At 44.2% G+C, this 451110-nt stretch overlaps 87 protein-coding genes, 4 long non-coding RNA genes and 5 other non-coding genes across 156 annotated transcripts; 47 read left to right on the top strand and 49 right to left on the bottom strand.

Annotated features, from left to right (window-relative positions):
• The first annotated feature begins 11607 nt into the window (after positions 1-11607).
• LOC6531752 lies at positions 11608-16882 on the top strand. Of its 3 annotated transcripts, none has more exons than XM_002092506.4 (6): positions 11784-12020; positions 14315-14451; positions 14816-14966; positions 15232-15531; positions 15811-15925; positions 15982-16882. In XM_002092506.4, exons 2-6 carry the CDS (start codon positions 14400-14402, stop codon positions 16123-16125), a joined length of 762 nt encoding a protein of 253 aa, XP_002092542.1. In that variant the 5' UTR covers positions 11784-12020; positions 14315-14399; the 3' UTR covers positions 16126-16882. The 3 variants fall into 3 exon arrangements, with proteins under 3 accessions (XP_039228203.1, XP_002092542.1, XP_039228202.1); XM_039372268.2 differs by lacking the exon at positions 11784-12020 and adding an exon at positions 12630-12752; XM_039372269.1 differs by lacking the exons at positions 14315-14451; positions 14816-14966; positions 15232-15531; positions 15811-15925; positions 15982-16882 and adding an exon at positions 12604-12752 and having other exon boundaries at positions 11608-12020.
• A 7651-nt stretch (positions 16883-24533) lies between these two features.
• LOC6531751 (trypsin delta) lies at positions 24534-25460 on the top strand. Its single transcript, XM_002092505.3, has one exon. It carries the CDS (start codon positions 24555-24557, stop codon positions 25356-25358), a length of 804 nt encoding a protein of 267 aa, XP_002092541.1. The 5' UTR covers positions 24534-24554; the 3' UTR covers positions 25359-25460.
• An 86-nt stretch (positions 25461-25546) lies between these two features.
• On the top strand, positions 25547-26400 carry LOC6531750 (trypsin alpha-3). Its single transcript, XM_002092504.4, has one exon. It carries the CDS (start codon positions 25573-25575, stop codon positions 26377-26379), a length of 807 nt encoding a protein of 268 aa, XP_002092540.1. The 5' UTR covers positions 25547-25572; the 3' UTR covers positions 26380-26400.
• Positions 26401-26596: 196 nt separating this feature from the next.
• LOC6531749 (transmembrane protease serine 9) lies at positions 26597-28219 on the top strand. The gene has a single exon (XM_002092503.4). The coding sequence runs from the start codon at positions 26605-26607 to the stop codon at positions 28126-28128; it is 1524 nt and encodes a 507-aa protein (XP_002092539.1). The 5' UTR covers positions 26597-26604; the 3' UTR covers positions 28129-28219.
• Positions 28220-52464: 24245 nt separating this feature from the next.
• Positions 52465-55160, top strand: LOC6531748. 2 transcript variants are annotated; one of them, XR_001454272.1, is made up of 3 exons: positions 52465-52975; positions 54279-54358; positions 54426-55160. It is a non-coding gene; the product is annotated as an uncharacterized LOC6531748 (long non-coding RNA). The 2 variants fall into 2 exon arrangements; XR_001454273.1 differs by having other exon boundaries at positions 54410-55160.
• Positions 55161-61297: 6137 nt separating this feature from the next.
• LOC26534989 lies at positions 61298-62565 on the bottom strand. Its single transcript, XM_015196061.2, has 4 exons — positions 62205-62565; positions 62072-62120; positions 61874-62007; positions 61298-61817 (listed from the first exon to the last, which is right to left on the bottom strand). Exons 1-4 carry the CDS (start codon positions 62533-62535, stop codon positions 61426-61428), a joined length of 906 nt encoding a protein of 301 aa, XP_015051547.2. The 5' UTR covers positions 62536-62565; the 3' UTR covers positions 61298-61425.
• Positions 62566-64684: 2119 nt separating this feature from the next.
• LOC6531746 lies at positions 64685-66786 on the top strand. Its single transcript, XM_002092500.3, has 4 exons — positions 64685-64828; positions 65125-65178; positions 65264-65421; positions 65714-66786. The coding sequence occupies exons 1-4, from the start codon at positions 64700-64702 to the stop codon at positions 66726-66728; spliced, it is 1356 nt and encodes a 451-aa protein (XP_002092536.2). The 5' UTR covers positions 64685-64699; the 3' UTR covers positions 66729-66786.
• On the bottom strand, positions 66773-67975 carry LOC6531745 (PRADC1-like protein). Its single transcript, XM_002092499.4, has 2 exons — positions 67581-67975; positions 66773-67283 (listed from the first exon to the last, which is right to left on the bottom strand). The coding sequence occupies exons 1-2, from the start codon at positions 67874-67876 to the stop codon at positions 66989-66991; spliced, it is 591 nt and encodes a 196-aa protein (XP_002092535.1). The 5' UTR covers positions 67877-67975; the 3' UTR covers positions 66773-66988.
• A 994-nt stretch (positions 67976-68969) lies between these two features.
• Positions 68970-70463, top strand: LOC26535558 (CCHC-type zinc finger protein CG3800). The gene has a single exon (XM_015196060.3). The coding sequence runs from the start codon at positions 69196-69198 to the stop codon at positions 69691-69693; it is 498 nt and encodes a 165-aa protein (XP_015051546.1). The 5' UTR covers positions 68970-69195; the 3' UTR covers positions 69694-70463.
• A 1167-nt stretch (positions 70464-71630) lies between these two features.
• On the top strand, positions 71631-73586 carry LOC6531744 (uridine phosphorylase 1). Of its 2 annotated transcripts, none has more exons than XM_015196058.3 (5): positions 71631-71981; positions 72053-72235; positions 72287-72500; positions 72551-73234; positions 73295-73586. In XM_015196058.3, the coding sequence occupies exons 2-5, from the start codon at positions 72201-72203 to the stop codon at positions 73493-73495; spliced, it is 1134 nt and encodes a 377-aa protein (XP_015051544.1). In that variant the 5' UTR covers positions 71631-71981; positions 72053-72200; the 3' UTR covers positions 73496-73586. The 2 variants fall into 2 exon arrangements, with proteins under 2 accessions (XP_015051544.1, XP_002092534.1); XM_002092498.4 differs by having other exon boundaries at positions 71640-71981; positions 72301-72500.
• Positions 73574-80455, bottom strand: LOC6531741 (receptor expression-enhancing protein 1). 12 transcript variants are annotated; one of them, XM_039372058.2, is made up of 9 exons: positions 80176-80455; positions 79934-80110; positions 78360-78432; positions 78102-78299; positions 77916-78029; positions 75577-75851; positions 75314-75440; positions 74338-75247; positions 73574-74104 (listed from the first exon to the last, which is right to left on the bottom strand). In XM_039372058.2, exons 2-8 carry the CDS (start codon positions 79963-79965, stop codon positions 74339-74341), a joined length of 1728 nt encoding a protein of 575 aa, XP_039227992.1. In that variant the 5' UTR covers positions 79966-80110; positions 80176-80455; the 3' UTR covers positions 73574-74104; position 74338. The 12 variants fall into 12 exon arrangements, with proteins under 12 accessions (XP_039227992.1, XP_015051541.1, XP_039227993.1 ...); XM_015196055.3 differs by having other exon boundaries at positions 74338-75244; positions 79934-80455; XM_039372059.2 differs by having other exon boundaries at positions 74455-75244; positions 79934-80455.
• Positions 80456-80790: 335 nt separating this feature from the next.
• Positions 80791-86610, top strand: LOC6531740 (nuclear pore complex protein Nup214). Its single transcript, XM_002092494.3, has 8 exons — positions 80791-80923; positions 80979-81117; positions 81175-82910; positions 82964-83145; positions 83202-83543; positions 83600-84798; positions 84893-86414; positions 86482-86610. Exons 1-8 carry the CDS (start codon positions 80888-80890, stop codon positions 86504-86506), a joined length of 5181 nt encoding a protein of 1726 aa, XP_002092530.1. The 5' UTR covers positions 80791-80887; the 3' UTR covers positions 86507-86610.
• Positions 86611-86701: 91 nt separating this feature from the next.
• Positions 86702-88993, top strand: LOC6531739 (polyserase-2). Its single transcript, XM_002092493.3, has 7 exons — positions 86702-86957; positions 87014-87059; positions 87120-87268; positions 87357-87923; positions 87994-88042; positions 88107-88225; positions 88281-88993. The coding sequence occupies exons 1-7, from the start codon at positions 86753-86755 to the stop codon at positions 88646-88648; spliced, it is 1503 nt and encodes a 500-aa protein (XP_002092529.2). The 5' UTR covers positions 86702-86752; the 3' UTR covers positions 88649-88993.
• Positions 88994-89006: 13 nt separating this feature from the next.
• On the bottom strand, positions 89007-109994 carry LOC6531738. Of its 3 annotated transcripts, XR_005560530.2 has the most exons (12): positions 109316-109994; positions 101475-101876; positions 95062-95132; positions 94715-94812; positions 93215-94641; positions 92703-93146; positions 92061-92633; positions 91790-92006; positions 91507-91727; positions 91275-91444; positions 90741-91069; positions 89930-90141 (listed from the first exon to the last, which is right to left on the bottom strand). XR_005560530.2 is itself a non-coding variant. In XM_002092492.4 (11 exons), exons 2-11 carry the CDS (start codon positions 101668-101670, stop codon positions 89497-89499), a joined length of 4062 nt encoding a protein of 1353 aa, XP_002092528.1. In that variant the 5' UTR covers positions 101671-101876; positions 109316-109993; the 3' UTR covers positions 89007-89496. The 3 variants fall into 3 exon arrangements, 2 of the variants coding, with proteins under 2 accessions (XP_002092528.1, XP_039227987.1); XM_002092492.4 differs by lacking the exon at positions 90741-91069 and having other exon boundaries at positions 89007-90141; positions 109316-109993; XM_039372053.2 differs by lacking the exon at positions 89930-90141 and having other exon boundaries at positions 90740-91069.
• A 202-nt stretch (positions 109995-110196) lies between these two features.
• Positions 110197-111513, bottom strand: LOC6531737 (serine protease snake). Its single transcript, XM_002092491.4, has 3 exons — positions 111203-111513; positions 110933-111140; positions 110197-110868 (listed from the first exon to the last, which is right to left on the bottom strand). The coding sequence occupies exons 1-3, from the start codon at positions 111453-111455 to the stop codon at positions 110253-110255; spliced, it is 1077 nt and encodes a 358-aa protein (XP_002092527.1). The 5' UTR covers positions 111456-111513; the 3' UTR covers positions 110197-110252.
• A 132-nt stretch (positions 111514-111645) lies between these two features.
• Positions 111646-117076, bottom strand: LOC6531736 (mediator of RNA polymerase II transcription subunit 23). Its single transcript, XM_002092490.4, has 15 exons — positions 116962-117076; positions 116806-116899; positions 115787-116751; positions 115641-115727; positions 115376-115578; positions 114942-115318; positions 114703-114877; positions 114157-114645; positions 113774-114100; positions 113492-113715; positions 113354-113436; positions 113151-113298; positions 112425-113082; positions 112223-112363; positions 111646-112159 (listed from the first exon to the last, which is right to left on the bottom strand). The coding sequence occupies exons 1-15, from the start codon at positions 117004-117006 to the stop codon at positions 111814-111816; spliced, it is 4362 nt and encodes a 1453-aa protein (XP_002092526.2). The 5' UTR covers positions 117007-117076; the 3' UTR covers positions 111646-111813.
• An 87-nt stretch (positions 117077-117163) lies between these two features.
• On the top strand, positions 117164-118472 carry LOC6531735 (probable GDP-L-fucose synthase). The gene is made up of 4 exons (XM_002092489.4): positions 117164-117358; positions 117412-117526; positions 117584-118141; positions 118200-118472. Exons 1-4 carry the CDS (start codon positions 117234-117236, stop codon positions 118365-118367), a joined length of 966 nt encoding a protein of 321 aa, XP_002092525.1. The 5' UTR covers positions 117164-117233; the 3' UTR covers positions 118368-118472.
• LOC6531734 (OCIA domain-containing protein 1) lies at positions 118406-119531 on the bottom strand. 2 transcript variants are annotated; one of them, XM_015196049.3, is made up of 3 exons: positions 119300-119531; positions 118754-119243; positions 118406-118695 (listed from the first exon to the last, which is right to left on the bottom strand). In XM_015196049.3, exons 1-3 carry the CDS (start codon positions 119357-119359, stop codon positions 118469-118471), a joined length of 777 nt encoding a protein of 258 aa, XP_015051535.1. In that variant the 5' UTR covers positions 119360-119531; the 3' UTR covers positions 118406-118468. The 2 variants fall into 2 exon arrangements, with proteins under 2 accessions (XP_015051535.1, XP_002092524.1); XM_002092488.4 differs by having other exon boundaries at positions 118406-118692; positions 119300-119520.
• A 160-nt stretch (positions 119532-119691) lies between these two features.
• On the top strand, positions 119692-123052 carry LOC6531733 (ATP-dependent zinc metalloprotease YME1L). 4 transcript variants are annotated; one of them, XM_015196047.3, is made up of 9 exons: positions 119692-120062; positions 120162-120553; positions 120611-120670; positions 120727-120916; positions 120970-121062; positions 121152-121234; positions 121293-121606; positions 121663-122053; positions 122129-123052. In XM_015196047.3, the coding sequence occupies exons 1-9, from the start codon at positions 120036-120038 to the stop codon at positions 122790-122792; spliced, it is 2214 nt and encodes a 737-aa protein (XP_015051533.1). In that variant the 5' UTR covers positions 119692-120035; the 3' UTR covers positions 122793-123052. The 4 variants fall into 4 exon arrangements, with proteins under 4 accessions (XP_015051533.1, XP_015051532.1, XP_002092523.1 ...); XM_015196046.2 differs by having other exon boundaries at positions 121290-121606; XM_002092487.3 differs by having other exon boundaries at positions 119693-120062; positions 121161-121234; positions 121290-121606.
• Positions 123053-123283: 231 nt separating this feature from the next.
• Positions 123284-124722, top strand: LOC6531732 (ER membrane protein complex subunit 8/9 homolog). The gene is made up of 2 exons (XM_002092486.3): positions 123284-123581; positions 123976-124722. Exons 1-2 carry the CDS (start codon positions 123384-123386, stop codon positions 124387-124389), a joined length of 612 nt encoding a protein of 203 aa, XP_002092522.1. The 5' UTR covers positions 123284-123383; the 3' UTR covers positions 124390-124722.
• On the bottom strand, positions 124455-131190 carry LOC6531731 (phosphatidylinositol 4-phosphate 5-kinase type-1 alpha). Of its 7 annotated transcripts, XM_039372054.2 has the most exons (16): positions 130818-131183; positions 130449-130483; positions 130218-130367; positions 129881-130078; positions 129680-129822; positions 129120-129617; positions 128961-129065; positions 128762-128894; positions 128623-128710; positions 128174-128236; positions 127703-127789; positions 127281-127553; positions 126091-126319; positions 125844-126016; positions 125668-125753; positions 124455-125400 (listed from the first exon to the last, which is right to left on the bottom strand). In XM_039372054.2, the coding sequence occupies exons 1-16, from the start codon at positions 130903-130905 to the stop codon at positions 125392-125394; spliced, it is 2358 nt and encodes a 785-aa protein (XP_039227988.1). In that variant the 5' UTR covers positions 130906-131183; the 3' UTR covers positions 124455-125391. The 7 variants fall into 7 exon arrangements, with proteins under 7 accessions (XP_039227988.1, XP_015051528.1, XP_039227990.1 ...); XM_015196042.3 differs by having other exon boundaries at positions 124455-125753; XM_039372056.2 differs by lacking the exon at positions 125668-125753.
• Positions 131191-131446: 256 nt separating this feature from the next.
• Positions 131447-134945, bottom strand: LOC6531730. The gene is made up of 6 exons (XM_002092484.4): positions 134249-134945; positions 133975-134168; positions 133704-133866; positions 132573-132681; positions 132309-132490; positions 131447-132048 (listed from the first exon to the last, which is right to left on the bottom strand). Exons 1-6 carry the CDS (start codon positions 134310-134312, stop codon positions 131969-131971), a joined length of 792 nt encoding a protein of 263 aa, XP_002092520.1. The 5' UTR covers positions 134313-134945; the 3' UTR covers positions 131447-131968.
• Positions 134946-135328: 383 nt separating this feature from the next.
• Positions 135329-138117, bottom strand: LOC6531729 (fork head domain-containing protein FD3). The gene is made up of 2 exons (XM_002092483.4): positions 137273-138117; positions 135329-136878 (listed from the first exon to the last, which is right to left on the bottom strand). Exons 1-2 carry the CDS (start codon positions 137623-137625, stop codon positions 135867-135869), a joined length of 1365 nt encoding a protein of 454 aa, XP_002092519.1. The 5' UTR covers positions 137626-138117; the 3' UTR covers positions 135329-135866.
• A 9532-nt stretch (positions 138118-147649) lies between these two features.
• LOC6531727 (inactivation-no-after-potential D protein) lies at positions 147650-150803 on the top strand. The gene is made up of 9 exons (XM_002092481.3): positions 147650-147880; positions 148319-148893; positions 148949-149039; positions 149102-149457; positions 149520-149744; positions 149804-149915; positions 149972-150111; positions 150177-150473; positions 150541-150803. The coding sequence occupies exons 1-9, from the start codon at positions 147844-147846 to the stop codon at positions 150730-150732; spliced, it is 2025 nt and encodes a 674-aa protein (XP_002092517.1). The 5' UTR covers positions 147650-147843; the 3' UTR covers positions 150733-150803.
• On the bottom strand, positions 150791-152054 carry LOC6531726 (60S ribosomal protein L23). Its single transcript, XM_002092480.3, has 4 exons — positions 152036-152054; positions 151919-151968; positions 151585-151796; positions 150791-151042 (listed from the first exon to the last, which is right to left on the bottom strand). Exons 2-4 carry the CDS (start codon positions 151929-151931, stop codon positions 150845-150847), a joined length of 423 nt encoding a protein of 140 aa, XP_002092516.1. The 5' UTR covers positions 151932-151968; positions 152036-152054; the 3' UTR covers positions 150791-150844.
• A 682-nt stretch (positions 152055-152736) lies between these two features.
• On the top strand, positions 152737-158686 carry LOC6531725 (spatacsin). The gene is made up of 6 exons (XM_002092479.3): positions 152737-153886; positions 153957-155429; positions 155491-156963; positions 157021-158078; positions 158156-158317; positions 158374-158686. Exons 1-6 carry the CDS (start codon positions 152825-152827, stop codon positions 158591-158593), a joined length of 5448 nt encoding a protein of 1815 aa, XP_002092515.1. The 5' UTR covers positions 152737-152824; the 3' UTR covers positions 158594-158686.
• Positions 158621-160685, bottom strand: LOC6531724 (putative inorganic phosphate cotransporter). Its single transcript, XM_002092478.4, has 4 exons — positions 160447-160685; positions 159842-160387; positions 158940-159604; positions 158621-158887 (listed from the first exon to the last, which is right to left on the bottom strand). The coding sequence occupies exons 1-4, from the start codon at positions 160502-160504 to the stop codon at positions 158672-158674; spliced, it is 1485 nt and encodes a 494-aa protein (XP_002092514.2). The 5' UTR covers positions 160505-160685; the 3' UTR covers positions 158621-158671.
• A 1205-nt stretch (positions 160686-161890) lies between these two features.
• LOC6531723 (putative inorganic phosphate cotransporter) lies at positions 161891-164444 on the bottom strand. The gene is made up of 3 exons (XM_002092477.4): positions 163822-164444; positions 162670-163743; positions 161891-162592 (listed from the first exon to the last, which is right to left on the bottom strand). Exons 1-3 carry the CDS (start codon positions 163978-163980, stop codon positions 162338-162340), a joined length of 1488 nt encoding a protein of 495 aa, XP_002092513.1. The 5' UTR covers positions 163981-164444; the 3' UTR covers positions 161891-162337.
• A 1077-nt stretch (positions 164445-165521) lies between these two features.
• LOC6531722 (putative inorganic phosphate cotransporter) lies at positions 165522-167442 on the bottom strand. The gene is made up of 4 exons (XM_002092476.3): positions 167340-167442; positions 166921-167057; positions 165790-166863; positions 165522-165727 (listed from the first exon to the last, which is right to left on the bottom strand). Exons 1-4 carry the CDS (start codon positions 167359-167361, stop codon positions 165539-165541), a joined length of 1422 nt encoding a protein of 473 aa, XP_002092512.1. The 5' UTR covers positions 167362-167442; the 3' UTR covers positions 165522-165538.
• Positions 167443-168054: 612 nt separating this feature from the next.
• Positions 168055-170070, bottom strand: LOC6531721 (putative inorganic phosphate cotransporter). The gene is made up of 4 exons (XM_002092475.3): positions 169981-170070; positions 169562-169698; positions 168433-169506; positions 168055-168372 (listed from the first exon to the last, which is right to left on the bottom strand). Exons 1-4 carry the CDS (start codon positions 170000-170002, stop codon positions 168154-168156), a joined length of 1452 nt encoding a protein of 483 aa, XP_002092511.1. The 5' UTR covers positions 170003-170070; the 3' UTR covers positions 168055-168153.
• Positions 170071-170292: 222 nt separating this feature from the next.
• On the bottom strand, positions 170293-172163 carry LOC6531720 (putative inorganic phosphate cotransporter). Its single transcript, XM_002092474.3, has 4 exons — positions 172109-172163; positions 171766-171902; positions 170638-171711; positions 170293-170586 (listed from the first exon to the last, which is right to left on the bottom strand). The coding sequence occupies exons 1-4, from the start codon at positions 172128-172130 to the stop codon at positions 170377-170379; spliced, it is 1443 nt and encodes a 480-aa protein (XP_002092510.3). The 5' UTR covers positions 172131-172163; the 3' UTR covers positions 170293-170376.
• Positions 172164-172863: 700 nt separating this feature from the next.
• On the bottom strand, positions 172864-175117 carry LOC6531719 (putative inorganic phosphate cotransporter). The gene is made up of 4 exons (XM_002092473.3): positions 175020-175117; positions 174525-174661; positions 173369-174460; positions 172864-173303 (listed from the first exon to the last, which is right to left on the bottom strand). Exons 1-4 carry the CDS (start codon positions 175039-175041, stop codon positions 173025-173027), a joined length of 1530 nt encoding a protein of 509 aa, XP_002092509.1. The 5' UTR covers positions 175042-175117; the 3' UTR covers positions 172864-173024.
• Positions 175118-200976: 25859 nt separating this feature from the next.
• On the top strand, positions 200977-222739 carry LOC6531718 (protein kinase C, brain isozyme). 7 transcript variants are annotated; one of them, XM_015196025.3, is made up of 15 exons: positions 200977-201115; positions 202675-203138; positions 204460-204486; positions 207564-207595; positions 207651-207730; positions 208897-209011; positions 217616-217744; positions 218413-218569; positions 218705-219053; positions 219157-219330; positions 219387-219478; positions 219531-219732; positions 219801-219989; positions 220054-220194; positions 220253-222739. In XM_015196025.3, the coding sequence occupies exons 2-15, from the start codon at positions 202939-202941 to the stop codon at positions 220403-220405; spliced, it is 2040 nt and encodes a 679-aa protein (XP_015051511.1). In that variant the 5' UTR covers positions 200977-201115; positions 202675-202938; the 3' UTR covers positions 220406-222739. The 7 variants fall into 7 exon arrangements, with proteins under 7 accessions (XP_015051511.1, XP_015051515.1, XP_002092508.1 ...); XM_015196029.3 differs by lacking the exon at positions 200977-201115 and adding an exon at positions 201177-201320; XM_002092472.4 differs by lacking the exon at positions 200977-201115 and adding an exon at positions 201191-201386.
• LOC26534995 lies at positions 214172-214538 on the top strand. The gene is made up of 2 exons (XM_015196031.2): positions 214172-214294; positions 214357-214538. The coding sequence occupies exons 1-2, from the start codon at positions 214210-214212 to the stop codon at positions 214458-214460; spliced, it is 189 nt and encodes a 62-aa protein (XP_015051517.2). The 5' UTR covers positions 214172-214209; the 3' UTR covers positions 214461-214538.
• On the top strand, positions 214956-216531 carry LOC120321195. The gene is made up of 4 exons (XM_039373163.1): positions 214956-215080; positions 215146-215553; positions 215612-216250; positions 216313-216531. The coding sequence occupies exons 3-4, from the start codon at positions 216175-216177 to the stop codon at positions 216411-216413; spliced, it is 177 nt and encodes a 58-aa protein (XP_039229097.1). The 5' UTR covers positions 214956-215080; positions 215146-215553; positions 215612-216174; the 3' UTR covers positions 216414-216531.
• A 137-nt stretch (positions 222740-222876) lies between the features above and the next one.
• LOC6531717 lies at positions 222877-224858 on the top strand. Of its 2 annotated transcripts, none has more exons than XM_002092471.4 (3): positions 222877-223796; positions 223860-224037; positions 224133-224858. In XM_002092471.4, exons 1-3 carry the CDS (start codon positions 223174-223176, stop codon positions 224769-224771), a joined length of 1440 nt encoding a protein of 479 aa, XP_002092507.1. In that variant the 5' UTR covers positions 222877-223173; the 3' UTR covers positions 224772-224858. The 2 variants fall into 2 exon arrangements, with proteins under 2 accessions (XP_002092507.1, XP_039229095.1); XM_039373161.1 differs by having other exon boundaries at positions 223110-223796; positions 223860-224071; positions 224133-224212.
• LOC26535692 lies at positions 224815-225207 on the bottom strand. Its single transcript, XM_039373162.2, has one exon. It carries the CDS (start codon positions 225130-225132, stop codon positions 224815-224817), a length of 318 nt encoding a protein of 105 aa, XP_039229096.1. The 5' UTR covers positions 225133-225207.
• A 62-nt stretch (positions 225208-225269) lies between these two features.
• Positions 225270-225823, bottom strand: LOC6531716 (V-type proton ATPase 16 kDa proteolipid subunit). Its single transcript, XM_002092470.4, has one exon. It carries the CDS (start codon positions 225793-225795, stop codon positions 225319-225321), a length of 477 nt encoding a protein of 158 aa, XP_002092506.1. The 5' UTR covers positions 225796-225823; the 3' UTR covers positions 225270-225318.
• Positions 225824-225844: 21 nt separating this feature from the next.
• Positions 225845-232808, bottom strand: LOC6531714. Its single transcript, XM_002092468.4, has 8 exons — positions 232214-232808; positions 231828-232158; positions 230691-231774; positions 230161-230632; positions 228280-229288; positions 228091-228224; positions 227702-228030; positions 225845-227640 (listed from the first exon to the last, which is right to left on the bottom strand). The coding sequence occupies exons 1-8, from the start codon at positions 232712-232714 to the stop codon at positions 226260-226262; spliced, it is 5241 nt and encodes a 1746-aa protein (XP_002092504.2). The 5' UTR covers positions 232715-232808; the 3' UTR covers positions 225845-226259.
• LOC26534614 (ubiquitin-fold modifier 1) lies at positions 229528-230165 on the top strand. The gene is made up of 2 exons (XM_015196021.3): positions 229528-229609; positions 229709-230165. Exons 1-2 carry the CDS (start codon positions 229543-229545, stop codon positions 230056-230058), a joined length of 417 nt encoding a protein of 138 aa, XP_015051507.1. The 5' UTR covers positions 229528-229542; the 3' UTR covers positions 230059-230165.
• A 231-nt stretch (positions 232809-233039) lies between the features above and the next one.
• Positions 233040-234799, top strand: LOC6531713 (GPI mannosyltransferase 2). Its single transcript, XM_002092467.4, has 2 exons — positions 233040-233231; positions 233292-234799. The coding sequence occupies exon 2, from the start codon at positions 233307-233309 to the stop codon at positions 234654-234656; it is 1350 nt and encodes a 449-aa protein (XP_002092503.1). The 5' UTR covers positions 233040-233231; positions 233292-233306; the 3' UTR covers positions 234657-234799.
• A 240-nt stretch (positions 234800-235039) lies between these two features.
• LOC6531712 (protein C1orf43 homolog) lies at positions 235040-236448 on the top strand. The gene is made up of 2 exons (XM_002092466.4): positions 235040-235756; positions 235825-236448. The coding sequence occupies exons 1-2, from the start codon at positions 235131-235133 to the stop codon at positions 236240-236242; spliced, it is 1044 nt and encodes a 347-aa protein (XP_002092502.1). The 5' UTR covers positions 235040-235130; the 3' UTR covers positions 236243-236448.
• Positions 236377-237708, bottom strand: LOC6531711 (glyceraldehyde-3-phosphate dehydrogenase). Its single transcript, XM_002092465.3, has one exon. It carries the CDS (start codon positions 237691-237693, stop codon positions 236515-236517), a length of 1179 nt encoding a protein of 392 aa, XP_002092501.2. The 5' UTR covers positions 237694-237708; the 3' UTR covers positions 236377-236514.
• Positions 237709-246211: 8503 nt separating this feature from the next.
• Positions 246212-246282, top strand: Trnag-gcc. The gene has a single exon. It is a non-coding gene; the product is annotated as a tRNA-Gly (tRNA).
• Positions 246283-252112: 5830 nt separating this feature from the next.
• On the top strand, positions 252113-274311 carry LOC6531709 (calbindin-32). 2 transcript variants are annotated; one of them, XM_015196020.2, is made up of 12 exons: positions 252113-252308; positions 262743-262959; positions 263049-263134; positions 263192-263281; positions 264279-264365; positions 264444-264584; positions 264940-264995; positions 265064-265109; positions 269873-269884; positions 272392-272448; positions 272517-272588; positions 272647-274311. In XM_015196020.2, the coding sequence occupies exons 2-12, from the start codon at positions 262809-262811 to the stop codon at positions 272791-272793; spliced, it is 945 nt and encodes a 314-aa protein (XP_015051506.1). In that variant the 5' UTR covers positions 252113-252308; positions 262743-262808; the 3' UTR covers positions 272794-274311. The 2 variants fall into 2 exon arrangements, with proteins under 2 accessions (XP_015051506.1, XP_002092500.1); XM_002092464.3 differs by lacking the exon at positions 269873-269884 and having other exon boundaries at positions 252114-252308.
• On the bottom strand, positions 274203-275358 carry LOC6531708. 2 transcript variants are annotated; one of them, XM_002092463.3, is made up of 3 exons: positions 275263-275358; positions 274614-275024; positions 274203-274559 (listed from the first exon to the last, which is right to left on the bottom strand). In XM_002092463.3, the coding sequence occupies exons 1-3, from the start codon at positions 275337-275339 to the stop codon at positions 274349-274351; spliced, it is 699 nt and encodes a 232-aa protein (XP_002092499.2). In that variant the 5' UTR covers positions 275340-275358; the 3' UTR covers positions 274203-274348. The 2 variants fall into 2 exon arrangements, with proteins under 2 accessions (XP_002092499.2, XP_039229053.1); XM_039373119.1 differs by having other exon boundaries at positions 274614-275001; positions 275263-275348.
• LOC6531707 (CAAX prenyl protease 1 homolog) lies at positions 275297-276867 on the bottom strand. Its single transcript, XM_002092462.4, has 2 exons — positions 276736-276867; positions 275297-276676 (listed from the first exon to the last, which is right to left on the bottom strand). Exons 1-2 carry the CDS (start codon positions 276844-276846, stop codon positions 275426-275428), a joined length of 1362 nt encoding a protein of 453 aa, XP_002092498.1. The 5' UTR covers positions 276847-276867; the 3' UTR covers positions 275297-275425.
• Positions 276868-276883: 16 nt separating this feature from the next.
• On the bottom strand, positions 276884-278500 carry LOC6531706 (CAAX prenyl protease 1 homolog). The gene is made up of 2 exons (XM_002092461.3): positions 278271-278500; positions 276884-278217 (listed from the first exon to the last, which is right to left on the bottom strand). Exons 1-2 carry the CDS (start codon positions 278370-278372, stop codon positions 276976-276978), a joined length of 1344 nt encoding a protein of 447 aa, XP_002092497.1. The 5' UTR covers positions 278373-278500; the 3' UTR covers positions 276884-276975.
• A 62-nt stretch (positions 278501-278562) lies between these two features.
• Positions 278563-280210, bottom strand: LOC6531705 (CAAX prenyl protease 1 homolog). The gene is made up of 2 exons (XM_039373118.1): positions 280071-280210; positions 278563-279918 (listed from the first exon to the last, which is right to left on the bottom strand). Exons 1-2 carry the CDS (start codon positions 280161-280163, stop codon positions 278656-278658), a joined length of 1356 nt encoding a protein of 451 aa, XP_039229052.1. The 5' UTR covers positions 280164-280210; the 3' UTR covers positions 278563-278655.
• Positions 280211-280289: 79 nt separating this feature from the next.
• LOC6531704 (probable asparagine--tRNA ligase, mitochondrial) lies at positions 280290-281902 on the top strand. The gene is made up of 3 exons (XM_002092459.3): positions 280290-280421; positions 280481-280688; positions 280752-281902. The coding sequence occupies exons 1-3, from the start codon at positions 280332-280334 to the stop codon at positions 281834-281836; spliced, it is 1383 nt and encodes a 460-aa protein (XP_002092495.1). The 5' UTR covers positions 280290-280331; the 3' UTR covers positions 281837-281902.
• Positions 281841-283541, bottom strand: LOC6531703 (nuclear inhibitor of protein phosphatase 1). The gene is made up of 5 exons (XM_002092458.4): positions 283385-283541; positions 283108-283322; positions 282836-283050; positions 282195-282774; positions 281841-282134 (listed from the first exon to the last, which is right to left on the bottom strand). The coding sequence occupies exons 1-5, from the start codon at positions 283411-283413 to the stop codon at positions 282013-282015; spliced, it is 1161 nt and encodes a 386-aa protein (XP_002092494.1). The 5' UTR covers positions 283414-283541; the 3' UTR covers positions 281841-282012.
• A 254-nt stretch (positions 283542-283795) lies between these two features.
• LOC26534692 (phosphatidylinositol 4,5-bisphosphate 5-phosphatase A) lies at positions 283796-286045 on the top strand. 3 transcript variants are annotated; one of them, XM_015196018.2, is made up of 3 exons: positions 283796-284850; positions 285322-285591; positions 285807-286045. In XM_015196018.2, exons 1-3 carry the CDS (start codon positions 284107-284109, stop codon positions 285828-285830), a joined length of 1038 nt encoding a protein of 345 aa, XP_015051504.1. In that variant the 5' UTR covers positions 283796-284106; the 3' UTR covers positions 285831-286045. The 3 variants fall into 3 exon arrangements, with proteins under 3 accessions (XP_015051504.1, XP_015051503.1, XP_015051505.1); XM_015196017.2 differs by having other exon boundaries at positions 285666-286045; XM_015196019.2 differs by having other exon boundaries at positions 285322-286045.
• A 175-nt stretch (positions 286046-286220) lies between these two features.
• LOC6531702 (EH domain-binding protein 1) lies at positions 286221-294568 on the bottom strand. 5 transcript variants are annotated; one of them, XM_039373115.1, is made up of 14 exons: positions 294341-294566; positions 293586-293840; positions 292425-292632; positions 292176-292357; positions 291915-292111; positions 290540-291368; positions 290201-290403; positions 289740-290134; positions 289470-289559; positions 288864-289127; positions 288627-288747; positions 287398-287494; positions 287149-287337; positions 286221-287090 (listed from the first exon to the last, which is right to left on the bottom strand). In XM_039373115.1, the coding sequence occupies exons 2-14, from the start codon at positions 293687-293689 to the stop codon at positions 287009-287011; spliced, it is 2961 nt and encodes a 986-aa protein (XP_039229049.1). In that variant the 5' UTR covers positions 293690-293840; positions 294341-294566; the 3' UTR covers positions 286221-287008. The 5 variants fall into 5 exon arrangements, with proteins under 5 accessions (XP_039229049.1, XP_039229050.1, XP_039229051.1 ...); XM_039373116.2 differs by having other exon boundaries at positions 290540-291302; XM_039373117.2 differs by having other exon boundaries at positions 290540-291299.
• Positions 294569-295062: 494 nt separating this feature from the next.
• On the bottom strand, positions 295063-298280 carry LOC6531701 (polyadenylate-binding protein-interacting protein 1). 3 transcript variants are annotated; one of them, XM_015196010.3, is made up of 4 exons: positions 298136-298280; positions 297910-298022; positions 296752-297632; positions 295063-296513 (listed from the first exon to the last, which is right to left on the bottom strand). In XM_015196010.3, the coding sequence occupies exons 3-4, from the start codon at positions 297613-297615 to the stop codon at positions 295680-295682; spliced, it is 1698 nt and encodes a 565-aa protein (XP_015051496.1). In that variant the 5' UTR covers positions 297616-297632; positions 297910-298022; positions 298136-298280; the 3' UTR covers positions 295063-295679. The 3 variants fall into 3 exon arrangements, with proteins under 3 accessions (XP_015051496.1, XP_039229183.1, XP_002092492.2); XM_039373249.2 differs by lacking the exons at positions 297910-298022; positions 298136-298280 and adding an exon at positions 297699-297855 and having other exon boundaries at positions 296752-296961; positions 297079-297632; XM_002092456.4 differs by lacking the exons at positions 297910-298022; positions 298136-298280 and adding an exon at positions 297699-297855.
• Positions 298281-298733: 453 nt separating this feature from the next.
• On the top strand, positions 298734-305422 carry LOC6531700. Its single transcript, XM_002092455.4, has 11 exons — positions 298734-298986; positions 300081-300493; positions 300563-301200; positions 301255-301378; positions 301446-301639; positions 301718-301962; positions 302030-302219; positions 302334-304017; positions 304085-304204; positions 304261-304407; positions 304469-305422. The coding sequence occupies exons 2-11, from the start codon at positions 300092-300094 to the stop codon at positions 305150-305152; spliced, it is 4428 nt and encodes a 1475-aa protein (XP_002092491.2). The 5' UTR covers positions 298734-298986; positions 300081-300091; the 3' UTR covers positions 305153-305422.
• On the bottom strand, positions 305213-305830 carry LOC120321209. The gene is made up of 2 exons (XR_005560798.2): positions 305619-305830; positions 305213-305564 (listed from the first exon to the last, which is right to left on the bottom strand). It is a non-coding gene; the product is annotated as an uncharacterized LOC120321209 (long non-coding RNA).
• Positions 305831-305928: 98 nt separating this feature from the next.
• Positions 305929-323330, top strand: LOC6531698 (rho guanine nucleotide exchange factor 12). Of its 4 annotated transcripts, none has more exons than XM_002092453.4 (24): positions 305929-306070; positions 307406-307753; positions 309860-310661; positions 310983-311075; positions 311137-311194; positions 313279-313418; positions 313477-313650; positions 313982-315043; positions 315456-315540; positions 315606-316425; positions 316480-316663; positions 316730-316841; positions 316902-317051; positions 317114-317164; positions 317233-317542; positions 317605-317742; positions 319050-319486; positions 319556-320147; positions 320206-320383; positions 320451-320644; positions 320706-322287; positions 322351-322560; positions 322622-322732; positions 322795-323330. In XM_002092453.4, exons 2-24 carry the CDS (start codon positions 307728-307730, stop codon positions 322981-322983), a joined length of 7698 nt encoding a protein of 2565 aa, XP_002092489.1. In that variant the 5' UTR covers positions 305929-306070; positions 307406-307727; the 3' UTR covers positions 322984-323330. The 4 variants fall into 4 exon arrangements, with proteins under 4 accessions (XP_002092489.1, XP_015051491.1, XP_015051492.1 ...); XM_015196006.3 differs by having other exon boundaries at positions 305960-306059; XM_015196005.3 differs by lacking the exon at positions 313982-315043 and having other exon boundaries at positions 305930-306070.
• On the bottom strand, positions 311212-311989 carry LOC26535381. The gene has a single exon (XM_015196009.3). The coding sequence runs from the start codon at positions 311987-311989 to the stop codon at positions 311285-311287; it is 705 nt and encodes a 234-aa protein (XP_015051495.1). The 3' UTR covers positions 311212-311284.
• On the bottom strand, positions 312070-312508 carry LOC6531699. The gene has a single exon (XM_015196008.3). The coding sequence runs from the start codon at positions 312505-312507 to the stop codon at positions 312070-312072; it is 438 nt and encodes a 145-aa protein (XP_015051494.1). The 5' UTR covers position 312508.
• On the bottom strand, positions 312718-313254 carry LOC26534952. The gene has a single exon (XM_015196007.3). It carries the CDS (start codon positions 313168-313170, stop codon positions 312769-312771), a length of 402 nt encoding a protein of 133 aa, XP_015051493.1. The 5' UTR covers positions 313171-313254; the 3' UTR covers positions 312718-312768.
• A 152-nt stretch (positions 323331-323482) lies between the features above and the next one.
• LOC6531697 (SET domain-containing protein SmydA-8) lies at positions 323483-325458 on the top strand. The gene is made up of 3 exons (XM_002092452.4): positions 323483-323689; positions 323741-325004; positions 325090-325458. The coding sequence occupies exons 1-3, from the start codon at positions 323637-323639 to the stop codon at positions 325237-325239; spliced, it is 1467 nt and encodes a 488-aa protein (XP_002092488.1). The 5' UTR covers positions 323483-323636; the 3' UTR covers positions 325240-325458.
• A 42-nt stretch (positions 325459-325500) lies between these two features.
• On the top strand, positions 325501-327845 carry LOC6531696 (SET domain-containing protein SmydA-8). Of its 2 annotated transcripts, XM_015196004.2 has the most exons (5): positions 325501-325590; positions 325651-325779; positions 325838-326966; positions 327021-327182; positions 327563-327845. In XM_015196004.2, the coding sequence occupies exons 1-5, from the start codon at positions 325526-325528 to the stop codon at positions 327569-327571; spliced, it is 1494 nt and encodes a 497-aa protein (XP_015051490.1). In that variant the 5' UTR covers positions 325501-325525; the 3' UTR covers positions 327572-327845. The 2 variants fall into 2 exon arrangements, with proteins under 2 accessions (XP_015051490.1, XP_002092487.1); XM_002092451.3 differs by lacking the exon at positions 327563-327845 and having other exon boundaries at positions 327021-327305.
• LOC6531695 (uncharacterized protein KIAA0930 homolog) lies at positions 327714-332563 on the top strand. Of its 2 annotated transcripts, XM_002092450.3 has the most exons (7): positions 327714-328102; positions 328746-328912; positions 328969-329391; positions 329455-329902; positions 330551-331873; positions 331986-332135; positions 332197-332563. In XM_002092450.3, the coding sequence occupies exons 1-7, from the start codon at positions 327985-327987 to the stop codon at positions 332235-332237; spliced, it is 2670 nt and encodes an 889-aa protein (XP_002092486.1). In that variant the 5' UTR covers positions 327714-327984; the 3' UTR covers positions 332238-332563. The 2 variants fall into 2 exon arrangements, with proteins under 2 accessions (XP_002092486.1, XP_015051489.1); XM_015196003.2 differs by lacking the exon at positions 330551-331873 and having other exon boundaries at positions 327729-328102.
• An 82-nt stretch (positions 332564-332645) lies between these two features.
• LOC6531693 (spondin-1) lies at positions 332646-337996 on the top strand. The gene is made up of 5 exons (XM_002092448.4): positions 332646-332988; positions 335620-336014; positions 336076-336537; positions 336593-336818; positions 336872-337996. Exons 1-5 carry the CDS (start codon positions 332802-332804, stop codon positions 337891-337893), a joined length of 2292 nt encoding a protein of 763 aa, XP_002092484.1. The 5' UTR covers positions 332646-332801; the 3' UTR covers positions 337894-337996.
• LOC6531694 (protein teflon) lies at positions 333183-335524 on the bottom strand. Its single transcript, XM_002092449.4, has 3 exons — positions 335067-335524; positions 333932-335004; positions 333183-333872 (listed from the first exon to the last, which is right to left on the bottom strand). Exons 1-3 carry the CDS (start codon positions 335422-335424, stop codon positions 333357-333359), a joined length of 1947 nt encoding a protein of 648 aa, XP_002092485.1. The 5' UTR covers positions 335425-335524; the 3' UTR covers positions 333183-333356.
• Positions 337997-337999: 3 nt separating the features above from the next.
• Positions 338000-341810, bottom strand: LOC6531692 (general transcription factor 3C polypeptide 3). Its single transcript, XM_002092447.4, has 2 exons — positions 339763-341810; positions 338000-339706 (listed from the first exon to the last, which is right to left on the bottom strand). Exons 1-2 carry the CDS (start codon positions 341614-341616, stop codon positions 338849-338851), a joined length of 2712 nt encoding a protein of 903 aa, XP_002092483.2. The 5' UTR covers positions 341617-341810; the 3' UTR covers positions 338000-338848.
• On the top strand, positions 338225-345378 carry LOC6531691 (putative helicase mov-10-B.2). Its single transcript, XM_002092446.4, has 5 exons — positions 338225-338671; positions 341780-341816; positions 341874-342016; positions 342076-342935; positions 343120-345378. Exons 1-5 carry the CDS (start codon positions 338628-338630, stop codon positions 344589-344591), a joined length of 2556 nt encoding a protein of 851 aa, XP_002092482.2. The 5' UTR covers positions 338225-338627; the 3' UTR covers positions 344592-345378.
• Positions 345379-345395: 17 nt separating this feature from the next.
• Positions 345396-367245, bottom strand: LOC6531690 (formin-J). Of its 9 annotated transcripts, XM_015196001.3 has the most exons (9): positions 366854-367238; positions 360589-361342; positions 351449-351837; positions 350861-351261; positions 350614-350742; positions 349990-350399; positions 348752-349541; positions 346363-347067; positions 345396-346297 (listed from the first exon to the last, which is right to left on the bottom strand). In XM_015196001.3, the coding sequence occupies exons 2-9, from the start codon at positions 360731-360733 to the stop codon at positions 345628-345630; spliced, it is 3639 nt and encodes a 1212-aa protein (XP_015051487.1). In that variant the 5' UTR covers positions 360734-361342; positions 366854-367238; the 3' UTR covers positions 345396-345627. The 9 variants fall into 9 exon arrangements, with proteins under 9 accessions (XP_015051487.1, XP_039229181.1, XP_039229182.1 ...); XM_039373247.2 differs by lacking the exons at positions 360589-361342; positions 366854-367238 and adding an exon at positions 354159-354826 and having other exon boundaries at positions 346363-348615; XM_039373248.2 differs by lacking the exons at positions 360589-361342; positions 366854-367238 and adding an exon at positions 354378-354820 and having other exon boundaries at positions 346363-348615.
• An 852-nt stretch (positions 367246-368097) lies between these two features.
• On the bottom strand, positions 368098-371570 carry LOC6531688 (sphingosine-1-phosphate lyase). Its single transcript, XM_002092443.3, has 6 exons — positions 371444-371570; positions 370992-371156; positions 369404-370065; positions 368900-369348; positions 368695-368841; positions 368098-368635 (listed from the first exon to the last, which is right to left on the bottom strand). The coding sequence occupies exons 2-6, from the start codon at positions 371143-371145 to the stop codon at positions 368410-368412; spliced, it is 1638 nt and encodes a 545-aa protein (XP_002092479.1). The 5' UTR covers positions 371146-371156; positions 371444-371570; the 3' UTR covers positions 368098-368409.
• Positions 370063-371098, top strand: LOC120321210. Its single transcript, XR_005560799.1, has 2 exons — positions 370063-370804; positions 370903-371098. It is a non-coding gene; the product is annotated as an uncharacterized LOC120321210 (long non-coding RNA).
• A 33-nt stretch (positions 371571-371603) lies between the features above and the next one.
• Positions 371604-373321, top strand: LOC6531687 (enoyl-CoA hydratase domain-containing protein 3, mitochondrial). The gene is made up of 2 exons (XM_002092442.4): positions 371604-372130; positions 372188-373321. Exons 1-2 carry the CDS (start codon positions 371652-371654, stop codon positions 372564-372566), a joined length of 858 nt encoding a protein of 285 aa, XP_002092478.3. The 5' UTR covers positions 371604-371651; the 3' UTR covers positions 372567-373321.
• LOC6531686 (glutathione S-transferase S1) lies at positions 373310-377001 on the bottom strand. Its single transcript, XM_015195998.3, has 5 exons — positions 376788-377001; positions 374232-374509; positions 373996-374163; positions 373783-373925; positions 373310-373697 (listed from the first exon to the last, which is right to left on the bottom strand). Exons 2-5 carry the CDS (start codon positions 374482-374484, stop codon positions 373530-373532), a joined length of 732 nt encoding a protein of 243 aa, XP_015051484.1. The 5' UTR covers positions 374485-374509; positions 376788-377001; the 3' UTR covers positions 373310-373529.
• A 2687-nt stretch (positions 377002-379688) lies between these two features.
• On the top strand, positions 379689-387120 carry LOC6531685 (rho guanine nucleotide exchange factor 25). Of its 2 annotated transcripts, XM_002092440.3 has the most exons (8): positions 379689-379833; positions 381850-383048; positions 385157-385255; positions 385320-385617; positions 385679-385765; positions 385824-385928; positions 385990-386124; positions 386187-387120. In XM_002092440.3, the coding sequence occupies exons 2-8, from the start codon at positions 382216-382218 to the stop codon at positions 386688-386690; spliced, it is 2061 nt and encodes a 686-aa protein (XP_002092476.2). In that variant the 5' UTR covers positions 379689-379833; positions 381850-382215; the 3' UTR covers positions 386691-387120. The 2 variants fall into 2 exon arrangements, with proteins under 2 accessions (XP_002092476.2, XP_015051483.1); XM_015195997.3 differs by lacking the exons at positions 379689-379833; positions 381850-383048; positions 385157-385255 and adding an exon at positions 383882-384212 and having other exon boundaries at positions 385324-385617.
• A 1361-nt stretch (positions 387121-388481) lies between these two features.
• LOC6531684 (kalirin) lies at positions 388482-394042 on the top strand. 2 transcript variants are annotated; one of them, XM_002092439.4, is made up of 7 exons: positions 388483-388915; positions 389563-389694; positions 389793-390126; positions 392990-393076; positions 393139-393243; positions 393300-393431; positions 393499-394042. In XM_002092439.4, exons 1-7 carry the CDS (start codon positions 388632-388634, stop codon positions 393949-393951), a joined length of 1527 nt encoding a protein of 508 aa, XP_002092475.1. In that variant the 5' UTR covers positions 388483-388631; the 3' UTR covers positions 393952-394042. The 2 variants fall into 2 exon arrangements, with proteins under 2 accessions (XP_015051482.1, XP_002092475.1); XM_015195996.3 differs by lacking the exon at positions 389563-389694 and having other exon boundaries at positions 388482-388915.
• A 4451-nt stretch (positions 394043-398493) lies between these two features.
• On the bottom strand, positions 398494-400097 carry LOC6531683 (alpha-amylase B). Its single transcript, XM_039372195.1, has one exon. It carries the CDS (start codon positions 400056-400058, stop codon positions 398574-398576), a length of 1485 nt encoding a protein of 494 aa, XP_039228129.1. The 5' UTR covers positions 400059-400097; the 3' UTR covers positions 398494-398573.
• A 2642-nt stretch (positions 400098-402739) lies between these two features.
• LOC6531682 (serine protease inhibitor 42Dd) lies at positions 402740-404184 on the bottom strand. Its single transcript, XM_002092437.3, has 2 exons — positions 403096-404184; positions 402740-403035 (listed from the first exon to the last, which is right to left on the bottom strand). The coding sequence occupies exons 1-2, from the start codon at positions 404111-404113 to the stop codon at positions 402914-402916; spliced, it is 1140 nt and encodes a 379-aa protein (XP_002092473.1). The 5' UTR covers positions 404114-404184; the 3' UTR covers positions 402740-402913.
• A 492-nt stretch (positions 404185-404676) lies between these two features.
• On the top strand, positions 404677-406293 carry LOC6531681 (alpha-amylase B). Its single transcript, XM_002092436.4, has one exon. The coding sequence runs from the start codon at positions 404720-404722 to the stop codon at positions 406202-406204; it is 1485 nt and encodes a 494-aa protein (XP_002092472.1). The 5' UTR covers positions 404677-404719; the 3' UTR covers positions 406205-406293.
• A 61-nt stretch (positions 406294-406354) lies between these two features.
• On the bottom strand, positions 406355-407007 carry LOC6531680. Its single transcript, XM_002092435.3, has one exon. It carries the CDS (start codon positions 406909-406911, stop codon positions 406453-406455), a length of 459 nt encoding a protein of 152 aa, XP_002092471.1. The 5' UTR covers positions 406912-407007; the 3' UTR covers positions 406355-406452.
• A 309-nt stretch (positions 407008-407316) lies between these two features.
• On the top strand, positions 407317-410265 carry LOC6531679 (chitin deacetylase 8). Its single transcript, XM_002092434.3, has 3 exons — positions 407317-409045; positions 409120-409844; positions 409922-410265. Exons 1-3 carry the CDS (start codon positions 408809-408811, stop codon positions 410169-410171), a joined length of 1212 nt encoding a protein of 403 aa, XP_002092470.1. The 5' UTR covers positions 407317-408808; the 3' UTR covers positions 410172-410265.
• A 2622-nt stretch (positions 410266-412887) lies between these two features.
• LOC120321013 lies at positions 412888-413177 on the top strand. Its single transcript, XM_039372186.2, has one exon. The coding sequence runs from the start codon at positions 412938-412940 to the stop codon at positions 413073-413075; it is 138 nt and encodes a 45-aa protein (XP_039228120.1). The 5' UTR covers positions 412888-412937; the 3' UTR covers positions 413076-413177.
• LOC120321012 lies at positions 413047-415690 on the bottom strand. Its single transcript, XM_039372184.2, has one exon. The coding sequence runs from the start codon at positions 414093-414095 to the stop codon at positions 413829-413831; it is 267 nt and encodes an 88-aa protein (XP_039228118.1). The 5' UTR covers positions 414096-415690; the 3' UTR covers positions 413047-413828.
• An 88-nt stretch (positions 415691-415778) lies between these two features.
• Positions 415779-416311, top strand: LOC6531677. Its single transcript, XM_002092432.3, has one exon. It carries the CDS (start codon positions 415887-415889, stop codon positions 416232-416234), a length of 348 nt encoding a protein of 115 aa, XP_002092468.2. The 5' UTR covers positions 415779-415886; the 3' UTR covers positions 416235-416311.
• A 244-nt stretch (positions 416312-416555) lies between these two features.
• LOC6531676 lies at positions 416556-417122 on the top strand. The gene has a single exon (XM_002092431.3). The coding sequence runs from the start codon at positions 416692-416694 to the stop codon at positions 417064-417066; it is 375 nt and encodes a 124-aa protein (XP_002092467.1). The 5' UTR covers positions 416556-416691; the 3' UTR covers positions 417067-417122.
• Positions 417123-417442: 320 nt separating this feature from the next.
• LOC6531675 (glutenin, high molecular weight subunit PW212) lies at positions 417443-419013 on the top strand. Of its 2 annotated transcripts, XM_015195995.2 has the most exons (3): positions 417443-417623; positions 417701-418410; positions 418441-419013. In XM_015195995.2, exons 1-3 carry the CDS (start codon positions 417502-417504, stop codon positions 418917-418919), a joined length of 1311 nt encoding a protein of 436 aa, XP_015051481.1. In that variant the 5' UTR covers positions 417443-417501; the 3' UTR covers positions 418920-419013. The 2 variants fall into 2 exon arrangements, with proteins under 2 accessions (XP_015051481.1, XP_002092466.1); XM_002092430.3 differs by having other exon boundaries at positions 417701-419013.
• A 706-nt stretch (positions 419014-419719) lies between these two features.
• Positions 419720-420253, bottom strand: LOC6531674. Its single transcript, XM_002092429.4, has one exon. The coding sequence runs from the start codon at positions 420138-420140 to the stop codon at positions 419907-419909; it is 234 nt and encodes a 77-aa protein (XP_002092465.1). The 5' UTR covers positions 420141-420253; the 3' UTR covers positions 419720-419906.
• Positions 420254-420900: 647 nt separating this feature from the next.
• Positions 420901-421272, bottom strand: LOC26534523. The gene has a single exon (XM_015195994.3). It carries the CDS (start codon positions 421217-421219, stop codon positions 421025-421027), a length of 195 nt encoding a protein of 64 aa, XP_015051480.1. The 5' UTR covers positions 421220-421272; the 3' UTR covers positions 420901-421024.
• Positions 421273-424645: 3373 nt separating this feature from the next.
• On the bottom strand, positions 424646-424855 carry LOC6531673. The gene has a single exon (XR_005560895.1). It is a non-coding gene; the product is annotated as a small nucleolar RNA U3 (small nucleolar RNA).
• A 260-nt stretch (positions 424856-425115) lies between these two features.
• Positions 425116-425197, bottom strand: Trnal-aag. Its single transcript has one exon. It is a non-coding gene; the product is annotated as a tRNA-Leu (tRNA).
• A 1229-nt stretch (positions 425198-426426) lies between these two features.
• Trnal-aag lies at positions 426427-426508 on the top strand. Its single transcript has one exon. It is a non-coding gene; the product is annotated as a tRNA-Leu (tRNA).
• A 260-nt stretch (positions 426509-426768) lies between these two features.
• LOC6531670 lies at positions 426769-426978 on the top strand. The gene has a single exon (XR_005560894.1). It is a non-coding gene; the product is annotated as a small nucleolar RNA U3 (small nucleolar RNA).
• Positions 426979-430406: 3428 nt separating this feature from the next.
• On the top strand, positions 430407-431122 carry LOC6531669 (lysine-rich arabinogalactan protein 19). Its single transcript, XM_002092428.4, has 2 exons — positions 430407-430540; positions 430637-431122. Exons 1-2 carry the CDS (start codon positions 430538-430540, stop codon positions 430937-430939), a joined length of 306 nt encoding a protein of 101 aa, XP_002092464.1. The 5' UTR covers positions 430407-430537; the 3' UTR covers positions 430940-431122.
• A 1985-nt stretch (positions 431123-433107) lies between these two features.
• LOC6531668 (palmitoyltransferase ZDHHC15) lies at positions 433108-434245 on the bottom strand. Its single transcript, XM_002092427.4, has one exon. It carries the CDS (start codon positions 434175-434177, stop codon positions 433152-433154), a length of 1026 nt encoding a protein of 341 aa, XP_002092463.1. The 5' UTR covers positions 434178-434245; the 3' UTR covers positions 433108-433151.
• Positions 434246-434340: 95 nt separating this feature from the next.
• Positions 434341-435312, bottom strand: LOC120321160 (vegetative cell wall protein gp1). Its single transcript, XM_039372922.1, has 2 exons — positions 434993-435312; positions 434341-434921 (listed from the first exon to the last, which is right to left on the bottom strand). The coding sequence occupies exons 1-2, from the start codon at positions 434993-434995 to the stop codon at positions 434457-434459; spliced, it is 468 nt and encodes a 155-aa protein (XP_039228856.1). The 5' UTR covers positions 434996-435312; the 3' UTR covers positions 434341-434456.
• An 868-nt stretch (positions 435313-436180) lies between these two features.
• LOC120321158 (skin secretory protein xP2) lies at positions 436181-436997 on the bottom strand. Its single transcript, XM_039372921.1, has 2 exons — positions 436896-436997; positions 436181-436834 (listed from the first exon to the last, which is right to left on the bottom strand). Exons 1-2 carry the CDS (start codon positions 436896-436898, stop codon positions 436256-436258), a joined length of 582 nt encoding a protein of 193 aa, XP_039228855.1. The 5' UTR covers positions 436899-436997; the 3' UTR covers positions 436181-436255.
• Positions 436998-441648: 4651 nt separating this feature from the next.
• Positions 441649-442727, bottom strand: LOC6531667 (skin secretory protein xP2). The gene is made up of 2 exons (XM_002092426.3): positions 442635-442727; positions 441649-442563 (listed from the first exon to the last, which is right to left on the bottom strand). The coding sequence occupies exons 1-2, from the start codon at positions 442635-442637 to the stop codon at positions 441742-441744; spliced, it is 825 nt and encodes a 274-aa protein (XP_002092462.1). The 5' UTR covers positions 442638-442727; the 3' UTR covers positions 441649-441741.
• Positions 442728-445662: 2935 nt separating this feature from the next.
• LOC26535451 lies at positions 445663-446088 on the top strand. Its single transcript, XR_001454271.2, has 2 exons — positions 445663-445892; positions 445952-446088. It is a non-coding gene; the product is annotated as an uncharacterized LOC26535451 (long non-coding RNA).
• The last annotated feature ends 5022 nt before the right edge of the window (positions 446089-451110 follow it).

Genomic DNA, 451110 nt, shown 5'->3' with positions numbered 1-451110 from the left:
ATGACCCACACGCATATGCAAATGAGTAAAAGTAAATAAAGTGAGAAGGTGCCTTAATTAACACTGATCGACGCTGCGAATGCCCTGCAGCTGCCATTGGCCAACTCTTTTGTGTCGTGGTAATGGGGATTTACCCATGGGAAAACGGCAAAGTTAATCGTGAAGATAGGTAAGTAATAAATCAGTACTAAAGATCATTTACTTTCATATTTATGTTGTGCAAACAGCTATTTGTATATTAATTTTCAGTTTAATCGTTTATCAATTATGTGCTGCCATAAAAACATTATGGTTTGCCAATATATTATGGGTCATTAGGCACGATTTGGTCATATCGCAAATACCCCATGCCACCCAGTGCACAAATATCAAGCGAATACATTTAGATAAGCATTGAAATCGCAGCCACTGCTCATTAAAAACCAATAAAGTCGCTTGGCGATGCAGCCACCAAACGCTGTCCATCAATCGGCGGAGGATGAGGATGAAGTGGAGGATGGCGATGGGAATGGGATTGCTTCAGTCCGTCTGGGAGCGGGATCCACATTCATTCGAGTATGTGTGGATCAGGCTGTCGGCAGCTGTCCATCAGGCAAAGAGCGCTCCAATAACCAAATCGCCCGGCCGGCAATTGAAGGAGTCTTAAAGTTGGGGATTTTCGGTTTGCAGCTTTTTGAGCTTAACTTCGCATCCACATTCACATGCACCTTTACACCGGGAATAATTTGTAGGCATAACTGCTAAAAATAATTATGGTATTGTACGCAATAGCTGCATGCATATTTCATCTTTAAACATATGAGTTTATATGATAGTTTATATTTATATAAAAATAGTCAAGCCTTTTTGCGTGTAGGATTTCTCTGAAGAGATCAACAAATATTTCCGGTGCAGCTAGCCATCGACATCCAATTTTAATTTATTGTTATGCCTTTCTGCTGCCTCTTGGCTGCTGCAGATGCCGTTTGGAGTGGCAGGAGGAGATGTAGATGGAGATGGAGCCGGAGATGGAGCTGGACATTGGAGCTGGAGTTGGAGTTGGAGCTGAAGCTGGAGTTGGAGCTGGTGGAGCAGTGGCTGTTTGGAGCTGCTGGTCGTCAGGTCATGTGCAATTTATGAAACGGCTTTGCATTGGAAGCGGCCTGATTTTTGAGACACATTTGGATTTGGATGACTGTCGCAACGGCGGCAACTGCGGCAACTGCGGGTTGCTGCTGCTTCTGTCCGTTTGATTTGTGATCGATTGTGTGTCGTTAGTTTGCGACATGGGGCATGAAATCTTTGACACCTAACGGTAAACGAACGGGCCGCGAGACCTCGGATCACAGCAGTGGGTGCCCCCCTTTTGGGCCCCCAGAGCCCCTTTAGTGAGCCCCCCCCCCCCCCTTCCCCCGCCATTAAATTGGAACGATGATGCCGGGGCAGCAGTTGTCAGTTGGCCAAAGTGTTTGGCAGTTTTGCCATTTATTTTACAGGTGAGTGAGCATAATGGACAGTTGCCCGTCGCAGCAGTTGCGAGTTGCAAGTTGCAAGTTGCTGGTTGCAAGTTGCCCAGTTCGCCGGCTGGCGGCTGGCGGTACATGCTGTGCGCTTTGGCTCAATTAAAAATGGAATCGTCTGGAGGAGGTCGCCTCATTTGACAATTGCCCGGTTCCCAAATACAGGCAAATAACCGTTTGAGCCTGTCTTCGCTTGGCTTTCTTCCGCCAACCAAACGAAGCCCTCCCCCCCATTTCTCCTGGCGCTGGTATCATCGCTTCTATCTGGCTGTCGCTCGCAGTCCCATGTTTAATTTTGTTAAGCAAAAATGCTGGAAATTAAAATTCCCATCACACCATAAAACCCATAAATCATCTTTTATCTAAGCGAGTCTATCGGCGCATGTGAGCGCGCGCCAACTTCGGTTCGGGTTCGTTCAGGAAAAACGGCAGAAAACGTCCAGCGAACGTGGCTATATGGCTATATACACTTACATATATATAGATGCTGCCTGGATGCGATTGGGAACCTGCTCGGACCTCTCCTGCCTTAATGAGAATTTAATATTTTTCAATAAAAATTTGTAAAAGGCGCGTTAGCTGCTTGTCCGGCCCCAGAAGACTCCTCTCACTGAAACCCCCCCCAGTTTTCGGTGGGGGCGGTGGGGTGTTGCACATTTGCCATGTGTGTCTTGGCTATTAACGCACTTTTGTTTTGTGGGTACGGGCCAGTGGGCATTTGGTATTGGGTATTTGGTATTTGGTATTGGGCATTGGCCATGGCCTGGCCAAGACAGCGCCGCGAGTGAATCTCTGACCATGGAGCAATGCAGCAATGGAGCAATGGAGGAATCGAGCTCGGAGGCAGAGGCGTCGGCTGCTGGAAGGGGGCGGTGTGTAACAGGGGTCTTTAAGCTGGTACCAACTACTTTTATGATCCTGTACATACGGTGTTGTAATTGCGCATATTATGTATATATTTATTGTTGGTTTTGCGGTCACTAAAAAAAGAGGTTCTTATTAATAAAATCGGTATGCGCGGAACTTCAAAACCAGAGATTCATTTTTATGCACTTTTAACAGTCTATTTCAAATTCTTGTTTACCTAAACTTAAGTGTGGAATAAAATCAAAGTGATATTTATAATTAGAATGTGCTACTTTGATCTTTGATGTCAGCGAAACACTTTGTAGTCAATTTTAGTAGTTAAGACTGTATCTTATGATTACGTATTAGTATTTTATGCTTTAAAACACTCTTTTAAACAAACTGCTTAACCCTTCTTCTAAAAAAGCTCTGTCTCTGTTGTCTTGCCTTTCTATTGTAAGTTTTATGTCCAGACCTTTGAGCAGTTATAGGCTCATTTTTCTTTCCAGATCCTAGACCTTAGCTCACCTCACTCCTTTCAGACCCACTTCTTATGCCCCCGCCAAAGACGAAGTCCCTGCCCTTTGTGAGGCACTTGTGGAATACGAAATTGGTTGCTTGGAGGCTCCACTGGCGATTGGGGAGCGTATGAGCCAGGAGTGGGACTCGGCCAAAAGTGTCAATTGTCAGTGGCTGTCGCCGTTTAGCCGTCTTGGCTGGGTCGAGGCCTTCTGGGCCATGACACATACATATGTACATACATACATGCTACATATGTATATAGTACTGCAAGTGGGCCTTAAACTGAAAACCCAGCCCATCGTTGGCGGCGCGTGCAGACGGTGAGCCTGTTTTAATATGCCAACAATGACAATCAGCTGTCACCTCTGGTGCGCCATGTGTCTAGAGTCTGCAGTCTAGACGCCAGACTGCAACCAAAAGAAATTGCATGCAACAAGCTGAGCGATTGTGGCAACAGCGGCCACAAATAAATATGTCATTTGGCTCATTATAAAGATAGCAAAAGTCTCTCTCTTCCTGACCAGAACCGAGCTGAACTGAGCTTGCAACCAGCGAACAGAAAACTAGCAACATGCAGCATGCAGCATGCGGCATGCGGCGTGCGGCATGCGGCGTGCCCCCAGAGCTGCTGCGTCACATTTAAACGTTTAATGATAATTTATGAATGTTGTTGTTTTTTATTGCAACAACAATGCCGTAAACCAATAAATCTTAAGGATCACATAAATCTTGGCGCTAACTGAGACGGCGACTGCAGCGCCAGCAACATCAACATCAACATCACCAGCAGCAGCAGCAGCGGCAACTGCGTCCGCAAAACGGAGCAACTTCCACTCACAACTTGGCCACAAGTCGCGGAGAACCATTGACCAATTGGCCAAAACTGATATACCCTAATAGCCGAAACGCGCACTCAATTAACATGGCCATCAGGGAAGTAAAAGTTGCAACCCTTCGCCAAAAGAGCAGGAAACAAATTAAGTTATACAGGTGCAAATACTGTGTGTCGTAAAAGGAAAAAAACTGCAGGTAATCGTTAAAGGAGAACCATGATTTATGCAATCGCCCTCGTTTGTGAAGGGCTCCTCAGATTTGAAATAATAAAAATACTGTTGAACACGTTAAGAAGACCAATTATTTAAGATATGGACTAACGAGGATTCCAAGTGGTTAAAACTCACCTAGTGATGTAAGTACCTTTATAAAATTTAAATTCAAACTAAAAGGTTCCTTATTTGCTGGCCAAATTAGCAAAGAATTTTGAGTAGTTCTTCTATCGCACTTGGGAGCAAGTTGGATCGCTGGATCTGAGCTACCCCATCTCGCTGAAGGATATAAACAATAATTTGGTTCACTTGATCAAACGGCGGGAGTTGCTATTGACAGCTGCAAAACCTTGACGTTGCTGCCTGGCTGCTGGTGCGTGGTGCGATGTGGCTGTGGCAGTGGCAGGAGATACGGATGTGGTTGGGGGGGGGACAGCAATGTGGATGTGGTGCAGTGATGCAGTGATGCAGTGGTGCACTCCTGCGGTGCCGGGCTTTGTGGTCCTCTAATGTGTTAATAGGAACCGTACGCCGTGCGCGATGGCGCGACTGCGACTCTGGGGGAGATTGCTCAATTGTTTTTGTTTTTTGTTGTGTGTGTTTTAGAAAGGCCTGTGGCCTCTGGAGCAGTAGTAGGCTAATTTTTTTTGCCCCGCTCGCGAGTATTGGATTTAATTTAATTTTTGTGCTTTTCATGCTTCGTTAACATATTTTGCTTATAAGGATTTCCCGCGCGCGCAGCAAAAAGAAATCACAACTGATCAGTGAACATGCCGCCAGGCAGCAAATGCGGCTGTTGCGCCTGTTGAAGCTGCGGCTTCATTGTTGCTGCAGGTGCATGTTGCCCCAACAATGCCATAAATTGTGACATTGGTTTTTGCTTCCCCCTCCCACCCCTCAGTTCCTCCAAGTTCCCCTCCGCAAGAAGATATATGCACACACACATACGAGTACAGTTGATACTCTGATCTGGTGACCAAGAGCAAAAACTTAAGCCTGGCTAATTCTTTTTTGTAGCCCAGAGCGCTGCAGGGGCAAAAAGCTTAGAACGAGTTTTGGCATTTACGACTCACTCACTCTGGTAGCTGGGATCTGGGATCTGCACCACCCCCTCCATTGGAGCACCACCCCCTCCCTGCAATCTGCGGCAGTGGCCAACTGCCACCGCCGTTTTTTTGTTTTTTTTTATTCTGTTCTCGTTGTTGTCGCTTGCCGCTTGCCGCATTATGTTGCTGCTTAATTGGTTATAAATTAATTAAACGTCGATTAATAATCCGGCTTCTTGTCAGTTAAAGCCGCCGTCCTCGCCGTCGACGGTTGGTTAGTTGTAGGTTCTGGGCTTGGGAACAAGAACGCTGCAGTGGTAGCCAAGGAACACTGTAAACTATTTTGTAAACAACGAAGCACTCAAAGTGTAAGATTTTCGATAAGTTTATAAACACGAAATTCCTTTAACTGGTAGTTTTCTCTCAGTTTTACATTATTAAGCTTTCAGTAAAATGATCAAAATATGAGCACCCATTTAATACCAATATTTTCTGACTGTGTACCAGCTCGAGCCTCACACACACTCACGCGATGAGTTGGCAATAATGAACTTGTTGTTGTCGCCGGCTTGAACTTTGTGTAGAAGCCAGAACAGCAGCAGCAACACAAACAGCAACAGCAGCAGCAGCAGCAACAACTTGAGCCACAGCAGCAACAAGAACTCATTAATGGGGCTGGACACCGAGTTGGAGCCGGAGTATCTAAGTATCTGGGTACCCGAGTATCCGAGTATCGATGACCATTTGGGCGTTCGGGTTCAGCAACTGCTGTCAGCCGCTTGTCAACGTTTCTTTTGCTCTTTGGCGAGGGGCTAACTAAAGGTTATGGGCCAACAGTCGAGGGGAAGTACTACTACATATATGAGAGTTTGCAGCTACCAATTCAATAATTGGAAACACATCGATGCCATAACTGAAATGTTTGCTGTGAGTGCGCGAACGAATTAAAATAAATTAATTATTCAGTGAAAAGCTGTGCACGAACACGGGCTGGCTGCACTAGTGGATGAATTGTAAATGAGTCGTTAGGAGGGGAACCAGGGCAGATGATGAAATGAGCGATGCATTTATTTATGAAACAATTTGTATAGAATCTTGTTGAATTAATTAAGCGCCAAATCAGCGCTGAAAAGCAGAGCAAAGCGTACGAAGTAAATTTTTGTATTTATGGGAGGAGAGGAAAGAATCAGATAAACACACTTTGCCAGTATAAGTAAGTAGCTGTGGCCAAAGAATTTTCATTGAGGAGGTCCGTCACGCAAAATAGCTATTAAAAAATTGTTATGTGCGTACTTTTCAACACCTATCTTTAATGGATTTTAGCAACAATATCATTGATTTACTTATGGGTGTACTTAGCTCAGTTTAAAAGAAAAGTTCCAAAAGTCAAACACATTATAATATTTTGATTTATCATTTTGTTTTGATGTTTAACAATCCTCTTCCAGTGATTGTTCACATGAGGCTACAATACTTCCACCTGCAGTTTGACTCTCACTAGCTGGTTGGCCTTCCACTTTGTTTTTCCCTTTAAAACCGGCCACTTCACCCAATTTTCCTCCATAAACTTGGCAGTACCTTCTGTTCTGGGGCTGACCCCCACCCTTACACCACCACCATCATCATCATCGCCATCACCTGAGGCGAGTGGACACTCTAATCTGACAGGTATTTGATTTGATTTACCAAATAGAGAGGGACGGCGAGAGGCGTGCTAGAGAGAGAGAGAATGCAAATATTTACACCCTATTGTTACCAGGTGCTCCGTACTCCGTGTATTTGTAGTTCATTTCAGCACTTCACAGCCACAGCCACATCCACTTCCACTCGAGGCGACATCCAAGTGATGCCTTTTGTTGATCGAGTGCTTGCCACGCACTTCACTCTCGCCGTCCCTGTCTTCGCCTTTGGTTCCGTCTCTTTCGCACCAACTGCCGGACAACGGCGAACTGCTACAGATATTCCAATGCTACTTTACCGCTCACGAAAAGTGTTTTTTCGACTGTCTTTCCCTTTATTTTTGGGGGCTTCGGTTTTGTTTTTCTTGACTATTTGTTGGGCAGTGGCGATTAAATCACGGTGCAGCCCCAAAGAAGGCCACCGAAGATTTCTACACGGCGAAAAAGCGAAAGTGCCTTCAAGATTCCTCGAAATAAAACCTAGACTTCTTCAAAAGATCAAAAGAAAACCAAGAGGCACCTGTGAGATAGAAATATTCATCGAACTCTTAGCAAAAGAAGTTATATCTGAATTATGGATACAGTCGTATCGAGCCCCCATTTTTGGCAGTGCACCTGCGGGAGTCTCCACCTTCCCGCAGCGTAGTATCTTTTGTGTGGGCAAGTCAAGTGCCGAATGGCCGAATGCTCTTCAACTCATTGTTAACCCATAGACGGGTCGCGTAATGATCCAGAAACCGAAAATCCAGCGGCAAATTCGGCTTCTTTCTCACGTTTAGCGCCTGGGCCTAGGCAATGGCCAAAATCCCATTCCGGGCCAGGCCAACAAGTGGCTGGCCATGCGGCGTGTCGCGATCAGGAGAAAACACGAGCTGTAAAACGTCAAAATATACGAGCACCGAGCGATTTAAACTGTCAACGCAGCCGTAAACATTGTGGCATTCAGCGGTGGCTGGCAGGCCAGGGAAATGGAGCCAAGGGGCCTCTGGCCAAAACTGGAACCATGGCGAGCGCAGTGCGGCTACTTGTTGCCTCAAATTTGCTTATGAGCAGCAGCAGCAGGCCAAAAGCCGAACTCCCGTCCGACGTCGAAGTCTTTGGCCCGCTCTAATGTGGCTCGTAAATCCTGGCCAAAAACGACCGAACGGACATCGTGGCTGCCAGTTGTTGGTAGTTGGTGTGGGGTGGACCCGTTTCTCGGCCCGACCTCTGATGGATGTTGTGATGCGGCCTGGGCGGCACTTGGCCAGATTTACGCCCCGCAATTAACGTTCTAATCGCCTCAATTTGTTTGGAGCAGGCGAGCGGGGAGCGGAGAGCGAGTAGCGGGGATCTGGACCACAAAGCAGGCAGATAATCAACCAACAACATCCTACAAGTCAATCGAGAGTGTCAACCTGCTGATAATGCCGGCGACGATGGCAAATCTAACAATTAATTACTTGCTGTGCATACAATTAGTTAAATTATCTCTTTGATCCCGCCTTTGACTCACTCGAAGTGCGGTTTCCTTGGATATAAATAAAAATAATTTTAGTGACACTTTTAGGTCTATTAGTAAGCTAGGGGTAGAGTAGTAATTTAATATTAAGAATTCTTAAAGAAAAGAATTAATTAAGATCCGATTATTTTATTTTATTCTTTATTTTATTATTTATTTTCTTAATTATTTTATTAATTATTTTATTTTATATTTTTTATTTTATTATTTACTTTCCAGTTTAAAAGCGCGGTCTCTAGCTGCACAGTGGCGCCCCATCAACGCAATGACGTTCGGGTTTGGTACTACGCAATAAAGTCTCTACATTAACTTTACCTCGTATACGTAATATACATTTGCTCAGTGGCGCCATTGGGACTTCAAATTTTCTTACTATTTGGTTGGTTTACGGCGCTCTTTTCGAAAATCCTGAGTTTCACATACAGTTAATTGATGAAATAGTTTCTCCAATAAAACTAAATTCTTGTTTTGTTGTGCTTTTTGTTTATATAGATCAAGAACAACTGATTCTGCCTCATCTTTATCAGAAATTTGCATGGTACGGTTGACCGTGGCAAATCTGCGAAATTGTAATTTTCCGGCAATTTATAAAGCTTATTTTAACTTTTTGTGTTCCATAGGTAAATAGTAACGCACGAAAAAAACAATGGTGAAGTTATAAAATATATTTTCGCCGTTCCTGCGAGTCAGTTTTAAGAACTTCATGTGAGTTGTGCTGAAGAACGCAAAATCATCTGGCATGAAAAAAATAGTTTTCTAAAATACAGCTAAAGTCAGACCCAATTCCCATAAAGCTGATCCTTTAGCACTCAATTTCGGTAACAGAGCACTAACAGCGCTGGCCAACTGTCCATTAATTTCCAAACTGGCCTTTTGTGAACTCGTGGCCGTGAGACAAATAAAAGTAAACTAAGCGCAAATACTTAAGAGGAGAATAAATGCCACGGGAGGCGTTTGTCCTTTGTCCTGCGTCCACTAAAACGAACCGGATGCCCCACCCCCCTGCCACCGAGGAACAATTGACCTTTCGCCGTTTTCCGTTCTGGCGGGTTTTCCCTTTTTTGGCCTACTTGCTGTGTGAGTGTGTGTGTGTGGAGGGGAGTGGGTGTGCTAAACTTTAAATTGTCCAATGCTACGTGCCCCGCATGCGGAGTTCATAAATCCAAGCGCTAAATGTAAACATCAACAGTTGCCCAGCAGCAGCAGCAACAACAACAACGAGCAGGCGAAACACCAACAATGATGGCAAAAACTTGCAAAGTTCAAACACAAACTAATGCAGCAGCAAAGGCAGGAACAAAAGCCAAGCGAGCCGCACCCACCCAACGCCCTCTTCCCTTTCCCTTTGCCACCGCCCACTTTCTGTCCTTTTGGCCAAGCCACTTTCAGCGTTGTTGTTATTGTTGCCATTCCCGCACTGGTTATTGTTGTTGCTGGTGCTCCTAATGCGCGATATCGTGGTGTTTGCATGTGTGTGTGTGTATGCACAGGAAGAAAATCATTTAAAATGGTAGATAATCAAAACTAGAATTGAAGAGTACTCCCTAAGATATGAGGTATATTAGCCGATATTCTCAAGTTTGCTTAGATAATAAATAATAAACGCATATCCCATATTATAATTAATTAATTAATGAAGTGACAAATATACGTTCCATGCTTCAAGCACATGGTCCCAATATGTTGATAAGACTATCTCCTATCGCGTTGGCAACTGCCTTCTCTTTTGGCCAAGTGCATTTCCGGTGTGCATGTGCCTGTGTGTGTGCGTGTGTGTGTAGGTGTTAGCCGTTTGGAAGGAGCGTGCTCCTCTGGCTGGTCCGGCCATGGAAGGCAAGTAGAATAAAACAAACTTGGGTTTTGTTTTCGTTTGTCGTATAAGCAATGGCTTAAAGCTTTCCCTCGCCTTCCGTCCCTCATCCTTAACCCTTAACGCATGTGGCCAGTGGTAATGACCTACCAGCAAACACACACACACACAGACAGGACTCGTTGCATTTGCCAAGGGTTAAGTTTCGATAATTATGAATACAAAAGTAGAGCACTAAAAGGACGCAAGAGCTTGAAATGTGTGGCATGCATCACTTAAAGTTGTTTACCCATTTTACTGCTTATTTATATTCCCCGCTGAGTTACAGTTTAATTGGCATGTGAAAATGTAATGGGATTAGGGAACATAAATTGAAAAGAAATCAGTGATAAAAAATATATCTGAAACTGCCGTGTTATATGTAAAAACTTAGCTAACCAAAATAAATCTTAAAGCGTAAATTAGCCAGACACAATTTACAAGGCACACTTGCAATTAAATCGACCATCGACGTGAGTTTAAACACTATCTAATCTGCAACCGAGTGGGTTAGATGAGTCCCAGCTCTGAAGTGGCCAATTCATTGAATTACGACCTTATCTGATCTACAGATAGTCAGACAATTTAATCTACAAGTGCTTTAAATCAAGTTGAACCACCCGATTAGTTTATACAAATCGTATTAATTCTGACTGCCAAACATCCTCATCACTAGTTTTGTATATATGTATCTATATGGTATAAGCAGAGCTTTAAATTATTATAAATGTGCATTAAAATTGCTTAAAATGTATGAAGTTTCACACAGCTATCTTTGATTGGCCAGTTGCAATAAAGAATATTAATAGTTGCAATGTTCTGTTGCATTAATATGAATTCCTTGATATCTTTGTGCAAATTCCATTTAAATTGCCTCTCTTTAATTTTATATTCACATTACAATCATTTCCCAATTGACTGCTGACCGAAAGTTATGCCCAGCTTTCCCATACATTTCCTTTGTCTTGCACCACAACTGAGTAGCCACGTTAACAGGTGTCCACTCCCTCGATAGTGTCTTCATTGTGGCCAACTATTTATGGTTGTGTCTGCGACTCCCCTGGAATCCCGGAATTCGGAATTCCCCTTGGGCAAACTCAGCTCAAGGACGGCGGCGGTGAATGGAAAGCGCCGCCTAATTTGGACAGTGTTTACAGTAAATATGCAAACAGACCGCCAAATTGGCATATAGCAAACAAATCTGGGCTGAGGTGGGCGAGGGTGGGCGAAAGTGGGCGGCCAAGACAAAGGCAAGGCAAGGACACGCGTGTAAATCTAGTTGACTTGAGCACGGGTAGTTGATTGTTGTTGGTGTTACTGCTATTGACACGGGCCAAACATGGGTAATCAAATATTTCTCAATGCGACAAAAATGATTGGCAAACTGCGGAGGAGGTTAGGAAAAAAGTACGTAAGTACGGCACATACACTTCGGCCTCCTTGGACAAATAGATAATCTGCAATCTTATCATGCGAGCCCACTTCCTTCTTATTAAATTAATTGAATGGCAAAGTGGCTGAGTGGCTAAGGCAACGAATTGGGATTACTTTCGGCCATACCATCAGTCGTCGTTGGTCAGCTTATCAGTTGCACTTGGCCAGCGGGAAATACCTGTTGTTGCAGCCGTTGCCGCATGTTGCTAACCCGCTGGCAACATGCTGCTAGCGTGCACAGTCGGCACAGTTTGGATACTTGGCGCTCGGATATCAGCTCGGCTCCACTCGCCAACGCCGTCGCCAGCGCCATCGTTATCCCCATTCGCTGGCCGAGTGGCGCCGCTGCTTCTGGCGTTCAGTACGCTACTGTCACTCGGTCGGCCAACAACACGGCGCGCTTGCTCCGCTCAGGTCCGCTCCACCGCCTCGATCCCGAGCCCGATCTCGATCTCCAAATCGATCTTCAACTCGATCGCTATACCGCCCAACCGCCAAACCGCCAAACCGCCAAACCGCCATATCGCCATACCGCTCGTCGAACCGTCCGCTGCAGCTGTCATTCGAAAGCGCGTCGCTCGGCGGCTTCAGACAAAAAGTAATCAAACGAATTAAGACCAAAAGCAGTGCGATGTCCAATATATAAATAAACAGGGCAGAAAACCGGCTCTTGGTTTTCGTTTTGAATTCGCACAGGGCGACGATCTTGAACGCAAGATCGATCGCCACCGAGAGGCTCGTCCGACTGCATTCTTGCATCACGTGCAGCCCGCACCACGCCCCTTCGCCGCCCCATGCCTCTTTCAAGGCAACTGTTGCCACTGTTGCACGGCAAACAAACGGGTGGCGATCGATGCATTATCCATGTCAAACAAAAGTAACCGAATAGCTTGTTGTTTTGTATATAGTTGAGAATGTTGATTTATGCACAAAGTTGTGTGCAGCTTAGAGGCCATAGATTCAACTGATCATACCAGTAATATAGTTCAATTTAAGTAAAATCCTTTCATTTGAGTTCCAAAGCTATTGCAAACGATAAATTTGAAGTCAAGTGCATATGTTTTTCTCTCTGTTTCTGATTGAAATCTCTTTCGAAGATCCGCGAACTTACAGTTCTTTCGACCGCCTATTTCGCTCTTTCTGCTCCGTTAAGTGTTTTGTTTTCGTTGTTCAATCAACAGGGCCCCCATATCATATCATTCCATACCCAAGGCGACTCACTGAAAACAGCTGCGAAAACCTCACTTTTGCATATGCGGAAGTGCAACGCGCGAATTGGCGACGATATCAGATGTATCAGTCGAAGGAGGTGCAAGTGGGTCGTAACCTGGTATAAAGTAGCAAATAGTGTGCGATTGCAACCTGCTAATCAAGAGTGCAAAACTATGCACATGTTCAAGTCTGACGGCACATTGGCCTCTTTCAGACACGGTCTTATGTAATGGCATAAATAGCCAAGTGTTTTGTGCCAGCGAAAACCTTTCCTCGTATATTTACCTTTTTTCAGTTTTTATTGCTTTCATCTGGCGCAAAACCCTGACCTGTACCAATTCCATGCGAGCCTCTCATATTTTTCTTCAATCATTTGAACATCAACAAATGTCGATGTCGAGAAATCGTTGAGAGGCTTTTGAAAAGTGTTTGTGTTGTGTTTATTTGCGTATCGTTTATTTATGGGCTATAAATGCATCTGTCGAAGAACTGTGAATGCACAATAGTTATTTGTGTTTACATATTGGCATAAAAACATAAATGCCCACACAATATAATCAAAGGCTACAAACATTTTTACCTGGCCAAATGTTCGAAAATCAACAGCAATTTGTATCAGTTTTTTTCACTTCATTTTTACATACATATATCTCATGCATATCAGGGGCAGTGCAGTTATTCATTTTTTGCGTTACTCGCGCTTTTTATGCGGAATTATATTTTGCTAATTATTAAAAAAGTTGTATTAATATTATTACGAATCCATGCGTCTATTATAAATAGTTTCGTATATATAGTACAAGAAAAACGTTTTAATTAAAGATAGTACGCAACTGGATCAAATAGTCTACTAATTGAACACATACTAGCGGAAAATGTGAGGTAATAAAAAACCGAAAGATATAAAAAGGTTTAGCAGTGTTGGAAGGGTCAGTAGCTCCATTTGTAAATCGACCTTCTGGCCCCAAGTGCTATGTATGTTTAAATAATTTATTAAATTTTCTGTCTAAGGGTTCTTTTCAGTTCATAAAGCGCAGTTTAACTGCACATCTCTTTACGATAATTGTTGGAATTCAATTGTTAGCACCTCAACTACTACTTGTATTTAAATGATAATTTTACAATAAATACTCTAATGTGTTTATTTAGGTATTTAGCCTCAGTGTTTTGTTTTGGCCAAAACCACTCAACCCACTCGCTTTTTTCGCCAACTATACTTTGACCTGTCCACGCCACATTTGCAACGATAATTGGCAAAAAGAAATGCAGAGATAAAAGCACCCACTGGCAGAAAAATATTAGAAGGAACCCCCAGTGAAAAAGAGTGAATTCTATACGAAATGAAAACAAGACAACCTCTGACGTTTTGCTTTCGCTTTTCGCTCTTCATCGCAGACAACTTATTTATTTTTAGATCAATTTTTTGTTTCGCTTGGTCGTGATTTTATTTTTTGCGCTTTTGTTTGCTTTTGCTGCAGCTTTTATTTGTCAGCATAGATTTTCTTTTACTGCGACTTGATCGGTCCATAAATAAGAAAATACGAAAGTGCGCTGGCAGCGTAGTAGTCTATTTAATAATAGGCGAAGCCTATAATTTGTCATAAGCATTAGCATTCAATACATGTCATGATTCTCCATTAATTTAACATTTTTTCCGCGATTTTTTTGTGTGATTTTCAGCCAAACCAGTTACAAGCACTTAACTGCCCTTGCGGAAACAATTGCATTGTAAACAGCCAGCAAAAAGCGAAGGGACGCGGGCGAAATGCATCCAATGTGGAATCGCAACTGGAGCTGGACTCTTTTGATTTTCTCGGGTATGTGTATAGTATATAGAACATAGTTTATCGAAATGTGAACGATGGGGATAGTGGGTTATCTAAGGGCACAAAATCTGACCAGATATGTGGGAGTGCCGCTTAAGATGGACGGAGAAAAGTTGGTCGAAAAATTTATGAAATGCCAATTTCACTTACGTTTAACTTTATTACCCCTGACGCACATTTGCAACTTTGTTGCAACTGGCTGGCTGAACGGAGCTCCTGCTGCTGGCCAAGAGTCTCGGATTGCCTTTTAGCTTTCAGCTGGAGCACTATTTCAATGTTTCTGTTTGTTTGTTTATTTGTCTCTCACTCTCGCCCAACTCGCCACCCGCCACCCACTTTGGTATCGGATTTCCAGCCCTGCTGCTACTCCTCTCGGCGGATGTGGCCAATTCGGAGGAATGCGGCCAGGAGGAGTTAACCAAGTGCTCCCAACCACTTGATATGCTGCAGTTAACGGACTTCTCGATTGGCCCGGCCAAGAAGGAGGAACTGGAAAAACTTTGTCAGTAAGTGGCTTCACGGGCGAAATTCCCTCGTCGATCTGGATTCACTGCATCCACATCCCAATCGCAATCGCAATCGCAATCTGTGGTTCACAACAATACAACTGTTTGCTGTGCGCTGATGATCGATTTGGGTGTTTGAACTTATCCATGAAAAATGAATTGAGAACTTGAAACTCAGTAATACTTTTCAAATCATTTAATTTTGAATTTACAATTGCATTTTTAATTTGTTTTATTGCAACAACAATGTTTCGTGTGTTCCCAGTGAGCTGCGCAAGGGAGTGAGGTGCATCCAGAGCTACACACGCCGTTGCATGGATCTGCAGCAGAGGAATCAGTTCAACAAGCTCTACCACGGCACCATTCAGTTCATCAGGGATCTGTGCAACAAGGGCACCTTCCAGGACGAGTACCTGAAGCACATTCCCTGCTCCAAAATGGCCAAGAAGGAGTTCGAGGTGTGCTCCAATCGCTACCGCGAGACCTTGGTGTTCCTCAAGCCCAACAAGAATCCGCAAAACTCCGAGAACGGCACCCTGAATGAGAACATTAAGACCATTTGCTGGTGAGTGAAGCGAATATCCCATATGCAGCCCAAATGGTTTTAAGGAGGCTATCAAATGCCTTACAATGCTCTCTAATGAATATTTAAATCGATGCAATGCAGGTTTTGTTGTGCTTACCAAATGAAACGAATGCTATTGCCATGGAACGCAATTGTAAATTGTAATTGAAATGTTATATTGCGTTCGATTGAAAAAGGGAAAATATTGGCTAGTCTATTTTGACAGAGGCAGAGTTTTATTACTAGGAATAAAAATCATTCCATAACTTGTATTTAAAGCTCCATCAACGAATATGTGGATTGCTCGGAGGATGCTGCACGTAAGATCTGCAGCGCCGAGGCGGCAAAGTTCACTCGCCAGCTGGTGGAGAAGGCTGTTGGTAGCCTGACCACGGTACTTCGAAAAAATAGATTCTACCTGAACAATTTGTAACTGAATCTACTTTACAGACCTACTGCGAGGACTTCACCCGGAATCCGAGCATGTGCAGGGACGGCGATGGCAATGGCTCCACTCGGTCAGCTGTGAGCAGTTTGGGCCTCCTTCTCACAGGGACATTGCTCACTTTGCTGGTCAGCAGAGGCAACAGATAGATGGCAGAACCACAGCTAAGTGCACAAATCTACAACCAGTCTTACCAGAACGAAATTTCGCGAAGAGGAGAGGCGCAGAGAAGGATAAATAGTTAAGGTTTCCCCCTATCACACCGAAAGAATTCCACACGCTGTTGCATACTTCTGGCAGTCAGTTTAGGCCACAGGATCCCCAAATAGAAGGATAGCAGGTCGAAGGAGTAAGCTATGCAGTAAAGTAAAGTACACGTTAAGTATGTTATGTATACCAGTATGCATATGTATATCTATAGGGAATATGAGAGCAGTTAGTCAGTTTCAGGCATGGCTGAGATCGTATATATATGCGGATATGTGTGTTACTATATAGTAATATAGTGGATATAGGCTAGCTAGTTAGAATCAGTGTTGAGTGTGGCAGGCAGGTTAGTTGTTTGTTGGCCTTACTTTCCAGTCGTCGTCGTCGTCGATCGTGCAATACAAGAGTTTCGTTGAGTTTGTTGAAGTTGAAGTCCAGGCTTTAAGTGTAGGCATATTTTAGAGAATACCCCTAAGTTTTAAAATTCGTTGTTAGCTGAATTTAGAGCGCGCCCCACCCACCTCCGTTTTCCGTAACACCAGGTAATATTAGATGATCTTCTAGAAGCGCCTATGTACCTCTCAATCGCAGTGTATTTGCAAAAGTCACACAGCACTAAGCGCACAAGAAAATTACCCGAGTGGATTGGCTCACATATCGGCAATAACTTTAGATTAAATAAAAGTGCATTTCTATGAATCAGGATATTTAAATTATTTATAAACCTATTTAGTGGATAGCGTATATTTATTTCCCACACTGTAAATACCTTTAAATATATTAAAAATCGGAAATACATATACGAATAAATATTAGTTTAACTTAAAAATACACTCACACACACACACACACCTACTTACAAAAAACTGTGAATATATATTATGATTAAAGAGTAACATTTATTTTAAGTAAAACACACACATGCATATGCAAGGAAAAACAATAAAAAATGAGAAAATAAATTAATGCAAAAAAGTGTGAAAGAGTGGCGAACTGAAGGAGCACACGGGCAGCGGGGGGAGAAATACTTTTTGAAGCCGAAACATGGAATACCCAAACGAAAAGGATTCAATATTATTTTTGGAAGATTACCTTTTCAGAATACCCCATGGCTAGGCTATAAAAGTATCCAAAATGAAGTCAACAGAATGTATATTGAAAGTGACAGACACCTAACAGGTAATAAATATTGACTTGACAAGGCTTATGACTGAATGCAGGGACGCCACACATGGTGAGGGTATAAGGAGAGCAGCGAGTGCCGTGCCAAAAATGCTTTTTACTGCAGGATAAAACCGAGCGCAGCCAAAAAGCATGCAACGCGACCCGTCCGGCGCCCAAAAGTATGCTGCGCAAATATGCCGTCTCTGGTCGCAGTTTACGAGGCGAACGAGGAAGGGCTCTCTGGTTGAGTTGGGGCCACTAGAAGGGTGAGCGGAGTGGGGATGCGGGGATATGGGGATACGGAGAGGGGCTGACCTGCAGCACTGGGGCTGGCCATAATTTATGTTTATGTGGTGCGTTCATTAGACTAGCGGCGACGACGACGCCGACATCGGTTGACTTCTCGCCTGGCAGCTAATTTATAAGGTCGGCCATGGCTCAAGGACATAGGTGGGGTGTGGTGGTTATCGTGCTTGGCCAGCAGCTGATAGCTGAATGCACCTTTGACACTTGCAAACAGGGTCGGGCATTGATTTTAACGTGATTTGGCAATGAAACCGAACTGATAAACTGGTTAAACGCGTCCCAGATGTTTGGTCAGCAGCAAAAAACTGTCGTCATAAAGCTGAAATATAGCTTAGTGAACGAGTTTGGTTAGAGTTATTTCTTTTAATAGGAGGTTCAACAAAAAAGCTTTATTCTTCTTGCAGTATGCTATGAAATTGCCCAATTCAATTCTTTCTAACGTTGATATACTTGTTTTCTAATCACTTTCTTGTCTACATAGGGATTTCACCTTAGCTTTACTTATTTTTGCAATGTAATTTGGCAAAAGAAAATTTTTGCTGACCAAAATACACCCAGTCCTCTAAGAACTGACATTCAGTAGCAATTTATTGACATATTTTGCAATAACATCTCGGAATCGCATTCTATAAGTGAGGCATTTTTGGACTCTGGCCGAAATGCTTAACGAATCAATAACTGAGTTAAAAGGGGAAGTGAATGAGTGACTGGGTGCCAGGTATCCAGGTAGCAGCATCTCGATTGCAGCTCAAATATTTACGTTTCCATTCGGAGTGGGCACAGATCGGAGGCAGAAAGCTGGAGGCTCTCAGATGCCGGGGGTCATTTTCAGCTTCATTTATTGTGCAAATAGGCGAAATGCATGGCAATAGAGCACCTCACTCTGCATTAATTTGAAGTCATATTTTGCAGCTTGAGCAAACGGCTCTGTAGCGTTTTCGCAATTGCGGTGAAAGCCGGGTTGGCCATTTGGCCATTTGATTGGTTTTATGCCATTTCATTTTTAGTTCTTAATTAATCGAAAATATCTTTGGGGAGCGCTGTGGCAGCAGCAGCTGCAGCAGCAGCACCCGGAGTGGCAGGATGCCAAACAAATTGACAGCCAGTTGCACTTTGCATTCATACGGGAAGTGTCGAGTGGCCCTTCCGTTTTCCGCACATCCTCCTCCTCCCCCTCCTCATCCACCTCCTGGAACTCCCTTATCCAGCTTTCATTCATTCACTGCCACCCACACCACACAGCCACTCCTCACCCATTTCGGGAATCCCGGCAGCTCTTTCACTCATGTTTAATCCTCTTTAAGCGGCAACAGAACGATTACATTTTGATTTTTTTATTTATTTTTTTTTTTTTTTGCAGTTTTTGCCTCTGCTGGGTTGTCTTTGCTTTTATTTGCACATTGCCGCCGCGACTAATCTGCAATTATGTTTTACATAAAAATCCTATCGCATCGCATACAACCACTGGGTGCGAGTGAAAAGTTTTCAACAACTTTGTCCAAGCTTGATTGTTTTGCCTGCTGAGATTGTCGGCCAACACAAATATTAAACAACAGCAACACCACCAGAGGCAACACAGCGAATTAGCGAGGCTTTGCTTGGGACAACGCTGCGTATGCGTATTAAATTCTCAGTTTGCATCACATCTATGCGGAAAATAATCACAAAGGGCTGAGATAATTTTATAACAAAAAGGCCATGCAATATCCAATTTCTGTTTAGCTCCGGCTTAACAATATGTAACTTTTTACTACAGCATTAAAGGAAACCAACCATTTATGGAAAAAGAGCACTCCTGAAAGCTGAGATTATGTTTTTGTCCATAATTCAATGAAATATCCAAAAGTAAACAGTAAAAACAAACCAATATCTGCATATAGATACAAACTTTATTTAAACAATTTTTTTTCCCCCGTTAATTAACAAATTAATGGGTCGCAGCTCCATTATCCAGCTGCTCAGCCACACAATTAATGAAATCTGTTTGATTAAAGTGAATCAAAAATCAACAAACATACGCTTACCGCCTGATTATAACGTCCCATTGACCTTAACTGAAATCACAATAATTCTGGCTTATGAATTTGTTAACAGCAGTGGGATTAAACTCAAGTTAAGCGTATTAACTGTTGAACCTTCAGCTTAGTCCGCTGCTACTGTTCTACAACTACTACTACAACTACTAATATTTAATAACTGAGGACGAGCTCAAGTGGCCGAGCTGCAAATCCGAATCCCTCTTTGAGCGTTCGATGCATTTGGAAGCATTTATGTGCTGCTGCTGCTCCCACATCGTATGCACTTTGAGTTATTTTCGTTTCTATTTCAATTGCAAGTCACTTGGAGAGATTAAATGGGCAACTTGCCCCCCAACCTGCCCTCTAAACCCCCATGGCCAATCCTTGCCGTGCAGGACACCCCCCATTCTGATGGCCATAAATGCGCTTGTGGTTGATAGGTGGTTACCGAAGAGCTGCTGCAGGTGGAGCGGAGTGGAATGGAGATGGTGATGGAGGCTGGTTTTGGCCAGCTACGTCAGCTGTTGGCCAGCTGGCTCCGGTTTCGAATGCATTTCGTACATGATAATCATGTTGGTTGCTGCAAGTTGCAACACGCCACTGCAGCATGCGTTGCATTTGCAATTCCTGGCCATAAGGCCATATCCAATGGTCTACGCTCTACGGTCGATGGCCGATGGTCGATGGGCCTGTCTAGCAGAGGCCTGCTGTGGCTTGTCGTGGTGTGGTTTATGGCAACATCTTGTCCAATTTATTACCACTTTCATTTGGTAGCATAATAGGCAATGCACTTGCTCGCACACACAAACGCACCTGGAGAAACGAACTAGATAGTTTATAATCTGTTGAAACTTGGCAATGTTATTCATTATACCTCTATACCTTTTAAAGATATTATCTAAAGCTTTCTTTATACCTTACCATTGAATGGTTAGATATATTTTTTCTCAGTGTGCTAAACGCACTTGTGGCAAACGCTGCCAGTCTGCCAGCACACACATAACACATATCTATAACACGTAGCACTCAAAAATACTCAAACATTGAAATTGGAGCTCTAGTTTTTGGTTCTCGTCTCGTTTCTGCTTCATCAGTTACATGCTTTGAATAATTCAAGCGTGTTTTAGGCCTTGCCATGCAAAATGTTTTCCGCCTTGTCAATCCCCTCTCTTTTCGCCCCGCCTGCATTGGGCAGACCCCTTTAGTCTGGCCAAAAAGTTATTAAATTATTTTAAAATCAAACCATCCATTGCACTGCCACAGTCACAAAGGCTGGCCCCTTGGTTTTTGAAACTCAACACTTCGGGGGGAATTGTTAAAAAACTGCCATTATGGCATATTATGCTAATTCAGACCTAGACCAGCTAGGTTTTTCTTTGAGCTGCTCTCTCCCCTCGCATTACGTATACGCCCCGCTGCCACATATCACGTATACGCAGTGCTTGACGCCAGCCATTTGTGCTGCATATCCCCAAGCGCCGCTGGCGAGCAAAAGAGACGCGACTGTGGCCGACTGTTAAAAAAGAGAGCTCAAGTGTTGGAACACAGCCCCCTTTGTGTCTTTTGTGGCCTTTTGCTGTTTGTTTGTCAACAGCAGCGGCTGCCAACACTTGAGGGGGCGTGTCAGGCGTGTAGGCGCTTTTTAATTGCACTGAAAACAAAACGCTAAACACTTGTTGGCCGCCTAGATGGCTGTATGACTGGATGGCTGGATGGTTGGATGGTTGGATGGCTGATGGCTGGCTGCCTTCCAGCTAGTTGTCGCGTGGCAAGTGGCGGTGGCAGGCAGTGTCAACTGAACTCTGCAAACAGAAAAGGCCCTGCCGCCAAGCAATTTGTGTTGCAGTTGCCGCCGACGATGTTGCCACTTTGATTGTGCACCATAACTGCGAGGCAGCTTCCATTGTAGAGCTCTTCGTTGAGTTTCGTTTCGTTTTTTTTTCTGTTTGCCAGCACTGAAGCTGAAGTTTTGCTTTGATCGCATTGTAACATTTTGCGACAGTTTTAGATTGTAATGGGCTCCATGGGAGAAATGAGAATAAGAAAAACTCTGAATTGATTCCGAGATTGCAAGTATGACTGGTGCAGTACACAAATTGATAACGACTTCAAAAGAATCAACAAAAAAGTGTGAAACTCCAGAAGAAAACAGAACAAAACTAATACTACAGAAGAACAATAGTGGCAGTTACATAAAATGTTAGTTGCCAAAACTGGTATTCAAAATAGTCAAAAGTGTCTACAAAATGATTTTTCGGCAACAATAAACTTTTAAAGATATTTTTTAAATCAAATGCCTGTTGCAAACGGACATGACTGACATTCATAGCGAGTTTACAACAAATTCCATTTATTACTGCATGTTTTTTGGAACTTGCAGCGCTATGGATGCCATTACTAGGCGTTTGATTGACCTGAAATGATAGCCACATTTAATTACCCCGTTCGATCAGATAATGCAGTTAATTTTCAATTTTCCTTTTTCCCACCCACACACACTTTTTTTCCCGCTGAGTTCGATTTATTGTGCGCTTCGTGGGGACAACATGTTTAATTAACGAACACAATGAAGGAGAGTCGCAACAACAGGAGTTTGTCACTGAGTTTCGGTGAAATTTCTGACTCTCTGGTGACATTTGAAAAGTTTAAAATAATATAATTTTCGACGCTATATGGCAAACTAACAAGTTCGACCCGGAAGCTCATGGGCGATGGGCGCTCGGCGATGTGGGTGTTTTGGGGGCGTTTGTCTTAGCTAACTTTTCGCCCGGGAAAGGAGAAACTTTTTCGGCTGCACTGTTGCACCCACCCACACACACACACCCACACACACTCTTTCACTCACACACACGAAGATCTATTGTAAAATATGTAAGAAAGTTTCCTTAGCTTGGGTGGGAAAACGCAGCGTTTTCGGGAAAGCAGCACCAGCAGCAGCAGCAGCATCGACGTTGTCTTTGGGGAAATTAAACATTTTCTATTTGAAAACTTTGCCGTGTGGGGGGCAGCATTTGGTGCGGTGGATTTTCCGAAAGGTTCAAGAGCAACAGTTGCCTTTTGAACTGTTTCGGTTCGGTCACACTTTGGCACTGCGCTGGATTCCCTTTGTTCCACCAACAATTGCGGAAGTCATAATTTCTCAGTCGGGCAAGTTTCTGGTTTTTTTGGTTTTTTGACAAATTTAGCTGCAAATTGCCGGCAAAACTTTAGTGTGGGCATTTGGGGCAGCTTCAAAATGGAATGGGTCTCCGGTGCCGGGCTTTCGGATCTAAATGTCAAGCGGCTTGCTGTCATAGGTGTTGCATATTTAATGCGCCGCCGCCGATGGCAACACACGCGCCACCAGCAGGAGCAGCTGCATCCCCAGCTCAGCGCATCGCAGCGATTCGGACAAGTGCACCCAGAGTGCATGCAAATATTTTTGTCAACGATTGTTTTGCCGGCATTCCCTCGTTTCCGAGTGGCGAGCTGTGACTGCGGGGACTGCGGGGGCGGGATGGGAAAAGTCCGGGGGAAAAGCGGGTCAGGGAAAAGCGTTTTTATTGTTGCCAACGGTTTGAGTAATTGTCGCTGGTGTGAAAATTGGCAACGATGCCATAGAGCTGGAAAAGGATTTACCGGGTTATGTATGAGCCAAAGGCTGATTGAGATGGAGGAGCAGCTGGATCGAGTGGGAAATGGCCATCGATAGACGTCCATGGCGATGTTGCCAAAACTGAAATATTCATTAGGCCAGCAAAAAAAAACCTATTGAGCTGACTTGCTTAGCAATATGGTGGAAAATTACAAAATGCTAAGAAATGCATATGCTTTTAACATAATTTATTATATTTTTAAGCCATACCAGTTTTTCTAGAGATCATGAATAGCAGGTGATTATATCCAATTAACTAAAATAATTAAAAACGCACATAAAGCGAACAAGCTTTCCTGATTTTGCGCAAATAAAATCAATTATATAGAGCTAAAAAAAAGGGACACCCAAACCATATTTGACTACAAAAAGAGCTCAGCAAATGATTTTTCACCAAAAAAAAGGGTAGATCCGGAGGAAAATTGAAAACACGATTCGGTACGGCGAAAAAACCCCAATAAAATGGTAATAAAAAAACGCAGCAACCAAAAATGATTTTCGCATTGATAAAAATTAAATGCGATTCGGGGCGAAACCAATGCGATGTGTTGCATCTGCTGGGACATTATCAAATAATTCAGTTGTAATCCATTTTAATCCGCCCGCCTGGCTGCGAAACCGACCCACTTGACATGGCGAATCATCAAAATGTTTGTTTACTTGCCGCTTGCCCCTTGCCCTTGCCTCTTACCTCTTGCCACCGATTTCCTACCACTTGCCTACCATCACAGTATTTATTTCGATATTTTGCTAAACATTGCCCAGATTTAAATCTGCATTCATGTAAAATTGCATAAATACATGCAAACATCGCTTGATGGAAATGTCCAGCTACATTTCAGTCACTCACTTTTTTTTTACTCCGCGCGAATTATTCAAATATTTAAGCGGCTTAGTGTAATGGCTGGTGAGTTTTGTCTCAAATCGGGGGAGTGGGTGTAAAGCCGCTCTAAGCGAAAAGAATCGATGCGGCTGCTTAAATTATACTTTATAATTTGGCCATATATGTATGTTATGTGGATTACCATTTGCAATTGAAAATATAATAGTTTACATTCAATCGATTGTTTATCATTCAAAACGTTTCAAATGCCAATATGGATTGTATTTCATGAAACTAATCTACATTCTCTTTAAATGGTTCATTTTAAATATCAGATAACCAGAGGTATTCGCCAGGTATGCAGTTCAATTAACCAAGAACCGCATAAAAAGGAAGCACGAATTCGACAGAAGTCAGTTCAAGAGAATGCTTGCCCCACTAGTCCTCCTCCAGATTGTGGCGCTGCCCTGGTTGGCACGCGGAGATCAGCGGATCATAAATGGGAACACTGTCAACATAAAGGATGCCCCATGGCATGCCTCCATCATAGTCAGGTCGCAACTGCAGTGCGGTGGTGCCATCATCTCAAAGAACTACATCCTGACTGCCGCCAAGTGTGTGGATGGCTACAATGCCGGGGACATACAAGTCAGGTTGGGCACCAGCAGCTGCGGAACCGGTGGATCGAAGTTTGGCATCTGCGAGGTTAAAGTTCATAGCCAGTACTCCAATTGGCGCTTCGACAATAACCTGGCTCTATTGAAAACCTGCGAGCAACTGAACGCCACCGATGAAATTAAACCCATTGAGAGGGCCAACAAATTGCCGGCAGATAATTCTCGAGCCAATGTTACTGGCTGCGGCTCCAGATCGGGTCATTGGATTGACCTTATTTGGGACAGGAGGCTTAGCAGGAGCAGCGGGATACAGGAGAAATGTTGGCGACTGCCTGTCCAATTGCACGGCACTCAGGTGCAAATACTTTCCCAAAAGCAGTGCGCCGCAGACTGGAGCGGCATACAATTTTACTTGCTCACGGGAATCTCGGACCTGACCATCTGCACCAAGTCGCCGGACAAGGGAGCCTGCTCCTCAGACAAGGGAGCGCCGCTGGTCATCGACAACAAGCTCGTGGGCATCCTCTCCAGAGCGGGCTGTGCCATCAAGCCCGATGTCTACGCAAATCTCCTGGGCCACACGAACTGGCTGAACTCCAATACGAAGGATTAGTGCCGTAGTTGCTGTGAATAATAATATTTATGGTGGAAGTGCCTTCTCTAGATGTACATGAGCTTAAGTAAAACACAGAATAAAAAAGAACATTGCATAAAAGCTAAAAAAATTATAACACAAAAATTAACAAGTATAACAAATTAATTCGCTACAGCTTGTCACAATACTATTAAATGTTAACAACCTTCTACAACCGCGTTTATTTGCCAAAATGCTGCTCCGAGCTCTACCACTTCTGCTCACACTCTGTGTGTTGGTCCTCTCCAACGACGACACGGATGCAGATGAAGAAGAGGAAGAGGACGACGACTGCAACAAGGCGACTCTTGGTGGCCATCCGGTGGACATAACGACAGCGCCATGGAGCGCCTCCGTTTCGATCAGGGAAAAGGCCAAGTGCGGCGGAGTGATATACTCACTGAGTCACATTGTGACGGCTGGCAAATGCGTGGATGGATTCTTGAACAAGGCGATCAGGATACGAGTGGGTAGCACCACGCGCAGCGATGGAGTCATCGAGGCTGATGTGTGCAACATCACGGTTCACGAAAAGTTCACCGGCCGCACAATACTCCATAATCTGGCCATCTTGAAGTTGTGTGGACCGCTCACGGCCTCCAAAACGATCCAGACAATCCAGTTGGCCAAACAGTTTCCGGCCAATGGGGCAATGGTCACGGCCAACGGCTGGGCCTCCTTCAGGTGGTGGACCACGTATTGGAGCAAGTGCCTGGACGATGAAGCCCACAAGCTGCTGAAGGCCGAGGTTAAAATGCTTGGACCCAGACAATGCACAAATCTGGGCGTCGAACACAATTGGTCCAAGCAAAACTTCACCGAGTACTTATTCTGCACCGAGAAGTTCGGCAAGGATGCCTGCTCCTTCGGCATGGGATCACCTGTGGTCCACCAGGGCAAACTAATCGGCATCATGTCAAAGGGCGGCTGTTCCGACCTCCCTGAAGTCTACATCAATATTATCAGGTACAAGAGCTGGCTGGAAAGTCACACCAAATAAACTTAAACCACGTTCTCCGAATTAATTGTTTAAATTGCTATGACTCTGTGCAGATAGTTGTAAGTAATACGCAACACTTCCTACTTTGATAGAGCTTCAAAGTGAAGTAAAGCCATCACTCAATGTGAGCTATGACTTTGCAGATAAGAAGTGCTAGTTAGGAAAGCGGAGTAACATTTCCTATAAAAAGAGTTGCACTTGCCGCTGCAAAAGCAGTTGTATGTAATGATCCGTAGAGTGTTCCCCTTTCTGTTGGCGGCTCTTTTGCGGCCGGTTCTCGGTGATCCGGATGCCCAAGCCCGCATCATTGGAGGCTATGATGTGGACATAGAAGATGTGCCTTACCAGGCGGAAGTGATAATAGATGGCACTGCCATCTGCAGTGGAGCCATCATCGGAGCACAAACCGTGCTCACGGCAGCCTCGTGTGTCCAGTCCTACAGTTCACTTCAGGTGCGCGTGGGCACCAGCTCCCGAGATTACGATGGAACTGGATTGCTGTTGGATGTGTGTGATGTGACTGATCATCCAAACTACGATTACTGGCGTTTCGATAACAACCTGGCACTGTTGAAGCTGTGCTATCCGCTCCAGACCTCCGACGCTATCCACCCCATCAGCCTAGCAGACGAAGTGCCGGACGATGATTCCTGGTGCTATGTTTCCGGCTGGGGATCCACCAGTTGGTGGGCCAGCTGGTGGGACAGGTGCTTCGGTAGTCTGCCCGACTATCTTCAACTGGTATGGGTCAGTGTCTACAATAGGGAGCAGTGCGCCGCAGATCGCGGTGTTTGGTTCGGACTCTGGGATAATGGCATCTCGTACCTCACCCTCTGCACTCAGTATGGCGCTGGAGGATGCTCCTACGACACAGGAGCCCCCTTGGTGCAGGACGATGTACTCGTGGGCATTCTATCCGAGGGCGGTTGCAAAACCAAACCAGATGTCTACGCCAGTGTGGGTTGGTTCAAAGATTGGATTGCCGAGAATACCGGATATGAGGATACAACAGCTCCAACAAGTACTTCTAGTGATAGTAGTTCCACTGCTGAGAGCACTACACCTGGTACTGTTCCTAGTACTGTACCTAGTAGTGTACCTAGTAGTGTACCTAGTACTACACCTAGTACAGAACCTAGTACTACACCGAGTACTGTACCTAGTACTACACCGAGTACTGTACCTAGTACTGTACCTAGCACTACACCTAGTTCTGCAGCTAGTACTGAAACTACTACTACACCCAGTACTGTACCTAGTATTGAACCCAGCAAAGCACCTATTACAGTACCTAGTACTGAATCTAGCACTGTACCAAGTTCAACTATACCTAGTACTGAAGCTAGCACCAGTTCAGTATCTAGTTCTTCCCCTATTTTCAGTACTGTATCCAGCACCATACCTAGTAGTGAATCTAGTACCTTACCTAGTAGTGTATCAAGTACCTTACCTAGTAGTGTACCAAGTACAGAAGCCAGTACGCTGCCTAGCACTGTACCTAGTACTGTGCCTAGTACTGTGCCTAGTATTGTGCCTAGTACTGTACCCAGCTCTGAACCTGTGAGCACTGTGACAAGTACTATAGCGAGTACTGCATCCAGTGCACCTAGTGTACCTATCACAGTACCTAGTAATGCACCCATTACTTCAGATAGCACTGTACCAAGTACTGAGTCCACTACATCGAGTCCTTTAACTACGATCATTACGCCAACCGAACCAACTGGGAATCCTGATATCGGAGGATAACAAAGAAGGCTTAGTAACGTGCCCCCGCCTGTAAATAATTAACTCTAAGCTAACTAATTAACACCCCTCAATAAAAGAAACTGTGACATTAGCTTTCATGTCGAGCTTAGCTCGTTTTACCCTCGTGTGTTTCGGTAACTCGGTTCTTTCTGTCACCGAAACCACAATCCTTGGACTGCACTCCGAGTGTCTGAGGCAGTGTCTATGGAAATGTCACCTAGAACAGCCCCTGGACATTTGCATTATTCATGCTGGTCAAGTCAAACAGAAGCAGATTTGAAGTACCCAAACGCGGTATGACGAAATCCAAATACCCTTTAACAAAAAATTTAAGAAAAATTTTCCAGAGATAGAGATGGTAGAGAAATCATTGAAAGTTCCAGATGGCCTGTGGTTAAGCACTCCACCTTGAGTTGCTCAAGATCGGATTAGAGCCAAATGAGCACGATTAAATATCCACAACTCTTTGTGCTTAAGTTAATTAAAGTTTATTTTTTGGTCGGCCAGCAAAAAGCCAGCGACAAATCGAGGAAGTAGAAAGTTGCACACTTGCTCCGGTGGCAGCTCGTGATGAAGAGTCCCCTCAGGCTGACACCATTTATAAAGCCGCCTGCCAGCTGGCTGCATCCATTTGTGGCAAGTGCAACCGCGTTCAGGTTTTAGTTCGCCACGTTCGGGACTGGCAAAATCAAGATCTGGCTACATGGAGCTTACTTGGGCCAGGTTGGGTTTGCAAGTCGGAAAGGAAAGGAAAGGAAAATACTTTTAGTGCAAATTGAAAAGTTCACTCTGCTTAGACAAATATCTGCAGGAGTGGGCAGCTGCTCCAGATGGCAGTGCTGATGCTCCTGCCTCAAGGACATCGACACGAAAGCCGTTCTGACCATTTATCAGAATGTTATTGGCCCAAAGACAAAAAAAAGGGGGATTTGAAGGGGGAGAAGCGAACGCAAGGACATTCGGGAGAACGGAGACAACTGCAATAAAATGCAATGTTTCTATTACAGCGATTTACGTGCACACGCCAATGCTGAAAGGCAGTGGTAACTTGATAAGTAGAATTTACTTATTTCTAAGAACTAAGAAAACAAACTTTTTCTAACTGGCTAGTATGATTATTTATAATTTGGTATTATTTACAAAGCAACTAAGTTCAGTTTTCCTCTTCGCCCTTAAGTTTTGTCCACTCCGCGGGGCTTTCACTGTACCTCACGCTCCGGTCCACCCATTTAGCATCACCCCGCCTCGTGAGCAACATTTTTATGGCTTCTCGGACAAGCGAAACGCTCCGTTTTGGCCAGAGCTAACTTTTCCTAGGATGGAGTCCCTTGCGCGGCGACTTTCCGTAGTTTCCGTTGTTAGTTGTTGGCGATTTCGGGTTGTTTGTTAACTAGCGGCAACTAGAAGATAAGCAGGCGAAATGTTTCTTTTGCCGCTGGTCAGATGCATTTATTTCGTTCATTCTTCTCGGCTGCATCCTTCGCATTCGGCTTTATTATTTCATTTGCTCGTTTTTGAAAACCATTTTAATTGCTGTTGAACTTGGTGTTTGGCAATTGGGCGGCAACAGAACGAAACGAAACAAAAGCCATTACGACGAAAAAGAGCAGGGCAGCAAATCGAAGCAATATATTTGATTTAACTTGTTTGCACAAAATAGTTTTGTTGGCCTTTTTACTTTGCAGCGCACAAATAAATTTGTTGACGCGCTTTGAAAACTATTTTGGGAATTGGGGAGATTTGTGGCGGAAAGTAGAATTATTATGGCCAACATTGCAGGAATTTATGACCAAAAGCTCGATGCTTGCAAGTCGTTCAAAATGTTTAAGTTTAACAAAGTTCAATTAGCTTGCTGAACATCGAATTGCCAATATAATATAATATAAATATATTGAATGCGTAGCCTAAATTAATGCGCATAATGAAAGTGTTGGGACTAGTGATTTTATTCTGAAATAATGTGCTCTTATTGTTCAGTGGCAACCGCACGCAGGCGATTAAATATTTAAGCGCTTTTTGTTGCGCCTATTTTTTACCTCATTCATATATAATTTTAACCAAATTTTCATTTTCCAATTAAGCATAATATGTTTTTAATTCATGCACTTGCCTATTTAATTGAATTTGTTATGCAAAAGCGGTGCTCCTTTCTTTCTCTCTTTCCCCACCCTTTTTCCCGCGGAACAATTAAATCCCCCTCACCCCCCGTCGGTTTTTTCAAAAGCCAAAAACGGAGCGAAAACATTTAAATTAGGATTAGTGTGCGTGTGTGCGTGAGCTTTTAAATCAAAACACATGCAGCGGGATGCCTTTCGGGGCATTCGGCATATGTATGTCCTTTCGCCGCGGGAATATTGATTCGTCCTGCCAGAGGGTCGAATGAGGGGGGAGGGGGGTGCACACACATAAATTAATGCATCCTAACAACATTTGTAACTGAGCAGTCGCCCGCTGGCCGCTGGTCCGTGCTCATTTCCATCTGCTTTCCGCTGCGGATCCCCTCGACTCCGACTCCCCTCGACTCCGGCTCCCCTCGACTCCGGCTCCCCTCGACTCCGGATCCCCCCGACTCCGGCTTCCCATCTCTTCGAATCCCCCGGACAATCAGAGACATTTGGCAGCGGGCACGTCGTCGCGCGCATTTTCAAATTATATTATTTCTGAATGGCTTTTTAGAAATTAATAATTACATATGACAACCATGTGCGCTGACTTCTGGGTGTGTGTGTGTATGTGCGTGTATATGCATATGTGTGCGTCTGTGGGGGCGGGGGGTTGGAGTGGGCGTGGCTGGACGGACGTGGCACTTAATTTTTTGCATTATCCAACTGTCAGCAGCCATCGGCTTTAATGACCCTTTAAATTGGCAATCGAACACTAAAAGCAAAACTTTAAAATTAATTTTCCAAAAATCGAACTTTATCGAATTTAAGTTGAATTTGTTGAACTAAGAAAAAGTTAAATAAAATCTAATAACCTTATAATGGTAACAATAATATCAATGGAACTAGTTAAATTTCTGTATTATATATTTGTTTGTGTTCCTCGTTATTCAGTTCTTTTGACCTTTGAATATTTATTGGCTAAGGGCCTGCCTTCCTTGATTTTTCCAAACCTTCGACTATTTTCTTTTGGTTCTACTACTTTCTGGTTTCCACTCTCTGTTCTCCTCTTGGTGGCATCTTTTTTAGGTCCCCATACGCAGGACGAACCAGGACAGAAACTTTGGGGCACCAACTCCCCCATTATTAATTGCTAACGTGCGCTGATTTCTTTGGTATGCTTTTTGCGGCTCTCCATCTTCCGGTTTGTTATTTGTTGCCGGTCCGCTTTTGGCCAATGTTCAGTGCCATTTAACCCTTTCGCTGCCTCTGGCCGTTCGCTTGTCTTGTCCATTTGGCTCGGCAGTGACATTCATGCACCGGCGAGCAAACCGGCGCCCCAGCAGATGAGCGAGGTCCTTGGCCAAAAGGGAGTTGGTCTTGGTAACGGCGGCTCACTATGGCAATAAATCAATGCATACCGTTCGGTTTTTCGGAGGGGGACGGTCTTTAAAGGCTCTCGATTTTTACTGAATTTAATGCACTCTACGTACTTTGCACTAATGACAAAACCATGTCAATCGGCAGCCATGGCAATGCGGTTGAGCTGCGTTGGCCCGTAATTAGCTGCCCTTATTTGCGCTGCATTTGGCCATTGTTTTACCTTTGACTTTGACGAGTCCACTTGCTGTGGCACATGTAATCGCAGTGGGTAGAGACTTTATAAAAAAAAGGCAACGGAGTGTATTTGAATGTGTTTGAAACTAAATTTAGTTATTTAGTTGGCTCATGATTGCATTATCCTAAAATTCAATATTCAGCTTACACCTATGATTCTATGACTCTGCACTTCAGTGGTGTTGGAATGAATAAAATGCACTTGCAGATGGAACAAGCGATGAAATAACAATTACACATTATAAATTCTTAGTGTAAATACAGTTGAACAATGCAACTGCAGCGGAGAATGCAACTGCATCGGCAACTTAGTTACTTTCAGCGGTTTGGCTGCCATCGAATGGCGGATTGTGGTGCCAAGGCCAACAATGGGCCATCTCCGAAATATATTGGAAAAAACTGAAAGGCCCAATGGCAAACACACCGAAGCGGGATGCGTGAAAGGAGGTCCTTTTCCGGCTGCAATAAATCTGCAAGCGAAGAAAGGAGGCGGGGCAGGATAAGTGGTGTTGCCTTACAAGTTGCCATGACATTGTCATGCATATGAAGTGCACGTACACATGCACTTTGAAAATATAATTGATATGAAAACTTACAGCTAGCTTCAATTATATTCAATCTTATGTAATAAAACATTATACAATATGAAAACAAAAGAAGATTTATCATTGAATCATAAATATGAAAACCAATATAAATAAATTTCTAATTAAAAGATTTTGATCGAAATTTGATATGAAGTAGCTAGTATTTTTTCACTGTACACTTGCACATGCAGCTGTGTGCACAGCATAAATGCGCACTCACACAGATACTCACGCACACTCGCGCACTATCTGGCTGGCTTTTAATTGCAGTTACAGTCGCAGTTGCCTTGGCTTTCTGGCCCTGTGTGTTTGTTTACAAGCTGCGCCAATTTCGCACAGCTATTAAATATATTTCTCCACTACCCCGCTTATCAGCGAATTTGCTGCACAATTTAAGCCGTGATTGTTGCGGCCGCTGCGCTGCCGGCGACTCATTTTAATTTAATTCCTATTTAAATTCATGTCATCTATGCGCGAACAAACTTTCCGCCAACAAATTTTACGACCAACACTCAGCTAGCTGCTCTGGGCTTAATTACCCCTTGCTTATCAAAACATCTCGAGGACGAAGAAGCCGACGACAGTCGAGTTTCCTTAATGAATTATTTAATCTGCGCCCCTGACACGCCTCCTTCCCCTCAACCTACCCCTCCTCCTCGCCGTCCGCCGTCTCGTCTGCCACTTGGCAAAAATTTCTCGGTTCGGCTAACCGACATTTTTTGCGCCCGACTTGTCAACCCCATCAGCAAATAAAAAAAAAACTGGATTGAAAAACTTGCACTAATGTAATTGGCCCACCGAAGGGATAAACACACTAGGTAAGTCAAAAATGCTAATTAAAAATGGTTGGAAAGCTTATCAACTTTATCAAGTGATAAGTCACCACTTAACAATGAAACATGCTTGGATTTGATTTATTTGTTTATCCAAATTGAAAGTAATTTACATACAAATTTAACTACTAATTGCGAATAATACCATACCCTTTAGTAACTGTTACTACTAGCATTTAAAAATCAAAATTGATTTAAGAAAAAGTTATAAACTTAAGGTTAACCCCACAGCCAATAATGCCGAATTTAAGGTTAAAGGGAAAAGTGCTTAGGCTAATGCAAATAGGCCACAGGATCTGGCCGACTTGCGGTTGTGACTGCCACGGAGCCAACGAGCCAAGGAGCAAAGGAGCCAAGGAGGCTAATAAGTTAAACGACACCGTGACACAGTTACGACGGCACATATTAATGCCAAGGCGGCGTGCTGCCCGCCAAACTGGGATAACAGGATGCCAGGATACTCGGGACCTCAGGATATAAGGCAAGGATGGGGGGTAAGGCGAAGGAGGTTGTTCTGGTTGCTGGTGCGGCTGAGTGAGCGTATTTGTTCACATATTTGCCACGCAAATGAAGTTGAAAATAACTGTGAAATGAAGATGAAGTGCTTTAGTCAACAGGAGCCGGGCCAGAAGGACATCCCAGACAGGCCGGCGCCTAAATGGAATGTAAATATTTGAGCAGCGACACACAGCAGCCGTAGCCTTAACGCCTCGTCCTCTCGTCCTGCGGAAACGAGTGAGGAGTGAAGGCGGCGGGCAGAACCAGGGAGCGAAGGCTTCACCGCTGACTTGTTGGCAACTTAAGTGTCCGCGTGTGAGTGCCACAGCACATCTACATCCGTGCACGTCAGCTTAGTATATGCACAGAGAGAAATACTTAGCAGCCAGTGGCATTGCATACGAAACTGCGACTCAAATGTGTTTCCATCTATGCAATATATTCGAAGGACTTTGTCGTGATTTCCAAAGTGTGCCAACCAACCCACCTTTTCTCTGCGTGCACCGGGTAATGTGTGGCTGTGTTTAACTTGGCAACCGTATGTTTATTTTAGCGCTCGCCCGCCTGACAGCTTCGCTCCCCAAAAAGGCCTTAAGCGGCAAAACAATGGCCAGGCGAAGCCATTGAAGGACGTGCTCGCCGGTTGCAGGATCTGTTTGGGTGTTGGAAATTAAAGCCAATTAAAAGGCTGGAGAGTTCGTATACGTGAAAGTGGAAAGCGGGTGCTGCGCAACTCCAAGCTATATTTTGGCATAAATCAAAACGAGCAGCGACTAGAAGGAATCTTTGTAGAATAAGTTCAAGGCAGAGCACTAATGTGCAATGAGGGCCCAAAAGTAGGCAACACTTTTGAGGCTAAGCAAAGAGGGTCGAGTAGGCGGGCTTAAATGTGAATGGCATCTCCAACTGAGACTGAATGTCTGCAAAACACTTCCAGCCAAGAACTTAATTAGTCCTAGAATATTCTCTCTAAACAAACATCAAGGCTAAATTCATCAGCAAAATTACGGAACTGTTTTTAATGGAGCAGTTCAAAGAAAGTTGCTGAAGAACCAAAGGATTGCTCCTACGCTAAAGACTTTTGAATGGGATTCTGATTTCCGGAACGGAAGGAGTGATTTAAAAGTGAACAAAATAATAAGTCCTTACAATTCTTAGGTAAATAACATTTGAAGCACGCCTGCTGATGGATTAAAAAGAAGAGGAAGTATCAATTTATTACTATTAATGGCAGGAATTGATTGCACCACTCGAGCTTTTCTTCGTCAATTGTGCCACAGGAAAGCGGTTTATTTATTTTGAATGAAGAGACACTCAACTGCAGTCCACCTGCCGCACCGAGGAGTAACTAACCCACTTCTGTTGCACTTGCAAGATTGGGATCCCAGCATAATCTACTCAGAATCAACTGGCAGTCTGTTTGAGAATCTTTTCAAATCGGCTGGAAAATCGCTTATGGACAAAAGTCTGCTTCGAGCTGCTTCTCCTGACAGAGTTTTCATTTGGCTACATTTAACGTCAATTGTTTTATGACTACCAGCAGCAGCGACGGGAAAAACAAAGTCGGAAAAAAGGGAAAAGACTGACATGACGAAAAAAAAGGAGGATGATTTATTCAACGCGAAGCGGTTAAAGGAGCAAGGAGAGAAAAAAATCTTAAAAAAGAAGTACTAACTAAAAACTTAGCAGAGAGCGAAAAATTCGCTAAAGTTGCGTTTTCCTTGGCTTTTCCGTTTGGCTTTCCATCGGCGCCAGTCTTTTGTGGAGTTTATCTTGCGGCTGTGGTTGTACTGCATCCACCTGAATTGGACCATGGAGCATGGACCATGGAGCAGGTGGCGCAGGTGGCGGCTATTCAGATGGAGGCTGCTGCTGTGGTCACGCTTTTCTAAGCGTTTTCTTATCGGCCGAGGAGAGTAGAAGTGGAAAGTGGGAATGTGAGGCCACCGCGTGACCGCACGCTTTTCCAGATTTTTCACCATTTTCACTAAGATTTGCAGCATTTGGGCTGCGGCCTTTTGTTGCAGTCGCCTTTTGAGCCTTTTCGCACACAGAAAAGTGCGGTGCCTAATGGGCAACTGTGCGGCTGAGTGGTTTGGCTTAGCGCCGAGTCCTTGACAAGCCTCTCGCTTTGTTTGTAATTAATAACACTCGATGCTCTTTCGACTCAGCCGCACATTTCCATAATTAAAAGCAGGGAAAATCCACGGACCACGACCGCGCCACCGCTTAAAGATTCAAGATTGCACAGCGAGAACGCCTGCATTCCTGCTCGTAAAACGGGTTTAATTTCATGCAACTTGAAAGTGGCAATAAAGACGAGACCGGGAATTCCGACATGCACACACACACACATTGCAGGTGCTCTGGGATGGCTTCAAGGATTCAGGATTCTGGATCTGGACGATGCTGAATCCTGCGAGTCACAAGCCATCAAATGGCAATGAAGATGTTCAGGCATACCATCGCACACTCTGTGTTCGTGCAACAGTTTTGCCATAGAAATCTTTCAATTTGCCTTCAGCTTTTCAGCTGTTCAGCTGTTCATCTGGCCCGAACGGATAATGTGCCCAAGTGTCGGGCGCAAAAAAATAAACACTCAGGCAAAGAAAAGTCGAGAGAAATCGAACACAAAAAAAGAAGGAGAAAAAACAATGCGGGATGGGGTGGCAGCTCAATTGCAGGACAATCAGCACAATTGATTTCCCCAAAGTGCCCGCTTCCGGGCCCCTCTGGCAGCCCAGCATTAAAAGGATTTAATGCCATTTAAGCCAAACAATGTGAAGACAGCAGCAGAAAGCAGAAAATGTCAAAAGAGTCGACGAACGAAGCAGCGAACCAGCGAATCAGCGATTCCACCCACTCACGACTTACGCCCTCTTTTGCAGTCGGCAAAAAGTTTATCAATAAAATAACTTGTCGGCGAGCGGCGGACTCGGCAAGTCTTGAGAGCCTCGACTTCTTGAATCCCTGACTGCCTGACTTGCTGACTGCCTGACTCCATGACGCCCTGACTCCCGGACTTCCCGACTCGCCGCCAAGTCAAGTCGAAAATTGCAGCAACTTTCTGACACAGAGAGCTCTACCCGTCTCGCTTCCACCAGGACATCTCACCCCCTCTCGCTCTGGCCAAGGGACTGCGTGCTGGTTTGTCAACATCCAAAGGACAATTCAAGTGCTGCAATCCTCGAGAAGTAACTTCAATTGCACTCATAGTTTCGGTCGTCGCACAAAATTGCCATCGCCATATGACGTATACGCCATGTATGACAACGGCAAACCAACCTGATGTCTGATACCAGCCGAGCCCCAACTTTCTGAATCTCTCAATTAGTGCAGCTTGTCGGGGGGCGTGGTCGCTCATCCTCCTGATGAAAATGAGTCTTCAAATTGAGGGGAGGTCCATCGTGGTAATACCAAACCACTTTGACAAGCAGAACAATTCCATGAGAAGATTTATATGCAAGTGTTCTCAAAAAGCCCCTTAAAGGCAATAGAACTACAGGTTTCTGATGCAAGTATTGATGTGAACTAGATCGAAAAAGTGTATTTTAAAAGTAGTTCGCATCAAGTTAAGCTTAAAGTTCTATAAGATAACTTTCAACTTACAAGCAAGAATATCCTTCTATATTGTCACACAAATCCAGGCGAAAGCGGTTCGATAAATTATTTAATAAACATGCCCACGTGACTCTGACTGTGACCTTTTGCTGGCCACTTAAGAAGAGCAGGTGAGACGGCAAAGGCTAACAATCCGAATGCTAATGACCGGTTCCGGAAGGATGGCAAGGACAGCGAGGAGAACAAGGACGAAGACAAGTGTCAGCCAAGTCGGACTTTCGCTGCGCTTCTGGCTTTGCATTGCCTCAAGATGTCTGTTCTTTTATGCACGAGGACGTGCAACATTTTGTAGGCCTTTTGCCCAATTTGTGCATGAAAGCGAGGGGGGGACGAGGGGTAGCTGCTACGCTGGGCGTTTCGGCAATTTGCAAGTTGACTCTCCGCCGGGTAAGTGGCGAATGTGAAATTGTTTCGCTAGTGGCAATAAAAATGAAGGCAGAACAAAGGCACAGCCTGACAGCCGGGAGACAGCAGACGAGATGGCTATAAATGGCCCGGCTTTTGCCCGCTTGCCAGCTTTCCCAGTTTTCCACTTTTCCGCTCACATGGCTGACTTAAACAAATGACTTTGGGTAACGTCCTTTTGCTTGTTTATGCATAAATTCTAAATAATCCTGAAAAGTGAAATGCGCCAAAATGCGCTGTGCTCTTTGCCACATTTCCGTAATGTTTGCCAGCCGGATTAGTTGACTCGGAGTGGGTTGGAACCTCTACACTCTGCTTATTTCCTCTATTCGTCTCTTCTCAACGGCCACGCCCCCCAGCGCCTCCCGCAGATACTAAATATCCATGGCATATGCGTAATATTGCTGCGTTATCAATTTATCCTGGCTGCTTTTCCATTACCCCCCACCTCCGCCCACTAAAATTTCCATTTTTCTCGTTTCAATTTGGTTTTGTTTTTTTTATTGTGTTCTGCGAAAAATTCAAATTACGTCAAAAATATCAAGTGAACCGCAATTTTGGTGCTACAGCCATTATCCTTATTTTGTCTGTATATGTGCTGCAAAACCTGGTTCACGGCAAATTTTCAATCAATTGCTACTCTTTCAATTTCATGCATGAGAGCTGCCTAAAAGGTAAAATGTTAGTTGACCAGCAAACCACCCTCTTCACCTGCCAACTGCCCCCTCCACCCTCCCCTTCTATGGGGATATTCCCCATTTCCAAAAACGGCACACAAATGGAGAAATCTCCGCCCATTGTTGCGGCAACAATTGAGGTATTCAAAAACTTTTACGGCCCAGACGGAGATTGCCTTGCATTCGCCACCCCGAAAAACCCACTCGAACCGTTTATTGTTTTAATTTTACTCACAGGCCAGGCAGCAAAGGCATTTGCACATTGTTTACCACTTCGGCATTTGGCTTAGAGTGCACATTCGATGGCCCAAAAGGGGGGCGAATGGATGTGCGTTGGATGTTGGGCGTTGGGCGTTGCATGCCATAAGTGAAATTGACTGACGCCTGTGCGTATGCAACACAAAATTACACACCTCGCTGGTGAGCAATTAATATTTGGCTTGTGAGCTTCTGGCTTGTGAGCCTTAGTTGCCCGTATAATTAACCAAACAATAGCGTTTGTTATTAGTTGTATCAGTATACAAAGTCATTTAGAGACTGCAACTAGCGGTATTATTTGTCAGTTCTGGTTGCCCAATTAAGTGGAAAGCATTCAGACTAAAAAAAGCTGTATCTATAATTGTAAAAGTTGCTAAGTTTCAAGCGTACGTAGACTTTTTAAAATGTAAATATCTGTACTGTATCTAAAGTCTAAACTTGCTACCTGAATGTTCGGCATTCATAAGAGGATTAAGCCTCATCCGCCTCAAAATTTCATTGGCCTTTGGGTGACCGCCTTTAAGGCATTGGCCATAAACAATGCTTGTTGGCCAAATGGAGCCGAACGTTTGCAACTGCCACGCCCCTCTACCGAGCGCCGCCCCCGAGTCTATGAAGCCTTGGGCCAGTGGGAAAGTGGTATATTTTAGAAAATTTAGTGGCTGCAACTACGGCGAGTGCAACAATTTCTGCATTGCTCTATCGCAACGGTCAAGAAGTGGCCCGCAGCAAACAAAGCGGCCAAATGGTAGTGGCTACACCAGAAAGTTGTTAATTTTTCCGTAATGGGAAAAGTTTTTAATCTGACTGGCAAAAACCCGAAACAAACACATGCGAGAGCCCAATAAAATCAGGCTTTATGGTAACTTTGGCAGCAAATAAAACCTCAAATGGAGCGTCGAGTTAGCCAAAACCAAAATGCAGTTGCAGCCGCTTTAACAGCAACAACAACGCATGGATTTGAACCAAAAAAAAAAGTAATTTTTGTGGACATTTTGGCCATTTACAATCAACAGGGGAGCTGGGTCAAAAACTAATTTGGCCAGCAACCTCATAATTAGTTATGCAACCCCAAAACTCGATTGGCAACCCATAAATAGTTGCTGTTTTTATCGCCGGTGACATCAATAAGTGATAAACTTCAAACAAATTTGTCAAAATTAACTGTCACAACATTTACAAATTGCGGTTGCATGCATTCTGTTTGTTGCAGCTGTTGCATCGTTGGCCGCCCGCCAGCAACATGTTGCTAGCGGAAAACCACTTGAATGCAACATAAAGTGGCTGTAGTGTCAGACTACCAGAATTATTGGTCGGCTACAAAACCGATAAACGCAATTATGATAATTAACGGTATCTAATTTTTTGGGCGCGGCATATTTATAGATCACTAGCATGATACAATTTCAAAATTTGTTAGTACCTGTTCATATTAATGCTTGAAATCATTAATATTTGTAAAATGAGACTATATAATATATTTTTTACAGCTTTATTATATTGAAGATTAATTTATAACATTGTAAAAACTTAATCATTTTTTTAGACGATTGATTTATGAGGTAAGGTTCAGTAAATTACAAAAAATGATTTTGTTCCTCATTTGTTTACATTAATCTTAGAGTGATAAGGCCACGAATTGTGCACTTGCCATTTGTAATTCAGCACCAACTGTTACTGCATCGCTTCAAAAGTGGCCAAAACATTTTGGCCCACGCTGTAGCAAACTTGTTATCGTGTAAGCCAAAGCGACACATATCAGCCACAAAAACTAATCAGCACGCGCTGTTGAGCTCGGTTCGGTTCAGTTTGGTTCGGTTCGAAAGCGAATTGGGGCTTGAGTTTGCCTTTTTTATTTGAAAACTTCTTGAGAGCATAAATTTCAATCCCGCGAGATATTTTCAGCAGCTGCAAAGCAGCAAAGTTGGCCAACAACAGCTCGAAATTAAGCTGTGACAGAGGAGGAGCTGGCCAGAACTGAAGTTCCAGCTCTCTGGAGCCGGGCTCCCTTACTCCATGCCCCCATGGCGAGCATAGCTCGGCAAAGTATTAAAAGTGTCCAAATGATGATTGTTTCGGTTATGGCCAAGCCCTCGGTTTCAGTTTCAGTTCCAGTTTCACACCCGACTAAGACCATCGAGTTCACTGGGAATTGCGCTGTCTGCGGTGGCTCCCTGACAAATGTCTTTCGTCTGGTTCTGGTTGTAGTTCTACTCCTTTGGCTTGACTTCTGCCCAGCTCCTAAATTTATATCAATTTGCCAAGTTAAAGCAGGCGAATGCAGGCTTTCCAACTTGAATTTCCACCGTTGTCTGGTAATTATGCTCCATATCAATTTCCATGCCGCCGCTCAAGTGAGTGCAGCCGCAAGCAGTTGTTAATCATGCACACTGCCGCTATGCGAGGGTTGACCCAAAAGTACTGGCAACATGCCGCTTAAACATTCCGCATTAACGATAGTAACCATTCTGTCGATGGAAATGGAAGAGAGTGCCCTTAAATTCTTGAATGTATTTATTATTGTTACCGGAATTTGTTTACTTGCGCGAAAAACACTGAAAATATTTTCAACAACAATTGAGGAATTTTTTCCAGGCCCCCATATATTTATGGAAGCTGGTCCACGTATCCCGGCCATGAAGTCAACGGCATCAGAGACAAGAGGGCACACAAAAAGCCGCGGAAAGCAATTATGCTTAAATTAAAACTCATTCATTTGTGGGCGGAAGGGGTCGAAAAAATGTGCAGAACCCATAGGAGTATCGTTTGTTTTATGAGTAATACATGCAAATGCCCACACAGATGAATGATAAATATGTGCGAATGCGAACATGAACATGAAAATTCAATGCCAATGCCCAAATAAGTGAAAAATTTATGTAATTCTCTTATTTGGCTGTTGTTTTCTCTCATTTTCCCCCTACCGCAAATTGCTGAAATTCAACGGATGCTGCGGCTTCATGCTGTTTGTTCTATGCCCGGCCAATGTAAACCTATTTGAAACGGGTCCTTAGCGAGCAAGGAAATCAATGGCTATGTTCGCTTGGCTTGCACGGCGTATGCTTGATTTGTCGCACATTACGCATACGCAATGACTTTCCGATTGCAGCCAATTAGATGCTGAAAAGATGCCTTAAAGTTTTTGGGGTGGCCCCTGCAGCCCCAGCCCCAAACATGTATCATACACAGAATTTTGATTTGAAGTTGGGGCCATCATTTTGCTAGCTTTGTGTTTTGTTTGGGGTTTGTGCTGTTTGTTCTGCTGCTTCTACTTATGTTTTCCCTCCTTTTATTCCATTCTTTATTATGCAGTAAACTTTCTCGGCAGCCGAGCAAAGTTTTCTTCAAAAACGGGAAAAAAGGAAAATAATTTGTGAAAAAAGAAAGTTTTTTTGGCGACCATATCCAGGAGAGAGTACGTGACGGGTACCTTAGTCTAAATTCAATTTCATTGTGTTCCAAAGAGTCTGCCTGCCTTCCACTCGAAAGGGGATTGTAATGCATAGAGCGTTGCCTAGTTACGTGGAGCCTGCTGGGTCTGATTTTGTTCGAAGTGAATCATTACCGAATTGGCCTAATTAAGCGCGGGTCAAAGGTCTTCAGGATATGCAGATCCACCTGAACACAACGGTGTCCTGCCTGCTGTGCTGACACTCTCGCCTGGGGGCCAGCATTATGGCCATCATAACTCAGCCCGTCAAGTCCTTCATCTTCATCGCGGTCTAAGCTGCACTTTGCCAGTTACTTTCGTTCCTTTCCTTTCCTTTCCCTTTATTTTTTTTGTTTTTTGGTGCCTTTCCTCGGCATTTTTATGGCCGTGTCAGGCGAGACTTGTTTGTTGCTGCTCAACTATTTAATAATGTTGGCCACCGTGGTATGCACTCTGCCCACAGAACACCCAACAATGGAACAGGTCTGGCCGGGCCAAAGTTCATTTGCAAGTGTCTGGATAATGGGTCAGCATGAGGTGTCTCTGCGATATACCGCACCGCATCTTGAAAACCTGTATACACATACATTCTTTAGCCATTTTAAATTGCGATGCCACATGCCACAGAAAACCACACTTGTATCGCACTGTCAAATGCTTTAATGTTTTAATTAAGTATTCAATTGACTTTTGTGAAGATTTCATAGCACATACAAGTATACTCGTATTTTTTGCCAATTCTATTATTTGTGTAAATTTATACACATGATTTTTTACTGGGTACCTCGACAGTCCTTTTCATTCCCCATAAGCTGTGCGATTTTTTCAGGCAGGATCCTGCCTGCAGGAGCGCATCCCGACTGCAATCCACTTTTGCACTTAGCAGGGATAACGTGCGGCTTTTTGTCAGGACACCAAAGAGGCGAGGGAGCAGGAGGGGGGATGTCAGTTTCAGACAAAGGAGGACTACAGGTTGTCGCAAATATCACACCAACTTGTCATGTCCAAACAGTTGATGGTCGTGTCAGCCTGTTTCCGAGCCTCCACCTCCACTTCCACCGCCTGGTTATTGTTTTTGTGGCACGAATAAGAAAGGGAAGGGTTTTTAAAAAGAGATTGCACTATAAAAAGTAGAACAAAATGCCATCTTCGAGTAATTCAATAGATAGATCATAGAGCTTGAAAGCCCACACTATCAATTAAATGAATTTATTTAAACTTGCTCTCTCGATTGGCTTAAGATCCGTTCAAGAATGCGTTAAGAGAATTTCAATGATTTTTATGACGGCTCATATCAGTTTGGCTCTTGGCCATTTGCCATTTCACCGCTAACAAGCACTGCTAATTGCACACATACACACACACACACACACAGGCATATAATGAGCCGGTGGCCGCAAAGCAAATCCAGGAATGAGGAAGCAGAAGGAGCCAGGACTCCGCAGGACTAATGGCTCTCCGCTTCCGATGCCGCATCAGTGCAGTGCGCAGCACAAAAATTTGCAGCTTCTTTCGGCGTTGGCAAAAATTTAATTTAGAGCCAAAAACGTAACGCAGTCTGCACCCCACCATCCGTATCCTCCATGGCTACATGCCACCGTGCCACCGTGCCACCATTTCACTATTTCGCCATTCCCCCGGCTGCACATTGCACTGCACCCAGAAGGATCCGAAATGGCTCCCAGACTGCCACGCCCCCCCGTGCCTTGCCGCTCTGCCGACAACGTAATTTATGGCATTCCAGGACGGCCTTTGGACACTGTAACCGCATTTCTTGTTGCCACGACTCCGGCTCCAACTGCCCGATCTCCTCCACTTCCATTGCCACTTCCACTGCTCCACGGCTCCTGGACCATTGCCGTGTTTAGAGTTGTCCAGCACCCAATCGGTAATGGCCCAGGAAGTTGGGGGGGAATCCAGATCCAGGGAAAGCCAACCAACTCCAAGGAAGGAAGGGAAGATAGCGGGCTGCAGCGGGCAGCATCCGAAAATGCTGTGAAATTAAAAAATGTGCTGGCCAAAATTAACGAAAATGGGCTAAGGATTTCACCGGCAGCACCAATACCAGTACCAGTACCAGTACCAGATCCAGTGCCAGCCAGCAATCCACCCACCAAATGGGGGCTAAAATCGAGGTTTTGGGGGCAAGTGGTAACTTTTATCGCTGCCAGCGAACAAATGAAAACGTTGCTCATAAATGAGTAATTGATATTAAAGGTGTTAGATGCGTGACTGCGATACGAAGTTAAGTTAAGACATTTGAAGAAGTTTAAAAGCTATTCCAAAGGCAGAGCCGGAAAAGAAGTTACAACTAGAACTAGAACTATCCTTTTTCAGTAAATGAAATGCTAGATATGGTCACATAAATTGGTTGGCATTAAATCGTATCATAACTTTTGCCTGCGAAAACTAATCAGTAGATAATTGCTTATGTATATGTATATCAAACCAAAATCAAAAAGCTGTTTGCCACTTTAATTGGCAAAGCAAACAGCAGCAACAATGCAACAATTCCAATTAAATCCGAATGGAAACCCACAGGGGGCAGCAGTCCAGAAATAACTTAATTCAGTGGCAATGGAGGGGGGGATATGAAAAGGGCTAAATCTCACACCTCAAGTTTATAATTATGTGCATTTGATTCTCGCTCGCAGAACAAACGAAAGTTTCCACCGCACAAAACACACGCTTTTTCCACACAGTTGCCTTTATCTGCCCCCCGGTTTTCCAGCTTCCCAGCTTTCCACTTTTTGTAAATGGAGAAAAAGTTTAAATGTTTATTTAGTTGTTTATTTGTTTGCTAAGCTATGCTCGGCTATTTGTTGTTCAGTTGAGTGTGCAGCATTCGCGCTGTTACCTTTTTCAAACACCATAGTTTTCCCCCTCCGCCCATTTTCACTAATTTTCATCTATCTTTTCTTTCCGCGGCTCATTTGTTGTTGTGCAGCAGGGCAAAAACTAATTTTGAAGTCAATTAGAATAGTTTTTACATTTTTCTGGAACCGAAGGGTAGAAAACAAAATATTAACGCTCAGTTGGAGACAAGTGGCTGGAATGAAATTCATTCGATGGACGACAGGACTTGGTTTTGGATCAGCGATCAAAGTAAAGCTTTGACATGGGTTTGTGTTATCCTAGGTGTATCCTGTATGTACCTGGAAATACATAAACCCCGTATATACAAATATAGAGCAAATATTCTATGAGCAAAGAGTAAGTATGCCTTATACCCCTTTTCTTTATAATAGAGCTCAATATCATTTCCACAAGGCAGTTCATTCATTTCCTGTTTAGAATTGAGGAAGTGCCTAGATATGTTTTTATATTTAAAAGAATCTCTTAGTTATCTGATTTATACCCTTTCACAATATCTTAATCATGGTATCTACGATCAGTAAAAAATAAGTAGATACCGAACTACCAATATGGCTTATGTTTGATGTACGTATTTCACTGTTCTGCTCATGCTGCCTTATTTCCTGTGCTTATTGTCGATTTCCCGCCCGCTTTTCCAGCTAGCTTTAGCTCTTCCGCGCACTTTTCCGCAATATTTGCCAGCAGCATCAGTCGAGTTTTTAGCGATTTATGATCCGAGAATGCGAGCTTCCCAGCCGGCAATTGCAACGGATATAAACATTTCTCGCTGAACTCATTTCAGCCACACATTCTCATGGGGAGTCGGGGCATGAGGATTTGGGGTTGGGGTATTCGTTGGGTAAAGTCTGGGAATAGGGCTGGTCCAATGCTTATGCCACTGCCTCATGATGTGGCACGTGTCGCTCTATATGCCACACATACATACGCTCGTATATGTGTTCTTATTTCGTGCGTCTGACTTGGCCAAAGTCGCTGCAATCCAGCGTGCTTATGTTTCACTTTTCACAACATAAATCCCCGGTAGAAGCTCGAGCAGCTAAAGCCGCAGCTCAGGTATGGGACTCCATGGAATAGAGCTGGCATAGTCAAGATGCTCTCGCCCAACTCAAAACTCGAGACAAACTTCACTTTGCTGAGCTATTTATTTAGATACTTGGCCAGGACTCCATCCTTCCATCTTGCGCAGCTTTGAGCTGCTGTAAAGGAACCCGAGCCATGCATTATCCTTATTATTGCCAACTGAATATCGGGTTAGGGGGGGTGGGGGCAAAGGCTTATGCTCGCTTATGCACAGTTAGCAGATAAATATGGATATGCCCCCATCTTGTGCCAAGTCAAACGACAAAATCATGAGTTTTGAATTTCCTGCTGAGCCAAAACCCGGTTTAACCCCAAACCCCCCATTCCATGCGACTAAAGTATTATTTAATTTTTCACCCACCACCACTTTCCTTTGAGTTTTGCCGTTTTTTATTCCGCATTTACAAAGTAATGGGCGCGCGGCCATATTAAAAATTTTCTATATACATATTTAAGTGCATCTAGACTTGGTCAGTGGATAGTGGCTGGCTGGCACTGGCACTGGAACTGGAATGGTGGGGGTATACCGTCAGAAACTTCGGAAATTATTACTTTGCTTTGTTTTGTTTTTGCCAGTCCACTGCCCCTGGCCGTGGCTTTGGTAGTAAAAAAGCGTTAGTAAGCGAGTAAGCCATTCCCCTGCAGGTCAGATATCTCGGGGTCCTTGAGCACCTGCTAAATCCAGCGATATTTCTATCTGCCTACATTTTTTACTTATTACAACACTTACCCCTCAATCAAAAGAAATTACATTTAACTTTCCATTTGCGGATTTCAAAATAATTAATCGGAATTTCGCCTTTACGCAGCTTCAGCTTGAACCTTTGGCTTACAGCAACCGCAAGCTAGAAACCAAGTTGATTACTTTAACTACCTAATATTCCTACTACGGATTCCGCAAATATAAAGCAATTTTGTTAGCCAGCTCGGTGGCAGTGTTTGCGAGGAAATCCCTCCTCGATCCCTTGGCAACACCGCATTGCAAGCCCCCCTTTTCACCAACCTCCATCTGTTTCTGTGGCCTGCATTTCTACTTTTGCTCATTAATAACGTACCAAAAGAAAATAAGATACTCAGCGGCCAAGCCAGAGCAAACAAGTTGCAACAGCCACGGTGGCAGCAAATAAGTTACAGCTATATAGTATATATATTTTATATATATTTAGGGCAACAACACCGAGTTGACTGCCCACAAAAAGTTGAGCGGAAAACCAACTCAAAATTGAATTATGAATATTTAAAATGTTTTTAAGCATTGCGGCTGAGACGGCCACCTCTCATCTTCATCTTGGGCCGCTGATGAAAATCCAATATGAATGCGACTTAAAAGCTCTCAGTATAACTATTTTGGATAAAACTAAAGGAAATAATAAAGGTTATGTAACAAAATAAAACCACTTTTAAGTGGTGTTTGTAGAACTGAAACAAGACGAAGGATTTATCTCTTCAACTACTCAATGGGATTAAAATCATGTGAGGTTTTCTAAAAATTATTTAAAACCAAGGTGTGGCAGTTTACATTTAAAGGTATTACATGTACGTATTTATTTTGTGCTGCGAAATCTGTAGAAAGTTCAACACCAGAGCAATTAATACGAAATGCGCTGGAAAGTATGCTATAAAAAATGCCCATGCAGAGCAAGTAGGCAAGTAGGCAAGGCAAAGGACAAGGCTCAGTACTGAGAGCTCAAAGCTCGGGGCTTAGAGAGGCTCCTGGCCAAGTAAATGCCAAGTTGGCATAAATAATTCACTGCTGCATGCAGCCTCAGCCGCTGTGGCAACATCATCAACATGCACAAACACTCACTGCAGGTTGCATTGTCCTTGCAGCATGCCTCATAAATTCCGGCAAATGTCTGTCAGTCGCACACTCACTCATTCAGTCAGTCAGCCATTCAGTCATCCAGCCATTCAGTCATTCAGTCATCCAGGCAGTCCACAGTTGGCAGTCAGTCAGGTCCGCTCGAGGTGAAAATCTTAGCACTAATGGCGCTGTTTTACATAATTGCCGTGACATTGTACAAATTTATTCAACTGCGAGCTACAACCTGCCAACTGAAGGCAACCTGTGTGGCATGTGTGACCTCGAAAAGGGATTTATGCATATATGCGGTGCTGGCATACCCTGCACTTGAAAAAAAAGGGAAAGCACAAGAGGCTTAAGGCAGCACAGACTTTGGTATAGACAATGCATTTCGTGCATGAGAATTTCAGTATCATTATGTGCAATATATGTTCTGAGAACTTGTCTTTCCAACAATAACAAGAATATCAGAAGTATTGAAATTATTCAGATATTTTAGCAAGCCTCTGAGAAGAGTATGGGATGTAGGATGAAAGTAACGCAGACACACTAACTGACTTTGGACTGCTGCTATCTTGGACACAAAAGGGGGAGCAGCAGTGACAATCTCCACATCAGTGAAAGCAAATAGTGGGCGGAAAGCCCGAGCCCCACCGCTCACCTTTGACCCCTTGCGAGTTTTGAACAATGGAAACAGTGGCAGTGGAAACGGCCATAGCCAGAATAACAGGAGGCAGTAGTCGGCTTTTGTTCTCCCTTAAAATATAATAAGTCAACAACAACACCAACAACCGGCAAGGGCAAACAAACGGGCAACAAAAGCACACAAATCCGGCGAAAGAGACACACCATGACTTTCTGGCCCCGCTGCATCGTTGTCACCTTGAGCTCTGGGTTATTGGGTTTTCGCACACTCGTCCTGCGTCCTGCGTCCTTTGGCAACATCCTTTGGCACTCCTATGCTTCGGCAAATGCAGTAGCACCTGCCACAGCAAGGGGCAAATTGCTAGTTACTAGTTACTAAAGTGGTAACAATATTTGTGGATCTATGGTTGGTAACTTATAGTTCCGGAAAGCTTTTTATAATATCTTTTACACAATCGATAGCAAAGTTGCCAGTCCTACACCAGCTAATCACATATTTGTGCAACTATGAACTATATGTTGCTCGCTACCATATAGTCCTGAATGCAGACACCTCTCCACCTTCACACCACTCAGGGCCAAAGGACTTTTATGCCACCCATATAGCAGAGCAAACAACTTTGACTTTGAATTTCTTGCCCAGAAGACTGGCAAACACAGCCCCATATCATGTCCATTACGTCGGACCATATCACTTTGCGTTCGGATGCAGAGAGCCAAAGGCCAGGAGAGCACAAAAGTTGATAAATATTTGCTTTGTCAAAATATTTGTGCATACTTTCGAGTAAGTCAGGAAAAGCAGTGGAAAGCTCTGCTGTTTCGGGTTGGGGAAAACACTTTCACGCCTCAGTGGGGCTTACACTTTTTTGTTGTTTAGTTTTAATTGGGCCAATGCGATGGTGTCCATTGCGCACTCTAGTGGCTTTGAACCTTGTCAAAGTTTGACCTCTCCCCCCTCCGCTACCATCCACTCTTAGCCCGATTTAGCACCCCTTTAAGCCGCACTTTTCATTGCCATAAGCCATGTTTGATATTAATGTGCAGCTGTGTGCGTGCCAAGAAACATGATCTGCCACTCACTTTGGCCCCCGTGACCGCCGCCAGTTTGCAGTTTTTAGCCAAACCACTTGACCATGCCATTTGACAGTGCAGCACCACCTCGTGCCACGCCCCCCTCCCGGCCAGCCGCCGCCTCCCGAGGTATCGCGTATTTATTGTGCACGGCACATGCGGCGCTCGCATGTTACATTTTATGTTTGCCCAGACTTATTTGTGTGAGTTGGATGTGCGAGTGTGTGAGTGAGCATAAATTGCTGCCGGATGCACTGACAAAAAAAGTTTGGCCCGATAAAAAACCGATAATAAATGCCAAACAGAGACTCAAACGATAGCAACGATACCAGCATGAACAGGTTTTTAAAGCAAGCTTTTTAAAGAACAAGTTACTTAGATTTTCGCGCAGTGCACACCGTCTGGTGATTCGTGGTGGTCGTGTGTTTAGTTTTCGGCCACGTGCCCCGCATAATAATAAGCGGCATTCGAGGCGCTGCAGTTGCAGTTGTAGCTGCGATGCCACAATGCCACAAAAGCAGCTCGCAGGATGCTCCTGCTGCAGGTTAAAAGCGCATTACAGCTGAACTTCATAAATTGCAGCCGCATTGGTTGTGTGCTACAGTGCTCACATGCCAAGCAGTTGGTTAAGCATTCCGACTCCCCAGCACCACTGAATCCCCTTGGCCGGCCAGAAGTCATTCTCATTGCAAATTCCAACTGAGCCTGCGTCTCAGGCCAAATGCAAATTCATGCTTACTCGTACAAAGGACACGCTGGGGACCCGAGGAGCACATGTCAAAGGAGCATGACAAAAGTCAAAAGGTACCCAAAGCTCATTAGTCGAACCAGGGGGATTAAGCAGGGTGCGAGGTGTGGAAATAGCATTAAAACAGTTGGCACAAATTGACTTTAGATGGTGTGTGCCCAAAATTTCTGTCTCAAAGCTCAAAGAAGCTCAAAGAACCTCAAAGTCACACATCATATGCCATTCGAATTTGACACGAATTAAATGTTCGTTAAACGAGCACTAAATGGGATATACTCGTAAGCCTAGAAAGCGGTTAGGCTTGACAACACACCCACTTCGGTGTATCATTACAATTTAATTGCTAAAGTGATTACCATTGTATGTACATATATATCACACCTGGTCTGCCCAATTCCGCAATTTAAGCACGGACAGCAAAGCTAGAAATGTTGCAGCCTGCATAAAAGGCCACAAGGGCCACAGCGTAGTAACATACATGGTAAGGTTGCCACGGCAACTGTCAATCATTGATTGAAATGCCGAAGGATCCATTGCAGTGCAGTGACTGGCGTAGACACACGTTATCTCGGGAAGAAACCCGATTCTTCGACAGCTCCTGCTAATTGACAGCACATCCGCATATCAAAACGCTAACATTTCAGCAGCCCGTCTATCAGTCTATTCATTATCTAAAACAAAGACCGACTCTCCATTGAATTTATAATCAAGTTGACATTGCACAGACAAGTAGTGCCATACATTCGGGTGCATAAGTACGCCTGCCACACGGCGACCGCCGATGAAGTGCGGTTATACGTAAAATTAAAACTCGAATCCCCCAAAACCCCCAAAAACCCCGAAAGCGGCGAACGGGAGGCCAGGAGGCCTTTTGTTTGTGCTAGCCCGAAACATTTTCCAGTTGAAAGAGCCCACAATTACGCGCACAATGACACGCCCTCACTTGCATAATTGCAGCCTGATGGCGAACAGTTTGTAAATGGCGCCGGGCTAACTGCAGATTTGTTCCGACCATTTGGCATATTTCTGAAACTGAATCTGAATCTGAATTTGAATTTGAATCGATGGAATCGGTGGAATCGGTAAAATCGCTTGCCAGCGATGCGCTAATTTGAAATGCCACAAAGGCATTTTACCAGCATCGTCGTCTGGCTGCCGCCGACCATTGATTGCAATTATTTTCAGGGCTAGGTCCGTAGATGGACGTAATTGCGACTCAATTGAAACATTAATTCGGTAACTTAATTGATTGGGCCGGCGGAAATCGAATTAGAGTCGATTAGACATCGCAACTTGACGTCCTTAGAAATATGAAGACGATGAATGCGATGACTTGGTACACAATCCCAAAACGATTTAAGTGTCAACTCAAGCGACGTTGGACTGGCGATTACTTATTGCTCTGTGGAAGTGAACGCAAATGAACAACTGAGCGGATGAATCGAAAGTGTTCATCCAGCTATGAACAAATGAACACTAAAGAGCTTTTGCGTTTCATGTTTATCGTTATTAAATTCTGTTCCATAAAGGGTAAATGAATTAAAATGTATTTTATGTAATAATAATTTTGCGTAATCTAGTTTGTCTTCATTTAAAAATTTTAGACAAATACGTTTATGATTTCCAAACTTTAATTGAAGTAGCAAATGTATCATATATAACTTTAACTAATAACCAACTTTAATAGTAGTAGCAAATGTATCTAATATAAAAGTTGGTTAGTGGATGGGAAGTATACCTTTCGAATCTGCAGATACTGGGTATTTTATGCAGGTAGGAGCAGAGAGCCAAAGCCGTTAAAACCTCAAAAACCAAAACCGGAAATGTACTCTCCCGCGCTCAATACACGTGCACATGCTGAGAGAATGGGAGAGCGACACACGCACACACACACATACATGGCACTATCGTTAATTTGCCGTTACAGACACAGACGACAGTGGCGCCAAAATGAATGCAATTAATTAAATTAGTGTTAAACGGGCAACTGCAGTCGCGCCTCAAATTGGAAATGGAAAATGGAAAAGCGATAGAGGTGAGTGCGCCAGGAAAGAGATCGGAAAGAGCAGGCTTCGTAACTTCAGTAAAACAAAACGTAACTTCAGTACACTACCTATAGCACTCATAGCCTCAAATTAAAATATCATATACGCAAATGGATCCCGTCTTCAAGACTTTACGAAACCGAGTGGTGATGTATCATACTCCAACGAAAAGGGCGTATCATCGCAGGACCGAAGATCAGCCGAATGCAGTCGTATTGACTGGAGATCCTGACACCTATGATACAGCTGATATCACCGGAGACTCAACAAATCCTCCAGCTGTTCTCGATAATCAATCTTACCAAAGTATTGAACCCACTGAGTCCGTTAAAAATGAATCGCATGAAACTGGAAGATATGTGTCCGTTCAAAATGAATCGAGTGAAACTGAAAGTGATGATAATGATCTCTCCATTGTTTTTGACTCAAGAGATCCCATTGAATATTTGGACCTCACCGGCCATTGGAATCAATAATTTTCTTTGAACCCTAGTTGAACTTCGAACCCTTGGTGCAACAGAAAAAGAGGACAAATTCCATTAACTCCAGGTATAATTGCTCAGTTCAGCCAACTTAATTATTAACTTTCATGAATGGCGGGCAAATTTTGCAAAATGCCATCTGCTGCGGCTGCACTTACGTTTCACTTTTTTTGCCCGTTCAATTTTTATTTTTAATTCGCCGTCTCTCACAGGACATCCCCTTGCTGTTTGCTTCGATTTTTTGCTTTCTCGTAAATTGTATTAACCGTATATAATTAAGTTGGCCAACTGCAGGTAATAAATTATGACCCCCGACCAAACCGAAAACTTTTTCAATCGTCCGCCGCCATTTCTGTTGCGACAGACAAATCGAATTAGCGACAAATGTGTTCATTTTTTTTTATGTTACCAATTTAAGCTCATTTAAGGCCCGTTGATGTTGGCTTAAATGGCCGACGGAACCCGTGTTAAATGCTAATCTCTAACAGCTGTTCCATAAGTCAAGTGAGATGTCATGCGAGTAGCGGGCCCAAAAAAAAGGTTTTTACAGTCTACGTTCATCACGGCATGAATTACGGGGCGTCAAACTGTCAAGCACCCAAAACCCCCCTTTTTTTTGTATTTTCGTACCACCCACTTCAAGCAAGACAGATGAACTAGGGCTTGTTTCCCATAGAACAGCCTCTATTTTCAGTGACTATTGCTATTCATAAAAATTGCTCAATTCCGCTGCCGTTTGCTGGTTTGCCCGGTTTACTGTTTTTATTCGTCACCCCCTCTTAAAAACCCGCGGGCTGAGATTTTTCATGCAAACAAGTGATATTTTTGTTGACAACTACACCCCCCACTTCGGGGATAAAAAAACATGTATGCCTAACATGTTGGGCTGAAAAAGAGCAGACAACGCAGCCAAAATGGGCTGAGTGGGTTGTTTATACTGCAGCACATTTGAAAACACAACCACCCACTAGACTTAAAACTCCTGCTAGTTCGAAAAATTTATGCCTAAAATTATGCAATGTCATGTGTGTGGACCGCCAAAAAAGTATCTCAAAAATATGCGCAAATTTTGCGCATTTGGCAGAAATTTCTCGGCAATAAATTACTATTTGATTACAGTTTTAGCCAGCAAACATATGTATGTAGGAGCGCTAAAAAAAATCAGTTAAAATAATAACAATATTTAGCTGGAACTGCAACACCAATTTGTGCAACAGATGCAACTTTTATAACAAGAAAGAAAGGGCAACAATTTAGTCAAAGCAAAACAAAGTTAGACCTGAAGGCTTAAAAGTCAAGTGAATTTAACAACTTTAAATCATTAATACCGAGTAAACTACTTTGTTTTAATTCATTTTCTTCTTTTTAAGATGTTCAGCGTATTTCTCTTGAAAGGACAACTAGAAATATGAGTTACATAAAACCTACAAAGGGATTTATCTACAAGGAGGTAAGTTTTACTAATTATAAACTATGTTTATTACAATATAATAATTCTTAGATTTTTCATGCTGAAGGCTTTGCTGCATTTATTGATAAGCAATTGATGGTGTATATATTTTTTATCAGTGATTTATGCGAACAAAGCTCTTGTTCATTTGATGTTTATTATTTGTGTTAGTTCACTATGCTGAAGTCAAAATTTCCATGCTCACAGTGCAATTAATTGCCGTTAATAACATGGACTTAACTTTATAAATAACTAGGTGGCTGCCACATAAATTTATCAGAAAGTTGACCCCTCACCTCAGCGCCGCAATGTATGCAACAAGTTTTTGCATTCGCACGCCGGCTGAGGCTTGTGATGCGATCCCATAAATTAAACTGGCTAAAACCGGAGAAAAGGAAGGCAAACGTCACCGAAACAGGAAAAAAGAAGCGCATGGCCAGAGCAAACTCAGTCCGCAGAAGCCGCAAACATGCAAACCCAAAAAAAAAGGGGGGCGACATGGGCGTGGGAAGGGGGGACACCGGATGCCAGGGATAGAATGCAGCACCAACTAAGCACGTGTCAAGAGTGCGGCCCAAGTTTTAATTTGCCGGAGGCATCCACTAACATCCTATGCCCCGAATCGCCACTGGAAGAACTTCAATGCATTTATATATGTACTTTATATTTTTTAAACATAATTATTTCAGTTTCAAAACTACACACATTACACAGGCATATAAGAAATGCATCTTGTTAGCTGATTCACAATCTAAATCTGTTTACAATCTAAATCTGTTTCATTAAAATGTTGTTGCGAATACATGGTATAAAGTGGTGCTAAAGGGATAACAATTTGTTAGGTTCAACTGTGCCCGAGTAGCTGATATATATAACTATTTAATTATTATTTATAAACTAATATTTATTTAAATTTTTATATTTTGCTCTGTGCAGCGGCTGAAGGATCCCAATGTCTGGTGCTGAGCAACTGTCAGGGCAGTTAGTCCCTTCATAGCTGCCGAGCAGGCCGCCCTGATGCCTGACAATGTCATCAGTTGCAGCTGACGCAGCAGCATCAGCAGCAGTAGCAGCAGCAGCAGTAGTAGCAGTAGCATCAGCAGTAGCTGCAGCAGATACAGCATCAGTAGAAATCAGCAGTGGCAGTAGCAGTTGCAGCCGAGTTGCAGGGAGGCAGCTTGTGCCGTCGCGCACGCATCGCTCGCTTTTTTTAGGGTCTCCTGTAAATCTTGTTGGTGGGAAGTTAAAGGGTAGCAGGCGGCATACAAGCACTCCCATGTACCTTGACCCACGAAATAGATTTATTTCTATAATATTCTTAGAGCTATGTTTTTGTTACTTTCGTATGCAAATGGATTACAAATCAGAGTTCTTGAATACTTCTCCTTATTTTCAATCTTATTTCATAACATTTTTTGTAAGTGATAAAAAGTACCAGGATAGCCCAATATTCTTGATCCGCTTGCAGCAAAGTATCTTGTGTGGAAAACGAGTGTGGTGTCTATGACAAGTGGACAAGTGGGTGTGACTTTCCACCGCTCCAATTCGCTGCTCACCCACTCTGCGTGAGGCTCTGAAGAGGCGGATAAAGCCAGGCTCGACTGGACTCTGTCAGTTGGCCAGTCAGTCAACCAGTCATCCAGCCAGTCAGTCACTCACTCCTTCAGTCCTTCGGTCCATCAGTCCTTGGGGTCCCCAGTACTTCAGTCAGTCAGTCAGTTAGTGGGGATATCCATTCGCTCCTCCATTTCCATTGGACCATTGGACCTCCACCGATGTCATTCGCTGCGTGTTGAATTGTGTTTTCGCTTGAGCTTGGGACGGCGCTGATTGCCGCATGCCTCAATGACATTTCATTTATTAAGTGGACGAGCCTTTCGCCAGTTTGCCTTTCTCTTTACCGATTTGTGCAACTCAGCGGCGGCACCAATTAACTATGCAACAACATGCTGACGTCAACGGGAGCGGTGTAACGTTACTGATAGCGATCGGCGGGAAAAACGGAAACGAGAGTCGGAAAATCCTGAGAGTCATGTCGCCCGCCTTTGATTTGTTTTGCAGAAGTGAATGTGAATGAATGTGTTACCTATATCCGCTACAAAAGAGTATTTGCATATCAAATGAATTGTAACGAGCATGAAACAAGCAAAAATAACATAGGGTCTGGTCTGTCATTCCCACCATCGTCGCCCACCATCCATCCATCCATCCATCCATCCACCTACGATCCCTTTTAGCCAGCTGAAATATAAATGTTAATCCTGGCGGCGTCAATTGCAAAACGTTCAACGTTGTTGACAGCCAACGGATGCACACAGCCCAAGACCAGGACCTGCAGCAGCAGGCGCAGGATTCGGGAAAAAGGACACAGGACGCGGCAAAAACTCAAACACAACGAGCTGCACGGCGACAAAGCTATGCCAATACCGGTTCCGGTTGAAATTTGCACATGATCATCATGCCTTATTATACCATACTTTAAGTTATTTGTGTGAATAGGAAATTGCAAACTGATAATATTGACAATATTACACATGTGTTCTGAACCAAGATCTCAACCGTAAAAGTAAGTAAAATACATACAGAACCTGAGAAAGCAGCACCAATTAGGTGCTCATTTTTCACTGTGTGGTATTCTTGGGCTGGCCCAGTGTGTCAACGGGTTTTTAATTGATTTTCATGGCTGCAGTTTTTGATTGTGCTGATTGACGCATCAAATGAAGTGACTTCGTACGGGCGAAAGGACAACGGGCCAGCCCGTACCAAGGACCTACGCTCATGTGTCTGGGCCATATCAGTGACGAGACAAACAGCACCGAGTCCGAACTCCGGAGTCCGAAATCCGGAGTCAGGAGTCCGGCGTCAGGAGAAGAGCACAGGGCACCAATGCCCGGGCAGTAATTAAATTTGTCAGCCGGGCCAAACGTTCAGCACTTTTCGACCTACCGACTGTACAACGTTGCGTATGCGTGATGCGATGAGCTGCAAAGGAGCTTGTGTGTGCGGCAAGGTGATGGCTGTGGGCAGGGGGAAGGAAAGAGAGAGGTGGGTGGCTTATTGCATTTTAATCAGTGCATTCAGTAAACTCATTGTTTATCCTCACGGCCGCCTTCTCTATTTGTCGGCGAATATGAATAAATAAACGAATGACTCGATGTATGAATGATTCAGTGATTGAATGCAGGACATAAATGAATGAGCTTTGGCCACTAATGATCAGCCACTGACGTCATTACTGTTTACTGTCCAAAGTCGGTGGGTTGCAATGCCAGGAGGAAATCTCTGAAATCGGAGACTCAATTTAAAAATCATTATGAGCGCACATTAAGCGTAAAAAATTAATGAGCAAGTTGCGTCAACAATGAGCTAGGATATCCTGAGACTTTATATGTGTGTGTGTGTGCTGCAGGGAATCCAAGGTGCGTCCTCTGCCAACTGCATCATCCTCAGCACAGCCCGGCTTCAGTTTCATAATGGTGGGAAAAAGGAACAGAAAAATAAACGCACCCACACACACAAGGAACGGCCGGAAAATGAGGAAGGAAATCTCCAATACAAGAAGCCAGGCCAGAAATTTAAGCAACAGACGCGTGGGGAAGGTGGAGCAGCAGGTGGAGCGGCCCCGAAGGAGCAGCCGCCCTGATAGGATGTCGACTTGAATGGCCGGAATGGCATTGGGTTTCGGTTAACGGTAATAGACGTGAGGCACTCGCCCGGGTCCTTGGAAAAAGCACGCCAAAAGCAGAGACCTCCCACGCAAATTTCCAGGGGGGGTAAAAGGTAAGGATGCGAAAATCGAGATGAGTGAATTAACAGGAAGCTCGTCTGTTCTTGCTTTGCTTTTTCTTCGAGCTATTTGCGTTTCTATTGAATGTATTTATTTATATGCTTTTTATTTCGATAAAGGTATCAATTAGGAATATTCTGTAGTAATATGTTGTTGTGTTTCAAGACCCTTTTCCCCCCTGACAAACGCCTCTGTCTTGGCAGCCTCCGTTGGCACAAAGTCTACAACGTCGTTTACTTTGCCTAACAATATTTAGTTTGGCAACAAAAGTCGCAGGCCCACACCCCAAAGGACCCACACTGGCAGTGCCGCAAGGTGGGTGTGGGTAAACTTGGGCACCCGCCTGCATGCCACTCCCCTAACAACTCATTTGGCACTCATCAGTAGGTCAGGGCATTGTTAATGCGACATATCCTTGAAATCCAGGACGAGATCCGTTTAAATTGTGCAGCTTTCCTTCGGTCTTTTGCTTGGTCTCCGCCTTCAACTCAGTCACCATCTCCATCTCCGTCTCCGGCTTATTCCGCATGCTTGTCACGTTGTCCGGCGTTGAAAGGAGACACCAAACGGGGGTCAGGCCAGAAGTTTTTTCCCTGCGTGCCCGGACGGATTGGAAGCTCCGGACTCAAAGGATGGGATGATGGTATGATAGGAGGATGGGGATGGAGCTGGGACTAGGGCTGCTGAATATCTGCGTGCGTGTCTCCTGCTCTTTGTTGGTAATTACCTCAAGTTGGTCATTTGATGATGCGCAAATCCCGTCGACCTGGCCGGAGCATTGAGCTGTGATTGCGGACGCAGGTGAAGTGTGCACCCCCTCAGTGGCTACGGACAAGATGGGCTACGAATCCTGAATCCACAGGTGTGTGCGTGTGTGGCCCCAAGGCTAATTGCCGTTAAGTGCCTGGGCAATCCTCAAACGTTTGATATTTTCAACATAAATAATCCTAGCCAGTTGGGTATTCGTCTGGGGATTCGATTCTCACAGAGCTTTAAAGCATTTGCTGCACAGCGAAAAATTCAAGTGGATTGATATAGGTTACTCAGCGGTTTACAAAAGGCAATTTTAGTGGCTGCAGAAATGTTATATACAATTAAAAAATGTAGTAGATAAATGATCAGTATTTTGTAAGCTAATACTTGGGAGTAAAATCACGTAAATAAATCCAATAATGAAGGACATTTGATTAAGATCATCTACCATATTTAGCATATCAGTCTTCCTAAATGCAGAATAAGAAAAGTAATCGAAGTCTTTAATGCATTTAATTTTTGTTGGTGCTCAGAAATTGAAATACTCTTATATTGCGCATATCCTGTGTAGAAGCGGTAAAATAGTGTGTGGATTGGAGCAAGCCCGTCGGGGATTTGGCCACCGCATGGTCAAAGTGCTTTCGGTCGCCTGGACCACTTAAGCACCATGCTGGCCATGCTGGCTATGGTCGCCGCCCCCGGAAAACCCAGCCCCACACGGTCCGCCCCAAAGGGGGGTTGCTTTTTTGGCGGCAGCACGTGCAGGTGGAGCAGTGGCAGAGCTCCTGGTGGCGCCGTTGCATCACAACGCCCTGACATGGATGCGGACTAGCTGAAATGCAGCTAACGAACCGCAATTGCGGTCACATTTCATGAGAGCGCGCACGCCGCCCGCTGGACACTAAAACTCGCCCCAGGCGAAACACACACACACACACACACACACTCGAATGGAAGGAGGACGAAACACAGGACGACTGATTCAATTTGCAGCCAGCGACAGGCTTTTAGTGCTCTCTCTCCCCAGTGCAGCCAGTGTGCCAGTCAGTCAGTCAGTCAGTCCACCCATATCCTGACCACCCATGCTCCATCCATCTGCTCCTCCGCTTTGAGCGCCTGTGGATATCATCAAAAATTAGCTTGTTTGACGGGACGGCTACTGAGGTGGCAGCACGGAGCAGTTGGTCTCCCGGATGGTCTCCCCAAAACCCCCAATGCCCCCAAGCCCAATGAGCTCATGTGGCATTTTAAATGCATGTGCACGACCATCTGCTGGAAAGGTCAGTGCTGGGCAAAGTTCATGGAGCAACAGGTGCATGACTGTCCAATTAACTCGACTGAATTTAAAATGAGCTCAATGAAGCACTGGCGAGCAAAATAAAGAATGTCCCAATTATCTGAAGAATCACTGGGTAAACTGGATGTGGGTCATAGCTAATTAACAGAGCTATTTTGTTTAACATCACGTAAATTAACCTGGTTTTTTGCTTATGTGAAAAACTATATACCTATATTACGAGCTTGAATATCACTTGTAGCTAATAATCAATCTTAAAATGATTGGTTTTCAAGACTAAGAATTAATAATCTACTGTAAAAAACTATTACATTGCCCACTAACAAGTTTTCGCCCTTAAGCGTGTAGCACAGTGAAACCAAATTTAATATGGAGTCTCCCCGCTCGCCCGAATTTCCTTCTGTTTTTTACACTAACTGCCTCATCACACTAAACATAATGAGCAAATTAGACGAGGGTTGGCAGGAGTAGGAGGTGGAAACTATTTGGGAGGCAGCTGAGGAGGACATTACATCCAAAAAGATGCTGCAATAATTATGCAAATTTCAATTTGCTCCGTCTAGCCGGGACACGAACCAGCAGCAATGACACCTTTGGGCAGCCGAGAAAACAAGGACCAAAACGAGGAGCCAGGTCACAGGACTCGAGCAATTTGCAGGCGGCGTTGCTCTTTGAGAAACGTGCGAAAGGACCAAGTCGTGACTCCGCACCTCCCTCCATTGACCCCTTGACCCCCACGCAGCGACCCCCCTCCTCCCCCAAAGCCAACCAACGGAAAACCAGCACCCACACAAACGTAAGCGCATTTTAATGATCTCATTTATGCTAATCTGCAACGCTGGAATCTGTTCACGCACACAGACAGACACAAACCGCAAGGGGTGAGGGGTGCGGGGTGTGGATGCCACCGGCTGGTAATGCTAATGAAGTCTAATTGAATTTCGGACACTTGACACGTCCCACAATCTCTGATCTCTTGTTGACGCGCTGCCAAGGACACATGTCGCATAAAACAGAGAGTTTAAACCAGCTAATAAATGGGTGAATTCGATATTTAAACATCAAGATGAAGTCATCACAAACAGGCGGAAGGATACCGTAGTTTATCTATCAAAAAGAATTTATTGCAAAGAATTGCCATAATATAATTATTTAATAGTAATATTGTAATAAATTCAATTTTTTAAGAGTTTGTGTGCTGATCAGGAACATTTATGCACTATCGGCTAGTTACGATTGTTGATCAGAGTTAACAACATCGGCAATCCACTGGGTGTGTGCCATAACATCTGTGAAGATTTCCAAGCCATCCTGTGAATAACCGAGGATGCCGAGCAGGACAAGCCACTCCTTTGCCTCATACATCATCCCTAATGCCAATAGGCTGCCACGTATTGAATTTTTCTGGCCCGTTTCAAAAGGAGGTTGCACACAAATTTGATTCGGTTCTATAGTTTTTTGCAGCCTATTTGAGCATACACTGTTATATAATAGTGTAGCGTTTTCTCTAAAAGTTTGTATGCGATCTGCAGTTTGCTCATACTTAAACGTAACTGGTGGATTAGACTTGGCCTTTTCCCGATGCCTTTCTTTCAAAAGCATACATATTGGCTTCAAGTTGCCTGCAAAGGGGAAAATTTCATAAGAAATTCGGTTGGGAAGTGCAAGAATCACTTACCTAAGGCTACCGGTGGATCTATTCTGAGCAATGCTATGTCATTTTTGTAGTCCTCAGAAAACTGTGGGTGCTTGACGACCGATAGAACATTGAATTCATCGTAGGACCTGAGGGTTCCCAGCAGACCTACGTTTCTGTCCATTTAATTTGTAATGTTTAAAACGCATTGAAAGTTAACAAAATGTTTAAACTACTTACAGAGACGCTGCATTTGTCGGTAAGTCCTTGGCATTTGTGATGACATATCCTGTAAGGAAAATTACGTTGTTGGTGTCAAACGTTAAGCTAAATAGGAGGAATCAAATCCGTTTAGTTTGGGGTAAATACGTACTGTCAGTGATAAACCAACCCTGGGCTATGTAATTAGGTCCATAAATACGAGCTCGAAGTTGCGTTGACAAGCTATTACCATTGCAGTTCTTAAACAGCAGAATATCTTCCCGCATCGCAGACTCTGTGGTTGTTGGCACAGGTTGTTTTAATGCCAACCAAGCATCCCGTTGATCGCGAACTGAGTTCGAGACCATTTCTTTTGGAATCGGATCCTCACAGGAATCGTCCAAGAACCTGCTCGAATCCACGTGGCTTTGCAGCACGGTGAGCATTAAGATCAACGCAAATAAGGTCTGCATGGCGCAAGAGGCAAAACTGAAATGAAACATCAACTGAGTAATAAGCTCTTATCAGTATATATATACATATGTATATGCTCCGGGTTCTTTTCTAATTTCTTTTTAATCTGACTTTCGATTAATGAATTTTTTTTACAGAAAATCCATTATCACAAACATTTTATTAGCAATCTGTGTTGGCATAACTAGTATGAGCTTCAAAGCTTCTTTAAGGATCAAAACATACATCTTTGTGCAACAATTTCTGGATTTATATATTCGAATGTATCCGTTTACTGTATTGTATATTAACACAATGAGCTGAATAATGTAACTCAGTGCTCACACCATTTAAAAGCTATCAGCTTGAAATGCTGGCAAATATATTTACGAAAATCCCCATTTAAATCGCACTTAAAGCGATTTGTGAATCGACCCATTGAATGCATTCACGTGACCAGTATCCGTATCTGAACGAGTATCTCTATCTATGCGGCTCCATCTCGACGGATTCCAGCTGCTGTCCGGCGGAGTCAACATTTGCGTTTTTGCGGCTGCGGCGAGCATAAAATTTCCTATGCATTCAGACCGCATTGAAATTTTCTCGTAATATTTGATTTGATTTTTAAACAAAACGCTGCCCACGCCCAGTTAGAGTGCGACAGTGGGCACTGTCAAGTGACGAACGCGCTGGTCGGGTTGACATATTGACAGGGGATTGGGGACTGGGAAGAGGAAAGTGGGGGGCTGAGCTTGGGCATTCCGCTTTTATTAGCATGCCAGTGTAGCAACAACAAATCAGAATTATTTGACAACGCAGCTAATTTACATGAGCGTGCAAAGGGGGGGAGCTCAATGGGGGGGGGCGTTGGTCAGTGAGGAGCTGATGCTCGTATCTCACATCCCGACAGCATGCGGCTTGTGTCTGCGGCTTCTTTCTGCGGCCTGGTCAGGATGGGATCTGGACCTGAAACTGGTATTAAACTGGAACTGACTCCGTCCATGGCCGTCCATGGCCTCGTTGCCGAATCGTCGAACAGGATTTTAGGTGGGCAAAAAGTTTAAACCGCTTTCGACTTGTGTTCAATTTTATTTAATTACTTTGACGTAAATTTCGTAACTTTATTACCGCTGCGGGGGGACTGAAGTAAGTTTTAACCCTCTGTCAGCCAATTACTGAACTTACCTACAAAGCTGGGTGTCTCGAATTCAAACGTACATATACATATGTCTAATTACAATGAAAGACCTTGTAAGAGTATGTGAATAAACAATATTTAGTTAATTATAGCTTTCAAGCTTAAATTCAGGTTTTTGTATACTGAAAATTACAGAGTACAAAGCACGCCGAGTACGATTGATTTGTATCTTCCGCTAAAATTACCGCTAACAATTGGAAACCACAAAAAAGTCCAATAAAAAATGACAATTCAAGAAATATGACTCCTCGAAATGCACTTTTTAAACAGCTTTTTGTGTAATTATAAGGTAAAAAATTTACAAAATTTTTTCGCGTAAATATGTATAATTAACGATGAAATACAGAGATTAAAAACGAGATGAAGTTGTTAATTTTTGTTTTTCTAAAAGGGATAGAAAATGTACCAAACAAACAGCAGGTGTGTTTTTCTATGTGTATTATTTGATGAAGCGGAGTTTTTGGAGACGAATGACAGCATAATCAGCATCACCATTAGGTTCGGATGGAACAAAAGAGAGAGTGCTTGCGATCAGCGAAAGCGTGACAAAGAAAAGCCCCTCCAGACACGCGATAATAACAAGGCACTCATATGTTTGTACATATGTATTCGTACATGCTGCGGGTGTTTACAAAGTTCCGCGATATGGAGCCGAGCATACATATATGTATATCTATGCGTATATGTACAAATGTATGCAAATTGGACAAGCGGCACTGATAGTGTTCGGCGATAACAGGGCTGATTCCTATCTAAACTGTAACAGGTGCCCAGCAGACTCGAGAAACGCGATCCCCGCTCGTTCCCGAGATAAAATTGATTGATAAAGGGGGGTTTTGGGTGTGCGGAAGGGAGGGGGAATGGGGGGTGGGGCTCGGGAAGAACACAAAGCTCCAAAAGAGAGCTTCATGAAATGCAGGAAAGCTTCGTCACTCAGTCAGTTCTGTTGTTCTTGCTCTCTTCGCGGCTCGAGTTTCAATTTAGTCAATTTACCGTTACCGTTACAGTTGCACTCGATGAGCGGCGCCGAACGAACAGCTGAAGGGGATCGGAACTACGATCGGTGTCGGGAGCCATGGAGCAGCCGAAGCGGAAGCCGCAGCCGAGCGACCTCCATTGGATCATCCTGGCTGCACGACGAGCTTGTAAGTTTTGGAGGGCCTCAGTTGTGGCTGGACCGCCGGTCGCGATCGATCTCTCTCCCGCTCCCGTTAGCCGTGCTTTCTCTCGCTGTTTTGCTCAGTGAGAACTCTCCCCACCCACGCCATGTGTTTTTTGTTGTGAATGAGATCCCCCGTGCACTGTTGTTGTAACTGTTACTTTCCACCCTCTATCACCCACTAACGCCCATCGTTCTTTGTCTGTCATGCATCGACATAATGCGGAGAGCTCTTTTTGTTTCATCAATCGCCTCAACGGGAATGCCAATGATGAACCGCAGCAGCCGGGAGAGCATGAGCCCACTTCCGCTCTTTTGGACTACTGCAAACGGAAGGTGGGTGTGGTGTCAGCATTGATCACCTATTACCTAACACCCATCTCGTGGGAACTGACCAACCAAACAATGTTTCGCCAAACAGTTCCTCCGTCCATATGTGGCCATCCTGACCCTGGTGGGCCTCAATCCCATCTCCACCGATATGTCCAGCATCCGGGCCTGCTGCAGCTACGTCCAGGCGCTGATGGTGCTATTCGTCCTGCTTGTAGGATACCTGTTGCGCTACATTTGCGGATACAGGTGAGTGGGTTCTTGAGGTTTCCTCTGTTAAAATGAGTGATTCACTTGAAAAAAAACCTTCGAACGGTAATTGCATCATGTAAACTTAATTACATTCATATACACATACGTATGAATGTTTTCTTATCAATTGGTTTATTTTACGGGAAAACCATTTCCAGCTTTAAACAAGGAATGTTTATTATAGGCTATGTTGTGGCAAGGTCTTCCTTATAAATATTTATTTTTAAGCAATTAGGAATTTGCTTTGTTTTGAAAGAGCACTTTTATTGACCACAACCTTCACTTTTAGAGGCGATCGCGGCTTTACCAGCTACCGGGATATACGACCCGTGACCAATGGGACAGATGGCGGAACTACGACCCCCAACACCATAGGAGAACTTCTGTTCGGTTTTATAGTGCCCAGTGGCTTTAACCTCTTGGCCTTCGTATCGGCTGTGTTGGTATGCAAGGTGATCGACCACGAGCAGCTGCAGAACCTCATCGAGAGGGTTTTCCTCATGTCCGCCAAACCGAAGAGGCTCTGCCGAATGCTGTGGCTTTTCCTGGCCATTGCTTTGGCCCTGCTGATTTTGCTGTTCGGCTACGCCTGCTGTGTGGTAATGATGCAGCCCAGCCAGATCGTGAAGGTGTCCTGGCTAGCAGAAATCCTAAGCGACTGGGAGATGTGGATGCGAGTAGGCCTCTTGTTTACCATACTTCTGCAGGATCTGGTGGAAATTATCATACTGAGCAACTACTATATCGAGTGTTATTTGCTGAGAATGCATCTGGAGACGCTGTCGCACAAGCTGCTTATGCACTCCATCGATTCGTTGGATTGGATGAGGGAAGTCCTCGAGTTCCGCAAGCTGCTGGAGCGGTTGAATCAGCACGTGTCTATTCCAGTGTGCTTCCTAATTGTAATGAATCTGGCGTACGCCTTCGCGGGATTGGTGTACCTATTTAAGGACTTTGATTTCCACTACTGCGCCTTAAAGCTCGTCCTGCTTAACATTGCCAACGTGATGCTGTGGCTATTTCTAGGATTGCTGCCCTTTTTCGTGGCATCATCGGTAACCCGAGTGTGCCAGAATGCTCAAGCTAATGGACACCAGATACGGGTTCGTCCATTTGTTTACCACAATACCTCAGCGGAAGATCTCAACTCGACGCTGCTGTTCGCCGCCTCGCTGGACATGTCCGCCAAACTCTTCCGGATGCCCATTCAGCCAAACTACTTGTGCTTCGCCATCCTCGTGGTGGTCATTGTGATTCTCACGCTGGGCATGTGCCTAAATCTCACCGCACTGGGAAAAATATAACAAATAACTCGTAGTCATTTGCCTATAATAATAAAGAGTTATAGTATTGTCTAGCTTACAACTTGGCGACCTGACTCTCTGGCTGCTAAGCAATTTATTTACAGTTTATGGCTTCTGTCTACGAATTAGCTACTTATTGGTACTCTAAAGTTTAGTCTCAGTTGCGGTCTCGACTTCTCAGCCTACGAGTATGCACTTTGGTTTCAGATCGTGTGTGACTCTTCACACGAGTCCTTTAAGCTGCCTGCAATCCGGTCACGTCACCAGCCCAGCCACGGCGGATGATTGATCTTTGAGGGCGGGGTAAAGGTAAGGTTAACCGGTATGTTTATCAGGGCGTGCACCCGCTTCAGTCGCTGCAGAGTCGACCGGATAATGACGCCGTTCTTCCCGAGCAAAAAGCCGGCCGGTATATTGGCGTCCTTTTGGGAGTTGTCATGTATCATCTCGATGTAGTGCTCAAACTCTGGAGAGCTGGGATTGTACTCGGTGATGATTGCAGCCAATGCGCCCGCTGCCTCCGCTCGAAGTGTCTTGGTGAGGAAGGAACACTCTCTGAAAAATGGCAGATCATTAGGTTAGGAAGACAAGATTCTATTCTTAATGTTCTATTCTATCAGTTAATCGTCCCAAGATTTGCAAATATGATGGCTTCAGTAAGTCTTTAAATTGACACTCCGGACGCACGTAACCAACTTCTGACATTTCTGATAAGAAGCATGGAATGGTGGCTGAAGTTACACCTAGCTTCCTGGTATAGGTTCGTCAAAGAAAACTGATAAAACTTGGCCGTGGCTGTGACCATCTTTCAATTGGAAAGATAAGCTTTGTAGGGATTCTAGAGGCTCTCACCCTCGATCGATGAGTGCGACGGCCCCATTGAGATCTCTGGCGTTCCGGATCTCCTGGCAGGCGCCTGGGGGATCTGCGAGCACCAGAGGCACACCCTCAAGTCGCTCCGAGAATGCGGATCCAAAGTCCTTGGCCGGGCGCAGCCGGTACGTGTATTCCAGGTCCGAGGGGGACAAGATTTCAAAAAACACGTCACCCGCTATTATGTCCTGCGTAGTGATCGGTATCGATATCGTGGTGCTGGCTCGGATGGATCGGCTCAAAGTGGCGGCAAGCACTAACCAAACGATTAGCATTTTGGCCACGCACGCATAACTAATGTAAATGTTTGTTGCAAAAAAAAAACAAACTAATTCTTATGGCGGTAGTGATGGACCGGCGGCAGACAGTGCCGCTCTGACGATACTATCGCCGTATGCTCTATTCATTGGTATCGAGTATTGCAAGCGATAAGAGTTAACAGATTCAAATAAATATTTGAAGTAAATTGATTTTACCTTTTCCTATCATAAACTTACAAAGTAAATAAATAACATAAGTTCTTCTCTTTGGAAATATTTATGAGCAGGAATACCCTCATCTGAAAGTTATATCGAAGCCTTCCAGATTTAAAAAACCTGTATTGACTAGTATTTATAATATTACAACAATAATTTAAGTGTGCTCAGTATATTATTTATGGTTTGCTTTAAAAATTAACACCACTATAAAAAATCGATTTTTTGACATAGCCTGTTCCTTTTGGTAAAACGTTACATATTTATGTGTATATATAATATTTTCTTAGTCGTTGCATAACATGAGAGCTTTGCTATTATTAGAATATTACGTTTCCTCTATGAACTCTTTAATCTATTTTTTACTAAGCACCCCTTATGTGCCAATCGATATCGATTTCTCCTAATGGTGAATTAGCATAGGTGGACGTATATTGTGTTCGCACAAATAAAATTAAACAATTATTTGACTGAACTACTGTATATATTTAAGGATATATATTTCGATAACCCAGTGCCAAGGGTACTCCTAACATCTGAGCCGACAAGTTGCAGTCCATCACTACGGACACACTGGTTACGCGACGTCAAAAAGTGGCAAAAGCGAGTTCGCAAAATTGGGTTATGTAGTGCCACCTACATATGGAGGACACGAAAGAAAAGATAAACACGCATAATGTGAAAGTAAAATGGAAATGGAATTCTGTGAGACAAAGCACGCCGAGTGGAAGTAGTACGACGCCACCACACTACAAAATTCCAGCCTCAGATTTCGCCTCACCGTCGCTTAACCCCGAACCAATGTGCACCGCGTGGAGAAGCAGTGTTGCAATCAAGCGCAGCCGAAGCAACTCTGGCGAGTAGTCGATACCACCGCGAATCGGTACTCACTCGCTCAGCGGCAGCCATTTTAACTTTTGGCGTCGAAAATACGGCGAGGAAATCTGAGGAAGCCGGAGATCCTGTTGGTCTGTGTGGTTTTTTCGCATCCAGCGCAAGCAGTGTGTAGTGCTCGAGGGCCCGTGGTTACCAGTGAGTGTGCGAGGAAGTCGAGAAGTTGAGTTTAAGAAGCGGAGTCGGATTTGCGGATCAGTAGTCTAACCAAAACCGAAGCGAAGATGTCGATGTCTGCCACGTGCTACAAGTGCAACCGGCCGGGCCACTTTGCCCGGGACTGCAGTCTCGGAGGCGGCGGTGGTCCGGGAGGCGTTGGAGGAGGCGGTGGTGGCGGCGGCGGCGGTATGCGCGGCAGTGATGGCGGCGGCATGCGTCGCAACCGCGAGAAGTGCTACAAATGCAACCAGTTTGGGCACTTCGCACGTGCCTGCCCCGAGGAGGCCGAGCGCTGCTACCGTTGCAACGGCATCGGGCACATCTCGAAGGACTGCACCCAGGCGGATAACCCGACCTGCTACCGGTGCAACAAGACCGGACACTGGGTGCGCAACTGCCCGGAGGCCGTCAACGAACGTGGACCGGCCAATGTGTCGTGCTACAAGTGCAACCGCACCGGACACATCTCCAAGAACTGCCCGGAGACCTCGAAGACTTGCTACGGCTGCGGCAAGAGCGGACACCTGAGGCGCGAGTGCGACGAGAAGGGAGGACGGAACTAGGCGCCACCACCCACCCGTGGCACCTCACAAATATAATCATCGAAGGAGGAATATGAGTAATAATTCAACACACGAAGAACAACCAGAAGAAGATGAGAAAGAAAGAAAAAAAAAAAATGAAAAAAACGAAAAATCAATTTGCTACAACATTCACAAAGCCAGCCAACAGCAACAACAACATCTAGAAGCGAAAGCAGCAGCAGCACCCAAGTCAAGATCAACCCCTCCAAAATAAAGAACCCACATCCACATCCCTTCATTAACACACGCAGCATATAAATCCATAATCCTGAACATCATCCAGTAACCATCGCTGATTCCAAAAGCCGAGCCTGCAGCGCGGTGCCAACGTCCCGAGAACTGAAAGAAGACAAGGAAGGAGAAGTATTGGCTTTCCGAGGGAAAGCCGCCAGATGAGGAATCACGGAGGCCACGGAGGAAGAAGGCAAGGGCTCCTCGAGCAGGGGTCGGAGGAGCAGAACCAGAAGACGATAGCCAACGGCAGCTGTGCAGCCGAGAGAGCAGATGACGCCGACGACGAGGAATAGGATGAGGACGAGGTAGAAGATGAAGAAGAAGACACGACGACCCAATTTGTAAGATGAGACTAAACCGCAACAGCAACAACAAAAGAAATCACCAAGCAAACCACTTTACTATAATTATACCTATATGATTATGATTATGCTGCAAAGTGTTTGAATTTACTAATTACATTATAACGAATGGAATGAAACTATATAAGATTATATAAAGAAAAATACCTTAAAGAATACTATTTAAATCTAATGATCCTATTAGGAGTTCCACAGCCAGAAACAACCGAATGAAAAGCGTAAATAAAAATTATAAAAACCAATGAAAAAGCGAAGAATCAGGCGGCTAGAAGATCAGGCCACGTTACCACTCCACACTCCACTCAACTCCACTCCATCCAGCTGCTGCCGGCGAGCCTTGGGAATTCTCCAGGATCTAAGACTGCCTATCATCCAGTGACCAGTATCCCACCCCTATACCATCACCAACAACGCAATCCATATCCATACCATACCGCACACCCATCAGCCAAGACGCCCGGCAAGATCTCTCGAGCGGGGTAGCATGCTATGTAGCTCATAGCTGTGGAGCCAAAGGGGGCAGCAAACAAGAACAGAGAAGCAGACAAATAACAAGAAGAGAACATCAACAATGGTAGAGACATACACGACGACTTTGAAAACGGAACGCAACGCTGGAGAGGATGAGCTAAGCGGTTGAAGAAGCAGACAAGCCAAAGCCATCGGCACTCAGAACGAACACTCAGTGGGCAGATGAAGAAGACAACGGCACACACACACCTTCAGTTCAGTTCAGTTGGACGGACGGGACACAAAAGATGCGAGACCGAAACCTACGTACGATGAAGGAAATGAAAATTCAAATATCACTGTGATTGTTTTTTAATTGTAAATTAAAATGCTGGAGCTGCTGATTTGAGACAAAAAAAAATAATCCCACGCCGTGTGTTTTGTCTTTAGGGTAACTTCTTTCCATTAGCGCCCCCTGCCAATTTGAAGCAGCTCCGCTCCTGAGCGGGTAAGAGCGATCGCCCGCTTTCGCACTCTCTCCTTCTCGCTCACGCAACCAGTTTACCGGCGATTTCCACAACTGCAGCTGCGGCAACACATGGCACAGGCAGCTGATGGGAATGGGGCTGGGGGCTCTCTTTTCGCTTATGTGCTCACGCCGCTTTCTTTGCTCTCCTGCCCTGTGTGCAGTTCGCGTACCAGCACACACACAGACATAGGTACATACGGGCGCGCTAAGTGAATACATTCATACGTACAGCGTGCTGCGAGGTACAGTCGCCGCTAATGGTGAAAACTGGCCGTGCGAAAAGGCTGAAAGGCGGCTGGCAGAGAGCGAGAGGGAGAGGAAGAGAGCGGGCCTGGGGTGGGGTGGCAACTTCAACTTCGCCGGCTGCACTTGGCAACAAGTCTGTCTGCAAGCAACTGCGACTCCAATTGAGGGTCAAGGTCAGCGCTCGCGCATCAGCTGCTGCGCATGTGTGACGACCACGACTGCGGCCGCGACGGTGGCTCCGCGAAAGCTGCGCTCCGAGTTTCTGGAGCCGCACGCGGATGGGCAAGAAGCAGAGAGAGGTTGGCAGGCCGGTTTGGCCACTTTTCGCTGTTCTCCATGCTTAAGTGCGGTGCGATCGCGGGGCGACCAAGTAAACGCCGCATTTACTTAGGCCTACGAGGGGCGTTACGAAAGTTCTCATCTGCATATGATTGGCGCGCATACGGGTAAAGATACAAATGTATCTCAAAATTCGGAATACGAATGAACTCTGTACCTTTTATGTATATTTTACTAGATCTGGTAGTCGCAATATCTGACAACTTTCGATATTTCCAATATAAATTCAAACACTAAATACAACTTATTCCGAAAGTGAGCCAAAATTGCCGTTAAGTACAATATAAAATTAAAAAAATGTCCAAAAGCAATTGCAATGACTGCACATGCCGTTTGGCCAACGAGGTGGGCCAGCTAAAGGGTGACTACATTGAGTTTAGATGGGAATCCCCCGAGATCCCTCATAATACAGACCGCATCCCATAGCCATTGTGAATGCCCAGAGCAGGACGCTCGCCAAGCTGGTCCGCCAGATGAAGGAAGGCTGCAAGAAGGACGAGGAGGCCAAGGAGTCCACTTTGTGCGGTCTGAATCCCTGCCTGAAGTGCCTGCAGCCAGACATATTGTACCACCTGGGCCTGAGCACGGACACCACCGACTTTCCCAAGGTGTTTGGGGATGTGAGGGTTAGTCCTATCCATTACATTTAGATATCTAGTAACTATAAGTTTCATAGTTCGTTTGCATGGGAGGCACTCCGGGTCGGATGGAAAACTTTGCCTACTACGTGATGCAGGAGATCGGGCTGAAGATAAACGCGGCAACCAAGCTACGGAACATATCGGAGGCCGGCCAGCGATTCTCCTTGTTCAAGGTGGGTCCCGTGCTCTGTGCCAGCCACGGAATGGGCTGTCCCTCGATCTCCATCCTGCTGCACGAACTCATCAAGATGATGTACCACGCCAAGTGCAAGGATCCCGTCTTCATCAGAATTGGCACCAGCGGCGGCATTGGCGTTGAGCCCGGAACCGTGATCATCACCTCCGAGGCGATTGATGGGCGCTTAAATCCCGCCCACGAGATCCTGGTGCACGGCGTCAGTGTCCAGCATGCCAGCCAGCTGGATGAGAGTCTGGCCGATGAAATCAAGATGTGCCACGATCCCTGCAAGGACACTTACGAGGCCGTCATCGGCCGGACCCTGTGTGCCCATGATTTCTACGAGGGCCAGTCGCGTTTGGACGGAGCGTTTTGCGAGTACACGCCCGAAATGAAGAAGACCTACTTGGAGCAGCTGCAGAGCCAGGAGGTGAAGAACATCGAGATGGAGAGCTTGGCCTTTGCCGCCCTCACCAGTCGGGCCAACATCAGGGGCGCAGTCGTCTGTGTGGCCATCCTGAATCGCCTGAATGGGGATCAAGTGAGTTCACTACTGTAAATTATAGTATGTAATGTATCTTTGAACTAAAACCCAACGTAGATCAAAACGCCACATGAGGTTCTGTCCAAGTGGGAGAAGCGACCCCAGGAGCTCGTGGCCCGCTACATACGCAAGAGTCTGTACTATAACGAAAATGACGATGACTCGGAGCAGCCGGAGGACGAGACCGAAGGAGCAGCAGCTGGGACTGGGGCCGGCGCGGGGGACACCCAAAAGGCGCCTGCAGCGGAAGCCGAGTAGTCTGGTCCTTCGTATCTAGGTAAACCATATGGATGTGCCATAGTAGCTCAAAGTTTCGATCATTAAACACACGTCTGGTTGTTCAGTTCAATGGTATAGATTCTTTTATTAAATGTTCAATTATAATATTAGGAATTTATGCTACACACTTGATAGGTTTCTTCGGGTTTCATTTTTGGTTAGTACAGCTGTTGCAGAACCTTTGGATAGAGGCTAGGAGACTCGCTTAACGCTAAACTAGTCACGAAATGAGTACCAATGGCAACCAGGACGAACTGCGCCTGGAGCTCTAATAGAATCACAAACAAAGTACACAATGCATGCGCATATATAGCTAATATTATCATAATCTGTATCGATATCCGTATTAAGTTACAATTTAAACTAAAACATGAGGTTCTGGTTCTATGGATTTCACTGTCCGCCCACCATCACCACCTAAGTCAACATACTGACGACGATGGGCAGTCTATAACCGATGCTCCACTACTTCTCCGACTTGTTGCGCGTTTTCATCTGGCCAGTGGCGCCAGTTCCACCCTGGGATCTCTCCGATTTCCGGCTGCTCGACCGGGGCAAGGTGGTGCAGCTAGCAGACATGGATTTGTCCTGCAATAAGTAAAGAAAATAGATCAAAGGTTAGAGTCTGAATCTCGCTTGGAACATTTAAACAACATGCTGCAAATCCTTAAATCTGGGGGTTAGTAACGCAACTGTACAGAAAGATAATGCCATTTTGGGGGCCATGGAAGTTAGAGGCGGAGCAGAAGTCGCCCGGCGGTGAGCGAAACATAACACTGGGATGATGAGAGCTTCGAAAACGGGCTTGCGGCTGGGCTTACTTCAAATCTGTGTCTCTTTGGCCGCCAGCTGCTCATCCTCGTGCTGCTGCTGCTGGCTGGGATTAGCTTTGTTACGCAGCACATTAGCTTTGATATTCTTGAACAGTTGTCCGATACCTGACTTGCGTTCCAAGCTGCCCGTCGATGTCTGGCTGATGGCGTCCGGTTGGGGACTCAGTGAGTGCTTCTTCGGTGGCAGAGGCGGCGGTGGAGCACGTCCCTTGCCATGATTGGCCTTGGGCCGCAAGTAGGGTGATGGTGAGGCTGATATAGAGGGCTCTGGTTCTAGTTGGGCACGGAAACTGTGCTTAATCTCCTCCAGAGTCTCGCGCATTTCACGAGGCGACATTGGACGCGGCCGCTCGGGCAGAAAAGGATCTGGAGCAGATGCCGAAGCGCTTAGAACCAACACAAATGGGTCTATTGGTGGATGGACAAAGGGCTTGCTTTGGGCAGATAACCTTGAATCAGCAGTTTCAGCAGACCCATTCGGAGTTTGGTTTTGACTTGTATTCAATTGTATCTGCTGGCTTAAATCCTCCATGTTCTTAGCATCCACTTTATCTAAGACGCTTTTAGTTGGTTCTTCGAACAATGCATCCTGAAACTGCTCCTCTTCTATAGAATTATGCTTTCGATCTTGCGGCAACACCTTTTTCGCTTTCTCATCGTTGGCCACCAATTCATTTATGTGCTCATCTATCAAGGGCAAGGCTTCAAAAAAGGCCTCATCCTCCGCATCATCGTTCTCCTCCTTCACCACCTTTTCAACATCCTGGTGTGGGATGCTTTCAAAGCTCTCCACAATTTTAAGATCTTGAGCTCGAGGAACTGAGTTCTCCCCACGCGTACCTTGAAAATACAGCTGGTTGTCTAAGTAGACCTCGTCCCTCATCTCTTCCAGCAACTGCTAACCAACACCAATCTCTAAACGGATTAAGATAGTTCCAACAAGAAGAACTGAAATCATTCCTACCTCATTGCGTTTGGACTTGACTCGACCCTTGGAAGCGTTTGTCATTGAGGAGGTGCGACTGAGACCACTCACAGGTTCGGCACTCGAGTAGCCAGAGCTGATGTCATCCTGGCTGCGAATGTTGTAGCTGGAATGGATACGAAGTAATTAGATTAGATAGCAATAGCAAGATGACAAGGTGCTTTAAATTCGACAAAAAACTGGGGGATTTCCACAAATTTGGAGAATTTTGTGGGATTTGCCAGTACTGAATAATGACTCACTTGAAATCGCCCGCATTCTTGGCGGTCACATCCACCTCCGTAAAATACATGCCCGTGGAGTGGCGTGTTCCGCTGCCGGATCTGCCCACAGGCGTCTGATTTCTTGGCCTCAGGAGACGCGCTCCCGGGGCATTCGAACGCATGACCACCGCCGACGATGTCATCGAGGACATCATCACGTTGTCCAGCTCATCCTGGGTGCGATGCATATCCGGTTCGCTGAGATCGCTGAGGCTGTAGCTCCGCTTGATCGTCTGCACCAGATTGCCGCCTCCCTTCAGTGGAGCATTGGTGTTAGGTGGGAGCAATGGTGTCGTGGATGATGGAGTAGAGCACAAGAGTTAACATTTGAATAATTTAATTTTAACTACAACTAATCGAAAAACTTAGGTGTAAACGTAGTTATAATACATGATTGGAAAAAAATAAAACTGCAATTGGGCGACAGTGTTAATGTGATGAAGTGTACGTGTCTCGCTGAGTGTTTAAAATTCGGTTGTTCGCTGAGTATCTGTTTGCTTGATGGCAGCCATCTTCAGTAGTTTTCCACATCCACATCGGGTGTGGGATCGCGCAGCTTGCGCCGGGAGCGGATCACACTGGAGCTAGAGCTTCCGGCGGCCTCCATATCGTTGTTTTTCTGGCCACGTTTGCCCGCAGCTCTGGCGGTACCTGCGGCACGACGTGGCTGAGCCTTCCGGACAGGCAAGTCTCGGAGACGTGCTGCTCCGGCATCGCCCAGGGGCTCATCTTCGTGCTCCACCTCCTCGCTGACCTCCCGAATAACCAGTCGCCTGGTCTCGGCTCTCGGCTCGTAGATCGTCTCCGTGTAGCTCTCGATGCTGCTCAGGGAACTGGCCCTCGGCAGCCAGTTGTCCGTGCTGTCCATCATGTCCTGGTCCCGGGACAGCTCATTCGCGGAATGGGAGTTCTGCAGGCCGCGTCCATGGCCAGATGGCGCCGTGGTCAGCGCATAGGTCTAGCGGTAAGCGGGTTAGTGGCAATCGAGCGGTGCAGGCAGGTGCGTTGTGTTTAGTTGGGATTTTGAGTTTTGTTTGGTGGGTTAAATGCAAAGAAACATAAGTGAAGAAACGAAAAAGTTAATTAAAATAGAGGCAACGCAAAAGTCTCAAATTGAAATGAATTGCAGCTGGGTCAAATGAAGCGCATACACACACGCCCAAGATATGTCTCATGCCCGGCATCTATTTATATTTGTATGCCCTACCCTAGAGGCGATTCGGAATTGGAATTAGAATTGTGCAACTGGGCAACTGAGATGGCGACAACGGCGATGGGCGAGCGGAATCGGCGGAATGCAAATGTGGAAACAGGAGTGTTCGGCAGATGTCTTGGAGGAACCAAACATATATATTTTTGTTTCGAGACAAAACGAGTTTCTTTGTCTAGAAACAAAGAAAAAAAGCTCCCTTTTTAAATAAAGAAGACATTAGAATGAACAGTCATAGGTAAAAACAAGTATATATTCTCCCTTTCCTATTCCGCATTTGAACAGATGTCTTTGTTAGCCAACAAAGAAAGCTCAAGTGTTCCAGTCATCAGATGATTAACTCAGATTCTTTGTTCAAAATCGTATTGAGTAGCCCTAAGGAATGTGCAACTGGACCAGCTAAACAAATCACTTGCACCTTTCATTCTATATTTTGTCTATTCTTTGACCTACATCAAGGAGCATTAGTTCATAATTCGGTGGCTGCACTTCAGATGCCATAAACTCTGTTGCAGCCCACAAGTGACTTGGCCCACATCTGAATTGTTTACAAACAGTTGTGAATTGCGGCAAGTATCTGGGATCTTTGGCATGGGTTTGTTCAGATTTTGTTTTTATTACATTATTTCAACATGTTGATTTATCTTTCAGCGTGCATCACGTATAGTATATATAGTGATCGGACTACACAAAGAGAAACACACTACAAACTAAACCAAAACAAACACGCAAATGGCACAAAAGAGCATTCCATTCTAGACGTTTAAGCTAAATAATAATAAAAGTAAATGTAAAGAGATGGCGATCAAATGATGAAGGCGATGATGCTGATGATTCTCTGTCGAGGAGCTCCCCGCTTTCTGCTGCAGATTCGCTGACCAGTTGGCGATGATCAAGATGGGCACGCGAGAGTGTTGCGCAAAATTTTTCGAATATAGAACAGCAGAAGCTGATGTCTGTTTGCTGCTCACTTTATGCAACGACGCTGGAGGCGATCGAAAATGGCCAAATGAATGTGGTTACCGAGTCGAGTGAGTGTGCGAGAGTGTGGGTGAGTGTGTCAATGGGGGCAGTGTGTGGTGTGTGAGGTGTGTGTGGGAAGGATTACCTTGATGGCCGTCTGCATGAGGACATTGGTGGCGTAGTTTACTCCCTTGGAGCCCAGCTGCAGGACCGCCGAATAGCCCCGCTCTTTGGCCTGGTTCACGTACTCGTCGATCTCCTGCACAAAGAGAAGCGAATTATGATGTACCGAGCGATCTATATATATACACTCGAGTTTTTCGGGTCCCACCTGTTCGTGGCGCGTCAACATCGGATGCACGAATTTGCGATACAAAGTCGAACTGCCCTTTGTGGCCGGCGAGAGGAGCCAAAACACCAGGGCCACCTTCACCTCGTAGTAGAACGGCAGCCAGGAAATGAATATGTCCGTGAATGTTTCTATGCAGGTGAAAAATGCAAAGACAATCCAGTACATCATCCATTTAACCTGAGGCGAGAGATGAAAAAGCATAACAATACAGTTGAATGTAAATCGACAAATACTTACATATTCCTTGACATCCTTGGTCCTGACGGCCTTGTAGGAGGCATAGGCCGGATACAGGGTGCCGCAGAACAATCTGAAAGCGGGAAACAGTAAACTCTGGGCACAAGTTCGCGGCGCAAGGAATATGACAATCAGCGAGCAGATGCAGGCCGTGTTGAAGGAGAGGCATGGCAGAGGACAGCGCTGCAGCAGCTCCAGCAGTCGGCCCAGGGCATTGAGGTTCTGGAGAACTTTGGGCGTGGGTGCGGTGGCCAGCGGAACTCGCTCCTCCACTATGTAGGCTCCGCCGTACTCATTCTCGGGAAAATCGCTGTCCAGCGAGCTCAGCGAGTCGCCCAGCTGATACAGCGGATATGGGGCCCGTTGCTGCTGCTGCTGTTGTTGTGGAGCGTAGATAAACTTTGGATACACGGGTATCACGTCCTCTGGCTGGTCCTCGAGCGAGTAGCTGCGTCCGTAGACGGTGCCCGGCGGTTGACGTAGGCGGCGGAGATTAGCTGGCCGCTGGTAGAAGAGCGGCTGCTCCTGCTGATAGATTGGCCTCATGGCAACGGGGATGCATTGCCCGCAGCGCGGATCGCAGATCGTTCCTGGCCGCTAGAACGCCGAGCAGAGACTGCCGGAGCTCGGCGTCTAACGCTCAGGCGGGGGGTCTATTAATAAACCCACGATCGGGTCTAGAGAGAACCAGCAATAGAGGAGCACTCAATGTTTACACGGAGGAATGCGCCGCAGTTCGGAAACTAGCGACAGATGCGTTCAAGAAAGTAGCACCACTAAGTCCCAAGATATTTAAATCTTTAAGTTGGGAAGGGTATTGGTAATCGATTTTATAATTTAGATAAACTATATATCTTGACATTGAGTATGATGTTATATATTTGATTTGAACTTATAACCATTTTAATTTTTTTTTTAACTAGAGTCTAAGCTCTTAGAAAAATACTATTCTATTTTATGTATCACCAGTATAGCGTACATATCTAGCTTTGCTGTATTGTGTGCTCGAACAAAGGAGCTGCTAGCAAGGTGGCCGCGACTGTGCCACTTTATGGGCAAGCGTTGAGTTGCCAATTCGACCGCGATCTATAAATATTGACAACAATAGCGGAGTCACAGAGTCGCCGGGTCGCCGACAGGCTATATCCACATGTTCTGCACCCAAATCGGGCGACACGAGTGCGTCGGCCTCGGAAACCCAGAGACTCTGAATCTCGGAAAGTTGCAACTCCAAATTAGGAGTTCAATTGAGGGTTACACACACACAGGCCGCACACACTCGCGCACAAGTGAACGGTACTTTGCGACAGCTGATTAATAAACAAACAATCCGGGGGTAATCAGAGAATCGAGGAACCACGGAAATGTATAAAAATCAGAAATCAAAAGCGTGACGCCCACACAATTAGGAATCGACGACGAGTTTCGTAGGTGCTCGATTTTCTCCGTTTCGAAGGCCGAGCTTGAAAAGTTTGTTTTATTTTTTGGGGGTCAGCAGCTGCAGCGCTCTCACTCGCACTAACCTGCGGGGGCTGTGAAGTTGGGGATTGCTATAGTAATCGGTTATTACTCACATTATAAGCCGCGAAAACAGACTGCTGATCATCTTGGTGGCCGCCTGACTGCTCTAGTTGAAAATTTGCAGGGTATTCAATTAGTCCACTCCGTTATCCTTGCCTTTCCTTTTCAACCCTAATTTTCACCTGCAATTTCCTCGACTTTTTCCGTAAATTATATGATTTTTGGGGATACTTTTTGTGCAATTTCGAAATAAACTTTACAGACTTTTGTTCAACTTGATAACAATTTCATTTACTTTTTGGTTACTGCGATTGGATTCGTAGGACTTCGGGATTAATTGGCTACGCAATTTTTAGCACCGTGTTGCGTCGCCTCTGGATAATTGCGAATCGCCAGCTCGACCTCAACTACATGGCTTTGTGCAATCTCAGTCCAAACAGCCGATGCTTTGTGCCCTGTTTTGCAACTGCATTCGCATTGCCCGCGAACAAATCGCTTTTGTTTAATTCTCAGCAAACAAAAAGAAACGCTTGCAGGACAGAGACAGACGAACAACAACAAAGCTGCTGCGCTAGCGATGTGTTGAAATTTTCGTTCTCGCACATACTGGCAAAACAAAATACCACGTGCAAAAATACCAACCAGATGCAAATGCCATATGGTTACACTGTTAGACTAAAGCGGTAAGTTGCTAATTCCAGCCAATTTGAGTTTTTAGTTAACAATTATATGAAAAAACAATTCTCAAAGCTTATTTAATACCATTTTAAAATCTTTTCTTCGTTATATGTATGAAATCAATGTCAGATATAACAACGTTTTGTACATTTCCTTGAATGTGGTGGGTTTACTGTGGTAAGATACTTGAAAGTGACCGTACTGCAAGTGGCGCGCTTTTTGTTTCTCAACGTTTTCAGCGATCTAAATTTGCAGCCACACCATCAACTCGAATGGCAAATTGACAAGCCGCACATAATTTGGTGAAATAAGAGTAAAAACAAACGAAAATGGCGCAAAATGCACCAGACTGTAAGGACACGCAGGTGAGTACAATTGCATCACACGGAAATGTCAAACATTCAATTTGTTTTGCCACAGGATTTTCAATTTAAGCTGCACGACAAGTTTGTTGCGTTCAAAAAATGCGGCGATCCCCGCAGCAATGTGAACCTTCTGGCGGTCTCCAGTAGCCGGGGATTGCTCTTTGCCGGCAGTCCAACGCAGCCGGAACTTAAGGGTAATATAGCTTGGATCCCTAGCTAAATATGTATATCTAACCTGGCTCTCCTTGCAGTGATCATTGTGAAGGATTTGGCCAATGCGAAAAGCACAGGCCAACAGCCGCAGGCGCGTCTTGTGCCGCTGCCCAGTATTCCGAATTACATTGCCTGCAGCTCCGATGGCAACCTGCTGGCCGTGAATCACACCCAGAACGGCACCAGCCTGCTTAGCATATATGCGGTGCCAACGTTCATGACCCCTGATGTACGTCCTGTTTACAATATTCGCCTGGCCGCCGAGGATCACGTGCACGCCGTCCAGCTGCTCTGGAATCCCGTGCTGCCCAACAGCCTGGCCGTTGTTTTGAGCAACGGAGCACTCGGGATGTATGCCCTAAAGGAGGGCGGAAACTTTGAAATGCACTCGCTGGACAAGAATCAACAAGTTAAATGCGGCTGTTGGTCGCCTAAGGGCAAACAGATAGTTCTTGGTTTTCCCGCCGGCAAGGTGCAGCAGTTCAAGCCGGATCTGACGCCGGCCAAGACGCTTTTGTGTCCTCCGAATATACACGATGCCCCCTTTGACACCATTGCCATCCAGTGGTTGTCGACTTTCCAGTTTGCGGTGATCTTTCTGCAGCATGGGGAGGACTGTAACCCCTCGCTGTACATCCTAAATGCTCCCAAGGCAGGGGCGCCCAGCTATACTAACTACTATGACATCTGCTACAGCATGAACGGCCCGAGAAACCATCAGTTTCTCTTTAGCCATGTGCCCCAGTGGAATCTGCTGCTCGTAGTCTCGGCCAATGGCGTGGAGGTGGGCATCATGGGAACATCAGAAGCTGGCGATACACCCACTTGGCAGCAGTTTACATTGCTGGATGAGGCCCGCATTGAAATGCCCCTAAGTGAGGACAAGGAGGAGACCTTTCCGCTGGGCTTTGCCTTTGACACCTCCTCAACGCACCAGCTGACGATAAACGAGCAAAAGCTGCAGACCATGCCCATGGTGCATGTTTTAAGTTCAGATGGATTATTGCTCTCCTTTGACTTTCTAAATGTGCTGCCGACAGCGGTGTCAGTTTGTTCGCCACCTCCTCCAGTGGCAGATACTTCTGGGCAGTTCAGGCCGCTCAACACGCTGCTTCCTATTGAGGAAAAGGAGCAGACAGCTGTGGCAGCCAGTCCACCCTCCAAGACTCCTGCTGCAACTCCTGCTGCTTCCTCGGACATATCCTTTGCCTTTACACCGAATACCGTGACATCAACTCCAGCTCCATCGAAGGATAAGCCCCCATCGCTGTTTTCTGGCTTTGGAGCTGCTGCACCGAAGGCACCTGCTCCGCAGCTATCCTTTGGCACTGCTCCGACTTCCACTCCACTTTCGTTTGGTGCTCCAGCTGCCAATGCAGCCAAGCCAACAACACCATTTGGTGGATTTGGCACTCAAGGAACAGCTACGACTATGGGTACCATGTTTTCTGCTCCAGGAACAAATACCTTTGGTGGAATGGCATTAAACAAACCAGCTGTTAGCAGTGTGACACCCCGTACGATGGCATCAGGGCCAACAGCTCCTGCAGCTGCTTCTGCTTCTGCTCCTGCAAACAAACCACTATACACGGTTCCTCCAACGTTCGCACCAGTGGACACAAAACCAGCTACATCAGCGCCACCAACTGCAGAAGAAAGTCTTAAGCCTGATGACACCGAGCCTATTATCAAGGACATGATTGCGCTACAAATTGAGGCCTTTAGCCAGGATATCCAAAAGCAAAAGGACCAGACTATGCAACTCCTCAAAGGCGTAAGTACTGAGGATTTTAAACTGTTTCATGTATAAAAGTTGTTTTTCCTCAGATTGCAGCACCATCTGCTTTGAGGGCGTACGCCAAGAGACTGGATGATCTCCAGGAGCTAAATGAACAAGCCAAGGATGTGGAGTTCGAGTTGGATGTACAGGGATTGCGACACGGTCTTAATGAGGCCTATGCCATTGTAGCAGAATGCCGAGGAAAACTGGAGATTTATAGGAAACCAGAGTGGGTAACAGACTCTTTAAATATATAACCTAGTCTAAATCCATATTTTCGTTTAGGATTACGCGTTTAATGAACTCAAGCTCCTGTGATCCAGCAGGCCGTCGCATGTTAGCGCGTCTTCAGAGCTACGTGGCTGCCAATGAAGCCCAGTTGCGTCTTGCCCAGCAGCATGTCGATGTGCAGTGGGAACAGTTTCAGGATGTTGTGCGGCGCAACTCGAAGTCTCGCATGCACATGCCTTGCCTAGAGGGAATCTATCAAAGACTGACAAAACTTCAAAACCTCGCTTCTGACCAGCGGATTCTTCAAAACAACATCAAGGCCAAACTTAAGGAGCGCGGATTGCTTCAGGCCGCACTGCTTGACCAGGAGAAAAGTCGCACCCGCACCAACGAAGCGTTAGTAGAATTCATTATTATCTCTCTCTTTATGCAACGATAACTTTTTTATTTAGAGTGGATACATTGGCCGACTCCATTCTGTCGATGAGTCTTAGCCAGATAGTGGACTCTAATGCAGCCAAACTCACTCAACAAAGACTAAAAAAAATCCGTAACGTTGTCCAGCTGCAGAAGATCAACGTTATTTGTCCCCAGCGTCCGGATCGAGTGGGGCTCAAGTCGGAGGTTATTTTGGAAACCAAACGTAGGGCGGAGCAGATTAAGAAGGCAGCAGCCAAGCCTATAACAGCCAACAAATACACCCAAGCAGCAGTGGCACCGCCTCCCAAACCAGCTGTGGCATCCACGCCAGCTGTAGCACCGATGCCACAAGCTAATCTGGCAGTGGCTCCTCAGTTGCCAAAACCAATGCCATCTAAACCGTCCGTTGTGGAAAAACCTGGAGTGCCCACACATCCCACTACTCCAGTGGCTACGTCATTTTCCTTCAGCCAAAGCAGTCCGTTTGTAAAGACATCTACTGTGACGCCAACGACAAATACTCTGACTCCTGGAGAAGCTGCCAAGCCGGGTCTATCCATGTTCGGCGGCTTGGGCAGTACTAGTGGCAGCTTTAGTTTTGGCGGTGGTGGTGCCAAGTCGGCGCTCTCATTTGGAACAGAATCGCCAGCCGTGGCAGCTCCCACTCCAAAACCAAACCCGTTAGCAGCAGTCGAGAAACCTGCACCAGAGCCGACTAAGCCCAAAGAACAGCAAGCAACTCTAGAATTCAAGGCGGTGAAACCCGAAACTGAGGAATCGAAACTGCCACCCCAAACACCAAAGGCTAAAACAGAAAACAAATCCTTTGGATTTGGCGGATTTACAGGTACTGGAGGTGCTGTCGGAAATGCTTCCAGCTCCCCGTTCAGTTTCGGCGGGTTGGGCTCATCTCTGGGCTTCGGGGGAACAGCCGCAACGGTTCAAAAATCGGAACCTTCCAGCACAACAGCGACTAGTGCAGGCACATCAGCTTCAACTGCACCATTTGGCATGTTCTCGGCAGCTTTGACAAAACCATCGAACGCTGAACCGATCACCACAGTGACTAGCAGCACAACCACCATTGCCAGCAAGCCCACGCCCGTAATTGCTTCGATCAGTGCAACTGATGCTCCTTCCGTGACCACAACAAAAGCAGTGACCAACAGCTCGGATCCTATTGGCGGCCTCTTCAGCTCTGTGAACATTTGCAAGCCCAACACCCAAGCAGGTTAGATATATTTTCCTATAACATTGGATCAATAAATTAGGCATACATTTATATCATTATTTCTTATACAACTAATTTATCTTTTACCTTGCAGATACCACCAAACCAGCCAACATTTTTGGAGGTCTTAACAGCGGATCACCCTCTGGTACCTTTTCGTTTGGCGGTGGAAATGCGGATGCCTCAAAGGGATTATTTGGTAGTAACAACACAGTGTCTACAGCCACAATAGCTCCCACAAGTGTGACGGAGGCGAAAACCAAAACTGATCCTATTTCAACCACTGTAGCAGCTAATTCAACTACTACCACCACGACTGCTGTAACAAGTCCAGCAGTAATTCCTCCGGCAGTGACCCCAGCAGTTCCGGCAACATCTAGCACAACGGTAACATCCAGCACTGCTGTTCCGGGCAGCGCGTTCTCCTTCTCCAATGCATTCAGCAATTTAAGTGCGGGAGGTGCTGCAGCTCCAACTACCACCGCGCCTGCTCCCTTAGCTGCCAACAGCTCCACCACAACTACCGCCATTAACTCGTCGACCTCAGTGTTTGGTGGTGGCTTTGCTGCAGCAACATCAACAGCGGCTCCGGTAGCTAATCCCTTCCAATCAGCTGCAAAAAGTCCCATTTCGAGTGGAAACATTTTTGGCAGTATACCCAAGCCGGATACCAGCGTTTTTGGAGGCGCTACTGCTACTACTGCTCCTTCGAATACCACTGCTGCGGCAACACCAGCTGCTACAGCAGCTGCACCACCAGCAGGTCTCTTTGCGTCGGCCGCGATCAGCAATCCTTCGCCGTTTGGAAGTCCCACGACTGCAGCACCCGCTTCGGGCGGAAACATTTTTGGTCAAGCTGTTAAGCCAAGTGTCTTTGGGCAACCAGCACAGACAGGAGATAGCGGAGGATCTATTTTTGGTGGCGGATCAGCCAGTTCACCTTTTGGATCGAGCTCAATTTTTGGTGGAAGTAATGCGCAGAGCGCAGTCGGTGCCCCGACTGCAGGAAGTTCTTCAATCTTTGGCCAAAATGTGTTTGGTCAATCAGCAGCAGCTGCACCGGCAGCAGGTGGAAATATATTCTCCAATCCCGTCGGCTCCCCGCAACCTTCTGCCTTTGGTGGCGGAGGAAACTCGATTTTCGGTTCACCAGCAACCGCTGCAGCTACGCCTGCCTCTGGCGGATCGATCTTTGGCGGTGGCAGCAGCTCTGGTGGATTTGGCTCATTTACGCAGACAACACCAGCTCAGGGTGGCTTTGGTGGTGGATTTGCCCAGGGCGGCGGAGGATCTGTTGCCCAGACAGGTTTTGGATCACCTCAAGCCCCACAGCAACCATCGACACCAGGTGGGTTTGGGGCCAAGCCCGTTTTTGGTGGATCCCCGGCATTCGGAGCAAGTCCGACCTTCGGTGGAGGTGCCACCTTTGGCAGTCCGAAAGGATTTGGTGGATTTGGCGCTGCCACCCCGGTAGCCTCTCCTCCAGCCTTTGGTGCTGCTGCAAAGCCGACACAAGGAAACATTTTCGAAACGTTGGGCGGACAGGAATCGGGTCTCTCTTTCGGAAATCTTGCTCAGACAGGAAACTCAAATACGCAGAAACCAGCCTTTGGCGGGTAAGTTCTACCGAAATTGTTCTAGGAGTGCATGGTACTGACGCATCATGAACTTTTCTCATTTCAGATCGAGCTTTATGAATTATCGTTGAGTTAATATTAATAATATACGTGTTGCCTGTTCAGTTTGCATAAGATAAGATTACCATTTAAAACGAAATCATTATTAAAAGTAGCAAAAACTGTGTTTTTTTAATTCACTGTGTACTGGACTGGGTATTTACGTGTATTTCTTGTATGATAAGGATTTTTTTTAATGAAATACAAAAGCCTGATAAGGTATGCTGCTACTAAGCTTCTCTTCGCACTGTACTCATTTCAATTAAACATCTCGTGAGATGCAGACACGTTTGGCTTGGATTCCCTTGTTGATTTGGTTCCTCTGCGATTTGGGTGATTCTCTCTTCCTAGATGAATTTTGTGGAAATCATATTGGACCCAAAATAGTCGGCGGGCAAAATGCAACAATTGGAAATTCTGCATGGACTGCAGCTGTATACAATGCCACGCATTTTATCTGTGGTGGCACGCTGATTCATAAGCGTTTGTACTTTTCTACGGAACATGATTAATTTGTAATAAAAATATTTTTCTTTTAGGATTTGTTTTAACAGCTGCGCATTGTATAGATGGCCAAGAGTACCTGTGAGTATAATTTCTTTTACAAGTGCAGTCAGTTTTCAAATAAATATCCTTTCATAAAAGATCAGTGCGTTTGGGTGCCTACAACAAAAGTGAGCCCATGGATCGGAAAATTGTCATTAAAGCAATAATGCATACCTTGTTCAACAGAACTATATCTTATGAAAATGACATTGGCCTGCTCAAACTGTCCAGCGACGTGATGTTTAATGGCAAGTACTTGGTTTGACCAAAGACATTATAATAATGTCTGTGGTTTGAACGCCCAGAAAATGTTATAAACCATAATTATCTATGCAGTCTTTGTTCGCCCAATCTGCATCGTTACGGACCAACGTCTTTCCGCCCATGTGCGCAACGTGCGGACTTTCAAAGCCTTTGGATGGGGACTTAAGATGGACGAAAAGGCATCCGATATATTGCAGACCGTCACCCTTAACCATTTGGACAGCTACGAGTGCTTAAGGGACTTGGGAATCCAGCTTAGTTCGAAACAGATATGCGCTGGTGTACCTTTCAAAGACACTTGTAGGGGTGATTCTGGTGGTCCCTTGACAAACAATGTCACTATTGCTGGCATATCTGTCATCCGCGAAGTTCAGTTCGGGATAATCAGCATTGGCAAAAGTACCTGCGATGGTGTAGGAGTGTATATCGACGTGATAAGCTATGCGGACTGGATTAAGACCACCATAGATACGCATTATATCGAGGATAAGCCACAGGCTCCAGTCATCTTTGAAAACAAACCGCAGCAACAAGATGTTTTCTTGTACGCGGACTGTGGCGGCGCCACTATCGCTGCGAATTTAGAAGCAATCATTAATTGGCCCCATTTCAGGGCTTTGGGAATCTTGATTACACACCGTGCGTATTTGTTTGTTCTTAGAGAGTATAATGTTTGACATAAACTCAATTTAAACTCAATATTTTTCAGAGTTCGTCTTAACCAACGCAAGACGCCTGCCAATAACTGCATCCAGCTTGTAGGTGCTTTAAGAATGGAACATGTTACAACGAAACTAACAACTTATTTGAATTATTCAACAGAGAAGTTAATGTGAGAGGAAGGACAGGTTTCTACGAGATGTATAGGGTGGTCGACATCTTCTCAAACCCTGGCAATGACATAGCGTTGCTTAAGCTTAATAGACCTGCTACAGGCCCAGGTAACTTATCATAATCCATGCCAGTATTTTCGATCACTAAACTTTCGCTTTGCAGAGGGAATGAAACCCATCTGTATGCTGGCGAACGCGCGAGACCAACAGATGGCCTCGTCTACGCCACCCTTCACTATGATCTTTGATGCGCCAGCCCATGGACGTTTGTATGATGTCAATGTCGCCCTGTGCTCGCAAAAAATCCATGAACGAGAAGAGTTAAGTGAACTGTGCGTCGTCACTCCTGTCGGAGCGAGCCGACTTGGAATGCCTAGCCATATATTGGGAAAGAAGGTAACGAATTCGGGACGGACATGGTTAGTTTTGTTTGGTATCCTCAGTAGGGGTTCAAGTGATCGTGGTTTGTACGTTTACACAAACGTTATAAAGTTCTCGGAATGGATTGCATACACGGTGAAATCTAACTAACTTTACGGCACATATTTATCATATAATGCATTTGATAAATAATAAAGTAGTGTAATCTTTTCCCATCAATTTACGCCGATGTTTAATGCCCTAAAGTATTTCTAAATCTAAATTAGTCTTTATAAAGCAAACGTACCAATATTATGGACATCTCATATACACTTTCTGATACCATCATTAAATGAAAATATTAATTAAAAAAAATCCGGTAGTTCTTTTTGGATGTACTTAACTTTATTTATATGTACTTAATGCGTATATTTAATTTGATTAAATACAGTGACTATGTTTCTTTGCACATTTACGATAAGACAATGCGAAAACATTATGTATGCACGTACCTAACTGCAAAGCTTGCTTTATAATTTTGTGTGATTTGTGTGGCTTGGATTTGTTTCTCGTTTGCAAGAGTTTTAATGTCTATTCAAAATATTTACAATTCACTAAGTTGTGGAATCATGCGTTGTGCGTTCTGTGGTAAAGCTTGCGCACCTGAAAACGCTGCTGCAGCGCAACTGCGTTATGGCAAAATCGAAACAAAGGAGGGCTCATATTGGAAACAAAAGTGCACGAATAATTATCAGATCGATGTCAATTGGCTCTCTTTGAAACAAAGGTCAGCTTGGAATGATTCATTTAAGGGTTTCGCTTATCAAATACATTCTGTATGCATTCAACGGTTAAACTATTTTTGTGATAATTTCCAAATCGGATGAAAGTGTTATAGAATCTTATCTTAAGAAGACAAAAGATCCAATTGACATCCTTAATATTTGTGTTGGGTGTGACAAAACAGAGTGAGGGTAGAACTTAAAACGAGCATTAAATAATCGGATGTGTTTTGAGCTTTAGTGCTTCGGATCCTTGTTGTAGTCCACATAGACGCGAACTACCTCCCCGGAATACTTGCGCTGCGAGGGCATGAAGTAGAAGTCGGGCGTATCGGATCCACCATTCTGTCGCGGATCGTCCCGCGACCGGTCATATCCAGAGTCCCTATCGCGGTCCTGGCGCTGGCGCCGCTCTTCCTCCCTCTCTCGCTCGCGTTCCCTATCCCGGCTTCCTTGGCGCGCGGCCCGCCTGTCGTGGGTGTAGTAACCCGAGGGCTGCATGCTCGCCGGGCTCTGCTGGTATTGATGCGCCTGCCGCGGCAGGGAGTAGGCGCGCTCCGCATAGGAGCTACGGGAGTAGGGTGCTCCACCGACGCTGCTCTCTTGGGTGGCGCGTCCGTTGGTCCGACTGCCATTGCCATTGGAGCTTTTGCCCTGACCGTTTGGACTCTCGTAGTACATCTGGGACTTGCTGGTGGGCGAATGGGACATGGGTAGTGTCGTCTGCTGGCTGCTCGTGGTCGACTGATGGCGGTTGCGCGACTTCTCCTTGCCCGTGGTGCTGTTGGTAATGTTCTTCTCCTCCGTTTCGCCATAAGGATCAAAGGCATAGTTGGTGTTCGAGGCGAACTCCTTCCAGGGTGAGTTTTGGATCAGTTTCTCCTGCAAGTACAATGAGAATTTAGCGTGATTTAGTTGAAATTTAGGTGGGCTTCCATCAAGTTACTCAGCCAGTCAGCAATTGGTGTGGGAATTTTGGGAATCGTTGGGTGGACCATGTACAACGCAGACAACAACATTTTATCACAAAATACTTTATATCAAATAATTATTTAGGGGTTTTAACTGTTCTGCAAAGGTGCCGGCGTTTAATCCGAAAATACAATATAAATAGAAAATAGATGCAGGAGGATTTTATCACAACATAATAAATGGTTAATAGACGGTGAAGTGTTCTAGGGATCTAGCATAGGATTTAGAGATCAGAGTAGGGTTTCAAGGATTCCAATTGCCCAAAATAGTTGGGATCTTACGTAGCACATATCAAATGCTGACTGGTCAAGAGAACCCGCACACAAATGAAGGCGATTGCAAGTGGATGTTAATTAGATAGAACTGGAAACACAGAAAGGGGTTAAGTAACAGTCGGAGAAAGAGAAGCAGATCTGAGATTACCGTCCAAAGGAGGCGGGGTGGTGGGTTAGGTGACAAGGTTAATACAACAACAGATACCACAGAAAATATATAGAGTTTTAAATTACCGATTTAGTTATGGAATTTTGATAAACGCGGCACCTACGCAGATGCAGATACAGTACATAATCAAGAGGTTTCCGGTACTTAAACTAACTACAAGATGGGTGGTTCGGTTCGGTTTGGATTAAAACGTAAATGCGCTTAAGGCAGTTGTAGCTGAAGCTCGGTTTGCAGGTGGATCGGGCAGTAGGGCAGTATTTCTAGGGCGTATATCTGATCTGATCTGAGTTTAATTTGTAGAGTGAGTCTTTTATAGATCGCTAGAGGGCTGATAGTAGCGCTGGTGCTGTCGCTGTTGGTACATGCGCCACTCTTCGGGAATCACGTAAACCAGCTTTGAACGACACGGTTTCAATGGGGAAAGATTAATAAGAAAGGAATGAAAGACGCCAATTCGACACTGAGAAGAAGCAGCTTCAATAATTTACTTACTGTCCATTAATGTCTTGATTTTAAGATTTTATAGCGGATTTCTCTGTGTCGAAGTGGTTTATGCTGACCATAAATGTTCGGTTTATTTCCATATCCATATCACTCACCTTCGTGTTCTTGCTCTTTCGCGATGTCTTCCAAATGGTGCAGAAGGCCTGGATCAACGCGATGAGCACCAGGGCCGCAATCAGTCCCAGGACAATGTACAAACGTGTCTCGGAGAGATCGAAGAAGGAGAGCAGTGTCTCCTTGGCATTGGGCTCTGACGCGCTCTTGTCTACACGAAGAATAAAATAGGTCAGCTTATGGAAGCATTGTTATGCACGCTTGGGTTCTTACATTCCAATGCCTCAAAGTCCAAAAACTGAGGATCCACCGTTAGAGATCCTACTCGACCGGTGGCAATCTGATCCTTCAGAGCCGAACGAATCACTTCGGCGTTCTTTTGGGCTGCTGCCTCGCTGGTTTTGTCCACCTCGTTGGTTTCTAGGGCGTGCGTCTTCTCCACATCCGCCTTGTCGAACATGGCCTGCACCTTGGCCACCATGGTGCTGCCCTCCCTAAAAGCAATTTACTCCATTTAATCCACTTTTACTTTACTTAAGATGTATGGTACACTTACTTTTCAAAGCCCAGAATATCTGTTTTATAGTAACCAGCCAAAGGACTTAGGATACCATTGAATGAATCAGATATAGTGGCTGCCAGGTTATTGAACTCCACGGTTCCCGGCTTCGGTGCCTCATAGGATTCGCCCAGGTTCATCAGCTTAACGGCCACTGCGTAGACAAGACGGCTTGGAGCCGGAGTGCTGGTGCCCATAAAAACGGACTCCAGTTCTGTGAGGGGTCAGAATTAGTGAAGCCCTCTTTATAGTTTTATGGATCCCTTACCCTTGCCACAGGATTTGATGCAGACACGCTGAGAAGAGATTGGAGGAACCTGCTCGTGCTTGCGGATCTTCTTGTTCACCACATTGAAGGCACCGCCCAGAACCGGGAAGAATAGGTAGAGGCAGTGGTCCTCAGTGAAGGACAAGTCCTGTTCGTCATTGCTGATCCGCTTGCGATTGAACTCCAGAATGGTCACACCCTTTTCAATGCGTCCGGATGTGTTGTAGATGTCCTGGCGATCATCCAGCTTCGGCGAAGCGTAGCCCAACACCCAGGTGTCCATAAGGAAGGGTCTTCCGCTGCGTCCGTCCACCCAGCCAATGATCGCATCCGTCTGCGACATACGCTGGTCATCGCTGAAACCGATTCCCGTCCAGGTCTGCGTGTTCGACGTTTCAATGTGCCAACGCATCTCGTCACCCTTTCCGGCCGTCTCCCAACTGGCGTAGTACTCGCAGGTGTGCTCCTGGGGAGAGCAGTTGGACGGATACTTCCAATGACCATAGCAATCGTTATCCAGCACATTGGTGCCCAGGTCGTTACGGTCTGTGCTCGTGGCTGACTTTTCTTTTTCTGTTCAAACATGGTTAAGTTAGCAAAGTGACAAACAAATTTTATACTTTTAAATCTTTTTAAACTTACCGAAGAAATTGATCTGGGTGACGCCACGCTGCATTTGGTGTCCGTGGTACTTCAGTTCATCCTGCTGATAGAAGTTTTTGACAGTAGCGGTCTGCGTTTCCAGGCCAGAGGCTGGCACATGCACATATGCCTCCGGCTCCTGGCCCTTGGCCCAAATCACATGGGTGAGCGCATCGTCTAGGGTGTGATCGGTGGGTTCATTTGCGACCAGTTTTTTGCGGAAGATGATCGTGGTCACGCCATTCTCCTCGAAGCCCGTGCCCAAGGCCAGGTTTGACTTGCCGCCGAAGAACTCGTCAATGTGGGGTGTCGATCGATCACGGCTGTAGTAGTCACCCACTCTACTGGCCATTCCTCGGGCTGCTCCGATCACGATGTCTGTGCAGTCCATGCCGTTGAAGTCGTGTCGTGGTGTGTAGGGATTTAGGCGGTATTTGGGTGAGTCTGTAAATCAATGTAGGATAATAGATTAATACGGATATCCGGACTTGATTAAGATGTTCGATGCTTACCAGCTTCACGCCGTTGGCGATCTGACTTGGTGCTAACGCGATATGAAACACTTGTAGAAACTGAAGAGACACCCTTTTTAGCAAAATCTCCAGCAACTCTCTTGGATTTTGTACTCTGGGCCTCCGGCTCAGACTTCGGTTCCGGTTCACTTTTAGGTTCCGGTTCACTTTTAGGTTCCGGTTCGCTTGTGGGTTCCGGCTCACTGGTTGGTTCTGGTTCGCTTTTGGGCTCCGGTTCGCTCTTGGGTTCTGGTTCACTCTTTGGTTCAGGTTCGCTAGTCGGCTCCGGTTCGCTCTTAGGTTCCGGTTCACTCTTAGGTTCGGGTTCACTCTTGGGTTCCGGTTCACTCTTGGGTTCCGGTTCACTCTTGGGTTCCGGTTCACTCTTAGGTTCTGGTTCACTTTTGGGTTCAGGCTCGCTCTTGGGCTCAGGTTCGCTCTTGGGTTCCGGTTCGCTCTTAGGCTCAGGCTCACTTTTTGGTTCTGGTGCGGACCTAAGCTCGGCTAATCGCTTAGGCTCTGGTTCACTCTTGGGTTCTGGTTCGCTTTTGGGTTCCGGCTCGCTCTTGGGTTCCGGCTCGCTCTTGGGTTCCGGTTCGCTCTTGGGTTCCGGCTCGCTCTTGGGTTCTGGTTCGCTCTTGGGTTCCGGCTCGCTCTTGGGTTCTGGTTCGCTCTTGGGTTCCGGTTCGCTCTTGGGTTCCGGTTCACTCTTGGGTTCCGGTTCACTCTTGGGTTCCGGCTCGCTCTTGGGTTCCGGCTCACTCTTGGGTTCCGGCTCGCTCTTGGGTTCCGGTTCGCTCTTGGGTTCAGGTTCGCTCTTGGGTTCCGGAGCAGAGGCTTCCAGAGTTGTAGTGAGATCTCCGATGTCCCGTATCAGCGGGAAGTTCTTGCACTCCGGTGTCATGCCACGTGGTCTCCAGCCCAAGCCCACCCACGATGTACCATTGACCTTAAGCACCATCTCGATCTCCTTCTGCTCCTCGAGCAGCCTCCAGTAGACGTGGTAGTCGGGTGAGAGCTCCTTCTTGGAATACGAGGAGAGGTCGAGGCTTGTGCTCTTGTAGGGCGACCGTTTGTTGCATCCAATACCGAACCAGCCGAAGTTGCAGTAGCATTGTTTCTTAGGCAGCGAGGTTCCACCCAGATCGACGCACTTGCCCTGAACACCGCAATCGGAGTCGGCGGAGCACTCATCCTTGTACTGGCACTGCGGGCCATAGAAGTTCTTGTCGCACTTGCACCGCGAGGGGAAGTACTTGCCATTGCCGGAACAGGTCTCCTTAAAGTCCTTCCGCAGCTTGATGTCCACATCGGCGCAGGACCAAAAGCGATAGCTGGTGGTCCATTCATCTGCCTGGCGTAGCAGCCGAAGAGTGCAGTTAAAGCATTCAAAGTCGTTCGGTATCTTCACTTCGTAGGACTGGGCACTGCAAACAGGAAGGTGATCTGAGTCACATCGAAATTGTACTTTGAATAACCCATCTTCCGGGTGATACTTACGTGACATCAGTGCTCACAAACTCCGAGTTATTTACATGTGGCGTTAGGTCCAGAACAGGTCGATCGAGGGCATCCAAAAGTTGCAACCGAAAGCCGCCCTGGAAAAGTGAATGATAATTATTAATATGGTTGCGCCAAAACAATGACTGAGAACTTGTGATGCTTGCGGTGTCGTGCAGCCAGGCCACAAACATGGGAATCTCGAGACTCGGGGCTTGACTTTGACTGCGTGCATGTGAGGCAATCGTTCGAGAACGAATTCTCGGCTAATTAGCCCTCGGTGATGGAATAGGAATAGGTACCCCAAAGGGGGCGTGTCTGCTCCCATTGCTGTGGATCCATCTTACCTTGTGCGCATAAGCCAAATGCCAGGTGACGTTGAACTGCGTGCCAGAGAGCAGCGATGTGCGGATGGAGCCTGAAATTAGGAAAGCAGAGCGTGTTCAATGGCCCGGTGATTACATGTGACAGTCGTCGAGTCGTTGAGTCGTCGTCCAGGGCCATCTATTTGCCCAGATCCCCGCACATACATAATTAAATCCACTCCCCCTGGTATCGAACTGGTTCTGCATTGCAAGGCATCGAGTGCACCTGCATCTTGTCTACCCAAACTCCCCCGGCAAATTGTGCATGACAGCCCAGCTGACGACCTGGAATGCCAGGTAGATACATACATATGTATATACATTCATATGTGCATAGACCCAGCCCCAACATCTTTGTGAGCCTGCCCAGACGAAATTCGTACTCGTCAGTTGCATAAGAGCCATGCGGTAATCTTCGCTGACCAGCTGTGAAAAAGTATGCTGGTGTTTTCGCTAAGAGGCACAGGGATACACTTGTAAAAAATACTACTAGCCTGGAGTTTTTTAAACCAATGCCATTAAGCCTTAAGCATATTTAGCAGATTTCAATGTAACTCTTCAGAAAGAACACTCTTTTGTGGAGATCCTTGAAGATGCCTTATACCTTGGCATACAGCCAACTACATAGAGATTTTTCTATGTGTCCAGATGGACATGAGGAGCTATCAATGCACAGCTCGCACATCGTTTGGCAGCCAATACACGGCGAACGAGTCGCTAATTGAGGCCATTAAACGTTTATAGCGAAGCTCGATCTCTGAAAGCGAAAGGAGGAGTGTCACTTTCCCGATGTCCCCGCACTTGTCTTGGCCAATAAGGAAGCTGAAAATTATGATTACTGCTGGCACGAGATCGCGCAGCCAGGTTAGCCAAACTCGCAGAGGCTGGGAACATAAAAACGGCTGACCACTTGAATCACTCGATGGCTGTTCAGTGGTCGTGCGGCTGCCAGTTGGTCATCCCAAAATGGGCATAAAATGACATTTGAAGCGATGGACATGACGCCAAGTGGTTTTGTCTAACCCACAATGGGGCCTATGCAATGGAAGCGCCTATGGAAACCACATTTTCCAAGTTCCTTTTTCAGGCTATTGAATGGTTCTGACTCTGTATCGTTTGTGGGTCACTGGATGCTTGTTCTGAGCAACAAAAAAACTCTTGATTTCTATTGCGCAACTAGCAACCAGCGGTGGAAATCAGCTCCACTCAGCTGGAAACCAACTGGGCTTCCCTTGTTGGGTTTTCTGGGCCACTGGGAAATGCAAATCAGTATGAATCGAATGCGGATCAGTGCATTCTCAACATTTGATTGCACCTGACGGGCCGCAGACCTCACACAGCTTCCCATAACTCAGCCAGATTTCGCTTTGTTTTGACTCGAAACGGAAAGCCGCCAAACCAGATCGAGAAATGGGTTAAGCGACTCCGACTATCGGCGGATAAATCGTGTGTTCCCATTAATAAATCGAAACAACGGACAAATTATGCTCGAAAAGGGGCGGCAAAGCATAGCTGCTCGGACCTCTGTACAAGTATCCGAATCGGAATCGCATCTGAATCCACCATGCACCAAATTAGCAGGTGTTTTTCGGTTATTTTTTTTTACGGTTTCCCATGGTTCGAAGCGATCGTTCGAAGCTGTCTGGTTAATATTTTGTACGCCTTTTCGTGTTTCGCTCGTACTCCGTCATATTTCCCATGATCGGGCAGGCCCGCGAAAGTTGTTCACCTTTGCGTTTTGTTTTTGGAGGCTGCTCAAATTCGTTGTATCTGTATCTGTATCTGTGTGTGCTGGTTGAGCTTGAACTCGCCGGCGACGTCTGGCCATTTCGAAAGTCCGTCCCGCTCGGCCACTGGACCCAAAACGGTCGGGGCCGCCTTGACTGACCGCCCCATCTCCCATCTCCGGCGGAGATGCGCGTGAAATCGGTTTATAATTGATTGGAAACTTGGCTAATTTGATCGCAAACTGAATTCCATCGATTGATAGGAGGTAGGAGGGGCTATCGGGCTTAGTGCTGATTGAATTTGGTGGCCTAATAGTGATGCTTGCGTCAAGTAGAAGTGTTTTTATATTAATGCAAATTTGATATATTTCTCATTAAGTTTTCACACCGTATATATAATTAGTAACCGAATGTGAAATCGCTGGGATATTAAAGATCCATTAAATGCATTTAAACACTGTGCTAGTGCAGAATAAATCAATATTGCTTAGCGATTTGAAAGTCTTAGTACTGGCTTTAAGTGTGCAGAATCCTTAGCTTAGATCTACGCTATTATAAAAAGCAGCAGTTTTCTGGAACTCATCACTCTGGACTTGGGTGGAATAGACTCCGGCGGGTATTTTTTAATGGGTGGCATTACATCACGCAACCCCCCCTCCCCCACCATCCACTTCCTATCTCTGCTCCCCCCGCAAGGCAATTTGCTGCTGTTGATAGAAGAATGTTCGCTTGCATGCATTCTAATTGCATGGGGCCAAAGAAGAAATATCCAACAGCCAAATATGGACGACGCCTCTCACGAAGCCGTAAACAAACACTTCCGCCTTGCAGACACTGCACGGGGCTGCACTGTACAGGGTGCACTGCGAAAGGTTGACAAATACACTTCCAGACAGCGTTTGCCTCGCCTAACGAAGCGTTGCGCTTGCGCCGCGGAGGGCAATAAATTTCAGCATTTCTTGCCGCCAAAAGAGGGGGGAGGGGGAGGGGTGTGCGCAGTGGCATAAGTAACGTGCCATAAAATTCATTTCGCTTTGGCAACCCTACTACAGTCGTTTGCCACCGTTCGACGTTGTGGTCGCCACTGCCACAAACCAACCTGACCAAGTGGCTGAAGTCTGCAGATCTTTGGCAGCTCTTGACGTTGCAGGGAACACAAAGTCTAAGATTTACAGTATAAAATCATACATAAGGTATGTTGTCTTGTTGCACCAGAATATGTAACTATTATAAACATTCTTAATCTATATAGATTGTTTTAATTGAATCTTAACTCCTAAACATCACAAATAAGAATTAGCACACATTGTTTTCCCCTGTGCACTATTTGCATTCCCTGTGGCGTAGCCACTGCTACTGTGGTCAAGGAGTTTCGCTTTGGTTAATTGCTCGTGACGTTGCCTCGGCCAGCCCCTTAGGAGGCCTCCGACCGATCCGATCCGATCCGACCCGATCCGATCCGCTACTATACAGCCCAATCCAATCCATTGCGATCCGATGCACTGCTCCACACTGAGCCTCACACTGGGCCTCCACTTGCCAGTTGGTATTTATGGCTCCAAATGCACTGGGGTGCAGATGCATTTCAATGTGTGAGCGTGTTCTGTGCTGGCTACTTGTGCATTCCCCAGCAATATTACGTATACGTAGCGATGTCCGTGTCGCCGACTTAAATGTCATTTATGACCAGCGCTCTCATTGATATTCTGAATGGTCCACAATGCGACATTTCGCTGCAGGATTTAGCCTAAAATATGAGCTCGACTGCGGTTCGCCGTGATAAATGGCCATCGGTTTCTGTCGCGAGTCGCGACAACAGCGATGATAAATCTCTGGCGGAGCTTATTGAATGTTGCTCAAGTCGGTGGCTGCGGTTGCTGCGTTTGCGGCTGACTAATTGACATTTGCATTGAGCTGATTGCTCTTCTAATTATTGGAACCGATGTTGTGTCAACTCCATTGGATGGCTGCTCTGTTGGATTGCTGGATTGTTAGATTGCCGGATTGCCCAACCGATGTTCGCTGGCATCTGCCGACATGTGACACAAGAGGCGACCACAACTTGACCTCCATTCCAGCGCACTCAGCACGCCAGCAGACAATTACAAGCCAAGAAATGAAAAAAAAAGCGACATGAAAACAAAGCCAAATCAAAACAAATCGTGTGCCGGCAGACACTGAGACAAAGGCTGTGGAAAAGAGTGTCAAACACGAACAAATTGAGATGGATTAGATTTGAGAGGCTGTACTGGATTTTCGAGAGGGGCCATGCAAAGCGCAATGCAAACAAGATGCAATACGCTGTGCAGAGGTCAGCAGTCAGTCAGTTAGTCAGTCAGTCAGTCAATCGGTCCCCATTCCAATCCCTGCGTTTTTGTGGCCCAGTGAACCAGTTGCCAGATGCCGAAGATGATGATGATGCTGATAGAAAGGGCAGCAGCAGCAGCAAAACAACCTCAGCCTCATTTGGTTGTCACTGTCAGCTGCAGATACATCTGTATACAGCGAACCATCTGCAGATAGATCATGTAACTAGATGGACTAGCTTTTATACATTTTGAACACCTAATTAGTTGAATTGGATACATCCAGCTACATTCTTCATTATTGAAAATAACTCTATCCACCACCTTCGATAAAGTTGTCAAGATTTTCGTCATGCCGTAATCGCGGATGGTGGCCGTTGTAAGTCGCCGCTTGCCAATCAACACTCTTTGCCTCCGGGGACTTCTGTGTGCCGTAATGCACAAGTGAAAGTTTTTCACTTGCAGCATGTTGCATTCCACTTTGCCTCTCGTCGGCGCATACATCATCATCAAGGCGGCCAGTGAGCTGGAGCGGCCTAAACCGCAGTTGCAGTTGCAGTTGCCATGGCTAAGACCTGCTTTTTGGCCAGCTCGAGACGCGTTTGGCAGGCTGCAGCAAACAGAAATCAGCGAACAGCAGTTGCAGCCGCAGGCGAAGGCAAAAGTTGTCATGCCCCAAAATGGGTTAAACGTGCCGCCGTTGCCCACGTTGCGTATACGCAATGTGCGCGCGTATATATAATTAAAAAACCGGGCAAAACAAAGCGAAATGAAACTGCAAACGAAATTGAAAACGAAAACCAAAACCCAAACAAAAATATGGGCAAAAGTGCTGCGCACAAAAATGTCGCTCAACGGGTTGTACACAACACAGTACACAATGTATGCACATTATTGGAGTGTGTGAGCCATACTTTATGGGCATATCCATGGAAATTGATTTGGCATTTTGATGCGGCACACGTGTTCCACTCGCCAGTTGCCAGTTGCCAATTACCAACCAACTCAAGGCAATTGTCGGCTTCGAATCTACCGTCTATAATTGATATGCAAACAGTATTGATGGGACTAGCCCAAAAAAAAAGCATACAGAAAGAGAGAAACAAAAACCTCTAGCCCCCTTGAAATCAAAGGTGTTATTTTTATTTATTTTCGAAAGTGCAGAAGAGCTCGAAGCGCCAACGATCATATCATAATCGTAATGCTTATAATTTGTGTGACCCAATTTCTTTGGCTGCTCCGCAGTGGATCCCCACTCACCTGCGAACAAGTGAATGGCAGTGGAGTTGCTTCTCCCCGCTCGCGATATGCAAATTAATTGGTAACACTTTGCAGCAGAGCCAACAATAACAAACGCCAGCTGCATTGAGCAACATGTATGGCATATACTCGTAAGTATAACAATAACAACGGAGCATAAGCATATGCATATGCACATTATGCAAGCGAGTGCAGAAGCAAAAGTTTTCAGTATTCAGTCGCAAACTGCACGTCTCTGAATTATGAACACATTCAGGCGGCGTGCAGTGCGTTTCACAGGTGTAAGTCATTAGCAGCCTCGCTCGAATGACATGAATCGATATCATTTCCATGGATTCAAGGCCTCAGCTCGCGGAACATTGTGGTTTTGGTAGCATATTCAACTCGTTTTAAACAAAATTATGACCGATCAATACAATCAAATGCCAGCTACCAACAACATTTAGTATTTCTTACATTGTAATTTATATAATAATGTTAGGCAGATGCTGCACAGCAGCTCTCACTTAAGCTTATGAAACGCACTGTTTTCCTACAGCTGTATGTGTGAATTGAACGTGCTTGACCAATTACAGTCGGCAAACAAAGCGCACATAACCAGGCGTAATAAGCCATAATATTATAATCAAAGCGTGCCTGGCAGACGAGCTGGTAAACCAACAAAAGTTGGCCAACAATTGGCAATTGGGAAATGCACTTTCTGTGCATTTGGGCCTGTTTCAGCTACCTTTTTTTTCCCACGAACTACATTTTAATCAGAGCAATGCATTTGGATTCGATTCATTACATTTTAATCGAACTCATGCTTATAATATAGATGGAATTTTCGCTAGCTTTGATATAGTGATAAATATTTGAGTTTGAAATTATAGAAAATGAATGTGTTTTCGTGCCACATTTCTATGCATTTAGCACGATTAACACATTCCAACTTATTTTTAAAATCGTCTAAAAATGTGATACACTGTTCGCTTTGGAATTTATCTGAAGTATTATAAAACCTAAGCTTTTTAAAGGTAAGACTTCTTTTACCCCTTCTAGGCTAAAATCCCAAAATCCAGGTCACTTTCCTAGCAAACAAAGCTCCCCGCGGAACACTCACCTTTGGGCATGCCACAAGGCGCCTTCGTTCGCGCATTGTCCAGAAAGTCCAGGTCGAACTTGCGGGCAGGTGGATAGGTGAGGGCCACATGGGCCTCCGATCCGAGGTATCCGAGGTAGCAGCACCAGGTGGCGAGCAGCAGCAGGCCTCTTGTGGTCCATGCGAATGGCGAATGTCTTGTGCTTTGTGTAGACATTTTGTATAATTTATTTCTTTACAATTTTCGGCGATTGTCGGGGAGTTTCCTTTCGCATTAGCACCGCTTGGCGTGTTTATTGAAGCGCTTCTCTTTCTCTTCTTTTGTGCAATTGATTTTTACGGGGATTTTGGCGGTGTTTTGGAAATTATATAATTAATTTCGCCACAAATTGGACGCACATCTCAGCCGGCAAACGGTTGACTCTGAAAGAAGGGGAATTCATAGAGAAATATTTATTAGCCAAGAATTGCAAAAGTTTTGGGAACTGAAGCTGGAGTATCTGGCAGATGGATCTGTGAAAATGATTTGTTGCATTGGCCCAAACAATGACAAGGAAATTTCCCACCATGGACCATTAAAGTTTCTTTTTGCCAAAAGTGCCGAAAGTGTCGAAAGATGCATACGTTTCTCTTTTATTTTTGTTTGCAGATTTCCAGTGTGACAGGCAGATACATCGAAGTGATCCTCCTGAAGTGCGGTTCAATGCCCCATGGGAATTAAAATGTGGATATGGCTATCCAACGCCTTCGTCAGCGAGTGAAATCGAAGGTCTTGCCGCATTCAACAAACTAATCAAAGCCAATGACAGCTGCCTCCAAAGAGCCGAGCTTAGAAACTATGAGATACTCAGATACTCAGATACTTAGCTACTTGGGCATTGGTCTTGACGTTTCTAGCGCCAAAGTCCGCCAAAAAAAGCTGAGCTGGTCTAATGAAACGACATAAATCACGGGACCGAGCTACCTGCTGTGGGATTGGTTTTATTTTTATTCGTGTGGCCCCCGGACTAAACGACAACAAATGGCGTTGAAATGGGCGTAAAAATGTGGCACGCTGGGGCCAATTGTTTGGATATGGAGAATGGTGCCACAGTTTTGACAAGCAAATTGCATGCTGCATGAAATCTCTGTTTTCTTGCCCCAAGATAAATCAACGACAATTGGTGTTAGTTGGTCTCGGGGTCTGGCTGATTGGCGAATATCTCCACGAATCGCCGCAATTGGGAACGGCCAGCCTCTTCAACTTGACCAACGCTCCGCGGTGCTCCACTTTTCCCAGTGACATCTCAGTTAAGCAGCAGTGGCACCCAGTAATCACCGACTCATTGTCCAATGCCAGACCCCCAGAAATATCTACTCAAGATGTATACATCCATATATACGAGTGTATATATATAAACATTTTTATAAGCCATAACGGTGCGGCAACGACTTCCGAGGCGGCAGCTGACGCTTTGGGTGACCGCCTCGTTTGGTTTTGATTACTCGTACTCTAGACCAAGCGAACCTGGCCAACAACTGTCTGGCATTGAGAGCAGCGGCACAATGGTAACAACATCAGCAACATCGACTGTGACGACCACATCATGGCTTGACATTGAAGTCGCAAAGCAAAACAAAATCGAAAAGCATGTAAAAAATGTTAATTAAGACTCGGCGCACACGAGCAAATGGAGTCGCATAAGTCGAGTATCGAGTATCTGGAGCAGACTTTGCAACTGGGCTAGAACTATGTGTTGAACTACTAATTGGAAATTCGATGCCACTCATAAATCTTATTTCGTATGGGTAAGCCAATGAAAAAGCTAAGACAAAGTTACGAAATAGAAGTGAGTACTAGCTGTAGCTTAACTATAATCTCATCTTTGTTCATTAGCTAATGATAAGTAATCTCCGCAATCAGAAATTTGTCATGACCATCTGAAAGTTTGACCCGCTTGGTGTTGAAATCGATCTGCGCTCTGTGCAGTCCAATCTTCCCACATTTGAGGCAAAAGCAGACCATAAGTAAACTAATGGCGCCCAGCTGGAGACGCCGCTGCCAAGAAAAGTGCCCAACTGCGGGCTGGAAAACTGCGTGATGCCAAGCCAAGCCAACTGACTGCTGGCCGGGCTGTCATGAGTTGGCCAAATCGGAGGTTCGTTACCCAACCAACTGACTAAGGGAAATCGCTTGAGCCTGGAGTGGAAGTTTAGAGCCGACTTAAGGGGCTCAGGTGAGCAATTACTTTAATTGAATTGCCTCTCGAGTGCTTTGCATTTCCACTAATTAGAACTGAGATGTAATTAACGAGCCGCTTGGCCGCAGAGCAAATGCCAAAGCAAAACAGATTCAAATGCAATTCACACGCCATTAAATTAAAGTCTTCAACGCGACTCGAAAGCGAAACACTTTGGATGTAAAGAACACTTGACTCGGTTTCTACGACATATCGATTATGGCCAACCGAGCTGCGGACATAAACATTTGGCCACGCTACTCATGTTCGATTCACGGCGACAGCGAGTGGAAAAAATGCAGTCCAACTGGTTACGAAATATTCGAAAAGCTCATTCATGTTGGGCCTCAGATACGATTTTCAAAATACGCCAGCCACCGACGTTTGTATCTGTATCTCTGTGTATCTCTATGTGCAAATGTATCTGTGACTGAGTCGCCTTTTGTGTGAGTGTAGCTGGGCACCGGAAACCGGTTAGTGGCCCCAAAACAAAATATAGTCAACTATTAATGGATCGGCGATAAATCGACGCTATCGGACCCGGCCAAAGTCGGACTCTGGGGCGGCAAGTGTATCGCCTATGGCCGCTCCCAAAAGACCCCAAAATTAGAGCCCCCGATCTGCGGCACACTCTTGGCCAAAAATACTCCACTCGAATTATGCGCCAGCGCTCCATTTCCAGCTAGCCAAATTAGAGAATAACATGGCAGCCAGCAATTCGGCGGGATAAGTACAAAATGGCTAAGTAAAAGAGCCGAAATTGATTTTAAATGGGACCGAGTTGGCCATTGGCGATTGTGTAACCACTTAGCGGCCGAGGGAGGGGGTAACAAGGAAGACAACCTCGCAAAGATTCGACAAACATAAGAGGTAGTAACGACGGTCAACGGAGGCTGTGCTCAGGAACAACATTTTTCAACGCTTCATTCTACACACTCTCTAAAAACCATACACTTAATATGCACTATAATTATAATAGACTTCCTCAAGTTTTCTTAGAAAAATAAATTTCTCTTTATTTTCTTCAAAGTTTCGACAACGTAAACAAAAAAAGAAATTGTTTTTGACTTAGGACTTCAAGTTCTTGGACAGTGTGAAATATTTTAACATTGTTTAGGCATACTCGCAAATGTTATTGCCCATTAAAATAAGGAATATATTTCGAATTTGATTAGCGAGCAAACTTTCGAATCTGGAGCTTGGCCAAGCAGTTCGATCTCTTGGTCGCCGCACCACCCGGCGTATGGGTGATGTGTGGATTTTGGCCAGCGGCTGCTAACGGTCCATGTGACTGGCTACTCGATGGGAGCCACTCAGATCTGGCGGCTGCTGTGTGGTGCGAAAATCAGCTCGTCATGATGGTTAGGCGAGTGCTGTTTCTGGTGCTGTTTGCGTTAAACATATCGTGTTTGGATTTCTATTTGCGCGAAATTTCTCAACTTTAATGTCACGCACCACGAATCCGCCACCGAACTTGGACGCGGAGTCGTCAATAATATGTGATTGACAAACATGTGTGCCAAGTTGGCTCATTATAATTACTTGAGTGCACAGCGAGAAAATGTTTCGTTCAAAGTGGTGCTCAATGAACCGAGTAAATAATTTTATATTTACTCCACTGAATCGTTACATATATGCAACTTGATTCAATACGTGAGGCAGTGACTTCTGATGATAAACTAAAAGTGCTAATGCTCACTAATCAATTCCGTTGGCGGAGTCCACAGCTCGATGACATCTTCGGTTCGCAGTGAAAGTTGCCGTAGTCGAATCCAAGTTTTTCATTGATTTCTGTTTATTTTCTATTTCACCTTCGATTTCGACTTGGATGACTCGGAATGCAACTGAAGAAAAGCAAACACAAGCGCACAAAGCAAACAAACCGTCACTTTCGATGGTTTTCTATCAATTATGAAAATTAAGCCATCACCAAGTTGACAAATGATACCAAATTTTGGCTCCGTCAAATACATGTACACCGTATTAGACCCACACATTTCCGATACGTTGACATCGCGACCAATTTCCGCTGATTAGCATAGTGGAACCGTGTAATCCCGTCCAACTGGTGCAGCCAGTTTGTCTCCGAGGGTCTTTCGCTTTCGGCGGATAAACGTATATCCGAAATTAAAGTAATTCCATAGTTGGGCTCTTGATTTCTTCGACTTTCACAAGAACAAGCTACACGGGTTTCGAGGATCGGGGTCACCTGTGGGGTCAGGGTGAATCCAAGGGTTAAGCCGCGGCCAACAAGCGAACAAGCGAGCGAACAAACAGACAAACAACAAGCGTTTATTTGCTGTCGCTTTATGGCCATTAAACTTGATCTCTAAACTGGCGAGAGCCATCCAAAGTACTTGTATCCGCAGCCGTAGTAAACTTTGCCTATAAGATCGTATTTCAAACTGCCAGCACAGAGATTAAATGATGGCCGTTTCGGCTGAGTGGGCCTTTGTTATTAGAAGGCAGGCGGTAGAGGGTTAAGAGGTGCAGGAAAATCGCTGACAGCTTTATTATGTTTGTTTTTGTTTGCGGATTTATCTACAAAGCAATTCAGATCCTAAATGATACTTATTAGACTCAATGATAATTTGTTTATAAAAAAAGAACTCACAATTACTACATCAAGTAAGTTGCCTTTTCTATATGTGTACTTCTCCAATTCATTATGAAATGTGTACATATTTATAAACTAAGGAATGTATGATGTCCACAGCTGCTGTCTAAATATGCCTAACCTTTTTCAATTAAAAAGTTACTCCGTTTGGTTGTAAAATGTCATTAAATCGATGAAGCCAGGGAATTGTTCGCCGACTGCCTTTTGCACTAGCTAAAATTAAATTCACGACTTTACGTGGGCCATAAAAATTGATTCGATCGAGTCGTAAATCGTATTTATAAACATTAAATCATTTGCGAGGCATTCAGACCGCCCTTCTCGCGGCTCCACTTTTGTGCAAATTCATCGCAGCGATTGGCGTCAGACGATCGCAATGACATCCCCGATTCACAATCGCAGTCGCATCCACCTGTTAATTTATTAATGAGTTGCAGAAACCTGTTTGAGCTTTACATAAATACCCGTGTATAATCTTTACAAAATTTGCCCGCAAGTCGTTAACGGCAAATGCTTTTAAACTCTCTTTTCTTGGTGAATCGCGAGAATAACTTTCGCAAAAATCCATAAAAACATTGAGGCATTTGTGTGTCACTTGGGGCGTGCTGGCCAAGTTTTATGATTGCGAGAGTAATTGGCCAGCATAAGAAATTAGCATACAAATCTAAGGTCAGTCGACGAACGCCTTACGCATTCGAAGTGATTTAAAGCCAGCTGTACAAGCAGACTGTATACGAGCCATGTTTGTTTGATTTTGTTACGGTCATTTTGCGTAATCCGATGTGCTATTATGACCGTTTACACGGGCCGCTTACAAAAATGCGCGGCATTGAACGACTGACTGCTAAAATGCCAATCCACATGGGCCCAATACAAAAGACTTAGGCAACGAACGCGGCAGCATCTCGACAGGGACAGCGTAAACAAAATGATAAAAACGATAAAAAAAAAATTCAACTAACTGCCATTATAAACAATTTGGCAAATGAATGCGAAATATTCGTTATAAAACTGGCACATACGAGTCGAGTATATGGTATGGCCGAAAGTGCTCAGGCTCGTTTCGAACAAGTGTACAAATTACAAATTGGTTTTTGTCCGACTTTGACAGTTCAAATTACTTCTGAAGAGTCAAGATGCGCTCCAAGGTTCCCCCACCTGTGCCGTGTATATGTTACCAACCAGTTTGTTTAGCCAAGTGGACCCCACCCACCTCCTCACCCTCGAAACGACCATTAGACAAACCTGCCCGACGTCGAATCAGATTCTGATTCTGGTTTCGTTTGCCCTCGCGCATTCTCACTTTTTGATTTTTCTTTCGGTTTTTTGTTTTGGCCGTTGGCTTTTTGTTTAAAGCTGTTACTTTTCGTGGCTTATTGGCATTTTTTTTGTTTATTGGGCGATGGAATTCGCTGCGTGTAAGTATGTTAATAATAGAGCTTGATGCGAGTGCCAGTGAATACGCTCTTAATGCCACCAAAAAAGTATGAGGGACGAGGCTCATTGAGAACCTGCGTGGTGTGGGTAGCCTGCCACAATCTCACACCGACTTGCTCGGCCTCATGTGCCTGTGTTTGGCATTAGATGTTGGTGGATGCCATCCGGTTTTGGCCTTTGCAGCTGCCAATGCTGCTCGGCTGCATTCCGGGCATGACTAAGAGAGCCGCGAGCCGCGAGTCGCGGGAGTTATTACCCTCAAGGTCACTTCTGCCTAGGCTTCTGTTTCTCCGGCGGTCCAATCTCGGCATGACACGGCACTGTGTGGTCAAATCGATAGTGCGCAAATAGAAATAGTACTCAACAAGGTGATCATCATTGTTGAAAGTGTGAATGTCGAAGGGGTTTGTGCGAAATGTGCGCCTTTTTAGGCGGTAAGTTCTTAAAACATGTTTATGTAACAATATTATTATAATATATAATATTATTGTGGATTTCAATATTAATTGATAGGTATACCTATGTTTTGGATCCTTTGGCAACATATCATACCTAGGTATTATTATCACTGTTCAGCCAAGTAAAACCATAATATTTAACTAATAGAAACGAATAGAAACTGATTTTTCTCCATGTACCTACACCCAGCTCTACGCCTGATTGGCTTAGAGGGTCAGCCATTAGCCGGGAACTTAGCTAAGCGGCTTAAATGGAATGGAGACAAACAGTTATCGAGGTGATGAAAACAAAGGAGAATTAATTAGATTCCGCTGCCGGATAAGTCAGACTAATGAAAGCTAAGAAGTCGAAGTCGAAGTCGCCAACGGAGTTGGTCTCTGGAATACAGGCGACTCAGTGCGAGTTCGATGTTTCTTTTCATTTGCCTGTGATTAATGGACTTACAGAGCGTATACGCGATTTCTGCGATTTCATGCCATTCTTGGTCGACTCGCCCGGAATTCGTTTTTAGAAGTGATCTCATCTGCCGCCGCAGCTTCGCAGCTTCGGTTCTGGCAACCCACATCGATCTCCGCGGAACAATCCCAAAAAGCAGCTGTCAGCTGCCAAATGCTAATATGCAATAAAGTATGCCTGCCACAGTGTGTGCGTATCATATTAAAACGAATCGAGTGGAATCGAGTGTGTCTATAATTACACAGGCTTCGTGGTGAATTTCACTTTTTTTTCCCTTCTTCCGCTGCGACATGTGCAGGGAATTCCAAAATAAGCGCCCGTTTGCATTGCCAATTCAGCGAGCATTCCTGCTGCTTCTTTAGCTTGGTCTTCCTGCAAGGCACATATATGTTCATATATGTATGTACATAGGTTCAAGTACGCATGTATGTGGTACATGGCCACACACAACAGCAGAAACTACACGTCGAGAAAATATATACCCATTAATATGTGAAACTTTAAATTATTCAAGGCTATATCATAACTAGATTGTTTCAAAAACAACTGCCTGAAATAATTTGAGCCAGCTATAGTATGTAAGATTATGAAGCATGCATAAGCCAACCTATCTTATTTTTCAAAATGTGCTCGTATAAATAGCTTCGAGGAGGATGCATTCCAAGGAAACTCACCTGAAGGAGGAGGACGCGCCGCCGTGGCAAATGCCAGTTAAGATGTGGGCGGCGATAAGTTACGAAAAATGCAGGCGCACTGCGGGATCGCAATCCGAATCGGAATCCAAAGCTAATCAAAAGTTGCAACACGCACGCGCTGCGTCGAGGGCCAAAGGGGCGGATGAAGGGTGGCGGAGACCACGACACACGATCAAAGTCAAAACAATGCAGCCGCGGCACTTTAAACTCTTTTTTTTTTGTTTGTTTGGTTTCTTCAGCGTTCTCCGCTGGGGATGCACACCGCGCAGTTGCAATTCCAATTCCAATTCCAATTTGCAGCGGATTGCACCCACAGGTAAGTAGTACTGAGTATTTTACACTCGGCGTGTTTGTGTGGGAGGTGATGTGTTAATCAATCAACGAGCGCGCATCGAAGGTACACTATTGATTTGGTTACTTTTGCCGGATTTGTTCGTCTGTTACAATGTGTTTTTTTTTTGTTAAGATTTCTCGTACTTTGTTGCAACGGCTGTACGTGACTGCCGCGCACTTGCACAACGACCACAAAAATCCAGGGGATCCACGCTCCGGAAGGCACGAAAAATGCGACGACACCGCAAAGCGCAGCAGGAAATCGCAGACTCAAGCGCACCACACGTCCGCACTCCAGTGCGTCTCGATCGAAACTGAGCGGATCGATCGGAGCGGAATGCAGGCGAGCTGCTCAGCAGGTGAGCCCGGCGCTCTCACCTGAAGCTCTGCGCAAAGCTCTCTCTGCGCTCGTTTCTCACCGGATCTGGCAACGCCGAGAGCTCAGCTTAGGTTTCAGGGCCCCCAAAACGCCGATTTGCTTTGAATTCATAAATATCTCAAAGTAGTTGTAGTATTTATTAAAAATATTTGTATTTTAAGACGTTTATTCTTTTTATTACGACACCTGAGTTTTCCAGCGCAATCAATGGCCCCACACGATGCTTTCGATCCAGTCGGTGTAGAGATGGACTTTGGTGTAGACGCTCGGGAGTCCTTGGGAGCCACAGACCAATCCATACGAGACAATCCCGATCACCTGCTTCAGACACGGATACAGCGGATGCTGCACGAAGATAGGGCCGCCGGAGTCGCCGTTGCAGGTGTCCGCTTGCGTGGACATGGAGCCGGCACAGAACTGGGTGCGTGTATCGATGCTGAAGCGCAAGCGCTTCTGGCACACCTCGTTGCTGAATCGCTGGAGGTTGACCTTCAGCAGGTGGGAGGACTTCACCCCGTCCGCGGTGAATCCCCAGCCGGCGGCTGTGACCTGCTGAGCATCGTTGCCGCTGCTTGGCGGAAGGCAAACCGCCGCCACATGGTCATTGAATTCAGCCGCTCGATCCAGTTCCACCAGGGCAATATCGTTTTTAAAGCCCTGCTCCTCGTCTTCAGTGTCATAGCCAGGATGCACCACATAGTTAACCACCCGGAAGTCCTGAGCCAAAGCATCATCGGTGGTGCTGTTGTAGTCCAACTCCCCCAGGCGAACTACAAACTTGGGCGAATCAAAGTTGGGGTCCAGTCGTTCGGCCTTTGACCTGGCAATTGAGTGCACAAATTGAAGGGGAATCACTCAGGAGGAGAGGCTAGAGAGCCACTTACTCGTCCGTCTCCAGGCAATGGGCCGCTGTCAGTACGAACTTGGGATGAACCACGGAGCCACCACAGTCCCAACTAATGTCGGACTTGTTGGGCAGATGAGTGCCGATTAGGGCCATGAAGGGGAACTCTTTGCCGGATGCCTTTGTGCCGCCCACAATGAAGGGCGTGGACTGGCAGGCGGATCTGCCCTCATTGTATTGCTTGCACTCTGGAAAAATGTGCTTATTCAGATGGCATAAATCAAAGGGAATGGTTGCAGTCACTCCTCACGCTTCTCAAAGGGCCTCGTCTGTTCGACAGGCTTCAGATTCTGATGATCCAGCGGTATGGGACAGCAGACAATGTCGTTGAACTCGTCGCAGTACTTGACTTCGGCTCCAATCAGGTGCTGGTTGTAGAATATCACTGGGCAGTCGGTGGAAGTCAGCTCCTTGCACTCGCCCGTCCCATTGTCACAGTACTCGGCCACCACGCTGACTGAAACAATCAGCAACAGGCACTGGATTCCGGGAAGCGCATACATCGCAGTGCTCTGCGATCTCAACTGAGAACGCCACTCGAGGTTGCCAAGATCAACTACTACAGGTGATCATACAAAAGCTTTAAGCTTGACTCACTAAGCCAAGCCAAGTTACTAAGCCAAGCTTTTGATCCAAAAAGCTAGAAGGAGAGTTGGTCCGGCAGCTGTGAGCCCCACTGATAACAGCCATAGGTTATTTATAAAAAGTTTCTTAGTCTCTTGCTTAACATATCTGAGAACTGTTTGCACATTATATGGAAAATTAATAATGCAGTAAGCGGTACAATATAAGATAATACTACTTTTAACTTAGGCTTATGTCGTTATGTCAGCTCGAACTTAATTGAGAGTCTCACAAAGTCTAGTTGTGTCGCATGTTTTGCATGTGCTGATGCTGCTGCTGCTGCTGCATGTGCTGCATGTACATCTGTTGTTGCTGGTTGATTTGCTGCTGCTGCTGTAGGCCGCCACCGCTGCCCAGAGGAACGCTGGTTGTTTGCACTGCGTTTATTTGTTGCTGCTGCATTTGTTGTTGCTGCTGTTGTTGCTGCTGCTGTTGTTGTTGCTGCTGCTGTTGTTGTTGCTGCTGCTGTTGTTGCTGCTGATGCGGTTGCTGTTGTTGCTGATGCGGTTGCTGCGGCTGCTGCTGGGTTTGCAGTGGGGACTGCGTTTGACTTGTTATAGCATTACTGCTGGCATTGTCGTTGCTAAAATTTGAAAGAGTTCATCATGTTTACCACAAATTTGAGTTTGTTTTAAATTTTTCTTACATCTTTTCGGAGTGAATATCTTCCAAGTTAAGGTGGGTGATGAACCTAAGACGCATTTGTAGCAGGGGCCGTAGTCGCTTAATGATCGCTTCCGATTCGTTCTTAATGATATTACCCACATGTATATATTTAATGTGGTAGCTGAAATGATAGAAACACATTGGCTTAGTCCCTTTTCAAGGGATATTGTGTATATGCTTACAGGAAATCGCAAATCTGGTCCATGTACTGCAAGGGCTTCGGACCATGTTGCTTGTCCACGATCTCGAGAATTTCGTATAGCAACACGGCAATGCCAGCCACAGCGTTCGGTTTCTCCAGCTCTATGCGCTGCAGGAAGGGTCCAAAGACATGGCACAGATACAGCAATTGCTGCTCGGTCCGCACGCATGGCTTTAGCTTCTCCTTGAGGTACCTGGTCATTGCCGCCAGCTTAAAGGCGCCCATGTGATGAAACACTGAGTGCGCTACTGCCAACACCACGGCGTAGGTCTTCTCCAACATCGCCTCGCGCACTGTCTTAAAGTTAAACAACTCGAAGGCATTGAATCTGTAGGTCCAATTCAGCATATTGGGTGTGTTGAGCATATCCTGTAGGCGATCGTATATGCCACTCCAGTAGGGTTCTGGCAATGCAGCCAGAACAATACCCACAGCATTGATATAGCTGTGAATATCCTTCTGCGGAATAACCGCATATCCGCTGACTATAACATCAATAAGGTTGCTGGCCACCAATGGCGGTGCCACCGGCAGACCCAGCAGCTCCACGCAGGTCACATAAAGCGCATGGGTTGGGGCATTTGGAAACTCATTGAAACGCCAGTCCGTGGAATAAAATACATTTTTTCCACTGATCGCTGCAAAATGAAGAGGGAACATATGAATGTAAGAACACACCATAGTCTATTTCCAAATCCTAACTTACTGTCTGCAAGTCTCCTGATCAAACTCATATAGTAGCTCAATTCGGGGGTCCAAAGAGAGTCTTGGCTTTGCAAATACACCTTATACGGCTCACTAACACTCCAGTTAGGCGGACGAATCTCACTGAAGGCGCTGGTAATAGCACCAACCTGGAACAACACAGCATATTAGACAAAGGAATATCATATTTATAACAACTCCTACCAGTTTCTTCTTTAGCGCAGGGCGATCACGTAAGATTCGCTCATAATAATGGAGAGTATTGTACAGATAGGTAATAGGACGATCTGCAATTCAAAGTCTTGAATGTTTTGAAAATCTTGAAAGCAACTTTTAACATACCATGAAACTTGTAGAGTATGCTCAGATGATCCAAAATGAAGCCCAGTATCTGGTGGACATTTGTAATTGTAAGTTCGATAAATCTGTGCACAACCACATCAAGAACGGGTAGAAATCGCAGGCAGACATTGCTGAAGTACACAGGCAGCGGAATCTGCGAAGCTGACTCGTCCAAGGCGAACTTCTCAGGATACTTTTGATGGAATGACAAATGCTTGTCCTGCCTAAGAAAGATAAACATTATGCTTTTGTGCTCCTAACCAAATCAAATGTGCAACCTACCAGTTGTTCTGCTTCCAGTGATCAGGATTATTGTCCTTGCAGAACTCCTGAACACGATTTCTCAGCTCACTGGCTTTTAGCAACAGCAGCTGTATTATCAAAAAGCAGACTTGAGCCTCGTTACCCTCGTGCGTTCGTAGAGCGAGGCAAAGCACAACCCTATCGATGGTCACAACATTGAACTTCCAGATCATGTTGTTAATCGTGTCGACGCACTTGTGAATAAAGTCGCGGCCATCCGATGAGCTAGCCACCTCAGCCACCAAATAGTCACAAAATTTGCGCAAGTGAGTGGACAAGGCTCTCGCGCTAATACCCTCTAAGATTCTAAAAAGAAATAATGGTCAGAGAAACGATTATGTTTATATCAAAGTGTTACGTACTTGTAAGCCACTGGGCTTATGTTCTCCGTCTCCCAAATTATTTTGAACAGAAGGCAGAGGAATAAAGGATTTGTAGTTGGACGCAGGAAGTGCGCAATTATATCATTTTCGTTGGTCATGGACGTCCAGGTTCGGTATTCCTCTTCCACGGCCTTCTTCAACTGCTGCTTGTTCTCCGTAGGCTGATTGTTTTGCGTAAAGTACTCGTTTAAGGCGGGCGGAAAGCATGCTAGGGAATGCATAGGCCACGAGTGTGGCGTGTGCTGAATGATGTTGGAAAGGAAGTCTTTGCACCACCCCTGCATCTCATCGCCACCACCATGTACATGCATGGATCGAGCTAGTGTAAGGATAAGGACTCTGTTTAGCTCTTCGCTCTCATTAGAGGCCACGGCTCCGGGAGACTTGTCGTTAAAGTAACGCGAAAACTGGGGCTGAAACTCGGCGGATCCAATGCTGGTTATCAGACGCAGAGCGGTAGATTCAAAACTAAACGAGTGAACAAAACTTAGCATAATTTTTATACTTCACAGACCTATAACATACCACAAATTAAGCTGCATCTTGTTTGTCTGCGGTACGGAGGACAGGGAATGGAGAAGAGAAAGCAATTGAACGCGGTAGTGAGTAGGCACATGATGCAGTCGGTACGAAAACATCTCCATCAAGGTGTGCAGCATGGCCCACGCATGGTGTTTAAACACTGTTGGCATCAATTGACCTTTAGGGAAATAAAAAAAAAGTCATAAGCATATAGTTAGATCAATACCACAGGTTTTACTTACTCAAGAATCCCTTTATGCCGAGTGACTCGATTTCTGTATAAACTAAAAGTCTGGCATATGTTTCCAGTAGCGCTGCCGCTGGAACTTGACCCTTGGTTTGGGCCTGCTTCAGCATCTGAGTTACGAAGCTGTGAATTAACGACATTTTGCTGTGCACGGTTAGGCTGTCCAGAACCGTGACTGAAAAAGTTACGGCTGGTATTTGGCCTCCGTTTGGAGATTTTGAAGTGCCATTTAGAGCATCCAGCAGTAGGCCCATGGGACGACCAAAGTACTCCTGATTCGTCGAGTATGCATTGCAGATGAGAATGATACGGAAGTCGTTTCCTAAAGTCATGTTCATCATGGTGTTAGCGGTGACCAGGTGCTGTAGAAAGCTGTCGATTAAGACGTTAATATTTAAGCATATAGCAAAGGAAAGATAGAGGCTTTACTCGTAATGGTTTTTCAGTGCAATGGGCAACGGTCTAGTAATGTTCATATTCTCCACTCGTGCCTTTTTCATCAGGTGAATCCACACGCAAATGGGAGCCATATGGCGAACCATAGACGACTTGTTGATATCGGGCAGCTTAAGTGGCTCTAGCTCGGGATAGAGTAGGTCAAACAACCTGAACACAGGCAGGAAATTGGTGATCTAAAAATAAAAGCCATTAAAATTGGAATCGATCAGTTAGGGAGCAGGACTTTTGTTCTTACAGGATTTTTCTGTATGCTTCCGGATATAAACTGCAAAAGAATCCACATCAGTTGATCACGGCCCTTGCGGAGCTCCAGCTTGGAAAGCTGTAGGTGGAGAGTAGTTGGTTACAAGAAAAATTGGTTTTGATTTTCCAAGGACACACCTTTTCGTGCAGGGCCAACACTATGTGCATAAAGCTCACGAATTGGAACAGCACAAAGTAAATTAGTTGTGAAGAGAGATGCAGCCACACCCACTCGTAGGGCGTGATCTGCTCGTCTGAGGAGTTAAAGCCACTGCCCGCAGTGGCGTCATTCGCCTCCGTCATTTCCATGGCCTGTACTATGAGATTAACCAGCTGCTCTTCCAAGGCATTGTAGCGCTGCTTCTGATGCTTTTGCAAGTTCAGCATTTGAGAGACCATTTCCCTCGAGTAGGGCTGCTCCAAAACGTAGCGGAGTAGCGGCTTTTGCTCCTCGAGTAGCTCTGGCTCGTAGGGGAGGCTGCCCTTAAAGTTAAACTTCAGGGTGTTGTGGTCCAGGCGCCAGGAGTTCATCATATGATCGGCGTAGCCGAAATGCTCTACGATGGGAAGCATGCTGGCATGCCCGATGATCGAAACCATTTGGGCCGTGGTGCGGAACTCCTCGACAAAGTCGGTCATCAGTCGGTTGAGTTTCCAGTGGTAAGGAAACGGACGCATAATCTCGTTGGCAATGAAGTAGGCGGGCAGCAGGCAATTGTTGCGATCGAAGATGAAGCGCAGTATATCCTCGACGGCCAACAGCTGCGGCATGTAGGTCACGTTGACGTTCAGGGGAAACCACTGAGCCTTGTCGCGGCACACCTTCATGATCTCGCGCACACCCTTGTAGTCCACTTGGACGATCACGCGCTTGATCAGCCGGAAGCTCTCGATCCAGAAGGTCTTGTGCTCGAAGTCCAGTTTCTCGCACATCAGCACCTTGTCGCAGAGCATCCTGGCGGTGATTACATGTGCATCCACCAGCTTGACCAGTGCCGCCATCAGCACCTTAATGTGATAGCCGGAGGCGCCGGCTGCGCGCAGCAGGTAAAGCCGAAGCACCTGCTCACGGTTCTCCTGCGCCACGTTCCCAAAGGCGGTGACTGAAACAGATAGTTTGTACCGAAATCCGAATCCCAGCAGGCCGGCTTACTTACCCAAATCATTGGCAAAGCTGGTGGCCCGCTCATGTTCGCTGTTTGGCTTGAATACAATGACGCTGACGAACGCCTCGTCAATGGAGTCCACCTTCTGCAAAGTGGAAAGCGTTGATAAGTGGGTGAGGTTTTCGGGGCGCATGGTTTCACTATTACCAAAAACTCGTTGACGGTGTCTATGACTTGCGTTTCCATATCCATTTAAATTGTTTTTCGCATTTCCGACACCGCATAAACAAAAACTACCTGTCCGCAGTGTGACCAAAATGGTGCGGAGAAAATAAACTAGAAATCGCTTGTACTGATAACGAATCATAGCTAAATGGCCAAACAGACAGCACTGACCAGCCGGCATTTGACGAAACTGGTCACACTGAGCAACAATTAAGGAAACTAGTTGATTTGATTTGTGGAATCGCACAAAAACAATGAAAAAAGTACTGGTCACAGGTGGAACTGGGCTGGTGGGCAAGGCTCTGGAGGCAGTGATCAAGGAGCAGTCCCCAGCGGATGAGCAATGGTACTTTGCGGGCTCTAAAGATGCAGATTTGACGTAAGTTACGGCGACACTATTTCAAACAGATCCGTAAACAAAGATCTCCACAGAAATCTGGCGGCCACGCAGGCACTCTTCGCCCGTGAGAAGCCGACGCATGTTATCCACCTGGCTGCAATGGTCGGAGGCCTGTTCCACAACATGAACAACAACCTTGACTTTCTGGTGAGCTCCGGGACGCATAGCTGATAAGAAAACCACTTTCATGCGAATCCATTTCAGCGCAACAACCTGCTCATAAACGACAATGTCCTGCAAACGGCACACGAACAGGACTGCGTCAAGGTCGTGTCCTGCCTGTCCACCTGCATTTTTCCGGACAAAACCAGCTACCCCATAGATGAGACCATGGTGCACAACGGACCGCCACACCCCTCCAACTATGGCTACTCCTACGCAAAGCGATTGATAGACGTGCAAAACCACGCCTACCATGATAAATATGGCCGGCTATACACCTCCGTGATTCCATGCAACATTTTCGGTCCTTACGACAACTATAAGCCAGAGGTCAGCCACGTCATTCCGGGCATGATCAATAGGATGCATCAGCTGGTTACGGAGAAGCTTGACGTTCCGGAAAGCGAAAAGGTTTTCACCGTTTTTGGAAGCGGGAAGCCACTGCGGCAGTTCGTATACTCTCTAGACCTGGCAGAGCTGATGATCTGGGTGCTTAGGAACTACGAAAGCGTGGAGCCCATCATTCTGAGCGCGGACGAGGCACAGGAGGTGACTATCTTCGAGGTGGCTCAGGCCATTGCAAAAGCATTTAATTTTAAGGTGAGCTAGCGTGGCTGATTTGTGACTCGGCATAAGATTAACCTCATTAATTTTTTAGGGAAAACTGGTCTGTGATACGAGCAAGGCGGATGGACAGTATAAGAAGACTGCATCTAATGCCAAGCTTCGCTCTCTCCTGCCGGACTATGCATTTACAGACTTTGAAACGGCAATCGAAACTTCGGTTAAGTGGTACAAAGAAAACTACGATCAGGCCCGAAAGTAATTCAATATTCCAGTCGCAACAAATGTAAATAGATAACGTTTTTCCACAGAGCTTTATGCGCGCTTTATGTCCAACAAAATAACAATACCTAGTATGCAAGCTTAATCAGTCCAGGAGTCGCCGTATTGGTTCTTCCTCCCAGCGGGTTCACTTCGTGCCTGTTCCACGGGCCGCTGTTGAACAGGAACTGGTGGTTCATAAGGACGCGAGTAGGGGCTCTGCTGGTGCTTCGAGTACTCTTCTCGGTTCCTTCGTCGCAGGTCTTCGTATGACTGACCCGGCTTAGACGGCTCCAAAGGCAGCTCCGCCTCTAGCATCGAACCAGCTGCTGGGAAGGAGGATGCATTGAAACATAATGGAGGACGAGACGGATGGGATAAACTTACAGTCCAGGGTGGGGCGGTAAATATCGTCCAGACCGGACAGAGTGGGACGCGATTCCGTGTCCAGGTTGAGAGCAGTGCTCCTCCCAGGCTGATACGCCTCATCGCTGTAAACGTCCGCCGAGCCCGAGGAGAATGGGGCCAGAGTAAGGGCCCTGCCCAGATTCTCGTCCGGTGTAATGGTGCTGATTACCCCACCGCCCTGCCTCCGCTGGCGCAGCATCTCACCCAGGTGGGAATTGGGAAGGCGCATGATCTTCTCGGCACACTTCTGCTGGTAACTGAACTTGCCCACAAAGTAGCCCAGAATGACGCCCATCACGACCTTGGGCACGGCGCCGTATTTGCCATGTCCCTGCAAATAGCCGTTCTTAACGCCGAAGTAGGCCAACAGACCCAGTCCAGTGCCGAAGGGCAGACTGCGCTGGAAGAATGACTCCGTGTTGCACTCACGTAACGCCTTCACCTCCTCCGCGGAGAACTGATAGTCCGCCTGAAAAGGATGCGAACATTTAGGAAGTGGCAGTTTAAGGCACACAGTGCACTCACCAGGGGGTGGGGGGTGTGCTGCGGCGGATGCCCAGAGCCATCGTTCAGCGGGGAGTCCATGGTGATACAATTTAATGTACAATTTGTGAAATGTATAACGGACCAACTACCGGCGCAGTCGACTTGCCAACCCTGGTCGCCGGCGAAACTGCCCAGAGATTTTTATACATCTCCAGATCTAGAGATGGTCAATCTATGCACGATGGTTTCGATAGTAGAACTTCGTGTACACCTTGAATTTCTTAAACCTTCTTTACGAAGTTACAACTAAAGAACAAAAAACTTAGTTTATATGGGACCTTAGTAAACATGTCACATTTTGTAACATGCAAAGTTAACGTTGATTATCTTTCATTTTATTTTTACAAAATTTTGTATATGTATGTATAAGTTAAACTTTTACATTCCATTCACTCCAGTGTACTGAATCGAACCGAAAGCTATCAGTTGTGCGAGTGGCAGTTTTGGATATATAAACCAAATTAAAAACCAAATAAGACTTAAAATTAAAGTCACCAGTCAACAAAGAAATACACTTTTCAAAATTGCCAGTAAGTGGAGAACGCGTGCTGAGATAAGAGGTGGAAAGTCGCGCACCACCAGAACCAGGGATGCAACGCGCACGACGCGACGAGATTATGACATTTTCGCTGTCAAGTAAAGTTACAGCTGTGTCGTCTGCTGGCCGCGAACCTGAGCCTGCCCTTGTAATTAATTGAAATTTGTAGTTTTGGCAATGTTCTCCACCACCACACACTCCGTGGTAAGTCCTGCGCAACGGCAATTCATACAACCGCCCACCTGACTGCTCTGTTCCTTTCACCCAACACTTTGAATCGGGGAACTGCGTGTGATGTGACAGCCCTACCTGTACCTAGGCAACTTCAGCAGAAAGCCGCACTACTACTCCGTGAATCGGACCAAGCTGCACGGGAGCGCCGGAGCAGCCCGGTTGTCCAAGTCCACGTCCAGCCGGAGTCATGACCTGGTGCTCGACCTGCGAAACCTGCTGAGTCGCTCGAGCGCCAGCTTACAGGGCATGGTGGAGAGGGCGACTCGACTGAATGGCATTCTCGACCGGCAGCTGGTCGATGAGGTGCTGGCCAAGGTGACGAGCATTCTGCCCTCCATGCGCGACGTTCGGGTCACATTGGAGGAGCCAGCCACACAGATCGGTCGGGTCCAGCTGCAAAATTATCAGTTCGAAGTTTCGCTTACCGGAGCAGCAGGTGCACCGCCCACAGGCGCCAATGTGTACGTAGTTAAACTTGCCCTTTCGAGGATCTGGTTAATCCTGGTTTATGTTTTCAGCAAGGTGATTCCAACTATTACGCCAGGTCTTCTTCGTCCGCTCTTCTCACAACAACAGCTGTATGTATACGGAACGAATCTACGAACTATGCCTAAAGTTTACCCCTTCATTATAGAAAGCACATACGTGGCTTTAAGACAGATCGCTCTATTGAGGCGGAACAAAAGCGCAATCCCACAATGACCTCGCGGCTAAAGAATGCCCTGGCCAACTCACCCCAGCGTCTGGACGGAGACACACCGTTTCAGGCTGAAAAACTGAGACGGTTGCTGGCCAAATCCGACGACCATGGATTTAATAATGCCGTAGGACCATAGAGTTCCTCAATTATTGGCCGTACTAATATTTTGTATTCTAGGAGAACCTGAAGATTGCCTTTGCCGAGGGCTACTTGGCCGCCGCTAACTCTGAGGACTCTCCAAAATCGGGAAAAACTATGAAATATCTAAAGGTACGAGTGTGTTTTGATTACTTTGAATACCACAGAGGGCCTTTGTCTTCTTTAGTGTCGATAAATAAATTCTAGTAATTGTCACGTAGACTTTGCAGACTCTCGTCGTAATCGTCGTGTTCCTGGGCATTTTCCTGAGCTTCTTCACAACCTCCAACGGATCCGTATTTCGGTGAGCCTCCACGTCATTACTTTTGTTTTACCCGTCTGATTTTCCTTTCTTTCAGCAGCATCCAACTGGGCAACCAGGTCGAGGTGGACCCTGAGGAGATCAATGTCACTTTCGAGGATGTAAAGGGTTGCGACGAAGCCAAGCAGGAGCTCAAGGAGGTCGTTGAATTCCTGAAGAGTCCCGAGAAGTTCTCGAATTTGGGCGGAAAGCTTCCAAAAGGAGTGCTCCTGGTTGGCCCGCCGGGTACTGGCAAAACTCTGCTGGCCCGTGCCGTCGCCGGTGAAGCCAAAGTTCCATTCTTCCATGCTGCCGGGCCGGAGTTCGATGAGGTGCTCGTGGGCCAAGGAGCCAGGCGGGTGCGCGATCTGTTTAGTAAGTGCACTTAAATTTTACCAAGTGGTCAACTAAACATGAGCACTATCTTGCAGAGGCAGCAAAGGCCCGAGCCCCCTGTGTGATCTTCATCGACGAAATTGACTCGGTGGGCGCCAAGCGAACCAACTCTGTTCTGCATCCTTACGCCAATCAGACCATCAATCAGCTGCTCTCCGAGATGGATGGCTTCCATCAGAACGCCGGCGTCATTGTTCTGGGAGCCACTAATCGTCGCGACGATTTGGATCAGGCTCTCCTACGACCGGGTCGATTTGATGTAGAAGTCATGGTGTCGACACCCGATTTCACTGGACGCAAGGAGATATTGTCTCTGTATCTGACGAAGATTTTGCACGACGAAATCGACTTGGACATGCTGGCGCGCGGCACCTCTGGATTTACAGGAGCGGACCTGGAGAACATGATCAACCAAGCGGCGTTAAGGTAAGGAATAAATGGTGTAGCTTTATACGATCACAATTTATAAGAGCGTTATAAAAAATTTCAACATTTTCGCAGGGCTGCTATTGATGGAGCCGAAACAGTCAGCATGAAGCATTTGGAAACGGCACGAGACAAAGTACTTATGGGACCCGAGCGAAAGGCTCGTCTGCCGGATGAGGAGGCCAACACCATAACCGCTTACCACGAGGGCGGCCACGCAATTGTGGCCTTCTACACCAAGGAGTCGCATCCGCTGCACAAGGTGACCATCATGCCCCGCGGACCCTCGCTTGGACACACCGCCTACATACCGGAGAAGGAGCGTTACCATGTCACAAAGGCGCAGCTGCTGGCCATGATGGATACCATGATGGGCGGCCGAGCTGCTGAGGAACTGGTTTTTGGAGCAGAAAAGATTACTTCGGGAGCCAGCAGCGATCTCAAGCAGGCAACCTCCATCGCCACGCATATGGTCAGGGACTGGGGCATGTCTGACAAGGTCGGTCTTCGCACCATCGAGGCGTCCAAGGGTCTGGGCACCGGCGACACCCTTGGCCCCAACACCATTGAAGCCGTGGACGCGGAGATCAAGCGCATCCTCAGCGATAGCTACGAGCGGGCGAAGGCCATCCTGCGAAAACACACCAAGGAGCACAAAGCGCTTGCGGAGGCGCTCCTTAAGTACGAGACGCTGGACGCTGACGACATCAAGGCAATACTGAATGAAAGCCAGACGTAGTTCTCCAATCGGTGTGGTTTGATGGTGTTCAAGGATCCAATGGGAAGGCCGGGGTGGTCTTCCGCCGGACATTCAGCTGAACTGCTAAATATTTTTTAGTTACAATATACATATATAAAAAAACCGGAAAAAGAGCCAAGCAAGAGCGAGACGCAGACGGACAGTTAAGAAATAAAATGTTACACATATTCAGTTATGTTTTCCATCATTCACGTTAGAATTAAATATTAGTTTGAGTAATAAATTAATTTGAAGTGGAATCTAAATTTTGTTTGCGCGCCCATGTTGTTGTGACCAGATGTATTCTACAACTTAAGATTAAGACGATTTTAGAAATTTGGAAGTATTAAAAAAACAGAACAATAAAGAAATTAAAAACAAATTTATGTTGGATCCCATTTACTCCATACAATGTTTTGTGGAACCCATTTAGCAGAAAGCTCCTTCTTGGTGGGTGTTAGTATATTCCAGTGTGTATTTGACATCTGTGGTTTATTTGAACGGCTGCGGTACGGTCACACTTTCTAGTTGTCGAATTTCCAATTCATGTTTTATTTTTTGCCGAATAAATTGAGATAATATTCAGAGAAAATGTGCGACTACAAGATCTCGGAGCGGGCGTACGCCAAGTTGATATTCCACGCGGCCAAGTATCCACACCAGGCGGTCAACGGGCTGTTGCTGGCTGAGAAGACCTCAAAGGGCTCCCAGGTGGAAATCGTGGATGCGATTCCGCTTTTCCATCAGTGCCTCTATGTCACCCCCATGGCGGAGGTGGCCCTCATGTTGGTAATTGCCAATTGCCCTTACACTAAACACACTCCATGAGGGGCTCGTTGCTAATCCGGACAGCAATGTGGTGCTCCCAATCATGACACTAATACGGCTTCAATTTGTATCTAGATTTACGCACCCGATTTAAATACTCTGCTATCATAAAGATATATAACTATTCTAATCTACGCCGGTTGCATATTTATCCAATATTGTGCCTAGAAGGAAAAAGTTAATATTCTATTCGTTTTTTATTCAGTAAAGTGTACCTTGTACCCCACGATGGTATAAATAGTACTGTCACACCACTTTTACCCTGTTTAGCTGTTTACTCCCAGTCTTTGCTAAAGCTGTGGTGCTTGTATTAATAAACTATAAAATGGTATACTAATTTACCGAACACTTCCAGATCGATGCCCACGCCGAAAGCGAGGGATTGGTAATCGCCGGCTACTATGCTGCGCCGGAGAACTTCTACGACAACCAGGTGGACAAGTCGCCAGCTGCCAAGATAGCGGACAAGATCCAGGAGAACTTCAAGAACGCCTGCTTCGTGGTGGTGGACAATAAGCTGATGACGCTGCAGCACGACCGAGCCGCCATTCAGGTATACAACTGCTCCGGAGATTCGGGTGCAAGGTGGTCAAAGGCCAAGTTCACGCTCGCACAGTCATCCGATACGTTGGAAGGCGTGTCGCTGCTGCTGAAACGCGGAGCCATGCGGGATTTGGTGGACTTTGACAACCATCTGGATAATCCGGACAATTACTGGACCAACGACTTCCTGAATCAGCCGCTCAAGGATCTGCAGAAACTGTACTAGTCGCCCGTTTCAAACGTATGTTTGTTTTAGTCTAGCAAAATTGCATTCGAGGGAACATGCCGGAATTTCAACCTTGCAATTTAATTTATTGTAATTACATTTGGATTTCAGTAATCTTTAGAATAATGCATATAAGTTAAATAACATTCAACTAATTAATAAATAATCAATTCTTTCATCATGTTTGAGTCGAAAGTTGTCTGCAGTCCGAGTCAGTCCGTTGGTACACGTATTGTAATATCCATTGTAAGTCCGGTTTTGTTCTGTTTATTGTGTTGAGTAAACCTAAGCGCGTTACAATTATCGTTAATAAATACAGATGAATAATATGTATATAATTTTGCTCTTGGTTTGTCTGGCTTGTAAATTGAAATATTTTACAATAATATTGTAATATCGCGATTGCTGATTATACATAGGTATACATAATACGTACTTATGTGGATATATCGGAGATCGAAAGTATCGCAAAAACGTTTATTAATATAATTTCAGTGTATTGTATAATTCCATATTATCTGATCGAACGCATAACGAACTCTTTACACCGTACACTAAACGTACATACATGGGACCGGGAAAACGGATCACGGATCTCTGATCACCAACGGGATGCCATCCTGCGCATCTTTCTATTTGATTTGCCAGTTATTTGCTATATGCTTCTTTAGTTTTGTGTGTGGGGAGTATGCTTGGTTGGGTTTTGTATATAATATCTTTTGCTGGATTGAGTTATGTCTTTGATGGTTATTTTTCACCCGGTGTCCGCTGGAGGGGATGGGCAGCTGTGGGTGTGGGTGTGGTCGTGGTTGTGGGCATGACTAGGGAATCTGTTCTACGTGGGGCGCCTTTTGATTATATCCTAGCTATACAAGAGCGCCTGAACACGCAAGCATAATCAGTATGTAAGAGTATGAGGCATATTTCGCTCGGACTCTTTCTCAGTCCACATCGTGATATATCTGGATTGGTGTGTCTTGTGTTCCGTCACCACATGCTATGTTAGTTGATCTATAAGAATGCAATAGAGAAGTTATGTATCAGTGGGATGTCGTGAGGGAATGGTGATGGTGAAGAACACCCAAACGAAAGATGAACTGCAATTTGGAAAACTCGAATGGTGTGCGATTTTACATGGATGTGTGCAAGTCTAACCCTGGGTGATGGATGGGCATGGAGCTGTCTAGGTGTCTAAGTGTCGTGGGTGCAGCGGTTCGGGAAGTATCTGTGTGTGTGTGCTTGGAATCGTATCTAGAGTCGGTCTCCTCTGATATTTACCATTCCCGCGGACAGAGAGTTGATAGCCTCTTCCACCGTCGGCTTGTGACGATCGATTTTAGATGAGTTTATGGGCGAGAAGTTGTCTACGATTGCAAGCGTGAACGAATACACATATACAGATAGATATAGAAACACAAAAAGCGATTTCAAAGCAAATCTTAAGTGCCAATTACCGAGATCACCACTCGAACTGGAGTCCGTAAAACTTGGTGTGCCCTCTGTCCATGTGGGAGTGGAGCCCTCACCTGAAGCGGGCGGGGTCCAGGCCAATCCGCCGCGGGATCCGTACTGGCTGCTCGACGACGTGTCCACCGCCAGCAATGTATCCAGATGTACTTCCGAGACGCTGGTCAAACAATACATCAATTTTATTACAAATGGGATAGCTAAAATATGGTTAAGAAACAGGAGCATTACTACCTCACAATGTCCTCCTTGTAGGAGCCTCGATAGGCGGGTCCGATGTTCATCTTGCGATCCAGATAGTAGGACTGCTGGTGCTGCTGCGACTGCTGGTGGTGCTGCTGATGGTGGTGGTGATGATGATGAGACCGGCGCCCTATCGACGAGGTGCTGTTCTTGTTCGAGCTGTCCTCGGAGATGTCGTCAAAGGCGGGGGGAGGAGTCGAGCTGCATGAGGGCGTTGTGCCTAGCAATACAATGAGCAGAGCAAAATATACAACGTGATGAGTGGCAGAAGTAGACAGTAGTAGAAAAAGGGTTGGTTGGGTAATTGGGTAATGGTGTAGTGTGGTAGTGGGTAAGCGAGGTGCAAGCGAGTAGCTAATCCCGTCCCTGTCCGCGTCCCGTCGATCCCTGAGTGCCGTCGCTCTCGGGTATCGTGGAGGGCGCTGCCTTGGGCGCTCGTCTCTTTCCCCTTCTCATATGCTGGGCAGTAGGACTCCTCGCTGGCTCTACGACCGGCTCGGGAATCGTCAGCTTGGGTAGCGGTCTTCTGGGGCGCTGTGTCGCCTCCAGTTCCCGTTTGACCTCCAGAAAAGCACTGACCGACTGCAGCAGATTATCTTCCTCCGGCTGGTTCTCGCAATCCTCGCCACCGAGCGCCAAGTCCACGTAATGAAAGTAGCGCTTCCGTCTCTGTTGCCGCTGAAGCTTCTCTGGAATTCCTCGCCTGGGAGAACGCTGGCTGGGAATACTGCCCGAGGATCGGGAACGTCCCGTACGGTAGCTCTCCGCTCTGATCGGCGGAAAGCTCCGCACTATGGAGCCCACTGATGACCGATCACTGCGCGCCACAAAGCTGTTCTTGCGCTGGAAGATGTCCACGTGGTTGAGCAGTCGTGGCTGCTGGCGCCGGAAGCTACTCTCCGATCGAGCCGTGGAGTAGGCGGAGTGCAGGGAATCCCGTCGCCGCAGCGAAGAACTTCGCAGTAGGGTAACCGTTGGGTCTGCCAGAGGAGCAGGTGGAGCGGATGGACCATAGGGCCCACTGTCCGGAGCATCAAATAGATCGTGCAGCTCCAACCAATCCTGGACATTGCTAGGCGAACGGCGATCTCCGAAACGCGGCATGCCCTCGTTCGCTGGCACCTGAAGGGTGTGGGTATGTGCTGGTGCCGGGTTGGGATAAGTGGTGTGCGGTTCTGTACCTGGTGTCGTCCGATCCTGGGCATCCTTGCGCCGTGGCGAGCCGCGTGGCGGCACTGGCGGTGGCACTCGCGTCTTCAGATTACTGGCCGCCGGCGTACGCTGCTTGACGGGCGGTGGTGCCCGTTCGCTGGTGCCACTGGTGGTTGCTGGACCTGGGGCATTTGCTCCTCTTTCGGCTCCGCCTGCCGCTCCCGCTGGCGTGGGCTCGGTGGTGGGCGGCTTGGCTGGCTGGTGAATCTTGCCACTACTATGCGAGTGCGAGGCGTGAACCGCTGAAGAAATTGAAAGAGGTTTAGCAAACTAATGAATAATCTAGTCTTTAAGAATAAATCTAAGAATAAATCTTTGTCATCTTAAGAAACTATATCTTTTATATACATATGTATATATAGATACACATTTTTTAGGATGCTCAACTTACGCCTGGAGGCCACCTCGTTGTCGCTGTCAATGGAGCGCTGAATGGCCTTGGAAAGGCTTTTTCTCTTCGAAGGCGAATGCTTAAGCGCTGCAAAAATGATGGAAATTAGAAAATTAGATGACGAACACATAAAGGTTGTTTCAATCGAAAAATAAGGTTCAAAAAGCATAGCACTTCCAAAACAACTATGCGAAGCCAAGAGCAATACGGTTGCCAGGAGCGAAGGATACCAAGGATGCCAAGGATGCCGAGGATGCCGGGGTTGTGAGGTCAACTAACGTGAGATTGAGAGGCATGCTTTGGCGTCCGTTTCGAAATCATATCATATAAAACCAAGTGGTGAATACAAAACATCGTTATTAAACACTATAAAATACTCGATAAAGAAAGGTGTAAGTAGAACTCAAGTGAGAGAGATAATCAAAAGTTATAAGTTAAAAGTTAAAAGACATCGACCATTTGTTTGATTACCTATATAGCTGGTCACCAAGGTACGAAATTTTCTGTGATTCCCCTTGATCTCTGGGAGATCCACTATATGCGTACGTAAGTGTGGGGTGAATACATTCGAGACATGGCCAAAAAGAAAGCAGAGAACAGAGCGTTTTTTGGTTGGTGGATATTGATTCGATGTAGAGATACGAGTATCCCTTCAAATCGGCGTCTACTCAGGCCAAGTGTACCATATTGCATTTTTGCTGCACATCGATCGATTAACCAACATTAGCAAGCTACAAGTGTCTAAATGGTGTACGGTGTGTGTGTTCGAATGTAAATGGTGTGTGACTGTGTCTATGGCAAACTATCTACTCAAAAATGTCGGAAACCGGAACTGAGTGCTTGCATAACTCGGCCAACAGCACACAAAAATGCCTTACAGTACGAGTACTTAGCCCGACTTCCGCGTCCGGTCCACTTACGGGATGGTATCTTGCGGAACACGGTCTTGGCCATGAAGTTTTGGAATCTTTGCGCATAGAACGAGGGCCGGCAGACCGATACGGTTTCCTGAAACAGTGCATATCAGTGGCAAGTCCTTGTTGGAAACTTCTACATTACCCCATCGTGTATGATGCTTTTGAATGTGTGCTCCAGCTTCTTTTTCAGCCTGTAGGATTGCAGGATGTCGATAATGCCGATGTAGAGCAGCAGGCGCTCGCCCTTCTCACTCCTAGCTGGTATCCCACCGGGTCTGGAATTGGGTTAAGTCATAGGTTGTAAACTCGGCAATATGTGGTATCGAAACTGAATCACTTACGGCACATCCTCCTCGTCGTCGATGGGTTCACTCTCCGCCTGAATGCTCTCCATGGCCGTGGAGTGGGCCACCAGCCGCTGACGGTTCACGGACCTGTATGCCGCACTGGGTTAGATCTTTAGATTGCACGAAGGTTTGGCAGCAAGCTGAGATACTCACTTATTCCTGCTGATACCCGTGGCCGCATCCCCGTCCAGCGGATCGTCTACATCCACATCGGAGTCCTCGGCCAGCGGAGCCCTGAGCGGTTTTCTCTGCTCACTCTGCTTCTCCTTCAGCGCCACATCCAGATTGTGGACGCCGAGGAGCAGGGAGTAGTCCATGATCTTGAAGGACTCCAGTACCGTGCAGTCGCGCTGAATGGTCTTGATCAGTGCGGCGTAGGTCTCGGCCTCCAGGAATATGCCGTTGGGATGCTGCTCCATGAAGTCGAGGTCCTTGTACGTGGGCGACTTCTTGGCACGCTCCGCCTTATTGGCCTTGCGCTTGAACGTGGAGCCCTTGAGGTCGTACTTGAGGTGCATCCTTACGGACGAGGGCAGCAGATTGTTCATGACCACCAGGCGAATATTTTTGGCATTGCTCGTCTGCAGGCAGTACAGTCCGAAGAACTTTGGCAATAACGTGCGCGGATTTTGATTTAGATTCATATAGTAACTGAAACACATATTACAGATTTGAAATAGGTTTTCTGGCAAGGACTTTTTGGAGTCACCTACCCAGGCAGTAGTTTCTGTAAGAATTCACCCTCCTTATGTTGCACCGTCTTTATGATGAACTCGTCGTCGGTCGTCAGGTAGAATATAGAGCCGGAAGCACCAGGATTGGACAGTTCCCGCAGCGGGGACGTGCACATGGACATCTGAAAGTATGGTCCATCAGTATCTGCCGACATGGAATGGAAACAGAGCAGCACTTACCATAAAATCATCTGGCTGGATGCCAAACAGATCCCGAAAGTAGCGAAACGCTATGGGCGCGTAGATCTTGTATCTGAACTCGCTGTAGTGGTGGGCAGGTGTAAGGCTAGAACCCTCTGGTGGAAAGGTGATGCTCTCGATTTCCCAGAAGTCCATCATAAGTAGATCACGCTTGGGCTTCGAGGCTAGGCTGCCGACCTGCGAAGGATATTTCAAGATTACTATGCAATATTCGCGAAGATACTTTGAAGAAATCAACTAAAATGTCCAATGAAAGTTGGTAATCCCGCCCAGAAATCCCTGAAGTACTATAAAAGTATCTATAAAAGTATCTTACAGTGTGCTGAATTCCCAGTTGGATGGAGCCCATGATCTGCGACGTCTGGATCTTCTTGTACGTAATCTCGCCGCCTTCGCCGACGCGTCTGTGGCCAATCTTGCGCTCCTTGTCCGCCTTGCTGGACGCTCGGTTTGCTCGGTTGCCCAGCTGGTTGGGATGGGATGGGAAAGTAATTGACCCGATTAGTTTGGATGGGAGTGACCTCGAGGCCAAGACGGATGTACTTACGTCGGGCGATGAGTTTCCCACATGGTCGGTGGAGGCTAAAGAAAGACGGAAAGAGTTCATTATTAGGAGTCATGTTTAATTCAGGCCATGACGCAGTCGCCTGGTCAATCACCGCAACTTGAACTTGGGGACAGGACACCCTCACCCACCAGTCGCGCGTGTGACTTTCTTTTGTTATCAATCCAAAAATATAAATAGGAGCCGATGGAAGTCCGTCTGACAAGTGCGGCGGGGGTGGAAGTGGATTCACACTCACGCTTCTTTCCCTTCGCGCGAGACACATGCGCCAGGGGCATTTCCATTCGACAGCGACAGTCATTGATTTTTTTCACGCTGGGAAAAGTGACGGGGTCTGTGGATAATAGTTACCATTGCTGGGCTCGGCCAGTTTCGCCTGCGACGCCGAGGAGCTGTCCATGTCGATGGTGTTGATGGTGTCGCCATCGCCGGAGGCCATCGTTTAGCTCCTGCTCCGCCGTTCTATTTCCTACTCTGCACTCTTCCCACGTCCGCGGACTTCACTAGGACATTCTGGCTGGATGGCTGGGATTGTGGACTTGGACTATTCGAGGGCTGATTTCGCGTTTTCCGATCCTCGGAAATCCACGCGATTATCCAATCGAGTGGGCTAACTGGGTGGCAGGAACCTTGGCTCTCGTCTGGCGCTGGCGTCAACGTTTCTGCTGTCTACGGTGATGGTGATGTTGATGGCTCCTCTGCCACTGCTGTCATTTTCACTGCATACTCATAGGCACACTGGAAGGCTGGAAGGTCGGCAGGGCTGGAAGGGTGTGCGCAGGAACACGCGCAGGGCTGCATTCGCAGTTAGACGGCAGTGCGGAGCATCCGCACTGTTGTAAAATCCGCAAATAACAATGTTTATAAGACGCAAAAAAGCGTTTGACGCGAGCCCATATATTATATATATAAATAATAAATGTATTAACACAATTTGCCTTGTGAAGCCCATGTGATTAAAAAGTGTTAAACAAATATAATTGCGTTTCAATTAGTCCTGCGATTTTCTTTTTTATTTTATGACTTGATTCCAAGCTCTACAGCGTAATTTTACAATAAAAATACAATTTCAAAATTTGTTTAGTTGTTTAGCAAAATAAAACGACGACGAAGGCGGTTGGTTTAATGCACTTTTAATGTTTCTTTTCGTATTTTTTTTTATTAGCGTTTCTGTACTCAATTAGACCTATACATCGTATATAACTATCATATATATTTTATTTATGTGGTAAATATATGAATACAAGAATTTCTTGTTATGCTTTACTGTTGTCTTTTGTTGTCTTTATGGGTTCGTTTGCTTACGCATTGTGGTGTTTGTTTTTGTTTTTGTGTTTCGTTATCCTTAAAAATACATGCATGTACAAAATAAGCGCTTTTTTTTTAAAATACCGCAAAAAATTACGTTTATCCATTAAAAGTCTATTAAAAATTAAGGAGTATCAAAGTTCCTAGTTCAAACATAAAAACGAATGTAGCCTACATAAAAGGACTCTACCGAACTAACTGCTTAGAGCTAAGGATGCGATGGACATGACTACGGCGACCGTTGTCCACTTGCGTTGTATAGTTGAGGCCTTATCTGTAAAGAGGAAAATGTTACAAATGCGAAAACGTTTAAAAGAGTTTTAGTAGAAGCTCTCGAGATTTTGGTGTCCGTATGGGACGCAGAAACGGACAAACAACAAGGTTCATTTTCAACGAAATATATTTTCATAAACACTCTCACTTACTAGTTATATAATTTTGAACAAATCTAGTTTACTACTTTTCCTCTAGAGGTAATCTTGTGTGCCATCAATGAATATACCCAAAATGTAATCCAGGCTTACCTGTACTTACCATAAAAAATAGTCTCCCTGCGCTTGGTGTAGTTGGTGCCAACTAGGATAAACGCACAGGTGATCGGGGTGGGGGACGCGAGTTGATCTCTAGGAATGCGGGTTCGTACGGTCATGCTATAGAGGCCACTGGGGTCCTGGTCCAACTGCGTCAGCACCGAGTCCAGTATGTGGGTGTCAAACCTGCGGAGGGAACGATTAGGTCCAGCTGCTATTCGATTTCACAGGCCACCGGCCATAATGGCCGGACAGTGGATCTTCTTACATGACCGACAGCATGGGTTGCGGAAAGACGTGCTGGACAGCACACATGACGTCCACGTCCATACGCGAGCCGCTCATCCGCGCTTCCAGCATGAAATCCGACTCAGGAACTGTCGCAATCCGAGTAGATTGGGCGGTTGGCGTATGGCGGAGTGTGGTGGAGCCGGCAGACAGGAGCCGAAAGACAAAAAGTCGTGAGAATTAATCAAGTGTCAAACTAAACAACGAAACAAAACAATACCAAACACAACAGTGTCCCAAAGAAAAGCACAAAACAGCAGAAAACAGCATAAAACAGCACAAACAAGCCGTGGTTCCGGACACCGCAGCGACTGCCACATGACACGCATGCAAATATGAAAGCAAATCACACGTGCCACACAGCCGGCGCCCAGCACCTGCACTGGCAAAAAAACTACAGACCCTGGCATTTAATAGGGGACCTCGATTCAGCACGCGCTGACTAAGCTAATTGCAGTGGCACCGATTCCCTAGAACACTGAAAACAAACTCAGGGCACCCACTAAGTTTACTCAAACTTTAGTTATGGATATGGTAAGTAATCAAGCTGATAAAGTAATATTAGTATTTTAAAACCATATGTAATAAATGCTAATAAAACCTATAAAATGGGATAGAATATAGTCTTCTTAGTTCCTAAAAAGAACTGCAAAATGCAGTGCGTTGAAAATATAAATTAGAACTGCTAAGGCACAAGATAATATTCAAGAGCATGAATGCTAATAGTGGAGCAGCACAAAGGCCACCGCATTCGAGTAAGGCTCTGCCGGCTTTTGTTAATGGCTTTAAAGTACATAAATCATAATTTTTGTCTCCCTGTGTAAACCCGACCCGAGCCAAGAACACCTATGCAAACACACAAGGGACGGGGGCCCAAGTCAAGATGGGGGGGGCGGGGAGGCCAAGTGGGCAGGTTAGCCAGCAGAGCCAGAGGCAAAAACCAGAGGCATAACCACCACCTTAGACCTTTCGACCCCCATCTCCACATGCTACCCAAGCCGTATCCCATTCCCATACCCACTCCCATACCCATTCCCATTCTTATTCCCATCGCCACCGCACATCTTTCACCGCCGATCCTTTTGCTTTGCGCTGTGGTCGTGACACCCACCGATTATTTGCAGGCGGGCACTCCGCTTATCCGTGGACTCGAAGGTCTGCACCGCACAGGTATACTCCCCCGTCATGTTCCAGTCGGGATTCTTTATCGATATAACACCGGGACTGCCCTCCATAGTGAATATTTTGGTGTCTATCTTCGACTTCATGAAGCCCTACAGTCGCAAGCACAAGAACAAGAACAAATCGAAGACGAAGACAAAGACATGGTTCGATTAATCTTAATTAATTCGGTGCGACTAAAGTGACCCCGAGTGACTCACCATGGCGAACCCCTTGACCGACGGTATCCACTGGTAGATGGAGTGGTTGTTAAACAGCCACTTGAGGACGAATCCCTGCTCCCGCGGCCCGATCTCCACCTCGCAGTCGAGCACCAGAGGATCGGGTTCGTGGTCCCGGAACAGCGTGTAGGTGCGTGGCACTCGCAGGTTGGTGATGCGCACCGACTGGGTGACTGTGACGCAGTGGGGCAGGTGGAGGAGTTCAGGATTAGTTCGGTGGACCGCGAAAGGTGTGTATGCGGGAACTGCTCACCCGAGAGTAACGTGAGCACGGCCAGCAGTGTGGCACGTAGCCCTCGTCCTCGCCAGCCCGCCATGTGGGCCGACTAGTTTGCCTCTGCCTCGCTGGGCACTCCAGATCCTGTCGCTCCTGATCCTCCCGTTTCGCAAGGATGCGCCGTCGTTGTGCGTGGCAGTGAATACCTCTGTGGCTTAGACGTGGCTACTTATGATTATGTGGTGTGTGTTGTCTGTTTGCGACCTGCGCTTTTATGTGGATACATGTGGGCCTTTGGTTGCAGTCATTATCACCAATCTCATCACAGCAGCAGCGGCAGGGGGATGCTTTTTTCTGGGGATACGGGCACTTGGCTGGCACAAACTTTTCTCGGCCCGACGAGCTCAGCAGCTCGGACGCGGCAGCTCCTCGCAGGACATCTTCCGCTGCAAGTCGCAACTATGGCAATCTCCTTTTATGGCCCGGGCCATTTAAAGTTTTGCCCACACAAGACACTTTTTGTTAGCGAAAAATCGACTTTTTGCACTCCACATAGACGACATCTACGGCTGCGATAGTGTGTGTGGAGTGGTGTGGAGTTAGAGTAGAGTCCGCGGGGGCGAACTGTGCCAAAATGTGGAGTACGTACTCTCGGCGTAGCGCGTGAGTTCTGCTGGCGGATACCAATAGTTGGTGTTGGTATCTTCTGCGGCACACTGTTGTCCCGCTTCCAGCCGCAGCTTTCCTATGTTTTAACACTGGAAGCGGCCACAGGACGCTCCGTGTGAGAGCGGAGCTTTCGTTTGGTAGTGCTGATTTCGAACGCTCAGAACAGCATTCTATGGCGGCACAACTTCGTCCTGCGCCACAACAGCTGAGCGATGGTCACTGCGCAGGCGCTAAAGCTGAACTGATTTCCAGGCAGGGGTGCCACACCTGGACAGGTTTGCTGGGCGGTAAATTCAAATAAGCAGGGGTGTTTTATTGAAAACAAAAGGTAACAAAGAAAGCTAAACATCCTGTCACTGGCAGGATCATTATAACTATAAAAGTAACATCATTATACAGCTACCTATCAGATTAGAAGAAGACTACCTACCCGTCAAACATGTAAACTATTATTACGTTGTTGTTTATTCAATTTTCAATAACATCAGCAAAATTCTTAGTCTAATTTATAGTTAATAGTGTTCCTCTTGCTTGGATGTGTTACAGTTACACGCAGACGCAGACGCACACGCACACATACACATGATTAGTACTTGCATGGTAGATATAGATCTAGAACCTGGACTCCAGAATCCAGAGTCCAGAGTCCAGGCCCCAAGAATTCGCGTTAAAAGTATGCTATAGACGTGCAATGCATCAGATTTACATAGATATTACGCGCAGATATATGTATAGTACGTAAGTGGACTGGCAACTATAGCGTTGACTTCGATTTGGTCGCATTTAAAAACTCGTGTGCTGGCTCCTACATCCTACGGATACACCTACTGATCACTACTTGCTGCTCGGATTGGATACCTGGGTGGTGCTGGTGGTGGTGGTGTTGGTTGATGTGGTGGTGTTAAAACGTGCTTAGATCGAAACTGAAATCACCGTTCAATGGACTGTACACAAGCCAATTGGTTCAACCGAGTGGGAATCCCGCCTAGTCGCTGGCCTCCTCCTGGCTGGCACCGCGATGCAGGTGGTGGCCAATCAGCGTCTCGATGCGGAAGTCCTTGGCGCTGCTCTGTTTGCTGGTTCGCAGCACCAATGGCTCGCTATCGAAGCGTCTCCTTGGACTGGAGTCGGACTCCGCGGCATTCTCAAAGATCAGCGCATCCGGCGGCGCATCCAGGCGATTTGTACAGGCGCTGTCCACCGAATCGGAGATATGTGAGTCCTCCTGCTCATTGCCGCTCTCCACGTCGATCTTGTCCTCGCAGGAGTCGTCATCTCCCTCGGCTTCCGCATCGGCCTCTGTGTCCGCATCGTCGTTGTACACATTGAGATCCATGTAACCACCGCCGGCGGACAGTCGTTCGGCGTAATCCCTGTGGCCGGGCATACCCGCAGCACTGGCCACAGTCGCCACATCGAAGGCGTAGGGGCTTTTGTACTTGGAGCCACGGCTGCCCTCGGCTCCACTGCCTGCTCCTGCAGAGCCACTGCTGTGCGGTAGTGCGTCCAGAGCATCCACTCCTCGACCGCGATTCATGAAGGGCAGTCGGTCGAACTTGTCGCCCGACTGACTTCCCTGGTAGAAGGATGCCTCGGCATTCGCGAAGAAGTTGAACTTCTTGTCCGCCCGCAGGGCTGAGTCAAAGACATCCGCCGGATTGTGGACCACATCGAAGTCCCTGCTGCCATTGAAGTTGGGCACATTGAAGTGCACCGGCACGAGGGGCACGGGCTTGCGTATCCAAAATGGAGACAGCGTGCCAAAGACCGCCGGAAACGAGAAGCGTTGCATGGTGGGCGCCCGCTTGTAGCGCTTCCGGCGGCGCAGGAAACTGCCGTTGTCGAACATGTCCTCCGCCAGCGGGTCCAGTGTCCAGAAGTTGCCCTTTCCGGGATTTCCCGGCTCGCGTGGCACCTTTATGAAGCAGTCGTTCAGGCTGAGATTGTGCCGGATGGAGTTCTGCCAGGCGGGGAATTTGTCCTTGTAGTATGGAAAGCTACAAGTGAATTGCAAAAGGTTTTTGAAATGATTTAACTTTAAGTTTATAAGTATTTCTTAATTTTTCTAAATTAACCCTGCATTGTAATACCTTGATATCACTCAAAAAAAGTGGGTAAATACCAGTAACAACTAAGTGGAAATATGTTACATTCATATATAAAAGTGTTTAATATTTGGAATTGGTAACAACACTCAATGTTTCTGTTTTCAATATAACTTTATATCTTTTCCCAATTTTTATTTTCAATAACAACTCTACAATCGGTACAAATCAGTAGTTTTATACGTCTTTGATTTATTAATCTCCTTATTGCTTGTAAAAACTATTTCTTCTCCATTTAAGAATCTACTTAGTTCACAAAACAAAGAATGCAAATAAGAACACTCACCGTGACATGATGAAATCACAGATCCCGCTGAGCGTGAGCTTCTTGTGCGGCGACTGGAGAATGGCCATGGTGATTAGGGCTATGTAGGAGTAAGGTGGCTTCACCAGTGGACCACCCGAGGATCCCGAACCGTCCCCGTTGCCGCCGGCGGCACCACTGCCGCCCATGGACGACAGCTCGATGTCGCTGTCGTCGCAGCCCATGGACATGGCATCTGCGGCGGCGGCGCGCGAGGACGCACTGCATCCGATGCCGTTGCCGCCGGAGGAGCCGCCACGGGAGCTTTTGATCAGCGGCGGCGAGAGGGAGACGCTGTCGTGCAGAGTGTGCATGGGATCCGTGCTGGTGTGCATGTTGTAGCGGGTAAACACTGTAGTCTATTCGAGTCCGCGAACTGGACTCACTTAATTTAGAGGACGCAACACTGTTATTTGACTATTTTGCTCAGGAACTGTGTTCGTTTTGGCGCTTCACTTGCATCACTTGCTTCACTCGGCATTTGCATATGCTACGCGATTTCAACTGGAATTTGATATTTTCCTTTTCGCTTCCGGTTCCGTTAACCGTTAACCGTTCGCTGTGACCGTCGTTTCCGGTTTAGCTGCTAGGGTAAACTGTACATATGGCCAGCAGTGGTGTGGAAAGTGGAAAGTTGGCTAGCGCCTAGTCCGTCGTCGTGTCCGTTGAAGGCGGAATCCGCTGGCCAAATGTTAACTGAATCGCAACGAAAACGAAAATCTTCTCGCCCAAAATGTTTTTCTACATAACTCAAACATTTATTTATGAAAAACCGCTGCCATTGCCGCTGCCGCTGACGTTTCCCTGAGCTTTTGTGTCGCCGTTGCTGTGTTTTCGTATCTCGAATAACTGTGATTCTACTGCCGACGTCGCCGTCGCCGCTGGCAGAGCATCCTGACAGCATCCTGGCCGCATCCTGGCTGCGCCCCAGCAGCATTGCAGCAGTGCGAGAGAGAGCTAGAGAGCCCGGGCGGCCGTCTCTTTCTAGCGGGGGATGGGTTCATATCCTGCGAACCAATCTATGCGAACTCGCTCGTGCCATCCCGCTCCCACGCGCTGCGTGTCCTTACAAAATGGTGGAGAGCCCTGGCTGTAAATGCGATATTTGTGTTTTCCTCTCTCCAAGCGGCGGCAAATTGGCAGCGACTGCAGAAGCCAACGGACGCGACGGCGACGGCGGCGGCGGGTTGGGGGGGTGGGGGATAAACATTTTGCGCAAATTTAGATACCTTTTGCCGCTTTGACGTCGTGGCTCTTAATAATGTTTCATTATGTCAGCCACATCTCCCCTGCGCCCCTGCGCCCCCGCCCCCCCTTGTCCTGCCACCCACTCTGCTCCTCTGCCCCAAATGTTATGCTTCAAATGTTGGCATTTTTATGTGCGAATGTTTTTCTAACCGTATGTCGACGTTTCTTGGTTTCTCTCGGTCTCGCAATCTCGTTCCCAGCTCTCTGCTCCTATGCACAGCAAGAAAAAATGTTTGGAGCCTAATTATGCATTTGATTATGTAAAGTTCAAATTCCAACAAATCTTACTTGAGGTAAGTAACAAGGTTTTAACCTCTTTTTTTTTATTGAAATTGTACTTATTTCACATTATTTAACAAAATATCATATATACTTTTGTTTTTTTAAGACGGATTAGCTTAAGCTTAAAATAACTCTTCTAAACTTCTTATGTTATGGTACTAGTAGTGCATGTAAAAAAACTTCTTTTAAAACTAAAAATTCAATAAACAGCCGTGGTATTTTAGCAATGCGAAAAAACCTTTTTAAAAATATAATTTTTTTAGCAATTTTTAAGTAATTTGGTAGATATTATTGATAATATAGATAATATTGGGTTTTTTTCGGTACCTTTTATTTGGGTGTGGAAGTGAGAGGGAATTAAAAGCGCCATTTTCGCCAACATCCTCCCAGAGCAGTGGGGGTACAGGAGTGAAAGAGAGAGAGAGCAGTAGAGTGGGTGGTGGGGCGTACATGTGTTTTTGCTGCTTTTGTACTTGTATCCAAGTGAGTTTTGTACTATTTCTCTTTTTCATTTTCATTTTCGCTGTTTTCGTTCTCCAGTTGTTAGACATTGTTGTTGTTGCCATTGTTGTTGTTGGCCATTCAGTGTTTGGAGCCTTCCCTTTTCAAATTAAACATTCAGTAGTCACTTTTATTTGTTGTACTTTGTTCAAATTAGTTTTCCAGTTTTGCGGAAGTTACCCACACACAGCCAGACACTCACTCACACACACACACTTACACACACACACACTGACACGCACACATACACAGATGCATGGAAACAGACACAAATACAATAAGGGCCGCCATCTTCGCATTCAGGACCATATTGATGTCGCTTCTTTCACTCTTGGCATCGTATTCATTATTCTATTTTAGCTTTGCCACCCCAAAATCCCCAATTCCCATTTCCCCTGTTTTTCCCCATTGTTACACTTACGAATCAATGATTTTTTGGCCAGATTTTTAGGGGCGTGGCATCGGCCATCGGTATGTATCTTTATCCAGCTTAGTGGTATTGGTATTATCGGGGAGCATAAATGGAAGGGTGTATATACTTACATGGGGTCTTTTCCGCTCTGTCCGCTTACCAATTTGGAGGCGGAAAATTTATTGAGGCTTTTCCTGGTACTTTTATGAGCAAACAGAACATTTCATGGCTTCCCCACCGAAATTGGTTGGACACAAAATGCAATCAAGTTGCTCGAAGTTCACGCTTAACATGTTACGGAACTTTATCAACATTACCCGTTTAACTAGTCAAGCAAAAACCTACCCAATTACCGAATTTTATTATATTATATCTGGACTCAAAATAGTATTTGATTCCAACTAAAGTCAGCACAAATATATGTGCAGCTTTATCAGTAGAATGCTTAGCAACAATGAAACTCACCATGCTGTTCTAGAGGATAATCTATCTATATCTTCCATTTCAACTCCCCTCAAAAACTTTAGACCACTTTATCCCCCGCGAATTCCTTTTACAAAATATCGAAAATATTTGCTCTTTCAATCCACTTTTCATTACTTATCCGCCTGCTCAATAGTTGCCATGGCAATTAAACGATTCCAACTAGGCACATCCGACCCCGCCTCCTAATGCCACTATCCAGGGCCAATCCGTGGTCACAGCCGTATCCATGTTCCCTGTCAGACTACGGTTAATCGCCGCCTAGGCGCGGCAGGAGTCCGGACGAAGGACTCGGGCGGCCAGTTGAGCGTAAGGATGCGGTGCAGTGAAGCTTTCGCAGGGGAACAATTAACTTATGGCCAAACAATAACGCCGAGGAATGCACGCTGACAGGAACCAGCCACCAGGAGCACATCCTGCTCAGCCTCACTAGCCAGCTCCATCTCCAGACCATATATATACATATATAGCGTATATCCTTCGTCCTCATACCGCGCTGCAGCAAACAGCGGCATGATCCAGCAATAATCCCTCTTTTGTCAGCAAATTTATTGCACACAAGCAAGCCAGCAAAGGATGTGCCAAGCGGATGAAGCAAGAGGGTGGCGGGAGGGGGGGAAGGAATACGGATTGGTCGGGATCCGGGATTGGTCTTTGGCTTGGATGAGCCCAGACTCTGACAATACAAATTTTTATTGCGAAATCTGCAAAAGGCAAATAAAAGATTTGACACTTGAATTGCTTTGACTGCAAGGATTCGGCAAGGACAATCGCCTCTTTTGGCTCAAACAAAGGACACAGTTGCTAGCCACCAAACGATTGTCCGCCTTCGTTCTACACTGGCAACAAAAAAGTGCTCGTTATACTAATGTAATGTAATGTAATATCTAAGCTGTTTTAAGAGCATTTCCATATTTATATTTCAAACTATTACTTTATTACTTTGGATTAATTTGATTTGATTTGAATTTTTTTTTTGTTATTAAAATAAGAATTATCATATTAAATATCAAATAAAACATTTTATTCAAGAAGGAGGTCATATCTTTCGGCAAGTGTACATCTGACGTAGGGGCTCCCCACTAATTTGCGCTTGAGATGGCGCATCCTGCCGCATCCTGTCGCATCCTGCATCGATGGACGGCATCTGTGGGTCGGTGGCACCTGCTGGATCGCAAAGGCAAACACTTGAGACCGCGCAAGAAGTTCGGGGACGTCGAGCGATGGCAGGTTTAATAGCTTCACTTCTTATGTGATTATTAAATCTTTGAAGTATCTGAAGCGCTGAAAACAAGTGAGGCTGGGGAAGGAGGTTCTGGTCGTGGGAGATACACATACAGGCACTTGAATACTTGAGTGACGCTCAATTTGATGGACAAGGACGTCGAGCATCAGCGGGCAAGCCACCCCATGATTGCCAGGACAATGGGAAAAATCACAGCAGGCAGCGAGCAAATTGCACAACTGCAGCCGCAAATTCTGTTTCGGGATCTCCGTTCTCCAACCTGCCAACAAGTGGCAGGCACAACAATGGATTCGATTTAAGCATTCTCGCTTCCTCGCTGCCCCACAAACATCTCGTCCCGGATCGCAATCCTCCGGACGAGCTGGAATATTTCACGCTCGATTTATCCCGGCTTTTTTGTACCAGAGGAGGGTTGGAATGGGACAAACAGCAAGTGCCACACACCAATGTTTCGTGGCTCATTTCATTCAGTTTTGTTCATTTGATGTGGATGATGATGATGATGATGATGATGAGAATGGTGGTGGTGATGGTGGTGATGCCTGTGCCTAAGCCTCTTGTTTGGCGGCAATAAAAATCGAGCACCGTGTGCCTAAGCCTCCTCGGGAACCCACTCCACACCACAGCACTTCGCTCGGCGGAGGACGTCAATTTCTCAATTCATAAATAAAACGCAAAGCCCTTTCAATGTGTCAGCACAAGTGTGGAAATTACTGGGCGGGTGGAAATGTGGAAAAGTGGGCATCGTGTATTATTGTTGTTTATTTGCCGTTGTTGCTGGATCTGCCTGAGCCACCTATAACCGCAGCCAAAGGATTTCATTGCTCTCCATTTCGAATGGCTGTGCATCGTCGAGGAACTCAAGCTGGGTACTTGGATCGCATTAAGTTGATTTATTATGCAACGCAGAATTCAATTAAGTGGGATGATTGTCACTTGTCCGTATGCCACGAAAGCAAAACTCCCTGAATATGGGATTGGTTACCCACTTTTGGTTTTTGCTCTCTTAACTGTTGGGGCGTGGCAATCTCCAGCAATTTGGACAGTTGGTAATAACCATCTAGAATCCTTTCCCCTTTTCCCCCGTCTTCAACGTGGTCACGCACTAGACGTGAAAGATAATAGTCTATTTGTTTTGGTTGCGAGGATTATGAAGTCAAAATGAGAAGGGATTTGCACAAATTGGTTTGGGATCATTGAGCTTAGAACCCCACGTAGGCTAAATGAAATCGGCGTGGAAGCTGAAACATCTGCTAGGGTTTTTTGAATCTCAAAATATAGGGTTTTAAAAGGTAGCTTCTCATTCAAAGATACCTATTTTTATTATATATCGTATGCGTATGGGAAAACCCCATTTCCCTCAATACTACGTATTCAATAAGTCTGAGTTCTTAGATACCTCTATTAGTTGCTCATCCGTAACCATGACAAACATCCACAAAAGGGATAACAAATCACACCCAGCGACTCTTGAGCGAAACCAATTTAAATCAAACCGAAAAGTATCAAATTGTGAAAAGTTGCAAGTGGAAAACCGAAGTATGGTGCAAGATACGTCTACGTAGTTGTATTCGGGGGCACGTGTGGCACGTGGATGAGTCCTTGATGGATCCGGGCGTCGGGTAATTTACACTTCCCACCAGGACGAAACAGCTCACTGGGGGTGGAATGAGGAGGCGAGGAGTGCCGCTTGTGGAATTTCATTAAACAATCGTTAGTGTAAATCAATTTGTTAGATCAAAGCCATGTGGGCGACATGGCGACAAATGAAAAGAAAATACAGGGCACACTACCCGGATATGGACACTCGGAATCCCGTAGATATTACCAATTTGCGCTGCAATTGAAATGCGAACAATAAATATTTGCTTGCTCTGATGAGGACATCGCCATCACCATCAAGTTAACACGTGGCCCACGGACCGCGAAGTGCGAACACGTGCGGAATGGCATCGCGGAGCTATCAGTGTCCAGAATCAACAATATTGAATGTTGTGCCATCTCCTTGGCTAGGAGCAGCAGTTGGAAGAGCTCGATTTGTGAGCCAAAAATGAACTTATATAAATAATTCTGCTCAGTTGAGCACTAAAGGTATTCAATTAAACTTCAACTCAGTACGAGTATTATAAAAAGTACTATTTACTTTATATGGTTAGCGGCATCATTTATTTTGTAACAAATCTTGCACAAAACTTCTGAGTTCTAATATATTTCAAGTATAATGTCTTATAAAAAAGGTTGATAATAGATGTTAAGAAGCATTTCTATTTACCACTTTCTTCTTGGCCAGTTTCCACATGCAGGCAGCAAATCTGTATTCCCATAATCGCATTAGGTCGCCAGTCGGATGGGCACTAAATCAAAATCGTCAGCCACTACCCACCCACTCAACAAAAGCCATCACCCAGCACCCGAAGCACCCATTCAGCCATTTGATTGTCATTGTCCTTCAGCTGGAGTACAAGCGTTTGAAATTTAATTTAACGCATTTACATGCAGCTTAAGATCTACGGCCGGCCTCGGGCCATGGTAAACAAATCAGATGTATTTAGAGGAGTGAACCGAGCCCAGCTCAAACAAAAAAGGGAAGCGAATGGGATTTCCAGGCCGCGATGAGCAGGAGCATGAGCAGGAGGAGGAGAAGGAGAAGGACTCAGAATCCTGCGCACATTTGCGGATGAGATCGGAGGGTGGTTCGGTTGAGGTCGCCCGCTTGGAGCGAGTTGAAAAACTCAATATTTGAATAACTTACTACCGTGTGGAGAGCAAACTTTCAAGTGAAGAACGAGGACACTGGCGGGTCGCAAAAGGACAATTATTTGCTTACGCGTTGTCATTCAAATTGTTCAAATTGAGTTTTAATGTTGGGCGGTGCGCGTAATCCAGTAAATCCCGTTCCTCCTCCTTTCTCGGATCGCCGGAAATGCAAGTGGTGGCTGGTGATGGCCTGCTGTCCTGCTGTACTGCTATCCTGGCAGTCATGTGGGCACCATTATTTGCTCTATCACGTTCACGTACTAAAAGTTATGAGGACATTATATGTACAGCCGTAGTAAACACAAATATCTATAATCCCCGCCCTGCGGGCATTCCATGCGTCATTCCGGCCGAGTTTGAAGTTCGGAGTTCGGTGTTCGAACTCGAGCTGGATACACATGTACGGGCGTAATTGTTTGCAGATGTCCTTAAATGTCGTGAGAATATTCAGTTGGTTTTCCTCTCCTGTCAGTTGGCCCCTTTTTGTTTTGTGTATCTTAACCGGAGGAGCACGCCTGTTGCGCCTCTCGATGCTGCATATTAGTTTTCAGATACTCGGGATCCTCAACTAGGCATTACCCATTAGTTCTTTGATAGGTTGGTATTTGTAAGAGATATTATTTAAAGTAAAGATATATTCAGAAATCAAGAATCCATCGTATCGATTCAGGGCCTTACAACCATTTTCATTCAACTAAACTAGCTATCGACTATCAAATACCTGTCATTTTGCTAGTGGAAGTGCGACTGATATGGATATATGCAAAATAGAAACACAAACGGACAAGGATAATAAAGCTCGGTCCTGGTGAAGAATATATATTCTTTATAAAGTCTAGAACCCTTACTTGTACCTGCTACATACTATATTTCATAAAAATATAGAACGCTTTTTTATTAAACTAAGAAAGTTACTCTCTGTGACAAACAGAGAATTATAGAGTATTATCACGAGTATTATCACGAGTAATTGAATTTGTTGAAAATAATATTTTTTTCATTATTAAGTTCAAGGTGTGCGTTATATATAAAACCTGTATGTCCTTTTGATGACTGTTGCAAAATATCGGAGATAAGTGCATATACATATCTGGTATACTTATGCATACAAAAGGACTTCCAAAAAATGAATTTAATATAGACGCTTGTAAAAAAAGAAAACCATTGGTAAACGACAGCTTTTATGAGAGCCTTTAATTAATGTTACCAACAATACCGTGCTGCGATGGAAGAGGATTCCCCCCGAAAAGTCCGATAATCCATTTTCAGTTGAGGTTCTGTGGCTTGCCATATTACCCAGCTCCGCAGGTCCTGTGCAATTTCCATATTATTCCAAATCCGAATCGTTGCCTCAAGTGTTTTTGCGCAGAAAACTGTAATTTTTATTCATTTCCAGGACGCAGTCTGAAGTGCCTGCTAAACGATTATTAGCAATTTGATATAACTGCATGTAAGTACAACACGAGAACAAGTCAACAACGGATTCGCCTGCACACACACACGCACACAGACACGTGTGGCCACTTACATAAGGACGAGTGGGTGTGTGCGTGTGTTGGTGTGCTGGTGTGTGTGGGTGTGTGTTGCTGTGTTTGCCTGTGTGACAGCCAACAGTGGAAAATCACTTCAGTTAACTAAATCCCCGCAACAACCATGCGCCGACTGCGCCGCAGCAGCGCGACTTCTGCAGGACCGGAGAAAGAGAGAGAGAGAGAAGGAGAGGCAGAGAGAGAGAGAAACAGAGAGCGGAACATCCGAAAAGGACACTGCCAAAAGCAGCCATTGCAGGGGCGTGGCCTGCGGCCAGAGAGCCAATCGGAGGGCGAGGTCCTGCGAGCAGAGGCGTCGGCAGCGGCAGAGGCTGCCATCAACGAGGAGAGGGCGTGGAGCGGGGGGAGGGGGAGTGGTGGAAAAGGGGGCGGCTGCGTTAAGCTCATTGCCATATTTTCGCTGTGCTCTCTTTTGAATTTACTTTACTAACAAAACATGACTGTTGGGAGGCAAAAAGGAAATTGTTTTATCAAATGGGTTTCCTTACGCTTTTTTATTATGAAATTAATTTCCAACATCGTTTCGCAGTCGTTGACGTTCCACTCCGCCCCCCACCTCTCACTCACTCCTCAGTGGGTGGCCATTTTCCAGTTTAAACCCCATTTCCCGCCCAACTCCTTTAAGCATGTGTTTACTCTAGTTTTCCTTTGGAGCTGCCTAAGCCATCCCACTGTCGTTTCATTCCGTTGGGGCATTTAATGGAAATGTTTGCATAGCCATCTCCTCCTTTTTCTGGCTTCCATTTCCTTTTTTTCACCGCTTTTCCCCCGACAAAGGCATTAAAATGCAAATCTTGATTATGAATTTAAGCGCGGCAGACAAATTAAATTTATTTGCCACTCGAAAGACAAAAATCTTAAAAGTTTTATTTGATTATAGCTTTTGTCTGGTGGATAAGTTCCAAAGCAATCCCTACAAATGCGCAGTCTATATGAAATGCTTTCAAATTGTTGCCTATTTATTGGGGCAATATTATGGAAACTTTATTCCAACAAGATAGAATTATATTTATATATTTGATAAGCTAAATTAATCTGCAAAAAGCTTAAATTTATTAAATATAAACTTTTTATGCTTCTTGTGCATATTTTATTAATGTGTTTATTTAAATGAAAGTATACTCAAATAATTACCAAAATTATACAATTAAGTAGAATTCCTATACGTTTAAATCATTTTTCCCACAAATTTCGGTTATTTGTAGTGCCGATATAGAAGCTCTCGCCCAGGTAAAAGTGTGTGGGACATATGTTATTCAGTTGTAAGTGCAATGAAAGAAAAATATAAAATCGATGGGCATTTCTGGTCAACACTTGGTGGGCTTCTCCCGGCGGAGTGTTGAGTTCAGCACGGGCCAAATCGCACCAACAAATTAATAACTTGATAGGGCCAATAAAGGCACTTGGGTACCCATATTTCCCCTAGCCTTCATACTCGCTATGGTAACCCATATAATGACCGTCTTCAGGGAGCTGGGTATTCTGTGTATTCTGCGAGTGGTGTCATAACAGACAGTGAAAGTTACTCAATGCAGTGGAGGCACCTCCTCCAAATCGATAGCACTGTGCTGCATAGGTAATATTTTGCATGGGTATTCTCAATGTTTTTATTTATTTTTTTATAACTTATACTATTTGACGGATGTACTTACACACCAGAAATCCTTGTGCTTTTTAAGCTATTGCTAAAGATTTATTCTACCTTCATTAAGCATCGTATCAAGTATACCCACTGTATACTAACCAGATGCATCTAGTTCTTTTTGTGCCATTATAAGGCAAACCATGCTGACCAGTGTAATCGATACGAAAATCATACTCAAAATAGAATGGCCACTAAGTCAGTTAGCAAGAATGTTCGCCAGCTAATTGTAAAATCAGTTTAGGCGCACTTTTCAATGGACTCAAATCGGGCGCAGCCAACGCGGAATATTCACAAATAATAATTAAGTGAAAACCAATTATAATAAATATTCGATAATAGATTTGAGCTTAGTTCGGTGCGCTTAATGTTCGGTCAGTGAGTCGCGAGTTTTGGCCAGGATTACGGAGCAGTCGATCTCAACCAGCGAGGATGGTTCAGTTCCTGGGCAAACAGGGCACCACGGGTGGTCAGTGTCCAATGACTGGTTTCATGACCAACTGCTAATCAAATTTGCAGCTAATCCCGAAAGAACTTGACCTTCCAAAGGTCGCTTAAAAGTCGATGAATCAAATGAAAGAAATATTGAACAAATTGGTCGAGTTATAAACTTACACAAAGTGCAAATAATTTATTAGAATTTAAATTTTTATAAATGCAATGATAAATATGAAAGTCCAAGTTAAATTCATATAAAATTGGAACACCGTTCCTTGCATTCAAACATAACAAGAACCCCAATAAATATGTATACGTTTTCAATCGTTTTATCTATTAGATACATAACTCTTTCAAGGCCAATCCTAAACTAAAAAAGTTTTAAAGTTTTTACGAGCATAAAGTGATTTCTGAAAATATCGGGTATATGTAATCCATGTAATACGCTATATGCATAATCCTTTCACAGAGCTTATTCACATGGTGACCCTGGACAAGACGGGCAAAAAGTCCTTCGGCATCTGCATAGTGCGTGGCGAGGTGAAGGATTCGCCCAACACCAAGACCACCGGCATCTTCATCAAGGGCATTGTGCCCGACAGTCCGGCGCATCTGTGTGGTCGCCTAAAGGTGGGCGATCGAATCCTCTCCCTCAACGGAAAGGATGTGCGCAACTCCACCGAACAGGCGGTCATCGATCTCATCAAGGAGGCGGACTTCAAGATCGACCTGGAGATTCAGACCTTCGACAAGAGCGATGAGCAGCAGGCCAAGGCGGATCCGCGCAGCAATGGCTACATGCAGGCCAAGAACAAGTTCAACCAGGAGCAGACCACCAACAACAATGCGGGTGGAGGTCAGGGAATGGGAATGGGCCAAGGTCAGGGTCAGGGAATGGCGGGCATGAATCGGCAGCAATCGATGCAAAAGCGGAATACCACATTCACGGCCTCGATGCGTCAGAAGCATAGCAACTACGCCGATGAGGATGACGAGGACACCCGCGACATGACCGGTCGCATTCGCACGGAGGCGGGTTATGAGGTGAGTTAACCGAAGGTCGCTATCCATCGATCTACTAACTTGTAAGCCCCCTTAGATCGATCGAGCCTCCGCCGGCAACTGCAAGCTGAACAAGCAGGAGAAGGATCGCGACAAGGAGCAGGAAGATGACTTTGGCTACACGATGGGTAAGCATCCAGTAGCCACTAAATCTCAGTCACACACTCAGTCACGTGATTGTCATTTCCAGCTAAGATCAACAAGCGGTACAACATGATGAAGGATCTGCGCAGGATCGAGGTCCAGAGGGACGCCAGCAAGCCCCTTGGACTGGCCCTCGCTGGCCACAAGGATCGCCAGAAGATGGCCTGTTTTGTGGCCGGTGTGGATCCCAACGGAGCATTGGGCAGCGTGGAGATCAAGCCGGGCGACGAGATCGTCGAGGTCAACGGCAATGTGCTGAAAAATCGCTGCCACTTGAACGCCTCTGCCGTGTTCAAGAACGTGGATGGGGATAAGCTCGTGATGATCACCTCGCGTCGCAAGCCCAACGACGAGGGCATGTGCGTGAAGCCCATCAAGAAGTTCCCCACCGCGTCGGATGAGGTATGCACTATCACTGCTCTTCGGTTGGATCCTGCGATTAAATGTCCCTCAATTCTCGATAGACTAAGTTCATCTTCGACCAGTTTCCCAAGGCACGCACGGTGCAGGTGCGCAAGGAGGGCTTCCTGGGCATCATGGTCATCTATGGCAAGCACGCTGAGGTGGGCAGTGGCATTTTCATCTCGGATCTGAGGGAGGGATCCAATGCCGAGCTGGCGGGCGTCAAAGTGGGCGACATGCTGTTGGCCGTCAATCAGGATGTAACACTGGAATCCAACTACGATGATGTGAGTCGTAGGAAAGCTTACTAGTTCCTTAGTTTATAACCATTTCATATCGACGACAGGCAACTGGACTGCTTAAACGTGCCGAGGGCGTAGTGACCATGATTCTATTGACTCTCAAGAGCGAGGAGGCGGTAAAGGCCGAGAAGGCGGCGGAGGAGAAAAAGAAGGAGGGTATGTATTGCGTCCAAGCAAGGTCAAAACTGGCTTTTCATCCCGATAACCCACAGAGGCCAAGAAAGAGGAGGAGAAGCCACAGGAACCAGCCACAGCGGAGATCAAGCCGAACAAGAAGATTCTCATCGAGTTGAAGGTGGAAAAGAAGCCACTGGGGGTCATCGTCTGCGGCGGCAAGAACAACCATGTCACGGTGGGCTATCTATTCGCGTTGGGCTTTCTGCTATTACGATTAATACCTTAATCATTTCCTGACAGACTGGCTGTGTAATCACCCACGTTTATCCAGAGGGACAAGTGGCTGCCGACAAACGCCTCAAGATCTTTGACCACATTTGCGACATAAATGGCGCGGCAATCCATGTGGGTTCCATGACGACACTGAAGGTCCATCAGCTATTCCACACCACGTACGAAAAGACGGTGAACCTAACGGTATTCCGCGCTGATCCTCCGGAGCTGGAAAAGTTCAACGTTGACCTTATGAAAAAAGCAGGCAAGGAGCTGGGCCTGTCGCTGTCTCCCAACGAAATTGGATGCACCATTGCGGACTTGGTGAGTGCATTCATATCATTGGCTAAGCAGAGGGACGCCTATCGCTGAGTAACCATTTCTTTGGCAGATTCAAGGACAATACCCGGAGATTGACAGCAAACTGCAGCGCGGCGATATTATAACCAAATTCAATGGCGACTCCTTGGAGGGCCTTCCGTTCCAGGTGTGCTACGCCCTGTTCAAGGGAGCCAACGGCAAGGTATCGATGGAGGTGACACGACCCAAGCCCACTCTGCGCACGGAGGCACCCAAGGCCTAGAGACGATCCTCCTCCGCCGGTACCGAAGCAGTGCAGCATTCAATAAAAGATCCGACAATTCTAATTCAAAACAATCTGTTTTCCGTTATGGGTTTATTGAAAAGGAAACTCCTTAGGCTATAGAGCTTGCATTGGATGCGATACGGGGCCACAGATCAGCGCATTCCTTGGCCACCGGTCCAGTGATGGCCGAGCCCTTCATTTCGCCCTTGTTGTTTACTATTACCCCGGCATTGTCCTCAAAGTATATAAACACCCCGTCCCTCCTCCTGAACGGTTTGCGCTGCCGAATAACCACGGCAGGCATGACCTGGAAGCAAAAAAAAAAACAATAGTTAGCAAAGTGGTTCTCTTAATTATGCAAAAGTGCTTTGTTGGGCGGGTAAATGATGAAAAGTGCAGCAAAACTAATTTATAAATCTTCAGTACTAAAATTTAAAATGCTTATCAATACATAAATATAACAGAAACGTGAGTTTGCCGTGATAAGCTATCTTAACCGGCACAAAACATGTGGAGATACTTTCTTTTTAATACCCAATACAAATATACGTTGAAGTATGAGTAATATGTTCATTAATATGGGTTAAATAAAATTTGCCAATGTAAAACAAATGCCTAAATACCATTATTAAGCTTACGCAGATGAACGTATAAAAAGCTAGTTAAAAGTCAAACTCTAATTGGCTTTGTTCAAACAAAAACAATTTGAATTTCATTCAAGAAAGTGCACACAAACAAAGTTGGAAAAAACGTGTTCACTGAGCGGGTAGCTAACCCATGGGCACTATCTGCACATGATCGATTCAGCCGGAGCACTGGGCACCACTGACCACACCACACCACACTCACCTTCTTCCTGAGCTCGGGCTTTCCCTTCTTCACGGTGGCCACGAACATGTCGCCGACGCCAGCGGCGGGCAGACGGTTGAGGCGACCGCGGATTCCGTGAACGGCGATCACGTACAGGTTCTTGGCTCCGGTGTTGTCGGCACAGTTCATGACGGCGCCCACGGGCAAACCGAGGGAGATGCGGAATTTGCCTCCCGCGGTACCTCCACGTCCTGGACGAGACCGAGAAAACAGAGGGTTATTAGTTTTGCACACCACACACTTCGACACTCTCCACACATCCGGCGCGTCACATTTTGCACGCTTTAGCGGCGCGTTTCGTTGGGATTATTACCTCTCTTCGACATTTTGCTGCTCGCGGACTGGTTATTCCAAGATCAATCGCTATTTTGCCAATGAGATGATTCAGTTATTAGCATAAAGAAAAACGTGGAGATTTTATTCTACTTACTTCGCCGGAAACGAAAACGAAAAGGAGGGAAATTCGGTGTGACCGCCTATCTGTCGTCGAAATATACCGGAAAATATCGAAAAAATAACCTAATTATAACCACGAATGCGCACGCAGTGGGGGAGAACTTTGCTGAAAACCTAGCGGGGACTCATACCATCGGAGTTTTACACCCAACTCGCACAAGTTGGCAGGACTGGTCACTCTGACGATGTTTTCACACCAGAAATTTGCAATAGCTCAATCGGGAAGTTTTTTTTTTCAATAGATAAAGGAACATGCTATTTGCACTTTGAAACATGCTTGAATAATGTTGATTTTGTATTTTTTTTATTTATTGTATTTTATTTATTAATAATAAAATTAACATTGAGCTCTTATCATTCTGCATTGCATTACATATACGCCTACATAACATGCTAATCGTTAACAGATTGATAACAGAGTGATAACAGTTGTACGTCGCGTCCAGATAGCTTTTAACTAGATCATTGTTCAAAGTTTGCTCCCGATTTAATCATTTACTGTTCTACTAAAAAAGTTAATTTGTTTAATTGCTAAATATTTGTAATTAATACTAGTTACTTTTGGGTGATATATTATTAAATATATAACAAATTTATGTTGGTTGTTCATTGTCTACAGTGCCCACTGTACGTGCACTGGGAACTAGTAAAACAGAAGAAGAGGAAGCAGAACATACAGCTGTTTTCGCTATTATCAACTGTTGATTGCAACAAAGAGATGTGAAAAAGCCCGCAGAACATTCCAAGAACTCCGCCCATCAAGATGCATTCCGCCCAGGCGCAGGCTCAGGCCCGCGACAAGATCTTCAAGAACTGGAGGGGCATTAGCGAGGTGACCATCATCAAGGAGGTGGCCACCAAGGGCGAGCACATCGACCTGTGCATGGAGTACTGGGCGCAGAAGAGGAAGATTCCCGTCTCGGAGTACCGCCACTACTTCTACGACGTTGTGCAGGCCTATGTGCAGCGACTGCTCTCCGAGCGACTTGTCTGCAAGGCGGAGGACGTCATCCGGAACGTGGACAGGGATGTGAAGTGCTTCTTCTTTCAGTTCGCCTGCGAGTGCCAGGATGAGGAGTTGAGTGAGTTTGTGCTGGATCATCTGCGCAGTCGGGAGCCTCTAATGTACGAGCAGGAGGAGCCAGTACTGGCCTACCACTGGTCCTTGGTCCAGCAACTCCGGGAGTGCGAGGCCCTGGTGGCCAAGCACCGGACACAGCTGCCCCGTGTCCACATAGAAGCCATGATGACATTACCGGAACCGGCACTGCAGTTGCTCCTCGTAGAACTGTACTTTGCCAATGGCAACGAATCTTTGCTGGGATCCCTCTCCAAGGAAATGGTCTGGCAGCACCTGGTAGACAGTGGCCAGCAAGCGAAGCTGCAGCGTTGGTGTCGCCTCCAGGAGGAGGGCTTCGAGTCCCAGGAAACGCTTTGTCCCTTGGAACAGAGCTTTACCGCCTGGAAAATAGATGTCACCATGTACGAGTACGCCCTGGAGGAACTGCAGCAGCCCAGCGAAGTGCTGCGAAACTTCTTTGCCCGCGCGGGATACTTTTTCGAGGACGAGTCCGGCGATATTCCTTCCCTGCTCCGTCGCCTTTGCACCATGGAGTGCTTGGGAAAGCATGCGGACCTCCTTAGCCGTCAACCACTGGCGAAATACCTACTGGATCGTGGCCAGTACTCGCTGCTCCTCATGGAATGCGTGCCCGTCGCCTCGCTGGAACAGCTGGCGGGCACTGAAACGCACCAGGAGCCCCTGATTAACCTAATCGTCGATATAAAAACAAATTCATTGACCGAGAACGAGGGATTCGAGTTGGTAAGTCGATGAACAACTGTTCATAATTTTATTATTATATTAATTATCCGTGAATTTAAATTTATTTCAGATATCCAAAAGCGTTCAGGCTTACTTGGAGAAAACTCACGACACAGTCGATTCCTTTGAAGGGCATCCCCTGCTCACCTTCTACGATTTTCTTGGTCAGGACCCAAGTGTGCGCTCGTTAGAGGGATTCTTGACCTCCACCAATTTGGGTCGGGTTCCTTATCTCAAATCTCTAATTGCTCGTTTCGATCATGGACCGACGAGCTGCAATTTCGGGCTACCCACGGCCCACGATCTCTTCATGAAGTTCAAACACGTTAATTTGCCGCTCCTAGCAACTGCTGGACATGGTGAACTGGTCTGTTTCTCAAACGCGCGTCTTAGTCAGCGATATGCCAGGAAATCTCAACTGAATTACACCCATTACCTGAAGCAACAGCGCAGCGCCTATGCTGTATACTATCTTATCACGGAGCAACTTCAGCTTTACGGTCAGATCACAAAGACGCAGCTGTTCCACGCCTGTGAGACTGTCACCCAGATAGCATTGCAGCACGCTGGCGATGACGAGTTGGTTACCCATTGCGTTGCCTGTTGCGAGATGCTGGGCTTCGATACCCAGCCACTAAGGAGTTTCCTCCTGCTGCAGAGGAAGCTACCGAAGTGCCAAACCGGACAAAGTTACTCCGAACTCCTAACTGAATGGGATAAGGACTTAGTGGAGAGCCTCGAGGCCAATCCCAGGGAATTTCCTTTGGAACTTTATCAAGCCCTAATGCGTTTAGCTATCAGGGACACTCCTGGAAAACTTCCAGTGGCTTTGCTCCAAAGCTATGCCTCCAAAAATAATTGGTGGCACTTGTTGCTAGTCTTCCAATTCTTTGATCTTCCTTTAAGTGAACTTAAGAAGCTCTTACCACACTTTAAGTCATCTCCAATCGGAGTGCATCTGCTACGAGCGTTGAGTTACGAATCATCTGGAGATCGCCACCACAAAAGAACCCTACAACGACCGCCTCGTCGTAGCGGGGAAACGCAAACCAACTCCTCTCAGGAAACGATGACCAACTCCTCGCATAGTTCGAATCAGGATACCAGCATGCAGCAGCTTCAAAGGAATACAGATCAATCCCTTTGCACTCTGCTAACACACACAGCTCGGCAGGATATATTTGCTATAATCCTATGCAGTTCCAATAGTCTTCCGGATGAGCTCATTGCCACCACACCAAAGTTCTTGGAGATGATGGTTGGGAACAGCTCCCAGTGCAGCAGTATAAATCTCTTGAGGCACTGCATTCGCCAGGAACTTCCCATCTTGGCTGTTCTGGCAGCCACTCTCAGCGAGCAAAACCGGGAGTGGTGCTGGATCGTTTGGCTTTCGGTGGCCAGCGGACAGTGGAATTCCCAGCTCCAGGAGGCATCCAGGGTGCGCGATGAAAACCGATCGGAGTGGGTGTGGTCAGTCATTCGAGGAGCTGTGGCTGGTGGTCATTTGAATGCACTTTTGCATAGCCTAGAAATCTTTCAGTCGGTGGGTATGGAGCATTATAAAATCATATACTCTGTTTATTAACAGTCTTTTTTTCTTTCAGGACTGCAAGCTAACGCATCTGTGCCGCTTTCTTCAACTGACTGCGCACCAGGAAGACTTTAGTGATGCAACAATTGTGGAGCTGCGCCAGTTCTTTTTTAGCTGGAGCCAGAATTCAGTTGCTTTGCCCCTGTGTGGGTCGCAGCCCAGAAAACAGGTCATGCAGCGGTCCATTGGCCTGCTGCTCATTCAACTGCAGTCGAATTTTGACTGCATTCTGCAGCAACAGCGCTTCCTCGAGTGCATCTGTCGTTCGGATGTGGGCGACATTTGCGATCTTCTGGACTTCTGTCTTCTACATAAAGTTTTCGGAGTCGCAGCCACCTGGCTCAGGGAACTATCTATTGATCTCGAGCACCTCGTGAGGAGGGACAGCTCCGAGTACAAGCGACTCGTAGATGCCCTGACTGAGGCACGAGCTTATGACGAAGCCCTTCAATTGGCCACATTGCTACAGTTGCCGTTGACTGACATTGTGTATGGTAAATGGATGGCGGAGCTGGAAGCCGGACAACTAAGACCCCACCAGGAGTACGAAAAGGACATACAACAACACGCTTTGGCTCCCGCCATCCTTGTAAACTTCCTGCTGCAGGCAGCTGCCGCCGTTGGTCAAGTGAGCCTCCGACGATATGACCTGCTGCAAAGTACGCTGGGCGTCATCAAAAAGCATCACCTGTTCCCAAACGAATCCTTTGATAGGGATCAAATCGAGTACGACATGGTTCTTTGCTATCTGCAGCTGCCGGAGAACCAGCTCTCTCAGTTATCCATTTACCACTCGGAGTATTTCGAGCAGATCATGCTTCAAGAGCGCTGTGTGCTATATAAATCCTTTTCGGAGCTCAAAGAACTAGCTGGAATTGATGATCTCAGCACAGCTGAAAAAACTCCGCTTACCCCTGAGATGGAAGAGCGACTCAACACTTTACTAAACACTCTACTGGACAAGGGTGACATTGTAGAGGCACTGCGTCTTCAAGAGCTGTTTGAATTTCGTCCAAATGACCTTCGATTTATCGTATTTGCAATGGCATTGGCCGAAGGTATGACCAGCATTAGCAATCTTTCAAGCAAGGAACGCCAGCTGCTCGGAGAAATCGAGAAGAGTGCGTTTCCCAAGTTCAACCGGATCACCTTAAACCAAAATGTGATGGCGCGTTGGGACAGTGACCTTTCTGATACCTGTTCGGACAGCGTGGCCATGGAGTTTGAGGAGATTCCCTCCAAAGAGAAGCAGCAGACACTGGACACATTGCTGGGCATTGGATCGAAGTTGAAATATGGCGTTGAGCTTGGACGACGTATTGTTCTGGCCTACAGGGCTGCCATGTTTTTGGACAAAGATTATCTGGATGTGTTGCGAACCAAGGATGCTGGTATCCTTTTGAAGAGCGCCGCTGCCGAAGATTGCCTACAGCGTCTACTGGTGGTCAGTGATATACAAATATCCACGAGAATGACACCGAAAGAAGTAAGTTCTTAATGTTTCTAAAGCACTTTTGTTTAATACTCACTTTAATTTCGACAGATTGCCGAATGTTTGGCCTTGGAACTGACCACCTGCATCGTACGTCCCCGGTTTTATATTTTCCATGTCAGGGAACAGCCGAGGAATGCTTTACGGAACGCTGATTTGTGGGGCCACAGCATCGATCGGGATTTCCACCTGTTCCTAGAACTGGCTCCCAATTCTACTATGCTGGGTAATTGTTTGCTGGAGTACTGTGATGCTCTAAAGACTTATCGCCGCTACCAGGAGGGCAAGCCCTTTGAGCAGACCGAAGCATTCGAGAATCTTTCGAAAATAATAACGCTCTACGGATTACCCACTCCTTCTCCGACGGGTACAATGTCCGGCATTCCACAGGTTTTGTCACACAAGAAACAAAATCAGATCTACGTGGAGCTCTTGATCAAAGCGCACCTGTGTTTTGTGCACGAGTGCTCGATGGAAGGCATTGTAAGCGTGCTCCAGAAAGCTAAAGCACTTAATACTAAACTAGCCCAGGCAAAATCGTGGTCGCTGATTGTCCGTTTGCTGATTGGAATTGCACGCTACCGTGAGATGTTCTACTGCTTTGATTCCCTTATTGAGAACGAGCAGTTCGAGTCGTTGTTGGGTCAGTTCGATGAGGACCAGAAAGGAGGACTTCGACAGGCGATTCTCAGTTACCTCAGAGAGTATCAACCAAAGAATGGAAAGGAACTGCTGCGCCTGGCGGCGCTGCACTTCCTCATGTACAAAGAGTTGGCGGAGATGTGGACTACGGAGGCCCAGGAGATAGTAACCAAAATTCAAGCCTTCGCCGCGCAGTCCAGTAAGCTAAAATGCTCGGCAGAGGTTCAAACACTTTTGCAACAGGCCTTGGAAAATTACACACATGCCACGGAGAACTATTTGTTGGACAACAAACTCCTGCTGGCCCAGCAAAGCGTCTCTCGAGCCGAGCTGATGGCCATGCAACTGGATCTGTGCAACAAAGCTCTCGAAAAACGGCACAGCAATAATGCAAACCATATGTGTGTGAGCGTCATTGGAGTGCGTTCCAGGGAACAGTTTCGGGAACTAGTCAACGTCCATTTAAGGTAAGTCACTGGTTTGCATCAAAACTATTAGTGAAGTATTGAAAATTATGTGGTTTGGTATTATCTTTTCATTCTAGCGTACCACAAGCCCTGATTCTGAGTCGCGCCTATGGTTTTGATATTAACTGGAGCGAGGCCATCTTGTCCCAATTCGTTGTGCTTCAGGGAGCCAATTATCTTCAGGAGTATCTGTGTCATCAGCGCATCAATGATGATGTGATCGAGCAGATTGTCAAGGGGTAAGTGCTTATGATACCCTGGCTGCTTTCTTTGTTATAAAGCATTATTATTTCAGTTACTTACTGCACATCCAAACTAATGCCACGAACTCGAAACAGGAGGAGTCGATGATCCAACTGGTGGAACTGATCAAGTCCGTGGTTCTCAAATACAAATTGGCATCCATTTTGGGCTTCAAGTCCATTGTGATGTCCTTAATTAACGATTCCTCCGTTTATTATCTTAGAGATACAAATTTTGGTCGCATCGATTTCCATACAGCAGGAGACACGTGACATATATACCATTGTGATTTTAAACTGTTTTTATACAACAACATTAGCACTGATTATTACGTTATTACAAATATACATTTACAAATAGCTAAATCTCTCGACCGAAATCGTTTCCTCGGCAGCTGAGGTAGGCGCACTCTGGGTTTTTGGTGATGCTTCTGTTTCGGTCTCTTTGGATGGGGAATCATTCCAGGACTGTACGGTCATTTCACCAAAGATTAGGTACATCAAGTTGCCGAAGAACAGAATCACCGAAATGCCAAGAAAAACAGTTCGCCATTGCGAGCGATCCGACTGAAATAAAATATAGTTATTATATATTTAGTTAACAGTCCAAGTTAGTTACCTCTTTGGTTACGGTCAGCCCAATGATGATTGGGGATATAACTCCAGCCGCAGACATCAATGTGGTGCTGATCCCAACCAGGAGTCCTGCGAAGTTTGGCGACAAGTCCATGTGGTTGAGGGTACTGCCAATGACCTGCCCGGAAATGGCACCAGTTGCTCCGATCAGACAGAGCATAGTGCCCACCACATTCTGCTCGCTGACGTAGGATAGGGCCACCAAGGCAACAGCCGGAGTCCATGTGGCAATGGAATTGATTGTCTTCCGTAGGACGGGCAGAGAAATGTCTGTGTGACGGGTCAAGTACTCAGCCAGGAAAATATATCCGTAGGAGGACATAAGCATGACCACAAAGGGCAGAGCCGACAGCAGCGCGTTCATTGCAATGCTGAAGTTGAATATGCCGTGGATGAAGCGCGGTATCTGTTGCATCAGCGTGTAGAAGCTGCATGCCTGGCTCATCTTACAAAACGCCAGGACGATAAATGGACGTGAGGTAAGGATACGAAGCCAGGGCACTGGAGGAGCTGGACCGCGAATCACCTGACTCTGCTCCAGGGCCAGTTCAATGTGCTTTCGTTCCGCCAGAGAAATGAACTTCGATTCGGCTGGACTGTTGGCGCCGTAACGCAGGAAAATAAGGCACCACACGATGCCCAGGTATCCTGAAGTGAAAACAATTAATTGGTAAATATATGTGTGTGTTCTATATTATCAAGTATATAAGTAAAAATCCAAACCTAAACCTTACCCAATCAGTTATTACTATAGAGGTAGGTAGGTAAAATGATAAATACAGCAATAAAAGTGTCAATACGATTTATTGCTACTTAAGCTTGTCTTTAGAAGAGTTCCGAAGTTTTTGCTGTTGCCTAGGGTTGTCTGGGAGTAAAGGAACTCACCTGGCACGTAGAATGTGCTGGGCCACCCAAGTGGCGATGCAGAGAGAACGCCACTCAAAGCGAATCCCATGATGGTGCCACAATCCAAGCCAGTGGTCATGACACCACCCATACGATTCGCCTCCTTCTTGGGACACCACTTGGCCAGATGGGTGTACAGGCAGGGCCACATGCCGCCCATGACGAGTCCCTGGAAGAATCGCAGCCAGAAGAGCAGCTGCCAGCCGCCCCAGGCCAAGACGAAGGGCGTGGCAATGCTGAGCAGCGCAATGAGCAACATGATGCCCAGCAGCAGCACCTTGGCTCCAAAGCGACTGGAGAGATAGCCACTCATCATGTGGGTGCAGCAGGAGCCCCAGAAGGGACTGCTGAGTATGTAGGACTTCTGCGGCTCCGTCAGTTGATATTCCGGATAATTCGGGTTACTGCTATTGGCATTGGTGAAGGCCACAATGGCCACGCTCATGTTGAAACGCTGGGCAACGACCAAGGTGGCGCATGCGAAGAGGAGCAGCACCTGCAGGTGGCGAACGCCCCATTTGGGACCTGCGAAAACGAATGACTTTGGCAGCGAACTTGGCACGGGCATCGAAGTACTAGCTCACCCTTTACCACCAAGTTGAACGATTTAATCGTCATTGCGCAGAGCAACGACCACTGCATTCACCTCCAGTCACCGAACTGCCTGTTCGAAAATTGGCGTTGCAAGCTAATAAGCAGCTGTAACCAAACTGTGCTGCGAAACTAGTTTACAAGCCAAATCGTCAAACAGGCTCCTCCGAAACTTGAACTCTTGCCTCGTGCAACACGCTGGCCACGATGCAACCGAGATCTAGGCACATATGTTGCATTCTTCAATAAAAATTATTTGGAGAGGGCGCCACTGAAAGTGAAGCCAAATGAATAGGTTTAACCAAGAAAAGTTAACGATTATGAAAAGCTTTAACATTTACCATTTAAATGCGTACAAAAGTTCTTTAAACTCAGCTCTACACTTGAGAATTAAAATTTAAAATTAAGATAACCTTTTTTTAATAAACATAAACATAGCATACTTAACGTGTGATCTATGACAAACTATTAGAAACTAAATCTTAATTAAATTTTGGCGTGCTCTTAAAATTACTTGGTTCTTTGCTTTATATTAATTCTTTTATGGCGTTTCAGTGCCAAGTTATTACAAATGATGAATACCATTGCGCTTTTATGGCTAAAAAATATTTCGAAAAATATTTAAAGTTCTATATAGGATAGCTTAGAAAAGAAAACAAATCACATAACGTAATATTCGAGTTGAAGCTGCTCATCTCATAAGCGGTAGTCAATCACAATGGTTGATTGACAGTTTTACGGCCGAATGGAAAGCCAAGCCAGTTAAAATGCTGACCCAATAATTCACAGCCTCGTGGGAGCAATAGTTGTGTGCAAATACAAACAATAACAATGACGGTTGCGAATCGTTTGCTCTTATCAGAGGCTAAATAAACCGCCGGCAGTCAGCTAGACACTTTATATCAATCGCCAGTGCCAATTACAATCACTTGGTTCCGGGCACTAGACTGCCTTTTTTTTATCAAATGGCAAAGCGATCGTTAGGCGATAATTATATGCGAATTAGCAGCTGATAAGATAAGAACAGGAGACCTTACCCAACTTAAGTGGGCTGGTCTCAGACAGGGATTCCACCACTTCGAGTTAGATGACTACCACATACTACACACTAAATGACTAGTTTATTACAGGGCTTTCACAAAAGATCTCAAGGGTTTGCTGAACTGGCACAACCGAAAAGTCCCAGGTGCCAATATCAAACAGTGGGTTAAATATAATAATAAGCTAGAATAACAATATATATTATAAAAATATATTGTGATAAGATCGCAGTCAGCAGCCAGCAGAGGAATATACGCAGTTTAAATGTACAGATCTAAAAAGAGGCTGGTCTTATGGAGAGCATACAAACCCTAAACACACCATGTGTCTCACTCAATTGAGACATGATTCTTAGCCAACTTTAGCTATATAGTTCAAATAGAGCTCAGTACAAAGAACGGAGAAACAAGTCAACAGTTTATTTCTAACAAAAGTATCACAATTTTGATCACACGAGTATTATACATTCACAAACAGCTGTGGCAAATGTTTTCTTTGAACCCCGTCGAGAAAGTGAGGCAGTGCAAAGTACTCAGAATTAGCTTCAGCCATTGACAATTGGTCGCATGGGCAGCAATTCAATATAAATAAGGTACTTATATACATTTATGAGATAAATTAACTGATTAGATTGCGCTGGCCTATCGGGGCTCTTCCTTGATTCGAGTGCCGAAATCACAAGCGATTGGTAACAACAATGCGATTCAATTGAAAATAATTTACTTAAGCCTCGTGCTACGGTCACGCCTTATAAATAGAATAAATATAAATTACAGCCTACTTATGGTTAATACTGATTAACAAAAGCAATTGTTCTCGCCGAGCGGACACTTCCGCCACAAATCACTCGATGGCTTTGGCCGTATACCGCTCCGGCCAACTGATTTGCTGCTCCAGGACGGGATCGATGGGCGGCGCGACCTCTGCGCCAATGGACTTGGACTTTTGGCAAGCGGACTCCGCGTCCTTGGGCTTCAGGAAGTCATCTGCATCCCAGGGCTGCGCCTTGGCCGTTCCCCAGATGATGAAGACCATATTGCCCATGAAGAATATGACAGCTGCCAGTCCAAAGACGATCTGCCACTGGCCGCGATTGTGCTGCGATATTGGGAAATATATTTATTATTGTTTTCGATCTGGGATTTTCCATCATTCTTTTTCGACGCCTGACTCACCTTATCAGCCACGATCTCACCCGCAATCAGTGGTGTGAGGATGGGTATAACGTTCGCCACCGTATTGCTCAAGCCAATCAATATGCCAGCGTGATTGGGCGACAGATCGATGGAGTTCAGGGAGCTACCGATGGTGGCTCCACTGTTCACACCCACCGAGACGGTCATCAGCACAATGGCCAGATTCTTGTTCTCCTCGCTGAGGAATCCAATGCCGATCAGGGCGGCGGCCGGTATCCAAAAGGAGAGCGTGTTGAACAGCTTACGCACGGAGGTCAGCGAAAGGATCTTCTTCTTGAGCAGCACATCGGCGGCAATCAGATAGACATAGGACAGCAGCCACATGGCCAGGAAGGGCAGCGATGAGAAGACTGCGTTGCTCTGGATCTCCATGTTGAGGACACCGTTCATGTAGGAGGGAATCTCCGCCTGTAGGGTGCTCAGTCCGTAGGTCTCTGCGCACCGGGTTACCAGCAGGGCCAGGAAGGGCACAGAAGTCCAGATCGCCTTCCAGGGTATGGGTATGGTGCGATCGTGGAAGTCCTCATTGTGCTCCAGCGAGGATTCGATGTACTTGCACTCGGCCTCGCCAATGAATCGGGACTCGGTGGCATTGTTGGAGGCGAAGATCAGCCAGAGGAAGCACCAGGCGGCGCAGAGGGCTCCGGACACATAGGATATGCCCGGCCAGCCCATTGCGCCCTTGGCAATCATGCCACTTATGAACATGGCCAGCACAGTGCCGCAATCCGTGCCCGTGTAGCTGAAGGCGCCCAGGCGATTCCTCTCCTCCGGTGGCGACCACATGGCCAGGTGCTCCGTGACGCAGGGAAAGATCACGCCCTGGAACAAGCCCTGCAGAATGCGGATGGCGCAGAACACCTGCCAGCCGCCCCAGGTGATGCACCACGGGGTCATCAGACTGAAGACGGCAGTGCCACAACTGGCCACAAAGAGGACCACTTTGGCGCCGTAGCGACGGCACAGGAAGCTGCCAGGACACAGGGTCAGGATGTAGCCCCAGTAGAAACTGGAGAGTATATACGACTTTTGTTTCAACGTCCATTCGTACTCCTGCGAGGTTTTGTTGGAGGGAAAGTGGCCACGTCAGCTTGTGCCTTGTGCAGTTTGGTAATATCACTTGAAACTTACCGGAAAATTGGGATTCGTGGTGGCCGCATTTGTCATGGCCACAATGGCCACACTCACATTCAGCCGGGCGATGTGCATCACGGTGAGGCCGAGGAAGAGCAGGAACGACTGCAGATGCCGCACGCCCAGACGTGGGCCCTTGCACGGCTTGTGGGTCATGATCGCCAAGTTAGTCCAGTGGGAACACTTTCTGCTCTTCGGATTCGTTGCCGAGGTCTGCACTGCTAGATTGGCGGAATGGTTCTAAGCCCAGTCGCCCTTGTATTGCCAACATTTATACGACAGCGGAAAGCTTTGAAAGCTTGGGCCGACTCGCTCGGCGATATCATTCACGCACATACTATAGTGTATCTCTAGGTCCGGGGATTCGCAGGTGAAGTCCCCACAGAGAGATGGTTCGGCGACAAACAAGATCGACGATCGGAGACACTTTGACGCAACTCCTCGATCCAGAAGCCGACTGACGTAGCGAAGCCATTGTACTTACTAGTACGACTCGCTGGCGGGCTGAGAAAGCATATGCATATGTTCCTACGTATTATCAGTAAATATTGATGGATTTACACAAAGTGGTGTGGCTAAAAAAGTACACACTCCCACTACCACTGCCATTCCCACCCAACACTCCACTTTGGCCAGAGACGTGTTTATTTGCCCAAAAGATTTATGACACGATTATCAACAAAAGTTTTTGCTCGCCTGGCGTGAAGCGGTGGAATAAGTAAATCCGATCCACCAAAAGCTTAAAACGGAAAGCGGAAAGAGGCAACTCTGCTCGGCACTAGAGTTAATCGAAAGAGCCGCCATAAATGAATGAGTTTATTTATTTTTTGGAATAGTATTCTTTATGGCTGCAATCTGGACGAAACAATGGAACGCAGAGCTGATAAGCGATGCTACCAGTTAAATAAATTATCAACTAATCGATACTGTACCGCGCCACACGGCCAAAGTATTTATTATGTTTCTGTCAATTTATTGAACTTTGCTAATTTAAAGAAAACCCTAATCTCAGCCAGTTCATCAGCTGGCCACCACAATCTCGAGTGATTCCCCCTGCTTGAGTGTGTGTTATGAGCCAAAGCTAAGTAGACTCCATTTGAGATTACCTCAAGAGCTTTGGTAATCTGCACAGGGACACCAGAGCTTTGAAAGGTTCTTAGTAAAAGAATGAAAAATTGGGCTTCCATTCATTCTGCGCTATGAGTAACTTACTCTGAATGGGAGCCATGTGGGCCACGCCTTGAATGATTCTTTTAAGAGATAGCACAAGGGTGTGGCCAGGAATGACATTTTCCCATCATTCTGTGATACTGTGGGCATTGCCAATTTATTATCACTGACGAAGATACTATTTGTAGATCTTTGGAAACGTCATCTTAAAAACCAAATGCAGAAACAAGTGCTGTACAATTCAGAATACATGCGGCGGTAACTAAACTATATTGTTGAAAAACCAAAAGCTGACTAGCTCTTGAGACTGCGAACTTATAATTAAAAACATTAAGTGATGTAGTACTCAATTGGAGAGCCAATTAAAGATACAACAATCGTTTGCTATCTTCTGCCATTGCTAGTACTTGCTGTTGTGATTTGTAGACAACTAAAGTGAGCATATATAACCCAAATATTAGTATGTTAATTCGATTTTCAACATAATTCTACCCTGACTGGTATAAAAAATAAACGCGTGTTAGAAATTAAATAATATTACTATTTAATTGCTCTTTGGAATTTTCGTTTCTTTGTACGGTTCATTGGCGAGTTCCGGGTTCTTCAACTGGAGATAGTCCTCGGCATCCCAGGGCTGAGTTTCAGCCGTGCCAAACGCTAAGTAAATGCAGTTGCCCACAAAGAAGAATACGGAGGCAATGATGAATACGATCTGCCATTGTGAGCGATCAGACTGAAAGAATTCAAAAAGCAATTAAATACCTTCACTATTAACCAACTTCTGCCAGCACTCACATTTTCCTCCACAATCCAGCCAACCACCAAAGGAGTGGCTATGGGCACAATATTCGCCGCTGTATTTACGATTCCCATTAGAATGCTGGCATGGTTTTTCGATAGATCAATGGTGTTCAGAACACTGCCAATGGTTTGAGCACTATTCACGCCCACACTAATGGTCATCAAGGCGATCGCAAAGTTCTTTTGATCCTTGTCCAGGAAGCCAATGCCCACCAAGGTGGCAGCAGGAATCCAGAAGGCAATCGAGTTGTAGGTCTTCCTCAAAACCGTCAAGGAAACCGAGTTTCTGCCCAAAAGCACTTCGGCTGTGATTAGGTAAATGTACGACATGCACCACATGGCCAGGAATGGGAGTGCCGAGAAGAACGCATTGCTCTTCATGTCCATGTCGAGGACCCCGTTCATGTAGGATGGGATCTCCGCCTGCAGAGTGCTCAATCCCCAGTTCTCAGCGCATCGGACTATGAGCAGGGCCAGGAATGGTGCGGATGTCCAAATTGCCTTCCAGGGAATGGGGATAACAGTAACGTGGTATGACTCATTCTGCTTTAGGGACGACTCAATATACTGCAGTTCTTGCTCTCCAATGAAACGAGATTCCGTGGGATGGTTGGCTGCAAAGACGAACCATAATGCACACCAGAAGAAGGCTATTCCAGCCGAAACATATGAGATTCCAGGCCATCCCAGCGAGCTCTTGGCTATCATTCCGCTGAGGAACATGGCACTCACATTGCCGCACTCGATTCCTGTGTGACTAAGAGCTCCCAACCGATTCCTTTCCGCCGGCGGTGACCATTTGGCCAGGTGCTGATGAATGCAGGGGAAAACCACTCCCTGGGCCAATCCCATGAGCACTCGAATGCCGCAGTAGGCCTGCCATTCGCCAAATCCGATGAAGAGCGGGGTCAAGGCACTGCAGACACCTGATCCGAAGACACCCCAAAACATCACATTCTTGACTCCAAAGCTCTTGCAGAGATAACCTCCTAGGAATTGGGTCAATATGTAGCCCCAAAAGAAACTGGACAGTATGTACGACTTCTCCGCCTCCGTCCAGTCGTATTCCTAGAAGGGAAGCTAATGAGTTAATCCTTATTATCATGGTAGAAACCCTATTCGTACCGGAAAATCCGGGTTCGTGGTTTCCGCATTGGTCATCGCCACCACAGACACACCCACATTAAGGCGGCCTATGAATACAGTGGTTATGTTGAGGAAGATGAGTAGGGCCTGGACATGCCGCATCCCCAAAGCAGGTCCTGCAATTAGATAACGAACTGGTATTATCGCTGCTACTTCCCGTCTACAACCAGTTGGGCAAATAAATCTGAATTGCTCTTGAGACTTCGTTATCGCGCCATTACTTGAACAATTTATGACACTCAATGCGCGTGCGGAAAGCCCAGAAGTTTTTCAGACGGGCTAAATGGGGTGCAAGGTCTAATTTGTGAATGGTTTTTGAATTGTGCCAAGTTCGTGGGGTGTCATCTCATTCACAAACTCTTATCCGAACCGAAGGATTTCCTCACACACACACATACCTTTGTTCGTCTCGGCCGTCATTTTCGATTTGGTCAACAAAATACTTCCTCACTTCTTTTTAAACAACCGATCGCAATCACTGTGGGAAGTTGAGTGAAAGAGCCCACGAACATGGAATGGATTTAAATCCAAATTGAATTGGTCGATAAGCCAAATTTGGCTTATCTGATACCACGTCAAGTGATAAGGTCAAACAGCGGGCGAATTCACCAATTCAATTAACAAGCGCTATAAACTGAAGGTTGCAGCTTTTGAAAAGCGCCATTATGCTAATAATTGGAATGTAGGTAATAACTTAATAAAGTCATTAGAAAAATCTTTGTTTTTACAATCACCATAAGGATTCTATCTTAATTCGGTGATCTATGCCACAAAGAAGAATATGGCCATTCGACCTTCAGGGAACTTTGCACAGAACGTAGCCAAGGTCTAACCTTTATTCCCTTATGAATAAAATCAACTACAAAGTTTAGGAACAGTAGTTCCTGAAGGTGTGGTATTTCCCTTACAGGTTTACCAAATCAATTGGTACTATCAAGAGTAGTTCCTGCCATTAAATAGTTGACGGCGCCGCAATTAAGTGATTTATGGCCACAGCAAACCACTTTGTTAACTTCTGGCGATTTTTGATAAGGAAAATTCGCTGAAAATTGTTTAACTCAAGCAAAACAAATGTTTGCGCTTAATGAAGAAACGAAACTAACTGATTTAAAATTAAGTAGAATTAAATTTAATAATAATCTCAATTATTTTAATTGTTTTGTTAGTCTCAATCGTCTCTATGTTTACTGGAGTCTTAAATGCTATCGACTTCTACATCAAGGACTTCTTGGAAGGGTCTTCACTGCCTTTATCATGGATAACTTCATGGATAACTGGAGGTATAGCTAGATCTGGTTCCTTAGCTGTGAGGTAGTCTTCAGCATCCCAGGGCTGTGAAACAGCCGTTCCAAAATACAAGAACACGCAGTTTCCGACGAAGAAAAGTACTGCGGCAATCATAAACACTATCTGCCACTCTCCGCGGTTTTTCTGAAAAAAAAACAGTATATTATTATACTATTATGATAAACCTTTAAACGCAAAACTTACGTCGTCATGGACAATAACTCCAACAACCAGAGGAGTGACCATAGGCACTACAGTCACAGCCGTATTCACGATTCCCATAAGAATACTCGCATGATTCGGGGATAGATCTATAGTGTTCAAGGAGGAACCGATTGTTGCTCCACTGTTGAAACCGACACCTATGGTCATTAAAGCAATGGCCAGGTTCTTCTGCTCTTGATCCAGAAAACCGATTCCAATTAAAGTTGCACAAGGAATCCAGAAGGACAACGAGTTAAAGGTCTTTCTGAGGGCCGTTAAACTAAGCCTTTTTCCGGCCAGAAGAACATCGGCGGCTATCAGGTACACATACGACATAATCCACATGGCCAAGAATGGTAACGCCGAAAAGAATGCATTGCTTTTCATGTCCATATCAAGAACACCATTCATATACGTCGGGATTTGGGCCTGCAGGGTACTCAGACCCCACATCTCGCAACATCGCACAACCGCTAGAGCAAGAAATGGTACAGAGGTAAAAATCTCCATCCAGGGAATAGGAATGACGGTCTTGTGATAGTCCTCACTGTGCTTCAGTGATGATTCGATATAGTGCAGCTCTGCCTCGCCTATGAAACGAGATTCCACTGCATTGTTGGCAGCGAAGACGAACCATAAGGCACACCAGGCGAAGGCCAATCCCGCGGAGACATACGATATTCCTGGCCAGCCAATGGCGCTTTTGGCTATCATTCCACTGAGGAACATCGCACTCACATTGCCGCACTCCATTCCAGTGTGACTGAGACCCCCCAACCGATTTCTTTCCGCCGGAGGCGACCACTTGGCCAGGTGCTGATGAATGCAGGGGAAAACCACTCCCTGGGCCAATCCCATGAGCACTCGAATGCCACAGTAGGCTTGCCATTCGCCAAATCCGATGAAGAGTGGAGTCAAGGCACTGCAGACACCTGATCCGAAGACACCCCAAAACATCACACTCTTGACTCCATACCGCTTGCACAAATAGCCGCCCATGAACTGGGTTAAGATGTAGCCCCAAAAGAAACTGGAGAAGATGTACGACTTCTCCGCCTCCGTCCAGTTGTATTCCTAGGAGATACGCTAATGAAAACGGGGTATTTTCTTGATGGAACTCTATTCTTACCGGAAAGTCCGGGTTCGTGGTTTCCGCATTGGTCATCGCCACCACAGACACACCTACATTCAGGCGGCCTATGAATACAGTGGTTATGTTGAGGAAGATCAGAAGGGCCTGGACATGCCGCATTCCCAGAACAGGTCCTGCAATAAGATAACGAACTGGTATTATCGCTGCTACTTCCCGTCTACAACCAGTTGGGCAAATAAATCTGAATTGCTCTTGAGACTTCGTTATCGCGCCATTATTTGAACAATTTATGATACACAATGCGCGTGCGGAAAGCCCAGAAGTTTTTCAGACGGGCTAAATGGGGTGCAAGGTCTAATCCGTGAATGGTTTTTGAATTGTGCCAAGTTCGTGGGGTGTCATCTCATTCACAAACTCTTATCCGAACCGAAGGATTTCCTCACACACACACATACCTTTGTTCGTCTCGGCCGTCATTTTCGATTTGGTCAACAAAATACTTCCCCACTTCTTTCAAACAACCGATCGCAATCACTGTGGGAAGTTGAGTGAAAGAGCCCACGAACATGGAATGGATTAAAATAAAAATTGAGTTGGCCGATAAGCTGAATTGGGCTTATCTGATAAGACGTTCAGTGATAAGGTCAGGCAGCGTGCGAATTTAACTATTCAATTAACAAGCGTTATTAAATAATTGTTGCTCCTATCTAAAAGCGATTATATGTAAATAGTAGCAAAATAATAAACTTGAACAATAAGAATTATTGTTATTTTGATTTCATTATTTTATATATTATCTACATATGTACACCTGAGTCTCAAATGAGTCTTAAATGAGTCTATGGCGACATCTACATCAAGGACTTCTTGGGAGGGCCATCAATACCTTTAGCAGCTTGGATAACTGGAGTTATATCTTGGTCTGGTACCTTAGCTGTGAGGTAATCTTCAGCATCCCAGGGCTGGGAAACAGCCGATCCAAAATACAGGAACACGCAGTTTCCGATGAAGAAAAGTACAGCCGCGATCATAAACACTATCTGCCACTCACCACGGTTTTTCTGAAACAAAAAGCAGTATATAATGATTATTATCATTATTGTAAAACTTACATCTTCATGAACAATAACCGCAACCATCAGAGGGGTTACTATAGGCACAACATTTGCAGCCGTATTCACGATTCCCATTAGAATACTCGCATGATTCGGGGATAGATCTATGGTGTTCAAGGAGGAACCAATAGTTGCTCCACTATTGAATCCGACACTAATGGTCATTAAAGCAATGGCCAGGTTCTTCTGCTCCTTATCCAAAAATCCGATTCCAATCAAAGTCGCACAAGGAATCCAGAAGGCCAACGAGTTGAAGGTCTTTCTGAGGGCCGTCAAACTAAGCCTTTTTCCGGCCAGAAGAACATCGGCGGCTATCAGGTACACATACGACATAATCCACATGGCCAAGAATGGTAACGCCGAAAAGAATGCATTGCTTTTCATGTCCATATCAAGAACCCCATTCATATAGGTTGGGATCTGGCCTTGCAGGGTACTCAGACCCCAGGACTCGCAGCAACGCGCTACCATGAGGGCAAAGAACGGTGCGGAGGTCAAAATCGCCATCCAGGGCACTGGAATGACTGTCTTGTGATAGTCCTCACTGTGCTTTAGTGATGATTCGATATAGTGCAGCTCTGCCTCGCCTATGAAACGAGATTCCACTGCATTGTTGGCAGCGAAGACGAACCATAAGGCACACCAGGCGAAGGCCAATCCCGCGGAGACATACGATATTCCTGGCCAGCCAATGGCGCTTTTGGCTATCATTCCACTGAGGAACATGGCACACACGTTGCCACACTCGATTCCTGTGTGACTGAGGGCTCCCAGGCGATTCCTCTCCGCGGGCGGTGACCATCTGGCCAGGTGCTGATGGATGCAGGGAAAGATCAGGCCCTGGGCACAGCCCATCAGGACTCGAATGCCGCAGTAGGCTTGCCATTCCCCAAATCCGATGAAGAGGGGAGTCAAAGCGCTGCAGACCCCCGATGCAAAGGAGCCCCAGAACATGACACTCTTGATTCCGTAACGCTTGCAAAGATATCCGCCCAGGAACTGGGTGATGATGTATCCCCAGAAGAAGCTAGATATTATGAACGACCTCTGGGTCAAAGTCCAATCGTATTCCTGAGAAAGAACGCGATGAAAGTTATTGAGTAAAGATTGTGTTATAACTCTTACTGGAAAATTCGGATTAGTAGATTCGGCATTCGTCATGGCCACCACAGATACTCCGACATTCAGTCGACCGATGTACAAACACGTGATGTTGAAAAAAAGCAACAGGGTTTGAACATGTCGCATTCCCAGTGAAGGTCCTGCAATCATTAGGAAAAGTGTAACTAGTCAGCAAAAAAGTATAATAAGTCACATGGGGCCACCTGTTTGCCAAGTGGTCAAAGGTATGTTAGATAATGGACACCCTCCAACTACTATGGATTGAAGTCCATCTATCACTTCGAACAGTTTACAATTAGTAAAGCATGAGCTAACCCGAATTGAAAGGAATATATTCTTTCCATACCTGTATTTATTTCAGCTGTCATCCTTGCAGTGCTGATGGAAAGTTGACCCTTTGCTTTCGAAACGGCAGAATAGAATGGAATTGAACTCGAGTCAACCGCACCCTGCGGCGATTTTAATCGTACGAGTTGTTTATCAACTTTCAGCTAATCGAGATTATCCTGTGATAAGGCTCAAACGCGTGCGTATCAACACAAAGAGTTTATGTGGATTCCTAAGATAATGTGGCACGCGATTAGGATCTTGTTTAAAATTAGAAGACCGATTGTTATTCCGAGATTAGTAAATCTAATTTGCAGATAGACGAAATCTTCTACCTAGCGCGAACCGCACTTTAATTACCAACTCAAAATCAACGCTTTAATCTTGAAAACTGACCTGGCCCAATGTGGATTTTACTTTGCATTAGATTGATTAGCTGGTATCTGTAACTGTGTCTTAGAAGGAAGCCAATTCAAAGGTCATTGCTATTGGTATTGGGCAATACTTTCACTGGCAACGATAATCCCACGTTCTTATCATCAGTGCCTTGCTACGAACTTGCCCTCTTATCGAACTTCAATTTGCTGGTAGTTGAAACACATGTCAAATTAATTGGAGAAGCAATCGATCTTATTTTCACATAATACACACGTCAATTGCTTATTTACGATCAGTACTCCGAAGTTCGTATAGTAATCAGTGTTCATTGATAAAGAATTGACATGATGCCACGGTGGGCCCGTTTCCGTAGGGTAAATCGACAAGGTCGTGGGATTTTTCACATATAGTTTCTATATTTACATCTTAAAGTACTCATTGGGAACACAATTGACTTATTTAAAGCTACGCCGGACCAGCCGTGACTAAAATACCTAGGGGGTTTCGAGGTATAGGTTATTTGTTTATCCTATGACATCAAATTTCGTCCTTGCTGCTCAGTTCTCCATAGTACCCCCAGTTTCATTGGATTCATTCTTCTCCAAGGCAGCTTCACTTTCCTTGCGCTTCGCCTCCTCCACTTTCTCACTTTGCTGTGCCTCCAGAGCCTTGGAAAGTCCCACCTCTTGAAGATTGGAGGATCGCTGCTTATCCATAAAGTCGGGTGCATCCCAGGGCTGATTGACCATCTGACCAAAGGTCACATACACAATGTTGCCCACACAGAAGATGATGGCGGATATTATGAACACAATCTGCCACTGCTCTCGATCGTGCTGTTAACAAAAAGATTTAGTAAGTTAATTAATTTGCTCTGTGGAGGAATCGCATTTATACTTACATCATCCTTGACGATGATTCCCACGAGAAGAGGCGTCAGAATGGGCACAGTGTTCGCCGCCGTATTTACAATGCCCATGAGAATGCCGGCGTGATTAGGTGACAAGTCGATGGTGTTGATGGTGCTACCAATGGTGGAGCCAGCGTTGATTCCCACATTGGTGCACATCAGCACCACTGCCAGGGTCTTCTGCGTACTGTCCAGGAAGCTAACTCCAATCAGAGCTGCGGCGGGCACAAAGAACGCTATCGAATTGACGCTCTTGCGAATGCCAGTGATGGACATGATGCCCCTGGTCAGCAGGATATCCGCGATGATCAGGTACACAAAGGCCATAATCCAGGATGCGAAATAGGGAAGGGCGGAGTAGAGAGCATTGCTCTTCATGTCCATCAAAAGGACACCGTTCATATAGGCTGGCATCTCGGTCTGGAGCGTGGAATATCCCCAGGACTGACAGCACCTAGTGATCATCAAGGCCCAGAAGGGAACCGATGTCCAAATCGCCTTCCATGGCACCGGAATGGGTCCAGTGGCCTTGAGCTCTGCCTCCTCCGCCTTGCGACTGGAGTTGATCGAAGTCTCAATGTAGTTCAGTTCCGCTTCGCCAATGAACTTGGACTCTTTGGGTTGGTTGGCTCCGAAAATCCACCAGAGGATGCACCACAAAACGCCCACTCCGCAGGACACGTAGAAGATGCCGGGCCAGCCGATGCTGGAGGCAGCCAATAATCCACTCGCAAACATGGCCACCAAGGTGCCACAATCGATACCCGTGTTGGCCAGCGCTCCCAATCGGTTTCGCTCCTGCACAGGACACCAGTTCGCCAGGTGGGCGTGGATGCAGGGAAACAGGAAACCCTGGAACAGGCCCATGGCCATCCGAATGCCACAGTACGCTTGCCAGCCGCCCCAGGACACGCACCATGGGATGAGGGCAACCAGCAGGGCTGACCCCATGGTGGACACGAACATCGTGATCCTGGCTCCATAGCGCCGGCACAGCCATCCGCCCATAAACTGCGTCATTATGTAGCCCCAGAAGAAGCTGGACAGGATGTAGGATCGCTCCATTTCGTTCCAATCGTACTCCTATATAAATTAACGAAATGAGGTTTAAGAAAGAGGTTTCGAAAAGTTACCTTCTTAAACTTACTGGAAAGTTTGGGTTAGCGTTATCGGCGTTTGTCATTGCCACAACCGCAACTCCAGCATTGAACTTGGCCATATAGTTAACCACAATCGATAGGAAGAGCAAGAAGGTCTGCAAATGACGTTGGCCGATCATCGGACCTGTTTAGGTAGAAATAAATCGCATAAGTAACACCCTTAAGTGGGCCTGGAACTCCCCACTACTGAATTTCTTTTGTCCAAAACAATCCTTATCACTCTGCGGTTCTCTTTTTCACTTCCTCCATATATTTGTCTGGGAAAGTCGCCCACCTGCTTAAAAGCCACTTAAATCAAAGACTTTACGATCTAATAAAGCACTTAAAAGGTGATAAAAATAGACTATTATATATTATTAAGTATTGCAAGAAACTTAAGTGCAGCCAATATTAATATCATAATAAAGACATAAACTAACGAGCTCCCTGAAGTCCCTTTTTTCAAGGATGCTAACAAGATCCTTGAAGGACCCCTTACTAACCCGTATTCGTTTCCGCCGTCATATCCGCACTACTTTTATTGAACCACACCCGCTAGAGATCGAAATTAAACTCAACTCCCAACCTGCAGCCAGCTCGGTTAACACCTCCCATTTTATTGAAGAGCTAATCGAACCCGCCGTCAGTTTTCAAGTGATACCCGCTTAATGGACACCAAATCAGGGCACTTTGCAAATACGATATCGATAAGGCAGAGAACAACAATGAAAGCGCGATTCTGAACTGGAATGGTGATAGCGGGCGGGTTCCACTACGCACCACCCACTGATAGTGTCAGTAGGTGGCGGCGGTGGGTGGGACGACGCTTGAAATCCGGATGCGATACGCATTGAATGGGGAGGGCCCCTTTAAGAACTTTAAAGACGTCATTGATTTTTCCATACCGACTGTTGTCAGTCAAGGCGGCGTTATCAGTTGAGCCTCTTCAGTGGCCGTGGCTTTAGTTATATCTTATCAACGGCCAATGCCAAGTATCTGGATCATGCTTGCCCGTGGGATCCTTCAGACTTTCGACCCCATCCCCCCGTGCAATCAGAATATGAATTGTGAAGCACCTCGACTGATAGCGAAAGTGTTTCATTTCACCTGGGCGCCATGAACGAGCGCCTTATCGAAACACCTTTCTATAGAACACACTTGATGATCAACGAATAGCACCTGTGAAAACAAATTGAACATGGCCGGAAATCCCAATCTGCATATTTCTATATATACTCGTATAGTATCTTTATACTTGTACTTTATTGATCTATACTATACATATCGCTTAATCCGATCTTTAACAAGGAAAATAAGTTCTTAACTCCCACGGACAAGCTCATGATGACTCTAGACCAGAACTATTTCATCGGATTCTCCTTCATGAGTCCCGAGTTTATAACCATTATTTAAGAAGGTCTAAAAAAGCTTTGAGCAAAGTTTAAAGGCTTTCTCCAAAAAAGAGGCTTTTTGCAAGTTGATTTATGGAAATTTGTTATTCCTTCGCTAAAAGCCAGCTGAATGTTCATTAAAGCTTTGAAGTTCAAAGCTGTTGGCTTTCTCTCTTTCAAGATAAAGCTTTTCAACACTAACATTAACATTTCCTGTGAAGCCCAGATAGTAAAAGAAAACAGAGCAAGTTCCGTTTCTTTCTCATTCTCCATTTTCGAGAGGGGAAATCCTTTGGGGGAAACTCACCACACGAGAGCACCTGAATTAGTTACGCATACGCCGCGTGTGCTCCACTCAAGGAAACACTGACAGGAAGTTTCAAGATTGCCAGTGGGCTAACTAGCCAACTTTGGTTAAAATCTAAACTCATCAACAGGCTTGAAGTTTTCAGTTATGTATGTCGAATGCCAAAGTTGCTTACAAGGCCAAAACTTGTTGCCGTTCATGTGGGTATGATGAAAATTCTTCGAACATTTCTGCCCAAATCCATCTTGTGTATGTCGAGCGTAAAATTTTCTCGAAATGCGTTTAACGGGGTGAAAAAGCGGTTTAACCTTTCGCCCAAATAGTTTTCCTGTGACAGGGATAAAATGTCTTATGACACATTTTAATAAGAAATTTCAGTACCGGGAATTCGCCGGATACTTTTAATTTGGGGCGCTCATCTAATCGACTGTCAAAAGCATTTCAAGGCGAATGCTATTTTCCGCTGGCCTGGCTCTAAATGAATTTTCACGATTTGCAGCTTCCCTTTTCGTGGGCAACATCCTGCTCAGAACTGTTTGCACTCTATTAGCGGCAATTTGCGGGTTTACGTGCACTTTTCACGGCTTTTAGACACGTTCCACTGTCTCTGGCCGCGCCGCTTGCACAGTGCAGTCGACGATGTCCTTGTGAAGCCTTTCCTCTATCCATCCCCAATCAGCGCCTTCCGCTTCCTGCCGCCGTCGCCGCAACATGTGTCTTTGGGCTGCTCTCTTTGGTTCGTTTCGTGTTGGCCCCGTTTGGAGTTTGGCTTAGGTATTAGGATGTACCAAAGTGCTTAGCACAATATAAATAATGGCCCAAACGGGTGAGGAGAAGTGATAAAACGCAGCGGAATCTCATAGGTTCACATAGTTCGCCATGTCCATGTCCTTGCGATCTAACTCTATCCCCCAATATCTATGCGGCATAATGGAGCCATGAGCGGTGTCCTTGAATGTGAGCCATTAAAAGAGGTTGTCGTTGAGTGGCTAAATTGTCAGCTTATAAATCAGCCGTCTTGGATCGCGATAAGCATGAAAGGAAAGCTCTAAAAATGAGCCATTGAAGGGGAGAAGTGGGTGCTAATGCGAAAGTTTGCGTCTTCACTGCTCACTAACTATCTTTAAAATTACCCTCGAATGGGTTAATAATGCAGTGTCAACTCTCTACTGAATATTTAAATTGGAAAGTATGGCGTGGGCCACGAATAGAATGCATAATCTAGCACTGAATTTTAAAGCTATAATTGAGTGAAAGCCTTTGAAAGCCAAACTATTAACTATTTTGATTTAAACTTATTTTTGTCAAAGCATTCTAGAAAGCATGAGCTACATTGCTGGTGACCTCGATACTGCCTTTTAACTTATTCCAGCATGCTTGCCATCAAATGGGCTTGGCTTACAAATTGGCCAGCATTAAAGACCCAAGGACAACCGCAATTTCTGCCCTAAACAATCAACTCCTTGAGCTAAGTTATTTATGCCGGGTCTATGCCAATCTGTTTGCCACACTTCGTTGGCCGTCTTGTTGCCTCAATTTCAATGCAAATTTATATATGTAATAAATACATGTACATACATACGTATACGAGCATAGGGCTGTGCGTTGAAGGTCCTAACATGATAACGATGAAATCGTTACGCTTTAGCAAGTGCGTTTCTTATTCATGTCTATTTTGTGCGGCTCTTGTGCACCTAATACCTGTGGTTGCCTGGAGTCCCTGCTCCTGCTCCTTACCATCCCCATTCCCATCCCCATCCCCGCATCCTTGCCAGGACCCTCTCGCATTCCTTCGCTATCTGTCTGTTTCATACACTGTCACTTCCGCTTCCGCCCGAGCACCCATTCTGAATAGGGTCCCTCCACTCCTCGTTGGCCACATTTTTTGCTGCCACTAACTGCTCCGGTACTTGGCCACTCCCCGCGCCCCCCGTAATACCTCGGCCTTATGAGCTGCTGATGGCCATTTGGGGCAGCAGGACGGACGCCAATGACATGCATATGGTTTGGGCCGTCGGCTAGGCTCGTAAAAGCCACAAAAGCCGCTGAATATTGTCATGAATTAGCTGCAAGCTGGTGGCGAGGTGTGCACTGAGCGAAAATGATATCCTATTCATTTCATTAAATATATATGCTACTTAATATTGAACTCTAATTTGAGAAAATATAAAACATCATTAAAAACTTTGATATATTTCAAACCGAGTGTTACATAGTTTACCTATTCTTTTTTAGAACAATTTGTTTTACTTTTAACTGGATAAATAATGCTGGTTTCATGCTGGTCTAATAAAATGTTGATTTGTCTTTGACATAGTAAATTCTTCGAGTGTAACATATTCGCCTATAAGCTGATGAATTCCGCTTACGCCTAATTTCATTGTCGTCCGGATGGCGGCGCGGATTTATCAGCTAAGTGAGTCTCTCGGCCGGACTAAATATTTAACCTGCCTCCCAGGTGGCCAGGAGACCAGGAGTCCAGGAGGCCAGGAGGCCAGGTGGCCAGGTGGAGTCCTCCTGTTGCACTTCCCCGGCCGGCGGACTCATACTCATACTCATTCAAAATGCAAACATGGCCCGTGGAGCTGTTGGCAGCTGCACGTGGCGCCAGTTTCGAGCACTTAAACAAACAAACTGTTGCCCCTCGTTCCTGTGTGCAAGTGTGTGTTACTGTGTGTGCAAGTGTGTGTGTGTGTGTGTGTGTGGCAGTCATTGTCCGTGCTTTCACGTATCCTTGCCGAGTGTTGCTTTTTCACAGCTGTGTGCCATTTGGCAGTCGCCCAGATGCAAAGTGCAAGCAACAATTTAAGCCATTTTCTGGCTTCAATGATTTCGAGTGCGGACTGGGACAACTTAGTTTCCTTCTGCACATTCCCCAGCTGGCATTTCATACCCATTTTTATCCATAATCAAATAAATTCTGGACCCAGTCAAGCGCAGAGCTAAAATGAGCGAAATAGAAAAGAAAACACTGAAATAAATGTATATTTACATAATCCAGGAAAACCGCAATAAAGACAACCCAAATAAAAACAAATTTCAATGAGCCAACATAAAAGTAGAGCAGGATACAAAATGTGAAATACAAATGTATGAGATTTTTGCAACCACATTTTGAAACCATAAAGAGCAGTTTAGTTACGCTGTTTTTGCAAAAGTGAACAAATCTTTTTAAAGACTTTTCCCCAACACCGAGAAGGTGGATGGATATCCACTTAAAGCGAATCCGCACAGAATGTTCTTTGGCACATGCCATCAATCTCTAGACACATAGGCGACTAATAAACACAAACAAAATACACAAATAGAAGGAGGAAAAACGTGTGCATATATGAATGTTTATGTATATATACAGAAACACACGGTGAAAGCTGCTTTTATGGACCAAACGTGATGGCTGAGTGAAAGCCAGAGATCCAGGGGCGTAGTGCCCATGGGAAACAAACTCTAAATTTAAGTTCTATTAAAAGAACTTTATGGAACAACTTGCCGTTTCTGGAAAAAGTATAAACTTTAAGTTTACAACTTTGCAACCACCCCCAGCTAAAAAGATTCTGCGGCGGCACCACAAAACTTTTACACACACCAGTGAAAACATATTGGCCAGGCTTTAGTCCCTACATCCTCCATTTCCATCCACTTTCCATTTGGCCCACTGGAGTTCGGCTATTCCCAATGCAAACAGCGCGCATGAAATAATTATTGCGCCCTTCGTCCTTCGAATGGCGGCTAGGCGTTGAGGATTCAGGTGAGGGATTCCGATGGACATCTAGTGGGGCCATATGAAATATATGTATATGGGGGTATTTATTTTTAATGCTAGGTTCAGCTTGTCCTTTCGCATACATACATTTTCTTTTTTAAGCTGAATCTGAGCTGGGAAGCTAAATTTGGTAATATTTTTACCCATTACTGGAATAGTAAAAGGGGTATACTAGTACTGTATACTGTTCTTGTTATAGCGTTCTCTTGTTATAGCGTTCTCTCTTGTTTTTTTTTTTAATTTTTTGATAGAAAATAATCCGTTTTTTTCGATAGCAGCTAAAATAATTGTCCAAAACTGGAATGATCAAAAATAATCCGTTTTTTTTCGATAGCAGTGAAAATAATTGTTCAAAACTGAAATGCAATACCTTGTTGAATTCGTAACAAAATTCCCTATCGATCCATGTACATACGTTGAAATGCTAATTTTGTCCATTTTTCGCAAATTTTGATGATGGTACCCTTATCAAAAATGCCAAAATTTGTAATTTTTTTTTTTTTGAAAATCGAAAAAGTAGGGATAGACATAGTTAGTTTTGTTTATTAGCAGCACAAAACAGTCTTTATTTTGGCTGTGCGGCCATTTTTGACCAACTTATGGCGAAAACGCCGATTGAAAATATCCGATTTTTTTACAAAATTATTTTTTTCGATTTTTTGATCAAAAATAATCAGTTTTTTTTTCGATAGCAATGAAAATCATTGTCCAAAAGTGGAATGCCATACGCCATTGAATTCGTAACAAAATTCCCTATCGATTCATGTACATACATTGAAATGCTAATTTTTGGCCATTTTTCGCAAATTTTGATGATGGTACCTTATCAAAAATGCCAAAATTTGTCAAATTTTTTTTTTCCAAAAGCGAAAAAGTAAGACATATACATAGTTAGTTATGTTTATTAGCAGCACAAAACAGTCCTTATTTTAGCTGTGTTGCCATTTTTGGCCAAACGCCGGCGAAAACGCCGATTAAAAATATTCGATTGTTTTACAATTTTTTTTTCGGCGCACCCCGCATTTAATTTAATGCGGTTTTTAGAGCAGGAACTTTATCAAGAAAGATGTCTAATAAGCTAGTATATGTATAATACTTTAGCCTCTTTCCTAGGGTATGCGATATCTGGTCAATGAGTTACACGGAAAGGAAAGTATTAGACCTGCGATTGCCGCGCTCCTGCTCCAATTAATAAGTGATGGAGAGAGGTCCTGGCGGAGAATGGCGCCTTTACGGCACAGTCCGCTGCCTCGCGTCGTAAACTACAATGAAAATGAAAATAAAAATAAAGATGGGGATAAAACTGTTGCGCGCCAACGCAGCCTTTTGTCCAATGAAATAGACAAAGTAAGTCGCTTAAGTCGGTCGCTTCCTCTACTTTCACTCAGTCCCCCTCCTCATCCTCCTCCTTCTCCTCCATTCAAGGGTCCTTTCCCTTTTCCCTGCCGCTTCGGCTTTTACTTTCTCTGCCGGTCGTTGCGCTCGTTCCGCTTCAGTGCAATTCAAAAGCGCAGTACGCGTGTGCCCGTGACTGTGTTTGTGTTTGTGTTTGTCTGTGTGTTTGTGTGTGTGGTGGTTCGGCCCATGCACAAGTGTGTGTGCCTGAGTGTGTCCTTCTGATTGTCTTCCACCGAACGGCTAAAGTGTGATGCTCCGCTTCGCTCTGCTTCTTCTCCGTTATGGCATGCATCAAAGCGAATTTTCATTTCGTTTTGATTTCCAGAGCGCAAGGATTCCGGGTTGTTAGGGCTAGAAAAAACAATAAAACAATAAAACGGTATGAAAACTAAGGTAATTTAGAGTGTTTGTGTGAGACACTTACGAAATCCTGTCTTGAGCTTACAAAAATGGAGCAAAAATTGCATACTCAATGGACACAATGGTGTGATATGATAAGATATGATAAGTAACTTAAGCTCAGAGATCTTGACTTGTACGTTAATCATTTATTACAAAAACAAAGGCTTTTAGGTAATTCCAATGTTCCATCATGCTATCCAGCATCCAGACATCGTTTGTTTTTAATTTCCCCCGGAAAAGCCTAATCAAGCGCAAAAACAAGGATATTTTTGGTTTGCCTGAGACCTTCAGCTGGGTCCGAAAATGTGGATACGCCGGAGCTAAACAGTTTAATCAAAATGCACATAAATTCTGGAGCTCAGCAGAAGTTGGGAACCAAAAAAAAAAAAGAAAACAAGGCCACAAACGTGGAATATGGGCAGATTTTTTGCCATTCCGGCGGCCACTTAAGTGGCCAATTGTTTGGCGTTTATTGCCGCAGCGTTGATGATGCCACATTATGCATTGCTGGCCATAAATTTCACGGACCCGTTCGCGGAAATCGTTTATTCGCATTATTCGCAAATTGACAGGGACAAGGACACCTAATTACTCCCTGCCGAGCACTTGAGCTCGCATCAGTCCATCCCAGTCCATCCCCATCGCGCACTTCATTTAAGCCCGGCTGCCAATTTGCCGTTGACAAAAATGCCACGCAGCTAGACAATTTTTTTCAATTTCGCGTACGTTTTCCCTCGGGCAGCGAAGAATCTCTTCTGGGAGAGTCAGTCCCACTTACGTGCGGTGCATACAAATGAGCGGAGGGTACATAAATTGTTCTGGTTTTCTGCCATCGAGGAGATTTGGGTGCGGATGAAGTGATAATAGTAATATAAATCAGTTGGCACATGGACCCACTTAAGGGTTAGTTTGCCAAAGAACCCATCAAGTGGGACACTTGAAAGAATAAATAAATTAGGTCGATTCGGAAAGAGTTTATGGTATATATAATATTTAAGAATCATATGTACATGCTTTTGTTTGAAGGTATGATTTTGTATAGGAAACACAGATAAAGCCAGAAACAGGAACATCTTTTACATATTTTTGCGACACACTCAAATAGACATGCGAATCCCACACGCGTAATTTGGCAGAGGTGTTGGGGGGAGTACGGAATAATAAGAAATTTGGGCGTAATAAGTGAGTGGAGCCAGTGACTCCTTCGCATAAGCCTTATAACTCTCATACTAATAACCCCAACTACAAGCAGCCAGATACACGTGCCACATGTGCGCTGATGCCAATGCCGATGCCGATTGCGTTACGTTTGATTAAAAATTCATGTCATACAACGAAAGTTGTGACGGAACTAAGTATACAGTATGCTGGCATTTTCTGGGAATTGTATGTGTGTGTGCCCAAGTGAATGCCGCACGGAATTAGCCGAAGAACAAATTCAGATTCACATAATTACACTTGGCTCTGGGCAAATGTGGCGTGCAAATACTGTAAAGGCTCGAATCCGAATCAGAATCCAAAAATCGAGAAGTCACAAAAAGGTCAAGTGTAAAAACAAACACAAATACGTGGCAGAAATGGGAAAGGGGAAATCACCGGGAAAATCGCTCTATTTGTCTGGCATAATTGCAAAAGGCAGAGATGAAAAGAGTGCCAAAGTAAATATTTAAATATTAGCAGGCGATGGCAGAGGGATACCATAAAAAAAGGACCTTTATTGACCCAAAGCCAAGCCAAAGGTATGCCAACGGCAATTTGCCCTCAATTCCCAGGGAATGAAAATCTACTGTTATGGTATGAGGTGTTTATGCTGGAATTTCCCTTTTAGGCCCCCGGTTACACCATGAAAGTTTACGTCCATTATCCATCAAGGATAATCTGCAATTTTGCAATCGCTTAAAGAGCAATTGCCAAGTTTTGCCCAACAAATCGCTGCCAACAACTATAAAAACTTTCCACTGAAACCGGAATTGAATATGAATCCTGATCAGCGTCGCTGTCAAAGCGAAAAAAAGTGAGTAAAAAACTGGGTCTGCTCAAAGGCAAGGTTTACTGCATCAGCTGCTGCCTCTGTGATTGAAGCTGAAATTCGGCATTTTGGTTGTCTTTTTTCACGTCCTCTTTTCACTTGGCTTTTATAAGCAGAAATTGCTCAATTGAAAGCGAGAACGGCAGCAGCCACCCACCAACCAACCAACGACGACCTTTCAATGAAAAAACGAAAAACTTTTCCTTTCGGAAATAGAAAAGTTTTCGTTTTTACCGAAAGCGTTTGGGGTTGTATATAAAATAGAGGGAGGCACGTGAGCGAATTTTTCGCGAAATAAAAATTCCTAGTTGAAATCTAGCATCGCAGTCAGGGAATTAATTAAAATTGGGAATCATGGACATGCTTGCCTTGTAATCTAATTCATTGAAGTAAAGTATTTCAGCATTATTATCATTACTTGCCACAAACACATCGTGATCATCGCTAGTCACGTTTCTCGCACCCATGGGGATTATATGTGTATCCTCGGCTGCGAAGGAGCAACAATTGAAGTATATGAAAACGTGCTGGGGTGTAAAATGAAAAAAAACGCGAAACAAATAAAAAAACTGAATAAATTTAACTTTCCCCCCGCTGCAAAAATCAATATGGAATCTTAGCAATCGTGGGCAACGTTCGCCATTGAAAGCATTGAAAATATTTATATGACCGTAAAAGAGGGTGCAGTATTGCAATAAATAATTGCAAGACGGGCCGAAATTAAATGACTTACGAGTAAATTGAGGAAAGGGGCGGAAGTTGAAGGGGAAAGCGGATGGAGCAGGTGGCAGCTACCGCACGAGATACGATTCGGGGTAAAGAGGCAACAAAAGCAGTTGCCAACAGCTCGGCCGGGCGGAAACGGAAATGAGTAGGGAATAACTGGAAGGCAGGGCGAAAAAGAAAGCGGAAACGGGGCAGAAACTGAGAGGGGCATTTCACGAAGCAACAGTTCAACTGTAAAGCATTAAATGAAAATGAGGCCCAGTGCAGAAGGGAAAACCGGGTAGGAGTGAGAGAGTTGGAGAGCAGGAGGCTCAAGGACGAGCACCCGTAACAAGGACGCAAGTCTCTACCCAACGTTATTTGTGTGTAGCTGTGGGCAAACAACGGCCAACAACGGCCAACAACGTACAAGCCCAGTTAGTAAGCAAAACATGTTAGCTTGTGTCAAGTCAGAGACGTAGCTGAAAAGAAAAAAAAACTGGGAAAATGGATGCGAAAAACGAAAACCGAACGCTTCAATGCCGAATGAGTATTGAGGGTGGGAAAACCTGGAAAACCAAACCAGCAAAAACTGGAGAGACCGCAGCTGCTAAGCCAACTATTGCCGAGGAAAAGCACTTCAAAGAAAGCCTGTCAGTGTGCATGAGTGTCATATATCCAACCCGTTCCTAGCTGGAAAAACTAACTAAATCATAAACAAAAACTTGACAACTTGAGAAAAAGTAAAAACGAGCCATGTATAAAATAATTACCAAACGTTGTGAAGTGATGAATAAGCCTGTGAGCAAATCTGATAAACGCAAAACCAATTTTAGTTATACACAATCAACATAGTTCGCAAAGTTTACATATTTATTCATCATTGAATATTGATGGGTGTCAACCACTTCCGTTCTAAAGTTTCAGGTTAAAAGCTTTGTGTTTTAGTTAAGTTACAAGCTGATACCAACTATTATTGAGTTAAATAATGTTATGAAAATGTGAAATAAAAGTTAATAATTATGAAGATATATTACATTATTTCTCGTACTTCAGCAAAGCTAAATGATTATTTCATTGTAGCCGTACTTTAAGATATTTTGGGCACGCATCTAGTTTTGCTTACTTAACATCCAGGATGTGCCTCAAATCCGCATCTCAGTCGAAACAATTGCGTTGGCAGCCACAAGAGAAGCGTCCAGAGGCGTTGCCAATGCCAACTTTTGGACGGCTGCCAGCATGATGTTCATTTGCGGTGCACCACATGTGGCATCGTCTTCCTCGTACAGGCCCGATTTCTGCCCTCCAGTGACTCTGCTTTCTGGCGGAGAGAATCAGACCAATCAATGCCCAAAGGCGTTGTGACAATGAATGGTCGCCGTGATTTTCGGCCCGTGGCGAGGAGGAGCCATCAGGACACATTAGGAGCCCGAGAAGCACGTGGTTAGGATGGTGACGTGGAGCGTGTTGCTCAACGGAAGCACTGCTGGATTGTAAGTGCTTCCGCTCTCAGCAGGCAACATATGAAATCAATAACCGAAATAATAAGCTGGAAAGGGACTCGGCGGCCATGCCACACACACAAGGTGTGTGCCAAAGTGTGTGTGTGTGTGTGTGACAGGTCAAGGAAGAGGAGGAAACCGAGCGAGCGAAGATTGTTGGCAGGCTGTCAATATCCAGATCCTTATCCAGAGTTGGCCCCATTTCTCGAACCGGATGTTCTCGCAAATTTCACACATAATTTCAGCAGGAAAACAGAAAGCGAAAAATATTTTTGGCAAGAAAATCAATAAATTCATACCCGTAGCACAATGGATTAACCGCAACTGCTTTCATGTTGCTGATAATCAGAGTTGAGATGAAAATGCAACGCTTTTAACTTGGCTTAAGTTTTACGTTTTTTTAAAACGCATAAACTTCAGCACAAACGAATCTGCATTGAAAACAATCTTTAGTTTTCTTAGAAAAGTAGAAGTGTATACAAATTTTGTTTTATGTAACCTCTGGTTTAAGAATGACTAGAATACTTACAAAAATTGTTATGAAATATATTTAGGTACCTTTTTCATATAATACTCTACGATTTAAAAATTTATAAAAATTAAATGAAGATATTTGTAATTGAAATTTTGTATCCCTACAAATGCCTGATTATTTTCAGTACATTTCTCTTGGTGTTGAACTAAATGAGTTCTGCCTGCTGCCAGCGGAGTCGCCTTGGCCTGCCACATTTGTTAATTACTTTTTGGCCATAGACAGTTTCGTGCTGACCTCAGCGCAAACTTGCTGAGTGAGGCAGTAGAGTTCCAGGGCTCGGGTACCACCACCCGCCCCAGCTTATCTTATAAATGAACAATTAAATAACGCCCAGGCCGAGGGAAAACTGGTGGAGATGTAATCAGATATGCGGCAACCTGTACGTGGAGCGAGATGAATGTGAGTATGGAATGGAGTGGAGTTGAATGCTCCTTGAATCAGCTCCGTCACAGGCAATAAGTTAACCGATATGGCGCAGGACATTGCTCAGCGACTCCATGCTCAGCATGCGTAATTATGGGCTCGTAATCAATCCCAGACTGCCGAGGAATGGAGAAGGGAATGGAGGAGGGAGGGCAAGGCCAGCTCAGTAGGCTGTTGAGCCTAGGCAGCGGTGGAGCCACGAAAAGAAAGCAATAAGCGGCAATCGTAAATTCAAATCAAGTGCCTGAAATTGCTAGATAAAAGCAAAGTCTGGCCCGGCGCACACACATATGCCAGCTAGAATGACAGGGTATCAAGCGGCATACCGAATTGGTAAAGGCTGCTTATGATGAAGTTTTTTTTTTTTTTTGTGAATAGAAAGACAGTAAGTATAAAAAAGCAGTCATTAAAAAGATCGTTAGGTATGATTAAGGTAGTTTAAGTAATTTACTGAGTAGACATAGTCGACTCCACAGCTCTTTGCAAGCTTATCCCTATCTATGCAGAGCTGGTTGAGCAGTTGAGTTGCCAGCACATCGCACAATTTATAATGTTAATGCGGCTGCTCTGTACTGTTCTTTGTTGCTGGCCAGAGACTCCTCCTGCTCCTCCTCCTGCTCCTCCTCCTGCTCCGGCTTTAGCCCACAGACCGTTCGCCGCCATAACACTTTTAGCACATAATAATAGTCCGGGCCATGCAATTACTGGGGGTCAGGAGCGAGCGAGAGCGACCAAGAGGGCAGGATAACGAGCAGGACAACGACGGTGCTTAAGCAGCGGAATGGGCGGACACTTAAAGTCGGCAAAGTGTAAAAAGGACCCGATCGATAGATGTTTGACCCCAAAGCAAAGTTTGCTTTAACTCGGACATCGGAGCGCAATCTGTTGCTGATGGGTTCAATGGGCGTGGCTGTGGAAATAGTTTCATCTGGCTCATCGATGAATAGGAGCCTCCTCGAGGAGCCGTTTAGATGAGGATTCGGATACGGATAGGGACTCGGATTCGGATGGATTCACATTCATTAGCCGCTGCTTCCCGCTACAGCGGCGGGCAATTTGATTACGCAGCGAATGCAATCAGGCGCCTAAGCAAATCCCCAGTGCTCATCGCACTGCCGATGACAGCGGTTCGATGTCGAGAGTAAAGAACTTGAAATGAAATACTCGCCTAATGGTTGGCAAATTCAATTTCGATTCCAATTCCAATACCGTCATAATGAGCCACGCAGGGGGAAATGAGATGTCGCTGCTATCCGCTTGACGGCATCACTCATACGCCAGGAAGGCCCGCGATAGAGTCCTTTCGGGCCAATTACATGGTCATTTGGTAATTTATGCTTAATCTCAGAAAGTTTGCTGAATGGCTGTTTGCTGTTTGGCAAACACTTTAAATGATTTCCCCCACTCTTCTTGGCTGCATCTGGCCTTGGGCCAGTTGTAAATGGCCCTTCTGCCTTCGGGTTCAAGTGATGGACAGGCCAAAGTAATGTCGGCAGTGCAAAAACAAGGCAGATGGACAGGTGACAGGCTGGCATGAACCTAAGCTCATCTTTTACCCGGCCCGATGTGCCCAGCACAATGGCACAAACTCATTTGTCTTATTGAGCGCACTCACATCTACATAAGCACTTACTCGATCCTTGAGGATTCTTAACCGACACTTAAAATACTCTTGTGTTTCAGTGCGAAATTAAACAATTATCTGTGGGTCTATAAAGGTGGGTTCTTTTATACACTAGATACTGCGTTTTGAACAAAATTACAAAATCACTTTAAGATGGCTCAACATTCTGGTTTCTAATTAGCAAATGGCTACGGCTGCGAAGAATCCGCACAAAAGATTCCTTTAGGGATTTGAATAAATCAAAATGAGAAAAGCAGGTAACTGAAATCTCGGGAAGCGTTTACATTTCAATTCAATATGTTTGAGCAAGATTTTCCTGGCCCATCCTTCACTTGAAAAAGTTTTCCTCGTTATCCCTTCAATATTTATTTACCTTGGAACTTTCTCACTTCTCGAAATGGGTAAAGCTCAAGTTTCTGTTTTCCTTTGTAAGAATCTGGAGAAAAATAAATTTGATTTATGCCAACGGCCAAGGAAAACCCATTGTCGCCCCATCAGATTGGAGTTGCATATGCAGCTGCTTTTCATACCCATTACTCGTACCGTAACAGGGTATAATAGATTCGTTTAAAAGTATGTAACAGGTAGAAAGTAGCGTTAAATTTTGTAATTACATGGCGGACATGGGAAGAGTATTTTTTTGTGTAATTTCTTTATTGTCTTTTAATTTTTATCGATATGCCAAAAAGAATGTTGGCGGTTACCTTAGTAGCGGGTATCTGATAGTCGAGGAACTCGATAACGATTGGAATTGTGCCTTCCCCTGGTTATTTTTTCTCCTCTTTGGTTTTCGGGTATCATCTGCAAACATTTGATTTCCAATATATGTATGTGTTTTGGTGGCTGCTGGCAGGCATCTTTCAGTCCTGTTTATGCTATTAATTTTTTCGCTGCTTCCTGTTTTTTGTTGAGTTTTAAATTGGCCTACAGACAAGGCAAGCCACCAATTTTCCACCAGCTCAAATTTGGTTACGAACAGTTTGCTGTTGGTTTCCCTCGGTTTTCCCGGCTTTCTCTGCATGTCGCGTCCCAGCCAAATTGGCAAAATAAACAATGACAATGGAGTCGCAACCGAGTGACTGATTTTCCCATCTGCTTCAATTTATCCGTACTTGTTTTATATGTTTCTACCGCGCCTTGTGTTGCACGGAAAGTGAGTTAGCAACACAAGTGGATGCACGAGTCCGGGGATTTGGATGTGTTTAGGAAGTGGGTGCCACACATGGCACAGCACAGCATTGTTTTTTTGGGGTATACCATTTTTGGAGCATATTAGGAAGGCAGCTCTTTATACTATTATGCTGGTGTATAAATCTGAAGAACAACTTCTGGTTCATGATTTATCTCAAGTTTTTAGATTTTAAAGTACCTGAGATCTTTACTCAACGAGTATCGGAATCGCTTTCTTCTACCTGTTATATACATTTCAACGAATCTAGTATATTCCCACTTTACTCGACGAGTACCGGGTATAATGAACCGTATGGCTGTATCTGAAGCCAATTATCGAAAAAATAAACTGATTTTATGCAAGCACACAAAAGGGAGCTAAACGCCTGAAGAGGCAAAATAATAATCCCCTCCACTGCCATTATTCACTATCCATTTTCCCACCACCCCAAAGGATTTTTCAAAGAATAAGAATTTCGCATCTTTTATGAGGTTCTTGCTCAGGGCCATTCGTTCTTGTAGAGCTTGCATCTGCTACATCTTCAGACATATTAGACATCAGCCACTACAACATCAACAGGTTCCCCGTGGATGATGGCTGACCTAATGATGTTCCAGCGGGGCACACAGTGGGCGCCATAAGTTACGGCTCCATTCCATGATTGATGGGAGGACACAAATTAATAGCTTTAATTAAGCGAATATTGGAGAGACGTGCATGTCGACGCCATTCATCATCAGAAGTCGCAAAGAAGGATTACAGGGCTTTCCCCAGGACAGCCTCAATGGAAATGTCCTTGCAGCGAACTGAAGAATAATAAATTGCTTAACACACTCGCTTATACTTGTACAAATACTTTTGGAGTTTCCCAGCATTTTGATGTATTTTTAATGCTGTCTTTGTTGGGAATACATATGATTAATGGTTTATGCTTTTAAATACGTTTGTGTGCCTATGTCGCCAAGTGTTGGACTGTATTGGTATTTATAAGTCATTGGGTTCGTTATTTGTCCTTTAACGATTCAATGAGCTCTAAAACGGTTTTATTGATTTTGTGTTAATACTGCAGGGCTACCCATGGACTTGGTGGAGTGAGTGGAAAATGGGCGCGATGGGCGCCTGGCGACTATAAATATTGATATGCACAATTTAGACCGCGGCGGAAATGCGATACGTGCCATTTGCCCATCTCTTTTGCAGTTTAATGAACTGTCCCAGTTTGGAGAGGGGAATTCAAATGCATGGGCTGCAGATGTTTCCATCAGTCACTTGGGAATATAACCAATCAATTTGAATTTCAAACATATTTTAAGGATTTTATCACAGTAGTTTCTTATAATTCAATGCACTTATAAATACTTATTAAATCCGCAATTGTATAGTGCAAAATGTTCTCAAGTCAGTATTCAAATCCTGCTGTGCAACTAAATTTACATGTGAAAACCGCAACGCAACATGCACTCCCGGCAACCGCATAACCATCAGGACAACGAGTTTGAGAGCCATTTTCGGCCTGTTGATATTGATTTGTCAGGCAGCAGCAGCACCACCACCACCACCCAGTCACTGAATCACAGAGCCACTGTGACCAACCAAGCAAACCACCCACCCACTTACGCACAGGTAACGACGTGATAAACGTGCCGTGCAACAAATATGCCGCAGCCACGCACAGCTCGCCATCCACGAACCACCGAACCACCCAACCACAAACCCACTCAGCATACACATCCTGTCGCAAGGACCCACCGAAATTCCACGTCAGTCAGCTGCTAAACGAAATGGGGCACAGAGGTCACGGTGGGTGCTGGTTGTTGGGCTATGGTGGGTGGGTAGTGGGTGGTGGGCGGTGTGAGGTGAACGGATGAGTGGGCATCATCATAATCATAATTAGTCTGCTGAGAATGGCAACCACAGTGATGTTGGTCTCGGTCTATTAAGTGCAAAATATTGTTAAAAAACAAAACAAGAAGAAAGATTTTCGTAACTAAGTATGTAAATGCGTTTCAGGGCCAGGCGGCATACTTAATTACTTTGCCATTTTCTTGTTGTAGTCCTGTCTTTTGCTTGATTTGAGCTGGATTTTTATTTATCTTAAATGTTACCGCTTTGGGCCATTTTCGCCCCACTCATTTAAGCTTAAATTACGGTGCTCAGACGTTGGCGGTAAAGAAAATACGGAACTGCTGCTGAGAAAGGAAGCTGGCAAAAGTTGCTACACTGTGAATTTTAATATTAACTTTACTTTTATGACCAACTTGTATATAAATGTAGATTTGTCATAGCCTTTTTAGAGGAAGTTAGTTAGTTTACTTACACAAAGGATATGTATTTCTTGATTCTCATTTCTCAACATTAAAATACATTTTTTAATGGCAGTTTTTTTCAGTGCATCAACGAGCTGATGGACAGACAAAGAGGCATGCAAACAAGGATAAGCACACAGAGCAACACTAACATCCACACAGCTGTGCTGCCTGCTTTTGGGGCATTAGGCATTTGTTTCAGCCTCCATTGGTCCGCCGATACCCCTCGTTTTGCAGCCCGGAAAAGCGTCGAATGCCGTTTAACTGCCGCTTGACACAGGCCCAAAAAGGAAAAGTGAAAATAACAAAGGCGAGAGGCGAAAAACAACAGAGAGAAGAAAGCGCACCCGCAGAAGGAAAATGCCAGCGACAGACAGAGCGTCGTTGTCGAAGGTGAAATTTGCCATGAAAACAGTTCAAGAAAGCGCGGTTCTTACGCCTCTGCTTAGCCTTCTTTTCGGCGCTTTTGACTTTTGTGTTTTTTTTTTTTTTTGGTCAGAACCGCGCCAGCTGTGTAAGCAGAGGAAAAAATTTAATTATTCATTGGAAACACAACCAAATGAGTGAACAAAACACTGGAATTAAAGAAACTTCTTATTTAGCTATGAAGTTAGCTTAAGTTAAAGGCAACTGAATAACAACTAGTTACACTAAATAGTTGAATGTTTGCGCACGTATGCAATTAACGCACCTGTCTGATTCTAGGCCAATAATATCTTGGGCAGCGCGTTCAGCTGGAATTCATTACAAACAGCGTCCAAGAAATGGATACAATTACTATCCGTTGGTCAGGTATCGACCCCAATTAGGACATTAATTAATTACGATTTGGCTTTGCGGAAGGTTGGGGTACAAATGTTGACCAAGGTAAGAATAAGGTAAAACGAAACGCAAGTGCCCTTTGAAATTCAAAACAGCATTTCATAGATGGTCTCAAATTCTTTCCAGAAACAAAAGCATGGTAAGAAAAGGGCTGAACAGAGCTTATTACAAATGCTATATATATATATATATATATAATATATATATTTATAAAAGAGAACCAACCTAGAAGTTATCACATTAAAAGGGAAAAAACATAAATAAGGAATGCAATGGGTACCACTTTTCAACTCGCTTAATTCCCATCGTTTGATAGTTGAAGGATTTAATTATTTCACTGGCAATTCGGTTGCAAACTTTTAGTTGTCGTACTTATTTCGGAAGCTTCAGCTTCTATATTTGCTCTATCAAAAGTAATTAAAAACCATTAAAACTTTCGAACACTGTGGGGAAATGGCAATGGAATTAGTGCACCATTTTTCCAGACCAGAGGGCAAAGCACTTTCAATCGAAGCGACTTAGCTGAATTTAATGGCGGCACACTGCAGATGTCATTGGGTCGCTTTTGAAATTTATGCGTGTTTACGCGGCGTATACGTGATGGAGCCTGCATTTTGGCATTACGTATTCGCCCGGGTGGCCCAGTAAGGACTTGGAATTTCTCATTTGTCTCGTTTCGTCTCCATTTAGTGCGCCTTGGCACGCATCACAATTCCATTTTAATTACACGACCGCAGTCGCCTACTGCTCTGCCCATTTCGAGTGCTTTGAGTGTAAATTAGTAGCTGGCAAGCGATAAATGAGTACTTCGCTCCTTCGGCCCCCGCCAGTGGGCCATTTGGCAACTTAGGTCCTGAGCTGCCACGTGTTGAATCCTTTACGACTGCCGGGAGACGGAGATGGCCATAAACATGCCTAGGGATCCTCTCACAACGGATATGGGAGAAGTCGTAGTCGGGGGCACTTTAACATTCCAGGCCAAATGAAAATTATTTTACGTTAATTTGTTGAGCAAATCTCCGGCTTTGCGCAGAAAACTTTGCATACAAATTGCTATTTAAAGGGAGCCTCAAAATCCTTACTGACTGTCCAAAAACCAATCTGTCAGGGTAAATATGCAGTAAACATTCGGTTTTTGGGCTCGAATAATTAATGAGAGGGCGTAGCCCTGCCAAACGGGCAAATTGTGGCTACTTTGCATCATTTAATTGGCCGTGGAATGCAATAAGAATGTTAATGGCCGATTGTGCAGTCAGCCAAGCGATTGTCCAAAGTATTGATTGTGTGTTTACTGTGTGTTTATTGTAATCCGCTTGTTGATTCTGTTCGAGCATATGTGGGCGCACTTATTGCAGTCACTGTTGTGTCCTTACGAGGATATAATCCTTAAGACTACTCAATGTTGACTCATTGAGACGTAATCGGGCAAAACGACAATTGACGGCGAATTAAGATTGATGGCACTCAATTAGCGGACGACAGGTGAACCTGCGATAAATCTCCGATTCACTTTTTGAGGTACTTTGCGCTTTAATAGTAATTATGAATGCAAAAGTTGTTGATCTTAGCAGGCAAGAACCATTGAGAGACATTTTTCTACAAATCCGATACCATTAGGCCAGTTTCTGTGCCTGACTGCTCCAATTACAGCATTAACTGGAATTAATACTTACTTACACCCATTTCCATGATGATTGATGTCAGTTAATTAGTAGACCAACTGGTGAACTTGAGTTTTCCAAAGATAATTTCCTGGAATGGCGTAATTGAAGCACTCCTTCTTACTTCCAATTATGTTTTCGCCGTCATTGTTTTTGACTTAAAGTTGACCCACATCCAGTTGATTATGCTTCACTCCAGGAACACTCAGCTGTCCTTTTGCCCCAGCTCCACATTCCTCATTATCAGCGGCAGCAGCATCTTCTTGGGCATTTGCCGTTGGAAAAAGGCGGCAGGACCTGCCACATACAGGAGTCCAAAGTGTCATCCGCATGGCAACAAAAGCGGCGGCGGCCTTTGGTTGCCCGCAGTTCGATTGTTGCCGCTCCATCTCTGTTCCCACAGAACCCAGTCCCACTTTAACCATTCATGCCACTGAGGGAGCCAGAGTCCATTGTTCTAGCCAGTTTCTGGCCGGGGCAAGTGGCTTCAACGCTTGCTCTTTGTGCCCCTGCCCCTGTGGATTGTGCGAACTGGGTGTCGGGTGGGTCGAAGGGGGCGGAGGTGGTGGAGGGGTGGGAGGACAAGCGCGTTGATGGCGGGGACACATGCCAAACTTAACCAGGAAATCATGAATGGATCCATGCTGAACTTTGTCTAACAGGACTCTGTTATTCTGTGAAATGCAAGTAATGCCTGCTGTAAAATAAAATGTTTTCTGTTCAATACTTTAATCATAAAAAAAATAAGATTATTATACCCGTTACTCGTAGAGTAAAAGGGTATACTAGATTCGTTGAAAAGTATGTAACAGGCAGAAGGAAGCGTTTCCGACCATATAAAGTATATATATTCTTGATCAGGATCAGTAGCCGAGTCGATCTGGCCATGTCCGTCTGTCCGTCCGTCTGTCCGTCTGTCCGTCTGTCCGTCTGTCCGTATGAACGTCGAGATCTCAGGAACTACAAAAGCTAGAAAGTTGAGATTAAGTATACAGACTCCAGGGACATAGACGCAGCGCAAGTTTGTCGATTCAGGTTGCCACGCCCACTCTAACGCCCACAAACCGCCCAAAACTGCCACGCCCACATTTTTGAAAAATGTTTTAATGTTTTTTCATTTTTGCATTGGTCTTGTAAATTTCTATCGATTTGCAAAAAAACTTTTTGCCACGCCCACTCTAACGCCCACAAACCGCCCAAAGCTGCCACGCCCACACTTTTGAAAAATGTTTTGATATTTTTTCATTTTTGTATTAGTCTTGTAAATTTCTATCTATTTGCCAAAAAACTTTTGGCCACGCCCACTCTAACGCCCACAAACCGCCAAAAACTGTCCTTCGCACTTACACTAGCTGAGTAACGGGTATCAGATAGTCGGGGAACTCGACTATAGCGTTCTCTCTTGTTTTTCAATATTTTCAATAATTTTTATTTAACAATATTCAGTATTAAGGTTACTTAAAAGTGTCCAACACCCTTAGACGCCTTTTAATTAAAAAAGAACCAGAAAGTCGTGCCTGCCAGCGATGCGCAAAAGTTCAGAAAACTTTCTGGAAACTGACAAGTTTAGACATATACAAAAATAACTTCGTTTGGCGTAAGCATTTTTCATTAAATTGCTTCATCTTTAAGTTTGGACTTCAGACTTGGCGGGACACTTTTAAATTGAACCATTTAATTAATGACATCAATATGCGACCCAAAACTTATATTTACAAACTTACAGTTTGTTGTCGAGCTATTTCCATGTAAATATTTGCCACCATTTTTAAAATGTCCACTTGCTGCCAAAGCATTTTTCGTCCAGCCCCAAAAGTATGTCTCGCAAAAAAGCGCACACAAAATTACGTGCAAAATCAAAGAACTCATTGAAAGCAATTCCCCAGATTCCCAATTCGAAACACACCAATTCATCCCATCGAATATGTACAAAAATGTCCCAAGGCGAATTGGGCACGCTGAATGAATACCTTTGAATTATTTATAGCCAATACTTTTTATTTACATGAAGCTGCTTTTTTAGCCGATGACTTCGCACGCGAACTCGGCAATCTGTACTCCATAAAAAGAAAAAGGCGAGCCATCAAACGGCAGCAACACTTTGCCCAAAATCCAATGGCATTAATGTGCGCAGGGAGATAAAAATACAGTGAGTAAAAAGATTTCATTTGCATGTACTCCGCTTGGAACCCCCTTTTTTATTTAGGCCCAAGACCTTGACAATCACCATATGATGACGCGCCAGTGTCGAATTGGTATCGGTTGTTATTTTTTTTTTGTAACCCCAAACCACTTCATGGATTTTGGCACTCGGCCAGCGGCAAAAAAAAAAAGATGGAAAAGAGTGGGAACGCATGCAGATGCTGAGATACATTTGCATTTGCACATCTGTGCGAGGCCAAAAAGCGAAAAGAAAACAGAGTAGCCAACGCACACCAAACTAGATATACATGCATTTAAAATCACTTTATTGTTTATCCAGGTGGGGAGCGGGCCGAGATGCAATTAGCCGCGCATTCGAGGGATCCGCAAAAAAGTTGCCAAAACCACTCAACCACTGAACCACTGTGCGGTCCAAATTGAACGTAATAAGAAAATGCAATAAATTTTCGCAAAGGCAGACAAAACCGGGGTCTACACAATTCAGAGAACGCCGATTCCAAAATGCCCTCTATCAGTGAAACAAAGTTATTAGTCAATCTATAAAAGAGTGGTAAAAACCTAAATTGACGTCAGTTCAAGGTTTGTAATTTTTCGATGACATGTTCCAATACTACATATTTAATTAAATTATGCATAGAAATAATTATGCAAATATTAGAGTTTAATTGCATGCCAAGAAAATATAACATCCTATTTATGAGAAATATATATTGTTCCTTCACCTCATTTACGAAAATGTTTAATCACAAACCATTAATCACTTTCAATATGCCAAAGTGACCAACGTGTAATTTTAAATGCTGACACTCGATAAAGACAATCCATAAAAATATTATTTAAATAAGCAAGAAACTAAAGCGACGCCTTAATATCCGTCGGCCAGCCGTAATTAAAAGTAATGATTGCAATTAAAGTTGAATTTTCGCGAATTTTTTCCTTGTGCACAAAATGGATCAGCTTTTTCATTGGACCACCTCCCCAGCATCGCGATCAATTAAGACGCAAACAAAAACCGATCGTTGCCGGCAGCACAGTGGGCCTCATCGGTAGAAAATTCCCCACTTTCCGACTGCCAAAAGCAAAAAGCAGCGACTGCGATCGCATTTGTGGGGCAGACAGACGCGAATTGTATCTGAGAGATACGAGTACGCGGCCAGTCCAAAAGTTCGACTGAACGGGTCGCCGGGAGTTTCTTTTTGCTTTTTTTTGTGTTTTGTGTCTGCGGCAAAAGGCAAGCGGCCATCGAATTTTCGCTACCGATTGAAAAGTGCCGAAACATATAACCAAAGCGGGAAACGAGATAAATAAAAACGCATGTTAACTCTCAGTGGCAGTTTAATTGTTTGGAGAACAGCTGGAACTTTTAAATATAAAATCGCATCGCCATCAATTGATTCTTCCGCATTTCAACAAAGTGATATATACACATTTAAATGTGTTTAGGTGCACAGAGCATGAAGCACATAAATGCTGCACAAACATTAACAAGCAATAAATTATGAAAATACTGGCAGTTATTTCAATTAATATTTGTTAATAATAAAATAATTTCCAATTAATCAAATAATGCTTTACTAAATAGGTTGACCCAATATTATAATTTAAATTAGCTGCCGAATAAATTATTCAAATACCATAATTGCAAAAGGAAATTTCTATTAAAATTCCCAAACATTTGCATAACTTAAAATAAACAAATCGTTAATCACCATCAGTGGCGAAATGTGCGATAAGATTGGCTTTGTTACTTTGATTGTTTGCTTGATTGCCACAATTTGCGTCAATTATGCGTGAGTGACACGCCCTTTGTGCCACCGCCCACGCTTTTAATTGAAATTTGTCTGTGTTTTTTTTGTCGTTTATGCGGCTTTTCGTGTTTTGTGTGCGTGTGAAAAATGCTCAGCTTGTGCTGATAAAGAAAATTAAAGCTGCACAGAGCCCCCAAAAGCGGAAAAAGCAACCAAAACAGCAAAGCAAGCAAAACACAGCGAATAACAAAAGCGACGTCACAGCACCGTCCTGATGGCAAAAACAGCAAGCAAAAAAAAAATCAGAAGACAAAGTAGAGCTGAGTGAAAGTATGGCATTCTGATTGGAAATTATCATTCAGAAATTCGAATCGATTCAAAGATGAGTTCGCAGGTTTAAGTTCACAGCAGCCACCGCACATGAGACTCTCACAAAGTGTTCGGATGTGGGCTAAGTGCACTTGAAAAGATTTCCAGAAATTAGCGGAGTGTCGATATAATTCATTGGCATCCAACTATGCTGAACTCGCACTAACAGCTACCCTGTGATACTATTCAATTTTTCCATATTTCAATGTGTAAACAAAGTTTTTCCTGTTTTTTACTGCTATTCATATATATTATATTAAGAAATACTAAGTACCTTTAAAAGGAATTAAGAACAGCATTTCCAGTCTGGCATAACTCAAACAAAGTGTCGAGAGAGTTTAAGACTCAAGACTGAGATACGTACCGACTGTTGAATACCCTTGCACCTCATGCATTTCTATTATTTTGCCATACCAACACAACAAGTATCATACCCAAACATGTCGTATGTTGTTTAAAATGGTTTCCCGCCGAGAAAACATTTCAATGGGCTTTAATTGCCCTGCTTGCAATTGAAATTTATGGCCTAGTGTTTTGTGATATTCAAAGCGAATTATTCATAAATTACTATCTACTTGCCCGATTGCCGCCAACACTATCAGCTATCTATCGTAAAATATTCCGTGTTCTATCTATGCAACCGAATTCCGATGGCTTTCAACATGCCCATTTACATGTCGACTGGCAAATGGTTTTCGCAGCGATTGGCAATGGGATTTTACCACAATATTTTATCTCCAATTTGGGCTAGCGTATGTGTGCAGTGGTGGTTATTTATTTGCCCGCCCAAATATTTGGTATTTCTATTAGAGCCAAACCGCTCGACTAACCGAAAGCGCAAATGTTGTGATAGTTTATGGTCTGTCCGTGTCTCTAAAGCAGATAAATAATTATTGCATTAGCTGCGCTCTCGATTCGTTTCGTAGCAACACCCCAGCTTGATTTTGATTTTGAGCCGGGCCGCGAAACGTGACACTTGGCTATCAGATGTGGCACCCAAGCCAAGTGGCTACAGGCGGGGGCATGTGGCACGTAACATGTAATGGGTAACAGGTAACAGGTAACCGCGGCGAAGGTTGCGGTTGGCCAGCTGTAAGCGAAGATTCGCCCCCATCGCGTATTAATCTCTTGTCCTCCAGCTTAGGGCATAAATAAAAATGCTTGGAAGCGTTGGAACAATAAATAATGAAGTGGCAAATTAGGGCTATTAGTTGGAAAGTAAAATATTGTTTGACAAGATAAGAAACAAATCATTATGCTTAACATTCTTGTAGATTCTCACATCGAACTCCAAAGGTGTTTTATTTACTCAATTAGTAACGTGATAACGTTGTTGTAGTAACATACCCTAACAACTTTACTGCCTGATAACCGAATAAAATTAATATATTCCACATAGAATGGAATATTAAATAATTCCAGAGAATTTTCCATGTTTTTGATACAAGAATTGTGTGTATCGAGCTGCCTTTTTTTGGGCTTGCATATTTATCTGCTTTTTATGAGTCGCAACGTATTTATAAGGCGCGCCAATCATTGTTACACAATAATGCGATAAATGCGTCAAGGCAATTAAAGCTTAAAATGAAATTAATATGGTAAATGGAATATTTGATATCTTATCAGAGATAGCTTTGAAAAGTACAAATCATTTCAACTGAACCATTAGCTTTTGTAAAATATACAATATTAACAATTTTGTTTAATTTTATAGAGATGCTTTACGGCTTCATAATAAACATGAAAAACTGAATATTTTCCATAAGGTTAAATATGCCATTCAATTTTATTCGGCTGCTACACGTTGAAGTTGGTAACAAGTTGAGAGCCACTCAAATTGATTAGTAGATACTAATTTCCCTATCTCGCAGTCCGATCAGCCACGACGGGGATTCCATTTATAGATCAAATCACTTCTTGGCCAAGCGCGGCCAGTTAACAAGTTTCGTTCAGTCGGTTCAATTAGCGGCCAACGTTTGACGCTTGTCGTTTCGGATCGTATTGGATTGGATCGCTTTGGGTTTACTTATGTTAATCAGTTGGCCGCGATGCAAATGAGCGTTAACAGCGCTGCTGCTTTTGGCTAACAGCGCGCCCAAAAGCTCGCTACGGATATTTCGCTCCAGAAAAGACGCGGGCAGTGGCAGTTGGTCAGAACGCGTTTGTGTCTCGAGCGAAGCGCACGTGCCGGGAAAGCGATACGAGTTCGCAGTGCCAGGAGGCCGAGAAGGAAAAGCTGGGGAAAAACTGCCCCTACATTTTCCAGCAAACAACATATTTGTGAGTGTGTGTGTGAGTGCGTGCGAGTAGAAATCTTGTGTAACCCGGAGAGCGAGCACGAGGGAGACGGCTACAGCTGGGAAATTCACCACATTCGCCATGGACATGGATTTTCCGCTCGTGTGAAAATGCTCGCACGCTCACAACGTTTCGGTTCGCCAGCAAAGGCAGTTGCTCCTCGCATTTTCGCAACGCATCGCATCGCGTGCGTGTAGTGTAGTGTAGTCTAAATAAGACCAATCAGAATAAGTCAACGGTCAATGGTCAAAAAGTAAACAAAATAAACGCCACATGTCGATGTGTACAAGTGCTTGCAAACTAGAAATGTTACTACCCAATGCTAGGCACTATTAACCAAAAGGAATTCTAATAATAATACCCCTCGGGATAATAACGGAAAAGCAGTCGTAGCCATTATGGCCATTAAGCACAAAAAGAGTGACATGAAAACGTGAAGGGAAATGTGCTCCAAATGGAGAAAAAAAAAACACGCTAACGCAAGTCGTTTGGAAATGATAGTAACTGTTGCATTTCGCTCACAAAGACATTCGTAGTTCTGCGAACACAGAGTTTCAGCCGAGTCCTTTTTGTGGTTCAGTTTGCGGTTTTAATCAATGCTGAATATGTTGTGTGCAGGGTAGCAAAAGAGTTGTTCTCACAGCTGATTAGATAATTAAATATTCATATTGGGGACATGGAAATATGTGGGCTTTTAAAATGCCGCAATTAGTTCGATACTTGAGTAAAGCAAATTATTTTGCAATTATGACAAATGTAATTATAAAATAATTTGTTGATTAAATGCAAAGCCCAAATGATGATTTAATTGTTAGTGTTATAAAGTTATAGCTGAATTAACAGGGAATACTTTTTACGTTGGCTATAGAAACTTGACAGTCGCACAGCTGACTACATATGTTTACAGGGTATGGCCCCATCGAGTCCCAAGTGGGCCCACCTGCACAGGTGAGAGCAGTGGCCAGCAAGAACGTGTCTGTTAGCGAAGCACACAAAAATTGGCGTTGCAAAAATTTCAATAAAGCTGCAAAACAAAAGCAAAACATTGAAATAAAAATTATTTCGTTTGCACATCGCTTTTTTATTTGCACGCGCGCTCAATCTTCGTCACTTTTTTTTGCGCCTTTTTGTTTCTGCGCCTCTCATTCAACAAGCTGGGAAATATTATATTATTTGTCAGTTATTATTTGGCCCATGTTTCACCATATAAAAGTGCCCATCCACCCAAAAAAAAATAAAACCCCTTTAGAAATTCTTTTGTATAATCAAACGTCGGGGCATTAAAATGAATGCTAATTATGAGCTTGTTTGTCCCCGGTGACATGTGCTTGAGATTTTTGTTTAATTGCTGCGCTTGTTATGAGAAAAATCAATTGAAATCGATGCGAGACGCGAGTGAAAAATAATTAAGCAAACGGCGAACGTGCGGCCAGTGATTAATAAAATTATGCAAATCGCCTGTTGGGCAAATTAAAGCGAGATTTTGAAGTCCAGTTTGGTTTTATTATTATTTTCTCTCTGTCGCCCATTATTAACGTTAGATGGCATTTAAGGCCTAATAAAAACACGCCGACAACAAAAACTGAAAATCAATAAACACAAAGCCAGCAAAAAGTACGTAACCAGCAACAACAGCAGCAACAACACCCAAATGCGGCAACAACAAGTGAGCAAGTTAAAGAACCTTTGCGATTTGTAAACGCTGCGAAATACCCGTCGCGCAAAAACCCACAAATAAACAACAAAATCAACAAGAGCAAAAAAAAAACATACAAAAAAAAAACGAAAAAGAACATTTAGCAACAATGTCGGAGGGCAGCGATAACAACGGGGATCCCCAGCAGCAGGGGGCGGAGGGGGAGGCGGTGGGCGAGAACAAAATGAAGTCCCGCCTCCGCAAAGGAGCCCTCAAGAAGAAGAACGTCTTCAATGTCAAGGATCACTGCTTCATCGCCCGGTTCTTCAAGCAGCCCACGTTCTGCTCCCACTGCAAGGACTTTATCTGGTGAGTGACTCGCCTCCCCAAAATGTCGCATCCTTCTTATAGAACCCATTGCATACTATACACCCAGGGAAAAATGGGCTACTGAAAGGTCATATGGGAATAGCGCAGCTGAATGGGTTTATTTGTAAACTCAATCTAAAAGTTGAGTTCTAATGCTCGTTAGTGTTATATGGCCAAATGGAATACTGATCTTATTATGACCTAACCTAATCTTATTAAGAACTTAAGATCATATGCTCACATGGCAGGTCATAGAAAGGTCATTATTCGGTAGAGCCAACGATTTTTTCCGGGTGTACGCGCACATATAGAGAGAGCTATCCCCGTATGCGAATACAGCCCACTCCTCGACGGCACTTGTGGGTCTACCAAGCATGGCCAGCAATGCGTCCACATAACATCAGTGGCGGGAATCGATAAATGTATATTGACAAGGCGAAAGAACCGAAGAAACAATGGGGGAATAAGGCAAATAGTAGGAACGCACAGCAGCAAATACAAAACACAGCTCAATTTTCAAAAATGAATAACGTATTAAGTTGGTGGTCAACGCAAAACATAAAGACTTATTTAATCTGAGATTTTTGTTGTTAAGCACACAAATGCATACATATGTATATGAAAGCAATCTGGCTTGAATGCAGACCAAATGAATGCAGGTCTGTGTGTGTGTGGTTTAATAATCAATTTATTGTTTCAGCAGAATGTAGAAATACTTTCGGGCAAATCCAAATAAAATATATATTAAATAAAAAATAAATAAGAGCTTATTGCTAGGATAAATAACAACAAACTCATTTGGATTGCTATGAAAAGAAAAGCATTGAAGCATTTTTCAAAGAATAAATTGAATTAAAATAGCGTTATTTTAGCCTTGATATATGCAACAAGCTGTAGCACTTCAGTCAACTTAATACGCTGATATACTTGTTGTTTTTGTTGGTCCTAAATTCCTGCCAAAATCTACAGAATTCTACAGCCACGAAAAACAAAAGCCAACCTGTGTAATATTTAATGCAGGTGAGGCTGCCGAAATCTTTTTTAATCCATTGTTGCTCCCAAAGCAAACACAAACAGAAGGGCAAGGTAAAAATGAACTCAAATTGGGAGCTGGAGCTGGAGGTGGAGTAACCTGTTTACTCTTGAAAGTCCTGGCAGTCCTGGGGTCCCAGTAGTCACTTCCTGGCCTCTGACAGCCTCCCCACGGCTTATAAATCAATTTCATGAGCATTAAATTCACCTCCGAAACATCGGATTCGTGCTTCTGCGCCGAAATCTTATTTGCTGACATGAGTTTTGAACAGTATTTTGGTTTTTACAGCGGCTATCAGTCGGGATATGCATGGATGTAGGTATTTTTTCAAAGGATATACTCAATTCCCAGCCACTTGTGTAATGCTAGTAAATCCTGGTAGAATTGTCTTTCATACCATACCATTGAGGAAAGTCGTAGTGTCTAACGCCCACACAAATTAATTAATTCGTCACTCAGCACACACACAAACACACACAGCCAGAATTGCCCGCCAACCACAGACACTTTGACGAGCAATTCCAGTGATATTAATGCATATTTAATAAACAAACAAATTCTATCTACCCACAAAAGTGTCATAATGCCACAGCGTTTTCGTTGACAATTTAAAGCCAGAGGAGAGTAATGAATGGATATAGAAGTCAAGTCGCTGGCATAAAACCGAGCCAATTCATTACGCTTGTCGTCTTGTGACTCCTCTCGTCGCAATCGCTTTGGGCTCTTAAGCTAATTGCCGGCCAAGACATTTTGGCAATAATTAAATTAATTGCTGTTTAAAATGCTCCACCAGCAGTCGTCAGTCGCCAGTCGTCAGTCGCCAGCATCATCGATCTGTGCCCATAATCGGGGTGGGGCCAAGACCAAAGTTTATGTTTTTTTTGGCCACCCGTCGTCGAAAACAAACAACAAAATGCTCCGCGCACTGCATCATTATTACACGTAATTAACGCGCTTTGACAGCAATACCAGCGAACAGGTTAAACGCCACGCCCCCCACAGCAAACGCCCACTTTTTTTGGGGGGCTGCAGCTAATTAACAACTTCAGTGGCTGTTAGACTTGGTTTCGACTTTTAATTAATAGTGCGGGGACTTTGGGGGCACGCAAACACACTCACACACACACATAGAGAGCTTGGGTGTTGCAAAAAGGCGTTGCAGGCACGTATTTGAGCCACGGGGGGCTGTAAAGTGGGTGGTGCTGTGAGCGGGTGGCGCTCGGTGGGTGGTGCGCCTGTGGCAGCAAAGTGTCAGGCGCCTTCTTTTGCGGGTAGCAGGTGAAACATTTGCCATGTTTACGGCACGTCATTTGCATAATAGGGCGGAAACCAAAAAGGTCACGATGGAAATTCCAGATAGCACCTCCAAATACCCTGAACATATCAATTTGCATTTTTCAAATGATAAAGGTGATACTCAAAGGGATTTCATGATAAGTGCACTTACTTGGAATCACATTGGAAACTGCTTTAAATGTAAATGGAAATTTCGTTCAAAATTCAAATCAAAAGTTGCATTAGAACTCGAAAAGTTAATTGAAAACTTGAGGTAACTAAAGTTAATTGAGCCATCTAATGGCAACTTGCTTACAAAAAAAAATGGTCGAAAGAATCATTATTTCATTACCAAATTAGGCAGTTTGGCCATTATTTTGAAATAAGCAAGTAAAGAACTACTGGACACACTAAGCCCAACGCTTGATTAATTAACTTAAATACCAAACACTCTTAACAACGTGTCTTTGTGCTTTGTGGTTTTTCAGCGTGGTCGGAAAATATGCGCTTAATTAAAAATGGCAATGCAACAAAAACAGAGGCCGTGAAAAAATAATTGCGAGTGGACAAATGGGGGAAAAACAGAATCATAGTATAACTGCAGGCGCGGGAAAATTGCTTTTTCACTTCATTTGATGGGCAAACAAAAATGGGAAACACCCAAAAGGGGGAGGTAAACAGAAAGCAGCGAAAAGCCAGAAGCAGACAACCTGGTCGGTCAGACAAACGAATTAAAATTAAATGAAATATAAAAGTGAAAATTGGCAAATGAAATGAATAAAAAATGTAAAATGAAAAAAGCGCACTGCAACAAACAGAATTATGAAACGAGCCACAATTTCGCACTCGTTAGCAGCGATAACAAATCGTCCGATTTGACCGATTTGCGTGAACTGTCCAAGAGGTTACGACCTAATCGGATCAACTTTGCGATGGCTTAACGGACCGAACTTTAACCGGGTTTTGGGGTCCATTCGTGCTGAAACTTATTCAACTGCAGTTGCAAAAGTTGGCCAAACTTGCTCCTTCTATTATTTATATATACTTCTATGTATATAAATGTGCGTTTTCCCACCGTGCATGTGAATAATTTGCCTTGTCCCAAATTGCACACTGGACTCAGCTGGGCTTGGACTTGGGTTTGGACTTGGGGTTGGTTGGCCAAGCGGTTTGTGGTCAAGTCATTTATGGTCTGGGGCTGGGACTCGCCTGGAAGCCTCGCACGTGAGCCTCGGCCTTTTGGCCTCACAACGGGTTCCGCCCATTAACCAGTAGCCCAGAAATGAAATGGCTTTCTGAATGGCTTTAAGTTTCTAGTTTAAGCTGGCAAGTATGCGGAATAGGCATGCCACGTTCCGAATAACTACAACATGCCTATTTAAATGTTCGCTCTTGAATGTTTGGCTTAAACACCAAAACAGCTAATTCCAAAAACAAATCTCTGAAAAAAAATAAAAAAAATCATTCGCTTTCATAGTAAAAATATATATAAAATCATTGAACAAAAAATGAAAAAATCATTCGCTTTGATAACAAAAATATATATAGAATCACTGAACAAAAACTGAAACTGTCATTTCCTTTGATAGCAAAAATAGAATACACATTTACTTTAAAGCCTTATCCCATATTTCCTTCCCTAAACTAGAATGTTTTTTTACTTTAAAAGACGTTAAATTACCCTATATATAATATAAGGCATAAAAATGTACCATGGTCAAATAAAACGTTCATTGATTTTATTCTTTTATTGTATAGATGTATGTAAAGTAGTCCATTTGGAAATTAAACAGTTGACCAAATTGCAAAACCAATATTTTCAACCAAACTATTTAACTAGTTTAATTAAGCTGATTATCACCGCTGAAACTTAATTTGATGACATACGTAATGACATTCACGTAAATAATTGAAGAGCTAAGGGTAAAAGGTTTATTTTGAGTTGTAACCATTCATTTTCCGAGTTGTTTTTATATTGATTATTTTAAACGGCCCACAGGGGCAAACGATTTCGAGTAGCATATTGATTAATGGGGAATTAAATATTTATGCTAATTGATGCGATGGCAGTAACGTAACGAATATGAATTGACCCTGTGGCTTCGATGTATTTTCAGGGGCTTCGGAAAGCAAGGATTCCAGTGCCAAGGTAAGGGTTCATCTCGAGAACTTTGAGCTCCGAATAACCCGTTCTCCGGTTGCAGTTTGCTCCTATGTGGTGCACAAGCGGTGCCACGAATACGTCACCTTCATTTGCCCGGGCAAGGATAAGGGCATCGATTCGGTAAGTGCGCACCAACACATATGCTAAATAGGATAACCATTTGCCATATATATGTACGCAGGATACGGCACCCAACTGCATTTCCATGTGCGAGTAATACCACGGGTTTACTGGGGGATTCGGAAAAGGGGGGTCTTATTTGCATTGCTTTTAGTCTTTGTGGGCTCTGTCAAATTAAACTGTCATTTGGATTTTCGGTTATGCCCGGCTCCGTCCGTCTGTCCCAAAAAGTCCCAGCTGTCATGTCCTTTTTCCCCGACTCGCCTGTCAACTTTGCTTTGCAACCGGCTAAGCAGACTCGGTCTAAAAATGCGACTTTTCCCCTGTCCGACCGGGGTTTTCCTTCGCCCCTTGGTTATGGAAAATGTCATTTGGATTTTTCCGCATACAGCAGGCTACGCTGTATATTTATTCAGGCAAACCGCAACACGCAAAGAAATGGGAGACTTTTGATTTTAAATTCAAAGCAGTCGTATTCGTCCTTAAAATTCGGCATATATCCTCCTTAGCCGTAGAATCCTGCTTTGCTTAAACTTTACATTTGGCATTATAAAAAGAGACTTACAACTGGTAAGTCTTTGTTTAGAATTTTCTTGAAGTGTACAGCTGGGTGTCCAAGTAAAAATGTTGTGATGGGGCAACGGCAAAATATGGCATAAATATATAGAGAAAAGAGTCTCAGATGGATTGGCTTTTAGGATGGGAGGGATAGCTATGAAATAAAGTAGTTTTTTCCGAGCTTAAATTTGAGTTCGGCTTCCATAAGCCACGCACATGGAAATGCAGAAAGGGAAATATTTTAGTTAAAGAAAAAATCTGTTGCAAACTTACACTGAACTTATGTAGAGTTGGTCATTTGTTATGATTTCAATGCGAAAGTTTGCAGCGAACTTGTTAATTTGTCATTGTGCTCTGTTGAATTACCAAGAACCAAAATTTGTGTTTTGTATTCTTTTCCATGTGTGCATCCACCAAAATCAAACCAAAAACTCAATTCGCTGTCCAACTCACGCTGTCACGAAACCACGCACCAAAAATATATATATGTATTTAAAAACCACAACAAAACAAACTGAATCCGCAATCAAAATTGAAATTGTTGCAACCAAACAACCAAAAAAAAAAAAAATACATATTATAAAATGAAATCGAATGTACAATCAAAGGACTCACCAAAAACTCAACACAATTTCGAGCCATTCACATACGCAGGACCCACGTTCTGCGATCATTGTGGGTCCTTGCTGTATGGCATTTACCACCAGGGTCTCAAATGCTCAGGTAACCCTTGACCCCTTAAAGCTAGAAACCCTTTTTTTGTACCCCAAATAAGTGTTTTTCCCCTCCGGCTTCTAACTTCTATCTCCCTAACCACACAAAAGTTTTCGCTTCTCTCTTTCACTTAACTTTTAATCCTTTTCCAAAAAAAACACCGACTGACAGTGTAAATAATAATGATAATGTGTGCGTGAGACTGTGTGAGTGTGTGTGTGTGGTGCTGCGTGGGAATTAAATTTTAAACGCAATTTGACCTGGTCAACAGCATGGAGAAAGAAACTTTTGCAGGCCCTAAAAGTTAATTATTTAAATTGTTTTACCTACAACACACACAGATATACATGTACATGTAAGCAGGCCGCACCTTTGTAAATATGTCGTTACACCCAGCAAAGACTTCCTCTTTTTTCCGTATTTTGTTTGCCTGCTCTTCACTTTTCCCGTTTCCGAACCGCACTGAAAGTTTCCACCGTGTTCGTTCCACGTGTAACCCACTTTTCCGGCCACCTTTCCGCCCATCTTTCCGCCCACTCTTACCCCGCCCTCTGCAACCAATTCATTTGCATAATTATGCACATGCCAGGGATACTCGGAGAATTCTAGTGGACGGGGGGAGGGCTAAACTTTGTTGCCAAACAATGCTTGTCATTTGCTTAGAAATTTTGTGTGCAGCTGCCCAGTGATATAAATATAATTTTAATGTGTTTTTTTGGGCCCACTAGCAAATTGTGGAAATGCCACAGATAAAACGCTTTTCAGGTCCTGACCAAAGTTGTTGCCATTGGGGCAAGCATAAATGTTTGAAATTCTTTATGCATTTGCTAGCTTAGCTTGAGTCTGCTTTATTCACCTTCACAACTAGCCTTAATGTTTACTATAAAGAAACCTTACATTCAAGCCCCAGATATTGTAAAGGTAAAGAGTGAGCTATCACGGATTTTTAATAACACCAGATATATGACAGTCCTTGCTAAAGCAAGGAGTTGCCCTTCAGTTGAGTTTAAGCCACTTGCTGTCAGTATTGAGTACTATGTTGCCAGTAACTCCTGTAAACCGTCTTTCATGTGGCTTGTCACTGGCTCTGGCACTTAATTGAGAGCCATGGCAACTGGCTTAATTAGAACGAGTCAAGTGTAAACACCAATTGCAGAGACAATAAGAACTGGAAACTCGAATGTCACATTCAACTGGGCTGCCAAGTGTGATGCTGTAGCCATGGGAACCTTCAATTGAATTTTCCCATGGAAAATGCTTAACACGCTTTACACACAACTCAAAATGTGGCTTTTCTTCTTGTCATGTGTATTTGAAATACAATCCGGTCCAATGAACCTAGACGCTGCCATTTCCTATTGTGCCTTTTGACTCCTTATTGCCGCCTTTCTGCATCAAATCGGATTAAATTTATTGCGACAGGTGTAGGCAAATCAATTTTGCGACAAGCCGAGATGCGCACCACAGATTGAGAGTTCGCCAAACATGATTGTGATTCGTACTCGAGGCGGAAATTGAAAACAAATGCAGTTAGGCCCATTAAATGCTATCAGATGGCGGTCTGTCTGGATCCACGCATGATATGACTACACTTACTACACAGCCCATATGATCGCCCAACTTCTCTTATCTGCGCTGTCGGAATAAATGACATGGCAATTTATATTTGCCAACCAAACTCCCCCCCATTCGTTATCGGCGGGCATCAGTTGTTAATATGCTGGCAGTTATAGCACATACATACATAGCCATGTATACGATGGCCTTTTATATACCAAAAATTACGTTCAATGGAGTGATGGAAGCTGCCATTCCGCTAGAGAATGATGTGATGATGATAGCGATATGGAAAAGTGGGGCCTCAGGATTTTCCGATGGCTGGGGGTACAAATTTGTTAGGTGACAGCGAGGAATGCTGTGATAAATTTGCGCTGCAAATATTTTTTACAAATTTTTTGCTCTGGCACGTGGCAAATACGTAAGTAGGCGTCAAATGGGGGGGCGTGTTAGCCAAATGAAATTCTAGCTGCGTGTGTGTGCGTGGGCCGTGAGATTTATTGGGAAATGTCTGACGGGGCGTTTGTTTACGATGCTTTCATGTGGCAGATACTGTGACGCAATGATAAGAATAAAGCACACCATTTCATACAGTCGAGCTTCATTGGCTTGAACTTTTATGCCCGCTAAAATAAATTGGCTCACTTCAATTGGCTTACAAAGTTGAAGAGATTTTCTTTTCAGACACCTCTTGTACACTGAAAATTTTATAAACAATTAATGTAGCTTCACTAAATTGATAAGATCTTTTCTACAAAAAATTAGTCGTGAAAAGCGTAGAAGAAAACATTTACCCTTATATATTATCAAGCAGTAAAACGAAATAACAAAGTCCCTGTTTGTTTTGACTTTACCAAATAAGCCAATAGTTTTGCCACGTACTATGTATATACATAATCCTGAATGCCATTGCGGTTCCACTTTAGTTACCCCGAATTCCGCAGTGGACGGGTCTCGATCCGGATGTCAACACCTGTGGCTATCCAGGGCAACTCAAAGGCGAGTCCAATTGGAGGCCGCATACACACACGTGTTTACCTTCAATGCGATTGCATTTTGTCCAAACAAATGCCCCACCACCGCCCACAACGCCCACCCTCGCGGCCTTGAGCATGCCCGCCAAAGTATGCAACAACTTTTTTCGCTGCGCCGCTGCCAAGGACGTTCGTTTGTGTGTTTGTGTGTGTGTGTGTGTGCGTGTGTCTGAGTGTGCGGGCGTATGTTTGCTGTTCGCTGGTGTTTGTCTTTTGGTAGCGAAAGGATATTAATGGCTGAGCAGCTGTTGAACCTTGGCAGAGACAAACAACAAATTGCCAAGGCGCCCCGAAAAAAAAAGATGGGGCATGGAACGCCAAGTATTGGGAGGCGGGGGAACCACTCAGTGGATGCTCATGCAGGCACATAATGCTATCAAATGTCCTTGCCCGGGGTAAGCACCCACCACAAACTGACACAACAATCGACTCTGTTGTGTGGGTGAAATACTCGCCGCCCACGAAAGGAAATAGCCTTAAAGTTTTCCGCCAATGTCACGTGTGAGAGAATACATTTTTGTGTGAGTGCAAGAGGTCCTTGAAAAGGATTAGGCAGCATTTGTCTCTGCAACCTTCGCCGTTTACTTACTGTTCTACTGTGGAATGTACATATATCTGTGTATATATATGATATGTTTGTGTATATACACACTCATCACACTGCCGCCATAAACCCTCTTCCATTTTCATTTGATTTCGCTGTTTGCGACATGTGACGGCCAACTTGCAACTCAATTAACGTCGCGTTTATTTCATTAGCACGAAAGCAAAACTGCTGCAGTGGAAATCATCAGAACGAAGACGAGAAAAGGGTGGAGTTTTACGGGGGTAAACACTCTGTTGAGAATGCATATGAAAGTCTTTAATTATACGTCTCAAAGCTATATTGCCTTTAAATTTAATCATTATAAACATTTATTAAAAGCCATTTTCGTTCGTCTATACTAAAGGTCATCCTAAATGCTCTTTTGACTTGTGGAAATCTTATTTAGACTTTTAATTTGTGTCATAAAGGAATGTGGCTGAACCAAAAATACTAACTAGATTATCTGTGTCCAATTCAATAAAAATAAATCAATATTAATATCGTTAAATACATTATTATTTTCTGAAACTACCATAACGTACATGACCTCATTTATCCACTTTTTAATCTGATTATGAAACAAACAATATTTATGTGACAGTTAGGTGATTTCATCTCCAATTCTGAGTATAAATATTTATTTACGTGCTATTTTTAAACCATTCTGCATTTCAAATCAATATGTATCTATTCGTAGTTCTATCAGCTTCTTGCTCATTTTGTGTGTCCATACACCATTATGTTTTGTACTCCTTTGCGTTGATTTGCAATTACACCTATGTGTACATACATATAGTAGCTATATCGAACACCTATTCCTATGCCCTGCGTTAATTTTCCATTAGTTTTCTCTTCCAATACCAATTCGAATTCCAAACCGAAATCGAAATCGGTCAGGCGCATCAAATGCCCCACAAATGGCAGAATGTCACCTTCCTGTCGCCGACGTTCTGCGATCATTGTGGGTCCCTTTTGCACGGCATCACGCACAAGGGTCTCAAGTGTCGAGGTAAAGTTCCCCAATTGGACCCCACCCCCCATATATAGCTAACACATATACTATATACTTAGTACGAGTATAACCTGCTTTGGCGCCGAAAGTGTCTCCAACTCATTTGCATTTTTGGTGGCGTTGCCGCAGAGTTTTTAGATTGTTGCAATTTACAATTAGCAGTGCTTTGTTTCCGCTCAAGTGTGCACTTGTATTTGTGTTTGTTTTTGCCACAGTTTGTGTGTGAGTGTGTGTGCGAGTGGGTGTCTGTGTGTTTGTGTGGGTGAGTGTTTTGCACACTTGGGCGAATTGTTTGTTGTTGCTGTAGTGAGTGTCGCTGACAAGTTTTCAGCAGCTTTTCCCGCATTTCCCCCATTTTATTTGCCTTGCCAGCTGCCTGCACTTGGCTTTCTTTTCGTTTTACGTTGACATTCTTAAAAACTTGTTAATTTTCACATTATTGCAAGTGCATGTCAAGTTTGCAAAGCCACTTAATATATGTTTACTAATTTTAAAGGCCCCACAAACGTTTTGCGGACTTTTAGATGCCATTGTAGCATATACTTGTTCCATTTGACGTAGAATTCAATAAAAATAAACAATATAACGATGTGTTTTAGGGGTATACTTTGCCTTCTTTTCTAACTAAGGATTTAAATCATTTGCAAATGTAAATGTGTGAGTGGAGTGGCAAGGATGTAGTCGGATGTAGCCATCGACATTTATAATTAAATTTTAAGTGGTAAGAGCATTTTGGGTATTATTAATAATTGCTAGAATGTGTAACATTCTGATCTTAATTAGTTTATTATCATTAAATGAATTTAAATAATAATTCCTAAATTATCTTATAAATGGGCTACTTTTTTGAAATTAAATAAGGCGTCATTATTTATAATAAATGGTTGGAGCGATCATTTATATATTTGCCCTGTCGAATGAGTTAAGCTAATCCCAATTTAGAAAATTCATTTTTCACACCACTTGCTACAAAATGCGCCTGGAACGTCAAATTCAACTCAGTTATTTACTTTGCACAATGAATAGCATTTCGAAGCTCCTCGTGTTGGCAGCCATCCTCTTCCTTAGCCTGGGATCTGTCTGGTCTCAGGCTCCCTATAAGAGTCAGTATTACACCATTATCTGATTTATGGGTTCTGCTAATATGGCCATTTAAATATTCCAGAGTGTGCCAATGGGAAAGGGTTCTGTGTATCAGTTCGCCATCGCTGCAGGGCAATAGCACCGCCCACTGAATGCGGCCCAAATGAAAAGTGCTGCAAGAGGTAGTTGAAAACCCTCATTCAAACTGAGCTGGGTTTTAGTGAAATAAAAAGCTCAAACCTTCCTCTTTGAATCCAAATCTTACTTATTAGTATTGTTTTCTTATACATTAGTATTGTTGATTGACAATGCAAATATAGGTTGGTGTTTAGTTGGGGCTACTCAGGGTCCTCCTTCATTTAAGAGTCATTAAATTGGGTCACTGAATGTGGGCTCTACCTACGTGCTCCTCACATTTTCCAAAGTGTGGCATGATCTTTAAGTGTTGGGATTCAAGTACAAAGTGCTGCGTTTCTGTTAGATCATACATCATTCTACTACCAATGCAACTAGACATAGAGGTTTAAGAACCCCCAAGCTTGATATATCTGATACTAAGAGATACGCTTAATATATTATATTAAGCTTCGCAATGCGTCCCTTTACTAAATAGCAACAGTAAGTGTATCTAGCTTAAGCCAGACTAATCAATTTCTATGGCTTCTGGTATTTAAGCATAAAACAATTTCTAAGCAATTTAGTTACAATGAATACTAGCTTCCTTTGGTTGATACTTGGGTCAGTTCTTCTGATTGCGATCCTTAGTCCTGCGAATGCGCAGCTGAAAAGAAGGACTATTGGTGCACGTACGTACTGTTCACCTAGTTTTTATGATTAATTTCAAACATATACTATCTAATTTAAAATTTAGGTTGCGGTCAGGGATGGTGTGTTATTAGGTCTAACTCATGTCGAAATACTTTTGATTATTGCTCGAACCCAAATGAAAAGTGTTGCATCTTTAATAGGTGGAGAAAACCTTAAAAGGGGTATAATTTTTAATAAAAGCCCAAAACAGTTACACAATAAATAACTTGTATATTACGTTTTAATTTATTTGTTTACTAAGTAAGCCACATTCTTTCCATATAAAAAACTACATTTACTTATTTAGACCCTAACGAATCAATTCAAGGTAGCATCTTATATATACCCAATCCGTATATTTCCGAATCAATTTATTACGAAATGATCAGTTTTTTTCGGGTCCTTCTACTGGCAACTCTCCTGACTTTGACCTTTAACCCCGCGCGTGGGCAAAGAAGGACGCTGGGTGAACGTACGTACTACACATTGTCGCTATAGTCAAACTCCTAATAGACTTATCATTAATTCAGGATGCCGATCAGGATATTGTGTAATTAGGACTCACGCGTGCATGGATACGGGGTGGTATTGCTCAAACCCAAGTGAAAAATGTTGCCAATTTCCTGGGTGGTCTCGAGTGACAAGGAGAGGCTAACTAGACTAAATCCTTAAAAGTGATGCTTACGTTACTCCTTTCTGCACATTTTCAAGATTTTTTCTTGAAGTTACTACAATCGTCCTCATTTAAAAGTATAGAAATACATCAAAAATGTTACTGATTCTAATATTCTTGAGTGAGTAATACGCCAACTCTGACTTAATCTAATAAATTAAGTATGGTGATTTGTCGTAAGATTTAAATAACCTAGATTGCAACACTTTTAGTGTTCAAGTGTGTTTCGCTAAGAAAGGGGAAAGAATCGGGAATGCAAATCAGTGGGAGATTTTTATTATTATTTTAAACAACACAAATCAATTTTATGGTGTAATTGGATCTTGCATAACATTGCGCTTACTGCCAATTGCAATTATCAAGCTACATGCATCCAAAAGCTATCAGATAGATTCATTTGATTTCTATCATTAGACAAGGATGGACCATCTTTCATTGTTATTTCTTATAATTTGTTTGATGTCCGTGTTGCATTGCTCCACGGCTCCCACACACCGTGAGTGTATTGCCAATTCCAGCAGTAGACGCGTTAACACATTAGCCTTATAAATATTTTAGCTGATTGTGGTCCAGCTGGTCGCTGCTACACTGTGAACTCACACTTTGGAAGTTTTAGACAGACAAGATGTGTTCCTTGCAAACGGCGTAGATTTGACTAAAGTTTGCTGCTGATGGACTTTGTTTGCCAAAATATATTTCTTGCAACAAGGTGAAAAATGAAAATGTAGTAGCCTGCAAGGATAATTAAAGATGTTGCAATAACAACTAAAAGATAAATATTATTTTTATTTAAAATTTTTCACTTTTAAGTAAGGCAAAAGGGGGAGCATTTAATTGTCAGTAAATACAACTTACTGATTCACAAAACTACAAAAAGCTTTATAAAGAGAGAGTGCAATCAGCAAGGGGATACGATTACAAATGTATATCAGGCAAAATGAAGGCCACAGTATGAATACACACTCATATCTGTGTGTTTGTTTTGTACGGTGAGTTTGGCTCCTCCCCTCCAAGGGAACCCTTTTTTTGCGATTGTGTACACATTTTTGCACATTCTGTGCTGACCAACGTGCCACAGGGCCGCCCAGTGAAACGTATCTTAAATATCACGCATACGCAGCGGGGGCCCGAATGAAATTAAGAGCCTTTCAAGGGTGGCGGGCGGTAAGCAAAAGTAATTTTACACTTCACCAAAGCGGAATGTTGGCAAGTGAAAGGAGCCAAAGGGAAAAGTCGAGAAAAGCGGATATGTGAGAGGAAACTGAAGCAATCGGCGAAAACAGAATGATGCCCTGGGATGACCGATGATGTGGCAAGTGCTTTAATTGAAAACAAAACGTATTTCATGAAAATGAATAGCAATTCGATTAAAGCGAATAATTTCCAATTCAACGCTTGCCATTTGCCACTTGTCAGAGTCAGAAGTGTAGCTCCCATCGGCGAGAAGCAACAGTTTGTCAATTTCCGCTGGCAGTCAAATGGGGAAAAACAAGCTCTAATGGGTCCGATGGGTGGAAAATTGGTTTGGGTTTTTTTTTTACTGATTGGGTCGGCCAGAGTGCCCCACATGACAGATTACGCGACAGAACGTCCACAGGTAAACGTTGGTTGCCAACGACAGACGCGGTAAGTACTACTACTATTATCTCTGTGTGCGCGACTGTACCTCACTTTGCTGCGTGTGCGAGACTGTACCTCTATGCGTGTGCGTGTGTGCGTGTGCTATGTTCCACTTCAACATCCAACTCATGCCTATCAACCCCACTAACCAAACTCTATAAGCAAACCCCCACTCCTCCGCCTTCAGACTTTACAGAGACCAACAGTTGAGATTAAAAATCCTTTTCTCCCACGCCCCCAGCATGCGACATGAACGTGCATGCCCGCTGCAAGGAGAACGTGCCCAGCCTTTGCGGATGCGATCACACGGAGCGGCGGGGTCGTATTTATCTGGAGATCAATGTCAAGGAGAATCTGCTAACTGTCCAGAGTAAGTGGGCCCCAAGCCAGGGGAATACACATTTAAGCCGCTTAAGCATTGTTACCAATTATGGCCGCACGGTCTAAGTTTTTTATTTGGTTTTTGCCTGCGCCCCCCGCCTTTGGGGCGAAAAGTTTACGGAATATAAGTATGCAGGGGCAAGTGAAAAAATTGAATGCCCGGGGAAGCCGCAAAGTTTCCCAAGCAACGCGCTTAAAATGTTACATCTTCTCCCACAGTCTTTGCGCCTTTTGAATTCATCCATTGCTCTGCGTTCCGTTCCGTTTCGTTTCCTTTCCTTTCCCGGTTGGAAGAAGTCTGCTTCACGGCCGAAAGTTGCAAGTCCTCTGGGCTCCTGGGAAAATTGCTTACGATTTGCATTAATTCATTATGCGCGCTTAAGGAAATTCTCCGTATTCGTTCTCCTTCGTTAGCCGCAAATGCCACATAATGAATACTAAGCTAGACTGCAGTTGCAGAACAAAAGAGTGGAACTGGCTGCTCTGCGGGTGTCCTCCAGGACACAATGCTTTGTGCTCCGTGCCCAGGAGCATGTTTCACGTAATTTCCGCAGCTGCTTTGTGCGAGGAGTTTTTCACTCAACCGGGATGGGTCTTAATTGACTGCTTATGCCACAGCTGTTTGCACCACCCACATTCCATTGTCCTGCTTTTCAGTCAAGGAGGGTCGCAATCTCATACCCATGGACCCAAACGGCCTGAGCGATCCCTATGTGAAGGTGAAGCTAATTCCAGATGACAAGGATCAGTCCAAGAAGAAGACTCGCACCATTAAGGCTTGCCTAAATCCTGTCTGGAATGAGACACTCACTTAGTAAGTACCTAAAGCAAAAGGAATGATATAAATGAAAACTGTTATAAAGTGAATATTTTGGTATAGAATTTAAAGCAAGACCAGATTCCTTAGTCCATATCAAATCCATAACAAATCCATGTTGTGTCCTTTTAGTGATCTGAAACCCGAAGACAAGGATCGACGCATCCTGATCGAGGTGTGGGACTGGGATCGCACTTCGCGCAATGACTTTATGGGTGCTTTGTCCTTTGGCATCTCGGAAATCATTAAGAACCCCACCAATGGCTGGTTCAAGCTGCTCACCCAGGACGAGGGCGAGTACTACAACGTGCCATGTGCGGATGATGAGCAGGACCTACTCAAGCTCAAGCAGAAACCATCGCAGAAGAAGCCGATGGTAATGCGCAGCGATACAAACACACATACTTCTTCCAAAAAGGACATGATCCGGGCCACGGACTTTAATTTCATCAAAGTTCTCGGCAAGGGCTCATTTGGAAAGGTGGGTAGCTAAACTAAGCTATATGATTTGATCTAAGGATGTTCGGTAATTACCAAGTTCAAATATTTAAACCCAAAATTGATGTGGATATTTATATGCTTAGGTTTTGCTGGCTGAGCGCAAAGGCAGCGAGGAGTTGTATGCCATTAAGATACTCAAGAAGGATGTGATCATTCAGGACGACGACGTCGAGTGCACCATGATCGAGAAGCGTGTCCTGGCGCTAGGCGAAAAGCCACCTTTTCTGGTCCAATTACACTCCTGCTTTCAGACTATGGTGAGTTTATCTTGGGAGAACATTGAATTGAATTAAAATGAATGCATTATTTTCAGGACCGTTTGTTCTTTGTAATGGAGTACGTGAATGGCGGCGATTTGATGTTCCAAATCCAACAGTTTGGCAAGTTTAAGGAGCCCGTTGCTGTGTAAGTGCCTAATTATTTATATTAATTTAATTACTTATCGTGGTACTTGTAGATTTTATGCCGCCGAAATAGCAGCTGGACTTTTCTTCCTTCATACCAAGGGCATACTGTATCGGGATCTGAAGCTGGATAACGTGCTACTGGATGCCGATGGACATGTGAAGATTGCGGACTTTGGCATGTGCAAGGAAAACATAATGGGTGACAAGACCACAAAGACTTTCTGCGGCACACCTGATTATATTGCTCCAGAGGTATGTTATCCACAAAATAAAGATATTATAAAAAGATAATATATATAATTTGTTCAATTTCTGTTAAGATAATACTGTATCAGCCCTATGGCAAATCGGTGGACTGGTGGGCCTATGGTGTACTGCTTTATGAGATGTTAGTGGGCCAGCCACCTTTTGATGGCGAAGATGAGGAGGAGCTCTTTGCCGCCATAACCGATCATAATGTGTCCTATCCAAAGAGCCTGAGCAAGGAGGCCAAAGAGGCGTGCAAGGGCGTAAGTATCCATGTGCATACATATGAAAAATAATCCATTGTTTATTTATGAATATTTAATTTAGTTCCTAACTAAGCAGCCAAATAAGCGTTTGGGTTGTGGCTCCTCTGGCGAGGAGGATGTGCGTCTGCATCCGTTCTTCAGACGCATCGATTGGGAGAAAATAGAAAACCGCGAGGTGCAACCGCCATTCAAGCCGAAAATTGTAAGCCAAATGCAAAATTAAGTTTTCCACATCCTTATTAAATCCGTTTATTCTACAGAAACACCGCAAGGATGTGTCCAACTTTGACAAGCAGTTCACATCAGAGAAAACAGACTTGACGCCCACGGACAAGGTGTTTATGATGAATCTGGATCAGTCGGAATTCGTTGGCTTCTCCTACATGAATCCCGAATACGTTTTTAGCCCATAGATCCGATCTGATCTGATCTAATTTCCATGCTTCGCGTTGTGTCCTCTAAGTCTATTTTGATATTGATTACTAAAAAGACATCTTGTTAATGTTTGTTAAGTTTTCTGCTTGATTTTCAACCATTATATGTAACTATATTTATTGAATTGTTAAGTTTTTAGTTAATTTTAAGATCTAGAAACTGTGAAACAGAGCTTTAGTTATGGAATATTCGAATACTGTTCAAAAGGCGCGTCCTTACCTCAAGCCAACAAAAAAAGCAATAAAAGCAACATGTCAAATACTTGGTAGCCTATCACTCTGCATAGAACTTTGATCAATTCTGTCAGATTTCCAACAAACAAAAAAAAACCATTTCAAAATAAGTATTTCAACGAGCTTTTAGCATGTGAATTTTCCATTTAGCCAACATCTAAGTGTTTTTTGTAGCCAATTAATCGATTTTAATAGTAAATACCGAAAAAAGGTCCCATACATTTCTCGATATAGCCAGGAAATGAGAGACTTAGGAGTTTTGGGCCATATTCAAACGTCATTCGATTGTAGTGCTAGCCCCGGCATTATGATCAAATCGAAAACGCGTTTAGGTGAGTTCGCCAAAGAGGGAAAAATCGAGGAGAACATTCAACATTCCCAAGATATTAAATACTTACATAAGCCGTAATATCAAAGAAAATTCGATACTTTTTAATTCCATTAAAATATCAATGTGCGTGTAAATTAATTTTACGTTTTATTTAAAGAAAAAAAAAACAAAACAAACATTGCAAACACACGTATATATAGCTCGTCTATATATATGGCTGGCATAGAGTCTCAATGTACCATAACTAACAAATTGCATAGCAATAAGTTAAGCTTAGACGATACTTAACACTAAAGCTGTAAAACCTAAACTAAAAACTAAAACTGTTTGCTCCTAGTCAAGGGAAAGTAATGTTAGATTGCTCTTGAGTCGGAAACTTTAGTACCTTCGCAGGAATCTAGCAGCTAGCAACTACTGTTTAACTATGGGAAAAGACAATCTACTATAAGCATGTAAAACTATAGTCATCGTATATAGCCTAGACCGATTTCCAAATTAGCGCCAGCAGAGCTAAGCTTTTGTGCCTCTCGTAGCTATCTTTCTCTCATAGAAGAAACCTAAAATGAATTCATGCCAAACGAGGCTATGCGTGTTACGTATCTGTATCTATAGGAAAATTATTATAAAATTATCTGTGTCTGTCGGTGGGGAATTTGTAGCCAAGCTAATTGCGTAGGGCACAACAGAGTAACTTAAATGAGAATTAACAATTAACCAGAATCGGTAAAGCTTAACAGTAGTAAACTAGTGAATTCGACAGGTAAAAAGAATTAATGATTACTAACTTAAATATATTGAATTGTGTAACTCCGAACTTGAAGCATTTAAAAGGTTTAATTTAACTATCCAGTTTTGAAATCAAAATCTAATCTAAGCCAACAAGGTAGATCAAATGATATACTCGATCCCAAGCACGATGAATGAGTGTGAGTATGATTCGCAACCACGATGAGTAGCACTTAACGTTCAACGCGGGGAAAAACAGAAATTTGCTCGTATTTTAAAAATTAAATGTAATGCATAATTAGCATATATCTATAGATGTATATGTGTGTCTGAATTACTTTAATGACTTTCATGGCAAATAAATGAAGGAAGCGAAAACACTTTTCAAGTCTGTTCAAATATTGAAAATATTACAATTTAATGAAAATTAATTTTTATTATCGAACTATATACATATTGAAAAAGCATATTGGTAGGACTTTAACTGCATACAGTTTTATTTAGAGTCGACATTTTTACAATACATATTTATGTAATTTTGATCATTTTCACGGTCGTATTTGAATTGCATATTAACTTAGTACAAACTAAATAGATATATACACATATACATTAATATAATTATATCTATGAAATATCGATGTGAATTACTTAAAAGATATAATACCATAAGATGTCACGCGCGAGAGAGCGAAATCTTCCAGACAAATCTCTCGACCGAAATCCAAAACTAAACTAATGAAAACTATTTTTACGTCTGAATAATTCACCCACCCAATCCCGATCAGTCAGTCATATAGCACTATATGCCTGTGCATATGTGCATCCACTATATACATTTACGATTACACACAGTCCCAGGCTGGATGTAATCTATAATTTATTGAGCCAAGCCAAACAAAGAGACAAACTCAAATAAATCAAACAATCGGCTTTGGGCACCAAACCACACCACACACACATACAGTACGAGTACCCGAAAGTAAATAAAAGTACTACTAAATGCATCTGAATCTCGTAAATTGAAATTGTTTATCTGGGGTGGTAATTCAATGTAAGTAGGTCAATTACACGCAACTTCTTAACTATACTTTTAACAACAATACAGGTCAGGTATGGGTATCCAAAATTCCATTTGTATCCCAACCAGTAGATCATAAATTCACGCAGCCCAGCTAAGTATGCAACAAAAAAGAGAACGTCAGGATATATATATACCATATATACCTATAGCACCTATATAAGATAATGGGAGCGGGGGATCGGCCTAGACAGAGGTCGATGTTGAGGTGGGTTTGCGTGGCGGCGTTATCATTGATTGCGTACAAATTAACATTTATGCGTCCGTTAGCGCTAGATAATCTTATCGTGAATTTGCAACAATTAGATAGACGTGTCCAGCAGTCGCTGCCAAATCCTCCTCTTCACCCAGTCAGTCAGTCAGTCAGTGAACAACATGGCCAGTCATCGAATCATCCAATCTGTCATGTACGCTGGCAATTTCACCAGCGCAGAACGCGGCTGGATAATCGGCCAGGAGCACGGAATGGAGCATAGCGATGAGTGCATCTTCCAGAGGCGCAAGCCTACGGTGACGCTCTTTGTGCTCTACGGATTGGCCGTTCCCACCTTGTCGACCTTTGGACTGTGCACGAACTTCATCAACGCCGTCGTCTTCATGCGTCCCAAGATGACGCCATCGGCCTTCAGTTACATGGCGGCCCTTTCCTGGATGGACTGCATCTCGTGCCTGCTCATCACAATGACTGCCCTGTCCAGGAGCTATTTCTACAGCAGTCCCACTTGGATTACCTACGACTATCAGTGGCAAACGCCACTCTTCGGCATCAGTACTGGTGGAGCGAACCTGATCCTGGCGTGTCTGAGCCTGGATCGATTCATCTTTCTGTCCAGTTTTAGGGGCAGCAGCGGAGCTCCTCGATTTTGCCGAAGAAAGGTGGCTCGCTGTATCATCGTTGTGGCAATAGGGATATCCATCGTGGTCAATATGCCGTACTTTTTCGTCTTCTATGTAAGTGACTCGGGCACCTGTCACGTCACAGATTTCTACTACACAAAGTGAGTTTATCTTTAATTGGAGTAGGTGGGCATATGTTTTCATGGAGTTTCATTTTGACATAGTTTTTATAAAGTGCAAAACTGGTTCACCTTTGCCTTGTTGGCCCTTTTGCCAGCCATATTCCTGCTCATCGGCAATGGGGCCATAATTATAGTCTTCCGCAAATGGACAAAGCAAAGTCGGATGTGCCAGGCTAACAACCCCGCCGCTAATAACCGCACCACTGCCAAGCGATACCAGGTATTAAAATGAATATAAGTACGAACACTGTGGAGTACGTAATTCATATCATATTTACGTTTATTCGCATAATCAATAAATCCTTCTCTTTGCAGCACCAAATGAAGTTGACCATCAGCATAGTGATTGTGATTACATTGTACCTCTTTGGCGAACTGCCCGCCCACATGACGTCCAGAAAGAGCTCCTTAAATCTATTATTCGGTGGTGATACCAACAAGGTGAATGCCTCCTTCATTGAGCAGCTGGAAGTGATCTGCATAACATTGAATGCGCTGCAGCTGTCCTTGAACATAGTTGTCTATGCCGTGATCAATCCATCGTTTATGCCGGAGTTTTTCCTGTGTCTTAAGGGCACCTCTGATGTGTGCTTCGGCTTGTGTTGTTTCCGTGCTGTACGAAGGACGTGGAGGCGCTGCCAGGACAAGAGAAAGCAGAAGGCTACCGCGGAGGAGCGAGTGGTGAGCAGTGTGAGTCCACAACACCTGCCACCAGATGAGGCATTACCCTGCGGCTGCGAAAGTTGGGCCAGTGACTCCAGCTGCAAGCTCAATGCGCATTGCAAAACGGCAGTGGGCACATTCACCATGAAGGATTCCGAGCAGGACGAAGAGCATCATTGCCACCATGAGTCGGAGGTCTTTTACACCAGATCTAGCGCCTGCCTGCACACAAAGGACTCCGCACCCGACGAGGATTCCTTATTCAGTTCTAGTTTCATAATTATTACTTAGGCTAACTTATTCCACAAACGTAAATAGAATTAAGACTACTTATTTATATGAGCATTGTACTATAGCGATTAAACAAACGATTCCATATCTTGTTGGTGAATCCTCGAGCTGCCTCCTCATCGCCATTGAACACCTTGTAGTAGGAATGTCCAGGTTCAATCTTGTGTATCACTATGCGCATCATTCCTTTACCCTGCTTATCATCAGCGTGCAATTTCCGTACCATTATACGTCTTCCAGTAGTATTCCCATTTATATTAGTTGTGTTGAGTGTGGCATTTTGCTGAGGTTGAAGTTGGGCTAGAACAATACTGCCCACTAAGAAGAATCCAAAAATGTAAAGGAGGTACATCTTCAGCATGAATTCCAAATTGTAACTAAAAGAATGTAGCTTCTAAAAGAGAATGCAGCTGACTCCGAAAAAAGGTCATACAGCTGAGCAAATAGTTTGAAGTTTGACAAATGAGTACCCATTAACAGAACAGCAAGAACAGACTGTTTCAAACCAGTTTTTCTTTAATAACAGCAAAAGTAGGGATAACGCACATTACTTGGAAAACAAATAAATGGCCACTATGAGACCATAAAGACCCAAGACTTCGGCAAATATCAATATTAGTATAATGGCCACAAAGAGTTTTGGCTGCTGCGCAGATGCACGGACTCCAGCTTCACCCACCACGCCAATGGCAATTCCAGCACCCATCCCAGAGACTCCCACCGCCAGTCCAGCACTGAGGTTTAGGAAACCCTTGTAGGCGCTATAGCGGTTGCCCAGCGTTCCAGCAAGCAGGACCGCAATCACCAGTCCATAAATGGCTATAATGCCAGCCATGACCACTGGAACAATCGCCTTCATGATCAGCCGCGGATGCTTGATAGACATCGAACAGATTCCCACAGAAGCCTTTGCGGTTCCATAGGCGGCTCCCAATGTCGAAAAGACAATGGCGCAAACGGCTCCCAGGACGCAAAAGAAGGATGCGAAATGCGGTTCATCCAGCGAGAGTTCCGGAGTATGCATATTTCAGTCTTACGTCGCACTTAAAAAAGTAGGAACAATTCCAGATTTGTTTAGGTTTTCAAATGTGAATACGTTTGAAGTTTCCAAACATGGTTGATTAAAACATTTTATATTTTTATATTTACAGTCTTCAAGAAAATGGAAAATAATGTGTTCTCGTTAATCAAAGCTATATCATAGAATAATACAATACAATTATATTAAATATTAAATTTATGGTTTCAATATACTTATTAATAGTCAATGTCAACTTAACGTAGATTTCAAAATATGTTTAATAATAAAACTATACATTCTGAAGAGAACTTATGCGTGTTAAAACAAGTAATAAGTACAACAAAGAACTGCCTTCAGTAATTGTCGTTTGTAAGTAATGAAAAAAACCATTTCATTTATATACAGTTATTATAAGTATCCTATTTCAGCTTGGAATATAATACACTCGATAACTTATTAGACGAACCTCACTTTCCCTGCAATTTGGACAGAAAATCCATTAGAAATTGATGCCTACTACGTAGTTCTTCTATACTGCGATTCTTTAGCTTGGCGCGCATACGTCGTATGAGCTGCTCTCGATCCCGTGCCCCTACTTTCATTTCGATAAGGATTACCTTGTCCTCTTCACGAGTCCAAGGCGCCGAGTGGGAACTACTAGTCTCAGATTGAGATGTGCTGGCAGTTAATGCAGATGCTGTATCTGTTTGATCTTCGGTGGTGCAATTCGCCAGCGTGGCAACGACATCCAGCTTGCAGTCCTCGTCGCTATCGAATTGTGTTGTGATCACGTGCTGTGGTGTGTTGCCAGCACTTAATTGCAGTGGCTCCAGCTCCTCCTCCGATTGATCCATGTCCATTTTGAGATTTGTACAGAAAGGCATATTCTCGGCACTTTCATCCAGGCTGTCAACTTCAATTTTCGTAAGAGCTTCAGTGCTGCATTGGTTTGTAGGTGTTGGAGTTTGCTGCTTGGCCTGCGCAATAATTCGAATGCCCGCTTTTGTATCCGCTGCATCCCGGACACTCTCCTGATCGATCAGCGTGCGCAAGCGCTTTGCACACTCAATGGCTGGCGAAGATGAAGGCTGAGACTCATGGATGACGACCATTGGGGGATTATTGGCACGTTGTCTGCTCTGAGTTTGATTAAGAGGAGATCGAATCTTCTTAGTAGGTGACTTTCGTTTGTCGATATGAGGAGAACTATTGGTAGCTGCCGATAAGGGACTCAACCCCGAGTTGTTAAATGCCGATTGCTTGCGAGGGGATATTTCACCAAAGTTGATGGCCGTTTTCTTAGCGTGCGGATGATGGGGTGCATGAGAGTTGCCCACATTGGGCGTACTGGTCGCTGCATTAGTAAAGCTTGAGTTGGTATACAAACTAGCGTTCAATCTGATTGCATGTGCTCTTAAGCCTGCCTCATCGCACATTTCAATGGATGAACAGCTGTTCTGCTCATCACCCGTCGTATCAATAATCAAAGCACGGCTGGCATCATCTTCCTCACTCCGATCCGCACCATCGTCGCTATCTGTATTGGCAGCCATACTAAGAAGCTTTTCTCCCTGGGCACGAATACCATGGGCGCAATTGACCGTATCACTTGAGACAGGTGGCACGTCATAAGATTGTTCATTGTAAATACTAGCAGCCATAAAAGACAGTTTGGCAGGCAATAGTATCTTAGCCCCATAAAATATGCGACCATTAATATACTTTAAATGACAACCAGGTTTACTTGGCGTAGGTACATCTGTAAACTCTTGAATCGTTTCCGTGTATTCTCCCGTGGTATTGTTTTGCACATCATGCAGATTTATGGTCTCTACAGGAGAAAGGATTCTGGAAATAAAAAACAATATTACAATAAAACAATAGCGAGTAGTTAATTCACCATTCTTACCTTTTTGGGGGTTTGCCTTGGGGGAATTGCTGTACAAACCAATCGATCAGAAATTGATTGCCTTTCAGCAAGGGCATTATTTTATTCTCAACTTTTTTCATGCTGACATTAGGCATTTCCGCCAACTCGCTAAGGCAGGCATAAATCTTTCTGATTTGAGCTGGCTGCTTACTAAAGTAAATGTTGAGTTTGTTGATAAAGTTGGTAGCATTGCTTATCATAAAGTGCTCAAAGAATTTTCCCATCTCAGCGGCCTCGGCAGGTAACAAAAAGTTGAGGAATACTTCAGCTAGCTCGGGATGATTGGGTAGCAATATTTCTTCCACTTTCTGAAGAAAACACAGAAGTTTTAGAATACAATAAGATCGGGCCACTCAAGTAATACATACCAAATACAAAGATGATACTTTCTCCTGCCTGGGGTCGAAGTTTTGCAACAGACTGTTAAATTTTTTGCAATCATCTAGGCGATTGGCACTCAGCAAGGCCTCCTCTACCTTTTCATAAAAATTTAGAGCAAAAACTGAAAGTGGAAAATATTTTATTCAAGTCATTAAATGAATTCAACTAAAACTTACTGGCATCTTTGCGATTGCGCTCTTCTAAAGAATCCGGCTGGAGCATGTGGCGAAGCATCTCCTCCTGCCGATTGGCCTTTCTCAGCTTCGCCGCCTCATCATCACTCCTGGATCTCTTTGGCTGCGTTGCCGTCTTAGCAGTGGTATTGCTGCAGAACATCCTTAGATCGACCAGCAGTTGAGTGTACAGTTCAAGGGCGAAAAAACGATTGTGGACGACCTGTACAAACTCGCAGTCTTTATATTTCTCGCTGCGACGCCGCAGGTAGGATTTGTAGGTGGTGATTAGGGAATGGCAGCGCTTGCTTAGTTTACGGCGCAAACGTTCGCGCAATTTATGGTATCGACTGCGGGATGGTGTTGATCCCCTTCGCGATTTATTGAGAGATTGAACCTTTGGCTTAAAGATTTGGTAACGCGCCTTTTTGGCGTTTCTGCCTGCGGTGGAAGGGGTATCCTGCACAGGCAACAGATCCGGCTGTACGGCCTCGCTGGAGTCCTCCAATTCGCAGATTTGCAGTGCGTGAGTAAACTCGTCTACTTTGAAGTTGATGGCTGGCGGAGCATTTTCATCCAAAGGCGGAGGAACTGGCGGCAAGGCCAGTAGACTACTGCACTCGTCGGCGGTGTATAAGCTGCGATTGATGTTCAGTACATTCTCGGCCAGATTTCCACCGGACACCAAGGGCACCGAGACCCCAGATACTCCGGGTATGTTTCCCGCGCTCGTATTCCCGCCAAAAACATAATTCACATTGATGGTGAGCTGTGGGGGCTTTTCCGCTGGGCGGGACTTCCTCTGCGCTGGCCTTTTCTTCGGTCTGCTATCCTTGGGCGGTTCCGAACCAGCAGCACTGCCATTGGGGACTGCCGCCTGACCAAAACTCTCCGGCAGCAGGAGATCCTCGCCGACCGCCTCGCGTACAAACTCCAAATACGATGCACTGGCTACTGACGATGCTTTCGATACTTTAAAGTTACGGCGGGTGCGCTTTTGCTCCCAAGTTTTCTGAAAAATATTAGATTGAAAATTGTCCGCAATTTATAAGCCACAGCGATGGCACAAGCTATGTATATTGTTATCGATAACTTTGATGCCTGGTACCTGTCCACCGATAAGCAGTGATTTAGTAGTTGGTAAAAACATTATGCCAATTGTTAGCAAAAGCCTTTGTAGGTAATATTATTCACAGCCAAATAGAAGAAATAATATAGTTTTATATATGTGTACTTAATTAATTACGGACATATGTAGGTACATTTATGCAAATATTACTCATCTCAGACGATAACTTGCTGGCTGCCTATCGTATTTTTGACCGCACTAAAAGTAAGAGCGACAACATATTTTTATTGTTTTTAAATAAAATACCCCGAAAAACTATTTTTAAACCAACTAATTTATACTTTTTAAAACCTCTACCACCAGGGCTCAAGCATTCTGCCTGTGGAAAACATCGGAAACCCGTATATTCCCCCAGAGAATCAAAACTGACCACGTCTGCACATTCCACAATGAGCAAAGTAACCTTCAAAATCACGCTAACTTCGGACCCCAAGCTGCCCTTTAAGGTGCTCAGTGTTCCGGAGGGAACTCCCTTTACGGCCGTGCTGAAATTCGCCTCCGAGGAATTCAAGGTTCCGGCGGAGACGAGTGCCATCATCACGGACGATGGAATTGGCATCAGCCCACAGCAGACAGCAGGAAATGTGTTCCTAAAGCATGGATCCGAGCTGCGACTCATTCCCAGAGATCGAGTGGGTCACCAGCTAAGCTAGTTCCCCTAATCCCTTTCTATTTACCCTTTGAGATTTTCCCCTTTTTTGATGCCTATTAAATGTTAAACAATGTATCCGATAATAATCAATTGTATTCCTTACCTCAATGTAGTATTGCCAGCCACTGGGAAGCGCCATGTGGCATTCCCGGGGAGTTTTCACCAGTCCACCCTCGAAACCCCAAAGGATGTCGTTAGCGGGCGGTGCTCGATGACGTTCAATGAAATACTTCACTGGATTGTACTGTTTTGAGTCGCGAAGCTCAGAGATTTTCATGAAGATTCGCCGGGCAGTCTTTCCACAAATTGTATCCTTAGTCATTCGCTTACAGGCAACGCGAATGGGATCTGCACCTTTGCGTAGTTTTTTTTTGGCTTTTCCCATTAATGTCAAGTGTTTCTCCAGGCCAATGGCAATGAGCTGATATTCGGAGGGTGCGTAGGCGGAGGTTTGAGTCAGTTTAGGTTGAAAAGCCATCCGGGGTAGGTACTGGGGATACATAAACACCCGGCTATCCAGCATGAGATCCATAATACGAGGCGCTAGCCTGGGAACTTGACGCGTGTGGCCATCACTAAAAATATTAAAATATTATATAGCCGTATGTATTGTCGAAACTATCACTAACTTACGTCAGATCCGTTTCCTTGTTAATGAAGTCCATCATCTTCTCGTTCTCCTCCTTAAACTCATCACTGCACAGATCATGTTCCCACTTTCTAACCAGTTGGACAGCCTCCTGCAGATTCCAGCAATTAAAACTTGGATCTTTAGTTGCCTTTTTGTGCAATTCTTCCAACATTTCCTTGGGCTTCTTGGCCATGGGGTACAACGTAGGATGGGAGTAGGTTTGCAGAAAGCTTTGACTGAGCATCTGAGTGTGAATGCGAAGTTGCTGCTGAAGCATATCATGCTGGGACTGGGTAAATCCCCTGCTTCTGGCGAGGTGATTGAAGTTCACTGGCTCTATGTTTCGCAGGTTCTCAAACTTTTCCTCGTACTCCGAATAAATATGTTTCTTTATCGAGATGTATTCCCAGGTGAAGTTCGTATCAAATGGTTTTTTATAACGATCTACACTGCTTGCAGCTACAACGGGGGGCTGCATTGGATGCACGCTAGAAAAATTCTGGAGTGACTCTTCAGTCAATGGAAGACCAACAGTTGAATCATTGGTAACAACTTTGGCGATTTGGAAGCAATTAGGTTGTCCAGGTATTGGAACGGCTATTAGTTCGGGCGGAACAGTCAAGGCATCAGAATGTATGTTTACCACATTGCAAGGCGATCCATCGGGACCAGTTTTCACGTTTTCCTCCTGGAGCACAGCAACAGGAATAGGCATTACCATTCCCATATCATTCACTTCGCAAGGAGGGTGCATCACATTTGGTTGAAAAACATTCAGATCCGGCTGATTAGTATTTATCTGCTGGCCATCAAAATCTATGTTACGGGACACTTGATCAATGGGAAGCATCGAAACGTTGGCACTTTCAATGAATTTTTGAGGTGTTTCCAATTCAATGGATTCCAGAGATACTCCCTCTTGTAACAAACCAGCAAACAGCTCAGAGACCAGGTCAGTTAACTCTTTTTTGGATATGTTTACATCGCGGAGCTCCTCGGCGTTCTCATATTCCGACTCCAAGTGATCAGCGGCCACATATTCCGGATCGTTAATGGGATCATCATCGTCGCCCTGGACCGTGTTGTCTGTAAGATATTAAAGTTAGGAAGACTTTTAAACATCCATTGATACTACCTACTTAAAGGCTTTGTAAAGTCATTGAGGAACTGCATCCAATCCGCATCGTTGGCGGTCATTTCGTTCTCCATCACATCGCTAGGCTCAACGTCCGGCGGGACAAATTCCGACTGCAAATCCTCAATGGTAGTCTGCTGCAAACAAAACTTGGAGCGTGTTCTGGTTGCAATCCTAAGGTCCTCTTTATCCTGCCAATTTTTGTCGAAGGGCACCTTAAAACAACCGTCATCAGAGAATTTTACAGGAGATTCCTCATTGGCAGTAAGTGGCGTTTGAGGCGTGCAGGGATTAGAGTCGAAATCCGATGCTGTGGTGTTGGGATCGTCATCCGACTGTGGAATAAACAATTATTTGGCATCGATCAAAGTGAATAAATGGTAAACCCACATGAAAGTCCTCTTCCTTGAACGTGTACTCCTCGTCCTCCTCATCAGAGTGCAAATCCTCCCGTATAAGAGCCTCTATGCCATTATTGTCAGTTGGAGTTTCGTTGAGCTGGGACAGCGAGATCTTAGGAGTGCAGTTTAGTTCCCTTGCCTTGGCTCGGGTGAGTTTGGGCACAGATGGAGTGTCCGTAATGATAATGGCACCCCTCTTTTGCTGCTCCGCCGACTCCAACCTCTCTCGCGCCAGCTCGTCCTCCGCCTTCAAAGTGACCAATGCTAAAACATGATCATTGCGCACCACCTTTCGGACCACCTTCTGCATGTCTTCGGCGCTGATGGAGTTCTTCTTAGCCACTTTCCGCAGCCGGCGATCGATCTCCTTGGCATCCTCATCGAGCTGCGAGTCCAGACTCTGGCGTTCTACTCTTTTGCGCTTTCGCGGTCTCCGCGGTGTCGAGCTATTGCTCCTTGCGGAGTCCGACTTCTTTGCACTGTTCGGCATTCCGACACTTCATTTATGGGTGAAATTTCAGCTTAAATTCAACCAAAATCCAAAACAAAAGCGGCAGTGTTTTTAGGAAATGCCGCCACTAAAATGTGCCATATCGATTAGAGCTGGAACAATCAACGATGTTCGTTCGATAGTATCGATTGGAATTAAGCATATGTGGGAACTGCTAAACGTCTTTTTAAATTTCTTTAAATATTCTTATAAAGCTGTTTTTACAGCAAACAAATTGAATCCAAATCAAGTTAAAAGTAAATATTCATTTTAAAATATATGTTAAATTCATAATTTTCGTATCGATATAGTATCTACTTTATCTCATGCGAGTAAAAACCCTCTGGTCACACCATGCTCTGCTTTTCCGGGCTTCTGCCCAAAAATAATATATAATAATAAAACCGCTCCACAAAAGAGAAGGACGTTAAAGAAGCAACCGAGGAGCTGCACTGCCTTTTTCCCGCCGCAGAAGTGTCCAGACCAGAAGATCCGTCCACATCGTTTTAGCTGTGAGGTATGCCAACGACTTGACATGAATCACATGCCCGCCAGTTGATAATTGACTCCACCCAAGCTCTAGAAATCCGAAATGACGGAGAAGGTGACTAAACTGGCGCTGGCCAGTCGCCTTATCGTCCTTCTGGTACAACTGGTCGCCAACGGAGCCTTGCCAGAGCATAGGCCGGATGTGTTCCGGATGCCGGTCTCGGTGGAGCAGAATTCCTCCTGGATAGACAAGATGGTTAAGCGCTGCTTGGGCGGATTAAGGCACTGGGATGGAGAATACTTTCTGCATATAGCCGGGAACCTGTACAGCTACGAGAACACGTTGGCCTTCTATCCACTGTATCCGGTTGTCGTGCGTCACGTGGCACAGGCCGTGGAGGCACTCGGGATCTCCTTATCCCAGGAATCTATCCTGCTGGTGGTGGCTGTCGTCCTAAACCTCTGGCTCTTCTGCGAGTCGGCCAATCTGCTGTTTCAGCTAACACAAGTATTGTTCAACGACCTAAACAAGAGCTGGAATGCGGCCTTGATATACTGCTTTAATCCGGCAACAATTTTCTTCACCGCCGCCTACTCAGAGTCCTTCTTCGCCTACTCCAGCCTTCATTTGATGCTGGAGTGCGTGAAGCCGACGGGTAGCTTCCGATACCTGCGTTTAGGAATCGCTTTAGCCGCCTGTTTAGTGTGCCGTTCAAATGGATTAATCACCTTGGGATACCCGCTCTACTTCTTCGCACGCCAACTGCTACTTAAGAACAAGGAGTCAAACTCCTGCTTGCAGCTGACACAAATGACGCTCACAATACTTGGAGCCATTGGGATTCTGCACACCTACTATTTTTACATATACAGGCTTTACTGCCTGCCATCCACAACTACGAACCACCCGCAGCATGTTGTGGACTACGCAGAGGAGCGGAAGTACCTATTATCAGGTCAGGGCTCTGAAGGATCTCCCTGGTGCCAGTACACGTTGCCGTTCCCCTACACTTACGTGCAATCGCACTACTGGGATGTAGGCTTTCTACGATATTACAAGTGGAAGCAGCTACCCAACTTTTTGCTGGCCCTGCCCATGCTGAGTTTTATGCACTGGCACTGCTACGATTACATACGGCACTTGGTCAAAGCGGTCTGGGCAAAACTAACGCCCTCTGGCTACAAGGAGCTGCTACGGGACCACACCACATTCCCTTTCGTGCTGCACGCTGCGTTGCTCACCCTCGTCTGCACCGTTTACGTGCACATCCAAGTGTCCACCCGCCTCTTGGCCTCGGCCACACCTGTTTTCTACTGGTTTGCCGCGGATCACATGCCCAAGACACTGGCCCAACTAAAGCTGCGTTCAAAGGCAGGAGCTCTCTTTGTATGGTGCACCTCTTATAGCTTGGTGGGCACGGTGCTGTTCAGTAACAATTACCCATGGACGTGAGCTCGATATATTATTAAATTAGGAGGAGCAAATGAACTCGCTGGTTGCCAAAGAGACTGTTCATCCGCATGGATTTCTTTTTTAGTGTGTAAATAATCGTCCAAGTTCTCAAAATTTAATTGGTAATGTTGAGGCGCTCAAAAGTATTGGTTTTCCTTTTAAATTTTCTATCATCTACAAAAATTGAAAAATAAAAGTTGTTGACAATTTTAGAAATTATTTTTAACGTTTTTTGTGTCTTACTGTTACATAAGTTCGTAGTTTTCTAACCATTACATTTACATTTGTTTAAAATTGGCGCCTTGTTTTTGAAACTTGTTATTGTAAGGTATATTTATGTATTTTTAGTATTTGTTCAATGTAAGCGGTCACACTCAGAATCAGCTGTTTTGGGTGGCTGACCAAAACAACAAAGAAGTTATCGAAGAAAATTGTTTATTATTTTATAGATCCACGAAGAAAAGAATATTCGCCATGGATGGGCATCTGCGCCTGCACAAGGTAGGCGACTACGCCGCACCGAGTCTCCAGGAGAAGGCCAGCAAGGCGGGCGGCAACATGGAACAGCTTTCGGGCGTGATGATAATCATCATAATCAGCGGAGGTGTCCTAACTTGCCTGATGCTTTTCATCTTTGCCAAGCGGCAGATTATGCGATTCCAGCTGCGAGGACGTCGTGGCCCCCACGTTCCGGTAGGCAATGATGCCAAAAAGGCGTTAAGGAGAGAGATTGAGCGGCGCCTGGACTGCATTCAGAAAATCACGCAGGAACCAAAGCTGCTGTGGGACGATAGCGACAAGTACATCGTTCAGCCGGAGCAGGAGGCACCATTGCCACCCTACTACTACCGCATGAAGGCGGTTGATGACGTGAAACTGCTGGAATCTGAGATAGCCCGAGCGGACGGCAGCTCTCGGCATGCTCCTGAGAGTTTGAGGGCTTTTCTGTTGACCACTTTATCGGTTACGCTTAACGGAGCCGGGCAGCGGATGATTCATCAGTACTGCGATATGTATGAGCATGCTCGCCACGATCCCAATGAGTTCGGAAAGGATGAGTACGAGGCGTATCACCATTTGCTGCTGAAGTTGATGGAGGCGTATGTTAACTAGACTAGACTATTTGTTATACTTTTCAATGACAATAAACTTTTCTTTTGCCTGTCAGGTCCAAACAGCTTAAGAACTACAATTCTCGTAAGGCATCGCCTGCACGAACGCCCAGGAAACAGACGAAAATGCATTCCCTGCTGGATCCTGCACGCTTGCGTCCTCCCACGACATTGGAAAATGTACAACCCAGCAGCGAACTAACGACTGGACAGCACGCCAAGGTCAATTTGACTTTGGGTCTGCAGGGCGGCGGTGGTGGCGATGGTCCCGCGGAGCTAGCCACAAATCCTCTTCACCTTCAAGCACCCTGCGACAGAGATCTCATCATACGCAATAGAATTAAGACACCCACACTGGATGATATTATCGTAGAGGCGGACCACCATCAGAGCAGTGATGGAGGTGTCATGGAGGACAACGAGATTAAGAGTATATCATCAATGCAGTTTCAGCGGAACTCCAGCAACGTCTAAGACAACTTTCAGTCCCTCATTTAGTCATTCATTCTTATAGGCTTCTCAAAAGCTCTGTAGGCTTAATTTTTGGGTGCCTCCTACAGATTTGTATTTAAGTTACCCCCACAAGAAAATTATAAAACTGCGCCCAATGAATTTGGTAAAATAGATTACATTACTTTAGCTTATGGTAAATAAAGATTGCTAAAAGTTAGAAATTTAAATCTAGTTTCTTAACTGGTAGAAAAATCGGTAATTGTTTCTTATTTCTTGTTTTCCTTTTTAAGTTCCTACTTGTTCTTACAGGGATCTTCCTTCTCCTTACAAGCAGTCTTTTCCTCGCACTGGTCGACCAATTGGGCATAGTTAACCAGGTCAAGGAGACGGCAGGAATATCCGGTCTCGTTATCGTACCAACTGATCAACTTGACGAAGTTATCGTTCAGGGCAATACAGGCCTTTGCATCAAAGACCGAGGCATAGGTTGAGCCGTTAAAGTCGGTGGACACCACTTCCTCCTCCACATAGCCCAGAATTCCCTTCATTTCGCCCTCGGCTGCCGCCTTGATGCACTTCTTGATATCATCCATTTTGGCCGGCTTGGAAAGTCTACAGGTTAGGTCCACCACCGAGACATTGGGCACCGGCACACGGAAAGCCATACCCGTGAGCTTCCCGTTTAGATCCGGAATCACCTTGCCGACGGCTTTAGCGGCTCCAGTGGATGCAGGAATGATGTTGCTCATGCCACTGCGTCCATCCCGCCAAAGCTTGCTGCTAGGTCCGTCGATGATCTTTTGGGTGGCGGTAGCCGCATGAACGGTGGTCATAAGGCCCTCACATATTTGAAAGTTATCGTGCACCACCTTGGCTATGGGTGCCAGGCAATTGGTTGTGCACGAGGCATTCGAGATGATTGCCGTGCCTGGTTTGTATTTATGAAGATTCACTCCGCACACAAACATCGGGGCATCGGCGGATGGAGCCGATATGACCACCTTCTTGGCCCCACTATCCAGGTGCGCTTGACAGGCTTTAAGGGTGGTAAACCTACCGGAGCACTCCACCACCGTATGCACGCCCAGATCGCACCATTTCACCTTCTTGATGTCCGGCTCCTTAAGCAGCTGGATCTTCTTGCCATTTACAACGAGATTGTTGCCTTCTATAGAGATCTTCTGATTGAACTGGCCATGTGTGGAGTCGTATCGCAGCATGTAGGCCAGGTACTTGGGATCCAGCGAGGGATCGTTGATGGCCACAATCTTGACGTCCTTGCGAACCAAAGCCTGGCGGGCGAACATCCGACCGATTCTGCCAAAGCCATTGATTCCGATTGACATAGTTGAATTCAAATTTAAAGGTGTGAAATTTTGAAGAATTTTAAATGAATGAATATCAAAATGATGTTCAGCTACCAGGTGTCCTAGATCTTTCCAGCTTATGACTCCCAAATGGATGGCATACATAATTATTCAGCCGGGTATAAATCAATCGAAATCGACCACCTGCCAAAGCTTCTCACGAAACAAAATTACAATAACCTTCGGGAACGCCCTATCCCAATTGTCTGGAGCCATAAGGAAGTGGGTGTGGCTGCCAAATTGCTGCCCACACACATTCACGTCCATAGAAAATCCAGCTTCAAGGGTCATTACTCACCTTTGTGTGGAATGCCTCACTCCTTCGGGACACCACCCTTTCATACACTGTCAGAAACTATCTCGAAATTTACTTGATAAAAGCATATACATATGTAAATGGGGTTGTTTGATAAATGTACTTCGTTCAATACCTTAAAAAGTGGAAACCACATCATGGTCCTTTAACTTTAACTTGCTTGTTTTACTCTCTCTGATTGAAACATTTGGATTCTGTCTCTTGAACGTAAAAAAAGGATAGACCCTTTGAAAGTACCAATGTACCTATCACCCAAAACCTTTATTTCTGTGTGCTTTTCCTTCTTTTTGGGCATACCAGATGACGGCCATCAGCCGTAGAAATTTCCATGCCCATTTGGCCCCTTGGCCCATGAGTTGGCTGGAAATATATTGAATTGAAGTTTTATTCGTTCGGCTTTTAGCAGAGAACCCCCCACTCGTTTGTTGGCCTGTGCCTGGGAGTGTGGGAAATCGGTCTTCAACTAGCTATGACAACTTAACTTTGTTGAATATTTATGATGCTGAAGCAACAGCAGGACGGCTGGCAACATGTTGCTGCAACATTAGGACGCCCCCGCAGAAAATTTCAACAGAGCGCAAGGACCCTCTTCTTCTCGCTCTCTCTCTCGCTCGCTTTGGCACGGAAAACTGGGCTCTCCGGGTCCTGTGTGGTGGGTTTCCCATTTTGGGGCCGCCGCTGATTACGAAATTGTTGCAGTAATCGCAGGACCCGCAGTTGCAAGCCCTGGATAGCTCCAACTCCAATTCAATGTATCATTTATGTTTGAACTGGAGATTGGAAGGTGTCGTAAACGTTAAATGCCCCCGCATCAAATCCCATCAAATTGAAGTTTATTTTATGTACTCTGTTTCGGCAGTGAGGGGATTCTAAGTTGGGGGTCCGGAACCCTCGCAACTTTGTTGTGAGCCAGCTTGTTTGCTTTGGAGTCTCCGCTTTCATTCCAGTTTGCTTGTCCGGCGAGTGCTACTTGAAATTTATGCGAAAAACTTTCAAATTTGAAACTTGCCCGCTGAGAAATGGGCCACATAAGCAAAGGATGCAAATCCCATTTTAAGAGTGGCTTAAGCAAAGTTCGACAAAGTGTTGAAAAATGGAATATATGGAATTAATTTAACCACGAAACGTTGAAGGAAGATGTTGGTAAAGTTAATACACAAAAACCATAAACCATACATTATTTTAAGGTGTGACATGTTTTCGAGGCGAAAAGATCAACAAAGTACGTATTCTGTATCCTCCGGCAATTTTGGAGAACTTTAGCCTCGGATTTCGTGTTAGTTACAACATTCTTAATCTTAATCACAGTTTTTCAACACTCACCATTAAGAGAAATGATACCCGCTATATTAACTACTTTCAATCACGGTAAAAAACATTAATGTACTTTATGCTTTAATAATATTCGGCGTACCAATTAACACTGCACAGTAGTTGATAATGCTAATATTCAGTAGAAAATAAAAAGCCTACAGGGCCGCACGACTGGGCAATCACACCAGAACTCTAAAAAATAATAACACTACGGTTACAATTTTTCATCGTGTACTGGCGCACACCAAGGATCAATGGTAAATGTTCCTCCAGGGCGTCTTTAACTTGTTGGCCAGAGCAGGGGCTCCACCAAAGTTGGTCTACAAGCGGGATTAATGTAGTTAAGACCGTGGCTGGCATTAAAGCAGGACGGGCTTAAGCGGACTGAACAGGAAAACAAATCGATTGCGAAATGTTGCGGAAGTGCCAATTGTTTTATTATATGTTTTTTTCGGCTGCAAAGGACAAAGTGCCTCCATAATTTCCACAGCTGTCAGTGCGTTGCGGACCAGCTTAGCATTGGGAATAGAGATTCCCCCAGCTCCTTGGCTCAGCTCCTTAGCTCCTTATGTCCTTACTGCTCAGCTCCTCCTCGCTTCCTAATCGCATTGAGCTTATACATTTTCCATCATTGCCCCATGCTGTGTGGCAAGTAGTGTTCTATTTTCCGGTTGTGAATAAGTGCAAAAATGTTGTTTGCCTGCTTAGCGATTATCCGGGGGATCAATATTCAGCAGCCAGCTGCAGGTCCCTCTCGGCAATAGTTTCCAGGATCCGTGTGGTACATCATCTCCAAATTGAATTGTCAGGCACAAGTGCTCTGCTCTACTGCAAATTTTCGGGGGAACAAAGAGCCATTTGGTGAACAAAAGGATACGGCCAGATCCAGCCAGGCATCCAGGCTCTACACACTCGGATTCAAACTGACAGCTAATTGTGCGCTCAAGTGCCTAAAGGGGCGTGGCTGGGATTTGAATTCCGGACTCCCCACAACTTGTCCTCGCCAGATCTTGGTATTAAATCAAAGGGCCAATGCGGCAGATGGAAATCGTTTATTCGCCTCTCCTTTTGCATTGAAAAACTTTGCATTTTTGGCAGGTCATGAAATTCGCAACCTACGCGAATCGTATCTGGCCAAATAAAAAGGCGATATCTTGGCAAACAAATCAATTGCAACAGAAATCCAGAACGAGAACATTCTCTGACATGAAAGTCAACCCATTCAATGGCTTAGATATAATTCAATTTGCATTTTTGCGGATGCGGGATGACATTGCTCCGTTCGTGTGTGTTGGTGCAGCATTGAAAGTTCTCGTTGAACTTTCATGGTAACTTAGTAAATGAGTTTTCAATAAATATACTGTTGCCATTTGTGGGGAAAGAAGATTGAAAATGTGATTTCTGCCAAACAATGTACCACTGAAAACATTTTTAGCATTGGGGAAATAGTCCTCTTTATAATTTTTCATGATTTATTGTAATTTGCTTGACTATAACTATGATATTGAGTCTTTATAATTTAAATATTGATATTTCGTATGTTAATAATTCAATTTCACATTTTCAATTTTTATTTGCTTTGGCCATAATGCCATAGATTATGTATAAATCTTATGTATATATACATTTTATACTCAGTTCAAAAAACCCTCCCATATTTTATAGAGTTCAGCCGCACTTTAACCCCTTTTGTTTGCACCAACTTTTGTGTAAACTCTCAACTTTCAGCTCTACGTGGCTGGTGGCCTTTGGCTAATTGACCCAACTGACCATGTGAGGAATGGCCCTAAATTGAAATTCAATGGAATAACAATTAATTGTGTATACGGATTCAGGTGCAGTAATTACGTTGATATATGCCTCTTCGACCATGCTGGTCACAACATAAATAAAGTACTATTGCGTATACGCCAGGGATGCCAGCCGGACATGTGAGTGCAAGGATGTGTGGCTATAGCCAGAACAAATCCTGGCTGGAGCTGAGAAAGCAAGTCAAATGCCATGAAATTTCATTACCTTCGAGAGCAGCGGCAAATAGCATAAAAGTTAAGCTGCTAGCTAAACCAATTACACTAGACCCGCGATGTTTCAGCTACCAAAGGGAGCAACCTACCGAAAGCAGCAACAACCACTGGACTAACTAACTACAACAATAATGTCAACAGTGAAACCAGCAACAAACACAAATGTGTTGTAGTGAAGCAGAGCCGGAAAAGCGCGGGGAAAATTCCGGGAAGAGGCGGCGAAAAGCAGCAACTGTTGCCCACTAAAACATCAAGGAAAACAGAAGCTTCCGCCGCAGTGCTGCCAAATATTAGATTTAGAAAACAGGAATTTTAGCGGGAAAATTTGATGAAAGTATGTCAGCTAAAATATAGACTGTTTTGTGCTGCTACATAGCTAAACATAATTTGACAAATTTTTGCATTTTCGATCATTCGCACCATTATCAAAATTTGCGAAAAATGCCAAAAATTACCTTTTCCTTGTTCGAGCACAGGTGGATAGGAAATATTCTTACAAATTCAACGAGGTATGGCATTCCACTTTTGGACAACTATTTTCACTGCCATCGAAAAAAACGGATTATTTTTTATCAAAAAATCGAAAAAAATAATTTTTGTAAGAAAACGGATATTTCAATCGGCGTTTTTGCCATAAAATGGCCGCACAGCTAAAATAAAGACTGTTTTGTGCTGCTAATAAACATAGCTAACTATGTCTATCTCTACTTTTTCGATTTTCGAAAAAAAAAAATTTGACAAATTTTTACATTTTCGATAAGGGGTACCATCATCAAAATTTGCGAAAAATGGCCAAAAATTAGCATTTTTATGTATGTACATGGATCGATAGGGAATTTTGTTACGAATTCAACGAGGTATGGCATTCCAGTTTTGGACAACTATTTTTACTGCTATCGAAAAAAAAAGTTTATTTTTTATCAAAAAATCGAAAAAAAATTTTTTTGTAAAAATCTGATATTTTTAATCGGTGTTTTCGCCATAACTTGGCCAAAAATGGCAGCAAAGATAAAATAAAGACTGTTTTGTGCCGCAAAATTTATTAAATTGGTTAAAAATAATTTGTTGCGGTATTTTACATGAGATAGCATTTGTTAGTGTGAAACATTAAGATTAAAGATAAACTGACAAATTTTCCCAGATAACTTCGTTTGACGAGTCTGTCCGAAAAAAAGGATAAAGTGCCAGATCTTTTCAACGGGGACATTAAAGAGATTTATATATTTCGGGCAACATCGTGTTGTGAGCGAGTATCTGAAGCGAATAAACGAAACGGAACGGAACAGGAGCAATTCCTTCACTTGTCAGCTAGAAGCTCACACCCCCAAAAAGGCGAAAATAACCCCCAACCAAGAAAAGAAGCCAGCTCACTTTCTCACTGCGACTGTCAAAAACTCATTTATTATTTAAATAATATGCAGAGGAGAGGGGGCCGAAGGAAACACGAATAAAATTCAGCCTGTTGTTCATTTTTATTTGGAGGAGCCGGTGCAGAATGAAAAAGCAACACAACTTTTGTGTCAAAGTTCGAGCGTCTTTTTTATGATGATGATGATGATGAGGCCCGACAAGTTAAATTTCCCTCGATCCAAGGATGTTCGCTGTCAGTCCGCAGACATCCGTTGTCAGTTGGTGTGGCGAGAAAAGATACAACATTTGGCAAGGCAAGTTTCCCAATTTCGAACAAGACAATTCAAATCAAATAGTTGATTGCACATGCATAAAACAATTCACCAGTTACATTTATGACCAATGCAATTCATTTCTGCTTTCTTGTAAATCTGACAAAATTGATACGCTTTGCTCCAGCTGAAATTAAATTAAGACAATTGCCGTAAATGGAAACTTTGGTTGATCACCATCAATCAAGGCAAAAGACACGAATATGACGGAAATGAGTCCAAGTGAATTTATTTCATGACATTTGCCACTTACGGTGCCTTATCATTGTCACGACCCAGGAGTTAATATTTTGCCCAGTTCACTTTCAGCATAAATAATTGTTTAAAAGCACGTGCACGTGACTTTATTGCCTTTTAAAGGGGGTCTTATCATTCGGACCAAAAGTTTGCGACATTGGGACCCTATAAAGTTGTCCTATGTTTGGTTTAATGTCCGTTTAAAAGTTAATTTGATGTTCTTTGGCTGTCGCCCTAAGATAAAAGTTAAAGTAAACAATAGTTTAACGAATTAATTTCAAGTTTCTATTGAATTTACTGGAATTATTTTAAATTGATGAGTTTCAGGCTTCCAAGAAGGCTTTAGTCAAGTACAAACTCTAAAAATTCAAATTCTACATTGGAGGTGCACATACGAGCATGAAGTTATTAAAAGCAAGGGTATTCTAGACTCTAGTACTCCCCATAATCATATTTTTCGGTAGATTACTTTTTGCATAGCCCCACTGCCTGGCCCTTCCACTTGATTTCCCTTCATTTTGGCGAAAAACATGCAAGCCGAAGGAAGTGAGAGGAAAATGCCTGGGAAATGGGAAACTCGGTAGCTTGCGTGACCCGAGTGTAAGAGGTGATAAATAACTGCAAAATGTAGACATCAGAGGCAGTAGGGCTCCGTTCAGCAGCTCTCCTTTTCATGGGTGGAACAAACAAAGTTGTTGGACAAACACGGTAAGGGCTTTATGAAGTTGGCCCGGCAGCTAATAGGCCGACAATTGGCCAAGTTAGCGGGGCTAACGAGTTTTCGGACTATGGACTCTGCCCGAGATGAATGAAATGCAATTTTCTGATTGCGCCCAAAGCATCCCAAGGACCTTGGCTCGCTTTTTCCACACACCAATACCCATTTCGTCCTTGGCAGTCATATGGAAGTGGAGATGTACATGTGCAGATACTGGGGGCAATAACAGAACGGAACGTCATGAATGCGAAATGCGCTGGATTGAGATATATATTTTAGAATGCAACCGGGCTATTGTCCTTGCCTCGTCCTTGGCTAAAAATAAACACAAATGTAAATATGCTGCGGGTAAGACAAAGCCAGCCACAACAATCGCAATGACAATCACTATAATAATAACAGTGCAGACACAAAGTGCTTGTTAAACAATTCCACAGTAACTGCAGAACATGAATGAGTGAGTGTGCAAGTGAATGCGTGAGTGAATAAGGCATAGCTAACGAGCTATAAGCAAATTAACTCAAAATGCCCAGGTAATAACAGTTCTTAACACTAAATCAAACCCAAAAACACCCAATTTCATTTGTGTCGCACTTGTTCTAAAAGATAGTTATTATCGTTGTGGTCCTGTGCAATAAATTGTTTCACGGTAATTCCAAGTGATTGCCCCAAATTTGACAGCCTAATTGAGCTGCACCCGTGTACTTGACATCTGGGAATTCGTGGACACAGCAATAAATTACTAACGACCTGTGACACGCGGTGCGCTGTAACTCTCCAAATGAATTGGTGGTCTAAATTTTAATTGGGCAACAGATAAATCAGTAATATAATTTAATTATATTAAAAAATTACTACGAAGTTTGTATCTTTTAACGCCATAATCTTATCAAAACTTACAGAACTCTTATTGAAGTTCTCTAACGCATTTTATAGATACAACATGAATTTAAATCTGCTCAGCAGTTCATATTAACTTCGTTAACACAGATATTTTATTGACGATACAGTCATTATAATCTTCCACAATGTTGAGCAATTACCGATTCAGCCAAATGACATAACATATTATATTACAATTAATGGAAGTAATATTACGAGCCATATTTATTCATCTGTTAAAACCGCGGAACTGCGGCATTCGTTTTGCAAACGAAATATACAAAGAATTTATTAGGAGACTTATGTTTTTGCTCTCGGGCTTATGTTAATTGCGGTAATTACTTTTTGGGAGCAGCTTTTTCTCTTTGATTAAAAAGCTGTGCGTACTTATAGAATTTAATTTAAAAATTATAGGTCCGCAGGACTTTTACTAGAATCAGAAAACTTTCCATGGAAATGTTCCACATTTCTTCTTTCGATTTTAAGCGCTTAGTTTGTTCATGTAAATGCGAGCTGAAAGCGGCAAAAATTTCACATAATCCACAAACAGGCACCCGGAAAAACAAACAATGAACTAGGAGAAAATCCAGGGGCAGAATGAACAGGCAGGACTTCAAGGATAACTGCCGCCTGTCCGTGCATATTTTACGAGTTCCACAAGTGGTCAGCGGGGAATGGGAAAGCGGATAGGGGGAAAAGCAGCCCTAAGCTTTTAATTGGCCACGGAAAATCGAGGCCAAGTTTTCCACTGGGGGTGGAAAATGTGAAAACTCTGGAACGAATGCCCGAAACAAAATACGCATTTCATCAGCCAGAGACAAAGTAAAGTCGTTTCCTTCAGTGAAGTGCTCAATAAACTAGTAAATGAGATATTCCCACAGACATTTCTCAAACCATCAATCCATCCATTCATCCAGTCATTCATTCATCCACTTCCCACCTTTTCAATTTCACCGCCCACGCAATTGATTGACTTCTGTGTTTGGGTGCCTTTGTCTATTAAATTCCATGCAAACAAAATTAAACCAGAAGATCATTATTTTGTTATGGCTGCACATTTGATAAATATAAACAATGTTTCGATAGCAATTTATGGTAAAATTAAAAAATAATGTTGACCGGAACCCGGGCAGATATTTCAATAAAATACGAATATTTATATTCCCTCAGAAAAGATATAAAGTCATATTTAATGTCTTATTTCTTAAGACATGCGGATATTGTAGATGATTACGCTATTACAAATATGAAGAACAAATATTACGTATACTAACCAAATTAAATGACTTTGTTAGATAAATATAACCATTTCTAATGTGAATTTTTTCAATTAATTATGGATTTAAATCGATAAGATTAGCTTAGAATTTATTGGAGTTATTTATAGCCATTCCTCATATTGTCTAATAGATAGTGGAAATACAACTTTTAGAAACCGAATCTCACAGAAGCATCGGTGGTTCAGTGGTAGAATGCTCGCCTGCCACGCGGGCGGCCCGGGTTCGATTCCCGGCCGATGCAAAATACTTTTTTCTCCTATTTTTACTTATTCAGCTCACGGCATATACAAAATTCACCCGAAAGTCGAAATACCCAGGAAAAAAAGAATTTGGTCGACCCATTACCATAAATACAAATGATTATTATGAAAAGTATTTATACAAAAATCAATCAATTTTTATGTGTTGTGCTACTCGTACATGAAAGCTAGATTACTCATACGCCCTGAGTGCTTGTGGAGAAGAAAAATAGGAAAAAGTGCACAAATTACCAGCTTACGAAGGAGAGCAAGAAAAGTGGGAGGTCTTGGACATGATTAAGTCATTTTTTTCAATCTATTAATCATACGCCATGTTGGCCATTTAACAGTTTCTCACTTGTCATATTAAATTATGCTTCAAGCAGCGCGACGGGGATTAAATGTATTCATTATTCAGTAAGTGCACTCACTTAAGAGGCAAGAGGAAAGAAAAGTAGCCAAAAAGAATAATGCTGAATTTCCCTCGAGTGGGAAAAGTTTTCATCGATTGCCTGCGAACTTGTAAATTATCGGAAACTTTGTAACCGCACAAAAAATTGAATAATTATGCAAAAGCCCTTCAAGATGCAATGCAAAACTTGGCGCTTTCATGCACACACACTCTTGCTATCTTACTGTCTGTAAATATTTAAGTAAGAATTTTGTGGCAGCCACATGAACATCGGCATTATCAGAATGAAAAGAGCGAGCATGGAGGACTGCTTGAGCGTTGGCATAAATATTTAGGATCCAACATCCTGGCACACGTGCATGTGATGATGAGAAACCAAGTAGGGCGACGGAAAATTCGCATACGAGCTGCCAAATTGCACTTTACGCGGATATTACGCATACGACGTGGTGGCATCGCTTTAAGTTGCACCAATTTGCTGGATAAATACGTGCGAAAGACACAGTTCCCAAAGGCATTCAAATTTTTCTTATTTTCGGTATTTATTTCTATTGAGTTAATCCTTCAACTGTTGCTGCTGCGTTCTTACTGCCAATTTTATTTGGCTCTCATGGCATATTAAGTGCCAGCAATTTACCAAAGCGAAGCATGCAACCCGGGCAGTCACATTGAAAGGGGGCGTCACGGGTGGCAGAGGGCGTGGCACACACGAAGGGGGCGTTGGGTGGGCGTGATAATGAGCTGCAGTTTGTTTTGAGTCATGCGCTGGGCGGGGCAAAAGGGAAATTTGCTTCGTCTATCCAAAGTTAACGAAGAAACATTTCATCTGACTCTCTGTCGGAATGAAATCACTGTAATCCAGCCTTAAATCAACGCAATAAGCGAAACAGTGCCGGATCTCAGGCTCTCGGTATCAATTGTAACCGCTAGCTTTTTGTTGGCCATTCTTGATGTGGTTAACCCCACTAAGCTAACCTGTTTTCCCAGGGTATTAAAGGATCTTCCTTGAGTGCTTTGTCTGCTTTAATATTGCTACTGCAATATATGCTCTATTTCCGGAAATAGAAAAACTAATAAGAATGATAGTTAAGGGAATAAAAATTCATAGAAAATATAGTTAACAATAGTAAAAACTAATAATGTTCTCCGGAAATATAAATTTCCCTCTCTAATTAAAGTCTGTCAAAATGAAAAACTCTGTAGACCATTAAAATTTTACTGCAATTACAAATGTAAAATCAATCCGCAAGCTGAATGTGGAAATAAGTCAGAAAAGGGATGAGGCATGAAAAAGCAATTGGCACAAACCAAATGGCTCCACAATGCCAAAAACCACAAAAAAAAAATCATGATAAAGGGAAAGCTGTGAAATGCGGGGAAAGTGAGCAGTGAAATTCCAGCAAAAGTAGGGGAAGCAGCAAAAGGAAAAGCAAAGGAACCAACAAGGGAAATGGATCAATGTCGAATGTCTGGGAACTTGATGGTAATTTGAGAGAGAGCTTATGCTTCCCATTGTAATTGTCGAAGAATCTGAAATGAACGGAAGCAGACAAAGGGATAGACATGATTAACTTAAGAAGCTGTTCTCAAAATCAGGGTTAGAAAACCTAATTGAGTGCGTCGCATTTCTGAGTGAAAGGAAACTAGACTATTTAATAAATTCAATAATTTATTATTATTATTATTACATTAATCTCCTTGTAATTTATCCTTAAGCACTCCCTTTTGCAAGCCCCAAACCAATCTATGCTGCATTGTTATGCATTCATGTGACTTTTCCTGTCGCTACAGCATAGTAATTCATTTCACTTTCATACTTTTCTCCCCACCACAATTTTTTATTTACTGATTGTCCTGTCGATTAAGCCCCACGGAATGAACACTGTCCAACAAATGGAACCCGAACTGAACAAAGGGACATGTGTTTGCATATACAACATGCCCAAATCCAGTTGCAAATTGCAACATATTTGCATGTGCCACTTGCAACATTTACGATCGACTAAAGCACTCACTCAATCATCGCTCGGGGACAAGAACAAATACAAATAGCCACCAAAAATACGACAAAATTTTCCGCAGCAAAGAGGGAAATCCCGCAAAAAGGGAAAGCGGGGAAAGTGGGCAAATTGGGGAAAAGTGGGTGAGTTTAAGGGTGAAAGCCATCGATTGCGTGCAGCGTTAAATGTCAGCCCGCAGCCAATTGCAGATGTCAACACATGCATGGCACAAAAAACAAAATAAAAAGCAAATGGATCACATACACAGGCACACACTTTGCGCCTAAAAATTGGCAGACATTTTCGCGACTGAGTGTGTGTCGGAAAATGTTGTGATTTATGCCCGCTTTTCCGGTTGTTCATTGCGTGTCGAATGCGTGCAATTACGAAATGCCAAAACTGTCCGGTAAATTCGTTTCAATTTCAAAGAACCATTCCCAATCATTTTGTTCAATTGTGCTGCCTGTCAATCGCATTAATTTATAATTATGCGCTGTCCACACAGGCACATAGACACAAAGGACAACTAATTAAGCAAAGCAATTAACTTAAGCAGCGATTAAGTCGGCTCACGAACCACTTGAAACTCCAATTAGGGGCGTGGCACATCCACAATCTGTCTAATCCCATCGAGGGTCCAAGGTAATTTGGTCGGATATCACGATTTGCCTATTACTCATCCCATCCCATGTATCCAATCTCCCGACTTTTCCTAGTTGTTTGCACTTTGAATTAATTAAGCTGAATTTGATTTTAGTGATTGTGGCGCTTTCTCTCCTTTTGATTGCAAGCTGTTTAATGCAATGTAAACAGAAATAAATAAAGCTTTCGGGCCGACTGCCGCACAATCTGCTGTTTCCCTCCCACACTATGTTATATAATACGCTTTCCCGATGCTGATAAGACGGCGAACTGAATACAAAAGAATTGAGGCAGATGAAGGAACAGCTCGTTTTGATACCAACCGAATCTGACGATACTCTTCTTATTAAAGTAATGTTTATTGTGAATAAAGATATACCTGTTTAATGAACAATTAAATTCATTAAAAGATACAGACACTACTAAAATGACTAGAAATTCAAGCATTAAAACACTAAAGCTTGAAATGCATTACCAAATTTAAATACTCTTCGTTAGGGTAACAAAAAACAAAGCCAGACTACTGAAGGAATACTGGCAGGGGATTGTATTGTGCCTGCATAAAAAGTTCCTCATCGCAATCAAAGAAGTGTTCCCGAAATAAAAACTTTCCGAATTCCCTCCTAAGAAATCAAAAACAAAAGAATATGTCAATATATTTAAAGCCTCGAAAGAAAAATCACTCTTCAGAACCACCCCAACTAAAAAAACCCTAAATTTTTTAGCTCCCCTGCAAATATTTGCTCTTTTTTCGGGGGTTAACGTGTGTATGTGTTTGTGTGCATGGGGCATGATAAATTTTGAAAATTTATTTGAGGCAGCCTGTGGCTGCATTTGGAGTGGTAACCATTACCAATGCCATGATGAATCCCCAGTCTCCTCTTTTTGGTTTATAAACATTTGCATGGCAAATTTTTGGAGTTTCTTTTATTTCGTTTTTACATATTATTCGGTGAATGTTTTATTCATGCTACCCCACAAAATCCCATTAACAAATTTACACATTTTCAATATTGAAAATGTGCTTTACTTTATGTATAATAAAAACAAACCGATAAAAATCCAAAAGCCAAAAAAAAATAGATCTGTGAAGCAGAAAAATACTTTAAATTAAGCAATGTAAACAACGTTTTTTGCCCGAAAAAACTAAACTTGTGCACATGCTTGAGGCACTTATTTAAAATCTATTTTTGATTTTTTGTGGCTGCTGCTCGATGCGCACATTTATTTGGTTTTTAATTATTTTAATTGAACGAAATACACAAACACATGATTTCCTTTGTTTTCGACATGTAAGAGCAAAGTCAGTGCAAAATCCTCTTAGCCTTCTTTAGTTGAGTGATAAGCGGCGCATTAGTGGGGTAAATTTATGGCCAACTCTCATGAGCCGAGTTGCTAATGCTGGGATTTCACAGCTATTTCTTATGGGATTTCTGTGCTGTCGCGGTTTCGCAGATTGGTTTTCCCCTGTTACAACATCTCGAAATTTAGGTGGCAAAGTTTAAAGATCACATATGTTCGTGGCAGTCAAGTTCAACAATTTTGAAATAAACCAAGTGGGAGTTTTTAGACAGGTAAAAGGAATGCCACACAGAAATAAATAATTGAGCGATGGAGAAAATATTTAAACAACTTTACATATTCAACGAAAAATACATTCCTTTGTGACTAAATAAGAATTTAATATATTAAGGCTTAAAGTCATTAAACCATAGAAAAGTTATGTATTTTCTCTTTGGCTCCACTCCACAAGTAATACTGAAATACATCGTTCCATATTAATCTTTAACAACTTGGCCAGGCTTAAACTGACCCTTCTGTCTCACCTTTAAGACTTAACTCACAAAGTCAGTGAGCTGCCACTCGAGACCCAGTAGCAATTGCATAATGGACACAGGTCCGTCCCTTTGATATGACCCAAAGATTAGGAAACAGGCACACACAATGGCGTTCATGGGGCGTATGATTAATAAACACTTTTAGTTTTCGTTTCGGTCAAAATGGAGAAACCTTTTCAAGAGTCATAACAATTAACTTTAAAGGCTTAGACATAAATCCTTGCACAATTGTAGTCCTCACAAAACATACATGTGTATAATAGAACACGAAGAAAAAGGCAGAAAGTAAAAAGTAAAAGATGAATAATGAATGAGCCGCACGCGAGCAGAAACCAGGTGGATTGGGGGCGGGGAAAATGTGGAAAAGCTCCGCGGCCATGCATGAGTAACACTTGACATTGCCTGGGCCGAGGAAAATGGGAAAAGGAAAACCCACACACACGCACTGTGCCCGAAGGGCAGCCGAAGGAAGCTCGTTTCTAGTGAATTATAATATGGCATGCAGATAAAACATTGAAAGTCAAAAGGCCCTGGGGGAACTACAATTAAGCGCACTACCACCCGCAGCCACCCACAAAAATTGAGAGGAAAAACATAGCAGTTTCAGCATTGGCGGAAATCATTTTCAAATGTATGTTTATGATATTTTGTAGATAACTGCAAGTGCTGGCGCAAAGTTTACTTGGAATTAGCCATATCACAGAAAAACAAAGCCTACATATATGCTGCGTATTTCGCTCATTTTTTTTTTTTTTGCCCGGACGAAATACCACATAAGAGAAGAAGAAGGAAAAAGCCCAGGAAATCTCTGGCCAAAAAGAAAAACAATTCAACAGTTTGTTGCCAGCAACATGTTGCCAACGTGCGGTTGCAACACTCTCCTACGCTCTCTCCGTGTTGAGTTTTCCACTTTGATAAAAGCAAAAGACCTGGCCATAATCGAAACAGTCTGCAAAGGATTCTAGGCGCTAGCGGTTCTCCAAAGATAACATACCGTCAAGTATTAGGCAACGGCAATCGTCGCGTGCGTTTTAACCAAATATTAAATCGAAAATCACCTGGAAAAACGGTTGAGAAAAGTGAATTTTAAGTTTTGGAAAAGAAGAAATTCCAAAAGCAAGCAGCAGTTATTAAAAGTAAATATGACAAGTTATTTGAAACATTTTATAGGCGGAGAACACTATATAAGTACATTGGTTTCGACAGTTATACTTTAATATCATAAAAAAACTACCTCTTATACATGTTTATTTTTAAACGCCCAAAATGTTTATTTATACAAAGCAAAGGATTTCATTTAAGTGTTGCATTTATTGAAATTTTAATTTAGGTTCTTCAATATGAAAAAAGTGTTTAACCTTTTATTTAAAATATTAGCATTCTCTACAAAACAAAATACATTAGTGGTCCACATTATAAAAAGCTGCATTCTTCAGAGTCGTTTTTTATGAATTCGTTTTGTATATAAAAAAACGCTTCTAAAAAGGAAATTTACATTTTTTCTCACGATTTCCAATCATTTTATTCAAATTTTATAATCTATGCTAAAAAGCCTTTTAAATCTGGGCTAACTAGCCTAAGCTGACAAACGCTGAGCAGATTGTCCTTTGCAAAAAAAAACGTTCAATTTGCAATGGATTGCCAAAGAGGTGGAAAATTGGTTTGAAGAGGTCGTCGAAAAAAGAGCAACAGTGAAAATGAAAAAATGTTTCGGCCTTGCGTATTCAACCCGCTAACAGCTTAAAGCGTGTCAAATATCTGCATTTTCCCGGGCACCACGGGGCCAAACCTTTTTTGTGATAATTTTTCAAGAAGTCCGCATTCAATTAGGATAGAAGGCGAACCCTCATTGGTATGCCGAATGGCAGCCGCAGGAACTGACACTGAAATGCCGTCGCCATCGCCGAATGTCCTTGACTTTGCCTATTCATACGCAAAATTAAACAGCAGAAGGGACAAATAATGAGCGGGAATGGGTTGGAATGCCATGGTAATGGGCACCACACTACACTACAGTGTGGCAATGCCAAGTGGGGCTGCGTGCCAACATTTACGAGTCCCCCTAATTTATGCTCATTCATAAATCTCCCTCCGTGGAAATCTCTTGCAATCGGCGACGCAGTCGACGCCCGAATGTATGCAACGCCATGAAATAAAGCAAATTGAAAATTATGACTAAATCAAGGACTTTTGTGAGACAACGAAGCTCTGCATACCCTCTAAAATGGCTAGGATGTTTTATAAAAAATCGAAAAGAACAAATTTGCTAAAGAGATGTTCACATACTCGTAGAAGAAACGCACTTAAAAATATTTAGAAACTAACATAAATAGGCAATGTATGACATTTATAATAAATAGGCATACAAATTAATGAATAGGAAACTATTAATAAAATAATAAAAACAAAGAACTAGAGCAAGAATGAAAAAATATGATTAGAAATCAAAATGGACCTTGCGAGAGCATGTGCAACCTTTTATGTTTTGTGCAGCATAAGGGGAGCTGTCAAAAATAATTGAGAAATATCTAAATATAAAACACGACCCTTCGCTGGGTTCCCCTGAAGATTCGCAGAAGATACACAGCGTTGTTTGCCAAGTGCAGAATTGGCTAATTAGTTGACATACCAATTGTAACTTGCACGATCCGGATTGTCCAACGTTCGACCCATTGCCTAATTGCTTAATTGCAATTACGTTCCTAGTTTAACACAAAGTCAAGCGAGGAATTTCGTGTACGAACAATTAAAATAACTAATTTCCTGTGATCATTTAATTTGAGATGCTTTCATTTTCGTTGTTCTCGATTTTGTTCACGTTCTCGGCCAGCGAAAACAAATAGAAATATCGAAGCCGAAGAATTATCAAAATAAATACGTTTGTCAGCCAAGAATGAAGGCCTTGTTTGCATTCTCGGCCATTTAATGGCATTGGGAAGGAAGTTGGATTTCGTTTATAAATAGACGGCTATTCGCAAAAGGATGGGTGATTAAGCGGATGGAAAACACTGGCCGAATATGGCGACGTCATTTGACAGACGCAGAGATGAGCAATGATTGCCATTAATTTGAATTAATTTCACACTATTCAGGGACTGCAAGATTGATGAGTTATTTGCAGTTTAAATTGTGTGGGCTTTCGAATACAAAATGGAAACAATGATGTAATCTCTTCGCTGCCAAAATAAATATGGGCTCTGTAAATTTCCAGTTAGTAAGGAAAGCAATTCGTAAAACAAAGCTTCCGGTAATTATTTATCTACTTTTTTCAAAGAACGAATTTATACTCAATATTAATTCTGCGTTATTTAAACGAAATGCGCGGTTTTCGGAAAATAAATATAAACTCGGAAAAAATTCGGGGAAGCAATGTTAATCCGCATTTTGATGAGTTGGCTTTCATTCGAACTGAAAGAAATTATTAAAATTGTATAAAAATATATTTTTATATTTTAAATTTTTTTGACACATCAGATACAACCAGCCTTTCTTCTTTTATCTTCTTTTACTTAACCTGAAAATTTTCGACAGTTATTTTCAGTACACCCACCACCTTCGAAAATGTCCTGCCACATTTGAAAGAGGCATTTTTGCCCACAGGTATTGGGCGTAATTATCTTAGAACAATGTCAAAAACACAAAGTGCCATTAAAAAACGTTCGCGCCTAGCGGTAATAATTATTCTAATTACGAGGCGTTTTGCTGGAAAAGTTATCGAGGTGCTTGAATGCCCCGCAGGGTCTGTCAAATATGTATTTTGTCCGTGCAAACAAACCAAGAAGTGGTGGAGATCCCACAGCAATCAGCATAATTTTCCTCTTGTTGTATTTCACATTTTTGCGTATTGACTCTGGCCTGAAATCTTTCCACACGCCGACATCCAGCTGGTTAATTACAGCTCTTGGCCCCGAAGAGCATTATTATTTATTATTATTATTATTATTTCTTGATTGCTATTTACGCAAAGGCAGCGCAAAAAGTGCCTTCTATTAGCTATGTAAATATTTACATCATCATCACTTGAGGTTTTTCGGCCACAATTACGCGTTGCGTCACCAAACTGAATAAACACTAGGAAAGTCTTTAAAAAACGATGAAGTAAATATTCGTGTGTGGAAAATATATACATATGTGCATACCTTTAGCAGTTTTGCATTTATTGTGATCTTTATATGGTTCTGCTTTTTCCTGGATTCCGTGAAAAACAAAAGAATACAATAAAGAAAAACAAATGACGCAGGTCTCTTTTGCAGGAATTTTTTTTTGGCTTGTTTGCCCGGTTTTCATTTCGACGCTTTCCTTTTGTCGGTTATTTATGATGGCAGGCAATAAAACTGCAATTCCAGTAATTGGGCAAACTTCTTCAATACCTTTGCACTCTGTCGTCTTAAAATTGTGATAGAGATTGGCAGGACTCCACAATCTATTTTGTTATTTATAGCTTTTGATTTTTGAGCCCCTTTCGACCCTTACAACTGTCATGTCCTCGATACAGTGACAATTTTCAAATTGAGTGACAGGCATATCCATTACGAAGTGCGTTCTATCCCAAATGTTGAGACAACACTCGCTTTTCCGGTGATTTGTTTACCCAGTTTTGCCTATAAATTTTAATGTCATCATCATAATGTAATATTAATAAGATATCGATTTGGTTTCGCTTTTCAAAAAGCGAAATACATCGGAATTCAAGTAAGAAATTGTAGGTTCTGCCATTTTATATGGCTACTATTTCAATTAATAGCTTCACTGTTTGTCAATTGTTTTTGGTTTCATTTTAATTGTCACTTCCTATGCATCACGTATACGCAGTGTATGCCAGCACTAAGACGGAATTCGTTGAAAGATGGAATCAATTTAATTGTCACACCCCAGACATGGTATGCACACCATAATTAATCTGTTCTCCGTACTTTATTGCTTTCTACAAGCAAAGGATCGACGTCTGACACGGTTTGCATGTGAGCGAATTGAATTTTATTCACAGCTGACGGGGACTAATAACAATCCATAAGTATGGCCACATGGGGAGTTGGCATGGCAGGACATCGCATTTCCCCTCTGTCCATTGGGAATTTAATTAAAACTGTCTAAAGCCCAGCGGGTGTCAGTCGCCGGACAAAGAGCAAAAAAATGTAAAAACCGTGGTGTCATGCAAAAAACCATTATTCTTTAGATTTCATCCATGCTAGATTATTTTTCAATATAAATTCAACGGAGCCCAGTGGTTAACCAGAGTTGGCCAAGCTAATTACGGCTCCGCGGTGACCAATAAAATGTAATTAAAGTACGGGCAGCAGCAACAGAAAAAGTGGGCAGAAAAAAAGCGGCCAAAACAGCACCGCAACTAGCTTACAAAGAAGGAGAGAACTGAAAATAGTTTCCCTCTGGCCCTGCGAATTTTCACACATTTTCTTTCGCACGCAGCGCTGACGGAGTGGAAAAAGAAAAAACACAAATGAAAAATAAAATACACAATAGCTTCCGAGCAGCAGGCACACCAGCACCAGGCAACACATCGTAAACAACTCTTGGCCAGCTCGGCATGACAAAAAGCCCAGATAAAATCGGCTACCGAGCCAGATGCAATGTGCCCCCCAAAAATGCTTGTAATTTAGCAAATCGCTTCTCCAACACGAGTACACAAATTGGGTAGATTATCGACAGTAAATTACAAAGAAATTCTTTTCGGCGTTCAATAATTTCTATAATTGTTTACAAAGTGCCCAGGTCCGGAGGAAGAGGCATCTCCTCCTCATTATCATCATCCTCCTCTGAATGCAAACTACATAAATCAACATGTGAGGCATCCTACTAAATCGTTCGCCGCTGCAGAGGAAGGAAAAATAAATAAAGCGATTTATTAAAATCAAAAGCCATAAACCATTCCATTAAGTGAGTTCTCTGGTAGCAGCTAAACATGTGAATTATAATTATACCTATCGAAATGACCACTTTTGGGCAATTAAAATTTATGTTTGCACACCATAAATTGGGGCATACGGGTCCATAAATCAGCGACAAGTTTCCCGTCTTTATATCAACACTACACTCGTATATCAACAGATTCTCATTGGGTACTTTTCGCATAATGCCCAACGTACCTTGGCAAGCAATCATCTGCTCGCCGATGACCTAGCAAATTGGCATTTAAATTTTTAACTGCATTTTTATGATGGCTCCGCAACCCACTGACTACCAATTTCTTTGGGCCAAATAAAATAAACCGTAATGCAATAAATTACGCTGTTTCTCTTGTCGATCCTTCTGCAAATTGTCCGCCTGACCATTTGGGCCATAAATTTAAACCCCTTACCATACGAATCTTTTGTGTCCGACATCCGACATAAGCCGTTTTGGGATAAGTCTACGGCTTTTGTGGGTGGACACGCAAATCAATGTTGGACCTACCATTTAATAAGCAACTCGGGGGATTAACTGATGAATATTCCTTGGGATAACCAGCCTTGCATATACAAACATATTTCTTGAGGCACGCCAAGCAAATGTCAATGTCAACTGGCCCTGTTTGGGCCTTGGGTTTGCCTGGGCTCGCCTGAGTTTTCTTTTGGGTGGCCCAGAGTGGCCCAAGCCAAGGCTAAGTTTATTATGCCGCGAAAAATGCAGGCCCTCGAGTGTGAGTGCCGTAACCCTTGAACTCAAAGACATAGGAAAAACAAAGACCCAACTGAAAGTACACCCACCACCACCTTGTGTTTTACATTTCAAATGCTAAGCACAGTGGTGCCTTAGCAATTATTCAAATCAGGACTTTGATGGTAGCCTTAGTTTAGTCTATTTTGATTTTCGTTTTAAATCTTGATATATAATGCAAATTTATAGTTCTTTCTGCCAATCAGAAAGAGTATTTATTTCATTTATTTATGTGTTATTTTGCATTTACTCTTTTATGATGATATATTTCTTGATCTCATAATATTTATAAACTTACCTTAATGACTTTTAGTTAATGTAAACTCACAGCTTGCCATCTTTCTCAGAAAAGATATATATGGGCAGGTACTAATTTTGTCAATTAAAAATTAAAATACTTATTCAAAGAATGATATTTTTAGACTTGCCTGTATAAAAAGCCTGCGGGCAAGGAAAACTTTCTGCCAGTCAGTCAGTATGTTATTTCAATCCCCTGCATTTGAGTGCCCGAGCTGCAGGTCCCTTGCACTTGAATGCATTTTACAGCGAACTGTCTGTCTGCTAGGTCTGCTCATGTTTCAAATGTCAGATGTGTGAGAGTGGGTTTTGTGCGAGCAGGAGTTTTTCGTATTATTATTTATGAATGCGACTTTGGCTGACATTTACGTATTTTGCGGCAGATGCCCTCGTTGTATGGATACAAGTGTAAGGGTTTTAGCAACTCGTGAAAGCCATCATCTAGCTTTACAACTGCTTCTGCTTCACTCATGGCCAATGGCAAGGAAAGTGCAGTAACATTGTACGAATTATGGTCAGGTTGTAAACATGAAATATCCTATTAAACGAAAGCGGGGCGGAAGTCACTCCATTGTTTTACAACCTTTTACCTAAGTGCATTTTTAGGTGCATTAGAACATTGATATGATTCTATTAGCTCACACACTCCGTTTTTATCACCTTTGTGGGTGGAAAGCGGGGAGAAATCCATTAAGGGATTCTGTAATGGATGGCGGATTTGATGGATGCCTTGAGATACCATTGATCCATGAAAGTGACCCAAGGTGCAAGGAGACAAAGAGGAGTCCTTCCATCATTTACGCTATCATTAATTGAAAGGACACCTTTGTTACGGAAGTTGCGAAAACAAAACTTAATTAAATTAACGCAAGAACGGAAAGAAAGATAAATATTTTATGTTACATAAAAAGCTATTATAAAACTGTAAAATATAATTCCAGCTCGCTGATTTGCGGATTTTCAGCTTTAACAATTTTGCACCTAATGTGGATTACCCTTTTTAGTTAGCCCTTGTAGTTAAATAATGCTCCTTACAAATAGGTATAGTACAACTGTGTGGTAATTAAAGCTATATATAGATGCAATGGTATGCCATCAAACCAAATAAAGGCAAAAACCCTAGTCTATAATTCAGACTAGGCAAAAACACTGCGGTCGGGCGCAAGTTCTTAAAATAGAAATAATAACAGATACGCCAGCAACAAGCGGGGGGAAAACCAGGAAGGGGAAAAGGAAAGGGAAAAGGAAAAGCGGGGAAAATGCGGGGGAAATGACAGTCCGCCGTCAAGCGGGGAAAATAAACAGAAAAACACTTAAATTAAATTGCGAACTGAGCTTAATGCACTTAAAGTCAGTACATGGCCAGGAATGGGTGGATCTGTGGGTGGCCATTGTGGGGCAATGCCAATGTCAGACAGACAGACGGATGGATTCCATTGACAGGTAAGCAGGTGCTCTGCGCTTTTCCCTGCCGTTACCCCGCACCCCCCTCTGATTTCCACCGACTTTTCCTGTGGCACTCGAGCACGCGCCCGAGAAAAGCCAAGAACTGAGAACTGAAAATCGAGTGTAAGCCGCGGCTTATGCAATGCGGCCAACGAGGCTTGACAGTCTGGTTTGCTTTTGCTTATCTGCGTTTTTCTTGGCCCAAAGGCTCGATTTGCTTTCTGGCTTTTTTGCCATGCAAGGCGGCCATTAGTGACGTCGAGTAAACCAAAAATATTTCCTGTTCAATAGGCCGATCCCATTGATTCGTGGCGGCGAAAGAATATTTAAATATGAAGTTTGCCAAGTTTATTTCCTTTGGGGACGCTTTGTCGCAGTTTTGGTGGAACCAACTTTTTATCTGCAGCATTTTATTTCATGTTTTTGCCTTATCGTTGTTTTATTGATTTAATTTGTTGTTGGGCCCAAGGCTAAAAAGTATTGAATATTCAAAAAGCCAAGTATAAAAGTTGTCTCGTTAGTACAAACTGCAACTTGGTATGTAGACACACCAGAAAATATAGAGTCGCTATTGAAGTTATTTTCCTGAATCCCTGCGGCTGATTATATATTCATTGCTTTAGCCATATTGATTTATTTATTTCCCCACCAAGCTGCATGGGTTTGCATATTCAAATGGCAAAATACCAGTGAAATGTTTTCCATTTATTTAAACTATTCAATCTCAGATTAGGAAAATCCGTTTCGAAGAAGATTCTATTGGGAAATTATTGCTTTTCATTTTATCGTGGTCATTTGGGCAACACACCGAAAAATCTGTATTTAGTTTCTTTTTAGCATATACTGAGAGATTCCCTTTGGAATTGCTTTTATTTCCTTTAATACGGTAGAAAATATTTATATTTTTGCAAATTCGAATGCCTGCGTATTTTTTCTATATAAATTCCTCTCCCCGAGGGCACTGCATTTGCAGCTTGGTCCACAGCTCATTACACAATTTATATTAAAGCCGTAACTTAAACCTCGCCATTCAGTTCAGCATTAGCTGGCATTCAGTTGGAGCGGGGCCAAAAGTATTTGCCATATTGCACTCTGGATTGCAAAAGTTCTCGACCAGCATTCCGCCATAATCGTATAAATACGTATACAGTTCTAGCACTTCCTTTCTCAACATACATTTGAAAAAAAAGCAAAAAAAAACAACAAGGACAACAAAGGATGTTGGTGGGTTGGGTGAACAGCGGAAGAGGCTTGAGGCGACTGCAGTGGGTGAAATGCAATTTCCAGGTCATAAAATGACTAGGCAGGAAAAAACAGCAGAACAAGTTCTTTCACTTGGCCCGAACGAGAGCGTTCGCAGGTAATGGCCATCAACGCAGCCGGTTAATGCGGGCCAACTTGTTCTGCAGGCAGATGACACTAGTTCCCAAAGTCCTCGCGAACGATGCGATGCGAAAAGTTTGCCGGCAAATTAAATGAAAGTTAATATTGGCAGCGTGTTCGATAAACAATGGGGACACAGTCAAGAAGTTGGTCCTAATGCGATTATTGCACAGTGTCGAATGTCTTTGAGAATTGGCAAGATGCTTAAGTTTTATCGAGGAAACCGAACTTTTAACTTTTGAAATTTATTTATGGTACAGCACCAAGTGCGATAATGATTTTTTATGGTACACTTTTCACTGTTTGAATAAGGTTTAATGGTGGATTAATTTCAACCTTGATTATACAAAATGCTTCTAATTTTAGAACACCTGATACAGTCCCCCCATTTATTGCCCTTCAAATTGAAATTAGTGGCAATTTTCTCGTGTGCCAAGAACAGTGTGCATTGCGAAACTCATTTAGTGGTAACATCTGCTGCAAATTTATGCTCACGGCTTTTCTATTCTGAGCGTTGTTTTAGCCACAGAGAAGCGACCGCAGCAAACTGTCAACGATTCCCACCGCAGATATATGTTCGTATACGTATATACGTATATCCGGAAGCCGGCAAACGAGCTGGCTAAATCCAGGCCAAGCTGGCACTTTTCAATGTCCACTTAAGTACAGCTTTGGATTTAGTAAATATCAGGATTTCATATTCCACTATTTGTTCCTTTATTAATTTGAATGCCATATTTTGACTTTATACGTATATACGTATATCCGGAAGCCGGCAAACGAGCTGGCTAAATCCAGGCCAAGCTGGCACTTTTCAATGTCCACTTAAGTACAGCTTTGCATTTAGTAAATATCAGGTTTTCATATTCCACTATTTGCTCCTTTATTAATTTGAATGCCATATTTTAACTTTAAAAGCCTTTTGTATGCATATAATTAAGACGTTCAAGAGACGAACAGTAAAGGGTGGATTAAAAGCTAAATAAGATACAAAGGGGTTTTAAAATTTTGCTTTAATAAATTCAATACTTTTATCAACCCATTAAACCCATGAAAACATGCATTTCAACGCCGGAAAGTATGCAATTAAATTGTTCTTTTCGTCCTTAAGAAGGAATAAATCCTAAACAGAAAATATATTTTTCAATAAAAAGATGTTATAAAATAAAGATTTTCACTGAATTTCTAAAAGTAAATAGCCCAGCAAAGAAAGGTCGCTTGCAGTTGCGCACCCTTGGTAATTATTTTTTTAAGTGTGCCTTTCAAGCCAACATCATCTGCAGACGCGCCTTGAGCCCAGGACTTTCCTTTCTTATTTTTAAAACCACCCATCCGCGAGGCAACTGCAGTTGCGGGTAGCTCAGCAATTTTGTTTACATTTCATGTTTTTCCTCTTGCCGCTGGTGTGTTTAACTCACAATGACTTGTGACAGGGGCGGTGTCAAGCGATGTGCGAGTGGGGGTCGGTTGGGGATCGGGTTGGGGGTCGCTTGGGGGCCGCATGGAGGTGGCGTTCTGTCTTATTTCAGATGCGGGAAATCCCCGCTCACCGATGCAATGTCGACGCCTCCTGCGCTGCAGTGGGACTCCCACTGTGACCATTTCTCACCCGCCATACACGTGTACGTGTGTAGGGGACCTGCAGCTGCGTGGGTTTTCGTGGGTGTTTCTGTTTTATGCTATTAATTTGACAGTTTCAGCTGCGCTGACAACTGGCTTTTCCCCAGACACCGAGCATAGCGTTTAATGGCTGCAAATTAATTGTTGTATTTCTTTTGCTGCTCCCCCAGAGATAATTGCTCAGCATCTAGTTTCTCAGCGAGGACAAATAAACCCAAGAAAAGAAACCATAAGAAATGGACTCTGCCGCCGCCGCCGCCGCCAAGCGCGTTCAAATCGAGAAGGCCCACAACTTTATGCGCCAGTATCGCGATCCCGAGTCCAGGGAACTCAAGAAGCTGTCGGCCAACCAGTTCATGGATGTCTGGGCGCACTACGACAAAGATGGTGAGTGTAGATCAACCAAGGCATGAAGAACTTTCAACAAAATGAGTATACTTCACTTATGTCATTGCTTATTTGAATTTCAACCTTAGGAAATGGCTACATTGAGGGCACCGAGCTGGACGGATTCCTGCGGGAGTTCGTGTCGAGTGCCAATGCCACAGACATTAGTCCGGAGGTGAGCCAGAAATGGTATGGAACAATTGCATCTTAATCCCTCTGTCCCCATCCCCAGGCTGTAACGGACACCATGCTCGAGGAGCTGAAGTCCTGCTTCATGGAGGCCTACGATGACAATCAGGATGGTAAAATCGATATCAGAGAGGTGGGTAAATACCTACGTATACCTACGTCGGAATCAAATTTCGGTTTTCTGGGGGCTTACATGTCGTATGCGCAATGTTGTCTGTATGGATTTGTGTATTCGAAATGACATTTCCGTAAGTCGTGCTGGCGCCTTCCTTGCCTTCTTTAAATTGGTTTTTAAATGTCTCGGCCGGCCCGAGACCTATAAATTATTTGGCGATTTTCCCTGGAGAAAGCATCAGCTACTGGCAAGTACGGCAAGGTCCTGGCCCAAAAAAAGTTTTTTCTTCGTTTTCCCTCATTGTGTGGAGGCCACATAAAATGAGTTTTTAATTGAAGTTGAACTGGCAGCAGAAGTACGGACTATTGGAAGGGGATTTTTCCATTACTTTTTTTTTTTTTATACCAAATAATAAAGCAGTGCACAATGGACTTTTGATAAATGAGCCCACGGAAAAAAAGAAAGTTTTGGGAAAGAAAAGTGAAAAGTTCAAGTGGCCGGGTCCCCCATGGATTCATGATTAAGATTGCTCGCAACACAAAAGGCACTGTGAATTCATAATTCATGTGGTCCACATTACTCATTCGCCACGTCGAAAACCGATTGAAATGGCATGGACTGTTAAATTACTGGCTTGTCAACAGGGCTTTGGCCTGGGGATAAACTTTAATTACGATAGTGCTGTAATTACCAACAGCAAATAAAAATGCAAATCCCACGGCCGCAGCGAATTATAAAGTTTTTCCGGCCACAGATGATTACTTGTAAAGGGCGAGGGCTTCAATTCGACACTTGAATTATGCCGGAAACTTTTAACGAATGCCGGCAGCGAAACTTTTCCGGCTGTTCGCTAATGAAAGTGCAGCAAGATTTTCTCGCCTTTCACGCAATGCACCGGAAAAATAGCAGACTTAGCTACCCAGCATTCCCCGGAGCATTCCCATTTATAACTTATTTCATTGTCAAGTCACGCACTGAAACAAAAAGGTATTTTTCTTGTACCTCTTTTCCGCAGCTGGCTCAACTTTTGCCCATGGAGGAGAATTTCCTTTTGCTCTTCCGCTTCGATAATCCTCTGGAATCTAGCGTTGAATTCATGAAGGTAGGTGTCAATCTGGAATTTCGCACCCAGAAATTCCACAATTAATTTGCACTCCCATCTCGTTTCCAATTAAATTAGATATGGCGCGAATACGACACCGACAATTCGGGTTACATTGAAGCGGATGAGCTGAAGAATTTCTTGCGCGATTTGCTCAAAGAGGCCAAAAAGATTAACGATGTGTCCGAGGACAAGCTCATTGAGTACACCGATACTATGGTAAGTCAGAAATAAAATCAGTCAATTAAATTCATTAGGATATTGGATAAAAATACAAAAAATATATAAACTGCTTCTCTATTACAAATACTCGGTATTCAACTAACAGTTTCATAAGAACTTAATATCCATGTCAACAAATAAACTACTTAATCAAAATTCCCTAATGATTAGACATAGAATTCCTAAACAAAAACCATTTCATTATGAGATACATGTGATCTGAACTGCTGTGATTATTGACAGATGAGCCATGCACTTTGTACACAAAAGTGTAAATTATGCAGACTGGCTATAAACACACAATAATGTATGCCCAAACACCAATCACCATTCCCGTCCCGATTGCTTTCAGCTCCAAGTATTCGATGCCAACAAGGACGGACGTCTGCAGCTGTCGGAAATGGCCAAGTAAGTGTCCTTGAAGTCGCGTTCTGAAATTCCAGGCAGCAGCCAGCCAACTAACTTATTTATTGCAGATTGCTTCCGGTTAAAGAGAACTTCCTGTGCCGCCAAGTGTTTAAGGTAAGTGACAAAGATAAAATGTGCAGAAACATCGTTCAATCGAGGAAATTGCCAAAAGCAGATACTGTCGGCATAGCGCGGTTCTCCAAACATTTATTATTAAGAACTTATTTATGAAACCAATTCAAACTCGGCTTGCCTTGAACAAAACACGTTTAGCACCTAGGACTTTAGCCTGGACTTTTGGTTTATCACTAGCTGCAGCCTTGACTTTCCAACTAACTTAGCTTTGCAACTAACTCAATCAGCAATGCATATTGGTTTTGTCTTTTCTTTTGTTTATCTATCATTTCGAGCGATGTCTGTGCCGACTTGGGAAATAATCTTTAAAAACAAATTGTAAGAAAATGGGCAAACATTTTATTTTTAGTCAGGGCACTAGCTAAATAGTTGAATTTCCATGCGGAGAAGAAGCAATAACTAAATAGAATTATATAGGATATCAATTACCATAAAAATCAATTACCAAATTTAGTTTTCACTCATGAACAAACATTAATTGGCGAAAAACCCTGCAATGGTTACTGTCATTCTATGGCAGCAAATAAAAGTCCATGGACTAAACTAACTTTCAAAAGTAAATGATTCGGAAGCGAAAGTGTTATGCTTTTCAGAATGGAATCTCGGTTCAACAGAGATTCTAAATCCTTTTAAAAGCTTTTCATGCTCGCTCGACAGATCGGCAAATACAATTTTTGACACAAAAGGACAACGCCACTATTTATTTTTCCTTTCGCATTCGAAACTGAATGCAACATAGAATTGTTTTTGGCCATAAAAAAATATATTCAAGCCAATTTAGTCTGCGTCGCAACAAATAAAGCCATGGCCAAACAAAAAATAGCAAAGAAATATTGTCTACAATCGTAAAAATAAACCAAGCAAAATGGCAAAGCTCAGCTGAAACTGGCAGGTGCTTTCCACCCACACCAATTTCTCTTTTTTTTTCGGAGAAATAAAATGCGTGGGAGCTGGTGGAATCAATTTCCGAAGGCAACAGCTTCCTTATTTCCCCAGTTTTTGCTGAAGCGTCAACAGATTTGATGCGATTTGAATGGGCTGTAAAAAACGGGGAAGCTAAACAGCAATCACTACACAAACAGAAGGTGGAAAGTCCCCAAATGGCTGGCCATTAAATACTTTAATATTAGTTTGCCTCGAAGAGATACCCAGCCGAACAATTAGCAGAAGAAAAGCCATGTGGTGTTGGGAAAACAAACTTTTTGGCCACGACAGCAGCCACCGCCAGATGTTGGGCCTTAAAATTCCCCTGGGAAATTCTACGAACCCATTTTGACTTGGCCCAAATGCTGATGATGCCAAATGCGGTTAAATGAAGCACTGTCATTGCATTCGAGACTGCCTCCGAATGTCACGTAGCTACCCGCAAGCCAAAACTTGGCCAAAGGAGCATATACTTCGAGCATGTTTTCCGTTTTCGCATTTTAAGCATGTTGGCAAGGAATCTGGCCATCCAAATACCAAGAAAACGTTTTGTTTGCTGAATGCAGCAGCTGCTTATGAAAGTCTTGATGGAAAGTGCCTCACGTATATGGACCCTTAAGGTGAAATGCTTCTCAAAAAAGAGGTTTCCAAACATTATTTGAAATTTCTTAAAAAAATATTTAATGATTTGAAGTATATAATGTGCTTGCGAAGCTAGAGTACCATGGATCAGTTCAGACAATTCCACTGTACATAAGTAATGCTACTTAATAAGGGCAGGCGGAAATAAATGTTGGACCTGCAGCCTTGAAAACTCCCAATTTGCTGAGCCAGCCCCTTCGAAATTTCCCGAGTCGCGTTTTCCACGTCCTCAGCAAACACTTTTTTGCCCCATCTCGTGTTCGTCCTCGTGTTTGGGTTTCCTTTTTGCTGTTTGCCACATGAACCACACAACGCCACATATGTGTACAATCCATGGACTTGCCACCCAAAGGAAAACCACCTCCATTTGGTTGTCGGTTGTCGGTGTTGTTCTTGGCAATCAAGTGGGTTAGATGCACGGCCAAATGATCTGAGGGGGGAGAATCGAAGGGCATTGAGTGCTCTTATTGTTATTTGCTGCAAATGTACGTGCTTCAGTCGCATTGATGCTTATTCTCATTGCTCATTGGCAGTAGTTGCCGAAAAGTTGGATGTGTTAGCCATCGGAGCGCTATTTTTCGGCCAAATTTAGTGGGTGGCGCCTCGAACAGTGGTCTCGAAATCAAAAGCATTGCATTCAGCCAGAACCCATTTTGTTTCGGTTTTCTATTGCAATCGGATTCCCATTGCACTTAATCACATTGCTGGCTGCTTGGTGGCAATCCCACACGTTGCTGAAAACTAAGCGGAAAATTTTGGTGATGTGGCTACGAAAATTGGCGTTTCTGATGCACTGAAACCCCAAATGAACACCCACGACTATTTAATTATAATATTTCAAAGCTAATTAACGAAACTTTTGCTTCAAAAAGCGGGAGTACATATTTGTTTCATCTGAAACGCAGAGAAAATGTTAGACGTCTTTCTTTGTGAGAAACTTACGATTCTGATCTTTAGCTTTAATTAAAAAATGTATAACGAAGAATCCTTTAAATTAAAAAAAATATTGAAAAGGGAATTTTGACCGTTCTATAAACGTTTTAAATTTCATCAAACTAGCTGCCACATTTTGGCCCAGCAAATTTAATGCAAATGTTTTCACAAGCCATCACTTCTCTATCCAAAATAAACATATTGAAGTCTTCTTGATGTCAGCTTACATCCTTCACGCTTTCCAATATAAAATGGCAAGCTGCTGGTGTAAATTCAAATGCAACTCGCATGTTCCTTCAACGAGATATTTGTGTTGTGCGCGGAAGGACGTCCTCTTTGCCAGGGTGGAGAAAGGATCTGGAGCAGGACTGGGGACCCAGAGCCATGTAGCGATGTGCACCCATGTGGAGCGGCAGTCCGAGCGAGGAGCAGAAGAAGTCGCAGGATTGCACAACGAACAATGCCCAGTGCTCGGTGCTCGGTGCTCATGGGTTGCATGCCGCATATTTGCTCATTGTTACAGCTCGCAGCACAAACGACATTTTATTTGGTTTTTATTGATGGTGGGAGTGGACAAGAGGGGGCACCAGTCGCTGGGAGTCATGCATAACAATGTAGCGGGACAAGTTGGATTTTAATCGAAAACGCCACGGCGCGGACATGGTTGCTGTCACTCAGTTCCGAGCCACTGAATCCTAAGGCATTCGAGGCACCTGACCACCAAAGATACGCGTCTGTACTTACCGTACTTTCGCCATACTACCATCCTACCATCGTAAGTCGGCCGTTATGAAGTGCCATAAAAAAGGCTGGAAGCCGCGGCTTCTGGCAGCCATAAAATAGGTATTTCCAGCACATTTACCCAAGGTGCAGTTATTACTTTTCAACATAATTTCTTCGTAACCATAAAAGCCAAAGCATGCATCAGCATTTTGATAACCGCAGTGGGCCAGCTGCTGAGCTATACTCGTACATCCTATGCAATGCCCCCAAAACTTTTTTTTGTAAAGCTGCATGACTCCCAGAAACTTCTGTCTCCGGGCGTCCAATTATATGGCGCAGTGTATTGCTGGCTGGTGGCCAAAAGTGCCAGAAAACGTTATGCTAATGCACATCACGTATACGCCGCATGCACCGCAACGAGCAGTGACATAATGTGCTGCAACAGGAAAAGCCATTGCAACTGGCAATGGGTGTGGACAGGAAGGGCGGGGAAAAAGGTGGTGGACAGACAACTAGGGACACGAAGCAGCAGGACATTGTGAAAAATAGCCCGGTACACTTAGCGTTTTTTTTTGAAGGCGGGAACAACAAAAAACATATGTATATGACCCCAAGGACTCGGCTAAGTAAATACGTGACATCGCGGCACAGACATTTTTTCAGTTCGTGTTCTTGTAATTTAATTTTAAAACTTGCAATTAGAAACAATTTCGAGCAATTAACTAAGAAAGCAGAAATCGTTTGCTCTTCAATTGGTAATGCATTTGACTAGCTTACGTTCAACTAAGCGTATACGTAATATTTCTCACTTTTGATTTTACTGCATCCGGATCTTAGATCTTTTAGCTTACTAAAACAATAATTAAAATTTTAGCCTAAAATCATGTATACAACTTTAAAACGCTAATTTAATCAACGCTGGCAATGATTAAAAAAAATAATAATAAAAATATATATAATTTAATATTTGCCTAATTTTAACAGCCATTAACAAACTTAAATTGCTTCAGTTTATGACTCTTCTAACTTTCTATATATCTTTTTCGTTTCCCCCCGCCTACCTCCTCTATGCCATCTGTATACTATCAACAATATATACCATATATCTTTGCATATACTTCTATAATCTTGTGCATTTTTATTTCAAAACAAAAAACTTAACAAATATCAAACTAAAAATAACAATTACCGAATTAACTATACCGTGCACGTGGTGTATAACAATTTGGGCTGCCACCTTCAACTTCCGACTTATCTCACAAATGCAATTTGAAAATCAACTCTGAAATAACAAAACAATTACCGCAAATCAAAACTCTTGCCATCTGCTGTATATACAAAAATTTGCATACAACAATCTGCAACCAATTGCACTGCCAACAAAAAAAACAAACAAAAATATTTCGTAAAACAATACACAAACTACTATTTGCATTACTGCAAACAAAACCGATACCAATGAAATGAAATAAATAACATAAAAAACGTATATATATATATATATAAACCACACACTGAAGGAGGGCATTGACGTAAGTATTTTTCACCCCATCATGAAACATTCAAACAACCAAAAAAAGAAAAGCCCCACAAAAAATAATAACTCATGTGGGTAATATAGTGATTACAAAGACACTGGTGGCCCATTTAAACTCTCAATAAAAGTGTATCATTTTGTGCTTTGAATAACACTTGTTTAAACAATCGTTTTTTGTTTTGTTGAGTACTCAACAATTTAAATTTATCGAAGAAAAACACCCCAATGTATTAAATTTCATGTTCATATACAGAAATGCATGAGCACAGCATGTTCTTATTTTTGAGAATAAAATATTATTTTTGCTGCGTGAATGTTATAAATCTATCCATTCAATAAATAAGGCGAGCTTATATATTCAAATACACTTTCAAAGTTAAAATAATGGAGTCAATAAGTGGCTAAAAGTGCTATCAAAATATTTATGAGGTTTTTTAAGCCACCTAAGAGGTGAAGTGTGCCAGACATTTTAAATTGTATAATGCGATATACTAGTTTTTTGGACAAAAGCTTTTAGACAGTTCGTCCAAGTTTCTCTTCTTTTTTGTTATAGTCACTAATAAAAGCATACCTCTATTAACGATGAGAAACTAAACTTGCTGCCAGTAAAAGTTAGAGTAATTTGCAACTTGCCGTTTTTAGGGTCCTAGCCCAAAGCCACAAGCCAACTTGAAACAAGAAAATGATATCTACGAGCTACTAATTAGACTTTTGATGGCATTGGTCCACCCCATTTGCCACTTAACACATCCCTACATCCCTGCATCCCTACATCCCAGTACGTGAACAGCTTTTGCCCTAACGATGTGAGGTCCACGCAAATTACACGTTGATGTGGAATTTCTTCGCCTCGTCCTCCTTCCTCATCCATGGGAACCTTTTGCATAATTTAGTCATTGAGTTCGGTGGCTGTGAGGCTGTAGAGCTGGAGAGCTGGGGGAATGGATATATTTTGTGGCAGTGCCATATGGATAATGGCAGCCGCAGGCTGACACGCTCTCTGCCATCGGCTTTTCAAAGTGTTGAAGTGTAAAATAATTACTTCATTTCATCAATGTGTTGGCATGGGGCCACATCGCATCGCATCGCATCACGTTCAAGGCGAACATCGACTTGAGTCTGGGCAATTTGACAAAGAGCCAGGCCACGAAAATGAAAATAAAAACCCAGCTAAGTGTATACCTTTTGCGTTCGTGTGAAATTCAATTTAAGGAGCTTTGCCACCACCAAGTTGGAGCAGGATCGCAATTTATAATGCCGGGCTAAGCTTATTTTTTAAGGCTTAAGCGGAAAAGGGTACCCACTTAATGGGTTTCTAATCCCGGTAAGAAAAATACAGTGCGCCCGCTGCGTTTTCTTGGCGCCAGTAAAACAAATGTTATCAGACTTTCCCAAGGATAAAGAAAACAAAACCTCGAGTTTCACCTCGCAGCTTTTCACTCGCAGCGTAAGTGCACTGTGGAAAATAGAAGTTTAGTGCATTTCATTAAAATAGTCAACGCTAATGCATACTTTAAGGCTACATTTTACGATTTAAATGCTTTCTGTTGCATAAGCAAGGAGCTTATTTACAAGGCTTACTTCTTTGAAATACTTTATTATTTTTCTCAGTGCAGTGAACTTGAGGCGCCACCTTGGCCACATTGCATAACCCCCAAAATTCGAAACTGCATGAGTATGTGGGGGGCACATACACGCATGTGAAAGAAGGTTTATATATGGCGGAAAGTAATTCGTGCAATTTGCCGGGCGCAAATGGAATCGATAAATTTCGTGTTCCCTCGTGGAAAACACATCCGGGAAAATCCCGAATGAACATGGGAAATGGTAATGACAAATCTGCTCTACCTGGGCCATAATTCATATTAATTAGCGAATGTCAACGGCAGAAACACACATATATAATAAACGGCAGTATGTTTCATTTAGCATAATTAGGCTTTTACCTTAAGCTTAATGAATGAGTGTGAATATGGAATACTTGTTTTTTATACGTAGCATGTTAATTATTCTCTTAGGGTTTTCCCAAGACTTATTTGTCATTTCTCATTGAACTCCTAAAAGCATGTTTTCATTATAATTAGCTGTATTCTGCATGAGCTCATACCTTTAAATTAAACTAATCAAAAACAAAATCGCACCAAAAGACACAACTCGACCTGTAGTTTAGGCCTATGATGTTATAGGGTAGTCCATCTAGAAAGATTTTTGATAGTCTAAGCAAAACTCTAGAAAGTGAGTTTTGTGCTATCCGAATTAAAAAAAAAATATTTTTGATATCCAAACATTTGATTTATAGATTTAGCATACTTCCTCTCAGACTTAATTATTTAAATTTAGTGTGTCCCTATTATACGTTATTCAAAAACTGTTATTTATGTAAGAAAAGTATGCTAAATCTGAACCTTACACATTATTTAAAAATACAATTTTATGTGAAACATGCATATAAACGAATTTTGTTATATATATTATATTGAGTATTGCAATTTGTATCCACAGGGCGCCACAAAGTTGACCAAAGAGGATATTGAAAAGGTATTCTCGCTCTACGACCGTGTAAGTAAAGCAATCGATTAAGGAACCTTTATAAAGATGTCAAATAAAATAAAACAATATGCTTGCAGGACAATAGCGGCACCATTGAAAACGAGGAGCTCAAGGGCTTCTTGAAGGACCTTTTAGAGTTGGTCAAGAAGGTATGTGTCACTCAAGTAAAAAGTAAATAAGAAGACTTTTCCGACTGTATGGTTGCAGGACGACTATGATGCCCAGGATCTGGCCGCTTTCGAGGAGACCATCATGCGGGGAGTTGGAACCGACAAGCATGGAAAGATCTCCCGGAAAGAACTGACCATGATCCTGCTGACACTGGCCAAAATATCGCCCGACGAGGAGGAGTAAGCCGGATGTTCGCGAACATACCACAAAGAGATTTTAGCCAACTCTATTTTTGTCACCCGAACGCGGGAAATCCAGAAACGAGGCCAAAATGGGCTTCTAGGCAATTGTTTACTTTAGAGCTGCATTAAATGGGGCAGCAAATAAATGAAAAAAAAAAGGAAAGTATATTGGAATCGGGGGTGAGTCCTGAAAAATCCAAACCGAAACGAAGCTATTGGTAAAATAAATCTAATATAAATGTTTCAATCTTAAATAAATGTTTATCGTACGTTAAGATATTGAGAGTATATTTCCCCCAAACTCAAACTCAAACTGAAACCGAAACGGAAATTTATCCAGTCAAACAATTTGCAACACTGAATCGAGCCACTTAAAGTAAACAATTAAGAAATGATAACAACAAGATCAGTACATCGATTTTATATTATACTATATATGTATTTATATTTTCTATGTGTATTTGCATAACGTATTTTATTTGATTACCAATTAAAATCGAAATAAAAGTAGTTATATATTTAAGGATACCACATTCATTTGAGACTACCTAAGTAAAAACATATGTGTGGCTACAATCTGTAGATAATTGTTGTTAATCATTGTGACAGTAACCCCCAACCCTCCCCAAAAGTGGGTGGCTGCATTCTGCGCCCATCTCCCCGCTCTTGTGCTATGTGTGCTATGAATACCTCCCGCAAACATCAATCAATCAATCAAGAGCCACTTGCATCAGCCCGAGGGTGATTGCCACCAATGCAGGTGAATGCAAATGAAAATGCATCCGCCACCTGAACGTGACAATGTCAAGCCGGAGGGTGGTGATGCATCCAGTTAATGTTGGACACTCTCGTCCTTGCATTTTCCACCCGAGGGGAGATTACGAGGAGCAGATTGACGCCGGTTGAGGCAAACATTTCCACTTAATTCCGCAGCTTAGGCAAATCGGTTACTTAATTTAAACGAAACCCGAAAGTTAACCTACAATGCTACGAACTATCTAACGTTCTTTCAAGGTGCTATAGCTATATACATTATGAATTGTTTCAATACATATTCCCTTTCCAAGCTGTTACCATTGTATTATTTTAAACCTAACTAACTAAAAAATTAACAACTAATAACTTAAGCTTTAAAACAAAGACAAGTTGTTCCAATCCTGAAACGCTCTTTGCCCAAGGATTCACTTTTAGAGCCATAGTTATGAAATAGATCAAATCCGAAGCCTTTAAAATTGAAACCCTGAGTAAAGACGACATGCAACAAAATGCCAACTTATCATATAAATATACTAATTATGATACAACTCTATATGATAACATACTTATGCTAATCCTAAGATATTGTTCAAAACCACATGCATGTAAAGCTTCGAAACAGACTTTCTCTATTTGAAACAAAGATACCAAATATCGAATATCTAAATGGATATATGTCTAATACTATCGAAATACAACAGAAATGTTTTAATAAAATAAATACAATACAATCTATGCAGACATCAAGGGGTCAGCACTCCAATCGCTGTCTTTAGCTTTCCTATGGTTTTATGGTTTTCCTATTCATACAGGCGTTTGTATCTCCGGTTGCGCTTCTCCTGGAGCTCTAGAAGATCTATCAGTTTCTTCAGCTGATCAGTGGCACCAAACACTTTCTCGGTCAACGCGGCTAAGGGAGTAGAACAATCCTTTAAAGAATTGTCCTGTTCCAGTTCCGGGTCCACGAGACAGTTGACAATGTCCATTGTTTTCTTGATTCGCGAACAGAAGCTAGTATGGAACTCTTTAGGTAAATACTATGGACATTAGATATAAGATAGTTACCACTTGGCATCCGTCATACGATTACTAATAATAAGCTGCCAGGCCATGCAGTTCTGCAAGTGCCAGGAACAAGAGCAAGTGCCTAGAGTTTCCGTGCAGGGATCCTTCCAGTCCTTGATAACCGCACACTGAGCTGGAGGAATCCTCACCTTCTCCACCAGCCAAGTGTGCCAGATAATCGTCTTCCTCTCCTGGAAATCCACTGCACTCCCACTTTCGTTCAACGGCTTAGAATCCAGAAACCTGATTCCGAAATGTCGCTCCAGAAACGAAGCTGCCTCCTTTTGAGAATCATGGGGATTGGGTTTGCTTATTGGCCCCACTTCCATCATCCCATTTTGGAAGTTCAACCACGAGGGATTCGCGCAGAAGGATCGTGTTGTGGCATCTGCATAAGTGAGAAAGCTTTCGCTAATGGATTTTATTTTGATGAGAATTGAAATGGAAAAATGTTTTTAAATCTATCTTCTAATTATAATTTATAAATTTTTAATTCATTATGTATTTAATTATATACTTTAGAATTTGTTTAAATGTAGTATTCTGGCAACATTTATATATACTAAACATAATTGCAAAAGAGAAGGATCCCATCAGAGCTTCTGAACTTCCCTTGAACAATCCTCCATTCTAGTGCCAATAAACTCACCCACTGCCGATGCTGACCACCAATTTGGCAATAGTTTCACAGCGGGGCGTAGCAATTTTTGTTCGAGTCATGGTCATGTAACACGGTCAATTTTACAGGATATCTCGAAAAACATACAAAATCAAATGGATTTATAGGTCGGGGACTACTGAGATTATCAGGCTCAGGTATTCATGGCCTTCGCATCCAGTTTCTGCTGATAGGCCAGTCTCTGGAGTATCGTGGGATGAGTGTGATGCCAGCGAGCATAGCATTGGTCGTAGACCGGGAAACTCATGTGATCCGCATAGATCTTGACCAGAGCCATCCTCAGTTGAATGGAGTATCCCAAGCGATGGGCAAATTTATCGGCGGCATACTCAAAGCGACGCAGATTCCACAACATCAGGACATTCGCCAACGTGAGATAAGGAGTCATGGCAAATCTCAGGACAATGATGAAACCCACAATGATGGGCATAACGCCAGATGCGAAACCCACTGCCATGTACAGCTGCGGGGAATGGAAGAACAATCCAAAGAGTCCCATGGTGAAGAAAAAGTGAATCTTCATGATGATTGTGGCCTTGTAGAAATGTCCATGCTTCCAGTGACCCAGCTCGTGGCACACCACGCCCGCCACCTGCATGTTGGTCAGACCTCTGCCCACCTCATAGGGATGGATCTCGTTGGGTTCCTTGCCCTTGTTCAGTAGCAGGGTGTCAAAAATCACAATTCTTTTCAGACAGCAGCTTCCGTAAAAATAGGCATTACTGGTCTGCATCGTCCGGGTCTTAATGATAAAAACCCGCTTCATGGGAAAGCCAACCATATCGCAAACCCGCTTCACCTCCGTATAGAGGGCAGTGCCCTCCGGTAGAACCACCTGTCGTCCAATGCACGGAATGCAGCAGTAGGGTAAAAAGAATACCAGCAACAGGGTGAATACAGCCCAGAAGAGCCAGAACCAAAGGAAGAAGTAGTACCCAATTAACTTTACGCTGAACACAATGGCCGCCGCCAACGGGAGCAAGACGAGCTGGCTCACGAGAATGGCCAGTGCGCCAACACCGCAGTAGCAGTACCACGGAAACCTGGTTGACATCCCATACCGCAGCTCCAGCAGGCACTTGTCATATAACACCACCGGCAGGAACCTTATACAGATGTAAATGGTCAGGTAGAACACAAAGATCAAAGTGATCCAGAACTCTTGGGAGGTAATACTCTGTAGAGTCATCGTAGACAATTTCCAGAGAAACGGATAGAAACCCAGTATCAGCTCACAAAGCGTAATTATCAAGTCGATGAGGTACTTCCATAGCTGTAGCTCCGTTTTATGCAGCTCGTAGATGCGGGCCCGATGGTAAATCTCCGGCGGAATGATTCCTCTCAGCTCCTCGGGCACCATAATCGCATTCAGGCACACAAATTGCTGCGGAAAGAGATCCACAATCAGTTCTTAATCGGCGAAGCAACCAATCCGCTACTTACCTGCCTCTTGGTGAGTATCATCTCCCATATCCGGTCAACTAACACGATCAGACATAACACCACCAGCACTATGACTGGATCTATTTTCGGCCAAGTATCGTAGAATGCCATCAAAACTTATCATGTTCCCCCAACAAACAATGTTTACTTATTGTAAATTATATATATATCTCTATTACCCAAGGCGGATAACTCAATCAGAAGCTACTTTGTTTGAAAAACTCCAATAAGATATATCGCCTAACGTCGAAGTTCCTCCAGACGACCCAGCCGATCCAGCATAGTGGGATGCGTATGATTCCATCTGGAGTAGCAAGGATCCGAAACGGGGAATGCCAGATTATCCGCATATAATTTAAGCAGTGCGTGACGAAGTTCTCCTCCATAACCGAGCCGGTAGGCAAACTCATCCGCCTGGTACTCAAAGCAACGCGTTAAGTTTAGCATACTGAAGTTCGCCAGTGTCATGTATGGCGTCAATACAAAGCCGAAGATGATTAGGCATCCAACGACTATGGGCTGAAGACCGGGCGCGAATCCAACAGCCTGGTAGATGGGTCCGTGGCCAAACAAAAACGCGAAGAGCAGGATAGTCAGTATGAGATGGACTTGAAACGAAAGGATCGCCTTGTAAAAATGTCCATTCCTCCAATGACCCAGTTCATGGGCCACCACAGCAACCACCAGAGGATCCGCCAGTCCCCTACCCAGCTCCTCTGGCGACAACTGGGAGGTATCTGCTCTGCCCCTATTCAGCAGCAATGTATCGAAAATCACAATTCTCTTCAGGCAGCAGCATCCGTAGAAAAAGGCATTACTTCCCATGTTGGGGTCATGCACACGGATGACGCGCACCTGTCTCATGGGAAAGCCCACTTGTTGCGTAAGGTACTCCAGTTGGGTGCGCAAATTCGAGTTTTCCAGGGGCACACGTTTACCGAAAAAAGGATCGACCAAAAATGGAATTAACAGGAATATGATCATCGTCAGGGTCAGCAATTGGAAGTACAAGCCCAGAGGAGCATAGGAGCCCAAGCTGATAAACATGTAAACCAGGGCGACCACCACCACGGTGGTAATCACTACTCCCAAAATCACGTCAACGACGAAGCAACATATGCGGGACCACCACGGTGGTTTCGGCCTGGGTTGCAAACTTCTGATGCAACAACCCTCATAGATCATGCCCGGCAAGCTTTTAAGCGAGAAATACAGGCTCAGGAGAAGGACGAAGATCACGGATACGCAAGCCTCGTGCTCCATCCACTTGGCCAAGGCGCACTTCCCAGCCACTCCATACAGCCAGGCATAAAACCCGAAGTACAGCTCCAAAACACCCAATATAACCACCATAAGCAGGGTTTGGACAATGGTGAACCAGCTCTTGTGTATCTTGTAGACACGCATTTTATCGAACAGTTCCTGCGGTAGATATGGACTGATAACATTCGGTACTTGTTGCGTTTTGTAAACCACTTGTATCTGAAATAGCAATTAAATCCAGGATATACTCAAAAGATGTTTTCATCACTTACGTCCCGCAGCAGCAGATATATCGCCCATAGATTGTCCAGAACCAAGAAAGCTATGATTATGTAAAGTATTGACTGTGGATCATCCCAGAAGTTTGCCGACATGTTAGGTTCCTCTGACAACGGCCTGATATGTTATGCATATTTTTTCAATTTTGAAGCTCCGTTAGAAAATCATTTTCGAATCATTTGGTCTAGGCTCTGACGCACGGATTTTTAACTACTAGCTTACATGTTTTGGGAATCACATGAGATGCTTTTAGCAATACACGTTTCCTCATTGAAAAATCTTAAACCGTTTTTTTGGGGAAAGTCCCCTTACTTTATTTTATGTACGTTAAAATAAAGGGAACAGCGTAAACTTTGGTCTTGCGCGTTGTGAGCGGTCTTAGTTCTGTTTCTTCTCTTCCCTCAGCTCCTTGAGGCGATTCAGGCGCTGGAGTAGAGTCGGATGTGAGTGGTTCCATGTCGAGTACAGCCAATCGTAAACGGGAAAGCCTAAGTTGTCAACGTTCAGTTTAATGAGGGCTTGACCCAACTGATCTGCGAATCCCAACTTGAAAGCGAACTCGTCAGCCTGGTACTCGAATCGTCGCGACAATAGCGTCATAGCGAAGTTCATGAGAGCATTGTACGGTGCCAGCACGTAGGTAAAGACGATTAGCAAGCCGACGAGAATGGGCCGAGTACCAGGTTGGAATCCCATGGCCACGTAGAGTGGTGCATATTTGAAAACATTTCCAAACACCAGGAACATTAGAAAGAGATGAATTTGCATGATAATAATGTTCTTGGTGACGTGTCCCAGTTTCCAGTGTCCCAGCTCGTGACCCAAAACAGCCAGCACCTCCTCGTCGGTGCAACCTTTTCCCTTTTCTTCCTCTGACAATTCGGAGTCGTCCGGTTTACCTTTGTTTAGCAGCAGCGTGTCGAAAAGCACAATCCTCTTCGAATTCCAGAGACCATAGAAGTAGGCATTGCTGTGCGAGGAGCGCTTTGATCCCTCCACCACGAAAAGTTTAGTGAGCGGGAACTTGAGCGAGGCGGCCAGATCCTCAATGGATTGCCTCAGAGCGCCCTTCTCCAACGGAGTATACTTGTCAAACAGGGGAGCAATGAAAATCGGATACAAAGTGAGTAGAACCAGCGAGATAACGCCGGTGAAGATCCACAGCCAAATGAAGAAGTTGTCGCCGCCGCGCTGAACGATGAAGATAATGGCCGCCGTGATGGGAATCATAAGGACCTGGGTGACTAGAAAGCCTTTGAGCTGATCCCAGGCGAAAAACCTGGCTGTTTGTTTGTTGAAGCCATGTGTCTCCTCCAGCACGAATATCTTGTAGATCTTGAAGGGCAGTCCCTTGAAGGTGCTTAATATATTCGATAAAAGCACAAACACGCAGCTGACGATGATCTCGTTTTTGGAGTCCCATTGCAGGCGATCCACCACCTGGACGGACAGCTGCCACAACACAGCGATCAGTCCGATGTACAGCTCCATGCAAAGCAGTCCCACATCCATAACAACAGCTTTGAAGATGCCGAATTTCTCCTGGTCCAGACCATATTTCCGCGCCTTATGGAACGTCTCCTCACCCATTTGTGACGTCAGTTCGACCGGCACCTTCAGTGCAGTTTGGTACACTTTCACCTGGTGGCGATGGAAGGGTAAATCATTTAATGGGGGCAAGACGTGAGGCGACCAATTAACATTTGCCACTCTAAATTTATCATTCGCATTGATAAAATTCCTCGCCAAATTCCTCGCCTGACTAGAACATGCCGGCACCCCGGAAAACTCACCTGCCGCAGCGATATAAAGATCTCCAGCGCATTCTCGATAACTACCAGAAACAAAATGCTCAGCAGCACGGTGTCTGCGTCCAATGAAGACATATTTAAATGCTATTTCATTAAGAACTAATAAAACTGGAATTGTACTTTGCAAGCGCCAGTGACGAAATGTGAGTGTGACCGTCGTGCGGCATTTTAGATATATCAAAGCAATAGCAATTCGAACGATGTGGCAGCGCTGCCTGCAACAGAATCAAAATAAGAATAAAGATGTTATTCTTGAGACGATTTTACAGTAAATCCGGGCGGATAGCTCAAATATTTAAGACTAATAAGCCAGGCGACTCGTTGGCCATTCAGGTATGCTCCATGAATACAAAATTCAACTCTGTTAATTTACAATTTACACATTTATAAAGGGATGGATCAAAAACGTTCGCCGGTTGAAGAACAACACATTTCTGGACATCAATGATGGTTCGACGAGCAGTAGGTTCCAAGTGGTGGTGCCCCGGACTCCGGAAAACCAGCACTTAGCTCCGGGCAGCGTCATTGCCGCGGTCGGTGAAATTCAAGTGGCTCCAAATGGCAGCTTTGAATTGCATGCGAGTCAGGTGGAAACGTTGGGTAACTTTGTATGTTTGATAACAGGTTGAAGGAATCTTTTAATGCTTTTCCTCAATTTCCCAGCGGAAGGACACCTGCAGGAAGGTTATCCCTTCAGCCCCAAACAGAAACATCCACCGGAATATGTGCGTGAGCATCTACATCTTCGATCCCGCGTAGATTTTGTGGCCGCCCAGATGAGGGTCAGACACAAAGCACAAAAAGCCATACACGACTATATGGATGCGCAGGATTTCGTGCAGATCAACACTCCTCTGCTTACAACCAATGATTGCGAGGGAGCAGGAGAAGTTTTCCGGGTTCAACCGGACTCCGAAGATCTGCTTAAGCAGATGAAAAGACCGAATGTTCCCGTGGAACAGAGCTACTTCGATGGCAAGGCATTCCTCAGCGTCTCTGGTCAACTGCACCTAGAGGCCATGACATACGGTCTAGGCAACACATATACCCTCTCGCCAGCCTTCCGAGCGGAGAACTCCAAGTCTCCATTGCATTTAGCCGAGTTTTACATGTTTGAAGCGGAACTGGCGCATTTGGAGGTGCTGGAAAAGTTAGCCCAGTTCATTGAAAAGATGCTGAAGTCAGTGACAAACCGTTTGCTGGAAACGAGTGCCGAGGACCTAAGTTTCTGTCAACGAAATTCCAACTCCAGCTCCGATCTGCCTTGGCTGCAAGTACCGTGGAAGAAAATAAGCTACGATGAAGCCCTACAGGTACTGCAGGAAAATAAGAACAGCCTAAAGACGCCTATAAACTTGAATGAAGGCTTCTCTAAGGACCAAGAATTTTTTCTAGTCGACCACTGTGGTGCTCCCGTATTCGTTGTGGATTGGCCAGCTCAGCAAAAACCTTTTTACATGAAAATCTCGCGTACAAATCCCAACCGAGTTCATGCCCTAGACCTGCTGATGCCAGCCGTTGGCGAATTATGTGGCGGCAGCCTGCGTGAAAGCGACCCTGATATATTAAGATCCCATCCGCAGCTGCCAAAGGATCTGGAATGGTACGTTGACTTGCGAAAGTACGGTGGAATCCCAACTGGAGGATTTGGAATGGGCTTTGAACGTTACTTGCAGCTTGTCACGGGTGTTAAAAACATTCGCGATGTGATACCCTTTCCCAGGTATCCACACAGTTGCAAGATGTGATCAGTTAAATATGTAAAATGTTTTGGTTTAATTTTGTTGAAAGTGTAATAAACAAATATTACTCTAGAGTGTGTTTTCAATCATAAGCTTGAGGAGTTCGTAGTTAGAATCCTAATTATTTTGTTACGAACATAATTATTGGTGGTCCGTCATGTCCCAAGCTAGCTAGTAAGCCTTTACAGCTGTCCAAGCATGGGCTTGCGACCTGGCCAAGCTTCCTTGGCGTATTTCTTTTTCTGTGGGCACAGAGCATCGCCTTCGCCACTGGAGTCATGCGGATCCTCTCCATAGCGACGAACTAAAATGGTATTATATACAATCAGAGAGTTTATAAAAGAAATATCGCGAGTAGTATTACCGTTTGCATTAGCGACGGCCAATTTTTGAGCCAGGGTAGAGGGCTCCACAGCCTCATCATAGACTGGCAGCACTTCAGGCGCGGGATTCGGCAGCAGTAGGCCCAGCTTGGATCCAATGGTCAATGGGGAGATGGGTTCTAGGTCACCCTTGCCGTGCGTTTCAGCCGGGAGTCCTTGATATAAGGAATTAGTAGGCGAGTGGAGCACCGCATTGGGCGGAGGCATTTCCCTGTGCTGCTGCTGCTGGTGCTTCATGTCAACCAGGCTCTGCTGGAACATTTGGTGCACATGGGCTGCATTGGCACTGGACAGACTGCTGTTACCAGAATGGATGCCCATATGGTTGACGTCGTAGCGAGCCCTCTTGGCGGGTACCACTGTGGTTTGTACCAAGTTCCTGAAGCGTCCCACATTTGGATCCACATCCTCAGGATTGATGACAATCTCCTCATCGTTAAATGTGACATTTCGAGAGCGACGTCCCTGTTTCAAGGCGTTTTGCTTTCGCATATTGGTATCATCATCGATGCCCAGCATTGAGATGCGCCGATTGTGGGCCGTGTTGTATTCTGTGAGATTCTGAAATGTAATAAATGGTTAGTTAGCATTGTAATTAGCTTTTTCTGTCGACCTAACGCACATCAAGCTCCGTTTGGCTTTCGGGCAGGCCCAGGAGAGCTCCATCACTAGTTTCACTAAGCGGCAGGTCTTCCATGATGTTGCTGTGGTGACCAGAGGGTCGTTCCCTGAGTATGTAGTTCCGGGTGGAAGCCCCAAAGTGGAAGATGCTGTTGATCTGAAGCTGGGTGGGCTTGTGCGGCTCCAGTCTGAGGGTTCCAATGAAGGTGCCGTGGGCTGTGGAACAATGTAAATGGATAAATCTACTCGGAATCCCAGACATCTAGCACCTACTGGAGCCGAGATCCACGAGGTAGGCTATGTTGAGGTGCTTGTGGTAAACGAATGCCGAGTGTACACGCGAGCAGGAAGCGTGGTCTATGCAGAAGTCGTTCATCTGGCTGTTGCGACCAAATAGATAGCACCTTTTCTCATCCACCATTAGTTTTTGAACCAGTTTGTCGTCCTTCAGCACATCCAGATGCAAGCCAGTGGGCGGTTTTCCGGCCCTAAAATAAATCGTATACTATTTGTATTTGACGCAAAGCAGTGGCTGAATTTGACAACGCACCAACTGGGTATGTCGTAGCTGTTAGCCATGCGATTAACTTTATTTAAGTCGTACGAAAAATCAGTTTATACCAAAACTGTTTATTTTTATGAAAAATCCTTAGCCACCAATGTGTACACATTAAAAAATGGTAGTGCTGCCGATAGTATCGGCTTAACCTAAGCAATTACAAAAGGGGTATTCTCTTGTTCAATGTTTTTCAAGGCACGTTACGTACAGTACAATTATTAATTTAAACATACTTTTAAGAGGTATCATGACATCTGAAAATAACATGTGTACTTCGTGGTGAACTATATTTACAAAATATAGTTCATATAAAGTTTAACACTAACGATGTTTCCGATGGCTTCAAAGCTTCGTTACTATCGGGAAACCATAAAGTTTTTAGCGCCGCCTACGGTATATTTAAATAGTTGTGCTGCGGTCACACTAGCTAACGCAACGGACGGACAAAAAAACATAAATAACGACAACTGAGAGTTCTATAAATAATATATGCTACAAGCACTATTTAGTCCAATTAGAGCGGCTTAAAAAATTAGTGCTGAAGAATTAACGATTACATAAATGAAAGTTGCGTGCGCAAATTGCCCCCTCGCTTTATTTGCTGATGCTGTCAAATCCGTAAACCTGTTTTGGATGCCCGTGAACTCATCAACAGCCACCTTGTGACGACCAAAACAACGAGTATTAATCATAGATAATTAGAAGGCGGAAAAATGGTTACGGCCACGGCGATTGCGGATTTGTGCATCTTTCTTTTGACCTGGAACGTGGGCACTCACTCGCCACAGAATCAGGATCTGAACTCCCTTCTGTCCCTCAATGGCAACACCACATGTCCGGATAACCAGCTGCCCGACATCTATGTGATCGGATTTCAGGAGGTGAGCACCACACAGGTGCTCAAGATCTTCAATGACGATCCATGGGTGCTGAAGATCGCGGACTCCCTGCACGATCACCAGTTCGTAAAGGTGGACTCGAAGCAGCTGCAGGGAATTCTCATAACCATGTTCGCACAGCACAAGCACATCCCGCACATGAAAGAAATCGAGACGGAAGCCACGCGCACGGGACTGGGTGGGCTGTGGGGTAACAAGGGTGCCGTGAGCATTCGACTTTCCCTCTACGGAACAGGCGTCGCATTCATTTGCTCCCATCTGGCGGCCCACGATGAGAAGCTGAAGGAGCGCATCGAGGACTATCACCAAATCGTGGACAATCACAAGTATAATGCCCAGGGGTATCGTCGGATATTCGACCACGACTTTGTCTTTTGGTTTGGCGATCTTAACTTCCGTCTTTCTGGGGATATGTCCGCATGGGATGTCCGCACGGATGTGGAAAACGAGCGATACGCTGATCTGCTCAAGCTGGACCAGCTAAATCTGCTGCGGGAGAAGGGCAACGCCTTCAGCTTGCTGGAGGAGCAGCAGCCCAACTTTGCGCCCACCTTTAAGGTAACAATCTAATATACAATCTCTTTATCACTACGGTCAACGTTTGTCTTGAACTTTCTTATCTTAAGCTAAAAATATTGTATATAAGGGTAGGGTAGAGAACTCAATTTAAATTATTTTTATCTGCACTTGAATTATCAATTTTCCATCATGGCACTTCCGATTCACAAATTTTTATTTATCTGTTTTTATATTGTTTTAGGCAAAAAAATATCTAAGGAATTCGCAAAAACATTTTCTGTTGTATTTTTATGTTAAGTTTAAACTAACACTTTGCCTATTAGGGAATTCACAAATACGTAGTCTCGTTGGGAATCCCCTTAAGTGTCTTTATGATGTTTTTGACTATCAATCACTTAAGTCGGCTCCACAGATTTCACGAGAAATACAAGTCCAACTAATTTATTTCGAAAGTAATTAAGTGGTTCTATCTCTAGTACCCATATAAAATTCAATTGATTTTCCTTGCAGTTCGTGGAAGGCACTAATGATTACAACTTGAAGCGACGACCAGCCTGGTGTGACAGGATTTTGCATCGCGTGCAAAGCAACATTTATCCGGGCATTACCCTGAGTGCCAGCCAGCTGTCTTATCAGTCCCACATGGATTACACTCTGTCCGACCACAAGCCCGTATCAGCCACATTCAACTACAAGGTCGAGGCTGCCAATCGGACCTACACCGACGAGGAACTCCACGAAATGACGCACGGATCTGCCTCATCTCCCGCCACGCCAAATGTTAGTTTAACTTTTGCTTTTGTTGTGCTCGCAGCTGTGTCCTATATTCAACTTTGATTTCGCTTCTTTTGTAGTTATTTAACGCTGAACTAGAGCAATGGTAGAGCCGACATGACGTCACTTAAATAATTGTAAACTTTTAAATCTCTTTGCATGCTTTTATGTAGATTGTATGCGTAGACCAGTTGTAGAGTAATTAAAAGACTTCCTTTCAGAGGGAACCAGAGAAACGAAAATAATATCAAGTACAATGTGATGAAATCTCTGCTGATTTAGCAATTTAGCAAACATCTAAGCAATTCTCAAGTGATCCAAGGAAACAATGCAGCTTCCGAGTATATAAACATATGTTATCACTCAATTAAGAAGATATTAATTTAACGATGGATTGTATTAAACGAATGTATTTTTGTACAGTAACTTGTTGATCGAATAAAAAACTATTACCTCTCGACGTGACTAATCTTTTATGTTACTGAGTCAATTAAAATGATATTCTGTTAAATATTTGTATTAAAAAACCTGTTGGTACAACAAATAAATAAACATATAACACCTCGATATGACGCATTTCAGACTTGTTATTAAAGTAGGTTCTAAAAAACAACAAATAAAACTTTTTAGAATGGTTTTTGGGTTTATTCGGTGCTGATGACGAGCACCAGCATTTTCGTTTTTTTTTATTAGCTATTAATGTTCCTTGGGTCGAACAGTTCTTTATACATTCGCCTGGGCAAAGTAAATCAAAATGTTTATCATATAAGTATATAAGCCACCTTTAAATTATGATTAAAGCGCTTTGCTTAACTTAGAGCAAATGTACGGGTCTAAATAAGGTATGGTAAGATAGGTTTTTGTATATGTAAGTGTAATTCATAAATATATAAGTGTACGTGTATTTTTGGATGAAGCGTTTCTAGTTATGTGGGATAAATGCTAAAGTAAAACTAACGTAAAATTGCCTCCTCAATTCCCTATCTCACATCGTTATTGCGTTGAGGATTTAAGTTGGGAGTGGTTCAAATGGCACAGCAACAAAACATGAAACAAGGTTACCACCATTAAATTTAAAGTAATACCAATATCTGATTATCGTAAATAGGTGTATAAACGTGTGCTTGTCTTTTCACTTAGATCACTAACGGACGTTTTGTTCTTATTTTTTGAATTGTTTTGCTTAAATACAAAAGCAATTTGTTTTGTTTCACAGTATACCTTTTTTTTTAATTACCATACCAAGTGGTCCAAGTATTTGTTGTCGTTGGATATAACGATTGCATAAGAAGCGACACCGAACCACAAAAACCACGCGACCTTATCGCGTGTCACTGAACATAGTTGTTATCTAACTAGTTACATAGATAAGATTGAGTGTGTGTAAGTATAATCTCCAGTCAGGTTTGGTTAATTTCGATTTCTATTGAAGAACACATTTGTCTTTTTCAGCACTGATGTCCACGTGCTCCAGTTTTCTCGCGATCTCCTGGTCGTCTTCGATCCTAATAGAGTCCGAGAATTAACTTCATATATTAATGATGGGAATAATGCGTTACTTACGCTATCTCTTGGTTGTGCAAATGCTGAACCAACTGGTCACGCTTGTCGACAATAGTCATCAGTTCCTCGAGAAGCAGACGCTCCTTCTCCCGCTGAACTTCCGTCTTGCGCCAATCTTCCACAGACTGCGCAGCGCGGAGCTCTTGATTAAGCATTGTATACTTTCGCTCCAAATCTTTTTCTTGTTCGCTGAAGGGTGAACATAATTATGAGACACAAAGCCGATAGTAATTCTATGTGATAACTTACAGTATATTTAGCTGCATCTGTCGTCGGAGGAGTGCGTTCTTCTTGTTGACCAGCGTAAACCATTGCGATAGCAGTTGCTCCTCTGTCTCCTCGGTCTCTGTGGAATGTTAAAATGGCTGGTTATACAAAAGCAATGATGGGGTTTTCTTTATGAAACTCTACAATTAATAAAAGACTGCCTGTTCTGATTATAATAATCAATTAGATATTATACACAAGTCGCAAACATAAATGGCATATGTATGTATTGTAGATACATACTTCTAAAACCATTCTTTAACAAGACAAAATCAGAACAAGCGCTTCGTGCTTTGTTTTATTCTAAGAAGGCGTCCTTTGGCGATTTCAAAAGCTGCTGCAGAGTGAGGACTCTGTGATTAGTGAGCGTTATATCATCGGGGCTGTTAGAACCAAGTCCGAACATAGTTAGACACAATTTGGAACGGTTGCCCGCCGTAAGTTAACAAGCAAACACAGAAATTAATTGGAACAAACAAACGGCACAAAGAATGAGCGAGTGGATGCGGTTGAAAGAGGCGAGCGAGCGAGCAGGCGGAAGATCTGGGCGATCGGCCGGGCAGTCAGGCGGTGAGGCGTGGCAGTGCTTTGGCAAAAGCAATTAGCAGGGCAGCTCAATGAATTCAGGCATGATAGGATGGGCTGCACTTTACCACAATGACTGGGACTGTGACATAAATGGGAGCGCCGCTCCCGCCGCTGACGGCGTCGCCTATGGCGATCCTGCTGCCGCCGCAAGGAGGCCGCACGACCGGTGGCCGCCAGCGCCAGGACCTCGTCATCATCGCTGCACGCAGGCAGATTATCACAGGAAGACTGCTGCGAGGAGAGCGCCGACGGGGAACTGTCTAGCAGGTGGGTGTAGGGCACAACATGATGCACATGATGCGGGCGCAGATGAGCGGGCGTGTTTATGGTCGATGGATGGTTCTTGTTCACATTCACAAAACACGAATGGGAGCGTGGCCGGGGGCGCAGACGCGTGTGCAACTCGTCGCCGGAGTTGCAGACACTATCGCTGGACGAGTCCCTGTCGTCGTCCTCGCTGCACGCTCCGCTACGACCGCCACCACTACCGGCACCTCCACCAAAAAGGCTCTCGTCATCCGAGTCGAGCAGCTTAATGCGTATCACATCACCACCACCAATACTATTTCGGATTAGCCTAAGGAAGGGGTTGCTGTTTCTAGCGCCACCCCGACGATTATTACTTGGATTGCCGCCCATTACGGCGCGCAGCTTGGCCTCCAGATTGCTGGCCTTCTGGTCGATAGCCTCCTGCTCCCGCTCGAGGGCCTCCAGCTCGGAATCGATGTAGGACAGCTTGTCACCCTGCAAACATTGCGAAAAGGCCTTAAATTAGTTATCAATGTCAATCAAGATGAAAGACCAAGTGGGCACATCAAATGTAGCTATTTTCTTCGACTAATTAAACGTTTTAGGCTTACCCTTTTCTCGTGCTTTGGTGAGACGCGGTCCACGATTGCGTTGAAGGACTGTAGAACCTTCGGATCACTTAACCTATGACTAGGACTGCCTGGCTCCAGCTTTTTCACGTGCTCCATGTAGAACTCCTCGGCTCCGTTGTGGATCGGGGAGATGGTGCGCTCCAACTTGGGCCTGGTTGGACTCTCGATGGAGCCACTGCTCTTCACACGAGTCTCCAGGATAAGGCGACGAGCCTGTTCCCGCAGACGCTGCTGCCTCTCCTCCTGCCGGGGCAAAGACATTGAAAGAACTAAGTGAGGATTTACACAAGGCAGCACCTTTTGTGTGACAAAGTTATATAGCTACAAAAACGATCAAAGGTTTTCTTAGGAACTAAAATAAAATCTGTTTAGAGCGTTGTTGAAACACGACACTTTATGAGTGCCATATGTACACAAGTTTCAAGTTAAACAAAATTATACATTTAATAGGTAATGTTCTAAAGAGTACTTAAAATTGTTTCAAAAGATATTTACTGAATTTCTTAAATAATAAAATAACAAGACATGCTAGAGATAAGCTGCGCTTCGTGCGGCGAACTGCGGCTTTAGCATAAAGCTACTTACGTCGTTCGCGTCGCTGGTTTTGTTAAGCTTTCGCTTTTCCATCATCAGCTTGGCTTTTTCGCTCATCAGCTTGTGGCGCGTTAAAATTCGCTACAAATCAAACCAAAAATAAGCCAAATCAAGAAAATCAAATATATACAAAACTGAAAAGGTCTAGGAAATAAAGTGCAAAGTAGATAAATAAATAAATCGCTAAAGCCAAAGCAACAACTCAATGGATAACTTCAACTCAACGAGGCAACTTCAACTCTGGCGCTGGCTATTACTCACACTGGCTGCCTGGGGATCAATTGTGGTTATGGAGCTGTTCTCCTTGCCACCCGGCTGTGACCCTTTATCCAGCGATTCATCCTGCGGCGGCGGTGTCTGGCAGCTGAGCATAGGCGACTGATTAGCGTGCTGCGATGCGTTGATAGAGTTCTTGTCCTTGGTGGGCGACAGCACCTTGTCCAGAATATTCTTAGAGTTGTACAAAATCAGATTCTTCACATCCTTTTTGCTTGTGGGAGATAGTTGCTCCGACTTATTTGAACCATTTATCTCCTCATCAAATGAGTTTTGATGCAGCAACAACGACTTGGGGTGTGAAAAGTTAATACGATTCTGCGACAAATTGTCCGACTTGTAGTCTCCAATCACGTAGCTCGATTCGTCTGCCGTTGAACCTAAAAAGAGTATTTTTAAGCATGTTAATTATATTATAGTGACCTCTTTTTTTAGAGCTCGCTCACCGATTTGCTCAATTTTTAGCTGCTTGCCGGTGAAGTGCGCCCGCAACTGATGCAAATAAGTCATCACGGCCAACTTGTCCGGTACTGTCAGCATATTCATGTCGCGCGGCTCGATTACACGAGGTATTCCCAATGACTCCGCCGCATCGAAGCCAATCCGACAGTTGCCCACAACGTCATGGGCGCTCAGCTTGGACATATCACTAAGAAATTGAATGCATTTATTAGTTTATTCAGTTCCTGTTATTCTAACTTGTAATTGGAATTGGAGATGTAATAAATTGGTTAATTGTATATAAAGTGTGCGATAAGAAATTCAACGTAATCATGACAACTCACATGAGCTCCGGCACAAAGTGATGAATAATAGCGCAGAAGGCCATGCCGTTGCGCCAGCTGGTCGTCAGGTTGGTAACCTTCACATTGGGGTAGTCTTTGGTAACTTCTTTGCACCACTCCAGCAGATCCTGCCCGGGCGTGTTCTCCTTCAGCACGATCTTCTCCACCGGCTTGAGGCTGTTGTTCAACGAGCCAGAGGTACTAAAACCCGATCCAATCGATTCGTTTATCACAGATGCGGGTGCGGGTGCAGGTGCGGGTTCAGGTGTCGGCGAGGGTTCGTAGCTCTTCTTTAAGTTTAGGGGCTGCAGTTCAGGGCGCTTGGCACTCGGTACCACCACGGATGAGGCATCCTTGCTGGACTGGCTATCTTCTTTGGGCTTTTCCTTAGTGGTGCTGTTGTCGCCGATAGTCTTGGTGGTATCCTCACTGACACTTTCCACCCTTAAGGACTGCTCATCCTCCTTTTCAGTGAAGAATAGAGCCCTCTTCTTCTTTGGCTTCACGTCATCCTTGATAGTGTTGGGTTCGAGGGGCGTTGAGGTGACCATTTTGTCAAAGGTCTCTGTAGTTTTAGACTTCAATGACTCTGCCGGAGTCTGCTGTGGCTGCTTAACTTCATCTGGTGACCTTATTGGCGTTTTGTCCACCAGCGGTTGCAGTCCATTCGGCGTTTTCAAGGACTCTTCAGCACCACTACAACCACCGGATGCAGCTGTGGGCAAGTCTAACTTGGTGGCAGCTTCCCGCTTGCCGTCGGCTTCTAGTTCAAAATGCAAGTGATTAAATGACTCGGCCAACGGAGTTGGATCTTCAGATAACGAGGGTACTACATAATGACAAACAAAACGAAAAAAAAACGAAAAATAAAGGAAATTTACATTTAACAATTTACGCACAAATTACGAGTTGCAGAAAACCATTCAAGATACGTGGTGTGATGTTGATGTTATGGGATATAGAAAAGAAATAATTTCGTTTTCAGTCAGAGAGAAATGTCTGTACAAAGAATCTAAAGCTAAGATGCTATAATTAGAATCAATCAATTTGTTGTTTTGGAGAACGTTGAATTTTGATTTGTGTGGATTTGATCATGCATCATCTAATGTACATATATGGCATCCATGAGATGCGCAGTTTTGCAGTTCTGATCTATAGATAAGAAAACATTTACAGGGTATATCACATACTTAACCAAAGTACCTTACAAAAAGAAAACAGAGCTTTAAAATACTTAAACTCCCTGTTCCCTATGTTCAGCACTCAATATACATAATAGATACGGTCTAGTCCATTTTTACATACTAACAGATATAAATACTTGAAGTTTAGCACATAGAACATAGTTTGTAAGTTACGGAACAAGAGTTCTTACCACTTTGAGGCGTGGCCACATCAATGCAGCCATTTAGGCTAGTTGTCATATGCTCCAGTTGCTGGGTAAAGTCATTAAAATTGTCCGTAATTTCACTAAAGCCATCTAGATCGGGAATATCCTCCAAATCATCCAAAGGCGCCACATCATTATTGTTCACGGACATCATGGAGACAACGCTCTGCATGTCCTCATCTCTGGAATAGAAACTTAGTAATGAATCTCCATTCTCAGGAAATATTTCAAGGGCAGTGAACCTACGTAGCCTTTCCTTCTCGCAAGAATACACAGCTAATCGTGAGTTCCAAACTGGCCGCCGTAATCTTCTTCGAGACTGGCTTTAGTGTCAAAGTAAAGCTCTGCTGAGTGGATTCTATGCTGGCATACTTCCTCATATTGATGCTGGCATTGGCCAGCACACGTTTCTTGCCCATCGGAGTGACCTAATGAAAGGTAACACCAATCACAATTACTGGTAACTTAATACGGCCATGGCATTATTTAACCCACATCTTCGATGACAAACGTCCAGTCCTTGTCCTCCAGCTCGTGTGTCCGGGGATCCTTGAATAGGGTGACAGATATGGTGTGATTGTCGGGCACTGGCCAGGCTATGTTGCCCACCAGGGGGTTCATCATGTCCGGCTCCCATGGCAAGGGAGCACTGGCCACTCGTCTAGATCTTCTGGTCCAAACGATGGAGAGGTTCGACGGCCGCCTAAAATTGGCCATCACATGATTATCAACCATTTCATGCCAAATTGGTTTCCCAAAGTTCTTTCAACTCTAGTCGAAGAACGAATTTCATGAATTTTATATACAAGACCATGAATAACAATTTCTGGCCACCGGATGCGGCGTCATTATATGCATATGTGGGCTCTTCAGTTGATAAATGTATGCACAGAATGTTTATTAAACAAAAGTTGGGGTCAGTTGTAAATACAAAGATATGGAATATGAATGGAGTACAAGTATATTAAAGCATTCCCATTCATGGAGCACTGTAGCCCCTTCATTTTAGTTGCATGACTAAGTCCTCTCAGCAATTCATCTAAACTATATAATCAGTTGCTCAATGATATAATCCGAAATATGTACTTATTACTAAATTAGCTGAAGATAAAAAAAAGATGTAGCTAAGTGCTTATCTTCAAGACACTAGTCCTTAGTGCAAACCTATATTTTAAAAATAAAACATTTATAAAACAATAATTGTATGAGCGGGAAAAACACATATTCAACTATCAGTGTTTGTTTAGCTTGTTCTTTGAATGTGATAAGAATTATTATTACTTCAACAAGTGATAAAGCAGTGGTTTTACACATCTTTTGCGCATACTTGTATATATTTAATTATAAAAATATACGCAAAATGCAAGATAAGACAAATATATGTGAAAGACTGAAGTAAATTTATAATTTATAATACATATTGTTTAAATGAAACACAAAAAGCGTTGTATTTACAGTTACATGAAAACGGAAATAAGAGATATTGATTTCAATGATACAAACTACACAACGAGAATCTAAAAATGAGATACATTTCCCTCGGCAACCTGCTATTAGCCCCTCAAGTTGAAAGGCACTTAAGGACCGCCCACATCCCGCCCCGCCCACTTGAAGTGACTGCCGATGAACTAATCCACTTTTATATGGGGCACTTACCACTTGGCGGTGGTTTCCAGATGCAGATCGTGGTACGATGCGGTGAACTGGAATTTGGCGGCTCGCTTGAAATTGCGCTGCAATCGCTTCCATACGCTGGCCATTTTAGCGGGTGTGGATCGTAGGGCACTTTAATTGGAATTTCTTCGGGGGTGTTGGGGGTTTGTATAAAAATTAGACCCGTTTCGATCGTCGTTGCCTTGTTGTTTCACTAATTTATTGTGTCATGTTTACCAGCTAACTTCTGCAGGCGATCTGGATGCGGAATGAAAGGCAATATAGACGCCTGGTTATATGCTATAAATTTCTGGGTCAGTTTACAAGGTTCATTCATAAGGCAAAATAAAAATAAGAGAATGCAAACGGCAGGTGTAAAAAGGTTTCACTCTTATAGACCCTTTCAACATCGAAAGTTAGTGTGTGCAAAGTGGAAAACATTATTTTGTACATTTATTTTTGAATTTTATTGCTTTGTTGTCTGCAAAAACACTCAAAAAGAAAAACACACGCGCACACACACACACGCGCGCACAGTTCTTGTGTTGTATTTGTTTTTTTTCTTTTTCGCTGTTTTGTGACCTTTAGTTGTCACTTTGCCTTTGTCTTTCTTGAATTTCTTATAAATACTCGAGATTTACAGCTTATTGCTAGTTTTGTTTTTATCTATTAATGTTCCCGCGGGCGTGTGTTTGTGTGTTTGCGTCTCACTGGCGAATATTTTAGCGAAATTTGTATACATAGATGCCTAGACGTACATACAAATACATAAATAGCACCATTATGACGTCACTTTTGTTTTGGTCTCCAATTTCGTTTCAAGGTCCTTCGATTTGGGGACACTGTTCGCCGAACATTTGCGCGTTTACTACGAGCACTCGCTGCCGTTTAGTTTTTATCACATCACAGCGAATAATTTAATTCACACCGATTTACACTTCGATCCGATTTTTTTTACTGTCGCGAGCAGAATGAGTAGAGATGGCCCAACTGCAATAACATGGCCCAGACTATCGATACACCAAACATATGCGCTTGTTGTCTAAGTCGATGAGCTGATATCGATTGTTTTTGTCAGCTTAAAAATTTAGGAATTTTTAGTTGTGACCAACATTTAATACTACTTTTTGGTCGTTGCATTTATAGTTTTGAAAGCGAATAAGAACGATATAAACAGCAGCTTATGATCAACAGAGTACCGTTGTTTCTATTAATCCGAAAGGTTCGAAGCTCGGCTAGCATTTATCACGGACTCGACTCTTTCTACATATGTAAATAAACTTAACGAAAAACGAACCGCGTTTAGTTCGAAAAGCATAGCTTTCTTTCCCGTTTCAACAAAATCGCTGAAATTGAATTTGTTTTAAACGCAATTCGATAAATTTTATTTATAATTAAATCATGGATTCGTTAACATTAATTACAATTATTTAAAAATTAGGCGTGGCTGCTGCTGTTTTTTTTTTCTTTCGTTTTTCGATTTGTATGATCAAGAGAATGTCGTTTAATTGAATGTGAAATTTGCGGTTTTGTTTTTTTTTTGCCGTTTATGAGTCTGCATATGTGCCATGCAAGTGTGTGGGTGCGCATATGAGTACGAGTCTTTGAGTGCAGCTGCGTGTGTGTGTATTAGCGGTTCACATCGGCGTGGCAGTGGCTATAATTATATATATTTTTATCTTTACCGTTTACGGTCGAAATCCAGGCTTCGCGATTATTCAAAACTGAGAGTTAAAAAGTACAAACTGATGAATGAACTGGCTATCATGGCAGAGAGTTAGTTATCAGAGATACAGATACAAAACGGGCGTATCACACAAAAAGCGTTCGAACAAAGTCATTAACACATGTCATATTATGATAGGTGCATGAAACACGAAGATATCACAAACAATTTGCTATCAATAATTTAAAAGATAATCACAATTGGTTCTGAACCACCAAGCAACTGCAATCATCGATTCTACAACCGAGAATTTGTTGGAAATGCTCCACTCCTACGCTCTCCACCATCCCCCTCCTATCCACTAAGCTATATCCTGCCAACGACCACGCCCTCATGAATCCGTCCAATGCTACACAGTTCTTCACAGTCGTCTAGGTCTTCTGTTTGCCCTGCTTACAGAACTCCTTGTAGGCCCGCTCGGTTTCCTCGTCCATCTCGGCATCCATTTCCAGGTCGGCACCATCCCCATCGAAGTCATCATCACCATCATTATCCCCGGCGGCGAGGAAGTCGGTCTCTTCGGCAGTCAATTCGCGGCCATCGGGTCCGTAGAAGACGGGCTCATCGCTCAGGCGCAGCGGCTCCTTCACTGTATCTTCATCGTCACCCAAAGCGTTCGACACCTTCCTGCCCCAGTTGTTCTGCTGCAGGGCAATTACACTGGCCGCCATGGGGTATTTGCCCGGCGACTTCAGCTCGATCGCCTGCAGGGCCGTGATGATCTCCTGTATGTCCTTGGGGCAATCGGCCGTCAGATCATAGCCAGCCAGCTTGAGGGTCTGGCACAGACAGCGAACATTCTCGTTGCTCTCGCTGGCCAGCAGCTTACTTAGCGAATATACAATATTCACAGCGATCAACTGGATGCGCGAGTCGTCGTCGCCGCGCAACTGCATGTACAGCTCGGCCAGAAAGAGGGCGGTCTCGCGAACCTTCTGCTGCTCGTTGGACCGCATGTACTTGGTCACTTCCTCCTGGTGGTAGTCCAGCTTGCACTTGAGCAGCGTGTGGAACAGCGAGTCCGGCTTCGAGTTGAGCATGTGCAGCAGGTTGTACAGCTTGGCGCCCATGTACCGGAAGTTCGGCTGCTCGATCGACTTCTCGAAGATGTCCTCCATGGCGATAGAGAGCACGAATTGATTGTTCTCCATGCCATCGAATATAGTCAGGAAGCGTGATGCAATCGTATCAAATTGGCCCGGATTCTGGATGGGGATCATAACATTACTGGTTAGTAAGGAAATTAAATTTGAGTAGTAAGAATCAGTGTGATCATGATCTATTTCTAGAGCTCTATTAAAATTGGTTGAACAAACATTTAACAGAAAAAATATAAATCATAGGAAGCCTTCATCTAAGTTACTATGAAGCTATTGTTCCTATTAACTCATTATTTTTTCAGCCCTGATTGCGGCGTTCTCACTTATCAATTTAAATCCTTACCTGGTTAAGGCAATGAATGACTGTATCAAGATACTCCAGTGCTATAGTGGCCATGTCCGGCTGCGAAGAGTTCGAGGACGACGAGGAGGCCGCCGCAGAAGAAGTGGATGGCTGCGGTTGTTGCTTTTGTTGGTTCTGGTTCTGGAAATACTGCTGCTGCTGGTGGTTGTGCTGCTGGTGGTGCGGCTGCTGCTGGTGGTGCTGTGTTTGCTGTGCGATTTGTTGGAATGAGTTATTCAAGTGGGTATGCCGTTGGAACTTGGCGTGTTGGTTGTGTGGCTGATGCTGCTGCTGGTGTTGTTGGTGGTGGTGTGTGTTTTGGTGTACCTGCTGCTGCTGATAGTAGTTGCCGGCTGAGCCTTGCTGGCTATTCAGGTGCAGGCGATTCTGCACGGAATTCGTTAGCTTCTGCATATCGTTGTTGAACTTCTGCTGATGATTGTGGTGATGGTTATAGTGCGGCTGTTGGTGGTGCTGCTGCTGCTGATGGTGATGCTTAAAGCCATTCATATAGCGCGGCTGCTGTTGGCCATAGGAAGCTCCTCCACCGGAGCCGGCTCCGCCAGCCTGCTGGTATTGCTGATGTCGTGACTGCTGCTGTGGGGGAGCAGCTTGTCGAGGGATGAAAATGGTCGCCGTGGCTGACAGATTGGACGCATCGGACAGAGTCTGCGCCTGGGCTTGCATGGCCTGGACTGGGAAGTTCCCAACAACTTGCCCGTAGGCCTGGGCACCAGCGTACTCCCCAAAGAGATGCGCCTGCTGCTCCAGTCCCGGCATGGCCACTCCGCCGTTTCCGCCGACATTCGGCCGGCGCAGCTGCTCATACTGATCGTCGGGCTGGAAGGGGGCGCGGCATGACATTGCGTTGGACTTGAAAACTGCAAATCACGAAGCAGAGTTAAGTAATGGATGGGGATTAGTTAATCTAAATAAAGACAAATCACATTCGCCAGGGAAATCCAGCGTGGTTACGTCTGCGAGCGTCGGGGACGCCGATTCTGTCAAAGTTGCGGACATTTTGTTTTCGTTGCACTGGTTTTTCGCCTTTCTTTTTTTTTCGTCTCTTTATTTTCCGCAGCCGAGTCAGTCGGTGTCGCCCAGTGAAATGGACCTGTCCTATCGACTGCCGTGTAGGGAGGAAATTGCAATGCCTACCTTAATTCTGTTCAAGTTGAATGTGTACGTCGCCGATTTTCGTTTTTGTTGCTTCGTTTTGCTGCGTCGTCACTTTCTCGTCTGCGTCTGCTGCGCTGCTCCGAATTTGCTGGCTGATTTTGGGTGGGATTGCACGTTTTACTGGCCGTGTAAAATGGAAAATGGGACGGGTGGGAGGGCCGGTTCGGCCGCTGACCGCCAATTGGGTATGGGAAAAGCTACGAACCTTTTATTCGCACTGCGGCAATTTGTTAAAATTAATTATTTCGCCTTTTCACCGTCGGTGTGGTCGCAAGTGGCTAGCGGAAAATTACCTGGCGGAGAATACCTTTGTTGTCTTCGGCGGCGGGATTGCTTGAAAGTAATCGAAATATCGATACAGCGCAACATGGTCACATTTTAATTAAAGAGAATAGTGCTTAGCCGTTTTATAGAAATTTGCATTTAACAAACTACTATATTCCATGCAAGTAACGCATATAAAATATAAATATATTGCATTAGGGAAATATTGTGTTTCCAACTATTTTAGACTGAGGCGGAGTACTTAAAGACTATGCTAACTATGCTTCATAAAGATGCGCCTGATGTCTGGTGTTAAATATTTAAAAATAATTTATTTATTTTATAAATATCAACATATCTTAAAACGCGCAGTACAATTAAGAAAATATGTTTTTGATTAATACTTACTTTGCAAAGCGTAATATAAAATATAGCGTATGTATATAAACAATAAATATTTTTTTTAATATTCGACAACCCTGCCATAGCTACCAGCCATTCTTGTTGGCATTATTTTGCCTGCGTGCAACGGTCACACAACCGGAGAAATTTCTGTTTTGTTGTTTTTAACGACCAGATTAGCTTAGTGCATGTGCGCACTGCTTGCAATTTTATTTGTTATTTATTCGATCCTTTTGTATGTCGGTTAGAATGTGCTAGAACAATGTGAACACTGCGACGAGTGCGCCCCATTGCAGCCGGAGCATTGATATTATTAAGTAAAAGTGCAATATTTACACGTACACCAACTAAAGAATAAGGACGACGATTTGTTAAAAATAAACGGCGAGCGTAAGTATGTGTGCAGGTGAACGCATATCTACCTGTAGCGCTTGTTTGCTGTGTTCTACAAGTGCAATTGTTTAATTGAATTCTTCTATTTGGCCGTGTGCCTCCCCGTCAATTCCTTTGTGCCTCCCCGCTCATTCATGCTGTATGTCCAAGGCACTTGGACGTGTGTGTGACTCAAACAATCACATTTGTGTACCAACATACAGACAGCGGCCAAGTTCATTCACACTTATCCGTTGTTTATACTTACCCCCCTTTTCTCTTACCCCACTTATGCATCGCCCCACATCTAACCCAACTTAGTGACTCATCTTCTGTCTCTGTCTTCTCTCGCTTATCTAACTGTGGAGTTTATCTGGCGTGCAAATAGTGATTGCTGGTGTTTCGATTCGTCGATCGCCTGATTCGATCCGTTCCGATCTCATCCGATTTTGGTTCTACGACATTGACGAGCGGTTTAGAACAGAACTGCAAGCGGAATTGCCTTTTTTGACGGTTGCACCACCGCTCACGTATTTCAAACTATTTGGAGCTGATCTTGTTCGCGGCCTTGGCGCTTAGTTGTGAAATTACCGATACTCCAGTCGAGGCTTCATTGGGGGTGAGATCTCAAGCGGTAGCTCCACGTTATCGCAATTCACCACTCGCGGGGATGTCTTCATGGCGTGGCCGTCGACGTTGGTTTATTCAAATAAAGTGGGTCAAGACCGCTTGGCGCCAAGAAAATCGCCATATGTACGTAAATAATTTTTGAAGAACAGTGCGTCATTAAACTTCTTTAGAAACTAGCTCAAAAACTAAAGAATGTTCCATTTTTCCTTTCTCTTATCTTTATATGTATTTAATGCCGAATATATATATTTATGACCCAAAGTTTTTAACGCAATATCGGGGATTTTTCGAATTAACTGGTGTGTCGGCCTGCAAAAGATGATTTTCGATATTGTCGTATTGTAGAATCGGGATCCCTTATCAGTTCGAACATTTTGTTGTCATCCGATAAAATCTATTTGGCCTGCTGTTGCCTAATATTTTCCCACTTGTGTTTGTTCAATTAATGTACTTATTTAACTACCCTTTTACAATTTACCTAGTTAATACCATTATGGATTTTGAAACGGGAGTACAGCAATACCATTACAATGACATTTTGCCCGTGTTCTTGGATGCATTCGTCGAGGATTTCGACTGCAAGGATGTCCAGGACATGCTGCAACGAGTATTGTCCAAAGAGGAAATTGACCACATCATCAAGTCCAGGGATGCAGACACTGCCACTCTTCGCTTGTTTTGGACACTGCTCTCTAAACAGGAGAAAACGGTCCAGTACTTTGTGGAAGACGTTCTCAATGCGAGTGATCCGGCCAACTACGAATTCCTTACGGCTGCTATCAAGGATGAGCTTCAACAGCCCAGTTTGAAGACCAGGATGTACATCGAGCAGCGAGATCGTCTAAACAATGACAACCAAGTGTTTGCAAAGTACAATGTGAACCGCCTGCAACCGGTATGATAATCTTCCAATAATTTTACTGAAAGGAATTGTTATCTAAACATATACTTTGTATATTTTCAGTATCTGAAACTAACGCAGGCTCTGCTAGAACTTCGCCCAGCCAAAAATGTTTGCATCGATGGCGTATTGGGATCGGGAAAGCATTGGGTAGCCTTGGATGTGTGTCTATCGTACAAAGTGCAACGCAAGATGGACTTTAAGATCTTCTGGCTGAACCTAAAGAACTGCAATAGTCCGGAGACCGTGCTAGAGATGCTGCAAAAACTACTTCACCAGATCGATCCCAACTGGACAAGTCGTAGCGATCACAGCAGTAACATAAAGCTTCGAATTCACAGCATTCAGGCGGAACTGCGACGACTACTTAAGAGCAAGCCGTATGAGAATTGTCTTCTTGTTTTGCTTAATGTGCAAAATGCCAAGGCTTGGAATGCCTTCAACTTGAGCTGCAAGATACTGCTGACCACAAGGTTCAAGCAGGTCACTGACTTTCTCTCGGCAGCTACCACAAGTCATATTTCATTGGATCATCATTCGATGACGCTTACGCCGGATGAGGTTAAGTCTTTGTTTCTAAAATACCTCCACTGCCGACCACAGGATTTGCCCCGGGAGGTTTTGACAACGAATCCCCGCAGACTAAGTATTATTGCGGAGAGCATTCGGGATGGTCTGGCGACTTGGGACAACTGGAAACAGTAAGTGGTATATGGGTTTTCTCACTAAATAACTACATAATATTATCGTTATAGTGTCAACTGCAATAAGCTGACGACCATCATTGAGAGCTCTCTAAAAGTTCTGGAGCCCGCTGAATATAGAAAAATGTTTGATAGGCTGTCTATTTTCCCTCCCTCGGCCCACATACCCATTAATGTAAGTTAGCTCTACTTTTTACAGCATACATATACTTACTAATCGTTATCAACTTTCTGTTGAACAGCTCCTATCGCTGATATGGTTTGATGACAAATCCGATGGCGACGATGCAATGGTGGTTAACAAGCTTCACAAATATTCATTGGTGGAGAAGCAACCGAAAGAGTCAACCATAAGTATACCAAGCATATACTTGGAGTTGAAAGTCACGGTTGAAGACGAACCTGCGCTTCATCGGAGGATCGTTGATCGCTACAAGTAAGTCCCTAGCCCTTTTATGGATGTAACCAATCTTTGTTTAAATGTGATGATGATTTAACCTTTTTTCCTTGTAAGCATCCCGAAAGCGTTCGATCACGACGACTTGGTATTGCCTTCCCTGGACAAATACTTTTATAGCCACATCGGTCATCATCTGAAAACCATTGAGCCCATCGAACGGGTGACTCTTTTTCGCATGGTCTTTTTAGATTTCCGTTTTCTAGAACAAAAGATTCGTCACGATTCAACTGCTTGGAATGCCAGCGGATCGATCTTGAACACGCTGCAGCAGCTAAAGTTCTACAAGCCATATATCTGCGGTACGTAGACGAGGAATCATTAGAAACAAAGAATTCTTTTTTACTATATTATTTTTTGTTCATGCAGACAATGACCCGAAGTATGAGCGCTTGGTAAACGCCATTCTTGATTTCTTGCCAAAGATTGAGGAGAATCTTATTTGTTCAAAGTTTATGGACCTGCTTAGGATTGCCCTGATGGCCGAGGATGAGGCGATTTTTGAAGAAGCCCACAAGCAAGTGCAGCGGTTTGGCGATCGAGTTTGGTTTACCGAACAGTAAGTACCTACCAAGTATTGATTAGTCAACCAAACAAATCCTCTATTTGTATATGTAATGACATCTATAATGGTTAGTTGTTCAATAAGTACTTCACGATTTTCTCTTATCAGTGGTCGTTTCCACCAGCACCGCCAGATAATAAACCTGGGCAATAACGAGGTGCGCCATGCTGTCTACCTTCACAACGACTTTTGCTTAATGGCGCTGGGCAGCAAGCAGCTACTGTTAACCGATGTTTCGCTAGAGGGAGAGGATACCTACTTGCTAAGGGACGAGAGCGACAGCAGTGACATTCTACATATGGCGGTGTTCAATCAACAGAAGCACTTAATCACCTTGCACAGCAATGGCAGCGTAAAACTTTGGTCGCTGTGGCCCGATTGTCCAGGTAGACGTCACAGTGCTGGCAGCAAGCAGCGTGTCCGTCCGCCCGCCTCCGCCCATCTTCGACAGCCCACGGGAACGCGCAGCTATCAGCAGCTAGTCAACAGCGTGGTCAAACGCTCTATAGGCACCTATGCAAATCAGAAAATGTTGGCTTTCTATTTGGATGAAGACGCCGGATTGCCAGAGACCAAAATCCAATTGCATGTGGCATTCAGCAATGGTGATGTGAGCATTTTGGATTGGGACGATCAAGATCAGGTGTTCAAACTCTCGCACACGCCGGTTTTAAAAACGCTACAGATGGAAATTCGCTGTTTGGTTCAGGTTTTGAAGCGATATTACGTGATCTGCACCTCCGATTGCACACTAACTGTATGGGATTTGAATAATGGTTTCGGCGATAAGCCGGAACTACATGGTTTTGATGTTCATAACGACACGCCTGTGGCCTTAGAAGTATTCGACGAAAGAAGTCAGACCGCCACCGTGTTGCTGATTTTTAAGTACAGCGTATGGCGACTCAACTTTATGCCAGGTCCTTCGGTTGGTTTGCAATCGGAGCCCGTGCAGCTGCCAGAGGGAAGTTTCATCACTTGCGGAAAGCGTTCGACTGACGGACACTACCTACTCCTTGGCACATCGGAGGGACTTATTGTTTATGATCTTAGAAACTCGGATCCTGTGCTACGCAGCAATGTCAGCGAACATATAGAGTGTGTGGATATCTACGAGCTCGCTGATCCTGTCTATAAGTACATTGTTTTGTGTGGCGCTAAGGGAAAGCAGGTGGTTCATGTGCATACATTGCGCTCTGTAAGCGGCTCGAACTCACATCAAAACGGGAAAATCGCCTGGGTTCACAGTGCAGATGAGAAAAGCGTTATGACAAAGGCTTGCCTGGAGCCCAATGTCTACCTGCGTTCTCTCATGGACATGACCAGAGAGCGGACGCAACTTCTGGCTGTGGACTCCAAAAACCGCATTCACCTAATTGAAACTGCCACCGATCCAAGAGCTCGAAGGAGATCTAGCATTTCCGCATGGTCCACAATCACACCCACTCATGCTGCCAGTAACTGTAAGATAAATGCCATATCCGCCTTCACCGACGAGCAGATATTCGTTGGATATGAGGACGGGGTGATAATAGACGTTAATCTGGATGCAGCGCTACCTCAGCAGTTTAAAACGGAGCCCATTGATTACCTCAAGCAGGTCAGTCCAAACTTTCTGGTGGCGTCGGCACACAGTGCCCAAAAGACTGTGATATTCCAGCTCGGAAAGACAGATCCGCTGCAGCCCAATGACCAGTGGCCTTTGCCTCTAGCTCAGCTGGATGTAAGCACCAAGTACGCGTCCTTACAGGGAGGACAGTTCATCATTTTGTTTTTCGACCACGGAGTCTGCGTAAGTGTTCTTAATTTAAGTTTATGTGAATAAAACTTCAGTATTTGATATCCATATTTTCCAACAGCATTTGGATATAGCTAACCCATCTGCGTTCGTAAAACCTGAGGAATCGGAGGAATCCATTGCTGGCTTTGATCTAAAGAATGGTCTTCTTTTTCTGGCCTACAGAAACAACACTGTCGAAGTGGGTTTTATCAATAAAATTAGAAAATTATATAACAATGTTATTTACAACCACAGGTATTTCGTCTAATATTCGGATGTAACCAACTAAGGTACGATCCGATTTGTGAAGAGAAGATTGTCCAGAAGGCCAAGATCAGCTATTTGGTAGCCACGGATGATGGTACCATGTTCGCCATTGGTTTCGAAAATGGCATTTTAGAGGTAAACGTCGTTTAAATACGTTCCCTAATTGTAACCTTTTAATTAAAAATTTCCCCAACAGCTCTTTGCCGTTGAACACGGACAAGTGCAACTGATCTACAGCATTCAAGAGGTTCATGAGCGCTGCATCCGGCAATTGCGATTCTCGCCCTGCAAGCAGCTCCTGGTTAGCTGCGCGGAGCAGCTGTGCTTCTGGAACGTGACGCACATGCGCAACAATCAAATGGAGCGCGAGCAAAAACAGCGGCGCAGTCGACGCCACAAGAAGCACAGTGTTACACACGAGGATGCCGTAGATGCGGCGCCTATTGCACCAGACATCGATATAGACCTCACATTTGTTGCCCACGAATTTCAACCGGGTAGCCGAGAGACGGCGGAACTGTGGCGAAATAAGCGCGGCAATGCCATCCGTCCGGAACTCCTGGCCTGCATTAAATTTGTGGGAAATGAAGCACGTCAGTTCTTCACAGACGCTCAGTTCTCCCACTTTTATGCCATTGATGATGAAGGTGTCTACTACCATCTGCAGTTGCTGGAGTTGAGCAGACTTCAACCTCCACCTGAGCCAGATCCGGTGGAGATTGCCGATCAGTATGAAGACCTGAAAAATCTCCGAATCCTCGATAGCCCGCTGATGCAGGATGCAGACAACGAGGGTGCTGATGTGGTCGGCAACCTGGTTCTGGAGAAGAACAGTAGCGTGGCGGCGGCGAAACCAATTTTGGAGGAAACCAGCTCATGACGCCAGAAGTGCGCCCCTTGGCGGCGCACAAAACATGAAAGTCCAAACTACAACATGGCATTTTTAGGATTACTGCTTTACTACCTGGTGGTATTGCTATTCTACCTCCTGGGTCCAGATTTGTCCTAGGCAAACAGTGGTTGTTGGCCCGTACATTTGCACATGTAGGCGACTAACCAAGTATGATATCTCAGAGGTGCGTTGCCCTGCCTTTTGTTTGGCAACCCGAGTAACCGCCACCAAATAAACGACATTTTACGAAAAACACAACGCTATTTTGTTGTCTGCTCTTTGTGCTCTTCGTATGTATGCGTGTGTATGTGTGTGCCTGGGTGTTGTGTTGTGCGTTTGTTTTGATTTCTGCCAGGCACGCCAGATCAAGTGTTGCAAAAGCATTGGTCCCGGGCCAGTGCTGCTAAGTACCTTTATGGATATCAGTGTTGCGGGCCAATAAATAGGTACGTACCTGGATTGTAGTTGAACTACTTCTAATTTGACTAAAATAAATAACAATGATTTTGGCCATTGCGTTAACAATTCGTTTTATTATAAACATAAATTTACGTTCAGGCTATAAATTTTGTAAAATTAGATATACACACGTCAGCTCAATGAACACACGGGCGAAATATATTTTGAAGCAAATAAGGGGACAAATAAAAACCAAAATTCTTAGCTAATTTTTATCTTCGGCATTTGTACCAATTTCAGGTACGGTACGGGCACTTAATTCCGTACCTAACCGCCGCCCTTTTCAACACTGGCAGATATGCGCTCTTTCTCGTCATTTCATTCCAATTTTCAAGCTGAAAAGAAAAGAACGTCGTGTGCGTGTTGATGGCGCGATAAGTGGAAAAAATAAAAACATTTTTCGCAGCTTTGTGGAATACAATTAGTGGCAATACGAGTGCGTTTTAAGTAAGTGCGTGGCGAAAGTGACGGAGCAGAGAAAGAATGATGCGCAACTCGCTACGCGTGAGCTCACTGCAGCAACAAAAGCAATAAATAAAAAAGTGACTTTTACATGCATTCCGCGCACCCACACACTGGTGTTAAATACATACACATTCGAGTGCATTTGTGCATGCTTGTCAACGGGGAAAAACGTTTATTCGCGAGCTTGCAATTGCCAGGAAATATTGTACGCAAATTTGTCTAAAAATGATCTCTAACCCATCGCACGCAGACAGACGCAGCGCGCTTATAGGGGCAGCGTATGTATGACGGCATATGTGTATTTATTTTCCACACTCGCCCATCGGTGCAAGGGAGTGTGAGTGAGCGGCGCGCGTGTGTTTGTGCGTCGAGTGCTGAACTCTTGAACTGCAGTACATGGCTTTAATTCGATTTTAGGGATGTGCGGCTTGACGGAGCGGGAGGCGATCGAATTAATGAGTACATGATAAACAACTGGACGCTTTCCGAGCCTCCGAATCGCTTGTTTTTCTCTAACAAGTGGCTTGCGGCAGCCATATTGTTTTGCCTTGCGTTTGCGGCGATGATCGCACTCGCACCCCCACACACACACACTCAGTCAGTCAGTCAGTCCAGTTTGTGTGTATACATATTTATTCAATTAAATATTTGCGTTTAATTAAAAAGGAGTGAAACTGCAAGAATTGATTTATTTGGGTAAACAAACAGTGAGATCAGTGCAAATTCAAAAGAGAGAGAGAGTCTTTGTTTTTCTTTTCGGTTTTTCGTCATGCTAATTGAACAAGCGATTAATTGAACAATCAGCTGTTCCAATGGAAAATACGCAAATCTGGAAAGGATCGCTGGAATTTTCCTGCTTGTGTCTCCGCTCTGACCCATTAGTATAGCATTAGTATTTCAGTTTTTCGGCCAAAAACTTGTTTTTTCCCCAACCCCAAGTCGTCATCCATTAAATGTTTCGTGAAAACTAGTCAGCAAAAAGCACAACAATAAAACCAGCAACAACTGCTGCCTGCGAGTGACAGAGAGAGCAGTAGACAGACAGAGAGAGAGGGAGTGAGTGAGAGCGCGGGGAGAGAGTCATAGCCATTGGAATATGTATGGCTTGCGCGTCAGTGTGTGGGTGTGCTGTTCAGTTATCTGTGTTGGTATAAAAACAATGAAATTGCAAGGAGATCGCTGCCTGCATTTGAACCCACTCCGAGCCGCCCCGCCCCCTTAACCCTTCTCCACCCACTCAAAAAAAAGCAAACAAATATTTTAATGTACATGCATTAATGCCCGAAATGTCTTCAAACGAATTTTGTGTGCCCACAGGTTTAAGTGAAAAGTAGCAGTGCAAATATATACACACATATCAAACCCCATTGGAATAGTGCAACCAAAAACACATAAAACAGTACTAAAGCAGCGAAAATCAACGCAATTAAATCACTTCTGGATTCAATTCGGCCCAATTTTACTAGCTAATTGTAAAATAGCTGCCGAAAGCATTCCGCAACCACTGCTGGTAACTGGAGAAAAACCAATGCGAACAATACTCCACGGGATCCTCCTACTTCGAGTGGCTTACGCATGCCTTTGAATTTGCATCTTCGCACCCGCACAGCAGCCAGCAAAAGCCATCGCAGAAAACCCTATGGATGACCCATCAATCAAAAAACGGTAAGTTCAACTGCTCCACTGTTTCCATGCGCTATAATTTCCCCCACTTTCCCACTGGTGGTTAAATTGCTCGCATTACGATAAGAGTTTATCTCTTGTCCTCCAGAGACTTAATGATTGTTATTTTCGCTCTTATTCGCAAGCAACAGTCGATTATACTAACAAATATACGATATAGAGGCAGGTTTAATGCAAATTTTGAAGGCAGTGTCAACTGGTTGTGAGAATTGAATAATTTAAATGAAATCTTAAAGTTATGTGTGTGTAGTCACAAAATAAGCTGAAGCTTTTTATATATCAATCCTAGATCCAAAAATTTATTACTTAAATTAACTTCAAAATCGTAGTCCTATGTGCTTTTCTATGTGGTATCAAATTTAGACATAAATGGTACAAGCGACATATTATTTTATCTAAGAACTGCCAAGTTATGTAATATCGTTGCCTAAATAGTGTAGCAGTCTTGAAAACCACTAAGTTATCTTCAAGTAAATAAATATGCCAATAATATGGGTATTTAAACAGTTCGAAAGTGAGATACAGACGATTTAACTGTGCATTAGATCACCGATCAACTTTTGTAAAAAATTACTAATTCATTTGACCCGTGATTAGTCAGCGAACGTTGTTTGAAAAATGCCAATTGGCGAGGTGAAACTTTTCGCCGTCTCACAGTTCTGAAACGCACTGCGTTTGCTGATTGTTTATACCAATAGTTCCCCCAAGCTTGGGGTTGTTTTTGTGCGGTTTCGACTACCAAATGGATGACTTAATACATATATACTCGCACCAACTTAGGGAGCGGCCAGTTTTCACATTTTACCATTTATTTCTTTTATTGCCACCGAGGGAAGTTTTAGCCCAAATAGATTGGCGAAACCAGTGACTTTCTAAGCATGCTTGTGTGTGCATTTGTTGGTGGTGTCTTAACCACGAATTGTATAATAGCCATGCAAAATGATTTAAATCTATTAACAGCTCACCATGCTCACCATGGTGTTGTCGTCTGATTTGTGGGCCTTAACAGGTTTTACTCAGCCCGTCAACTAGCTGCATCAAGATTTCCTCAAAATTAGCCAGCTAAATTTAGACAGAAAGAGAATTCACTTGGATCAAATGGAGAGACATGCTATTGACATGGGCCAATCAGTCAAAAATGTTAATGTAAACATTTGATTTTTGGAGGTCTTGCCTGTCCGGCTGTTATGGAAATAACTCATCATAATGATGAATTCACCAGGCGGGAAATGAGCTTTTATTATATTCCGGTATACGGACGAATCCGAAGGTACATACTGTATAGTCGCACTATGTACAGATGTATATCCATTCCATTCACATGCAAAATGATCAAATAAGAGGCAATTAAATTGTATCTATTCTTCTGGCTGATTTCATTTTAGCTCAATTAAAAGAGACCCACCAGCGACGACAAATCGCTTGGCTTTGGCTTTAGCTTTGGCTTTGGCCGTGACTTTCGTTACATGTTTGTCGCATTCACGGCGAGGTCTTGATTAGCCACTAATCTAGCTATCTGCTCTTAAAACCCAGCATACCACATGGGAATCGTTGGCGAAGAGCAGAAGCAGTTCCGCCATGAAATTATTTAGCATTGATTACCTCTCATAGATGATTGAGCTGGCAACCTGCAGGTTCTATTCAATGACTCAACTCTAGTATTTTAAAGGGTAGAACAACTAACTAACTAATCAACATTCTGCTTTAGAAAACGAACAATACAAATGAATTAATTTTAAGCACAGAGACGGTAGTCAGCAATCTGTATGCATAAAAGGGCGATAATAGGTTTTACAAGATAAATAAAATGGTGCCGTTGACAACCAATCTGAGTAAATGGTGATAAAGATTTGAAAGCGATGATGATAGCATTGGATAGATTAGTCACTCAATGCAAAGACTTTGAAATAATAAAAGTAACCACTGAGCAATTTGTCTTTTGTATTGAAATAGTGGTGGCTTTTTTGCTTTAAAGATCGAGATGAAGTTCATTATGCGGGCATTGTTTAACTCGTTTCAATTTTCCATCGGTTTATCTGAATCAATTTTAAGTAAGAGTTTTTAATTAACTACATATATTTTGCCCAGGTTACTAGATTTATACACTGACGAACATGAATACGATGAGGTTCAGGAGATACCAGAAGAGTCAAGCATTCAGCCCCCGGAGTCATCAGCGAGCCATCCCAGCACGAACGGATCCAGCCACTCAGGACCTGGAACTGCAACTGGATCAGGATCAGGAGCAACATCCGCAGGCCCATCAGTTGTTGCGCCACAGTCACCAGCTATTGTTGTGGACTCGGTACCCGAGCTGCCAGCGCCCAAGCAGAAATCTGTAAAGAACTCAAAGAGCAAACAGAAGCAAAAGCAGTTGGCGAACAAGTCGAAGATTCCACGGTCGCCGTCGCTGGCGAGCAGCCTAAGCAGTCTGGCCAGCAGCCTCAGTGGTCACAGGGATCGGGACAAAGATCGGGACAAGGATCGGGATAAGGACCAGAACGCCGTGCCGCCGCAGACGCCGCCGTTGCCGACGAGCTACAAGCAGACCCAAATGAATGGTGACACCACAACTGCAGCTGGTGGTGGTGTTTCTGCGCCAGCCACGCCCACCACCGCCAATAATAACAATGCCAGCCACAACAACGGCAGCATAATGGGCGGGGGCGTACAATTGAATCCATCGGACAACGCCAACCCCGTTCTCCAGGCGCAAGGGGAGCGCAGTAGCCTCAATCTGACTCCCCTCTCCCGGGATCTGGGCGGTGGCCACTCCCAGGAGCCAACGACGCCAGCCACCACGCCGACTACGCCAAGCCTAGCATTACCAAAAAATTTTCAGTATTTAACCCTGACTGTGCGAAAAGATAGCAACGGATACGGTATGAAGGTATGTGTCCATGACTTCAGAGTGCAACTCTTTAAGCTGTATGTCTTTTGTGGATATTTAAAACTTAACGTAGAGCATAAAAAAGCGAGTATGAATTTACTGGCAATAAAAAGTGTCACATAGCTTATTAGTAGGCTTTAACCTTTAGCTTGGGCAAGAAACCCCTGTTACTATTGACTTTAAAATGCCATTATAATAATTGATTTAACATTTTACGGTGTTCTCTTGTTAATAAACTTGTAAATTAACAATTGGATGAAAAAAAAAGCTAACGAATGTAAAAATTATATATTTTTTAACATTTCTTTAAATCATTTACAGGTTTCCGGAGATAATCCTGTCTTTGTGGAGAGCGTTAAGCCCGGAGGAGCAGCGGAGATTGCAGGCCTGGTTGCTGGCGATATGATACTAAGGGTGAGTAGAATAAATTCTCCCATTGCACCAACTTTTCTTACGTTTTTGACTGCAATTTTAGGTGAATGGCCATGAAGTGCGACTAGAGAAGCATCCGACTGTAGTGGGCCTCATAAAAGGTATGAAAACGCAGTGCTTACAAGAAAGTAACCAAATTTATATTGTCTAGGTTACGGTACAAAAAATTTGGTCAATGGATTAAAGGATTTCTAGGTAGCGGTGTCTCGAGGTGTTTTTCGGCACTGTTTGCAGGATTTGATGGGCTCCGAGCGGGATTCTGACTGGTGGTTCTCATTGCTGGGTAGTCTGGGGCACTTGCGTTTGTTGTCCACCCAATTTTCCGCCTGACGTTGCTTGCACTTGGAGCATTCGCACGGTGGCTTCTTGGGCAATCGCGGCTCGTAGATAAAGCTGTCCCTGTTCCGTTCGCATTCTGGTGGAATCAGAGGTGCCTTTGGGCAGTTCTTGTCCTTGCAATGAGGTGGCACTAGTCCGGGTGGTCTGACCAGAGGAGTCTCATCCAGCTGTCCCTTGGATATCTTAATTTCCTTCTTGTTCGACTGGCTCTCCTTAATGTACTTTTGAATGGTTTCGTTAAAAGCATTGACAAAGCTTGGTACTTTTTCCAAAAACGCAGCCAGTCCAGCGGGAAAGACGCTGAGTACGTCAAAAACCGATTTAACTAACTGATTGTAGTAATGAATGCCAAAGAAGGACCATTCTCCTTGCGGTGGCGGCCTAGGCGGGCAGATGTTCAGTTGACGTCGCGCCCGATCGGCGTAGGGTTCGATGCGCTCCACGGTTTCATCGTATACATCCTGCGTCTTGTCTGGCGATTCCCACACGCCGTAGTTTTTGGTGACCATTACCACAGCATAGACGACGCCCGCTCGCAAAATCAGGCCCACAACCATTTTACCTAGCGTCGGAATCCCGAACTCCCTTTGATGTTTCTAGTGTGACCTCGAATTTTCGACAGCCAATGCCAGGGTGTTTAGGATGGCACCTTTTTGCCACATGTCAAGTCGTCCTTGATCTTGGGTGATCGCTTCGATTTCGTTAGGTTGGAAACTTGCATTTCTCGGGGAATGTTTTCAAAGAATTGTGCACTGCTCTCCGAAAAGATTACGCCATAACGCTCAGAACGGTGATCTCCATGGAATTTCGATATGTTCGTATCGTTGCTGCTTTTGTGGCTTCTTCTTGAGCCTTCAAACTCATGGGATAGGATCTTCTGCGTCTGGTGCTTAAAGTCCTTTGCCCAGTCGGGCATGCGAAGTGAGAAGTAGAATCCCCGCTGGAGAGCCACACTGCAGTTATTTGCAGCCACGAAACTGAACTCGCTTTCTCCAAATAGTTGGGGACCCATTGATAGATTCTTGGAGGCTGCAATGACCATCTGCTCCTCCGGTTTTAGTTGGCTCACAGACATGCTTTTTCCGTATATAAAAGCCAATAGAAAATTTAATTTTGAAAATAAATTACTTTACCTTGGTTAAAATGGATGAAAATGGGGAGTCAAATTTTTACTTCATTTTTGATTTTAAATTTCTACCAAATTTTGTATACTTTTTCAAAGTAAAAGGTTATGTTTACTAAGTTTCGGCAAACTCCTAAACCATTAATAAAAAAATTTAAGTGATTTGTTATTCTTCTTGAATCTATAGGATTCAAATGTAAATGTAAAGTTCATTTATTTATCTCCCCTGAAAAACTGACAAATCCTAGCGCCAATCCTTTCGAAGGTGGCGCCCCAGTAGGACGGAATACCTTTTAAGGCTACCCATGTTTTAGAAAACGCCTCGCCAATAGTTTCGCCTAGTGGCTTTGATGGGGAATAGCATGTGGAGTCTTTGGGGCAAAACTTTTTCTCCAAATCTTGTTTTTTCTTTTGGAGTTCTTTGGATATAGTGGCCCCAATATCTGTCCTCTCTTCTGGCTTGTCGTTTGAGTTCTTTGTCTCCAAAGGTTCTTCTGCTTCTATTCCGAGTTTATTGGTTGTGGGCTCAATTGGATCGTCCCAAACTCCTAGTTCTTTGGCCAAGTAAATGGTAGTAGAAAATAGCACAAGCTTTATGAGGCTGCGTATGACCATTTTGAATTTGAAAAGGAAAAGTTTTAGAAAATTAGTAGAAAAGTCCAAATAAATATTAATTTCTGACAAACTAATCACAGCTTTTTATCATTTCTTTAAACTTTTAAGCCTCGACAACTGTTGAGCTGGCGGTGAAGCGAAGTCAGAAGCTAACGCGTCCCTCGTCGGTGTCAGTGGTAACGCCCTCGACCCCGATTCTTTCTGGACGAGATCGTACCGCTTCTATAACTGGACCACAGCCGGTGGACGTAAGTATCTGAAATGGGTGTCTTAGAGCATTCTAATGTCATTGGTTTTGAATTGCAGAGTATTAAACGAAGGGAGATGGAGACTTACAAGATTCAGACGTTGCAGAAAATGCTGGAGCAGGAGAAACTAAATCTGGAGCGATTGAAAAGCGATCAAAATAATCCGAGCTACAAGCTGTCTGAGGCGAATATTCGTAAGCTGCGCGAGCAACTGCATCAAGTGGGAGCCGAGGTGAGTGAGGGAATATTTTTGTAGGGTATATCTATTTATTCTTTAGGCAAGATAGGTCAGCAAAATCTCCATAAGCCCAGGAATCCTGTCCCTCCCCAAAACATGAAATTAATGCCGCAAGCAGATGCCAAGCAGCTCTGTTAACCCAGCTAATAATACCATCTAACAACGCTATTTCGTTGTTTGTAACCGTTTTGAGTTGAGTTGAGCGCTAAACGAAACAAGAGTTCCAAAGGGATTCAGTTGAAACCGAATGATGCTACATGATCTCTATCTTTCTCTTCCATTTCGCGGCATTCTAACGCACTCCCATGATGAAACCCTAACACAGGATGCACCGACTGTTAAACTTCAGGCGGCCGCTGGCAATAAGAACACAGCATTACTAACGCCCAACCAAATCCAACACTTGTCCGCGTCCGCCACTCACAGCAATCAGCAATTCCATCATCTTCACCACCACCACAATCTCCACAACAACAATTATCCGCCACAGCAACAGCCAGCTAGCACCTCACCCGCATTCCTGTCCCTCCTGCCGCGTTCCCTTTCGTCCTTGTCGCTGGGCACGCGAAAGAACAAGACCGAAAAGGACCTAACGACTTCATCTCCCTTTGGCCTTACGACGGATTTCCTGCAGCAGCAACGTATGAGCCACCAGGCGGAGTCAATGTCTCAATCGATGCATCAGCACACCAGCACTCCGACCTCGCAGCAGTTTTTCCACCCGCATCAGCAGCAACATCGCTTTAAGGAAACTGGACCGTCTTCGAAAGGCAAGAACAAGTTCCTGATTTCGAGGAGTTTAATTGAGGAGGATGTGCCGCCACCACTGCCGCAGAGGAATCCGCCCAGGCAGTTGAATTTGGACTTGAAGAACGGAAACGCATCGCCGGGCGGCTCACACCTGGTGGCTCCAGTTTCCGATCTGGATCGCGCCACAAGTCCCCAGTTAAATAGATCCCAACAGCAGCCACTGCCCAGCAGCACCGACAACAGCCCGAGCAATGCCAAGTCCAAGCGTTCCAAGATCAAAACCAAGGCCCTTTCGGATCCCAAGATGTCCACCCAGATGTTTTTGCAAATGGAATCGGCGTGTGCAGTTGGAGCAGCCGGAGGATCCATCGAGGTAGATGGGGGTCCACCACCACTACCGCCTCGTTTGCCTGGCATGATGACGGAGGACATGAGCCGCGGCAGTTGTCAGAACCTCGCTCAGCCCAATTCCGTGGGCACTGCCTTCAACTATCCTCTGGTTTCCACAACAACAGCGGTGCAGAACGATAACCTGAACATTGCCTTTCCTTTGTCCCAACGCCCCAACATTGTCCAGCAGCTGCAGCAATATCAACAGCAGCAGCAGCATCAAATGAGCGGTGGCCAGGCCACAGGCGTAAGTAGTCAACGAATCACTCGATCTCTCTATCTCGCTGCCAAAAAAAGCACTGCCGAAACTCTAACCTTATAATTCTTTATTTCTTACACCCTTTCCATTCTCTAACATTTCTCTGTTTCATGCTTCTAACTAATTGATTGACGCCATCATAAGTTGCCATTGTTAATAATATTAATTTTAATTAGCTTACCGCTAGCTCAACTAACAGCAACCGAAAACACTTTTGAATACTCACTAAATGAAAATGAATAACACGCAGGAAATTCTTATTTTGGGTATATTATTTGCATCGGAGATGTAGATTTGGAAAAGCTATTTACAGGTTGAATTACTTTTTATTTCATGTGTTACTTGGGCCAAATATTGTTCAGCCTGTAAGTTTAATTTCGAAACGCTTTTACCTTCACAGGCTCTGGGACAGACACCGAATTTGGGAAAAAACAAACATCGACGCGTTGGTTCTTCACCGGACAATATGCATCCTCGTCATCCGGGTAAGATGCATTTGATTTTACCTTTTTGTAATGTAATGTAAATCTAAACATGAAATCATTAACAGATCGGTTAACGAAAACTACTTCGGGCTCGTGGGAGATTGTTGAAAAGGATGGCGAATCCTCCCCGCCCGGAACACCGCCACCACCATATCTGTCCAGCTCTCACATGACCGTGCTGGAAGATCCGAATGAGAACAGTCGCGGAGCAGCAGCAGCCGGACCAGGTGTCTTTATCGAGTCGCATCAGTTTACGCCGATGGCGGGAGCCTCTTCTCCGATCCCGATATCCTTACATTCCGGCCACATGCATGCGGCCCAGTCGAACGATACGCAGAAGGAGATCATCTCGATGGAGGACGAAAACTCGGACTTGGATGAGCCCTACATTGACGAGAACGGGCCGTTCAACAATCTAACACGTTTGTTGACGGCCGAGAACGCCACTTTCCTAGCCATCTTCCTAAATTACGTGATCTCAAACTCGGATCCCGCGCCACTTCTGTTTTACCTGATTACTGAGTTGTACAAGGAGGGCACCTCCAAGGACATGCGCAAGTGGGCCTACGAGATCCACTCCACATTCCTCGTGCCGCGGGCTCCATTGTCATGGTATCGCCAAGATGAATCCCTAGCACGCGAGGTGGATAATGTCCTGCAGTTGGAGTATGACAAAGTGGAAATCCTACGGACAGTTTTTTTACGCAGTCGCAAACGGGCCAAGGATCTGATCAGTGAGCAACTGCGTGAGTTTCAGCAAAAGCGCACCGCCGGCCTGGGAACCATGTACGGACCCACGGACGACAAGCTGGCCGAGGCGAAAACCGATAAGCAAAAGGAGCAAATCATCGACAAATATTTAATGCCCAATCTGCATGCGCTGATGTGAGTACATAAATTTATTTACCCTCTCTTGTATTTGAATATTAATCCTTGCAGTGAGGATGAGAACGGTTCACCGCCGGAGGAAGTACGCAAGGTAGCGTTGTGTTCGGCTCTTTCCACCGTCATCTACAGAATTTTCAACACTCGTCCGCCTCCAAGTAGCATCGTCGAGCGGGTCCACCATTTCGTGAGCAGAGACAAGAGTTTCAAGTCGCGTATAATGGGCAAAAATCGCAAGGTGAGAGATTTGGTATGATATATTTATTTTACATTCTTTTTAAAATAAAAATCGATCACCCTGCAGATGAATGTTCGTGGTCATCCATTGGTATTGCGTCAATACTATGAAGTGACGCACTGCAATCATTGTCAGACGATTATCTGGGGCGTGAGCCCGCAAGGTTATCATTGTACAGGTGAGCGTCTCTCTTAAATTTGCTTTTGGAATGAGTATATTTTTGACTTCCGTGTTGCAGACTGTAAATTGAACATACACCGTCAGTGCTCGAAAGTAGTGGACGAGAGTTGTCCCGGTCCCTTGCCCCAGGCAAAACGTCTTGCCCACAACGACAAGATCAGTAAATTAATGGGCAAAATACGACCGCGCACCAGCGACGTCATGGGAAGTAAGTAGGAGAATCTTACACTGAAACGGAATTATTTAACAGGATTATATATTCAATTCTAGATGAAAAGCGCAGTAGACAAGATGAGGAATTGGATATTGAGTTGACTCCAGGTGCGACACTTATTTTTAAAATTAAACAATGCATTTTCTTATACAATTCTAATATTTGTTCTATTCAGATCGTGGACAGACATCGATTGTGCGACAACCCTCTGATCGGCGGCCGGATGCAAACATATCGATAAGGTCGAATGGGAATACCTCCTGCAACACTTCGGCGCTGAACACTACCGACCTGCAAAGTTCTTTTCACGGCAGCTGTGCCAACGACAGTATTAATCCCGGTGGTGGAGCCGGATGCAACATGGATTTATCCACGAGTGTGGCGTCAACGACTCCGTCAACCAGTGGATCCGTGTCGGCCGGTCTGAGTGCGTTTGCCGAGCTGAACGCCCTGGATACCGTGGATAAGGAAGCGCGTAGGGAGCGGTAAGAATGTTAAAATTTGTATTATTTTCCCTTTATTAAGATACCTTATTACTCGCCCGCAGTTACAGTCAGCATCCGAAGCACAAAAGTGCACCAGTCTCCGTGAATCGGTCGGAATCCTACAAGGAGCGATTGTCCAACAAGAGGAACCGCAACAGTCGCCGCAAGACCTCTGATCCAAGCTTGTCGTCGCGTCCCAAGTAAGTTAAAGCAATCGATTTCGCTGCCATCTAGGATGAGAAGGGGAAGTTTTGACCTACTGTCTTTATTTCTTGTCCTCCTTCGCCGTCTCAGCTTACCAAATAAATTCTTTCATTCCATTGTCATTGGCTGAGCCACTCCCTAGATCCTCTCAACTAAAGCATTTTCCTACGCCTTTCTGTGGCCGCCAAGTAACCGGATATTAATTTTACTAATTAATGTGAATTGCGACGCACTGCAATCAATATATGCCGTCTGCTTTCCGTTGTCGCGTCTCTGTGGCGCAAAATTTCCACAGACTTTCTTTCCACTACACGTTTATTCTAAAAGATTCGCTTTAGTTTGAGTTTTAATTAAACTATATTAAAGTTGACAAGGATATGATTAGCAGACATTGCCTTAATACATTTCCATGGAATCGCCCCCGCTGGGATGTCGACCAGGGTATCCAGCCTTCGACTAAACATTACCACAGACCTCGTCTAATGTTTACGATGACTATTACCGCATACGTATATGTTTAGCAGCCACTGTGGATAGGATAGTTGATTAGACGCCGGCATTGACATCGATTATATTGTCCGCCCCGCGTTTTGCACCGCAATGTAGGTTACGCCAGTCCGCTGCCGACCATGTTAGCCAATGCCAGTATGCGTCCAGGGTTCCAGCTATCCTCGTTCCTTGGCTTCCTGTTGACAAACTGTTTGAGCAACTGGTCCCGACATATTTTCCTACCAACACCTGCCAGAACTGCTGCCCTTTCAGTGGCATTTCTCGCGTTGGAATTGACTCATCAGTCCGACACGGAACGCAATTGAAAATCAAAATAGTGGCAATGGAAAGAAACATTCGGTTTAATCGCAGTAAAAGTTTCAAGACGACGCTAAACTTTAATAGCTTCAAGTAAATCAATTTTTTTTATTGAATATGATTTGTGAGCCCCAATTTTATTGGTAGATCACAGAATACTCGTGATAAAGTCACTCATGTAAATGGAATTATTCTTTGGTGTATATCTAAAAATAGAGTTTTCGGATGTTACACTTATAATTCTGGGGAAATGTGTGCACACATACAAATGGATTGAAATAAAACGCATTCGAAATGATCAAAATATACAGTTGCTTACTTTTGACAAGTCTTAAAGCATTTTTAAAATTTATTTATATTTATTATGAAGTTTACATAATCGCTTTTTCACTAGACTTGTAGTATATCTTTTTCATTCGTTGATCTACACATTTGTTTTTACGATACCTTAACAAACACATTCAATATTGTTTACTTTTCTTATCTTTCAACACAGTGATGAGCAACTGGACTTGGGTCTTTCGAATGCCAACTATGTGGCCAGTTCGAATTCTAGTCTCTCTTCAGCTGGCGGCAGCGAGAGTCCCAGCACGTCGATGGAGCACTTTGCTGCAACCGGAGCAACGGGTGGCGTCCAGGTGCCGCCAATGGGATTGAACCAGAACCAGCATCCACATCTGCTCATCCAGCAGCACGCCCAGCAGTACTGTCAACAGGATTCCTTTCAGGCAGGTTTGGCAGGGGCCGGTGGGAGCAGTGCAGCGAGCAACTCTAGTTTCTGGAATGCTGGGCACCCGTTGCCTGTATCTCGTTTCACATTGGAGAGCGAGGATGAGGACGATGTGAACGAGGCCGACTGGAGTTCCATGGTGGCCGCAGAGGTGTTGGCAGCTTTAACGGACGCCGAGAAAAAGCGTCAGGAGATTATTAATGGTAAGTTTATCCTAACATTTCTATACTGTACAAACTATACTGTATCTGTTTCCTTTTATTTCTTTTAAGAAATCTATCAAACTGAACGCAACCATGTGCGCACCCTGAAGCTGCTGGATCGATTGTTCTTCCTGCCACTCTATGAGAGTGGATTGCTGTCCCAGGATCATTTGCTTTTGTTGTTCCCGCCCGCACTGCTGTCGCTCCGTGAGATTCATGGCGCCTTCGAGCAGAGTCTTAAGCAACGACGCATCGAGCACAACCACGTGGTGAACACCATAGGGGATCTGCTCGCTGACATGTTTGATGGTCAGTCTGGAGTTGTTCTCTGCGAGTTTGCTGCTCAGTTCTGTGCCCGCCAGCAAATCGCCTTGGAGGCCCTCAAGGAGAAGCGCAACAAGGACGAGGTGCTGCAAAAGTTATTAAAAAAGTCGGAGTCACACAAGGCATGTCGCCGCCTTGAACTAAAGGACTTGTTGCCCACTGTGTTGCAACGCCTTACCAAGTATCCGCTACTGTTTGAGAACCTGTACAAGGTAACTGTGCGCTTGCTGCCAGAAAACACCACCGAAGCGGAATCCATACAACGTGCAGTGGAATCCTCAAAAAGAATTCTGGTCGAGGTCAACCAGGCAGTAAAGACAGCGGAGGATGCTCACAAGTATGTACTTATAAGAACGGTGCAATTATTTATATTAAATAAACTTATCATTAAACAGGCTGCAAAACATTCAACGTAAGTTAGACAGATCCTCCTATGATAAGGAAGAGTTTAAGAAATTGGACCTGACCCAACATCACCTCATCCATGACGGCAATCTGACAATTAAGAAGAATCCTAGCGTGCAGCTACATGGACTTCTGTTTGAAAACATGATTGTTTTGCTAACCAAGCAGGCAAGTTAAACGTAATAGTTACATCTCAATGAAATGGTTAATTAAAAGATTACAATTTTATTTTTAGGATGATAAATATTATTTAAAGAATTTGCACACCCCGCTATCGACCACCAATAAGCCAGTCAGTCCCATAATGAGCATCGATGCGGAAACTTTGATCCGGCAGGAGGCGGCTGACAAAAATTCCTTTTTCCTCATCAAGATGAAGACATCACAAATGTTGGAGCTACGCGCGCCTAGTAGCTCGGAGTGCAAGACGTGAGTAAATTCTGCAGTCCTTTAGTTGGTCAGTTCCTAATTCTTACATTTTTTTTCGCAGATGGTTCAAGCACTTCTCTGATGTGGCTGCTCGCCAGTCTAAGAATCGGTCGAAGAACACCTCAAGCAACCATGACACGAGTATTAGTGATCCAGCACTCGCCTCAATTCCGCATTCCAACACCAAAGAGTCGTTGGAGTTGAGCACCGATACAGTACAGCCATTGGCTGCGACAGCCACATTGACTACCACTCCCTTGGCACCAATGTTGCCTATAGCCACAGTTACACCAGCTCCAGCGACCAATAATAGTAACGTTAGCTCTATTACTGGAATTCAGTTGCGAAACCCTCAACGGGATGTGACAGCAAGTGAATCTGATGCGGATTATGTGAACACACCAAAGCCGCGTTCGAGCCAAAATGAAGTTAATCGCTCTATGTCCATTAGGAGCACTGGGGAGCCCATTCAGAAGTATTCGGCGAATGGGACTGAAGCAAACGATGTTACTTTACGCCACTCTCAGTCGACTAGAGAATCGGTTAGACCAGGGTCTACCGGGGAGGAGAGAAACTCCAACTACGGTATGGTTGGTGGTAACTCCAAACGCGACAGTGCCAGCATTGTCTGCTCGAACAACTCGAACAACACGCGCACCCTGTTGATGCAAAGCCCCTTGGTGGACCCCACGGCCATTCAGGTCAGCATTAGTCCAGCCCACACGGCAGAACCTGTGTTGACTCCAGGAGAGAAGCTACGCCGCTTGGACGCCTCTATTCGGAATGATTTGCTGGAAAAGCAGAAAATCATTTGTGATATCTTCCGTTTGCCTGTGGAACACTACGACCAGATTGTCGACATTGCCATGATGCCAGAGGCGCCGAAAGACAGTGCAGATATTGCTTTAGCTGCTTACGATCAGATTCAAACCCTGACCAAGATGCTGAACGAGTACATGCACGTGACACCAGAGCAAGAGGTCTCAGCGGTGTCCACGGTGGTTTGTGGCCACTGTCACGAGAAGGAAAAGCTTCGTAAAAAGGTGGCACCATCCGCATCGTTTTCCTCATCACCACCACCGCTGCCGCCCCCCAATAGGCAGCATGCCCAGGCTCAGGCCCAGATACCGCCATCACGGCTGATGCCCAAACTACAAACCCTTGATCTTGACGAAGTTGCCATACACGAAGACGATGACGGATACTGTGAGATAGACGAACTGCGCTTGCCGGCGATTCCGTCCAAGCCACATGAACGGCCCATAACGCCACTGGCTCCGTTCAAAACTGAACCGAATACTTCACAATCTGTTGTCCTAGATTCCTTGGAACGTCAAACCAATGATAATGTTCCTGAAAAATTACTGGAACAGGAACAACTCGAGGGCGATACGACGGAGACCAAGGCTGAAGATGATGAAGAGAAAACTGTACCGTCAGATAAGCTTAGTGAATCATGTAGTGAAGAGATGCAAAGTGTGCAGGCGGATATCACAAAGGAAATGGCAGTCCCATCGACCTCTAAGAATGAAGTTGCGACAACAGCCTCGGTGGATGCGTTACCAACCCAGAGCCGCGAGATAAAAACAGCTGAAAATGCCAACAAATCTGTAGCTGACAAGAAGGAGAATAACGAGGAAACCGTAAATATAACATTTTATTTACAATTTGCGATAAGTTCTCTTTTAATTAATGTTCCACTTCAGATCGAACAAGACGAGGTATCCAGGGTCGATAGCTCCACACAAACATCACAAACTGAAGCGCCAAGAGAGTCGGATAAGTTAACTGGAGGATCAAGCAGCACTTGTGGGCCGAATCGCATTCAGCACGCCAGTGTGCTGGAGCCGAGTGTGCCCTGCCATGCACTCAGCAGCATTGTAACAGTACTGAATGAGCAGATTTCCATGCTTTTGGTGAGTTTTAATTTTGATTAGTCCGAGATCAACGCTGTAACTTTTCTTTATCTAATAACAGCCAAAAATTAACGAACGCGATATGGAAAGGGAGCGATTGCGTAAAGAAAATCAACACCTTCGCGAGCTTTTAAGTGCGCTGCATGATCGACAGCGAGTTGATGAAGTAAAGGTAATGACTCAAAATTGCTAACTAAAATATATCAGCAATGTTGACACTGTGTCATTTCGCAGGAAACTCCATTTGATCTTAAAAAGCTGATGCATGCTGAGGATGTAGAGTTTGACGATGATATTGACGCCATTTCCAACAGTTCGCTGACGCCAACGCCTACGCCGATTCCCACGGCCTCACCTAGCGCCAGCGGCCAGGTACAGACAGCGGAAGCCATGAGGATTACTAGCACTGAGGATGAGGAATAGGAAACTTGTTTAATTTTTTTTGTATAAAATACATATTTGTTCTTGTTTTTCCCGCACGCATTTGACCAATTGAATTGGCTGCGTCTATGTTTTACGAGTAGCCTTTCTTAGAGCATGCCTTTTACTACTGTTAATGTAGCTTCATTTGTTTTCTTAAAATATTATGTATTCCACAAGAGCCGATAACACATTAAATTAAGTCTAACATTGTCCCCTCGTAAAACTAATTAAATACATATATATATGCATATTATCGACTTAAAAAATATCAGATAAACACACAATGTTTGATACATTTATAAAGAACAATAAACAACATAGTTATTGAGAAGAATAACGAAACTGTTCATATACATATTTTTCCGTAAAGGGAAAATAAAGTAAAAAGTAAACACCTTAGTGCGGCATCACCACCTCCAAACGAGTGATTCTATAAATAAATCATCATCTCGTTCGAGCTACGCACGCAATTAGCAAAACTACTTAGCAATACGACAGGGCTCCTGAAAAAGAGGGATATTCCTCAGCCAGCAGCACTGCAGAGTATATTTATAATTGCTCAGTGCGTTTTAGGTGGGTAGACGAGCAACAAGCCACGACCCCGTAGGCAAAATCACTAAATCACTTTGCTCGCCACGCAACAGACGTAATCGATGCAAGAATTTGGCGAAAATATTCAGCAGGCTCACGATGAGAAGCTGGGCAGGTATGTTCAAATAGCTCTCCGAAACAATAATTAACTTATATTCCTGTGCAGGCATCTGGTGGCTAGTATAAGCATCGAGCCGGGAGATACTATATTGGAGGAGCGACCCTTGCTGGTAGCCCCGCACTGGGAATGCCATCAGCTAAAGTGCGCCCAGTGCCTTCAGGAATCCTATGTGATATGCCGAAGGTGTCAGGTATTTCCCCTTTGCATGGACTGCAGCCAGCATGATGAGTTCGAGTGCGAGTTTTTCGCCAGCGGAGCGGGCAAAGCCCTCTGCAAGGATATTCTGGTTAAGAACTTTGGCATATGTGGTCTTCTAAAGCTCCTCCTTTTGCTGGAGAATCCTAATACGCAAGCAGATTGCCAAATGCTTATTGGTGTTCCTATAAATCTGGGTGATTACCGCGACGGAGAAGGAATGTGGCAAGAGCACGAGGAGTTAGTGGTGCGTCCTCTAATGGAGTGTGGCCTAGTGGATTGTCTTCCCACTCAGCAGTTGACTTCGGATATACTTCACGCTCACTGCATACGTATCGACAGTAATTCCTTCGAGGTGACCGCCAAGGATGGTGATACCTTGAAGGGAGTTTTCGTTTGGGGTGCTACCTTGCCGCATCACTGCGTTCCGAACACGGTGGTCGCATTGGATGAACAGTTCAACATGAAGCTATATGCGGCGGTTCCCCTGCAGCCCGGCGACATTATATACAATTCCTACACCAATCCGCTGATGGGCACCAGTCAGAGACAACACCAACTGCGTCTAAGTAGGAGACTGGAGTGTACCTGCACGCGCTGTCTGGATCCAACTGAGATGGGCACCCACATGAGCAGCTTGAAGTGCAAGGAGTGTGGCGGATTTTCAGTTTGCGAGATTGATTCAAATGGAAAACTGGGAGACTGGCGCTGCCCGGATTGTAAAGCCCTGCTAACCGCTGCCGAAGTCCACGAACTACAGGCCGAAGTCGGATCAGCCTTGGTAGACGCCATGGGTGACCTGCAGGTCTATGAAGCCCTGCTGACCCAGTACGGGCCACTGCTGCATCCCAATCATTTCATGCTGCTGGATATCAAGCAGAACATTGCCAGTATTCTGCGAGCGGCCGCATTAATGACGGCCATGGACCAACCGTGCAAGAAACTCCTCGCTCGCCGGGTGGAACTCTGCTCCGACTTACTGCCCGTCTGTCGGGCTGTGGTTCCAGGCATCTCCAAGTTGTATGCCATTGGTCTGTTTGAGTATTTGCTGGCCTTGGTTGAGCTTGTGGAATTGCAATTCGCCGAAAGTGATCTGAATAAAAAGGAATATGTGGTGAGTAAATTAAATACGTTAAAAAATTGAATCCAAGTATATTCCAGTTTCAAAATTAAATTTATTAAATACGTATTTTTTACAGGCTCATTTAAAGACTGCAAGTCTGGTGGCCACGGAAGCAATGGACCTACTTCGCTTTGAGCCCGAAAACTCGGCAGAAGGCTATCTTGCGGACCGGATTTCGATGGAGCTGGAGCGGATTGAGTCCGATTTGAAGAAATACGGCAGATAGTATATCCACTTTAGGTATCATGTATCCGCTTTGTGCCACTGCTGTGGCGATTTTAAATTTAAAACAAATTTGATAAGTGGAAGGGAAGCGAACACAATGCGCTCCCTTTAGTTGTTGCCACTTTTACATTGTGTACCGGCGACATGGTTCAACGTTTGGCTGGGTGGGGGAATCATTGACCAAGAAATAAATAAAGAATTGTCGTTCAATTAAAAATAAGTTGCCAGCATGGCGCTGGTTGTGTTGTCAGTATGCCAAAGGTAGCCAAAGGGAACGGGAACAGAGAATGGCCGCAGTAACCGACGATTTTGCAAGGAAGTGCGAAATAAAGCAGAATGACACGCTGGGCAGGTGGGTGCATCTATAACCCATTCTATATATTTAACCCCTATGGGTTATCTTTCCTTTAAGATTTGTGGTTGCCCTCTGTAATCTTCGGGCTGGCGAGACTCTGCTGCTGGAGAATCCCATCGTAGTCCTACCCCAAATCGGTGATAGACGCTGCTCCAAGTGCTTTAAACTAACCCAGAGTTTTTGTAGGTAGGTGGACTCCATTCAAATTTGTCATCCATTTACGAATCTTATGTAAACCCTTTAGAAAGTGCCGTCTTTTGGCTTTGTGTGAAGATTGCTCGGATCATGATGGGCGCGATTGCCGAAGGCTTGCTGAAATGAATTTGTCCAACGATCAGGTGGAGCTGCTCCAGAGAAAGGAACACACCGAAATCCAGTCAGCTCTGAAATGTCTGCTGTTAAGAGAGCACGAGGAAACCCTGCCCTTGTACGAGGAAATGTCTCAAATGGAATCCCAACTGGCGAGTAGAAGAGGCACCGATATCTGGAAAAGCTACCAGGAGCACGCATTTGCTCCTCTAGATTCTGGTGGAGTGCTAAAACAACTACGAGGCTCGGCGGATGAGGACCTAGTGCAGGGCTTGCTTGGCATCCTGGACGTAAATGCCTATGAGATAAGGGCTCCGGAGTCGGGTGGCGCCATGAGAGGACTGTATCGTAGGGCGGGACTCTTTGCCCATAGCTGCATGCCCAACCTGGTCATCTCAATCGATGACGAACGACGTATAAAGGTCTACGCCAATCGGTTTATAGCCGCCGGAGAGATTCTTTACAATTGCTACACCAATGTGCTCCTGGGCACCGAGGAGCGTCAACAAATTCTGAAGGAGGGCAAGTGCTTTGACTGCACCTGTCCGCGATGCAAGGATCCCACCGAGCTGGGAACACACATGAGCAGTTTCATGTGCAGCCACTGCTCCTGCACGGGTGGCTACATAGTCCGTCAGCCGAATACGGGAATTTGGCAGTGCCTTCTAAATCCAGAGCATACACTGAAACAGGAGTTTGTAGCGAATATGCTGGAGCGGGCTAAAGAGGAGATATTCCACGCAAGGGATGATATTTACAGGCTGGAGCTCCTCTTGGCCAAGTTGAGTCGCCTTCTGCATCGGAATCATTTTCTAATGCTCGACCTAAAGCAAAATATCGCTTCTATATTGCGACAGATCCTTCAGAACATGGCAACCCGACCAAATAAGAAGGTCTATGAGCGGAAAATTCGTTTGTGCCAGGAGATATTATTGGTACTCAAGGTCGTAACCCCTGGAATCTCCAGATTAAAGGCTATCGCCCTCTATGAACTGGCCAACACTCAAGCCGAATTGGCCAGAAAAATGTATACTGAGATGGAGCATAGTGCCAATGACCTTCTGGTGAGAGTGTCCTGGATTTATTTCTTAATATTACCTTAATGGAATTTTTTACAGTCGGAATTGGAACGAGTTGAGGTCATGCTGCGGGAATCCCTGCGAATGCTTCTATTTGAGCCACTGGCCACTCCAGAGGGTCAGCTGACGCGATCAATGCTCCGAGAGCTGAAGGAGCTGCAGGATGATATAAAAAATCTTCGAGAATCTGATGACGATGTGGTAAATTAATAAGATCCACGAGTTTTTGGTTTAAAACTAGTTTTTGAATTGGAAACAGGATACTATATTACTTGAGTTTAACTTAAAGTCAAATAAAACTTTGTCAAAAGTAATCAACAAAAAGTTACAAGCAACTAGTTTGCTTTAGCTATTACTAGAACTATTTACAACTTAGCTTTATAGGATTCCAAAATCTGCATAATCAGAATTTGCACTATTACGTATTACTTGAGTTTAAATTAAATTTAAATTCGATAACTTACATTTAGCTTGTTGTTCGATTAACGGCAAGCTTGCTGTTATCGTTTTATTTAACGCTTTTTCAACACTACTGAGTTTATTTATTGTTATTTATCTTTTTTTGCATTAAACAATAAAAGCTCAGCTAGACAAAAGAGTTAACCGTGGAATTTTCGACATTTCCAAATAAATAACACAAGGAAGCTGTGAAATTAAGGAATCAGCTGATGACTGATAACACAGATGGGGTATGCACCGCGAATAAGGGATAAAACAACCCTCAAGTGGGAAAAAACGAGGGTTTGCTGCTCAGTTGCGATTTGCATGTGCCGTGGAGATAAGGTGCTCCTCTGCACCGCTTGATTCTGCGACAGCGAAAAATTCCCAACCGTGGAGCAACAACAAATGCTGCAATATATACATCACTAGCCGCGTCCACGCACCGCTGCCGCCACCCCCGCAAATGCCGTAATGTGTTGGACGTTGTGAAATAGTAATACTCACCATTCTACATCGACATTCGTCATCCGGAAGAGCGGAACCGTGGAAATCACCCTTTAGGATGGCCCTCGCCAGTGCCGCCGCCGCCCTCTTGAAGGGTTCCCAGACGCCTCTGCAGCAGCTCCTGGAGGACATCAACTTCCAGCGCACCAAGGAGATGCGCCAGCTGCTCAAGGATGGTGGGTATAGCCCTAAACCCGACTTCAGTGCTCCCCGATTTGGTCCAAATAGCAGGGAAAATTTGTCTACATTTGCACTTTATCGATTTGTCACACGGGGCAACCCCTAAGGATGTGTGTGCTTGTGTGTGTGCCCTGCTGCGCCTGTGTGTGTGCTTGCCTTTTCCGCCCCACTTTTGGCCAACCTCTTTGTTTTCCTTTACATAAGCGGCTTTTACTTTTATCGGCCCAAATGTCAGTATGGGAAAACCGCAAACAGCTGTTCACCTGTCGGTCAACATCAGCATCCCCCAGTTCCCCACAAGTCCTCAAAATCCTTAGGATTGGGTTGAAGCATAAGATTTCTAGAACTATGATTGAAATAAGAATTTCTATTCTCTTACTTTTCTAAATAGTTAAATATTTTGATAATTAATGAAATAGAATCTGGGTACTAATTCGTTCCATATCTTTCTGGTGTACTTTTATATTGTTTATATTTGAGAACCTTAGCAACGCTTTTGGGCATAATAATTCTATATTACAAATTATAAAATACACTCAAGCACATGCATATATACTTCCATCTTATTTGATTTCATACCTGAAGTTTACAAAAAGTTTACTATCTATAATCAAATTACTCTTTAACCATGTCTTTTAGATGGCGGTTTCGTGGTCCTACAGGGCACCACCTACTGGACGGACCTCTTTGTGCGCCATTTCCTCTTCCAGACAGAGCCCGTGCACAGCATCGACTCTGACGATTTGCTCTTCTTCGTGCGCAAAAAGCACGTGAAGAGCTCCTCTCGCCACATGCCAAAATTTGAGGTAGGCATCAGGAATAACCACAAAAACCCATTGAACATATTGTATTCTTTAAACAGACTGAGGTGGAGGTATTCCGCAAGGACTCGCGCAAACTGCCCATCGGCGATCCCGATGTGGACTGGGAGGAGACGGTTTATCTCAACATGGTCATTCATCAGTTCGATTACACGTTGACACTGGCCATTTGTACCAGGACGTCGCCCAAGGAGTTGCAGGTGCTACGAAGGCATTCGCAAAGGGTGTACGCAAGTCCCAGTCGTCGGAAGATGGACACCAAGGGCGAGGGCGAGGAGATCACGTATCCGCACATCTGCTTCATGGTCGATAATTTCGACGAGGTGTTCAGCGACATCTTGGTGCGCGACGGGGAGATGGTGTGCGTCGAGCTGGTGGCCAACGACAAAGATGGAGCAGTCCAAGGGGTGATCTTCTTGGGTTCCATACGCTATGATGCCTTGAAAAAGGTGTACGATGCCAGGGTATGAGTAATCCGAAATACGCTCTGTATTTTCCTGTCCTAATTTGTACCTATCGCTTCATAGCAATCCAGTCTGAGTTCCAAGGTGGCGCAACGCATGTCCTTTGGCCTGTTCAGCAGTGGAGCTGGTGTCCAAACACGCTGTGAGTTTGTCCGAATGAAGGGACCTCAGGGAAAGGGCCACGCCGAGATGGCGGTGACCAAGCCAAAAGGATCCGGTGTGGAGACACCCACCAGCGAGCCGGGGTTCTGTGCCACGGACATGTGGGACGAGTGGGAGGAGGAGAACGACGACTATTGCACCTATCGACATCAGCGACGACTCAGCGATCCGAGCGCCAATCTCAATAACTTCTCACGCTACGGGTGGCGTACGAAGAATTCGAATAACCAGGATATGGTGGGCAGTGGCACCAGTCCAAGTGTGGGCGCCAAGGCGCGATCGGAGAACGAGGGACTGGACTCGCTGGCTAGCGAGGTGTCAGAAATCGAGGCTGGAGATTTGCGCGACGGTCAGTTTGAACATTTACTTATTTATTCCTGTTTCCTCTTCATTTGAGCATCCTTTAGTTGCATGATATTTAGAATTGTATTACTGCTTAAAGTTGTTGCCGTAGTTAATGCTGCTTTTCCGCCTGCTCCTTTCATTTTCGTTCATACTCCTGATTTACTTCTCGTAATGTGTTGTCGTTCCATTGATTTTCCTTTTACAACTTCCTACTATCAAATTTATATATATACTTTAAGTGTGCCCCCAAAAACGACTCAAGAGTATATATATAAAGAGAACACCAGACATTGCCGAGAAAGCAGGACAAAAAATACACTACCAGGACAACCAGTTTGGCTTTTAGTTTGACACTGGATTTTGGTTTAAACGGGAATCGTTCACCACATTCCGCAGTCCCGACCATTTTCCCAATTTCCAATTCCCATTAGAAATTGTTTGGTGGCTTGACTGTATATTCATTAGACATCCATTCATCCACCTGGTATCGATCGATCCCCTAGTTTTTATTTGTGTTTCCCTATTCTGGCTTATTATTTCCACTGCTTTCTGTTGCCAATTACCGATTAAGTTGCTTGGGCCGATCCTCGGTTGTACATGTGTGTCGATGTATATGCTTTTAAAACGCAAAAACCGATCTATCTACTTGTAGATCAGCAACGTCCTGCTTTCTCGGCCTCTGCGGCAAAACTGCACCCAAATCCGAACTGCGAGACACACAAACTCGCGACTGGTGACCAAGAAAAGTTGCCCCAAAAATCTCCCAGTGAGAGTACTTCCTCTGCTCCAGCGGAAGCCGCTGTTCCTGCTGTTACTCCGCCCCCATTGAGTGCCGCCGCGGAGGTCACTGTTGCCGGCGACAACAGCGGTACTGGACAAAGCTCAACCACGGGCTGCAATTGCTTTGGTGGCAAAAAGTGTAAGAAGCGCTGGGCGTCGGCCAAGAACACGGACACCCCGGAAATGTCCGAGGTATACTGCCCCAGTTGCGAGGATCCGTCCAACGAGTCGCCCGCCTGCCTGGCCAAGATGCCCGACAAGCGGCCCACCCGTCTCAAGCCCAAGAGCAGCATCCTAAGTGTAGAGAGCGAGTTGCTCGTGGGCAAAAGAAGCAGTTTCCGGCTACCATCGGAGACCAAACGCAAGCAACAGGGCGGAAGCATTACGAGGAGTGCCTCCCTGAGTGCCGCTGATCGCAGGACCAGTCTCCCGGTGGCCACCAAAAGGATCATACCTCCAAGACTGCGCACGGCCAAAGCCAAGGATCTCGAGAAAGACAAGGAGAAGGAAAAGGATAAAAACAAGGAGAACGACAAGAAGTCTTCAAATCAGAAGGTCAACGGCTCAGCGACCAACTTTCTGGCCAAGATGTCGCCGAAGCGGCTTAAAGCCGGCAAAGAGAAGGAGAAGGACAAATGTGGCGACAAGGAGAAGGAAAAGGACAAGGGCAAAGCGATTGATGCAGCTAAAAAGAAAGCTGTTAATAATAACAATCCAAGGCCCGCCACTTCCAAAACGGAGGAGTACGAGATCGCCGATGATGCTACCTCGCTGAATGGAAGTGAATCTGAAGCAGTTGGAGCTGCCAAGATGATCCTCCTAAGTGAGACCGACAGCAAGCTGATGATTAGTGTGCGCGGACGAGAAGAGCTGCCGGTGGTGGATTCTCCCAAGAACCCGACAAAACGTTTTGAAAAGTGTGTCGGCTTGCCAGTGGAGCCGGAGAATCATCCGCTGCAGCCGGACGAGAACAATGAGAACGAGCAGAGCGATATCACAAACGTGATATCGCCCACGGAACTAACACCCATGCTGGATGTGGCCAATGGCAACGAGCAGGTCACCAGTGCTACTCTTCCGAGAACAGCCAAGCAGGCTCACGTCAGCAAGATGCTGCATTTGGTGCCCAAGCGCAGAACACCCGATGGCACTAACATCTACTATTGGTGCGATGTGCCCAAAAAGGCAATAAAAGGTTATTTCCTAGGCTTTATTTCAACTTCAATTGATATTCTGTAACGCATGTACTTAGATCTTAATAATTCTGACTGACATAAACTGATGTTGTGTGCCTAATGTACTTTTAGAGCTCGACGATGGCGCTTATAATCCGCTGTGGACTAGTCGAGGCTTCACGCAATCTTTTCATTTCTGGAAGGAGAATAGAAGACAGCAGTCGACGCCGCTTAATGCATTCCTCACTTATGTGACACTGCCCTGGTGGAGCATTGCAAAAGGTGAGATACTTGAAGGAACGATTAAAAACATTTGTCAATCTAATGTAATATACTCTTTCAGATCTCTTGGATCACCGGGAAACACCTATTCTGACCTTTTAGTATTAACTTAATCTGCAATTGTGATTTATATGCTTTATAGTTCTCACGTGTATTCCCTATTTATCGATCGAATGCCAACTGTGTGATCAGTCCCAGTTTGATTTATCAGTATATTTGCTATGTTCTCGACCAATGTTGAGTTTCCTAAAGCGCAACCTCACGAATCGTACTATTTCGTGAGCGGAAAGCAAACCTTCAAATTTATGAACTACAAACTACGATAGTGAACTCTGTTACCGATGATATGGAAATATATAATTGTAATATTATTTGTAAATTGTACGGCAACATTTATACCACGAAATATATACCGAATAGAAAAGACACATGACGAAATAGGAATTATTCAAGAAGCCAATGGATGAAAGTCAAGACCATCTCACGAGTAATACTGTAATCAGAGTTCCCGAAGCATCCGACATCGGGTCGCCGTTCGACTTAAAGATACGTCTATCGCCTCTCCGGCTTGATTAGTCTGTTTTTGAGTCTCGCCTGAAACGGTCGTTGCTGCAGTTGAGCTTGGTAATCGAGTCAAGTGATAACGCGGGAAATAAAGCACTGGAGATGGGGCAATCGCTGCCGCTGCTCATCCGCCTCGCCGTTGTGATTTGGCTGACAATTAGTACGGTCACCGCATGTCCCCGGGCGCCCACCCACTTGAACCACGGTCGACGCACACGCGGCGACAATGGATACAAATTAATTGTGGCCGATGGACCCAACGGATATGTGCCCGGCAAGACATATAATTGTAAGTCGGGAAGGTAGCCAGCTGGTTTCGTAATCATCGGGGTCACTTGAGAACTAAAAACAAAAGCCATCGAGACGATAAGAGAATCCAGAGCAGATGGTGGTCGGGTCCATCGTGTCAGTTGCTATTATGATAATTCTTTATGTATAAATACGTACCTAATCTTATTATAATGATGAAGAAACTGAAACGTATTTAGTTTACAAAACGTAGTGATTTATTAGAAAATGTTAATCAAAATCAAGCTGTAATGTTTTTTACCAAAAATTGGTTTTTAACATTTTCTGGAATCCTCTTTTACAAATACATAACTTTATGTAGTGTTTGAAAAATTCAATTATAATGAATCGTTAATGGCAAATAGTTGCTCAAGGATGAACGGTTCGCATATGCTTATCATAGTGTCCCTGGTATTTAAATGTTTTAATGCATTTTGTGCACTGATACCGAGCTTGTTGAGACACCAAATGCCTTATGTAGTCTTCGTTTAAGGTGAAAATATCGTCGCAACATTTGCAGAAGTAGGCAAAACTAACAGGTAAAAACGAGAATAGATTTAAAGTATATCGGGCTGTTTCCGAAATGGTATCCAAGACAATATTTTTGGTATATATGTTGTAATGCCAAACTGAAATCTGATTAATAATGTTTTTTATAGCGCTGTTAGGCAGATTGCATCCCATTGTCTGGTTTACTTCCCTAGTTAAAGCGAACATTTTCTGAGAAATATGTTCCGGTTTCCCTGGCGGAACAATTTTCCTATAATTCCATATAGAATCATACTTCCTGTAGATTTTGCTAAATTGATCTGCCTTTTTTCGCATCGTTTCTAACTCGTCTTGCAATAATGTATCCTCGATCTGGTTATCTGTGATTGCCGGCAGCTAAAAAGGATTAAACAAATGAGTTGTGAAATGTGCAATGATTCGTATCAAGTGCTTACTCCAACGACTTTTAATATTTCGCAGTTGCCAATTGTTGCCATTTTGTTTAAACGTATACTTCTGATGGAGCAGGGGTCCTCCTTTTTTAGGGCGATGAAATTTTCCATCTTTAACTTGCGATTCTTTGTGCTGTTGAACTCAGAAGCAAAACATTTAGTTTTGTCACTAGATCGTATTTGAGTTTTGCCTGGACTAGATTTGACATTGGAGGTCTGCACCTGTTTTACAATAATAGGGTTTACTTTGGACTTTGTTATTTTGCCTTCATTTTTCATCCATAATTCGCCACGCTTTTTGAAAAACTTTTTAGGTTTATCTTTTGGCAGATTTTGGGCGTTGTATAAACTCCTCGTGTTATTCTCCACTGGGGCATTGACATCCTCTTCTTTGTCGGAAGTAGTTGAAGTTTCAGGCAATATACGTGGTGGAAAAACATCTATTTGGGTTATTTCTATAGGGAATGATTTCATTTCTTTTGGTACTTGACTAGCTGCTTTGGAGATATGATAAACTTCATGTATCCCACTTGAACCGGAATGAACCTGAGCTTGCTGACTAGGTAAAATGGGCTTTGGTGCACAGTTTAGTAGCTTAGGCAGGGTAGGCGTTGTTTTCTTTGCGGCATAGTTGGTGTGTGCCAGTGAGACGTTTGCCTCTGTTAATGAAGACTTTCGCACACTTAAATTAGATGAGCTCGGTATGGGCTTAGGCGGAGTTTCCAAACATATTCCAGGTATGTTAGCTTCTTGGATGGGCTCAGTTATAAGGATTTTGGAGTTGGGCTCACTAGGTTTCATTTCATGATTTGCAGACAAATCACTGTCAATAACTCGTAGGATGCGGTTCTTTATAATGCTCATTCGCTTTCTCGAAGTTCTTGCAATAGTGTGACTCTTGAGATTGCATATCCTTAGAGAATTGCTCTCGCTATTAGCCTTCTTGCGGGGTCCTTTGAATCCACCATTTTCGGGTTTTAGTTTATCATTAATATGTTCCTTCTCTTTGGTTTGCAATAAAATGTTTGTCACTTCTGCCAGTAGGTTTATTTCATTTTGACTGCCTTTTTCTTCAGCTGTAGGGAATAGGTAATGGGCTAAGTGATACTTTAAAAAAGATATGCCACCATTTGCTTACATTTAACTGGGCTGTTGTCCGAATTATCCTCGGTCGCCTCGGTTGCTCTGGAATCCTCTGATTTCGCCAGTCCTCTGGAGTCACTGCTGCTGCTGTTGTGCCCCACCGACTGGGCATCCTCCTGTTCACCAGACATCAGCTCCTCCACGCTGTACACATTGTGCTCCTTGGTGAAGTGCAGCACATCCGAATGGGCGCCCTGGAGGTGTCTCAAGAACTCCGGCAGTTGTGTGAAAAGGTCCCGGCAGAAGTGACAGTAAAGTGCAATCATACAGTCGTTGGTCGAGACCACCACATCGCCGCACTTTTCCAGACTGACGCACTGGCTCCCCGATAGCATGTCGAGAAACGTAGACATAATCAAAATCACAGAACTAAAAACTAAATAATATTAACAAATTTCAATCGCGCGTCGTCTTAAAAGAGGGCTGAAAGAGCGAGATAACCATAGGTACATTAATGTATCGATTACAGTGCTAGATATGATGGCATCGATTCCTGATAATCGATAAGTAGTTTTTGTATCGAAATTTGAATTTGAAATATTTGGCAGTACTTCTACTTGGATCGCGGACTCACTTGAAAGTCCAGCATTTCACCCACTTTACCATTGCTGCGGAGGCACACACTGGCGCTCGACGACCCCAGGCAGCTAGTCCCCGGCGAGTGGGTCGCTTCCAGCTGTTTAGTGACTCCCTGACCCAGTTCAATGACCGATGCGTGAACACTGTTTCCGAGGCGGACGACCTGCCCAAAACCGAAGTCCAGGTAATGTGGGTGGCTCCGGAGTCGGGCTCTGGCTGTGTGTCCTTGTCTGCAATGGTCTACGAGGGTCCGAGAGCCTGGTTCGCTGACGATGGCAACCTGTCCACCGTGATTTGTGAACGAAAGCCTGATGCAGCTGCTGCTCAAAAAGAATGCTGCGCCTGCGATGAAGCCAAATACAGCGTAAGTCGGGAAATACCGTGTATATTTTTTGGATCTCCAATTTATTTTCTTACCAATTCAGTTTGTTTTCGAGGGAATCTGGTCAAATGAAACCCACCCCAAGGATTATCCGTTCGCCATCTGGTTAACCCACTTCTCTGACGTGATTGGCGCATCGCACGAGTCAAACTTCTCCTTTTGGGGCGAGAACCACATAGCCACCGCAGGATTCCGTTCTCTGGCAGAGTGGGGTTCGCCGAGTGCTCTAGAAACGGAGCTGCGGGCAAATGGTCCTAAGTTGCGCACTCTCATTAAGGCCGCTGGGTTGTGGTACCCGAACGTAAATCAGAACACGTCCTCCAAGTTCCGGGTGGATCGCAAGCACCCGAAGGTGTCGCTAGTGTCCATGTTTGGTCCTTCCCCCGATTGGGTGGTGGGCATCAGTGGTCTGGATCTCTGCACTGAGGATTGCAGCTGGAAGGAGTCAATGGACTTTGATTTGTTTCCATGGGATGCGGGCACTGATAGCGGCATCTCTTATATGGTAATATTCAATAGATATTTCATCTCCTAAATATTTAATGGATCTTTCTTGGTAGTCACCCAACTCGGAGACGCAGCCTCCGGAAAGGATGTATCGCATCACCACAATGTATCCCGAGGATCCTAGGGCTCCATTTTATGATCCCAAGAGCCGTGAGATGAAACCACTTGCTAAGCTGTACCTAAGACGTGAGAAGATTGTCTCCCGGAACTGCGATGACGAGTTCCTGCAGGCTCTCCAGCTGGAGGTGTCCGATGATGCAGAGGAGCAGGACACCAGAGGTAGGTTAGATCTCCTTGACACCAACATTCCCATCTTATCAATCGTTTTCCAGCCGAATGCCGAGTGAGCGACTACTCCGCCTGGAGCCCTTGTTCCGTGAGCTGCGGCAAGGGAATCCGCATGCGCAGCAGGCAATACCTGTATCCCGCGGCGGCGGATCAGAACAAATGCAACCGCCAACTGGTGTCCAAGGAAATGTGCGTAGCCGCCATAGCCGAATGTGCCGATGGCTCAGCCCCATTCAAGGATCGTGACGATGATGAGGGCGAGAATCTGGCCAACTCGCAGTCCCTTGTGGGCAGCAATGGCGAGGGAGCCGGTCTATGCAAGACCTCGCCGTGGAGCGTGTGGTCCGAGTGCTCGGCCAGCTGTGGCATCGGCATCACCATGCGTACGCGCACCTTTGTCCATCATTTGGGACGCAAGCGATGCCCCCATATCACCATAGTGGAGAAGAACAAGTGCATGCGGCCGGATTGTACGTACGAGCAGGTGGAACTCCCTGATCCGCAATGCCCCACCAGCCAGTGGAGCGACTGGAGTCCGTGCAGCTCGACCTGTGGTCGAGGAGGTACCATTCGCACTCGGGTGCTTTTGCTGGAGACCGGACCCGATAAGGAGAACTGCACGCGACGCATGGAGCTGTACCAGCAGAAGGAGTGCGTCAATCCCACGGACTGCCACATAAACGCGGAACAGGCCAAGGACATATGTGTACAGCCACCGGACGCGGGTCCCTGTCGGGGCAACTATATGCGGTATGCCTACGATCCTCAGGGCCAGCGTTGCGGCTCCTTCAGCTACGGAGGATGCCGTGGCAACCGGAACAACTTCCTCACGGAGAACGACTGCCTGAATACGTGCAACGTGCTTAGGTCACCTTATTCCTCAAGATCGGATCAGCCCAGGGCCTGCGTCTTGTCGGACTGGTCCGCCTGGTCATCTTGCAGCGTTAGCTGCGGAGTCGGAGTTTCCGAGAGCCATCGCTACGTGGTCAGCGATCCTCAGAATGGCGGTCAGTCGTGCTCCAAGCGCCTGGTAAAGTCACGTCCTTGCTCCATGCCGGGGTGCTAAGGCGATTCTTCGTTCATCACAATTTTTGAATTGTTACTCCTCCGGAGTCATTAAGAAGACTTTTTCTTAATAAAGTTTATCAAAGTAACTTGTAACAATTGTAGAATAAGATGGTTTTACTATCCCACTGTAGATATATCTTTTTATTTTTATATATTTGAATTGTAAGAATGCTGACTATGCAAATATGATTGCTAGCTACCAAGTGGATGCTTGCGTTAAGCTGGCACTTTTACACTGCACAATTACAAAAATTATTTTCAAAAAAACAATCATTTAACAAATATACATATATATTTTCTATAAAAAATCAACATAAACTGTGGACTTATCGCGTTTTAAAACGTGAAATTGTTTAGAAAATCATCCATGGATTTCCCCTCGATCACTTAAAGCTTTCTTTCCGCTTCACAAAGATCAGCAACCACCTTGAGATGACTAAGTTCCATTCTAGCCAATAAATAGATGTTAAGCTATAAAATCTATACTATTACAGAAGCCAATGTAATGACAAACTCGAAGTCCCAATGTACATCGGCTGCACTTGAAATAGAATTTCTTTGTGATAAGGCAAGCATATAGTGGGATTTCCCTTTATGGTATTCTTAACTTTAACTTTATAAATATGGCGTACGACCGACGCTTGCTTTCATTACTAAACAGACACTTCAGTCACGTACATACATCGCGTCCAGTTTTAAAATCAATTTTAAGTGTTCCCTGAATATATTTAAATGGGATCACGTTTGACAAAACAGAGAACAGTGCAATCGCAAAGGTGAGTGAATCCGTTTATAAATATTTCAGTTCAATATGTGCAGAAAGTCTAACATGTACGATTATAGTCTGTTTAGTTATACGAAATTCAATTTTTGTTTAACGAGCCTATGAATACAAATATTTTTACAACCTATTTAAACCTAATAGTGGAGTAACAATTCATTAACGCCGCTGACTAAACCACGCAGTATCGCATCAAATATTGTCGTGCCTTCCACTTGTTACCATTGGCTCGGTAAATGAGGTGCAGGTTAAAGGCCACTTCGTGCTGCAGACCAAGGGTAGACTCGTGCTCCGCAATTAGCGGATGCACGGGCACGGCCAGTGCCTTTTCATAGTACTCCACGGCCAGGTGAAGGATGTTGGCCTGGTGATAGATACGTCCGATGTTGTAAAAAATCTCCTGCTGGGCGGGACAATCAGTTAACTCATGGCCGGCAGATCGTAACTCCTTGTAGCGCTGGCCAAAGGCCACGGCTTGTGCCACTGCAGCCGACTTGCGAAGCACCTTCTTCTGCAGCGACAGTTGGTTAAAGGCAACGGCTATGCAGAGGGCTACCAGTGGATCGGGATTCTCGCGCAGAATAGGCATGTAGATGTTCAGAGCATACTTAAAGGATGCACAGTTGAGATGATAGTGGCCCTGGAAGATTCGCATCGGTTTTGTATCTACCGGATGTCGTTGCATCAGGCGGCGCATATAGCGATAATAACGCACTTCGTCACCCTTTTGAATCATCAGCGATAGCATGTTCCACAGCGTAGTTTGGCTGGGCTGTTTGGCGATCAGCTCTCTCAGATAGGAGAAGGCTATTGCACAGTCGTCGTTGTAGTAGCAGGTCAGTACCATAATTCTCTCGATCTCGTGATGGTAGTAGGTAAATCTTTTTGTGGTCACCATGGCAAAGCAGATCTTCTCAGCGGCGCTGTGCATGCCATGCTTAAAAGCCGTACGCACCAGCTCCCGAAAGAGATCAAATTCATCCTTGACCGTCAGATCAGAGGTCTCGCTGGCGGCATTTTTAGCAGGATCCTTCAAGGAAATGGTTTTACATTTGACAGATATTTAGTATTGTGTGCAATTCTCACCTGAAGTTCCTGCTCCGCAGAGCTGTCAACCGCCTTGCTCCTCATTTGTATGATGGTCTTGAGGCTCTCCGAATTGTAAGCACTGCCTCCATTTGCGGCCGCCATCATCTCCTCGCGGTTGTACAGCTTGATCGAGTGCCGACTGAGCAGGGCATATCCCACATCCAAGAACTCCTCAATGCGCCCGATCTGTTGTAGCATCACACATCTCTCATACAACAGGCGGGCAATTAGCGGCTGGCCCTCAGTCTCGCCCGGTTGCTCCAATGCTTGAACAGCCTCCTCGTGCCGGCCTTGCTGTTTAAGCAAAGCGGAAAGGGTGAACCGTGCGTCGTAGCAGAAGGGCGCCAATTGCACCACCTTCTCGTAGCTCTGAATTGCCTCGTTGGTTCGGTTCAGCTGGCGAAGACACTCGGCCTGACGCAGCCAGACAAATGCCGGGCACTCTACGGTATCGCCATCGGTTATGGGACTCATCAGCGCAATGGCTTCGGCGTACTTGTGCTCCTGCATCAGAGCCTCGGTGATGTCCATGTATAGCTCGACTCGATCCGTTGTCAGAGTGATGTGCTCTTGGACATTCTGGATAAGGTAGCCCAGCAGATGGTGAGCCCGCATGTGGATGAGACTGACGCAGAGTTTGGCCCGCAGCTCGGGGACGTAGTCATCTGGGATCTCGCAGAAGTATATGAGCTCCAGACTCTCTTCTTGGTCGTTCTCCAGCTCAAAGTTGGTGCGCTCCCGCAGGCACCGAAGAACCTTGGCATACTGTTTGTTCAGGATCAACAGTTCCAGGTAGATGTTGATATCCTCCAGGCTAAATCGCGCCCCACAAACACTGTACGCCCCCTCCATGGCCTCCAGGGCAAGCGAGTGCTTCTCCAGCACATGAAAGTACCGGGCCACGTTTTTGGCCGTATTCAGACACATTTTCCACTCATCTGGCGGCATCAAGGGCAGCATTTTTAAGTACGTAAACATGGAGGCATTGGTTTCGCCCATTTTTTGCAACAGCTGCGCCTTTCGCAGCCGGAGCTGATACACTTTAGGCAGCATTTTGATGGCTTTTGTGTAGATGAGACGGGCACGCGCCAAGTTGCCCTGCTGCACCAGCAGATCAGACACCCGTATCCACATGTCCCGGTCCTGGGGATTCAAGTGGGCCGCCAGTGTGGAGAAGTTTAGGAACTTGACCTCATCACGGTTCTCATAGATCTCGGCCAGCGTGTAGAACGGTTCACTGGCCAGAGGATTCTGTCGGATGATCTCCATGCAGATGCGCTCTGCTGTTTCATAGCGGCCGTACACAAAGCTCAGGTTCGCCTCGCCCATCAGTCCTTGCAGGGCGGTGCTAAGTTGGCTTTTCCGAAAGCCACCTCCCCCAGAACGACCACCACTCGTCGACTGTTCCTGCGGCGGTTTGGCCTGCGCCGAAGTGCTCGGCTTCTCAACGCTGCCGGCCGCCTCACCAGGCTCCCCATCATTGCCCTCCTCATCTTCGTCGCTGGCCTCCAGCTTGGTGCAAAAGTCCGGGAACTCCAGGCACTGGACACCCTGCACATAGCGCTTAATCAGCGCACCCTCCTCCTCGTCATCCGCGGAGGAGCAGCGCCGCTCGCCGTCATTGTCGCAGTCGATGATGTCCACCACACGCAACGGCTCCGTCTCCTGGAATTGCTCCAGCTCGTTCTCCGGCACATCGTTGCTGTCTATTTCCTCAATTAGGACCTCGTTCGAATCGGAATCGGCCATTTCCGTCGATTCTATTTTGTAAACAAATCTCCGGATTAGCGATGATACAAGTCCAGCTATCGCTTGAACAATGCTGCCCAGCAAAGTGACTATCGCACGCATATATCGATGAATTCAGTGGCGCAAGCTTTGCGCCAATTTTTCCGCCTCTAGAAAACTAACGGAACTTGAAATCTCCGCGAATTTGTTTTTCTCCGAAAAGCTGCGCAGTCTTCCCCGTTTTTGTTTCAATTTATGTGGTGTAATCTGTGTGACTTACTTTTAGCAACCCAACAATGCATGAAGTAGAGAATTTGGAATCGGTGAGTGTTTAAAGTAAAGAGCAAGTCAATAGGAGACTATACTTCTGGAGATTTCAGCTAGATCAGCAGCTATCAAGTATATCCCTAGATAGAGGTAATTGGGAAAACAATGAAAAAACTACGTTCATGTTTCTTTTGAAATACATGGCCATCGACGACGACAAAGCCAAACAATGTGATCCTCTGCAAAAACAAAAGAAGTGAGTATTTGGTGCGTATGTACATACTAGATCACCAAACTGATGAAAATCCTCTCCAGACTTTTATCCCTGATGCGCAGTTTGCCAATTTATCCGCCAAGTAAGGAAATGCTACAGGCTCTGGCTACTGAATTCGCAGACACCGATTTGATTGCAAATAATATTATGTTCGAAGAGTTTCTGCATACCAAACGCTTGGAGTTTTACAATGTATGCTCCGTGATGCAAACGCTGCTAACGATCGAGGATCTTTCCAGCATGGAGCTGTACGCTCAACTTATCCAAGCTGATGTGTCTGTGCAGCGGGTCTCCAAGCTGAGATATAAAATTGCTCTCAAGGGCACGCGAGTGAATGCAGAGGACTTTGTTGCTGCCAATCTGGACGAAGTGGTGCTGGTGCCCATGTCCAGCCGGTTGGGATCTCCACTACCTAAGCAGTTGGTGCTGGCCCTGCTTCCGCATCCTCACGAAAATTTAAGCCCGACTGATCCGATGCACCGCCCTGTGGCCAGTGTGGAGCAGGTCAGCCGCACCACTGTTCACGTGCGCTTTAGCCGTGAAAATTGCCCAAACGAAGCGGTTTTTGTAGGCCAGCGCTTCTACGCCATAATTCGCTCCAAACGAACTCCAATGCGATACATGTATCGCGCACTCAGGTTGCTCCAGGAGAGCCCCTTGGTGCGCCGCTACCTATTTCCGTTTCCCAGTTGGCTGACGCAGATGGTGTCCACTTCCCAGAAGAACGGCGGCAGATGTCCTAGTTGGATGGAAGCGAACCCACCACAACAGCCAGCTACTCCGACCTCACTCTCCCTTCTAAATTCGACCATCTATTCTAACGCAGAGCAGTTAGAGGCCGTACAACGCATTGTTGCGGGACCAAGTACTCAGGGACCATACATTCTGTTCGGACCACCAGGTATTAATGATGATTTTGAAGTCTAAAAAAAGTGTATTTTCATTGTGCTAAAATTGTGCTAGGGTGCAGTTTATCTCTCTTACATCCTCAGCATCTTTCATAAAGTAAATTATTTTGCAGATTTTTCATTCCACTTTAAAAGTCATATTATTTCTCTATATATGACTACTACTACGTTTTACAGGCACTGGCAAAACCACTACCATTGTGGAGACCATTCTACAGCTGCGCCTTCAAAAACCACAAAGCCGTATCCTTGTAACCGCCGGCTCGAACTCGGCCTGCGACACAATCGCCCTGAAGCTTTGCGAGTATATTGTAAGCAACACCCGGCTTCAGGAGCACTTTGCCCGACAGGTGCTGCCAAAGAAGGATCACCAGTTGATCCGCCTATACTCGCGCTCCATTTATCACAAGGGTCTTCAGTCCGTGCCGGCGCTGCTGCTGAAGAATTCCAATTGCTCGAAGCGCACTTACAAGCACCTTGGAGTTTCACATATTCTGGAGTACGGCATAACGGTGGCCACGCTCTGCACAGTGGGTCGCTTGGTCACTGATAACCTCGGCAAGCACAACTTTTTCACCCACATTTTCATCGACGAGGCGGGAGCTGCCACTGAACCCGAGGCATTGATCGGTATAATGGGTATAAAGCAGACGGGGGATTGCCATGTGATCCTGTCCGGAGATCATAAGCAACTCTGCGCCGTGATAAAGAGTAATCGAGCTGCATCTCTGGGATTAAGCCAGTCTCTAATGGAAAGGCTCCTACGATCCGATTGCTACAAAGTTGATGAAAACGGAAACTACGATCGCACCCTGCAGACGCGTCTACGTCGTAACTATCGATCCCATCCTCAGATTGTGGGCCTGTTTAATGAGCTCTACTATAACGGAGAGCTGATCCCTCAGGCACGCTCTGTGGATGTGAATCTAGCCGCCAACTGGAGCGTTCTGCCCAATCCACAGTTCCCGATAATATTTCAGGCTACTCATGGAGTAACCAAACGGGAGCAGCACTCCACTAGCTCTTTCAATCATCTGGAGGCGGAAGTAACATGTTGGTATGTAAATCGCCTGATAAAAGATGGCCTGAAAAGCGGAAAGAAAGTAAGACAGGAGGACATCGGCATTGTTGCGCCGTATACCGCTCAGGGTAAGGTAGTTACCAAGCTACTCCACAACCGGGGACTATCGAATGTGGAGGTGGGCAGCGTGGAGAGCTATCAGGGTCGCGAAAAGACCATAATCATAGCAAGTTTGGTTCGATCCTTTGCAAAAATGGGATTCATGCGCAATCGTCGCCGTGTGAACGTTCTTTTGTCAAGAGCTAAGGCACTGCTGATCCTGGTTGGCAATCCGGTCACCCTTCGTCATCACCGGGACTTCCAGTTCATAATCAAGGAGTGCAAGAAACAAGGCACATATCTCTTCAAGAAGAAGGGTTCCGAGCAGATACCGTGTATCCTGCCTGACACTGAGGAAGATGAATCAGATGAGGAGTCGGGCTGTGAGTCGGAGGATGAGGAGCTTACTCCTTGGTATGCCAGAATGCCACCGCACATTTGTGTGGCCATTGACCAAATCAAACCGCAACACAAGAAGGAACAGCTCGCTGAATCTCTCTCGAAATTAGTGTCAAAAATGAAACTGTAGAATTTGTAAGACTTATGAATAAGCGTAGGCTAAGTTGAAAATGACAGACTCCGAAAAGTTCAATGTAATAGTTCAAGGCATTATCGTGTCCATAAGATGAACCTCTAGAAGAGATGTAATGAAACCAAATCTAATTTATTGGATGCTCAGACAGCACCAAATATTCTAAGCTATGCCATCTGTAAACCTGAAGTTTTTGTTAAGTTTTAATATAAGTTTTCGAAAACAATAATCGCTTTTTGCAGTCATAGACTGATTTACGAAGAAGAATACCCAAGATATTCCATTTGGTGTCCTGCAAATGGAGAAAGGAAAACATTTTATTCAAGTTTTGTGTAAGAAATGGACCAATGAAATCCAAACGAATATGTTCTCATGAATGTTAAGTCAAAATCTTTGTCTAAATTCCATTTTTTTTTATATTCAACCAAATTGGTAATGCGAATCCGGATTTATCATATATATTAATATATATTTAAGCAGTGTCTATATAATTAGTAAAACGATTACAAAATACAAATACAATGGAGTTGCTGCGTTAGGTATTGAAAGAGTGTTTAAAAATAGTTCTGCTCTTGTCGCGAAAGTTATTTCATTTTTTAACGCTCTATCCTTTAAATTTGTTCAGTCTTTGTTAATCAACAACTTTGTTAAAGTGTTCTTTTTTTACGTTGAGTTGCGTTTTTTTGCTTGCCTTTTCGTTTTTTAAGCAATTAAAGTTGAGAAAAATGTTTAAGATAGAAATGCCAAGTTTAGTTCGATTAATTAAAGTTTGTTCGACATAAAACCTTCGTTTTGCTTTGATTTGGTTCGTATTAAAATATATATTATTCGTATTATTCTGTATGTAAGCGGTGTCAGCGCTCTCTGCAAAACTGCTTGCGTTTAACAACTACATTTGGTATATTTAAGATCCCAAAACCGATCCAGGAGGACGTCTTCATTTCGGCCCAGTGTTTATTTTTCGGTTTTTGAGGACTTTGTGTTTTGTGAGTGGTGAGTCAGCTACTGAACACAATGGCTACGTGGGGTTAATCTAAAGTTCAGCCCGCCTTAGGCCGCAATCCATGCAGAACTTGGCGGTCTCGAATATGAACTTGGAGCCACATTCGTAGCAGTAGTTGGACTTCTTACTTGAGCTCATGGACGAGTTGCTCATCAGTGATTGCTCGGATGTGGTGGGTGTCATCGGTACATTGTTGTTGTTAGTGTTGTAAGCTGTTGGTGCTGGGATTTGAGCCTGCTGTTGTTGCTGCTGCTGTTGTTGCTGCTGCTGCTGATGAAGCTGCTGTTGCTCCTGCTGGTAGTTGTAGTTGCAGTTCATTTGCTGCATCTGAATCTGCTGCATTTGCTGCTGCTGCTGCTGCATCTGCTGCTGCTGCATCTGCTGCTGCTCTTGCTGCAGTGGCTGCTGATAGCTGTAGTTGATGCTCTGCTGCTGTTTCGGATGTGCTGCAAAAGAGTGTTCGGATCCGCTACTGGACGACTCGCCTCCATCGCCATTATTGTTTCCACATTCTGGTGCAAAGAGACGCTGGCGAGCCTTCAGGGTTCCATATTCAGTGTGTGCCTGTGTGGAGGCATCGATCATGCAGCTGGACAGCTTGGCATTGGCCGTATGTGGACGCATCAGTCCCTGGGAACGCGGTGTTCCGGCTTGGAGTTGAGAGGAGCATTGTCGCGACAAGCTATAAGGTGAGTTGGTGCTGCAAGTGGTTATAATGGAGTACATTTCAATACATTGCCTATTGTAATTGTTAGAAGACCTTACCTGCCGTATGCCGAATCCGAGCTCAGCTTGGAGCTGGCTCCGCGACGTGAACCCTGCGACGAGGACATGGGATAGCCATCGAGGCTGCTTAGCTCATCCGAGTCCGCCGACGGTGAAGGAGTCATTGGCGAGTTGGCCTCAACCTGGTGTGGTGGATTCGAAGCAGGGAGCACACTGCTGGAGCGCTGGTGTTCCTCGCCTCGTCCGGCGTTGCTACCGATAAGCTGGCGCCGCATGGAGGCACTCGCCTCCTCGCCCATTTGCCGGAAATCGCTATGCATCTTCTGGATCATGTTCTTGGCATTGTTCAGCTGCACGTTGGGCGCCAATGAGGAGCCGTTCGAGGATGGGGCCAGCCGGTTGGTGGATTGGCTGGCCCGATCCCTGGGCTCATCTTCGGCGTCCTCCGTGTCGCTAATCTTGCTAAACCTTGCGTGCTCCGGCTCGTTTCCGTTTTCAATGTGCAGGACTTCGATGGGCGTATGGGCATTGCCCACCATGTGACGCAGTGAATCGGGCGAAATGGGTGAGCGTCCCTGGGCATTGGCCTCCGTCTCAATGCTGATGAAAATCTCTCGCTTCTTTTGATCCTCGTCAACTGACCGCTTCTCCATCTCCAGGCGGCTCTTCTCCTCCTGGCTGCTAGAACTCGAGGCATTCGACTGCTGTCGTTGCAGTTTGTCCTCGGGCATTTTTGTATCAGACCTGTGGGCGTGATTGTCTTTAATCTTGGACTGGTGGTGACTGAGTGGTGTGATCTGTGTGGCTGTCGTCTGTTGCGTCGAAGTCGCTTTCTGGAACGAGCGTTGTCTGCTCGTCGAGCGATTCATGAGGAACTCGCGACAGTCCTTGAACAGCGGGAATTGCTCGTCGTCATTCTCGTTCTCGAATGAGGAGAGGAACTCCTCAAAGTCAAAATCATCAAAGGTGGGCATGGCGTTGTGCACCATGGGCATGACCAGCGGCAGGGGATTCGCCAGTAGCTGTTTCTGCTGTTGCTGCCAGCACTGCTCGTCGTACTCCATGGACGAGCGGTTAGCCTCATCGTCTGCCGAGCAGCCCGATGAAGCATCCGCATCCTCTGGCGAGGCATCGTACAGGAACTGGTTGCGTCCCAATCGCATCTTTCGCTTCAGCAGATTCCTGGCCTCGCCGGATTGCCTCCGTTCGTGGGTGATGGTGGACTGGGAGCTACTCCGGCTCCGGGCTTGAGACAACTGCTGGGGCGTGGAACTGGCATCCGAGGATATGCCACTGTTTACATGCAGATTATCAAAGGCGTTTATCAGCTTGGGATCTATGTAGTCGCCTGCCACCGAGCCCGAACCCGACCCCAGACCCGTTTCTCTCCTGGGTCCAAAGATGCTTTCCAGCTTGATGGGCGTCAGGGGAGCTGCTGGTGAGCTCTTCGCCGCCTTGCTGATGGGCTCCAATCGAAGGGGAGTGGCCACCGGTGGATAGTTGACCTCTTTAACCAAACCGGGCGAAACTGGCACCGTTACTGGAGTTAATGGAGCCAACTGGGTGGGAGTGCTGTGCCCCAAGCTCTTTGCCGAGTTCTGTTTGCTCAGCGTGTTGCTCTTGTCTTTTTGCTCCTTGCTGGTCAACTGGCTGGCGGCCGCCAGCTCAGCCGCCTTGGCATTCAGCTGCTCCAGCTCGTGCTCGTACTTGAGGAACACAGCCAGGGAGTCGGTTTTGGCCACAGTGCGTGCGGCCTGAGGAGAGGAAGGTGCGTTGCTGGCTTCACCGGCTCCACCCACTGGCAATTTAAGCAGTTGCTTTCGGTTGGAGGCGCTGGTATCCCGGCGCACGACTCTTGGGCTGTGGAAGTCATTGCCGCATGCCGCTCTCACCGGCATCTCGTCGAACTCCTCGGGCTTTAGAAAGTTGGTGGAGATGGGACCCTCATCGGAGAGACCCCGCTGAATGGTGGGCCGATAGTTGGTGGCAAACAGTGGTCGGCTGTTTAGCATGGGCGTACGACGCGGTCCTCTCAGCGATGAAGTACGTCGGAAATTGGAGGCCGGAGTGGTCTTTTGGTTAACCTGTGCGGGTTTGCCAGCTGCCGTGGTCAATGAAGTTGTCATGGCGATACTGGGTGTGGCTGTAGGTGTGCTGGTAACTATGGGTGTCAATGTTCTGGTAGCTTTGGTGGTGGTCACCTCCTCCTCTGGCGGCGGCGTGCTGGGTGAGCAAAGCTCCTCCAGCTGTCGCTTGGCCGAGAGGAAGGGATCGTATTTGTTCCCCAGTCCGCTGTTAAAAAAAGATTACAAAGGGTTAGAAAAACACGATGTATGGTACGATATGATGAACCGCCCATTGGTGCTCTGTCTGGCTGTCGTCTGGGGAGGATTGAATGGATTACTTGGCTCTCATTTGGGATACAAACCTATTTGAACGACGCTTGGCCCTAGGTGCCGACTTGAAATACATAGTACCATTTTCGTCATCCTCCAGGAGCAAACGGCGACCGACGTTGCTATTTTGTTCGGTCAAAGGCGGCAGTTTGAATTCCGGCTCCGCTTCGGGCTGCTCCTCATCATATTCACTGTGGGTATCCACTGGGTCAGGATTAGGCACGGGACTAGAGCTGGACCGCACCCTCTCTAACAGCTTAACCGCTTTAGCCATAAAGTCAACCTCTTCGGGATCTTCCTCTTGATCACTGGTATAGTTATCCACTTCGTCGTCCTCCGGTTCGTAGTCCTGTCGCTCACTTCCTAGCTGTAATCTTGGGAGTACTGTTTGACCCATGGATTGGTTGATGGTCTCAAAGTTTTCCTTCAGATCTGACATGGGCAAAGCTCGCATTGGCTCCGCGTTACTCATCACCTGGGAAGAGCGACCTGATCTCTTCGTGGATCGGCATACTGTGCGCATGGCTGCAGCTTCTAGCTTAATCTGGATTTCTGGCCTTGGCGAATCCTCCTCGGATCCGGAGTACTCTTTTGGAAGCTTTCGCTGCATGGGCACTAAGCTGGAGTTCAGCGAAGCGTATTGTATGTCTTTGGTGATTACTGAACACGACGATTGCAGGGCACGCAACTCCAAATCGGGGTTCTCCTTGGTGCGAATCCGACGACGTGCCTGGCGCACTAGGGATGTGGAGGAGGGATGATTGGAGACCAGACTACCGATTCCCTGCTCATCCATTTCCACATTGCAAATGGGCGTGCCGCCTGATTTGGAACAGCATGGAGGATGGGAGGGTTGTGACTTGGGTTAGACTAGGTTTTACTAAAGAATTTTCCCTAAATATTCGTAGGATTACTTTGGTGTTTTTCTGTAGGAAATTGATGTTACTAAAGAGCCCTTGATTCAATCTTTCCCACTTCTATTTCCCCACCCATACTTTTCTTTTGATGCCCCCGACTTCTTGGACTCCTAATCTTATTAAAACCCAACTGGAGGCACTTGCACCTGGACTACGCCTTCTCTTAATGCTTCGCTGATCTTTCGACTGCTTCGATGCGGCGCGCACTAATTAACGATCATGAAATGGTTCCGGGTTCTTAGATCTTAAATGCATCAGTGTTTCAGTGTTTAATTGGAGAACTGCATGCCACTTACAGTGGGCAGCACACGTAGGGATTGGTGAATACCAAACCAGAAGAGTTCAATCCATACCTTTGCGCTTGATTAACCCATTGAGCTCGTCGAATGTCATGGTGACTTGGGGAAGGCAGGGAATCTGCTTTTCGACCGCATCTACTTTATCCGTTTTGGGCCCACTCTTGCGGCGTCTAGCCGGCTGGAGAACTGGCGCCTCCACGCAATCGAGTTTGGCCAACTGGAGAGCATCTCCACTGGCGTTACGCCTCAGTCGCTCCATGGTCTCGTCAATTTCACAGCAGGATTCCCGCTGAGTGCGCTTGGAGCGACGCAGTTCAGCGCGTTCCCTGGGCGTTGGCGAAGATGGTGGATCCTCATTGCTGGCCATGTACAGGTTCACTTGGTTGTGGGTCACCGTGGAGTTTGGTTTGGCACGCCCTCCTGCTTTCTCCGAAGCTCTTGATCTGGAGACTTGAGCTTGCGTGCTGAGGATCATTTTGGGGATGAGTGAAGATCGCTGATCGAAGGACTAACTACGGTGTGTTGGGACTACACGACGGTGGCAATCAATTGCTATCAAAAGTTTACGATTACGGTTACGCTTTACGGGATTAATCAAGGACGACTAAGATAACGCCAGAAGAGCATCGGGGGTTAGGACTACCTATCTAAAAGAGATCTATGAAGCCTTCTACTCACTTATCACTGTGCACGGACGACGTCATCGAGAGGGACATCAGGTTTGGCTTAGGTACCGTGATCTCACCAGCATCCAGAAGATCTTCGTGGTTGCCGGAGTACTTATCTCTGGCCAGGGATCTCTTGGTCCTGTCAAACATCGCGGTCAATTGAATAATAGCAAATAAAATAAATTGAAACGAGAAAGAAAAGAAAAAACGTGTGTTAATTAGAAAGATCACAGTGTGTCAACAGAATCCAGGCTTACTTCAGATTGGGTGGCCTGTACTGCTTCCTGGCCTCCAGGCGCTCCTTGGCCTTGCTGGTCTCCTGGCTGTTGGTGGACTTCATGGTGGCCTGGATGGCCTTCTCCTTACACCACTCCACGTGGCGATCAAAGGCCTTCGGATTAAAGCTACGTTCGCAGTGGGGACAACGATCGCAGGCAGGTGCCTTGATCCGCTTGGCCAGCGATCGTTCACGAACGAGCGGAGCTGCCGGAGCAGCTGGACCAGCTGTAGCAGCGGGAGCAGCAGGTGCCACAGCTGGAGCCTCCGGTGCCGAGTTGGCTGAAAGTGTGGATGCCGCCTTGCGCATGGAGGCTCGGGCAGTGGAGCGCACCATCTCCGTTTGCGACTTTCGAGGGACTGGCTGCGGTGAGTTTACTGGCTGGAATCGGGAGAAAACATACTTAGTGGTTGCAAAAAATCTTTATTATGTCTTATCTACAGATTAAGATGAGGAATATTTGCCTAAGAAGCTGGTTTGCTTTGGTTACTGATAATATTGTGTGCACAAACCATACGATATTCATAGATATTATGGGGTAAATATATATTAAATATATTATACTAACCTCTGGAGCAGCATTTACAGACGTGGCCTCGCGACTGGTGGTCGGAGGAGATGGTACTCCCGCCGTGCGTTCCGCATTGGGCAGGCCAAAGTTCTTGGGCAGCACGTACGTCGAGAGAGCAGTTCCATCGCGACGTTGGCGCGACGAGTCGAACACCTTGCGCTTCTTGGAGGCCTTCTCGCAGATGACGACGTGCTTGCGCAGGGCATTCACGCCGAAGGTGCGACTGCAGCAGGGACAGGGCGTCAGCTGGGTGGCCTGCTCGGGCACGTACTCCGGCACCGGAAGGGAGGAACCGGAGGTCAGTGGCGGCGGGGCAGGCGTATCATCCTCGTCGCCGCCGGCCCGCCTGGAGTCTTCCGTCTCGGGATCCGTGGTGCTGCTTGTTGCTGTGGATAGGTCCAAAAGATGGTTATGTTAGTTGGGAATCGAATTTCGACCGGGGTTTCAGTTAGCTACGAGCACTTTGGCAATGTTTGTTAGATGAGTTGAGGGTTACAAAAAAGGAGTGTGTCTCAGTTTAAACGAATTAACAGTACAACTGGCAGTTGATTTTAAAAACTTGAAAATCAAATTGGTAAGTTACTTAATATTGAAAATAAAATCAATAGTGAAAAGAAAGCTTCTTACTTGTATTATGGGTTCTAACAGCTAACGCGATGGAAAGTTAACATTATCACATAAAAAGTTACTTAAATTTAAATTTGTATACTTTACTATAATTTAAATATTAATCAAAATACTGTTTTATAATTAATCTTGTAGTGCTGGCAGTAGATCCCATATCTAGATCAAAAGGGCTTGGCTTTTACAGGGAAAGTTCGGCAATGGGAAAAGCCCAGTCACTTTCCCAGTGAAAATGGCTGGCAGCCAAGTGAAAAAACACCCGCTGGCAGATTCATGGTCGATTGTTTTTTGGGCGACAAATTGTCTGTCCCACCAATAAATCCACCAAAAAATGCACAAACAATGGAGCAGTCCCAGCCCAAATAATTTATAGCTATTATTTCGGTTCGTCTTTGGCGATCAGCCTATAAATTGTTATTTATCTTCTGGTCGCGCAGACTGATGAAATGTAGCTTTGTCCAAATTGGGCAGCTGGTCTCAGCCAAAAGTCTTTCGCTTTTAGCCTGTGGGCGGGAATTGTATCTCAAAGATCGAGTATCTAGTATCTCGCGGATGGCAGGTGCCACCGTCGGCCCACGATTTAGTAGTATTTGAACTGTTTTCAATAATTTGTTTATGCTCTAAGTGAATTTAACTCAATTTCTAAATAAACATGTTAGATACCTAAGAAATTCAAAGTGTTTATGTAAAAATATCAATTTCCACACTGTGTTCTCAATTTTGTATGCAATTCTGCTTATGAAAACATAAGTTCGACTAGACCCGGTTTTGTTTGAATCTTCTTGACAACCTATACTGAACCTTGTAGTCTGAAATCAATATTTAACTAATTTTCCCATTGCTTTCCCTTAAACAACTGAATTTGAAGCAAGTTTTTAGGTTATATTCTTTATACTACGACCGTACTTTTGATAGAGGAACTATTCTTTGACTGAGCCACAAAAAACATTGGTGAATAATAATTAGAAGCACCCGTGGAGGCGGGCACTAATCACAGAGATGGAGGAAATCCAATTACCATGTCAGATTGTGATTACATCAATCAGCGACACGCACAACACAAGAGTAGCAGAATTTCCGCAACATCTTGAGAGCATTATGTCTCATTTCCATTTGAATCAATGCAAAGTTGTGTGTTACGCATATTATTCATACTATTCATATTATGCCAACATAATCCTCAGCGCTGAGAAGTGGGTGAGTTGTGCTATCTATCTGGCCGTCTGTCTGGTGCTAATGATACTTCGAACATGAGATATATGCATTATGTGCATCCACTTGAGATATTTAAAAATACCACCAACAGGGCCTCCACGTCCCATCGGATCTTGAGCAGATCTCGGCGGATGGAGCCCAGGGACTTTCAAATGGTCAAGAGTTTACTAGATCAAAAGTTGAAAGCCATTGAGGCGAGTGATGAATGCCACTGTAAATCTAGTCGAGTATGGCATTTCGACTTGCCCAATCCCTGGCCCATCTTTCTATTTGGTTAGTCGGTGTAGTAGTCTGGTCTTGGGCCTTTCCATATTTCGTTGTCTTTGCGGCAGGTTGTTGGGCAATCTCCATAAGCCACTTAAGACGTCAGTGGGCCCATAAATGTATTCTTGTGTGTGCAATATGGTAAAAGCGTAATACAAACAGTTTCCCTGTTTCACTGTTTCCCAGGCCAGGCAGTTTTCAGGTTCTTGGCTAGTCTCTGAACTTTTCACCCTGTGACACCCAAGAAGTATGGCCGTGGAAACTAAAACCGAGGACTTGGCACCTAGGAACGGGTAAGCTGGCAACCAGACGGGCTTGCACTTCGAAAAAATATCACAACTTTTCTTTTGAATTCCGTTCAAAAGCCTAGTTTTTAAGTAAAAACTCAGTTTTTTATATTAAAGAAAACCCAAGATGACATCATTTTCCAGCCGAGAATTGATAAGCGAAAGGAGTCAACCAAGAGGTCGCCATGGAGCCAGATTAAACAATTGGAACAGATGTGGGCAGCAGGCGATTTGGCTGAGATTTTACACACAGCTTTCACCACAGACTAAGCGGTTCATTAAGCAGAAATTAGTTGTTAATTTGTAGTGGAAATTACTTGATTTAATTGCTGCATTTGGAGGCGCAGTTTCTGTAGGATTGGCATGCAAATGGTTAGTCGGGCAGTTAGTGGCCACATCGATCTTATTGACAACAATCAAGACGCGTTGCAGTTGATTGCCTGGCGAATTATTAGTTAATGTTGCTAATGTCGCTGATGTTGCTGCTGTTGCTGTTGCTGTTGCAACTGTTGCTGCTGCTGTTGCATCCGACTCACTTGGCTTGGTATTTTCCTGCTTTTTGCTGCTGCTGCTGTTGCGTTTCATTGAAAATGTGTTGCGAACGCGCGAAAACGTTGACAGCTGTTGCTGCTGCGATTTTTGTTGCTGCTGCTGTTGTTGCGCCTCACTAAACTGCAACGAGTTGAAAGAACCTTGCAGCGGCTGCTGTTCGAAAACGTTAATGCTGCCACTGTCATTTCCATTTTCATGCTCATTTTCCTTTTCGTTGCTGAAACTACTGAGCTGCCCCTTTTCACCGGCCAGCAGATCGTTTAATTGCTGGTACTCCTCGTAAGCAATGCGACTATGCCGCTTATTGATTTTGGCCAAGGGCTGCGGCTTCTGCGACTTGGACTTGAAGATCTTTTGCCACATTTTCTTGCTCATTGTGAGGCGGTTACTATATAGATCGCGATTCACTTATGGGTAAACAAAGCTCCCTTTGAACGCATTTCGAGTGAACTTCACGCGCCGGCTTCTCGTGCTCAACTGAGCAACAGCAGCAGCAACATCGACGGGCACAAAGCTCGCGCAGCAACATGTTGCACGGCATTATAAATAGTTGCACTCCAGTTTTGGCCCGAGTGTGGGTGTTGTTGTTTGTGCTGCTGCTGGTGCTATTAACAAAGGCCACGATTCTGTACCGACTCCCTCGCTCTCGCCGGGATTTGAGTTGTCTACTGGCGGCTGGTCTCTGCTGTCTTTACGGCTGATTTATTTAAAGCCGCCATCGCCGCCGCCGCCGGCGACGTCAAATGTTGCTGAACCCTCGACTACTTGGGCATTATTCACTCTCTGCCAGAATGGCTGCCAATTTCCCAGTGCCTGCAGTGCCAGCAGTTCCAGTTCCAAATTGAAATCTCACCCGCCACAACCATCAGTCAATCAGTTAACCGACTTCAAAGAGAGCCCATTTCCTGGGCTAATGGGAACTCGGAATGGGAATCGGAATCGGTGCCACGACTGGGTGTTGCCCCCACCCACACACACATGTGCAATTATGTCCACTTTTGGGGCATGAAAAACATCCACTTACTGCCACTGCCGCTGTTGCATAAGTGCGCCAAAAAAGGTAGCCGCAGTTGGAGTTGCAACGCCGAAACTGCACCACCAGCAACATTTGGCGATCCCAGCAACATGCGGTGTTGCAGCCGCTACACATAAATAAGCAGCTGGCCGCAGAGTTGGAGACACTTTCGGTGGACTTAATATAAATCAGGGGCATCACAGCTGGTAAAATCAGTTTGTGACATTGCACTGAAAGTCTGAATGTTCTAGGGCCTCTAAAATGTTCTTCAATACTGGCGAAAAGTATTTCAAGACCAAGTAGTTTAAAATGTGCATCTGAATCATAAGAGTTTATTTTATGGGAGTAATAAATGCCTTTATTTCCTCAAGTGTAATTTATGCTAAGCTATGTTTGGGTGATCTTGGAATTATATAGTCCGTCTGACACTCGTTTTCAGTGCATTCCATATTCGATATTCGCCTACATTCAGCTCGCCATATTCGTATCTTCTTTCCATCTCTTCACTGTTTCTGTTTTAATTGAAATGCGAATGCACTTTTGAGCATCGCTCTGCTCGGGCCAAACGATCCCCATTTGTTGATGCTATAAATCTGGGAATATATACGTATATACGCATGTATATGTTGCAGCATCCGCTGACGTCACTGGGTTGTGGAACTCTCTTATGCAAGTTGCCTTGACATACGACCAAAAGTTCGAATTTGCACGTGCTAAAAACCAGGCAGAGTTATTAGTACATGTCATGAACTTGAGGCTCTACCCGTTCCCAATGATATTTATATTTATATCCGGTTTATCGAACCAACAACTTTCCTTTCAAAGGATTTTTGGTGCGGAAGAAGTGGGAGGAAATGGGGGGAAGTGGGTGGAATGGGTGGTTTTCGGGTGGTGTAGGCGGCATCGTTTGTGGTCGCCCACGCGTCGCGACTTTGAGTCTTGGATAATCTCTTATAATTGTCACGCTTCGAGAGCGCCAACGAAAATAGAAAATCTGTTGCAGTTGCATATGGTCGCTGTTTTGGTGGACGGGGATCTGTTGCACATAGATATATCTGTGGCATCACTGGCAATTTTCACGGTGCAGCCGCATGCCCTCAGGAAATCGGTTTTAAAAAGGGGCGCGTGCATATAAATAGTCAAAGTTCTAGAATCTAGATGATGTGCGGATGGCGTTTTGGGGGCAAGGCGGCGACACGACCGAAGAACTATATTTTTATAGTGAACTTAAAACTTTATGTTTCCTATGCACTGTTACAAAAAACTATTCACTGTTTTTAGTAATATGTTGAGGTTGCTTTCGTCACTAGTGCTTTTTTCGTTTGAAGGTGGATATCTACTCAAGGGAAACGCAGTAAGGAATTAAAATGATTTTATATAATATCGCTCACATTAAAAAGAAGATATTAACTTTATTTTAATCACTAGCTCCTTTTAAGTCACTCGATAGACCAACTTTAGATGTATCTTTTAGTTCAACAGGAATCTGTGCCCAAGATCTATAAATATTGTGCTAGTGTATTAGAGACTTATTCGATAGATAGATAGACTTGGCGACATTTCGATGGCCCCTGAAACTTCACCTGCGCTCTCTTTCCAACCCAGCTATATTCCTTCTCCCTCTGACGGACAAAGAACACACTTCACATATCAACAACATAGGGTCGTCGTATTTTCCACTAATTAAGTTCTATTTCTTCCAGTCGTCATTTGCCCCTGGGTCCCCCTATCGCCCCCTCGATCTTCTAATGAAACCATTTCAGTTCATTGGCGCTGAATGTTTTCTTGTTTTTTGGTTTTTTTTTTTCTTTTTTCCTATTTATTTTGAGTTTGAGTTTGTTCCCATCGCAGGCATTTTGCAGATTGCACAATTTTCCCTCTGTGTTTTCAGTTTTTCACTGTATTGTTTTTTTGTTTCTGTCTTCGGTTCTGTTTGTAACTTGGTGAGTTCGATGTTGTTGCAACAAATTGAAGTTGATTTATTTGTTGTTGGCAGTGCTGATTGGCTTTTGGAAAGTGTGAAATACTTTTGTGTTTGTATCCAATACGATTTTGTGTGTTTTCAGCTTTTCCAACTTTTGTTTTGCATTTTTTTGTTTTTGTTTTTGGAGTGTGAGGAGAATTGGGCCGCTAATTGAGGTAGGTAATTTCCAATTGGATTTGGAACACCTAGGATCGATAGGTGAAGCCAAACGATTAGCAATTCAATTTGTGAGGCGCTAAGCCTTTCAATTCTTTTCACCAAATTAAATTGAAATTTGAAAGGGACTAAGTGATTTTCTAATTTGTGAGGCAGTTAAAATTAATTGTTTTAATCAATATGTTATTTAGGTAATGAAGCTCTACTTTACATTAGGCTAAACATTTCTAAAAAATGTAAAATATTTTTTCTGATGTTCCAAACGTAATACTACAAACAATATAAAAGTAGTAGCCGACTTACAGCACGGCAACACTGTTCACTACTATTTTTCAAAGCTTTCTCAAGCTTTTTGGATTTGGATTTGCCGGCTTTTAGCGTTTTCGAATTTGTTTCTTTGGTGCAAATAATTGTGGCCATATGCTTGTGCCCACTTTAAATGGACATTTAATTGCAAAGCTGCAATTCATCAGTGACCAATTTACTCAATGGCAGAACTCATCCCTTACGGATAAATGACTTGCAAGAGATTTTGAAAAACAGGTTTTTACAAAGCACAATTAACACCTTTAGATGAAATGCCAATACGAAAACTGGTTGGGATTTTGACTTTGGAACTGATTCTAAGTTTGTTTCATGCCGCTTGTAAGCCGCTTGTGCCACCAAAAGTGGTTCAATGTCAAGGAAATTCAGTGGATTAGCAGTGAGAGGGAAGTGTTTTCGAGTGGGCCGAGGGAAGTGGGTCAACTGCCAGTCGTTTAGGCCATATATATACATATATTGGTGTGTATATAGTGGCAGGCCATTAATGTCAGTTGGTAGGGCGACAATGGAATAGTTTTTCGTACTTATTTATTAGCATTATCGGTACGAAACTTGTTAAAACTGGCACGCAAATCTGCCGGCCAGACGTGACTGACATGGCTAAAACCGACTTGAAATCGGTCGCAACGCCCGATTTCTGTCAGGCAGTTGGCATAATTATCTGCCATATAAATATGGGCTATAACCCGAGCTAAGCTTTTTGCTTCTGTCAATCTTTAATTGAATTATTCTCGATTGCTGCGCAAATAACATTCTGGGTTCCAACTTGGCTTGAATTTCTTGTTTTGGGTTGGTCTTTAATTTAATTAAAACTTATGTGATTCTTTTTGTGTATTTCTCCTTTTTTTTTTTAAGTCTTTGGCCGCTAACTGCAAATGGAAATTGACATAGATATGTCATTTGGTGTGGTTGTCAATTGCTTGGCTTCTGTTGTGTTTGTTTTCGATTTTTTAAATGCCTTCCACGTTTTCAGTGTTTGATTTGGTTGAAAGCTTTTTGTGCGTTTTGCTCATTTTTGCAATACAAAACATAGTATAAAATATTTGCAATAATAACTGATGTCATCTCGGCTACTTTGGGTGATAGAAAGCTGGGTTTTGTTATATACAAGCGGTTTCTTTTATTAAAAGGAGCTTTTTTATAGTTATACCCGTTACTCGTAGAGTAAAAGGGTATACTAGATTCGTTGAAAAGTATGTAACAGGCAGAAGGAAGCGTTTCCGACGATATAAAGTATATATATTCTTGATCAGGATCAATAGCCTAGTCGATTTGGCCATGTCCGTCTGTCCGTCCGTCTGTCCGTCTGTCCGTCTGTCCGTCTGTCCGTCTGTCCGTCTGTCCGTCTGTCCGTCTGTCCGTATGAACGTCGAGATCTCAGGAAGTACAAAAGCTAGAAAGTTGAGATTAAGTATACAGACTCCAGGGACATAGACGCAGCGCAAGTTTGTCGATTCAGGTTGCCACGCCCACTCTTACGCCCACAAACCGCCCAAAACTGCCACGCCCACATTTTTGAAAAATGTTTTAATATTTTTTCATTTTTGTATTGGTCTTGTAAATTTCTATCCATTTGCAAAAAAACTTTTTGCCACGCCCACTCTAACGCCCACAAACCGCCCAAAGCTGCCACGCCCACACTTTTGAAAAATGTTTTGATATTTTTTCATTTTTGTATTGGTGTTGTAAATTTCTATCTATTTGCCAAAAAACTTTTGGCCACGCCCACTCTAACGCCCACAAACCGCCCAAAGCTGCCACGCCCACACTTTTGAAAAATGTTTTGATATTTTTTCAGTTTTGTATTAGTTTTGTAAATTTCTATCTATTTGCCAAAAAACTTTTGGCCACGCCCACTCTAACGCCCACAAACCTCCAAAAACTGTCCTTCGCACTTACACTAGCTGAGTAACGGGTATCATATAGTCGGGGAACTCGACTATAGCGTTCTCTCTTGTTTTATTTTCTGTTTTTCACATCCGTTCCCTTAATAATGATTAATGCTTCGTTTTTATTATCAAATTTTTATTTTTTTTATTTTAATATTCCTATATTAATTTTTGTATTGTTATCTATATCCGCCGGAAAAATCCCTCGAGATCTTTGACACTGCATATTTTTATGGTCCTAACAAAAATGTTAACAACCTCTGTTCTTTGCTTTTCCATTGGAATACCATGCTCAGTTGGTCATAAAAAGTGACTTCATGCTTTATTGAGTTCATTATAAATTCAAATCGGCGCCTTCGCCTCTTGGTTATTGGCTTTAAGTGGTTTCCTAAACACTTCCTCTAACACAGCTGGAGTTTCTTAGCCTGGGGCTGCATGCCAAGTGCTTTTCGGAGATTTTTAATGTTGTGCGCCTGCGCGGAAGTGGCATGAGTTTTTCTTGAGTATTTTGAATTAGCCGCACATTGTTTGCGTTCACATTGTATGCATTTTTTCCCAAGTGCACTGGAAAAACCTAATTCACTTGCTTTAAATTATATTTTTAACTGAATGGGTAGTGTGAAATTACTTGCTAACGTTTGAAATGTGAAATAGATTTCTTTCGACCCAAACCAGATAACTGTTAGGTAGTATAGGATAGTTTATTTCTTTCAGTGGAAGGATAGTTTATGGTTTTTTGTGTGGGAAATCGATTGACAAGCTCCTAAGGCTGGTCCTGCTTACAGCTGTAATTGGAATTGTGGCCAAAGTGCTTGAGATTGGCTTACCGAAATCGAAGTGGTACATGGTGGGCATTTCGCGGGGGGTGGTGGTGCGCGTTATGGAGCTGTGGTGGTGGAGCAGGGGAGTGGGCGGCGGGGTGGCGATGAAGATCGGCTCCAGGGGCCTCCTGCTCTGCTCCGAGGTGGCCATCCTACGAAATTTATGCAACTAACTTGCTTATAATTTGGTTATATATCTTCCGCTAGTTGAGCAAGTTTGGGTGGAGAAAAACGCGAACGCGTCTTTAGTCGCGGGCGTTTAAAAGCGCGCCAAACTCTCGTTTGCTCCACATGCAAGTTAAAGTGTTTTTTTTCGTAGCTTTTCCCGTTTTGTTCGTGTTTTGCTGGTGCTTTACTTAATATTCATTAATGATTTTGCCGCATTGCTAATTAATCATATTTCGTTTTCACTGCACTTTCAAAAAAGCATACAAAAAGGCTTTGGAAACACTTTTGCCTAATGTATCTTTTGTTGTTTTCACAATATCTTTTTTTCCATGCACGCTATTTTTTTTGAGCGATTTTTTTTTTTTTTTGAATTTTTTGGCTTCTGCGTTTTTATTGTATGATTGGTTCACATTTGAAATTCGCTTTGTTAGTCGCAAGTTTCCACCAAAATCCTATGGAAATGCGGCGGCTGGCATATAATTTTGGGTCTGCAATTGCTGTTGGATGTATCCGAAAGTTGCAATTGGATTTCGGCGCTGGGTTTCCCCTTCTACCCTTTTCAGAGTTCGTTGTCGTCTGTTTTTACGAGTATCTGCAAAGGTCAGAGCGTGAGATTTGAATTTAAAGTGAGTTTTGGCACAGGCTGATAGATATTTCATTATAATCCAACAGGTTATCTATCTTAGCATACAAATTTAATAGATACATCTTTTGTTTATTAAGTAAACTAGCCTAATTTAAAATCCCACGTGTGCATACAATTGTGACAAGTTTGATATTACATGAATTTTATTTATACATTCAAAAAGAAATAAAACTGATGGCTTAATAATTAAGTTGATAGTTCTTCTTTTGTTTAGTAGACCAGTTTTAAAAGTTTTGTAAGCTGTTTGACTATTTTTCCTGTTCTGTGGAAATAAGCTTCTTTTAAAAACCAACACAATTCAGAATTGAATACCTATTCATTACTACTTCTTCTTCAAATATGACGTTCAAACAAAATTCGAAATACCAGACAAACATTCACCAATGAGGCTAAGCGCACATTAGCTAATTTGCAAATATCCACGTCGAAACACAGGGAACTGCAGGAGCGTGTATCTAATGGATACGCAAAGCAGAGAATATGATGAAATCAGCTAAACTTAGATTGCGAATTCACGAACTGTTTTTTCGCCGTTTGGCTTTTGGGGCTTGGCTCACGCAATCGCAGCAGATAAAAAAGGGGGGAAACGGAGTGGGAGAAAGGGTGATTGAATAGTTTTTCCTAATAGGCCACTTAATTACCGTTAACTTTTCGTTTCAGCCACAAAAATTCGCTTTCAACGGGAGATCTCCCGCTTTGTTGCGCAGTTGAAATGAGACTGAAAATCTACAAAACCGCGAGAACCAAACTTTTTCACAGCCTCTCTTAATTGCGAAATGAAAGTGAGCATTAAAAGCAATTGAAGATCTTTTGTGTGCGCGCATCTCTCCCACAAGTTTGGCAATCTTTGAGATACAAAAGAATATCGCACGCTAAAAGTGTTGAGAGTGAAACTTTTTATTCGGGTTCACTTGCTACACCAATTACGAACTGAACCCAAAGAAAAGTATATAATGATTTTGTGGCAATAATCAAAGATCTGCAAGCCATGCTCATTAGTACTATTAGAACTACCGAAGGCCAAACCCATTATAATCACTAATTCATTAGCAATCAAATAGTCATTATACTAAGCTGCCAACCCACAATAACCAAACGATATTTTCAGGCCTGAAGATGTCTTTCTATATCCGCAGATAAAATAATCTAACGACACGCTTGTCGATATCTATGTTAGGCGACAACTAAATCTATAAATCTTAATAGACGTCGACAGAGAATATAGAACAAGTTTGTTGTTGGGTAATTGCTGGGCTCACTTGAGGCGATAAACTCGTTTGGACTTTTACATGTTCCCGAGTTAATTTATGCCCCGCCACTCCATCCGAGCCCCAAACAATTTACCAGTTTCTATGCGTAGATAAGGCCTCAAAATTTATGTAAGATTATTGTGCATAATTCGAGTTGAAAGGTTTGCCGCACCCTCCCTCCAGTTTCGATACTCTCTTATGCATATGAAGTGACTCGGAACAGTCGTATCGACCATATTGGGATAGGGCTGCTGAGCTGATGGAGGACGTGCTCGGAATCCATCCGGAAAATCAAGTGAGTAATGCCATTTGAGATTTCAGTTATGGGGGTTCCGTGCTTATACATGAGTTAAGAGTGCCTTTGAGCAACATTAAGATATATAAGTGAATTGAATTGAAAGGAAAAAATAACCAAAAACCACAGTCGTGCTGTGACTCTTTCAAACTGGTTTCCATATAAAGCTAATTTATTTATTTATTATTATCCCAGCCAAATTATCATCTTCATCATCATCTTTTTCGCCACCCACTCATGTCATTCCACGACGTTGACGAACTTTATCTTGATCTTACTTCATATACGTACATGTATATCAAATATGCAGCTCCCACGCTTTAAAATTTCAAGCCCAATGCTCACACACTCAAATTTAAATGATGACAAAGTGATGGGAGTTTCTAGGCCCAAGTTTTGGCATAATCACAACTTGCGAAATTAGCACACTTGTGCCTCAAAAAAGGTTCTGAGCCAGAAGGAGAGCATTGAACCAGTGGGGCTGGTAAACAAATGCCCCGTCTTGGGTTTCCACTTCGGAATTTGTCCGAAGCCGTGACAGCTGTCGCAAGCCGCCTGCGAGTCTAAAAGTTCCCCAAGTCTGGGGCCTAACAAGTGCAGCATTGTCGTTCCATTTGGACAGGCTCACCTTCAATGTGGCTGCGCCAAACGCACTCTTCTATATAAATATATATACGAGTATACACATACTACTTGTATACTGCATTCTGCATCACTTTCGATTTGGCACAGTAACAGATGCAAGGCACCAGAGTGAGTGAAGGTCGCTTGGGATTCCAGAGGTGTCGGTTTACACAGATCTCTGGCTCTGGAGTTGGGGGTACTCCTTATCGAACATGTGTGCTGACCCGCAGTTTCAGTTTCAGTTTCTGTTTACCTTCTCACTCAGGCTTTATCAGTTGTTGTTTGATAAGTGGTATTGCAAAAGAGTCAACAAATGTTGATCCTCCTGCTTAAAAGATACACATTTTTCCTTTCATTTGTAAGATACAAATATTTAACTAGGAAATAATAAGGGGGAAACTGGTAAGAAACACTTATACATAGAACAGAAATATTTCAACTTCAAATTTGACATAAATTTACGATATTTTTTTTACAGAACGTTACACATTTTTTACAAATTAAGACTGATTTATCTGCACTCACTTTAAGTGCAACTAGACAATAATTCCATGGATAATAGCGTATTTTTCCCCTGTTTTCACTATAATGTAGAGTAGATATATCTATTTGCATAGCATTGGCATTCGATTCATTGGCTAATTGAGTTAATCGATCGACATGAGCATTTGCCTTTCAGCGGAATCAATTAGAGTTGTTGTTTTTCCTCTGCAGCTGCATTGTCGAGCAATTTGTCAGCATTTTAACAACTTGACTTATTGATTGTAACCGGGGAAATGTGAAACCTGTTAGTGCCACCCTAAAAAACCGCACTATTAGCATGGAGGTAACACTCAAATTACCAGAAACCGATTAACCACAGATGATAATCGTTGGAATCGCTGGCTTCCATAATTAATGAAGCCGTTTTTTGGCCAATTTCAAAGCTTTCGCTGGGCGAGAAGAAAGCCATAAACTGTAGTCACAGTCGGTTTGCTCGGACTTGTGCTTCGTTAGCCGCGCTGATGTCATTTGGCAATCATCTCAGCTTGGTGAGTCCGCTTAGAAGTCGTCAACACGTCACTCCAGTCTACAGTCTACAATCTACGCTCTACAGTCTGCGCTCTACAGTCTACAGTCTCTGGGTATCGCGCGAAGGTTACCCAGAATCTTGAAACAAAACGAGGCACATTTCCAGAGGCGTGTTCGGATCTCAATTTCAAATTAGAACCCCGTACGAGAACGAGGCACTTTGTCAATAATACTCGCATGTAAAGTACTCGAGTTTGATGTTAATTGCACATCAGTATAGATACAGCTATACAGATGTATCTGCTGTTTATGCAAATCTTTTGCCATCGCCAAAAGCGATGAAAAAGCATTCGCTTGCTGCCACTTGTGATTGCCGTTTATTGGACTTTTTGGAGCGTTGCAAGTATGCATGGCAAATAGCTCACCGACTGTGAAATACTCCCTAGATTTTCGTTTTTTGCTTGGTAATAAATGGGGGGATTATAGAAGTGAAGGGAACTCTAATTAATTAATTGCTGGCTTGGATATTCCGATTGTTCATAAACTTGGGCAGATCGATTATGGACTTTACATAGATGAACTTCAAAAATTGTGTAGGTCCATACATATATAGTATAAATAGTATCAAGTCAGGTAACTATAATAAAACTTCTATGCTCATTAAAAGCTTTTGATTGTTTGACTTGTACTTTGCTGATCTTTTAGCATTAGCTATTCATCAGATATTTACCAGCAAAGTCTACACCTTTGGGTTTTTGTTTTCAACTGCGTCGCGAAATGCCGAACCAAAACTAACAGCAAACTTAACGAGCTTCAAGCAAATGGTAAACAGTGGACTGGGGCAGCGCCTCCACAGTGAAGCCTCCTAGTGCCGCCACCATAAATCAGTTACTTGGCCCCGATCTGCAATTAGCACACAAACGGCAGAGGCTCAGTGGGCAACCAGCAGCCATGAAAATGGGAAATTCCAGGCTTTCCGACGCTCGTTTCGGCATTATCGATTAAACACCGAAAGGAGCAGCGAAAGTTCTAGGAAAACATGGGCTATAAATGGTGTAATGACGCCAGACATTAAAGCCGCGCCCAGCTGGCCACTCGCCGGAACCAATGTCCCTGGTGGACAGGGGGTTGCCCGGGTGGACCTGGTTGGCATTGCCATTCTTGTTGTTGGCTGGCAAACAACTCCGGCCGGAGTGGTGGACGTGGTGGTGATGGTGGTGGACTTGTTGTGACCGGCTGGCGGCGACCAGGTTGCCATGGCAAGAAATGCACATGCGAGTAGCTCCAAACTTTTTATCTGACCGAGCATGGGGATATGTACAATATACATACGTGGGGTAATGTGTGTGAAAGGGTGCTGCCCCATTGATTGCCCCATTGCATGCCAACTTTTGACCAAACAAAGAAACCCATCAAAACTGCGGACAAATCAAAAGTTTCTGCGCGAAATTGGAGCAAGAGTGCCATATAACCTAGAGATACATATACTCGTATGTGCGCGGTCATATCTTATCTGCTAGATAAAATACATAATACTGGGCGAAAATCGAAAAAAATAAAAAATGGAGAGCGTTATCTTTTCGGTTGGACGGGGGTTTGGAATATCAAGATGTAAACATAATATGAGCCTTGGATATGCCATGGGAACTCAAGGAGATTTCGGTTCGAGTGCTTCATAAATTTGTGGATATTTTGCGCATTCGCCTAATAGATTTCAATATTTACTCAGCTCTTCTACGATAGGTTGAAACCAAGAATGAGATAAGCTTGTCTAGAAAATATATTCAGTGAATATATTTCCGTATATTTACATAGTGAGTCGAAAATAAAAAGATTATAAGGGAAGCAAAAGGTAGTGAGGTAATTAAATTTACATTTTATAAGTTTTCCAACTGCATACAATAGATATTGTAACACTATTACGTGGAACACACCTCACTACCAATCAACGGAATAAACTATGTTTTTCCCATCTTTGTTATGATACATGTACGATCCCTGCTCGAGAACCAGTTAATTGTTTAAACAAAGTTTGGTTTACTTTTCTATAGCCAGGTCTACGCCTATTTCCTCTGCTATGTATTTGCGCTCGTATGTTTACCTTATCGATACTGAAAAAGCAGCTAATGAACAATTCATGATGATGATGATGATGTGGTTGCTGGTGACTTAATAATTGGCCATTAATATGGCATTTAACTTATCGCTTCCAAATCAACGGATTCCATGGGGAATTGAGTTACTGTTTCACCTGTACACTGTTTGCTTGGAAATTACCTTGAAGTGCACTCCTTTCCTATCGAGTGGCTAAGTAATTGAAATTCCGCAATGTGCACTCAATGAAAACCGCTTAGACAGCTGAACGATGGGCTAATTCACTCACATACTCCAACATATCATCCATATCATATCATAACACAATAGCACATATGTATATACGCGGGGGTTTAAACGAAAACTTTAGGTACAACCAACTCGGGCGCCAGCTTATTTCATCAAGAACTGCTTAGATCGGCTGTATAAAGTGCATTTCAAAATGTGTGATTTATGCAACTTTTTAGAAGAAATCAGGTTTTCTTCCCAATATTTTTATTATTTTTTATTCTCTGTTGTTTTTACAAGGAAGGTAACTTCTCACACCCGCGACGCAGGCGGCGGCGATTTGAACGTCTCGGCGGTTCGACGAGCGCGTAGCGAATGAACATATCTCACCCGGTGGAACCGCTCCACCTTCGCTCAGCGCTGCGTCGGCGGCGACTGCGCAGTCGGCGGGCAGCGTCAGTTGGGGGAAAAAACTGAATTTATATCATGCATATTTTTTGGCAACCCGGTTTGAGCCGAATCTTGCTGTTTGCTTGGCCCGGAGTTGGTAGTACAGCCCGGATTTCTGGAGCGCAGGGGCAGGAAGTCCGGAGTTGCGTGGGCGCTTTGTTGGTGCGTCAGGTTTGGAAATTGATGCCAGCAATCGATCGCCACCTTTGTGCGACACTTGTTGCTCACTCTTGGCTATTTATATTTATGTTTATATATATATGCGTTTTCCTTTGAAAAATGACAGCGAACGCGTGTGTCTTGTTAAGATGTGCTTCCCTTTGGAAATAAATGTTTCCGCCATAGAAATGTATTTGAAATAATTTGTGCACGCCATTCGAGACTGCCATAAATTACAAAAAGAGGAAATGGGCGTGTCAGCCGGGCATCCAAGATCAACTAAATTAAAAAACGCCGACGCGTGGCAAAATGTTCGAAAATTGATAGAAATACCAACCCAGATCAGATCGGGCAATACCCACGCAGCAGCAATTATTGCTAATTGCTGAAGGGGCAAAATGTAAACAAAATATAAATTAAATGGTAACAAATCGAGCCATGCTAAACAATTGTGGGACCACAAAGCAATTAAGCCATATGGTTAAGCTATGATTCTATAAAACACACAGAAGTTATTACAATAAAGTTTACAGATTAACAATCATTATCGAATACAAACCATATCTCATTAAATTATTTAGGCACAAAGCAACGCGTAAAACACTTTACTTCAGTAGACAAAAATTGATTAATAATATATTATTTCACTAGCAAGTTACACAGAAAAACACTTCAATAACATGGCTCTTGGAGCGACGAATGTTGACAAATGGGATGAATATAGATCATTTTCGCGTAGAACGACGTTTTGTACCCTCGATTACAGCACTAATTGCAGCCTAATATAAATTGCTTGAGGAAGGTTTAACGACGGGGTGTTTTGGTGGTTTAAATACAGCACAGGAAATGCATTAGCTCCGTGGGGTGGGCGAAGAGTAAGGGGGCATCATTGCTCCAGGTGTCTATTTCTGGCTGGGAGTGTAGTACATGGAGTGCAGGAACAGGCGAGTCACTTCTCCGATCACCGAACGGTCGGGTATGCTCTGGGCCATGCCGTAGAGAGCCATCTTTCCAACGACGGGCTGGCCGGGATCCTTCATGATCTCCGCAACGCAGCTGCGCACATCGGCAATGAATTTATCCGCGACTCCGGGCTGTGTGTGCATGTCCGTCACGCAAAGGTGAATACTTAAAAAGAATTTCACTTATTAGTATGGTTCCGCTAATTTAAAAGTTGAGTCACTTACCCAGATGGGAACTGCAGGGCATTCAGGTTCCAGCCCAGTTTGCACAGCGAGTCCGATAGCCGGAAAATGTCAAACACATTGGAGCCTAGGGCAATCACCGAAGTAGCTGGCTTGCCAAAGATGAAGACGCCATCGATGTCGCGAAGGCTGGAAGAAGAGATTTAAAATTAAATAATTGTTTCATCTAATGTTTAAATAAACCTACCCCCTTTCGATATAACGCGCCGTATCCACAATGCGCTTGGTGGCCTCCAGATAACCGTCATAGCCAAAGCTCATCATGGTAGCCCAGCAAGCGGCGATAATACCTCCAGCACGGGAGCCGTTGACTGTGGGAGAGCCATACACGCCACCAGGCCAATCAGTGGTCACAGTGAACTGATGGTCCTTGTACTTCTTGTCCGAGTAAAGGATCACCGACGATCCCTTCGGTGCGAATCCGTACTTGTGGGTATCAGCGGAGATACTGGTCACACCCTTGACCTCAAAGTCGAAGGGACGCAGCTTGTAGCCGGCGTTGCGGACCAGGGCCACCACAAAGCTGCCCAGGCAGGCGTCCACGTGCACGGGAATGTCGTACTTAACGCCCAGAGCAGCGATCGCTTCGATGTCATCGATGGTTCCATAGGGGAAGTTCGGAGCAGACCCAACCAGCTGATGGAAGTTTAATGATTAGTCTTGGGATATATTTAGCTATGTAAGACCGTACCAGAATCGTGTTCCTATTAATGGCACGCCTAAACTTCTTAATGTCCACCTCGTAGGTCTCCGGATCGACATCCACCGAGCGCACGTGGATATTAAAGTACTGGCCACCCTTGTCGAAGGCCGCGTGGACCGTCTTAGGCACCACGATGTTCGGTCTGGTGATTCCCTTGTGCTCTCTCGCGTAGTCCCTGTACGCCTTCATGGCCATTACAATGGATTCGGTGCCGCCGGTGGTCATGGTTCCACAACTGGATGCGTTTCCATGGAACAGGTTGCAGGCCATGCGCACTACCTCCGCCTCCATTTTGCAGACTCCCGGGAAGAGATCCGCGTGCAAGGGATTGGTGTAGGAGGCCTTGCCGTACACCTCAGTGACGAGCTCCACCAGATCGGGTTTGTAGCCGTAGACTGCGCCAGATACGCGACCATCACGCCAGTTGTAGTGACCGGTCTTCAGGTGCTCATCCACCAGTCGGAGGATCTCCTCCTTGCTGAGTCCCTTCTCGGGCAGGGTTTCCGAGTAGGTGAGGTGGGCGTTGCTCTTCTTGATGTCCGCCTCGAAATCGTTCTTAGCCTTGGTCAATTCAGTCTCCACCTGACGACGCACGGCAGGAATCTTCTTGGCATACTTGAAGAACTGACGCTTGCCACGGATGTAAAGATCTAAAGAAAAAGTAACGAAATTAATACGGATACAGTTAAGATGGATATATTACTTAAAGATAAACCTTTTATTTATCCTTTGTTTTCACCACACTAAAGTCGTTAGAAAGGCAAAAGCTTTATGTTCTTGAGGTAAACAGAACCGAAACAAGGAATCATTATGAAAATAAATTGCAGTCTGATAAACGAATCATGTATGATACCCACTCGATCTTATCGGACATGGCATGCCTTGCTGTAGACGAAACTTTGGACTGGCTTTATGACACTTTATGGGTAAGCTATCCTCGGAACACTTTTCTTTCATCATTCTTCATTGAAAGCATGAGTCATGTTATCGGGGAAACTACCTAATCTCATTAGTTTTGGTACTAAGCATGCTAAACTATGTACTATCTCAATCTTATCAATTTCCTCCATGCTGTTGAACTTTGCATATTGATTGATTTTAAGTTGCCACACACTTTTCAAACATTTAAACTCTAATCTAACCTAATCTTTGGCTAGATTAAATCCAGAACTTCGGGGAGGGCACCCGCCGAGTGCATGGTTTATATAAGCTTTGAGCACAAAGTACACTGTAAAAAGTCTGTCTAAATTAATAAAAAGTTATAAATGTACTTAAGAAATCTTTTTGTATAATACATTTTATAATCGAGTTTTCACAAAAATGGTAAATGAAGAAGTCTAGTGTTTATAAGAATCGCACCCAGCTGATAAGATAGTTTGATGGATTTAGGTAATTGACGTGCCCTGCCCTGCAGCCACGAAATAAAAGAAATCGGCTGACTGCGATGACTTGGCACTAATTTCTATATAACTCCAACCTATCCTCAGATATTATCAGATTAGATACTCCTTGCATATTAAGAAGTAAAACTAAAACTAATCCCTGGGGAGCTATCACATAGATACCACCAACTCACTTTCATCATGGCTGATCACAGTCCAGAGCCAGACGCCTCCCAGGACCGTGGTGGCCGTGATGGTGGCCACCTGCCAGGGCTCCTTGGCGCCGAAGGCCCGGTTGATGCCCTCGGTGACGGGCTTAAGGCAATCGCTGCCGGAGAACGGACGCATCGTGTGGCAAGCTGGAATGTGTGTGCGGAAAAGGAATGGAGTACGCTTTAGTCGAGCTCAGGTCGGGGGATCCGCACTCGCGTGGTTCGAATCGTTAACTGATTGGCGGGGCCGTAAATGTGGGGCGACAAATACAAATCGCTTTGGTCGCTGATAAAGTTCTGCTTTTGTAGTATATAGATTTGCTAAGTACATAAGGTGGCGGGAGCTTCTGGCTGTGTTGTTGTTCTGTCTGACCGCTCAGCTGTGATGCACAAAGAGCCGCAGCGGCTGTTGACACACCTCAGCGGTTACTCACCTGTACAGTGGGACAGCTACAAACCAGAAAAAAGCTTTGAAAAACACGAATAGACAGACATAAACTTTTTAATCGTACAAACTCATTGCGGCTTAGAGTGACCGTTCGCCAACTGTTGCGCGCTGCTATCGCCTTACAGCTGTTACGATAGATGCCCAGCTGTTTGTCCGGCGCATTTACCAACACTGGCCGCGAAATCAAAATAAAAATGTTGCGTATTTTGAACAACTCTGTAAGGATATCGAAATATGCAACAGGTTGCGTGCCACAGGTTCTTCGCTTTGCCAGTAATGGACCCAGTGATTTGGTCCTGGTCAAGGAGCAGAATGGCGTGCGAGAGATAACGCTGAATCACCCAAAGACTCTCAACTCCCTCTCACTGGACATGATGTGTGCCCTTCAAGATGCCCTGCTGAAAGACAAGGACAATGTGGATCTAAGATGCGTGGTCCTGACGGCCCAAGGAAAGATCTGGTCGGCAGGGCACAATCTCAAGGAGCTGCACAATGACCCCAAGATACAGGCTTGTGTGTTTCAGAAGCTAACCGACGTTATCAACGACATCCAGAGGCTACCGGTGCCGGTTTTAGGAAAAGTCAATGGCTATGCGGCTGCTGCAGGCTGTCAACTGGTGGTCTCATGTGACATGGTAGTCTGCACCAAGAACAGCAAGTTCTCCACTCCCGGGTAAGGATAGAAACCCTCTATGGAAGCAGTTATTCATGTTATTATTACTACTTTAAGGGCTGGCGTCGGAGTATTCTGTTCCACACCCGGCGTCGCGGTTGCCCGCATTATGTCGCGTCCAAAATCCGCCTATATGCTAATGACCGGTCTTCCCGTCACCGGTGAAGAAGCCTACATATCGGGAATGGTCACCAAAGCTGTTCCTGCAGAGGAACTTGATAAGGAAATCGAGGAAATCACCAACGCCATCAAGGCCAAAAGTCGGGCCGTCATCTCTCTGGGAAAGGAGTTCTACTACAAGCAGCTGGCCATGTCCCAGGCAGAAGCCTTTACTGCTGCGCAGGAGAAGATGTGCGAGAACTTTCAGCTGGGCGACACCAAAGAGGGCATTGCTAGCTTCTTTGAGAAGCGTCCACCCAACTGGAAGCACAACTAATCGCAACGTACGATGTAAAACTATGAAACAAAACTCGCCATCTGTGCATTTATACTCGTAAGCTTGAAGTGTCCAAAGTGACTTAAAAATTGTTAATATGAAATGGTATTTTTAAAATACATTTTATAAAAATTAAATAAAACGAAATGTCGTGCTTTCAAAAAGTGCTCATTCCTTTTTAGGTGTTACGTTTATTAAAAAGTGTTTTGTGAAAATATTTAAAAAAATACAATTACAAATTTGAATAAATAATATGTATGTAATAATGTAAGTGATTATGTGCATTTGAAATTTGGCAGTAAGAGTCTGTTTTTTAAGAGAAACCGGTTCTATTGATGTGAGTCTTTTTTTTTATGGTTACTTAAGAGGAAACTGGATGAGACGAAGAAAATTCCTGGGGCCGCGATGGCGTGTTATATAAAAAAAAAACAAAATAAAAATTTGTAATTTGTAATTGTGGCTCAGCCTTAGCTGTGGTTGTTTTAAATATTTGTTGAGCTCTTCGTATTGAATTAATTGTAACAGAATACGTCTAAAAGATGAACCGCTCGTAGTTTTTGTATTTGTATAATATAGGTACAGCAAATGTATGCATAGGTGCGCTAAATGTATGTTCTAAAAGTAAGCCAAAATATTATAAACTGTGCAATAAGTATTATCTTTCATCATTTAAGAAGAAGCTAACGAACGGCGATCCGCTGCCGGACCCCAATAGAAATATGTATATAGCGCCATGCAAAGAGAATTATAACCAAGAAATTAAGAACAAATACGATTTGTTCATAGTGATACGTGCTTAACTCCTACGCGTCTATGACCCCGTGCGAAAGTCCGCTGCCCTCTCGGATCCTCCGCAAAAAGGAACAAAATGTGTACAGATGTGGGTGGTGTGCATTTCTGCGGTGCGGGTGTGTCTGAGTGGTGTGCAATGCATTCCCTCCTCCCAAGTCCTGTTCGGGTAACTTAGACCTCGGTGACGGGGCGCTTCTCGATCCAGGCCTTGATCGGTTCCAAAGCGTTGACGGCATCCACGACTCCGCGCAGAGCTGGGTAGGGTTCCAGCAGATCGCGCTTGACCATGTAGTTCATGTAGTCGGTGATGCCTGCGAAGTAGACGTCGGCCCAGGTCAGCTGTGGGTGAAAGAAATCGCGAGATTTTAGTATGGTTCATTCAAAATTAAAGAGTGATGTATGTTCCCATTTGAGGAGCACCAACCTTGCCCAGAGCCAGGTGACCATCGTTGTCCTTGACGGTCTGCTCGAGCTTCTCCAGGTAGAATGGAATGACCTCCGCATTCAGGGTGACCAACTTCTTCTCCTTAATCTCGTCCTCCGGTTCGTACGAGACGACTGCAATTTCTATACATTAAAAATTCCAGAGTTAATCAAGGACACTGAACATGAAACTGAGGCACACATTGTTCGCTACTTAGACGGAAGTCATTGATGGTGTCAACGACAATGTCGATCTGCAGATCCTCCCACGGAGTGGCACCGCACAGGCCGACGGTCTTGGCCAAGAATCGGGCCATCGAGATGCTCTGGTGCACACGCTTGCCGTCCACCTCCAGCACGGGCATCTGTCCCATTGGCATGGCTATTGAATGAAATGGTTTCGATTATGATTAGTCCGTTGACCACTTGACAATGGATTGTGGCACTCACTTGGCTTCAGGGCTGGCCACTCGTCGCGGGTGACGCGCACATCCTCGTACTCCTGGTTGCCGTAGGCGAACAGGTAGCGCAGGGGCTCGGCCAACGCCTTCACGTTGAAGTAGAAGAGCGTGTAGCTGTGCTTGATGGGCTCGGCGGGCTCTGCTGGAGGAGCGGGCTCTCCGCCCTCGACGGCACCCTCGGCTCCCTCGGCGGGTGGTGGCGCCTCTCCCTCGGCTGGTGGTGCTTGTGCTTCATCGGCCATCTCTGCGCTTTCTCAATGCAATTCCCTGAAAAGGAAAATAGAGCAATGTGTGTTAGCAGGATCTTATCAGAGAAGTACCATTGATAACTTGGTATTCTTCATTAATAAATAACAGCAAAAGTTAAAGCCATTAAGTTTTCTTGGCTATCAGAATAGATATATGTACATATAATGGAAACTCCGATATTAGCAGTAAAATAGAAGTTGCAATGTTAAGCATTTCAAGCCATTTCGAAATAGCTTTGATAGTTTTCCAGAACCTTCGTAGTTTTCGTTTACGTTTGCTGGATGATTAAGCCCAGTTAATCAGTCGATAGCCTGGTTTTTATGATAAGGCGAACGCGAACGCGAACACACGTTTCTAGCTCAAGTAGGCCAGAATATGCGTGAGTGATAAGAACAAGTTAGGGTGCCGTATAATTTCCAAGATACAAGATAAGAAGTGCCCAAACACTCTATGATAACTCTTTAGCAGTGTAAACAAATGATATGAAAACCGTTGGGGGTAAGCTCATAGACTCTATATAAAAGCTACTAGTTTTAAAGCCATGTTTGTTCACCAGCTATTTAGTTGACTGTCTTATGAGGTAGTTCTTCAAGAACAATGCAATAAATCAAGCGAAGTCAAGGCAAAAGTTGACAGAAAATATAATTGCCATAAAACTGCACTATATATATGGTAGCTATATACTGAAATGCAAGAGTATTTCCCTATAGAGCCCAGCGGAAGTGCATCGATTGGCGCACAGACAACACACCCACGCATATCAAAGAAAGAGACACCACTCCTCCGCCCGACTGCCCACTTTGGGTCCCCTTATGTTTCTCCGCTGAATCGCAAATCGCGAATCGCAACAGTCAGAATCAATATCTTCTGGGGCGTTGGCGCTGCTGGAGGAACCGGAGGAGCATACAACGCCCCATTTTCCACTGTCGTCGACACTTTTTGCCTGGCTGGAAAAGCGATTCAATGCGCTACATATAGGGTCCATGTAGAGCGTAAACCCGTTTTCGTTCGACTTGGCTGAGGAATCATGGTGTCTCTGCCTTTGCCATGATTTTGGCAGGGCGCCCAGTCAGTCACCAAGACTTCGGAACACCCCCCTCACCAACCCCATCCCCTTTTCGTTACTTTTCGTAATGGCCAATTGGCCGCCTCTTCCGCTGCAATTTTCGCTTTCGGAGAGTCTCAAATTGCAACAATCGATTCGACTTTTCGGCGTTATCTTCTGTTTTCACCGTAGTGCTCTCCCTTTTTTTTTAATTTGCTTTTGCTGGCACTTGTTGCCATGACAGCTTCAATTGAATTTAATTTGGTCTGTCTCGGTGTTTCGGTGTCATGATTTAATTAAATTTCGATTTTCTGATCTATTTTGGCTCTTTGATCTGGCACTTGGGCACTAAAATCGAGGCAAACGGTTTCACTGTAATCGTGGGAAAAGGTTAGAAAAGATAATGACGCCACGATTATCCAATCCATGGGAATGGGAATGCGAAAGGGAAAGGGAAAGGGCAGGGATCACAGCGGGGGTCAAGGACCCAAAAAGGGGCACACAAAGTGCGTCAATGGGCACCGAAGCGATTCACGTGCACCCGGCCCATATGGGCAATATTTTGCAGATGAACTGGCCGATCGGGGGGTTATCACTGGAATACGAAAGTCTGGGACCCCTAGCCCACAGGCATACACTCCATTATCAGCTCAAATACATAACTGATTGTTTGTTTGATGCTAAATAATTATTTTCTTCGATTTCAATTATTCCTTTGCGAAGAGGTATTAATGGGGAGTTATGTTATGTAAGGCTGCGTTTGGATAAGATCCCGAATATGCACCGCACTCAAGTTGGTTCCGGTTCGAGTACCTCACGCTTCGAAATACGTTCACGCACTCCACAGTCGACGGAGGTGCTATGGTCGTTTCTATATTTCAATTCCGATCTGATCGGCTCTGAAGAGGCAGAAGAAGAGGGCTTCTAGTTGATCGGTTAACGTCGTTGTCCTTCACATATTTGCTTGCGAGCGGGGCGAGAAATCCGCGCGAACTGCGATTCTGCGAAACGAGTTCAAAACTTTTCGATTTCGAATCGATTGACCCAAAAATCAAATCCAAATCAATCGAAGCCAAAAAACCACCATTGTGTGTAATTTTAGAATTTTAGAAACGATTCGAGACGAACAGCATTCGGCATCGAAGTTCGCAAAAGTGTTTTCCACTTTTTGGCAAGGGTAAAACTTGGTGCGTAATTACATCACTAAGGTGCTACGAAATGAGGTGCTGTTCCAGGGATTCCTTGGCTTACCTCAACAAAGAATACTAAATCAGCTGGACACTGGGGCTCTCGGGTCTTCAACTCGCCAATAAGCGTTCGCTTAAATCGTGGGTGTAGGAAAAGCGTTCGGTTTGGATGACTCGCACTCTCTTTCCGTTACTCTCTACGCTCACTCTCTCTCTCCAGCCAATGGGAAGCTTTCACTGAACCGATCGCCACGACGACTGCACTGCAACTGACTTTCTTCTGCCAGCGACGCTGCTTATATACGCTTGCCGCTCTCCCCAAACAGACGCTCTCCCCAAACAGACGCTCTCTTCTGAGCTTGTGGCGCTTGACTGTGTGTGTAAGCCGGCCGGTGAACTGGAAAGAGACAGCGATTTAGTTTTTAGTATGACTCTCTCTCTCTCTCTCTCGTTCTAGTTCTAGTGGGCGTTGAAAAGAAAACGCAGTTATTGAATTAGTTAACATATTTAAGCAGGTTTCCAGTTCTTCTTCCTACCGTCTTTTCTTGGATGGAATGCAATATTCCAATAAGCTCGGCTTCCTAATTTGGCAATTACCTTTCATCCACAACATGCAGCTCTCAGTTCCTGAAATCTCTCAATCTGCACATAGATCTCTTTGGGAGAGGTTCTCAGCTCAGAAATAAACCAATTATAGTAGCAAAAAAAGGCAGTAAATATTTGTTTGTGCTTTTAGTGGATGAAGCTTGTTTACTGCCCACTTAAAAGATAGTTTAAAGAACGAAAACTAAATAAAGCTTTTGCGAGACGAAGCGAAAACATTTATACTATTCGTAGCTAAAACACATTTCTATGGCCAATTGCTTTTGCATAATTACATCTTACTCTTATTTTCATTAGGTTTATCCTACCATACTCCCACATTCGCAGGAATTTCCGGCGCATAAGTTCGTAATTAAAGTAATTATGTTAGCACTAACTGATTGTGGGAAATCGGCAATTAAAGCAGCCAGGAAATTTGAAACGCCCAATATGGACTTTGCTTAGTTCGATCCCGACTGTCGGTGCCTGGCGACGAAATTCGAGTGCATCTAAGATGTTTACTTATGTGGGAAGCATCAGGTTCACTTCGCAGGGTTGTCTGCTATCGCAAAAATTGTTAACGCTTATCAATTTAAACAAATTATATTGAAACTGGAGAATTAAAAGAGTTTTGATTTTAATAAACAGGGTGGTATGTCATTATATTCTTAAACAGCTTAAGAAGTAGTTATCAAGTCATTTCAAATTATAAACATTGGTTTATACAGTACAATAAAATAAAACTTATTTATTTAAACTTATTTTATGCAGTTGAACTTTTAGAATATAAACGTTTGAATGACAAATTAAACTTGTAACGTACATGTTCGAAATTATTAGTCTGGCAACTCCAAATGTGGTTGTGAAACGGAATATTGAATAGGCTGGTAAGGAACCGCACTAAATTAGGTTGTGTGCTCGGCTAGCAATTGGTGGATCGAATTGCGGCGAATTCGGTATGGTCAACTTAAGTTTTGAAAAAACTGGTGCGATAATTAAGATACAGTACAAAATATAGTTAAGCTATCTAAAATGCTGGTACCATAAATTAAATTAAAAAGACACTTACACCTTAGTAAAGTTATAAAACAGCTCCTTACTCATATCTTATCATTGGCTTATAATGACTGTGCTGTTTACCCAGCACTCATAATAATCTGCTTTATAATTGAAATGATCAAAAAACTTGATTAAAAGTGTTATTCACTGAGAATCGATGGGACTCCCACAATTTGCAGATTGTACCTACACAATCTTCGGTTCTACCCAAATAACTGCCATAAAACGCAATCGAATTCAGCAGTTTTTCGCAACCATGGGACTCCCACAGCTGGAAGAGAAGCATTCCATGCGATTTGGCCACTATTTGTGTGTTTTTGTGTTAACTGGGCGGCGTACGTTCGAAAATGTGCAAAGATAAGCAAATCGGTGAGCAAGTATGAAAACAGCAAAGCCCCCCCAAGAAAACCGAGCCCAGAAATCGCGGAGAATTACGCCAAAATCCACAGAAAATGACAGATTTGTGGCCTTTAATGCGACGGCGTGTATTTAGCTCTTCGTTTTGCGTTGGCGGTTTCGAGTAGACCTCGATTGATAAGATATGACAATCGTTCGCGATAAGACAGACATTTCAAACACGCTGACGACTGCATAATCGAGTGAAACCGTTGAAAGACATATGACAAATCACAGTGAACTCACCGGAAAAACTCCAAACTCCAATGGGGCATGAAAAGTACGCTCGCTCGCCAGTCAGGGAAATTTTCGATTCGTTTTCGATTTTGAAGTAGGACTGCCAGAATGCCAGACTGCCTGGTTGTGTGCGAATTTTCTCCGCATTCCTTTTCGTTTCTTTCTTGGCGAAGACCAATAAGTTTAATGCACAGACAAAAATTTAACATATTAAGCTAAAAAATAATTAGATATAGAATTTTAAGCAAGGTGCTAAGACTTCACTTAGTCTGCAAAACATTAAAAAGTTTATTAGTATATGGCCATGAGCATGGCTGCAATTAAATAAAATTATTTGCTGTGTGGCCTGCACTAATTAAGAATTTATGCCGCCTGCAATTGCACTCCAGAAGTAAGTAAAAAAGCAGAAAAAAGCGAGGAATGAGCGGCGGAATTATGACAATAATTTGCTGTGGAAAATGCGACACAGAACGGAACCGTTGAGTCGGCGAGAGCAATCTAAATAAGAAATAATAAAAAAGCGAGCGCATAAAAAAATTATAACTAACACTCGGCGGGCGAACAGTTAAAACCAGACGGGTGGGAGCGGGAGCGGGAGCGGGAGCGGGAAAAGATATAGAAAGAGAGAGGCGGAGAGATCGGGAGAGGCGATAATTCTCAATTCGCACTTGCTGCACTGCCAATTCCACCTTCAGTGCGAATTCAAATGCGCAGGTGAGCGAACGTTGCGCGAGTCGGTCAGTCCAATTGGGCGATCGCTTCAAGCCCACATTGCGTATACGCAGCGTGAGCCGTGACCTTAAAGCGACTCAAAAGACCGATAAATAGCGAACAATGTAAGCGCCGAAATATTGGCAAGTGAACTCAAATGGCAGCTAGTGAGGAAATCAAACACGAAACGTCTGCACGCGCTTACAAAGCTGTCTCATTAACACGTGCCCACAAATTATGAACTGTGCCAAAACCTGAAAATCAAACTCTAATTTTAATTGTGTAAATAAACGAAAAAAATTGTCACTTTTCGCCCGAATCAGTGTGCTGTGCTGGCTGTAAAGCTGTTTTGCTTCAAACTCGTACTGAGTCGTGTCGGTAACGAGCGGTTTTCCCCACTTTAAGCCATTAAAGCATTCTGTGTGCCTTTATCTTTGTAATCAGCTGACTAAACACACAAACTCTGTTTTGTTAGCTGACTTCGCTGATGGGCGAAAATCGTATCATCCAAAATGTGCCTTAATTCAAGGCTTCCAGCTATCTATTTGCTAGCCATTCTACCATAAAATCGATTTGAGTAACGTAGTTTGATATGAATGCCGTTTATGATTGCCATAAAAATGCCTAGAAGTGGCTTTAAAACCCATTCAAATACTGCAAACGGTGATAAGGAGTGGGGAATGGGTAAAGATAGCAGGGTGAATCAGAATATGATCGACAGAAAATTTCCCGATCGTTTATAAGGAAAAAGTAGTGTTGATCCCCCAACTGAAAAAGTATTAGGAACACCTCCATGTAGAGATTGTTGTACAAGTGTAGCACCTAAGCAATATACCCTTCGTTGCACTGGGGGTAAAAGGTAGCCAAAGTCAAACACAATGGAACTGAACTTGCATGTGACGACGCTAAATGCCCAATTAGGCGGCTATAACCAGTTTGCGATCTATTAATAACGATTGAAAAATCCCCCCGAAGACACTCGAAGTTTCATAAGCAAATTAATCCTTTATCGGTGCCTATACACTAATAAATGAAATAACAAAATAATGCCAAAAAGCATTCGGTGAATCACTTTAGATAACACGGGTGCTTTTTGTAGTTTAGGGCAAAACCCTGTAGGTGGAACTGCACTTGCGATTGCAGCAATAAAACAGTTTTATAACTTCTACACAAATATTGGGCCACCGATAAGATATGGATTTGTGCGTATATCTGCGAGAGTTATAGTATTTTGTATTAGAACTTATCTAACTGGGGCATACAAGCGATATTTGGTGATTTCTGGCATCCGTTTGATAAGAGTGGATGCAATGAAATTTATCCCAATATGAGTTATATTGAATGAATTGTTTCAACTTGTTCTTAGATATTATCACTGCTTTTTATACGTCTGCATATCTAACATCGTAGGTCTGTTGAAATGGAGACATGCAAATGAGGAGCTATTCCGGAATCGAAGTGCTGCATTTGTGCGACTTTTTCTACTTTCTTTTGTTCGGGGGAACTTCGTACTTCCTCCTCTATCAAGCCGTTCACTCTTTATTTGCTTTTTGTTGTGCCTCATTTGCGGTTTCGAGTGCTTTGTACTTGTTTTTTTTTATATTAGTAGTTTTGTGTAGTTTTTTTGCTCAAATAAAAAGCAGCAGAAAGAGCAAACCAAACGTCACACTTAATTAACTACACACAGAGTGCCTCCCTTTCCCGCTTGACTGCTCTCTCTTTCTCTCGTTGTCACGAACCTCCGACAACTTGACGTCATTTGTCACAAAAATAAATCTTTCGTATCTCGCAGATAAATTCTATGCCAAAATTTAAGCATCTTATCTGTGCAGATATTTCAATTATAAAAAAATCATGTTATTTACTTTGGTTTTTAATTAAATATATTTACACAGAGAAGAAGTTGTTTCAAATTTCTTAATTGTTTTTAAAATCCGTTAAATTTGTGATTGCTTCCTATGCTAGCGTTGTGTTCAGGGTTACTCTCCGGATTTCCTAGTCGCCAATGATTAAGTCCCTTGTTCATATTTGCATTCGCAATACGTCGGCACTTATTCCCCTACATGTCTAATTAGTTGTACACTCGTTATTTATAAGGCTTTGACGATAAATCGCTTTAATTATAAATTTCTGTTTCGCAGCGCAATAAAGTGACGAAAAAGTATCAGAAGTCAGGCTAAAAAGCGCAACAGTTGACGCCAACACAAACAGAAAGATACGAGTACGTGTTTCAACGCCAAAAAAAAAAAAGGTTAAAACAAACACATTGAGTATACGGCATAAGATAAACATTATATACACTTGGTGCTGACAAAAACCAAAAGTAAATAGCTGGGCGTAAACAATTAATTCAACTGGAGCGGCGTGGAGCACTGAGAACCCAAACTCGCTCGGCGACAATGTCGCAGTGAGAACTCCAAGACAGAGAGAGAGAGAGAGAAAGCGATTCCCAGAAGGTGAGCCCCAACCCATTGATAAGGCTTATCGCAAGACCACCCCCACGAAAAATGGCGGACGACGATCTCAGTCCGCTGCCCTTCCGCCGGGAGCGCAATCTCAGCAACCGCAACTTCAACAAGCGCAACTCGCGCCGCCGGATCAGCCACCAGGCGGCGGAGCAGGAGCGGCATAGCAGCACGCTCGTCAGTAGCAATCTGGAGTGCCACGACGTCGCACGGCCCGCCAGTTGCGCCAGTTCCGTGAGCAGCAGCTCCAGCTTGATTCAGCTCTCGTACTCCGTGAATTCCGATACGCAAAGTGCCTTCCGTCGCCGCTCGCTGCTCAAGATGCACGAGGCGGAGAACGCTGGTGGCTTGGGCATGTCGTCCACACCGGAGTCTCCCATGTCGCCCCAAAGCCCAGATCCCGCCCTGCTGGATGTGCGACAGAAGGTGCACCGCTTCGAAGCGTTCAAGACAAACATTTGCTTCACGAAGCAGGAGCGGCACAGTCTCAAATTGCTGGAGAACCGTCGTCATCCATCGTTCGAGGATCAATCAGGGGATCATCACACGCCACCAGCCACGCCCCCGCGTCGCATACGCCTCCCGGGGCTGGGCAGCACACGCAGCAGTCGCAGCAGCAGCAGCATACCCAGTATCCAAGGTGGCATCCATGAGGTGCGCTCCGAGGACGAGGTGGATCAGATATCCGACTTTGAAACGGATACCCATGCCGCCGCTGAGGAATACTCAATTGTGGATACCGTTTCGGAGGTCGTACCCAGTGCGGAGGTGGACGATTCAAAGGTCAACCAGCAGCAGGTGCAGCGATCCATTAGCGCAGATCAGTCCAAGGAAGCGCCCACATTGCCGCTAAAAATGCGCAACGATTTCCCCAGGTAAGTAAATAGATAACGATAAGCCTTATCAGTGCGGGTGGCTTTATGAAAACTTTAGATTGCGCACAACTAACGGGTGCAGCAGTGTTATATCGCTAATTGTTTTGGAAATACTTTGCACGGGTGCGTTATGGAAAAAGTTCTCCAGAAAGGAAACTGGCTCAAATGTTTTAATGTGGCAGCTATAAATTATATAGTGGTATATTAGATAAATACTTGGAAACTGGAAGCCTGTGATCTATAGTTTTTTTTTATTTGAAAGTAAAAGCAATTACTCTTCTTAACAACTCTGGTTTTCTTAGCTAGATTTATGATGTATAATAAACATCACAGTTTTAAATCAAACAGTTTTGTTTATGTGTTTTTATAGACTTTACTTAAAGTTGCTTCCATGTATTTCTATAGACTTTACTTAAAGTTGCTTCCATGTATTTCTATAGACTTTACTTAAAGTTGCTTTCTCCGAGTAAAATAGCTACAACTGAACGTTTTATCATCTATTGATTAGGTAAACGAACGATAATATAAATTGTTAGCCAGCAGTTATAAATTGTACGATACTTTAATGACAGGATACCTATAGATACTAATCCACAGCTACGACACAGTTGGCCTTCCTCCAATCTCGACCAACTAGACTTCGCGGTCGTTCAGCTTCCTTTTCGGTGTCAAAATCAAATTATGCGAGTTTGCCCATAAAAAAAGTGAACTTTATACAGCAATCGCACCGTCGCAACTTAGTTGGCAAAGTGTTAATTGAATTTTGGAGCACTTTTCGGCGACCGGTTCGTCAGTGAAACTGCCAAAAAAAAATTAAACTCACAAACGGTGGATAGACAGCTGCCAAGCTGAGCAGGCATTTCGTAGACTATTCTAGTTTTGAGAACTATGCCAAAAATCGTAAAATGAATCCCTGGGAGCCGGGCGCCTTGAAGCAGTTCCACCTCGATCATGGCTGAGCCCAAGAAGGACGGGGAGAGTAGCTATTCGCAGTCGGATCCCGGTCTAGATCCCGAGCGCCAAAGCTCCGAGGAGGTTCTGCAGGAGCGCGAGCAACGCACCATAGTTTATGAGGCGCCCGTTGGAGTGTCCACGGGCACGGACACCCGTGATGATCCGTTTCCGCCGCGTAAAAAGAAAAAGAAGGTGCCACCAGAAGTGCCGGCTAGGAGACGCGTGGATGGCTATGACACCCAAACGGATGCCGGAAGTGCCGGGAGTGCGGTCAGTGCACCCAAATCGCAGCGCTCCGTGAGATCAGCCAGCACTGGGCCGCGCTCCAGTTCACGATCCTCTCGCAGGGAAGTGAGATTGCTGCGCACACGTTCCCTAGATCGCGACAGCATCTCCTCCTATGATGATGAGCTGGTAAAGGAATCTTACAACTATCAACCCAAAGGGGCGCAGAGGCATATAGACTATGACACGGCCGAAGTTCTGAGGGAGGGCAGATCGGAGGAGGACAAGGACGTCGACGTTGACGTGGACGTGGCTCGTCCCGCACGCAGCTCCTCCTTCCACTGGCGCATCTCGAGCACTTCCCTTAATGTGGAGGATATGGATGGGGTCCTGGCCGGGGTTTGTACCATTCTAACTCCAAATCGCACGGACTAACTGCCAACTTTGCAAAGTCCTTTTCCAGATGACCGGCTTCATTGTGACCGCACTGGCCATGGGTCTGCTAATAATGATCTCCTGGTTCATTATCTCGCAAATTGACTTCATTCTGATAGTGGTCACCTGGATTGCCAAGTCGCTGGAGGAGTCCATGTTGATCTTTGGTGAACCCAATAAAGTTCACACAGACGCCAGTCGTCATTCCCACGAGCCACCGGACTGAAGTCCCCGAAAATTGGGCTCTGTGACTCATGAGCAAACACGTATGCTCTGTTATCTATTATCTAGGCCTGTTTTTAGCTGCTTAAAGGTTGCCACTGGTCTTATCACTAGAGCTCCTACCACTGACTCACCCGATGTCTCCGGGGGGTTTATCTAAACTGCTATCACTGCTGCACTTGTTTTTGCTGCTGTCTGTGGGGTTAATGTCATTAAGCTGCAGATAGCAAGTGTTTTTATTAACCAGAATCACAATCCCTCTACTATCACAGAAACTATCGTTCTACGCCGAGGCGAAAGACTGAAATCATTGGGACCACCAACGAGCATGTGGTGGGCAAGTTTCACTCGGTCTACCAACCTAGAGATGAGTGAGTATTCCCTAATATTCTCTAATAATATATTATATATTATATTGTTAATTTTTTGTGGCAGGGAGGAGGAGGTTGAGATCGAGCTGCGCGATAAGAGCGACAAGTGCGTGCATCCCATTCTGGAGGAGCTGATCAAGACGGAGGAGGCCTACGTGAACAACCTGTACACGGGCATCGAGAACTACGGCAACATCTTCCAGCGCAAGGATCTTCCCCTGGGACTCCGGGGTAAGAAGTACGATCTGTTTGGAAACATCGAGCAGATCGCCGAGTTCCATCGCGATGAGTTCCTACCCATGCTGCAGCGCAACAGACGCGATCTGAAGCGTTTGTTCGACGAGTTCCTGCACTTTCTAGATGTGAGTTTCTTGAATATATATTATAATACATTAATACTGACCTCGAGGTATTGATCTTTAGCATAACTGCTTTTATGGATATGTCATCTTCACCATGAACAAGCAAAAATCCCTCAAGCTGTGCGATCTCTACAAGAACTACTTCACTGTAAGTCAAGTCTCGTCAATTTCAATTAATATAATTAATAATAATTTTAATTTCTTAGAGTATCCGCCTGGAACGCGATGACAAGTTGGGCATAAATAGTTTCCTGGTTCAGCCCATTCAGCGCATGGCACGCTATCCTTTGCTGCTCACGCAGTTCATTAATGTGAGTAGTGCCAAATGTATCATTTAAATAGTTAACTAACCTTTATCCCAACTATTCACAGACCTTCTTCAAGAACCGTGACATAGTGATGAAGCCACTGATCGAGTCCTGTTGTCGCCTGGAGAAGCGCCTGCGTTCCCTGCTGACAACCACCAATGAATCGGAGATCATCAACGACATTGTGGATTGCCATGAGGTAGATATTACCTATAGGGCTTACCTCATTCGACTTTTCTAACTAACCCACTCCACTCGCAGTTCAACGTCTACTATCAGGGCAAATTCCGGAAGGTGAACGAGTTCCAGGTGCTCGATCTCAAGCTGAAGCGCAGCTATCGCTCCAAGGTCTTCATATTCGACAAGTGCATCATCTACACGGAGATCAAGGGCAAGAACCTGCTCTTCCACGGTCGTTATCCCTGCGAGCACATCGGCATCTCGGCCAAGACCAAATCCTTTACGCTCTACTACGAGCGCAGGAAGCAGCAGGAATGCGAATTCTCCGCGGATCCCATACAGATTGCTGCCTGGCTGGACCTGATCCGCGATATGATCAATAACTATGCCAACGAGGAGCGCCAGAAGCTGCAGGAGCGCTACTCCCGCGAGAATGACCACCTGCATCGCAAGGCACCCAGTTTCTCGCTGTACCGCGACTCCAATCGCTTTAGCTCGGATAGTGGCATCGGTAACATCTGGTCAATGCCAAAGCCCGACGAGGAGACGACCAGCAACAGGACCACTTGGTATGGCGCCTTGTAGTGGAGTGGAACCAACATCACGCATGCAGAGCATCTGTGCCCGGTTACCGGAAATCGGGAGTTCCGGATCGATCCCATCCTCATAAGGAACCCAATCCCATTCCAACTGCAGCTGCCTGGGGCGGCCAATTGTCGAGGGCCACTGAGCCAAGTCAATATTCGAAATTGTTTCAAATTCCTGCTCATTGTCTTTGGCACATGGAGTCGAAAGTCTTTCGATTTGAATGCTAAGTAACCAAATATTGAACTATAAGTGTAGCTGGTTAATTCAGTTGTATATATTCCTGTATTATTGTTGTCAAAAAGCGCAATTCGTTGAACGTTTTCTTGTGCCTAGCTTGATAAGCTATTTTTGTTATTCGTAGTTTTGGACTAATTAATAAAAGGTTAAATAAAATGGAGAGATAAATAAATCGAGAATAATTATAAAATTGCTTTATTGAATCATAAAGGTATAGATACTTTTGCGGAAATTAGTCACATTAAAGAGCAACACACCTTCACTTTGATGTAACCAGTGATTCGGGTATTATTTTTATCACAATTTCCCACTGCTTCTAATTAGGGAAATATTTGTGTACCATATTTAAGAAATAACCAACACTTCCTTCCACTTTCCGCCAGCGAAATCACACGCTTCACAGACGTCAAAACAAATGAATCTATCATGGAAAGGTCGCACGCCATCGGCGTTGTCGTTGTCATGAGAAGCAGACGTGAGCCAGCTGTTACGGATTCCCAGCCCCACATCCCCCAGATCCCCCAGATCCCCGAGAGATCTCCGCTCTGCAGCCAGCCAACGATCCATACAATTCATACAATCCACCTCACTCTTAATACTGTTAATGATACGACACGCAATACTCAAAACGGCGAAACAACTTGTTTCTGACTGCCACTTGCAGTCGCCTGTGACATCACTGAGAAAATGTATAAAAATAAACAAATGGCGCATATAAATAAATATAGGCAATTATTATGATTTGCCTGCCTTCGCCTCCCGATCTGATCTACATCCTCATCATTTCGCTTGCAGCTCATCAATCGCACCCAGAAGTGCTCGGTGTTTATTTATAATTCTCATTGTTTTTTGTAGCCTCATCAGGGAATTCTTTTGATACTCACTATCTACAAACTAAAAATCAGTTGTATAAACAATAAAATGTGAACAATTTAACTGCTGAAACTCGCAAATGCAAATGACAATCATCGGTTTTCCAATGATCTGTATGAGATCATCACTATTTGCACTCTTAAACGTTTAATGAGTACGAAAATGATTTACGTTCTGGCGAATAACTATTTCGTTTCGATTTCTGATTTATAACTTCGTTCGCAGAGTGCCGAAATCCGATAAAACAAACGAAAAGGTAACCAGTTTCAATGCACCCGAAAGTTCAAGGCGAAATCGCAATCGAAACCGCTGATTATGGGTGGTAGTGGCCATAATAACAGTTATTGCCCGGCTATTAGCCAAAAGCCAAAAGCCTTCGTGGCCTAATTGATATGCAAATATGAAATCATAAACGATTCAACGGAATTATTGCCCTCTGATGAAAGCAAAAGTGTTACAGACTTTGTTTAATTCTATTCGAATGTCAGACATTAAAATGGTTTTCACAGTTTCAAATAGTTTTTTTTTTTTTTTTTGATGTTTACAAACAAAATGCTCGACGCGTGGTCAGCTATAGCTTTTGATATGAAAGAGAATTCGGCATAAGAGAGACTGATCACAATAAGCTTTTGAAGCTTTTTCAGTCTTTGCAAATGCTCAGCGGCATTTCAGCTCAGTCGAGTTTCGCGTTTGATTCGCTGCGGATCGGTATCGTTATATCCGTGTTAGCCATATATAGTACACGTTTTGCCATCGATATGCGTCGAATTCGGCGGCGGTTTAGTCTATAGAAAGCTGTGTAAAAAAAAAACAACGAAATCAGCCATTATGGAGTTAGCATTGTTCACCTTAAATTGGTTCGATGTGGTTTCGGTGGTGCTCACATTTCTTGTGATATTCCTAGTGCAAGTTCTCAACGTCTATTTGCACATACTCGACGATAAAGCCGACGATGGCAAATCGATCGATGTGGTGGACAAGGCTCCCGCGAAAGAGTGTCCAATACTGGAGTCCCAGTCCCCCAGTTCACCCATCGCCACCACTCCTCCGAAATCCCTGACATCGGCCAATGGCAAGTTGGAGAAGCAAATAAGTCTGCTGGACAACGATAGGTAGGGCTAAACCTCTGTTGTTTATCCATCCTTGTTGTGTTTGAACGTGTCCCTCCATCTGACAGCTGTTTGCTGTTTTTCCATCGAATTTATCGTCCACTATTGAATGTACGACCTTTGGCTTGTTAACACCACTTACTGTGCGTATACGTGATAAGATAACGCATACGCCCCGGTTATTTTTAAGCCTTTCCACGGTAATTGCTGTCGGGAGTGGCTGAGTTCATGACATGCATTATAAACATGTTAAAAGTTAATTCCCGCAACTGATTTCAGATAAGTCAAGTGTTTTTTTATTATTAAGGTTTTGGTTTTTAGCGCAGGAAGGAAGTTGTTAAAAGAAATTGTATGCAATGATGCATTTTACAGAGGAAGTAGAATACTCAAACGATAAATGGTTTTCCCCGTTTCGGCATTCCTTTGCAACAAAGTTGATAGCACATACATTTTATAAAGTGCGATACAAGTTTTTCACATTAAAAAAGCTGATAAACGTATAAATGTTATAGCAGTAGATCTGTCGAAATAATTGATGTGGTGGTTTAATGTTCTTGGAGATTTAAAAGTATATTTATTTATGTATTACATACCCACCTCACTTTCACGGCTTGCTGTTACTGTTCTGTTCGTTACTGTTCTGTTTCCAGCGGCATCTCATTGAGTTCCATCAACACCTGTTCAACAACCGCAGCGAACTCATCCCCAACCTACCGAGCACCCAATGGCTTCCACTCTTTTCCATCGCACACGCTCAGCTTCGAGACTCTGGGCGATGAGTAGTAAGTACAGCTGCGAAAGTCATAGCCATTCTTATTATCCGTTTATTGGTAATTGATTTGGTAACTGTGTAATGACCACCCACCTTCACTTTGTGCAGCCACGAGGATGAGGACACGTTGTCCTTGGAGAATCTGTTTCCCTGCGATCAAACCGAGATCTATGCCTCCAAGAAGATCAGCTTTATAATCGACGAGCTCATCCAGACGGAGTTAAACTATGTGAACAACCTGAAGAAGGGTATGCTGAACTATGGCCAGCTGAAGGATGTCGAGGATCTGCCAGAGGCTCTGAGTGGCGAAACGAAGCAGAGACAGCTGCTGGGCAATATTGAGGAGATTCTGGAACTGCATGAGAAGGAGATACTGCCGCTCATGCTGCGCAATCAGCGGGATCTCAAAGGTCTATTCGATGAGTTTGCTGCTCACTTCGAGGTGAGTTAAGGGGCATGTTTATATAGGTGGGGGATGGGGGTGTCCATTAGCCAAAGTCGTGTCGTTGAGCCAAGTAGCCGTTAGACAGGTTCCGACATCTCATCTATCAAAATTCTTTTGTCTTCCGTAGGCACTTGGGGTGCCTAATTTCAACCTCAAATATTTACACATAATGAAGTGGATAAGTCTTTTTTATACATTTTTTCGTTGTACGGACTTGACACCTGCGATTCGTGTCTTGTTTCTTTATTACCTTTTGCTTTGTTAAGCTTTTTTATTTTTATTTTTATTTATATTTTTTGAACGCCGAGTGATTCGTGTCTTAATGCAAATGAAGTCAATGTGGGTTATGCAAACTGTGCGAGAATCCCAATTGATGATTATTATTTAATTTTTAGTAATATATTTCTGCTCACACCTTGCGACAAGTGTGTCGCCAAATTCATTCATATGCCAGTGCGTGTGTCGTCGAAGTTAAATTAACGATTTGCACAAAGAAACAAATGTATATCGTAGATCACTTGCAGCATGACGAATGGGCTGGCTTAGTGAAGTCCCCTGATAAGATTGAAGTAATCAGCAGAACGCCGTAATAAAATATGAAAAAAAAACAACAACACACAGTCACAAAAGCTCGCACTCAGTTACGAAAATCAGTTGAAAATTGTTAGGGCAAACAGACTCTATATTGTATTTTTATTTTTTCTGGGCTGGGGTTCCATTCGCCGGCAGCTGACGTCATCGGTTGGCGGTGAGGAGAGTCGACAATTGCTGTCCGGGGATTGGAGCTTGGGGAGCTTGGGGCTTGTTCAGCATATTCAGATATAGCTATAGAAATCCCCAAATCATCTCGTTAAAAGTACTCATTTCGGAATGATTTTTCGGGCCACTAGAGTGCCACAGCCATGTGGCCATGTTGAGCTGAGTGTTGACAACGCAAATGATCAATTTAAATTGAAATGGAAATTGTCTGAGGCCTGTGGAATTCTTGTTCGTTCGCAATTCTCTTATGTCATTCTCGAGTTCCCCGAAATCCCGAAAATAAATTAGGCAAGGAGTACTGTAAGCTGAAAAACCGCTTCAAAAGCAGGTAACATTCTTGTTGAGCACCCCGAGGATTTTGGCATCTTAAGAACTTAATGTTCGACAGACATGCTAAGCCCCTGGGATGTGATTTATGCAGTTTTTTTGCTCTTTTTTGTTTCTTTTAGCCACAACCACTTTGCATTCTTTTTTTTTTTCTTTGGCCAACCCAAAACAAACAATTTTGACTCACAGGACCAGAGGCAAGCGAATATTTTGCTAAATATATCATAAAAATGCTCAAGATTTGTTTATACATATTTTCTAAAATTTTACTTTTCCCTGCTCAAATTTGGCAGCATGCTGCATAAACAAAAGCGGCGAAGCCAAATCGTTGATAAATATAAACTTGTGCTATGAATTTCCTCTTGCCTCGTCGTCATTTGCAAATTAATGAGGCTTTTCACAACCAATTGCCAAATCGATTAGTTCGAACACCAATCGATGTGGCAGCTGGAGAAACATAGATTTGATTTGGCCAGCTGGAGATTCGAAATCAGTTTTTGGTCTCGAAAGACAGAAGTGTCCATAAACAGAGTCGCCTTCATTTATTAATCGGCTTTAAATGGCCAAAAACATCAAGTGACAAGCGTGTCGATCAGACTTCTCACCATCGAATCGCCTCAGCCAGAAGCGCAAAATCAATTAAAAGTTTACCACATTCGGATGGATGTTTTTGAGTGGTTAAAGGGGTTGGGGGAATTCTCAGATTGATGCAATCGATTTGGCGATCCAAATTGTTTTAGATGTTTGCTGCGAAATAAACAAACGCAGATTATATTGATGGGGAAGCCTCTGTAGCCATAAATTCTATTTATACAGCTGCGTGTTAGAAGACCAATAAAAATACTTCAAAAACTAATTTCTTTCTTGCAATCTCATTGAACAACAGGTTTATGCTATTATTACAATATTATTATATATGTTACTTTGCTAGCACTTTGATATATTATTTTGTGTGTGTTTAAAATAAAGAGCAATGAAAACTATTAACCAAAGCGGACATCTAGTTTTGATTTATACAACAGAGCAACCGCATTTTTCGCATTAGACAGTCCAAATTACTGAATTAGGAGGAATGCACTGTAGATAGCAATTTCAAGCTAATAAAATTCACGCCCACCCAAGACAATTTTGCAATATGCAAAAATATATACTCATGCATCGTATATAAGTATTGTCACCTTTCGCCCGCCAGACGAGGCGACAATTGTTTAAGGCAGTCATTTGTCCGGCTAAATCGCATTAGACATGCAAATCCAGATGAAAAGGGAAATATTATGGCTTAGTCCACAGAAAGTGACAGAGAGAGAGATGATTATCATATCATCTAAATGCAGAAGTTTGAGAACTCCGATTCTGATTCCGCAGTCGGGCGGAGCTAATGAAATTAAAATGGAAAGGAAATCGTTAGACAGGCAATTTTCGTGGCAGTTTGCACTAGTTTCGGTTTTGGCAAAACATTTGCATTGGCATTGGCCACAGATAGCGACAGGAATTTCAAATTTTCGCTCTGACTTTGCCAAGCCAGGGTCTCTGCACTTGGACCGCTCTACAAGTCCGGAGTTACGTGACTTAAATGCTTAAGAAATTATGATTTCGCCAACAGGCAAACTGGCATGTGTGTATATAGCACAATTTACACATGAATATACCTATATTTATATATATATATATCAACGATGTGCCAAGTGTGAGACTGGCCCAGACACAAAGGTTTTCCCAGTTGCGACGAGGTTAAGATGGGTTATGATATCTCTTGCCGTTTCCTACCTTACAGAAAAATAGCTTCTACTGCTATGTGAGCTTCACCATGGGCAAGAAGTCTTCTATGCAACTGCGACAAGATAATCGACTGTGGTTGCAGGTGAGTAACCTTTAATTAACCACAACCATAAATTCAAATGGTAATATTTATAATCGTTTCAGACATATCAAACCCAAATAAAAGACAAGCTGGGCATCGACAGCTTCCTAGTTCAGCCCATCCAAAGACTGACCAGATATCCATTGCTACTGCAGCAGTTCATATCGGTAAGTAACTAAGCTTATCATACATAGTTTCTGAACTAATCACATTTATCTTTTAGGAATTCTACAAAAGTGGAATTAGTTGCAAGCCAGTGCTGACGGCAGTTTGCAAACTGGAGACGCGGATGCGGCGCTCCCTGGATGTGGTCAATCAGGCCGAGGAGATACCCAACATCGAGGAGCTGAACGAGGTGAGCTCATGAGCTTCTATAGAAACTGCATCTATGGCCAGTAAAACTATGTTCTCAACCTTCCCAGTTGGACCTCCTGCAGTTGGGAAACTTCCGGCGTGCAACGGAGTTCGACGCCCAGCACATTCCCACCCGGAAGAAGTACCGCTCCAAGGTGTTCCTGTTCGATCGCAGTCTGGTGTGCACGGAGGTGCGAAAGAAGCGTCTGGCCTACAGGCAGCACTACAACTGGGAGCACGTGGAGCTGCAGCGGCCGCTGGACTCGGTCTCGTCCAATGCCAACAAGATCATCAATCTGCTGGTAAAACAGCAGGAGGGCGCATCCGGTGGCGGCACCAAGCGGGAGGAGTACTCCTTCGTGGCCGCGGAGGCGGCGGTGGTCAAGCAGTGGCTCCAGGCCACCCACAAGATCATCGAGATTGCGCGCCACGAACACGCCAGGCGGAACACCTTCAGCCTGCCCATGGATCTGGTCCTGGGCGTGGTGCTGGCCATCTGGCTGATATGGCAGTACTTGTAGATGATAGTTCCCACCTCAGTGCAACAATCATGTCCACATACATGCCCATCTAGATCGTAGATATCTAAGAATAAAGCTAAGTTATTTCGTAGTCCTGTGTCCTCGTTGTTTGTCCAAGCGTAAAATAAGCTTGCTGCAGTCGCCTGACAAATATTCATGATAAATTGCCTTTGCAGTGGCCAAGTCCCGTCTTGTCGTTGTCCTTGCTGCAAAATGTAAATAGCTCTACATCTTCTTTGGCCGGCACACACAGCCGGCACATCACACAGTGTGTGTGTGTGTGACAGCCACCGAAAAATTTATGACAAATCTTTTTATTTCGAATTTATGACGGCCCAATGCAGGAAGCTCCCAAAGAAAGCACCAAGTCACGGTGTACGGAAATCTAATGAACCGCTTCCAAGGATGTGCATATGAACTGCTCAAGATGCTGATGGCCTTTGGGAGTGTTTTAAAAGCTAGTTTGTTTGGCATCAGCATGCAAAAGGTCAATGTAAAATTTTAAAATTTACCTAAAACCTTAAACCGGCTTTATTAACAAACCATTTAAGGCATTCTGTTTTACCTATGTGATCAGTTAACCCCGAAATTAGGCTACACGTTTGCAACATTTCTCCCAAAAGACAACTTATAAAAGAACATCTATCAGTTCATATTCAAAACCACTGCAGGACAGACTTCGATTGAAATCAAATCAAAAACTGATTTCCCACATTACACGGCCTTATTATCCGTTCAAGCGATGGTCAAGTAATCGTAGTATATGACTATGCTCGTAAGTAAGAGAAAATCTGCCTTGCAAATTGGTTGCAACTTCAAAGAGCTGGCCAAAGTGGACGAAAAAAACCAGAGTGCACTAATGAAGCTGAGCAGGATGTGGGGGTTGGATGCTCCATCTGGCTGTATCTTCGTGTCCTTGGATCCGTGGGTGGAGTGGGCTTGTATTGGTGTTTGTGCTGGGGATGTGACAAAATTTGCACAAAAGCAATTTGTTAAAAGGGCACAAAAAATAAAACGCGACTCCCTTGACATCTTGCTGCAGAAAATGGGCCATGGGGCATGTGGCATGTGGCATGGGTATTGGGGAATTTTCATGCGAGTTGCTGTCTAAGCAAATTTTGGTTGCTGCTTTTCCTATCTCCACCCTATATGTGCTCATTTTGTTGGTCGCTCGCTGTTGGTTTATTATATTATGTCATTTATGTTGGCATGCCGCCATCGCATCCGCTTGCCGTTTGCTCAAGGGATAAAGGATGTACATACTGCTACGTAGTACGTATCAAGGCAGCTGGCTAAAGGATAATGCCCGTGTTCTTACCAGGCAGCTTAAGTGTATTAATGTCTGTCAAGTAGTTGTCACACAAGTGACGTGTATGTAAACGATTTGACATTTTTATGAGCCAAAAAGTCGCAGCAGAGCTGAAAAATTACAAAATTTCCAGAGACATTCGCTCTTTCCATCCCATCTCAACTCATTCTTATCATCGCTCTTTTCATTCAATATTTCTGGGCCATTGGCTCTCGAGTTGTGCTTAATTTTTGTCTATGCCCCTCACGTAGTTTGTGTTCCACACGCTCCACATGTTTTTTAAACTAAATGCATAATTCCGAACGCAGAAAAAAGTGTGGAAAAAGAAGAATTTGGCAAATAGAATTGGAGAATGCCAGGGGCATAATTTATTTGAATTTTTTTTTTTTTCGGCAATTTCGGGACACGTTGCAGGGCAGCGAGGACGCCGAAGAAATTTGCCAAGTAATTGCACAAATTATTGCACGTAGGCGGGCAACACATGGCACTGTGTATCTGCCACATCCACACACACCCACACCTACTCAACTCCCCCTTTTCATGCTACATTAAATTAACTTGACATATTCGCAGCCTTCGGAGTCTGGGCCACAACTGTTGCTAATTTTTGCTTAATATGCCCCACACACGAACTTATCTCCTGCTCCATTGGATTTGTGCGTATCCAATTCACGCCACAGCGCCAGTTGTTCTTACCCAATCCATCGACTACACATATTCCTGCCACATATTGTACTCCTCGTTGTGCCAGCCTTTATCTCACCCACAATCCACGATTGTATGGCCATTCCATGTAAATGCAGCACAACACTTAGGCACGCATCCAGCACACATCTTCATCCATCCGTCCAACATTTACTGCCTCGTCTCTGGGTGTCCGGGTCTCCGGATTTGTGAATTCGTTTAGTTCTTCTGCTCCGGGTGCTTGAAAAAGTTCAAATTTCAGCTGCGAAATGGCACGTGAAACAATGTGCTTCTCCGTTTGGGAGTTGGAGTAATCGGATGGTGGACAGTGGTACTCATGCGATGTCAGCTTCAAGTGGCAAAAAGATATTAATAGTTTGTGTGAAAACATAGCTAGTCTTGAAAGATTGTTTAAGCGTTAAATTATGATTTATGTGTTCAATTTGGTGGCGAATGCTAAGAAACATATCTTTTTGATTGTGAACACATATCGATTTAGCCCACTGTGGCGGTTACGGTGGCACAAATCAAGCAGAGCGACAAATGCCCATGCGAATGTGTGAATTTGCCGACGATGACAACTGATAAAAGATCGAATTGCGCATCTGAATCCCGTGGAGAGTTCCAGGACACGTTTCCCAAAAATGTACGGGGAGTGGAATGGGTGGAGTGGGTGTAGTGGGTGGGGGGGAGGAAGACCCTTAAGACCCCGGGATAGGCATAATGTCGCCAGGCATTAGATAAAAAACAAAGGCATGTAATTTTCGGGGCACGGCCTAAAGCCACAGAACGAGCCGAGCAGCGGAAACGGAAACGCTCGATAATCGCACGGAGTGCAGCGTCATGTGTGGATGGGAAATTTCGAATGGAAGGGGGAAAGTGGTTGGGCACGTTCAAGGATGAGGTTGCTTCCTGATGGCTGATAATGCGGGAGCGGCGCATCACGTAGGGCTGGGCAAATACCCACTCTCTCATTGATAAATGCCCTCCGTTAAGTGGCATGTTTTGGGTTAAATGCGGTGTAAAATGTCCTAGCCCCCTTAACCCCTAATGGCATTATAGCAACCAGGCCATAAATTGCTTACTAAATGCGGAAAATAAAAACCACCTTTGACTTGACAACAATCAGTATCAATTATATGTACATTTAAGCTATTTCACCACCTTTGCTTTGACAATAACTATGAGTATCAATTATATGTACATTTCAGCTATTTCAACTTGTAGTTTATATTTAATTTTGAAGAATTGCATGCTCGGTAATTTCTCTGCGTGTAATTGAAACGAGAAATGGTAACACCAGCTGAATGACAGTTTAGTTAGCAGCCGGGTCAACAAGTCGCAGCACCTTGAAACTGTCAACCTGCCGCACTGACGCAAATAAATCGCCCATCGTTTGCTGCACCTGACACTGTCAACATACATATGTATGTACATATGTATGCTCTACGAAAAGCAAATGCATGGCTTTTCTGGTGGGGATTGGGGAGCAGGAGCTGCTGGTACGGCCTTGTACATACATCTTGCTTACAGGACGCCAAATTGAAATTTAAAACGTGAAAACCAATAAAAAGAACAAGTTACAAACGCCAACGACGGGCGGCAATACAAATTGCACTGACGACAGCTGAAAGGCCAGTGCGCCTTGAGCTGAGCCAACCGAATCCGCCCAGAAATCAGCCAGGAAGCAGCCGAAACCACCCGAAAACCACCCGATCCCAAATGCAATTCGCGCCCGGGACCAGCATACAAATGCCTTCAGCCAAAGGATAATATAATGCACGTTGTTGAAGAATAATGGTCCTGCCAGAAGACAACGTCGCCATCGTCGTCCAAGGGACTAAGCATGTCTGCCATTCCGAAATGTGGAAGGGCACCGGAGGGCCAGGATCCAAGGAGCGGACAATAACGATGCCGGCTACGGCAATGACAGGCAATTTTAATAGAATCTGCCGCCGGGTGTGGGGATACGGACTTAACTTGGTGCGTGCCTTGGCCGCTTCTCCGGGAGCACGAGGAGCACAAGGAGCACGAGGAGCATCCAGGACAGCTTCAATTTGCACCATCAGCCTACGAGTTGGCAAGTCCTTCGCAGGATGCCAACAATGGGTGGATGAGGTGTGATTTATGTATAGCTAAAGTCAACAATCAATATTCAAACGCTCACAAAACCTGTTGAAAGCTGTCTGCTTTCTAAAAAATCCATGACTGTTTAAAATGAAATACTTGAAAATGTATTTGTACATTTCTCATTTGATATCATATCAAGGCACACGGTTTACAAACACATATCAATTTTTAATCCCTGATTCGTAAAATCAAAGATTGTCATCTATTTCTATTTTCAAATAACCAAATTAGATTATCATTTCATTTCCGTGGAATGTCCAGATCAATAGATAGCCTCACCGCTGGGGACTTTAAACCTGTACAGAGAATAACAAGAGAATAAATTTCCCTCTTGACTCAATAAATTCAATCAAAGCTTTCGAAGTCCAGATAATATATATTACATTCTTATCGTACCTCGCGAATAAAAGTGTTGTGTGTTTATAATCTCATCATATATATTTCGTACAATTAATAATCTCAATTTACTGCCTGGCTTTTCGCCATGCTCCCCAGCTGTTTACAACTTGGCGTTGACGTGGATGGCCAGCACTCCGTCGTCCTCGGAGCTGCCCAGGTAGATGGAAGCCCGTCCGTCGGATCCGACGCTGACGGTCTTGCCCGTGCAGGAGGAGCCGCTCTTGGAGCCGGAGATGACGTCGCAGTAGGTGCCGGCGGGCAGGCCCGTCTGCAGGGAGCTGTTCAGGTCGTAGTTGTCGTTGTTGAAGGCCACGAAGCCGCGGCTGCCGCGGCTGAAGGCGATCTGGTTGCTGCCGTTGTCCCACCAGTTCTGGATCGCGTCCGAGCCCACGGCGTTCCGGAAGGCCACCATGTTGTAGATCTGGCGCCAGCGGTGCTCGCACACCCAGCCGCCGCTGCAGGAGTTGTCGCTATTGAAGACGGGCGAGGCGATGTTGTGGCCGTCGGTGGTGGGCGGGCCCTGGTCCGTGTCCGAGAAGGAGAAGGAGGACATCACGCGGGGAGTGCCGAAGGGGTGCGCCAGCATGAAGGCGGAGGCCATCTTGTACTGCTTGGGCACCTTGTAGGTCAGCACGTCGGCGCCTCCTGCTCCGTGTCCGCGCTGGTTGTCGTGGTTGTCGACGAAGACCAGGGAGCGGTCGGAGGCGGCGAAGCCCCAGGCGGTGCCCCAGTTGGTCAGGTACTGCAGCTGGTCCTTGCCGCGGAACACCTTGCCGATGGAGTCGGAGTGGCGGAACTCGGTGACGGCGCCCAGGCCGGTGTACTCGGACTTGCTGATGGCCTCGCCACCCATGTCGATGACCTCCTGCACGATGTAGGCCTTGGATCCGGAGTTGAAGCCGTGGTCGGTGTTCAGGGTCTTGAGGCGGCCATAGATGACGGCCAGGTCGGCGGGCCACATGTGCTTGGCGGCGTCCACGCGGAATCCGGCCACGCCGAGGTCAATCAGATGGTCCAGGAACTCGACCACCTTGTCCTGCACGTAGGAGTTGCCCTGGTTGAGGTCGCGCAGACCGACCAGCTCGCAGTTGCGCACCTGGTTGGCGTCGTTGTAGTTGTTGATGGAGCAGGTCGGGTTGAAGTCCAGCGAGGAGTAGGGCACTCCGGGGAAGCTCTTGGTGCTGGGGCTGGCGGTGCTGCCGCCCGTTCCGTAGGTGCCTCCGTCGGCGGCCATGTGGTTGAAGACCACGTCCACGTAGGTGCGCACTCCGACGGCGTTGCATCGCTTCACCATGCTGGCGAACTGCTGCTCGTTTCCGGAGCGGGTCTCCAGCTTGTAGGAAATGGGCTGGTAGCGCTCCCACCAGGGGCGGCTGTCCTTGACGGCGTTCTCGTTCACGGGGGAGACCTGGACGCCGGCGAAGCCATTGGGTCCCAGGAAGTTCTCGCACTCGGCGGCGATGTCGTCCCACTTCCACTCGAAGAGGTGGACCATTCCACTGCGACCGGAGGCGTAGTTGGTGTCGAATTGGGCGTTGGCCACCGCCAAAAGGGCGAGGCACACTATGCTCTTGGCCAGAAACATGGTGATTCCAGGTGGAAGTTCAGTTTCACTCTGGTCGGAATTAGTCAGTGCAGCTCCTTTTATAGTGGACTGCACGGGATCTTATCGCTCTCTAAGGGGTTTTTTTTTCACGCATGGGGTCTAATCAGAATTCCGAGCAGACGTATTGACTGGAGATCGCAATTTTTCGCAGATGATTAGTGGGCCGGCTTATTTTGATTATAATTCTATCAATAACTCATCGGGAAAATGCATTCCTTTGATATCGGCTTCTGTGCGGAATTTATTGGGAATTTATTGACCGTTTATTAAGTCCACGCTCCTAAGAGCGTGTCCACCTTGAACTGTGGCCCCAATGGCCAGATTTTTTAGCGTATTCGAAGCCTTGTAATCTTGCTATATTGCCATAACAAGTTGTATTAAAGGTAGCAACCTTTTTTGGCTTCAGGCATCGGCCGCACCGTTTTCTGGAATACGTGACTTCTGGCCTTGACTGGCGGCCACTTGATCTCCGGGTTCTGAAGTGGCGGAATGTTAACACGTCCAGGACGACGGATTAATTGGCGACTGCTGCGCAACTTATCTCTCTCTATGCAGGACCTTTTTCGGCTTTGCATGCTCACATTTCCTTCCTGTCGCAGTGCCAAATGAAATTTGCAGGGCAAAGGAACGTAACAGAAAAGAGCCAGAGCAAAAGCAAGAGCAAGAAGGGCAAAATGCAACACATGGAGCTAGTCAGACTCCTTGGGGCGCTTCCTGTTGATCCTTGAGCGCATAAGGGAGTCCTGCCATGCCGGATGTCTCTGGGTAATTTAGATAGCTGCAGTTCTTGTTGCTGCCGCTCAAAGTTGCATAATGTCACTTTGAAAGTGTCGCAGGGCAAAGGACATGCGAGCACCACCCACCCACAGGACACCCACAGGACACCCACAGGACATGCAGACATCTTAAAGCTGCGATAAGCCAGTAACGATTTTTATGAAATTCCTTAGATGGCAGTCTCCATTCGCTGTTTGCTTACAACGCGTCCTGTTCGTTTTTACATTTGGCTCTTAGTCAACATCCTTTTTTAATGTGACTGTGTATGCCCGAAGGATTTGTGCGTAATGAAAAACTGTCACGAAGGGCGAAGGATGAGCCTAAGCCATTTCGCTTTTCGCAGGTATGTGTGGAGAAATTGAAAAGCGCTCGCCGAGATCCGGGCGAGCATTAAAATGGCAAATTTGTGACCAGGACTTGGGCCAGGACATTTATGGCCGACAGACGGCGACGACAAGGACATAAAAACAGCGACGCCTGCGTGATAAGCGCATAAATCAGTAGAAGGACGAAGGACGAAGGACTCCCTTACCCCAAAGCCAAGGGCTCAACCCAAGACGTAACTCCCGATGTAGAAGACACTTTTTAATTTCAGTTAATATCTCGGCTGCAATGTGGAGTTACTAGAGTAATTCCTTCCCCAGTTCATGTTACTTTCATCTGCTGGCGGTTTACAGAAAACAAACTTTCTTGTTTACAAAATTAACAACTAACTAACCCAATTTCATGAGTGCGCGAAATTAAATTACTCTTATCACGTTTTTCGATGTTGAGTCTTGCAATTAATTAAAAATTTTTTTATTTTAACTGATTATTTGAATTTACCCCATCTGCGTTACTAAACATTATCTCATTTTCTTATCGCATACACAGAACCACAAATCATTGCAACCACACAATGAATAGATAAAGCAACAACTAGAAGAAAATTTAATTATTATTCAACGTCAAGAGTTCGCTTGACACATGCCAAAATGTTATAAACAATATACATATCACACCTGCCGCGATTTCCTGTGGCGAGTGAGTCAATCTACAAGCCTCTGCTGCAGCAGCAATCACTATTCCATCGAATTATATGCGGCATGATCAACACGCGAGCTGAATCCCTTATGCCCAAAGGACAATGGCGAAGGACATGCTGGTAAGCTCATTGCTTATGCTCGAACACGGAGCAAATTCAAATTACAAATTATGTTTTCGTCATTGAGCCAAGTTTTACGAGAGCATGCGCCAGCCCCCCCCCCCCAAATCCTCCCCAGCATCCGATGGTCAATGTCCGATGGCGCGGTGTCAACTATTTAGTTTCCGGTTTTAACTTGCGCCATAAACTGGGCGTTATGTGTCCGCTTTTATGGCTTCTAGCGACGTCCCGTCTTCATTGTTTCTTAATAATCCGACGAGCGTCTTCGGAGTGCACACGTCCACGCATTAAGGATGTTTATGGGCCAGACACTGTTTCCACCGGGATCTGGTGACTCCGGAAGAGGGATGCGAGATGGAGGTGGTGACCCCGACTTCTATCCGGCTAGTTGCATGCCACACATACTTCCGCTGCGCTGCAGTCATAAATGGGCTTAATTGGCAATTTTTGTGTGAGCGTGTTGAAATTTTTACACCCCAACCGACTCGACCGAAAGTTGCAGTCATAAATAGGAAATATGTTCCTGGAGTGCCTGCGAGTCCGTTTGCCAAGTGTGGGATGGGAAGAGGATGGGGGGCATTGGTTTTTATGGGTCATGCATGAATTTGCTGGGATTTATATGCGGACTACATGACCTGGATTCTTATGGCCCACAACCAGTGCCATTCCTTTGGCTAATCAAAAGATATTTCGGTAGCCGAAATGAATGAATATGGCTCGACCACAAGTGAACATTATCTTTTTAATACATTAAACGATTCACTTTATTATTCATAAATATCTCAGCTCTGCAATAATTTTTTCCCACAAACGGTGAGAGTATAAATATTACCCAACACATAAGCTATCGATGTATTATTCACAAATAACTTGAAATAATTTGGATACTTTAATGATTAGGTACTGGTTACTTCTAAAAGCTTGTCACATGACCGGCAAAGAATATGGATGTGTGGTCTATGATATAGAAAGCAAATGGATGAGTGGCCAGAAAGTACTTCACCCCATTAAAGGTGTGTGTCAAACTACCATTGCCTGAAATCAATCAAATTAACAAAACAGTATCTTATAGGTTTAAAGGATAATTCAAATTACCAACATCAGTAATTGGCGTACCAATGCCCTGCTCCTGAAACTCAAAGCTGACCACATGGATGACGCCGTCAATCCGAAAGTTGGTGTTTCTGTGAAGCAACGTTGAGAAGGACTTGCTCGGCTTAAAAATATCCTTGATGCCCATCTTTTCCAGAGCTGGCGTGAGTTCCAGATCGCTGTGTAGCTTGAACTTCGGTATACCCACAAACACATCCATCATTGTGAGATTCCTGGCAACGCTAACGATATCCATGCCCGACAGCTTCATTTGCAATTGAGCAAGTGCATGAGGCTGATCTGGCTTTATCAAGAGCATTTGGAGATCTCCCTGGGAAAAGGGCACAAGCACGGCGCTGGCTTTAAGAGTCGCCAAGTTGCCAAATGCAAACTTACTATCCTCGTGCATCATGGGTATCATAACCTTCCTAGCGGCACTCACTCGAAACTCCCGTGGGTATGTGGCCTCCGGATTGAAAGTGCGCTCCCAACTGAGATTGAAGAAAACGGCATTTATGAGGAGTGCTTGGCTGTTCGGCTTCCACCAGCTCTCTTTCACCACCTGTCCAATGTGCTCGCCCATTTCGTGGCTGTAAAGTGTATTCACCTCGTTCAGCTTTTCACGATTAAAGGCGATATTACGAGCTCTACCCTCTGTGTGTCGCATAAAAACCCTATATTCCGTGGACATCTTCAGATTCTGACGTACATAGAAGCGGGTTAGACTCTTGGCCACAGGCGCTGTCTGCGCACTCATATCAAAGATTTTCTGTGCCTCCGGCTTGTAGTCAGATAGATGGGTTCCTTGGTAGTGCAGAGCCTTTCGTATCTGCTCGGACTCACCCTCCTCCACGCCCACATAGATGAACAGCATGCTGGATCGTATCATCTCCGCCGAGAACATAATGTTCCTGTTCGAAAAGCTGTTCACGATGGCTGCGTAAAGTCCATCCGTCAGTTGCACATTCTTCTGAGCCTTGTAGCGTGAGATTCCTAAAAGGAGAAGCAGCAGCACGTACATTATTATTATTTAATATTATTTAATATTGTGTTTGATGGCTGTGCTAAGATGCCCACAATTTCAAGCGTGTAATTAGAAACTGTTTGCGTAAAAATTGCAATTCTAGAGGTGATAAATGAGCCACTTTGTGTTGGCAATATCGATATTTCCATTTTAATTTTACATATTCAATAAATACCACATCAGTATGGACATTAACTTACAGCATTTTGAAGTTTATGTTTATGTTCTAGTTCCAGAACAATATAAATTACTCCTTGCAGGCCAAAGTTCAGATTGATCACGCTTCGGTGGCGTGCAAGTCAAGTGGCCAATAAATCTCCAGTATCAACCAACTTCTGAGGAATGCATTGTCTTGCTGTTTACTTATTTCGAACTCATTATAATTAGCCACCAGTCAATAGGTCTGCCCCGAACTCAGATAACGCGTCTTAATCGCGATTAAATCAACTCAATACACATAAGTGAACGTAGTGCCTTGCAAGCGATAAGATCAATCTACAAATCATTCCCCTGCAAAGCCAAATAGATTTAGTCATCATTTATAAGGAGGTGCATCAACACGCTTTCAATCAGAGTGAAACTGAACTTCCACCTGGAATCACCATGTTTCTGGCCAAGAGCATAGTGTGCCTCGCCCTTTTGGCGGTGGCCAACGCCCAATTCGACACCAACTACGCCTCCGGTCGCAGTGGAATGGTCCACCTCTTCGAGTGGAAGTGGGACGACATCGCCGCCGAGTGCGAGAACTTCCTGGGACCCAATGGCTTCGCCGGCGTCCAGGTCTCCCCCGTGAACGAGAACGCCGTCAAGGACAGCCGCCCCTGGTGGGAGCGCTACCAGCCCATCTCCTACAAGCTGGAGACCCGCTCCGGAAACGAGCAGCAGTTCGCCAGCATGGTGAAGCGATGCAACGCCGTCGGAGTGCGCACCTACGTGGACGTGGTCTTCAACCACATGGCCGCCGACGGAGGCACCTACGGAACGGGCGGCAGCACCGCCAGCCCCAGCACCAAGAGCTTCCCCGGAGTGCCCTACTCCTCGCTGGACTTCAACCCGACCTGCTCCATCAACAACTACAACGACGCCAACCAGGTGCGCAACTGCGAGCTGGTCGGTCTGCGCGACCTCAACCAGGGCAACTCCTACGTGCAGGACAAGGTGGTCGAGTTCCTGGACCATCTGATTGACCTCGGCGTGGCCGGATTCCGCGTGGACGCCGCCAAGCACATGTGGCCCGCCGACCTGGCCGTCATCTATGGCCGCCTCAAGACCCTGAACACCGACCACGGCTTCAACTCCGGATCCAAGGCCTACATCGTGCAGGAGGTCATCGACATGGGTGGCGAGGCCATCAGCAAGTCCGAGTACACCGGCCTGGGCGCCGTCACCGAGTTCCGCCACTCCGACTCCATCGGCAAGGTGTTCCGCGGCAAGGACCAGCTGCAGTACCTGACCAACTGGGGCACCGCCTGGGGCTTCGCCGCCTCCGACCGCTCCCTGGTCTTCGTCGACAACCACGACAACCAGCGCGGACACGGAGCAGGAGGCGCCGACGTGCTGACCTACAAGGTGCCCAAGCAGTACAAGATGGCCTCCGCCTTCATGCTGGCGCACCCCTTCGGCACTCCCCGCGTGATGTCCTCCTTCTCCTTCTCGGACACGGACCAGGGCCCGCCCACCACCGACGGCCACAACATCGCCTCGCCCGTCTTCAATAGCGACAACTCCTGCAGCGGCGGCTGGGTGTGCGAGCACCGCTGGCGCCAGATCTACAACATGGTGGCCTTCCGGAACGCCGTGGGCTCGGACGCGATCCAGAACTGGTGGGACAACGGCAGCAACCAGATCGCCTTCAGCCGCGGCAGCCGCGGCTTCGTGGCCTTCAACAACGACAACTACGACCTGAACAGCTCCCTGCAGACGGGCCTGCCCGCCGGCACCTACTGCGACGTCATCTCCGGCTCCAAGAGCGGCTCCTCCTGCACGGGCAAGACCGTCAGCGTCGGATCCGACGGACGGGCTTCCATCTACCTGGGCAGCTCCGAGGACGACGGAGTGCTGGCCATCCACGTCAACGCCAAGTTGTAAACAGCTGGGGCAAAGTCCAAGGACTAAAAGCCGAGCCATTGTTTGAGATTATTAATTTTATTAAATTTATATAATGCGATTATTACAAACAAATCTTTTAAATTTTAAAATCAAGATGGGGAGTAATCAGTATGTATAAATCTGAAAATATTTTACGTTGACAAATGATTTATTTTATTGTACTAGGAATTGTCCACAAATAACTGTTGCACATAAAATGGCGAAAAACAACTTATGGGTGAACTTGCTTAGAAGGGTTGCCTCTTCACCTCGGTATTCAGTATTATTTGCAGTCGGGTCACCACAGGCGCAATCATCTGGAGCCCGAGATGTTCCTCCAAAATCAGGACAATTTCTTTGCGGAGCGCCTGCTCCAAGGATTCGCTAATATTGCGCTTCTCCACGATCTCCACCTGCGGCACTTGGATCGGATAATTCGCAGGACAGGTGAAGATCAGCTGGAGGGCAAAGCCTGCTCGTTCCCCCGCTCCCACACTGTCTCCATCCTCGTAGTTTTGAGTGGACAGCGGAACTTTCAATTGCAAAAACGGGCGACGGGACAAAACCAAGTAGGCCAGTCCCAAATAATGCATTGTTCGCACCTCATTTTCCTGCAAATCCCTAAAGTATCGCGCCATCCTTATAACGTCCCAGTCTTCCGAAATGCTCCTCTTCACCATTTCTCCCTTCCGTTCCCTTAACGCCATTCTCCGGTAATTTTGAATTTTGCCTATTGCTTTGGAAAATTTCAGCTTTGCCTGGCTTTCCGCTTGCCCCACCAAAAATTATTTGAAATGTAATGCCAGGCCATCTCGCAAGCCAAGATTTGCATAGTCCCATCAAAGCAATAACAGATGGATGCGATAGCTTTGAAGGCTCTCAACAGACTTAGGATCTGCGTAAAGGATATGCGAATGTCAAATGCTCTACTAGAAATAACCAAAACGTTATTTCAAAGTTATTTCTGCTTTCCCTTTGGTTGAAGGGAATAAATAGATCATATTATGTAAAGTACATTTTTATTTGTAATAAATAACGTTGAACATAGACATTGTATTCAAATGTTTTTGAACCAAAGTAAACCGAATTAAAACAAAAAAGCACAAAAAAAATCAATATCCTTAGTGCACCGCCGTTCTTATAGAGGGTATTTAAAGTAAAACATGTATACTTGTGTCCTGAATAAATTCGCATTCATACTCCAGCCGCAAATTGAGTTTGTTCGTTTGCTTGATTTGATTAGCCCAGATTTGCTGGTCTCAGTGCTATGCAAATTAGTTGTGTGATTATCGCGAAAATTGGCAAACAGAAGGCACCCCGAACTGGGGTGGAATAACCGCCACCCTGTAATAGTTTTCAGCTTCAGACGTGCGTGCGAATTTTCTCTTTGGTCGCCTTCGGCACTTGGGAAATCTTCCACGCATATGAGTTACGTTTTTATTAGCCCCGGGAAATTTGCATTTTAGAGCAGTTTCGGTCACGTGAGCAGGTTTGATTAGGGCACATATGTGTCCTTGGTTGTGAGTTGGTGTTGGGGGTGAGGTTTCGTTATCCTTTCCTTTGATTTCACACCCCAACGCCCTTGCCTAGTGCTGCTCTTCCTAATGAGAGATGATGAACGAGCGATGCTCACCACGCTGTCAATCAGATTTCAGTAAAGCAGGCAGCAGTCTCAATCTTCATTAAAATCCATCGTGAAGATGGTTGGGAATAAAACAAAAACCCTACCATCGAACTCACTCAAACATGTTGCATTGCCCCTACAACAACGGAGTGTCGGTGGGCCGAGTGTCGAGGCTTTCCACCCACTTTTTCCGCCCGCTTTTCCGAGAGTCCTTTCGGCTGGCTGGCGGTTGGTTGGCCACGTTTGCGGCTCCTAGCCGCGATGGCAACGCCCAGGAACGTGACCAAATCGCATTCGGGGCGTGCACCCCGAGTAATCGGGAAACGGATGTCTGACTCCTCCGACTCCTCCAGCTCCTTCGACTCCTTTCGCCCCCAAGAGGGAATTGCAGATTTTTCCTCAATCTTGTATTGACTTTTTGCCACTGCCTGCCGGGATTTGAGGCCCTCCACCCGCCGTATGATTGGCTGGGGGTCTAAGAGTTCCTTGTGCTTTGTTTTTGAGAGCTTCCTGTCGCTGTTGTGAAAAGTTTCTGAAGCACTTGTTTACGATTTGAAGTGTATTTTCCTGGCTGACTGGTGGGAGAAGGGGTCTGTCATAATTTGGGCTGCAGTCGGTGCCCATCGATTGCGATCTCCGGCAAGTGTGAAAAGTTTTCCACTTCAACTCGGCAAATCTCAGCTGCTAAGTTCTTTGGTTATGCTAATGAGACAAACTTTGGCCACTCCGATCTTTGGCATGTCTATAATTGAAAGTTCTGTCCCATTCTGTCTTCTGGTTGAATAAAGTTGGTAGTGCTCTGCGGATGAAACAAGGTCACTTAGGGAAACTCCACCCAATTGAGACACACCTGCTGTGCTGAACAAGCAAATCATATTTGGAGCCCCAAAAATCTGATAAGATATCACCTTTCCCACGAAGGTTATATATAAGAAGCCCATCGATGCTCGATGGCTGTGCATAGAGCTTTCTAGCCCAGCATGAAGTACTCCACCTTGCTAATTCTGGGTCTCATCTTGGCCCTGGCCTTCACCAGCCAGGCCAAGTCCAAGTCCAAGAAGCAGAAGAATAAGCAAAAGCAGTTGGCCCAGCAGGAGTCGATCCTGCCAATGTCCGAGCCCTGCAAACCGAGCAAGTGCAAACTGCCCGATTGTCGCTGCTCCGATGCCGTTTTACCCACATCCAAGTTCCAGGGCAAAGAACGCGAGATTCCGCAGGTGATATTGCACTTTCTGTTTACCTTGATTAATCAGAAATGCACCGTCTATATATCAATATTTGTTTCCCTCAGTTTGTTACCATCACTTTCGATGATGCTGTAAATGCTGTCAACTTCGCCCAGTATGAGCTGCTCTTTGAGGGATTGGTCAATCCAGATGGATGTGGAGCCGCTGGAACCTTCTTTCTGTCCCACGAGTACACGGATTACGCGAGGGTGAATGCACTCTACAGGGCAGGTCACGAGATAGCCCTGCATTCGGTGACCCATGGAGATGGCACCGATTACTGGCGATCGGCAGATGTGGCCACCATAGAGCGAGAGTTCGGAGCGCAGCTCAAAATGTTGGAGACCTTTGCCAAAGTGGATGCCAAGAAGATTCAGGGAATGCGTCTGCCTTTCCTCCAAATTTCCGGCAATAACACCTTCGAAGCAGCCCGTCGCTTGGGCTTGACCTACGACAGCTCCTGGCCAACGCAAAAGTTCAAGGATCCGGCCATGTGGCCCTACACCCTGGACTACAGGTCGCAGCAGGACTGCCAGATAGGACCCTGTCCGGAGGCATCCATTCCCGGATTCTGGGTAAATCCCATGGTCACATGGACCGATACTGAGGGCTACAGTTGCTCCATGATCGATGCTTGCGTTTACCCGCCGGAGGACGACGTGGACGAGCTGTTCGACTGGATGATGGAGAACTTCAACAGGCACTATCTGGGCAATAGAGCTCCATTCGGGATGTATCTGCATGCTGCTTGGTTTTCGCGTGGTCGCAATTACTTTGCTGCCTTTAAAAAGTAAGTAACTATATAAACTTACTAAAAGATAAATTTGATGTATACATTTCAAATTATACCCATTTGAATTCTCGCAGATTCATTAACCACCTGAACACATATTCGGATGTGTATTTCACGGGAATTTCGCGAATGTTGGAGTACGTGAGAAAGCCCACGCTGGGAACTCCGTTCAAGGACTGCCCCGATTTGCCGGAGGCGGAGTGTCGAGCAGTCCAGTGCCATGTCCAGAAGATGTCCACCGGCGAGGAGCGCTACATGACCGTCTGCGACAAGTGCCCCTCCGTCTATCCCTGGCTGGACAATCCTCTGGGTCAGCAGCTCTAAGCCCGCCAGCCATTCGCCCATAAAGCGTGTACACTGAAAATAATAAAGTGAAGTTTTTGAATAGAAAAACAGGTCTCTGCTTGCGCATGCAACGCCTGCAAAAACAAAAGTGTTTTCCTTTGTGTACTATGTAATGAAACTTCGGTGTTTTTCAAAGGATAACGGCTGACATTTCGCATCTCTAAGGCAAATTTACATGCGCCGCAATACCGCTGTCACTGATAAATGAGCCCAAATTATGTTCCTGGCCGTGAGACGCTTAATTAACTCATTCAGCGAAGCAGAGCCCCCGAGTGTTGTCATATTTCATGGCGTCCTCCTGAATTAATGCGCCAACTTCCTGGCCCTCACATGGAGTCCTGCTCTTGGAGTCCTGCTTTTGGGTCCTGTCAATGCAGCTGCTACCTGTAAATGACGTTCGACCGTCTGGCCATCGCAGCAGCCATCGGTTGCATTTTTGATAATGGACCTCTAACTAATGACAGCCCCCGGGTTGCATATCAGTCAGGTATTGGAAAACTGTCTGGTTCTAGTACCTTCTTTGTGGAAAGTCTTTCACACATAATAATAAACTTTGACAATAACATTATTTACTTGAAATCCAGCGGATTTCTTTCTTTATTAGCAGCGCAATTAAATTTGCATTATGTACGCATAGAAGCAATTTGGCAATAAAAATCATTTTTCTCCTAATTAAAACTAGACATGACAGACGCATTAATTAAGATATTAAAATATTATTAAGATGTCTAAAAGATATGTGCATCCACGTTTAAATCATTAACAAAATCATTTATTCCTTAGAGAACGTGTGTAGTTTTCAAGGTATACTATACTCGGTATGTAAAATATTATAGTTTGCTTCACTCCCAACACCTTTCCCTGCAGTTAGATTGCAAATTATTTTTGGCCGTGTTCCCAAAACTACTATAAAAGTAAATGCTGAGACTAAAATGTGTCACATCGGTGAAATTAAACCTATTTAATTTTTTTTTAAATTTGAAATTCACAGGACATCTAATGGACTTGTTGCGGCTATCTTTGATGAAGTTTCTCTTCTTCTATATCTTGGTGTGCCTTACAATGAATGATGCGACTGGACTGCCTAAAATTGTAAAACCTCAAATGAAAAGTATGCTTTTTAGTCTTTGTGACAAGTATAGGGTCAAGGGCAAGTGTCAAAGTTGTCGGGAGGGTTATGTCCTAACCCCAAATGACCATTGTCGTAAAAGTGCCTAGCAGCCTTGAATGAAAAAAATGTACAACAATTTGTACAACCTATTAAATAAAATATGAACATTTTCTGCATACAAACTTTTTTAATAGGCAATATATTTCTGCTTCATAAACATGTTAAGTTCGCTGTTTTACATAATAAGCGTCTTTAGAAACTACTATAAATTCTACCAAATTAGACTCCACAATTTAGAGCTTAGTGCGACATTGAACGCAGTGAACGTCTTTACTTGAGCTTCCTTTCAACGTTATCAAATCAATCTTTACCATGCTTATCAACGGATATTCCTGCACCAAGCTTTTGTTTTTGATGGCTTGCCTGTGCTTGGCATTTGAGGGAAAAACTGTCTCGGCGAGAAAATGCACTGTAGGATACAGGCTGAGGCCCGGAAAATGCGAATGGTAAAGCCATAAGTGCCATAAGGCCATAAAAAGGATAAATAATCAAATTGTATCACGGTTAAAAAAAAACTATATGATTACACCAAATAAATGATTTCTGAACATTACAAAAGCGTTAAAACTTATTTAATGAGTCAGTGAGGCAGAGCCCCCGAGTGAATTAAGGCGCCAAGTTCTGGACCCTCGGTTGGAGTCCTGTTCTTGGGGGTCCTGCTCTTGGTATCCTCCACTGCAGCTGCTACCTGTAAATGACGCTCGACCGTCTGGGCATCGGCAGCACTTTTGTCAAACTAGCTTCTAGCAGTACAAAAACTTCAACATTTAATAACAAGAGAGAATGCCGTAGTCGAGTTTCCCGACTTTCAGATACTCAGTTACTCAAATAGTGGAAGTGCTTACGAGAAATTCTAACATTTTCTGGAATATTGGTAGAAATTGCAAAAAAAAAAATAAAATAAAAAAATATACAATTTTGGCTTTCAGCTTGGGCTTCTTTGTGGGCGTGGCAACAAGTTTTTTTGCAAATCCATGGAAATTTATGCGACTAATAAAAACAAACATTTTTCAAAAGTATGGGCGTGTCAGATTTGGGCGGTTTGTGGGCTCGGCAGCATTTGGAAACAAACCTATGCTGCGTTTATGTCTCTGAAAACTTCATGCTTAATCTCAACATTCCAGCGTTTATAGTTCCAGCGATCGAGGCGTTTATACGGACGGATAGACGGACGGACAGACGGACATGGCCAGCATAACTATTGATTCTAATGATTCTGATCAAGAATATAAACTTTATATTTATTTGTACTTTATGTGCCTTACATACTGCCTGTTACATACTTTTCAACGAATATAGTATACGCTTTTACTCTACGGGTAACGGCTATAATTAACATTCTCTGCATGCAAACTATTTTAAAAGGTAAGCTAAATAAACTGAATAATACTTAGAGAAATAATTAATTATTATTTTATTGTTCTTACGACGGGAGGAATATATTTCTGCTTTATAGGTGTGTTAAGTTCACCGTTGTAAATTAGAAGCGTCTTTAGAAACTACTATAAATTCTGAAAAATTAGACTCGACATTTAGAGCTTTGTGCGACATTGAACGAAGTGAACGTTTTTACCATGCTTATCAACGGATATTCCTGCACCAAGCTTCTGTTTTTGATGGCTTGCCTGTGCTTGGCATTTGAGGGAAAAACTGTCTCGGCGAGAAAGTGCACTGTAGGATACAGGCTCAGGCCCGGAAAATGCGAGTGGTAAAGCCACTGAGCCATAAAAATCATAATAATGAGTCATAATCAAATTGTATCAATGTTGAAAAAACTATATTGATTACAACAAATAAATAATTTCTGAGCATAACCAAAGTGTGGAAACTTATTTACTCAGTCAGCGAAGCAGAGCTCCCCGTGTTGTCATATTTCATGGCGTACTCCTGAATTAACGCGCCAACTTCTGGACCCTCAGATGGAGTCCTGCCTTTGGGGTCCTGCTCTTGGAGTCCTGCTTTTGGGGTCCTGTCAATGCAGCTGCTACCTGTAAATGACGCTCGACCGTCTGGACATTGCAGCATCCATCGGCTGCATTTTTGTTAATGGACCTCTAACTAATGACAGCCCCCGGGTTGCATATCAGTCAGGGACTGAGTATTGAACGGAGTGGGGATCCTGTGCGGCCGCACTTTGCGGTTGCTGTCGCAAATTATGTGTGCGGTCAGCCGAGCCATCCCGTCCCTTGGGTAGTGTTGGCTCCGAGCGGAGGTGGGGCTGCTGGCCAGGCTGGACATGGAGGCAACCGCAACATATTGGTTGATAGTTAACCAGGAGTGCGGGGTAATCGGGGGCAATCGAGGGGCTTCTCTGGTAACCTGAGTCAATTGTGTAAAAATTCTGGACAACGGGTGGCCAGAGTTTTCTTGCAGACACTTAGCTATAGCATAAGGTAATTCAAAATTTGTTACAAGTGAAGTTGGCTTTACATAACCTTTACATTTATTTCAATACTAAATAACTTTTAGGCACGCTTGTGGCAATGTTTGTTAGCCAGGACATAACCATGTGGACAGTTGGTCTCCAGAATATTATACGGCTGCGCCTGCATAGATCCATTAGGGCTCCACGTTTTCTCCAGACTTATTTTCACATCTTCACTAAGGTTGCTTGATTTGGGACCACCGGTTACGGATTCCACAACTTCGCTGTCCAGCGCCGAAGTTTCCAGAAGCATGCTGCTAATGACCAAGATGCCAAAAAGGTAGAGTAAATCCATCGAAGATGCCATTTTGAATTTAAACCGCTGCCGATGAGTAGTTGAATTGAACTGAATCAAAAGCACAGTTTTCAGTTGATCATTACGCCTCGATGGCCAAGATAATTGTGAAAGTAGTCCATCCCTTATAAGGCAAGATGATACAAGGGCTCTCGAAAATCAAACGAAATGATGATGCAATTGCTTTGGTCGAAGGTTGCCAGTAAATCAGATTTCCTTTGATAGATTAACATTTGTATCTGAGATGGAAATAAATACAAGAACAATCGAGCAAACAATGCGGCAGAGGAAAGAAATCGCGCTTTTATGAAAATTAAGAGAATGCTCGAGAAAATCGCAACAAAAAGTGGGCAAATATTTGCTGATTACTTTCCGAAACTTGCACTGATTAACAGCCAGCGCAGATCCATTGTCCTTTTGGCAGGGCATTTCATTGCCGAGAGCCGCAACTGCCACCCCTTAAATTTGAAACTTCTTTCCCGTTTAGCATAAATTTCGCTTGGGTGAGAAGGTGGCTGTCATAAATAAATGACTCTACGAGCCTTTCGCTCTGCCCCAGCTGTCTGTGACCTAAACAGGCATTATTTTAATGTACTTTTATGTGGTACACAGCGCAAAAAAGGTTCAAGTATTTAACACTGGGTTGCCCCATTGCCATCAGTGTCACCCACACAGCCAAATTACATTTTTATGTTTCAATTTTTGTTTGCTCTTCTTTTTACTTCGCGAAAATTATGCCAACCACCACGGCAATTTGATGATGATTACGATGATGTGGGTCGCTGGATGGAAGTAGGAAGTATATCGAGGGCCCTATGTGCTCTGCGGTGGTTGACAATAGAATTGTCAAAATTATTTGCTCAAATTGCTGACATTTATTAGGCAGGTTACGGCTCGAGCTCAGGTTACTGCGTAAAAAGTCACTTAGAAGATGAGATATGGGTTTTACATCGATCCTCAGGATGCGCATCTGACTGGAAAAGCGTGTAACGACAAAATGTAGTCGTAAATGGTTGGTAAGTTTAAAAATTATACTAAAATCTTAAAATCTTGATAATCTTAAGCTGGTAAATGTTTTTCCTACTATTTGGTTTTGGGACAATGATATTATGTAATGATTTGTAATATGTTATATAATTTGACAATGATATTATTTGTTTTAAGTCTGGCGGATGGCTTTTAGCTATGCAATTATGCATAGAAGCATTTTGACCATAAAAAGTAGTATTATTATGTGCATCCACGCTTAAATCATTAATAAAATAATTTTGTCCTTAGAGAACGTGTGTGGTTTTGAAGGTATATTATACTTTGTGTGTAAAACATTATATTCCTCTTTACTTTCAATTCTTTTCCCTGCAGTAAGATTGCAAATTATTATAGGCGGCGGTTCCAGAAACAGAAATTAAGATGTATAAAGAAACATAGCTGATTCGAGTATGAACTTCTGAACGTTGTCTCGAATCTGATTATTCGCAATGGTGAATGCAATGCGTTGCGGTCACTCGACCGATTCGCTGACTATTCACTTAATTATGTAAGAGCTTTCCAATTGGGTGCCATGTAGACCTTATCAGCGTGCATGTATACTCGCACATTTGCCAGTAGGTTGTAGAACTAATAAGCTAATGCCTCTCGGACCCCGACTTCTGCTTCTTCTCACGAAGTGGATCCGAAACTGAATCAGAAACTGAGACAGTGCCGGAAACTGAGACTTGAGAAACTCAGTCTCGAAAGCGATATTGCCGAGTGTAAACGTGTTTACTTGGGCTTCGATTGCAAATACACAAAACCAACTTTACGATGGCAATTACGCGGCGGCTTCCGTGGCCGAAACTGCTGTTTTTGTTTGTCTGGCTGTGTCTGGCATTGGATCTAAATCGCGCAGCTCGAGTGCCCAGCATTTCGAAAAATTCTACACATCCTTCCACCGAGTCCAAGATGATAACGTTCGTCAAAGAACCTGAGCCAGATAAACCTGCTCCTTGGGATCTAACTGAAGCCACCACCATTGCTAGCAATGCCAATTTCAAACCCAATGCCAATGCCAGTAGTGTGGAAATTGGGCCTAGGATTGTCCTGGAAACATCGCCAAAGTGTCCAGAGGGCACCACCCTGACTGCAAACAGTCATTGCCGGAAGATTGCCTAGCCTAGTGCCATAAGTCTGAGTACAGCTGAGAATTAATTGTCAATGAAATAAATATATTCAAAAGTATTAAGTGCAAATTATCGTTTTGCAAATCATGTTTGTGCATCAGGAAAGCAACGTTTGAAAGAGCTGGGAACTAAAATATTATTTTACTGAAAATCTATAAAAAAATCGATTTTTTATGATAATTTATTTCTGACAGTGTAGACTAGCTGAGATATATCTGAAAAGCTTAATGCTGCTCTTCTGCTTTGTTTACGTTTTGTTTTTAATGGGAGAGCTTGTGAGCTCCCCGGCCATTGTTATCGTTGTCTCCCATAAAATCGCTCCCATCGTTTATCTGGTTTCGCTGGGAATGAAAATGTGACTGTGAATTTAAAGATGATCGCCAGCCAGTTGCTTGCGCACTCAGTCATCGCTGCTTCATCGTAGCAAACGAGCGTGCATCTCGGAGAAAATGTTGAGACATATAAACTCACTGGTGCTGTGCATCCTACCGCTGACATTCTTCCTCACAGAGGCAAGAACACAGCCCAATGGTAACAATCGCATCGTGTTCCCAAAGGATGATGAAGAAACTGACTTGAGATTCGCATACCCGAGCATGAATTCGACGACAACGACAACGACAACAGAAGAACCCGCATCCACAATAGCAACACGTTCGGAAAGCACCAACTCCGCAGAACAGATCACCAGTGGATCGGAGGAGCTGGTTAATGGAAGCACCACCGAGGTGCCCACTATAGACAACCGAATATTGCTGGAGACGACCCAAAAATGTAAGCCTGGCTATCAGCTGTTCGGAAAACGTTGCCGCAAGCCGGCATAGTCTGTAGTCTACAAGATTGATGTTAGTCAATAAAGTGATATTTGTATAGAATCATAGATTGATTGATGGTCATCATGTTTTTTGGTGATTATTCAAAGCGATTTGAAGGCACACAAAAATCCCCATCGAAATCACATTTCACTATTGTGGGAGAAACGCTCTGGGGAAATTTAATGTCGTGTGAAACAAAGTAGACATTGTTTGGTGGCCCGCACTGTGTGTCAGTGTCTAACTCAAACTATTCCCGGTGCATTCAGCTGCGTCTGTTATTCCCTACACTTCTGGTATGTAATTTAATGCCTTATCTGATGTCATGAACCTGGCTTATCAGCGGCTCAAAATAAATACTGAACTCGGCTCGATTCTCGACTCAACTCGGCTGCTCAGTCTCTTTTGAATACTTAACGCTGTCGGTGGTTCGATTCCGCGTTGAAAATGTTTTCCCAACTCTTATCTATAAGGTTGGCTGTGTCACTGATCCTTTTAATCAGTGGCCAATGGACTTCAGCTCGTCCCCAGAATCCTTACTACGTGGAAAACGGAGGACATGGATACTCGTGAGTATGCCAAAAAATGTTTAAAGAAAAAATAACTAATTAATGTTATTATAATTGTAAAATTTACCTTTCTTTAGGCACCATCATCGCCACCATGGTCATCACGAACATGGACCAGGATTTGGACCAGGATTTGGCCCAGGATCCAATGGACCACCTCCCTTTGCCTTCGGTCGTTTCCCACCGCCTCCTCCCTCTTACCCAGATAATCAATCATCTGGAGGTCGTCAACCGTATTATCCGAACGGTGGTGCAGTTCACGGACAACCTGGCGGTCATTTTCACCAGCATGGAACTGGTTTTCACAGAGGACAACAGGAATACCCGTATCCTGTAGGAGATTTTAACAGGGGACATCCAGGCCTCCAGCAACCAGGTGGAAATTTCAACAGGGGCCAACCAGGTTTCCAACAGCCAGGAAATGAGTTCAATAGAGCACAACCTGGTGGAAGGGCGCCTGGTCATCAACAACCAGGAAGCAATGAGTTACCAACGTATCCTCGCCAGCAGCCGGGTGGCGATGCAAATACTCTACAGCCTCGACCTGGCCAAAACTCTGGTGGATTCCAACAGCCAAATGAAAATTCAGGCGGATTCTCAGAGCCTGGCCAGAGTTCTGAAGGATTCCAAAGGCCAGGCCAGAATTTTGGAGGATTCCAACAGCCAGGCCAGAGTTCTGGAGGATCCCAACATCCAGGCCAGAGTTCTGGAGGATTCCAACAGCCAGGCCAGAGTTCCGGAGGATTCCAACAGCCAGGCCAGAGTTCTGGAGGATTCCAACAGCCAGGCCAGAGTTCTGGAGGATTCCAACAGCCAGGCCAGAATTCTGGAGGATTCCAACAACCAGGCTTTAATCAGGGACCTAAACCTGGAACGTCTAATAATAATCCCATTCAACCGCGTCCCGGAAGCTCGGATGAAGACTTCTCCGGCTTTAACTTCCAGTCCCCAAAGACTTTGCAGCCTCGACCTGGTCAGGATCACGAAACTGGGGTCTCTGGCGAAGTGCAGATTATTCAACCGATTCCCGGGCAGCAGCAGCCTTCTGTGATCCAACCAATTCCCGGAAAAGCTCAATATCCTGACAATGTTGGCCAAAATATCAATGACCTCTTCAACACCCAAGACTTCTTGTCGCCAGATTTGAGCAGAGCGCCTGGATCCAACAGAGATCCCAAGTCGGATGCTGTGGAAGCGAATCCGGAGTCGGTTAATGAGCGCAGTCTCTTCAGCCTGGATCCCAAGTGTGCTGAAGGACTCAAGGTTATGGCAGGACGTTGCAGGAAGGAAGCCTAGGAAATTGGCGTTGAAATTTATATCTGAATAATACTGATTCATCTACGCAATACGTATTTCATTGTGCCATTAAAGCTGTCATTATGTGTAATAATTGAGGCTGACATTTTTTTGGGACATTTTATTCAACTGATAAGGTTTGTTTATGCAAGATTGCTAGTACAAATTTCCCAGTGATTACCTCAGAATGATTTTTGGGAAAAGAGTGACTTACATAGAAATGAGTGCGCTATAAGTTCGTAAGTATATTACGTATACCGATGTAACAACTTTTGATAATCACAAATGGTATTAATCAGCAATATGCAATTAATGCAATCTTGAAATATATCAGTTAAGAAAACGTTATCTCTAAAATATTGAATTACGGTTGTATAATTACAGAGCTGTCTGTAATTGATTACATTGGCTAATCAAATAAATATAATGCGTTTCACGCCAGTCAATTTTATCAATTTCTTGAAAAGCCCATTCGTAACAGGGAGAATCCCTACATAAAAGCTAGCTATTTTGATCCTCGGGTAACATTAGTCTTTAAACGATTGTAGTGCGAAGTGCATTGTCTAGAAATGGCGCTCCACATTAGAAAGTGGTTATATCTGATCACTTTGACGGCGATACTGCTACTGCTCCAAGTCGAAAAAAAATGCTCTCCTGGCTTCCAACTGTATTTAGATCGATGTCGAAAACCAGCGTAAAATGCGCTAAATGACTGTGGAATTGATTCTACTTGTGACGCCATAGAAGCTACGGATAAACTCTACCCATGTATTTAAAACATACTTCATTAGTGCCAACACTCTGGTTTTAATAAATCTGTATTTAATTATGAAACTACGCCAGATTCCTAAAACATGTGTGTGAGAATTGCCAGTATTTATATAATTTATTTGTATGGTTTATTTCGTTTATTTAAGTATCAATAAAAACACAGCTCGTAGCACGTTCTGGTATTGAACTTTAATCCCAACTTTAGGGTTTGTCTTCCTAGGCGATCCTACGACACGTGTGATGTGGACCCGTGCGAGTGTATCCCTTGGGGCACTGTGATGGATCGATGTTGAAGATGCTCTGCACCAATATATCCGATTCATTCGGTATGTCCGGCCGACTGATGGACACTCCGCTGGCTTGGTTCTGCGGAAGGGGCGGCATGGCCATCGTCCACTGCCAGCTCAGCATCAGTAGGCTAACTACGATCAGCACGGATCTTGATAGCATTTTTACCAGTTGCGGGTTTCTCCAGGTGGCTCGACTTCTAACCTCGGGCTTGGGAATTGCGTTACTGAATCGAGCTAGGCTTATAGTTGCCAATTTCTCAGCCAAAAGCTGGCAAAGCTTTTATCTGGAGGGCTTTCGGAGAGATGGCGAGAACCAAAGCCACTCTCTCTGATCGTTTTGAAACTACAATTTTAACAATGTACCTTATGTATTAACATGTCCAGTAAATATTGGTAAGCCATCAGTACAATAATTGTATATATGCAGAGAAACTTGTGTTTTAAAAACGAGCTCATAAAGAAAGTTATTCCATACAATCGAGGCAATTCTGTGATTTGTCTTAGTCCAAAAACGTACCTATATGTATATTTCTTTATATTTTTAATAAAATCCAGTTTTATCATTAAATTGATTTTTAATACGCATTGATTTTATTATAGGTAATCATAATATACAACGAGAAACCTTACTTCCGCACACCGACGGTTGTATACTCTTGCAGTAGTTATTTATATATGTAAAACAAAAAAGAAAACTACTGTAGTATACAGAATAGTATTACTTCAATACTAAGTAATATTAAAAATATATAATGTAAAAAATGGTACATTACGAATTAGGAACATATTTTTTGCATCTATTTTTCGATTACTTCTATGCCAGCTATATAATATGTTGCTCACTAAAATCAATATACTCTCTGCAAGGGCATAGAAAGCTTTCAGCAACGCTAAGCTTTAAATAACATCTTTAAAACAAATAAGTAAGCAATTCATTTTATTTTTAATTCACCTATTTGGCTCGGTTTCTAACAATAATTATCTAAAATGCATTCAGTTCGCAGCGGTTTGCTAACCTATATAGTCTTATCATTCCTAGTTATATCACTTTTCCGCGAACACCGCTCGTAATTGTTCTTGCTGGGCCTTCGCTGCCGCCTCCTTGGATTCCGCATCCTGGGTCACCGCCTTCCAACCCAGCCAACCGACGGTGTGGAGGACGAGAACAGCGATTCCGATCCGGACAGCTGGTCCGTATTTAGAGCCAGAGGCCCGGACTGCGTTTTTGGAACTATTCATAACAAAACCACACCAAACTGGCGGCAAGCGAGAATCAACTGATTGCACGTGAATAAATAAGTGAGAGAAAAAGCTCTCAAAAGCTTTTTAAATATATTTTTATTTTCAGGGCTACGAAATTTAAGATCAATGGAATCAGTTCCAAATAAATTGTTTAATTTAGTCATTATACCCGTTACTAGTAGAGTAAAAGGGTATACTAGATTCGTTGAATACATTTAATGAAAGTGTATTCTTTTGCCATTTTTCGCAAATTTTGATGATCAAAAATGCAAATATTTGTAAAAATTTTTTTTTTCGAAAATCGAAAAAGTAGGGATGGACATACATAGTTAGTTATGTTTTTTCGATTTTTTGATAAAAAATAATCCGTTTTTTTTCGATAGCAGTGAAAATAATTGTCCAAAACTGGAATGCCATACCTCGTTGAATTCGTAACAAAATTCCCTATCGATCCATGTACATACATTGAAATGCTACTTTTTGGCCATTTTTCGCAAATTTTGATGATGGTACCCCTTATCGAAAATGCAAAAATTTGTCAAATTTTTTTTTTTCGAAAATCGAAAAAGTAGGGACAGACATAGTTAGTTATGTTTATTAGCAGCACAAAACAGTCTTTATTTTAGCTGTGCGCCCATTTTTGGCCAAGTTATGGCGAAAACGCCGATTAAAAATATCCGATTTTTTTACAACAATTTTTTTTCGACCCCACGCACCCCGCATTTTTCATATTATTTATTTATTTAAATATATTAAATTATACAAATTATTTTGGGATAATATTTTTAGCATTTTACCTTTTTGTGAAACCAACATAAGTTAACTTTTATCAAAATAGAATTGTTATTAATTGAATTTAATTGTTTAAAATAGAAAAGCCTTAGCTACCATAACTGCCAAAAACCAAATGAAAATACCTTCTGGCAGGGAATACAAACCCACACAAAGTACAAGGGCAAATGGCAGAAAATAGAGGAGAACTTCGTTCTCAAATGGCACACAAAACGCTCGTATTACATAGCCAACGAGTCCTGCCGCAGGACGATCTCCGAGGGCCCAAGGATGGCAGCTGGTGCACACAAACATACATACATATGTATGTATATACAGATGTACATACATATATAAGTGGGTGTGGGAATTCCACCTGGGCAGGTGAAAGATTGAAGCTGCAGGCGCCAGGAATTAGCATGTTATGTTTAACGCATTTTTGCACCTTCGGCATGTGTGTGCTGTGTGCGTTTTAACTCCTTTTCCGACTTTTCCGACCAAAATATCCGATTTTTGCAGCGGCGGGAGGAGGGCTACGTGGTGGCGCCCCCTAGCGACACATGTGCAAACAAGACATTGCCTTAACCCATTGTGGCTTATCCCAGCAACAACATGGGAAAATCGAGAACAAGAGCTCAGCATTTTCCGCACATTTAATCGCATTTTGTTTGGGAAAATTGTTGAAAAGCTCACATGAATTTTAAACTGCGGTTGGAGCTGGTGCTGTTGGTCTGAGGTTTTCGAGGATGTTACGGCATATTCGGGGACTTCCTTGAGCCGCTTACGTGTGAGTGCCATTGAATAATGCAGCCATTGCAGCTAAATTAAATTCAATTTAAGCTGCGACATTTAAAAATTTTATGAGCTCTACCCACGCTCAAACACTAGATATTCCAGATATTCAACCCAGCCATTTGCAGCCGCCCACTCTTGAAATTTCGTCGCAAGAAGAACCTCTTGCTGGGCTCATTAAATAGATGCCCGGTACGTGCTTCCATTTTGGGGCACATTTCATTAAGTGCACGTAAACGGCTGGCTGTCAACTAGCTGGGGGCGTGGTCCCCCGCCCATCTACCAGCACATACACCCATACACCGAGTGACACACATGGGTAATTCCCAACGTAAACACTTTGGGAAAGCATGTCGCAAAGACATCAATTACGGCATCAGCCGCATTGCCATCGGCAGCAGCATCATCATTATCATCATCGATTGGCCCGGGGATGATGATGATGATGTCAATTCGGGCCTCTAGGTGGCGCTGCCTTGACTGTGCTGTGCTTGCTTTTCTTTTTCCCTCGGCTCCATTTTCCATTTCCCTTCGACTTCCATCCCCTTCGCTTCCCTTTAACCGCATTTCAAATGTGTTTTTATGTAAGCACTCAAAAAATACGACATTTGTAAGAGAACCGAAAGGGGTACAGTGCGTTTCACAATGTTATTTTATGCTTAGAAGTATGTATAGTCAAGATATTCAGAGTAAAATGTAGTATTTCATTTAGACGTAATAAATACATTCCCTTCAATTCTTATTGATCTTCCTATCACCACATATAACTTGCTTCATGAAACGCACTGTACTCTAACTGGCACTCGTATTTGCTTTGCATTGCTTAAATAAATTTTCACTACGTGTTGTTTCGTGTTTGGCAACAGAAATGGCAAAAAACGAGGCCCCAGAGCAGAAGCAAATGGGACAGTTGACAAAAACTAGGCAACCATTAATTGCTGTTGCGTGCAGCAGACAAGCTCCTCAAATATTTATGCATTTTATGTAGTCTTACTTCTACGATTGGGAGCATCTCGGGCAAGTGGAGCAGTTCGCCAACCAAAACACGAACTGGGAAAAGTTCGCCAAGGACCTACTTGAAGGCACTTCCAAGTAGTCATCATCCACTAATTGAGATCGTTGCATTAAGCCAAAAATCACGCCCTCGCTCAAGGGCCATTCATATGCAGCATTGAGTAATTAGAGCCCCCACGCCCCCACAACCATTAGCGAAAATTGTATTACAAATTTGCAGTTTTTTCGACCACTCACTGCCAAGTCTTGAGCACGAAGCGCACTTGAAGCAACAAAAAGCGGAACTCTGTTTCCCACTAAAATGTTTTATAATTCTCGTGGGGTGGTGGCGCCTGTGTCACCTTTAACGGACTGTCAACGTGCAACAAAAACACTTGAAACTGGCAACAAGCGGAGCGGCAAAAGGGTCGCCCCTCAAGTGCTGTTTTAATTGCTTCGCAGAGCAACAGCAGCAACAGTGTTTAGAGCAGGCGGAAACAACAATATTATTACTGCCTGGGGACTGAAAGGTTTACTGCTCTGCATATTCAATTATAGCAGTATGAAAAGTTACTATTTACTTTAAGTAGAGTAGCTTCATTACGCATAGGGTAAAAAGTGTCAATTAAAAAGTGTGGAATTAAATAATTGAAGAAATACTTCATAATCACATTTAACTTTGAGTATGCGTATATAAATAAATGCCGCATTGCTGAAATAATGAAACAATGCGTATGAAATTCAAACGCAGTCGTTGACAACAAATCAGCATCAAAAGCAGCCGCATAAGTTTTAGAAGGAAATTTCCTTCAAGAAACTAATCTTCCTACTTAAGCATTGTTTATATTGATTTGCATAAAAGAGAGCACCACTCAGAATTCGCTCTATCCGTGGTTACCGAGCGATCATCGAAGCCCTGCGTTCCGAACAGTGCGAAGCACCACAAAGGACACTGGACAAATCCTCACGCTGCCGAATAGAACGATTCAACTCATCAACGCGGGTGCGCTTGGCTTTCAGCTAGTGTGAAAGTATGTGAAGACTGACTACAGAAATGATCCTGTGAAGTATAGTCTTAACTACTCGCTGTCCAACCTGTGGATCTTGGTGCGCAGCACGCCAGAACAAGTTGGGAATCACAAGAGTGTGCGCATGAACAAAACGAACAGCACGCGTTGCGATAAGTGAGCGCTGTATCAGCGTGCTGGCGTTCGAGGGTTGAAATAGGTTCTACTTCTTTTCTTGTACGATTCTTTAGTTCTTGCTTGACAACACAACAGATGGCAAAGATCGGAAAAAATACAAAATAAGGCTATTATGGGGATGAAAAAAAAACTTGGCAGCGGTGGGATTCGAACCCACGCCTCCGAGGAGACTGGTGCCTTAAACCAGCGCCTTAGACCGCTCGGCCACGCTACCTTGTTGTGGCGCATGTCCAACACTCATGAAGAGACGATGCTAGACAGCAACTGAGCCGTTCTAAGACGACTGACACTAAGAAGTATCGTATCTCCTTGTGGAACTATTTTTATGGACGCAACACCTTGTCTTTATTTTGCCACCCACACTGCTGCGCATATAAATGCTCTCATTTGGAAAAGAGGAATGTCAATCAAAGGAAATCAATTTCAGGCACAAGCCTTACTCCTTCGCCGCTCTGCTGCATTAAAATGTTTATTATATGTATTTTGCAAAACTGTCAGCGTTTTTTCCGGGCAGCGTCAGCTTAGAAATGCGTTTAAAATTCAAATGAAAATGCGAATTTATGCGTGACAGGCGGTGGTCGTGGTCTCTTAGCTCACACATGCAACCGCAGCAACAATTTCTGGGCTTGGGCTGACTGGCGTCCTATTGTTGCAGCCATAAACTGAAGCCGGCATCGGAGTTGGGCAGAAGACTCCGCAATGAAATTAGAAAATTGCAATAAAAATCTTTGCACGGCACGAGAAGCAAAACAAAATAAAGTCTGCGGTTTCCATAAGGGTGCTACCCGTAGCCAAAATAAGGGGTTGTGAGGCAGCATTTGCGGTTTCATTAAAATGCCACCGAAAAAGGGAGCAAAAAGTCGGAAGCCGCGTCAGCAATGGGAATATTTTGCACACACGTGGATTTGTATACAAATTTAAAGAGGAGCGACATGGAAATAATTATAAAATTGTTCAATTTCCATGCCAGACAGATGTTGGGAAAACACAAAAAATCACGTACAATCCGAGCGGACAGAGGTGAGTCAGCTGAGCCCGGCCAGGTAAAAACGCTAATGGAGTTAATTGCGGGCATTACCAAGAATGCTGGGCAGCAGGTATGTTGGACTCAAATTAAATTTCAAACAATTGACAAATTGAAATTCCACCGACACAAAAAGAACAATAGCCGCATTCCGAGTGCTTGGACGAGTGTCCACTTAATATGCCCGCCAGCAAGGAGCTGTAAATGAAATAAATGACTAGACAAATAGTTTTGTCAAGACCGCAGAGCTGCGAACTCACTTGGGACAATAAGGAGTAGTTGTTTGCGAAATATCTGCAAAGAAATGCGAAAATTTACCACAATTTCCAAGTAAAATTTGTCTCCACAAGCCTGACATCAAATCAGCCATTGCCTTCTCGTCTTATCTCATTATGAGCGTTGGACATGCGCCACAACAAGGTAGCGTGGCCGAGCGGTCTAAGGCGCTGGTTTAAGGCACCAGTCTCCTCGGAGGCGTGGGTTCGAATCCCACCGCTGCCAAGTTTTTTTTTCATCCCCATAATAGCCTTATTTTGTATTTTTTCCGATCTTTGCCATCTGTTGTGTTGTCAAGCAAGAACTAAAGAATCGTACAAGAAAAGAAGTAGAACCTATTTCAACCCTCGAACGCCAGCACGCTGATACAGCGCTCACTTATCGCAACGCGTGCTGTTCGTTTTGTTCATGCGCACACTCTTGTGATTCCCAACTTGTTCTGGCGTGCTGCGCACCAAGATCCACAGGTTGGACAGCGAATAGTTAAGACTATACTTCACAGGATCATTTCTGTAGTCAGTCTTCACATACTTTCACACTAGCTGAAAGCCAAGCGCACCCGCGTTGATGAGTTGAATCGTTCTATTCGGCAGCGTGAGGATTTGTCCAGTGTCCTTTGTGGTGCTTCGCACTGTTCGGGATGCAGGGCTTCGATGATCGCTCGGTAACCACGGATAGAGCGAATTCTGAGTGGTGCTCTCTTTTATGCAAATCAATTTCAAAATTTTCGGTTGTGAGAGATTTTTAAATCTGGTAGCTATAATCTAGATTTAAGTACATAGTATGTTGTATTAGATATGCGAAGTTCAACGAACTAGACTGGACTTTCTTTGAGCGATCGTCCATATTTATGATTTATGCCCTCTGGTTGGCAAATCTGAAAAATAATCATTCCCCTATTTTAAATGATCAGAAACTTCCTTGATAATTATTACAGCCACTTACTTTTTGTTGCGATTTTTATTATGACAAATTAAATAAAGAGTGGTGGTGGGAATGCTGGGCCCTTTGAATAGAGTTCTCTAGTTTCGTTATTCTGTTTGTGCATTCTGGGAAGTGCATTAAAAGTTTGGCTGCCAGGAGAATTGCGTTGTGCGTTCGGGGAAGTATCTCTTCGCTAACAACGTATTATTGGCAATATTTTATAAGCTTGCCAAGACCACCCTGCTTCCCTTGGAGTACCTATGTGTGTCGGCTCCCCTGGTCCTTTGAAAAATTGGCATGTCGTTGTAACTTTTACCCGACTATGAGGAAAAAATAAAATCTCTTGGCACATAAGTTTTGTGCACGTTAAGTACTTTTTCATAACCATCGCAGTCGTTGCTGTTGTCTGGCTTTCGCCGGGGCAGAGAGATGGTGGGGAAGTGTTTTCCTATGCCTCGGGGGCATAATATGCATATGCAACGACAGAGGGGCAACAAATAATAGCGAATGGCAATAAAAAGTACGATACACATTGAGGGTAAAGCAGCAAAAAGGAAACTTTAAATAGTTTCAGCTACTTTTTCGAGAGTTTTGCAAATGTGGCGGATGTGAGGGAGAAACTGCACCAATGTTAAATTACTTTTGGGGCCATTTTTTTCTTTGCAGGGCTTTCGTTATTTTGTATTCCGTTTTGTGTAAAAGTTTGTGGCACTAAATTAAGCGATTACAAATGGCTATTCTTGATAATAGAAATTATAAATTGATATCAAGCAAAGTTGCCAACAAGTTGGAGCTGGGGGAAGAGAATTCTTAGGCAGTAAAAATCGATAAAAATGAGTAAGAAATTTTTGGGAAAGAAATAGGCACCAGACTGGGAATCGAACCCGGTGCTCATGTCTCGTAGTTTGTTGCTCACAGCAATTAGTAGGGACAGCAAAAGTATGCAAGAATTTCTGTGTTGAGAACTTTACAATTCTATTGACTAAAATAAGTTTATTTGGATAAAGTTGCATAAACTCTGATGCTATTTGACATGGCAAGTACCGTTTTTTTTGTGAACTTTGCCCCGGCACTCGCCAGCAAATTTGCTTGCTCTGCACGTAGCGTCATTTTTGACATTTAATTATGGCCGCTGCCAACAGAGGAGTAAGATGTAAACTCGATTTCATGGCCCCGAACTTACAAAAGGTGATTCCATATTTCGCTTCTTGGGGCTCTGGCAATGCGTGCTACGTGTGCATCTTGTACCTGTCTATTGTAGTTCCATATGCAAGCCACATGACCCAGCCTTGCCCTCTGCACTGTGCGAAATAAAGTGAGAGATTCGAGATAGGGATAGAAATAGATAGATTTGGTCTCACGCATTTTCAGGCTTACTTACTTACACGTAACTTTAAACAAAATTTATAAAAACAACACTAAAGCTTACATTCTTTTTTGGCAGTGTAGCCTTCCTTCGTTTGGTTGAACGTGCGTTGTCAAAACTGCCGCTTCATTTTTTTCCCATAAAACTGGGAATCTTCGTCCACTATTTTTTTTGGGAGTACCTTCTCCACACCATTTTTTTTTTGCTTTGCAGCTGGCCAACTTTGTGTGTGTCCTGGCGATTTATGAAAAAAAAGAAACAGCAGCAGGACGAGTAGGGCGTCGCACGTGATGTGAAATGGCAAAGGATTTGCCGGGGGGAGCCGGCCGGCCAACAGGGGAGTGCACTGGACAATGGCGTCTAAATTAATTATCAAGGATAACAGCGTGAAAGGTTCAGCGACGCTGCATTGTCTCCTGGCTCCTAATTCAATTACGACAGCTGGCGGCGTGGTGGGGGCAAATTAAAAAAGGCTTAGGCCAGAGTTAATACGGACTTAAGCGGGGTAATTAAAAGCCAAAGCTGCAATTGCATTCGGGAAATGTCTTAACTCACAGCGGCTTCCATCCCCATTTTGGAAACGGGGCGGTTTGCCTTTCGCATCCCCCTGCCCCTGCCCTTCTTGGCTGCCGTAAAATCACGAACTGCAAATCTCTTGAGAATAATTTGAAACATAGAACAGCCCGAGGAGCTGGAGAGAAAAGCCAAAAGACGATGCCGCCGAATCCCTTCCACATTAAAATATGATGAGCTCGTGAAGGCAACGGCACAAATGAAAACGAAGTTAATAAAAAAAGGTTGTAAAGGGAGGAGGGGCCGAACCAGGTGAATCTCAGGTGTCTGCGGAGGGTGTCCAAAAAATAATCAACATAAAAAAGAAAATTATTTGCAATATTATCAAGAGCAACAAAAGTTATAAGACAGACAACAGTGGAAAGCGAAACGAGGAAATGAAAATGCTGGCCATGAGAATAAAAACCGAAATGAAAATACTATGCCAAAAGGCAGTCGGAAAAATCTGGTGGAATTGGATACCAAAGATGAAGCTACATAGTGGAAGCCATGGATAACTTATAACAATGGTAAGAATATTAGCTACTAAATACATTTATAAGATACTCTTTTTGTAAAAATATTCTGTAATACCAACTACTTGAAATTGTTGTAGAAGTGTACACAAATCCCTTAATTTCACAAATCTCTTAATTTTTAACAATGCAATAAAACAAATTATACTTTAATTTTTGTTGTATTATTAAAGTTTGTTAAATTTCCAAATACCGAATTTTTCCACTGTTTAATACCAGATAGCTTTTCACAGAACATTTTCCCCCACTTAAACTTCGCAACTGCAGTTCCCTTTTGAGTTTTGTAATTGGGGTTAGGTCCAGCAATAAACCCCCAGCCGTTTAATAACAACAAACCAAATAAACCAGCGAAACTGAGATGCAAATTAAATTTGGTTTTAATCAAGCAGAGCCAGAGACTCATGTATTTTCCATGCGGGGGCCGAGCCACAAGGCCGTGTTCAACAAGCAAATCAATTAAAGGGCTGCGCCTCGAGCGTCAAACAAAAGGCAAAAGTCAAGATTTTTTGGATACGAATTCGACCTCAAACGAAGTCATCACTTGACCACTTCAGCAAACAATGGGACAAGCGATGCATTAGGCAAACAAAAGCAAATACACGAAACGTGATCAAAGTTTTTCCATTCGATTTATGGCTTGTGCATCCAAAACTGCCGGACAACCGGTTCCATGCGGCCGGATTCATCGATCAAGTCATTGGTGAGCGATTGAAGATCAGCCACAGATCAAGTTCAAAGTCATTTGGCTCTTCTAGTGCTGCTTCCGTTGCCGTCGGCATAAGTTGGCCAAACAGTTTTGGGCATATAAAAGCCATCGGAGAACATCGCATTCACAGCACACATCTTTCGTTGAGCGCAGTCTAAACACTTGAAATCATGGTGAGTTGTTTGCTCTCGGCTGTACCAAATATTTATCTTCAACTTTGTTTGTAATCTTTGTTTATATAACATACATTTTGCATTTTATGTTTTCAGAAATTCCTGATCATTGCCCTTGCCTTCCTGGCCTGCGCCTTCGCCGATGTCTCGGAGCTTTCTGGCTACGACTACCAGCAGCCAGCTCCTGCTCCCGTGGAAACCTACATTCCACCTGCACCGCCAGCACCCGCACCCGCTCCCGTCGAGACCTACATCCCACCTGCACCACCAGCACCCGAGTACATCCCACCTGCTCCTGTCCAGGCCGAGGAGCCCATCATCGAGGAGATCGAGCAGCCTGCCCAGGACGGCTACCGCTACAAGACCGTTCGCCGCCGCGTCTTCCGTCACCGCAACTAAATTGAAAGCCATTTGTTATTGTTAATTTGTTGACTCGAGTGCAATTGCTGAATACCATCTTTGGAAATTCACTTGGAGAGTAAATAACTGTGAAAAATTATTCGTTGTCTTGTACTTCTTTGGTTGTTATCAAAGTGTAGTTAACAGGAAAATATACCACCAAATTTATACTTATACATAAAATCCCTAAACAGTTTTATGCTTTAATAACCTTATTTGCAAGTTTGTTTTTTTATAACTCAACTTGATGAAACAACAAGGAATATCCTAGTACAATCTAGAGCCTTAGTAGCTGGTTCATACTTATTTCAATTTCAAATAATTCAATGTATGAAAGGACAGTTTTTAAATTCAATCGCCTTATCAACAGGTTCCCATCGGCCAACTTCCCAAGTTCAATTTGCAATGCCAAAGTCCCCATTTGAATGGGGTTTTCTTGGCGATAACCATCACCCCCTCTGGTTTTCCCATCATCCAACCCTCTTTAACCCCGACCAGCCCACAAAGGCCTAAACAAACCGCTCAAGGACAAACACATGTTCTGGCCAACACTGGCATTCCAATGGATTCTCTCCCCATTTTCGAAAGTCTGGCAGTAAAAAGGTCAAACCGTCGACTAGACCAATTTGACTTAACCAAAAATTGCTGAAACATTCAATGAGCAGGGACCAAAGAAGTGCTTCCCCATCCCGGCTATCGATTGGCTTCAGCCAAAGCAAACAAATCCTCGATTACAAAATCAAACAGAGCACAAAAACAAAGGATGCCGAAATGGAAAAAATGTTTTCCCATAATGCAAAATGGGGAAATATGCGAATTCAATAAGCTGCGAGCGGTTGGCTGGTTGGCTGGACAAAAAGGACGATGGCGACAAGGACATGTGGCTGAGCAGGACACCTCCTAGACTCTCCTCCCTTCATATTCGCTACGTCTTCTGACGACCGCCCTTACAAGTCATTTGGGCCAATTGCTGTTGACTCTGCGCTCTAAGGCGAATTTCCGCTGCCAAGTCGAGTTCACATATTTTGCACTCACTTTATGCTGATGACATGCAAGTGGCAAAAATTATTTGCGCTCGTGCATTTGGCGACCAGCTACGGCCACGTCTCCGGACCAGCCAAAGCAGCAAACAAGCTGTGGAAATCAGCAAGCTATGCTCTAGACACTGAGAGAAATTCTAGCAAAATTACCAATATTATTATTGTAATCAAAAATTGCAAATGGAAGAGTAATCATGAATAAAACTATGCTAAACCCATCATTGAAATGGTTCTTCTACCAAAAGACATACCATAAACCTACTTTCGATTTCGCGCAGTACATGCTAGAGCGGGAACAGGACTCAGACCTCAGACTACAGACTACAGGAGCATGAAGAAAAAATGCCGCCCGACGGCAGACAGCTCCCATTTCCATTCCCATCGTCTTCTTTGTCGTGACATACGGAAAATTCCCCACGGAGTCTATCAACAGTTGATAAAGCAAAATGTGCGTAGAGGCAGCCGGAGAAATGGAAGAAGGACCCTGGGCTGGGATGGCATTCTTTTCCTTTTTGGTATGTACATAAGTTTATTATTTTGAAGGTAATTGGATTTGTGTTGCAGCGCAGTCAAGAAGTCGCCGCAGCATAATAAGAAAATATAGACGAGGACATTGAACTTGGGGGCGCGACAATCCCAACATATGCTCAGTGCCCCAAGGAATCGCCTCTGGCCAGGGAGTCCATCCGCTGGACATCGCATTGCCATTGGTTGCCATTGTTTGCACTCGTAATTGTTTTCCTAATGGATAAAGTCTATAAATTTCTGCGCCCGACGAGCAGCCAAATGCGAAATATGTCACGAATGTTAAGCGTTTTATAAACGACTCCGATGCGTTTGTGGGCAGGATGCGGACTAGAGAACCGGAATGCCGAGGATTTATCGATGTTGGCCACTCAGCGGGTCGAAGAAGAAATGGCCAGCGGATTGCAGTTGCCAAGCGGATGGAGTCCCGGTGCTTGGTGCTGCTGCACTTGCCAATGACTCGTAAATTAAGATGTTGATGGAGTTCCCATTTTTCGAATTGTCTACGGCAGCTGAAACTCAAAGAGTACAAGCTTCTCCTAGAACTGTTTTTCTTTAGCTTCTTTGATTTGAAATGGAAAATAAGAAATTGCAATAACCGTGCTTGGTGATACAAATTAAACATTGATTTTTTATTTCGTGAGTGCTTATTCATCGTTGAAAGTTGGCTGATGAATTCCGAGAATTCGGGCCACGTTTTCCTTGTAAATCTGAGCTCTGTTGGGTGCAATGTCTTTTCTCTGGTTATCGGCACGGACTTCCTTGAGTCGATCGTGGTCTATGGGAAATGAAAGTCCGTCACCACGACTAGAGAAGATCGGAAAGGGCCAGAGGTACCACTTATTGCCATAAAGTTCTCGGAAATTGGCAAAACATCCCAAATTGAAGCCATTTTTGTTCTTGCCGCCATCGAAAAAGTACGTATCATAAGCTGATTCCATGGTGGTGCGATTTCGAGATACGTTTAACAAGCTGACAGCGTACATAATCAAGGTGAATATGTTAAAGATAATGCATACCAAGTACTGCAGAATGTTCCAGGAGTGCTGCATTTTCAAGCTAGTCAGCTCAAAGCCGGAAATAAGGTACAAATCATAGATCATCACGCAAAACAGATAAAAGCAATATACCTCAGCGTAAAACAGGAAGAGTATGAAGTACTTGAAGTTGTGAAAGTGGACGCAGTTCACTATCCAAGGACAATGGTGGTCCATTTTCAGGACACACATGTGGCAGTTGCGACAGTGATGAGCTCTATCCGGCTTAATTATCCAGCAAGTCTTGCAATATCGCACTAGTCCATCGCTTGTACAGGTGGCAATGGGTAAGTTTCTGGCTGCATAACTGAGAACTCGAGCTGCTCCCTCTGCTCCGTCGTTTCGCTTCAATCTGTCCACATCCTCGGCGGATATTTTCCATTGGTCGGGTATCCCAACTGGAGCTACGAAAATGCAGCGCAACCATGTCCATAGAAACATGAGCAACAGCAGGTGGTAGAAAAACAGCAAAAGCCCAGTGGTCAAATAGTTGGAAACTTTCCTTATGCAGATCTGGTAGACCAGTACGTGGTAGGACCATACCAGTGCGCCCAGAATTATGAGTGCTGGCAGCCATCTGACCAAGCAACAGGGTCCTCTTCTTTTTCCATCATGGCCTTTCCCAATCCGGCACATTCTGGAAAGGGTCCTCCACCTGCGGTGCAAGTAATGTTGTGATCCCTTTGCGGAAACATTTTGCTTATTTCGTGCTTTTGAACACTTTTTGCCAGCCTACTCAATTAAAATTTAAAAGAGGAAAGTTCTAGACCTATAACTAATAAAGTAATAGAGTGTTTTGTGCTTTTTAATCATTTATTTGCTCTTCAAACTTTAACGAAAACATTAACTGATACCTTGCCAAAGTGATCTTTGCCTAAGGCCTATCACATTAGTCAACAATTGCGATTCACAGACTTAGTTGCGGTGACGGAAGACGCGGCGGCGCACGGTCTTGTAGCGGTAGCCGTCCTGGGCGGGCTGCTCGATCTCCTCGACGATGGGCTCCTCGGCCTGGACAGGAGCAGGTGGGATGTAGGCGGGAGCTGGAGCAGCGGGAGGAATGTAGGCGGGTGCTGGGGCAGCGGGAGCGATGTAGGTCTCGACGGGAGCAGCTGGGGCAGGTGCTGGGGGGATGTAGGTGTTCTTGGGCGCCGGTGGTGGTGGTGGTGGTGGGGGTGGGATGTAGGCCTTGGCAGGCGCAGCTGGGGGAGGAATGTAGGTGTTCTTGGGTGCTGGTGGTGGTGGTGGTGGCGGTGGGGGAATGTAGCTCTTCACAGGCGCCGGCGGAGCGGGCTGGGGATAATCGTATCCTCCGGCAGCCAACTCCGAGACATCGGCGTAGGCGCAGGCCAAGAAGGCGACGGCAATGATCAGGAATTTCTAGGATGGGAATGAATGAATGAATATATTTTTGCTGATTATCCTTAAGGTGCTGTAATCCGTGCACTTACCATCTTGAGGAGATAGGCTTGTTGCTGCTTGGATCACAAGTTGATGTGTGCTGCTGAACTCGAGGAGTGACCGCGGTTTTTATAGCTCATTGTTTTTTGGGGCTGCGGGTCAACCGGAGCCAAATTAATTGCATGATGCCCCCATGATACCATGATACATGGGGGTCTTCACCTCACTCACAAAAGTCGGAAGACAACCGATAGCGATACACACGACAACGAGCCTCCAATGCCAAGGCGGTTTGACGGGTTTTCTGGTTTCGTTTTGGCTTTGGTTTTCAAATTTTAGTTTTCGTTTCCAAAATCGTATTATCGCTGCTTTGACTTGGGCCAACTTTGTGCTTCACTCTGTTTAGATACTGCAAAAGCTTCTTTAATTAGATCAAACCAACCTATTGTTGCATGCTGTATAATAGTTTAATTTGTTTTTTAGTCATTTTGTTTTTATTTTGCCAGCTTGATGAATGGTCGTGGGTCACACGCAAGATTGGCATGGGTTTATGTTTTAATAATCATATTATTTTTTTGTTTTCTGTTTTCCGTTCTCTTGTCTCTTTTTTAAGCCCTGTCAAATATTAGCCGTCGGCTGGGACTGTGAAGTCGTTTCAAGATTATGCCAAAATTAATTTCAATTTGCTTAGATTATGTTGATCTTGAAAATGTCTGGCGAAGCTTAATTAATTACTCAGGTCCGAAAGTAGCAGAGTCTCTGCCTTTTTCGAACACCTGGCTAATAAAATATTTGATTTTTACGTCGCATCACTTGGCTGGCAGCTGATGAACATGTTTTCGATGAGTGCACATAAATATAAGAGATGTGATTGCTAAAAAGTTAAAAATGAATCTGTATGAAGCTGTTGATTGTGTGTTTTGGTTTCTAGTTTAATTGGATTTATTTTGTATTCTTGTACTTTTGTATCACATTTTCATTGACATTGCTGATGGTATATGTCTACTTAATTACTAGTTTTCAGGTGCAATTGTTTTGCGCATTTCAAACCTGGAATCGAACCCGTTCCTAAGAACTTCAATGCAAACTTTGAACCACAACGATAACTGGAAACTGGTATATATCAAAATATAAAGGAGAAGTATATGCTAACATACATGTGGTTGAATTATTGTTGATACACATATGATATAATGGCTTTCGTTCGTGGGAACTTTAGAAGACAAACACAATTGAAGTTTAGGTAATAACTTTTTTCGTTTTATTTAATAAACATCCTCCTGGCGGCGATCACCGCTAGAGTTGGTAGCTCTCTAGATACGGCGACGGATCACACGGCGGACGGTCTTGTAACGGTAACCATCGGCGGACACGGGCTCGATCTCCTCCAGAACGGGCTGTGGGGCCAGGACGGGAACGGGGGCGGGAGCGGGAGCAACCTTGATGGGCAGGGGAGCGGGGGCTGGGATGCTCACGGGTGCGGGGGGAATGTAGGTGTTGACGGGTGCGGGGGCAACCTTGATGGGAGCGGGAGCGGGAGCAGGGATCACAACTGGAGCGGGAGCTGGAGCTGGGATCTCGACGTGCACGGGTGCGGGGGGAATGTAGGTGTTCACTGGAGCGGGAGCGGGAGCGAACTTCACGGGAGCTGGGGCGGGAATGGCCACGGGAGCGGGTGCTGGGGCGGGAACCTCAATCTGGATGGGAGCTGGTGCTGGTGCGGGGGGAATGTAGGTGTTCACGGGAGCGGGAGCAACCTTGATGGGGGCGGGAGCGATTACGGGCAGAGGAGCCGGCTGTGGGATGCTCACGGGAGCATAGTTGTAGCCCGACAGATGGGACACATCGGCGTGGGCAACGGCCAAGAGGGCGACGGCGACAACCAGGAATTTCTGCAAAATAAATAAAAAAGTTAGCAGGACTCTTGGTATACTCTTTTAATTTTGTACTAACCATTTTGGATGTATGTTACTTGGAACGTGGACGTTTCTAGTATGGTTTGTATTCATCTGCCAGGTGGTATTTATATCAAAACCTGGGCGCGGTGCAGACGCGAAGAATAAACATTAATACGAGCGAAGAAGTGCGGATATCGGGGTCTCTTAATATGACAGAAACCAGAATTTTACGAGCCACGCCAATGGTCAACTGTGGTACCCTACGCCGACCAGAAGGGGTTGTTTCGACCCAAGCTCACCCTCTTATGCTTCGTCTTAATTATAACTCTTATTCTAATATGATTAACGTGACAGTACAAATAAATGCAGCAAAGCCATGTCTTTTAAGCTTTTTAATAATAGTAGGGCATTGTAGGGCAAAACGACAGTCTGTCTAGTTCAACCTGCGCTTCTCCACTCGTACTTGCTTGTTTTGCCATTGCCTTCATTTAAATATCATTTGCATAAGACATTTGTGCCTTAGTGTATCAAATTGAACTGCCAAAACTAAAGCTGCTCTAAAACTGGAAACCAACTCTCAAGCTTTTGGCAACAGAGGCCTACAGCCCACAGACTGTTTTGTCTTCAGACGCCAGACGATTGGCGATTTCAGGCGGTCATTAATCTGCTTGATTAGCTAAGATAATGTGGCTAAAAACAAAAGCGTATTGCTTAATTACACAGGGAAAAAGGGCACAGGGATCTGGAATCAGTAAGTCAGTAACCCGTTGCCTCTAATCAATCCGCTCACTGTTTCTATTATAATCTTGAACTTGGTACTAAAATTAAATCAAACTTCTAAAATTCAAGATAAAATCGTGGCTAAAAATCAAAGTTCTATTATTCGCTAACCTTTGGATGACCTTTTTTCGCCCAGTGCGTTTAATTAAAGCCCGACCAGATGGCCAGGAATATCCAAAATTAACAAGCGGCAGCGGTAGCTGCTTCGATCGGGTCAAAAGTTGAACATGACGCCACCCAGACTGTCCCCATGTGTCACTGCCAAGCGGAAAACAAATTAGCCACTTGGATGGAAAGTTCTGGGGCCACTTTAAGTGGCGAAGGGGAAGAATACCAACCAGCGCTGTGAAGGACAACACTTTTGTGCCCGTGCACTCTCTCTTTTTAATTACACAAATTGCTAATGAACAATTTTCTGGTTGGTGCCAAAAATCCGCGGAGACTTGCCGACGCCGAAGTGATTTAATTTCCATCGAATTTGTTTGTCCTCAGAGTGTAAAAATAAAATACGAACAGCACATGCACATTCACGTAGTGTTGGTGTTGTCAAAAAGCTATGCAAACAAGCACTTAACCCCTTTTATTTTGATTCCATTCCATTATTTTCGCAGCGCCAATAAACCGAAACTGCAAATGTATTTCGAGCAAATACACAAACACTCTCTAACGGAGCATTGCACATACATAGCCGCAATGGCATGCTGGTCATGCAACGCTGCGTATACGTAATTTAGTTGTTTGCCCGTTAATAGTTGACATGCAGTGCATGGTGGCGTCATCAGAGGGCAAAAGGAAAATATATAGTTCGTTCCCCTTAAAGTGCATAAAAAATGGGTTGAAGTGCTGCCATTCGAGAGTATTTTCCCCATTCGAATTTGAAACTATACCGAAAAAGGCTTAAAATGTTTTAATGGAAAAGCTCCTCGATATCTGAGCTACTACTATTCGACAATATGACATTTATATTTTATTTAAATGTACTAAAATTACCTTTAACCTTTGGACAATATGTCATTTATATTTTATTTTAATGTACTAAAATTACCTTTAACTTCTCAATTTACAATCTCATTTCTTGGTTCACTGAACCTCTGCGTCCATTCTAATGAATTATATATTTTTTTTGATTTGCAATATTTATTCGATTGATTATAATTTTGGATACACGCGCTTCGATTTAAACGAAGCTACCGCCTAGATCCCTTTCGCATTCATTCGTATAAACATTATTTGCATAACTAATTTGCATTGCTGGTGCAAAATTGATTTGATAAATATTCAAAAACTGCAGCCCACTGACTTGCTGGACTTCAAGTGGAAATGACAAACACTTGCCAATCGATTTTCCACAATTTTTCCACGTTCGATGGGCACCAACTCATAAATTCATTCGCCGCATCGGTATATATCTTTATAAATATATGTGTATGCCTATATATATACCTGGGCCAGATAAATCAACGGGCGACAAATTAATGCTGCAAATGAAGTGCAACTGCTGGCATCGAACGCGAGAGGAATCGAGTACCCACCTGTCCAGGATAACGATTATTTTCGCGCCTCTTGCCCGGACCTTCCCAGTCCGTCTGTCCCTCGTCCGATGGCGCCCCAATATGCAGTAACAGTAAAAATAAATGAAGGCAGTCAACGTTTGCATATTTCAGTGGCCGCCGCCCCACCAGCCCCTCCAGCACCTCTATCCCCACCATTTTCCAGCCCTTGTCGGACTTTTGTCGTTTTTCTTGTTTTGTTTTTCGTTTTTCGTCCCCCCCCTCAACTGCTGATATAATTACGTTGATACTGTCAATTTCCCAACGATCCATGTCCCATATCCATGTGCACTCCGCACGTTCGATTTCGCACTGTCGCTTTAAAGCCGTAAGCCAGCCGACCAACAACTGGGATTTCGACGGGTTCGGGTTCGAAGGACTCGTCAATTTTTACACCCGATTTATTGAGTAAGCCCAGAGTGCAGGGTATTTTGCAAAGTTCAACTGTCGCTGAGAAAATGTCGCACAAGTATACCTTACTGGCCAAGATTATTAATAAAATTAAACCCAGCTATTTACATCATTTATTGCAGTGAAGTATTGAAATTCCATTTGCCCGAAAAGGTCATCAGTTATTCGAATAGCTACCACAGTAATGATATTTATGGTTTTTCAAGAGCATTTTCACTTTTTCTTCTGCATACTTTCAGGCCGGCGGAGTGGTGATTATTTTGTAATCCACGGCGCCTAAAGCATTGATTACGCATTTTGCAGACCATCTGCCTGACGGGTTGAATTCGAAATGGATGGGGCTTGGATGGGGCTGGATTTTGGGTGGCATTGGGCCGAAAGTGCTCCTACGGCCATGCCGATGGGTCGCAGTGGCCATAATGCGTGTTAATCAGGCATCATTAACTGCTAATTAAGTGCGGTTGGAAGTGCAACCAACTGTCAATTGTTGGGTGTCCGCCATACCTGGCTCCTTTTTATTTAATCGCCAGCCCTTCTGGCTGGCAGAGCAGAATGCAATGAGGCTGAAAATTACCCAATCCATGCCACACTGCAGTTACTACTGCAATTTCAACTAATCGCTGGCGGGGATTAGTAAAGTGCTACAATGTGCACTGGGTGCTGAGTGAAGAGCCAACGAATCATGTTACTGGGATTAAACCACATCAATCAGGATCAATGAGAATTCGAAATCAAACAATTTAAGTAACTTATTATGAATTATAATAATTTCTTTAAAATTAACAATAAAACTAAGTAACTGAATAGAGATTTTTCATTTGGCTGCCACACAAACTAATCACCGTTGATTGTAATGCGGCTGACCGAAACGTCTCTAATTTGTAATTGGCTGTCAAATGATTTTTAGGAATTTCTATTGCCAGTATGCCAGTTCGCATAAAAGCAAACATGTGTTTTAATTCATTTAATTGAGCTGCCAATATTTGACCAGAATGCAATTAACGAAATAAGCCAGAACAATCAATCTATTGCGGCTTCGGCCAAAGGGAGTGGATAAAAAAATGATTTTGTTTTAATTACGCAATTAATTTTAGTAGCTGCCCCGCTTGCGTTTGTGCTTTTTAATTAGTATGCGCAGTGGCAAGTGTAATATGTATGTGGCTCTGCGGTTGTCCCGGAATTCAGACTTGAAAGTGGTGGATTTTGCCGCCGGGCAGCCAGACATTTCCCTAATCAAATTGGTGAGAGAAAAAGCTTTGTCGCTGCATTTTCTTGTTAATTTTCTACAGCGTCTATCGTCTGACGATGTCCTTCTTCCTGGAGCGCCTTCGATTTCATCCTGCCACTTGTTAGCAGCCACAAGTGGTCAGTGGTCGTCTGATGAGGCCAATCCACTCGGCTCCATCTACGCTGAAAGCTGCAGCAGCAGCATCATCGATTTCGTGTGGGTGCACCGACAAAAATATTACCCAAATTATACGGAAGTCACATAGTATTTAAATATATTAAAGATTTTTCAGAAATATTAAAAAAAGAATTTTAGAGAAATTTAAATTGTCCAGAAGCAAGAAAAGCTAATCAAGAGCAATATACGATTTGGTTTTTCTTAGTAATTCCTAATAAAAAAGATAGTTACCCCAATTTCCGTGTCCTTGGATATACATATTTAATTATATAAGTTGCATACAGTAAATTTTCCGCTTTCTGAGTGCATCTGAAAACTTTTGAATCTAACGAGAAAAAATTTCCACATCATCAAAGCTCATTCCAGGCCATAAATTTCGTGATAAATGTGGAGTGGCGAGGACTGCGGACTCCGGACTCCGCCATCGAATCGAATCCTTTGGGAGTGTTCCGCAACTTGCTTGCAACTCCTTATTATCCTCCGCTGCCCCTTGCCCCTTCACCAACAGTATCTGTCCGATGGCAAGTTGATTCCAGCAGTCTCGCCATCTCATTGGGTTTCATAAATTTCCAACTCAAATGGCCAGAGCAAACTTAAGAGTTTCCCTTCCTCCTGTTTCCCGTGTGATTTGCTATGATTGGAAAACAATTTGAAGACTTTTCTTTTTGTTTAACAAATTGAAGGCGGAATTTTTTTTATTGCGAGTCCCCGTAGGGATTCGTTAGGAAACAGTTTTTCGTTGGGCTTTGGTAAGTTTAGAAGCGGTGACGGTAGACGCGACGACGCACGGTCTTGTAGCGGTATCCATCATTGGAAGCGGGCTCGATCTCCTCCAGAACCTGAGTGTTGGTTGGCTGGTAGACGGGAGCGGGAGCTGGGATGCTGATGGGAGCTGGCTGGTAAACGGGAGCCGGAGCTGGGATGCTGATGGGAGCTGGCTGGTAAACGGGAGCCGGAGCTGGGATGCTGATTGGTGCAGGTGGGACATAGGTCCTCACGGGAGCTGGAGCTGGGATCACAACTGGAGCTGGAGCAGGAGCTGGGATCACAACTGGAGCTGGAGCAGGAGCGGGGATCACAACTGGAGCGGGAGCAGGCTGGTAAACGGGAGCTGGGGCCGGGATGCTCACGGGAATGGGAGCAGGGGCTGGCTGGTAAACCGGAGCTGGTGCAGGTGCGGGGGGAATGTAGGTGTTCACTGGGGCGGGGGCGGGGATCTGGATTGGAGCCGGAGCTGGGATGCTGATGGGAGCTGGAGCAGGAGCTGGCTGGTAAACAGGGGCTGGGATCCTGATGGGAGCGGGAGCTGGGGCTGGGATGCTGATGGGTGCGGGTGGGACGTAGGTCCTCACGGGAGCTGGAGCTGGGATCACCACTGGAGCGGGAGCAGGAGCGGGGATCACAACTGGAGCGGGAGCAGGAGCAGGGATCACAACTGGTGCTGGAGCAGGCTGGTACACCGGAGCTGGAGCAGGCTGGTAGACCGGAGCTGGGGCCGGAGGAGCGTAGTCGTAACCCAAGTGGGAGACATCGCCATAGGCGCAGGCCAGAACGGCAAAGGCAATAACCAGGAATTTCTGAAAAGCCAAGCAAAACGAAGCGTTTAGAAATATAATCCTTGATCCTTCATCCATGTGGGTAAGCTCACCATGATGACAGCTGCAATCTGTTACTTCAAGAGCGATCGAGTTGCTTCTGTCTGAAGAGGCTCAATGGCTAACTATTTATACAAGACCGAGCCCAAAAAACTTGAACTGAACCTCAGGCCGGCCGAAGATCATCGCCAACGTCTCATCTGAATATTCAGCGCAGATGAGATTTTTCTTGACTGGTTTTTTGTTTTTGGGGGTCGTCAGAATGAAGAAGCGCTCGATGGATAGGTTTATTGGATTTAAGGAATGAAGATTGAGTCGTAGAGTCGCTGAGTCGCTGATAGATAGACGGATGGCCGGATAAGCCGTGTTAGCTGGCAACACCAAAAGTGACTTTTAGTTGACATTTATCTGCATGCAGACTGCTAACGGCATATTTTATGGGATCATCTTTGGTTTTATTGGCCAGCTGGATTAATAGGTGATTCTTATTTTTGGCACATGCGTCTGGTGTAGCCGGAAATTTGCAATAATCGCTTGAAACGAATGCAGACACAGAAACTGGTTGGGTTTTACGACTAGTTTGCCAAATGTTAGAAGGCATTGTTTTGGATTAAAGGAATCCGAAATTATTCAGCACATTTGACGTCGTTCTTGCAGACCTCCTAATGGAATCTTTTGTCTTTTGTCTAGACTCTTAAGTGAGGCGCCCACAATCCAAACGGTTATGCAAATACAAACTGTAAGTGGCCAAAAATAAACATACTTTTTTCTGAGTTCAATATTTTGGATACCTAAGGAACCCTTGGTGGTCAATTAATTACATGAAACCAGTTGCCCACGATTATGGCCATAAAAATGGGTCTAGCTGACGTCTGAGCCTAAAATTATAAATTATAAATTCAATTTCAAGGTTCCACTATTTATGGTTTGGCGTTTCAACCAGTGTTGCTCAGGAAATGTTTTCAATAGCACATAATTATATGATCCACACCTCGTATAATTATTTGGACCTCAAAGCGCATAATACTCAAAATACCATTTCGTTTTTAATTATGAATGCTTCATTACTCTGCGGCGGCTTAAATTATTTCCTATTCATCTTTTTTCATGTTTCCATAACTCTTCTGCTCTTAACTCGCCTAACTCTTAACTGGAATGGTTGATAGTTTAATTTGTATCCCTAGCAAATTGCCACTAGTTAATAATTTTATTTTTTATAGAGGTCAAAAACTTCATGTGCTGCCATATAATTGCTTCGTGATTTTGGACACCGGTTGCTGAATTATTCGGGGTGTTGTTTGGACTTCAAGTGCAAACGCGTTAATCACACTATTCATGGCCCGCATCTGGTCAAACATTTAAAAACTTGTTGTTAACTTTCTGCGTTTAGTTTGGTCTACCAGGCGACCAAATCTTCCTCTGCATTTGTTTATATTTCATGTATGTAAATGACGATCGTATTAGACATGCTAGCCAGCTAGGTTTTTGCTTAGCATTTGCATGGCAAATGGCTTCCGTCGTTGTTTTTACTTGGCCCGGTTTTATGGTTGTGCATATCAGCAGATGTCGTTATAGGCGAATCCCAATTAAACCATTGTTTATTCACATGGATATTCATGCCAAATTCTGATAGCTGGCCATCATACTTCATTTTCAAAACTAAACAAACTTATTTACTTGCGTTAAGACTTTGTAAACTTTGTATGTGTAAACTACAAATTTCGTGGACTTATCAGTTTCGTTTCCCCTAATTAAGACAGACTTGTTAAGTAGCCATGTAAAGGTCGTTTATATAAATTATTAATTGGATGTCCATATCCAAATATCAGCCGGTTTTGTGATACTCCAGTGGCAGTCTTTGTGTTAATCAGATTTACCGGGTTCTGCCAATAAATAACCTTTGCTTGTCGGAAGAGAAAATCTTCTAAATAATGTGATTTTTTCGGTTTGAAAATATGAAAAACTACCTGGGAGCATCATCTGTTTTCGGCTTAGATATGGAATGTGAATAAATTTGAATCGATTTGATCCCACAATTCTTTGAGCAAAATAACCGGTCACGAGCTAATTTTGCTTTTGAGCTATTTTAAATAGTTTCACAATGATCGCATTAAATATGGTGATTCGCTGTTATCAATCTAAACATCTGGAAATATATTATGTTTTGGTTTCAAAAATCGTGGAAGAAAAAAAGGTATACATTTTTATTCATTAATGCAGATGCAAACGTTTCTGTCTTAAGACTAGATAGTAGCGTATAAACTACACCATTAATAACCAAGTTATAAAGCTGAAATATGTGTGCATTCAAGTTTTTGTATTTTATATGCATACATTTTTTCTAAATAAGTTTCTGCTCTATTTTCTAGTGACCTAACCCGTTCAGGTCAGCTTTACTATGATTTTGAATAAAAAAAATAATGGATAGTAAAAATTCACATTTATTTCTTTTATGCACTGACAAATTAATTTTGGGGCAATGCCTGGCTGCGTTAAGAAACCACAAAATCCACCGATAAAAAGGCTTCCCAAGAAAGCAGGGGAAAGTACGGAGGTGTGAGAATGGTGAACCAGAGGGTGATAAAAAAAGAATGGAGGAGTCAAGTTACGAGCAATGCACAAAAGGCAACAACGGAAATGAAATCACGTACCAGGGGCGTTGTCATTCACAATGAGTGTGTGCCTTAGTGTTCGTTCGGTTGTTGTTCGCGTTGTTGCTCCGAATGTGGTTGTTGTTGAAGTTGTCAGCAGTCGCGGCGTCGACAGAAGCTGCCATCTAAATATATATGCGTGCACTGGAAAAAACCAGCATGATAACCGGTTGCGTTCCTCAAATGCATAGTGTAAGTATAAGTCAGTCTAAAAGTATACTTCGATATATATAGAAATGCAAACACCTTTATCAGTAAGTACATTTTGAAATGGATTTCAATGTCTAACAAAAGTAAGGCATTGCGACATTTAGGAAGGGTATTTCAAGATAAGTGCTAGAAAGAAATGTTATCAGTTGATAGCAATCAAATATAAATAATCGTATATAAATAGTGACACTTTTGCATTACATTTCAGTCGCAATCGGAGCTTTATACCCAGTGCATCAATGTCATCGCAGTCGGGAATGTCTGCCCTTGATTTTATAGGATCGTTAGAATAATATAAATGTATTCTTCTACCGATTCTAGAAGAAAGGGCGGACATTCCCGACTGCTATTACAATTACGCAGTGGACTTATTCCAGAATTTAGTCTTTAGTTGCTTACCTTGATCTATCCACATTTCACACAACGAAAACGGTAAAGAACGTTCAATAAGTGCGTCATTAACAATTTAAAAATTCAAGCAGCATACTAATTTTGCCTTTTACTTTCAGAAAACTGAATCATTTTGTACCTGTTTTGGCTGGTTTTGTCATAGCGTATGAAATTAAAAGTCATTTTTAAAGATAAAATAAAATAAAATATCTAAAATAAAAGCTTTTAAGCTCTCTATAAATTTTCCTCAGTGCAAGTGTTTGTTTGTATTTGTTAACGTCCTAATGTCCAATTTCAATTTAGACTGGCTGGCTGACAGTGCTTGTCGCCGACCACCGCAAATGGCAAACAATGTATGGAAGGTGCCCTTCACCCAAAACTCCCCATTTCACATATCTACAGGGGAAAAGTGGACAGATGTGAGGGAGGAGGAGGTGCTAGAGCTGAAGTTCCCAGCTAAGTTTATTTACTTTTAACACGAAATAATAAAGTTTACAAAAAGGAAACGTGCGCCGTGCGCTATGCTGCACTTCCTAGCGCTGTACCGTTATGCTCGTGCTCACCGCGCTAGGTGGTGACTGTACCTCGCCTTTGACAAAAGCCATTTTAAGGATTCTTAAGCGCACAAAGCGAAATATTAACTCCCAAAGGGAGTGTGGGCAATGGAATAATATCGGAAAACTTGAAGAAGAAAACTCTTGGAAGTGTAAGCCGTTTTAAGGTGCTCGCCAAATTTGTATAAGCTAAATTGTTTTCGAAATAAATACTGTACAAATAGGGTATTTACAAACATAAATTTAGAAAGCCAAGCTCTTTTTTAGCTATTAAATAAAACATGTATACTTTAAAATGCGCAGCGAAACCCCGTTAATCCCGCCTTACCCTCATCCGCAATTTATCATCGTCGAGAAATACCACCTTTTTTTTGTGGACCACTTCCAAGAAAAAGGGAAAATTTTAACCAGCGCATTGCAGTGAAGTTTCCTTCACTGTGACCGAGCGGCCAAAAAAAAAAAAGGTAGAAAAATTAGCGACATGCTGTGTGACGTGACTCGACTGCATTACGTAGCCGCCCCGTGCGCCCGCCCTGCCCGGCCAGATGCCTTTGACAAGGGGCGTGGCCGCGCCCGGCCTAACGACACAACTAAATTATTTAAAAACTCTCTAAGAGCAAAGAGGCTTTGTGCAATTAAATGCGTTCTCAAAGCGCCACGCACACATGTGACAACATGCTCTCAGGTCCGGACGAGCATCTCTCCGTAATGTTAATAATTACGCCGGAGTTTCGTGTCCGGACACATGTGGTGGGTTACTTACTTACTTACTTACTGGATGGAATGGTTTGGTATGGTATGGAATGCCCGGTGCTTGCGTGTGCGGCTAATTACAATAAATTTGGCCAATTATTGTCTGGCGTTGTTTTAGCCCCGGCGGCTGTAAACTTCAAGTAGCTGCCGAAGACCCGGACGAAGTTTCGCTGCCATCGATACGGTTTTTTTTGGGAATGGGTTCTCGTATCGAAGGAACACACATTGCGGGCTAATTGTCTTCGAAATTATGATAAGAAGAAAACTTTCGTACACCGCCACGTTGAACGTGAAAGTGGAGTCACTTAAGAGGGTCAGTCGGGTCGCTTTACTCGCACATGATGAAAACTATGATGCCACAATGGGAATGGGTAAGTGAGTGTCAAAAGGTTATTAGTGAAGGAGGATTGACTAAAATTGGAAGCACTTTGAAAGGATTTATATTTGCCTGAGGGGCAGGTTTTGCTCCTCAGTCACTGAACATTTATAAGATTAACAAAATTCTACCAAAGTTGACAATAAGCCAACTTATTTATTTGATTTCGAACTAAAAAAGTGAAATCTTATTGTTATTATCCGCTGCTTTTGGTAATTCGCCAATATAATAATATACCATCAGTACACCATACCACTTATGCATCTCCATTGGCCGATGTCATTTCCGTCTCACAGATATTTTTAGCAATCATGGCAAATCAAAACAAATGTCAAGCGATTTGCTTTATAGCCATCGCCTGCGACCGAGACTGCAGTGATTTGCCTGGGGAATATAGCAAAGAGTCCTTCATTTTTATTATCCTAGCCCATCCAGCCCTTTGTCCCCCTGCTGAAAGGGGTGCAACATATGCGCGCTTCATAAAGTGCCCCCCCTTCCCTTTTCCCCCTTTTGATGCATGCCAAATGCCACAGTAGATGCAGTCAAGTCGTGCGCCAGCTGAGAGCGCAATTTGGTAGAACAATGCGATACGTATACGCCCTGTTGTTCTCTGTCTTACGACACCGCAGTGAGAATAATTCTCAATAGCATTTTATATCTAAAAGGTTAATAATTAAATGTAATGTCATTAAATCAATCATTATTGTCATTATTAATCAATATCCTTTGCACTTATCAAAATATTTTGATGTGAGGAACTACTGTTAAGTGCTCCGATTTTCTCGCAGTGCAGTTGTAGCTACTGGCATTTAGAAACGCCTTTGTCTTGGCTTCGGTTCTGCGCCTGCCTTCGTTTCTGCCAAATGCGCCATATATTTTTTCAGGTTTATGTCTTCGTTCTCTAGCAAATATTTCGAAAGGAGCAGCGAGCAGGACAATAATGCATATGTCGGAACCCGTTGTCGTTTTGTTTTATTGCATATTTATTTTTTATAGCGAAAGTAGCAAAATATAAATCGCTGTAACGCCGTGTGGGCCACAATTTTTGGCCTCTTTTGCTTTTTTCCTCTTCGTTTTCGATTCTTTTTTTTTTTTTTTGGCAGGCACACAAGAGCCATAAGCTCCGCCAATCGCATATGGGCCTCAACCAAGCGTACACATGCAGAGCAGCCTGCTCGGAATTAAGTTCTCGTTGCGCTTTTTGCCGGAGCCACTGGATCCGGAGCTACTGTGTGCCACAATACTCGGGCACGGGGGTATGGCCGATGTTGGGCCAACCAGCAGAATTCAATCATGAAAGTTTTTCAATAATCCGCTTTGCCCCGATTGCATTTCAATTTGCCATCATTTTGGCGCAAAAACTTAATTTTCCACCAATTAGTTTTCCGGGCAACGGCAAGGGGGGAAAAACCCGTAATTGATGTGTGTGTGTGCCTACAAAAAACATTTACACTCTGGAGGAGATTTGTTGCTGGGGGCGTTGGGTTTAAAGAACTGCAAATAGTTTCTGATGCAACTTTTTGGTTTCAAAATTATTGCTATTTCATTTGGCTGCCGATGCTCGACTTTTGGAATATAAACTTAAAAGTTACAGCAGCGATTTGTTTCTCGTTTGTATTAACAAATTGGCCACATGAATTGGGAGTCTTTCAGTTTTTTGGAAATATTTTTGGTAAGCAAATATATGAAATTCTTTATTTGTTTATAAAAAGGCGCAGGCAATGTTTAAAAGATCAATACACAAATAGCTCCTTAAATTCAAGTCTTAGAAAAGGCATAATCTCAATGACCTCCACATTGCCTTGTCTTAGCGCTTGTTTTAATGGCCTTTGCAGGCATTATATGGCGCCCCAAAAGACATTGAGCATATTTATTGATCCCCAAACACACACACACACACTATCTGCACACACAGACACCTGAAGTGGAATGGCCGCCAAAGTGAGCTGCGATAATGCTAATTTTATTCAAAGGTTATGCCATTAGAATCCACTGCTGCAGCCGGGACCAAAAGCTGGCCAGCAGACAGAGCGCAGAGATATAGGAGCGACAGGAGCTGAAGCTATCGGATTCGAAGGATGAAGGACGAAGGACGAGCGATGAAGATGGAATGCAAGTACGTGAAGAAATTCACGAAAAATTACGATAGACGCCGGGCGAGGCTGATGCACACAAAATTGCAAATCGTGGCCGGAACGAAGACGAAGACGCAGACCACGGCCAGATGGGGCCAAGATTCAGCCAAGATGTGGCCAAGATGAAGAGGGATAGAGAGTCGCCTGGGCCAGGAGTAAGATTCGGTTGCATCCAAAAGGGAAACCTCGCCATGCAGCATTTATTGCCAGCGAAGCGTATTTGGCACATTTGATGCGGCGCATAATGGGGAACGCCATTAAATGTCCATTGACATGGCAGCCCAGGTCCGTTGGCCAGCACAGTGGGGCAAGTGAGAAAAGTTGAGATACAAAAGAAATTGCAATTTAGTGGGTATCGTGAATCAATTGAACAATAGTTGTACTACATCTTATCTTACTTACAAATGCAATATATTTTATTGCGTACTTTTATGTATTTCTACCCACTGTGCCCGCTGTGTGGACAGTGGTGCAGCGGTCCATTGCTGCAGCGGTGGTGCATCGCAAATCGAATGCGAAACGAGCGTAAATCGTGACCAGCAAGGATCTGCTTAGTTTTCTTATTAGCTGCGATTACATTTTATGTTTGTTGTTGGGTCAACATGGCGTATACTTCACTTCACTTTGGCTGGCAGGGGTTTGTGTGCGTTATATACAGTTTGTATGCTTAACCAAAGTCACAGTTGTTTTTCTGAGAGCTGCAGTTGTTGGTTTTGCACTTTGCTGGCAACGATTTCCAGCTTCCAGCTTTCTTGATTTTCGTTCCCTCTTCTTTTATTTTTTTTTTCTCTCGATTTTTTCCTGTACGTGGCCAAGTTGCAAAATGTCGAAAGTCGTCGTCGCATCAAATATGTTGAAAAGCAATTGGCAGGCGTTGCTACCGAACGCCCCTGTCTACTAATGCGCTGCTGTTGGAATTTCTTCATTGAGTACGTGCATTAAATATCAAATCACAATGAAAAATTCCTCCTCACTGGCTGGCCGAAAATTAAATGCATTTCTGCCGTTGCATACTTTCAGGCGCGCGTTCAACTGTGCAGCAATCCATTTCTCTGTCGCAGTTTATCCTCGATTTTTCCTACTTTTAATTGCCGGGGCTTCATTTGTAAGGCAAGTGGTTATACGTATGTACATGTGGCGTATGATTGTGGAAATCAATTTCCTGAAGCAGAGCCAACCGCAATCGGTAGACAAAACAAAGAGATATTCAACTACAGCAATGCATATCAATTGCCGCTGACAATTTCAAATAGAAAACGTCTCAGCATGCCAATACAAATGAATGAACAACAACATGGAAAATTGAGAGGAGCGGGCAGCGGGGTAGCTGAAAGCAGCAAGGACACAAAATGCTGCCTGTCAGCGGCAAGCTGCAAAACAAAGTGCTGCGGAAAAGAAGGGAAAATCTGCATGGAAAGGTTAAGGTACCCTGTATAGAAAAAATATTTATTTAATCTTAT

This window comes from Drosophila yakuba, chromosome 2R (assembly GCF_016746365.2).
Source record: "Drosophila yakuba strain Tai18E2 chromosome 2R, Prin_Dyak_Tai18E2_2.1, whole genome shotgun sequence".
In the NCBI taxonomy this organism is placed as follows: Eukaryota; Metazoa; Arthropoda; class Insecta; order Diptera; family Drosophilidae; genus Drosophila; species Drosophila yakuba.
The sequence above is the reverse complement of the archived record's forward strand: the minus strand, read 5'-3'. Positions and strand labels throughout refer to the sequence as shown.

What these genes read in the sequence shown, in the direction of transcription:
- LOC6531752 (XM_002092506.4), top strand. Translation starts at nt 14,400, where the DNA reads ATGCATCCAATGTGGAATCGCAACTGGAGCTGGACTCTTTTGATTTTC. An exon ending in GACTCTTTTGATTTTCTCGG is followed by an intron (nt 14,452 to 14,815) that starts GTATGTGTATAG and finishes TCGGATTTCCAG; the next exon opens with CCCTGCTGCTACTCCTCTCG. An exon ending in GAACTGGAAAAACTTTGTCA is followed by an intron (nt 14,967 to 15,231) that starts GTAAGTGGCTTC and finishes GTGTGTTCCCAG; the next exon opens with TGAGCTGCGCAAGGGAGTGA.
- LOC6531751 (XM_002092505.3), top strand. Translation starts at nt 24,555, where the DNA reads ATGCTTGCCCCACTAGTCCTCCTCCAGATTGTGGCGCTGCCCTGGTTG.
- LOC6531750 (XM_002092504.4), top strand. Translation starts at nt 25,573, where the DNA reads ATGCTGCTCCGAGCTCTACCACTTCTGCTCACACTCTGTGTGTTGGTC.
- LOC6531749 (XM_002092503.4), top strand. Translation starts at nt 26,605, where the DNA reads ATGATCCGTAGAGTGTTCCCCTTTCTGTTGGCGGCTCTTTTGCGGCCG.
- LOC26534989 (XM_015196061.2), bottom strand. Translation starts at nt 62,535, where the DNA reads ATGTTTCATTTCAGTTTTGCCTCTTGCGCCATGCAGACCTTATTTGCG. An exon ending in CCGACAAATGCAGCGTCTCT is followed by an intron (nt 62,008 to 62,071) that starts GTAAGTAGTTTA and finishes TTAAATGGACAG; the next exon opens with AAACGTAGGTCTGCTGGGAA. An exon ending in AGATCCACCGGTAGCCTTAG is followed by an intron (nt 61,818 to 61,873) that starts GTAAGTGATTCT and finishes TCCCCTTTGCAG; the next exon opens with GCAACTTGAAGCCAATATGT.
- LOC6531746 (XM_002092500.3), top strand. Translation starts at nt 64,700, where the DNA reads ATGAGCGGCGCCGAACGAACAGCTGAAGGGGATCGGAACTACGATCGG. An exon ending in CCTGGCTGCACGACGAGCTT is followed by an intron (nt 64,829 to 65,124) that starts GTAAGTTTTGGA and finishes GATGAACCGCAG; the next exon opens with CAGCCGGGAGAGCATGAGCC. An exon ending in TGGACTACTGCAAACGGAAG is followed by an intron (nt 65,179 to 65,263) that starts GTGGGTGTGGTG and finishes TTCGCCAAACAG; the next exon opens with TTCCTCCGTCCATATGTGGC.
- LOC6531745 (XM_002092499.4), bottom strand. Translation starts at nt 67,876, where the DNA reads ATGCTAATCGTTTGGTTAGTGCTTGCCGCCACTTTGAGCCGATCCATC. An exon ending in GTCGCACTCATCGATCGAGG is followed by an intron (nt 67,284 to 67,580) that starts GTGAGAGCCTCT and finishes GCCATTTTTCAG; the next exon opens with AGAGTGTTCCTTCCTCACCA.
- LOC26535558 (XM_015196060.3), top strand. Translation starts at nt 69,196, where the DNA reads ATGTCGATGTCTGCCACGTGCTACAAGTGCAACCGGCCGGGCCACTTT.
- LOC6531744 (XM_002092498.4), top strand. Translation starts at nt 72,172, where the DNA reads ATGTCCAAAAGCAATTGCAATGACTGCACATGCCGTTTGGCCAACGAG. An exon ending in CGAGGTGGGCCAGCTAAAGG is followed by an intron (nt 72,236 to 72,300) that starts GTGACTACATTG and finishes CGCATCCCATAG; the next exon opens with CCATTGTGAATGCCCAGAGC. An exon ending in AGGTGTTTGGGGATGTGAGG is followed by an intron (nt 72,501 to 72,550) that starts GTTAGTCCTATC and finishes TAAGTTTCATAG; the next exon opens with TTCGTTTGCATGGGAGGCAC.
- LOC6531741 (XM_015196051.3), bottom strand. Translation starts at nt 78,905, where the DNA reads ATGAGGCCAATCTATCAGCAGGAGCAGCCGCTCTTCTACCAGCGGCCA. An exon ending in CCAAGGATGTCAAGGAATAT is followed by an intron (nt 78,300 to 78,359) that starts GTAAGTATTTGT and finishes CTCTCGCCTCAG; the next exon opens with GTTAAATGGATGATGTACTG. An exon ending in TCAAGTCCAAACGCAATGAG is followed by an intron (nt 75,248 to 75,313) that starts GTAGGAATGATT and finishes GGTGTTGGTTAG; the next exon opens with CAGTTGCTGGAAGAGATGAG.
- LOC6531740 (XM_002092494.3), top strand. Translation starts at nt 80,888, where the DNA reads ATGGCGCAAAATGCACCAGACTGTAAGGACACGCAG. An exon ending in CTATGCAACTCCTCAAAGGC is followed by an intron (nt 82,911 to 82,963) that starts GTAAGTACTGAG and finishes GTTTTTCCTCAG; the next exon opens with ATTGCAGCACCATCTGCTTT. An exon ending in GAGATTTATAGGAAACCAGA is followed by an intron (nt 83,146 to 83,201) that starts GTGGGTAACAGA and finishes ATTTTCGTTTAG; the next exon opens with GATTACGCGTTTAATGAACT.
- LOC6531739 (XM_002092493.3), top strand. Translation starts at nt 86,753, where the DNA reads ATGCAGACACGTTTGGCTTGGATTCCCTTGTTGATTTGGTTCCTCTGC. An exon ending in ATAGATGGCCAAGAGTACCT is followed by an intron (nt 87,060 to 87,119) that starts GTGAGTATAATT and finishes CTTTCATAAAAG; the next exon opens with ATCAGTGCGTTTGGGTGCCT. An exon ending in GGGAATCTTGATTACACACC is followed by an intron (nt 87,924 to 87,993) that starts GTGCGTATTTGT and finishes AATATTTTTCAG; the next exon opens with AGTTCGTCTTAACCAACGCA.
- LOC6531738 (XM_002092492.4), bottom strand. Translation starts at nt 101,670, where the DNA reads ATGTCTACACAAAGCACAAGACATTCGCCATTCGCATGGACCACAAGA. An exon ending in GCCTTGTGGCATGCCCAAAG is followed by an intron (nt 95,133 to 101,474) that starts GTGAGTGTTCCG and finishes TCCTAATTTCAG; the next exon opens with GCTCCATCCGCACATCGCTG. An exon ending in GATATTCTGGGCTTTGAAAA is followed by an intron (nt 91,728 to 91,789) that starts GTAAGTGTACCA and finishes AATTGCTTTTAG; the next exon opens with GGAGGGCAGCACCATGGTGG.
- LOC6531737 (XM_002092491.4), bottom strand. Translation starts at nt 111,455, where the DNA reads ATGTATGCGCTTCCCGGAATCCAGTGCCTGTTGCTGATTGTTTCAGTC. An exon ending in GACGAGGCCCTTTGAGAAGC is followed by an intron (nt 111,141 to 111,202) that starts GTGAGGAGTGAC and finishes ACATTTTTCCAG; the next exon opens with AGTGCAAGCAATACAATGAG. An exon ending in CATTGCCTGGAGACGGACGA is followed by an intron (nt 110,869 to 110,932) that starts GTAAGTGGCTCT and finishes CTCAATTGCCAG; the next exon opens with GTCAAAGGCCGAACGACTGG.
- LOC6531736 (XM_002092490.4), bottom strand. Translation starts at nt 117,006, where the DNA reads ATGGATATGGAAACGCAAGTCATAGACACCGTCAACGAGTTTTTG. An exon ending in ATAAGCCCAGTGGCTTACAA is followed by an intron (nt 114,101 to 114,156) that starts GTACGTAACACT and finishes ATTTCTTTTTAG; the next exon opens with AATCTTAGAGGGTATTAGCG. An exon ending in GACCAGATTTGCGATTTCCT is followed by an intron (nt 112,364 to 112,424) that starts GTAAGCATATAC and finishes CTATCATTTCAG; the next exon opens with CTACCACATTAAATATATAC.
- LOC6531735 (XM_002092489.4), top strand. Translation starts at nt 117,234, where the DNA reads ATGAAAAAAGTACTGGTCACAGGTGGAACTGGGCTGGTGGGCAAGGCT. An exon ending in TCTAAAGATGCAGATTTGAC is followed by an intron (nt 117,359 to 117,411) that starts GTAAGTTACGGC and finishes AGATCTCCACAG; the next exon opens with AAATCTGGCGGCCACGCAGG. An exon ending in CAAAAGCATTTAATTTTAAG is followed by an intron (nt 118,142 to 118,199) that starts GTGAGCTAGCGT and finishes TTAATTTTTTAG; the next exon opens with GGAAAACTGGTCTGTGATAC.
- LOC6531734 (XM_015196049.3), bottom strand. Translation starts at nt 119,359, where the DNA reads ATGGACTCCCCGCTGAACGATGGCTCTGGGCATCCGCCGCAGCACACC. An exon ending in AGCACACCCCCCACCCCCTG is followed by an intron (nt 119,244 to 119,299) that starts GTGAGTGCACTG and finishes CATCCTTTTCAG; the next exon opens with GCGGACTATCAGTTCTCCGC. An exon ending in TTACCGCCCCACCCTGGACT is followed by an intron (nt 118,696 to 118,753) that starts GTAAGTTTATCC and finishes CCTCCTTCCCAG; the next exon opens with CAGCTGGTTCGATGCTAGAG.
- LOC6531733 (XM_015196046.2), top strand. Translation starts at nt 120,036, where the DNA reads ATGTTCTCCACCACCACACACTCCGTG. An exon ending in CCACCACCACACACTCCGTG is followed by an intron (nt 120,063 to 120,161) that starts GTAAGTCCTGCG and finishes GTGATGTGACAG; the next exon opens with CCCTACCTGTACCTAGGCAA. An exon ending in CCGCCCACAGGCGCCAATGT is followed by an intron (nt 120,554 to 120,610) that starts GTACGTAGTTAA and finishes TTATGTTTTCAG; the next exon opens with CAAGGTGATTCCAACTATTA.
- LOC6531732 (XM_002092486.3), top strand. Translation starts at nt 123,384, where the DNA reads ATGTGCGACTACAAGATCTCGGAGCGGGCGTACGCCAAGTTGATATTC. An exon ending in CGGAGGTGGCCCTCATGTTG is followed by an intron (nt 123,582 to 123,975) that starts GTAATTGCCAAT and finishes GAACACTTCCAG; the next exon opens with ATCGATGCCCACGCCGAAAG.
- LOC6531731 (XM_015196036.2), bottom strand. Translation starts at nt 130,905, where the DNA reads ATGGCCTCCGGCGATGGCGACACCATCAACACCATCGACATGGACAGC. An exon ending in TTACAGAAACTACTGCCTGG is followed by an intron (nt 129,618 to 129,679) that starts GTAGGTGACTCC and finishes TATGTGTTTCAG; the next exon opens with TTACTATATGAATCTAAATC. An exon ending in GTTCCGCAAGATACCATCCC is followed by an intron (nt 128,237 to 128,622) that starts GTAAGTGGACCG and finishes GTACGCATATAG; the next exon opens with TGGATCTCCCAGAGATCAAG.
- LOC6531730 (XM_002092484.4), bottom strand. Translation starts at nt 134,312, where the DNA reads ATGGCGGGCTGGCGAGGACGAGGGCTACGTGCCACACTGCTGGCCGTG. An exon ending in CGGTCAAGGGGTTCGCCATG is followed by an intron (nt 133,867 to 133,974) that starts GTGAGTCACTCG and finishes TTGCGACTGTAG; the next exon opens with GGCTTCATGAAGTCGAAGAT. An exon ending in TGCCCGCCTGCAAATAATCG is followed by an intron (nt 132,682 to 133,703) that starts GTGGGTGTCACG and finishes GGATTGCGACAG; the next exon opens with TTCCTGAGTCGGATTTCATG.
- LOC6531729 (XM_002092483.4), bottom strand. Translation starts at nt 137,625, where the DNA reads ATGCACACCAGCACGGATCCCATGCACACTCTGCACGACAGCGTCTCC. An exon ending in TGTGATTTCATCATGTCACG is followed by an intron (nt 136,879 to 137,272) that starts GTGAGTGTTCTT and finishes ATTCACTTGTAG; the next exon opens with CTTTCCATACTACAAGGACA.
- LOC6531727 (XM_002092481.3), top strand. Translation starts at nt 147,844, where the DNA reads ATGGTTCAGTTCCTGGGCAAACAGGGCACCACGGGTG. An exon ending in TCCCCACCGCGTCGGATGAG is followed by an intron (nt 149,458 to 149,519) that starts GTATGCACTATC and finishes AATTCTCGATAG; the next exon opens with ACTAAGTTCATCTTCGACCA. An exon ending in GGAGGAGAAAAAGAAGGAGG is followed by an intron (nt 149,916 to 149,971) that starts GTATGTATTGCG and finishes GATAACCCACAG; the next exon opens with AGGCCAAGAAAGAGGAGGAG.
- LOC6531726 (XM_002092480.3), bottom strand. An exon ending in AGCCCGAGCTCAGGAAGAAG is followed by an intron (nt 151,043 to 151,584) that starts GTGAGTGTGGTG and finishes TTTTGCTTCCAG; the next exon opens with GTCATGCCTGCCGTGGTTAT.
- LOC6531725 (XM_002092479.3), top strand. Translation starts at nt 152,825, where the DNA reads ATGCATTCCGCCCAGGCGCAGGCTCAGGCCCGCGACAAGATCTTCAAG. An exon ending in CTAGTCAACGTCCATTTAAG is followed by an intron (nt 158,079 to 158,155) that starts GTAAGTCACTGG and finishes TTTTCATTCTAG; the next exon opens with CGTACCACAAGCCCTGATTC. An exon ending in ATCGAGCAGATTGTCAAGGG is followed by an intron (nt 158,318 to 158,373) that starts GTAAGTGCTTAT and finishes TTATTATTTCAG; the next exon opens with TTACTTACTGCACATCCAAA.
- LOC6531724 (XM_002092478.4), bottom strand. Translation starts at nt 160,504, where the DNA reads ATGCAGTGGTCGTTGCTCTGCGCAATGACGATTAAATCGTTCAACTTG. An exon ending in GTTCAACTTGGTGGTAAAGG is followed by an intron (nt 160,388 to 160,446) that starts GTGAGCTAGTAC and finishes TCGTTTTCGCAG; the next exon opens with GTCCCAAATGGGGCGTTCGC. An exon ending in CAGCACATTCTACGTGCCAG is followed by an intron (nt 159,605 to 159,841) that starts GTGAGTTCCTTT and finishes TTTTCACTTCAG; the next exon opens with GATACCTGGGCATCGTGTGG.
- LOC6531723 (XM_002092477.4), bottom strand. Translation starts at nt 163,980, where the DNA reads ATGACCCACAAGCCGTGCAAGGGCCCACGTCTGGGCGTGCGGCATCTG. An exon ending in CCACGAATCCCAATTTTCCG is followed by an intron (nt 163,744 to 163,821) that starts GTAAGTTTCAAG and finishes AAAACCTCGCAG; the next exon opens with GAGTACGAATGGACGTTGAA. An exon ending in GTGAGATCGTGGCTGATAAG is followed by an intron (nt 162,593 to 162,669) that starts GTGAGTCAGGCG and finishes CCAATATCGCAG; the next exon opens with CACAATCGCGGCCAGTGGCA.
- LOC6531722 (XM_002092476.3), bottom strand. Translation starts at nt 167,361, where the DNA reads ATGACGGCCGAGACGAACAAAG. An exon ending in CCACGAACCCGGATTTTCCG is followed by an intron (nt 166,864 to 166,920) that starts GTACGAATAGGG and finishes CTTCCCTTCTAG; the next exon opens with GAATACGACTGGACGGAGGC. An exon ending in GCTGGATTGTGGAGGAAAAT is followed by an intron (nt 165,728 to 165,789) that starts GTGAGTGCTGGC and finishes GAATTCTTTCAG; the next exon opens with TCTGATCGCTCACAATGGCA.
- LOC6531721 (XM_002092475.3), bottom strand. Translation starts at nt 170,002, where the DNA reads ATGACGGCCGAGACGAACAAAG. An exon ending in CCACGAACCCGGACTTTCCG is followed by an intron (nt 169,507 to 169,561) that starts GTAAGAATAGAG and finishes CGTATCTCCTAG; the next exon opens with GAATACAACTGGACGGAGGC. An exon ending in GAGTTATTGTCCATGACGAC is followed by an intron (nt 168,373 to 168,432) that starts GTAAGTTTTGCG and finishes TTTTTTTTTCAG; the next exon opens with AAAAACCGCGGAGAGTGGCA.
- LOC6531720 (XM_002092474.3), bottom strand. Translation starts at nt 172,130, where the DNA reads ATGACAGCTGAAATAAATACAG. An exon ending in GACAGCTGAAATAAATACAG is followed by an intron (nt 171,903 to 172,108) that starts GTATGGAAAGAA and finishes TAATGATTGCAG; the next exon opens with GACCTTCACTGGGAATGCGA. An exon ending in CTACTAATCCGAATTTTCCA is followed by an intron (nt 171,712 to 171,765) that starts GTAAGAGTTATA and finishes GTTCTTTCTCAG; the next exon opens with GAATACGATTGGACTTTGAC.
- LOC6531719 (XM_002092473.3), bottom strand. Translation starts at nt 175,041, where the DNA reads ATGACGGCGGAAACGAATACGG. An exon ending in GACGGCGGAAACGAATACGG is followed by an intron (nt 174,662 to 175,019) that starts GTTAGTAAGGGG and finishes CTACCTAAACAG; the next exon opens with GTCCGATGATCGGCCAACGT. An exon ending in ACGCTAACCCAAACTTTCCA is followed by an intron (nt 174,461 to 174,524) that starts GTAAGTTTAAGA and finishes TAATTTATATAG; the next exon opens with GAGTACGATTGGAACGAAAT.
- LOC6531718 (XM_015196025.3), top strand. Translation starts at nt 202,939, where the DNA reads ATGTCGGAGGGCAGCGATAACAACGGGGATCCCCAGCAGCAGGGGGCG. An exon ending in TGGAATGAGACACTCACTTA is followed by an intron (nt 218,570 to 218,704) that starts GTAAGTACCTAA and finishes GTGTCCTTTTAG; the next exon opens with TGATCTGAAACCCGAAGACA. An exon ending in ACTCCTGCTTTCAGACTATG is followed by an intron (nt 219,331 to 219,386) that starts GTGAGTTTATCT and finishes CATTATTTTCAG; the next exon opens with GACCGTTTGTTCTTTGTAAT.
- LOC26534995 (XM_015196031.2), top strand. Translation starts at nt 214,210, where the DNA reads ATGAATAGCATTTCGAAGCTCCTCGTGTTGGCAGCCATCCTCTTCCTT. An exon ending in GTCTCAGGCTCCCTATAAGA is followed by an intron (nt 214,295 to 214,356) that starts GTCAGTATTACA and finishes TAAATATTCCAG; the next exon opens with AGTGTGCCAATGGGAAAGGG.
- LOC120321195 (XM_039373163.1), top strand. Translation starts at nt 216,175, where the DNA reads ATGGACCATCTTTCATTGTTATTTCTTATAATTTGTTTGATGTCCGTG. An exon ending in CTCCACGGCTCCCACACACC is followed by an intron (nt 216,251 to 216,312) that starts GTGAGTGTATTG and finishes TAAATATTTTAG; the next exon opens with CTGATTGTGGTCCAGCTGGT.
- LOC6531717 (XM_002092471.4), top strand. Translation starts at nt 223,174, where the DNA reads ATGGCCAGTCATCGAATCATCCAATCTGTCATGTACGCTGGCAATTTC. An exon ending in ACAGATTTCTACTACACAAA is followed by an intron (nt 223,797 to 223,859) that starts GTGAGTTTATCT and finishes ATTTTGACATAG; the next exon opens with TTTTTATAAAGTGCAAAACT. An exon ending in CCACTGCCAAGCGATACCAG is followed by an intron (nt 224,038 to 224,132) that starts GTATTAAAATGA and finishes TTCTCTTTGCAG; the next exon opens with CACCAAATGAAGTTGACCAT.
- LOC26535692 (XM_039373162.2), bottom strand. Translation starts at nt 225,132, where the DNA reads ATGCTGAAGATGTACCTCCTTTACATTTTTGGATTCTTCTTAGTGGGC.
- LOC6531716 (XM_002092470.4), bottom strand. Translation starts at nt 225,795, where the DNA reads ATGCATACTCCGGAACTCTCGCTGGATGAACCGCATTTCGCATCCTTC.
- LOC26534614 (XM_015196021.3), top strand. Translation starts at nt 229,543, where the DNA reads ATGCAAATATTACTCATCTCAGACGATAACTTGCTGGCTGCCTATCGT. An exon ending in TATTTTTGACCGCACTAAAA is followed by an intron (nt 229,610 to 229,708) that starts GTAAGAGCGACA and finishes CTCTACCACCAG; the next exon opens with GGCTCAAGCATTCTGCCTGT.
- LOC6531714 (XM_002092468.4), bottom strand. Translation starts at nt 232,714, where the DNA reads ATGCCGAACAGTGCAAAGAAGTCGGACTCCGCAAGGAGCAATAGCTCG. An exon ending in TGACTTTACAAAGCCTTTAA is followed by an intron (nt 231,775 to 231,827) that starts GTAGGTAGTATC and finishes AATATCTTACAG; the next exon opens with ACAACACGGTCCAGGGCGAC. An exon ending in AAGTATCATCTTTGTATTTG is followed by an intron (nt 228,031 to 228,090) that starts GTATGTATTACT and finishes TGTTTTCTTCAG; the next exon opens with AAAGTGGAAGAAATATTGCT.
- LOC6531713 (XM_002092467.4), top strand. Translation starts at nt 233,307, where the DNA reads ATGACGGAGAAGGTGACTAAACTGGCGCTGGCCAGTCGCCTTATCGTC.
- LOC6531712 (XM_002092466.4), top strand. Translation starts at nt 235,131, where the DNA reads ATGGATGGGCATCTGCGCCTGCACAAGGTAGGCGACTACGCCGCACCG. An exon ending in CTGCTGAAGTTGATGGAGGC is followed by an intron (nt 235,757 to 235,824) that starts GTATGTTAACTA and finishes TTTGCCTGTCAG; the next exon opens with GTCCAAACAGCTTAAGAACT.
- LOC6531711 (XM_002092465.3), bottom strand. Translation starts at nt 237,693, where the DNA reads ATGTATGCCATCCATTTGGGAGTCATAAGCTGGAAAGATCTAGGACAC.
- LOC6531709 (XM_015196020.2), top strand. Translation starts at nt 262,809, where the DNA reads ATGGACTCTGCCGCCGCCGCCGCCGCCAAGCGCGTTCAAATCGAGAAG. An exon ending in CCACAGACATTAGTCCGGAG is followed by an intron (nt 263,135 to 263,191) that starts GTGAGCCAGAAA and finishes CCCCATCCCCAG; the next exon opens with GCTGTAACGGACACCATGCT. An exon ending in GTAAAATCGATATCAGAGAG is followed by an intron (nt 263,282 to 264,278) that starts GTGGGTAAATAC and finishes TCTTTTCCGCAG; the next exon opens with CTGGCTCAACTTTTGCCCAT.
- LOC6531708 (XM_002092463.3), bottom strand. Translation starts at nt 275,339, where the DNA reads ATGACCATGACTCGAACAAAAATTGCTACGCCCCGCTGTGAAACTATT. An exon ending in GTGGTCAGCATCGGCAGTGG is followed by an intron (nt 275,025 to 275,262) that starts GTGAGTTTATTG and finishes AAAATCCATTAG; the next exon opens with CGAAAGCTTTCTCACTTATG. An exon ending in CGTATGACGGATGCCAAGTG is followed by an intron (nt 274,560 to 274,613) that starts GTAACTATCTTA and finishes GTTCCATACTAG; the next exon opens with CTTCTGTTCGCGAATCAAGA.
- LOC6531707 (XM_002092462.4), bottom strand. Translation starts at nt 276,846, where the DNA reads ATGGCATTCTACGATACTTGGCCGAAAATAGATCCAGTCATAGTGCTG. An exon ending in TGATACTCACCAAGAGGCAG is followed by an intron (nt 276,677 to 276,735) that starts GTAAGTAGCGGA and finishes CTCTTTCCGCAG; the next exon opens with CAATTTGTGTGCCTGAATGC.
- LOC6531706 (XM_002092461.3), bottom strand. Translation starts at nt 278,372, where the DNA reads ATGTCGGCAAACTTCTGGGATGATCCACAGTCAATACTTTACATAATC. An exon ending in TATATCTGCTGCTGCGGGAC is followed by an intron (nt 278,218 to 278,270) that starts GTAAGTGATGAA and finishes TTGCTATTTCAG; the next exon opens with ATACAAGTGGTTTACAAAAC.
- LOC6531705 (XM_039373118.1), bottom strand. Translation starts at nt 280,163, where the DNA reads ATGTCTTCATTGGACGCAGACACCGTGCTGCTGAGCATTTTGTTTCTG. An exon ending in TCTTTATATCGCTGCGGCAG is followed by an intron (nt 279,919 to 280,070) that starts GTGAGTTTTCCG and finishes CATCGCCACCAG; the next exon opens with GTGAAAGTGTACCAAACTGC.
- LOC6531704 (XM_002092459.3), top strand. Translation starts at nt 280,332, where the DNA reads ATGTTATTCTTGAGACGATTTTACAGTAAATCCGGGCGGATAGCTCAA. An exon ending in GCGACTCGTTGGCCATTCAG is followed by an intron (nt 280,422 to 280,480) that starts GTATGCTCCATG and finishes ACATTTATAAAG; the next exon opens with GGATGGATCAAAAACGTTCG. An exon ending in GAGTCAGGTGGAAACGTTGG is followed by an intron (nt 280,689 to 280,751) that starts GTAACTTTGTAT and finishes TCAATTTCCCAG; the next exon opens with CGGAAGGACACCTGCAGGAA.
- LOC6531703 (XM_002092458.4), bottom strand. Translation starts at nt 283,413, where the DNA reads ATGGCTAACAGCTACGACATACCCAGTTG. An exon ending in AAAGCCAAACGGAGCTTGAT is followed by an intron (nt 282,775 to 282,835) that starts GTGCGTTAGGTC and finishes ATTACATTTCAG; the next exon opens with AATCTCACAGAATACAACAC. An exon ending in GGCCGTCGCTAATGCAAACG is followed by an intron (nt 282,135 to 282,194) that starts GTAATACTACTC and finishes ATACCATTTTAG; the next exon opens with TTCGTCGCTATGGAGAGGAT.
- LOC26534692 (XM_015196019.2), top strand. Translation starts at nt 284,107, where the DNA reads ATGGTTACGGCCACGGCGATTGCGGATTTGTGCATCTTTCTTTTGACC. An exon ending in ACTTTGCGCCCACCTTTAAG is followed by an intron (nt 284,851 to 285,321) that starts GTAACAATCTAA and finishes TTTTCCTTGCAG; the next exon opens with TTCGTGGAAGGCACTAATGA.
- LOC6531702 (XM_015196016.3), bottom strand. Translation starts at nt 293,689, where the DNA reads ATGGCCAGCGTATGGAAGCGATTGCAGCGCAATTTCAAGCGAGCCGCC. An exon ending in CACCAAAGCACGAGAAAAGG is followed by an intron (nt 288,748 to 288,863) that starts GTAAGCCTAAAA and finishes CAATGTTTGCAG; the next exon opens with GGTGACAAGCTGTCCTACAT. An exon ending in TTGCACAACCAAGAGATAGC is followed by an intron (nt 287,091 to 287,148) that starts GTAAGTAACGCA and finishes GGACTCTATTAG; the next exon opens with GATCGAAGACGACCAGGAGA.
- LOC6531701 (XM_002092456.4), bottom strand. Translation starts at nt 297,771, where the DNA reads ATGTCCGCAACTTTGACAGAATCGGCGTCCCCGACGCTCGCAGACGTA. An exon ending in GCTGGATTTCCCTGGCGAAT is followed by an intron (nt 297,633 to 297,698) that starts GTGATTTGTCTT and finishes CGTGATTTGCAG; the next exon opens with TTTTCAAGTCCAACGCAATG. An exon ending in TCATTCATTGCCTTAACCAG is followed by an intron (nt 296,514 to 296,751) that starts GTAAGGATTTAA and finishes ATCCCCATCCAG; the next exon opens with AATCCGGGCCAATTTGATAC.
- LOC6531700 (XM_002092455.4), top strand. Translation starts at nt 300,092, where the DNA reads ATGGATTTTGAAACGGGAGTACAGCAATACCATTACAATGACATTTTG. An exon ending in ACAGAAACAACACTGTCGAA is followed by an intron (nt 304,205 to 304,260) that starts GTGGGTTTTATC and finishes TTACAACCACAG; the next exon opens with GTATTTCGTCTAATATTCGG. An exon ending in TCGAAAATGGCATTTTAGAG is followed by an intron (nt 304,408 to 304,468) that starts GTAAACGTCGTT and finishes TTTCCCCAACAG; the next exon opens with CTCTTTGCCGTTGAACACGG.
- LOC6531698 (XM_002092453.4), top strand. Translation starts at nt 307,728, where the DNA reads ATGGATGACCCATCAATCAAAAAACG. An exon ending in GACCCATCAATCAAAAAACG is followed by an intron (nt 307,754 to 309,859) that starts GTAAGTTCAACT and finishes TATTTTGCCCAG; the next exon opens with GTTACTAGATTTATACACTG. An exon ending in GCAAGGTTATCATTGTACAG is followed by an intron (nt 316,842 to 316,901) that starts GTGAGCGTCTCT and finishes TCCGTGTTGCAG; the next exon opens with ACTGTAAATTGAACATACAC.
- LOC26535381 (XM_015196009.3), bottom strand. Translation starts at nt 311,989, where the DNA reads ATGGTTGTGGGCCTGATTTTGCGAGCGGGCGTCGTCTATGCTGTGGTA.
- LOC6531699 (XM_015196008.3), bottom strand. Translation starts at nt 312,507, where the DNA reads ATGTCTGTGAGCCAACTAAAACCGGAGGAGCAGATGGTCATTGCAGCC.
- LOC26534952 (XM_015196007.3), bottom strand. Translation starts at nt 313,170, where the DNA reads ATGGTCATACGCAGCCTCATAAAGCTTGTGCTATTTTCTACTACCATT.
- LOC6531697 (XM_002092452.4), top strand. Translation starts at nt 323,637, where the DNA reads ATGCAAGAATTTGGCGAAAATATTCAGCAGGCTCACGATGAGAAGCTG. An exon ending in CACGATGAGAAGCTGGGCAG is followed by an intron (nt 323,690 to 323,740) that starts GTATGTTCAAAT and finishes ATTCCTGTGCAG; the next exon opens with GCATCTGGTGGCTAGTATAA. An exon ending in TGAATAAAAAGGAATATGTG is followed by an intron (nt 325,005 to 325,089) that starts GTGAGTAAATTA and finishes TATTTTTTACAG; the next exon opens with GCTCATTTAAAGACTGCAAG.
- LOC6531696 (XM_015196004.2), top strand. Translation starts at nt 325,526, where the DNA reads ATGGCCGCAGTAACCGACGATTTTGCAAGGAAGTGCGAAATAAAGCAG. An exon ending in CAGAATGACACGCTGGGCAG is followed by an intron (nt 325,591 to 325,650) that starts GTGGGTGCATCT and finishes CTTTCCTTTAAG; the next exon opens with ATTTGTGGTTGCCCTCTGTA. An exon ending in ATAGTGCCAATGACCTTCTG is followed by an intron (nt 326,967 to 327,020) that starts GTGAGAGTGTCC and finishes AATTTTTTACAG; the next exon opens with TCGGAATTGGAACGAGTTGA.
- LOC6531695 (XM_002092450.3), top strand. Translation starts at nt 327,985, where the DNA reads ATGGCCCTCGCCAGTGCCGCCGCCGCCCTCTTGAAGGGTTCCCAGACG. An exon ending in GCGCCAGCTGCTCAAGGATG is followed by an intron (nt 328,103 to 328,745) that starts GTGGGTATAGCC and finishes CATGTCTTTTAG; the next exon opens with ATGGCGGTTTCGTGGTCCTA. An exon ending in CTGGTGGAGCATTGCAAAAG is followed by an intron (nt 332,136 to 332,196) that starts GTGAGATACTTG and finishes ATACTCTTTCAG; the next exon opens with ATCTCTTGGATCACCGGGAA.
- LOC6531693 (XM_002092448.4), top strand. Translation starts at nt 332,802, where the DNA reads ATGGGGCAATCGCTGCCGCTGCTCATCCGCCTCGCCGTTGTGATTTGG. An exon ending in ATAGCGGCATCTCTTATATG is followed by an intron (nt 336,538 to 336,592) that starts GTAATATTCAAT and finishes CTTTCTTGGTAG; the next exon opens with TCACCCAACTCGGAGACGCA. An exon ending in AGAGGAGCAGGACACCAGAG is followed by an intron (nt 336,819 to 336,871) that starts GTAGGTTAGATC and finishes ATCGTTTTCCAG; the next exon opens with CCGAATGCCGAGTGAGCGAC.
- LOC6531694 (XM_002092449.4), bottom strand. Translation starts at nt 335,424, where the DNA reads ATGTCTACGTTTCTCGACATGCTATCGGGGAGCCAGTGCGTCAGTCTG. An exon ending in GGACAACAGCCCAGTTAAAT is followed by an intron (nt 335,005 to 335,066) that starts GTAAGCAAATGG and finishes TATTCCCTACAG; the next exon opens with CTGAAGAAAAAGGCAGTCAA. An exon ending in AAATATTAAAAGTCGTTGGA is followed by an intron (nt 333,873 to 333,931) that starts GTAAGCACTTGA and finishes AATCCTTTTTAG; the next exon opens with CTGCCGGCAATCACAGATAA.
- LOC6531691 (XM_002092446.4), top strand. Translation starts at nt 338,628, where the DNA reads ATGGGATCACGTTTGACAAAACAGAGAACAGTGCAATCGCAAAG. An exon ending in AAGTAGAGAATTTGGAATCG is followed by an intron (nt 341,817 to 341,873) that starts GTGAGTGTTTAA and finishes TGGAGATTTCAG; the next exon opens with CTAGATCAGCAGCTATCAAG. An exon ending in CATTCTGTTCGGACCACCAG is followed by an intron (nt 342,936 to 343,119) that starts GTATTAATGATG and finishes TACGTTTTACAG; the next exon opens with GCACTGGCAAAACCACTACC.
- LOC6531692 (XM_002092447.4), bottom strand. Translation starts at nt 341,616, where the DNA reads ATGCGTGCGATAGTCACTTTGCTGGGCAGCATTGTTCAAGCGATAGCT. An exon ending in CTGCGGAGCAGGAACTTCAG is followed by an intron (nt 339,707 to 339,762) that starts GTGAGAATTGCA and finishes ATTTCCTTGAAG; the next exon opens with GATCCTGCTAAAAATGCCGC.
- LOC6531690 (XM_039373247.2), bottom strand. Translation starts at nt 354,768, where the DNA reads ATGAGCAAGAAAATGTGGCAAAAGATCTTCAAGTCCAAGTCGCAGAAG. An exon ending in CTGTAAATGCTGCTCCAGAG is followed by an intron (nt 351,262 to 351,448) that starts GTTAGTATAATA and finishes TCCCGATTCCAG; the next exon opens with CCAGTAAACTCACCGCAGCC. An exon ending in TCGTCCGTGCACAGTGATAA is followed by an intron (nt 350,400 to 350,613) that starts GTGAGTAGAAGG and finishes AATGATCCTCAG; the next exon opens with CACGCAAGCTCAAGTCTCCA.
- LOC6531688 (XM_002092443.3), bottom strand. Translation starts at nt 371,145, where the DNA reads ATGCGTCCGTTCTCCGGCAGCGATTGCCTTAAGCCCGTCACCGAGGGC. An exon ending in TTAATAGGAACACGATTCTG is followed by an intron (nt 369,349 to 369,403) that starts GTACGGTCTTAC and finishes AACTTCCATCAG; the next exon opens with CTGGTTGGGTCTGCTCCGAA. An exon ending in GCCCTGCAGTTCCCATCTGG is followed by an intron (nt 368,636 to 368,694) that starts GTAAGTGACTCA and finishes ATTCTTTTTAAG; the next exon opens with TATTCACCTTTGCGTGACGG.
- LOC6531687 (XM_002092442.4), top strand. Translation starts at nt 371,652, where the DNA reads ATGTTGCGTATTTTGAACAACTCTGTAAGGATATCGAAATATGCAACA. An exon ending in AGCAAGTTCTCCACTCCCGG is followed by an intron (nt 372,131 to 372,187) that starts GTAAGGATAGAA and finishes TACTACTTTAAG; the next exon opens with GGCTGGCGTCGGAGTATTCT.
- LOC6531686 (XM_015195998.3), bottom strand. Translation starts at nt 374,484, where the DNA reads ATGGCCGATGAAGCACAAGCACCACCAGCCGAGGGAGAGGCGCCACCA. An exon ending in GTGGCCAGCCCTGAAGCCAA is followed by an intron (nt 374,164 to 374,231) that starts GTGAGTGCCACA and finishes TTCATTCAATAG; the next exon opens with CCATGCCAATGGGACAGATG. An exon ending in GTCACCTGGCTCTGGGCAAG is followed by an intron (nt 373,698 to 373,782) that starts GTTGGTGCTCCT and finishes TTTCACCCACAG; the next exon opens with CTGACCTGGGCCGACGTCTA.
- LOC6531685 (XM_002092440.3), top strand. Translation starts at nt 382,216, where the DNA reads ATGGCGGACGACGATCTCAGTCCGCTGCCCTTCCGCCGGGAGCGCAAT. An exon ending in TGCTCACGCAGTTCATTAAT is followed by an intron (nt 385,929 to 385,989) that starts GTGAGTAGTGCC and finishes AACTATTCACAG; the next exon opens with ACCTTCTTCAAGAACCGTGA. An exon ending in ACATTGTGGATTGCCATGAG is followed by an intron (nt 386,125 to 386,186) that starts GTAGATATTACC and finishes CTCCACTCGCAG; the next exon opens with TTCAACGTCTACTATCAGGG.
- LOC6531684 (XM_002092439.4), top strand. Translation starts at nt 388,632, where the DNA reads ATGGAGTTAGCATTGTTCACCTTAAATTGGTTCGATGTGGTTTCGGTG. An exon ending in AGTTTGCTGCTCACTTCGAG is followed by an intron (nt 390,127 to 392,989) that starts GTGAGTTAAGGG and finishes CCTACCTTACAG; the next exon opens with AAAAATAGCTTCTACTGCTA. An exon ending in ATAATCGACTGTGGTTGCAG is followed by an intron (nt 393,077 to 393,138) that starts GTGAGTAACCTT and finishes TAATCGTTTCAG; the next exon opens with ACATATCAAACCCAAATAAA.
- LOC6531683 (XM_039372195.1), bottom strand. Translation starts at nt 400,058, where the DNA reads ATGTTTCTGGCCAAGAGCATAGTGTGCCTCGCCCTTTTGGCGGTGGCC.
- LOC6531682 (XM_002092437.3), bottom strand. Translation starts at nt 404,113, where the DNA reads ATGTACGTGCTGCTGCTTCTCCTTTTAGGAATCTCACGCTACAAGGCT. An exon ending in TACGCCAATTACTGATGTTG is followed by an intron (nt 403,036 to 403,095) that starts GTAATTTGAATT and finishes GATTGATTTCAG; the next exon opens with GCAATGGTAGTTTGACACAC.
- LOC6531681 (XM_002092436.4), top strand. Translation starts at nt 404,720, where the DNA reads ATGTTTCTGGCCAAGAGCATAGTGTGCCTCGCCCTTTTGGCGGTGGCC.
- LOC6531680 (XM_002092435.3), bottom strand. Translation starts at nt 406,911, where the DNA reads ATGGCGTTAAGGGAACGGAAGGGAGAAATGGTGAAGAGGAGCATTTCG.
- LOC6531679 (XM_002092434.3), top strand. Translation starts at nt 408,809, where the DNA reads ATGAAGTACTCCACCTTGCTAATTCTGGGTCTCATCTTGGCCCTGGCC. An exon ending in AAGAACGCGAGATTCCGCAG is followed by an intron (nt 409,046 to 409,119) that starts GTGATATTGCAC and finishes TGTTTCCCTCAG; the next exon opens with TTTGTTACCATCACTTTCGA. An exon ending in TACTTTGCTGCCTTTAAAAA is followed by an intron (nt 409,845 to 409,921) that starts GTAAGTAACTAT and finishes GAATTCTCGCAG; the next exon opens with ATTCATTAACCACCTGAACA.
- LOC120321013 (XM_039372186.2), top strand. Translation starts at nt 412,938, where the DNA reads ATGCTTATCAACGGATATTCCTGCACCAAGCTTCTGTTTTTGATGGCT.
- LOC120321012 (XM_039372184.2), bottom strand. Translation starts at nt 414,095, where the DNA reads ATGGCATCTTCGATGGATTTACTCTACCTTTTTGGCATCTTGGTCATT.
- LOC6531677 (XM_002092432.3), top strand. Translation starts at nt 415,887, where the DNA reads ATGGCAATTACGCGGCGGCTTCCGTGGCCGAAACTGCTGTTTTTGTTT.
- LOC6531676 (XM_002092431.3), top strand. Translation starts at nt 416,692, where the DNA reads ATGTTGAGACATATAAACTCACTGGTGCTGTGCATCCTACCGCTGACA.
- LOC6531675 (XM_002092430.3), top strand. Translation starts at nt 417,502, where the DNA reads ATGTTTTCCCAACTCTTATCTATAAGGTTGGCTGTGTCACTGATCCTT. An exon ending in AACGGAGGACATGGATACTC is followed by an intron (nt 417,624 to 417,700) that starts GTGAGTATGCCA and finishes ACCTTTCTTTAG; the next exon opens with GCACCATCATCGCCACCATG.
- LOC6531674 (XM_002092429.4), bottom strand. Translation starts at nt 420,140, where the DNA reads ATGCTATCAAGATCCGTGCTGATCGTAGTTAGCCTACTGATGCTGAGC.
- LOC26534523 (XM_015195994.3), bottom strand. Translation starts at nt 421,219, where the DNA reads ATGAATAGTTCCAAAAACGCAGTCCGGGCCTCTGGCTCTAAATACGGA.
- LOC6531668 (XM_002092427.4), bottom strand. Translation starts at nt 434,177, where the DNA reads ATGTGCCGGATTGGGAAAGGCCATGATGGAAAAAGAAGAGGACCCTGT.